At 39.3% G+C, this 446,139-nt stretch overlaps 3 protein-coding genes across 4 annotated transcripts; 2 read left to right on the top strand and 1 right to left on the bottom strand.

Moving 5' to 3' along the window:
- The first annotated feature begins 161,157 nt into the window (after positions 1 to 161,157).
- Positions 161,158 to 352,733, top strand: ATG10 (autophagy related 10). Of its 2 annotated transcripts, none has more exons than XR_013814722.1 (8): positions 161,158 to 161,193; positions 169,856 to 169,975; positions 211,686 to 211,793; positions 288,886 to 289,024; positions 303,138 to 303,235; positions 351,080 to 351,177; positions 351,836 to 352,009; positions 352,270 to 352,733. XR_013814722.1 is itself a non-coding variant. In XM_079793234.1 (8 exons), exons 2-7 carry the CDS (start codon positions 169,868 to 169,870, stop codon positions 351,933 to 351,935), a joined length of 651 nt encoding a protein of 216 aa, XP_079649360.1. In that variant the 5' UTR covers positions 161,158 to 161,193; positions 169,856 to 169,867; the 3' UTR covers positions 351,936 to 351,951; positions 352,270 to 352,728. The 2 variants fall into 2 exon arrangements, 1 of the variants encoding a protein (XP_079649360.1); XM_079793234.1 differs by having other exon boundaries at positions 351,836 to 351,951; positions 352,270 to 352,728.
- Positions 352,734 to 363,044: 10,311 nt separating this feature from the next.
- On the bottom strand, positions 363,045 to 364,864 carry RPS23 (ribosomal protein S23). Its single transcript, XM_079791079.1, has 4 exons — positions 364,765 to 364,864; positions 364,145 to 364,304; positions 363,362 to 363,482; positions 363,045 to 363,239 (listed from the first exon to the last, which is right to left on the bottom strand). The coding sequence occupies exons 1-4, from the start codon at positions 364,766 to 364,768 to the stop codon at positions 363,093 to 363,095; spliced, it is 432 nt and encodes a 143-aa protein (XP_079647205.1). The 5' UTR covers positions 364,769 to 364,864; the 3' UTR covers positions 363,045 to 363,092.
- A 189-nt stretch (positions 364,865 to 365,053) lies between these two features.
- On the top strand, positions 365,054 to 406,664 carry LOC307111282 (V-type proton ATPase subunit S1-like protein). The gene is made up of 7 exons (XM_079791069.1): positions 365,054 to 365,214; positions 384,935 to 384,975; positions 386,959 to 387,020; positions 387,887 to 388,122; positions 397,433 to 397,483; positions 400,414 to 400,654; positions 406,078 to 406,664. The coding sequence occupies exons 3-7, from the start codon at positions 386,979 to 386,981 to the stop codon at positions 406,378 to 406,380; spliced, it is 873 nt and encodes a 290-aa protein (XP_079647195.1). The 5' UTR covers positions 365,054 to 365,214; positions 384,935 to 384,975; positions 386,959 to 386,978; the 3' UTR covers positions 406,381 to 406,664.
- The last annotated feature ends 39,475 nt before the right edge of the window (positions 406,665 to 446,139 follow it).

The following is a 446,139-nucleotide window of genomic DNA, read 5'->3' as shown; positions in this document are numbered from 1 at the left end:
AAGATAAGAAAGAAGAATAAAAGAAAAAGCATTAAATGAAGAAGCTATAGAATATGATAGCAAAAGAAGATGACCAAAACAATAGAGGACTGACATTATAATAAAAAGATAAAAGAAAAATACAAGTGCTTTTACTAAAAGGACAAAAATTCAGCCCGGCTGGCATGGCTCTGTGGTTAAGTGTCAACCTATGAACCAGGAGGTCATGGTTCAATTCCTGGTCAGGGCAAATGCCCAGGTTGCAGGCTCCATCCCGTGTGGGGCATGTAAGAGGCAACCTACCGCTCAGTGATTCTCATCAATGTTTCTTTCTCCCCCACTTCCTTCCTCTCTGAAATCAATAAAAATATATTTTTAAGGACAAAAATTCTGCCAATAGAAGTAGAGATAAAGTGGGAAAAAAAATCCCAATAGCTTAAGTTGTTGAATTTTCCAAGAGAAGTGATTTGCCATTTCTTACCAAAAGTCTCCTTGCTGTTTCTAATGACCTACAGTGATCTGGTAGTGGAGACATGGCATTCACGGTCTCTGAAGAACTAGGAGTGATGCTGAGCCAGGAAACCTCTCTCTTTTTGAAATGCTCAAATGTTGATAAGGCTTCCACTGTTTCCAGACTCTGCCTTCAGGTTGGCATTATGTCATTTGTTGTTCAATTATCTACTTCCATTGGCTTCAGTCCAGAAAATTATTATCATTCAGGGCTCCGTCACCCATAGAATATTCCCTTAAGGTGATGCTTAGAGAATGCTGTCAAGGAGGGAGTTCCTGGCAGCTGTTGATCCATGCTCCTGCCCACACCTGGAATAAGGTAAGGTTTCCATTAAAAACCAAGAGCCCAGCCCCTGCGCCTCAGGGGTTGAACTTCTACCTAGGAACCAAGAGGTCGCCATTTGATTCCAGTCAGGGCACATGCCCAGCCAGGTTTGGGGCTCAATCCCCAATAGGGGGCATGCAGGAGGCAGCCAGTGGATGATGTTTCTCTGTCATAGATGTTTCTCTCTCTCCCTCTCCTTTCCTCTCTCTCTAAAAAAAAAAAAAATCAATAAAAACAAACAAACAATGGGCTTTGTGCTGTTATCTAAAAACAAATTAGTTATTATCCTCGCACCAATGTAGGGATTCTCTAACCAGGATTCTCAGTTGTGGCACATTAGAATTGCTTTAGGAAGATGTTGTTGTTGTTTTTCTTTTTTGTTTGTTTTTAAATACAAGATCTGCGGCCTCACTAGAATAAATCAGGCGAACTAGATCAGAAACCTCTGGGATGGACCCAGGCATCTGTATATCACATGTAACCAGGGCTGCTTAACTCTGCTCTTCAGTATCCATCTAAAGACAGCCCACGGGCACTATCAGATCTCAAAACAAGATTTTTAGGTTGTGGCTATACATAGCAGATGATCCTCCCCATGTAAGGCATTAAGCCATCTTTACAATGGACTTTACTTTCTACTCATTGAGCCAACAAATTTGTTAATAGCACGAAAATGTATCACCACATGTGTTCCTATAGTACAAGGCCACAAATAGCCATGGTTTATTTTGCTGTTTCCTAAAGAGAAAGGAAAATGAAAGAAAATAACACAGGCTGTTTGCTGTCTGCTGCTGTAATTTATTCATTTGATTGTATTTTACCCAGATTTGTTACATGGAAGAGTCCTTTGTGTAATGGCATATTTTCTGATATTTTAAAAATAAATTGTAGATCTGCACAGTGGCTCATGGAATTCAGAACAAGTTGGTCTTAGTATCGGTAAAGAATAAAATGCTAAAAGGTCTTAGTTCAGAGCTTGCCAAGTTAATGTCGGTTACCTTTACAAGAATGTTATCATCCAATAAATAAACAAAGTGAAAACATGACTATTCCTATATGTGGTAACCTTAAAGCTTTATAGTAATCAAATCAATTACCATTAAAACATCTCAACAGCTACCTGAACAGTCTCTTTTATTTTCCTCTTAATGTTTACACAGGTAAATAAAATGCTCCTTTGCCCTTGTTCAGATTATTTTGAATACGAAGAATGTTCTTTGCATCAGCAACTGTATCTCGTGGGACCAATACTGTAATTAATGAGATTTGACAAACACATATTCAGAGCCAAATTTGAGATCCCAGACATAGAAATGAAGATCCATTGTTTAGTTTTCATTTTTAAAAAGGGGAGGAAGATAGACTTAAAGCTTCCTAGTGTAAAGAATTACAACATATTTTTTACAAGTTTTGGGCTTTTTAAAAATCTCACACATGAGGCTGATTAATTTTGGGAGGCTGGATTTGGTGTAGGGGAGTGCTGACCATCTGAGATACCAAACTGAAACATTTTGCATTTGAAGTGTGTGGTGTTTTTTTTAACTTTATTCTTTCAGATATAGAATATAATCATTAGGTCTCCCCACTCCCGCACCCTCGCCCCCATTTTGTTTAGACACTTATGCACAATTTTCTCTTTCTGGAACTTGCATCTTATTCTTGGAAGTCTTTATCATTTTAAAACAGGCAGTTCATTATACCCCCCTACTCAAGCTCTAGATTAACTGTATATTTCTTTGATCCTAATTTTTTCCTCTAAAACATTAAGGTTAATAATATCTATATTCTTCCAGTGCATGGAACTTCAAAAAAATTTCCCCTTACTATATAGAACAAAGAGATTAACTCTTTATGTTTAAATGGAAGCTAATAATGAACTTAATTACTTGTATCACATAGAATACTTAGTATGTTAACATAAAGAAAAATAGGATAAAAATATTTATTTAGAAAAATTAAAATAAACTATTCAGACATTAAAATGAAGTTTTCTTATTTTGGGGTAATGTTTTTCAAATCAAAACTGTTCTTTTATAAAACTTCTTAGTTTATGAAAATAATATTTTCTGACTTATATTCATATCACTTTTCATTTCAAATCACTTAACAGATATCCATCCACTCATTAATATTCAATATACCCCAGTTAATTACATTTTCCTAACCAGTTTTTAAGCTGGGTAAACTGAGTCCTAGAAAGATTCATTAGCATGACCTGATCCGTAAAGCAAATAGAACTAGTTCCAGGATGAGAACTCTGTGTTCCTGGCTGACAGTCCTGTTCCCAGACCACGAAGCCGCACCTCTTTCTCTCAGAAGTGACTATTCCACAGAGGAATGTGAGCAAGCTCTGAGATGTTTGTCACTCAAACTACCATAGGAAACTTCATTCCCAGGAAGAACAGACCAGCATGCTCAGATTTACAAACTGCTCACATGCCATGTACCAAAGTAATTGAATGAACAGTCATTATAACCATAATGCTACACAACGTGGTCTCTTATACCAGAATAACAAATGAAATGGGGCCTCAATTTAACATTATTTGACGCACTGTTATTGGTTTAACATCAGTTAATCTGAGGCAATGACTGTTTTCTTAACCTATTGCCCTGGATTTTTAAAATCGAAACTTAGATGTTTATAAACACCCACGGGTTAGGAAAAACAATGTGCAGATCTACCAGTTCTAAACAGTTCCATCTCTGGAGTACCTAATCTTTTTTAGCACTATTATGAATTTGCGATTTAGTGACCTGGAATAAAATAAAATAATCCTGATACAAAGAATTGGCAATAAGCTGAAGATGAAGAAAAATGAAAAAAACAGGGCTACCATGTATGGCAGTTTCACATATGTTAGCACATTTTGCAAAACAAATTCCAAGTGTTGCAGTGTTCACTGGCTGGATTTTTGTCATTAATTGTTGAAAGTTATGTAATAGGAAGTGTGCCAAAGAGTGTTCTTTATTCAAAAGTATTACTATGGTTTTTTTTAGTGCATTCCTAAGTCTCCACACAGTTTTTCACCTGCCGAAGTTAGGCCAACATGATGCCTTTGCATTCTCGGAGTTGACAAAAGCCCCTGTCTCAAGAGACCAGCTGTGTGCCATTCCAGGCAGTGGCATTTCCTTCGGTGAGGAACAGAAACAGAAAAAAAATACCTACTACATTTGCTTTTCATAATTTGTCAAAGTAATTGGGCCCTCTTAACCAAGTGTGGCAAAAAGAGAAGATGACAAAGTGTTCTACTACTGTATTTTATTTACCAAAATAGTTTATGAATAAGGGGTTAAAATGTATTATATTTTTAACCTCTTTAACAGTATTAAAAATTTAAGATGTGCTGAATATAGCCATGTCCAACAGTAAGCTATAAAGTTTAAAATCTTAACAGGGTCATGTATACTTGCCAAAGATATGGAGGGCACTTCAAATATTTTATTTTAGAGTACTCAAAAAGTCTTTGGGAAGAGATTAACCAAAGATCATATATGTATATATGCATAACCTATGGACACAGACAAGAGTGTGGCAAAAGCCTATGGTGAGGCAGGGGCTGGGTAGAGGGGGCAAAAAGGGGGAAATGGGAGACAACTATAATACTGATACCAATAAAAATTATAAATAATAAAAATTAAGTATTTGAAACCCATTGTGCCCCATCCTATATATTGCAGTAAATTCTGGAACATTCCTAAGTATTTTGTGGTAGTAATTGCTACCTGCATCAGATTATGAATGCACAAACCAGATTCCTCATCAGATAAATAATTGTATAATCTTATTATTATCAACTTCCCAAACTCATCAGGTCTTTTCTCCTCAGACCTAAATTCTTCAGGCAGAGAATAGAAGGGTCCCCCTGCCACATGGTGCTAAGTTATTGACAATTATAAGGCAAATTCCCATTAACCTCACTCCACTTCTAGGACCCAAGTTGTCTGTGGTATTGGAGGGCCAGTGTGAAGAAAGTTAAGAAAGGATCAATTTTTGGCATAGGACATGCTACTGCTACTCTGTCCTCCCTTTAATACTCATGGGATTTTTAATTCTTTGAGGAAAATCTCAATCATCTACTGCCCTGTGGATACTGCTTAGGGCTAAAGTTGTTGCTACTCTCTGGGTTAAGGAGCATTTTAGACAAGGATACTGCCCTCTGGAATATTCTTCTTTGGTAGGACGCTTGATGCTGAAGTGGAAATTAAAGGCTTCAGGAGCACTATATCCATTTGCCCTAGCTTTTCGCCCTCGTCTGGTTTCTGAAAGGGAGACAGAAAAAAAGCTCACTCTGGTGATGGTGAGGGATGTAGGTGGTGTTCGGAGAAGGGTGGTGAAGCAAGAACCCAGTTCTGGGCACTATCTCCCACCCCTCTGACAGGGTTGTCTGTACCCCAGCTTTCCTGTACTGCTTCCTTTGTTCTTGCCTCAGCTTTGTGTCCTCTTAGCAGATGCCAGCTCTGTTCTATGGTTTAGGTGTTTTCTTTATTTTAAAGGCGCATTTGTGGCACAAGGAGGCATATGCCACATCCATGTCTCAGGAATTTTCTAAAAGGTTGTAGGGGGCTGGGTAACAGGATTACCTCTCATCACCTCAGTTTCCAGTCAGTGCAGGTTCCTTCAGAGGGCTTTACCATGTCATCTCTCACCTTCCCATTACTTCTTTTACCTGTTCTTCCTCTGTCTTCTCCCTCCCGCCCCCTTTTTTTTTACCTTCCCCTTAACAACTGACAAATGGCAAAATATAAGAGAAACTAGAGGCCGAATGCATGAAATCGTGCAAGAGTAGGCCTTCCTTCCCCTGGCTGCTGGCACCAGCTTCCTTCTGGCACCCGGGACCCGGGCTTCCCTCGCAGCCCTCGCTTAGTCCAGAAGGATGTCTAGTCTAATTAGCATATTACACTTTTATTATTATAGATAGGGACATTCAGTGGGAACATATTAAATTGAAATATATGAATCTTCTATTTTTGTGAATCAAAAATGGTTGACTAATGGCAATGTTATATGGTTCAGCCATGCAAGAATTTCAGTTCTTGCAAGCCATGCCACAGATTTCTTACATAGTAACAATACTAACATCTATCAAACTCTAGCAGTGTGCTGCTGGGCACTGTCTAGGTGCTTTACATAGAGTATCTCACTTAATACTTTTCACAGTCTGTTAAGGTAGGTATTGTTATTTGCAAAATTTTTCTGGTTCATACAACTAGGGAGTAATAGGATTGTAATTTGCACCTAGGCAGTCTCTCTCTTCAGGTCCTCTCAGGAATCTGATACATAGGTCCTTCCAACCACCCTAGCCCCTTAACCTTTACTCTTTCATATACTATGATTCTCAAAGGGCAAGCTTCTCTGTGAATTCAGGTTCGATTAAATACAGGTGGGACTACTCCAGTAGGGTTTATTGGATTTTGGTTCAGCATGGTAAGCAGCAAAGAATTATGTTCTTACAGCAAAACCCCATGGTTAGGCAAAATCAGAAACACCGAGCCAGCCACACCCTGCTTTATTGCAGCCATGTCCTTTATCAAGTACGTCATTTCCTCCCATTTTGCCTATTGTAAAGTGAATACCTTGGCTCACTATAAGATATTAAAAGGAGGAATGATCTATTTCTCTTTTGATATTAAAAGAGGCAAGTATTTTCCTTGCTCCTAATAAATTGGTCAGTTTATGTGTTCTTTTCAATTTTCATTGTTCATCAACCTTGTTCATTCCTCTTTCAGTCATCACAACCCCCAGATCTATGTGGCTGTGTGATCTGTGGTAGATGAAACCTGAAAACCAAGCAAGATCTTGGTTTAATTCACATTCTGCTTAGGAAAAGAGAGACCTGGATCACATCACCATTCATCCACTGGATCACTGTAAATAAGTGCCCTACCTCTAGAAATGGTAAAAACAAACAAACAAACAAACAAAAAAACACCACCACCACCACCAACAACAAAATTGGTCCACAGCACCTAAATCAGCAGATTACAATACCCTTTGGGTTTGGGGCCAGTTTTCACGTGTGGTTTTCCTTTTCTGGTGGATTACTGTAGTTTGTTACTTTTCCTTCATCTCTTGGTGTGTTTTGTGTGTGTGTGTGTGTGTGTGTGTGTGTGTGTGTGTGTGTGTGTGGTTTTTTTTGGCTTCGCTTCTTCCTTCTATTGTTGTAGCTGTCTTTTTCCTCTCATCACTTTTCCTGTTGCCTTTCCCACTGGGTGGGGCCCCCATCCAACTCACTCACTGTCTGGCTCTAGAATCCTTTTGGTCCCAGGGGAGAACAATCTTGTGCCAAATAGTCCCAATCCTGGGTCATCAGAAGAAGGATCCCATAGACTAGTATCTCTAAAGTTTTCCTGTATTGATTTTATATTAGAATGAAACCCAAGGATGCCTGATTGGGGGGGGGGGGGGCGGGGGAGATGCGTGGAGGGAAACCAACAATTCATTCTCTTGGCCTCCTAGCCCCAGACCATTCTGAACTCTGACAGCACCAACATCCATCAAATCAAACAATGAAATCAACTTTGGTTACTTAGCATAATAGAAATAAACTTGTAATATCCTATTAGTGAAGGATCAATGTCTCCTGTCTTGAAAATAAACATCAGAGCTTGGCCTCAACATTTATGTAGCAGCAAGAGACCATTATTTTGTGGCAACATTCAATTACATTGACATCAAGACAGATTTATTAAATTAATAAATAGTACATGATTTTCAGCCTTTTATTTCTAATCCTCACCCCCACGTCCCTCTGCAAGGTGAGCTTATGAAACCCTTCACCCATATTTTTGACTCATTATCTATGACTTTTATTCCTTTTTTATTTGTCAGTTTATACTCAAATTTATTTTTTAAATATCCATATTTTTCAGATGGCAAATTTTAATTGGTTATTAAGAACAAAGTTAATAATGAGAATCATCGAATTGTTGATTGTTGCAATATTTCCCTGGCATCATATTTGAAAAGGAAGTATTTCAGATGTACTTTTCAAAGTTCTGAATGTAGCTAATGGCAAAAGCCCAGGGTTCCTGCAGTCTCTTCCTCTAACTTCCAACCTCAGGGCTTTTGCCCTGGCTGTTTCCTCTGCCTGGAATGCTCTTCCCTCTGCTCTTTGCCTGGCTGGCTTTTTCTCATTACTCAAGTCCTCCGGAATGTCATTCCACAGAGAGGTTTTCTCTGAGGGTCCTTTTTAAAGTGCTTTCTCTCCCATCCTTAGTCCCTCTTCACCATGTTGCTCTGTTTTATTTTCTCTATAGTCATATGTCACTATCTGAAGTGCTTATCTCTGAGTTACCCTATTGGGGACAGCAGTCTTGTGCTTCTTCTCATACTAAATCCCTATCTCCTAAAACCCAGAACAGCACCAGGCACACAGTGGCAATCAATAAACAAATGTTCATTAAATGACCGATTGGCTGACTGAACGAATAACTCCAAAATGTTCATATGTGAATTACCTTAGATCCTTGCTCTGTAAGACATTTGTAATATATCATCTTTCCAGCCCTCTACCCTACCCCTGCAGGCTCTGGGCTCCTTATATTCTTAGGAACAATAGGAATTGGACAGAAAGCATCAGCACATTTTCAGATTTTAGGCCTTGTCTTACTCCAATTTATTGTTCCAGCGTCTAAACCACTTTAGCAAAATTCTGGTGAGCAGGATATGAAAGAGAAATATTTCCTCCTCTTTTCCATCACCACAGATCTAACTTGCTTGGAGTTCCAAGGGGCTTATTATTGCTGACAATAAGGAAATAAGTAGCACTCGGTCATCATGTCATTCTCCTTTTCAAAAACCTCGGGGCCTCCTCATTTATAGGATAGCCTTCTCTCCACTCAGATTTTTATCCAGTCTGACCCATGCGTACCTATAGTTTTCAGTACATTGTAGTTATTTATATACTAGAGGCCCAGTGCATGAATTCATGCATGGGTGGGGTCCCTCAGGGTGGCCTGTGGGGATCGGCCGAAACCCACAGTCCAACGCTGCCGGCAGCTCCTACCTGCCGCTCCCACTCGTCCTGGTCCCACTGCACCTGCTGTGGGCTCGTGCCCAATCAGTCCCGATCGGGAGAGGCTCAGGCTACAGCAGCAGCACTCACCAGCCATGAGCCCTGTGTCTGGCACCCTCCCAAGGGGAGTGGCCTGCAGGATTGGGCCAAAAGAGGCTCTCTGACATCCCCTGAGGGGTTGCAGATTGCGAGAGGGCACAGGCCAGGCCAAGGGACCCCACCGGTACACGATTGGGGCCGGGAAGGGACTGCGGGAGGGCTCCAGGGCATGTCTGGCCTATCTCACTCAGTCCCTGATCGGTTAGACCCCAGCAGCAAGCTAACCTACCAGTCAGAGCGTCTGCCCCCTGGTGGTCAGTGCACGTCATAGCAAATGGTTGAGTGGCCTCAGCATATCATTAGCATATTACACTTTGATTGGTTGAACAGTCAACCAGACCGGACGACCCGGCACTTAGCATATTAGGCTTTTATTATATAGGATGTCTGTCTTCCCTACCAGTGTGTGTACTCCTTGAAAATAGCCTATTCATTTACAGACATTTACATTGTACCTCCAGGTTGAGTTTGATATGAGGGAACATACTGTTGAAAAAGACGTTTTTTTCAGCTTTCCAACCCTACAATTTCTATCTCAGTGTGTGTCTTGACTTTGGGAAATGATTACTAATGTTTCTGGAATTAAATTTTAGTCCTAGTAGCTGAAGTCTGACCACCTGGGTTTGAATTCCCTGCTCCATTAATTGTTAGCTGTATGATATTAAGCAAGTCACTAAACCTTTCCGTGCCTAAATTTTATCAACTGCAAAATGAGATGATGTTACTAAGTATGTGGTAGGGTTATTATGATAATTGAATGAGTTTAGCACAGAGCTTGGCACATCATAAGTTCTTTGTGAATGTTTGTGAATGTGTTCTGCTAAGTGGAACTGGTCTATGCCCTATATGGTCTGTAACCATACACAAATGTGCCTGACACATCTGTTAACACTATATCACTGCTGTCCCTTGCCTTGAATGCCCTTCCCTATTCCTCCCTGACCCTTAATGCCTTTGAAAGCTATTCTCTGCTTTTATAATCTAATAGAGGCCTAGTGCACGAATTTGTGCACCAGTGGGGTCCCTCGGCCTGGCCTGCAGGGATCGGATCGAACCAGCTCTCCGACATCCCCCATGGAGTCCCGAATTGTGAGAGGGTACAGGCCAGTGCATGATCAGGGCTGGAGAGGGACCGCAGGAGGGCTCCAGGGTGTGTCTGGCCCCATCTCACCCAGTCCAGATTGGGGCCGGCCGGGGAGGGATCACAGGAGGTTGGCTGGCCGAGAAGGGATGGTGGTGTTCAGCTATCTTGCCCAGTCCTGATTGGGGCTGATCAGGGCCGGGGAGGAACCGCAGAAAGGCTCTAGGGCAAGTCCGGCCCATCGCGTTCAGTCCGGATAGGCCAGACCCCAGCAGCAAGCTAACCTGCCACTGGGAGCATCTGCCCCCTGGTGGTCAGTGCACATCACACTGGTCGAGTGGTCGAGCAGACACTTAGCATATTAGGCTTTTATTATATAGGATATCACATATAATAATAAGCTGCCTTGCCTTAGCTGGTTTGGTTCAGTTGATAGAGTGTTGGCCTGTGAACTGAAGGGTCCAAGGTTAAATTCCAGTCAAGGGCTCATACCCGGGTTGCGGGCTCAATCCCCAGTAGGGGGCATGCAGGAGGCAGCCAATCAATGATTCTCTCTCATCATTGATGTTTCTATCTCTCTCTCCTTCTCCCTTCCTCTCTGAAATCAATTAAAATATATTTTAAAATAATAATAATGATAAGCTGCCTTTTAAGAACTTAACTTTCCCTGTGTCTTATCTCCCCAGTGAGATAACATTGTGAGGATAATGCTGTGATTCTTCAGCAGAGTTCAAGATGGTCCTACATTCATAGCATGTACGCTCTAATTCTTATCTCAAGGCAGTAACTGGAGAATGGAATGCCAAATTCAACAGCCTGTTTATGGGTGGCAGTTGGTCACTATGATGACGTTATTTCAAATTTCATAGACTCAAGGATGAAAACAAAAGTTTTTATGTCATCTAGTTACATCTGCAAAGAGGAAGTTTCCACAATGCCCCTTAATTCCAGTGAAGAAATTCTTCCTTATCTTTAAATATTGACACAATGTAAGTACTTTTCCTCATTGAATCAGCAATAGTGATGGGAAAAAAATCAGTCATCCTCCTCCTCATAATAAGCCTACATATACTTCAAGACAGTCATCAACTAATTCCCTTCTCCCAAATGAACAATCAAAATATTTATTTGCATAGCTAATATCACAAGCGGTCTAGGCAAACAGACAGAGTTGCTCTCCTGTGAATACTGTCAGCTTGTAGTTCATGGTTTAGGCGACTGCTCTGGAGTGAAATAAAAACCTCTTTAGAGACTTCTACTGGTCAATCAACACTTAAAATGTTTTTCTAAGCAACTCTTCCTAATTGGAATCTTTTACGAGATTTTTGTTTTTGGAGATAGATTGGTGATACTTAATACAGAATAGTCATCCACTCAACAATCATTGAGCACCTACAGTACATAGTATTGAGTAACACAGTATTTGGCTAAGCAGTGGAGGGGATGCAAAAAACTGTTAGCATCAGTAGCTACCACAAAGAAGTTTAGAGATAAAAAAGTTTTCTGAGTACTTATTGTGAGCTGGGCACTGCCCAAGTACTAGAAATATACAGATAACATTTCTTTCTTTGAGGAGCTCATAGTCTAGAGGGGGAGTATAACAGTCTTATAAGTTTGACAGTCTTATAAGTGCTATGAATGATGTTAGTAGCAATGGGTACTCTGGGCATGCAGAGGAATACTTCTTCCTACAGCCTAGATGAAAGAATAAGACAACTTAATAATTTTTTTTTATTTAAAAACATGAAGAAAGGCATTTCAACAAAGGGAACAGCATGTACAAAATCAAATGGGGAAGAAAAATCATGCACATTCTAGAAGCTACAGAGAATTTTTCTGAAGTAGGGTGTCTGGGAGACAGTTGTGAAGATATAGCTAGAAAGTAAGCAAAACTGATTCATGGAGAGGCTTATTTGTACCATGAAAAAAGATCTTGGGTTTTAAATCCTTGAATAGTTGTGGAGCCACTAGAGGATTTTAAGCAGTGGAATGACCTGATCAGATTTGCAATTTAAAAAAATTACTCTGAGAGTTGTGTGAAGAAGAGAGAGAAGGGGAGGTAGAGGCAGGGAAATGGAGGGATTATCACAAGGATCCAAGTAAAGACTGATGAAGAAAGGACACAAACTAGGTGTCATATGTGATCTGGAGACGCAGAAAAATGAAAAAAAGAGTGTCCCACAGTTCCTTCCAACAAACAAGCAATACTCTCCAATCAAACAAAAACAAAATAAAAACTAAATCCACAACCAAACAAAAAAAAATATGTTTAAAAGGTAGGTAGGTAGACAGACAGATATGCACGTACATACATATATAGGTTCAAGACAAGGAATAATTCAAAATCCTGGCTTAGATCATTTAGACCTTGACTGGAAAGCCTCCAGATTCTTAGAGTCTGGGATGAGTTTGGAACACAATATGTTTACTAAGGATTAACTGGGTGAAAGGATAAGGGTGGAAGTAGAATTGGACAGAGGAAGAAGTCAACCCCAATTGTAGGCCTGACAAACCTTCAGACAACCTGGTGGCAATATCTGGAGCAACTATTATCCTTCGTAGTGTCCTATGTCTGGCCAAAATAGTTTTTGTTCCTCAGCCTCACTCATTACATGTGAGCTGCCTCCGGAAGGGCTTAATCTCCAGAGAACTGGTTCTTAGCAGCTGCAGCAGACCCTGTAGATTCCAACACAACCCCACGGCTGGGTAGCATGCCTTCCTTTGAAAGAGGCTCTCTGTGTCTCCCAGTCCTGCATACCGTTTAGATGGAGCTCAACAACAGAACTAGGCCATCTTCCTGGCCTTGGTAGAACAAAATCTACATCACTCAGCCATGTGGCTGTACCTCCTACCTTTAGAAGTACTATTTTCAGAATTATAGAAATAGCAAGATGTGTTGAGAAAAGAATTCAAAACTGAGTTTAAAATCATTTATTAGTAATAAAACACCAGTGGGAACTGGAAGAAGAAAGGCAGAAAAAAATTAACATTGATGTGAGGATATTATTCTCTTACTTTTCTTTATATAAAGTGGAAATCACAGAATTAATAAAACATACAAGGCAATCATGTAGCTTCATAGAACTTGAAGGAACTAGCAGTGATATAGAGCACTCCGAAACTATAGGAGAAAACTATGGTTTCTTTTCTCCATCCAGTCAGTTACAGCCCCACCTGAGGGACCTTCACCAAAACATTTAAATTCTCTTTGCTTGATTAACTAATAATTAAATAGCACTCATAACAGGAATGCTGTCATGTAGAGATTATGGCACAAGGTATAGGATGGAAGTGGAGATAATTTTTAAAACCAATAGAATAACTAAAGAAAGACTGGCTGGTTAGTATTTAGAATATCGGTCTTTTTCAACATCGTGGCAGGGCGAGGGGCAGAAAATAGTGAAGATCTTTAGTTGTGATTGCTGTATCTTAGTGCTCTGTACTGAGTTCATAAACTTCTCATCCCCCAGAATTTATTTCTATGGTTAAAACTCATTGATTTAGACCCCATACACTTGTGATGTTGCAGGAATACAGTTGTAGTGTCATTCTGGATGAGAAAACATTTTATAATGATTTTTCCCCTGAAAAGAAGGGGGTTTCTAATATTCCAAGCATATCTTTGGATTATTGTTTCAGCTATTATTTCCATAATGTCAAGGATGTTCATGATTCATTGCCATGGGCCAATAATGACTTGTATATTTTTAAACTAACTGACCTGTTCTTTTTTCTCTTTTCTTTTTTTGGTTAATCCTCACCCAAGGATATTTTTCCATTGATTTTTAGGGAGAGTGGAAGAGAGAGGGAAAGAAAGAGAGAAACATTGATGTGAGAGAAACACATCGATTGGTTGCGTCCTGCATGAACCCCAACCAGGGCCCAGGCAGGGGAGGAGCCTGAAACCAAGGTACATGCCCTTGACCAGAATCGGAACCAGGACCCTTTGGTCCGGAGACCAACACTCTATCCTCTGAGCCAAACCGGCTAGGGTCTAACTGACCTATTCTTAACATATATCATTTTTCTTATATTATGCAAATTATTTGGACAATAATAAAATAGCATTTACTTTTTAAAAATTATTTTTCACTAATTTGGATGGAGTTTGCTGCTCTTCTGTCACACTAGGTTTATTGTAAGCTCCATTGTCACCCTTTTCCTCAATCCAACTAATGGGGTTCTGCATTCCTGCCTTGAAGGCATGCTGTATGCCAGAGGACCTCTGTCCTTCTTGTACTAGGAAAAATCAGATTACTGCAATAATACAGATAGATGTGAGTAGAGGGAGAGGGAGAAGGAAGCTCAGAAGTGCGTAAATGATAACATCCAAACGAAATATAAACATGCATGTGGCCCCCCAAATATCTGAGGGGTAACTATGCCACACCAGTTACCCTCAAACACTTTGGTCTTTGAGTTTATCACAAGTTATATTAATTACCTCTGGGAAATAATGCACTTACAATTTATCATCTTAATAACATTTTAAAAATTCCAACAAATCAAGTTAAATGCTTTGGTTTTCAGAATGTATAGCTAATGAACAACTACATTAGGTGCCTTTCATATTTTTATTGCGAAGATGATCTTGGCCTTACACACTGATCTATCACAGTTGCTACAGGAAGGCCCTGTAGCCCAACCCCTTCACCTCAGTGAACACAGTTAGCAGTGGACACTGGATGCAGGACCTCCACTATTGTCCTCCCCAAAGTCAGAAACTTCCACTGCCACTCTTCCAAGAAAATTGATTCTGTGAAGCACCTACTTCCTCCCATTGTTCTCTTCCAAAACCATTTCTCCTACAAACAAGGTGGACTGGCTGGGCCTAGGTCACAAATGCACTCCGTTGCTACGAGAGAACGTGAAAGTGCATTTGGGGCCTGTACATTGGGGGGGGGGCCTGTACATTGGGGAGGCAGGATTCATACTGTGGAGAAATCCTCAAACATAGAAAGGATGTCCAAAAGATAGTGAGTGGCCACAGAAACCTAGGCATGAATTGCAACCAAATGGAAAGCTTAAAACTTGTCCATCAAGTTACTGGTAGTGACTTACATTTCTCTAGCCATGGAACTGGGGGAAATTCTGGACATCCCAGGAGAGCTGGAGAAGGAGTCAGTTGAGTGCTTCTTGCTGACATCTTTCCTTGTGGCCCAGACTGTTCCAGACTGCAGGAAGTCCCGGCGCAGGCCTCTGGCTGGGCCTTTCTCCAAGAGCTGACCCTCAGCTACTGCACAGGGGCTGGCTGCCAGAGCAGCAGGGAAAGACGAGTTACATACAGAAAGGCACAGCCCGTTCTCCATTACAATTTAGATATTTAGCTGACACACAGTGGGGAAAAGAACAAGTTTTCAAGCCTTGTTACTATGCATATGCTAATTATTAGACAGAGGGGAACATTATAATTGAGTTATGAAACAACTAAATAAAAATAGAGTACCTGACAGAGAGCTTCTTTACATGACGTTTTTACACAAAAATAAACAATGTGTTCTTTGTAGAGCTTAAAAAAAAAAAGAAACAGGGTTCGTTTTATTCTGTAAACTACAGTCTCTTGTAACTAGACTAGTGCTCATATTTGCTGACATCTTGATTTATAAAAACCTGAACAGGTTCAATTCCAATAGTTCTTTTTTTTTCAAGCAACAGCAGAGAAAGGGGGGAAAGATTGATGCCCCCCTCCCTAAAAATGGCATATGCAAAAGCTTTAGAATTCTCTTTGTTCAACCCTGGGTCAGATTTCATGAAAAAGTAATTGAAATTCCTTTTGCTCCCATTCTTCCATGCATGTATGGAGGCCTGTGTTTCTAATGAGCACAAAGAAGCTTCCTTCCACAGAACTTCATCTTTGAAAGATGAAATAACCTGTTTCCCTCAATTCTTATCAATCTTGTTTCTCTTTTTTATTTACTCTCCCTCCTCAACCACAACAAAGAATTTGTGCTAATTAATTCACTGTTGAAAAATGCAATCTAATGCCTAGAAATTGGTGGCCTATGCTAAGTGGTCAAAGTGGAATCTAAAGCAGAGAAGTAAAGGGTACTGGGTCTGTTTGCATTTTTCAACCATGACTCACTATGGGTAAAACCAAGAGTAATTGTAGCTCTGAAATGGCAAATAAGTGGTTCACCCTGTATTTAGATTAACAAATTTGTGTAATATACTTTGAGTTCCTTTGTCTAAAAAGAAAGACAACAAATAAAGATAGTAATTTATTGCCCAGCCAGTGTGGCTCACTTGGTTGAGTGTTATCCCATGCACCAGGTCACCGGTTCAATTCCCAGTCAGGACACATGCCCATGTAGTAGGCTTGATCCCCAGTAGGGGGCATGCAGGAGAGAGCTAATGGATGTTTCTATCTCCATCTTCCTTCCTCTCTTTGAAATCAATAAATACATATTTTTTAAAAAGATAGTAGTATTTAGGTAAAACAATTTGGAAAAAGTCCTATATAAACCATGCTTACTCATAAAATCTTACTTTCTTTATATCAAATGATAAAAGTAAAAAAGAAATGAATATCTAAAGTATAATTTCTGCTCAGAGAAAGCAACCAGGTGATTTTTTAAATGTCTCTAAATTAGACATTAATTTGTGTTTTCTACAAAGAAATTCCCCTTCACCAGGTAGCCACTAAACCTCAATGCATATGTGAATATGGTAAGGTAGTGCCCTCCTTGTACATGTTTGCCTGTATAATTCACCTTCCTAAAATCATCTATGACTTCTACCATTAAAGTAATAGACAACAGAAATTACTTTAAAAATGGACTTGTGATTATAGCAGATCTACTTTTGCTACGGGTTCTATTTTCAAACAAATAGATCAAGGACTTAAACTTCATTACTGATCCAGGCTTAACATAACAGGATATTCCAAATAAATGATATTTTAACAGGTTACTTAGAGTCCCCCTCCTCTAAATCAGTTTCTGAACTAAAGAGATTGAATATTGCTCAAGAATACTACCCAGAATGCTGTGAAATAATTTAATAATAGTTTACCCCCGTCCTGGAGCCAAGAGGGCCAAGAAACTGACTGACCCACGTTGCTATTGCCCATGACCCAGTGGCATGTTCTGCCCATCACATGAGATAGGCAGTGGAAAACCTTGATAATCAAGACTTCTTGCTCTTTTATGGAATGAAACATTCAAGTTGGCACTGATGATGTTTTAGGCTTTGTCAACAGCGGCATGCCTTCAGTTTTTGCCAATGGGAATGTTAAGTGACAGCTAATAACCTTGGATGGAATTAGCCCCAAATGCATTGTCTGCAAATCAACCAGAGCCCACTTGAACCTGCAGCATGACAATGACCTATCTTATCCTGATTATCCAGCTTATTAATGTTGGGCTTATATTTTCCTCCCTTGATTCCTTCTTTGCCTTGGCCACTATACTGTTCTCTACCAGAAAGAAGATTTAGAAAGAGAAAAAAAGTAAAGTTAAAAATTATGAATTATTCTTAATTACCTGTGCTGTGAAAAATAATTTGGATTGAAGTGTTTGGAAAATAAAATAAATATGGCTTGAAGGTTATCTATGGGTTTGCATCCTTATCCCTATTGCAAGACCAAGTTAATTAAGAAATAATATGATATTTTTACATATATCTACCAAGAAAAACATTACTGTTTTCAACGTACTTTCATGTCACCATCTCATTAAATCCTCCTAAAATTCCTATGATATACGTTAAGCAGGTATTATTTATATTTATTTTAATATAATCATTAAGCACTACCTTTTATAGATGAAGAAAATGAGGACAATATGTTGATTGTTTTTTAGTAATGCCCAGCCAATAGTGGTAAACTTGAAAGTAGGTACCAGCTCTTCTGTCCTATGGCCCCAGATGCTTTCTACTTGTTCATCTGCCTCTGCTTTCTGGACATCACACAGTTCTTAGCTGAAAGGGCCTTATATGTAGTTATCTACTTCATAACCTGCTGTGTTCCAACAATGCAGTTGTAGAACTTAGAATGCATTATCTCACTAGAACAAGAATGCCTATATCCCTGTGCCAGTTCACAAGAACCTATGCGTAACCCACAGTTAAGTGTGCTACTTTAAGACAAAATGTGTTTCACAGAAGAATTTCCCTCAAGGAAATTTCAAGGAAAAAAGTTCCAAGGTCAAATAAATTTGAGAAACACTGCATATCATATATCCCACTCGGAGATTCATAATGTACATTTGCATATTAAAGACTTTAAGAAGTTCTGCAGGAAAGAAAACTGCTTTAAATTTTTCCATTGGAATTCATCAACCCTTTTTGACTTTGAAACCCTTTTCATCAACCTTCTTTGACTTTGAAACCCTTTTATCGAGTAAGAGATTTTAATACCCAAAACTAGAGTTTCCCAAAACATATTTTTGAAATTGCTCCTGAAGGAAAATATATTGAGTTACAATTTGAGATGTTAGGAGCATCTTTGCTGTTCTGAGGTTGGGGGTTACCCTGAATGTAATACAGATACCAGTGATCATTCCTGTGATATCAGTCTGGGGCTAAAATTGGGTCTTGGGACTTAAGGTAGAGTCAGATATTGAAGAATAAGGAATGGAACAATAAAGGATAGGAATGAGATGAGAGCAGATTGTACATGGCTGGGAACACATGATTGGTGAGAGTGACAAGGGAGCAGCTAACTTGAAGATTTGTCCTGCCTTCTTCTTCTTCCTCAAATCCTGCTACTACAGACACTCCCCTAGACCAAACCATGAGTAGGAAGTAGGGATGAGGCTGAGAGAAGGAGCAGTAGTCCCAAGTATTAATGTCTGCCATGGAAGGTAAAGACAGACAGGAAAGGCACATCAAACAGCTGGAGCAAAACAAAGAGGGCACTGGTAGGAGCAACTGGTTTTCAATTGTCATGCTCAGGAAAGGATGGAAGCCAGAGGCTGCCTTTATAAAAGCCTATGTCCTCCAATAGCCAGATGACTGTCCAATGTATCATCTATACTGGCACACTTCTGGAATAAAAGGAGCACTATTAACAATCATGTGAGGTCAACAGATGTAAACAAGGACTATTCCAGGCACACCAAGATATGTGTTGACCTTATCCAATATTAAATGATATCCAAAATTATGAAAGAGTTATTTGGAAATGATGCTTGTTCCTTTCGTAACTAAGGACCATGGCATTCAGAAGGGAAAAAAAGATAGATTATAGATAGATGATTGATTGATAGATAGATAGATAGATAGATAGATAGATGACAGATATGTATTGGTAACATGAATTATAATGGATTCCACTTTAAATAAGTTGTTTAGACAAAAATGTTTTCATGATCCCCTTTAGCAAACATGTATTGAGCATCTGTGTTGTGAAAAGCAGTTTGGGTGGTGCTGTGGAGGTTGTAAAGATAAGCGATACATATTAATTCTCTCAAGGAGCCTCCAGTCAACACAGTGGGTTAGGAGATGTACTTAAATGGCCAAGCAGCAAGTAAATGATTGGAGATGGTCAGAAGAGAGCTAAGAAAAACATGCTGGGGAAGTTCTGAGGAGGACAGAGCTAGAGAGGCCTTGGAATTTTGGCGATATTTGAACTAGGCTGTGAAGGACAAGCCTGGGGTGAAGGGAAGTGGAGATAGAGCTTTCCTGGTGACAAGATAGCACCAGCAAAAGTAGAGAGGAGGGTGTGTGGGATAGGAGTGGTCCAATTGGGCAGGAGTATAGGATTTGTGAAGGAAAATCATGGGAGATGAGGTGGAAAACTCAGGCTGGGGCAAGCTTGTATAGGGACCTGAATACCAACCTAAATCAAGTAGAAATAAATAATTCAGGAAATGATAAAAAATTTTGACTGTATAGTAGTAGTCTGGACAACCACCAAGAAGAATGTCAGCTCCTTACCACTTTGGGAATCTTTGGAAATGTTGAGGCCAGCTCTGCACTTTCACATGGTTGAACCTAGAAAGCTGAAGGACTTGGAAACATTTGGGTTAAGTACAAGAACTAAGATTCTTATCAAATCTAAATTAGACAACCGAACTAGTTTTCTATTGCTGCTGGAAAACGTTACCACCAATGTAGTGGCTTAAAACAATAGAAAGTTATTACTATCAGTTCTGTAGGTTGGAAGTCCAGGGTTACATTCTTCTCTAAAGGCTTGAGGGGAGGGTCTATTTCCTTGTCCTTTTTAGCTTCTGGAGGCCACTCAGCTCCTTGGCTCATGGCCTCCTCCATCTTCAAAGCAGAATGGTAGGTGGAGCCCTTCTTACACGATATCACTCTAACCTCCTCTTCTGTCTTTTCCTTCCACTTATAAGGACCTTTATTATCATATTGGGCCCACTTGAATAAATCAAGGGAATCTCCCTATCTATTGATTAACAACCTTAATTCTCCTTGGCCGTGTAAGTAACACAATCACAGTTTCCTGCAATTAGGACTTGGACATCTTTGGGGGGCTATTAATCTGATTGCCACAGCAACCTAAGGGTCAGGATCATCCATGCTTTTTTCACTTTCCCCATTCCCTTTTGCCCCAGGCATGGACAAATGACCTCACACTTTATTCTTCAAGCGACCTCTAATACTCGTTGTTGTGCATAATGTACTTTCACTGAAGATTCGTGGATCACCTAGAGCAGTGGTTCTCAACCCTCCTAATGCCGCGACCCTTTAATACAGTTCCTCATGTTGTGGTGACCCCCAACCATAAAATTATTTTTGTTGCTACTTCATAACTGTAATTTTGCTACTGTTAATGAATCGTAATGTAAATATCTGTGTTTTCCTATGGCCTTAGGCGACCCTGCTAGCGGTTCTCAACTTGTGGGTCGCAACCCACAGGTTGAAAACTGCTGTTGTAGAGCCTAAGATCACCGGAAAACACAGATATTTACATTACGATTCATTAACAGTAGCAAAATTACAGTTATGAAGTAGCAACAAAAATAATTTTACGGTTGAGGGTCACCACAACACGAGGAACTGTATTAAAGGGTCGCGGCATTAAGGTTGAGAACCACTGACCTAGAGTGACCACAGCACAGTTTAGAAAAGCACTCCAATTCAAATATAAAACTTCTTTGCTTCTAAGGTTTTCAGCCCTGGGGAGTTTCTTTTTAGCCATTTCCCCCTCTGGTTTGCCCATTCTCTCCATCTCCAGGGACCTTTTGTTCACCATTATTCTCTCTTCTCCAAGCCCTTGGCCTGCCAAATTACCTTCTTCCTGATCCTCACTGGAAATGGAATATTCCTGTTACTTTATTATTTAAACCAATTTGGCTTGGTTTGTCTCAGTCTTTCCCATCTAGCTCATGTCCTGGGCCTTCCCTTTTATTATTGAAAAGGCCCATCAACATCTTTGGAGACAAACTCTGTGTCTGCAATCTATTTTAACTCTTTTTAATAGTAATAATTTTATTCTCCCTACATGCTATTAGGGAAGGTTTTAGAAAGAACATCCCCTTACCATAACAGGTGACTAATGGGACAGTGGTTTACAGAGAAATGAAACCAGCTGGCACAGTATCACCTGGGATGGAGAAATCAGCCTGACTCTAGGAATCTGGGGACCTGGGGACCGATTCAGTTGTGCCTCAAATGACCTGGTGACTTTGGGCAAGTCACAAACCTCTGTGAGTCATCATTTTGACAAGCTGTAAAACGGGAAACTTGTGTCAGAGATTCTCTGAGTTCTAAACTTCTAGTTCTCCAGAATTCAGTCTTTGCACCATCTGGATGTCAATGTGGCTCTTGGAGAAATGAGCTCTCAGTGATCTGGATAATGTTCAGTCAATGGGTCACTCCCAAAAGTTTAGAGGAGTTTGATGAAACACTGAAGCTGGGGTTACATGTTGAAGATACTTTCTAGTGCCTCAGGGATCTCTGATCATACTGTAAATACCTCCTTGAATTAGTGTAGTTTATGTTCGTAGCCTGGAGAGTTTATTTGACATAATAAGCATTTGGAAGCAAATCAGTGTCACAAGAGCTTTTGGGATTCCCAGAAACTCTACTACTGTGACAGCTTATGCTTCTTGGATTACATTCAGTTTGGGGACCTTAAGCTTTTTCTTTTATTTTTGAAAGAATTGTTGAAATGGTCACCAACCTGTGGAAGCCACAGTGGTGGACTAAAAGGGAAAATATGACAAGACTCGGTGTTTTTTTAGAAAGATTCATCTAACAGTTAGGTATGGGTTGGGATGAAATAGAGGGTGATAGGCGGCAGGAAAACCAATTAAGAGACTGTTGTAAAAGTTCAGGCATAATAAAAATGTAACAGGATGCTGGATGGGGCTTTTCCTGTTGTCTCGGGGTTTCCGCCCAAGTGCCACGGCTGAGGACAATAGGCAGTAGGAGTCCACAGTCTAATGACAGTTGCTAAACACATCCACCCAGAACTTGCTAGCTGGTTCTTTGACCGTCCATTCTGTCATGCTCCCATCCTATATAAGAGAAGTTAGTGAATCATTAAAGAGAACAGTCTGGATGGGAAATGGAAGTTTTGATTTAGATTGGACTAGACTTTTTAAATCCTGAAAACAAGACCATTGTCTAGTCTCCTAAAGTAACAGGAAAGTACACAGAATCTGTCTGAGGTATCATCCAGGGACAGGAAAGAGAGATAAAACAACATATTTGAAGGCAACAAGATTTAAAAATAAAGTGATTTCCTATTTGTTCCTCAGAGAGCCCAGCTCCTATAATAAACTGGTATGACAGCAATAGTAAAGAATAACAATAATAACAGCAATAATAATGACCATTTGTTACATGTTGGCACAGTGTGCCAGACTCTGGGTTAGGTGCTGAAATACATTATTTCATTTAATTCTTACCACAATCTCAAGAGGTTATATTTAGTGCCCTTTAACAGGTGATAAAACTGAAGCATAGAGATGTTAAGTAATTTGCTGAAAATATAGTTAATAAGTAGCTGATTTTAGAGTCCACAACCCATTTAGGGCTAGAATAGGGTCACAGTTATAGAAGAGGAAAGAAGCAAGAAATTAATGAATGAAATATATGTGTTTATCACTGTGATCTAAAAATGAGTGACATAATTGATAAAAAGCAATAACACAATTTACATACATTGATAACACTTCAATTATTGTGCAACACACTAACAGCATTTGTTACTAAATATAAAACTAGTAAATGCATATCTTAAATAGCTTGCTTTTGGTGGGATTTTTGTGTTTTTTTAAGAAATATTACCTGTCCATTTTGAAATTAGGGCTTTGTAATATGATCTATATATTAATTTGTCATTTATCCCATGTAAATGTTTTATTATGCTTAGGATACTTGATGGAAATGACTGAGTGCATGTTCATTGTCTTATTGATGATGTAGCTGCGTAAAACAGACACCTGAATTCAAGAATAACTGCTACACTGTGAACTCCTTGAAGTAGAGATCTTATCTTACCCATTATTGAGCTGTAACCTTCACACTCATGAGATAAGTATCTGACACCTTGTAGATGCTCCTTAATCTAGAACCTTTTAATTGAGCACCTGTTAGGTTCCAGGCACTGAGATGAGTGTTATATGTATATGACAGAGCAAACCTTTTTAGAGGGTGTGTTCATAGCCCTTGTCACACCCCTGCTGAGATCTAAGGAGAATTCTGGATTTTGCTCTATAGAGTCTATTTTATGCCTTCTGAGGGGAATTGGACATTTGCCAGATTCAGAATTTGTGATATAAAATTGAGAGACTGGGAGCCAGAGAGACAGAACTAATGAAGTGGGAGGGAAGGGTAAGAGAAAGAAAGGATAGCCCTATGAAGGCAGGACTTTGGGGAGACAGATGGAGGGACATTATTCTAAGAAGTGCTGTTGTAGGATTTCCTTTGTTGTGCTCTGAGAAACCCAAGTAAAGGATATAATTTGCCTCTAACTGTTCCTAGCTTTTGTTTCTTCTCCAAGATAGGAAAATGGGGGCCCTGGGTTACATACATATTATTTTTAATCCTTAAGACAACCTGCCCATGGAGACATTACTGTGTTTAATTTCTAGGTGAAGAAAGAGCCTTGGAGCACCTGAATAATTCTCTCAGGGCTGCACAACCAAGGCTAGGATTTGAATCTAGCTCTTCAGGCAGGCCCAAAGCCTGCTCTCTCCACAATGCCATGCTACCTCCCCATAACCATCTGTTGAACTGAATCAAAAGGCTTCCCTTGTGCCCTAGCTGGTTTGGCTCAGGCAGGTGGACTGAAGGCTCCCAGGTTTGACTCTCGCCAAGGCACATGTCCAGGTTGCGGGCTCATCCCCAGTAGGGGGCGTACAGCCAATCCATGATTCCCTCTCATCATTGATGTTTCTATCTCTCTCTTCCTTTCCCTTCCTCTCTGAAGTCAATAAAAATAAAATATGAAATAAACAGGCTCCCTTTGTGAGGGACCTCTATTTGTTCTGGTATCATACATAAATGGGAAAGGCTTATTTCTGATATTTGATTCAAAAGAGAAGAGCTTATCTCCTAGCCTGGAAAGCAGGCCCGCTTGCCCTGTGGGCTCCATGGTTCATTTTGAAGTCCAGTCACTCCGCATCCAGGAAATGGCATTGTTTACCACAAAGGTTCAGCTAAAACTGTGGCTAAAATTGCTCTGTGACCATTCATGTTTCTGGAAATCAATTTTCTGTCCAGGTAGCTACCTGATACAAAGAAGTGAGGAGTAAAAGGTTTCTTAAAACTGCCAACCAAGTTACCCCAGGCCTTTCCAATGGCCAGGGAGTAAACAAAATTGTATACACTTGTTTTGGTGAATTATCATTTAAATGCCTTCAAGTAGTGTTGTCATCCTCTGTCACCATAGAAACCATTGTAAAATTTCTTAATAAATACCGCAGAAATAGGACTACCCCCATGGAAATGGATAGTGGGTACAATGGACCTATAAGGAAATAAATGGCTGCTTGACAGAAAATAATGTAACCCATTCAAAGAAATCTCTTTATGATCCACATCCTAATGGACAAGCTGAGTACATGAACAGGTAGGGGGAAAGGGCCTGAATGTATGAGATGGTTTTGGAATTAAGAGTTTGCAGATACCACTTTCCCAAGTTGAGTAAACGTCTTCTCTTGTTGGGGAATATTCCATGGAGGCATTAACTGTGATTTCATCTATATTCAGAGAGTACATGCCACAGAGCCATCATGGACCAGACAGGAGTTGTTTAAAAATGATTTGACAGGAAGAAGCAGGCAGCCTGCTATGCCAAAATCCAGAGTGCTTTTCTTCAAGGTGAATCATATTCCATTCCAAAATGTCAAGTAGATTTAGTCATTTTAATCTTTTTAGTAGATTAAACTTGAAGCCTTTATAAAAGCTAAAGGATTGAACTAAAAACTCCACCTTTGATAAACTGCATGATCTTGAAAAAGTTGCTTGGCCTTCCTAAGCCTCAGTTTCCCCATCTCCAAATTGAAGGTAGTGCTTATATTTGTGGCAGGATTAAATAAAAAACCCGTGCAAAGCACTTAACATTGTCTTCAGCACTTAGCAAGCACCCAATATAAATATTAGAAATTATTACTTATCAAAAGGAATAATAAATGTAATTACGAATAATGTTTGCTCAAATCATCAACACGTATTGTTAATTTTTACATTCTCTCTTCCCCTTGAACCCGTAGGCAATGTATGATCTTAAATAATTGAAAAGAATGTGCTGAGGGATAAAGAAAGGCACAGCCTATATAATGTCTGCGTAGCTCTGATCAGTCTGGTGTTGGTAGATCTGGAAGTTTCCATGTGACATGGGCATCCTTGCAGTATTTCCTCCTGATGCTTGAAAAGAAAGTCTGTTTTCATAAGACCTTAGGCCTGATTTCCAGTGGGAAAAGGGCTGAAGAAATTTGGCTTCATTTCCAAGTATCTTTGCACTTTTCCCAATTGCACAGAACCTCCAAGCTTCCCCAGATTACCTCGTTTCAATGACATCGAATCTTTCAAAGGGAATGTAATAATTCCACAGAGAACTTAGCATTTCTGACAGCCTACCTCCCGCTGTCCTCAGTGCTTCATAAATTATGCTGCCTCTGAATGTGAGCTGGGCAGCACCGTTTTCCCGGCCCCTCATGATTCATGGTTTCTCTTAACTATGTCAGTGCCTCCTCAGCAAAGCTGTTTCTTTTGGACAGAGTATGATGTGACCTGCTTCTTGGAGGGCAGCTTACTAATTATGTGCTGATTTTATATTCTGATGATTTTTTTTTTTTACAATTTCAAGGTAACTAGTAACTATTAACTTTAGGAATTACTTCTATATTCAGAAAACATTACCATTTAATTAACAATCTGCTCTCTGCAATATAGTGTGACCTGAGAAGCCATTTTAATGGTTCTATGCTGTTATCATGAAAATTAACTAACAAACCAGAAGAATGGTGCTGTTCAGGTCAGGTACAGAGAGACCACAGTGAAAAGAAAGTGAAACGAAAAACAAGTATCAGACCAAAAGATGAAGACAGCATGGACAGCCCGGTGGCAGCTCCCCTGTCTGGCTCTGCCCAAGCAGGCCCCTGCTGACCTGCAACTCCCTGCGAATTCCACACCTCGGCCCTCAGAGCACAGGGCTGAGCTGGTTTGTTGGGTAGTTTAATAATGGAGGCTTAAAGGACATAGGATGAAAAGTTCCTGGAAATAACTTGCTTCTAGAGTAACTTCCTCTGCATCTATTATCTTTACAAGAATATAAATCCATTCTTATGAACGTCCCCCTTCCCTAGCCTCCAGGACCTCGCAGAAGTCTTCCCAGTTACATCAGCTCTTCCTGACTTAGGAGCCTCACACCGGGAGATGGCATGGAAGTTATTACTTGGAGGCCTTCCCAGAATCTTCCTTGCCCCCTTCTACCAGGAGAGGGTTCTACCATTGCCAGGATGCTTCTTTGGACTTAGGGAGTGCAGAATTGGGAGAAAGGGGGTGGGAGAAGAAGAAAAAGGTGCATGGATATGGCTAGGAAAAAAGGTTTACAGGATGCAGAAAAGGAGATTCTAGAAAAGCTATAGGATGAAACCAGTGGGAGGACAAAGGGTTTAAACAAAATGGTTCTGTGGACTTTGTATTGACAGCACAGTGTTTGAGAGAGGCAAGCATTTAAATTATTTTGAGGTTACCTTTAGTTGCTGGGCCATGTTTCTCAGACAGTATGATGACCCTGAGGTTGGACCTCCTGATGTTCTGCCTCAATAGAATTACTTTGGGAATGACTGACCGTTTACCTGCTGCTACCACTTAGGTCTCCTACTGCCGGGCTCCATCTGACTTCTGAAGGTTACACATAGGAACCGCAGCGTAGGTGTTGGTACAGGACTCCCTCTACGACTCCAATGTCCTGCTGTTGCTAAGGCTTTTCCAGCCTTGCCCACCAGCTCCATCCTGCGCCTCTCTCTTTATAGGGTTTTAAGAGACCCAGACTTATAGGGAATAAAGATATGGGGATCATGCTCATAGAAGCTTTAGAAGGCTTTAGAAATGGTCTCAGGTCAGAAAGCTAAAAGCCACTATGGATTAAGTAGCAGGTTTTTGTTTTGTGGTTTTTTTTAAAATCTGAATTAATAATCTATTATTTAAACACTAGAGGCCCGATGCACGGGATTCGTGTAAGAGTAGGCCTTCCTTCCCCCGGCTGCCGGCACGGGCTTCCCTCTGGCACCCGGGACCTGGGTTTCCCACACAGCCCCGGCTTCGTCCAGGTCTTCTGGAAGGATGTCCGGTCTAATTAGCATATTATGCTTTTATTATTATAGATTGTTTCTTTGGGAAAATTGTGTCCTGATTTTCAAAAAAAGAATGTATATAGGGATTTTACTAGTAAAAAGATAACCCAATGTAAGTCCAGGGTTGCCTTTTAACGCTTTTTGGGTAATACTGGTATTGTTAAATTTAGTTTTTAAAGGACAGACTTACCATTTATATTTTTAAAATATGTGTATGTAGGTATGCATGTAAATAAACCTATTGGATATGTACCAATGTGCTAACAATAATTATCTTTGGATGGTAATATTATAACTGATACATTCTTCTCTATAATTTTATATTTTCCACACTGATAAAACAATAAAGATTTTTCATTTAAAAAAAAACACACAAGTAAGACTGAAAAATAGAATTTATAATAACATCCAAAAATTTTGTGAATATTTGGGAATAATTTAATAAAAGAAGTACAAGATTTCTATTCTAGAAAAAATACACAGTATTGCTGAGAGATTGGGGGGGGGGGGGGGAAAGACCTAAATAAAGATAAACATGTTCATGCATTGATACACTCAATATTGTCAAGATGTCAATTCTCCCCCAAATGATCTAGAAATTCAATGCAAAGCCAATCAAAATCCCCAAAGGCATTTTTGTAGAAATTGATAAGCTGATTCTGAAATATATATGAAAAAGCAAAGGACCTAGAATAGCCAAAACAATTTTAAAAAAGAACAGAGTTGGAAGACTTAATCTACTTGATTTCAAGAGTTATTATAAAGCTGTGATAGTCAAAATGAAGTAGTATTAACAAAAAGATAGATAAATCAATGGAACACAATAGAGAAGTCCAGAAATAGATGCACATTTATAGGGTCAAAAGATTTACAACAAAATGCCAAAGAAATTCAATGAGGTTGAAAAGATGGTTTTGTCCGGTAAATGCTTCTGGGATAAATGGATACCCATATGTACAAAAAAGTGAAATGATTCTTATCTCATATCATATTCAGAAAATTAATTTGATATGTATCATAGACTTAAATACAAAAGCAAAAACTAAAAAGCATTCAGAAGAACATTGGGGGAAAATCTTCATGAAGGGTAGGCAAAGATTTCTTAGATTGGACAAAGAAGGCTCTAATCATAAAATGGAAATATTGATAAATTGGACTTTATCAAAGTCAAAAATCTCTAGTCATCAAAAGATATTGTTAAGAAAATAACTAAGCAATATACAGACAAGGAGAAAATATTCACAATATATATTTGACAAAAGACAAATTCAAAGCACATCGATAATTTAACAATAAAATAATAATACACTTTTTAAAATGAGCAAGAGACTTGGAAACATCACAAAGGAAGACTTATAAATAGCCAATAAGTACATTAAAATAGCTCCTCATCATTAATCATCAGGGAAATGTCAATTAAAATCACTGATATACCACTACAAATCCACTAAAATGACTTGAACTTTAAAACATCGACAATATTCAATATTAGCAAGGATATGGAGTAGCAAGAATTCTCATAATTGCTGATGAGAGTATAGAATGGTACAACCACTCTGAAAAATTGTATATTTCTTATAAAGTTAAATATACATATCTACTCTATGATCCAGCAAAATCCCTCCGTGTTTATCCACAAGAAATTAGAACACATATGTTCACAAAACACTTGTGCTATATTCAGTCATTTTATTTATTATAACCCCACCTCTCCCCCCCAAAAAATAATCTGGAAACAACCCAGATAGGAAGCTCTTTCTGGTCAGACCCCTAGCTCTCTGTCCATTGTCATCTTGCATAAATCTCCTTACCTTTCCCACTCTTTTACTTATACTCTGGTACATGAATCTCTCTCATGCTCATGCCTCTGAACAGTGTAATTCCACCTGCCCAGAATTCTCTATCCCTCTACTCCTGTTCTTCTAGTCCATTCTTCCAGGATCAGCCTGAGTTCTCCAAGTTGCCTTCCTTGCTCCTCCTTACAATGTTAAGCTTGCTTTCCCTTAGAATCCTGGAATGATCATGCTTCATGATAATCTTTTATGTGCATGTTCATCTTCCCCACTAGCTCATAAACTTCTATCTTTATATTTCCCTTGCACCTAGCATTACATCTAGTGTACAGATATTAAAAGAATATTTAAGTATCTGCCAGACTAACTTACTTTGCATATAATATTGATGTAAATACAGGGTGTCCAAAAAATGTATACACATTTTAACAGCTGATAGCTCAATTTTGAAAATGAAATGTATTTTAATAAACACTGCCTTTATAATTATTTAAAGTGTGTGGATACATTTTTTGGACACCATCTATATATTTCTCATTTACTGTTATTTCCAAATTCAGTTAAGTTTCATAATAATGTTGCCAATTAAATACTCTCCCTGGCATGACCCTCTATCCCCTAAGCGGTGCCTGTGGGAAAGTTGAATAAATACTACTGTGATCCTATTAGCCAATGTTTGTACTGTGCGTAAATTACCACAAGTTCTAATTGACTCTTACCAGTTGCTCTTAGCCCATTCAATTCTTTAATGATTTACATGCTAATGGAAGATTCTTAAGCAGATGATCCTCTGAAAAGTATGCCTTTTGCTTTTTATAGTGGCCTTAGCATGTAGGTTCCTAATTGTTTAATTTATAACCTACAAAGGTCCAAAGGAAATACCACATTTTAAAGCAGATACTTTTCAAAAAGAGTTGTTTTTTGTTGTTGCTGTGGAGGGCTTTCTGGCGCATTGTATAATCTTCAGCAGCATCCCTAGCTTTTACTCATTAGCAGCCAGGATCACCCCCAAACTGTGACTACCAAAAATGTCCTCAGGCATCGCCAGCACGTCTCCTGAGACACACAGTTACTCCTAGTTGAGAACTATGCAGTGTGCTGGAATCAGACAGATTTTGGTTCCCATTCACACCCTATCACCAAGGGATCCAGGTTAAGCTATTACCTTTCTATACTGAGTTTCTTTACTCTATAAAATGTGAATTGTAGGAAAAATCGTGAGTTTTAATGGACCAAAAGGTTGTCTTCAATGAAAACAAGTCATTTATGTCCAGTCTATCCTAGGTTTTCTGATTCTATGGGAACTTCCATTGTCTTTGAGCTACTTCACAATCCTGTTACGTGTAAAAAATTGATTAAAATGTAGTTCTTGATGATAAAAGCCCAAATTGTGTTGGAATGCAATCAATTATTTGCCTGTGGATATTAGCACATTTTTCCTATTTTTGCGCCTATTTGAAAATTCATTTTAATATATCTTATTTGACCACATATGTGCGATATTGTGCATTCTCCTTTGAATTCATTGTAACATCTTAGTGGTTTCCTTATTAATTAATTAATAATTAAATGTGATCTTTGATGTGTCAAAAAAAAAAGAGAGATGGTTGCTTCTACAACAATTCACTCATTCTTTTAGTGATGAAAACCTGAGACACGTGTCTAAAGACCTCAGGAGCAGAGGTTTTTAGTATGCAAATACTCCAAATACTCCAACTAAATCACTGCTCTCCTGATTCCTTACAACTTTTACAGTTTTTATATGCACTAATTCCATAAATGAGGGAAATAAAGTGAGTACTTTGAAAGCAATGGTACTGCCTACATCGCTACTCAGATTCTCTGGAATCCTTGTTTTCACTGTAGAAATTTACTAGTTCAAGTGCCAATCTATGCTGTAACCCACTTGGTGACAATATTTGGAAAAGGACCTCTGACATCCAACAGGGACACAACTGCCCCATCATTTGCAAAACCAAAATGTACTTCGTTGGTTAATTGATAGGAGGCATATTTCCTATAGAAATAATTATTTATTTTAAAAAGTTTTACTGTTAACTATCCCATAGTGTTTCATTTTTAACCTACTTATTGAAATGAAGGGTTCTGCCAGGAGCCCATAGCTAAAAGGGTTTCAGAAGTGGAGACAATTTGCTGGAACCCCCAAAGCACTGCTCTGAGATCTCAGAGAACTTGACTTTGGTTTTCTCTAGTTCTCTGCTCTGATGTGTATGTGACTTTAGGGAGCTCTTGGGTCTTCTTGAATCTCCTTTTTTGGGGGGTATCTATAAGATGGTTGAACTAGAAAGGCTTAGATTATTGTCAGATTTAAGATTCAATGATATTTTAATTTTTTTCTCTATGAGTGTTCTCTTGAGAACCAAAGAGAATCAATATTTCTCAGAGGGTCTCAAGTATAGAAAAAAAAATATGTTGATGTTCCCCAACTCTCCATTCCTCCCGGGTTATGATTCCTCTGCTCTTTTGACTGGTTCCTACCTCCCCTCTTTGGTTCGATAACAGGACCGCCATGGGGGACCCGATACTCTGGCTCTGCTTCCTCAGGTGCAGCTCTATCAAGTCCCCTCACTCTTTGCTTCTTTTTCCACGCAGGTGAGTCTCCGAGAACCTCTTGATGAAATATTTCCTCATCACTATGGGCTAAGGGATCTTTATTTTTGGGGTGCCCCGTTGTTTTCAAGCCTAGGGATTCCTCCTTTATTGCTTTCCTTTTCTCCAATTCCTTGTCCACCATCTGCTTCTCTTTCATGGCTGCACGTTTCTTCTTTCACTGTTGAGGGCGAGGTCAGCAGCTGCAGAGACTTGATGAGTGCCTTGCTCTGTGTGGACGCATTTCCCTGACAGCATCGATCCTGGGCACTTGCGCTTTGCAGGCAGCTCCAGAGAGGAGGAGCTTGTGCTGCAAAGGAGGTAGACTGTTGTCTGGTCAAGGTGAGTTTGAGGCAGGCTACTAATCCCCTCTCCTTTGCTCCGCTGTTAATTTTGCTTAAATAGGAACTGCTTGCAATTTTTTTATTTAAAATCCACTGCCCGACAGATCTTGTGATGGCAAGATTCAAAGACAATTTTTATTGCTAAGTTATTAGTCCTTTGAAAGAAGGAAAATTTGATGTTTAATATTTAAACAGTTTCTATTTTGCTGAATTCTTTGATATCTGAATGTTAGCTGTGTAACCATTTAAGGTCCATTTATAGAGACTTTTCCAGGCATTTAAAGCACTACAGGAATTTATTTGTAATGCTCTTGCATGAAAAATTGCCATCCATTTCTTGCCATGGTGGTCATTGCCAGTAGATGTGTCCATTAGGAATGAAATAAAGCAATGTTTTATATTTTGATGCATTTCAATTTGTCCATTATACTACACTGTTCTTTTCTTGAGGGCAGAAATAAATTCCTTTCATCCTTAAAATGTTATCATTTCTTTACATTTTGGAAAAATTAACAGAATTTAGCACAGGGAAATTGCATTATCTCTGGACAAAGAAGATAACTTCAATTGAATTTTCATTCACTTATTTTTTCAATTTTGGTTTAAGGATGAGGAGTCATTAAAAAAAACTGGCACAAGTGTGCCTGGTTGTAGACCTGACTAAGGATTCATTCCCTATGCATTTTTAAAACATTCCTTCAAGACATCCTCACCTTCATAGGGCCTGTGCTTCGAGAAAATGTTCCAGCTCCCCAAAACTGTCACATAACATTTTAAAGGCATATTTTATTACCTGTACAAAATTGAACTACAATTACTTTACAGCCCAAACAATCTATTCACCTTATTCTTTTCATGGTATCCATAATTTCTAGAAATTCGTGCTATACCAACATAAGAGAATGCAATGACAAGCTTCCAATGGAGTGCGGAACTCATCTTTAGGTACAACACAGAAATGTGGTATGTGAAGGGAAGCCAAAACCCACTATGGTTTCAAATTAGCAAATTCATTCATGAATGCTAATTGTGAATTAAACTGTATATTTAAGACCACTATCACAACAACTTTCTTCCATAATTTCTGTCCATTTCCATGGACAAAGAGGCAGCCTAATAGGGCAGAAAGACCTAGGTTTTGATCTCTAGTACTGGGTGCTCCATTACTTTCCCAAATGACCTTCAGCAAATCATTCATCCAGTTGGTCACAGTTTCCTTAAGTGTAAAATGGGGACATATATTTCCAGAGCAAAGGAAATGATATGAAAACACTCCACAAACTGTAAAGTCACATTCACGTACTTTTTTGTTTATCGTTGGAGGTGTATTTGGAGTGCCTGCTTCACTCAGAGCCCCTTTTTGTAAGAACTGCTGGTACTTGTAAATCCTTACTAAACAGATAGATTAATTAATCATGTTTGTGCCTCCCTCCCTGGTGACACTGGTGGACACCTGAACAAGAACACCCAATGGCAATGAGGAATCAGATCTTCTCTTGAAATTAAAGAGATTCAATAGTGTCCTCAGGTTGCAATCTGGTGATCATGAGAACTTGGAATCTATGGTGGCCCTTTTCAACCGCGAGCATACTGATAAGTAGAGCGAGAATGCTGGAGAATGGAGTAAATGTGCAGAGAGAAGCAAACACAGTAAATCATGAAGTGACCGGGGAGAAGAGGAAACACCCTGGTTCTAGGTCTAGTTCTTAATCCAGACCACGGTGTACACTGATTATTTTTTTCCTAGGATGTCCAGAAGTTGGCCCCATTTTAACAGCACAATAAACTCCCCTTGAGTGGCTTTCTCTTTCTGGCAATGAATAGAGTTTTGGCTAAAACATTAATACCACAATTGAAAAGGTCACTACCAAGTACACTATAGATTTTATTGTACCCAAAGCAAAGGTTTTCAACTATTTTTTTGTAGCTACCAAGATGAACCTCTTCCAGATATGCTTTTCTAATTATAAGATGCAGACTGGACCGTAGAAGATTCAAGAAGAAGCCCAATTTGTCACACATAGATTTACTAACTAGGCTGAGAATCCACTTCAAGCAATATGAGATGTGACCCTCAAAATAAATTCTCTCACTCTGATCCTCTCTATATGAAGCTTCAGACCCGTAAAAGGCAGCACAGTATAATGGAAATAACATAAATTTTAGAGGTAGACCCAGATGGAAATTCTGGCTCCTCTAAATATGAGCTCTGTGGATTTGGTCAAGTTATTTAACCTCTCTTAGCCTCAGTTTCCTCATCTATACATTGAGAATAATATTTCCCTTTTGGTTTGTTGTGAAGGATAAATGAGATAATTTATGGAAAGAGTTTGGCATGTGTCAGGTACTCAGCAAATGTTCATCACCTCCTTCCCCTTACTCACCATGTAAATCCTATTTTCTTCCTTTATAATAACAAACCACATAGTATCACTCCAAATTAATAAGCAGAAACTAGGAAAAGAAAAAACAAACAAACAAAAAAAACACCCTGTTTCTGACTTCTTGACGTAGTCAGCTAAAAAGCTTCTTACATTGTTGTCAAAAAGAGGAAATATATAGGACTTAAAATAAGCCTTTAGGCAGAAGGGACTGAAATTGAAGAGAGCACCACACAGGCCCCGTTTAATTTATATACACATATTTTGGTCAACAAATTATCTTTGCAGTGCAGTAACATCTGATGCTAATACATATCCAAGCCAATGTGTGCTTGTGTCTACATGTACAGATAGGGTACAGCTGATTTTTTTATCCCATAAATTCAAGATTAATTTGTTAACCCTTTTCACTCGCTTGCTTTTTTCTCGATTCCTTTATTTTAATGCTAACTGTGTTGAGTCACACTCGACATCCGAGTGCAAAAGGTTAAGTATATCTGCTCATTTACATGAATAAGGCTAGAATGCTTCACATAGCAAACAGGCTCACTGCTTCAATGTTCAGTAATAAAATCCATTAAGCTTCATAAGTTGTTATTTAGCTTAAAAGAGGACTATTTTTGATACGGAAGCCCTATGAGAAATATACTATACTAGTGACCCGGTGCGCGAAATTTGTGCACATTAAAAGGGAATTAATTAGAGAAAATAGTTTAATATTGCTATTTGCCCTTTCTCTATAATAGAAGTGTCAGAGATGAAAGAAAATTAGTAAAATGTATATGAAAATCTTCCTCCTGTCAGAGTCTGGAGCACGCCACGGGAACCAGAGTCAAGACCCCGCCCACCCATGTGTGCCTCGAAATCATGCGAGACCCAAACCCGTCCAGCCCCACCCCCATTGGGCTAGATCCAGACCCGGCTGGACCGTCAAGCCCCGCTGAGTGGGGGTCACAGCCTCAGGTCGCCTGGCCTGGCGCCGGGGCGGGAAGCGCAGCCGGAGGTCCCCCGGTCCAGGCCAGGGCAGGGGGCACACCTTGAGGTTCCCGTCAAGCCCTGCCAGGCAGGGGGTGCGGCCTCAGGTCCCCCGGCCTGGCGCCAGGGTGGGGGGCATAGCCTCAGGTCCTCCATCCCAGTGCCAGGGCAGAGGCATGGCCTGAGGATTCCCAGCCCAGCACTAGGGCGGGGGGTGCAGCCTGAGGTCCCCCGGTCTGTCACTGGGGCAGAGGGTGCGGCCTGAGGTCCCCTGTCAAGCCCTGCAGGGCGTGGGGCGCAGCCTCAGGTCCCTGCTGATTGCTCGTTAAGGCTTGTTACAGGAACTCAGCCTCTGCTGTGGGCGCAGCCATCTTGTGTTACAGAATCCCTGCCTCCACTGTGGGTGCAGCCATCTTGTGTTACGGAATTCCTGCCTCTGCTGTGGTCGCAGCCATCTTGACCGTTATGGTGACGGTCAATTTGCATATTCCCTCTTTATTAGATAAGATGATATCACAGGAAATGATTTTTGGAGGACTGTGATGAGTCTAACCAAATCATTTCAGGCATCTCCAGCCCTATCAGTCCATGGAACACTATAGAAAAGCATGTGTGCTCATTAAAATGTCTGATTTCCTTGGTGATGGATCTAGCAAATAATCTCATGGAAGCCAGACTTCAGTGGCTATGACCAGTTTGAAGCCTAAGATTTGGGTTGCATGTTTTCAACGTAGAGATATAATAAGAAAGGGAGCAGGAGGATCCAGTACTACTAGCTATATATAAGAATAATTATTCCTCAAGCAACCTGATGGAAAATGTGTAAGAATCAAGAAATACTTTTGTAAAGGTTAAGACCCAGACTCTCTTCATCCACCTATATCTAGCCCTAGTGCCAATAACTTTAAAGTAGATATAAAATATAGAGAAATATTTATATTCTAAAAGATGAGCTTTATTAAAAATGAGCAAAATATCAATCACACTCTACTATATTGTATCCTTATGTTACTGTTCTTTTGTGATTATGGAAAAATATAACTCCATAAAGAATAAGAACAATGCAGTTCTATTTATATTAGTATTCTTATGCTGTGCACATTACATGCTAATTCAACATTTTAAGGAGAGGTATCAACAATGACAAATCAAGTTTAAGCAGGTTACTTAAATTGGGAAAATTGATAGCATAGCAAAATTAGTAGACCATAATCCACTGATCCATAGTTTTACACCAGCCTCTTTCTATTTGAGGTCAATTTAGAAAAGTTTTCAAGCAACTACTCTAAACTTAACCCCCTTTTCCATTTTGCTGTTTGATTAGTGTAACTAAATAAATTTATGATATAAGCATTATGACTCTCTAAAAAAGGGCTCTCTCTCCAGCCCCTAAAAAAATCCTTACTAATTTAGGTTAAAAACAAAATAATGGCAGCAAAAGTGTCTTTAAGTTTTGCAATAATCCTTCCAGTACTTTTGCATCCCAAAAGGCTCCAGATGTGACCAGCCACTGCAAAGTGGTAAGTTGTTTATCAGCATTCTACACTGGGAACTGGCACCTGTAATTTTACTCTTATTTTGCATCAGCATTATTAAAAAAAACACCTAAAAAATGACCAAGTGAAGGTTTTGTTTAATCACACATACACCCTTCAGGGTGAAATGCCCTGTCGGCTGTCTGTTCTCCTGAATGTGCCGACTACAGCAAGCAGCTTCCTTTTCTGTTGTCTGTGTAGCTATTAGCCTCCTTCCATAGGGAGTTTCTGTTGCTAGCTGTGGCTGGAAAATAATGGTGAAATGTACTCACCGCCTTTAAAGAATCTATTGTTGATCACTTTTGATAATGCAAATAATCACAGTCCTTTTTTTTTCATTCATCCTTTTTCTTTCTTTTGCCTGTGTATTGTTAATAGTTGTAGCTAAAAAGAGACTCCTTGTCCACCTCAGTCTGGGGTGAATGTTTAAGAAATAAACATATTTGAATCATGTGATGACAATTAACTACTTTGTTAAGCCATAGGTCCCACTTCACCCTTACCTTCTCTTTTTTTTAACCCTGGGGCTCTGTTACATCCTGCCTACGGTTTTCTTAGCTGCCTGCTTCAGCCTATTCCCATCTTGCCAGTGGTTTAGAAACATGACAAGCTACCTTTTACTTGCTGGCACTTTAATAATGCAGATTCTTGGAACTTCACTTTTGCCTGACTGCTGATTTCTAACCATATAAGGCAACAGACCAGTAATGTGGTACTGATGTAAAGATCAACCCAGGCCAGAAGTTTGCTTTTTCTTTTTTTTTAACAATTTATTGTCTTTGTTCCTGTACAGTGATTTCCCACTAAAAGGCTTAAAAATAGGTCATTTTTAAAAAGTCTTCTGTAAGGTCTTTGTGTACACGTGGGGAAACTGAGGAGCAGAGGGTTTAAGTGGAATATTTGGGGTTGTAGAGTAAGTCATCACCAAGTTGAAGGTGGGACTCAGTATTCCCGACAGCTGATGGTCAGCATGGTTCGCTTGTATTTCCTTTGGAGTTAGAGCTCCACAGAATTCTCCTTTCTGGTTTCACTTGGGCTTTGACTAGTTTTGTTTCAGCTTCTTACCGATGGTGATTAAATACATATTTACACATCAAAATAACCCTAAGACCAAGGACAGTCTAGATAAGTTTATGCAGGAAGTTATAATTGCTGCTTGATGTGCATAAGCATCCTGAAGCTCAGAGTGCTAAGAGTACCTAGAAAAGCCTAGGGCTAGCTATAGTTCCTGAGTTAACTGTTAAATTAGCTTTAGGTGTCAGTGATGGTCAAAAGGTTTACATCCACCCAAAATAACTTCTTGCAAAATAAACCTTATACCTAGCAGTTCACTTATGCCTCAATGTTAGGAGGAGTCTCTTGCCAAATATGCAAGGCTGTGAAATGAATAGGTGTATGGGAAGACAAAAGGATGTGGCGTGGTTACATCCCTTCTCTAAAGTAAGACCTCATGCATGACCAACCAGGTGCCCCATGAGGGCTATGTCAGGATCCATTCATGTTTCATAACGTATGGGGTCCATTATTACACATGCCTCTCCTCAAAAGAGTCGGGGGGATAAAGGCTATTTCTCAAAATTGGGGAAAATTTCCATCATCAGAGGTCTCAAAGATTAGTTCTTTAATGGAAAATAAAATACCTTCTAGTAATACTAATTATTTAAAAAAAATAAAGTGAGACTTAAAAGCTGGAACCAAAATATCCTTCTGATTAGGATGCAGATGCAAAGACCCTTACCTTCCCCATCCTATGCTCTCAGTGGAAGAGAGTCCCTTGGGAACATAGAGAAGTCTAAAGAGAACCAAGATCTCCCCCTGAATCAATCAGAAACCCTTGGAGGAGTACTAGAACCACCTGTCTCTAATTAATCTCCTCGACTGTATTCCCTCAGCACTTACACAGTCATAATTATATTTATGATTGTAATTGCATTATATTACAGTTTAGATCCCCTTATAATAAATACCATAATAATAAGAACCTCACTATTGTAAAAAGATTTCCAGGGAAGGAGGCCTGGCTGATCCTGAGAGAAGCCTTGGGTTCTAAAAATTAATCAATCGATAAACCAACAAACAAAGGATGCACTTGTCATTTCTCTGAGTTCAAGTGTATATTACATTCAGATCCTTGGCTTAGCGCCAGAGAAACAACCTGTTTCCTGTTCTGTGAAGGCAAATATAACCTTTGAGTCTATGGCACAGGTTTAAGCCAACAGTCAGCCCTCCAAACAGGAGAGTGAGCTGACCAAGGACTCCAGGGTTCTAACAAGTGACACATTACTAAAAAAAACACTTTGTACTGAGCATGAAACAGAGCCAACTGGGCATTTGATTCTGATAGACATATTTTATAGATGGCAGTTTGAGCCAGGAACCCTACCCCCTAACCATCTCCACTAGAATCACTTGCCAACCTTTTAGTCAAACGCCTATTCAGGAAGGGTGTACATATGGCGCCATGTAAGGAAGAGGAAGTATTTGTGAACAAACCATGCCAGTACTGAGAAATCTATTGCAACAGTCTAATCTATGGTAGCATTAGAGAAAGCAGATTTCACTAATAAATAAAGCTACTCCTTATCAAATGCTTGACAGGTACCTGCAGATGTCAACTAATCAATTCTGATGAAGAGACTGACGCTGTGGAAAGTTTTGTTTCTCTAAGCACATCCAGCTAGGAAATGATAGAGCTAGAATTCAAAGCCAGAGATGCTCTTCACCATTACACTATTCTGCCTGCTGTAGAGAAAACTATCTTCCCAACAACTGAAAACCATGTTGGGAGAGGTATTCAGTCCTCTTAATCAATCATGGCTCACAAATTGGTGAGAATGAAAATAAATCTAGGAGAATTAAAAAATTTAAGGCCATACCCTGCAGCCTTCAGTAAAGATGATGGTGGTCTGACCAAAAGGAAGGCTATGGAGGTTAAAGTGAAAATCAAATTATTGAATCAACAATGGAGTTATATAGTAAGTGTTCAACATTATTTAATTACTATTTTAATAGTTCTTCATTTACAAATTAAAATTTGACATCCATTTCTCTGACTAGATTCATTTTTATTATATTGCTCTCATCAGAGGAGAGAAGCTATTATCTCTTGAAAAAAATTTAATGATCATGCAAACCTCATTCTTCGACATTTTTGTAAAATTTTTGGACTTCGTAGATCATTCAGGAAATAACACCAACATTAGATTAATGCTCCTATTATTATTTGCAGTTGATGGTTTTCCTCAAAGTTGAAAATTTTATAATAATTTTATTCAAAGAAGTTATCATTGGAGCTCCAAAATATCCATGACAAGAAAGAAAGCCATCAGGAGCTTCAGATAAATAATAAATGAGACTGTGGCGTTAGAAGATGCTTGAGTATTTAAAGTTCTCAAGAATTAAAGGATGTGCATCAGAATAAAACCAGGACATTTGCTCTGCCTAAGTGCCCCCTTTACTGCCCAGATCACCTGCTCTAGAAGACCTTCCTAAGCCCATCTCAGCTTCAGGAATCACCCAGCCCCTCACAGCACTTTGCACACTATTCAAACATAGCAGTTATCACACATATACCTTGTTTTGGTTTGGGTTGGCTTTATTTCATCTAATGAATATTTTTTTTCTGCTCAAAATTTCTCCCATTAACTTCAGGCAAATAAACAAAATAACAACAAAAACTACATAAAAACAACCCAAACTCTTCAACGTGGTATTGTAGGCCATTTCCAATGCTTTCTTCTCCAGGCTCATCTTTTTGCACTCTTTCCTGCCCCCCACCCCGTTCCCCCTCCCTTTGTATTCGCAGCCTGGTGTAGCTATGTTCCTTCTGCCCTCTGGGTCTAGGACCTGTTTCCTTACTGGAATGCTGCCTCCACCCTTCCCTTCCCCCAACACTGTTTGGCTGGCTGCTGCTATTGTCACTTTCTCTGGCAAGCCTTCCTAGACCTTTCTCCCTCAGGAAGGGGTAGGGTAATTTTTGAAACTGTTCTCATCACAACAAATATATTCCCCCAATATACACTTAGCACTCTGAGTTGATCTGAGTGTTTTCTAGTCCTTTCCTATTAAATAGTAAGCTCATTGAGGGCAGGTACTGGGTCTTGCTCACCCTGTAGCCCCAGCTTCTAGCCCATTGCCTGGCAGATAAAAGACCCTTAGTAATTATCTGTTGGAAAGATGAAGCTGGATCAGTATACGTAATTAAATTCAACAAATATCAAACAATAAAGGAAGAACACAAGGGGGATATCAACATGTGGTTATTACACATATTTTTTTAAAGATCTACATCTTCCTGAGTCTTTCTATATTTATTACTAGTGGCCCGGTGCATGAAATTCATGCACGGGGAGGGTTGTCCCTCAGCCCAGCCATCACCCTCACCAATCTGGGACCCCTCGGGGGATGTCTGACTGCCATGCCTAAACCAGCAGTCGGACATCCCTCTCGCAATCCAGGACCGCTGGCTCCTAACCGCTCACCTGCCTGCCTGCCTGATTGCCCCTAACCACTGTGCCTGTTGGCCTGCTTGTCCCCAACTGCCCCCCCAGCCTGCTCACCCCCAACTGCCCCCACACTGCTGGACTGCTCGCTCCCAACTGTCCCCCACCAGCCTGATAGCCCCCAACTGCCCCCCCTGCTGGCCTGATTGCCCCCAACTGCCCCCCACTGCTGACCTGCTCTCCCCCAACTGCCCCCCCTGCTGGCCTGCTTGCCCCCAACTGGCCCCCCTGCCAGCCTGCTTGCCTCTAACTGCCCCCCTGCTGGCCTGACCACCCCCAACTGCCCTCCCTTCCTGGCCTGATTGCCCCTAACCACCTCTGCCTTGCCACCATGGCTTTATCTGGAAGGATGGCCAGAAAGTCTCCTGGTCTAATTAGCATACTACTCTTTTATTAGTATAGATTATTTTAAATATATATTTTTATTTGTTTCTGAGAGGAAGGGAGAGGGAGAAAGAGATAGAAACATCAATGATGAGAGAGAATCGTTGATTGGTTGCCTCCAGCATGCCCCACACTGGGGATCGAGCCCGGGTATGTGCTTTGATTGGTAATGGCACTGTGACCTGCTAGTTCATAGGTTAAACGCTCAACCACTGAGCCATGCCGGCTGGGTGTGAGTCTCTCTATGGACTTCCTAACAATTTAGACTCCTACGAGCCTATAATGTGGAGGTACCAATAACCTGAAGTCATCTATAGATCACGAGGCTCCGCCCTCCTTCCTTGGAGACAGGATTCAGCCAGGATTAGCTGACTCATTTGGTTCTATCTACGGAATATGAACACCTTTTGCCATCAATGACTAACTGAAAGTAACTGAGATTTAGATGTAAGGCATATCTAGAAATGTTGAAAATCTTTTACTTTTCAAGAAAAGGAAAGATTATACAAAAGTTATAAGGTTTGTAAGTGGGGTGAATAGCATAAAAACACAGGTCAACATTAGAAGCAGGTGGACATTTACAATGACAAAACAAAGTATAAATAGCTTTGTAGTTCACAACCATTTGGGGCCAGTAGTGTTCAAAATAATTTTAATTATTAAAAAGAGGGAACATCGTAAAAAAAAACCAAAATTTTTTTAAAAAGAAAGAACATGATGAATCTAGGATAAAAATAAAATATTATTATTAAAATAGTGGTTTAATGAAAGATTACTTGTTTTTATTTAAAAATTTTAAAGCACACAGTAGTATTACCTTGAATAAACGTTGCTATTAACCTTCAGCTGTTAAATGATTTTCAACAATGAGAAAAGGCATAATATCAAAGAAAATGTTCTAAAACAAATTAAGAGAGGAAGACTACATAAGAGGTGAAACTTCTTACTGAAACTGGTCAAAGGAAGGTGCAAATTATGAGTTTACCTAAAAAAAAGTAGGAACCCATTTTAAGAAGTAAAGCAAAATGAAGGCTTCAACCACCCAAATTCACACACCAGTGATTTAATTGGAAAGGTCTTTCCTTATAAACAGGATTAATTCCAATTAATGGAAAATTCAAATTATGTTTATAAACACTAACAAAATGCTATCATTCTGTAGCATATTACTTGCACAGCACCTACCCTAAAAGACATTTTATGAAAGACAAAGGTTCATTAATTTTGCTAATTCTCCATTTTATAGATGAAGAAACTGAAGCATAAAGCATTTAGAAAACAAGCCACTACAAGTTTCCAGGAAAGCTGAAGAAATTCCTTTCCTTTTAATTCTTTGTTCATGATATTCCCCCAAGGGGAAAAATTAAAAGCAAGACCCAAGTAGCACAAAATGAAAAGGGGAAAGTTTTATAAAGGTCTACAGCAGCAATCCAGAAAAGGTGTGGAATTGAAAGTAAGTAAATATTTACAATTGCCATGACTTAAATTCCCTTCTCCCAGGTCCTTCTAATAAGGCATAGATTCAAGGTACTGCCTCATCCAGAGGAAAAGCTTCATGATATGAAGCTCTGGTTTGTAGCTTCTGACATCCTCTTCTTTCACACTCGGTAGATATTTAGCATCCTTGGAATGAGCAAAGTTCACGCCATTGTTGACACCACCAGCCACAATATGACCTGGCAAAGTGGGGTTCCTTTATGGAGGCCTGCCCTTAAGTTATAGGGCCAGCTCAACCCTTGACCTACTGCGCTGGGACTGAGATCTCAATTAGAAAAAGCCCACAGCCCAGCAGGTAAGATCAAAAGGCTGTCTGACCAAACAGCAGAAAAATATGCCTGCTGAGATTTTCTATGAGCAACCCAGAAGCCATTGTCGTAAGTGATCTTCCCAGACCATATATATAGGTGAGTGTGTGTGTGTATGTGTGTGTCTGTGTGTGTGTGTGTGAGAGAGAGAGAGAGAGAGAGAGAGAGAGAGCGCACCAGAGATCCCAAGGGACCTTTGCTGTTGCTCCCTGCCTACCATCCAGAGGAGCTCCTACAGTAGTTACCCAGCAGAGCCTAGGGCAGGAGAGGAGTCCAAAAGATATGGTTGGTGAGGCAGGAGGGGCTGGGTCACAGAGGGCCTGCATTGCTCTCCACACTGAAGAGCTCAGATTTCATCCAGAAGGCATTTGGAAACTGATTAAGATTTTTAGCAGAGAAATGCATTTAAGAACCATCATTTTGGCTGACTGCAACGTGAAATGAAATGAACAAGAACTACCTTGTTCATCATTGTAGCACAGTGTCTGGAACAAAATAACTAAGTAGGTGCTCAATAAATGTCGTTGACTGGATGAGTGGATGAATAAATGATTGAATGAATAATTTTAGTGGGGGAGAAAGAAGAGCCTGGCAAAGAGCTCACTTTGTTGAAGGTTGCCCACAGTATCCTAATCACAAGGCAAATGAGATTTCTTAATGTGTAGGAGAGGGTAACAGTGTCTACTTCAAAGGATTGATTATGCCTTTTGGATGCTTTCATTATAGTGGAGGAGGCAGAAACAAAGGCAATTAAGTAAACTATTAACAAGTTGTGATTGGTATCATGAAAGAAACCAAAGGCCAAGATAGGGAAGAACAAAAGAGACCTATTTAGAGGATATGATTGAGGAAAATTTCCCTGAGGGTGTGATATTTAAGCTGTGCCCCAAAGGAAAAGAAGGAACTAACTATGTGAAGAACCAAAGGAAGAGCTTTACAGGAAGAGGAATAGCAAAGGCTCTGATACAGGAAAGAGGTTGTTTTGTTCCAAAAACTGCAAGAACAGAGGGATTGGTACTCAAAACCGAGTGAGAAAATAACAGAGGGCCTGGGAGGTCAGGAATTGACAGCTTCATCCAGCCAACCCTTTTCCCTGTTCCAACAGGAATCAGAGAGAGGTAGCAGAATAGACAAGCAACAGGAAATATGAGAATTTCAGACCGGATTTACTCTAGGCCTTCCTGGAGGAATCACCACAGCCTAGAAACACTCCAAAGGGAAAGGGGTTTGGGTATTGAAGACAAAGACTTCAACTTTCTGGAAGAACATGCCTGGGCAACCAGTCTTTGTCCCCAGGAAAAGTATCATTCACCTGCCTCACTGAAAGAGGAGGGTTTTAGTTTTTTGTGTTTCTTCAACATCGTAGACCACCCCAACACAAAACCGACAGAGAGAACAATGTGAAAGGTAAACACGGAGTGTGGGGAGGTAGAGAAGCAAATCAGTACAGAGAGGATTATCCTTCTTTTTTGGCCCTGGCTCCCCATCATCCTCACTCTAATGGAGAGGGAACTGGCTGGGTGTGGGAGCAGGTAGCCCAGAGGGAAGACAGTTGTTTTTGTTTTTTTTGTTTTTTTATCTCCTATCTTCCTTGAACTTGGTGTATGTTATATTTTTTTCCTGAATGAAGGTACATCTACGTAGAAGTTCCCCGTACAGTGGGAAGAATATTTTCTAGTATTCTCTCTGATTAAAGCTCTTCAGATTTTGCCTGCAGCTCTGTAGTTCCATAACTTGTCTAGGAAGAAACATTTTGTAGCTGAAAGCAGATGGGAGGAGGACGTGTGTATCCCCTGTGAACTGGGAAAGTTTGTAAGATGGACTTGTATCTAGGGTGCCTCTGACTGGCAGGTAGAACTTCTCCTCTCTGAAACTCATTCACATTCAGCACAAGAAATGTGGGGGAAATCCCAGAGCCACCATTGAGCAAGAAATAACTTTTCTATAACTCTGTGTTTTTCCAAGATTAGTGATCATTCGTGGATCATGAAATCAATTTATAGTCTGGACTATCATTAATTAAAAAGAAATAAAATAGAATAGAAAACAGTAGAGTTCTTTGGTAAGGGGTCAGTATGTTCCATGAAAGCAGTTCCTGAAATATGTGTGTACACACACACACACACACACACACACACACACGTGTTTACTGGTCACAATGTCAAATGCATTGTTTATTGTGGGTAGTGATCAAAGAAATTTGAAAAAATACTGATAATTTAGTTTCTAGCTTCCATTCCCACTCAGAAGTAGGGAAAAACGGTTCAAGTTGTACATTCAACACTACTCAGCGTCTTTCAGTTTCAAAATATCTATTTTGGGAGTTTTTATGACCATTCTCTCCCTCCCCTTTTACTTCCTTCTCCTCTTTTTTCTTAATTTCTTTCTTTTCTTTTTTTTTTTTTGTCTAAAGTTTTACATATGTCTCCTTTTCCCCCAATTGACCCCCATCCTCCAGCCACTCCCACCCCGGGCAAGCCCCACCGCCCCAGTGTCTGTGTCCATTGGTTATGCTAATATGCATGCATACAAGTCCTTTGGTTGCTCTCTAACCCCCCTCCCCAACCATTTGTCTCTAGATGGATCTATTCTTGTTCATCAAATTATGTTGATCATTATATCCCACATATGAGTGAGATCATGTGATATTTATCTTTCTCTGACTACTCATGTTTCTCTTCCCTTCCTTCATCTAGTCAGTCTCAGTCTCAGTGCTTAGTCTTAATGATATTAGAACTTCAAGGCAACCAACCATCCAACAGTAAACCAGCAACTTACCAAGATGGGGAAAGCAACAGGAAATATATTTTAAAATAACACTCCAGCATAAGCTAGTTTGCTCAGTGGGTAGCGTGTCGACCTGCAGACTGAAAAGTCCCGGGTTCGATTCTGGTCAAAGGCATGTACCTTGGTTGCAGGCTCCTCCCTGGCCCGGGCCCTGGTCAGGGCACGTGCAGGAGGCAACCCAATCAATGTGCTTCTCTCACATCCATGTTTCTCTCTGTCTTTCCCTCTCTCTTCCACTCTCTAAAAATCAATGGGAAAATATCCTCAGGTGAGGATTTAAAAAATAATAATAATTAAAAATAAAATAATATTCCACACTACATTTATAACCTAGCTGAGGCTCAGATTTCCTTATTTGTTAAATGTGCTGAAGATCAGATAAGCTTAATATTTAAATGCCTTAATGTTACATTTTAGGTCTAGGATAAATATGAAGTCTTTTGTTCTTTGGGCTCTTCTGTTGCTCAAAGAATTTCTCTAAGCCAGCCCTTACTCTCCGGGAACTCAGGCTGGGATATGGATGTGTATGGCACATAGAGGAGCTAAATGAAAACAAGTCAATACATCAGTGGAGTGGAAGGTATTTATATCATACTCAGGTCAAGTGCATTTTATGGCCTATAGCCAAAGGTCTAAGATACCTTAACTGATGAATCCCCCAGGAAACTAACTCCAACATATTCATTTAAAAAAAAAAAAAATTACCGTATTCAAACTGCATGGGCACAATAAAATTAGGCGTGGTGAAATGTCTGTGCCTGAGTCCCCTGCCTACCTGCCTGCTCCCTCTTCTCATTGAGCACGTTGTTATGCTCTTTTCACAACCTAATCCCCAACCACCCTTAGAAGATTCTGATGGCATGTAAAGTAAATGACATTTCAACAAAACCCATTCTCACTGGTGTGTGCTCCTGTGAGACTATACATATATATAAATTTTTTTTCAAGAAATTTCCAACAGGATCAAGGGACCTACAGGAACCTTAATTTAGCTTCTAAGTATGGCATAGTAGGTGAGGAGTGGAGTGGAAGAGGAAGAGGGCCTGAGGACCCATCGTCTGGCCTACCTGCTCACAGGGCATGCCCTCCCCAGCTGAAGACCCTCTGCCCTGGCCCTGAGAAAGATGCCTCCACTCTCCCTGGACTAAACCTTGCCTAATAGGACTAAAGCCCCCCAGGCCATTATGGTCTAATAGGTCCCCCACTTAACTGCTGTATTGGTCACATTTCTCCAGAGAAACAGAATGGAATCTGCTAACATGATTACGGAAGCTGGCAAGTTCAGAATCTGTAGGGTGGGCCAGTGGGCTGGAGAGTCAGGAAGTAGCTGATGTTACAGTTGAAAGCTGTTTTTTGGCAGAATTCCTTTTTCCTTGGGGAAGATCAGTCTTTTTTTTTTTTTTTTTTTCTATCTAGGCCTTCAACTGACTGGATGAGGCCCACCCACATTATGGAGGGCAATTTGCTTTATCCAGTCAACCAATTTAAATGTAAATCTCATCCAAAACTCCCTCACAGAAACATCCAGAATAAAGTTTGACCAAATATCTGGGCACCCTATAGTTCAGCCATGTTGATATAAAATGAACCATCACAACTGCTAAAGCCAGAGAGACCCTTCCCCAACACACCAATCTTAACCCAATGGTTTTCAACTCTGGCACTCTATCAAAATTCCCAGATTCAAATGTTATATTCTAGCGCATTCCAAGTTATTCAAGAGTTAAATTTTTTTTTTCATTGTTGTAATCCCTTCTCTTTATTTGACTCACAGAAGCATCATAATGTATTGAGGGGATAGGATGGTTTCACACAGGTGTTCTCAACTTTTTTGCTTTCAGGACTCTTTTACAGGCTTAAATTTTAAGAATGTTAAAGAATTTTTATTTATATGGGTCATAGCTCTAATGTCATGCTTCAGAGAAATATATATATATATATATATATATATATATATATATATATATATATATGTATATATATATATATATAATGTTAGAAATGAAAAATCAGAGATTTAAAAATGTTTCTGAATTTCTTTGAAAATAGTAATGCTAACAAATGTGTTAGCATAGATAAAATATTCTTATGAAAAAATAACTGTTTTCCAAAACAAAAATAAATGGTGAGAAGTATATCATTCTTTTGTATTTTTGCAAATCTCTTTAATGCCTGGCTTAATAGAAGATGGAAAGCTTTTAATATCTGAGTTGCATTTACCCTGTTCTGCTATGTTGTGTTGGTTAAAATATATGAAGAAAACCCAGCCTCACACAAAAAGTGTAGCTGGAAAAAGGAATGCTTGCTCAGGACTCCTTGCACCACACTTTGAGAACCACTGGCTTCATAGAACTACCTCTTCCAATGAGGCCCTCCTGGTCTCTGCTCTCTCAGTAATCAGCTGTGCCACCTTGGGCAAGTCACTACACCATTCTGGACTGCAGTTTTCTCATCTAAGCAAGGAAAGGAACTAACATATTGCCAAATACCTACTATGTGCCAGGCACAGTATACTAATATATACCATTTAATGGAATCTTCATGACAACCTACATTCTAAGCAGTTTTCTGGTGGTAAATGTTTAACATCTGGGGAGGAACTTACCCAAGATGCTTACCTGGAAGTGACTTACATTGCAGAATGGGACATGGAACCAAGAATGGCATACACCAATTTAATCTGCTGCCTGTGAGGACCAATGCTCACTCTGATTACTTCTTTCCCATTTATATATAATGTTAGAAATGAAAAACCTTTTTCCATAAACCTTTCTATTGAATTAATAGATTTTTTAGGCTGTAAATTATATTCAGCAAAGTGTGGTTGACCTTAAATTACTGGTTTCTGTTTCCAGCTCTCCTCTTCCTCCACCCCAGGACATATGGAAGGGGTGAAGTTAAGGAGAAAGTGTCTGGGGAAACCAGGGCAAGAGAGGGAGGGAAACAGACAAAGCATAAAGGAAGAACCAAATGTGAATTTGAATAGTGAGGTCTAGCGCCAGAAGTGAAGGGGCAGGGTTAGGGTTAGCCATGCCCTTGGAGGTCAGGGGATAGGGTTAGCCTGCTAGCCTAGGGGAACCCTGATTTATTTGCCAATTTCCATGTATACATACTATGGCCAACCTCAAGCTGCAAACTCAGCATTTGAACAAGCTGTTGGGAAGAAATACACACAATTGGCTTTCAGGAACCAGTACCAACGTGAGGCTCTCCTTTTTTTACAGCAGAAGGAGGAAACTGAGGCTTGAGAAATTAAAGGACCTGGCCAAGAACATATAAGAACAAATACATCCCTGGTACACGAAACAAAGTAAATTTCAGATTATATTTAGTATAAACTCAGTCACACAAAAATACTAGTATATCTGTGTATAAATTAACTATTTATACACAGATATACTAGTATGTAAATGATAGAAAAGTCCAGACAGCTATACACCAAACTATGCATACTGATTTTTTGGGGTGGAAGGGAATGAAATACAAATGAAGGTGGTAGAGAATTTAATTTTTATTCTCTATATTTCTATATTGTTTTCATTTTTCACTGTTTGCCTGTAATTATGCATTCCTTGTATAGTTTAAAAGAAAAAGTCTCTTTTTCAAAGAGATTTAGGAATATGATTAGATATTTTATTATACAGCCTTAACAGATACGATTAAAATTTTTCAGTTGTGGGCTGGCAAGCAGAGAGAGAGGGCGATTGAGAGAGAGAGTTTGGGAGAGAAAAAGACTATACTGTATATTGATGTAGTACCTCCTCTACCAGGTCCTTTTGCAATTCTCTATTTAAATAATTTCTCTCTAGTGGCTAAACTTGAAGTATTGAATATAAAATGTCTTATATTCTCTGGCTAATTGGAAAGGTCAGTTGCTTTTTGAGTAGACTAATATTAAAATGAACCTTGAATCCCATATATAAGCCAGGTCTCAGGTCTTAGTTTGTCAATACTTACTGAACCACTTAGCTCAATTGGCTAAATCTGGGGTCAGCACAAAGCAAGCTTGAAATTGTTAACCTTTTATTCCCCAGGTATGTATTTGTGTGTGTGTGTGTGTGTGTGTGTGTGTGTGTGTGTGTGTGTGTGTACTCAAGGCTATGCATGTGTTGGTGGGGGTACTTTTGATGACTTAGGCTAAGAAAGGGAAAACAGAAAGGCATCCCACCAAGATCATTTTCTCACATATCCCACAAATTAATGATTAATTTGACCTGACAAATTCTTCTTCTAAGGCTAAGAGTCATCAATACTTAAGCATAAATTAATGTAGCTAGGCAATTGTCTTGCTTGTATCCTAACAACAAAAACTTAAAGAATAAAACATTTTAATTAGAGAGGAGGGGAAAGTGTTTTTGGAGTATGGGACACCAGTTGGGGCAGGAGGATGGATGATGTCTAGAGTGGTTTGGTAGCACAGGCAGCCTAAATATGAATCTGGGCTTTGTCATTTGCTAATTTGCTTCCTAGATTAAATTTCTTAACCTCTCAGATGCAAAATATTCTCTATCATCAAATAAGAATTGTATAATTTTCAGGATTGTTGTAAAGGCATATATGTAAAGCGCCTGATAGTGACAGTGCAGTAAATAGCAGTTATAATTTGGACAGTAAGAAAGGGTAGCTGGAACGACTTGAGGGAAATGTTCTGAATTAAGATACATTTAAATAAGCTTCAATTCCATAAATAACTTTAAAAAAATAATCCTCACCTGAAGATATGTTTTTTAATTACTATTTTAGAGAGAGAGCAAGAGAAAGAGAGTAAAGCATCAATATGAGAAACTTTAATCAGCTGCCTTTGGTATATGCCTCGACCAGGAATCAAACCCGAAACCTTTTGGTGCACTTGATGACGCTCCAATCAACTGAGCTACTTGGCCAGGCTCCATAAATAACTTTGAATTTAAGCACCTACAATTTCAGATGTCAAAGTCGGAGCCAGCTACTTTCTGAAAAGGGGGTCCTTAGTTAGTAATAGGTATACCAGGAGCTGAAAGGTACAGAAAGGGATGTGTAAAGAAGACAAAGGAAACCACTATTCTGTTGTCACAGAGGGGCCACACATACCTGTCTCTCAAATGTATGCCTATGGGCAAGAGGAGATAGAACATGGGTGATGGCTGTTCACCGTATTCCTGTAACTCAGAAAACAACCCCATTGGGCAGCCCAGGAAGGTTGGTCTCCAATGTCATCTTTCTAGAGCAAGAACGTGTCATGTTAATGTGTGCTGTGTCTCCCCCATAAATAGCAATGGTGGTACTGATAACAAATTAAATGAGGGAGGCCAGTACTCCTCAGGAACTCTCAATTCAAATAGTGGGCATTTGCACTGAGAAGAATGGAGTGTGTGAAAGGCAGAGCCCACAGACGTCAGGGAGAGATTCGTTTCTGTCGTGTCATCGCTGACACTGGGCATTTCTGAGATTGTTGTGATGGTCAAGAAAAAAGCCTGAGAGGAGAAAGTGAATCTTTTGGAAAGATGTGAGGTTGCTTAATATGGTAAACAGAGGAAGGGTTTGAAGGAGGAGAATAAGACAGGAGTGATGAGAAAGATTCCTCAGAGAGGATTTGAACTGGCTGAAGCAGAGAGGAAGGAAAATGAGTGTGCAGCAGTTGAGGTACAGCTTGACACTGGTGAAGGTGCTGTGATGACAGTGATGCCAATGATTGCAAAGATTATCTACACTAATAAAAGAGAAAGATGCAAATTGACCGTACCTTTGCAATACCCACCAGCCAATCAGGAGTGAGTATGCAAATTAACCCAACAAAGATGGTGGATTAATTTACATACACAGACGCCAGCGTCTGGGGCAGGACATAGGCATTCTGCACTGCCCCAGCTGCTCTGGGCCTCTGGGCTACGTGGGAAGGTGGAAAGGCGGCTCCGGGCCTGAGCAAAGGCAGAAAGGAGGCTCTGGGCTGGAGCAAAGGTGGTGCCGGCAGCCAGGGGAAGGAAGGCCCATTCTTGCATGAATCTTTGTGCATCAGGCCTCTAGTAAAGAATATAACATTCAACTACACTTATAGCTTATAAATTTCTTTCATGTTCATCCTTTTACTTATGAGTTTCTCCCAAAATGCCCTGGAGGTGCATAGAAACAGTAAACAAAGTCACCAACTGAAGGCATTTTTGAAAAAATAAATAGACTGTCAATATCAGATCTGGGATGGGTGGAGACAGGAGTGTGGGGGGTGGAGGGTGGAGGGTTTCTAAACTATTTCAGATTCATCACCACTTTAAAGGTGTTCTTGAGTGTCTGCCAAAACAAAGATTTTGCTATTAAGAACAGTTAAATATATGGTTTTTCTAGGACCATGAATTATCCCAAAAATGGCCCTTTATATCATTCAGGTAGAAGCTCCATATTCCAGGTACAATGGTGAAAATGCAACACACTTAATGGTCATCCAACCTAGGTAAACTGTCTCTGTACACTGGCCATTTTCCCCCCTCTACTACACATTATAGTGAAATACTTGAAAATCTAAATGAAAATAGTTGCTGTAAAAGCAGACATAAAAAATTAAAATGGCAAGGACAACTGCTGGCAAAAGCATTGTAGATTCCACAAATTACATTGAACACATTAATTCTCTGAAGGAATTTAACACGACTTCTCCCATTCTGACTCAAAAATTAATTTCTGTATATTGTCCTTGAGATTTGGATTGGGAATGAAAAGGAGAAAACTGTTGAAAGTGTGAAGATTTTATATGAATTAATCAACCAAGAGTTCAGACACTGGGGACTGAAGATTAAACTTTATAGTTTAGAAACCCAAGGACAGTACTTTTTCTTGTGAATGTATCTCACATAAAAAAAAAAAATTCTACTGTTATATATGTCTCATTTCCAACATTCAAGTGAGGAGGTAATCTTTCTGATAGGCCAATGAGAAGGTACAAAGAGGTTAAACAATTTATAGAAAAGTCAAGGAGGAGTCAAAATCAGAATAATACGGCCCCAGTGATGGCATTATCTGCATTCCAGATGCGAGGATAATTCGTCCCTCTGTCCATTCATGTTAAAGCCTATAGTGGATGAAACATTTCAGCCTTAAAAACTCAGAGGTTATTATCCAATGGGTTTTTGGTATTCAGAAAGAAACTTTGAAGGCCATAGTCACTGCTGTGTTATTTCAGGAGTAATGGCACTTTCACAGACCTATGACCATCTCTGTCTACCACTGACAGCCTGTTGAAGCTGTCAGCCACTGCTTGAAAGAATTCAGTCTGCAGAATGTCAAGTACGAGGCTTGCATTTAAGTCCATCTGTGCTGGTCTTCCTCAGGCCCAGTCACAAGTACTCTATGTTTCTAAGATATGTGTTAGCCTACATGCCTCACTGTGTGGTAAGAGCTTACTTTGTAAGAATTGCTTACTTCAGATATCATAGAGTATCTGAGCCTTTTCCAGAAAAAATCTTTAAAAAAAATGTGTGAGCAAGTGAAATGATAGGATCTGTTAATCTTCATCACTTCCAAGCGCCATTGACATGAAATAGTCCTATACCACATGCTATGGTTAGGAGTTGGGTTTCCTGTCCCATAGAGTGAACAAACTTTTCATTTCTGTTGTACAAAGTCGAGTTGGTGGACTGGACGTAAAAGGAATGCCAAGGGGTAATTCATTCTGTTCTAGACTTTAAGACCTCTGAGGACATGGTGATTTTTTTTCTCTTGCACACCTCTCTAAGACTCCCATATTGCTTGTTCTGTGGCAGATTTTTTAATGTATTCAATTAACAATTATTAGACACCTCCTCTGCGGTTAACCAGGTTAGAAAAAAAAAGTGTAAGAAGTGGTCTTTGCCAAAGACTTCACAGTGGAACTGAGCTTACAAGAAACAGCTAAAAACATGTGCAAGTATAATAGTATACAAGGAAACTATGCATCTAAGTATTAAGAGAGAGTCAGCATGACTGTAGGACTGGAAACCTTAAAGAGAAGTAGCTTTCTCCACCTTTCGGAGCTTTCTCAATATTCTATTCCTTCGTTCTTCCTGTACGTGAAAAACCCCAAAGAAAACAGAATTTGTTCACACTGAAAGATACTGAGAATTTTCCCCTTCTGGGAAGATGCAATAGACATACTTTTCCCTATTCGTCCCATTAAGAACAATTAAAAGCCCTGGCCATTATATACAAAGCAGAGATAAGAAAACTCTGAAAGGCAAAAAGAAGGTGGATTCAGAGGGACATCAGAATCTGAGGAACGATGTGGTGGTGAGTTCCCTGGGTTTTTCTTTGCTCATTTATGCCAGGTTGGAACTGAAGAAGCCAGGAACTCAGAGACACAAATGGGCACAGATGACAGAAGCTCCAACAAAAGCCTGCTCCCTCTAGCCAAAGGACAAGGGAAGGAACAGCCAGGAAAGACAAAACTGTTAGACGCTAATTTGGCTCTACTCTAGCCAAATATCAAAGAAAAAACTGTGACCCACCCATATCCATACCAATGAAAGTCAAGTGGGACCCCAGACTTTTACCCTCATGAGGTTGTAATGAGGTGCCCCAATACTCTTGCTGCCTGGGGTCAGAGAAGACAAAGTAGGGAGCCAGGATGTTCATTGGCATTGGCTGGAATGGAGATTTCATTTTGATAGTAGACTATTGTTTTGCAAAATGTTCCCTGGTATCTGGGGGAGCTCTCTGAATTACTTCTTACCACTGCATATGAAGCTGCAATGATCTCAAAATAAAAGGTTTAATTAAAAATTAAAGGAATTGGGGCTTTTTTTTTTTTATGGTGCTAGTCCAGGGATGAAGTGAGGGCCTCACCCCAAATCGGCCTTAGCTTCTTCAGAAGGACTGAACACCTTACTGGCAGCTGGGGGAAAGGCAGGAACTGAGGCATTATTTCATTCCTATGGTTAGCCAGGTTAGAAAAAAAAAAAAAGTGTAAGAAGTGGTCCAAAGGATAATCCAAAATAATAATTTAAAAATTAGGAGTGTGTATTAGTTTCCTGTGGCTACTGTAACCAGTTACTTCAAACTTGGTAACTCAAAGCAGCATACATTTATTCTCTGACAATTCTGGAGGGCAGAAGTCTGAAAGCAGTTCTTCTGGGTGAAAATCAGGGTTTGGCAATTTCCGGTGGCTGTTGGCATTCCTTGGCTTGTGGCCTCGTCACTCTTCACATTACTTTCTCCTTTGTGTGTACATTAATTCCCCATCTGCCTCTCTCTCATAAACATACTTTGTGTGATAGTACTTCGTGCCCACCAGTAATCCTCAAGATCTCTTCATCTCAAACTCCTTAACTTAATAACACCTGTAAAATCCTTTTTCCCTATAAGGTTACATTTAAGGGTCGAGGAGTTAGCACTAGATATCTTATTAGCAGACTATCTTTAATTTTCAGTATAAAATATTATCCTGCTACCACAGTGTGCTAAGCAACCCATTGTGTAAATACAGTGTAATATATTTAACAAATCTACAATTTACAGAATACTTGGGTGTTTTGTTTGTCTTTACTATAAACATTAATAAGGTTATTTTTGTATTAACAAGTATTTGCTTAACCATCTACTCTTCGTCGGTTTCTTTTCTAGGTACTGGGGATAAAGCAGTGAACAAAACAGGCCAAAATCCCTTCCCCATGGAATTTATATCCTGATGGAGAATGAGAGACATGGACAATGAATGAATAAATAAAATGTAGAGAATGTTAGCTGATGACAAGTGCCAAGGAGATAAATAAAGCCAGGAAGAAGTATAGGAAGTATTAAGGAACTGGGTGTTGCAATTTTAAATAGTAGGATGAGGGAAGATCTTGCTAGGAGGATGACTGGCAACTGAGAAAAACCATGAATGGATGTGAGAGTCCAAGCCCTTTTAATTTACCTTGAGTTGTAATGTGGCTAGAGCACTAGCAAATTCAAAAGCCTAAAGAACAGCAAGGACTCCGGGTGGCTAGAGTGGAGTGAAGGGGTTGGTAGGGGCTAAGACGTATCTCTTAGAATACTTATTTACTTATTTTTCAATAGGATTAAAACAAGGATTATTAATTTGTGAATGTTCCCATTCTTTTTAAAAAATATATTTTTTTATTGATTTCAGATAGGAAGGGAGAGGGAGAGAGATATAGAAACATCAATGATGAGAGAGAATCATTGATCAGCTGCCTCCTGCACGCCCAACCGGGAATCGAACCATGACCTTCCAGTTAATAGGTCGACACTCAAACACTGAGCCATACTAGCTGGTCTGAATGTTCCCATTCTTTGCCACCACCACCCCTGCAATAGTTTCAGTCTTCCCTAGTCCTCTACCCTTAGGAAAGGCACATTCTTGGTCTTCTTGATCCAAAAGAAGAGAGGAGAGTTGTCTGGGGGTGGGGTGGGAGGAGTCCTTTAGGGCAGAGTCTTTGAGGAGCTCAGTTTCGAAATACAGGGGCAATGTATTAGAGGAGAGGATGAGAAGGGATTTGATATGTAATTTTGTGAGTCCATCTTCTCCATGGTGTCTGACACAACAAATAACAGGTGTGACTTATTCAGAAATTACTTTGAACTGTGAATTTACTTTGAATTACATGACTGTATATTCTAGGACACCATCTGGGAACTGAGCTTCACGGGTCATGGCCTTTTATCAGTATAAATTCCTATGAGTCAAATTGCTAGGCCAAGTGGAACACACTAAATTTTGGTATACAATATCAGATTCCCCCCTAAGAAAGTTTATGTCATTTTGTTCTCCACAATTTCACCACACTGAGTATAGCACTCTTAATCTTTGTCAATATGGTATGGGAAGAATGAGTTCTCAATAGTATTTGAAAAATTTGCATCTTGGAAATGTGAGAGCAACGTTTTTTCCTATGTTTATTGACCATTTATATTCCTTCTTTGGCAAATTGTTCATACCTTATGCCCCTGTTTTCTTTTGGAATAGGCATCTTTCCTTATTGAATTTGTTAGAACCATTTGTATTTGGGGGATAGTATGCTTTTGCCTGTAAAACACTGCAAGTAGGTTTCCCAGTGTATCTATTGTCAGGGGTTCTTGGGTGTGTGCAACAGGAAGTGACTGGCTCATTCCTGCAGAAAAAGAAATGTTTCAAAAGGATATTTGGTTGATCACAGCATCATTGGAAAAGCTAGAACACTGGACTCTAAAAATAGAGCGGCACCAAGAGAGGCGGGGCAGACGGCAGCCCAAACCCCACTTAGGAACTTCATAGCCAGGACCTTGTCAATACTGACACCGGACGCTGAAGCCACTCCGGGCACCTCTGCCCCCACTGGCTCTGCAGACTTGCTGCTGCTGCCACCAAAATGGAGTGTCCTGTGTCCCAGATTCAGAGTTCCAGGCCAGAGCCTCTGTCACAAGCTGCATCCTAGTTGCCAGGGAGCTGAAAGGGTGAATAAGGGAAATTTTCCTGTCCTGCGGTGGAAAGCAAACCCGGCATTTCATCGAGAGCCCTACAGTAGAGAACCCCCCAAACATAAGAAGGGGAAGTCAGAGGCCAGCAGACAGGGAGAGGCCCTTATAACCAGCTTGTTGTTTAACTTTGTTTATAGTGCTCTGAGCTTTACAGAGAATTTAATCTTGGGGTGGGCATAATCTGAAAATATATTCCTTTATGATTTCTGATATTAACAACTCTGCTGTGACCTTTACCCTCTCCACCTTCCTGCATCTTCTAAGCGGAATCAACTAGGCCTGCATTAATTCTTTTTAAGGACTTTCCGTGCCTGTATCAAGGGCTCCGCAAACTATCCTTTGAGTTTTTAGGCAGGTCTGATATCCCAGGCCTTCCTCTCACATCAGAGATGTCCTTGACCCTGAGACGTGTGTGGGTCTGCTCTGGACCTGAGGCTAATTATCCTAGATGGTAGCCCTATCACCTTTTAGACTGGGAATCTATTGCCTCTCAAAATGTTCAACATTCTGCCTTTTAGAAAGGAGAATTTTTTTGACCTGTTCATCAAATATGTGCTTTCACATCTAGGGAATCCCCTAATTCTCCTACTGCTTTAGGTATATTCAGTTAGTTTCAATTGGACTAGCAAAACGTTGCAGGATACTTGACATTTCGATATCTTAGGCATTAAATTGAAAAGCATCTAGAGGCTCATTTTCATACAGTAGGCCAAGTTCCCCTTTCCTACTCAGAGGCTTATGGCACAGTCTTAAGGACCCCTTGAATATTTTTCACTGGTCTTTCAAGGCCTTAGTCATCTTCACTGTTCTTGTGTACATGGTTAGAATCCCGTCTACACATGCTGAACACGCTGAACTATCCTAACACGTGATAGTCCAGAGGAGTTTCAGGGGATTCTCTGGTCATTCGGTGTATCTTAAGAAAGCTAACACCCTGGTTCCCTGCAATGGTCCTCTCCAGACTCAGCTGTGGAAAAGGGGGATAAATTAGTGGGTGTGAAGATGACGTGGCCACACTCCTCTCCAGCCAAGGTGCTCCCTGAAGAGAGAAGCCCCAGCATGACACCATCAGGAACGGAGCTTGGGCCATTGTAGTTAGAGCTATGCCTGGGGTTACTGGAGTAACATCTAATGTAGTATGGAGTAATCATAATGAGTATGGAGAACATCTAATGTAGTTGAGTAAGAGGCCTCAGAGACCAAAATCCCTGTGGGTGATGGAGGGGACCCTGCCAGAAAGGTAGTATCTAGAATGTTTGGAGATAGGCCCTAAGTGGTATCCCAAGCAGGCATCTAGGGAGGAGAGGCCTATAATTGGGTGGATGGATCAGAGCCACTGGCCTAGGGCTCTGGGGTTGGGCAACAGCCCCCTGGGGTCTGTAGTGAGGACTTAAGGCCCCAGGCAGCTCATCACCACACAGCTTCAGGCTGATTGAACAAGTTGGAGAAGTGATCTTTAGAAAGGGAGAACAAGCAAGGGGTTGAGACTGAGAAATAAACAAGTTTGTTAGGGGAGAAGTAGTTAAATGCATGGTCTGTGCAGCCATCACAAAAGAGGTGTTTAAAAAAAATTAGTTATGCCGGGATGGTGTGACTCAGTGGTTCAGCGTGGACCTGTGAATCAGGAGGTCAGGTTTTGATTCCAAATCAGGGCACATGTCTGGGTTGTGGGCTCCATCCCCAATAGGGGGCGTGCAGGAGGCAGCTGATCAATGATTCTCATCATTGATGTTTCTATCTCTTTCCACCTCTCCCTGAAATCAATAAAAATGTATTTTAAATTTTAGTTATTATTACTACTAGAACTAGCACAAATAATCGAAGCAAAGAAGCCACAGGATGCTCCTAATGTGGAGTCATCAAAGTTATTCTTATTCTTCAGTTCCCTCTGAGTAGGGACAAGATTGGTCAGAGGCGTGGGGTGAGGCTAAGCTTCCGGAGGGGGGTGATGAGGTGGAAGAGAGCTGCAGAGGAGAGGAGCCAGTTCCTGCAAGTGCTGTTGGGAGAGTGGCATTTTCTTTTTTGGCAAATGGTCGCACAGTCATTGTGCTCTATGGCCCATCCAGAATCTCTGGCCTGGGGCCTGTGTTAGAGATGTGAGTGTGGGAGAAAGAGTGTGGAAGGCCCTCAGCTATCCAGCGGACTCCGTGAGAGGCTGCTCCTCCAGACGTCCAGGGTGTGCCATGGCTAGGAGATACATCATCCCCCTCTGGCCTCATGCTGGCCCTCTTGCTGGGCCTGCAGGTCCCTAGAGTGAAGAAGGAGTTTGAGGCATTAAAGTGCAGACTCAATTTCACAAGTCATGCCATCCTGTATCCCTCCCATACACATTACAGACAAAACAGGGCTTTTAAAAAGAGCTCTTTGCAATAATGGCTACTAATAATGGCTACTATTGTTGGAAAGTTTAATCACGTGCCAAGGCACTGTCTATGTACCTGAGTGCCACTTATTGATGACCTACTTCATTTAGTCCTCCTAACAACTCTGTGAGGGCAGTCCTGCTCTTGTTCCCATTTTGCAGATGAAGAAATAGACCCCAGAGGGGATGGAGGGGGGTGGGGGTCAAGTAACTTGTTAAGATCAAATGGCCAGCAAATACAAATAGAGCCAGAATTCCAGCTCAAGTAATTCAATATTTGAGCCTGAGCTTTTAATGAGAAGAAACAAAAAATGCTTTGGAGTTGCCATAGGAAAGGAAATACTGCATTTTGACAGAAGTGAAATATGGGCTGTTTGCTCCCTTCCTTGGTGAGCTGACACCAACTTGAAACATTTGTTCCCCCCCTGGGCAGCATCTGTTTTGGTCCTCCAAGGACACTGATTCACTCTGTGGAGACTCTCTCTGGGAGAGGCCAAAGTTTCTTATAGCTTCTGGGATCACAAAACCCTTTTCAACAAGATCCCTCAGGCCCAGGCCCCTAAAAACTATGTAATAAATTTACCATCAAAACAATCTCACTTGGTCCCTCCGAGACCATTATGCTACAAACAAAGGTAACATGATATTCCAATAAATATTTCTCTTGTGAAGTCATTAAGGTTTTCCCCCTACACTAAAGTGTATTCTTCAAATTTAATATAATTTCATAGTTCCCCTAAATCATTCATGGGTATATATCCAACATTCAAGTGTTCTACATCCTGTCATTTGAATAAGAATAATTATTAAAGTTTAGGCTGAGTGTAAAATGCAAAAGCATTTTATTGTTTTTATTATTTAAAAATGTCATAATGAAATATTTTAAAACGTTTTAGCAATTATCTTTTCATTGCACAAACCTGCATTGTCAACTATGCCACATTAAAATGTTAAATCACTATTTTCATATCAAATTACACACACACACACAGAAATTGTTAAAATTCATCTTTTATGCATGTATTTCTCTGCAACATTCTAGTACACGTGCTCTGTGGTGGTTGAGAGGTACTGCATTGCACAGGGAACACCACAAATTTTGGAGGTCCCAGGGTTGAAATAACGGAGGTCTAGGAAATGTGTGCTTCTTCATTATTTTTAAAAATCGATATAATTAGCTATTTTTCGGGTTCCCATACTCAAACAGGACATCAGTGGGAAGCTAGCAAACCCCGAGCAGCTGCGCTTACAAAAATGAAATGGTTCAGGGAAGCCATTCTGGAGGCTGTATGCTTTGGGCATCAACGTTGTGGCCTCTCTAGTCCTGCTGGGGCAGCTGCACTGGGCTCTCACTGGCAGAGGTAACAGTAGAACATCAGGGCAGCTCTTGTTGCCCTAGGACAAGTGTTAATGAGGAAGAAGCAAGGAGATGAGAGATACTACATTCAGGCTCTTGCCTTTCAATGACTCCTGCATGGTTCTCACAATATTATCTATAAAACTGAGCTGCGTGTTTGATCACACCGAATATAATCATTACACAGAGGACTTTGACCTGTAACTTTGTCCCAGGAGGTGATTAAAAAACAAACAAAAAAAGAGTACATTTTTAATAGATTTCATGAGGAGCTAATTATATATGACTCTAGTTGCTTATGGGACTCTATCAGACAAGGTACACACTGGGTCATTAACTCACTTTTGAGCCCTTGAAATCACATGATCTTCTTATCTATGCATATCTGTTTAAAAAACAGGCTTATTATTGTCAAAACTGCAAATTATCTGAATAGTACCAACACCTTATGCTATAAACCAATTACACTGCTAATGGGGATTTCTGTCAGAAACTAGCTGTCTTATGGGTGGCTAGTAAATACTTGACTACTTGAGTTGTACTGGTGTTATTTACATTAATACATCAAATCAGCCTTAAGGGATGCTATGAATTAAAAGCTTATAACCTAAAAGAAATTTAAGGTTGTCTTATAGTGAAGAAGTGACTCCTTTTATTTTGCCTCCACCTCCCCTTCTTCACCACCACCCCCCCCCCCCCATCATATTAACATTTTTGTTTAGTTTCTAGGTATCTTCGGTTTGATTCCTCAGGAAACAGACAGAAATGAAGATATGTATACAAGCATTTTTTTTAGGATGTGCTTTGGAAAACAACACTTGTAAGTGGGTAAGGAAAGCAGGATTGGGCAGAAGGAGAAGTTGTACTGTGATGCACTTGCAAGGCCTCAGGGAGTCTGAATGTGGATGGCCTGTCACAGGCGTCCCCAAATTGAGGCAAGGGAGCTAGGACCAGGTACCCTTTATCAGCCAGTCATTGGATATGAGCTACCCTTGTGGAAAGAAATATAACTTTGGGCAGGACAATTCCTTTAACTAAGGGAAGTTCCTGGAGCGGGACTCAGCTATGAGCCATCAACAGGTAACACCCTACTAGCTGAGAGAGTAAGTGTGAGTGGAACATCCGTGAGCCCACTGTCCTGGGTAATATCACAAACTCACCATGTGGGAACTAAACTCAGCCTCCTCCTAACAAGTTAAATTTCCTTCTGACTTTCCTCTCTTTGTTATCAGCTTCACCATTTTCCTTACCCAAGGTAGTAGATAGAAATCTGAAGAGTTCTAAAAATTGCCTTGGGCGATTTTTAACAGTCTGTCACATTTAATTTCCAGCATATTTATCCTTTTAAACAATTTTAAATAATTCACTACAAAGTGAAATCTGGCATAAGTCCTATCTGTCTTTTACTCCCTGAATTACTGAAGAAGCCAAAACAACAGATTTCTAGGCAGTTTCTAGGGCCTAGTTTTGGGACTGGTGATAAAACGAAGGAATGGGGAAGTGGCTGTCTCTTTTTCCTATTTTAGAGAAGAAAGCTTGAGTCCTTGGTTGAGCAAATAAATACTCAACTATTCCCTGGAAGTCCAACTCTGTTTATAAAAATGCAAATGAATGACCTTGACAAAGAATGCTGTTATTTTATATTTAAAAATTTTAGTGAGCTAAATGTTTTCAGAGATTTAGATTATTTTTAAAAACCTTAGCTAGTAATTGTGGTACGACTTCCCCTTCCACTAATATAACTATGCTGTCAAAGTCCTAGCTGCCACTCCAAACACTGTCCTCGAAGTGCTTGCAGGGAAACACAGGGGATATTAAATTATCGTGTAATTAAATTAAATTATCACTTTTCAATCCCATCAATAAGGCTAAGATGGCACTTCTGTTATGAATCCTGCTTGCAAATCCTTTTACTCTGGGATGAGAATTCCTTCCTGGCAGAAGCAGTTTTGGCTTAAAGGTGAAGTTGTGGATTAGATGATTATACAAGGGTTCTTGCACCCAGAGGATTCTAAGGACAAAAATTAAAGTGCATTTGTTGTTTAAGATTTATCATCTTTGTTTTATGAATAATTTAACTTGGCCAAAACATAGGTCTATATTATATATATTAATGACTTCACAGTCTATATATAAAGCTTTTTGAAATCTTAAAACCACTTTTTTTGGTTGAATAGTAAGTGGGATATTTTAATGCTAGGAACTTTTAGATATGCAAAGTATCTACTTCTGAATGAATGGGCCAGAAACCAGTACTAATGGTCTAAAGCAGAATCAGTGGGGGGCACCAGATTTTTGTTCTCTCCTCCATACCTATTGTATACCCAGGATTTACAAGATACTATAATGATGTTCACAATGCAAAGAAAACATGACCTTAAATTTCTAATAATATAAAAAGGAAAACAGGGCAGAAAAACAGTTGGGGCTCAGTTTCCTCTTTAAGTCCATGAGGTTTCTTAAGCAAATCCCATTGGTGCATGGAGAAGACAGTGTTCCTCCAAGAACTACTCCTAAAGTCTCTAGGACTATAAGGAGCTTCTGTAGCTGACACAAAAAGTTCCCCCAAGTACACTTGAGATGTATGTGTGTGTGTCTGCACAGGAAAGTGCACATTCTCATTGCAGGAATGCCTTGCCACGATACGCCATATGAGAGAGCCTTACGGATTGTTTCATTTGCCCTCCCTTTTCCCTTCATACTCTCTCTGGGATCTATTTGGATGACCTAAGTGGCAATGGATGGATGCATAGTGGCAAGTGTATGGTGGCACCACATAGTGGACACAGAGAGGCTTGCTGAAAGACATGTGAGGATAATAGGCCAACATCCTTGGACCCAACAGTCTTTACCCAGGAATGCTCTGGAGAAACCATCTAAACAAGGGGCTGTTGAAAGGATGGCTTAAAGCAGACATTCTCAAATGTTAGCCTGCAGGGTGTGTTAAAACACAGATTTCTGAGTCCCTCCCCAGAGTTTCTGATTCAGCACATTTGGGGGGGAAGTCTGAAAATTTGCATTTCTAACAAATTCCCAGATAATGCTGATGCTGCTGGTTCAGGGATTGCATATTGAGAAACCATGGTGTAAAGAAAAGAGAGCCCCCACCATCTCCTTATGAAGGTCTTCAAATTCATTCAAGTTGGGCCCAGTGGTGAGGATGAGGATGACTACCAGGTGGAGGTGAGTGAATGTCTTCAGGGGAATGATTCCAATGTCCTAAGGTGAGCCAACCATCTGAGATGGGAGCTGAGTGTGGAACACATCTGTACAGGGACTTGGGAAATTAGACAAAGGAATTCTATGTGCTCTTCTGATTTTTTTGTAAAAGGTATAATAAAGTTATATAGATACAGCTCTTCTCATAAATGCAGCTTATTTTGTCTGCACAAAATATTGTTTCTTTGTGGAACTGCTCTTTCCCACTGCAATCATACATTTTTGGTGGGTTTAGAACACGATCATTATGCTCCTAGGCCACAGGAGCATAATGTGTGACCTTATTTCCTTAACAAATATTCCTTTGGCACATGACCAAAACCTAGCCAATCAGAGTTCTTCCTGAGAAATTTGTACGTTTTACTGGGAGGGAAAGTTCTCAATTATTTCTGGTCACAAAGCTGTAAGAATGGGTTCAAGAGCTGCTGTGAGCCTTATCCTCCACCGTGTGGACTGTGCAAGATAATGGAAAAAAGACAAAGGTGAAGAGAAGGAGCGGAAGAGAACCATGTCAGCAACGTCTCTACTTTTAGTCACAAAGAGCTCCAAGTTATTTGGGTTTGCAACAATTTTTTCAGTTCTGCATTCTCTAGCAGTATAGTTCTAACTCCCACTTCTTGCCCATCTCCCTGCCCCACCCCTACATTTGTTTTTGCTGTTTTGTTTTTGCTTAAAGTGGGTTTAGTTGTGTTTCTGTCCCTTGCAAAGGAAATCATTCTGACTAGTATCCCTCTTATAATCAATCTATCAAGGACAGGGGTAGGAAAAACAAGCAACAAAAGGGTGTTAGCGGTGTGATGCTCATATGTACTGCCAAGCTCTTGTAGCTGCAAGGAACAGAGAGCATCACTCAGGTCTTCCTATGAAAAGGTGCAAGGACACATCTGTGGAGACTGAAAGCCACCAGCAAGCTGAGACAGGCTTAGGAACAGCTACTCCCTTGGGTCTCTCCTCAATACCATCTCTGCTCCTCAGAATGCCTATTCCATTCTCCATTTACTCCTATCTGATCAATACTTCCCCGATTTTCTGGTCTAAATATTGCTGTTCCTACTGTGCAGAGCCCTTTGTTCCCAGCCACTTGTGGCCGCTCTTTGCATGAGGCACCACCTCTAGTCCTGTCAGGGTTCCCCCTGAACAACAATAACAAGAGCTGGGGAATCTGGGATGAGGCAGACACGCCATTGTGTTCAATGTAAGAAATGTGTTCCAGAATACCAGGAATGAAAAATTCGTAGTATGAAACATCAAACGAGTATTCAATAAAAATATTTGCTCCAGAAATCTGAAAGTGCATCTGGGAGGTGGCGGAGATACCGGGCAAGGACCTGCTGTAGTAGCTACCCAGAAAGTCAGGGAGCCCAGGGGAATACTTCTCATCTCAGAAGCTTGAGGCCTCTCTCAGCCACAGCAAAGCCATTGACTGCATACCTGGCTTGACTTCTACGTGACAGGATGGAGGAAACTGTCCCACACATCCTACCCTTTCCGCCATCTCTCCAAAAGACGGAGGGTCACAGACCTAAAAGGGGGTCCTAAGGAGTGACCTTGGGCAAGTTTCCTAGCTTCTGAAGCCTCCATTCCCTTATCTAAAGATGTGACATTATCTGCTTTCATAGGGTTGTTGTGAAGAGCAAATAAGACAATGCCTGTGAAACTGTTAGCCTAGCTCCAGGCACAGATAAAGTGTTCATTGAATGCTAGTAATCATTGCTATATCATCATCATCATCATCATCATCATCATCATCATCATCATCATTACCATCATCATTTTCATTATGATACTTTCAAGGTGAGTGAATGTAATGTGACTCCAGGGATACATTTGTGAACAAAGCTTATCTCTCTACCTGTTTGCTGATACTAGTCATTTTTCTAGCAAACATCTTTCATTTACAAATGAAATTAAAATCCAAATATATTTAAAAGGTACAGCTCTATGTCCAAAGTGAACACTACTTTATACAGTTTAGAAAGTTTTTTTAAAAGGAAGGAAGGGAGGGAGGAATGAAGTAAAGGAAGGAGAAAAGAAAATCACATGTGACAGTCCTTTTCCACTTGTAGGATTTTATACTTCATTATAAAAGAGATTCCTGTGATTAAATGAGGTTTCAGTACAACAAAAAACAAACAAACAAAAAAGATACCAAAAAAAATAATTTCATTCTGTAATACAGAATATCTGGGTATATTTACCTATGTGAAATCATTCATTTGGTCCAACATGCCCCTAGCATCATCAATAGGTCACTTGAAAAAGATAAGAAAAAGTTGGGAGAGTGTGGTTTAAATATAATCTACAATTTTAAAATTTAATTTTACATAACACCATGCTGTTCCATTATATATGCAGAAAATGAAAAATAGTATTCTTCAGCCTTGAAAAAAATTAATCCATGTTTCTTGGCATGGACAACTAATGTTATATTTAAAATATACATATATAATGTGAGACCCATTATCTAATAAAAATCATGAAATCAAGCTTGTTCAGTTTGTCACTTATAATAACTGGAAGTTGATCAAAGAAAACGACTTTCAATTTTAATACATTGTTACCATTTTTATGGATAAAATTTAAAATGTATGATAAAAATCCAATATACAGTAATTGAAACATACAGTCTGACCTCGCATTGCTCTGATAAATCTGTTCATTTTTGGCCATTTTCAGTGTTGCTATAGTGAACAGTGTTGACAAGTGGGTGAAGAAAGCTTATAAATGGAATTCTGATCACAGATAAAACTGAACATAAACTATCTCCCAACATTTCTGCATGTTGGGAGGCCCGGTTTGTGCCACAGATGGCCATCTCCCAATAATACATAAAACATTTCTTGCTGGAGCTCGGCACACATTGTTGAATGTACAGGTCATTTGAACAGAACAATAATTCAATTCACTTAATAATGACCTCACTGGGAACAAACACAGACACAGGATGATGCTGTTAGAAGAACAAAATCATACCAGAGTTTTAAAAATGAAATTCTTAAAAAGCTGCCATGCTTTCCTGTCAGAATAGCACTTAAATGTATTCAGTGTTTAGCGACCAAGCAGGCTCACTGAGTTAATTTAGTCTCTTGAATTTTATGGCTGTGTCTCTGTGCCGTGCTTCTTCAGTTTTCAGGCGGGTGGCTTTCCTGGGAAGACCAGTGGTGTCCACTGAGCCCTCTTTCGGCTTATTGGCTGAGCTCATTGACGAAGAAGCCTTGAGTTCCCTGTTTTTTCCTTCTCTAAGAGCGGAGATGGCAGTCAGTGACGAATGACTGTAGAAAGTTTCAGAAGGACACCTGGGAATCATTTAACCAGACCAATAAAATCTGCTATTTATGTAAGTAACAGTTATTACAACCACAACCATCAAGGCCATATTTTTCTAGAATAATTTTTAGGTTTAGGGCTAATTTTATTTCTAGCTCATAAGGCTTAAAATCCAGGATTCTCTGCATTGGCAGAAATGAATGAACTCAGCGAGGAGAAATCAGAATCTAGAGTGACCTCTTTTTAGCATCTAGATGCTTGCTAACCAGATAGTTTCATGTTTTGACACCACTGACACACATGAGATCAAGCCCCACCTACCCAGAATTCTTAGCCATGATGTTCATTTCTATATTTTAAAGCTCCGCACAAGTGCAATTGAATTGAGGCACCTTATTGTCATAGTTTTAACAAGGTTCTCTTTTGTCATCCACATTATTGTAAAAGCATGCTTAATAAACAGCAGAGGTTTTTATGTTTTTGTTTAATACATTTTATTAACCTTTAGGATCCAAATGATAAACTTGCAGAATAGAGGGGTTAAAACACAAACAAACCAGAAGCCCTAGCCAGTTTGGCTGAGTGGATAGAGTGTCTGCCTGCAGACTGAAGGGTCCCAGGTTTGATTCCAATCAAGGGCACATGCCTGGGTTGTGGGCTCGATCCCAGAGGCAGCTGATCAATGATTCTCTCTCATCATTGATGTTTCAATTTCTCTTTCCCTCTCCCTTCCTCTCTGAACTCAATAAAAACATATTTTAAAAAACAAAAAAAACCCACAGAAAATAAAGATAAAATCTATTCAAAGCATTACATAATTTACATTATTTTAATTTTGGAGAACAGGAAAATTTGTGTAGAAATTTTGTCAACAATTGTCTTATAGTTTAATTATTCGATTCTTTATTCTTTTTACCCAGTCCATCTATCCTAGAAGGCTTGAAAAAATGAAATCTACTTTCCTACAGAGTAATGCTTTTATGCTTGGGGAACACAGTTCTTTATAGGAACTAACCCATTAGCTTATTTCTGTACCTGCCTCATCAATATCAGCTGGAATACCCTGTAATAGTGGCAATTTATTAACCTCTGCTGCATAAAAGCAGGAGAAAGAACACTCAGGCTATTTTCCCATGAAAATGGTGGTTAGGAGAAGGGGTGTTTTAGGGATATAGGGATAGAGGTGAAAACAGAGAGGGAGTTAAAGAAGCAGAGTACATTTCCAACTACACATATATAAGTTTTAAAGATTAAAGAAGAATCTATAATCCCAACAAGACATCCCTTTTTCCTTCATCTTTCCCTCCTTCCTTTCACTGATACTTCTCCTAGAAGGCATAGCTTTGTCTCTGAAAGAACGTACTGTCTGGAGGAGAGAAAACACACAAGATAAATGAATAAACATAAAAGGCAGCAGGTAATTTAGGGACCATGCCAATATCATAGGAGTTCAAAGACATTGAGATCAGGAAAGGCTTCTTGAAGGGATTGCAAGGCTTGTGTGCTGACCCAGGTCCTGTACTATTACAGTAGGTTGTATCTCAATTGTCTGTGAAGACGAGGGGGGATTTCCCTTCCTCTCACTACCCTTGGATGCTACTTTCTCTTCCCGCGTCCCAAGGTGTAGGAGATCCTTCTGCAGCCATGCCCACCATTTCAGTGGCAACAGCCCAGCGTCTCAGTTCACCAGGAACCTGAGAGCCGGGCAGGGCTTGCAGAGGCTGAGCTGCAAGGTCCAGGTACCTTCCTCTCCAGGGAAAAGGAGGGAGGCGAGGCACAGAAAGCCACACTCTTCTCTGGGAAAGGGAGAGCAAGAGGGAGGAAAAGTCCATCAAATGCTGCTAATAATCACAATAGTAACATTTACACAGCACTTACTATGAGGGGTACTGTTCAAAGTGGTTTACATGGGTTGTTAATCCAGGTGATCCTCACAACAGCCCTAGGAGGGAGCACTATTAATATCCCCATTTTACAGATGAGGCACAGAAGTGCTAATGAACTTGCCTAAAATCACACAGCTATTTAATTGGCATAGTTTAGGACCTAAGCCCAGACACAGCCAGACTCCTGCACATCTTCTCTTATGTGGCTCACAACCCATACTGCACATTAGAATCGTTTGGAGAGTTGTTAAACAATATTGACACCTGGGCCTCAATCCCAGAAATACAGATGTAATTGATCTTCTTTGGGGCCCCGGGCAGGAGTACTTTTTAAATTTTCCCAGGCGATTCTAATGTGCAGCCAGGATTGCTAGCGAGCCATGCTATTCTACCTCTCACAATCCTGTTACCTCGGTATCTCCGTACCGCTTCTCTCTTGCCTGTTCCTCAGCCTATTCTGCCCTAATCTTAGAATCTGTCATGCTTCTTTTTTCTTCCCACACAAAATGGTCCTTGTGGTAGTTTTAAAGTGTGTCCACAAATTCTTTGACACTCCCCTCTTCAAAAGGTGGAGCCAAAGTCTCCTCCCCTGGAGTGATGTCTGGACGTAATGACTCTCTTCTAACGAATGGAATTGGGGGGAAGTGATGGTCTGTGCTTTCCAACATTAGGTCATAAAAGACATTGCCGCTTCCCCTTTGTCCTGCCTTGTCAGTGGTGCATTGCTTGCTCTGGAGGAATCTAGCTGCTATGTCATAAGAACACTCAAATAGCCCTACAGAGAGGATCTAGGCAAGGAATGTGGACTCCTGCCAAAAGCCAAGGAAGAACTGAGGCCCTTGAGCAAACAACCACTGAGTGAGCTCAATCTGAGTGAATCTCCCAGCCCCAGTCAATCCTCAAAATGACTGCAGCCTCAGCTGACATCTTGAATGCCACCTCATGAGAGACCCTGTGAACTGGAGGCATCCTGCTAAGCTGCATCCAGATTCCTGGCCTCAGGAACTGTGAGATGATAAATGTTCATTGTTTTAGGCTGATGAATTGCGGGGTAGTTTGTTATGTAACAATAGATAACTAATACAGCTATCTGCATCCCCACCCCACACCCAGGACCTCCCACATTGACTTGGAGCTGGGAAGTTGCCAGGGCTGCAACAGAAAAGTGGTCTGACATGTCAAGGTGGAATTCTGAATGCATTTACCATAGAAACATAGCTCCATGCATATTTATATATGTTCATATATGAATGTAAATGGACAGGAAAGGTCTGGAAGAAACATGCCATACTATTTTTTTAAAATATATTTTTATTGATTTCAGAGAGGAAGGGAGAAGAGAGAGAGAGATAGAAACATCCATGATGAGAGAGAATCATTGATTGACTGCCTCCTGCATGCCCCTCTCTGGGGAACGAGCTCGCAACTTGGGCATGTGCCCTCATCGGGAATTGAACCGTGACCCACCTGGTTCATAGGTCGATGCTCAATCACTGAGCCATGCCGACTGGGCATGCCATACTATTAACAGTGGTTGAGCCAGAACTAGAAGAGGGATTGGGATCAGGGTGGGGAGGAAGCCAAGGAGAGTCTTCCTTCCTGCTGTTGTTTTGATATTTCACACTGAGAATGTATCTATATGCATAACCTGGGTAATTAAATATATTTTTCCTACATGTAAGTGAGTAAAGTAAAAGAAAGAAATATAGTCTCACCTGTCCTGGCCTGTGTAGCTTAGTTGGTTGTCATCCTGTGCACGGAAGGGTCACCAGTTCCATTCCTGGTGGAGGCACATACCCAGGCTGTGGGTTCAATTCCCAGTCTGGATGCATATTAGAGGCAAATGATCGATGTTTCTCTCTCACACTGATGTTTCTCTCTCCTCCTTCTCCCCCCCCCTCCTCCTCCTCTTCCTCCTCCTCCTCCTCCTCCTCCTCCTCCTCCTTCTCCTCTCTCTTCCTCTCTTTCTAAAATCAATAAAATCATTAAAAAAAATAAAAGAGGAAATATAATCATACCTGAGTCTGAGTTCTATTGGAAGTTAAGTATTAGGAATATAGTTCTACAAGTGTATACTAATACAATAGTATTTTGTAGCCTGTTCTGATGGCCTTAACAGCAAGTAGGACACTGAATTGTATGCACTATGGTGATGAAGAATTAAATAAAAACCCTCACATGTGTTTGATTCCTGGCTCTGACACTTAACAGCTTGGCAAGCCATGCAATTATTCTAAGCCTGTTTCCTCATCTGTAAAATCAGGATAATGGTATGAGAATTAAAGAAGCTAAATATATAAGGGGCCTCAGACAGTGAATGAGGCAGCACTCATTAAATGATAGTTATCATCCTGTGGAAAAATGTCCTCAGTTCCAAACACATACAGTTTCTGATTATTACATGTAAATAAATTGAGGGGCCCATGAATTATATATTTTTTGTTGACTCACCTTTTTGGGGAAACCCAAAAGGTCATGACACAAAGTAGACTTTCAAGACACATTTACTGCATGAATATTGCAAATTTCATAGTGGTCAAATATTTGTTTTCTATTTAAAGTGATAAAGACCCGAGCAATTCATATTCCACTGTTACAAGGAAGAAACTGCAGACACTTGGAGATGAGCATATAACCCCAAAGAGTTCAAACAATGCTAGATCTGAATTCCACTGGACATTAGCCCTAAAGAGAGTTGGACTATCCCATCCTGTGTACATAAACAGAGGTCACACACAGGGTGCCTACAGGCTCCAGAATGTCAACAAAGGTTTTTTGTGGGGTTTTTTTAGTGTGCGTTTTTTTTTTTTTTTTAAACCAACACAATGTTCTTGAAAAACATTTGAATTTGTTGGCCACATTTAAACTTGGAAAATATAATTTCAGACTGCTTTAAAAAAAAAAAGACATATCTGGCTATCTTGGGTCAGTTGGCTAAGACTGAGTCATATATTCCTCCTTTGTGAGGATAAGGGTCTCCAAGAGGCCATAATTCCCACTTGGGCTGACCTGAATTACTCATTAGGGTTACTTGATTTCCCCAGTAGGCACTGAGTTGGCACCTCAGAAACTCTGAATGTTTGCTCCAGTACAATAAGAGTGTTATTGGGATAGGATGATCACATGTTTCCATAATTATAAAAACTGCCTAAGTATGCCTGCAATGTAGAGATCCAGAAATGGAGGCCCTCTCTCTGTTTACTTTTCTATAAACTGAAGATCAAGAATGTGGAGCTCTCTAACATGTTTCTATGAGCAAATGAAGAGCTGCTATTTATAATCTACCACACTTCTACAAAGAGCTAATATTTATCAGGAGGATCTCCAGTGCTCTAAATTTGCATGTCATCATAGCTGATCTATTTGTGTCATCTTTTCCATTTGACTAAGTAGGCTGGGATTCTTTCCTCTACACATGCTCAATTTCTACAAATGGAAGAAAAAGCTAAACTATGACCCTTGTCTTTGATATATAGAGAGTGATACTTATCAACTTTGGTGATATTGAGTTCATTTTTAATATCATGGAGTCACTTGTGAATCAATACCTGTCCAATGCTTATCTAATAAATGTTTCAGTCTGACCATGGTTAAAAACAAACAAAAAAACCAGTCCTATTCCTTAACTCTGCTTGAAGTTCTCTCCATAACAAAATTATTCCCTATAATTAACAATAGCAAAATATGAAATTGTGGTAAAGAGAATCTTTCATTTGCTAATTATTGCTTTAGTCTAGATCATTTCCCCCCAACATCTTAAGAAAACTCTCAAACATACAGAAAAGTTGGAAGAATGGTGCAATGAACACCAATACACTTACCATCTAGATTCTATAATTTGCATTTGCTATATTTACTTTATCACATATCCATTCATTCCTCTATCAATATGTCAATTCATCTTCATTTTTTATTACATTTCAAAAAAATTTTCAGACATCAGTTCATTTTATCCCCAACTACTTCAGTATGCACATCATTAGAATTCAATATTTATGTGTGTGTGTGTTTTTTTTAATTTTAGTATGGCAAAATATGCAAAACATAAAATTTACTATTTGAACCAATTGTAAGTATACAGTTCTGTGGCATTAAGTGCACTCACATTGTTATACCACCAAGAGACCTTTTTATTTTCTCCAACTGAAACTCTACTCATTAGACACATTAAGTCCTCAACCTCTCCTTTCCCTAGCACCTAGCAACCACCATTCTACTTCCTGTGTATATGATTTGACTACCTGAGGTACCAATATAACTGGAATCATACAATATTTGTCCTTTTGTGACTGGCTTGTTTCATTTAGCATAATGTCTTCAAGGTTCATACATGATGTATCCTATGTCAGAATTTCCTTCTTTTTCCATGCTGAATAATATCCCATTGTACGTACATAACACATTTTGCTTATCTATTTATCCATTGATGGACACTTGGGTTGCTTCCACCTTTTGCCTATTGCAAATAATGCTGCTATGAACATTGAGTGTACAATTATCTGTTTAAGTCTTTGCTTTCACTTCTTTTGGGTATATTCCCAGAAGTGGAATTTCTGGATCATATGGTAGTTCTATGTTTAATTTTTTGAGCACTCTCTATGGTTTTCTTTTAATGTAAAATTTAAACAGCAAAATCCACACATCTTAAACTACCATTTGGTGGATTGTGACAAAGGCATACTCTGGTGGATATTTTTTTGTTTCTTTTTAAAATCTTCAATATGTGTAGAATGTTTCTGTTATAATGCTAACACTTTTTGTGACCAAAATCCTGATGGAAAGAGTGTGGGCTTTGTGACACCAAGCATCCAGTTTCAGGATCTACTGACCTTATCTATTCACTTTGAAATCTCTAAAGGATCTCACAGTCCCGAAATCAAAGATTTGCAAAAATAATTGTTTCTATCTTCTACTACTGACTACAAACACTTTATCTTGTGTAAGCAATGACTACAATAGTTGAAGAGGGATTTTGAATAGAAAAATGTATGTTGTGGTCTATCTTTTTAGCTCTTGCCCATTACCGGGGATGAAATGATCTCTCATTACATCTATCATTCAGATTTTCCAGAGTCTATAATTAGGCTCTTCCTAGAGATTCTAGCAGGTAGTGAGCAAAACATATCTTGCAGACCAAGAATTTAAATGATTAAATTATTGAAAATGAAACCAATAATGTTTAAGCATATTTTTGCAATAGTCCCATTGTGAAAGGTATGGAGAAACAGACATTCTCAGATACTGTAGGTGGCATTAAATGATTTGCTAATGCCTATTAACATTTTTAATATACCTTTTTCCAACCCCAAGAATTTGACTTCTAGGAATTTTTCTTACAGAGATGTACAAGTACACCAAGATATATTTGTACACTGCTGTTCATGGCCACATGGCTTGTAGTAGCAAAAAATTGGAAGCAACCCAAATATTAGTCAGTAGGTAACTGCTAAAAATAAATCCTGATGTGCCTGCATTTAACTGGTATAACTTGCTTTACTAGCTTGGACACAAATAAGGTTACATCTTTTTTATTTTTTCAAATTACATTAGGCCCAAACATCTATGGGCCAGATTAGTGCCAGAGGAAGTGCACTGCCTGTCTCCTTTCTTAAGGCCTCTTCCCTCCCCTGAATTAATCCAAACACCCTGGGGCTTCACTCCTTGCAAAGTGGCCAGTCCTGCTTCTAAATGCCTCCTGGAGAGAGAGGTAGGGAATCTGATTAGTCTATTTAGGAGCCTTATTCTCAGCATCTGTTGTTTCTGTTTGCCATAATATTTGTTGAAAGCTGCAAAACTAATAGAGTCTAGCATTGTAAAATAAAGAATAAAAAAAAGCATTAATTGAGACTTCATTTTGAAAAAATAAAAGTAAAGATTATCTTGTCTTTAAATATAATTTATCTTTGAAGATATACATATAACAACTCTAATTGCAATAATGCTCTAATTTTTAGAATAAACAAAGAATGAATCAAGTGTTGATTTGGCAAGGGGGAAAATTTCCTAACAAAATTATTTGATAGCAAATTTTGACACCCTTCACTTCACACTGACTTTTATAGCAGAATCATACAAAGGTCATTTTGAAAAAAAGATGTGAGGGCTTCATCAATTTTCCTGAGAGCCTCTCTTAATCCTTTGATATTCAAATAATTTTCCTTTTGAAGAATTCGTCCTCTTACCATCCTTGTTGTTTTTCCCATCTTTAATTGTTAACTGGGCTAACATGGCCAGATATTCATTTGCTTATGGAACTATACTCCAAAATCACTTCTAATGACTTCATAAAATACTGCATCTTTTGCAAGATTAGCAATTTTACATGGTAACTGAAATGCATTTTATTTACATTGTATTGTCGGATGTTTATAACATCCACAATCAGCAAAATTGACTGGTTGTGTGGGGGTAGTTGTTGGTATTAAGTCGAGAGGGCTATTTGAGTGGGGACTAATTTAGTAAGTGGCCAGTTCATTAGTGGACATTTTCTGTTATGACCAATTTCTGCTTTTTTACACAACTTAGCAACTACTGGCATTCATATAATGATAATGAATAGCTGGATAATAAGAAACTTCTATACTATGTAGCACTAAAAAGGAATGAGGTGTGTGTTGACATGGAAAAAAATGTTTACAATGCATTGTTAAATGGAAATAGTATAATCATCTTTCTATGAAATAATAATAAATGTTAGTGTATGCACCAAATATATAAATAAATAAAACAACCTGGAAGAGTATATCTAGACCATTAGCAGACATTTTTAATACGTGTGTGTGGAATGCGAAAAGCCCATCTTGGCCCTAACCAGTTTTGCTCAGTGGATAGAGCACTGGCCTGCGGACTGAAAGGTCCCAGGTTTGATTCTGGTCAAGGGTGTGTACCTTGGTTGAGGGCACATCCTCAGTAGGAGGTGTGCAGGAGGCAGCTGATTGATATTTCTCTCTCATCAATGTTTCTAACTCTCTCTCCCTTCCTTTCTGTAAAAAATCAATAAGATACATATTTTTTTAAAAGCCAATCTTGGCAGCCTCATGAGTATTTATTACACTTTCAAATATGATAAAAGTCAATTTAAAATATTTTAATTAAGGACAGAGGTAACAACAACAACAAGAAAAGTAAGAAAGAAAGAACCCCAGCTGTGACACTACATTACTGTCCAAACAGGTTACTCCTAGAAAGAGAGTTTTATAGGCCCATTTTGAAAGAGTATAATAGAATTCTTCAATATAAATCTGTTTTGTTGTAAACACCCCAGGATTCTTTCTCAAAATGATCAAGTCGCAAACACACAAACATTTGCTGAGTATCTCTCTTCTTTCCAAGGTGCCGTGTTGCACTTAGTGCTCAGAGGAATACAAGGCCTGCTGGAGTCTTTCCTCCAAAAGCTCACAATCTAGTTGAGAAGGTAACAGGTGCCTCAGGGGATGAGGTTAGGCACCCACACCTGGTCACCAGTGACCAAGGTCTGAGCAAGATGCTGTAACTGTGAGAAGGTGGAGAAACTGATTGACTGATTTCTCATAGACTTTGCCCCAACTTAGGATTCTGGGGGCTCGCCAGATGAGAGTCAGCACCAAGCATAAGAAAAAATGCAACCCTTTAACACTCCATCGGAAAGGAAATTCACATATTGGTCCAAAGGCCAGTTAGAGCTTCTACAGATCCTATGAGAGCTTCAGGGTATTTTCGATGGGGATACTAATGAAGTGAGATGGTGAATGACAGGGTCTGTATTTTTAAAAAATCTTCTGCCCCATTTTATGAATGAGGAACCTGAGGCTGATTCAAGGTTACACGGCTGCTAAGGACAGAACCAGGATTTGAACCCAGCACCCATGACTCCAGAGCCTGCACTCTTTTTTTTTTTTTTTTTTAAATACACTTTATTGATTTTTTACAGAGAGGAAGGGAGAGGGATAGAGAGCTAGAAACATCGATCAGCTGCCTCCTGCACACCTCCTACTGGGGATGTGCCCGCAACCCAGGTACATGCCCTTGACCAGAATCAAACCTGGGACCCTTCAGTCCGCAGACCCATGCTCCATCCACTGAGCCAAACTGGTTAGGGCCAGAGCCTGCACTCTTAATGTTTATGACCCACTCCTTTTGTTTTTAATATATATTTTTATTGATTTCAGAGAGGAAGGGAGACAGAGAGAGAGATAGAAACATCAATGATGAGAGAGAATCATTCATTGGCTGCCTCCTGCATGCCCCACGCTGGAGATTAAGCCTGCAACCTGGGCATGTGCCCTGACTGGGAATCACCCGTGATCTCCTGGTTCATTTCTGATGCTCAACCATTGAGCCACTCCGGCCTGGCGACTCACTCCTTCTTCATTGCAGGTTACAGGTTCATCGACCCTGGTTCATGTGGAAGTAAGAGATGTTCGACATGGTACTAGCCAATGTGTATATTTACTGTGAAGCTTACCCGAGGAGGAAAGAGGAAACCAGCTGCATGAATGGAATTTGGAGAAAGGTAATACCTCCCGGCCAACAACAAATATCCATGAAACCTCTATAATCTTCCTGTGGAAGAGGTTGCCAAGATTTCTGTAGACTTGGTCTTCCTTTCCACTCCTGGAAGTAATCCCTTTAGGGCAGAGTTGAAGCACATTAGCAGAGTAATACTTTTTCTTCTGCCTGTATTCTGCCTAAACCGTGGCTAATAGAGGTGCTTTGAGTTCTGAATTCAGCTGCAACAAAAATCATTTTTTTTAAAGTTGCTATTGAGATACTTCAGTTATGGATTCACTTTGTATGGCATATTCAATACCTAGGACAAAAGTGCTTTATATTTGCTATATAGCATAACCTATATTGTTAATGTAATGTGCCATACATAATATACCATTTAATTGTACCAACTTGTTTTTTAGAACTCTGAACTACAAGGAAAGAACCACTTAACTATCATTAGTTTAGCTTGAATTTATAACCCATTCTTAAAGAGTTAAAATTTTAAAAAAGCAGCCCTAGCTGGGGCGACTCAGTGGTTGAGCGTTGGCCCATGAACCAAGAGTTTACCAGTTCTTTCTATTCCAGATCAGGGCACATGCCCGGGTTTCAGGCTTGATCCCCAGTAGGGGGTGTGCAGGAGACAGCTGATCAATGTTTCTCTGTCATGGATGTTTCTATTTCTCTATCCCTCTCCTTTCCCCTCTCTCCAAAATTAATAACAACATATTAAAAACACACACACACACACAAAGAACTCCCAAGTATTAAAAAAATTATTTTTAATAATTTTAAGTGTACATTTTTTTAAAAGAAAAACTCATTTGATCTTTTAGGTAAAGTTTACATGTATTAGCTTTCAAAATAGTAGCATGGAAGAACCAAATACAGGAAAAATATAGTTCACTACTGTGGTCATTATGAAATACAAGACAAATTATTTAGGTCACTTCCTTTGCTGCAGAGTTAAAACAAATTGCTTCTTACATCCACTCTTGGGATAGTACATAAAATGCAAAAATATCCCTTTTTTATGAAATATGTCTGGGAGTCATTGCCTTGAAAAATTTCTAAAAAGTATTTTCAATATCCCAAACTATAGGAAAATAACTTGTGGATAATGAGCTACACATTCTTTCTCTCCTTTTTTGTTCTCTTTATCTCTGAGAATGTGAAGACTTGGCATTGAACATTGCAGTGACTTATGGACAACCTCAAAGGTCGATGAAAAATAATAATTTTCAGTGTTGCGGAGGCAAGCATCAGAATCCCAAACATTATTGCCTTAGAACAAATCACTTGGTTAGTGAGTGGGCCCAGCCATCCACCTGGTATTCATATCTTAAGCAAGATTTTATGGTTCTCTCTAATTGTCACATCTGCAGTAAATCCTGCAAAGAGATAATAACTTCGTTTCTTTGTGAAAAATGGCTCTGAAAAGAAAGTAAACTGCTAGTATAGTGCTAAAAAGTGATGGCATTTATTAATTTGCATGATTATATTTAGACAAATGCATGCTTATATTTATAATTAGATGCATGACATTGAAGGCCTCTTGATATAGGTACAAATTTGAAGATTCCCTGTGCATACTGGCAATTCTCTACAGATGAGCACATGACTTCTTTGAACAGAGATGGGAAGACACCGTCTGATTTCACCTGTTGGTTAGGGAAAAACAAATTACTATGATATTTGGTGGCAGCAAGCACCTTTGGAAACAAAATGTACTGTGTAACTACTAAGGTGTAAAATTGCTATTTGGCAACAAAAGCTCTCTTGGGTGAGTGAAGTGGTTGCTTTCCCCTAAATTTTGTTTTTTAAATATCCTGTGTAGACCTGGCCAGGTAGCATTGTCCGTTACACCAAAAGGTGTGGGTTCGATTCCCAGTCAGGGCACATACCTTGGTTGCAGGCTTGATCCCAAGGCTCGATGTTTCTCTCTCTCCTCTTTCTCTCTCTCTCTCAATAAAACATATCCTTGGGTGAAGATTAAAAAAAAAAAAAGCTTTAAAAAAATCCTGTTCCATATAGTAATTCCAATAATCCCAAATTTTTTTCAAACAACAGAATTAAGGTGGTTCCCCAGCATATGATCAAGCTGTGGAAAGGTGAATTGCTGATACCATCTTTGATGCACATTCCCCATACCATCTTCCTGGGAATATTAGTAGGCATGTTAGGTTTTATCTAACTGGAGAACTAAAAGTTGAATCACTTATTATTCTGCACATGCCCCTTACTGGTAGTCGGTGAAACTCAGACGAGAATACCTTCTCCAGGATTTGAATGTGATGACAACATGGCAAGATGTCAAACATCTCCAGGGATCTTAGATGTTTGGCCTATTGCCATTTGAGAAAAGGCCTCTAATTTTCAATTGGCCTTCATGAGGCCTTCATGCAAAAAAAAATTATTCTCAGAACTGGTTCTAGCTGTAATTTTTATTGGTTGTCTTGGAAAGGTAGTAGCATCATATAGCTGGGCTCGTAGATTCTGAAGAATTTTAGCTGTCTCAGAAGAATGCAAGGAAACTTAATTTCCAGATCTGGAAAAGGTCCATTTTTTTTTTTTTTAATCACTTGTTTAGCTTTGTTGCCTTGAGTCAAATAAAGTGAGTTACTCTTTATGAAGCATGAACAATGCCAGAAACACATCATTAAAATGTTAATTTAATTTGGCCTGTTGAGGTAAGAAACCAGACAGTTTGGTTCACCTAAAAGTGACTGAGATTAATGATATTGTTTTTGATTGGGAATAATTCTGGTCACATAAATGAGAGTTTCAAGGCAAGGAGATAGAGCATAGTTATGAAGACTTATTACCTTTGCTGTATACTCTGGACCAAAGTATACAGTGTGCTTTTGTCAGAGTTGTTGATTTTATACTTTTGGCAAACATTAAATTCAATTTTAAGAAGAAAATAAAGGGTAAAATCTATTTGACTAATAAATTTAATTATGTGACCATGGGTTTTTCATTTGTTCTTGACTTTCCTGCCAACTCCTTAGAACTGAAATGGGAAGATCTTTTTCCAATGGGATGACCTTATTTTGCAAATCACCAGCAGGTCCATAGTCAAGTTAAAACTTTGCAGGCCCAGATAGCACAAGAGTTTTGTGTTTTTTTTATTTGCCAAGATAAAAACCCAATTTATGACTTGGGACCATACTGCAAAATGTAAATAACATTTTAATGAGCACTGTAGAGGAAGAGTGTGCTGGGCCAGTCGCCTACCACTGAAGGGCTGGGTTTAAGTGGACCTTGGGTCATAATGAAACTAGTTTGGTGGTCTTAGCCTCCCCACTCATTTTCCCACACTAGAAAACCAGCACAGGAGTTCCTGTAATTCCCTACAAAGGACAATTACAGTTCTGCCCAAAACCAGAAACGGAGTGTGGATGGGATAACTGGAGGAGAAGCTAGAGGAGAAACAACAGGGAGCCTTTTAATCCTAAACTCCCCCACTCCCTCTAGATTTAGGAGGAAAAGGGAAAGGAGGAAATAATTGCATGTGTATTTTTTTATTTATGTCCACATTTTGTAATCTCAAATTTGATCTAAAGACATCTCCTTGTTTCCATTGCCTTGATTGTCCATGTTCATGACTCTGCAAGAATACATTTTCCAAAAATGTTAAGTAAACACATTACGTACACCTCTCTATACTAGTAACTCCAGCTCCTGGGGCTACAGAATTGAATGACCACATCTCAACTAGATTCCATATGAACTGTTGGTGTCTTTCTTACCTCTCCCTGATTCCAACTTCATCTTCTCTAACTGGATATATCTCACCTGTCCTTTAATTTAGGCACAGTCCCTATTCCCATAGGGAGCCCTCTGTAATGACAAGTGCATACCTTCATCTCTCTCTCTCTCTCTCTCTCTCTCTTTCTCTCTCTCTCTCTCTCTCTCTCTCTCTCTCTCTCTCTCTCTCGGCACTTGTCCATATGGAACAGTTAATGCCTAATCATATATATCTCTAATAATTAAATTGCCTATTACTATTCTATTTGATTGATTGAAAATATAGGTGTACATTTAAAAGGTAGAGAAAACAAACAAACCTCCAAACATAAGATGCTACATTCCTGACCTCACTATACTTAAACAAAGAGGATTCTTTAGTCATTCTTCTCTTTGGAAAAAGACACTGGCTCTAAATCTTTTAATAATTCTACCTGATTTAAATCTGACTTTAATCCTGCATGATAAATTAAGATTGTGCACCTTTTCACCCTTGCCTTTTGGAGTAATTTGTCTAACCCAACACCTGCATAAATAGATCAGATGCTCTAAGTGATCCAAAGCATTCCTTTTGGGCATGGTAGCATCAGGTCCAAGAGGAACAAATGGTGCTAACTCCCACCCCACCAGGGGACGACTGGATCTATCCCTATCCTTGCATTTAGAGATCCACTCACTGAAAGAAGGATATCTGATCGCTCTGATTGCATGTGGAGTTCCCTGAACAGTCACTGCAGGTCTCCTTATAGCACCCCCAAACCCCCCAAAGCCCCCCCCCCTTCCAAAAAAAAGAAAGAAAGAAAAGAAAAGCAGAGGAAGAAAGCATTGTCCCTGGGAGGACCCCAGGTAGCCAGTCAGAAGGAGAAATCCTGAGGTTCATCCCAGCACAGTACTTCCCTGTAGCAGGCTAATGTGCCTTTCCTGGAGCTGGGCCGACTTTGCCCTAAGGTTACATTTCCACACAAAGAAGCCTTTAAGGGTGCTGTTGCAGGCCTCCACACTGGAGGTTTATGTCTGTCAATCTTAGGGGGGAGGAAAAAAAGGCTGTAATAAAACTGCAGGAGCCAGCAGTGGGGAATTACAACTCCAGAATCCGTGGAGGTCTGCCTCACAGCCCTGCTAGATGCTACGCATTGGCCTTTCTAAGGCCTGAGAACAATAAAGCGGAAGGAATTTCAGTCAATTGGCTGCTGGATTGCATTAGCAGAACTCAGAGAAGGGGGCACTTGCTGAGGGTGGTGCAGATTCTTGGCTGCTGCCGTTGTGCCTGCCTGCTGGGAGATCCAGAGCCTGAAGAATGAGAAAAGTTCACCTAAGTCAAACAAGTCAAGGAGGCCTGTAGGCACCCAAGCTAGAGGCTGTAGGTGCAGCAGCCTCTGCAACTCCAACTGTAACTCAGTTGATTTACCGTTAATAAGAACAAATACTAATTAAGGCTTCAGCAAGGGACCACGATAGGCAGAAAAACAGGAAATACATCAAAAGGTAGACCAAAACACTTTGCAGACATGAGGAAAAACAAAGGTGGTGCTATCTGAGAGCCAGGCAAAGAGGCGTGGGAAGCCACTGATTCGGGGGTGGGGGGTGGGGTGGGAGGGCAAATGGGTAATGGAGCTGAGAACCGAGAGGGCATCATTGGCGCCTGTCCGGCAGCTCTGCAGACCTGATTTTGGCAGTGTGGGCCTGATGCCTGCACGGAAGGCTTGTTGGATCCAGTTTGAGAGCTTCCTAAAATACCCTTGGGCCTGATGCAATATCACTTTGTGATGGCACTGCATTGCGATGTGGTGACAGGATAACCTGGTGGTGTGGAAGAAGGCTGAATGATTGTGTCCGAGAGAGGCCACCTGAGCGGAGAACTGGCCCACTGGAAGAGGGATTGAACGCTCTGATATGGGAGGGATGGAGTTCACAGCTGCCCACTCCCACTGTAGAGGATGGACATTTGGGGAGGTCTCAGTCAGGAGATGGCGATTCAGGAGAACAACCCCCAGGGGCCCATCAGCAGTCCACGGGGCGCTCTCTAGGAGCAGAACTGAGGACGGGCTTCCCCCCCCTGGAGAAAGCCGCAGAATGAACAGGGTAGCTTCCCCAGGGTAGGTCCTCTGGGCAAACAAGGAATTGGGTTGAGGAGGGGAGACGGGGGCAGGCCTAATCTGGAGAAAGCCACCAAGAGCTGGCAGCACCATCCAGGTAGGGCCCGAGTCTCCAAATAAAAACCAAATTACCTAGCTCTAGGCAAGCCCATGTTCCGCATAATGGTTTGAATTTTGAAATGTGAATTAAACCTTGCAAAGGAATGCAACTCTGTTCTCCCTCCCTCAGGCCATTCTGCCAGTCTTAGAGGGTGAGAGGTGGGTCAGAGGGAGGAAGGTTTAATTTTTCGTCCCTTTACCAAAACGTGGAAAGCGCCAACCACTTCTCCTGCCACCCCCTCCCCCAAAAAAGCTGCAGCTTCTTTTCTTCGGCAAGTAATCAGCACAAGTTGAAAGGCACATGCTGTTGCATTTCTGATCAGATTGTATGTTAAACAGGGAAGTCCCCCCCACCTCTTTTTTTTGGAGGGGGCGCTACATGCGTATCTGTTTCAAGAAGCCACCAGGCAGTGCCTCTCACTTTGTCTTGGCAGGGCACAACCATCAGACGAAGTGGGAGGAAGAAACATTAACTTCAACAGCTGTTTCTTGACCCCGGCTGTCAGTCTTCCCAAGAATAAATTTTGGAGAGTCCTATTTGAAACAAAGAGGGAGTTTCGGGGGGAGAGAAAAGTTGGTCGGTTCCAGGGCAGCCGCCCAAAGAAGCAGGGAACAAGATGTTTGCCGTTACCAGGCGGCATGCAAGCCTCAGCCGAGTGCAGGGATGGAGCAAAGTAACTTGCAAGCTCTCCCCTCGGCGCCCTGCGCCTGCAGCTTCCCCCCCTGACGCGCGCCCAGATCCAGCGCCGGTGGTAAGAGCCGTAGCTCGACTCCAGTAATTCCCCAGCTCGGGCGGCTTGAAACCGCTCGGGCTGAATAGCATTTGCTGTTCCGTCCTGCGGCCGCCGCCCGCCGCCGCCGCCGCGCTCCCTGCTAGCAGCTCTCATTATCCCGGAAGTTGTGCTGACACAGTCTCGCTGCCACCAGAAGTTTGTCAACATCCAACTTCTCCCGTGTGGGGTACGTGCACCTCCACGAGTATTTAATCGAGCCAGCAAGCAAACAAACAAACCCACATAAACCTGCCGTGATGTCATGGTCCCCCCCCCACCACCACCCCCCTTTCCCCGGAAGGCTGGGGCTGTTAGGAATTTGCTGGGGGGCGCCGAGAGCGCCAGTGGGTTTCTGGGGGAGATAAGGGAGGGCCCCCGGGTAGGGAGTGGGGCCGGGCGAGGAGGGGCCCGCAGGCGGTGGGGCCCGGCGCGGGGAAGCGGGGGAGGCGCTGGGGCCGGGGTGCGGGGGATGGCTGGCTCCTGCAGCCTGTTGGCTGCGGACTGGTGGGAGGGTGCACACAGGCTGGGGCGAAGGTGGTTGCTTTGGGTGCCCCGACCCCGCCACGAAGGTGACCTGGGAGGTGTGGCGAGGCAAACCGGAGGGGGCGGCGTGGGGTGGGGGTGGGGGGCTTGCCACAGTCCTGGAGGACGTTGCTATAGACATTTCTACCTCGGATCTTTCGGAATAAAGGGCATTCGAGTCATAAAACGTATTTTGAGGCTTCAACTGCAACCCAAAAGAAGTCCGTGCGATCTGAGGGCAGGGATGGTACCCCCCTTTTCTGTATTGAATAGGCCTGTTCTGGTACCTTGATTACACCATTCGGTCTAAACATAACCGACTGCGTTCCTTAAGCCAGGTCTCCAGGTTTAGTTCTAGTTTGGGTGTTCGGGTTTCCAGTTGCTCCCCAGCTGAGATGCTTCGGGAGCCCGCCCACCCTCCCAGGACGGGGGGACTCCGACGGACACTTCCCACCCCAGGTTTCATCCAGACGCGGTCAGTCTGCTCAGACTGCTCCAGAGGACAAGGCCTGACCTGCAGAGTGGTGGCCGCAGGCATTCCTGATGCAGTGCCCCTTGGGGGCCACACGTTTTCCTGGAGGAGCTGAACTCGGGCATTGACTTTGTCTCTGGTGTGGAAGGCCACGTACAGCGTTCAGACCCAGGAGGTCAGAGATGGGTGGCTCATCGGGTTCACCCAAAGCCTGCTTCCTTGAGTTGGAAGTCTGTCCCCCTGTGGGCACAGCAAAATTCTCTACTCTGTAACCATAAGTCAGAGGAAACAAATACCTTCGAGGAGAATGCCGCCCGTGATCCCACTGTGATATTGTGGGGATGGGGAGGCAAGAACTGGATTTACTCTTCTTGCTGATCAGCTGTTAGTAACCATGTTTTTAGAAAAACTTTGTCTGCAGTCATGTATTTTTTATTGCAAGAAGCAAGATGCTTTCCCCTAATTTTCAAACTGCCCTAAATAGAAAAATTGCACTGGTCCCGAGGGGCCAGCTTACCTTAAACACAAAACCAAAAAGCCGAAAACAAAATCTAAAGAAAATGCAAGTGTGGTGTTTCTCAGGGACGAGAAGGTACTTTTGACAAACACAAATCAGATTCAAACAGTTACAGAGCAGGCAGTCCTTAAACACACATGGGCACACGCACACGCACACGCACACGCACATGAACACACACACACAGAAATGTGTTTTCTTGATAGTTTAGCTATTATTCACGATAGTGAGTTTTCTCCTTGGCCATGCCTCAAAAATTTCCCTGAATTACCCAGACTTCTTTTAATTTTTACTTATTTATCTTCTTATGATCCACAAAGTACTACTCCATATTGTTGTATCTCAGCGTGGACATGAATCAAGAAGGATATGGGGAGGATTCCATTTCCCACTCCATGTGCATGAATTATTTGCCCTGGTTGTTAATCTGTCCTAGGGTAAAAGGCCTGATTTACAAAAGCTGGAGGACTTCTGCAGAACATGGTATTATATGGTTTTTATGGCTGGGCTTATTTACAAATAAAACTATTTTGCATTTCTGTCCACCATTTCCTAGTTGCCCAAGGACAATTTTCAGAGTTTTCAGTTTCTAGTCTCCAAATGGGAGCCGTAAACATGAGGAAACAGTTTCTTTTTACAGTGATGTGAGTTCTATGCTCATCTGGATTTAGTTACTTCATAAGGTAAATATCACTAAATGTGCACTGGGATCTTTGGGGATCTAAGGTGCTGGATGGGTGAAAATAGTCTACTGTGAAATCCTAAAGAATGTCAAACAACCCAATTCATTTGCAGAGCTAATTGGGTCAACTATGGTATTCTTTAAAGTGGAAATTAATTAGAAATCTTAAAAAAAAAGTATTTTTGGTTTACTTTTAGTTACATTTAGGTTATTTTAGAAACTATGATTTTTAGAATTTTAACCCCAGGAATTCAATTAAAACAAACTTTTCTGAAAAATATAGACCCTCCTATAAATAATGTTCTCTAATAAAAATAGGTTTTGAATTTCATGCTAATTACATTTTCAAATAATGAAATATTTGTAATTATTTTTGTTTAAAGGTAAAATATCTGTACAGATAATGGCCAAAGCTAATTTTTAAACCAAAATGCTTTAAAAATTAATAAATATTAATGAAATTCATGAATAGCACAATACTGCCCCTGCTTGCCTCAGGAAAACAAATGTATTGACTTCATTCTCCTAAAATAACAAATCCTTAGTTACTAATGTTTAAAATAATCTTATTGCTAAAAAGATTCTACATAATGTAATTTTTGAAATTCATAAGACTAGATAAGACACGGTTTACCAGAATTAGATCTTTTTCAAGAAACTAAGCATATTTTCTTTTTACATATCTGAATGCTATTTCTTTATTATTTATTTGCCATCTCAAGACATTTTATCGTTTTTCTAAGTTCCCATTCCCTGTCATTGTAGTAGCTCACATGAATGACTCAGGATTTTCAGCCCTTCATTTATATTTGGCATATAGATAATGGCATCATTAGTCAGCGCTTCCATTCATCTAAATTTGTCTAAGCGTTTTGGAAGCTGCCCATGAAATTTTCCAATGAAAGTGACAAATGGACGTCAATCAAGTGGCCCCACCCATTTCAACCTTATTCTGTATGATGTGTAAATGTTTGTGCATATTTCTTCTATGAAGATGGGTTGTTTTTTGATCTGGACATCTGCCTGCTAAGGCAAGTTTCCCAAGCAGATCACTGGTTGGCATTAGACTAAATTTGTAAAATTTAACACCAAATGAATGACAAAAGAAAAGAATTAGTGTATAAAATTAAATAATGCCAGAATCCACTTCCTTAATATAAATAATTTTTGATGCTCTAAATTTGAAGATTCTATAATTTGACTTCAAATGAATTTGTAATAAGAAAGGTAAAATCATTTCAAGTAAGCCAGCAAATTTGTGTCAAAATGAAAGCAGTTCTGAGAGAGAAAGAAACAGAGATGTTCTTGCTTCCCATAGGACTGGTTGGGATTTTCTGTCTATTACAAATATATATAAGTATCTGTATAATAAAAGCCTAAGCGACTGTTATGGCAGAATGTCCAGAACTACTGGTGCGCACTGACCACCAGGGGGCAGTAGCTCAATGCAGGAGCTGCCTGGTGGTCAGTGTGCTCCCACAGGGGGAGCACCGCTCAGCCAGAAGCCGGGCTCACGGCTGGTGAGTGCAGCCGCGGTGGCGGGAGCCTCTCCCACCTCCATGGCAGCGCTAAGGAGCAGCAAGCTGAGTGGTAAGGAGCAAGCAGGCGGGCGGTAAAGAGCGAGGCGTCCCGGACTGGGAGAGGGATGTCTGAATGCTGACTCGGGCCTAAGCTGTGAGAGGGCACAGGCCGGGCTGAAGGACCCCCCCCCCCCCCCGCCAAGTGCATGAATTTTGTGCACCAGGCCTCTAGTATAAATATATTTGTGTGTGTGTTTGCGTACACACATACACACTATACTACACTATAGTCTGGTATCCTGCTTGTTTTCTCACTTTATTTTTAATAATCAGTCAATCTCTAGTGCTATTTGGTAAGTGAATGTGTTTATTAGAACTTGATGCCAATTTTAATCTGAGATTACTTTGACTGCACTTGGAATCTATTGCTATTTTATAACCTATAACATGTTTTTACATGTTTGAGAGTGCTGCTGCTGCTATAAAAAAAAAATTTCTCTGTTGATATTATAATGAGTTTATGTGTTTAGCCAAAAACTGCAGAATGCTAAGATTAGACAATAAATAATCTAAAATCCTAAATGGGTTAGTAAACCCTTGATAATAATTGTACTTTTATAGAAAAAATATTTTTAACCTTTTCATACTGCATAAAAGTGTAGTTTGTTATTTTTTCTGAAGTTGTTATGGAATTTCTTTGTTCATAAGGATATTAAAGAAAAGTTTATCATTTGAAGTTATTTGACTTGGAAATGCTTTGGAGTGAAGCTAATCTTTACACCCAGGACGACGGATTGCAATTTCATTTACTGTTATCCTTGGCAGGATGTTTAATTTTATTCCTGTGACCCAAAGAATTTTCAGTGACTTTTTAAAAGCGGAATGTGAAAAGTAGCTCCAGCTCATTGTGGATTGTGGGAATTTGATAAATAATGCTCTAAATGACCATGCCTTATTATATAATGAGTAGACATGAAAAAGAAGCTGTCGACTAAACTGTGGGTCTAAAGTTTAGGATATTTTTTTATTGTGGCTATAGTCAGTCATCATGGCAGTTACATTTAGCATTCAGTATGTTTTTTGGTCCACTAGTGCTTTGCTTTCCAAATTTGCTTTATATGAAGGTACAAATGGGATTTTTCTAACTGCCTTTCCTGCAAACTAAACTTGCTTATGATCTTAGAAACAAAGCATTATATTTCTATACAAAGGTTTATATCAAGAGCCTAACTACCTTTCTTTAAGGGGAAAGAGCAGCCTTGGTTTTGTTAATAAATAATACTACTAACCCAGCTCGGAGAGCTACTATGAAGAATTAGATATGGAAAGATTCAAGCTGTTCTGAGTTAAATTTTTAGATATGTAACATATGTGATGGCCACCCACCTCGTGGTTAAATAGTATGTTTACTTTTCTACAATTTTCTGAGCCCATTCAACTTTGGAGATTTAAATATGGCATAAATCTCTGTGCTCAGGAACCCGATGTGGGAATTGTAGGGTAGCTGGAGCTTCCAGGGTTGACTTCAGTGCTGTCAGTCTTTTCTCCAAGACAGTGGGTGGGTGGTTCAGTCTCCCTCCGCGTATCTGACTCCTCCTCTTCCTTTAGGCCATCCTCCTGTGGTGGGCACCCCCTCCCCCAGGGCCTGTCTGGAGCACCCAGAAGGCAGCTGTGAATGGCCAGCTGTATAATATCCTAGGGGTATAGTTTGACAGGTTCAGCCTCATACACAAGCTTTTGAGGCTATAATTAGCTAGGTTTCACACATCGCCCCCCCCCCCTTTTTTCCCCCAGAAAGGCTATATTTAGCCAAAGGATGTTAAGGATGGAGAAGTTCTAGAAGAGTCCTGTAAGCTGAGAAAGCATTCAGGTTCTGGTTCCTGAGGAATCTACAGCCCCAAACCCAAAGGCCCTTTAACTGTTTTATGATCACTTGAGGGCTCTGAAGGAATCTTTAAATGGCATTACAAATCCCAGCACCCCCCTTCTCATTCAGCCAGTGTTTGCAAGCACACAAGGCCCATTCCTTTAACAAGGGCATGAAGAAGCTTTGGGGTAGGCTTGGAAAAATGACAAGGATGGATGTTTCTCATCCCACTGTTCCAAGGAGAAGATTGGAGGGCAGGCGGCTGAAGGGACAGATACCCGATGCAGACACTTGACAACTCCTGGGCAGAAGGCCAAGCACAGGGCCAAGCACTGGGCACGGCTCCAGAGACCAGGCCCATGCCCAGGGCACGCAGTGGTTTGAAGCTGGCACAAAAAGAACACTCCTGCCGGCAGGAAACTGAGTTGAACAGATTGGGAGAGAGCAAAAACAAGCTGCCCAGGACGCTGCCTTCCCAGCCTAGAGTTTCCAGTTGTCATTGACAACCTAGGGCCGTGGTCGGCAAACTGCGGCTCGCGAGCCACATGCGGCTCTTTGGCCCCTTGAGTGTGGCTCTTCCACAAAATACCACGGCCTGGGCGAGTCTATTTTGAAGAAGTGGCGTTAGAAGAAGTTTAAGTTTAAAAAAATTTGGCTCTCAAAAGAAATTTCAGTCGTTGTCCTGTTGATATTTGGCTCTGTTGACTAGTGAGTTTGCCGACCACTGACCTAGGGGAAAGCAGATTCTAGGTTCCCTCCTGCCAGGGGTGCTGGTGGGGGAGGGACGGAGTCCAGGGAGTGTACAGTGTACAAGGACCCAGCATTGGCAGATACAGAGGACAGGTCTGGCAGGTAGCCGGTTAGGAAGAAACCTTTCTTCAACAGGATTCCCAGGTCAGCTTTGTCTAGGCTCTAGAGTGCCCTCTGAGAATGAGTTCTGATGCTTTATGGTAGAATGTCCCTGGCCCTGGATTTATCGCAAGAAGTTTCTTTGAGAGAGTAAGGTGAAGAACAGAATGTTCTTAGCCTCTTATTTCATTTCTCCTATGTAGTGCTTACCCTGTTTATACAAAAATGACAGATCACAGTTTGTGATCCATCCCCCTCCTGTTGCTGTAGTATACTCATATTTTTGATATGTTAAACCACTGCAATTATTTCTTAGTGGCTAAAAGTTGGGAAGTCAGTCCTACTTCCTACTCCTAGAGAAAGGCAAACTAATTCTGAGTTTTACTAGAGAGTTCTGGACCCCGGGGAACCCAGGCATTGTATTGGAGCCAAGTGAACAAGCAGGACAATTAACCTTAGGATTTGTAGAAATCCAAATGGGCTTCAGGTTAGTAGTAGGGGATTTCAGCTGGTAGCTCATATAATTAACAGAAGAAAAAACAAAACCAGATAAACATTTTCCCGGCTTTTCTTTAAGTAAGACATGACAGTAAAACTCACTAGTCACCTTAGACCCCCTAAACCAGCATCTTAGTGGGGGAAGGGAGGAATATACTTAGGAATCAGAAGTTTCAACAAGTTTCTCGAGTGATTTTTATACATGCTGAATAAAATTCACACAGCCTCAGAATAATTTCATCCTTCCAGTTACCCCAAAACACAAAGGCAAATAAAGACTTCATCTAAAGTCATTCCTCTGGCCCAGCTGGTGTGGCTCAGTGGTTGAGTGTCGACCTATGAACCAGGAGGTTACTGTTAGGTTCCCTGTCAGGGCACATGCCCCCGGGTTGTGGGCTTGATCTCCAGTGGGGGCTGTGCAGGGGGTGGCCGATCAATGGTTCTCTCTCATCATTGATGTTTCTATCTCTCTTCCTCTCCCTAATGAAAAAAAACATTTAAAAAATAAAGTTACTCCCCTGTTATTTTTTGAAGCATTGTAATCCTTTTGTGGCAAATTTCCCTTCCCAGTGGCCTTCACCTAGGAATTTTACATTGGTTAATACTTGGCAGCAGAGGATCACTGAGAGATTTTAATCTGGACATAAATAATCCTAACATGAAAAATTATGGTGCTCACTTTTCTAAATGCTTTGATAGGATATCCCCATTTTATAGTTGGGGAATTGGGCATAGAGAGGTCAGCCCACTTCCCCAAGGAGAATTATCCTCCTCTGTGCTCCACAAAAACACAGTTACATCTCAGTTGTAGCACCTTGCACAAGGTATGTTGCTGAAATGATTTGTCTTGTGAGCACTTCTCAACCAAGGACCATGATTGACACATCTTTGTGCATGTCAGGAACCAGCAGAGCTGATGGCACATTTTAAGTGCTATATAAATGCTTGTTAAGTGAATGAAAACTTTTTAAGTAGTGTAGGACTTTTTTTATTAAAGGGAATTTGATTGCACAAGTCACCTGATCAGTTTTTCAATGGGCTGACCTAAGAGTTCTTGCTCATTCATTGTGATAGAAGAAAGAAACTCAAAGATGAACCTGCCTTCATGCACAAACATTCTTTCTGTTCTCATCTGTGGTGGTGGGAGCCATGCTTAACCTGACCTTGGACAGGTTAAAGAGAAGAAATACCAGCAGGAATAATGGCTGCAGTTGCTTTACTAGAGGTAGAAACCCATAGTAGATGGCCTTGGCTTAGCATCTTAACAGCTGAGGTTGGAGTGAAAGATGGCTTTGAAACGTTTTAAGACGAGTAATGTCTGTTCTTCATTTTCAGTTGCCCCTATTATGAACTATGGCATATTTCCTCCTCCCTTGCTCCTAAACCTTCTATAAAAATTCTACTCTTCACAGCAGTCTAATGTTGGCTAGTGTTGTATGGGGAATCAGGGGTAACAGTAAAGTAAGACCCTTTTTTCATTCTCTTTGGCTTAGACCAGCATTTTATCAAGAAAAATGGTATCCTACAGTTCTATGTGGTGACCAGTGGTAGCTTGTGTAGAAATTCTGGGTCCTGCATACTCTGACCATGACCTTTCTCTCTAGTATTATCCAGTACAAAACACTGTCTGTATCTCTCTGCTCCAGCCACACAGGTTCATATTCTTGACTAGAGGCCTGTTGCACGAAGATTCGTGCAATAGGCCTTCCTTCCCCTGGCTGCCAGCACCGGTTTTTCTCCGGCACCCGGGACCCATGCCTTCGCCCCGGCCGCAGCAGTGAAGCCAAGCCTCTTCAGTCTTCAGTCTTCAGTCTTCAGTCTTCAGTCTTCGCTCGGGCCGGGGCCTTCAGTCTTCGCTCTGCGCCTGCGTATGCAAATTAACCCACCATCTTTGTTGGGTTAATTTGCATACTCCTGATTGGTTTGTGGGTGTCGTGGAGGTACGGTCAATTTGCATATTTCTCTTTTATTAGTGTAGATGCGCTCCTTTTTACAGAGACTTTGCATGTGCTGTTCCCTTTGCCTAGGGAGCTCTTCCATTCCTTTTTATCAAATTAATTTTTTTATTCTCAGCTCCATTGTCATTTATTCAGAGAAACTTTTTTTCTTCTCTTGATAGCCTTTCCTTAGCAGCACATATCATAGTTATAATTTCATATTTATTTGTAAGATTTTTCTCTTTAATGTATACTTCCCCTCTGGCTGTGAGGTCCATGAAAGCAAAGACGTTGTCTGTTTGGCCACCATTAATATCCCCAGTTTCTAGAATAATGCCAGATACAAAGCAGGTTTCAATAAATACTTGTTCCATAAAGTCAGGCAAAGAAGCAGGCTTCAGTGTGGACTGAATCAGAATGTGAAGCAGATTTGTAGAAATCCAAATGGGCTTCAGATTGGTAGTAGGGGGTTTCAGCTGGTAGCTTGTATAATTAACAGAATATAATTTCCCCCCCAAAGATATTAGTGTAGGTGACCCCTACACTAATGGAAGGCAGCAGATAAGTTGGATTCCACATCCATTCATTGAGTCCTTCCTGTGTGTCAGAATCTGTGCTAAGTCTTAAGGATACATGATGAATGAGACACTAAGTGCTACCCTCATGATTTATTTACAGCTTCTTTTCACTATATATAAGCTAATGATAATAATATTGTAAAAGTGATAGTTAATGTGTATAGTACATTGAGCATCTACTATATACCAGATATAGTATAATGTAGGCACCTTACATTCATCATTTCATTTGATTTTCACACAATGAGGTAGGCATTTTTATCACATATAGTTTCTAGATGAAGAAATAGGAGACACAGTTAAATTTCTTGCTCACGATTATTCATCTAAAGCTGGAATGCAACCAGAGACTCCGGTCTGGATGAGTTTTAAGATTGTATTTTTGGATATTAGTGATAGGAATAAAAGTCAGGCAGAAGTGAATGTGAAATCCCCCTCAAACTCAATTTTCTACTCTCTGACCACAACGTCTGTACTTCAAAGTCTGTCTTTCTCTTCCTGACCCCACTCAACTTCAACAAAAATACTACAAAATAGATCTTTCTTCATGAGAAGGTTATTCCATTATTTGCTATGTTCAGTATGATCACTTGTCTCTCTTTTCTTTTGTACACTTCTTAAGTGAAATAATTTATTTTGAAAATCTCATAGAAATGAGACCAATATCTCCATTTATTGAGCATTTAGTAAAGTAAAATGGAGAATCGGTAATTATTTTTTAAAATACCTTTAAGAAAAGGTCAGGTTTCAATTATCTGGATGTTTTCATTAAAACATTTTTAGCATCTTAGGAAAAAGAATTATCTGTACTTTTGTCTCAGATCTGTAATTCTCTATGCTCATACAGATCTAGCCAGCTAATGGTACCTATTATCTCCAATTCACAGATTAGCACAAAATAGAAATGGTTTAAAAGCAACATGATGTTGTGGAAAAAAAGAGATTAATCCACAACCCAGAGTTGCCAAACTTGTCTCATACCTTAAGCAAATCATGTGCTCTTTTGGGCCTCAGTTTTCTCTTCTGTGTAATGGAGAAACAGGACTCATTTTATTTATACCTGTAGTTAACTGCCATAGACCCAATCATTTTGACTCCTAATTAGAAATGTTTATACCTGTACAAGATGTCAGATGTTTTTATTATTGTATATTTAAAGTGCTAATAAGTATACCACATTTCAAACAATATGCTTACTAATGTTAATCATGGGTGCCTTTCTTCATATTTTACTCCCAAATTATTTCTTTGCAAGACCTTAATGTGAATGATTATATTTAGAAATCAGAATAAAATATTAGCACTAGAAGGTTCATTCTATAAGTGAGAGAATTGGGGCCCAAAGGGGCAAAATCATTCTTCCGAAGTCATTCAGCTCTGATGGACTGAGCAAGATCTACACCGTGGTTTAGAGGTTGAGCAACTTATCTGGTGATTTCTTAATTGTCTGGGAGCTTTGTGGTTCCTGAAGGTGTGTTAGAACTACCTTAGGTGAGAGAGTTGATTGTTCCTCATCTCCTTAAAGAAGAACCACACTACTTTTCAGGGGTTTATATATTGTGGTTCTACTTAAAAATTTGAGTTAGAGGAAAGGATCTTAGTGTTAAAATGTATATAGTTTAAAAATTGGTAACCAGGCCTTATCCATCTAAATGTTGATTAAAATTTTTCCTTGAAGCAACTAATAAATATTAGAATACTCATTATTTGCATTCATATATTTTTATTTAAATCTATTCTTTAAGTAAATGCATCATAAATGTTTCTACAGATAAAAATGCAGATGCATTTAAAATCCTCTCTTTGGCTATCTTCACAATTAGCAGTCTTCTCCTTGACTTTGCCAGCATGCTACCTAGATATTTCAAAATTAAGAGAAATAAAATATGGTAGAGGGCATAAGGTGAAATTCAAAAAAACAAAGGCAAGTTTAGGTTTCTATAAACTCACCCAGCCCTCACCTGGTGAGAGCTGGATCAGTTGTATTCATGTCTTGAAGCCTATCGGATTCCTATTATTTTTGTAGCAGAAATATTTATTTTCACAGGTCTATTCTTTCTCAAGAATGTCTTCCTTAGGAATACAAATATTGATTTATATCATATTAATAACAACACATTTTCCCAAATTATCTTGCATATTATTATTAATAGTAAGATTCCCCTTTCTAACATTATGTTGACTATAGCTATCTGTCTTCTTGGGGTCATGGAATGACCTATCTTTAGTTCCTGTGGGCTTTCTGATTAACGGATATTTTCTAAGTTAATTCAGACTATTTAATGCCTGAAATTTTTTATTAATCTTTCTTTAGCCTTCCTTAATCCTAAAAAGGATTTGATCACCAAAATAAATTTGAATAGACTGTTAATAAAATTCAAACATGAACATGTCTTGAAGTGGTTGTTTTCCCATTAGGACAAATGCAGTTTGCACAGTGATAACTCCTAAGCATTTTGGATTCCAGTTATGAGTTTCTTTCCTTTATTAGAGCAAGTAAGTTCCATGAAAATGGAAATACATTTCAAAAGTATCAAGAGCATGGATTTCTCTTAAATTTTTTAACTTTCATAGAAAATTAAGATGATCTGAGCTATAATTTCACTCTTTTGACACTTTAATAGATGCATAGCTTTCCTCATTCCAGCTGTTTTCCTTCACTACCTATGGTGATGTGGTTGCAATATTTAAAACCAAAGGCATGCACAAAACTCTGGTAATAATGTTTTAAATTAATCCAGCATGAGGAGAAAAGTGATTAGAAAGGAGACAGTTCCCAATGGAAGATGGATAAGCTGTTTCTAGAAACTACTATTACTACTGAAAAAAACTAATTGCTTTCCTCTTGTTTTTAGGTATTTCCACCAGTTCAGGAAAGACATAGTGTGAAGAAACTTCACCTTGCTGCTACTTATAATGTTTCTTTCTTGAAACTGCAGAAAGCTTTGGGTCTCCAAAGCAATTTTTTTGAGACAATAAATTAAAGTGCTTAAAAGAGAAAAGATGAAAAGTGTTTCTGTGTCTGTGAATTATTAGATCAGTAATTCATTGTTCATTTAACAAATATTATGGACTGCCTACTATGTGCTAGGCACTGTGCTAGACAAAAACAACTAATTGCCCTGAATGGTCTTACATAGCAATTGTAATATGACTTACATAATAATAGACAGTAAGAAAAATTACTATGGAAGTTCCAGGAGAAGGAATGTCTCTAAATATCACCCTGCTGCCCTATTAAGACTTTGTAAAATTTGTTTTAAGCCAGTTCTACCAAAACTTACATTAGGCTAACAATTACTTTGGTTGTGGCAGATATATTACCTATTTTTAATACTATAAAGTTCAATATAATTCTATATAATAAAACCCTAATATGCAAATCAACCAAACTGTGTAATGACCTGTGGAATGACCAGTTGATATGACGTGCACTGACCATCAGGGAACAGACGCTCAACACAGGAGCAGCTCCTGCATTGAGCATCTGCCTCCTGAGAGGGAGATAACTGGTGGTGGCGATCAGGGAGCAGGGCCAGCTGGCAAGTGGCGCCAGGCCACCAGCCAAGGCAGGTGCCAGTGGGGCCCCCCGATTGCCCTACCCACCGGTTGCCCCACAGATGGCCCTGATCGCTGGTCAGGCCTAGGCACCCTACCCTATATATTGGGAACAGTCTCTTAGATTTAAAAATTAAAACCTGGCAAGGCTACTCTAACACTGAAAAAACACAGGATGATGCAGCGATGACATGCAGGGACTCTGGCTTGCACATTTTGTGGTCAGCCCTGATTCTGACACTTATAACTGTGTGACAAAGCCAATTACTTACTTCTCTCTGCTTCAGTTCTTCCACCTATAAGATAGGGAAAATAGTACTACTGCCTCAGAAGGATCATGTTATGTACTACTTTTTATAATCAGGGCAAAAAAATGTAGCTGCCCATACAACAGCAAGATGCCTTTCACCAGTATGAAAAGTATGGTCACTGGTGCATGCAGCATCCCGGATTGTGAGAGGGATGTCTGACTGCTGGCTTAGGCCCGACATCCCCCCAGAGGTCCCGGATTGCGAGAGGATGCAGGCCCGGCTGAGGGACCTCCCCGCCCTCCCCCCCCCCCCCCCCCCCGTGTATGAATTTCGTGCACTGGGCCTCTAGTATATTAATAATACATCATGAGATCTAGGAATAGTTGGGATGATGACTGAAAAAGCAAGAGCCTCAGAGCTAACTGTTCTCCATGACATGGTACTGTGGAGAGAACATAGATTGTGATCTACTAGTAAATCCAAGCTCCTCCAATTATTAATTGAATTATCAGGAGCAAGTCACTTAGTTTTTCTCAGTCTTGGTGTCCTTGTGTGTGAAATGAAGCTAAAAATATTATCTGCCTTGTGAGGTTGTTGTGAGACTCAATTGAATTAATATAAGTGACTGAGGTGGGGGAGTCAATTGGGGAAAAAGAAGACATGTAAAACTTTAGACAATAAATAAAAAAAAGAAAAAAGTGGGAATGCTGTGACAAAACGTTAAGAAATTCAGAATAAAAATCCATTTTACTATTCCATCTCAACTGTGTAAAACATCTATATATATATAAAGGCAGTGACTGTAATGACCAAAGGCTCTACCGAACACCGGAAGTCGGTCCTGCAGTCAGTACTGGGTTGTCGTGGTAACCCAGCACTGACTGCTGCCACTGCAGGCACAGCAACCCAGCACTGACTGCCGAGGGGGCTGCAGATCAGGCCCGGAGAGAGGCCTGGAGAGAGAAGCAGGGTCTGATTCATAGCCTCCATGGCAGCTGTTGATCAGCCCTTGCCTCTCTCTTTCTCTCCGGGGCCTGGCCAGCAGCACACCTCTCTTTCTCTCTGGGCCTCCGCGGGGGCTGCTGATCAGCCTCGCCTCTCTGATCAGGCCCGGATATAGGCCCAGAGATGCTGACTGGCATAGAAACCGACCAATCAGAACCAAATCTGGGTGAACTGCGAGGAGCCAATGGCTGCCTAGGAGGCAAAGGATGCTGGCTGGCATAGAAACTGACCAATCAGAACCAAATCTGGGTGAACTGTGAAGACAGAACCTAAGGTGGGGGCTGAGTAGGGGTTTTAAGGCAGTTGGGGGCAAGATCAGGTCGGCAGGGGAGGGCCATTAGGGGTGAGATTGGACTGGCAGCGGAGGGCAGTTAGGGGTGATCAGGCAGGCAGGCAGAGGCAGTTAGGGTTGATCAGGCAGGCAGGTAGAGAGGTTGGGCAATTGGGCAGGCAGGCAGAGGGGTTAGGGGCAATCAGGCAGGCAGGCAGGTGAGCGGTTAGGAGCCAGCGGTCCCAGATTGCAAGAGGGATGTCCGACTGTTGGTTTAGACCCGATCCCTGTGGGTCTAAACCAACAGTCGACAGGGATCGGGCCTAAACCAGCAGTTGGACATCCCCCAAGGGGTCCCCGATTGGAGAGGGTGCAGGCTGGGTTGAAGGAACCCCACCCCCACCCCCATGCACAAATTTTGTGCACCAGGCCACTAGTGTATTGATAAAAGTCTGAAAATAAATACATCAAAATGATTTAAAAAAAAAGAATTACTATAAGTGAAAGCACTCTGTAAAATTTAAAGTCCGATAAAAATTATTTTTATAGCAGGTATACAGTATGTCCATTCATCATCATGAAAACAATATTGTTGTAGTCATAGTACCAACCTTTCAGATGAAGAATGCTTATCTAGTTTGCCAGAATCTCTAACTGAAAATGACTGCAACATTGTGAGTGTTCATGGCTGATGTCACCAGATGGCTAGTTAACGTTAAGTAATAACTATTTGATTTCATGGAAGGAAAGATTTTATTCTTGAGAAGGTTACCAATTATTTAAAATTTATAGCGCTGGCTGGGTGGCTCAGTTGGTTGGAGCATCATCCCATATAGCAGATGGTTGTGGGTGTGATTCCTGGTCAGGACACATACCTAGGTTGTGAGTTTGATCCCTAGTCAGGGCACGTATAGGAGGCAACTGATCGATATTTCTCTGTCTCTCTCCCTCTTTAAAAAAAAAACACCAAAAACATATCCTCAGGTAAGGATTTTTAAAATTATATATGAAACTAGATTAATAAAGCAAAAGGGCAGATGGAACAAGAATCATCTTCATAATCAAATGATAAAATAATAAAAACTATGTCTTGAAAGGAAAGGAATTGTATTGGTTGGGATATTTTTAGTTACAAATATCAGAAGACCCAACAAACGTAGGTTTACATTAAAAGGGTGAGAGGATATTTCTTGTTTGTTTGTTTTTTTAACGAGAGCCTAGTTGTAGGCAATCCCAGGGCTTGTTCCGAGGCTCAACAATGTTCGAGCTCTGGGTTGGCATCTTTGACATTATCTTCATTCTCTATCCTGTTGTTGCCTCATGGGCAGTCACAAGATGTATGTTTCAGCTCCAAGCCTCAGGCCTTTACATCAATATCTCAGACAGGAAGGATAGGAGCACTCCAAAAAAATCTCCTTAAATACTTATCCCTGTTGTAACAGAAAGCAAACTATTACCCAGAAAGCCCCTGGAGGTTCCCTTTTTCATCTGATTGGCCAGGAGTGGGTCACATGACCACTACTAACTGCAGGGGAAGCTGAGAAAACAAACATTCAGCAAAAGAGGTTGTGGCTCTGAATAAGGGCCTTAGACCAATCATGATTCATTTCCTGGGGCCAGGCACATTGTGGCCAAATAAAATCAGGGTTTTATAATTAAGGCAAAGGAGGGTGGAGAAAATGTTGAAAAACTCCTTGATGGTGTCACTCTGAGATATATTGAATGTGTGTATACAAATAGTTAATGAGTTAGACCCTATTATTAGTTAATAAGAAATAATTGTTTTGTCTTTTAAAACAGAGATTCTAAAAACCATAGTGTGAAGTGTAAGTTTCTGGTGAAGAAAGCCCACTAGGGCAGCAAATAAAATAATATATATTATAGCAAAACATTTTCAGACTAACAGCCAATTGCCTCTATCCCCCATGAAGCATGTCCAGTCTGTGAAGTACTGATCCTCTGAAATGGTTATTTTAATGTTTGAGCCAACAAGTTCTTCCCCATCCAAGAATCAGTTCTGTGATTAATTACAAGGGGAATTGCTCTTGTCAACCCATCAGCCTTTTCTCTTAAGCCATTTAAAAATTTGTTTTCTAACCTAGGCTAGGCTCTGATAATACAAAGTGAATCAGTTAAGATTCAACTCCTACCTGCTAACTCAAAAAGTGGGTTGTTGCAATTTGTTCTCATTTTATGTTATAGCTCATTGTTAGATGACTTTACATCATTCTCTGTTTGTTAAAGCTATATCTAAGTTGTGACAAATCGATTTTTTTTATAAATGCCATCTCTTCAACCCCAACTGAATTTTGTCAGAGAAACACACCATCTCACTGAATATCCTCTGAGAAGGAACATTAGTTTCAGAAGGAACATTAGCCAAGGAACAGCCTAGAAAGTTGATGACAATGTGAATTAGTTCAGACTTTGAATCCCTACTAACTTTTAGAAAGTGATCAGTCTGAGTGCTTATTACTTTTGGCACTTAAAATTTAAAAAATCTTTTTCCTCCCCCACAATTTATTTTTATTTTTATTAATCCTCACCCGAGGATATTTTTCCTATTGATATTTAGAGTGTGGAAGGGAGGGGGAGAGGCAGAGAGAGAAAAACATCCAATGTGAGAGAGACACATCCATTGGTTGCTTCCTGCATGCGGGGGACCAAGCCTGCAACTGAGAGGTACATGCCCTTGACCAAAACTGAACCCAGGACCCTTCAGTCCACGGGCTGACGCTCTATCCTCTGAGCCAAACTGGCTAGGGCCTTCCTCACAATTTTAATAAATTACAATAGTATTTTTGTCACACCAGATAGCAGCTGAAATAAGCCCATTGGCACACACACACAAAAAAAAATCCAAAAGAATAAATTCATATAATTACAACTCCTTACCCCTCCTCCTCCCATTCATCTTACACCATTTCTCAGTCTGGTTTCAGATATTAGTAACTAATGGACTAATACACAGGAAATGAATAGCCCCTCCCCTGCTCTGTAAATCAGAAAAGTCATTTACAGGAGCTGAGTGAATGGAGGGAGAGGTACGTGGCAAGGGAATTGAGCCTTAATGACCCCTCAAGAGCTATAACTATTTCTCTGCTTCTCTCTCTCTCTCTCTCTCTCTCTCTCTCTCTCTCTCTCTCTTCCTCCCACCCTTTTCCCCAATTCTCATTCTCTTTATATCTCTCAGTCTCCCCCCTACCATCCTTTCTCAGTTTACAAATGTCTCAGGCATGAGGGCCTATCGTATTAATAAGTGATTTTGTGTTTTCAACATCAAATGAAAAATTCTCCCAAGTATCTAAGTGATTATTTGGAGTGAACTTCACTTTTTTTTTTCCAGACAATGTAGCACTTGGTGTCTAGTTCTCCCTGGTAGAGGCCCTTTTTAAAAATCTGTGTAGTTTTCTGCAAGATGTTAATTGTGTGTTCCAACTTTATATTGTCCTTGAAAGAAGTCAGATTCATGGAAGGATCAAGACTAGTAAATAAAAAAGTCATCAAAACATTATTTTGGAATGTATTTCCTACTTATATTCAGTTATGGCCACTGTGGTAAACTACGAGTTTTCAAAACTTCAAGTAAGATCATGGTTAGTTCTGTCAAGTTCTGAAGCAAAAGATACGAAGAGTTATCATTCTTCTTTATGTACTTTACTGCTTTCTACTACCTCCCTTCCCCCTTTCAACTTCAGACTAGAAATGAGCTGTATTACTTCTCAAGACATCAATAGATCATCTAAATCTTGACTATATATTAAAATCACTTGGGGAACCTCAAAAAATTCTGATGCTTGACTCTCTCCCAGAAAGTCCTGGCTAGGCATCAAGATTTTAAAAAACATCCAAGGTGATTTATAAGCAACCAAAGTTAAGAACTACTGATTTAGTCTCAAAAATTTTTAATCTCTACCAGCCTGAAGCCATATAACTTATTGGTGCCACTTTTTCAGGACAGAGATTTAATTGTTCTGCCTTTACCATTTTGTTTTTGTTTTGTTTTGTTTTTGTTTTTGTTTTTTTAGAGCTTCTGCCAGATCAGAATAAACAAAGGCCTGTCAGTCAGGGTTTTCCAGAGAGAGAGGAGTGAGGAGAGCCAGAGAGCGAGAGAGAGCTAGAGAGAGCGATTATAAGGAATTCACTCATGCAATTATGTAGGCTGAGAAGTTCCAATATCTGTAATCAGCAAGTTGGAGACCTATGAGAGTCAATGGTGTAGTTCCAGTCTAAGAACCAGGAGAGCTGATGATGTCAGTTCCAGTCTGAATATTGGGAGGCCTGAGACCCAAGAAGAGCCAATTTTTCAGTTCAAGTCTAAAGGAGGAAAAGGCTGATGTCCCAGCTCAACAGTCTGGTAGTAGCTATTCTCTCTTATTAGTGGGAGAGTCAGCCTATTTGTTCTCTTCAAATCTTTAAATGATTGAATGAGGACAACTTACACTGAGTGGCCAGATTATTATGATCTCTGAACGCATAATAATCTGGCCACTCAATGTATATCCTATATAATAAAAGGCTAATATGCAAATTGTCCCCTCGACCAGGAGCAGGCTGGCCAACCGCCCATGTCCCCTCCCCCTGGCCAGGCTGGCTGGACCCCACCCATGCATGAATTCATGCACTGGGCCTCTAATATATATATATATATATATATATATATATATATATATACTGAGTGGTCAGATTATTATGTGTTCAGAGATCATAATAATCTGGCCACTCAGTGTACATTAGGGAGGGCAATCTGCTTTACTCAGTTTAGCAAATCAAAAGTTCATCTCATCCAAAAACACCCTTACAGACATACCCCAAGTAATATGTGACTAAGTATCTGGGACCCTGTGGCACAGTCAACTTGACACATAAAATTACCTATCACTCCAACATAATACTAAATGAGAATGGATGGCAGATTTGATGGAATTGAAAGCAAATTAAGCCAGAGATAATCCATAAGTATTTATAATCTACAGTGGATAACAGAGATTAATATGTAATTTTGAATTTTTTCTAGTTCCAATTAAATATTTTATCTTCTATCAATGAATTCTACTTGACATGGGAGGAGAGCAAATTTCTCTTCCCAGTCAGTTAACTGATCATCTATTGCTACCTTCAGAAATAACTTAAAAGTTGGAAGGAAAAGAACAGAGTAATTAGAAGAGTTTAGGTTGTAATTATAAGTTTTATGAATTTTCCTTCCAAAGGCTTGATTTATCAGTGTTTGAAGAACACACAGTTAATTCTCAATACATATTTTTGAGTAAGTGAATAACTAAAATTAAAAAGTAGGACCCAGTCTGTGATTTCAGATAATTTTTAATTTAAGTGCATTTAGGAGAAGGCAAGAAAGGTAGATGAGAGGGTATAAGAGAACCTTAAGTGGTATGATAGAGTCAAGATTTATGAGAGTTTGATTTTTCTCTGCTTGCTCACCCTAAGATGAGTACTCTGTCAGCCTGGTTACTGGATCTGTTAAAATACAAAATTGGCAGAATGGATAGAGAGAAAGAAGCCCCAATAAATAGGAAGGAGTAAAGGAGGTTAGGCTGATCCACATAAGAAAGACAGTGGGAATGGACAGGACATTTTGTGGGCTCTGATGAAGTGGTGAGTGGATTTGGTGGGTGGAAGGGTTTAATTCTAAATCTGAATGGAATGAGAGAATTGGAGAGGAAAGGGAGGGAGATCTGGAGACATACTTTATGAACTAAGAATTAAATCTCCTTTGAAAGATTTAGATTAAAAATGGATTTTTAAAAAAGAGTTCCTTTTGGCATCAGGCATTTAAATATAACTCAGTATAGAGTTAAGCCACATAGAACTCCAGGACTTATTCAGGTCACATGTTTTAAGTTCCTGAATGCTTTCTACAGCACTTTCCCTTCTCTAGATCCTTTGATCTCTTGATACCACATGATCTTAGTTATTTTCCTTTTTAGGGAATGGAGTATTCTTGGTGTTTGCTTTTAATTTAGGGATGGGAATTAGGAAGAAATTATACTTTCTTAAAAGATAAATAAAGCATATTTTCTCATTGGCACTCACCTCATGTGAATAGGGGAATGCAAATTAAATAAGAATCTCATTTATTCTTATAAATGGAGGTGCAAAGGAGGGAGCTGAAATTGAGTGTATACTGGGGTTCTGAGCTCTTTATAAACTATCTTTGTTTTATTCTCATAACAGTCATAGGAAGTAAATATTATTTCACTTATTTTGCTCAAAGTTATATAGCTATGCAGTGGTAGAGCTGGGGTTCACACTATAAAATCTGTTCTTTCACTGTACCCTGCATAATGGGAACTTCATTATCTGGTAATATTCTTAAAATTCCATATAAGAAGTCATTTTTTGTTTATTGTATAGTCACACCCTCAGGCTTTCCTTCCTTTCTTTAGTAAGACCGTAAGTGAATGGAAGGGTATATGTGAAGGTCTTGTAAGGCATATCACTATTTTTCCTCCTCCAACCATATATATCGTAAATATTATTTTAGCAAACTATTTTCCAACTCTTTCATTCTGGTCCATTTTGGAAGCAATACCAGTTACTTGATTGATTCAAAGAGATGGGACAAGGCATCTAGTTTGTAATGAAAGAGATGATCTCTATTAGTAAATAACATAATCTTATATCTAGAAAATCCTAAGGAACACACACACACACACACACACACACACACACACACACACACACACACAACACTATTAGAACTAATAAGAGTTCAGCAAGGTTGCAGAATATAAAATCAATATACAAAAATCAGTTATATTTTGATATATTAGCAATGAATAATCCAAAAGTGAAATTAAGAAAACAGTCAACTTGCAATAGCATCAAGGCAATGGATCAAAGTTACTGAAAGAGTGTTGATTCATAGGTTAATGTTAGCCAGAAGAAAGGCTTTAATGGTACCACATCAATCTCAGTCTTTGTCCATGTTTTTGGCTTATACTTTTAATAAAAAATTTAGATGTGTGCCAACCGGCGTGGCTCAGTGGTTGATCTTTGACCAATGAATCAGGAGGTCACAGTTAGATTCCTGGTCAGGGCACATGCCCAGGTTGTAAGCTCCATCCTAGTCGGGGGCATGAGGGAAGCAGCCAATCAATAACTCTCATCATTGATGTTTCTATCTCTCTCTTCCTCTCTGAAATTAATTAAAAAATGTATTTTAAAAAATTTAGATGGAGACATGCTTAGAAGATACCAATATATAAGGTACCAGAAAAACAAATGAAACAAGCTGTAAAAAATGAACAGAGTGAGTATTTGGAGTGGAATTTAGCTGTTACATGACTATATCCGTGAGAAAGGAGAAAATAACTTTATATCCACTTGAAATTAAAGTGAGAATTTAAATGCATACTGTATGTTTATGTAAGTTAAATTTTATGCTTAAAGTCAACAGTCTCTTCTTTGGAAAGTAAGAATATTAAATGGACAGGAATAGTTTTTACTGTATCAAAAATAATTGTGAAAAAATTATGACCTAGGTGCTGAACTAGCCATTGTGGATGGAAAATATCTCAGTCTTTCTTTTTCTTTCCTCAGTCTTGATCCTTGCCCTTGAGGTTGTCATAGTTTAGTGACAGTCTAATGAGACATAGTATGGATCAGGAGAAACAAATAACACACTCAAAAGAGTAACTTGAAGAGAATTTAGTGATGAAACCATTTACAGATGAATGGGTAGGTTTAAGAAAAACAACAAGGTATAATGAAGCACCCAGAGATAGCAATAGCCAGAAGCTATTACTGCCTAGGTGTTTCTGGAACCTGATGGGAGCCATATCCACAGGGAGGGGGTATCAGAAGGAGCTGTGAAAAGGAGCTGGGTTCCTTGCGTAGAGAAAGGCAGAACCTGTCAAACTGTGGCCTGAAAGAGAAAAAGTTGGGAAAATAAATATCTTAACATCTCTCCCCCACCATCTGCTAACTTTCAATCTCCTGACTTCCATTGGCCAAATCCAACTGGAAGCCAGAGGTCAAAGGACTCTGGGATGTGCAATCTGTACAGTTTCCCATGGCACAAAGCAGGCTGGAGAAGGGTAGAGAGTGAATTTGGAGAGCCGGAGAGAAAATATACAGCAAAATCAAGTAAAACAGTTATAATAAAAGATTAACAGTGCAATATTTAAAATGAGTCTTGGATGTTGAGTGAGAGCTTGAAAAATTGAAATACTGATTTTGGAAGGGTACATGCTTGAGTGCCTTGCTTGGCAAAAGGCATGAAGTTCCATATAAGCAGAGAGTTGAGTGTAAAGGGTATAATGAAGAAGTTGTAAACCAAGGATGGAAAAATGTGTGCATTGGGCAGGTCACTGTATAAAGGACAGTACCAGTTAAGCTATAGGTTTGGCTGCTATAACAGGTCCAAAATAACAGTGGCTTACATGTAAGTTATTTCTCTCATATATTACACTGAGCTGGTAGGCATTTCTGCTCTGAGAAATTACAAAGGCCAAAGCCACTTTTATCTTGTTGCTATGCCCTCATCCACATGGTTCAGAAAAACTCACCACTATGTCCACATTCTAGTTAGTAAAATGGCATGCTCTTTCCTTTCAGGGAAACAACCTTGAGATTGCACATGTCACTTCTACTCCCACCCTAATGACCACAACTTAGCCACAAGGCCACACCTTGTTGCAAGAAAAGCAAAGAAATATAGCCTTTAATGTGAGCAGCTATGTTCCCTGATGAAACCTGAGACTTCTATTATGGGGAAAAGGAAGAAATATTGGAGGAAAACTGGCATTCTTTGCCACAACATCTTTTTTTAAAAAAAAATGTTTTTATTGATTTGAGAGAGAGAGAGAAAGTGAAAGGAAGAGAGAGCTAGAAAAATGGATGAGAGAGACATCAATAGGCTTCCTCCTGCAAGCCCTCCTCCTGGAGATGGAGCCCACAACCTGGGCATGTGCCTTGACTGGGAAGTGAATCAGAGACCTCTTGGTTCATGGGATGATGCTCAATCCACTGAGCCACACTGGCTGGGTGCCACAACATCTTATTATCTTTCCATGGTGAGGTGCTGGAGGTTGTGAAGAGGATGGGTTCAACAGGAGGGAAGGAATAGTAGAAGAGGAAAGATAGAACTCTGTGGTTAGAACTCTTTCAGTGTTTGAGATATTGGAGTAGAAATTGGCCAGGAATTGACTTGGATGAGTCAAGTGGTGATAAATAAGGTTCCCAGAGTAAAGGAGGTGCAGGGGTCCTAGGCTACAATTCTCACACTAGTACAGAAGACTGTTGTCATCTGATCCTGCACTATGAAAGCTGTTGCTTTCCCCATCCCATGTATTTAATAACTAAAATCAAATGGGGGCTATTTATCAGGTCATAGTCTGATCCTTGGGTTGAGCTTAGAAAGAAATGTTTTTTCAAGCATAGGGTTGCAAAATTTAGTGCTGGATGAGGGATTTACACTTCCTTTCAAATACAGGCCACTGCTGGTGGGCACAGAACACTAGGTGTGTTGATTGCTAACGTGATTTATGGCAGTCCTGTGTATTCAGCTACATTCTATGACCTTTCTTCCACAGTGTCCTCTGCCTTGATAAAATCGCTCTATTTTATGTCAACTCCTTTTAATTCTTTTTTGGAATCAAGTATGAAAATATTTCCAATGCATTCAACTCTAACTTTCTTTGCTTATTGTTTACCCCCCGAAGACTGAATAATACATTTAGAAGTTGAAAAATTGCAAGCTGCTGCTCTGTACACAGTGCCTTTAACTTTTTTACCCAGGTTTTTAGCATGGCCTCAGATGAACCATTCTTTTTCTTTTTCCCATGTAAACTTTAGGTCCCCAAAGTTAAACACCTGAGTATGCAGTTAATCATTTATAGCCCCCAAATATGTGGAATTGGTTACTTGGGTTAATTGGTATGGGCAAATAATTGTACATACAAGAAAGAATAGTAATGAAGCAGTTATGCACAAAAGTATACTGCAAAAGGGGAGGGACTTAGGAAAGGACCTCATGGTTCATTTGTCCATTTATGCATCTATCCAACCATCATTCCATTAAAAAATCATACAAAGTGTCAATCTCTAAAGAACTCAGTAAGATTCAAAGATTGTTATGTTTCCAGTCCTTGAAGAGTTTATATGTCATAATTTGAGCAGACTCAGTTTTGGTTGGAAGAAAGGAAGGAAGGGATATTATGCACCAACTGTGTCTTTACTATGCTAACTCGACATAGTAAATCATCAATGATTAAAACTAAGGATGACAAAGACTAATATCACAGTTTAGTGGAAGAACACCAATTTATAAATAACCATAACCCCATGCCATTGGTGCTGTAAGAATAGTAGGAGCTCGGGTAAAGGACAGGCTGATTCTGCCTGGGATAGAGGAGGAAAGCTTCCCAGTGGAGCCCAACCTTAAACTGGATCATGATGGTTGATCAGGAGTGGCCCAGGTAGAGAGGTAGGAAGTGCACTGTAGGTGAGAGAATAATGTGCCCGAAAGTGTGGAGATGTGAGGAGCAGGGCATGTTTGGACAGTGTGAAGTGGTGAAGTGCTAAGAGTAAAGATTAGAAAGGTGGGTTTGGATTTTGAATGCCAAGCTAAGGCATTTGAATTTTATTCTGTAGGCAATGGGAAGCTATTGAAAGTTTATAAGCATGGAATTAACATGATCAGATTTATATTTTACAGAGTTGACTGCTGGCAATCAAGGTGGGGGGAAAGACTAAAATCACTTATTTTCACCTATCAAATATTTTTTGAGTACTTACCATGTGCTGGGCATCTATTAGAGGCTGAGGGTACAACATTGAGTCAATAGTCAAAAGTCTTGCCCTGCCCTTGCTAGTTTGGCTCCGTGGATAGAGTGTTGGTCTGTGGACTGAAGGGTCCCGGGTTCAATTCCAGTCAAGGGCACATATCTCGGTTGCAGACTTGATCCCTGACCCTGGTCAGGACTCATGTAGGAGGCAATCAATTGACGTGTCTCTCTCACATTGATGTTTCTTTCTCTCTGTCTCTCCCCCTCCCTTCCACTCTCTCTAAAAATCAATGGAAAAATATCCTTGGGTGACGATGAACAAAAAATAAAATAAAAGGTGGATTAAAAAAAAAAGTCTTGTCCTCATGCAGTTTCAAGTGGTGGGAGGGAGATAGGCTATAAACAGTATATATATATATAGAGAGAGACTAGTATATAAAATCATTCAGGTGATGATAAATGATATGTAGAAAATAAAGCAAGGAAGGAAGATAGATACAATCTTTGCAACTGAATGGTCATTTTGCACTACATAATATAACCAACTTCCCACTGAGGAGGAAGGGAACATTTGAGCAAAGACCTGGAAGAGATAAAAGAACAAGCCATGTGGGAAGAGAATTTTGGGCAGAAGGAATGGCAAGTGCAAAGCCCTTTGTCTTATATGAGGGCTCTGGAAACCCCAAGATGCCAAAATGAGAGGAATTTAAGCCTTAAATTCTCATATTTATATGAAAGAGACATTAAGCCTAAGAAATACTGATCACCTCTCATATGTCATTCAGAACCTCTAGTCATTTGTCTATAACTATTTGAGTTTGACAGGCTGGAACAAGATCTCCTATTATAGGTTGTGTGGGGCCAGAATTTTGGACAGAGATAACTAAGCTATTTTCTGCTCTCTCTCAAGACCAGTGATTTTGCATTTAAGCAGTGAAGCCCATGTATCCTGCCAAAGCCAACAGAATATAGGTCTTTGTCTCCTTTGTAGTTTTAAACCATGCTTTTTAGTTTCAGATGCTCAAATATGATGACCACATTTAAGGGAATTTGCCCCCAAACTTAAAGAGATACTACACTGGCTTGATGGAACATGTGGGAACCCTTCAACAAACAAACTGGATGAGGGAAATTGGGAACAAGTCCAGCTGATCTAGTTGCATGCATTGCGCACACAGGGATAAAAGTGAAGCCAGAATCTGGAATGAGATCATTAGTGTATACCCTCCTGGTACTGTAGTCAGACCACACACATATTTAATGCACTAAACCCACCTTGAAATGCCCCTTAGCCCCAAGAGAACAAACTACTAGAAAAAATAAAGGGGAGGGGAGGATGCTGAGTGATCCATAATGCTGTTTATGTCACAATTCATCCCGAACAGTGGAATAAAGTTAATAGGCAAAGTCTTTAGTGCTTACTCAACTGCCTGTCACTGTGTCAGAAAAGCAAGGAGGAAATAGATCTATCATTATAGAACATATCAATAATAAATTATAGGAATGTCTTCTACATAAGGAGTAGTTCCCTGTATTTATTTGAAGTATGATTCGTTAGGACTGTGTATTTAACCACTCAATGCCAAGAAATAATGTAGACAGCCTTCAGTCATTTGTTTTTTAAGTTTATTGATATTTTAATCATTAATTAAATTAATAATATGAGTAAAAAAAATTGAAGACAAGAATTTAAAAGTGTCAAAAAATAGAAAGGTAGTCATATTTTTCCTAGTGTTTAATACATAAATATTGCCTTGGAATAAACACTAAGTCTATTTATAGCACACAAAAAGGAACGTCTCGGGAAGTCAAATGCTCCGTCTGAATTTTAAGCATTATCTTTCAGCTCAGGCGACTTCAAGGTTTAAAGTCAAATATTTTTATTCCAAGTCTATATACCTTTTAACTCCTGAAAATATTTTCTAAACTCTTCCAGCATTGCACTACTGGCTACAGAGTCAAGAACATACCATTCAACTAGCAGCCATCAAACATTTATTTAGAGGTTAAACACCTTCTGTGTGCAAGGCACCAACTGGGCAAGCTATACTGCAGGTAAACTGAGTAAAACCTAGTGGTTGCCCCCAAGGGACAGAGGAGGCAAAGTAAAAAATAATAGTACTGTGATGAATAATATGTTCTGTGCTCTGAGGGTTCCAAGGAGAGAGAGAGGACCATGGGTCAGAGAAATCCAGGAAGGCTTCAAGGAAAAGTGGTATTTGACCTGAGATCATGATGGATGGGTAAGATTTTAATAGACAGAAATGGGGTTGATTTGGTTATGGTAGAAGGAAAATCAGGGGAAGACAGGGGTGTATTTGAGAAGAGAGTTTCCTGTTTTGTTGGAACGTGGTGTGTATACCCGGGAGTAGAGGGGTTGAGTTGTGAAGGTGGGCTACTGTTGTAGTCTCTGGGTTTGGGTGTCAGCCCGAGGAGTCTGGACTAGATTCCGCCAGCAGTGGGGCTCCATCCCAGGCAATGTGACATGATGTGACATGACACAGCTGTGTTTATGCTCTGATGCCCATGTTTTTGTCGAGTTCTCCTGCTGACAGGGTGAGGCTGGTCCCCCGGCCCCTGGGGGAGAGATTGGTTCTGTACTACAGATTTCCTGGGAAGTCAGAGCACAGTAGGGGTCATTTGGGTATGTTCGCTCCTCACCCTCCCAGGGAAAAGCTAGCTTCTGAGTGTGGCCTCTGTGTCCTGGTTGTATAGGTATCATTTGAGCTCTTGAATATTTTTGTGTGAACGAAAAAAGTCATCATCCACAAATATTTAAATGCCTCCTAGATGAACAGCCACAGTGTTGTCCTGCTGAAGGTTTGTGGTAAAGAAGCAATCCCAGCCAGAAGCCAAAGAAAAGCTTGAACTCATATCAGAATAGGAAAGGGCTGAGGATGGTGCACCCGATAGATAGGCCATGGAATACTGTACTATTGTGTAATATCTTCTCTGCTAATTGTTTTGAAGCTCTAATTTAGGAAAAACAGGAAGGGTTTTAGGTATTCAGGGAGATACAAAAAAAAGTGATAGCCATTCTCAAGACACAGAAATTCAATAGAAACTTTAATTTAGAAATAATATACACCATACAACATGATAAGTAAGTAATACATAAAGTCCCAGGATGTTTTCTGGTGTGTTATGTTCCGTACACATAAACCTTGTTTAGACACCATCTTTTTGGATGACTGTGTCCACCAGAAGCTAGGCTGCAGTAGTGAGTTGGATTCCTATAGTCCAAATATAGACTTTTAACAGTACCTAAAATGATTCTTTCCTTTGAAACTTTTTAAAGACACAGAAACTTTACTTTGTAGAAACTTTTTGATAAGACCAAAAGCAGAATGGGTCAATTAATAAAAATTTGGTTAAAGCCCCAAATCCTGAAAAGTTCAATAATAAAACATGCTTTGACAATATTTTTATGTAGAGTCAAGGCCTTCCCCTCCACCCCACCCCCACACCTCCCGGGTATAGGTCTGTATTTTGGAAACTTTCTTGCATGAATCACATCCATAATGTATCTATTTCTAGTTTCAGTTTATTTAATTAATTATTTATTTTATAAAAATATATTTTATTGATTTTTTACAGAGAGGAAGGGAGAGGGAGAGAGAGTTAGAAACATCGATGAGAGAGAAACATCAATCAGCTGCCTCCTGCACACACCCCACTGGGGATGTGCCCACAACCAAGGTACATGCCCTTGACCGGAATCAAACCTGGGACCCTTGAGTCCACAGCCCGATGCTCTATCCACTGAGCCAAACCAGTTAGGGCATAGTTTCAGTTTATTTAAAGTAAAGCAGACATTACTGAGGCCATCTGAATCTAGACTCTGATGGGACTTCTTATGATTTTTTTTTTCAAATGTTCTCCAAGTAGCGGGTCTGAGTCTGCTGACTTTTTTTTTTTTATTCTTCTTTTTTTTAAAAAAATAAATTTTATTGATTTTTTACAGAGAGGAAGAGAGAGGGATAGAGAGCCAGAAACATCGATGAGAGAGAAACATCAATCAGCTGCCCGGAATCGAACCTGGGACCCTTCAGTCCGCAGGCTGACGCTCTATCCACTGAGCAAAACCGGCTTCAGCTTATGATTTTTATTGCAGTCTTTTAAACTATTTTTCTCACACCTACTGTATCAGTTAGGTGTGATGACATTATTGAGACTTTCCAAAGCATTCAACTTAATTTTCAGAATAACAACTACTTTCTTTTCAACTCTTCTAGTTTGTTGATTTTCATAATAATGAAAATATGCTTAATTTAATTAATTAAAATACTATGGTTACAAGTATTTATTGTAATAACCCAGACATGCTCGGGAACAGATACAGCTGACACTTGCTTAGTAAAACCACAGTGGGACCAGGAGTCCCTGGGTATCCCCAAGAGTAGTTATTCCCTCAAGTGCTGAGCGTGTTGTGCTTGTCAGAAAATTCGTTGGGCAAAGGAAAGGGAGAGCATCTGTGAATCTAGAACGGTTGTTAAGTGGAAGGAGTTGAGAGCTTCCACTGGATAAAGTTAGCTAAGCAGCTAATTTATGTATATTTTATTACCCAGAATATGCTATGTGATTCTGGATCAGCATCACTTAAGAACTGATTAAACACACCCAGACATATGCATACCTAAAGCAAAAATGTTTTTTATCAGGTAGAGATGAAGGAAATGGTGGTTCTGGCCCTGTTGTGAGCTTGCATTTATTTGCCTATTGATATTCTTGAGTGTTCTATCCTGAAAGTTCATTGTTCTGTAATATCTATATATCAGGACATTTATGTTAATTGCAAAATTTTAAAATATCTCAATAAAATACATACATAGTGCTTACTTTATAGGCGTTTGTGAGAATTAGTGAAACAATGCATGTAGAGTATGTATCACAGAGCTGATGAGGTTTGGCCTCCTCTCTCTCTTTTACTTTTGAAAGTAACTGTCCAAAATTCACAGAATCTTCATCCAAAGCATATCGATCAACCAACTTGCAGGAGTTCCCACTGGACAAATTTGGAACAAACCAAGTATCAAAATGAACAATGATAAGAATTGACTAAACACATTGAATTTGTAAAATATCTATAAATTCATACAGATAAGAAATAAAATGAGAGGGGGAGAAGTTCATTAGTGAAAAATGCCAACAAATAAGCATGGGAGGAATAACAGAAATAGGCTATTACCATTTTATAACCACAATAGTAATTACAATTATTCAGTCACAAATTTTCAGTGGAAGCTAAAACCACTGGGTAAAAGAACATTGGGGAATGGGATTTCAAACAATTTTACCCCGTTGATTTCTACTTACTACAATGAGAGAGTATGCCTTTAATAACAAAGAAAGCTGGTGAATACCACCTTCCCAAGAGAGCACCACTGACGAGGTACAATCTGATATCTTGAGGCCCCTAACTTGATTCACACAATGTCATCGAGTAGTATTCTGGCCCCACCTCCTTAAATCCAAGTTTAACTTGAATTTAATTATGAGAAAGTAATCAAACAAATCCAAATTTAGAAACATTCCATAAAACAAAACAACAACATCATCAACAAAATACGTATATCAATGCTGTAAAAGAGAGCGAAAGGCTGAGAACTCATTTAGGTTAAAAGAGGCAAAAAAGACAATTGAGAAAATTTGAATATGGCCTGTATATAATACATAATGTTATCATGTCAGTGTTGAATTCCAGTCTTATGGTTATGTAAGAAAATGTCTTTTTCTTAGAAAGTGTTCTGATAAGCCCACTGCAGGGTGGAAGGAAGTCTCGGGGCCTGGTTTCAAGCTGGCGAATGAAATCCCTTCTGTCTAACCAGGAGAAAGAGCTGGAAAAGGCCTGGGGGTAGTGGACAGTGTCTAAGGAGAAGGCTCTGTGATGGCTTCCAGACTCTAGGAAGCTAGTGAGGAAGAGAACAACAGTAACATACTCATCTGTGCTAAATTAACCCATGCTCAGAAAGGAAAAGCTGCTACGTGGGTTATACAGTGAATGGAGAATTTGTAGGTGTGTAAGACCAGATAGAGACCGGAGATGACAATGTGAATTCATCCCAGAGGTATGTTGGGAAATGCAGGTATATGAGAGTCCCTGAAACACCCCAAATGAGGTCTGGTGGGCTAGGAGAGATGTATCATGTGAAGAAACATTTTTGGAGGCATTTCTCTCAGGAATGCAGGTAGAATACTCAATGGGTTACTGCCAGCAGAAAGAGGCTAGGGAGTTTATAATTTGTTAGTCAAAATGATCCAGATGAAGAAACTTTCCCTTTAAGATGAACAAATATTGCTTTAGCTGGTTTGGCTCAGTGGATAGAGTGTTGGCCTTTAGACTGAAGGGTCCCAGGTTTGATTCCGGTCAAGGGCATATGCCCGGGTTGCGGGCTCAACCCCCAGCAGGGGGCATGCAAGAGGCAACCAATCAATGTTTCTTATTTGGTGTTTCTATCTCTCTCTACCTCTCCCTTCCTCTTTGAAATCAATAAAAATATGTTTTTTAAAAAAAGATGGACAAATCCCTAAGCACTTGTGGGGAGCATTCTCTGGTAACATGAGAAGAGTAACATGTTGCCTACCTTGGAGCAATATAGAAATCATGCTGTAATTTGAATTGAGTTTAATAATGGGAAAACATGGAAAGAGGACCTTGAACCCCAGATCAGCACCACCCTAACCTGTGACCTTTCTGTCACAGCGTGGTATAGGGCTCTCAGGACTCAATGACTTTTACCTCTGGCCTAGCAGCCTTGTTTTTGTGTGGGTTGTTTGTTTGTATAATGATTGCATATGCATTTTCCAAGTCACTTTGTTTTCTCAAAGTCTCTTATTCCTCCTCTGAAATGTATAATGTCCATGTATTTCTAACCTCTTTTCTACTATACACACATCATTTTGACTTTTGATTCGATTTGTAATATTGGTGATGCCCAAGAATTTTTTTGGTCCAACATGTCCTTTGGATTCCTATTTCACTTAGTTTTCATATTAAACCTTTCCAATACTGTATGCCCACTTCCCACTCTACCTATCCACCCCTCTCCCCTCCAAAAATACCCAGTACTGCTGACCAGCAAAGTAATTAGAAAAGAAAGGGAAGCCAAGTCAGTTTTCTGTAGAAGTGGTTACCCTAAACGTCAGGTTTCAGGGTGGTTGCAAGCCATATCCTCTGTCACTATGCAAATTGACTTTACCCTTTCAAGTTTAAATTAGACAATTGTCAGCAAAGACATGAGATGATATCAAGTTTGTCATGATTCAATGAATGTGCATCTGTTTTCCCTAGTTCCACCAAGGGATGTACTGGGGTCGTGATGAGGGTCAGCTGTCTAGGATTTGAAGTCTGCTGGGTGAAGGAAGCACCAAAATGGGGCTCTCCCTGCAGATGTACCCCCCACTGTGTCCTCCTGAGACTCCAACCAAATTACTTTACCTAGTGGCCAAACTGCTCTGGGCTAGCTACATCATCTGATCCTAGCATTCAGGGTTCAGAAACAGTTTCTTGTGTGTTACAAGACCATGTGGCCAAACCAACCAAAGACAAAAGAATAGCACCTGAGCATGTGCATGAGAAGCCACACAACAACACTGTGATGATGATCAGCGTGTGGGCACATGCTATCACATGCTCAGTGGGCCTCGAGGCGGAGGAGGCACTTGGCATGGCAGACCTGAACGGGCTAGCACAGGCAGCTAAGCTGTTTGAGGAAGGAGGGGCCTGGGCTTGCAGATGAACGTTCGTCAGTGAGGAAGAGGACGGCAGTGGGCAGGGCAGAGTTGGTGGTGTAGAGCTGCTCCAATTGTCTCTGAGACACAGTGTTGAGAGCGTGCCCAGTGTTGCAGGGAAATATACTGAGTTACACCCGCCACACCTGAGCACACACAGCCAGAAGGCCACTCTCTAACCACCAGTTGAGTTCTATACTTACCAACACACAGGTTTTATATTCCTCAGCCTGTTTCATGCCAGTTAAACTTGTCATTATTATTAACACATTAAATTAAATGTTATATAAACATACACAATGTGCATGCAAAAAAAAAGTTGTTTCTATGAAAACTTGGTCAAATATTTTGAAAGTCAGTTGCTGGACAATGGCTTAAATGGAAAAGCAATTATCAAAATATAAAAGGATTCTGCACTCAGTTTACCCAACAGGTATCTTTAGTTTTTGCTTCCTTTTAAAGAAATTATTACATAAAATAATAAAGGATGTATAAGGGGTGTGATAGATACTGAGGTGAAACTCTAATCAACTGACCAACTTCCAAAGAAAAAGCCTGGGCCTTTCACCAAAAGCTTGGTAAAAGACTGCAGTTATTTTCATTTATAATAAAAATTTTATGTACATATCTGTGACTTTTTTTATGATTCACCTCTTCAACCAACAGCCTCCATTAACCAGCCAACACCTTGTCTTGACTGTATCGGAGGAGAGGGTCTCTGAAACTTCCTCACTCATCATTATTCTCTTAAGATCCTCGGGGTTAGGAATTCCCAAGATCAATCTCTTCTTCAAGGGGAACAGCGTTTCATGAAGGAGAAAATTTAAAAGAAGGATCTTTCTAAAGATCTTGTGCAATTCAAACCTCCTTTAATTTTAGCCTAATTGTGACATAAACAGGACAGGTATTCCTATGTAGTAGCTAAAAGTGGCACCATTATAGTAATAGCATAAACCAATTTATAAATCCTTGACATACCAGCTTTGAAGTTGAGATTCTTGACAAATTTAGGAGTATCAGAATTTGCATCCTTTCCATATTGTGCATGAAGACTTTATTACTTTTATAATACACAGTTTCAAATTGCCTTAATTCTAAATGACAGGATTGCCCTGTATCAGAAGCAGCTCTCCCTCTCTCTGGGACAGTACAAGTAAGTCTCCTAAAGAAGACTTTTCTAATCAACACTTCTCTTCTTGGTGACACAGGTCTCTCCTCTTGAGCTTGGTTGTGGTGTAGACGCTTATACTTATTATTAGCAATGATCTTTTCTGACCTTTTTCCTGGAATGAGTCACTTCTTCAAGCTTTTTTCTTTCCTCTTAGGCTGTATGTCTCTAGCAATATCATTAGGCTTCAGATTATTCAAATTCCTCTATATTATAGAGTCTATAAAGTTTGGGAATGACTTTGCAGGTTGTTTCATTTTTAAAGCATAGGACCAAGATATTTATCTACAAAAGCATTTAACACCTCTGAGCAATTAGATTTCTTCAACATGTCTTTCTTTATCACCATGTTTCTGACAAGAGTGTCCAACAAGGAAAGACCTTTTCTAATACTATCAGGTGACCTGTTATAATCCTTCAGACCAAATATGAAGCACTGATCTTGGCTCTACCAAATGGCTTTGACCCGTGTTTCTCAAACTGAATTCTAGGAGCTGGAAAGGTCAACAGGCACTTCCAAGGCAGTATAGGAGCCAGAGGAGCAGAGACAAGGACTCCAACCAAGGAACTGTTCTCCTCTTCCCTGTCCCTTCTGTCTGAATTTCCTGCTTTTATTCTGAAATAACTCCTTTATCTGGAACCCACTTATGCAGTTACATCCATCAACTGGCATATTTGTTGTACCCCAAAACTGAGCAAATAAAAGGCCTCTAAACTCCCAAACTTGTGAAAATGTTGGACATGATGTTTAGGCCCATGACTCTTTTTTTATTTTATTACGTCTTCACTGAAATATAATTCACATGTCACAAAACCCAATCTTTTAAGTGTGCAATTTCAGTGGTTTTTAGTATGTATACATTGTTGTACAACCGTCACCTCTACATAATTAGAGGACTTTTTCATCACCCCAAAAAGAAACCCCAAACTCATGAACAACCACCCTGAATATTCCTCTCCCCCAACCCCAACCCCACTCAGCTCTAGGCAACTACTAATCTACTTTCTGTCTCTATGGATTTGTTTATTGTTTATTCTGAATATTTCATATAAATAAAATCATACAATATGTGACTTTTTGTGTCTGTGTTATTTCACTTAGAATAATATTTTCAAGGTTTATCCATGTCATACCATGTATCAGTAGATCATTTTTATAGCTGAATAATATTCCATTGTATGGATATGTCCATATTTTATTTATCCATTCATCTGTTGAGGGGCATTTGAACTTTTATCCACCTATTGCCTATTGTGAATACAGTGCTATGAACAGTTGTATACAGGTGTTAATTTGAACACCTGTTTTTAATTATTTTAGATACATGCCTAAAAGTGTAACTGCTGGGTCATATGGTAATTTTATACATAACTAATTGAGAAATTGCTAAACTGTCTTCTATAGTGGCTGCACCCTTTTACATTCCCATCAGCATTGCCTGAGGGTTCCAATTTATCTGCATCCTTTCCAATACTTATTTTCCTTTATTATTAAGGTCACCATGGTGGATGTGAAATGGTAATTAATTGTGGTTTTGATTTGCATTCCATGGTGAATAACAATATTGAGCATTTTTTCATGACCTTATTGGCCATTTGTGTACCTTCTTTGGAGAAATAGGTATTTACATTATTTGGTTCTTTTCATATTGGTTGTCTGTATTTTTGTTCTTAAGTTGTGTGATGGTGGATTTTATGTGTCAACTTGGCAAGGCTATGGTGCCCATTTGTTTAGTCAAACACTAGTCTACATGTTGCTAGGAAGGTATTTTGTAGGTGTGATTACCATTTACAGTTGACTTTAAGTAAAAGATATTACCCTTGATAATGTGGGTCAGCCTCAATTTTATCAGTTGAAGGTCTTAAGAGCAAGAACTGAGGTTTCCTGAAGAAAGAACTGTGCCTCGAGAATAGAAATCCTGTCTGAGCTTCCAGCCTGCAGGCCAGTCCCCATAATCATGTGAGCCAATTTCTTGAAATAAATCTCTTTGTGTTTGTGTGTGTATATGTTTGTGTATATATGTTACATGTTATATATATATATATATATATATATATATATATATACACACACACACATACATTAAATGTTATATATGTGTGTGTATACATGCACACGCATACACACAATATACATATATGTCATTGATTCAGGTTCTCTGGAAGCCCCTGATACAAATTGTTGAAGTTCTTTATACATTTATGTATTCTGGATACTACACCCTTATAAAATACTTGAAAGTAGAACCTGTGTTTGGTTAAGCCTCTCCAATTGAGTTTATTACATGACTTTCATAGGGTTTTCTGAGGATCAGATAGAATAATGCATGTAAAACACTTCAAACAGTACTTGACACATAACTCCATGTTATTACTATTATTTTCATCACATTTGAATTCATTTAGAGAAATGAGCCCTACACCACTCACTGGGCCTTAAAGATATTATTCATTATTCGGTAACTGCTTATGAATCCCTGTTATGTGTCAGACACTATGCAGGGTGCGGTGCGGGCTCAGCTTCACGGCATGTGGCCTGTGCAGCCTCACAGGGCCGGTGCTTGGCTCAATGCTCTGCTGTCATCATCTTAACATTCTTATTAAGTCTTCAACAAGAGGCTCTGCATTTTTATTTTGCTCTGGGTCCTGCACATTATGTAGCCAGTCCTGTTACGGTGAATAGAAAGTTCTTTTTGTTCAGAATAATAACTGATATTTCTAAAAATGACCATGTGTTATTCAGAAAACATAAATTTCTCCTAAATATACTCCGTTTGAGAAGACTGAGAAATATACAGTACCTTTTAGAAACATTTTACCAAACATGATGTAATAAGTGAAGGTAAGTTTAAATTATCTGAAGAATTTGCTTGTTTAGTACAGTCAAGTGCCTGATAAATGAACTGTCAATATATTTTGCAAAAACAAGACATAGAGAAACTGCAGGTTTTGTTGTGGTACTAGTTATTAGGGGTTGGAGAATTTATATTGCTAAGGTTTGGGGGGAAAGTAGATATTTTCTCCCCAGTTATTGATAAATATACAGGCACTAGCTGTGAGATGTTGGACAAGTTGCTTCAACCTCTCTTAATTTTATTTTCTCTTTCTGAAAAGTGAGGGTGATATACATTTAACAAATCTATGCAGAGGATCCGGGTTTTAGCACTGTGTCATGTGAGGTACAATAAATGTCCTTTTCTCTGAATTCCTCCTACCGAAGATGTATTGAGCACCTATATGTGCTATGCTTCACTCTAAGCACTCTGGACACCTGGCTGAGAAGGGGCCTTGTTCTCAAGAGAATGATATCCTAGTAAAGGAAGACATGATAAGCATATAAATATGACCACTTCAGGCTGCAATAAGTGCCATTGAAGAGGATTAATGGGTGGGGGGCTGCTTTAGTTAAATGGGTGGTCAGGGACAAGCTCTCTGTGATGGTGAGATACGAGTTGAAATCTGAAAGATGAAAACAAGGAAGTCCAGCCAGCTTTCTCATAGCAGAAAGGCCCGGGGAGAGGATGAGGGTGGTTTGTGTGGAGACAGTGAGAAGTCACTGTGACTAGAGCACAGGAGCCAGGGAATAGGAGGCCTGTGAGAGCAGAAGGACAACAGGTTCCAGATGAGGTAGGGCTTTGAGGTCCAAGGGCAAGAGATTGGATTTTATTCTGGTTTAGGAAGAGGTCTTTGGAGGGTTTCAAACAAGGGAAATATGTAATCCAACCTATGCTTCAGGTGGATTTCCCCTAGCTGGCTGCTCTGTGGAGGGATCGGGTGGACTGAGGATTGGCAAGCGTGGGGACAGTGACCACCTATGGGAGTGCTGCATCAATCCAGGAGAAAGAATACCGGGGCTTTGACTATGGCTGTGGTCTTGGAAGTTTGTAAGAAGTAGTTGGATTCACAATCTACTTTGAAGCAAAAGCTGACAGGACTTACTGTGGATTAAGTAAGGAAAGAAGAAGTTGTTTTTTTCTCTGATGGAAAATTTAATACATGTTCAGTATAGAAAACTTGGAAAATTCAGGAAAGTGTTCAGTGGGCTGACTGTTTTAATGTGTAAACCTAGCTTTTTCTTTCACAAAAAGAATGCTGTTATTATTGCTACCCCTCTTGAAGATTTCAGTGCACCTTCCCTTATTAGAAGCTTGGAGGATTATTGAAGTTGAAAAAAAAAAAGGAGAGAAAAAGAAACCTGTTTCACCCTTTTAGTACAGTTTCTAACTTTAGATAACCATTTTATTCTTTGATGGCTGTTTTGCACAACATCTATTACTATCTCTAGCAATTATCACCAGAAAATATGATCTAATATGGCATTGGATATTTTCCTCTCATTTCTCACTATTTCCCTTGCATACAGAAATTAAATTTGTAGGTCGTAAGCACAGGGTCATTTACTGAGTGCACGGAGCCAGTTCTTCATGAGAACTTGAGAATTTAACCGTGCACTGCCTTTTATTCCTTCTCTTAACATTCTAGGAGGCGTGTGTCTGAATTACATCGTTCTATGCTATTTTTAATGTGTCCCTAACCCAGAGCTCTTCTATCTACCAGTTAGTCTTATAAGAGGTAGGAAACTTGTGTAAATTGTTCAGAATTGACATCATTTTCCAAATATCTTTCTTTTAATGTAGAAAGTGACAGCCAGTGGAACATGAACTACATTGATAACATACAACTAGAAGAGATGAAGGAAACTGAGTTCTTAACCTGAGAATGCACATCTAGATGTTCATAAATGTATACAGGCAAAACCCCTTAATTTAAATTTCTATTTAATTTGTCATTTTGCAGCAACAACGGTATTTTTAATGAGGTGCCAAACGTCTTTGGGTAAGGTGGGGGTGTTGTAGAAAAAAATATTTTTTCCTTGTCCTTGTCTGACTTGGAATTGCTTACTATGTCAAGAAGGAAAAAATACCTCATGTAAAATATATTTGGGTAGATACTATAATAATATCAATGAATGCTTTTATTCCCCAGCAGCAGTTGGTGCTGCCTGTACCGTTAAGGTGGACCTGGTGTGCCTTACATTCAGCTACTGGTAAGATTTTAATAAAAGAAAAAATCTGTAGGAAGCGTGGTATATATTATCACACTTAAAGCAGCCAATTAAATTAGTCTCCTGATACAGGCCACTTTATAAACTCATTTATCACACAAGTTAGCTTGGTCTGACCTTCCCACCCCTTCTTGGATAAGGATGGGAGCAATTTCTCAGTGGCAAAACTATTGATTTTCGTTTTGACAGAGCTTGTTCTCCAGTTTGATTTTCCTTCTTCACTGCACTTCTGTTCTTGTGTCACCTTCTCAGAGACTGGAGGCTCATTTACACATTGGCAAGAAAAATGCTGTTTGGAAGGACATGGGAAGCTCTATCTTAATGTTCAAGCTAATTAGCCACACCTAAACAATTTATGAAGGCCTTTTGCTCAATATGTAGTATTTCCTTTACTCAATAAACAGAAAAAAAGTGTTGGTTATCTATTAAAGTTTGACATGCTCTCCAAGCAAATGTTAATTCTCCTTTTGTTGCACTATTTAACCTCATGAGCTCTAATACCTTTTTCCTAAATTTTAATGCTTTTTCCTACATGTTAAATGCCCATCCACTTGTCACATGCAATATTGACATAGATCATTCGCTCAGATAATAAAGAATATTTCCCTTTATCAATAATTTTTTAGAGTCAGGCAAGGCATCTCTTTCCAGGGGACAATTAGAAGGTAACTATTTATAGCCTTTTATAGCCTTTTTTCTGACCTTGAGAGATTTAAAGAAAATAACTATCTTCTTGCAAAAATTGCATTTAAAGTTAATCTTTCTAAAAGATAAAGCTTTTTTCCAGTAAAATAAAAGGGGGCTGTGATCATGGATGGGAGAAAAGTTACATTTACTGAGTGCCCTTTATAAGCCAGAAACTGGAGTTTTATGTACATATGTTCTTTAACACCCTCAGCCTTCCTTTTATCTGCATTCTGTGGTGAAATTGAGACTCGGAGAGGTCATGTAACTCATGCAATCAGTTAATGGATGTTTGGCTTGGGATTTAACACCAAATCTGTTGGACTAAATTCCACTCTCCTTCCACTCCACTATGCTTTGCTGCTTTGGTTGGCATGATCTGTGGGGAATCCCATGTTCTGAGGGTGGCAGCAACCCATTGCTCACATCTGATTCAGATTCACAGAGTTTTACTGACTGCTGTCTCAGTAGTGTTGATGGAAGGGCAGGAGACTCTTATCCCACGTAACTTGGATCTCTCACCCATGATCCAAAGCAGACAACCTCCTAGTGTAAGGAAGGGATACAGAAAATCTCTGTGTGTTCTTACAGGAAGGAGCAAGTTTACTCCTGCTTCCTAACAATGGTGGTCTCTGTTTTCTCTTGGTGGCAGGGATTTTGTTCTAAGGAAGAGGACTATTATACACTTTCCTTTGTGCTACTCACACCACTGCTGGTAACCATTCATTAATTACTGATAAATTCAATATCCTAGTGTCTAGACTATTATTCTTAGTAATTACAAAATGATTGGAATGTCTTATTTAACAGAAACTGACAGAGAATCATAAGGGCAGCATTCCTGTGCTTATACACACTTTTGTAAACATCAATGCTAAGAAAAAAATCATTACTCCTTTGGATTGTGTTAAAGTTTTCTAAACATAGTCTAATTTTCTCAGGCTACCCCTTCAAAGGACTATTGGGTTCTAAAACAAATAAAAAAGTATGTGTAGGTCAGAATTGAGAGATAAGAATAGTCTCAAATATTTTTATTTTTATATTTTTATAAAATATATTGGTACTGCTTTTAACCCAATAGTTATCATTTTCTCAGGCCAAAGCTAAAGTCACCAGGTACCTTATTCTAATAGAACCAACATGGATTGCTCATAAGAAATCAAGCTAATTGTTTCCTAACAATTAAAAACATCAGAGATCTTAAACAATCTCAAGTTTTAAAACTTACCTCTTTTTAGACTACTAAGGTAATACCGTTTTACTAAAATTTTTAGAAAATGCACATTAGAGAAAAGAAGAAAATTAAAATGATATGTGATCCCACACACCTAAACATAACCATTATTAACATCTGGTGCACATCAAGTCTTTTTGCATTTTAAATAACAATGGTGCAGTGGTCAGGATTCTTAGCTGCAAGCAACAGAAAGAGCTGTCACTCCTTTAAGTATAAAGGAATTTATTGAAAAGATATTTGGCTCCCATTTGACCCAGTAATCCCACTTCTAGGACTATATCCGAAGAAACCAGAAACACTAATCAGAAAGGATATATGCACCCCTATGTTCATAGCAGCACAATTTACAATAGCTAAGATTTGGAAACAGCCTAAGTGCCCATCAGCAGATGAGTGGTACATCTACACAATAGAATACTACTACGCCGCTATAAAAAAGAAGGAACTTTTACCATTTGCAACAGCATGGATGGAACTGGAGAGCATTATGCTAAGTGAAATAAGTCAGTCAGAGAAAGATAAATATCACATGATCTCACTCATATATGGGATATAATGATCAACATAATTTGATGAACAAGAATAGATCCATCTAGAGACAAATGGTAGGGGAGGGGGGATAGAGAGCAACCAAAGGACTTGTATGCATGCATATTAGCATAACCAATGGACACAGACACTGGGGCGGTGGGGCTTGCCTGGAATGGGAATGGCTGGGGGTGGGGAGTCAATTGGGAAAAAAGAAGACATATGTAAAACTTTAGACAATAATAAAAAAAAGAAAGAAAAAGAAAAGAAAAGATATTTGGTAGCTTGGAAATCCACAGGAAAACCTCAAGAGCCCATCTTGGAAAAGAGTAAGAGTAGAAGTGACAAAGGGAGGTTAATAAACCAGAACCAGAGGTCAGATAACACCATGGAACTAGTCAAGTGAGGCTCCAGAGCTGACAACCTGCACCAAAGCTAGTATTTCTGTACTGCCCCCCTGGCGCCCTGAAAACCATCTTGCCCTCACTGATGGGATGGAGTTTCCACTATCCTGTGGGTCACGAGCTCCCAACTCTGAGTCTGGGTGGGTCTGGGTACTTGATGAAGTCCAGCCCACATGCCTGCCCCAGCTGTCAGGGAGCAGTGACAGAAATACTCTTAATTCCTTGTCTCTATAAAGGGAGGAGGCCTTCTCTGCACATGAAGAATCACATGGTGGGAAATTTCCCAAACTTGGGAAGGGAGTTTAGATGCTGAGCAGCCAAACTCCCACATGATGTCTGCCACAATGAGCTCATAAAGCTTTATATAGCTCTGCATTCTGCTTTCCTCTCAAACTTCCAACCATGACTATTTCCTTAAACCATAAAATACTGTTAAAAAGGAAGACTTTCAGTGACTCTGTAATAATAGTCTTAATTTGATTAATCACTAGCATATATGATACTGATGAGAAACCTTGAAAAGCATGGGAGTTACAAAGGTAGAGGCATTGATCTTAGTACAGAACTATCTAAATTATTTTTCTAGCTTCTGTTAGCACGCGCAGGGAGAAGTCTGCCTCGTGAGCTCAAGCCTTCGTATCTAGGGGCACAGCCTGAGATAGCCTAGATAACCTCAGTGAGGCAGGACTGACTGGAAAGGGCAGTTTTGGGAGCTGCCTCTGCTATTAGGTTGGGCCAGGAAGGTGGGCACAGGCCCAGCTGCAGGAGGAAAGGAACTCTCTACCTGACCTGGCTGTAGCCCAGCCAGGAGGCTCTCAGCTTTGGGGCATGATGCCGAAGGTAATATCCAGGTGTCAGGGACAGAGAGTTCTAGCCCTTGGCCTGAGGTTCAGGTGAAGCCTGGGGTTGAAAACAGGACCGTGGTAAGTTTGAAGGACTAGTCCTAGAAGGACACATAATAGGTAAATTACCAAGACGGGGAGAAGAAATACAGTGCGACTGCAGTTACAAGACCAGTGACTAGGGCGGGAGCAGGTCGTATAAGCCTGTGTGTCAGAACTAAAGCCAACATTGATTTCCAGGCTCAATTTCCTTAAGTTGTTCCTGACTAAGGTTGGGCATGGGGTGCTCAGTTGCAGGGAAGGGGTTGACAGAATTGTTACCCATGGAGCCCAGGGACCCCCAGTGAGGACCATATCAGGGACTGAGAAGAGGGCCATAGGAGACAAGCTCGATTAGCTAAGGTTGTGCATTTATGTGCCAACAGTCAGACCAGAAAGAAAGGGCAGAGGCTCTCCGTATGGGGGCTCTGAGCCAAACCTGCCTTCTCTCCATCCCTGTTGGCTCTCTGCGCCTGTGGCGATCTACCTCTTTTGTTCTCCCGAGGACCCTACTGAAAGGTTAGCTTCTCTTCCTGTCAATTTGAATGTGGTGTTCCCATCCCTATGGGTATCCTGAAAAAATTGAATACAGGTTTCAGGTGCCCCAGTAATAATTTACAGATACCACAGCTCCACGACTTTGCCCTGGAGACTCTTATCTTTCAGATAGTTTGCAACATGTTGCATGTGGAAGGATCCAGCCCAGCAGTGCACAGCCAAACCACAGACGGCGTTAGACCCCCCGGGTGGTAGAGTGGAATTAATTGGAGTAGCCATTGCCATTCTACTTCATGTAACTTCGTGTTTTCATTCCATGGACTTTTAGCCACAAGAATGCTACTCACAGATTGTGTGTGGCATGTTTTGCACTGAGTAACAAGAGAGAACGTTGCATCAACCACGACATAATTACACTTCCTTCTGCACAACTTCATCCAGGCCTGGCATGTGGACTCTGCCCAGGTCTGGCTGTGAACCCTGCAAAACCACGATACGACGATCAATTCTCGTCATCGTTCCTCAGAAGGCTGTTTCGTATTTGCCTGCAACCATTGGGTAGGCCTACCTTTTAAAAATAGATGTGTTTTTGCACTCTTGAAACTACTTATTTTCTTACCCTTTGTCACAGCCAGCCTAGTTTAAGCTGACGGTAAAAAGAGGTTTTGGAGGTTTTCCACCACAAGGTTATTTAAAGTTCTTTGAGCTGCCGCCAGACCTTCATTTAGCATTTTAATAAACTTCCTGGGCCAAGGAGTAATTTTCCTGTATCCTCTTTGTCCTCAGCATGAAGTAATAGTACAAAAGAGGGTCATCATTTTTAGGCCAGTCATCTGCATTAATTATAAAATTATCCTTATGAATAACCAGATATGAGGTCTGGGACAGAGAAAAAGGGGCACAGGCTTCTTTCTGTGGTTAACATTAGGAAGGGGGGTGGTCATAGACACATCAAGGATTTAAGAAACTGCCAACAGAAATATGTTTCACACAGATAGTTAGAAAGGCCATTATAAGAAACTGCACAGTCAAGTTATAGCAAGATAACCACATTAAATTGCCTAACGTTTGCTTACTTGTGCCCTTATCTGGAGTCTCTCTTAAGGGAGAAGTACCAGTCGACTCCCATGTTTACATGGGGATATGGAAATCGGCCTCTAAGACAGTTAGTTGTAAAGATCCCCAGAGAATTTTTTGGAACCTGCATCGCTGGGTACAGTGTGATGTCACTTTTTAGTGTTTCTAGGCATTGGGCCAAAACTCAGTTTCAGGAAAATAATTGCAGAAATGTTTAAATAATTTGCATGAGGTTTGTGAAAGCAAAGGAAAAGCTGCCTGCTCCATTCCCAAAGGAGATTTCAAGACACAATCAATGTTAGGCCACAAAACACTGTTTAGACAGAATAATTATCAGCCCTTTCCCTTCTCTTCCATTATTAAACTGAGGCCTCGTCCCTCTGAGGGTTTCACCTGGCATATGGGAAGACTGTTGCTACTAAGTCCCCTTTATGGATGTTCAAAAAGGCTAAGTAAATTCTGAGTTTACGAAATTGGTTCATTCATGGACATTATTTGACATGAAGTTGCTTCTATGTCATGATTAGCTTTTTCTGTTTCTATTCATGTTATAATCAAGTGTGATGGAATTAGATGGGATGGTTTCACCAGACCTTCATTCAACATTTTAATAAACTTCCTGGGCCAAGGAGTAATTTCCGGCATCCTCTTGGCCCTCAGCATGAAGTAATAGTACAAAAGAGGGTCATCATTTTTAGGCCAGTCATCTGCATTAATTATAAAGTTATCCTTATGAATAACGAGATATGAGGTCTGGGACAGAGAAAAAGGGGAGTGGGCTTCTTTCTGTGGTTAATATTAGAATGGGTTTCACCAGCCCATGTAAGTCCATCATACTTAATTACAAGTTAAATAAAAACAGAAAAGCTAATCATGACATAGAAGCAACTTCATGTCAAATAATGTCCATGAGTACTATGTGGAGAAATCTTGAAAATGTATCCCAATGTGGAGTTCATTTCATTCATGTTGACTTCTTAGAAGTGAGCTCAAAGACCCCTAAGTGACGGGATCATCAAAACAACCCACAGAGGGATGCAGTGGGTGGAATGCTATTAAGACAAAAAAGTGGAGCTGTGTTTAAATGATGTTACAGCTATCAATGCCCAAATTACAGCACAGTTATTACTTCAGGGAACTACTTAAAGTATTGTTTGAATGGAATCAAAGTTGTTTTTACAGATATTCTTGAAATGGCATTATCTGATTTAAAGAGACATGGGAAACATGTGCGAGAAGTCAACTGATGACTGACCAGGGGCCAAGTGAAGATTGAAGGGATGTGGCCAGGAGCCCTGAGAAGCTGAAGAGGCAGGGAGGACTTTCCCCTGGACCCCTTCGAGGGAGCACAGCCCCAGACACCCTGATTTGAGATTCTGGCCCCAGAAAACATGTTCCTGTTTGTTTAGGCCACGCTGGAGTCATTAGAGCAGCAGCCTCAGGAAACAGACCCCTCCTTTTGGGGCTTTGACCAGGTTCTGGGAACGCCTGAGCCCTGTTCTCTGGCAGGGGTGACCCCCTAGACTTCTCACTGCAGGGGCTCACAGGGAGATTCATCCCTGTGTCTGTGCCTCGGCCCTTTCTTTCCCTACCCCGGGGGCTCCTCGGCAGTGACACTGCAGTGGTCACACTGCGTGGTGGGAAGTGCAGGATACATGGCTCAGGGAATTCTCCCACCTTGCCAAGCCCCAGCTGCAGGAAGATGCTATCTCAGCCCTGCCCTTACCTTCCAGGCCTTACCCCTAATGAGTCCAGCCTGGGCCTCCACTTCCTGGAGCACCTGGGTCGTGGTGCCCATATTCTAGATGCCAAAACTGAGGCTCACAGAGGAGGAGCAGAGGTCCCAACCTCCAGCCCACCTCCCCCTCAACTCAGCCCAGCTCACAGTGGGTGGGGCCCCTGATCAAGCAGAAGTGGGCTCCTGAACAAGGGGGTGTGGCCACCTGATCATTCATTCTGTAATTCATTTAATAAAATTATTAAGCATCGGAGAAGTGCTAAAATCACTCTAGGCATTGTAAATACAACTGTAAAAAAAGTCTCTCTTCTCATGTAGTTTATATGGAGGAAAGATTCAGCAAAAAAACAAACAAACAAGGTAAATTCAGGTAGCTAGAAGTGCTATGAAGGAAATAACACAGAATGATAAGATGGACAGTAATAGAGCTTTGTCACATACTATGGTCAGGGAAAGCTCCTCTAAGATGATACATAATGAAGAGGATCCAGCCAGTGGGAGAGCCAATAAGAAAATGTACTAGGCGATTCTGTCAATGGAGCACACCGCTGCGCTTCCCCAGGCCCTTCCCCTAGGCATGTGTTGTTGGTTTTTTTGTTTGTTTATTATTCATTTCTCAAAATAGGCTTTAATATTTGAAACTATTATGTAAGATTTCCTGGAATTTTTATTATTTATAATTAAGGCTTTTACCTGTTATTTCATACCCCAACACTCACATATATTTAGAGTTTTGTTTACTTTTCAGAATTATGTGTGAAACTTTTAGGACCCTGGATCTATTTAGCTTGTTAAATCTGGACCTTAGCTGAACACATGTTACTATATGTTCTTTTGATTAATGGGTCAACATATGCCATATGATTTAATCCCTGAAACTTTACTAGTAGGTTTTTTAAAAAAATTTATCTTTATTGTTGAAAGTATTATAGATGCCCACTTACTTCCCCCCATTGACCTCTTCTAGCCTGCCCCTGCCCTGCCCCAGGCCTTCACCACACTATTGTCTGTGTCTATGGGTTATGCCTATATGTATATAAGTTCTTTGGTTAGTCTCTTCCCACCCACCCCTGCCTTCCCTCTGAGATTCCACAGTCTGTTCTATGCTTCTATGTCTCTGGATCTATTTTGTTCTTCAGTTTATTTTGTTCATTAGATTCCACATATGAGTGAGAGCATGTGATACTTGTCTTCCTCTGACTGGCTTATTTCACTTACTCTCCAGGTCTCTCCATGCTGTCTCTAAGGGTAAGAGATTCTTATTTTTTACTGCTGCATAGTATTCCATGGTATAAATGTACCACAGCTTTTTTATCCACTCATCTACTGATGGGCACTTGGGTTGTTTCCAGATCTTGGCTATTGTAAATTGTGCTGCTATGAACATAAGAGTGCATATGCTCTTTCTTATTGGTGTTTCAGGTTTCTTAGGATATATTTCCAGAAGTGGGATCACTGGGTCAAATGGCAGTTCCATATTTAATTTTTTGAGGAAACTCCATACTGTTCTCCACAGTGGCTGCACCAGTCTGCATTCCCACCAGCAGTGCACAAGGGTTCCCTTTTCTTCACATCCTTTCCAGCACTTGTCATTTGTTGACTTGTTGATGGTAGCCATTCTGACAGGTTTAAGGTGATACCTCATTGCCATTTTAATTTGCATTTCTCTGATAATTAGTGACTTTGAGCATTTTTTTCATGTCTCTTGGTCATCTTTACATCCATTTTAGAGAAGTGTCTATTTAGGTCCTTTGCCCGATTTTTAATTGGATTGTTAGTCTTCCTTTTGTTAAATTGTATGAGTTCCTTATATATTTTTTATATTAACCCCATATCAGATGTATCATTGGCAAACATGTTCTCCCATATAGTGGACTCCCTTTTCATTTTTTTATAAAGTATTTTTAAAATATTTTTTATTGATTTTAGAGAGAAAGGAAGGGAAAGGGATAGAGAGATAGAAACATCAATGAGAGAGTAACATTGATGGGCTACCTCCTGCACACCCCCCACTGGGGATCAAGCCTGCAACCCTGGCATGTACTCTGACTGGAAATTGAATTGATGACCTCTTGGTTCATGGGTCAATGCTCAACCACTGAGCCACACCAGCCAGGCTTTCTTTTCATTTTGTTGATGGTTTGTTTTGCTGTGCCAAAGCTTTTTATTTTGATGTAGTCCCATTTGTTTACTTTCTCCTTTGTTCCCTTGCCCTAGGAGATATATCGGCAAACATATTGCTACAAAAGATGTCTGAGATTTTGCTGCCTATGGTTTCTAGGATTTTTATGGTTTCATTACTTACATTTAAGTCATTTATCCATTTTGAGTTTATTCTTGTGTATGGTGTAAGTTGGTGGTCTAGTTTCAGTTTTTTGCATGTACCTGTCCAATTTTCCCAGCACCATTTATTGGAGATACTGTCTTGACTCCATTGTGTGCTTAGGCACATTTTTTTGCCTCTCGTTTTCGCCTAAGCTCCTAGACCCTTCTTTTGTTTCTGTAACTTGTTTACTGTTCTCATTTCTTCTACGACTTGCTTCTTCTATCTTTGTGACTTTCTAAACACACTTTCTTTTATAATTTGAAAAAGAAAACGTTTGAAGTAGAGGGGCAAGCACAAAGGCGCTGAGGCTGGAGCAAGCTTAGTACTATATATTCAGGCAACAGAATGAAATCCCTGTGGATGGAGTAAAGAGGATGAGATGGAGAAAATTACCAGATGAGGCAGACAGTTGGTCAGGGCTAGTTCATGCAAGAGCTTTCAAAAGACAGTGAAAGTTACTAAGCAGGGAGCATAATAACATATTTTTTAAGGATCCCTTGACTACTGTGCAGAGGATGAATTGTAGTAGGACAATAGAGAAGTTGGGGAGATCAGTTAGAAGGGATGATGGTGGCTTGAACTAGGGAGGTACACATGAATATGGAGAGAATTAGACAAACTTGAGATGTATTTTGGAGAAATTAATAATTGACATTTATTGAACACATAATATGCATCACCTACTATTCTAATCTCTTAATGACTCATTAATTCCCACAATTACCCTCTGAATTAGATAATATCATTATCCTTGTTTTAGGTAGATTGCCAAAAGTTACAGAATTGGTTAATGGTAGAGTCAGAATCTGAACCCAGAGTCCTTGGTCCCAGGACTCGTATTCTTAAGCACCCGTTTTTACTCTCTCTCCAGCAGAGCCCCTGGATGTGCTGGTAGAGTGGATACTGGAGGTTAAAGGAAAAGCAGAAATCAGAGATGACAGGTTTTTGGATTGAGCATCTTGGTGGATAGTGGTATTATTTACTGAAATTGGAACTATTAGAAAAGCTATAACCTAGATATGGGAGTATATGTTTGGTGGCAGTGGAGGGGGTATAATAGAAGGGGAATTTCCTATTCTAATTTTAAAATATTAATTTTTAGATATCTCAAGTGGAATGTCAAGTAGGCAGTTTAATGTATGACTCTAGGGTTTAGGAGCCAGGTTAGGGCTAGAAAGGGTAGTCATTGGTAGAGAGTTGGTATTTAAAGCCAGATTCCTAAATAAGATAGGTCTAAAAAAAATAATATGGTCCATGTTCAAGTTCTGGTGCACTTAGATGGAGGAGAAGCCAATAAATGAGACATTAAAAAAGCAGCCATCAAGGTAGAGTGTGGTATCTTAAAAGCCATGAGGCAACTATTCCAAAATACAATTTATTAAACAACCAGGTCTTTCCCCATTGATCTGAAATGCCACTTTTATCATATTTCCCTTCCATATTTACCCAGGTTTATCTCCAGAGTCTTCCACTCTACTTGTCTATTCTGCCTTAAGCACAAAGTGCAGTCTGTATCAATCACTGCCTATCAATACATCTGCCTGCTCTCATACTATTTTTTTTTAGATTTGCACAAACTTGTCATATTTGAAATAATCCCATTGGAACAGCATTGAATTTACATAACCATTTGGGGGAATAGTGACATCTTCGTAACAGTCAGTCCTTTTGCCCAGGAAAAGGATATGCTCCTGTTCCATTCAGGTTTTTCCCCATGTCCTTGGCAATGATTTATAGTTTTCTTCCTGGAGGTCTAGCATGCTTGCTCGTAAGTTTATTCCTAGATATTTTATGGTTCTCATTGTTAACATATATCAGCTTCTTTTTTTTATTGCACTCCTTACTTGATTATTGCTGGGTTTGTTAGAGTTCTTTGTTATAACCCACAGATACCAACTCTGACCAACTTAAGTCAAAAGGAAACTGAATAGAAGCAAATAGGGGAGCTAATGTGATTAAAGGGAGGTTGAAGAACTAGGCTCATAATACATGCTACATTTTATAACAATAAGAATACTGGTTTTTTAAAATAAAAATTTTATAAAATGAATAAAGTTAAATAGTTAAGAGATTTAAAATAGAAACATATTAATATCTTTATTATTGTATAATGTACAAAGATGAAAATAAACATTTTAAAAAGTAAAAGAAAACAATGAACAAATATACAAAAAATTATTTAGCCTCATTACCAGTCAAATAAATATCACATAATAAGGTACTACTTTTTCATTTGTCAAATTAACAAAGTTTTTAAAAAATGATTAATTTTTACAAAGCCACTGTTCTCAAAACTGCCTGGTACTGGCACAAGAATAGACATATAGACCAATGGAATATAATAGAGAACCCAGATATCAACCCAAACCACTATGCTCACTTAATATTTGACAAAGGAGGCAAGAGCATACAGTGGAGTCAAGACACTCTTCAATAAATGGTGTTGGGAAAATTGGACAGATACATGCAAAAAAAATGAAACTAGACCACCAACTTACACCATACACAAAAATAAATTCAAAATGGACAAAGGACTTAAACGTAAGACGGGAAACCATAAAAATCTTAGAGGAATCCACAGGCAGCAAAGTCTCAGACATATGCTGAAGCAATATCTTCACTAATATAGCTTCTAGGGCAATGGAAACTAAAGAGAAAATAAACAAATGGGACTACATAAAAATAAAAAGCTTCTGCACAGCAAAAGAAACCATCAACAAAACAAGAAAGCCCACTGCATGGGAAAACATATTTGCCAATGTTATCTCCGATAAGGGTTTAATCTCCAACATTTACAAGAAACTCATACAACTTAACAAAAGGAGATAAACAACCCAATCAAAAAATGGGCAATGGACCTAAATAGATACTTTTCAAAAGAGAATATAAGGAAGACCAAGAGACATATGAAAACATGCTCAAAGTCACTAATCATCCCAGAGATGCAAATCAAAATGACAATGAAGTACCATTTCACACCTGTCAGAATGGCTATCATCAACAAATGACAGTTGCTGGCGAGGACACAGAGAAAAAGGAACCCTCATGCACTGCTGGTGGGAATGCAGACTGGTGCAGCCACTGTGGAGAACAGTATGGAGTTTTCTCAAAAAACTAAAAATGGAACTCCATTTGACTCAGTGATCCCACTTCTAGGAAAATATCCCAAGAAACTAGAAACACCAATCAGAAAGGATATATGCACCCCTATGTTCATAGCAGCACAATTTACAATAGCTAAGATTTGGAAACAGCCTAAGTGCCCATCAGCAGATGAGTGGATTAAAAAACAGTGGTACATCTACACAATGGAATACTATGCTGCTGTAAAAAGGAAGGAACTCCTACCATTTGCAAAAGCATGGATGGACTTGGAGAGCATTATGCTAAGCGAAATAAGTCAGTCAGAGAAAGATAAATATCACATGATCTCATTCATTTGTGGAATATAATGAACAACATAAACTGATGATGAACAAAAACAGATCCAGAGACAGAGAAGCATCAATGCTCAAACCTCAGAGGGAAGGTAGGGGAGGGTGGGGGTAAGGGGAAGAGATCAACCAAAGGACTTATATGCATGCATATAAGCATAACCAATGGACACAGACACCCGGGGGGTGAGGGCTTGAGTGTGTGTGTGGGAGGGCAATGGGGGAATAAGGACACATATGTAATCAATAAAAAAATGATTAATTTTGGCAAGGGTTTGGGAAAATTGTATTCCTGTCCATTGCTAATAAAATGTAAATGATGTAAGAAGTGTTAAAAACTTAAAGATGTTTGCAATTATACTAAGTTGTTGACTTAGGAGTTATACTTTTAGGCCTCTTTGTTTTGAAAGTGATTCTAAATATAGAATAAATTTTATGTACAAAGATGTTCAGTTCAGTTTTATTTATGAAATAGTGCAAAATTGGAAGCAGCTTAAATGTGGGAAATGGTTAAGGATATTACAGCATATCCACTTGGTAGAATATTAAATGAACGTTACATAAGAGGATTATGAAAGTGAAATAACTAAAACTGTAAATATTAATATGTGGAGGGAAATAAACACACCTACTTGTCTAGAAGGTAATATACTCTAGTGGTTATCTTTGTTTCCTAAGACTTAGGTGATGTTTCTTCCCACTTTTCTGCAATTTCCCCAAATTTTCTGTAAGCATATTTTACTTCTATGATATAATAAAAATGTGAAAAAGATTTCAGTGGACCCTATGTCTATTTTGAGTGGGTTACCCTTTTAATTCTTAGTTCTTAAAGGCAAGAGACCTCAGACATGAATTTTCCCATCTTACCTATTCTCTGCCTCTAAATGTCTCTCTATGCCACCTTGGGTGTTCTCTCCCTTTTCATGATTGCTTGAAAGATTCAGATCCTGACCTCCACAAGCATTCATCCTGGGCATGCAGGTATCGATAAGCCCTGCTTTTGGGGGGGGGGGGGGAATACGACCTGAAGAATAGCACAAAAAGCCCAAAGCCAGGTGTTTTCCAGCCTTGCTTGCGGGAGGGGCAGACTTAGGTGCAGTTTATGTTGAAGGTCCCCATGTGTCATGCGGGAACCAGGCCAAGCCAGCTGAGACAGCAGCAGTGGCACACTGTAATCCCTTCGCAGGGTGCCTGCCCCTCCTCCCTCCCACTCTTGCTCACACACTTTCTCATGGGAGATATTGGTTCTTCTCACTGGCTCTTTCTGAAGAAACACTCTGGTTCTTGACTTGGTTTTCCCTTTCGACCCCCCTCAGGTGTGACTTAGGAGGCCTTCTTCCAATAACCCCCACCCAGAACCCCACTGCCTCTGCCTAGGCTGCTGCTGCACAAATCTCAAACGGAGCCTCGAGTAGGCAAACACACTATCAGCACCCACTTAGCAGGCCCCATTTTCCCGGGTTTATTTGCTCCAGGATATGGCATTTGGAGGTCAGGATCTGAATCTTTCAAGCAATCATGAGGCATATGGAAGAAGCAGTATCATCACCATCCAGACGATGCTTTGTTAGATGCTTTCCTTTCACCAGGTCCCCACAGTGCCGTTTCCTGCCTTGGACGATCCCAGCCAAACTGTGGACCTGGATGGAAGCCAAACAGCTGAGGGTGAATCTAGGTAAGATGCAAGGTGATGTTGCTCAGGGGAAAACAGCTGGCTAATGTTATTCAATTCATTTTAGCTCTTCTACGTGGGTAATTTTTTCCATTTTTATCAAATTTCAGTATCTGGTATTTTAATATCTGGTATTGCTTTTGAGGTCACAAATGATAGCCCAAAAGATCAAGAAAGTGATGTCATGATGAGCCATGATATTAGAAGCAACACGTGCATGATCTTATGCTTGTGTAAAACTTTTGTATATATGTATATATACAGACAACTGTGTACAGAAGTTCCCCATTATCCATGGGCGATATGTTCCAAGACAGCAGTGGATTCTTGAAACTGCACAGAGTACCAAACCACATATATATATATATATATATATATATATATATATATATATATATATATATATACAGTTTTTTTCTATACATACATACCTATGATAAAGTTTAATTTATAAATTAGGCACAATAAGAGGTTAACAACAATAACTAATAATAAAATAGAATAAATTATAATGTACTGTAATAAAAGTTATGTGAATGTGGCCTCTTTCTCTCAAAATATCTCGTACTGTACTCACCTTTCCTTTGATAATCTGAGATGTTAAAATGCCTATGTGATGAGAAGAAGGGAGGTGAATGACATAGGCCTGTGTCATATTAGACTGCTATTGACCTGATGCTATGTAATAAGCACTTTATGGCTTCTCTTTGGCACATCCGAATTCCCAGCATGGCTACTCTTGCACTTTGGGACCATTATTAAGTAAAGTAAGAGTAACTGGAACACAAGTGCTGCGATACTGCAACAGCTGATCTGACAACCCAGACGCCTACTGAGTGACTGACGAGAGGGGAGTGTGTACAGCGTGGATACAGTGGACGGAGGGGTGATTCACGTCTCATGAGGGGCAGAGAGGTATGCAAGAGATTCATCATGCTACCCAGAACAGCACACAATTTAAAATTTCTGAATTGTTTATTTCTGGAATTTTCCACTTAATATTTTGGACCATGGTTAACCGCAGGTAACTGAAACCACAGAAAGTGAAACTGCTGAGAAGAGGGGAACTACTGTATATTTCGGTCACCAAACCTTTAAAAAGACAACATGGATTTAACAAGTATTAATATTATTACAGGGACAGCTAAAATGGCCAAAGGTCGACAGCAGTTTTTATTATGAGAACAGACTACAGAGATTGGGGCTCTTCATCATGCAAGGGGCCCAGACCGCAGCCTATAAATCAGGAAGGAGCAGGAAGTTAGGGCCAACACCACTTTGTCCATCAGATCCATGGTGCGGCTGCGGAGAGCGACATATAAAGCTCAACAAGCTCCTTTCAGGGTGCAGAAAGATGGGTGAAAATATACACATTAGGTTATAAGTAAGAACTGTATTATTTCATGGGTTGTACAGACAGAAAATATAAATATGCTTGATGAGAGTTTGGAAACATTGATCAATGTCCGGTAATGGCAAGTTAGGCATGTTTGAAAAATACTCCTGGTGTGGACTTTGAGGTCACAGAGAGAGATAAATATAACATTTTGGTTGGACAGATCAAACATATGACCGGTATGGCATTTCCTACATTAGTTTGGTACACCTCTTTATGTCTCTGACAATGAAGGCGTGAGCTCACTTCTCACCATTTACAGCTTTATTTAGTTATTTATCTTGATGATAAACATGGTCTTTATTATTTGCTTACCAAATTCAAAATTAATGCTACTATGTGGCTAGTATAGAACATACGCTCATGTTACAATTCACAAATGTGTTTTTTTTAATTAATATATGTATATATTTGATTGTTGATAGTATTACATATGTCTCCCACTTCCACCCTCCCCTTGAACCCCGCCTCCCAGCCTCTACCCACCCATTCTACAACCGAAGGGCATTTAGGAGCTAGTGTGTTGTCTCTTTTGTTTTATAGTAAAATGGTTTAAAACATATATACTTCTCTATGCCATTATGATTGATTAAGGGGAGATTAGGTCATCTGCCAAGTAATTGAAAAGTTGTATTTAAATAAAAATGAGAATTGCCTGATGGGAGTTTGTTAAAATGCAGATTCCAAGGCCCACCTCTGTAGTCTAATGTGAGATACAGAAATCTGTATTTTTAAATCACTTCTCAATGGATTGTAATGCCATTAGTCCCAAGACCATGCTTCGAGAAACAACGAAAAAAGAGGATTTCCTCCAGCATGGTTGCTAGCCCACACAGCGCCTTAGTGAGAATTGGAAAAAGGCACCCCGCCCTCAAACACTTGATTTCCATCTGCCAGAAACCGAACTTACAAATCTACAGGAGTGAGCAGCACTCAGAGCTGTGCGGTGCACAGCCCGCACACAAGGATGTGGCCTTGTTTTCTTTTAAGCCTTTGGTTTAAAGCTTAAGCGTCCTTTGTGCATAGGAAGCACCCGAGAGTCAGTGCATCTGTCTCTGGCAGGAGGCCCTGGCAGAGGCTCCTCGTTCCCTTTTCACCCTTGTTTTCAGACTTGATTTCTGGCCAAAGCATGGACACCAAGTGAGACACCTCGGCAAAGCCAGGGGCAGGGGAAGAGAGAGGTAGTTTTAGTTTCTTAATGAAAAAAACAAACAAACAAGTAATAGAATGTATACTATCAATAGTAATAATTTATACTAATAATTTAAAAACAAAATAGTAGCAGGTATGGTGTTTATTATAAAAATCATACCAATAATAAACCTCAAGTGTGAGTCCCAAAACAAGTTGCCACTTTCACTTGATATTTTGGAATATTTGCCGCTTTATGCTTCGGGGTTCCATCTACCACATGGTGACTTTCAGTGCAATTTCAAATGCCTCGTGTTCTATACGCGCAAGTAGCAGTTTTTACATTTTTAGATGCAGCTATCGTTTCTGACAATGCAAGTTTCATCATCACCTCATCCATTTCCCTTCCCTCCTGCTTTATTTCCTTCTCCTACTCCCTTTGTGTGTTTCTCCTCTCTCCTTAGTGACACGTTATAAGCCATGTGGCCGTTTCATTTACTTTTCTCCATCCCCTCCGTTGTCACCTCAGCCATCTGCCAAAACACCGTGCTTGGATTCCTGTGTCCAGCTCTTCTTCGTGTCTCGGCCTCCTGTTTCTTCTAATCTCTTCTGGACATCACAGTTTCCTAAAATAATTTTTTCAGAGTGTCTTCCTTGTTCAAGAATTAAGCAACCTCCCCACCCGCCCAGCCTTTCTGTTGCTGCCTCCTCATTACATAAGTGATTTTATCACTAGCTTGGTTGCTTTGCTTAAATGCTCACCCTAGGCAAGGAGTTTTTCATATATGTGTGAATTTAAATACACCCTTCAAAGGTGGTTGCCTAACTTGGCTGTGCTACAGAATCGCTGGGGGAGACTTTAAATAACACAGTACTGCTCACCAGCCCCAGAGGTTCTAATTGGTTACGTCTCACAGACTGTTTAAAAGCTCCTCCGGTCAGCAGTTTCACTCAGTGCTCGATATACAGCAAGTGTTTAGCAATCACTGAGAGAATGAAGGCATGTCACCCCTTTCCTTAAAATCTACTAATAGCTCCCCATAGCTCTTGAGATAAATACCAAACCCCTTAGTTTAGCCAACAAGAGCCTTCATGATGGCCCTCTTCTACCTCTCTGGCTTCGTCTTCCACCATTTCCCCACATTCAGCCTTTATTATAAGCATACTGAATGTTTCCTCCCCTAAAAGTTGTACGTCATATAGTGCCGCGCTTCTTGCCTTCTGTGTCATTATTTGTGGCCAGGCCTTACCTCTACTAGACTGTGAGCCTCTTGAGGACAGGTCTCTCTCCGAAGCACCTTCCTCTCTCCCATGGTGCTAGCACAGTATCACACACATACATTTGTGGCCTTAGTGAATGCATTTCACTGATGTTGTCACTAATATAAAGTTGTATGAATAAATGCATGCCCCTTTTCCTTTCATTGTTCACTTTAGATCAAAACTTTTGCAGGATGCAAATGTTCCTTACACCTTTTTTAAAATGCCCCTTCAGATGGAGAGTTGACATGACTTTTCATATATAGTTTGTGTGTGAAACAGTAGATGGACACACATAAAGTTTTCACTGAAATTGCCATTGTTGAGGATATAATGGAGAGTTAAAAAATGAGAGCCCACACACATTTCAAAGTATAATTACACGAACGGTAAGCATGCCGACAACATTAAGTGTCTCCATTTATTTCTAGGATAACTTGTTTTTGAAAATTCTTTGAAACCTAGAATAATATTTCTCAGCGTATGGTCTAGGAACTGCCTAGGTCGGGATCCCATAGGGGTATATTTTAAATATAAAGGTCTGGCCATACCCCAGATACCTCCCAGATCAAAACTGCCAGGTGATGGGGACCCAGAGTCTGCATTTTTAACAAGCTCCACACATGATTTGTAAGGTCAGAAAACTTTGATACCCACCTGCCATTGCATTAACTTAGTAAAGATAATATTTATCAGAAGAGCTATTAACTTACATAAATAACTCACACAGACACAACACACACACACACTCACACATACATACACATGGCTAGATTAATATGTTTTTTGTGTGTGTGGTAGAACTGAGTATGGCAAAGCCTAAATTGAAGGTGTATTTTCTAGTGAGGATTTGCCTCGCTTCTGCCAGATGCCCTGGGGCTTTCTTGAACTAGACGCGTTTGGCATGAACTTTCCTAGACCACACAAATTAATGTGAATACCAAACCCCTGTGTGGGCAGGTTTATACTTATGAATTCACCAGATAATTTTTTTCCCTCCCTTACCCCACAGTGAGGCCTGTGAGACACAGCTTTCCTTTAATGGTTCTTTTTTCCAGCAATGATTTTTTTTCCCCCTCTCATCTCACTGTACCCCTTCTAAGATCTTGGCTAATGGTTGTAAAGGCCCCAATTCTGATTCTCCATTCCATGGGTTCAAGATTTCTCCTGTCTCCTTCATTGCCATCATACCATGAGGCTCTAGGTTCCTTTTATTGGCAAATCTCTCCAAGTAGCTGTGGTATTTCCTTACCACTCTGGTTTCAGCTCTCTGTTCAACTTTGGTAGCTGTGGAGTTCCCTTTTTTGTGCAAAGAGCCTCAAGGTGAACGCCAGCAACACTTGACAAAGGCAGCCAGCAGGTACTGTGTCTCCCTCTCTGGTGAAGAGGCAAGCTTAGTCTGGGCTGTACCCTGTGGCTGGGCCACAGGCAGGGATCCTGCCTCCCTTTACATTGGTGAGTGTGAGAATAGCCTTTCATGGGGTAGGAGTGGGGGCTGCCTTACCTTGTATATAATTTTTAGAATATAGAATTCTTGGTGACAAGTTATTTTATCTCGAGCCTTTATCGTTATTATTATATTGACTTTCGTATAAGGGTTTGTATTATCTCCCACTGTTCTACATTTTATTCCTTATAGATAATCTGTTTTCTCTCTATGGTAACTGAATAGTTACCCTTTGTCTTTGATGTTCTACAATATTACTATGATGTGTCCGGCATATTTTTAAAAATTATCTCTCTTGGTATCTGTGATCCCTGAATCTTAAGATTCTTATTCTGTTATTTTTAGAACTCATATTAATCAATTCTGGAAAATTTACAGTTGTTATCACTTCAAGTGTTTTCTCCCTCCCATTCTTAATATTCTTTCATCTTGGAAATCTTGTGTTGGCCCTTCTCATTCTATTCTTTGTATCTGTTAACTAGGGTGACCGGTCACCCAGCTGGTATAGGACTGAGGAGTTTCCCAAGATGTGAGACTTTCAGTACTAACACCAGGAAAGTCCCAGGCAAAACAGGATGGTCCCTCATCCCACTGCTAACATATTTTCTATGTCTGTCATTGCTGCATTTGCTGCAATTGTTTCAGATCTATCTTCCAGTTCATTAATTGTCTCTTTAGCTGTGACTGTTAGAATGTGGATTTTTAATCTTTAATCTGACTATATTTTTATACTATAGATTATTCTGTTAGATTATTCTATTATATAAAATTCTTAGGGCTAAATCTTACTATTTATTGTGTTTGCTGACTCTAACTCATGGTGGATTATTTCAATACATGTTTTGTAATTTTATATTTTTAAGCCCATTTTCAGAGAGGGTTGATCTGAATAATCCTAGACAGTTTGGTTAAAATGTGTCTCTTCACAGAAGGTTTATATTTTTTATTTTGAGGTATCTTAAGGATACCAGCAACCTAGGATTAATTTTTATGTTATTTTGAAGGGCTCCAGGAGCAGGCAGATGGGGATATAGCATTAGGTAGATATTTTCATACAGGCATAAAAACTCAAGTTCTTCCATTGTTCTCTTTTAGTTTGAACACCTGTATTTTCCATATTTTCTTGACAGACAACAAATAATGTTAACAACAATAATAATAAAAACTAGCTCTTTTTAATAGAATATATATATATATATATATGTGTGTGTGTGTGTGTATATATGTGTGTATATATATATATATATATATATATATATATATATATATATATATATAATGTGCCAGATAGTATTCTAAGCATTTTACATTTAATCCTCATATAATTCTCTATACATTATGTAATAATATTTTTCCAACTTTACAGATGAGAAAACTGAGCTACAGAAGAGCTCATTAACTTGACTAAGATTCCACAACTATTAAGTGATATTCCTAGGATTCAAATCCAAACATTGTAATTTCAAGTTCTAAGTTTTAATCATTAAAAGCCTGCTTCTTAATGATGGATTTAAAGTAATATTTTTCCCAGTATTTCTTGTAGGAGTTTTCAATTGTCATATTTCTAGAAAAGCAAATGACCAAATCTTGACTTTAACTTTTCATCATCATAATGGTTAATTCTATGTGGGCCAAGGGGCACCCAGGTTAAACATTATTTCTGATTGTGTCTGTGAGGGTATTTCCAGATGAGATTAGCATTTGAACCAATGGACTCAATAAAGTAAATCATCTTCTCCCACGTGGGTGGGCATCATCCAATCTATTGTGGGCCTGAATAGAACAAAAAGGCAAAGGAAGAAGAAATTCACCCCTTTTGCTTTCTGCCTGCCTGCTGAGCTGAGACAGGTCTTCTGTCCTTGTGCTAGGATTTATACCATTGCCCCCCTGATTCTCAGGCCTCTGAGCTTGGACTGGAATTGTACCATCAACCTTTCTGAAGTATACAATTTGTGGATTGTGGGGCTTCTTAGTTTCTATAATCTGTGAGCCAATTCCTTATATAAATCTCTTCTAATAATCAATCAATCAATCCCATTGGTTCTGTTTCTCTGGAGAACCTTAACTAATGTAATCATATTCTAATATTTCTGAACTTCCATATTCCCATCCTAGTATTAAGGGAATGCAATAAAAAGTTTATTACAATGGTGCATGACTATTTATATTTGAGCATTTCTAAGGGATTCCAAAAAAAAAAGTTTGTAAAAGAAAATCTTGAATTTTCTAAGATGAAGAGAGATGCTTAAATTTGAATGAAGAGTGGAGGGATCTTACCTTATAATAGACAAATATGCAAATTGACCGCACCTTCGCTACGCCCAAGCCACACCCACCAACCACGCCACTCCCACCAACCACGCCCACCAGGAAACCGTTGCAGGGACGTTGGGGTGTGGCGGAGCCCAAGGCCAGGAAAGCCGCCCGAGGCTTTCCCGGCCTTGGGCACCAGCAGGGAGCCTGCACGGATCGCAGGCAATGACCAGGGGGTCGGCTCCTACGATCCTTAGCAGGAATGTTGGGTGCGGCCGAGCCCAAGGCCACCGCCCGGGGCCAAGCCCCGACCCTGAAAGAAAGGCAGAAGGCGGTGGCCACAGCCAAGGCCTGGGTCCCCATGCCGGCCAAAAACTGGTGCAGGCAGCCAGGTGAATGAAGGTCTATTGCACGAATCTTCGTGCAAACGGGCTACTAGTATAATAATAAGTAAAATCACTAAAACTTTGGTAAAAGGTAAAGAATTGCTGTGTCCAGTTGTTCTCAGTGTATAGCTCAGTGTATATTCAGCATAACATACTTGAGAACTTGTTAGAGATACAAGATCTTGGCCTCATCCCAGATTTACTGAATCAGAAACTCTGGGGGTGGAGGCCAGAAATCTGTGCTTTCACAACTTCTCAGGTAATTCTGATGCATCCTAATGTTTGAAAACAAATTACTATAGTCTATTTAGGACTAAATTTATTGCAAAGACCAATGCTTTTTATAGAGTGGGATGTTGTTTTCCGTGTGACCACAGTAAGTTTCCATGCATCATAAAGTATGAATCCTCAAGCCAAGTTTCCTGACTCTCAAGCTAAAAGAGGGCTATTAGATTCCCTTTAAACTTCTTCCTATTATGTCAAAGCATGGAATACTTCTCTTTAAACATCTGGGATTTGGGGTTGTTTTTTTTCTTCTTTCTTTTTTTAAGGAGTCATTGTCATTAAACTTAATGGGAAAGTAAAGAATTTGGAAGTTAGCCCTTCTTTTTATGGAAAAAAATATATGAACACCATTACTCTTAATCTCTTTTGCATTTCCATTTAGAAAGCAGTAGTTGAATCTCTGGATCTTTCACAGCAGATCAAAGATAGAACCCTAGTTACATAAATACATTATCACAAGTACCAACTAAAGGTACTATACATAAGCTGCCTCTGGAGTTTAACAGTATTTTAACTAATTGTCAGAATTGTTTCTCTAGCAATTATTTCGGGTCCCGGGGTAAGTTGTTTTGGTTTTGATGTTGATCTTCCTTTAGCAAACACTTATTACCACCTTGTGCTTAGGCCCTGTGCCCGATGGTGAGAATACCACTATGACCAGGACTGACATGGTCCCTATCACCACAGAGCTTAACGATTGGTGGAGAAATAGATAAGAGCACCAGCGACTGCAATACAGCATAAGTGCTATGATAGGTGAAATAAAGGTTGCAGGTGGAACTGTTCTCAATAAAAATGCAGCATAATTGTTGTCTCAGTGATTTATTGCTCTTGATTATAAAACATGCTTGAAAGATAGAAGCTAATTCCTATTCATCCTTCAGAAGAGAGCTCAGGTTGTTATGTCCTCACATGCTCCAGTGAGTTTTCCCAGCCACCCACCACCCTGCTCATCACGTTTGAGATTAGGGTCCTTCCTTCATGCTTCCATTAAACTCTGCATATATTTCCATGACAGTACTTCTCACACTCCATTCAAATGGTCTGTTCCAAAGTCTGTCACTCTGCTGTACTCTAAGCTTTTGGAGAGCAAGAGCTCTTATCTTTTTTGTCTTTGCAAACTTAACACAGTGCTAGCATAAGTACCCCTTTGTACTCTTTTTATTGCATAATTTAGGCTTGCCTTTCCACTATGGATCAATATTATATTCTTTATCACCTTGACAAAAAGTGTGCTTTTTAAATTGACATCTTCACTGCTAGGAACATGACCTCATTATAACACCCTCTCCCCAATACTGATGCTTATGTAGAAGATGTACCTTAATATTACCGCAAAATCAGAATCAGCAGTAATTGTCTCTCTGGAGAACAAATTTCTATCATGCCAGCTTCTCTTAAAAAAATATGGCATACTGACAACCTGCAGCAGTGATGACCAATGACCATAGCATCTCTCTGGGGAAGTATGAGGTAAAGACTGTACGGGACAAGTTCTGGACTGAAGTGGACATTTATAATTTTTTTGGCCACCAAGCATCTAAACTCTCTGAGGGAAATTTGTGAGTCTTGGTAAACACTAGGGCCCTAACTCCCTCTCTAAAAGCCTAATTTGCTTGATATCCCCTCTTCCCAATTCCAGCAGTGAGGGAATGAGCATGAAACCCAGATTTGGCCAATCAGAATTGGGAATTCAAATCTGAAGTGAATCAGTTTAAATGAGTAAGGATGGTTAACACACGTTCCCAGCAGCCAGTGGGTCTAGCATGGCATCCAGCAGTGTCTTTACCTGTGGCGGGGTCAGCAGTAGTATTCCAACCACACATACTACTTGTGGTCACATTCTCCTTTTGATTGCCCTTAGTTCCTGCTTATTTTGTAGCCTGGTTCTTCAGCCTTCCTGTTGATTCTATGAGCTATTTGATATTCTGCCAAAAAATTCCTTTCCAGCTAAAATTAGCTAGTTAGTTTCTATTACTTATGACTAAGAACTTCATTTTTATACTTCTTTGTTCAAAGTACTTTGTGCTTACTGTATAAGTGGTTGTTAAATCACCAAGTAGCTATCATTTTTTTATACTTGCCCAAGTATGTTTTCCGTGGAACCATATCCCTGATTTCATTTAATATAAGACAGAAGAACATTTATATTATGAAATATTAATGAATATTTTCTGGGATGCATATGTTCTATAAGACAAGTGCTACCGATGAAAATTTTGCAGTGCAGCAGGAATGTAGGGGGCCTCTGGCAAAATCATATGGAGGTTGGGAAAACAAACACAAGCTTGAAATGCCTAAACCCATCCTAAGCCAAATCCCTCTTCCCAAGGGAAGGACAGCTTGTGTTTCAGCCTGGTATTTGTTCACTGAGCCTTATCCACAGTGGAACTGGGGGTGGCAAGCCTCCCAAAGACTTTCCTGGGCCCTAAAAGATTATGCTCAAGCCTCAGGTTTGTGAGGATGTGCTGAGAAGGCTAAAGGGAACTGTTGGCTTCATGATTTGAAGCTTGAACATTTTTGTACTCTAGGACTGTGGATGTATTGTGAAAAGTTTTTGTTGCTTCATGTTCTTTTTATTTTCTCCCCTCTTCTATAGCACATGATAATCTATTAAAGATTTTGCTTTATTTTGTTTTCAATTTTATCTTATTTTAATAAATTTACTTATGCAAGTTTTATCTCTGATAACTTGGGCATTGTTAGTTTACAATTTACCTACCTGGTACTGTTTTTTTATAGCAAATTATTAATATGTTGATTGTATTTGTAGATATGGCAATGAAATAAACTTTTTTTCAAAGTAGATCTAAAATGATTGAATGTTTCTCTCTGAAATTTATTAATTTTAATTGAAAATACTATTATTGGGTAAAGCTTGTCAAAGGAATAATTATCGTACATGTCACTTATATATGTCACATATTGTCTTCGTAGAATAGTTCTTTTCACTGCTCTTATTTGTTATTCAGAATAACAATCCATAATAGTGTTTCTAAAAGCATCTAGGAAATTTCCATTTTGCATGCATATAACATTTAAATTTAACTTTCATGTGGTTCTCAGGTATTATGTTTTAGAATAACATTATACTGTATAGTTCTGTGGTTGTTTTGCCATTAAAGCATTCTTAACTGATTTCCATATCAATCGATTCTATGCCTTGTTGTAATGTAAATAACCCCTGAAGACACAGTAAATTAGTGTTTGCTCTTTAGTAAACAGCTCTATCAGTGGCTTTTTCAAAGAGTGGGAAGGCTTATCAACATTATCAATATCAATGTCTGCCAGATTGTGTACATATCTTTTTTCTTGGGAAAGCTTTGGTTGATTTAGTCCTAACATTCCTCCAACAAACAGATCGACACAGCCTCATAAAATCCTCAGACTGAAAAGTCTTTTCGGTGTATTTGTCTGGGATCTTGCTAACTAAAGGGACTAAACTCCATTAACACAGGGCAGTGCTTGTCTGGATCATTGTATTTTCAGCACCCAGCACAGTGCATGGCATATATTAGCTTCTTGATAAGTTTGTTAAAAGGATGGAAGGATGTTAATAGGCTTACCAGTTTCAATTTTTCAGAGAGCCAGTATGCTGTAAATTCACCATGATGGTTAATTTTATGTGTCAACTTTATTAGGCTAAGAGATATCCAGATAGCTGATGAAACATTATTTCTGGGTGTGTCTATGAGGGTGCTTCCATAAGAGATTAGCATTTGAAGTCCAAGACTAAATAAAGATCACCATCAACAAGGGGTAGGCATCATTTAATTCTTTGAAAGCCCAAATAGAACAAGACCATAGAGGAAGGGCAAATGTGCTCTTTCTGCTTGTGCTGGGACATTCATCTTCTCCTAGGGCCAGTGATGGGCAACCTTTTGAGCTTGGTGTGTCAAACTTCGCCAAAAAACTGAGCCTAACTCGGGTAGTGTGTCACTTTGAGGAAAAAACTAACTCCAAGACTCTAGTCGCAAATGTTTCATCCTCAGGAGCAGCAAATGTTTCATCCTCAGGAGCAGCAAATGTTTCATCCTCGGCATGCGGCCGCGTGTCATCAGAAATGGCTACGTGTGTCAGTGCTGACACGCGTGTCATAGGTTCGCCATCACTGTCTAGGCTATCAGCCCCCCCACCCCCACCCCCCATCCCTCCCAACCCTCGTCCTGAGCCTTTGGACTTGAACTAGCACTTACACTATTGGCTCCCCTGGTTCTCAGGCTTTAGATTTGAATTGGAACTATATCACTGGCTTCCTGAGCTTCCAATTTGCAGACCTTGGGACTTCTTCTCAGTCTCTATAATCATGTGAACCAATCACTTGTAATAAATCTCTTTCCACATATCTATATATATTCTATTGATTCTATTTCTCTGGAGAACTCTGATTAATATACCCACTGATTGGAAACACAGGTTTCCTTGAGGTCCCCACTTTACTTAAGCTCAGTTCCTTTCCTTACAGCCTAGATATTATTAGCATTCTCCTAGCTCCAAGGTACCAATTCCAGATCATTTTACTTCCCCATCAAGCAAAATTTATCTTGAGTTGGTTTTACACCAACCCATTTGTACCATTTCCTACCTTCTTCATCACCATCCTTTTCTTAATCCTCCACATTCATCTAGGTTTTTGGTACAAGCTCATTGTCTTTCTCTCTCACTAAATTCCTGTAGAAATTTCAATGCCTTCATGAATGAGCCCATTGACTACTATAGTGGGGGCCTAAAAAGGGGTTATATAGAAAGTAACCTCGCAGGATGATCTGATAAAAAATTCCTAACAGTGTAGGTCATGGTGGGTAGTCACACCACAGGCATATGACTTTGTAGTAAAAGGTTTATCTTTGCCGTAAGCAAGCCCTGTCCATTGTTTATGTGCATCTAGGTTAACACATCTTTGAAATAAGCCATCATCACCTCCAAGAGACCATATAATTTTGTAAACTATCTTGTAATCCAATCCTTGCCTTGCTTTCTCCTACCTTCATGTAATCTTTCTTATTTCCTTCTTAATTTCAATTGTATAAAAGAAGCTGCAAAACTGCAGTTTGGCTCAAATAAACTCATAAAAATTCTCTGCAGGTTTGGATGCTCTGTGGGCTATTCAATGTGTGATTTCACTTCCACTCTACTTCAGTAACCCACCTTGGGTTGACCTCTTGGGCCTTGTTCTCACCTGGAACCAACTGATATACCTAGAATCTCACATATCAATCCCCTCCTCTTTGAACATATCCTCCTATTCTGCCAGTCCTCTCCTGTTCTATAGGTCTACTCTCTTATTGACACAACTAGTGGTCCGGTGCACAAAATTAGTGCACGGGGGGTGTGTTCCTCAGCCCGGCTTGCACCCTCTCCAATCTGGGACCCCTTGAAGGATGTCCTACTGCCAGTTTACAGGGATCGGGCCTAAACCAGCAGTTGGACATCCCTCTCACAATCCAGGACTGCTGCCTCCAGCCACTCACTTGCCTGCCTGCCTGCCTGATTGCCCCGAACCACTCTGCCTGCTGGCCTGCTCGCCCCCAGCTGCCCCCCGTCACCAGCCTGCTCACCCCCAAATGCCCCCCCACCAGCCTGATCACCCCCAACTGCCCCCCTGCTGGCCTGCTCACCCCCAACTGCCCCCCCTGCTGGTCTGCTTACCCCCAATGGCCCCTCCCCCCACCAGCCTGATCACCCACAACTGCTATCCCATCCTGGCCTGATCACCCCCTGGTGACCCAAGTTCCCAACCCCTCCTTTTTTTCTTTTCTTTTTTTTCAGCGCCTCCTTGAGCAGAGGCCAGGGCCGGCTGGAAGCAAGTATCTGGGATTTATTTATCTTCTATAATTGAAACTTTGTAGCCTTGAGCAGAGGCCAGGGCCTGCCAGGGCGGGCGGAAAGCTTGGCTTCCTCCATCGCCGGGGCAACCCAAGCCTCCTGCTCACTCCAGCTCCATGGCCGCCACCATCTTAGTTGGGTTAATTTGCATACTTGCTCCTGATTGGCTGATGGGTGTAGCTTGTGGGCATAGCAGAGGTATGGTCGATTTGCATGTTTCTCTTTTATTAGTGTAGATAATCTTTAGTTCCTTGATTCCTCTCCTATTCCCAAATCTGTTGGTCCCCTTTTAAAATCACTTCCTTATCATTTATTCCAGACCCCATGAATCTCGCTTCCATCACTCTCCTTCCAGCAACCTTAATTTACTTCACCCATTCAATTCTCTTCAGAACCCTGCAACCCTGCTGGACTTATTCACTCATCTGTGTTTTATACTTCTTTACCCAAGCAGGGTGGGTAGTACTGAAAAAAAAAATCACACAAAATAGAGGCATTAGTACCTCCATGAATATAAGAATTCAGTCTTAACTATTCCCTCAAATCCTATATACTGTTCCTCAGCTTCTCTTATTTCCTTTGAAGACTGTTACAAACTTTTTGCTTTTTTTATTTTTTAAAAATATATTTGTATTGATTTCAGCGAGGAAGGGAAAGGGAGAGAGAGAGATAGAAACATCAATGATGAGAGAGCCATCGATCGGCTGCCTCTTGCATGCCTCCTATTGGGGATCGAGCCTACAACCCAGGCATGTGCCCTTGACCCAAATCGAACCAGGGACCCTTTAGTCTGATAGAGATCCACTGAGCCAAACATCTAGGGAAAACTTTTGCTTGTTTTTTTAAGCCTCTCTCTGACTTTCAGAAAATGGGTCTGCTAATTAGTCATTTCACAGAGAAAGCAGGAACTATCAGAAATGAACTTTCTTTTTTTTTTAATATATTTTATTGATTTTTCACAGAGAGAAAGGGAGAGGGATAGAGAGCTAGAAACATCGATGAGAGAGATACATCGACCAGCTGCCTCCTGCACACCCCGCACCGGGGATGTGCCCGCAACCAATGTACATGCCCTTGACCGGAATCGAACCTGGGACCTTTCAGTCCACAGACCGACGCTCTATCCACTGAGCCAAACCGGTTTCGGCCAGAAATGAACTTTTCTTAACTCTTCCTCCACAGCATTTCTTCCCTCCCAATACAAAGGCATTTATTTCCACTCTTATCACTACATCTTTCTCCTTTGCCTCCCTTCCAATTCATGCAAATTACTACTTAACACTCAACCCTTTTCTTTCTCCTTAGGGATTGTGTTGCCTCAGTTACCTCCTCTTTTAGTTCATATGCTTGGCTTATAGACTGGATTGAGTCACACCCACTTAAAGAATGAAATACCAAAGTCTACTCCCTTGGCTCTGATTCTCTGCTAACCACCACCCTATCTTCTCTTCACAGAAAAGCTTGAGGTCTCCTAGTCCTTGCTATTTCCCTTTTCTGTTGCTTTTATTTATTGTTTAAATACCCATCCATTTTGTAACCCATCAGACACTGACTTAGTCCACCACCATATCATCAAAACTGCTTTTGCTAAGTCACCAATATTTTCTTAATTTCCAAATCCAATAGTCACTTTTCAGTATTTATCTGACTTAATTTCTTGGCTTTATTTAAAAAAAATATATTTTATTGATTTTTTACAGAGAGGAATAGAGAGTTAGAAACATCAATGGGAGAGAAACATCAATCAGCTGCCTCCTGCACACCTCCTACTAGGGATGTGCTCGCAACCAAGGCACATGCCCTTGACCGGAATCGAACCTGGGACCTTTCAGTCTGCAGGCTGACGCTCTATCCACTGAGCCAAACTGGTTTTGGCTTGGCTTTATTTTTGATACTGTTAACCACTCTCTGGAAACTCTCTTCTTGGTTTTTTTATTGCACTAGCCTTTTCTGTCCCTCTCTTAATTCTCTGAGAATCCTTGTGGGGTTTTCCACTTATGGTATTTTTTTTTATTTCATTTTATTTCATTTTTTAAATTACACTTGACATACAATGTTATGTTAGTTTCAGGTGTACAACATAATGATTCAACATGTATATACCCTACAAAGTAATCACCACAATAAGTCTAGTAACCATCTGTCACTGTACAAAGCTATTATTACATTATTGACTATATTCCCTGTGCTGTACATTATATCCCTGTGATTTATTTTATAACTGGAAGTTTGTACTTCTTAATCTCCTTTAAAAATATTGATGTTCTCTAAGATCCTACCCTCGGATCTCTTCTTTTCTCACTCTAAATACTTTCCTTGAATAGTCTTTTGTGACCAAAGCTTCAACTCTCACCTGTATATCAATGACACCCAAATACAGGGGGGTGACTTTTTCTGAGGGAGTAGGATCTAAAGTCAGTGTGAAAGGCAAAAATAGAGTAGTGTTAAAAATTACCTTTGAAAAATCTCCTCTAAATACTATGTACATGATTTTTAGTATATATATATATATATATATATATATATATATATATATATCAATACACACACACACACACACACACACACACACACACACACACACACTATATTATCAATCAAGAAATTCTACACAACCAGCTTTCCTCTGCTATTGGAACAGAAGGCTGTTTCTTGAGTTGAATACCAGATGAAGTTGTTGGCTTGCATTTAAGGGCCATGTTATAAGAAAAATATGTTTTTGTTTTTTTGCCAAGCACATATAGTAGAGTGAATATAAGTAAGTGTAGGAGATAATTCCACTGTATATATTTTCAGCCTGACCTCTTCTGTGGGTTCTGGACTTATACACTGAACTGCTGAATGGATATTGCCTTTTGGACATGCCAATCCAGACTGTTTTAGTTAGATTTCTGAAAGCTGAAGAAATGAGATAACTTACATTCTACTTAGCAAAGGCATTTATTGAAAGCACATAGTGATGTTTCAAGGGTACAGCTCACATGTGGGGTGTTTTCATGTCATCTGGATTGATATTTTTATTCCAAGCAGATGTCCTCTAGCACCATACAGCTACCCACACCCTGTCTTGTCTGCCTGGCTAGAGCCATAGGCAGCTTCAGATTGGTGGAATCTCTAGGCCAAGCATCACACAAGCCATTAACCTCTGGCTGAACAGCTTTATTGGGCTTAGTGAAACTCATAAGCACCTAAGAAGGCATTGCAATTCTTTACTGGCCCTTTCAAGAGCTGTACTTCACCCATTGGCTGTTACATCACCCTACAGTCATCCTCATTATGCCATCATGACAAATCAGCAAAGGAAAATCCCAGCATTTCCCCATTGACTGGACTGAACATCTGACTAATACATGTAAGGTGTGGTGTGTATGTTAAGAGCCAATATCAGAGTCATGTCTATATGGCAGTAAGCTTTACCTCCTCTTTATCACACACACCGAACAGCATAAATAATTAAAAGCATCATAATACAAAGCAGTCCAACATTACATAAAAAATGTACTACTCAACTGTTTCATTCCACATTTAGCATTTTAACAGCATTGCAATTACAATGGGACTGGACAGCTTTCCTGGGGTCCTCTTTCATCCTGTCATTATTTATGTTCCATAATATGCCTTGGGTATATATAGAATAAGGATGTCTCTTTACATCCTTCTACAATCTATGCCTATGTACTTACACTATCAGCCCTTTAATTTGAGGACTACTGAACCAGGCAGGGGCATTCTCCATGGCCAAGTCTGGGTTGCAGAAGGTAGGAAATTGCATATTTGGAATGTCCCATAATCATCTTTTGTGGGCATCACATTTTGGCTTTTCTCCCTTTGAAGTTGACCTCTTTACCTCCATTGTCATTCCATTTATAGAACAACAGGATATAATTTGTATCCAGATAACATTCCTTTCTTTGTGTCAAATACATATTCAGGAATGTTAAGATCATAAATAATTTGCTTTCATGTAAAATCACAGATATCAATGTTATTTTTTTAAATTGAAGATAGCATCCTTTATTTTTATTATAAAAAGTAACACATTGATAATACATTATTCTTCCTTAAATATGAAATACAAAAAAAAGTATGAAAAAGAAAAGTCATTCATAATCCCCTTAGGTAAGGATAGCCATTATTAATTTTTGGTTATAACCTTTAACATTTTTCTATAGGACCATAAATGAGGTCATACTTTACCACACTGTTTTGTACATCATCTTTCCAGGTTAGAAAACACAGATTACATGATCATGTTAATATTTGTATTATTCCATTGCCTCTATGGAATAATATAAATCCAGTAAATTTGAACATGTATATATTTTTGTTCTCCACAGCCGTGCAAAGCTGGGATTACTACTAATTTTATTTTATGGAAATATAGATGCTAAGGCAGCCTAAAGGGACCCATTATCTTAGGAGCAAATTCTGATTTAGTCTGAATTTAGGGCAGTTTTCTGAATTAAATATGCACAAAGGTTTCCGGAGCTGCAGACTAAACTGTCTTAATGAAAAACATCATTACAACACAACAATATCAATATACAGTGAATCCTGCAATCAGAATTAATTCCTGATCAGTAAAGATAGCCATACAACATTAGAGAAAGCAGGTCATTTTTGAGCAAGGACATTCTTGGGAGACCCTGGGTATGTACGGTGTTCTTATTACCCTCCTAGTTTATTCTTCTCTGGCTGGTGAGAGGACAGACTTTCTGGGGAGGACATCTTGCTGCATAGTTCTAAGAAATCTAACTTGGGGCCTAGAGTACAGAGTGTCTGAACCAAAAATTTTGAAGAGCTTATGAGATTCTGTAGTTACTTCTCTATTCTCCACCTATTGCTTTCCAAATCAATAGATTCTGGATATAGGGTGCTGCAAATATCCTGTTGGACTCTTTTTTTACCCCCACACTGGCCAAAGGTATTGCACATGCTATTATCACAGACAGTTTGCTATTGATCTATTCTCTTATTTACTTCTTCTTGGGCCTCACACCATCTTGTTCAAGATTTCAGTTTGCCTGGCAACTGTCCTCTTCTGCCTCCAAAGATCCCAGACTGCCTTTCTTTTCAGAAGTACTGGACACTTCAGAGAAACTTGGGACTGAAAGTCCACAGTGCGAATTTATTTCTATGTACAAATTGCCAGGACTCTATTAAAATATGATTGAGAAAATAAAATCATGACTTTTGTGCAAATATAAACCCATGTTAAATAATTCATTTTGTCCACATAATATGAGGAAACCAGGCAAAATGGGACAGAAGTGATTTTTCCACAGGTAGGATGGGGAAGTCAATTATAATCACTACCAGATAGGACAGAAGTTACATATCTATTATTACAACTTACAAAGAACAGCAAACAGTTCAAAGGCAATGGACAAGGCTAGAATCTAGTAACATGGGAGGATTTGCTTTAGACATGCATAGTTTTTTTCTAAACCTCCCAAAATAAAGGAATATAGGGCCCTCCCAACAAAGTCCAGAGGAAAAAAAAAAGCATCCTGAGTAATATCAGATCACACCCCTGGTAGAGTATTCCTTTGGAAACACTGAATTCCCTTGACAAATTTAAAACGTAAGTTATAGTCCCCAAATGTCCTCAAATGCTCCAAAAAAAGTGTCTAACCAAGAATATTATAAACAAAGCCAGAATAAATATTAAAATTTACTAAAACATGTCAACCTTTATTCAGGCAGTTCAAATGGATTATTTCCTGAAACATGCTATTCTCTTCATAGTACAAAATGGACCATCAAGAATAGGATCCTCAAAATACCAGTGTAGCTAAACAACCCCACTGCTGTTCATTATTAGCAATAACACCACGTTGTTGAGATTCTGTATTAACTGTATCCTTTGCTATCGACTTTTACAACTAATTTTCAGTAAGGCTCAGAAAATTTCTAAAACTTTTTTTCTTAGGAAACACAGATAATTATAGAATTATAGATTGTCATTAAAAATTGACAGTCCTCCATTGCTTTTCTCATACAAATGTTCGAATCCCTGAGTACCAAAGTCCCTGGCTTTATGTATTGTAAGTACATATGTCTACTACTAAAAATCAAATGAAACATATAATTTCCCAAAATGTTAAATTCCATATGTTAAAGAACAAAACTCAACTCAGTAAATATGGAGATCTAATTGGCTTTATTAAGTGAGTGGTGAATTGGGCAGCATTCCATCTAGCACACTAGATGGGCTCTCTGAGCTGCACAAAATGAAAGGTTTTTATAGCCAGAAAGACGGTCGGACAAGAAAGTTAAGAGTGGGTCATTTCAGCAAGGTTACCTTCCCATAGTGGAAGGCAGGGAGTTTTATCAGGCAGATTACCTCACTGGTGTGGACCAGGGAAATTCCAGACTGATTTAAAACCGCAGTTAGTTAGGTATTAAGTCTTTGTGGGGCTTAGCAAAAGTGACTCCATTTTGGGTCTGTTGTTTCTTTTTAACACATAAAGATGTAAGTTTGGCAATAAAATTTTCTCTACATTAGAATCATCAAATAAGACAAGTTCTAAGCTAAGGAATGTGGTACAAATTTATGGTCCTAAAACACAATTTTTATTTCCATATTGATGACAAAATACCTGATTTATATCCACAGTTGCTGCCACATGTTAGGAAATTCACCTTTACCAGCAGTATCATTTTGAGTTTAAAACTATTTTACATACAGTAAAATCTATCGTTTTATGAGTGTGGTAAACAAAACAGTGGTGTAATCACTAACACAATAAAGATATAGAAGAGTTCCATCCTCCCCCCCCCCCCCCCCCCCAATTTCCTCAGGCTTCTTTTTGGTCAGCCCTTTCCCCTGGTCACCACTCATCAGTGTTCTGTCCCCTTGCAGGACTTTTTTATTTAGAAATAATTATAGACTCACAGGAAATAACAAAAATAGTGCATCAGAGTCCCCTACATTTGAAGGCAGTTTTCCTTTCACTTCCTTGCCTGTGTTTACTCTTTACTTTTCACACTAGTTTCATTCTGCTGTGATAAAGGGAGCAGATGCTAGTTTCCCCTCAGATGTCTGCTGTTGCATTTGCCGTGTTTCAGTTTGATCACCTTAAATTCTCCTACATCTTTCACTAGTGTTTCTCTATCCCACCGTTTCCCTCCATTTATCCTGCTGCTAGATATTTTTTTTTTCTTTCTTTCTGAGATATGTGTCCAGATGGTACTCCTGTCAGTCCCCGGATTCCTGACTTGCACTCGGGGCTGCAGTCGGTCCTCCGGTTGTCAGGGGGTGGGCAGGCTGCCTGGGCCGGCCTCCCGGCGGGCACCCGGCGGGCCCTGGAGCCCCTTGCAGAGAGCGAGGTCAGCTGGCCGCTCTTCGGAGAGGTGCGAGCGGCCCCGCACAGCTCTGGCTCTACCCGCTCTCCAATGGTCACCTTTCTGTTCCAGGCCTTCGGCTATTTTTGGAGGAGAGTGTGCAGAGGCCTCGGAAGCGCGGGCACCCCTCCCCCTGGCTCCGGCGGGCTCCCCGCTTCCGTTAGAGGCCGCCTTTGTGTGGCGCACAGGGGACAGCCGCCCTCGGGTTCCCGGGCGGGGACTTGGCGGCAGTGGTCGCGGGCAGCATGGAGGTCACCCCCCAGTATCCCCCCCTCCCACCCCCGGTGCAAAGGGTCCCCCAGCGGCTGGGGCGAGGCAGCCCCACGGCGCGCGGGAGGCGCAGCGCGCATGCTCCCGCTCGGCCGCCCGCGGCGGTGGCGGCGGAGGGAGAGGGGGAGGGAGAGGGGGAGGGCTCGGCGCCGCCCCTGGTGAGCCTCCCTCCCCGTGGGCTCGGCTCCGCCGCCGCCACCCCAGTGGCTCCCGGGGGCCCATCCCTCTCCTCCCCGAGGCGGGCGGCGGGCGGCAGCTGGCCCGGCGCTGGGTCCTTCGCCCCGCTCCCCTCCCCCCCCCCGCCCCGCGGCCCCGCCCTCGTGGCCGGGCGGCGGGTCGGGCCGGCGGAGCGGGGTGAGTATTCCCACAGCCCCTGCTGGGCCGCTGCCCGGCGCTGCCGCCCGCCCGCCTCGCTCCGCTCCCGGGACCGGGAGGAAGGCGGGTGCGGTGGGCGGGGAGCGGCCCAGCCCCGAACAAAAGGCCGGGCTAGGGGCTCCCGCCGGTCCCGCAGCCCGGGCGCCCGCTGCGGGGTGCGGAGGGAGGGAGGGCGGGATGGGGGCCGTGCCGCCCCCGCCCGGGTCGCGCTCCCGGCCCACCGCCTCCGTCGGAGGTAGCTGCGCCCCGTGTTTAAAGCCGGCGCGGGGAGGGCGCGTCTGCATCCTGCCACCTTGAAACAGAGGGTGTTAATGAAACTACAGGCAGTGACTGCGGCCAAGAAACTGGAAGGGGGTTCACATTCACTATCTGGAGGAATAAGTTATCACCGGTATTTTTTTTCTCCCAAGAAACCCAGCTACTCATAGTACCTGAAATCGCGATGGGGGAGGGGGGTATACAAATAGTTAACTGATTTATGGAAACGTTTATTATGCTAAAAAGTAAAAGCATGTCAGAAAAGGCAAAGGGATAATAGCTCCATGTCTTTTCAAAGTCAAAATGGAGTCTTGTCTAAACAGAACCACCTGAAGATGAATTCGGTATCTAGGGAACTATACTTTTACTTGCAGTAACAAATTTTGTTGTTGTTGTTAATCCTCACCTGAGGATACTTTTCCCCCATTGCTTTTCAGAGAGAGTAGAAGAGAGGGAGGAAGAGAGAGAGAGAGAGAGAGAGAGAGAGAGAGAGAGAGAGAGAGAGAGAAATATCCCTGTGAGTCCGATTGGTTGCCTCCCACCCACTCCAAATAGTAACCCAGGTACATGCCCTTGACCGGGAATTGAACCCTAGACCTTCTAGTGTGCAGACGTTCTAACCACTGAGCCAACGCTTGACATAATATTGATTAGGGCCCAGGCTGTGGAATTACATTTTTGGGGGGAGTATAATTGAGATGCAAATTATTTCCGATTGGGAGAAAAAAGTGCTCCTGAAGGTTGTGGTTTTATTACAAGATTTTGTAATAATTTTTACCATTCAGCTTGTTCCTTCATTGTAAATTCAATAAATCTTTACCATAGGTTCACTTTATTTTTATGAGTCATGGGTCTAAGTTTTTAAAAATACAGTTTGACAATGGTTCCCACTCCTTAGTGGCAAAAGCTTAAGTTTGTACTTTGCGGGATTGGAAGACACAGGCCCTGTGTTGTACTAACTACATCATAGGACCCTTGGTGCTTCTGCAGGGTCAAATATGGACAAGAGTAAACATTTACAAAAGGAAAACTTGACAAAAAAATGCTGAGTATGGAGAAATCCAAACTAAAGTCTTGCAATGACAAGGTTTAAGAATTGTTATTGATAGTTTAATGGAGGAAACTAGTGGAAACAGTTCCCAATAGTTCTGAACTGGGTTCATTTGGCTATAGACTGTTATAAGATTACTAGAGGCCCGGTGCACGAAATTGGTACACAGGGGCTGTGTGTCCCTCAGCCCAGCCTGCACCCTCTCCAATCTGGGACATCCCTCTCACAATCCAGAACTGCTGGCTCCCAACTGCTCGCCTGCCTGCCTTCCTGATTGCCACTAACCGCTTCTGCCTGCCAGCCTGATCACCCCCTAACCACTCCCCTGCCAGCCTGATTGATGCCTAACTGCTCCCCTGCCAGCCTGATTGCCCCTAACTGCCCTCCCCTGCAGGCCTGGGTCCCCCCCAACTGCCCTTTCCTGCAGGCCCGGTCGCCCCCAACTTCCCTCCTCTGCCAGCCTGGTCACCCCTATCTGCCCTACCCTGCAGGCTTGATTGCCCACAACTGCCCTCCCTTGCAGGCCTGGTCCCTCACAACTTCCCTCCCCTGCTGGCTTGATCGCCCAGAACTGCCCTCCCCTGCTGGCCTGATCGCCTACAACTGCGATCCCCTGCAGGCCTGGTCCCCCCGCAACTGCCCTCCCTTGCAGGCCTGGTCCCTCCCAACTGCCCTCCCCTGCTAGCCATCTTGTGGTGGCCATCTTGTGTCCACATGGGGGCAGCCATCTTTGACCACGTGGGGGCAGCCATCTTGTGTGTTGGAGTAATGGTCAATTTGCATATTACTCTTTCATTAGATAGGATTTCACCTCCCCCCTTTTCTCTTCTCCCCACTTCCCTTTCCTCTTTATTTAGGATAAGGTTTACTAAGATTTAGCTACAGGATGAGGCATCAAACTGGGCATAATGTTTTGTGACAAATTATAAATTGATAGCAATTCCCAATGCTTGTATGTTTCAGAGAAAGATAGCAACTCCTTAGGGAGATCAAGTAGAGTAAAGTTCATATAAGTAGATTATTTAAGAATGGGTTTGATTTGATTATGAATATCTTTGAAGTCTAGAGATGTGTTTTGGGACTGTAGAGGTAGTGTTGAAATCACACACATAGAGTACCATACAAACAAAATGCCAGGGAAATTATTTGGTGATTATCCCTTGAAAACAGATGTATGTCTTCAGGTGCCAAGCAGGCTGAGTATAAAACGATGGAATAGTAGAGGAATGGAGAATAAACCCTACCTCAGAGCATCCAGATTAGGCAAAGGTTGCTCAACAGCTATGCAGAATCAGAGTCTCCACTAATGTATCTGGCACCCCAGGCCTTGAAGTGCTTGATCTCCTACAGGGACCCAGGAAGAGAACTTACTAATATGAAGTTATCACTGACATGTAATAACTTTCAGAGAAAACTCTTTTATTGTCTCTTCTGAGCTGAAGAACCTATAATAGTTTCCTGCTCACTACTTAAATGAAATCTCTTTAGAGTTTTAATGCTATTTATAAACTGCCCTCCTCCCCCACACTTTTCTTGTATTTTTTAATCTATACTCCCCAGTTACACTGTTTACCTGTCTACTCTGCCTCATTTCAACCTGTTCCTAGGTTCACTGCCCATCCCTACTCCACTAATCCTCCTCATCCCTTTATGTATTGTGTCTCTGTCTTTCATTATCGTCTTATAATTCAAGGATTATCTGAAATATAACTCCTCTAGGGTCCAGGCTCTGGTTCCAGAATGCCTTAGGTCAAATTGACACATTAAAAAATAATAATAATAAAATAAAATTTAAAAAATATAAATATATAAAATACTGATTTCAGAGAGAAAGGGAGAGGGAAGACAGATAGAAACATCAATGATGAGAGAGAATCATTGATTGGCTGCCTCCTGCATGCCCCCCACAGGGGATCCAGCCTGCATCCTGGGCATACGCTGACCTGGAATCAAATCCTGACCTCCTGGTTCATAGGTCAACACTCAGCCATTGAGCCACGCTGGCCAGGCCAAATTGCCACATTTAACTGCTGGCCTTTGTACCCTCTTCCTAATTAGAGCTCTAGCTGCAGAGGTCATAGCAAATTCAGCCACCAGTAAAAATCCTTTAATTCCAGTCCAGGTACAATCTCATTTAAACTTTGACTTGCTTTATATGTTTCAGTGGGAAGGCAAGGAGGGAACACTGAGCCTGCTGTTCAGCTGCTGTCATGACTGAACACACGTCCTCTCTTTTGCTACTTTCTTATTTATTAGATTACCTGGCCATGCCTGCTGTGCCCCACCCTTTCACTAGCCTCAACAAAATGATCCATTTTTTTCCCCCTCAGTTTTCTAGCATTATTCCTCCTCAAAAGTATTTCTGATGCTAATTATAAATGCTTATTTCGGGCCTTCAAAATCAGGTAATCCTGGTCGGGGCCTAGGATTCCACATATAAATTTGTACCCTGGGTGCCTCTTGGCTGTCTAATATTTGAGGACCATTGCCCAAAGACCTTGCTAGGTAAATGATTAACTAATTGAATGAATTCCAGCCAAATTCTCATAAAGGCGATGGGTCAAGCTTACCTTCCAGCTAGTAATTGTATGCTTTGTTAGGTAAGAATCTAAATCTAAAGTTATAATAATGTAAAATTGTGGCAGGGAAGGACAAGTACAGAGGAAGTGGCTTACTTATATTAGTTAAAAATGATTTTTAATGTGTTATAGTATCATAGTATGTTCAGTGATAATCACATTTTTATAAATGATCTTAAGTTCTGGGGAAATTTAGTTCTATTTCTTAAAGTGTTTTAATCTCATTATGACTCTGATACACATTGATTTATGGACTCATCAAAAGAAATGTCTCCAACCAAAAAAAAAAGTATCAGTTTTCCACACATTAGATTAAAAATCACATAAAAAATGTGGAACATGGTAGTGAAAAAAAGCTGTTTTTAATTAAAAAGGATCATTTGAACAATGATTATACACCATGTTAGAATTTACTGGGGCTGCTTTTCTGAAAAGATATATTTAATAGCAGCAGAATAAGCTTCTTCACACTATCTACTGTAGGTCTAACCAGTATTTTAGAAAGACTGCTTTCAGTTGGTGGGGAAAAAAATTATTTTCCCAATCTGTAGTCTCTGCTGAAGCAGCTAAAGAAAGGTTTTGATTGGTTAAGCTTAAAAAGATAAAAAAGAAGAAGAAAAAACCCAAACAGTTGTTCAGTAAAACTGAAACTCAAGCAAAATAGATGTATTAACAACTTATACTTTATGACAGGAAACAGCCCTGACTTATTTTTAACTTTTACTTATAAGAAGAAATGAGAAGTTCATTGTTTAGGATGAGATGAGAATTGAAATTCGCCTTTTTAACTGAGAGTTTACTTGTATTCTGTTGTCACCTCTAGTCTAAATTTAGGACAGCTTAAGTCTGGAAACATGGGCAGTTCACATCTAAGATTTTTCATTTGCAAATTAAGGATTGTTTTTGCCATTATTCCTTAATAACCTGCAGTTGTGGTTATTTCCATTTTGACCATAATTTAAACCATCTCATAATAGGAAGTTTTAAGATTGTAATTTCTGTCTCTACTAGTCTATGAACTTGATAGAGGACTAGAGAGCATTACAACTTGAAAAATACATATAAAAATGTTGATCACATTATATTTTTATGATTTATTTATTTAAAATATGGTGTTTTTTTTTAAATTGATTTTGTTTAGAGAGAGAGGAAGGGAGAGGGGGAGAGAGAGAAATATCGATTGGTTGCCTCCTGCACCTGCCCCAACTACAGATTGAACCTGCAACCTGAACATGTGCCCCTATCGGGATCTGTACATAGGACAACACTCAACCAACTGAGTCACACTGGCCAGGGTTATATTTTTATTTTAATGAGGTGAAGTATTCTTACTTGAGCAAAGAGACAATAATTATTCAGTAATATTTTATTATGGCACATTGCAATGATTTGAATTGAGATGGATGTCATTTTAATATGGTAGTTCCTAATTTTGTAATCAAGTTATAAGCCTAGTCCTTAGATAATTTTAAAAGTATTCAAACAAATATTAATTGGTGCTTTGATGTTTACTCATCTTGCTAGTGGCAATGCTGTTAATGAAATAAACTATGGCTACTGAGTAAAATTTTTATGTTTCAAGTAACATTTTGAACAGCCCAGTAAAACTCAAGTGGAGGGCTTAGGGAATGTAATTTTTTACGTAGTTCACTTTTGTTATTAAGTGAGGGTTTGCTTGACATTTATAAAATATTCCAAGATATATTAGTTTTCTTTATGAATTAAATGTGATTTTTCTTTGATTGAATATCTTTCAATATATGTCAGGGTCATTATATAGTTGGCAAAACCATTTCTGTCTGTATGATTTCATTTTTTCCTATTCAGGTTCTGTATCCTCTCACTGAGTGATTGAAGGTGTTTTCTGTAATCTGTATAATGTTGATTTACAATTAATATTTTCAGCCCATATTTTAAAAAAATTTTTCTAAGTTCCAGGTCCATGTCAATATGCCTGCTAGATATCATAACTTGGGTATTTTATTCACTAGAGGCTCAGTGCACAAAATTCGTGCATGGGGGGGGGTTGTCCTTCAGCCCAGCCTGCACCCTCTCCAATCTGGGACCCCTCGAGGGATGTCCGACTGCCCATTTAGGTCTGATCCCACCGGACAGTCGGGCATCCCTCTCACAATCCAGGACTACTGGCTCCCAACTGCTCGCCTGCCTGCCTTCCTGATTGCCCCTAACCACTTCTGCCTGCCAGCATGATCACCCCCTAACCATTCCCATGCCAGCCTGATTGATGTTTAACTGCTCCCCTGCCAGCCTGTTTGCCCCCAACTTCCCTCCTCTGCCGGCCTGGCCACCCCTAACTGCCCTCCCCTGCAAGTTTGTTCGCCCCCAACTGCCCTCCCTTGCAGGCCTGGTCCCTCCCCTCCTGGCCTGATCGCCCACAACTGCCCTCCCTTGCAGGCCTGGTCCCTCCCAACTGCCCTCTCCTGCTGGCCATCTTGTAGTGGCCATCTTGTGTCCACATGGGGGCAGGATCTTTGACCACATGGGGGCAGCCATCTTGTGTATTGAAGTGATGGTCAATCTGCATATTACTCTTTTATTAGATAGGATAGAGGCCTGGTACTTGGGTGGGGGCCAGCTGGTTTGCCCTGAAGGGTGTCCCGGATCAGGGTGGGGGTTCCTTTGGGGTGTGGGACGGCCTGGGCAAGAGGCCTGTCATGGTTTGCAGGCTGGCCATGCCCCCCAGCGACCCAAGTGGAAAATATAGAGCATATACATTCAAAATTTAGTATAAACTTTCATGATCCACCAGAAGCCATATTAAGAATCTGCTATATTCATTCTAGCTGGGTGATTTCATTGGTCTCTTTTATAAGATGACTTCCAAATATCTTAAATTGATCTTGGCTTCTCTCCATAACTTAAGATGCATATTCTTCCTGAATTCTTTCATTGCCTGGGTTTAGATCCTTTTGACCTCTCATCCAGATTACTACAACAGCTTTTAACTCTTCTCCTTGCTTTCAGGCTTGTGTCCCTCAGATCATCCTCCACAGAGCCTCCAATGATTTATTATTCTGACCTTTTCAGCTCTAAGGTCTGATTCTTTGCTTTCTATGGAAATAGTCCAAACTCTTGCATGACACACACTCCCACACCATCCCTCCTTTGTGGAGGATCCTTCTTGTGCCTACTATAATCTGTGCATATTTTCATTGTTGTATAGACTTTAAATAGAAATTTTCTTTTCCAGTACTATCAGAATTGAGAGTTGAGCAGTTAATTGAATAACTTGATTAAAATAAAGTTATTAAAAAATAATACATGCAAAATATTTATGGATAAGCAAGGAATTTGATATAAAAGAAAATGCTAAGAAACATTTAAATTACTTCCTGCTTAATGTTTATATGCTACAGAAGAGTAGAATTTATAAATTTCTGTAAAGATTCATTTATGCCAATAATATTTTATTTTTCTTTATTCTGATGAATCTTTTATTAAATTAAAAAAGAATATTACTTATATGTTAAAAATACATGCATACTTAAAACATTTTATTTCAACTGAAAACATATAAAGACATTCATTTGCCAATTTTTTCATATATGACCAAGGCACTTCCTTTGAGTATGGGTGCTTGATTAGAATTCATTGTTCATTCTTAATTAAGCTGAACCCAGAATGTATCCTCTAGCTTTTTGGTTTACATGAAAGTTTAACTTTAAATGAAAGAATTTAAGCCGCTTTAGCAGCAATCTGAGTATAGAATCCTAGATTTGTATGCTTTTCCCACTACTAATTTTCAGTTGAATTATCCATATCTAGTACAATAGTAGTCTGTTTTTCCAATGAAGATTTACTTTTATAAAGTCTTTCGAGGCATTAAATCTTAGAAATAACAGTTGTCTTTGTTTTTAAATTACATTTTATTGGTTTGGTTAGTGTAGCATTTCATTAAAGTATATTTATAATACAAGAATGTGGTTTGTGAACATACCCTCAACTGAGGGGAGTAGAGATTGCTTCATGATCAGAATGCTGTAGATATTGGTAATTTTTATAGAGGGAATGGACATTGTGTTGATAAATATGGCAAAGTTGGTTGAATGGAGGTTGGTTATTTTTATGGCTAATCTCCCTTTATTACAATACTAGAGCCCCAGTGCAGGAAATTCATGCACTCAATGGTGGTGGTGGTGGGGTCCCTCATCCCGGCCTGCGCCCTCTCACAGTCCGGGAGTCCCTAAATCGCCCGGCAGAGGGAGGCCCTGCCCATCTGCTGCAGCCCGCTGTTTAGTGGCCTGGGCTTCCCTCTTTGGGGCAATCGAGGAGCCCTCCCTGATCGATTGCCCCACAGAGGGTGGCCTGGGCTTGCTTCTTTGGGGCAATCACGGAGCCTCCCCTGATCTATCGCCCTGCTGGCTAGTGGCCTGGGCCTCCATCTGCAGGGCGATCGATTACAGAGCCCCCCTGATCGATTGCTCTGCAGAAGGTGGCTTGGGGTGATCGCGGAGCCCTCTGATTGATCGCCCTGCCAGCTGATGGCCTGGGGCTCCCTCTGCAGGGCAATCATGGGGCAATGGCGGGGCCCCCTGACAATAGCATATCACCTGCCTTGGCTGGCCAGGTGCCAGTACATGTCATAGCGTGGTTGTCTGGATGGTCGTTCTGTGTTTGTCCGTTCAGTCAATTTGCATATTATGCTTTTATTATTATAGATGAGTTCGTATAAAGCAAGAGCTATATATTTTTTCCATTTCTGTATAGTTAATACTTAATTTTTATATTGCAGTTATCATTTAGTATGGAAGAAGATGAATTTTTTGGAGAAAAAACATTCCAGCATTATTGTGCAGAATTCATCAAACATTCACAGCAGATAGGTGATGGTTGGGAATGGAGAACTTCAAAGGTAAGAACAGAAAATTTTATTTCCCATTTTGATGGAGTTTTTTTTAGTTCTTTTTTTTTTTCCATGTAAACCCTTAGTAATTAAAACTAATGTATGAAAGCTAGCTTGATTCAGTAAAGGGCTTAAATTGAAGAATATTTTAAAACAGATGTCCATTGTATTACTTCAACTATATGTACTCATTATAATTAGGCTAATGAAGTATTATCTAGAAAAGTCTTTAGGTGACTTGCTTTAATTTAATAAGATAAGAATGCTTAGCATATTAATTATCTGAATATAAACAGATGCTTCTATGGTGCTTCAAACCATTTGTTTACACTATTAATTTTCTTAGGAAACTATTTTTGCCCAGAGAATGAAAAGATAATCCTGAAACCAAACCACAGTCAATCACAAAATCTGAAATATTGAGGACTGTACTAATTAGGATTTTTTTTTGTTTTGTTTCTTTATTTTTATTGTTGATAAATTGGGAATTTTTTAATAGTATAAACACATTTCAAAACATTCTTTTGGTTCTAGTCAATAATAGTCAAAAGGTCTATATACTCATTTATTTTCACACATATAGTTAGTAAGGTTCTCTGTCAAAAGCTTTTTCAGTTCCTTGAAAGCTTCAGTTCTTAGAGAATAAGTTTTCTCTACTTGACACCTTATCTGATTCCTGAAAAAGTGATGAATCTCGATTCTCTGCAGAATGGCTGTGTTTCCTATCTGCACTCTGCCAAACATGAACCATTTTAAGCTGATTCCTATGATTCAGAACTAGGCCAGGGAAATGCAGGTCTTGATCGGGTCTAGAGTATCACTGGGGAGAGAAGCCATAATTTCTTCTTGGGTTATATGTCAGCTCAGTTTTGACAGGGTGGCTCATGGGATGGTTCAGAAGTGTGGTAGAGTCCAGCTCCACTATCTCAGTTAGGGATGGGACAGTCCACACACCCCTAGGGCATCTCCTGCTCCAGGATAACATGACCTTACTGGCACACTTTATTAATTTTTGTTCCTATTTTATAATTTTGTTTGCTATTGTGTTTGTATTTTTATTCATATTACTAGAGGCCCAGTGCACAAAATTAATGCACGGGGGCGGGGTGTCCCTCAGCCCAGCCTGCACCCTCTCACAATCTGGGACCCCTCAGGAGATGTTCGACTGCCGGTTTAGGCAGGGATTGGGCCTAAACCGGCAGTTGGACATCCCTCTTGCAATCCGGGACTACTGGCTCCTAACCGCTCGCCTGCCTGCCTGCCTGATTGCCCCTAACCACTCACCCACCTGCCTGATCACCCCTAACCATTCTGCCTGCCTGCCTGATCACCCCTAACCACTCTGCCTGCCTGCCTGATCACCCCTAACCACTCTGCCTGCCTGCCTGATCACCCCTAACTGCTCACCTGCCTGCCTGCCTGATCGCCCCAACCGCCTCTGCCTGCCTGCCTCATCACCCCTAACTGCTTACCTGCCTGCCTCATCACCCCTAACTGCTTACCTGCCTGCCTGATCACCCCTAACCACCTCTACCTCGACCCCCATCTCTGTGGCTTAGTCTGGAAGGATGTCCGGAATGACGTCTAGAAGGTTGTTTGTCTGTCAGGTCTAATTAGCATATTACCCTTTTATTATTATAGATTTCTTCTATGATTATTATTGACATACTAGGGGCCCAGTGCATGAATTCGTGTACCTTGAAAGGAACTGTGGGCCGTGAGGCTGCAGTGGGCACAGGGGCAGGTCTCAGCCCATCCTCCGCACCCCCGCCCGGCCCTTCCCACCACAGCCCCTGGTCCCCTGTCTGCTGGCAGCCCCGCTCCTCCCACGCACTGATGGCATCGGCTCTGCTTGCACCTGCTGACGGCACGGAGCAATTGGGGCCAGCGCTGTCAGTGGGTACGAGTGGCGGCTGATGTTCTGATTGCCCCTTAGGATCAGGGGGAGGTGGAAAAGCCCTCAGGGGTGATCAGGGCCAGCAGCTGCCACTCGCACCTGCTGATGGTGCCAAGTGATCAGTGTTAGAGCCGGGCACCGGCAGTGGGTGCGAGTGAGGCTGGTACCAGCAGCTGGTGCGAGTGCCGGGTGGGACCATGGCGCGCAGGAGCAAAGAATTTTCAGTAACCACCAGAGGCTCGCCCTGATGTCAGTGACCGGAGCCCCATCGTGGTCTGGCGTCCCCGCTCACCTGCTCCACCATCCCGCCGTGGCCGACACCTGCCATGTTCCACACTCTGTTGCCGGCTGCCTATGCCCGCCATGTTCCACGCATGCCCCTTACCCCCTAGTGGTCAGTGCACGTCATAGCGACCAGTTGTTGTTCAGTTGTTTGGTTGTTCCACCATTAGGTCTATTTGCATATTAGGGTTTTATATATATACTAGAGGCCCAGTGCATGATTTAATCATGCACCTGGTGCACCAGCTGGCTGGCTGTCCACTGGTGCACCAGGCCTTCCGAAAGCCTCCGGCGCGGTGGAGGCTTTCGAAAGGCCTTGTGCCGGAGCAGACAGACAGCCAGCTCCCCCGCTTTGGCTTTTGATCGCGGGGGAGCTGGCCGGCTGTCCGCCGGTGCACCAGGCCTTCCGAAAGCCTCCGGCGCAGCCATGGCACAGACGCTGAGCTCGCGGCGCCACTGGCGTCGCGAGCTCAGCGTCCTGCTGGCCCAATCAGCTACCCCGGCCACCCTGAGTCCCGCCCCCTGCGCCTCCTGCTGGCCCAATCGTGGGCGTAGCGGAGTGATGGTAATTTACATATTACCATTTTATTATGTAGGATATTTATATGTATATATATGTGTGTATATATATATGTATATATATATTTGTATATATATATATGTTAAAGAACTGCTAATTTTTGTATATTAATTTAGTAACTATTCAATCACTGATTTCATAATTCATAGTCTTCATAATTTTTCAGTGATTTCCCTGTAATCTTATAGGTAGAGTGAGATCATATGCAAGTGAAATTTTTTGTTGCCTTATTTGTAATATTTTACTCTATTATTTTATGAATTGGTTAGAAAATGTTAAGTAATAGTGATAAAAGTTCTCTTTGTCTTCATCCTGATCTTAATATTAATACTTCTGATATATAATAATTAAATAAAATTATTGGTTGTTTATTCATTTAATGAGTAAAGGTTTCAGACCCCTTTTCTTTTTTTCTTTTTAATCTTTGTTGTTGAAAGTATTACATATGTCCCTCTTTTTCCCCTATTGACCCCTTCTAGCCCACTCCCACCCCCAACCCCCAGGCTTTCACCACCCTATTGTCTGTGTCCATGGGTTATGCATATGTGCATACAAGTTCTTTGGTTGATCTCTTCCCACCCACCCACCTTGTTTAAGACCCCTTTTGACCTATAATAATTTGTGTGGTTAGTCCTTGGGAACTTTCTCTTTTCACCAGGTTTCCTAAAGAAGAATTTTTCTTTTATCTTAAGCTGGAGACAGAATGATATAGATTCCTGTTACCATTTCTGTGACCTAGCAGAATGAGGGAGAGGAAGGTTAGGGAGGGAGTTGGGACTAGACTGCATTTGTGTGTCTGTATGTGTTGGGGGGAAGATCTCCTGGAGGGAAATTATATCTGTCAGAAGCTTCTTCAACTAAATTTGTTGAAACTAGTTCCTCACAACCAGTTTCCAGGATTTGTTTACATTCTTGTTTTGGACTCTGCTTCAGGGATGGGTATGGCTATGTATAACTTCTTGTTTGCTGCCACTGTTTGCTAAGTTAGGAAAATTTCCTACCCTTTGGGGTAGGAATTGCACTTTTAATTAAGGATTGTTCTTTTTAATGTAGGGGCAAGCCCATAGATAGCATAAAAACAAAACAAAATGCTGTTGGGAGGAGATCGCTGTAGCCTTAAGGTAAGGATTGCAAAGTCAAAACTCTACTACGGAGAGATCAGGTGTGGTAAGTAAATGGATGAAGCTGCCAGGGACACAACAACATGGACACTGAGTCCTGAGGTCTGTGGCTGACCACAGTGCTTGGCCTGTTGCCGAGTTGGAAACCTGGGCCCTTGGGTTACGTGACCTTCCCAAAAAAAGTAAAAGGATTTTGGGGGAGAAATTTCTAAAATTTTAAATGTTGGCAAATAATTAAAAAAAACTATTTTTAAAACACAGTGAGGACCAAACGCAACATGCCAGTAGTACACAAAATGGGGGCGAATAATGCATAATAAGGAGGGTATTTTTTAAATAGAAGTTGATGACTTCTATTAAAAAAAATAGCTGTATGGAAGTACAATTGGAAAACATATTTAAAGTATATAATGGATAAGTTTTGACATGTATAGACCTGTGAACCTTCAACACAGTCAAGAAAGTGAATATATCCATCACCCCAAAAGGTCCCTTGTACACTTTTGTAGTCTCTCCATCTGCCCTGGAAGTTATTTTTAAAAAGAATCTTGTTTATCGCAATATATAGAGGCTCCTTTAAAGAGTACACATATTACTACTCACATTCAGTTTTGTTCATAAATCACTTTGGCACTATTCATTTTATTTTTTAATATAGAAAGAATTGCAACAATATTTAGAGAATTGGTATAATTCAACTTTATAGATAAGACAAAACATCATTTTTTTCCTGCAAAGTTGATAAGAAAAACAGAGTGAATTAATGAAACATGTAATAATTTTTAAAAAATTATAAAGAAAGCAGTTTCTAAAAGTAGTCAAAACAGTTCTAATTTTTATATCTGGAGGCATGCAGAATGGGAAAACACTTCTAAATCATTATTTTTCAGTGGGGCTTGATGCTGTTGGCATCTGGGCAGGACAGTTCTTCTTATTTCTTTACTACCAACATTTCCAAACTCTCATTGAGAGCTATTATTTAACATGATGATCTGTCTGAAATTAATGATTTTTGTTAAGAGCATGGGCTTCAGAATTAGGTGTACCTGGATACAAATCCCTGCTCTAACATTTACTATCTGGATATTGGACAAATTACTTAATGTCTCTAAACTTCATTTTTTAATCTATAAAACTAGAGGCCCAGTGCACAAAGGAAATTAATTAGGAGGTGACTGGGAGTGATGAGCTGGACACTCCTGGAGCCAACCTCCCGTGGTCCCTTCACTGGCCGGCCGCAGCATGTGGGACGGCGCCGGGGCTCGGAGGGCATTTGTGGAGTGAGTGGGGTCCCTCCTTCAGGTGGGATCCCTCGGCCTGGCCTGTGGGGATTGGGTTCCCCCCTCTCTGGTTCCGGGGTGTGTCACCGGAGAACCGCTGCTGCCAAGTCACTGCAGCTCAGCAGCTACTGCATTGAGTGTCTGCCCCCTGGTAGTCAGTGCGCGTCATACCTACCGGCTGGTTGGATGGTTGGATGGTCACTTAGCCTTTTATATATATAGATAGGGATATAGATAATACCCACCTAATTAGGTTATTGTGTAGGTTAAATGAGATTTGCATTGAAGGAGTTTAGCACAGTTTAAGCCATATTATGGTTATAATTTTTAGCTAGTTGTTTGAAATATTCAGTGTCTTTTATAGAATAATGCTATAAATGAAAATGTAGTTAAGTTTTTAGAAAACTATAGGAAAGTCTTGCTTTATTCTTAAAGACAGATGGAATAAAGAGATTCTACCATTTTAATGTATTACTGTAATATTGGGTCACCCTCAAAATAGGAGGTCTTAACCTCCTAACTTTTATATATAGATATATAGAAATATATATACTATCTTAAAAAATCCATGGGTGAGAGAGAGAGAACTAGAACAGTCTCCAAACCTAACTCATTGACCATCATTGAAAGTATCTAGGACATCAACTCCTTGTTCTGAAAATTGTTAGAAAGAAAGAAATGATCATTTTTCTTGTCTTTCTTACATGTACTATATTACATGGTAACCAAATAAATAGCCTAATTTGATTTTAAAAGGTCTTTTTTTTAGAGGTTTATCTGATAAAACATATAAAAGATGATAGAATTTTAAAAAAACACCACTTTTCAATCCCTAGTGAAATGAAGTAGGCAACAATAATCAGTGGATGGAACCATTAAATGAAAGGTTGCAGAGGAGGGCTTGAGCTATCATCACCTGGACCTCATGCTCAATCTTGGAGTTACTAAAAACAGGGCATCCAGATATTATATACTTTCTGAAGTTTTATGGCATGAATCACAGAGCATGTAATCTATGAATTGCATGTAATTCTTGCCCAAAACGTTGAACCTGAATAGAATCAATTAAGGAACTTAAGTGATGCAGGACCCAGTTAATTGTCACCACAGGAAGCAAATAGAAAAATCTAGAAATCTAAAGGACAACTGACTCAATTTCCTTAAAAAATTAATGGTAAGATAAAGAAGTGAGGAGGAGGACTGCATCTCTATCTAGGATTAAGGACCAGGCTTTTTTTGTTTTTGTTTTTTCAGTATTTTTTTCTGGCTCAAGATGTTTAAGCATAGCTTCTGACCAATCGTTGACCATAAAGCTATGCATAAATGTAATTTTGAGAGACAGAAGCCAGACTCAAAAGAGTACATCATTTTTAGTCATGAGCTGTGTATGCTTAGCTAAGGAACGTGAACTATATCCTGAAATAATGGAGAATCACTATAGGATTTTAACCAGGCTATAATGGATTGGAATTGCATTTTATAAGATTGCTTTGGCAGGAGGAAAGGCAGATTGGCAGAAGGCAAGATTAGAGACAGAAAGCAGAAATAATGGCGTGAACCAAGACAATGGCAATGGGAAAATAGGGCAGAGGATGCAGATGTAAGCCAATTGGAGAGATTTTTAAAGGTGAATAAACTGATAGAATGATCCATTAGTTCTAAGTATCGAGGAGAGAGGAGTAAAAGCCTTCAGGTTTATGGCCTGAGCCAGAAGGATGGTGGAGCCCTTTAGTAAAACAAAGAACTCAACTAATAGGAGGTTGAAAGATGATAAGTTCAGTTTTGATCATGTGGAGCTTGAGGTCAAACAGAACTCAAATCTATGAGATTGCTTATATAATTAAACTTTGTGTAAAATCTATTGTTTAGGAAAAAATAAGGAGTATATGGAAATATGGGACTGTAGCAGTCCAAAGACCTGGGTTCTTGCTCCAGTCCTCGATCAAATTTGTTACGTTGGTGCCTATGTTTATTTATTTATTTCAGTTATCTTGATACAGAATGAAGAAAATATGTCTGCCCTATATATACTTATATGAGTGTCATGGGCATAAAAAGATGCTGCAAAACAAAAATACATGCAATTGCTGCTATAGCACTCAATTTGTTTTAGAAATTATAACTAATCCAATCTGACGAATATAAATAAAAAAAGAAGCCATATTTTCATTATGTCAGATGACATGGAAAGCACCAAAGAATTATTTTAAAAAGTACTAGAAGTACTAAGACAATTCACTTAGGTAATCAGTTACAAAATATACCTAGCAAAATAAATTTTAAAAGTGAATGGGTATTGTGTACATAAAAGAGAGGACAGTGTTGTAGATATGTAATTTCCCTCCAAATTTATAATTTAAAAGAACTACCATTGAAATCCCAATTGAGAAATATAGCAACACTTGCTTATCTAATTAAGAGTACCTAAAAATGAAAGCTTACATATGAGGGAAATTCAGCAAAACAACCACAATTGTACTAGGTTAGTGTGATTTTTTCCCATTTTTACAAACATTCACGATCATAATAATGTCTGTAGTTGGAGGCCTTCTCTTAGGTTTTGGAAATAAGCATTTTCTAAGTGCAAGCATAATATTAACTCATAATAAGTCAGAACAGTTAGGCAAATTACCTGGGAAAAAGAGAGAGAGAGAGAGAGAGAGAGAGAGAGAGAGAGAGAGAGAGAGAGAACATGGCTTCCCAGTCTACAAGATTAGACTGCAATCTGATGGCAACCAAAGAGAGAGTAGTGAGTCATTAAAATTTAAGGAGCCTGGTGGGTATGACTCAGTGGTTGAGCTTTGACCTATGAACCAGGAGGTCGCAGTTCGATTCCCTGTTAGGGCACATGCCCAGGTTGTGGGCTCAATCCATCCTCATTGTGGGGCGTGCAGAAGGCAGCTGATCAATGATTCTCTCCCATCATTGATGTTTCTCTCCCTCTTCCTTCCTCTCTGAAATTAAAAAATATATATATTTAAAAAAACTTTAAAAAAAATGAGTGAAGGAAACATTGTAATGGAGCAGTGTCTATTACACTATTTAAAGAGAGAGATTCTTACCCTACAAATTTTAAACAACTTGGCCTCAATGGTAAGACTGTGCCTACTGCAGAGCAAGATGTATGATGCCACTCTTAGATTATGCCATTAAATATTTTATCCATGCAACTACTCATGAGAATTTGTACTCATTCTGTGCTCACACTATTGTGATTTGCCCATCTACAAAACAAAAATGAATCATCAGGATGACAGGAGCATTCCAGTTCATTTGACAATTCTATTTACAGTTAGTATAAATTAGTAATTGGATTCTGATATATATCTATGTAGATATCTCCTTTGTCATTGCTTGATGTGGATCTTTCTTTGAGAGACAGCTCCATTCCAGTCTATCTGATACTGAGGGTCAGATTCTGGGCTTGATAAACTCACCAGTGGAAAAAACTTCCTACAAGGCTTTTTGAAAACAGCCTGTCAACCTGTCCCCAAATATTACTGTTAGGCAGGAATGTGCTTTTAGTTGTTAAAAGTACATAATTACTATCATTATTTAAATTTTAATGTATAAATTTATAAAGTATTATAGTTTTCCTTTCTCTGATACTCTTGATAATCTTTAAAATGGCATTAAAATATTAAATTTACAAGTGATACAACCTGTTCTTCTTGTGATGATTGCTTAAGATTTGCATATGCTTAAGACAAATCATATCATAATACAATAAATTATGAATGAAAAATCTAGTGTAACTGACTATGACTCAATGTTTATTACAAAAACACAGCATGCTGCTCTAAGTGCATTTTTCTCCTAATCTCCAAAGATAAACTAAAAAAACAAAAAACCCCACAAAACTACGTTAGTCTAATCAAGAGACTATATGAATACAATATATTTAATCTTTATCTAGTGACATTTGGGTCCATAAATGATATTTCATTAACTCACAGTAGGTAGCTTAAACAAATATACATTATTCAAAAACTAGTAGCAGCAACATACTCACAACCTCTCTAAAAAGGATTACTAATACAGGGATATGTAAAAAAAATTTAAATAAGCTAAAGGAAAAAGAATAAAAATTAAGGAAAAATTAAATATTTCAAACCACCAAATGTATTTGTTACTCACATAGAGCAACATTATACCTCAGAAACCAGTGGGAAATGTCTATTGCTTTTGGTAAACCTTAAAATCATCACTAAATTTCAACAAAGAATCTAAGCATTAAGTAAATATTTAGTATTTACTTTTGAAATAAAAATCATTACTTTCAACAACTCAATGTATAATTACTGCCAAAGTGAATGGGTAAAGTAATATAACTGTATTTAACATATTAATTCCATATTCACTCTCAATTCCATTACGTACATTTGAAGTTCAGACAGGTTTCTTCTAGTCTGCCCTGCTATGTCCTCTCTGCATGTGTCACCACCCAGGATATGAGGACAGGATGGTTTCCCCAATGCATGTGGGTGGAAGGCAGCCAGGGTTGTTTGCAGAGTTGAAGCCTCTCTGTAGATCTCTCACGTCCAGGATCTCACTGTTAAGTTTCTGGTTTTGTTGCTGGTTCGTTGCTTGACCCAACAGAGATGGCTTCCTCAGACTTGCTACTGGCACTGCTGCTGGACAACATATTTTCACATTGGGCTCCAGATCAATTGAGCCTGTCTGGCCATGAAGGTGTCCCAGCCTGTGGTCCAGGAAGAGCCCCCATACTGACCACCAGGGAAGGATGGCAGTGGCCCCAGTCAGAGCCACAGACTCCCACTGTTCTTACCCGAATTTCAACAGTGTTTTATGAATAAGTGCTTCTTAATATGCTATTTGGCTTTGGTAGATTGCCAGGTCCCTGAAATGGTTGTTTTTTTGGAGAGGAAGATTTAAAGTCCTTCCTACTGAAGCCACATAATGATTTTAATTTGTATTTTCCTGAAAACTAGTTTATTTGTGTACCTTTTAATATGTTTATTATTTAGTTGGAACCTTCATTTGTATGATTGAGTCTTTTGCCCATAATCACTACATATTTTTTGAAGATTAAATTTATCCTTCAGATAGGCAACCCTGACCCCAAGTTTGGCTTAGATGCTCCTCCTCTGTATGTCTATAAAACTGACTGCACAATTCTATATAGTGATTATCAGTGTACTTGTCTGATTCCCCATAATAATCTGAAAGCTCCTTTACCGCAGGGAATTTTGTTTCTATATCCTTGCTTTTAAGTCCTTGGTGCTTAGCATAGTGAGCCCTTTATATGCATTTGCTTAATTGAGTTAAAATTATATAAACTTCAAGGAGTTCTGGCAGGCTTTTTATTTTTGTAAATACGTTTTATTGTATTTTATTTCGTTGTATAATATATTGTTTGAAATAAGTGGTCATTAACTAGTTTTTAAAAACCTAGTTGTTGTAGAAAAATTTCCATTAAATAGTAAAATTCCTTTTTAGTGGAATGACCCAATGGGCCCAATATTATTACATAATACCACCAGTAACCTCTAAATTCATTGCTACTACTATTAAGTTCATTGGTAACTTTGATCTTTTAGTTGTGTTTGACAGGATTGACCATTCATATATATATATATTTCCTTCATTTGGTGTCCTCATTCTCTTAGTTTACTGCCTATATTACTTTTCACTTCTTTTCAGTCTCTTTTGCTGTTTTATTCCCCCCCACAACCTCATAATACTAGTGCTTAGGCTGTCCTATGTCTTATTCTCTTCTCTAGCTATTCTCAGGACTGTGGTGTCATCATTTAAATTCTATCAAATGCCAATTACTCCCAATTGTATATTCCCTGCCCAGACTTCTCTCTTGAATTCCAGACTCATAAGGTCAAGTTCTTATTTGACATTTCTACTTTGATGTCCCCACTTAGATCCTAAAGTCAACAAGTCCAAAATTAAACTCCTAATCTCCCCCCTACCAAAGATGCTTACCCAACTCCATCCAAATTAACCTTCTCTCAATAGACAGAGAAACTCCATTTTTCCAGTTGTCAAGCTACTGGAGTTATCCTTAACTTCTCTATTTATCTCACACCTTACACCCAATCCATTCAGACACCCTGTTTCCTCCACCTCATAATATCCAGAATCAGACCATTTCTCATCATTTCCCTTGCTACCACCCTGGTGCAAACCATCATCAACTCTTATTCACCTTTAGTTTCCTTTCATTTCCTTCACAACTGACCAGGCACACTGACTTCCATGCTGTTCTTCAAACATACCAGACAAACACTCCGGCCCAGGGGCCTCTGAATTGGCTGGCCTCTCTGCTGTCTAGAACACTCTTCTTCCTGATATGACTAACCCCTCTTCTCCTCTCCACATTCTTCATGTGTTTGCTCATATGTCACCTTCATGTTGGGGTCTCCTGACCATCCTACTCAGCAGTTCTAGCCTCACTACTTTTTATGTTTCTCATACTACTATTCATCTCTAAGATGCTCTTCAATTTACTCATTTATTCTGTTTATTTCTTACTGTCTCTTTTTTTCCTTCTTAATCTATAAGGACAAGCATTTTTTTTCCAATCCTCACTCAATGATATGTTCTCATGGATTTTTAGAAAGAGGGAGGGAGGGAGGGAGGGAGAGAGAAACATTGATCGGTCACCTCACATACACGCCTTGACTGGGGCTTGAACCTGCAACCTAGGTATGTGTCTTGACTGGGAATTGAACCAGCAACCTTTTGTTGCATGGGATGATGCTCCAACCAATTGAGCCACACAGCCAGGGCTTATTTTGTTTATTGATATGACCAAAGCAACTAGAATATCACTGGGTGTAAGGTAGGTACACAAATATTTGTTACATGAATGACTGAATATCTGATTTTTTCAGAAAAAATTTCACAATTTTTCTGGAGAATTTAATTGAACAAAAAGTTTTATTTGGAAAAATATGAGAAATTTTTAAAAAACTCAGTGTTCTTCTTCTATCCCTTAATTAATGAGCTAGGATTTATGAAAACACCATAAAATTTACATAAAAAGTTAATAAGTAACGTTCAAATAACCTCTTCAGGGCAGTCTTTTTAATAAAACTGGTATTTCTGTAAAAATGGAATTTTTCTATAATGATATGCAGTATAGTAGAATTTAATGCAGACTTTAGATTTTAAAATAACCATGTAACAGCGTGTTGAGTGGGACCTTTTTATCTTGTTCTAGAATTTCAGCTAAAGCCCCAAGCTGGAGACAAAAGACTCTAAGTAACTACTTTTCTATATTTGGATTGCTATGAATAATCTAGTAGCCACTGGGGCCAGCAACCTGCCTGCGGAGAGGAGACTGTTCTGAGGAACCATTCCTGAAGGACTGGGATCCTTCACCCCACCCCAATATGAGAATAAGACTCAACAGAGAAGTGCAGAGTTAGTAATGAGAAACTATTCCCGTCCCCCTTTCCCCCCAAAGCCTCCCTTCCTTCTCCAAAGAAGCAATTGTAACAAGTATGGGTGCCTTCGAGTCAGCAGGGAGGTCATTTCATTGCCTAGTTGAGCATTTGCTTAGCACTGGACTTGCTGATCTGCCCTTTCTGTTGGAGCAGGACTAAACAAAATTGAGCGTGATATTGGGGGCAGAGGACACTGTTTAATCTATTTGATGCTCTCACTTCAGAGAGTAGCTAGGCGTGGCCTGTTTTTCCATTGTCCTTTTCAAGAAGGCTGTTAGCCAAGAGGTAAAGGGACCTTGGTAGTTGTAGAGGGTGGATGTTGACTGCATAGACCAGGTAAATATTCCAGGGGGTGTACTAACTGCAGGATCCTCTGAAGAGCCCTTAAGATCACTCCAGGAGGGAGCTAGCAGCTGCATGCCTGCCAGATGCAGGGACATGGATGCCCAGTCCATGTGAGCCAGAGAAGCAACAGCAAACAAAGAGAAGGCTATGACTGCACCCTGTTAAACAACCGATGACCCTCGTTCCCACTTTCAGTTCTCAAGTCATTACTGGAGAAAGTAGTGAGTGATAGGAAGTTTTCCTGAGCAAGGCCCTGCTTCATTTCTCTATTCCAAACTGCAGAGAGTGGGGGTTGAACTACAGGAAGGAAAGAGCTTCAAATTGCTTTTGAGTCTGAAGTCTTAAAAAGAACAACAATAATAATAAGTTGAGTCTTAATTATCTGAAGGATAGAGTTATAATAACTGACAGCACCTAAAAAGCTATAGACTGGAATCAGCTTGTTGTTTAAGGATCAGTTAGGTATTGCTGCATAATAAACCATTACCAAACTTTGTGGTTTGAAACAACAACCATTTATTAATTCTCAGAAGCCTACAAATTGGCTGGACCCATTCTGCTGATGTGTGACTGGCTCGGTTGATGCCTGCAGGGCTTGCTTATACATCTTCAATTGGCTGAGGGTTGTCTGGGAGCTGACTGGACTAAGATGGCCTCTGCTAGGATGTTCTGGCTTGGTTCTGTGTTCCAACAGGCTGGCCTGAGCGTGTTCTCATGGTGGTGGCAAGGGTCCAAAGAAAGAAGGTAGGAATACTCAAGCACTTCTTGGGACCTCTACTTGAGTTTTTCATAGGGGCCAAGCTCAGAGTCAGTGTGGGAAGGTACTACCAAAAGGAATATAGGGGAAAAATTGAGATTAATGCATGCAGTCTGCCACACTTAACCATGTGGGAAAGGAGATTCCACACAGGAGAGTTAAGTGCAGTTATTGGAAAAAATAAAACCATTTCATATTTATACTCTGAGGAATAGAGACCCCTGAGTCAACAGGTTACCATTGACTTGGACTACATAGGCTCCTAAGAGAGAGATGGTTTCTCCTATATGTTCTTTTCAATGTATGAGTTTAACAGATGTCATTTTTTAAATGATCCTGCTGTTTTAATTTGGAGGTCACACTGAATTTGAATATATATTATCTATATAAGTAGATAATATCTAAATTTGATGTTTTAGGAGAAAGCTGTATATATAAAATGTATGGGATTTGGAGATGAATGCCAGGAAATATAATAAGGAAGGTTGCAAGTGAATGTCTCTGGGTAGGCCGAGCAGAGTATGGAAAAGGGTAAGAAAGGGGCTGCTGGTTTTGGGTATATACAGTATATATGCATTTTAGTGGCATTTGACTTTTTAAATTATGTGCTATATTACTGTGATTAAAATGAGTAATTTTTTTTAAAGGGGAGTCTAAGTCAAAGCACCATTACTATGCTGTTATTTATATATAATAATTCATTTAATTTGGTTTATACAGTATCCCTATGATTTAGCTATTATTATTTCTAATTCAGATAAGGCATGTAGGATTAGAGAAAGTAAGTGACTTGTCCAAGATTACCGTCTTTATGTAAGAGGCAGGGTCAAGATTGAAATCGAAGTGTGTCTGCTTCCAAAAACTACCATCTTAATACATAACCTGTAGTTTAATATTGAATTCATCCTTTTAGTTAGAAGCTGAAATTTAATCTGCTGCATTCCAGAGGCTTACACTTTATGTAGCCAATACAATTGAACTGGAACATATGTATTTCTTCCCTGACTAGGTAACTAATAAATTTTAGTTACTTATCAACATCTAGTCTTGAAATGGAAAAATAGAAATTGAGCAAGTTCTTCCAGTGGGAGATGATGAATATCCAGCATATTTAAAATTACTTTAAGGAAAAACATGTTTACTTTTATTTAATAATTTGCACAGTATATTAGTTGCTTAGATTTCAGATATTGGATATAATAACACATATATTTAGACTTTTCTACAAAAATATACTTGTAGTCTCAGGCATCTGATTAAGAAGAACTGACCTGTTTTCATGAAATTTTCAAGTTATCAATATCCAGCTGTATTATCTTTCTATATTAGGTGTTACATTTGATGCAAACTTCATATGCTAATTGCCTTTAACAGCTGCTGTAGATATTTATTGCAAAATGCCATTGAAAAGACAGATTTAATATATTAGTTTAGTACACATGGTGATTTAAAGATTAGAATATGTTAAATAAACTGTGTCAGAAATTATAAATAAACTAAAATGAGTGAAATTATCCTTAAAATGCTAGACAAGTCTTCACATTTAATGTTACATTAATGAGTTTTGTACAGAGACTGTTTAGAATGAAATCCTTTTTTCATCAGATGTTGCACATATGCTTTCACTGTTTGTTTTTCTTCAAAGTAAAACTTAATGAAACAGCTAATAAAACCCAATTTTACTCCTGATTTTTGAAAGAAACAAGCCCTTGAAGTGCTCCCACTGTTTATTCTTTTGCACTGGTTTTTGCTACTTTTCAGCATGTAAATTTTCCAGTAATGGAAAACAGTCAAAGCCATAAACCTTTTCTTCCAAGTCTTATAAAGCAGTGTTTATTTCTTATTTGTAAAGCGATTGCACAAGGGAGACATGCTTTGCACACATACAGAGAAGTTTGTTCTCAGATCTTCCTGTTCACCTCCTGCTGGCTTCAGGAGGGTGTAGTTCGTGTGCATTTAAATGGATCTTTATTATGTAAATAATCAAGTACCAGAATAGGGGTTTTAACTACCCTAAAAAAACGAGAGATTTCAAAGTGAAGGGCATATATGAGACTCCTGGATCTTGTTACTCTCATAAACCTGAAGGTGTATTAGATTGGTGAATAGCTTATGAAAAAGGATCAGCTTCTATGAATTAGAAATCTATAGATGGCAGATGTGTATGTATCCCATGTGACTTTTTCACTAATCATAGCATATGCTATTCTATATCTTCCTGCTTCTTTATGGAGGGGATTGACTCTGATGACAGACTGGAGGTGGGTATTTGTGTTGAGATGATAGAGGCAGAACTACCCAAAATGTGGCCTGGTCCTAGAATGGTACCAGTACAAGGAAATAAGTATAGAAATTGAAAATGAATGCTAAGAAACTTGTAAGTAATTTGACAGAATAATTTTATATCTGTCAAATATAATTTGAAAAATTGATACTGATTATGGGGGAGGCTATGCATGTTGGGGGAAGATGGTATATAGGAAATCTCTGGACCTTTCTCTCAGCTTTACTGTGAACCTAAAACTGCTCTAAAAAGAAGTTTCTTTAATTTTTTAAAGTTGGGGCTTGTATTTTGTATGTTTTGAGTTTTTATTTTTTCTAGCAATTCATTTTTAGTGTTTTTTTCCCCCCATAAATGTATGTGTATAACAGATTGGAAGTAAAAATCCTGATCTTTTACCACAGATGGTTTGAAAAGCATTTGGTTTAGGATGAGATTTTGAAATGTTGATTTATGTCCCTTTACCCCAACACATTAGATATTAAAATTTGAATAAAGAGAAAAGATCATCATTTATAATTCCAGTACCCTAACAAGACAATTTAATACATTGAATAGGTAATGAAGTAAGGATCTGGACAGCAGAACCTGAAGTGGAGAGATTCCGTGTTTCCCATTACAGGCAGGCCCATATGCTCTAGTGACCGCTGAATGGGAGTTGGTGTTGACATTCTCATATGAAAATCAGGAAAGCGTGACCAAATGGAGGTGGGCTATTGCCAAACTGAGATTTTAAAAATTAGGGCAGTGTTTTAAGTGGAGGAAAAGAGAAAGATGAATTATGTTCCTTGGGGCAATTTGGATGGGCTAGGAATTTTGGACTACTGTGGGACATTATGTGGGCTTTGACAACAAAGCAGAGGTAGAAATGGGGGCGCAACAATGACAAATTGCATTTACTTCTCAGTTTTATTTAGTGTATCTTAGTGCTACTAAAAATCACTACAAGGCATGCCTCTTTGGTATGCATTTTATTCATTGCTGATACTTGGACCAGCAATCAGAATATAAAGTTGAGATTTATGTGTTATGTAACCCTGAGTAATAAAAGCATTCATGAGTCATGGAAATAGAGGTTTAGACTTAGAAGGTCATATAATTCACCTTGTTCAGGATACTGCTTCTCTTAAGCCTACTTATGATGCATTAACTTTTCCTTAGCCACGCTGTGAGTTCTGCTCAAGAGGGTAGAATATGCTGAAAGCGAGATACTGTGCTTAGCATTCAAGAAGCAGAAGTCCCAAGCTCTGGTTGAGCTAGGATGAGACTTACCCAGAGGATTGTCCAAGAATATCCTAATCTTGGAAGAGAGAAAAAAGCTGATCGGGGAGAAAGCTGGAGGTTGAATACTAGATCAGAACTTCCTAATTGCTATTCAGGAATTATTGCTGTGCCATGAATAGTCTATAGGTGAGTTCAAGATACCAATGGTTATAGTTCATTAACAGTGCTCTGAATAGCCATTCAGGAATATATAGTAGTGGACATGATATTTTAGCACTATTTGAATGGCTCCCTCTATAAACTCCCTAAATTTGCTATTTATTTTGGCTGCACTTTGGCCAAGAAGTTCTCTGTAGTAGCCGTACACTTAGCATCTACCCTTGGGTGTCTGATTACATACTTGTAATATTTTGTCATGAGTAAATGAATTTTTAAAATTATGTAATACATATTATGTTATATATAAAACATAAAATGTAATATTTAATCTTTTAAATTAAATATTTTTTAAAATAATGATAAAAAATACATGACAAAATTTACCATATTTACTCATTTTTAAGTGGTTCAGTTCAGCAGTACAGTTCAGTAGTATTAAGTACATTCACATTATTATACAACCATCACCAGCATTTTTCTCCAGAACATTTTCATCTTAGTAAACTGGAACTCTTTAACTATGAGACAGCTTCTTTGCCTCCTTCCTCCAATTGCCAAGCAACCACCATTCTACTTTCTGTTCCTATGAACTTGACTATTCTAGGTACCTCATATAATATTTTTTTCTAACCAGAATATTTCACTTAGCATAATTTTTCAAGGTTTATCATATTGTAGCATATCAGAATTTCCTTCCTTTTTAAGGGTGAATAATATTCCATTGTACATATCTGATTTATTTTACTCACCTATTCATTTTTTGTGGATATTTGGATTGCTGCCAGCTTTTAAATTTTTGTTTTTTAATGTGTGTAAAATATTTGTATTTTAATTTCAATTTTGTTTGCTATGTTCATTATCATCATCATTATTTTACCATTTTCCTGACTTAGAACTTGTACATGATTATTTTTATTACTTTCATTACCATTTTCTGATACTGTGTTGTGAAATAAAACATTGATTTTGTTACTTCTTGATTTATGTACTTAGTTTCTGCTTTTGTGTTAACAATTAACCAAAGTCATATTATTGACAGAATTTTGCAGTGAATTATTGTTTTTGAAAATTTAAAAATATGTATTTTTAGAAATCAAGTAATACTTGAATATACTTTAATGAAATTGACTCATTAAAAAGCTTTCTAGCTTCAGAACATACATTTGTCAAAATATTTTAATTATACTCCAGTGTATACATTATATATATTTTGTGATTATCTCAAAGTTTTAATTTTTGGAATAAACAGAAAAAAATAAATGGTTAATTGTTTGAATTTTCATGAAACTTGTTTTTAAAATATTTCAGTGACCACAGAAGATTATCCACTCTTGTAATAGATTTTATGTAGTTTTAAAAGCCTATAGGATCCATTAGTTATTTATATTTTAAAAAGATTTAAATTTTACAGATATTGTACTTACTTTTTGATCTTTATGGATAACTTTTCATTAAAGCTGGGAAGCCATCAGTTTTACAGACTAACACAGTATCAAAAATTTGAAGTCACTAGTTAGGTAATAAAATGAGAATCATTTCAAACTTGGATGTGTGTCTTCAGTAACTTTTTTTCTCTCAGCCTAAAATAGCCTTACTGGCAGGAAAAGTTATCAGATGAAGACAAGGTACTGAGCAAACTGCACTGGCACCTCACCACAAAAACTCATTCTGGGCAGGAACATTTTTAAGTTTTGCAAAAGCAACAGAAAAAAAAAAAAAAAGCCCCAAAGCTCTTTTTTTGAGATTGGTTCCAACAATAAGCTTTTCAGTTTATTTAGATTAAACTAAATAGACCTGTTACAAGTTCACAGCATTAAAAGCTGAAGCCGGACTGCCTTACACAAGGATAGAAGCTCTCATTTTACCAGCTACTCTAAGAAGAGCGGCCAATCAAGCAGAAGAGATGGAAAAGGTGTCACACCCAAATATTCCTTCTAAACATATTGATGATGTGTCAGATGACATAAAGACAACATTAATCCAGATTATTATGATATCAAACCGGTATTTCAGATTGATGAATTCGCTCACATTAGAAACTGCCAAATTCCAGCATGGTTAGAATTCCTAAAGAGAAATGCTGGGAAGAATGTCAGTTCTCTGTAAAGAAGTACTAACACAAATTATGGGGGATGAAATATTGAAGGTGGCAAATGCATACTTTGAGACAAATAGGTACTATGGAAACAGGCTTGAATTTGAATGCTGATGGAGTGACTGCAATAAGGATGTGTAACGGCTGCCCATCAAGGGTTGTTGTGAAAACACTGAGGTTCAAATAATACACTGTTTTATTCACAGAGAAACTGTTGTGTAAAACTTTTCCTGTATGTGAGTTACACACAGTCTGATGTATATAAATGGAGAATCTAATATAACCGAAGCTGTTTCACTCACATCTGTTTTTCAGCTTCATGTGTAGAAATGGGATTGAAATACAACTTTCCACTGTTTCAGCCTGAAAAGCTGTAGAGGTCTAAAGAGAGTTTTGTCAAAAGTTTATGATCTAAAAGGAGAATTAGAACCTTTATGGCAGGCGTCCTCAAATTACGGCCCGCGGGCCACATGCGGGTGTTTTTGCCGTTTTGTTTTTTTACTTCAAAATAGGATATGTGCAGTGTGCATAGGAATTTGTTCATAGTTTTTTTTAAACTATAGTCCGGCCCTCCAACGGTCTGAGGGACAGTGAACTGACCCCTGTTTAAAAAGTTTGAGGACCCCTGCTTTATGGTAACAATTCTTACCTTGAAGATTTATTAAAAGGTAATTATTGGCTTGAGAACATAGTGTAATTAGCTGGATGCATGAACCTAACAGAAAATTACCAGTGTATCTATATGCACTGATAAAAATTTATGGATTCAGGGCAAAAATTGGGCCCTGGGAATGTGGGGTTAAAAAGATTCACTTGAGGTGTTTAGTCTGTGTCACCGTTTGAATAGCAAAAAAATGATTATTAAAAAAAGAGCAACAACTTTTATACTTAAAAAAACTGCGTCTTTGGTTTGAAATGTATGATTTCAGTTTTAGTCACAATTTATTCATACTTTCATAAGAAATTTTCACATTACATTTGTTAATGAAAGTAAAGGAATATTCATTTGATTTACTGAATATTGGGCCTTTTGAAGTATAATTTAATTTGAATTATCCATATTCTGGTTAGTGATGAGAAAGGAGTGTCTGTCATTTGGAGAAAAGTGATAAATACTCTTCTGTATCTATACAGAAAGACTAGCCTAGGGCTTGGGGTAGAAGTGAGTATTGACTAAAATGATTATATAATGTTAAAAATGTATTTAAGATTTTTTTCACAAAGTTTCATATAAATGCCACCAAATCCCCTCCACTTTACTCCATTATACTGTTCAGATATGGATTATTATGTGTGGCATGATGTGAAAAGGGTTAGGAAACAGTGGACTGACAATTTGGAGGGCTGAGTCAAGAATGTTAACAGTGACAGGTCCCACATTCAATGAATAAGAAATTTCAGAGAATGGAGGAAAAGCAAGGACTTGGAGAAGGTCAAGTTTCAGGAAATAAATTTATCAACCGGGCATCTGTGATGGGATAGAGTGTGCTGTGTCTTTTGTCTTACTGATGTGGGGGATAAGGACCAGCAGTAGTGGGATGGGTAAGGATCAGGAGGATGTGGTGAACCAGACTGAGCTGAATTAAGCCAAATAGCTGTTCAGATGGCCTCTGAATTATATAGAGGAATAAAATCCTAGGAAGAAAAATAGGTTATCCTAACCTCTTTAACTCATGGGGATTGATCCAAGTAAGTTAACTCTTGAAGAAGAAACCTATTTTTTTTTTTTTTTGAAAAAACACTCATTAGCAATTATTTAGTGTCAGGCTCTATTCTACTAGTAAGTGTTTTATCTGTATTAACTCTGTTTATCTTTACACTGGTTGGTAATTGTAGTCATTATTATCCCCACTTTACAGAGGAGGTAGCTGAGATCACACATTATTTACGGCAGAGCTGGATATGAACTCAGGCAGTCTGTGTGCTTCACTCTATGCCATTATGCTTTCCAAGTCCCTGGTCATACTAACCACCCATCTTCTTCTAAACTCCTACCCCTGGTCCCAAGGCGGACTGTCCCTATTGCCTGGGTCTTCTCCTTTGGAGAATGTAGCCTACAGTGGATGCTACATACAGTAGGACCTCCTACTGGACTATGACTTGGATGTTGCTGGGCCCCATTCCAATTGCTTGTTTGCGGGAAAGCTGAAGAATACAGTCTGATGTTAAAATGTTATAAGAACATTTACTCTGTAGCAGCAAATCATTTATGTAGCTGTGCTTTAGAATATGGTGGCCACTAGCCACATGTGGCTTATTCAAATTGAAAATAAAATTAAATAAAACAAAAAAAAATTGGTTCCCTAGTTACACTAGCCACATTTCAGGTGGCTCCTGCCTTACTGTTTTGGACAGCACAGGGAACAAGTCCACCATTGCAGCTGGTTTTATTGTCCAGTAGCATTCGCACTGGCCTTCTTCTCTAAGTCCGCTACATCACAAGTGCGCACTTATTTCCCATTGGCTTCTACCTCCTCAGGTTGCCTTACTTCAGTGGTTGGCCCCATTGATTCTGTCTTTCCTCATATTGTAAATGACAGCAATACCAGAAAAGAATAGGTTTTTGTGGTCATTAGTTGCTTTCTCAAACAGTTCTGCATTACTGTTGACCTTGCTCTCCTTACCTTATCCTGAAAGTATGACAATTATGCACTGAGTTGTAAGAAGTCCCTACATGACAGCCTGTCACACTTTGGATCCTATTGAACTTGAAGGCATCTATAGCTCTTATGGCTTAAAAGTGTATATTACTGTTAAGCAAGAACTCCAGAATTTGTGTAGTTGGATTGTTAAGCCTAATTTTAGAATATTATTTTTATTCATACTATCATCTCATTTTTGCCTATTGTGACTAAGAGTTTTTTTTTAAAATTAAATCTTGGTTTGATCACTGGATAAGCCATTATTATTATTATACCCAACTCTGATAAGCATACCTTTGTAGGTTAGCTAAAAAGAAGTCTTGTCAATCGGATCTCTTATGTCCTTTTGAGAAGGTTACCAGATTGGCATGATTGTATAGAAGCAGTGAGTTTGATCTCAACCAAATCATTTAGAATGTTTTCAAGGGCAGGCAATTAGATTAGTAAGGACTATAAAAACAATATCAAATTTGAAAAACTTGAGAACATTTAATCTGGAGAAAAATAGACTATTTTAGATATTCAAATGTGTTCAGTGTTGATCGCAGGAGAATTTATTGTTATCAGAGGAACTTATCGAGGTTAGTTATCTGGGGGACATATATATAGGTTCCCAAAACCTTGGAGCAGCACCATGTGAAAAGGGGTAACTGCAGCACATTTCCATTCTTGTGACCACATAGTGAAGTGAGTCAAAAAACACAGTGGGGATTAAACAAAGTAGGGTTAAGTTTTCATTAAAGGCTGTGCCTTGCATTCACCACTCCTGGTTGCCCTGGCAACAGGGCTCCCTTGAATACTAATGACATTATAATGAGAAAAAAACACATGCAAATACAGTAAATAGTAATTAGAGGCAGAGCCATACATGGAGTAGTGAGCTCCACCTTGGGAAGGTCTGGGGAGGAACTGGTAAAGGATTTGTACAGAAGACAAAGAAAGAGGTGATGAAAGGAAGGCTTGGGGTTATGCATGAAAGGGTTAAGTTGAGTCTGCCTACAGCACACTCTAGCATTTGTCTCCTGCAAATACCTGTTGTTTCTTCAAGCGGAATTTAGTCAAAGTCAGAAGCCATGCAATTGTGCAACCACATTGTCTTAAACATTCTACCTGTTGGCATCCCTGTATGGAAAAAGTCTTAGCTGTATTTGCCTTAGGTTTGGAGCAGTGTAGCAGCCTGCTGCTTGGAAAGCCCTCTCTGCCCACGCTAAGCAGGGCTGGACCTGCTCAGACAAGGTAGTAGGGCCAGTGTGTGTAGCCAAAAGTCATTCTTGATGAAGAAAGAGACTTAATTCTGTGTTGCTTCAGATGAGACAGGTAGGAACAATGAGGGAATGTATTTGGTGAATATAAGGTGGAACTGACTAGTAATACATGCTGACTATGTCACTGGAAACGTGTCAGGAGACACTGGGCTTCTCTCAGGTGTGATAGGATTTTTGATTTGCCTGAATGGTTAGACTCAAAGTCTATGAATCTGCACTCATTTTCATTCTTTTCCCTTTATTTCATTTTATTTAGGCTCTTCTATCTTTTTTTATTTTTATTTTTATTGTAACTTTCTTGGAAATGGCTAGAAAATGTTATATTGCCTGCTTCATATTATCCCAATTCTTTGATTTATTTTCTTGGGTCAGCTAAATCATAGATCATTGATTAGAAATCTCTAGAAATAACCATTGAGATTCATAAACTTGCTATTCTTTTTCCTTTCTCTATTAAAAACAGTTTAAAAATTTCACAATAAATGCACATATACTTTTGTAAAATTTGCATTAGTATATTATTAAAAATTCAAGTAGTACAGATGTGTATATGGTAAAATGTTTAAGTCTCTTCTAGCTCCCTCTCACCTCCTCTGCCAACTCCCAGTCCAAACTTCTCTGAAAAACCAGTGTTATTATACATCACTAGAGGCCCGATGCACAAAATTCCTGCAAGAGTGGGCCTTCCTTCTCACCAGCTGCCGGCACCGGCTTCCCTCTGGCACCTGGGACCCAGGCTTCCCTCGCAGACCTGGCTTCATCTGGAAGGTCGTCCGGAAGGACGTCTGGTCTAATTAGCATATTATGCTTTTATTATTATAGATAATCTACACTTTTATGACATTATTAATATCTATATGCCAGAAACTGACCTTTTTAAAATATTAATTCATTTAATTCATAGAACCTCCCTTTGAGCACTTTTATAGAGGGAGAAAGGAAGGCCACGAGAAGTTAAGAAACTTGTCTGAGCCGAAATCGGTTTGGCTCAGTGGATAGAGTGTCGGTCTGCGGACTGAGGGGTCCCAGGTTCGATTCCGGTCAAGGGCATGTACATTGGTTGCGGGCACATCCCCGGTGGGGGTGTGCAGGAGGCGGCTGGTCGATGTTTCTCTCTCATCGATGTTTCTAGCTCTCTGTCCCTCTCCCTTCCTCTCTGTAGAAAATCAATAAAATAAAAAATAAATAAAAAGAAACTTGTCTGAGGTGACAAGCCAAATTTATATCCCAGGAAGTCTGATTTGGAGCTTATGCTTTCATCACATGATCCTGCCTGCTATGTGGGTAACATATACATATATGTTTTCTTTTTCCATATATCTGCAATCAGTCATTCCATATGATCATTCTTCAAATAGTTTTTTAAAACAATATTAAGAGGTCATCCCATAGCAATAATTTACCTCTTCCAGGTTTCTTAAAAATTGTTGCATATTAATCTCTTGTTCAGATGCACCATAATTTTAGCATGCCCTTATTTATGGGCATTTAATTTGCTATTGCAAATACTTTAATAAATATGCACGCAATACAATTTTTATGTGTACTTACAAATTTCTGCAGAATAGGTAGTTCAAAATAGAATTGCTGAATGAGCGAGGATGCTCATCTTACATTTTGACAGATAGTGCAAAATTGGCACATTATCACTCCCTTCTTGAAATATTCTTTGCTTAGCACTGGGGACACTGACCTCTTGGTTTCCTTCTACCTTGTGATTGTTCCTTCTTGGCTTCCTCTGCTGGTTCCTCCTCATCTCCCAACAGCTCAACACTGAGTGCCCCAGGCCTCAAACTTTGGACTACTTTTCCCCCCCGCTAATTAGACTCACTCCCTAGGAGATCTTATCCAGCTCCTTGGCTGTAAATACTATATACTCACCAATGACTCTTGAATTTATATTTTTAGCACCTATCATATCCCTAACTGCAGGCTTTTATATCCAGGAACCTAATTGACATTTCATTTGAATGTCTGTCTATGAGGCACATTTAACTCAGTTTTCCCTTAACCTTCCCCCTGCCTGCCACTTTCCACATCTCAGTCAATATTGGCTTCCAATGCCTCAGGACAAGAACCTGGAGTTCCCCTTGACTCCTCTTGCTCTTGAATCCCATGTTTAATCCGTTAGTAAGTCCTATTAGCTCTATCTTCAAAATGTATTCCCAATCAACCACTTTCACCACCTCAACTGCACACTTTAGCCCATGCTGCTATCATTTCTTGCCTGGCTTATTGCTATAGCTTCCTGATTAATGCTCACTTAGAATCTGGTCTCTAAACAGCAGCTAGAGTGATCTTTTAAAACTGTGAGTCCAACTTCCAGTTTTAGAATAGAATCCAAAGCTTTGACCATAATAACTTCCAGGCCTAAATGAATCCCCCCCCCCTGCCCCGCCCTTTCCTCTCTAATCTTATCTTTCTTTAAAAAAATATATTTTTATTGATTTCAGAGAGGAAGGGAGGGGGAGATGGAAACATCAATGATGAAGGAGAGTCATTGATCGGCTGGGGATCGAGCCCACAACCCAGGCATGTGCCCTTGACTGGAATCAAACCCGGGACCCTTTGGGACCCTTCAGTCTTCAGGCAAATGTTCTGTCCACTGAGACAAACGGGCTAGGGCTCTAATCTTATCTTAATACTAGAGGCTCAGTGCACAAAATTTGTGCACGGGGGGGGGGGGGGCGGTGTCCCCTCACCCAGCCTGCACCCTCTCCAATCCGGGACCCCTCGGACATCCCTTTCACAATCCTGGACTGCTGGCTCCTAATCACTCACCTGCCTGCCTGTCTAGTTGCCCTGAACAGCCCCTCTACTCCCCGCCAGCCAGGTTGCCCCCAATTGCCCCCTCCCTGCTGGCCTGGTTGCCCCTAACACCCCCCCCCCCACCAGCCTGATTGCTCCCAACTGCCCCCCCTGCAGCCTGCTTATTCAGTCATTTGGTCATCCCTCACTATCCCCCCTGCCAGCCTGGTTGCCCCACACAGCCTGCTTGTTCAGTTGTTTGGTCATCCCTCACTAACCCCCCTTGCTGGCCTGGTTGTAGGCAGCCATCTTGTGAGGTGTGAGGGTTAATTTGCATATTACTTCTTTATTATATAGGATCACTCTTCAGCTCCCTCCTCTCAGCTCCAGCCACACTAATATCTCTGCTGTTTCCACCATGGGGCCATGGCACTTCCCATTCCCACTCTCTACTGTTTCTTCTAGATAGCTTTCTGACTTGTTCCCTTACTTCCTTCAGATCTTTACTCACCTTATCAGAGAGGTCCTACCTGCTTACTCTATGTAAAATAGCATCTTCCTAACCCTATCACTTTCAATCCCTCTTACCCGAATTTATTTTTATTGCACTTAAAACAACTTGCTTTGCATATGTAGTTATTTGTTATTCTCTGCCCTACCCCTAATTATCCAGAACGCTAACTCCAGGAGAGCAAGAGCTTTTGTTTGTTTTGTTCACTGCTGTATCCCTAGGGCCTAGTATGACACATTGCACGAAGTAGGTGCTAGTAATATTTATTGAGTGAATGAATGAATGAGAACATGGACAAACTCTCCACTCTATAGCAATTTATACTCCTATCAAAAAGTATATGAGTATGTCCATTTTCTTATATTCTATAAAACTAGATATTACTGATCTTTAAAATATTTTCATTCTAAAAAGGATATATTGTTTTGATTTGCATTTTCCTCATTACACTGATGTTGTGCAGGTTTTCATATGCTTATTGGTCACTGGTATGTCTTTTAGGAATTTCCTGTTTATGCCCTTTGTCTGTTTTACTGTAGGGTTGTTTATCTTTGTAGTATTGATTTGTAGGAGTATCTTGTATATTATGACTATCAATCCTTCATTTCCTATATATATTGCAAATATTTTTTCCCAGACTGTCACTTTTCTTTTAACTTTGTTAATAGCATCATTTGTCATATGGGAGTTTTTAATTTTTAATAAATCTGTCAGTCTTGTGCTTTATGGCTTTTGGGTTGGTTTTACTCAGGAAATCCTTTCTAACTTCAAATTATGAAAATATTGTCTTGTATTTTTCTCTAGACCTTTATTATTTTATTTTTTATATTTTAGGGCTTTAATCCATCCTGGAATTTATTTTGGAAATTGTGTGATAGGATAGTGTAGTTTATTTTATTTCATGCTGATCTAGTTGACTTCATATTTATTATTGACTCATCCAGACTTCCATCAGTGATCCAAAATTCTTTTCTTTATTAAATATTAAATTTTAAGATATAAATGAATCTATTTCTAGACTCCATATTCTAATTCCTGATTGGTTTTTCTTTTTTGTTACAGTAATATCGATTCTAATTATTACAAGTGGTCTTTAGTTGATTTTGATAACAGATAATCCTACCATTCATTAATGTTTTTTAAAAAATTAACTACCTCTCTACATTTTCTTTTTAAAATAAATTTTAGAATCACTTTACAAGTTTTATAAAAAACCTAGGATTTTTTTTCATGTCCTATAGTCAAGTTGTAGCATTTTCTTGACATGATGATAGGTATTTTCCTGGATATTTGACAATTTTTGTTCATACCAGGAATGATGTATTTTCCGGTTATGATTTGATTATTGCTACATTTGTAAAGTTAATGATTTTTATCTGTTGATCTTTTTTTTCTGGTCACTCTCTAGGAGGCTTATTTATTACTTTTCTGTTGATTCTTAGATTAAGCAAACAATGAAATCATCTGCCATTTTATCTTTTCTTTTACAAGAAATTTCTCCAGGCAGAGAGCTGGGACACTTGTAGAGCCCACCTTGTTTATTTCTCTTCTCTTAGAGATCACTGTCCTTCACTGCCGGTGTCCAATATCTGAAAACCCCGATTTTGTGTATTTTTGTTTTGTTTTGTTTTATAGCTGTTTAACATGGGGAGGGGTGTGTAAATCTAGTCTAAAGAAACACTTAGAAGAATGCCAAAAATTCTTGGAGGGTACCAGTGTGTCCCTCCATTATATGAAATGAAATTTAATTCATACAGATTTTAAGTATATGATCATCAATTTAGGTGATCTGTCTCCAATCCTAAGGTTGGGAACACAGCAGCAGGAGAATATGATTATCTCATAGAAATGTCGGACAAGAAGTATTAAAGGAAGAGTCACTAAGATTTGTAGCAAAAGTGTGGGGTAAGGTGGTATGCTTCTGCTCCTGCTACCTGATGCAAAGGCAACAAACTTTCTTCTTCTGAGACTTGCTAAAGTCAACCTATGGGAAGCAGGAGTTCTGATGGAAGATACAGAAGAGAGGGCATTCATTATAAGAGCTTTAAACATGCACAGGCTTGGCATGGAAATAACTATGAGGGCAGAGATTGTGACTCATTCTGGGAAATATGTCAGGGAACTTTTGTTACATTAATAACAAAGGCTGAGTGGATAACACCATTCCTGTCTCCTTCCTCCTTTTCCCCCTTCTCTGCCAACATTGTGAGTTTGCCATGTGTCTGGTATTAAACAGGTAGTGGATATTGGATGCATTTTTTTTTTCAAATAGAATGACTCCAGTACAGTCTTCAATCTCACATTTTCTATACCCCCTGGATAAGAAAGAGCAATTGTCCTGCCATGCAGCTTTCTCTAAAAGCTGTGGTACCTCCATTTCCAATTTTTGGTCAAAGTCCTCTGATTTCCAGCAACAACCCTGAGAATATGGCCTAGTATCCTCAGGCTGGAACAGCTTCTAAAGCAGTGGCCATGAACTCTGTCCCACCTCAGCTGTTCTTCTGGGCAAGCTGATTTTGGACATCTAGCCTCCAGATCCAGAACGGTGAGAGAATGCACTTCTGTCATTTCAAGCCACCCATTGGGTGGTACTGTGTATGACACCCATGCCAGGAAGGCCTTCCTTTCTCACTCTCCTTCTTCCCACCCTCTCAGCAGAATCCTTCTCTGAGTGGAACCGCTGAAGCTCAGGAACCCTGGATTTCCCAAAAAGCGGGAAAGTTAATAAGTTACTTGTACTGCTTTGCAAGAATAGTGCTTTGATATCAAAGTGACAGCTTGCTACCCTGGTAATTTCCTACTGTCAGACTATCAACTTTCTTTCAATTTAGTTTATTAAGTACAAATTACTTTAATACTCTTAAGTCTCTGGAATAAATTTCTTATAACAGATAATACTATAAAAAGAAATTATTTATGAAAAGAATAAGACTTAGAGTAACTTTCAACCCAGAAATCAAGGTGGGAAAGGTCAGAACTTGAGGCATCTATATGTTTTTTTTTTCCTGCTTTCTCTATGACATTGGAAGAGCAATGATAAACCTTTGAGAACATTTCAACTAGAGCAAACAAAATATGTTAAAATCTCTACAAACTTAACTTGGAAGCAGAAACAGAGACAGGAAGAAGGTGTTTTACTACAGCCGACTCACCATAACCCCTCCAATTAGTTATAGCGTCCATTGGCCATTCCTTGGGCACAAATAAGCAGGAATGCTCTGGGGAGCAAAACCAAATAGTTTAATATAATAAAAAGTATGAGGGCACACAGAGGTCTCACATCTATGAACTGAAAACGGAAAACTTAAAATGAGCAAGTTGGAAAACCTGAAAACCAAACATTATTAAAAAGTGAAAAAGAGAAAAGAGAATGAAATCCCACAAATGCTTAATAGTGAAACCTAACATTGTGGAGGTATCTGTTGAAAGTGTTAATAAGGAGAATGGACCCAGTGTGATCTAATAACTTACTTTTGATGCTTTGGCTGCAAGAAGGGGAAGGGATTTAGCATCATTTAAACTGTAACCATTTAAAAAAAAACACTTTTGTTAAATAAGTAGGCTGTGTAAGTACATGTGTTAACATATGCACGTGTGCTTCCCCCCAAATAAGGTCTCTGAAAGGCCCAGGAACCTTTTCTGGCCTGACAAGTGGCTGATACTCGTCTGCTCCTTATTTCTTAGGGCTACTGGCTTTGTTGTGCTTTGACCTGCATTCACGGAAGGGGAGAAGGGAGTGTTCTACTGCTCATCTAGGAAGTGGAGAAGGGCTGGACGTGGTTCTGCCAGGAAAAGGGAACAGGACTATTTTAAGAAAACTAACTTATACAAAGGAGCACACTGCTGGGATTCTCAGTATGTTTTTATTGAATGGAATTGAAAATCGAGGCCCTAAATCGCATAAAACAATGTTCACTTGCAAAACAAAGTGAAGATATGCTATAATTAAGTAGCGACTTAACAAAGAAGTATTGGCCTTGTTTTGGTTTACCAAGGAGATGGTTAGTTTAAAAAGGAGAGAAAATAAAAACAAAAATTAACATTGTATAAAGAACATTTTATGGTCCTTAGAATCATATTGTTTGTAGAAAGTGGAAGGAAAATTTTAATGAACTTTCCTTACTCAGTCTCCCTAGCAAAATATTACTTTTTCTTTTATAGGTTGTACCTTTGTTTTACATTAGTTTATTTAATGTTTATAATAAAAGCAATACATGATCATTGTAAAAATTATAATAATACATATATATAAAAAATACAGATTAAAATATTTTCTTTCCTCTCCTCTGACTCAATTTTGTAGTTTGTATTTTTATGCACATTAAATATATATATGTACATATATATGTGTACATAAATGAAATAATTGTTCCATCACTTATGGTTTCCACCTAACATTCATCATGGACATCTTTCTTTGTGAGCATGAAAAAATACAGAATGATTTTATTATTTCTTGATTATTTTTTATTGATCTCAGAGCAGAAGTGAGAGTGAGAGTGAGATAGAAACATCAATGATGAGAGAGAATCATTGATTGGCTGCCTCCTGCATGCCTCCCATTGGGGAATGAGCTTGAAATCCCGGCATTTGCCCTGAATGGGAATCGAACTGTGACCTCCTGATTCATATGTCCATGCTCAACCACTGAGCCACCACTGGGCTCTTTTATTATTTCTAGTATGCATAGTATTCCATTGTATGGATAAGTTAAATTTGTTTAATGGAACCCTTACTGATGAAGAATAACTCCTTAGTTATTCTCATAGTTATTTTTGTAACTTTATTTTATTTTTAATATATATTTTTTATTGATTTCAGAGAGGAAGGGAGGAGAGAGAGAAAGAAACATCAATGATGAGAGAGAATCATTGATTGGCTGCCTTCTACATTCCCCCTCCTGGGGATGGAGCCCGCAACCTGGGCATGTGCCCTTGACCGGAATCGAACCTAGAACCCTTCAGTCCATAGGCTGGCACTCTATCCACTGAGCCAAACCAGCTAAGCTTTATTTTATTTTTTTTTAATGTGAGCTTCACATTTGCTTTTTAAAAATGTTTTTTAAATATTTTTATTGATTTCAGAGAGGGAGAGGGAGAGAAAGATAGAAACATCAATGATGTGAGAGAATCATTGATTGGATGCCTCCTGTAGGCCCCCTACTGGGGATTGAGCCCACAACCCGGGCATGTGCCCTGACTGGGAATCAAACCCAGGACCTCTTAGTCCATGGGATGCCACTCAGTACACTGAGCCACCACAGCTGGGTTATTTCTGTAACTTTAAACAGTATACTTCTACTTGATTTTTTATCTTTGAACAATAACTTGTATTTTGCTGTGGTAAATGAGGAACTTAGTGTGTGTATACTATCTCTCACATTCCTTCCTGTTCCTCCTTTTGATTTTTAAATTAATTATATTATTAATTTTACATCATCAAGATCTATAATATTTAAATTCTGTTCTATAATTAGTCCTCTATGCTTTGTTTATAGGTCGATTATAAATTTAAACCTAATAAAAGTATGTAATACTAGAGGCCTGGTGCATGAAAATTCGTGCACTCAGGGCGGGGGGTCCCTCAGCCCGGCCTGCGCCCTCTCGCAGACCAGGAGCCCTCGGAGGATGTTCGACTGATGGCTTAAGCCCGCTCCTCTGTGGGAGGCGACCCGCAGGCCTATCGGGGGACAGCGCTGACCGGTGAACGGCTGGCCCTGCCCCCCAATTGTCCCTCTGCCACCTCCGGTCGCTGCTGTCCCCCCCGATCACCGTCCCTTCCCTCTGCCCACTGGCACCCACCTTGGCTAGCCTAGAGCTGCCTGCTCACCAGCCCTGCCCCCTGCCGATTGGTCGTTCCACCATTTGGTCGATTTGCATATTAGGCTTTTATTATATAGGATGTATGCTAATGTAAACAAGATTCACTGTTGAACTGCAGATTGTGATAGAAGGCAGTATTACCCTCTGATACACTGCTGTTGAGGAGAGAATATTTTAAGTTAAAATCCTACAGATTCTCTTTTATTTCATACCATGAACATGGTAAGAAAACTCTTTTAACTGGATAGAACCAGAAAATCTCCAGTCAACGACCAATGGTCACAATGTTTTTGTGTGGTTTAATTCTCAGCTAGTGAACAAATGTGTTCAGTAGACATTTACATGTTAGGTCACAAAGATAAAAGCAATAATTCACACTACAAAAAAAAAAAAAAAAAGCAATACTCCAAGACCAAGGAAAATTTAAGATATACATCAAAGATGAAATATGTTGGCCTGACTGGAGTGGCTCAGTTGGTTAATAGTCATCCCATGCACCAGGAGGTCACCGGTTCAATTCACCATCAGGGCACATGCCAGGGTTGCAGGCTGGTTCCCCAGTAAGGGGCCTGCAGGAGGAAGCCAATGGGATCGATGTTTCTCTCTTATTGATGTTTCTCTCTCTCTCTCCCTCTCCCTTCCTCTCTCTGAAATCAATAAAAACATACACACACACACACATATATATATATATATACATATATATATAGTATATACACACACATATACTGTATATGTACATATATATTTTTTAATATCCATATTTTAACTTTTGGGTTTTTGGTTTCTTGAATTTTGGGGCTCTTGAATTTTTGCCTGAGTCAGAGGCCAGCAGTTATCCATGAATTACTTTGACTGGATCTGGTCACTCTTGATATTGACTCTAGGCATCCAAATCAGCCTTGGCCAGGATCCACACATGCCTTTAGGACAGTGGTTCTCAACCTTTCTAATGCCGTGACCCTTTAATACAGTTCCTCAAGTTGTGGTGACCCCCAACCATAAAATTATTTTCGTTGCTACTTCATAACTGTAATTTTGCTACTGTTAATGAATCGTAATGTAAATATCTGTGTTTTCCAAATGGTCTTAGGCTCTACAGCAGTGGTTCTCAACCTGTGGGTCACGACCCACAGGCTGAGAACCGCTAGCAGGGTTGACCATCGGAAAACACAGATATTTACATTACGATTCATAACAGTAGCAAAATTACAGTTTTGAGGTAACAACGAAAATAATTTTATGGTTCGTGGTCACCACAACATGAACTGTATTAAAGGGTCGCGGCATTAGAAAGGTTGAGAACCACTGCTTTAGGAGGTACAACAGTATCAGAAATTGAAACCAGAGTTAGCAACATTGGGTGGGTATTAGGGTTGGGCATGAGGAGGAGACATAGTACCATATTCAGAATTGTGTTCTGCAGAATCTCTAAAGCTTTAACGATTACTTTTCTATACCATCTAACTTGGGCATTTAAAAAAATGTTTTATTTTATGTTTGACCTACTCAGTGTAAGCTTTTCTTTTCAGCAACAGATTTTACTTTTCTTTTGTCCCCAAGATTAATCACCTGTGGGCAGCTATTGATAGTTTTGGTTTGATCATTCATGAAGGGAAAAGGACAACTATTTGAGATCTGTGGCCTAGGTTTGGCCTGCTCCTCTGGGTTCCATTAACCTCGCAGGTTCTGCTGGTCAGTGCCAGCAGTGACCTAGACACTTCCATTTGTCTTAATTCCTCCCTGTGGCCTTGACTGAGCCCATCCTTCTGATCATTCTGGGAAGTTAACTTGAGTCCCATATGCAATACTTTATTCCAAAGTAGAGCTGAGGCCCTTAGATAACCACCCAATTATTTTAGATAAGGGTTTTTCTAGAGAAGATTGTTGAAAGCTTATTAAAACTCAACAACAGAAGCCCTATAGTTATTCGGGTAGTTGGATTCAAATAGGCATAACATAGCTCCCTGGGTGGCATAGCCCATGACAGCTTGTAAGAAAGCAGACTCAGACATGTTCTGTTAGGAAATCCTTAGATCTCCATCCAATATGCAGTCAGCACAAACCAGAAAACTTGGTTATCTCCCTAGGGTTCTAGAAAGCCTTGAGGACATTTTCTCCCTAGAAGTTTAAGATTGGAATGGATTGCAGCAATGTGATGGCCTGGAGACATATGTTCAGAGAGCAATGAATGAAGTATTTGTCTAACATGAAAGTTATATATTTATAGGCACAAAAGGGTTTGTGCACTAAAAAAGGAAATTTCCTTCCTAACCTTCCCATCCTCTTCACCCAAACCCAGAGGTCACCACCAATACCAGTGTCTTGAATGTCCTTTCAGATATTTTCAGTGCATATACAAGCATATGCATTTATATTTAAACAAATGGTAGCATGATGTACACATATGCATACAGTTCTGCACATATTTAACTTAATGACCTATCTTGATTTTATTCCATATCAATCATTATAGAACTTACTCATTTTTATGCCTGCATAGCATTCTATTATTTGGATTTATCATAATTTATTAAAAAAACAATACTCACTGATAAGCATTTAGGTTGTTTCCAATATTGTGTTATGAAAATAATACTTTAATACATATCATTGCATGAATTATATTTCCTAATGTTCAACTATATCTGTAAGATAAATTCCTGGAAGTAATATTTCTGGATGTAAAATATGTGCATTTTTAAAATTTGGATAGTTATCGCTAACTTGCTCTTCAGGGAGGTTATATACTAATTTAAGCTACCCTGCCCCTGACAGTGTATGAGAGTACATGCCTGTTTTACCCACATCTTTGTCTCCATAGTGTATTTCATGCTTTTTGATCTTTGCCAATCTGATAGGTTTTAAAAAAAGGTATTATGTAATTTTAATTTGCATTTTTATGGGTAACATTGAATATATTATGCATATTTACAGTAATATGCATATTTACTGCCTCTTTAGTGAACTATCTGTTGATATTCTTTGCTCATTTTCTTATTGGGCTGTTGACTTTTTTCTTTTTGATTTGTTGAAACTATTAATATATTGAGGAAATTAAAGCTACTTATATGTTGACAAAATTAGTCCTTGTCTATAATAAGAGTGACACGTAATTTTTTCACACTTTGATGTTTGTCTTTTGACTTTGTGATAAGAATTTTTTCATAAAGTAGAATTTATCAGCATTTTATTATGACTTTGAGGTTTTTATTTACTTTTAAAATATCTTTTTAATAGTATATATATGTATTTATATTCTCCAGTGTTTTCATCAGCACATTTATGGTATTGTTTTTATGATGTAAATCTTTATTCCTTATTTTGGTATAAGGTGAAGTCATTCTATGTAGATAACGTGAGGAGTTTTTTGTTAGTAGTGTCTGAATTGTAGTATTTCCTATTAGTTTCTCTTCTAATAGGAACTATGAGAAGCAACCTGCTCAGTAGTGGAGGGCAGCAAGGAATCCTGATGGTTGAAATGGAGTTGGACATGGGACAGTGACAGTTTTAAGTTATAAGCTTATGGCAGGGACAGAGGACTGGGTCAAGGCTGGGCAAGTTGCCAGAAAGTAGGGTTGGAGGTGGTAGTGAAAACCACTTAGAAAGCCATTTCAGCACATCACAGCTCCAAGACGAGCCTCCACAGAGGCGAGAATAGCCCCTGAGAGCTCCCAGTGAGCCACGGTATTCCTGCAGGTTGGCAGTTGTTTGTGCCTTTTCTCCCAAGGCCGCTGCAGAGTACAGGATGACTGTTCTCAGAGTTCAAAAGGGGAACTCCAGTTTAGTGCAGTGGTTCTCTACCCTGGCTGCTGCATTAGCATCTACTGGGAAGATTCTGAGGGGGCACTTTAGCAACAGTATTTTGAAAACTCCCCAGGTGCTTCTGATGTGTAGTCAGAGTTGAGAACCACGGTTTAAGGCCAACATTTTGCAGTTTCTTTGAGTCAGGAATCACCATGCAAGCTGTCTTGGTGCTCCAAATGTGCACACGGATCACCTAGGATCCTGTTAAATACAGATTCCAATTTAGGAGGTCTGGGTGGGGCTTGAGATTTTGCCTAACAGGCTTCCATCCAAGTGACCCTGAGGCTGCTGCTTGTCCCCAGACCACACTTAGGTGACTTCAGCATGTTACTCAGTGTGCAAAGCGAGAGTCTGCAGTAAGCATTTTTCTGCCTCCATCCGGCTCTCTGGCAGAATTTGCTTAGTGTAGTCAAAAGAACAGTAGGGTCAACAGGCCTGCTTTCCATTTCCAGCTCTGCCCCTAATTAGCTGTAAGGTGCGTCAGTCCTTCACCCTCTAATCTCTGAAATGGGAGGATTAGACTGGATAAGGTTCCTTTTCTCCTTGCAGGTCCAGAGTGTTTTCAGACTCCCTGGGACCCGGTGTTTGCGTGGAATGAGTCTGGCCTTTCTTCCCCCAGGGACTTGGGCCTAGGCCCTGAATTTAGGATTGACTGGAGGAAATAAAACTAAGCAATATTAAAAATAAAAATAAGATTTTATGTTAAATTTAAGCTATAGTAAGCACAAAAAGAACTCAGAGAAGCCAGAGTGGAGAGTTTACTTACTGGAATAGTCGGGGGAGATAGGAGTTACTAGGTGTACCTGTTACTAATGCGGATTTTTTTCAATAGATGGAGTTACACATATGTTGTCATATATGCAATTTGATATGTATGCTATTTTTTTGTATTGACAGCAAACTTCAAAACTTCATATGTCAAATTTTCTGAAGATGTTAACATCATAGATATTTTTACACTTAAAAATGTCTAATTTCGTGCCAAAAAAGGAGCATTTGTGGGAAGATTTAATTCATTACTTTATTTTGAAGAAAAGTGCTGCTGAAAGGTATCGTATACTTTGGGAAGCTTATGATGAACATGCTCATCTCAAGATACATGTGAACGCTGGTTTAAATATGTTAAAAGTGATGATTTCGATGTGAAAGACAAAGAACGTCCAGGTGAACCGAATAAGTTTGAAGACCAACAATTATAAGCATTACTGGATGAAGATGCGTGTCAAACTCAAAAGCAACTTGCAGAAAGATTAAACCGTTGCTCAGCAAACAATTTCCGATCATTTGCAAGCAATGGGAAAGATGTTAAAGGAAGGAAAATGGGTGCCACATCAACTGAACGAAAGACAAATGGAAAACAGAAAAGTCATCAGTAAAATGTTGCTTCAAGGGCACGAAAGAAAGTCTTTTTTGCATCGAATTGTGACTGGTGATGAAAAGTGGATGTATTTTGAGAATCCCAAATGCACAAAACCATGGGTTGATCCAGGTCAACCAACAACATCTACTGCAAGGCCAAATCGCTTTGGAAAGAAGACAATGCTCTGCGTTTGGTGGGATCAGGAAGGTGTGGTGTATTATGAGCTTCTAAAACCAGGTGAAACCATTAATACTGATCGCTACCGACAACAAATACTTAATTTGAACCACGCTTTGATTGTGAAACGACCAGAATGTGCCAGAAGACATGGCAAAGTAATTTTGCTTTATGATAACACACTATCACACACTTCAAAACCAGTTAAAGACACATTAAAAGATCTTGCCTGGGAAGTATTAACCCACCGACTATATTCACCAGACCTTGCTCCTTCATATTACCACTTGTTCTGATCGATGGTACATGTACTTTCTGAGCAGCACTTCAAAACGTACAAAGAAGTGGAAAATTGGGTCTCTGAATGGTTTGCCTCAAAACAAGAAAAGTTCCATTGGGACAGTATCCACGAGTTACCTGAAAGATGGGGGAAATGTGTAGCTAGCGATGGACATTACTTTGAATAAAGCACTTTTGATGTTTCTCTTGAAATTATCGTGTTTTCTTTGATTACAAAATCCGCATTATTAACCCACTGTCCTTGCTGGTCTCTATTGCTGGGCAGGGTGGTGGTTCTCAGGTTCTTACGTTTGTTGCCTTTAAAAAAGTATTCTTCAGCAATGAAAGACAAATCATAGTTTTTGCCTTAAATTAAACCAATGTAAGGGAAAGAGCTACTTTTGTGAAAGTAAATGTTTGAAGAAAAGCTAAAATGCTATAAACCCTTTTTTTCTATATTTAATTTTTAAGGCTAATCTTGCTTTTAAGTGATTGATTCTGAAAAGAAAAAACTAGAGGCTGAATCAAAAACCCCTGTGTACCTCCTAATATATGCTAATAAACAATATCAGAATTTACCCAAAATGAAATTAAAATTTCTTAAATTATAAATAATATTAAGAATGACATATTTCTCTATCTTAACTCAATGGAAAAGACACCAGCTAATTTACTTAGATTTTGTAACATAGGTACACAGGAATTTTTGACTCACCTCTTTTGATATCAAAGGAGATGTATTTTGCATTGCAATTAGAGTTTCACCAAACTGTGGCTTCCTTTAAGAAAAAGTTGTATGACCAGTGCTCAGGTATAGAAAAATATGAAATAACACAATTACCCTCATTTGACGAATTATATGCAGTATACACAATTTAGCTCAAACTCTTCTTTGAATATCTGAACAGTTGTTGTGTGTTTTTCCCCCTGTATTGCTTGATTAGTTTTAAATTGCAGACTGTCAGTACCTTTTCTCACAAACATGTAGCATTATGGTTTTATTGTATTTGGGAAATCTTTATATAATCAACTATTGATTATCTGTCATACAATAGAGTAGCAAGTCTTCTAGTTTTAAACTAATAAACACAATATATGTCATTTTATGCAAAGAATATTTTGGTTTAAGTGACAGAAAACCCAACCCAAATTGGGTGAAGCAAAGAAGGGAGTTTTGAGGGTCATGTAATTGAAAAATTGAAGGGTAGAGGTAGCTTCAGCTACAGTTGGTTTAAATAGTGTAAATCAGGACCTGGTCTCTCGGCATCTCATGCCCTTGCTTCCCTTTGTATTGGCTTCATTCTCAGGCTTCATTTAATTACATGGTGGTTGCCAACACTGGCAGGGTTTTATTCTTCTGTTTCAAATCCAGTAGAAAAGAGAATAGTCTTCTCCTTCCCTGCCCGCCAAAGTCCTGACTCACATTTCATTGGATCATTTGCCCTCTAGTCTCTGAGGCCAGCAGGACTGGTGCCCTGATTGGCCACGGGTGACTGTTCTTAGAGCTGGAGGGGGGTGGCGGTGGGGAGGGGGGGAATGTCCATGCTGACAAGGGGAAGAGGAAAAGTGTCTACTCTTGTAAAAGAAGGGGCATTGGATACTTGATGTAAAAAGCAACAACAGCAGAAAGTACATATCTCTTTCTCCATTACGGCAATCTTCAGTCATCTACATTGGGTAAATACAAAGATTTCAGTGGTAAAAGGCCATTTAAGGATATGCTTTGTGGTTGGATCATATAGAACTGGAATTTAAAATAATAATTTCATCTATAAAAATGCAGAACCTTAATGAAATAATAAAAGATACTGGATACCTGATTGCTTACCTTACAGGCAGGAAGGATATTAAAAATATTTAAGAACCTGGGGCAGTGGCATCACCAAGTCATTCTGAGTTGGGTCCAGTCAGTCAGAGCTGGTGCTGAGCACCACCAACTGGCAGGGTGCCTTTGGAGTTGCTGGCGGGATGTCAGCCCTGCTAATGGGGAGGCATTGTAAAGGTCCTGCCAGATTTCTCAAAACATATAGCTTCTGTGTGAGTTTCCTAACATAGGACCATAAACAGGGTAGCTTACAACATAGACATTTATTTTCTCAAAGGTTGGAAGTCAGAAATCAAGGTGTCTGTAGGGCCATGCTCCCGCCAAAGGCTGTGGAGAAGAGTTGTGTCCTGCCTCTTCTAGCCTCTGTTGGTTGATGGCAGTCCTTGTCATGCTTTGGCTTGTAGCTGCACCACCCTAATTCCTGCCTTGTCTCCCTGTGGCCTTCTCCCCATGTGTCTGTGTCTCTGCAGCCAAATTTTTCTGTCCTTATAAGGATACCAGTCATATTGGATTTGAACAATATGACCTCATCTTAGCTTGATTATATCTGTACAGACCCCATTTCCAAATAAGGTCATACTCTGGGGAGACATGAATTTTTGGGGGACAATATTCAACCCAGTACAGTTACCTAAAATCAAATGCTCTTGCATAGTTGGCATGACACAATTTTTTAAAAAGTTTCAATGTTAAATTGCTTACAAACACTGTAATTTTTTCTTGTCTTATTTTATAGTTAAAAACTAGATTTTTGAATCTTAGCAAAAGTATTTAAGGGAATTATGAATTTTTTAGTTGAAATGCTATTCTATATATTTTTTACTGTATCATATTAAGCAACCACATGTTTCTTAATTATAATTATTTTAAATCTGTTAAAATTTGAATGTTAGTGTGGCAATTTGGTGAAGAATTAATAATTTTTATTAATATGTGAGTATGTTTGTGTATGTAGAGGTATTACATTTTTAGACTTTATTGAATTCAAACAAGTTTTGCCTAAAAAAACAGAACTGACAGCAATTAAATGAACATCATCCATTAGTGTATTTAAGAGCAAGTATAAAAAATAGGAGAAAAAAATAGGAGAGAAATGCAACTGGTGAAGGGCTTAGATATTCTATCTTTCAGGGAACATTTAAAAATGTTGGTAATTGTCTTCAACTCTGAAGAATGGCTCTGTGGAAAGAGTATAAATTCTAGAGGGAGGAACTAAGACCAGTGAGTTAAGGTTAAAAGGAAACAATTCAGTGCATTGTAAGACAACACTTTTCCAACGAACAATGTCCCATGTACCAAAATGGAGGTGGCAGTGGTGTAAGGGAGTAAATTGTAGGCTCCTGGAAGTGCTCAGGCAGGTACTGCATGATTACCTCCCTAGGACATTTTAATGGAGATCTTGCCTTGATCAAGGAATTGAAATGAAAGGTCCCTAGTTTCAGGATATGTTGCAAGTTTTCCTAAAATTTTTCTTTCTGTATATGTTGTGAAAATCAATATTACTTATGTGACAAGATATTTCTATAAGATATTTATATGCTTTTTAACAGCAGCCAACCTAAAAGCTTTGCTTTGTGACTTCTGTTGTATGGCGTGCTTAAGGGGAAATAAGGGGGAGTAGGGATTTAATCTAAGAGAAGGAGAAGTATCAATAAGTGAGAAAGGTGGGGAACTAAAACTTCTATTTATTGGATGAGTTTATCCCTATTATCGTATCTCATTTAATATACTTAGTTTTTTATTGCTTGGTTTGGGAGTTATGAGTAGCTGTAATTCTTAGAATGATGAATACTTAAAATAATTGGCATTTTCTTATGTATTTTTTTTATGATGGAACACAGGACTGTTCTGATGGATATATGTGCAAAATACATTTTCAAATAAAAAATGGGACAGTGGTGTCACAACCAGGGACATCTGCCCATGCACAGACGTGTCTTCTTATGGAGGTGAGTGATTTACCATGTCATATTCTACTTTTCAGTCTTTGTGAAGTATACATTTAAAATTTTAAATCTGTTAAATATATATTTTAAAATATTAACTGTCATTGGATCCCAGGCCTGCTGTCAGAGGAGAAGTGAATATCATTTGTCAGGAGATATTTTCTTACATTTTTTCTTTTTTAATAAAAATTTTTCAGTGGCATTGGGTGATAAAAGTATACAAGTTTCAGGTGTACAATTCTATAATACATCATCTGGATATTGGAGTTCAACCCAAGTCAAGTCTCCTTCCATCACCATTTATCCCCTCTATATCCTTTTCTACTTCCCTCCACTCCTCTTTCCCCCTGGTAATCACTAACTGTTGTCTGAGTCTATGAGGGTTTTTTTGTTTTGTTTTGTTTTGTTTAATCCTTTCACATTTTTCACCAAGTCCCCCAACCTCCTTCCCTCTAACAGCTGTCAGTCTGCTCTCTGTGTCTATGAGTCTGTTTCTATTTTATTTGTTAGTTTATTTTGTTCATTAGATTCCACATGTAAGTGAAATCATACGGTACTTGTCTCGCTCTGATTGGCTTATTTCACTTAGCATAATGCTTTCCAGGTCCCTCCATGCAGTTGCAAAAGGTAAGATTTCCTTCTTTTTCACTGCTACAATATTGAAAGCAGGAATTGTGGTAAAGTTGAAATCTACTTTGAGTTGTAGTGAGCCTTTACCCTCTTGGTTTCCACAGATGCCTTCCTTCCATTGCCTATTGATTTTTATTCTGTGAAATCTCCTAGGACAATACAAATCTATCCCTCTGCTGCTTAACACCTGGCTGGAAACCTCTTTGCCTAGTTTTCCTCTAACTCTTTTCCCCTATGCTCTTTAAAATATGCTAGGGGAGGCTGGGGGAAGGTCAATGGGGGGAAAAAAGGAGATATATGTACTACTATACATAATAAAATTTTAAAAAATAATAAAATAAAATAAAACGAAAAAAATAAAATGTAAAAAAATATGCTAGATCTGAGTCTCATTCTGTAGAAGACTTTAACCTTGACTTGAAAATTTTGCTAAATTAAATTTTAATATGGTGGTAATGGCTTAGTGGTTTTCTGGGATATTTTCGATGTAATTTTTATCAAAATGTAAGTAGCCTTATTGTATATGTTGTTATTAAAAACAATGTTTATATGTTCAGCGTAAACATAAATAATAGAGAAAAAATAAAAAGAGGAGAAAAAACTCCCATGCATCATCCTTCAACTGGAGGTAATTACTATTAATATTTTCATAAATACTCTTCCACATATTTCTGTCATGTATACACATACATAATTTTGTTTTGCAATGAACATGTATATTACAGACATCTTCCCATATCAGTAAATGTAGAATTTCATAGTTCTCTTTTAATGGTCCCATTACATTCCATCCTTCGGATGCACCATAATTAAGGAGAGCCTACTAGCATACTGAAGTAAAATTTTTGAATTCTAAAATAGAATCTTGGGGCTCTAATTGCTTCAACACAAAAGAAGAAATCACGTAGAAAATGCTTAGAATTCTGAGTATTCTGGTAAAATGGGTGAAGAGGCTACCCGCCCCCCCTCCTCCAAAGGAAGACCTTTTTCTCATTATCTATTAAATCAGATCCATTTGGCAATCTGGCACTAGACTCCTCTGCCTGTGTAGGATGCTGGCCTGGAAGTAACTCTCACCCATATAATTTGGTTTGCAAGTTATTCTCGAGGGTATTGTTCTCGGTAATAAATTAAGTGCTCCCAGTGAGTGCTCAAATCTTGATTACTGCTTCATGGTTTGAATAACTGACATCAAATCTGAAGCCAAGCATGTTCATTATATATTAACTTAAGAAATACACATGGAAATGATGATTTAAAAGATGAATTACCAGCTTTTGCTTAACAAGTTGGCAGAGATTTAGAAAGCACTAAAAAGTGGTGTTGACAGTGTGAGGGAACTGACACTTTCTGGTTGATGTTTTAACTTCACAAAGTTGAAAGATGTGCACATACTATGAACAATCTATTCCAAATCCAGGAATTTAGCTTCATAAAATATAAATTTTCCAACATTTTTTTTATTTTCAACACTTCACAACAAATTTTAAACATATGAGAAAATTGAAAGAATTTTGCAGTGAACATTCATGTATTCATCACCTAAACTCTACCATTAACATATTGCTCTGCTTGCTTTATTATATATCCATCCCTCTACTCATTTATCAGTACACCTTTTTTGATGCAAAACTTTTACAACGAAGTAAATTTCAGGCAAATACTTACAAAATAATCTGAAATGTACACAAATATTTACCTGCAACAATATTCATTTCACCACTATTTATAACAGGATAAAATGGAAATAACTGAAATGGACAACAGTAATGGGTTAGTTAATTACAGCACATCTCTGTGATGGCGTTCTTTGTTCAGTAGGTCTGGAGTGAGAATTTGCAGCTCTAACAAGTTTCCAAAGATGCTGATGCTGCTGGCCCAGGGACCACAGTTTGGGAACCACTGCACTAATCTATAATAGAATGCTGAAGCATATATGAGGTGCTGCACAGCTGAGATGGTTAGTTAATATGATGTATGATAGGGTTGATATTGCAATAATATTGATGGAAGAAAGATGTCTTCGGTTGAGCCTGTGATGGAGATTTCTGTTCAAGTGACCTCTTATTAGGGATGTGCTCTTAGCAGAACAAGGGATAGAAGCTAAGGAGGAATGTTATCTCAGCTAAAGATTAACTTTAGTCTGATCCCCTGGGAAGCTCTAGAGCACAACATACACCCAGAATTAGTCCCACTTTGTGCCCTTGAGGCCAGCCTTTTGTACTCTGTGACAATCATTGACTTGTCAGTCAGCCATTGGCTGAAGTGGAGGGAGACAGCTTCCCAAGTAAGGCAGTTACAGTTTTACTGAGAAATTCTTCAGGGAAGGGGGCTGCTGTGTGTTATCAGTCAACAATCACAACAGCTGAATGGGGATAGGTACACTACCTTTAAGGGAACCTGGGCACGGCACCAATGGTGTTTACTCTCTGAAACCAACAAAATTAGATGAAAGGGGGAGGCTTGACAGCAATTTGTTTGAGAAACAGCTGGTGATTTTAGTTGACTACAAGTTCAAGATAAGTGAAAAGAATGCCATGGATGCTAGGAAAACTAACTAGAATCCAAGCTACATTAATTAAAGCATAAATGTCTCCCAAATATGGTCTGGGGGCCCCTGGCGAGGGGACTCACAAGGTCAGTTTTCTATATTGCAATAGAGTGAATGCAGAAATCGTTACAAGAACCCAGCTGTCTTTCATTAAACCAGACATTAAAAAGATTTGCAAACATGTAAAACACTTTTCTTACTAATTTATCTTGTTTGGGAAAATATATTTATTTTTCATAGAAATATGTTATATTGACACATATTTTTGAATGAATTAAACATATTTTTAAAAATTTTAATTTTAATTTTTAGTACAGTGAATATCAATAGATGTAACTGTCTTAAACAAAAGCTTATTGGAATATTCCATGAATTTTAAAAGTGTAGAGGGGTCCTGAGAACAAAAATTTGAGAACCACTGATCTAGATCAACTAAGTATTGCATATTGCATGTGAAGAACAGTGATAACTAGAACAGATAATAAATGAATACATAAATAATAGCTTTAAAATAAAGTATAAGTAGAATTCATCCATACAGAGAAGCATGCCAAGGGCCACAGTGGGCTTGGAAACATAATGAGGAATATTTGAGGGCTCTGGGATGTTAAACTAGAACTAGAAACTTAGGAAGTTTAGTTTTCTGCAGATATATCTAGAAGGGTTTCCTCTGGGAGAGAGAGAGTGGACTTAATTTGTTTCCAAGGATAGAACTAGTTTGTGTCTGGAAATTATTCTAGGCAAATCTCTCTAATGTTTAGACTTGCCTGCAATGAAATAGGTCTACTTGTAAAGTTATGGGTTCCCTCCATTTTTGTGGCGATGTAGATAATACTTGTTCCAGAACAGTGTATACCAACTGAAATGTTCAGATGCTGAGAGCACGAGGCAGATGATGAGTGAGTGCAGTGGGTCCCTGGGAAGTGGTGGGAGCTGTGGAGAAGTAGAGAGGGCATGACATCCAAAGGGGCACTAGGCATGTAGCTCCAGGTAGATTTTCAAGAAAATGCAGTGATCTGGATTTTTGTGTGTTGGCTTAATTAAAAGCATATTTATGTACAGGCCAAATAGACTATATTTATGTGCTTTAAATGGTCCTCAGGCCATCAGCTTATAACCAAGCTTCTAATATAGAAAGAAGTCCTGCATTGTATAGAAGATTGAGCTAGAGGACCTCTGAATTCTCTTTAGAATTAAAGCCTGTTAGTTCTATATCTGTTCAATATCTGTACACCACATTCCCTACTTAAAGATATTCAAAGGAATGCCTCTGCTGATAGTTGTTTCAATTTTTTTTTTTTAGTTTTTATTATGATGTGGGAAATTGATTTACTTCTTTGTTCTAACTAGATCCAGTAGTCTTGTTTTCAGAAATATAGTTGGACTCATGATGTGTATACCTGTGAGATTATCTACAATAGTATATAGATAATTGTAGAATTTAAAAAATCAGAGTGAAATATAATGGAATATATAAGTGAAATAATTTGTGAAAATCATAATATTTTTAAAATATAGTTTAAAATGATAGTTCAAAGACTGAGTTAATATTTAGAAATCTCCTAAATATAATGGGGTGTTTTTTAGTGCTGGTTTTGGACAACAGGAGGTTTTATAGGTTAATCATATTAGAGAAGGCACTTATTGAGTGCAGTTAATATGATTTAGTTGTGATATTTGTGAGTTTGTGAAGTGACAAGCAGGATTATGGCAATTTTTGAATAAAATCTTTACCAGTAACCAAAAGAATGCTATAGCCTCAATTTAAAATCTTCTAAATATAAATGAGTATTTTCAACAGAAGACAACACTCTTATTTACTTAAATTGATGTTGGTGCTAATGTGTCACTTTGTCAAATTATGATTTTTTGAATTTGAATTAAGTTAAATCATGTAACAGTAGTGAAAAACATGATTTAACAATTGGTTTGCTTTAACAAATATGAGCTGCTTATCCTTTCTACAGCCTTATTTATATAAATAAAATAATAATTTGAAAACGGAAGTGGGAACACAAGCTTTCTATGCCAAATAGGCAATTTTTGATGAAAATTAGTCATTTAAACTTATATGTGCGTATTATTACAAAGTAACTGGAAACTTTAAAAATATTTTGTAAGATTCTAAATTAACTCACTGGCAAATGAAGACTACAATGAGTAGAGTGGAGAAACAAGGTGTAAGTTTTTATTATATTCAGCATTAAACCACTCAATAAAAGGAAACAGTTAGATGAATATTCAACATGATATTGATTGTTAATAATCAGTAGTAGAAATTATTAATAAATGCTTAGAAGAGGGAAACACCCAATAGTCTGTAGAATTAATTTTCTGTCTGATGTTGCTCTGCTTTTTCTTTTCATCTCTAACTTCTTCATTTATGAAATTCTGAATTATTCTCATAGAATAGTGATAGCTCAGCTTTTGTCTTCTTGGATACCCATACATATTTATTTTAAGTTGGTCAATGATTTTTTTATACTATTGAAGTTCAGATTCTCCTGTCTGAAGTTTGATTACTGAAGTTCTATTTTTTTTTAAACAGGTGTCAGAGGTGAGTATTGAGCATATACTACTTATTCATCATACTATCTTCATTACTTTAGAGCCTCAGGTTTCACCTTCAGATTATGTTTTTTTTAAACTATGAAAATGATAGAGTCATAAAAATAGCAATGGTAATGATACCGTTGTAATAACCTACCTGGGAAAAAGAGGATTTTTGTCCTAGGGCCTCGTGGGCCACTCACTGGGACTTTCCTTGGTCAGGGCAGGTAGAATATTATAGAGAGCCCTCAACCTATCATAAATTCCCTGAAGCATAAAGCTGAGAAACTGTAACAAGAGATGATCTCAATTGCCAAAAGAACATATTCAGAGAATGATGATCTTCTGAGGTAACCAGGTCTTCAAATACACTCATTTGCCCTAAGGATTTTATTAAGTGGCTTCTAGGATGAGTTCTATTTTGTATGTCCAAAATAGACTCATATGTCAGAAGAGTGTATTTTTTCAATAATGGACCAAATGACAAGCCACAGTTCTCAGTGTTAACCATTTATTTGTAAAGCAACTGCTATTTTCAGACTGAAGCATGGACATGTCGATAAATGTAAATGATGAGTAATAAGCATGATTACCCTTAGTATTTGAAAATGTAATTATTAAAACAATGTTAAAATACAAGAAAGTCTGGTATATTTTATGTGTGTAGAAACAAACAGAAGCATGTGTAGTCATCACTACTATCAATTGATTGATAGATGAATCTCATGCCGATAAATGGATTTTTAAAGAAAGTAATTATTAATATAGCATACCCTAATTCCACTCTTGTGTTTTTCTTGAGGTATTATGGAAAGTTCAAAGACAAAGTAAAATTTAATTTTATTTAATTTTGAGTATAAATATATTCCATAGAATGTATGGTGTGTGAACGGGAAGAGTATAGGATATTTAAAAAACTATTCAGGCCCTAACCGGTTTGGCTCAGTGGATGGAGCTTCGGCCTGAGGACTGAAAGGTCCCAGGTTCAATTCCGGTCAAGGACATGTACCTTGGTTGCGGGCACATCCCCAGTAGGAGGTGTGCAGGAGGCAGCTGATTGGTGTTCCTCTCTCATCAATGTTTCTAACTCTCTATCCTTCTCCCTTCCTCTCTGTAAAAAATCAATAAAATATATTTTAATTAAAAAAATAAAAATAAAAAACTATTCAGGTCTGATTAGGATTTGCAGTTCCAATAAGATTGTGAATTACTGCACTAGTAATATAGTACTATGCAAACTATATTGCTTTATTATATGACAGAAGTATTTGTTTACTTATTATTAGAACACATCAGAAACCACATATAGAAATGTGGCACTAAAACAGTTTGAACTGCCTAATAAAATCTTAGGAGTCTTTAGTAGCTTAGTGTTCTGCTGTGAAGCCAAGAAGTCTTATATAGAGGCAGGGGCATGTTACACTGAAACTTTTCTTCTCTAGGACCTGGGTTCCCGAGTAATATCACTTTGCAAAATTCAGATATTGTATTAGGTTTATTGAGAACCTATAATCTAAATGGCCTTTTAAGGTTACTTCTACCTTTGAAAATTCTCTGTGCGCTATTCTCCTTGGCAGAGCAAAGAGAGTATCTTTTTTTTTTCTTTTGAGAGAGAGAGAGAGAGAGAGAGAGAGAGAGAGAGAGAGAGAGAGAGAAATTGAGTTGAATCAATCCAGATAGGTAATGAATTCTCTTTCTATTTATCAAGCTAGTACAAAACCATTTGTAAAGGCACCTGCCATAGCCATTATATTTTAATTCAGCAGTGAGTTATAGCAGAAGGTTTCCTTTATGTGTAGTTCTAATATTGATGTGTTTTTTTTAAAATCAAAAGTAAGATCATTTCTAGCATATACGGACTTGAGAAAACACTGAGCTGATATTTCTGTATGACAATCTGGCTTCCAATGTGGAATGCTTATGTCTAGTTGTAAAGGTCTAACAGGAACCAATTGTTTCTGAGGAAGGACAGTTAGCGCACTATTGAAATTGTTCTGATTATATATTCCTCCCATTTTTTAATGAGTTTAAGATGATTTCCAGGATATAGCTCTTAAAAAACACTTAATGAATTGATTGGGGTTTTTAAACTCTATGTGGTCTTTTTTCATAGAGAATTGCTGAGCCTGCTTGATTTTATAATCAAATTTAAAATAAGGGAAACTGAACCACTATTTAGTCCTTCTTTCACTCTTGAAGTTGTTGTTTGTTTTTTTTAAAACTCCATAATGTTGGAGGGATTCATTGCTTGGAATACATTGCAATGAGACTTGATCTAACAAAAGATTAGATAGAATTTAAAATATTTGGGTTTTCAAATTATTTTATTTATTATAGCTAACATTCTTTTTCTTCCTTAGTTAAATTGAAAAGGTTCATTTAAAAATATTTTCTGGACTGAAAGAAATGGCCATTAGCATAATTTTCTATGCAGGGCTCAAAAACAATCTTTGTCATATATTCTGAAAAAAATCGAATGTTAAAATGGAAATGTGGAATCTTGTGGTAAACTGCAATCTTCAGATGTTTAAAAGATTGTTGATTTGTTGTTGTTGCTTTTGCTTGAGTGAAATTTGCTCCTTGTCAGGATTTTTTAAGCTGTCAGATAAAAACTATCAGATAGAATACTATTTTACTACAATTCCATACATGTAGATTGCTGCTGACATAATAGGACCCATATAGCCCCCCATATTTCCTCCACTAATATCTGAAATATAGCCTGTCTTTAAAATGCAGATGCGTTATTTACAGGGAGAGAACAAAACATTTTTAAACTGGAGTTGTGATTCAGAACCCAACCACTGGACTCCAAACACTGACCTGATTAGATCACTCCGATCACCACTGTGTCCTTAGCATTTCTCTCAGTGCTTGGCATATAAATGCCAGAAACTAATATAACCTGTATCTTGGGTTCTCTGGATTGGAAATACCTAGAATTTCTCTTCTTCCCAATATACATTAACTAAAAGCCAGCAGTTAGAATAAATATTTTATCGTTATCAATTTATTATCCACTTATTAAGTGGTATTCAGTAAATGAAGTGACTAGGAGTATTTGTTAAAGTTTATTTCTAATTTATGTGCCTAAGGGTGAATAATAATTTTATCTTTAAGTAAATGAAAGTAACCAAGTATGAAACTGTATTAAAGGTTTTCAAAGTGAAAAGCTAAAGGGAAAAACTCTATGAGGGAGGCATCAAAGTGTTGTTTTTGATTGCATAAATCAAAATATTGGGAACGTCAGTAATGTTCTTCCATATGGTACTTACAAATTTGCTGTTTTATAGGTGTTCTTCATTCTTAGCAAACTGTTAGTCTCATGTATTTGTGGGAGATTTAATGTTTATGCATTGAGAGAAGTTACATCTAGTTCTAGCTAACCTCTAAAGAGCCTTAGGATAGAGATTATAGGTTTGTCTCAGCTATTGTTTAGAATGGATTGAAAAGAGTAGAAAGGCTATCAAGCTGGCAGCATTACTTACATAAAGAACATCTGGACGGGAGCTTGAAAGAATGCCTTCTTTGACCAGTCGGCCAGAAAGCACAGCAGCCTGGTCTATTAAACTGGTCGCTATGCTCTGCTTGCTTGACCCTATCTTATTTTGAAGGAAAAGAAAAGTAGTTGTATAAAGGAAAAAAAAGAAAAGAGAAGTAGTTGTAATCTGAAAGTACAAGACAGTTTGGATGAGATCGTTAAAATGATTATTGACTAATTTGAAGCGATATTATTAAATGCTCCCTTTTCAATAATTATTTGTGAAATAGCCTAACCTTGGTCTCCCTTAGGTTTGTTAGATGTGAAACAAAAGAGAAAAAATACAATGATGATCTCAAACTCTGAAATCTTTCTTTGTCTATACCTCCTTATTTTCACCTATTTTACACCTCTCTCTGAACATGCTCTGTACATTCTTTTTGTCTCAAGGCCCTCAATGACACAAGTTCCTGTTGCCTTCTTACTTAGCCTTGACTTTAGCTTTCTTGGTAATGCCCACAACACGGTGGTTCCATGCCTTGCTCTTGGCCCTATTCGTTCATTCATGCCAACCTATATAGACACTTCTCAGTTCTCTTCTATAATTCTCTCTCTCTTCTTCCCTTCTCTGCCTGATTTCTTGAATAAGTAAACTTCACTCTTTTGTCACTCATTCCAACTTCAACTCTTTCTTTTGACTTTTACCAAAATCAAGCTATGAACATTGCTCCCATCTAAGTTACCAGTTACTTTATAATCACCACATTTAGTGTCTTCATTCTTCTTGACCACATTGCAACATTTGACTAAGCCCTTTCTTCTTTAAATTCTCTCTCTCTCTTTTTTTTTTTTTTTGGTCTCTGTAACAGTGACAATGAATTCTTTTTATTATCCCTTTCTAATAGGTTATTTTCACTACTATTCTTTGGCAGTAGTTCCAACATCTTCCCTAAATCAGAGTGCTTGGGAAGTGTTGAAAGTCAACCCATGCAAACCAAGGTGAATCCAGAGGCAGGAGTGGGGCAGAAAATGAGAAACCAAGTTAATAGTAATGAGTTTAATCAGAAGATATGTGGCAATTACCTTAAATAAAGTTGAAGTGCCCCTAGCTTTCCAGTTTGGCAGCTGGTATTTTAAGCCAGATTGACTTAAAAATATGGAATTTGGCAACAAGAAACTCGAGGGCAGGGGAAGGATTCTATCCGCACATTTGACTGCCTTATGAACCTGTCACTCAATCTTAATTTCTACAGTTACTCTCAGTACTTAGGAGAGGCTGTAGCATATTGTGGGTATTCTTCAGGTGGGAAACCAACTTCTAAAAATGTTTCTCTACATCATACTCATTTGATGACACAGTATTGGAATTAGCCTGCAAGGAGGAGTCTAGTACCTTTTACCATATATTCCATATTGGGTTGTTGAGTGTGGCTATAAGGGATATGATGACGAGTATAGAAAGTGGTGGGGAGAAGCCAGAGGGCTTGTGCCCAAAAGAAAGGAATTTCAGGTGGAATGTGAGAGTCTTGAGTTATAACTTCGGATTGCTCAGAGGAATAGTTGGAGTTTTTAGCATGTTTTGTCCACATCTCCTGTTCTGGGGGTAGTAGGCTGGTTGTATTAGGGTATTAGACTGATTGCTGGTGTGTTGTTAGGTCCCTGAATCTGGGATTTTCATTCAATTTAGTAGGGAGTACTGAGAGTAAGAGAGACAGACCAAGTCAGAACCCATTAAGGAAAACTGAGATTTAAACACCAGGAATTCAAGTACAAAACACTAATCCAAAGTATTAGAGGGAATGATGGTGTCACGGCTTTGAAGTTGAGCAGGGATAAGACCATCTAGAGTGTGCTGGATCTTCCTTGCCATTTATGGATGCATGGTATTCAACCGTGTCATACAGGTCTAAAGGGTTAGGCAGAGCTGAGAGATAGTGTGATGATGTGGGTAGGAGAACTAGATGGGGGTCTATAATTTGCATGCTTTTTTCTGGCCCTGGTCCTTGTCTGTATATTCCTTGTTTTAGTCCCTTGCTTGCTAGAGGGTATCTTCTGAGTCTTTCTGGATAGTCTACAGCTGTTACAGGTATTGGCTTATAGCTTGGGTTATTTATAGCTTTGCTCAGAGGCGGTGTACAGAGCTGAGCGGAAGCTATAGTGTCTAGTGTAACATCTCCGCTCATAAACTGCTGGTTCCTTGAGTGTAGGATCCATAGTTTGTTTATCTTTGTAGCACTTTCTCAGGGAATTATTTTTAATGAATGACAAACCAAAAGAAGAATTATAAAGAAAAATTTAGTTGTAGTCTATAGAAGAGTTTTTTTGTGAAGATATCCATTATAGCATTATTACTCTACAATAGGCATTTTATGAAACAATGAAGAAAAAGATGAGAACATTCTGGTCTGAAATCTGTTGTTTGTAGAAGCTCTAAGGTATATTATCCCAAAGGACCAAAAGTGTCATATTTGACAGGAGATCTTTTCCAAGGCAAGTTTACCAGTTTCCACACTGGAACTTTTACATATGAGATGATTGGTAGTTTAGTGTTCTTTTAAAAAATAATAAACAAATGAATGTTTCAGGAAACCTATGATAGACTGAATCAGATGGAACTGATTTAATGTTATGGATAATTACATAATTAGTGCTGTAAAAAATAAACCATACTTTCTACTTGATGGACTGGAGCTGCTGAGGAGGTGTATAATTATGCAATCAGCATCCTCCTCCTATGCTGATTCTAGATAATCCTTTTTCTGCCTTGTCTGCGACAGGGCTTCCTGTCTTGTGCTTCCTGATGTTATTTAAGTGAGCAGAGTTGAGCACTGAGTAGTTTCTAGTCCCTTGATAAGTCTCTCCATGATCTGGTTCTGTGTGAGAGCATCCTCTGAGACCAGTGGCTTTTAAACATTTTTTATATAAACCAACAATAAGAAATTCATTTTACATCAGGACCCAGTACATACTATATGCAAGGTGCATGAAACAATTCTTATTCTTTCTGATCTACTGCTCTATTATTATTATTATTATTTTAATGCTGGTTGAGACCCACCAGTTGATTTCAGAACCTACTAATGTTTCATTACTGAGATTTGGAAAATATTCCTTAGACCTTTGGTAATTGCTAACATCAGTAGAAGGGATTCAGAGAGTGGTGTAATGGGGCTTCTGTGGGCTTTGGGTAGCAGCTGGTGGGCCATGGTTGAAAGAGCAAGGGCTTTGGAGTTGGGCAAATTTGGTTCTACATTTCTACTTTCTCTCATTTTAACTGTGTACTTTGAACATGTTACTGAACCTCTTTGAGCCTCAAATCCCTCATCTGTAAACCTGGATCCCAAATACTTAAGAGAGTAAGGAGGTGGGGAATTGTGGGGCTGTCAAGAAGGGGGGTTGATATATCCATTAAATGATATCATGGAACAAAACACCCGGTCAGTGCTGTGAAAGTAAAACACATAATGCGGTAGGCACTTTATAAAGTTTATATTGCTTTCCCCATTCTTTTTTCCACATCAAACTCTTCAACAAATAGAAAGCTGTGGTAGCAATCCCTGCCTTACAGGGTGGTTATAAGGATCAAATAGGACAATGGGAGCCAAGGATTAACAAATGTTAATTTTTATTAGTGCCACCTTAAAGCAGCTTTACTGTTTTAGAATAAATCTTTGTGCAAGTGGGATAGAGTCCTACAACAGTTAAGTGACAGTACTAGAAAACAAAACTGGTTCTGAAATTTTGTACTGTAACTTTAGTAGCAAGGATTGTTTTGAGATATATATAGTGGAACTATATGTTGATTGGAGAGCTGCTATCAAAACTGCCGAAGGATGATTTATAGTGCCTATTATAAATTACTCTACACAAGTTGTTCCATATTACATTATGTATAGAATTTAAAGAAACTTCAAAATTATTCAACAATGGCTTTTTCTTCATCAAGACCTGGGAAATGAACATCAGAAGACAATTAATTACCTATTATATTATTTCTGCCGTTTTCTTTACCATAACTGGAATGCAGTATAATACTTTAATTGTGAGACTTAGAAAAATGTAACCTCCGACTCACAGCTTGAAATCTCAGGAAGGGGCAGAATTTTCATTGTGTATTTTTATGAAACCACTTTCCTTTCTTTAAATGTGTCATCATTTTACTACTTCTGAACCAGTCCATGATTTTGACATGCTATTTACTTTCTTGCTTGGAAGCAAAATTTTTGGGTTTGATACTGTCTGTGCTTCTCTCTTCCATTCATCTTTTCTCTAGGATTCCACTGATATTGTGATTATTTAGTGGTAACCTGGGCTTTGTTGGTCAGGGGGAAGGGTCATAAATCAGCCAAGGCAACTATGCAGCATTGACAGCTACAGAGCATCTTTCCCATAGCTCTTATTCTCCACAGCATCCGGTCTCTGGTTGCTTTGAAATGTTTCAGTCTCACATTGAGCCTATGTTGGTTGATTTCTATGCCATTTCTATATTTCCAGTCCCTTACATGGTGTTTAGAATTCACCTAACACCTTATGTTAAGTTCAAATTGCACTTACATTCAGGGGAAAAGGCCTGGCTCCTTTAAGACAGAAGCACCTTTTTCTCTGCCAGAAAGCTCATTGTGAAACTGAAGGGCTTAACCAAAAAGGGCTTCAATGTAAATTGAATATTGGTAGAGAAGGGAGGTTAATTGGCCTTAGTAACGTGGTTGCTAAGGAAGCATTTTCCTGATTGGGAGGACACTCCCCTGGGTTCTCTGCAGCTTCTTGTGGACCTAAGATGCTTTGTTTTATTCTTGCGTTCTGTTTCTGTGTTGGAAGAGGAGAACAGAAAGCTATCATAGGAATGAAAAGCTGTGGGAAGCAGATGGTTGCTCTCTCTTAGCTACGGAAAGGGAGAGCTAAATTCTGACTAGCAACAAGCCAATGCAACAAGGACTCTGTATAAGGCAGACAGTTGGAAAATACCATGAGGGCAAGATATAAAGAGCTTGTATAGGAAGACATAGAGAGGCTAGAGACTAGGAGTTTTCAGTGCCTGAAAACATGTACGTGAGAGAAATTAAAGGTATTTAGAGTGGACATCCAACATCCATATTAACTAATGGGGTTAAATGTTTTCAATATGACTGGGTTTATTAAGAGAAGATATTTGGCTTGTATTTAGTTGTTTGCATTTTGAAGGTTTTGTACTGTATTGTATATTAAACTTAGTAGATTTAGAATTTGTTAATATATAATTATTTAAATAAAGAATGTTTAGTTATAAACATCTCTTTATCTGATTGTATAGCTCATTGCTTAGTGGTAATAATAACTTTATTATAAATAAATTACAAATTTTTCATTGAAATATTTTTTTTCAAAACAAAAATGTCTTTGAATATTGACTATCCGTATATGCTAAGCTCTCTGGTTATATTTTACGTAATTTGTGAAGTATTATTTCTGCATACTAAATGATACTCCACTGGTCTCAGAAGTTAATGCCCATATTTTGCTTAATTTTATTTTTAAGTCACTGCTTCATTCAACAAATATTTTTGAGTATCTGTTGAACATCAGGCACTGTGTTAAAGGATGCCAGAAGGAATGAAGCACTCCTCTGTCACTACAGGAAGTAGTGACATAATTCTCAAAAAGGTTTGGAAAATGAACATTTTTTTTGCTGGCATTTTATGATGTTTTATATTTCCAATGTTTTCTTCATAATTAGTATTGAATATTATTGTTTATACTGAGTATTATTATTTATAGTTTTCTGTAACACTTTGTGAAATTCATTTTTTAATAATTTTTTATTTATATAATACTATATGTCAACTTACAGTTGACATAGTATTATATTAGTTTCAGGTGTACAACATAGTGATTAGACATTTATATAACTTATGAAGTGATCACCCTGATAAGTCCAGTAGCCATCTGACACTATACATAGTTATTACAATATTATTGACTATATTCCCTATGCTGTACTTTATATCCACATGACTGTTTTTATAACTGGCAATTTGCACATCTTAATTCCTTCATCTTTCTCACCCATCCTCCCACATCCCCTCCCATCTGGCAACCATCAGTTTGTTCTATGTATCTTATGAGTATGTTTCTGTTTGTTCATTTATATTTTCAGATTTTATATATAAGTGAAATCATATGGTATTTGTCTTTCTTTGTCTATTTCACTTAGCATAATACCCTCTAGGTTTTTCCATGATGTTGCAAATGGCAAGATTTCACTCTTTTTTATGGCTGAGTAACACTCCATTGTATATAAATACCACAACTTCTTCACTCATTTGTCTATCGATGGGCACTTAATTGCTTCCATATCTTCACTATTGTAAATAATGCTGCAATGAATATAGGGGTACATATATATCTTTTTAAATTAGTATTTTGAGTTTCTTTGGATAAGAACCCAGAAGTGCAATTTGCTGGTCCTTCTTTGTCTCTTGTTATAGGCTTTGTTTTAAAATCTTTGTCTGGTACCCGTATTTCTACCCCAGCATTTTATTATTTCCATTTACATTAAGTTTCCTTTTCTGTCCCTTTTCTTTATTCTGTGTGTGTGTAAAAAATTTTTAAACAGTATTATGTGGATCATTTTTATGGGAAGACACTTAAAGAGATACCTAGAATTCTTTGGCTTCTCCTATAATGCTAGAGTGTCATAGGAGGAGGCACAAGTAACCTCTTTGGAATTTACCTTTGGTTTTCATAGCCATATAGTTCTTGTGTGTAAATGTGGCTGGAGGATCTTAGAGAAAAAGCAAAATGTGATACTTTTGAAAAGGGCCTTTGATTATAATATTCTCAGAGAAGCTAGTTTAACATGGAGGTACTTGAGTATAATCAGAAGGCTTAGTAAATCAGTGATGAATCTTACACTAGAAGGCTAGACAAGATTGTCAAGTAAAAAACATTGATAAAATATAGACTAAATTGGAATACCACAATAGTACAGTAATAGAGAATATATTAAATTTATATGAAGAGTACTCAATGGTCCTCTTTCCTTTTTAATGTAAGGTGCAGGTACATTTTGATAGTTTAAAAACATTTTTTTCTAAGCCCACATTTTTTTCAGATTTATTTGCTGCTTAATTCTAATCTTGCTACACAATCCATTGGTTAGGCTTTTAACAGCCTTTGTAACTTGTATTGTGTTTCAAAGCTCTGAGGTTTAGTAAATGAAAAGTGTCTTCAGGGAGAATGTAGAGCAACAAATATGAGGTTCAGTGTTAAAAAGGTAACCATTTTATAGCTTTTGAGCAGAATGATGAATAAATGAGAATAACTGGCATTTGTAATAATAATATTTTGTGACTCTTTGGATGTCACATTTATTTTAACTCAGTATTCATTACTTTAGAATAAGTGTATTGCTTATTTTTTTTGTAGCTGTGAAAGAGACTGAACTGAGCTGAGATTTAAAAAATTTTTTTTATAAGAACTCAGCTGCTTCTATTAAGATGAAGCTAGCTAGTAAACTCATTAAGTAAGGACCCTAGGCAGTTCTCCAGTGCTGAGACTGAAAGCACAGTATTGCAGACATCTTTGCATCCCCGTCATGAATGACCTTGAAGGAAGCCAGCACTTCATAAAGCAAAAGCCTCTCAGTGGCACTTCGTTCTGATTTGATTGATGCTTTAGAAGAAGCTGTAAGATTTTATTTTCTTTATAGTGTGGGGCATATACTCCTTATACTTCATAGATTTTGTACTTGTCTGGATATTTTGTTGGCAGGTTCTTATATGTTCTGGTCTTTCACTGGCTGCAGTACAAGTAAGCAGTGAAAATCTCTCTCCTTTGATCAATTATTATTAGGGAGTAAGGTCTTGGTGCATTGAGATCATGGTTTTTAAGAATGGAAAAATACTGACTCTCTAACTTGAGTGTACTACAATAATTTTTCTTCCATCATAATCTTTTCCAGCATCTCAGTGGCCTGAAGGGTCTTTAATACTGAGGTTTTCTGATTTATATTATTCAAAGATTATACATTCCTGTCTAGCCATTATCCACGGTGCTCTCTTAGATTGATAGTTCCCTTCCTTTTTAGTTGTTTTACTTTAATGTGCAGTGAAGGAGGTTTTTAGTATACATTTTTATATCCAAAGTAGAAGACACCAGAAATCTTAGAAGATAGAATGATTGTTTTACCTCTTTGGAGTACTCGGTCATTTCCTACATAAGAAGCTGTAAGTAAGGATTATAAAAAGGTGCAACTATATTTAAAAAATGTTTAATAGCTGCATATTTTAATGAAGAGTTTAGTGGATTAAAATGTTTTATGTTACCATGTTGCTGTTGTTAATAAGCCAGTTATAATTTATAATATAAAATAATGGAATAAAGAGTGACAATAGAATAAAAAATAAAACCATGATAAACAACAAAAGACAAATAAAATAGTAATAGCATTAGGGATATGGCTGAAATTAAAAAATATATATTATGATCCTGTTCTACATGTGCGTGAGTGATTGTTATAAGTATGCATACTAATTGTTTTTATATTGCCTTAAAACCACTGCAAAACATAGAGGCTTTAAACAACAATATGGGGTTAGAGTCACATGATGGTCCAACTGGGATGGACATCCAAGATGACTTTTTCACTCAAATATTTGGTACCTTAGTTGGGATGACTGGAATAGTTGGGCCTGTTTCCACATGTCTTTTCCACATGGCTATTTTGGACTTCTCCCAGTACGGCTGTTTCAGATAGTTGGACTTCTTAGCTGGTGACCTTCTCCCCTGGAATACATAGTCCAAGAGACTTAGATGGCAGCTGTAGGACTTCTTATAACATAGCCCTGGGAATCATGCAGCATCACTTCTTCCACATTCTCTTGGTCAAAAGTGGGTTTCAGCACCAGCTGAAATTCAAAGGCAGGAAACCATGCAAGGACATAGTTTATTGTGGGGGGAGGAGAGGTGAGGAGAAGGAAGAGAGTTTTCTTTAAAAATTAGCTACCACAAGGTGTAATATTCATTCATAACGCGTAATCATCATTTCACTGTATATTTGATAACATTTGTATCAGCATACTTCCAAAATTAAAATTCACAGTAATTTAATAAGTAACAATATTTTATTGCTAAAATAACTTTTATATGTAGATTAGTAAGAGTGTTAGTTGCAATGAGAAAAACAAAAATAAGTGCCTTAATGCTTTCATTTCAGTTTATGTTGAGTACATACTAGGAACAGGGTCATTAGAGAAAAGATATAGGGAATTATAAGACCCTGCCTTACAAGACTCAACATTCAAGCAAATGTTAGTTTTTGAGACAAGGTTTACACATCAAGGTTCAAATAGAAATCCATAGCAGTGACACAGAATTTCAAGGAAGGGAGAAATAAACATGGTCTGAAATGATTCAGTAAGTTTTCATAATACTAGTAGAATTGAGGCTAAGCCAAGGACTGAAAAACGTATGAAATATGGGGTAAGTGAAAAGTCCAAGGATGATACAACCTGAATATGTGGAAGCTCTCAATATATTGAAGAGTGCTGTGTGACAATGAAAATTATTATGAATGGGGCTTAGGGTTCTGTTGAATGGAACAGAACCATGTAAGGTATGGCTAGATTGTGGAGAGCTTTGGTAGATAGCCTCTATTGTTTTTCCCTGTTCAGAACTCATTTTCCACTTTTCTGATTAGGTTCTTTTATTCTCTCTCAATTTATTCATTCGGTGAATATTTACTGAGCTTGTACTATACTTCAGACTGTTCTTTATGCTGGAGATACAATGGTGACTCTCACTGTCAAAGCCCTGCCTTCAGGAATCTTCCCCTATGGGGGTTGTTTTGGTGAAACAGTTAATTAAAGTACTCTGAGCACATGACTAACCTGAGTGGCCCAGGGGTGGAAAATGACTGGAGTTGACTCATTCCAATGGTGGTGCCCTGCAGAGTCTGTTAGTTCTTTTCATCCACATCCTCACAGCTAACATGTTCCTGTCTTTCCCCAGGCATAGTTGTTAAGTTTTTCCTTAAGTTCTAGCAACTACCACCCATCCTTTAAATAAATTCCTTTTTGCTTAACTTAGCGCCAGCGTTTTAGAGTTTTATTTCTTGCAGCCAGTGAACCTTAAGACAGTATTATATGCCTATGTCTCTTCCTAAGGGATGTGAACTATATCATGTAACCAGTAAGACACTGTTGGCAGTTTCTGAACACAGAGAGAGTTATTTGTAAGATGATTTGGCGATATTTTGATAGGTTAGGGAATGATTACAGTTAGACTGACCAATTAAAAGGCTGTTGAAATATCCTGGTATATAGGAATGAAGGATAAATTAGGGTGATTGCAGGAGTGGAAAGAAGTGATGGGGAATAGCAGGGCTGGGATTAGGGTGAATCAAGAGAGATGTACTCACCGATAATGAGTACTTTACATTTTGTGTCTTATGTACCTTTTTTACGTTATCCTAGTCCTGGCCCTGGGCATGATATTTACAGGCATTAAAGGCATACATATTACAAAGGAAGAAATAAAACTGTCTATATTTATAGATGACATGGCATGATTTTTTTATGTAGAAAATTCTAAGAAATCTATTTACAAATTATTGAGCTAATAAGTGAGTTTATCTAGGTCACAGGATACAAGATAAACACACATAAATCAATTTTATTTCTATATACTAGCAATGAACACATGGACAATGACATTACAATGATCACTTACAGTTGCTCAAAAGAAACTGAAAATACTTAAGTATCAATCTAATAAAATGTTCATAGGACTTGTATGCTGAAAATTACATAACCCTGATAAAAGAAATAAAAAAGAAAATCTCAGTAAATGGAGAGATTTATTCCCTTTATTTGTTCATGGAATGGAAGATTCAACATAGCAATGATATCAGTTCTCTCTAAATTGATATATAGATTTATACAATTCCTGTCAAATTCTAGCAAGAATTATTATAGATATAGGCAATATTGTCCTAAGATTTATATGAAAAGGCAAAGCAAATAGAATAGCTAGGTCAGTGTTTTTTGTTGTTGTTTTTAAAGGTACAGTGGGATTAATCAGTCTAGCTAATTTAAAGACTTACTATGTAGTTATAGTAATAAAGACTGTGTGGGCATTAGTAGAGGATAGACATGTAGAGCAATGAAATAGAATAGAGAACCCAGAAATGGATCCACATAAATATGTACAACTTATTTTTTTAAATAATCACATGAGGATATATTATTGCTGAGAGAGAGAGAGAGAGAGAGATCGGTTGTCTCCTGTATATGCCTTGACTGAGGACCATACCTGAAACCTAGGTATGTCCCCCTACCAAGCATCCAACCTGCAACCCACAACCTTTTGGTGTACAGACAACACATTAACCAACCGAACCATCTGGCTGGGGCAGTCCAACTTACTTGTGACAAAAGCACAAAACAATTCAGTTGAGGAAAGATAGCCATTTCAATAAATGGTGCTGAGCAATTGGACGTCCATCGCCAAAAAATGAACCCTGACCTAAGGTCCATACCTGATATAAAAATTAATTCAAAATGAATCATGGTCTTGAAAGTAAAATCTAAAACCATAAAGCTTTTAGGAAGAGAATAAAAGAGAATCTTTGAGATACAGAACTAGGCAAAGAATGCTTCGACTTGAGACCAGAAGAATGAGGCATAAAAGTCAAAATTGGTAACTTGGACTTCCTCAAACTTAAAAACTTTTGCTCTGATGAAGATTTAGTTAAGAGGATGAAAAGAAAAGTCAGAGTGGGAGAAAGCATTTCCAACCAGATAATGGACAAAAGACTACCTTTGAGAATATATAAAGAAGTTTCAAAATTTAACGGTCCAGTAAAAATAGGCAAAAGACATGAAGAGTCACCAGTGAGGATATACAGATGGAAATGACATGAAAATATGTTTAATATTATTAGTCTTTAGAAAAATGCAAATTAAAATCCCAACGAGATATCAAATCACACCTGTCAAATGCTAAAATAATAATAATTTTAAAAACCAGTTTTAATACCAAATACTGGCAAGGAATTAGAGAAATGGAATCCTTCATATGTTCCTGTTTGGTGTAATGATATAACCACTCTGGAATAAAATTGTCAGTTTTTAAAAAAACTAAACATGCAGTGACCATATGACCCAGAAATTGCACTCAGGTATTTATCTCAGAGAAATGAAAATGTATGTTCATACAAAGACCTATATACAAAATTTTGCAGAAGTTTTATTTATAATAACCCCAAATTGGAAACAAACCAGATATCCTTCAATAAATGAATGGCTAACCAAATTATGGTACATCCATGCTATGGAATACTATCCTACATAGAAAAGGCTAATATGCAAATGACTGAATGGTGGAATGACCGGTCACTATGATGCGTGCTGACCATCTGGGGGCAGACACTCAACACAGGAGCTGCCCCCTGGTGGTCAGTGTGCTCCCACAGAGGGAGAGCCGCTCAGCCAGAAGCTGGGCTCATGGCTGGTGAGCACAGCAGCAGTGGTGGGAGCCTCTCCCCACTCTGTGGCAATGCTAAGGATGTCCGACTGACGGCTTAGGCCCACTAGGCCATCAGTCAGACATCTCCCCAGGGCTCCCAGACTGTGTGAGGGCACAGGCCAGGCTGAGGGACCACCCCCGCAAGTGCACAAATTTTGTGCACTGGGCCTCTAGTTCAGCAATAAAAATAAACAAAGTGATGATATACACAACAACCTGGATGAATCACCAGAGAACTGTGCTGAGTGAATAAAGCCAGTCCCAAAAGGTTATGTAATGTATGATTTCATTTATGTAAAATTCTTAGTGATAAAAGTATAGATTAGAAAAGAGATTACTTGTTGCCAAGGTTAAGGAGAGGGAAGGCATGTCTATAAAAGGGATCTTTGTGATGATGGGAATGCTCTGTATCTTGATTGTATAAATGTCAATATCCTTGTTTTAATTTTTCACTATAGTTTTGCAAGATGTAACCATTGGGGAAAATTGGGTAAAGGATATGCTTTCTATAGTTCTTACAAACATGTGTAACTTACATGTGTGTCTACAATTATCTCAAGATTAAAAGTTTAATTAAAAATTATTTTAGATTTCAAAGCCAGTAACCAGGAGAATGAAGGTGTTTTTAAATATAATTAGGCACTTTTTCAATGCAGGTGATTTAAACAATCTATTAAAAAAATCCAATGAAAGAACAAATTAACACAGATGTGAAGTTCAATAAGCTCTTAAACATCTAGAGATTTTTGTATATTTTAGAAAGAGAAAACATGGCTTGAAATGAATCTCTAATTGATGTGGTTTCAGATAACATGACCAACCAAATCAAGTGGAGCAGTTCTATCAATGTAGGATATTTTTTGGAGAGGGAATAATGTGTGGACAGGCTGTCCTTTCTACAGGTTCCATTTAGAAGTCAGGTGTGGTTGTTTTTTTGTTGCTGTTGTTTTTTTCTCTTTCTGCCTTTTTAAGTTTTTTCTTTTTTTCCTTCCTTAAATTCAATGGCTTCCATTACAGTCATAAGAGAAAATTTGACAGTGGAGTAGAGCTAAAAGGAAGCAACTCAAGAGTGATCATTTGAGTAAAAGTCGCATTCAGAACAATGGATGGTTATTTATTAAATGTCATTTGGATAACCTTATAACTTTGACTTGAATTTAGGAGTTGGCTTTTTCCTTTAACATTGTTAGCATGCTTTGTTGGTAGGAACATATGATTTAGTCTTGTTATTATAATAATTTCCATAAAATGTCTTCTTACTCCCAGATTTCACTTAATGGGACTGAGAAACTCCCAGGAGACTGCATGTTGACAATGATCTACCTGGAATTTAATGAAATCTATTTTTCCCCCCATATTTTTGTAAAGTGGAAAGAATTGACTTGAATTTTAACTCATATTTATTACACTGCAGTGAAGCCTTCTCAACTTCTCAGTTTTCAGTTGGATTAATGCTGACTTAAGGTCATTTGGTTAATACATAGTCAGGGAGCTGTAGAAACCACATTACAAGACCAGGGTTAATTAGTACCAGTAAAATCATATTACAGTGAATATAATACTAAAAAGCTTTCTGAATAAGACTATTTCCATGACAAAATGTTGGGAAAACACATGTTTCTGATTTTCTTCTTGAAATGTAAAAAATAATTTGTAATAAAGAATGCAAATACATACATACGTAAAATGGAAATATGGAATTTTTATAAAAGCACTACTGATTTGGTTTAATAGCTTCAGTATTTGAAAGTGGATTTGAACATTTTCCTTTTGTATTTGTCCCATTAAAATGTCCTCAAAATTTAGTATACAGTAAAGGTAGCATTCAGAGCAATGGATGGTTATTTATTAAATGTTATTTGGATAACCAGATAACTATTTGGAAAAATAAGATTTGATACCATTTTCACATTATACTGGTATGCCAAAACAAATTAAACTACTAAATGTACAAATTCAAGTATAAAAGCACTAGAAAGAAATATAGGTTTATATTTTAAAAATATGAAGTGGCAAGGGCTTTCTACACAAAACACTAATAATAAAAAAAAAGTATGTTTCTCGTATGTATTGGTATGTAAAACACTGTCTCAAAACTTAGTGGTTTAAAACAACAGTGACGTATTATTTCTTAAGAGTTTGTGCGTTGGTTAAGCAGTACTTCCTTGGGTCTCATCTGGACTCATTTGTGAGGCTGCTTTTGCTGATGAATTGGCCAGAGCTGAGGGGTCTAAGATCCTGTGACCTCTCCCTCCCAGTTGGGTCTTACTCAGTTGTTTAGCCTACGTTTCTTTAATTTACATGGTGGCTGGGTCCTGAGAGAGTGAAGGCAAAACCCAGAAGGCTTTTGGAAGCTTAGGCTCCAGAGCTCATACTCACTTCTGCTCCATTTTATTGATCAAAATACATTGCAAGTTCAACCAGGTATAAGGGGGTAAATAAATAGACTCTGTTTCTCAAGCAGTGATCTCACATAAAGGGACGCAGGCATAGTGAGATGATTCACTGGGAAGCAATATCATAATGCTCTTCCTCAGTATTCTTGCTGTCTAGACACTCTGCCTGAAAACAGGAACCAAGTAGATTTGGAAAAAGTTTTAGGTAAATCCTTTACTCTCTGAACCTTTGCTATTCACTATTTGAAATTTAAGATCTAAATAGATTTGGATTATGTGGGAACCTCCATCTCTGAATTTGTCAACCATACTTGCACTATCCTAACTCACAAATGAAATAGATTTATCACTGGCTTTAAGCAATTTGATTATGATGTAGTTTTCTTCTGGATTATCATGTAGTTTTCTTCAGGTTCCTTGTTCGTGGGGTATATTGAGCTTCTTGTATATATGGGTTTATAAACTTCTAAATATTTATTTGTCTTCCCCGCTTTTGAGAACTTGTATTAGGCTGCTTGAAGTGCCCCCACAGCTCACTGATATCTGTTCATTTCTTTATTTAGTCTTTCTTTTCTCTATTCCATTTTAGATAGTTTAATTATTATGTCTTCAGGTTTACCAGTTTTTTCTTCGGCAATGTTTAATCTTTCTCAGACTTTGTAGTTTCCATCTTTAGAAGTTTCATTTGGGTCTTTTCTTAATATCTTCAGTGTCTCTACTTAACATGTTCCACCTTTCCTCTGTCTCACAGAATGACAACTGCTGGCGTAGGAGCCAAATCTGGCCCACCAGATTTGTTGTGTAAATAAGTTGTACTGGAACACAGCCAGACCTATTCGTTAACACACTGTTTATGGCTGCTTTTTGTGCTATAATGGCTGAGTTGAATATATTAGTTGTTACAGAGATTGTATGATCTGGAAAGGGCCAGATAGTACATAATTTAGGTTTTCCAGATCAATTGATTGATTTTGCATTGTGACTTATATTTTTCTGCTACTTTGCATGCCTTTTAAAAAAAAAAGTTGTATTTTGCCTATGGACTGAAGGGTCCCAGGTTCAATTCTGGTCAAGGGCACATGCCCGGGTTGCAGGCTCAGTCCCCAGTAGGGGGCATGCAGCCGATCAATGATTCTCTCTCTTCATTGATGTTTCTATCTCTCTTTCCCTCTCCCTTCCTCTCTGAAATCAATAAAAATATATGTTTTAAAAAGTTTTATTAGATGCCAGACATTTGGTGGATTTTACCATGTTGGATGTTGGATAGTTTTGTATTCCTATTAGTATATTGAATTTTGTTCTATGATTCTGAGCTAGGTTATCTGGAAACATTTTTCTTTTCAAGTCTTATTGATAAGCTTTATTAGGTAGGACCAGAACAGCCTTTTGACTAGGGCTAATTTTGCCCCATTAATGAGGTAAATATCCTCTGAGGACTTTATCCAATGCCCCATGAATTATGACTGGTAGAAATCCAAACTATTATCAGCCCTATTCAAGTTGTCAGCTATTGTTTCCTCAAATTCTTTTGGATGGTTCTTTTCTTGACCTGAGTTTTTTCTCATACGTATGGTATGAACTAATCCACACACAGCTGAAGATGTGAGGGACTTCTTTTTCTTTGTGGCTCTCTCTTCTGTAATCCTTTGTTCTGCAAACTCTGTCCTGTCTTGGCCTCCCTGGATTCCCAGTTCCATCAACTCCGGAAACCTAATGGGTTTGGTCTATGTCATGCTTCTCTGAACTGTGGCCTGAAAACTCTCTCTAGGCAATAAGCTCGGACAATCTTAGGGCTTATTTTGTTTCTTTTCTATATCTCAGGGATCACTATCTTTTGCTGCTTGGTGTTCAATGTCTTAAAAATCATTTTTCACATATTTTGTCCAGTTTTTTAGTTGTTTCAGTTGGTAAAATAAATCTCTTCACTTACTTCCTCTTGACTAGAAGTAGAGTTTTTCAGAAGCCTAATACTTTAGATGGCAAGGGATATTTATATTTTACTATATTAAAAATAAATAAAAATACTATAAATCCCCCTGTAAACAAAGTTGGAAGACAAATGACAAACTAGAAAAAAAGTATTTGTAATTATTTGTACCCTACAATGGATTAGTAGCTCCATTATATAAGTAGGTCTTATAAATCAATAAGAAAAAGGTAAACATCCCAATAGAAAAGTGGGAAAAGGTAGTTTTGTTTATCTGTGTGTGTGTGTGTGTGTGTATTTTCTTTTGTTAGTGGGCAGTTGGCAAAAGAAGAAGTTAAAATGACCAATAAAACATAAAAAGATTTTCTGTCTCAGTGCTAATCAGAGAGATACTAATTGAAATGACTAAGAGATACCACTTTTCACTTACCATATTGTTAAGGAAGAAAACAAATGATATATGCTTGGGTGGCAGAATGGGTACTAATACATTTAGATGAGAATGTAAATTGTCAGTCTTTCTGGAATGCAAAATGGTAATATGTCTGAAAATTTTAAAAAGTTACCAGTTTTAGTAATTCCAAATCTAGAAATTTATCCTAACAAATAATTCCATGAGTTTGTAAAAAAAAAATTATTATAGAATTTTTTATAAAAATGGGAAATACATGAATGCCAATTTTTAGTCAAATAGTTAATCTTTGTATATGTAATTATTATTTTTTAAAATATATTTTATTGTGTATTTTACAGAGAAAGGGAGAGGGATAGAGAGTTAGGAACATCAATGAGAGAGAAACATCAATCAGCTGCCTCCTACACACCCCCCACCGGGGATGTGCCTGCAACCAAAGTACATGCCCTTGACTGGAATCGAACCTGGGACCCTTCAGTCCGCAGGCCGATGCTCTATCCACTGAGCCAACCGGTTAGGGCTATGTAATTATTTTTAATTTTAAAATTCTACAATAATTATTTTTCCAAATTTTTGGCAATTATTTCCTCAATTGTTAAATATATGTATATACACGTAAGATACCACTATTCTGTTATAAACAATGTGGTAGATATATACTTATTGACACAAAAAGATGTCATGGATCGGGCCTAAACCAGCAGTTGGACATCCCTCTCACAATCTGTGACTGCTGGCTCCTAACCACTCACCTGCCTGCCTATCTGATTGCTCCTAACTGCTCCCCTGCCAGCATGATTGACACCTCACTGCTCCCCTGCCAGCCCGATTGCCCCCAACTGCCCTCCCCCGCAGGCCTGGTCCCCCCCAACTGCCCTCCCCTGCAGGCCTGGTTGCCCCCAACTGCCCTCCTCTGCCAGCCATCTTGTGACAATGTGGGGGCGGCCATATTGTGACGCAAGGGCGTGAGGGTCAATTTGCATATTACCTCTTTATTATATAGGACTAGAGGCTCAGTGCATGAAAATTCATGCACTGGAGGGGATGTCCCTCAGCCTAGCCTGCCCCCTCTCACAGTCCGGGAGCCCTTAGGGAGGCGATCCGGCGATTAGGGGAAGGTGACGCCCCATCACACCTCTGCTACTGCCACTGCCGGCAGTGCAAGCCTCGGCTGGCCCTGGTTACCTGAGCCTTGGGCGGCCCTGGGTGGCTGGGCAGCTGCCATCCAAGGCTTGCCTGCGCTTCGGGCAGGCCCTGGGCAGCTGGGGGGCTGAGGGGACTGGGGGACTCCAGAGTCAGGCACACAGAGCGGCCGGGCCTTCCTGGGTGCCGCCATCTTGTGGCTGTGGGCGCTGCCATCTTTGAGGGTGTGGCAGTCAATTAGCAAATTCCCTCCTTATTGGCTGTGAGCGCCACCATCTTTGTGATGGTGTGAGGGTCAATTAGCATATTCCCTCTTTATTAGATAGGATAGATGCTACCATGGGAAATACACACACAAACACATGCACTCTTTTCTCTGGATGGTAGACTTACAGGTGATTTTTATTTTCCAGGTTTTGTTCTTACATTTTTAAATTTTTCAAAATAATGAGCATGTATAGCTTTTACAGTCAGAAACAAACAAACCAGAAAGGAAACCCTCACAGGGAAGCCATAGATAGTTCTGAGAATCTAGGTTAAAAGATGGAGATGAAACCTGTGATTTGTTAGCTGAGAGGTCTGCGTGGTAGAAAAAGCAGGACGCCAGTTTGAATTCTGACTCTTTACTTTATGCGTGGGGTGATCTTGGGCAAATTTTTGAACATCTTTGCTTTTAATCATTTTTAAAGATTTTTGGAAATTGCAATATATCATACAATTATTATATTTGTCATAGGTAATATAAATCCTCAACAAAGAATAGTTTATTATTTAAAATTATTTTTTTTTAAAGCAAGGGATAAGAATAGTTTTTATCAGGCATAAAATCTACTTGGATGATGGGATGAGTTTATTATTATCATGGTGCAATTAGCAAATACTAATTATCTCTGTGTGAAAGCTGCCATCTTTAATTTCAATTAAGCTCAATTTTTGTCTAAAGTGTGAAGAGAATCAAAGTATTTTGTTTCATTTCATTTTTACCAGGGGTGGTGTCTGTACTTGCTGCCAGTATTTCCTCATCTTCCCTTCCCTCAGAGGGTCCCAGCCACCATGGCTCCTACATGGTTCCTCTGGCTGGGGAGGATGGCGTTAGGTAGGAGGTGCAAAGCCTTAGATCACCGCTGAGGAAGTAGGGAAAGGGACTTGTGCCCTTCCTCCTGAGGCTCTCTGTCTTCTCTCAGTTTCTAACCACCCCTTATTCCTAGAGATGGGCTCGCTCTGAACAAGAGGAACCTTGTGTTTCTTAAAACAAGGCGTATAACTTTTGTAGAAAGTTAATATGCATTAATGATCTTGAACCTTTCAAATAAAAACATTTTTTTTTTACCCTTGTGCACCCTTATGACAGCCCAACTCTTGAGACTTTGCAGAGCCCAACAGTCTATCAGGTTCCTTCCTTTGCCTTAAATATAGTTTCTTGCCACTAATATTATAAAATAGGAACCAGGATTTATTACCAAAGATATTACTAATCTCAGATGAAAACATTGGCACATCCACTATCATGTGGGTATCATTTTAGAGTCAAATAAAGAATCATATAGCATCAGTTCTACAGTCTGTCTGGGTTTGGAATATTTTTATGTACCGCTGGGAGAAAAGCAGGTGCACTCACACATCTATTTCTAAGATTTGTCTATTTTGTCAGATGATTTGAGTTTAACATTTTTGCAGATGTCAATTTCAACCTTTTTTTTTTTTGCTATTAGTAGAGCAACTTAAAACTTAGCTCTTATGTCTAACTTCATTCTTATTTTAGAACAACTTAAATCTAGTAACCTATTTTATATTTTTAAAAAATATATTTTTATTGATTTCAGAGAGGAAAGGAGAGGGAGAGAGAGAGAGACACATCAATAATGGGAGAGAATCATCGATTCGCTGCCTCCTGCATGTCGCCTACTGGGGTTTGAGCCTGAAACTTGGGCATATGCCCTGACCAGGAATTGAACCGTGACCTCCTGGTTCATAGGTCGACACTCAACCACTAAGCTACATCAGCTGGGCAGCCTATTTTATCTTTTAGATATGTTTCCTGTGGAATGACTTAAATCCAAAGTTAGCTCAAAATGGAACCTCCCCTTCTTGGACTATTTCTGTTTCAGTACCTCACAATCTTTTCCAGTCTGTGGTATCAACACTGCTCTGCAATTTCTTCCGCTGCCGTCTAGCTCTTTGGCTTTACCTTCTATTATTGTGTTTCTTTGATGAATGCTTATTCCAGGCTCCAAGGAGGAGGGGTGCACAGGTTGTGGGCTATCTAGACTGGCTGTATTATTGAAGTGTTGAGAATTTGTAATGGGGCCTATCTATCCAAAATATTACGAAGTTTGTTTGCTGATGTTAGCATCCTAATGAGAAGTGTGAGCTAACCTGGTAACATAACATTTCATCCTAAAGTGAAAATTTCTATGAACACATTATGTAGGTTAATTTCATATTGTGCTCTGCCATATCCCACTGCCCCATTTTTTTTCTCTAAAATCACCTGATCAAATAATATCTTCTGTCTTTTAATTGCTATCTTTTATGTTCATATTATATATATAATATATTTTATAATACATCATAATACATATAATATATATATATATATATATATATATTTTTTGTTGTTGTTGTTGTTGTTGTTGTTGTTGTTGTTGTTGTTGTTCTTAAACTACCCACAAAGAAATGCTTACAAGGGATACTTATGAATTGCCCACAAAGAAATATCTTCTGAGTGACCTCAAGGTTAAGGTAAATTAGCTCCACTTACTTAGTAGTTGTGTAATCTTTGTGAAAAAATTATACATTCTATTTTTAAATTTAGCACAAGTAAATCCCCTGCAAAATTATACCTGCCATATATCCCCTGCTAGTTATATCTAAAATATCTTAAACTTATGTGTTTTGTAAAGTAGAATTTTGACATTTTTTTGTTAAAGAAGGAATTTTCTTTTCTTTCTTGAGGAAGAATACTAGGTAAATACAAAGTATTATTATTGTTATTATGGACACTAATGACCTTTATCCTTACAAATATTAGTATTAAAATTTAAAAATAACTTCTTTTTGCCAAACCCAAACATTCCTGAATAAAGAACAAAGGTCACAGAGCTATGATGATTCAGTAATAAAATATCAAAGTATTTAGAAAGTCTTTTTTCACAATTGCTTAAATTATGTAAAAAGGTTTATCAAAAGGTCTCAGACCATCTTAAGTTACAGCGTAATATTTGCCCAAAGAAGTCTCGAGAGAAATTACAACAGATTCATGCTGCAAAAATTTCAACCTCAGCAATAAGATAGCCATGTTTAAAAACTAAACCCAAACTAGAAGCATGAATCATTTTCTTCATTTAGTCTTAAGAGACATTTACAGTCATTTCCCATTTTAATAATTAAAGATGCCAGATTACTGGGTGCAAAATAATGGGCATATTTCTCCTTTAGGAAATTTTTATTTTTTACTACTATTACTATTGTTCACAAAATCAACACAACCTTGTAAATTGGGGTATTGTTTACCACCTCCTATTCACAGTGGTGTTGGCCAAGGAAGGAATTGGTATTGGAGCTAGAGTACTAGAAGGAAGAGAATGGACATCTTAATAACAATAACAGCAGCAAAAAACGATAAAGTTACCATATGGAAAGGATGAATGTTGCTCTAAGGAAATTTTATTTCCCACTATGACATTTAGCCTGGATTGTGCTGTGGTCTTGACTGCCTTATTCAACATGGTAAAAAAAAAAAAAAAGTTATATTTCAGCCCAGGCTTTTAAAAGCTAAGTCCAGGTAAAAGTATTGAATACTTTTGATTTAGATTAATTAATTAATTTTGAGACAGAATGAAACATGTAAGTCTTTCCTTAAGTTTAGTATTTTAATATCTAAAGAAATAGAATATATGGTAATCGTGAACTTATTTATTTATTTTTACTGAGCTCAGCTTGTTCTTTTTAATTATTTGCTAATGTTAGTTTTAACCAACACTGCAAATAAAGGGGGTCATTGTTCCTAGACTTTCACAATTGTTTTGACTTAAAGACAAAGCTAATAGGACCGATGAAACTTTTTCAGGTCATTTAGAATTGAATTAGATTTATTGAAACAGTCTTAGGCAGCTGTAAGAACAATGAGTTCACAAGTCCTGAATAGATAGTTCTCATTTAAGTGGTCCCCAGCAAGTCAGCCTGGCCTAATTGCATAGACCTTTGTCCAGCTCACCCATACCACATAGACTTGTTGACAGCATTGAAGTGAAATAGAAAAATAATCTTATAAGAACAATAAAACAGCATTACATCTTTAATTTAATAATTTAATTTATATTTAAGTAGGGACTGGAACTGACATGAACCATGAACCAAAAACTAGACAAAACTGTACTAATTTGCAGATCTTTTCTTCCTCACCAAAAAGGAAAAGAAAAAGTGATCAGAGTGGTTAAAACTATAACCTCACCTAGATTTTTATTTCTCAGATTACTTGTTGGGGGGGAAAAAAAACCCTAGAAAAAACTAATATTTGTCAGCCAAACATGAATATGTTATTTAATTGGGAAGAAAACACACTGTTAAGTCCTCAAAGAAAAGAATGATGCAGTTTGTCTTCTATTTCATGGTAGTTTAATAAATTTTAAAAGTACATAGATAAAGTCCTATAAGTTACTTTATCTATTAACCAAAAATTATAAACATATATTTAAATATTATTTCTGTATATTCTTTTTATCAATGGAATGATATTTATAGATATAGAGAACCCTTAGTTTACAGTGACTGAACCTACATCAAATTAACAGTGGCAATGCAGTCAATAATCAAATGTTACACATTGTGTATGTTGGACTGTGCCTCTTGTTCAGAAAATAGTGATATAGCTCTTTTAAACTTAATAAGTGTAATCACAAACAAGATAATCCCATCAGCACAAAGTCAAGCTTATTCTGCATAAATTAACTTAGCACAGTATTGCATTTAACAAATTATCACTAATCATTAATATGTTTTTTTATGTGCATATTTAAGTTCTTAAACATTTGCTATCTTGGATTTTCTGTAGGGCTTACATATAAGACACTCATTTCAAATCTGAAAAGCAACATCATCAGTCTTTTGAAACCCAGTACAATCAATATCTATGCAAATGGGGCAGTTATGGAAGTTACATTGCTTTGTCAATCAATCACAGGTTGAGTCTCCACCCTACACTCAATGTACTAGTATTAATATATATTTTTTTCTTTTTAAAGAGGTAAGGATTTACTTTTACTTAAGTATTTGCTATATATGAGTGCTATTGCTTTGATGCCTCCGTTCCCCCACCACCTCTTCTGTGCACACTTACCCAGCTGCACAAAGTGTTGGCCCACGCTGTCAGGCTCTCTCTAGGTAGTAATATTTAGGGCCACCTGTGGGCCTCCTATGGCCCTGCCTTTACCCCTGAGTTCTTAAAAGAAGGAACAACTCTTTGGGACTCAAAGCTGGTTGGACTAGAATCCCTAGAGTGCTGATCTTGGGCTTCCTGCCCACTGAGAGAGAGAGGTCTTCCGTGGATCACTAAAAGGCTCTAGTTTTTTACCTCGATCATGTCAAGTTTTCACCAGGGACCTGGTAGGGATATAGAACACTTGCTATCCAAATAAGAAGATATATGCTAAGAAGGATAATTAATTAGGTTGGACACCAAAATTGGGCTTCAAGTTTATTTCCATTGTATGAAGTAATAGACTAATTAAGAAGTGTAATAGGGAGAAAAATTAAGCTTTACACTTAGATTAAAAAGAAAAAAAAAGACAATATATACCAGATAGGGAAAGCCTGGTTTAAGAGCTCTTCCAGTGGAAAACAAAAAGTAAACTAGATTTTTTTTTTTTTTTACTCAATCCCTTCATTTCTTATCTCTGCTGGTGTATTTATTTATTTATTTATTTATTAAATATATTTTATTGATTTTTTACAGAGAGGAAGAGAGAGGGATAGAGAGTTAGAAACATCGATCGGCTGCCTCCTGCACACCCCCTACTGGGGATGTGCCCACAACCAAGGTACATGCCCTTGACCGGAATCGAACCTAGGACCTTTCAGTCCACAGGCCGACGCTCTATCCACTGAGCCAAACCGGTTTCAGCTAAACTAGATTTTTTTGACTGTGTGTAACCACAGTACAAATCTGAATCTTGAGGATTGCTCTTTCTCGCTAAGTACTGGATAACAAGAGTACACATATAGGGTTATTCTCTTGTGAAACTTAAGTCTGGAGATGGTTAACCCAGGGCTAGAGAGACAGCTCCCTAAAGTCACTGAGAACTCCAACTTTGATATCTTCAATGAATGATTATTTCCATGTTCGAGAACACCTCATGTTGCCCTAGGCGGTTTGGCTCAGTGGATAGGGTGTTGGCCTGCAGACCAAAGGGTCCCAGGTTTTATTCCAGTCAAGGGCACGTACCTTGGTTGCAGGCTAATCCCTGGCCCAGGCCCTGGTTGGGGCATGTGCAGGAGGCAACCAATCCATGTGTTTCTATCACATCAGTGTTTCTGTCTTTCCCTCTCTCTTTCACTTTCTAAAAAAAAAAAAAAACACCCGAAAAACATATATGTATATATATCTCCTTGGGTGAGGATTAACAACAGCAAAAAGATCACCTCATTTTAAGCTGCTGGAGTTCCTGCAATCACATCCCTATTCCAGACAGCAGGAAGAAGGGTCAGTATGGTGTGGGGAAAGGGCACACTTTCGCCCTTTTAAGAAACCTTCCCAGAATTTCCACAAACACTTTCACTTACTTTTTTTCTTTTTAGTCACAATTTAGTTTCATGGACACACCTGGCTGCTATGGATGCAGAATAGAACCAATAAGTAGTTTTAAAAAGAGGCAAATTTTACTAAATATAGAGGAGAATTTCTTGATGGCTTTATCTGCCTCAAACTAAATGGGCTATTTTAGAGGTCTGATGTCATTGTCATTGAACATTCAAAAACAACTAGGCCAGTGGTCGGCATACTGCGGCTCTGTTGACTAATGAGTTTGCCGACCACTGACCTAGACTCTCTATTCCAATAATTACAGGCTGTTGTTGTTCCTTGTGATTAAGCCCCTATCCCAGTGGTCGGCAAACTCATTAGTCAACAGAGCGGCAAACCGCGGCTTGCAAGCCGCATGTGGCTCGTGAGCCGCAGTTTGCCGACCACGGAACTAGGCAATTGCCTATCAGGGGAGTTTTAGGGGGAAACCTGATGTGTACAGTTTATTTCACTACTATGTGCCGACTATTTCAATATATGTGTGCATAGGCCATGCTGAGTTTTAATTTGACTAACTTTTCTTGTAAGGGATTTTAATAAAATTAGACACCTACTTGCTACATGTCAATAATGACAAATGTTCCTCAAAGTGAATACTTAGTACACAAGTCTTGTTTTTATGTTATTCAGAAGCCAGCATATTCCTTTGGTGGAAGGCACTAGTGAAATAGGATCCTGTGAATGCATAATGACTTTATACATTCAGTAATATTTCTGATACATGAAGATTTTGGCCCTATGAATTTAATTATTGATTAACCTACTACAGGAAGTATTGATCAATTGGTTGACCCAAATTTCACTCAATGTAGCTATAAGATATGTATTTTAATATTTGTGGTACATGAAATGCATAGCTTAAGTTTTATTTGTGGTGGATTTTTTATTTTACTTTGGTATTTGAATTATGCAAGTTTCTTCAGAAAATATTAAGATGTTGATGTGCTGTGTATTTTGGATTTGTATTCATAATTCTATAACTAAGAGATCTAACATTAAAGTTATGAGTTTTGTAATTTTGGACTGCAGTACCCTGCCTGCACCATAAGTCTATAGGAAGTAGACTGAAAACACTCCAGTACTTCTGGCCTATTTCATTCTTGCTGACATAGATAATAAGAAGTTAGACACAATAGTTATTGTATACCTACTGCATTAGAGACAGGAGAAAATCCATTGCTTGCTAAATTAGAAAAAAATGTCATATAAAAAGAAACTTTGTTCTAAAGCTTCCAAATCGGAAAACCAAATGTCAGTAAGAATACAATGGTAAACACTGTTGGATTGTACACTTGTAGAGATGTAATGAATTTTACAACATGCAAAAATATAGATCACACACAACTTGACCTACACGTTTTCAAGGCATAGTTTCGATTATATACCTTTGTTTTAGTTACCCACAGAGAGTAACTCTGGAAAGCATTTTTGCTTTAACCTAGAGTTCTTATGGTGCAAGGTATAAAAAAAAAACTGGGTTGGGGGTGTCTCTGGGGGACCATTCTTCCCACCAGTATGTAGCCAGTGCCCTTACCTGATGCATATCAGACCTTGGACAGCTCAGCTCTGCTTTGTGGAAGCAACTGCTTGGATCCCAGCTGTTCGGTTCTCCTCTTCCTTGGCATCTAGGCCTTATTTCACACCCAATTTGAAAACTTTTAGTTTGACGAATTCTAACTTGATCCTCATAAAATCCTTAACTAATGTGATATGCACTGTGTTGAACTAAATTGAGCTATGCTTTCTAAAGATTATAATTTATTTTGCAGGGAAAGGATTAATAAAAAAAAGAAGGATTAATTACCTTGGTCTCTTTTCTTTTTTCTTGCCAACTCCTCCCTAAGAAAGAAAGGACCCAATGTCTTTCACCACTTGTAATATCCAAAACTTTGCACAAATAACTCATCTAGGCCTCAGGTTCCTTTTCTTCAGACAGCAATGATAATACCTATTATATAAGAATTATGGCAATTAAGTTAAATTCAATAAAAATCTTCTGAGCTTTTTCTGTATTCTTGGTCTAGTAAAATGTAAAAAATAATTTCTTTTTAAAGCTTTTATCACAGTACCTGGCACTTGGAGATCAACAATTGTGACTCCTTTGCATTCTAAAAGGATCTTCTGATAGAACACGGACCCCATTGAGCCCATCCTCCCAGCCCTTATTCATGGGCCTCTCAGTTTAGCTGCTCCATGTTGTGCTTGTGGGGTTGGGACTCACTCTTACATACACCTGCCTGTCTCCTTCTCTTCTTTTTCTGCCACATATCTGTGTCTTGTTAACAGGCCCATTCCTCAGCTTCCCTCCTTTGTCCTGCTTATCTCGTCTCCCTCCTCCTACAGGTGTAGGTATGCCTGGGGTGAGCGTCAGTGGTTCTCCCATTACTTCTGTCTAGTTTTATTTTATTTTATTTTATTTTTTAAATATTTTTTATTGTTTAAAGTATTACATGTAGTAGTACATATATCTCCTTTTTTCCCCCCTTGACCTTCCCCCAGCCTCCCCTACCCCCTGTCGCATGCCCTCATCCCACCCCCACCCCCAGTGTCTTATGTCCATTTGTTGTGCTTATATGCATTCATACAAGTCCTTTGGTTGATCTCTTTCCCCCCCTCCCCTGCTTTCCCACTGCAATTTGACAATCTGTTCGGTGCTTTACTGCCTCTGTATCTATCTTTTGGTTCATCAGGTTATAATGTTCTTTATTTTCCATAAATGAGTGAGATCATGTGGTATTTTTCCTTCATTGCCTGGCTTATTTCACTTAACATAATGCTCTCCAGGTCCATTCATGCTGCTGCAAATGGTAAGAATTCCTTCTTTTTTATAGTAGTATAGTATTCCATTGTGTAGATGTACCATAGTTTTCTAATCCACTCATCTGCTGATGGGCATTTAGGCCGTTTCCAACTCTTAGCTATGGTGAATTGTGCTGCTATGAACATAGGGGTGCATATATCCTTTCTGATTGGTGTTTCTAGTTTCTTGGGATATATTCCTAGAAGTGGGATCACTGGGTCAAATGGAGTTTCATTTTTAGTTTTTTGAGGAAACTCCATAATGTTCTCAACAGTGGCTGCACCAGTCTGTATTCCTACCAGCTGTGCACGAGGGTTCCTTTTTCTCCGCATCCTTGCCAGCACTCGTTTGTTGATTTGTTGATGATAGCTATTCTGACAGGTGTGAGATGGTACTGCATTGTCGTTTTGATTTGCATCTCTCGAATAATTACTGACTTTGAGCATGTTATCATATGTCTCTTGGCTTTCCTTCTGTCTTCTTTTGAAAAGATTCTATTTAGGTCCGTTGCCCATTTTTTTTATTGGATCATTTATCTTCCTTTTATTAAGTTGTATAGGTTCCCTGTAGATGTTGGAGATGGAACCTTTATCAGTGATAACATTTGCAAATATGTTCTCCCATACAGTGGGCTTTCTTGTTGTTTTGTTGATGGTTTCTTTTGCTGTAAAAAAGCTTTTTATTTTGATGTAGTCCCATTTGTTTATTTTCTCTTTAGTTTCCATTGCCCTAGGAGCGATATTGGTGAAGAAATTGCTTCGGCATATGTCTGAGATTTCTCTGCCTGTGGATTCCTCTAGTATTTTTATGGTTTCCCGTCTTATGTTTGTCTAGTCTTTTTTTAAAAAAGCTCATTGAGTGTTCACAAATCCATCACACTCGTGTATCCAATGCCAAGGTGAAGAAAGAGAGCATCACCAGCACCCCAGGGCCTCCTCTTGACACTTTCAGTCGCCACCTGCTCCTTAGTGGTTAGCACTGATCTGACTTCTAACACTTAGATTCATTTTGTCTCTCTTTTCTTGACTTTATATAAATATACTAAAGGCCTGGTGCACGAATTCGTGCACGGGTGGGGTCTGGCCGGCCCGCTCCAATTGGGCTGGGCTGGCAGGGAGGTGGGGGGGGGGGCGATTGGGGGCTGAACCAGTTGGGGGAGGGGCCACGGGAGGTTGGGGGGGCGCACTGGGGCCCCGATCGGGCCAGTTGGCCACTGCAGTGTGTGTCATAGCGACCGGTCGTTCCGGTCCTTCCGTTGTTATGGTCGCTTGGCTTTTATATATATAGATCATATACTCTATATCTTTTGTGTCTGTCTTCTTTAATTATGTTTGTAAAATTCATCTCAGTTACATGTAGTTGTTTGTTCATTCTACTTGTATACAGTTCTGTCATGTGAATATTCCACATTTGTTTATGCATTCTTCAGAATGATGAGAATTTGGGTTCTTTCCGTTTTGGGCTATTACAAAGGCTGCTGTTATGAATATTCTTATATATCTTTTTTGGTGAATATTTAGGCATATTTCTGTTGGGTTATACCTGGAAGTGGAATTGATGGGCCATAGGGTATGTATATGTTAATCTTTAGTAGATTTTACTGATCTTTCTAGCTGATTGTAATAATTACACTTCCACTTGCCTAATTGTGTTGAAAGAGCCTGTTCTCTGTCTACAATGTGAAATAGATTATTTCTGTATTGAAATTTTCTCATTTCCTCTCTTCAAAATTAACTGTCAATTTGTACATAATGCTAAAATGTTTTCTATCAGGTTTGGATTAAACTTTGTGCAATTAATAAAAAATTAAATGAAGTAACCTCATCTACAAATATAAAAGGCTAAGTGACTATCCAACTATCCAACCATCCAACTGGCTGGTAGGTATGATGCGAACTGACCACCAGAGGGCAGACGCTCAATTCAGGAGCTGCCAAGCTGCAGTGACCTGGCAGCAGTGGTTATTGGGTGACGCACCCCGGAACCAGAGAGGAGGGAGCCCGATTCCTCACAGGGCTGCGCTACTCCACCTTCAGTCATGGGTTATGTCAGTGGTCGGCAAACTCATTAGTCAACAGAGCGGCAAACCACGGCTCTTGAGCCGCGGTTTGCCGACCACTGGGTTATGTTGTTGCTGGGGCACTGTTGGCCCCAAATCTGGTTTACTGCTGAGCTGTGGTGACTTGGCAGCAGCAGTTCTCGGGTGATGCACCCCAGAACCAGAGAGGAGGGAGTCCAATTCCTCACGGGGCCGCGCGACTCCACCTTTGGGCATGGGTTACTTTGTTGTTGTTGGAGCACTGTGGGCCCCAAATCTGGTTTACTGCACACTTGTGTTTGGGTTCCACACCCTGTACGACAGCAACTTTGCAGAGTGCCCTTTTGCACTCCGGGACCCCTTGGGGGATGTCAGAGAGCCGGTTTCTGCCTGACCTCCACAGGCCAGGCCGAGGGACTCCACCTGCCAGAGGGACCTGTCTCATTACACAGATGCCTTTCCAGCCTTGGTGCTGCCCCAGGTGCGGCAGGCCAGGGAGGGACCATGGGAGGTTGGCTCCAAGGCATGTCTGGCCCGTCTCACCCAGTCCCGCCCCGCCGGCCACCTTCTAATTAATTTCCTTTCAATGTGCACGAATCTGTGCACTGGGCCACTAGTTTTATGTATAATACTCAACATATGATTTTACAGCCAAACTAAATAGTAATGTTAACTAACCAGATCCTGTACTAGTTTTGGCTGCCATGTTGGAATTAACTGAAGGCAATAAATAGAATACAGTTAACAATTTAAAACTATTAGTTGGTTTTCTTAAACACCATTATTTTATTAAATTAACTTTTAATCAAGGGTCTAATAAAGTATACTTTTAGAGATGTGCTGGTCTAAAGGGGAGACAGAACTTAAGCTTTATCATTTATGTTCTATGAGATTATATTGAATCATCATAGATGAAATATTTTTTTTTATTTTCTAGGGGGAAAACATCTAGCATATAAAGTTATATTCATTTAACTGCATTTTTGTTTCAAAATGTCTAGTGTTTATTGATTACAAGTATTTTGAAATAAATGTGATATAAATGATTTGATTTGTTCAGGTTATACTGTGTCATAGTCTACAAAGGTCTGAGTTGTCATGGTGAATACCTAATAATGTCAGTGCTCAATGTCACACACTGGCACAAAATGATATCAGCCCAGCTGGAGTCTGATGAATGGCCTTCCTTCATATTTTGTCTATGGAAAATGTTCAATAATTTCATTAAAAAATGAAATTTTCTCTACAGAAATGTTTATAAATTGTTCAGTAATTCACTGCACTGCTTTTGGCTAATAGGGTAAACAGATTACTATAAGGAGTGCAAGAAGCATAACTTTTATTGACTATTACTGTTTCCATTTTGCCACAAACAACATCAAAAGTTTTCCATGTTCATTCATCATTGGTTATATATTATCCTATATAATAAAAGGCTAATATGCTAAGTGTCCGGTTGTTCGTTCAACCAATCAAAGCATAATATGCTAATGATATGCTAAGGCCGCTCAACCGCTCTCTATGATGTGCACTGATCACCAGGGGGCAGACAGCCGACCAGTCGAGCAGTCATTGTGACGTGCACTGACCACTAGGGGGCAGATGCTCCAACCAGTACATTAGCTTGCTGCTGGGGTCCGGCCAATCGGGACTGAGAGACATGGGCTGGACATGCCCTGGAACCATCCCGCAGTCCCTCCCTGGCTGGCCAATCTCCCATGTCCCTCCCCGGCCCTGATTGTGAACCGGTGGGGTCCCTTGGCCTGGCCTGTGCCCTCTCGATATCCGGGACCCCTTGGGGGATGTCTGAGAGCTGGTTTTGGCTCCATCCCGCAAGGCCAGGCTGAGGGTCCCCACTGGTGTACAAATTCGTGCACTGGGCCTCTAGTGTTAAATGAAAATGAATCACATATTCTGAATATTCTTCCTCCACACTTTAAAATGTCAGTTTTAGATATTGTTTAACTATCAGTTAATATGCAGTCCTATAACCTTGCATCATTTCAGAATAGAGCATTCAATAATATAAAGTGAAATGAATTGCTATAGGATGAAGGATTGCTGTTAAATCTTTGGGGATGTAAGGATTTCTTTGCTATAGTCATACATGTGATTGTACATTTCAATGAGGATGCCCTCTGAACATTAGAGGACATATTCATGAGCTGAAATTCCAAAAACAAATCTAATGATTTGACAGCCCTGCTCAAAAGTCAGCAGCTCAGCATTTTAGAGGTTGCCATGTACTGGATTACAGAGTCAGGGTGAGCTGGGACTATCTCTCTGTGCTCTGACCTTCTGTCTCCTCCCCTGTGCCTGGCTGTCATTGTCTTATGGCCCTAATGGGGAGGCATCCACTCACCAAACAGTCTCACATCTCAGCAGTCCCAGTGTGTGTGTGTGTGGGGGGGGGGGGGCGATAGGGGTAGGGGGTGAGGGGCGAATGGGTGGGTGGAGTAGTAGTCTCCAATCCTAGCGTGAGAATGCCAGTAGTAGCACCTTGTAGTGGCTAAACCCTGTTCTTGTTCATATGGAGATTTCTTAAGGAAACATAATTTCCAAGCTCTGCAGAATAGATTAAAAATACTATTTTGACATTCTCATAGCTGATTTCAACCAAATTCTTAGTGCATAAATGTTAAGAATGGAATAAATATTTTCATAAATTCTTTGAAAGTAACCATAAGCAGATCCAAATATATTGACTATTTTTCTTATTTGGCTTCTTCCAACTAGACTAGTGCTTTTAAAATTACTGCACTTCATTTTTATGGATAATCAAGAATGTGCATGAAACCTTAATTTCCAGCACAGAAGGATAATTGCTCAGTGATCATTTACTTTCTTTAAAACATAACTGAATATAAACTAAGGCAGAAACTGAAAAAAGCTATTTTTAAACATGGCATTGAAATGTATATGAAATCAAATGGCATATGAAAAACACACTCAACTTGATGTGTGTTTTTTTTCTGCCTTAACACCTGTAATTTAAAGTGGACCTAGGAATCCAGCTCACCTGTTTAGTCACAGAATCATAGGTAACACCTCACTGATCTCTAGTAGTCTGAACCCTACTCGAGAGGTTGAGAAAGAGAGCTGACTGTGTTAAGTGATCTCAGTAACGTCGCTCCAGCATCCACACCACTTACTTACTGGTATATGAATCCATGGCTCTTTCCATGTGTCTGTGGTTTACTGTTGTTCTTTGTTTTAGCGACAAGGGTGAGAGCTCACTTAACATGTTTTAGATTAAAGAGATTTTATAGTACCTTTAAAAACATAGAAAACATGAATTTATGAGAAAGGACACTGATCTTTTAACAGTGATGCCTTTGCTGGTCTTGAGTTAATCTTTCTATGGTATCAGTTCTAAACCATTAAAGAATTAATTGCCATAAGCCAAATCACTGCTCTTGTGCACATATATACAAAAACAACTGAACTATAGTGTGTGAATAAACATTCCCTGACCCCATCCTGATTTTCTTACCATTTTTTTCTATGAGGAAGCGGAGGACCATTTAAAGTAAGAGAAGTGGAGGAAAATAGAGAAGTGATAAAGGGCAATTTGAGCAGTAAGTTCACTGTAGTATCCGTGGGACCCTTCTCCAACTTCATGCGATAGCGTGCAGTATAGAAAGGGTTCTTTCAGCAAGTGTTTAGGAAAATATGTTCCAAAAGATCTGCATAACATTAGTGTAACCAAGTGTTCCTCTCTGTGGCTTCCTGTTTTGGAATTAAATGCCTTCAGGATACTCAGAATAACTCTGTTTAGAAATACAAGAATTTAACCTCTTATGTTCCCAGTCATTTTTTAAAAACTATAGATTAATTAGAAGACAAAAAGGTCTTATCCTACTTTGTTTTTCAATAAATAGCTAATATTTAAAATTGTTTATACATAAAGTAGGTGGTTTACTTAGAAAACAAAAGTGTAAACTGAAATTGTGACAGGGGTTATTATCACCAAAATTGTAGGATCCGTTTTGTCTGTTTATAAGAATTTTCACAGGTCAACCTTTTTTGCAAATATGATTATTTCCAAATGAACTCAGTGAAAAATTTCTCCTCTGGTTATCTGCAGGAGGTACCTACAGGGAGCAGATAAGCTGATTCTGTTTACTTCTTGTGGTGTTATTGTTCACCATTCTTAAGTTGCTGCTTCAAAGCCATCAGAGGGAGCACTAAACACTATTTTTGTTTAAGTTAAAGCCTAATATTGTATTTTTACAATTTCTTTCTCCGTTTTCATTTAAGAAGACATATACAACTAATCATTTATTGGTTATACATTTTCACGATATAGCTTTAACTTTCTAGATGCTTCTAATTCTTCTTTGAAATGAAAAGTCTTAAAGGGGTCTTATTGATAAAGTTCAGTTTTACATATGTCCATTAAATGCCTAATGTATTTAAGACCCAATAAGTGATGGAGAGTTGAAGGTGAATACTCCACAGCCACTGTCCTTCAGGGATGTAGAAACTAGTTGGAGAGAATTTGCAAGGTAGAATATGGACCCCTTATCTTGATGAAGAATCAGTGGAGCTATTTATTATTGAGAAGGTGATATTTGAATTGGACCTTGAAGGAGGTTTCCTAAAATGGAAATTCTAGACTGGAGGAAACAGCATAAAAGCAGGGTGTAAGTGAGAAAAGGAAATTATAGGGTTGTGACTTAATAAAACATGGGTGATAGAGGTACTGGAAAGTGAGGTTAGAAAGCTAAAGTGAAGTCAGAGAATGGAGCACCTTGAAATCCATGCTAAATAGTTTTGGTGAGGTTTCTGTTGTTGTTGTTGTTTGTGTGTGTGTGTATTTGGTGTGTTTTTTTTGTAATCCTCACCTGAGGATATTTTTCCATTGTTTCTCAGAGAGAGTGGAAGGGAGGGGCGGAGGGGGGGTGAGAGAGAGAGAGAGAGAGAGAGAGAGAGAGAGAGAGAGAGAGAGAGATCTCGATGTGAGACACATCAACTGGTTGACTCCTGCAGGTGGGGGTGGAGTGTGAGCCAACCACAACCCAGGTACATGCCCTTGACAGGGAATTGAACCTGAGATCCTTTGGTGTGTGGGCTGCTACTCTAACCATCGCGACCCACAGGTTGAGAACCGCTGCTGTAGAGCCTAAGACCATCGGAAAACACAGATATTTACATTACAATTCATACATTACAATTCATTTACATTAAAATTACAGTTATGAAGTAGCAACGAAAATAATTTTATGGTTGGGGGTCACCACAACATGAGGAACTGTATTAAAGGGTCACGGCATTAGAAAGGTTGAGAACCACTGCTCTAAATGATGTTTTAATAAAATAATCTTTCATTCAGAGTAAAAAGTTGTCTAGGGAACTCAAAGATTAAAATTAGACATTTTTGTACCAGGTCAGGTAAGATATAACCTAGATGATGATGATAATGATACCTTTTATTTGTATTTGCATGTATACATATACATATTTGTGCATGTGCATGTGTATCCATAGACATCTCTAATGTATGTGCATATATATATTTCCACACACATAAAGCATACACAGTACTATTCCAAAATCATATATATGAGTGTTATTTTTGTGATTTAAGATTTGTACTAAAAATATGTTAGGTAATGTCCAAATTCTCAGAGCAAATTTAGAGCAAAGCTGGTACTCAAATTCTGGGTCTTTTTAGTCCAAACCTTTTCATTATACTGTGCTGCTTTTGCATTAGATGCTGTTAGTGTAGGTTGGAAGGATGGAATGTGCGTGAGAGATATTATCCTATGTAATAAAGAGCTAATATGCAAATGGTTGTCACACCCTCATGCTGTCACACCAAAACAGCTCAGATACTCAACACTGGAGAGAGAGGAAAGGGGACCAGCCAGGCACAAATGAGCTCACGGAGAGGAATGGAGACCAAGCCAGGCTGCGGCCTGGGAGAGGGACAAGCCGCCCGCTCCTCAGTCCTGGGCGCCTACGGCTGCAGCTGGCCCTGGCAAAGCCAGCACGGGTCCTGGGTGCCTGCAGCTGGCCAGAGGGAGGGAAGCCTGGGTCCCAGGTGCCTGCGACTGGCCAGAGGAGGGAATTCTGGGTCCTCGGTGCAGGGCAGGGCAGAAGCGGTTAGAGATGATCAGGCCAGCAGGGGAGCAGTTAGGGGTGATCAGGCAAGGCAGGCAGAGGTGGTTAAGGGTGATCAGGCAGGCAGAGGGGTTAGGGGTGATCAAGCAAGCAGACAGGTGAGCGGTTAAGAGCCAGCAGTCCCAGATTGCGACAGGCAGTTGGACATCCCCCGAGGGGTCCTGGATTGGAGACAGTGCAGGCTGAGCTGAGGGATGCCCCCACCCTGTGCATGAATTTCATGCACTGGGCCTCTAGTGGAGGTATAAAAATCGTGGACACAAGGGAAAGGAACGAATCAAAGACAAATCCCAGGTTTTCAGTATCTGTGACCAGGAAGCCAATGTGTTACCATTGCCCCCATTGGGTTGGCCAGTGGGGTGGCAGACAGGTGGGAGGTAGGGTAGGGAAGGCAGAAGATAATTCTACTTGGGAATGTCAAATTTGAGATGCTGGAGGGCATTCTTGTAGAGATGTACAGCGCGTGCTTCCAATTTTAGGTTTGGAGCTCAGAAGAGAAGCCAGAGTTAGAGTTTGGGAGTGGATGAGATAATTGAGGGAAATGAGACTGAGAAGAGGAGTGAAGTGAGAACCAAACACTGGGGGATGCCTGCGTGTAGGAGGGCGAGGAAAGTGAGAAGCATGGGAAGGAGCCTGCACAGAAGGGACAGAGATGAGAGCAGTCAGGAGAATGCCCCTTCATCACTTAACAATACTTGTGTTGTTGCTTGTGCAAGGCACTGAAGCCTCTGTCCGGGGCATAAAGGAGGGTGCCTTAGCAGCAACTGTTGCAGGGGACAGGTGAGGATGGGCACTGAGGGGAGGTTATTGGGTTTGTTCACCCAGGAGATCAGACTTGCTAAGTATGCACAGAACTTGGTTGTGCACTAAAATACAAATTAGACTTCCAGTTTGTGGGTCAATCTCACTTACATAGTTTCCCCAAAAATGTACAATGCCCTTGTAACCTTGACTATTTATCTTTATTTTATGACTTCTTTTTATTTTTATTTTTATAACAGAAAATTATCACTATTATCTTTCTGTAATGATAGAAGTTCATTATGAAAGGACAAAAGAGAAATTTAAAAGTCACCCCTGAAATAACCATATGTAACCAGAAATACAATTTACTTCTCTTTCTACTTCCTCCTCCCTCCCTTCTTTCTTTCCTTCCTATTGATGATACTGTGCCTATTATTGTAAATAAAAAGGATTAAATTTAATTTCACTTGAAGTTATAAAGAGGAAAAGAAAATAAAGGTACCTAAAAGAATTGTACAACTTCTAAATAGGTACTTCCCTCCTACATGAGGTAGTATATATTTTGGAAGATTCATCTGAAGTTAAGAAAAGAGATTATGAAAAACATATCGAGTTATAGTTTTAAGACACATTTCTGTTTCTACCATCTACACTGATCTACTCAGAAAAAAAAAAAAGCTCATATATATTCTAGCTTTCTGTCCTTCCCTATTTTTGTTTGTTACATTAGTTTTACTTATTTGAGTTTTATAACATTTGCATTCTGTATTGTAATTAAGGTCTACAATTGTTTAATTCTAGCTCTATATTTAACTGGAATATAATTAACTGGAATTCGGTACTCACCATGATTTTTTGTACCTTGAGTTTTCCATCCTTGAATTTTAATTTTGATTTATATTTTAGTTGGCTAGTTTTCATTATTAAGTAGAATTCTTCAGGAAGGTCTCAGAGGGGGCTGTTTTATGTTGAGAGTGTCTTTTGTTCTGTTTACCCTATGCAGACATCCTGGTTAGGCAGACTGCTCTGGGGACCTGGCCCCTTTCCTTCAGAACTCTGCAACACTGGTCAGTTGTCCTCTGGTGTTGAAAGTTGCTGTGGAGAAATCTGAGGCTGGCTTAATTGTTCTCAGTTTTATGCATATTTTTCTTTTCTTCTGTTCCCTTTTTAAATTTGGGGGGTTTTGGTATCCTTTATTCAACTTTAATGTTATAAGCATGTGGAAAATGAATTAAACTGAAACTTTATTTCACAGTGTGCCCAGAATAAAATCCCAGATGGGCTGAATAATTAATTTTTTAAAGTGAACCCATACAACTAGTAGATGAAAACACTGCAACCCTCTAATCTTTCTAAGAAGGGCCTCAGATAGAAACTGTGAAGAACTGATCTATACTTGTTTTCTTTTGCATCAGAAATTAAGAAACCCAGAAAACAAAAACTAACAATAAAATATGAATAATGTTAAATGAAAAATTGCAACAGGTAAAATATTCACAATGAATGATAGATGATAGATGTTTGTGTGTGTGTGTGTGTGTGTGTGTGTGTGTGTGTGTGTGTGTGTGTATTTTATTCATGGCAAAACCAACACTTCATAAGAAAAGTGGGAAAAGGGCACACAGATGAATTTTACAAGTAGAAAATCAAGAGAAGAGAAACTTTCTAATCATTTAATATAGCCATAAAGGTGAACTGTTAAGAAACCAGAAAGAAATTTTCCTATTTTGAACACAGGATTTCTCATGATTACATATATTGGATTAAGTAAACTTGAACATCCTTTCAAGCTGTGAAATTCCATTGTTCTGAGATGTGTATGTCTTATCCATGCTGTTAGATTGTTTTCTCCTTGACATGTCCAAGAAAGATGTCTTAGGCATCTCCCTGCCCTCCATAGCACATAGCTCAGAACTTTGCATGTACTGAGCCTGAAAAAAATACTGATGGAATAAAAATTGTAATGAATTTTTTAATAATTAATGTTTGTTAACTATTATCTTATAAAATATATTTGAGGAGGCTTAGAATATTTTGTATAGATACTGCAATGAAGATAATAATACAATAATTATTTAAAATATGTTTTATTGATTTTAGAGAGAGAGAGAGGAAGGGAGAAGGATAGAGAGATAAGAAACATTGATGAGAGAGAAACATCATCGATTGGTTGCCTCCTGCACAGCCCCCACTGGAGATCAAGCCCGAAACCCAGGCCTGTGCCCTGACTGGGAATTGAACCATGGCTTCCTGGTTCCTAGGTCAATGTTCAATCACTGAGCCAAACCTGCCCAGATCTGGGATTTTTAAATTTTTTTTAAAATGTATGATGATTAGTCTTATGCTTAGAATTTTTATTTTATTACTTGAATAGAAAGATTTATTGTTTTATAGGGTAATTAGATACCTAAATCTCATGTTGCAAAATGTGATATTTGTCAATTTTACTAAATGGTAATATACTGAATTGTATTCTTATACTCTGATTCCCTTGAGCTGCAAATAATTTTGTTTACTGTGTACATGGTTTATTGGACATCAATGCCATAATTATTAAATAATCTTTAAAAATGATTTTAATGTGATATGACAAAATTGTAGCATGAAAATGCACATTACATATATGGTTAGAAGTTAGTGAATTGACTATTTTTGTAAGTTGATTTAAATAAGGAAACTGAAGCTTTTTTTAAATGAAGGGGCATATTCAAAATGAAAGAATGATTTTTTAGACTATTTAACACTGAACTTTCTTCAGAGAACCATAATGTATAAGTGATTAGTGATATTAAAATTGGTATCAGCCTTGGGATATCAAATGTATTTATTTTTAACTTTTATGCAGATATAGTTATTAAAATGTACATTTCAAGTACATTTTGAGTGTTTTTCAAAGTATTTTTGAATGATTTCCATTTGAGAAGGAGGTAGGTTTGTTAGTTATTAATTCAAATGTAGTAATATAGCTTATTTTATTGATATTTCTCTGATTTTTAAAATTAGGAGTGAGAAAAGCCACAGACGCAGTTTGTTGGCATATTGCAATCCATATGTGTGCTCCTCTGATAAGGAAGGTATAGCATATACCATCCCTCCAGAACATTTAACACCAGATTTATGATTTTTCTAATTTGGTTTGTAGCTTGCCAGAGAGCATGTGAGTACATATTTGATCAGAAGCATATTTTGCCTTGAATCAGATGAAGAATACTTAATGAGTCAGTGCCAAAAAGCAATGTAGAGAAGATGCAGACTAGCAGCCTTAAAAGGCTTTAAAATGCCTTAATGTGAAATATAATAGAGATAAAGTAATGTTACATAAGAAGTCAAGTTGTTCATTTTTTTATGCCCATCCCTTTAATAAAATTATCCATTATTACTATTGGAAATGATATTTTATATTTTTGTGGTGCATTTTGCATTTTCAATGGGGTGAAGACTATTTCAAATGCATTGTACTCCTTTTTCCTTGGGGGCTGAGAAAGACATGAGTTATACCTTAGAGGTGCTAACAGCTCTGCTCTCTCTAGCAAGCCTTCTTCTAAGAATGAGTGCTAGAGGTATGAGTTACAATTATTTTTTTCTTTTTGCTTGTTTGATAGGGAAAAAATGATCTCTTTGTTTTGATTTGTATTTTTTGGTTTATCAGTGACGGTAGAAAAATTTCCTGTTTTTTAGTCATTTGTAGTTTTTTCTTTATAAATTGCTTATTTTTTTTGTCAATTTTTAAAAATAAAGGTACTTCTTACTCATTTAGGAGATTGTTACGGTTGTTAGTGCTTTGTTGTGTATGTTAAAAATACTTTGCCTAGTTTTTTGTATTTTAACTCTGTTTGCAGTGTTTTCTGGCATACATAATTTAAAAAATAATTATAGTCAAATCTAGTAATCTTTTAGTCTGTGGTTTCTTTCTTTGTTAAGAATTGAAAGACCTGCGCCAACCCTATATTATATAAAATTTTCTTTCTTTTGAGATTGTGATGTAGGAGGGAATGATTAGTGAAAGCCTTTCTAGTGCTTAGCTTAAATGAGCTATAAGAAATTACCTTTTTTGGACTGTGATTTTTATTTATAATGACCCTTTTGTAAATACATATATATTTTTATAAATGTATAATATATATATGTGTATATATATATATATATATATATATATATATATATATATATATGTGTGTGTGTGTGTGTGTGTGTGTGTGTGTGTGTGTGTGTATTGCTGTTTTACCTCAGGTGCTGTCTACTATGGTAATCGCTAGCCACATGTGGCTACTGAACACTTGAAATGTGGCTACTATGACTGAGAAACTGAATTTTCAATATTACTTAGTTTTAATTAGTTTAAATTTCAGTTTAAGTAACCACATAAGGCTAGTGGCTATTATTTTGAAAATCTTAGGTCTAGAGGTTTGTGATGAGTTGCATAGAGTCCTCAATTTCATACCAAACTTGAGAATAAGAGGTCAGGTTAATGCTTATTAGAGGATTTCTCCCTTGTTATCTGATAAAAATGTCATAGAATGTATAGCTCTTAGTTGGATCCCATTCAGAAGAAATGAAATTATGAAAATTTTAAAAGACAATTTTGAGACAATCTGGAAAACTTGAACCTGGATTGGGCATCAGGTGATTTTATGGAATTAGTGTTATTAGGTATGATAATAGCAATGGGTTTGTATTATTAAAATGTTATAGTGAGGTTTTCAAATGAAATAATATGATAGATACCTAGGATTTGCTTTAGGGAAAAAATATTGGCAGAGGAGTGGATGAGATAACATTACCCAATGTTCACAGTTCTGGAGCTGCTGAAGGGCATATGGTGTTCATTATACTGGTTTTATACTTTTGTATGTGATGAAAACTTTTCATAATAAACAGTTTTGAATTGGGAGAGTTCCTTGTACATCAGATGGTTCAGCCTTTAGCCCAAGATCATTTGCTCAGCCATTAAATGGCAACGGATTTAAATCTGCCATTTAGTGCTATTTTATTAATTTTTTTCTATGACATCACACTGTATCATATTTTAGATACATGGTTTTCCATTCCACCTGCCCCGTGCCACTTGACACATCCTCTTGTGTGGATAATGCCAAATTTGGTCGCTGGCTCCACAGGTCAGCAGAGGGTAGTCTTTCATGGCAAGCTGGATAAGGTTGGGATGTTACAGGATCCAGACCTTAGGGCTAAAGACAAGCAGTAGCTAGGGAGGGAAACCAGGAAAGCAATAGCAGAGTTGAGAGGAGAGGAAGAAACCAGGTCAAATTTCAAGGCGATCTAGAATGCATACAAGATGAGACCAAGTAGAAAGGCTGAGAGAATAGTTTTTGTAGAAAGTAAGGGTGCTGACTGCTAATTTTTATCGGGAGGCACTTGCATATTTCAAGGACAGGTTAGCTGCCTTAGCATATAGCCAGATTGACATTCCTCCCTGTGAAAGGCATGTATCACTATAGCTGATAGTCTCTATTTAATCCTGTCCTATATAATAAAAGCCTAATATGCAAATTGTCCCCTCGGGCGGTTGTTCAATCAAGAGTTCGACCAGGAGACTGGGAATTCTACCACTCACTATGACATGCGCTGACCACCAGGGGGAGGCACAGAGCATGGTGGGTGTCAGCAACGCAGAGCTGGCAGCAGGCGCCAGGGGAGGCACTGCTGGCCCGATGGGCCCCGAGGAGAGTGGGACCATGGCGGGATGGTAGAGCAGGTGAGTGGTGGTGCCAGGCCAAGGCTGGTGTGAGCAGCGGCCGATTGCCCTGCCAATCATCCCACAGACCACGACCAGCAGCGAAGGCGGGGGGCGGGGGGGGGGGGGGCTGCCACCCAGCTCCCAGGTGCTGAGAGACCAGGTGGGGGGGCCGCCCGGATCGATTGCCCTGCAGGCAGGATGGTGGAGCAGGTGAGGGGACAGCGCCAGGCCACTGTGGGGTGCCAAGCAGCACTGGGGGGCTGCGAGGCTGGGGGCATGATCTGGGGCTGTGAGCCTGAGGGCGCAAACTGGGGCCTGATCCCTGCAGGCCACCCCGAGGCACCCCACCAGGCCTCTAGTATAAAATAATTGTAATAATATAGAATTTTTATCTAGATGGGCTGTTGAGATCATTTGGTTCAACCCATTTATTTCCGTGTTATCAAATTCATACTGCATTTCCAAAGAGGTAGTTGGTATTGAATGAGTATGTGTCATTAGCATTACAAAATTTCAGTTAAGTATGCTCTCAAGAAGATTTTGAGATGAGTATCTAATTAGTATTCAAGTAATGCCACTATTTGGTTAAATTGATTATTTTGGTTAAAATAGAAGAATAATTTTATTTATAAAAGAAATTTTACTTTATAAAACACAACTTATGAGTTGTATTTGCACTTATGATTCTAGTCTCAGGCCTAATACTAAGCAAGGATTTCTCCCATAAATACTAGTAAATGAACAGCCGCATAGTGTACATTTTACATGTATATTGCAAGTATTCATGTTTTGCATTTAATGCCAGGAATAGGAGGGGGGTGACTTCAACAAATAGGCCATTAATGCTGAAAAATAAACTAGTGAGTGGAATGTCTGTTATACCCTTACCTCACTAGGACATAACTATTTAAAAGTACAGTAAAATAAAACACTTTAAAACAGCATAATGTTGGCATTGTGGTAATTTTCTAATTTTATTCATTTGCATCCTTCATAGACTATTTGAATATTTCTTCTTGAGTCTCACTTCTTAATGTTTTAGTTAAAGCTAGGAAAAAGTATTAAGTTCCCCTCCTGCACCCAAACTATTCCATAGTCAAAAGCAACAAGGTCTCAAAGTCAATTTCTAATAGCAGATATTTGTTTTTATTAGGTGCCATTAAGGACTACTATACTTATTTGTTCATTCACTTGTAATTTCCTTATTTTTATTCATTAATTTAACAAACTTGCTGTAAGTTACTATTGAGGATAAAAAGATAACTAAATCATATCCCCTACTCTCATGCTGCTCACCTTCTAGCTGAGTAAACAGACATGGAAGTAATTGTGACTGAGTGTGCCGATTGTTGTATGGTGGCAGATATAAAGGACTGGGAACATTATGAAGAAAAGGATTAGCTAGGAGATGGAATGGGGTTGGGGTTCAGATAGTTTTCACAAAGAAAACCCTTAAAGAATAAATTTGGGTTGATTATATTTACTATTATATTAATATAGGCAACTGTAAGAACCAGATTTTAAGAAAATCTATAGATGGTATCTGTCCTTGGCTTTGAAGTCATTTCTGGATCCGTTTCCCCATTGTCTGCTTCATAATATATATAGATATAGATGTAGATATAGATATATAGATATAGATACAGAGAGATATAGATATAGATATAGATATAGATATAGATATAGATATAGATATACCTAGTAGATATAGATATACTAGGTGTACTGGTTAACAATGCAGATTTTGTAATCAAAGAAAACACAATAATTTCAAGAGAAACATCAAAAGTGCTTTATTCAAAGTAATGTCCATCGCTAGCTACACATTTCCCACATCTTTCAGGTAATTTGTGGATACCGTCCCAATAGAACTTCTCTTTTTTTGAGGCAAACCATTCAGAGACCCAATTTTCCACTTCTTCGTACGTTTTGAAGTGCTGCTTAGAAAGTGCGTGTGCCATCGATCAGAACAAGTGGTAATCTGAAGGAGCAAGGTCTGGTGAATACGGCGGGTGGGTTAATACTTCCCAGGCAAGATCTTTTAACTGGTTTTGAAGTGTGTGATGGTGTGTTATCATGAAGCAAAATTACTTTGCTGTGTCTTCTGGCCCATTCTGGTCATTTCACGATCAAAGCAGTTCAAATTGATTATTTGTTGTCGGTAGCGATCAGTATTAACGGTTTCACCTGGTTTTAGAAGCTCATAATACACAACACCTTCCTCATCCCACCAAACGCAGAGCATTGTCTTCTTTCCAAAGCGATTTGGCCTTGCAGTAGATGTTGATGGTTGACCTGGATCAACCCATGATTTTGTGCATTTGGGATTCTCAAAATACATCCACTTTTCATTGCCAGTCACAATTCGATGCAAAAAAATACTTTTTTCCATGCCATTGAAGCAACATTTTACTGATGACTTTTCTGTTTTCCATTTGTCTTTTGTTCAGTTGATGTAGCACCCATTTTCCTTCCTTTAACATCTTTCCCATTGCTTGCAAATGATCGGAAATTGTTTGCTGAGCAACGTTTAATCTTTCTGCAAGTTGTTTTTGAGTTTGACACACATCTTCATCCAATAATGCTTATAATTGTTGGTCTTCAAACTTTTTCGGTGGACCTGGATGTTCTTTGTTTTTCACATCAAAATCATCACTTTTAACACGTTTAAACTAGCGTTCACAAGTATCTTGAGATGAGCATGTTCACCATAAGCTTCCCGAAGTATACAATAGCTTTCAGTGGCACTTTTCGTCAAAATAATGAATTAAAACTTCCCACAAATGCTCTTTTTTTTGGCACAAAATTCGACATTTTTAAGCGTAAAAATATCTATGATGTTAACACCTTCAGAAAATTTGACATATGAAGTTTTTAAACTTGTTGTCAATACAACAAAAATAGCATACATATCAAATCGCATATATAATGCAGATTTTTTTCAATAGATATGTAACTCCATCTATTGAAAAAAATCTGCATTATTAACCAGTACACCTAGTAGGTATAGATATATTTCTGCAACTTTTGATCTCTGTCCTATCTGCTGTCTGGTTTTATTCTTTGGATCCTGATTGACATGTCATCCACTTTAGATGATTGACCTGACTTTGAGCTATTTACTCTTAGTTTGAACTGGCACGCTCCAAGTATAAACTGCTCTTTTCCTTAATCTATTGCAGCTTTAAGCAAGAGGAGCTTCAGTCACATGATCTGGCCAGGCCTCCAGTATGCTACTTCAACCAGGACTTCAGTGTCTTCCAGCCAATTTTATTTTTCTGAGATTGAGTGTTATAAAAGGAAGGTCTGAGAGAATGCATGTGTGATATAGCTAGAGACCAGGGTTCAGGGAATTGGTAGGACTATAATAAATTTAGAAAGGCAAGTGATGGCTGGGCTGTGAGAAGCATGAATATCATGGATTTGAGGCTTTATTCTTCATGCCAATGGGACCCATAAGTGGTTTTCAGGAGGATTGTGACACCATCACATCTATACTGTAGAAATATAATAGTGTCATGACTAGACCATAAAAAAGAGGGATTGCAGTCAGAGAGACCAGTTAAAGAAAAGAGATAATGAAACCCTGAATTGAGCAAGACAGTAATGATGGAGAAGAAGAAATAAATCAGAAAAATTTCAGAAATGGAACTAATAAGATTTGGAAACTAATTGGAAATGGAATGGGAAGGAAAAATATTGAAAATATTTTTGAATTTTCTGGTTTCAGTAATTAGATGGGTTATTTTTTCCTTTGTCCTTACACTTGTAATTAATGTGAAAAAGTAATCACACTTACAACTATTTATTTAATGGCTGTCTCCACCACTGGACTGAACTCCATGAGGGCAGGGACTTCATATTTCTTGCTTAAAGCTATATTCCCTAGCACCTGACACAGTGTTTGGCTATACCAGTGGTCAGCAAACTCATTCGTCAACAGAACCGCAGTTTGCCGACCACTGGGCTATACCAATATCCTCAATTAACAATTGTTGACCAACTGACTAATTTCACTCATTCAATAAATCTTTACTGGCTACTTGACACTAATGAATTTTAATACCTTTAACTAAGACATGAAATACATTAGGGTGAGCAGGTTCAGTGAAAAGATATTGGATTTTATTTTAAACACATTGAAATGAGATGCCATGAAACATCCAGTTGGAAATATGAATCTATCTAAACTTTGAAGGAGTGATCTTGATAGAAGATTCAGATTTGGAATGTAAGTGAAACCTAAAGCCATGGGATATTTGAGATTAATAGAAAGGGTAAGTAATGTGAGGCATAATAATGGCCCAAGACAGAATTATGGGGAGTACAAGTCTTTAAGGGTTAAGTAGAGAAAGAAGAGTTAACTGTGGCAACTGAGAAGGTTGTCCAGAATCTTAGGGAAACAATCATGGCATAGTGTTGTCATCAAGAGAAATGAAGAGAGAGTTTCAAGGAGGTTTATGTCTTGGGATGTGGTATTTGTGAAATTTGAATCCCTGGAAGACTCCTAAGATGGCCTGAAGTTCCTGGAGTATTCTATCTTTTGTTTGCCTCGCAATTTATGTCTGAACTCTTTAATTGATGGTCAAATTACTTACTCAAAACTGGAGATTTTCTACTACCATATATCGATGAAATCCAAATAAAATTCCTTCAATGCTAGCATTGTTCATTTAATAAAGCCAATGTTTCTTACCTGACTATAGACTGCAAGAGGAAAAGACCAAAATTTGGAAAGAAGTGTCTACTTTTGATGAAGTGTATGTCCTAAACTAATTTTCTTTTCAAATTTTCATAGTCTATTGATTTTTTCACTTGAATAAATTTACTTTTCAATTGTAATAACACTTTTAAAGCAATTAAAAGACAAATGAATTTCTAACCATTATAAAATGATTATTAATGCATAAGAATATTGGTATAACATTTGTTCATATACCAGTGTGTTTGGTAGAATTAGGAAGCTGCAATTCTTTGATTTGTGTCTTTTTGAGTTACTATGAATTTTTTCAAACCACATTGAAGATCACAATCTTGCTTTTATTCTCCTGATTTTCTTTGGAAAAACAAATTATTTTAGCACTAGACTATGTTTCTTAACATTCAACCAGTCTATTTCATTGTAAATAGACCCCATCAATATTTTACTGTGCTCTCAATAAATCTGGGTTGAAAGATAGATTGTTGACAAGACTTAGAAATTACCTGATGTTTTAAAATAATAGATTCCTTGAAATTATATACAAAATCTAGAGCCTTGAAGGGTTTCTTAAACTGATACACTTGATTTGAACACAGTGATTACTAATTAAGCTAATTAAGCAAATTGCTTTTGAGGGTTCAACTTGGATATGTCCTTTACTTAAAATACTTGTGGGCTGTGCAAAAAAAATGTGCTTTCTGCCCAACACCTTCTCTTAGTCTCAGTCATAATTCTAATTTGGAAGGGGGCATAAAAATGAAGAGGTCATGCTAAATTGTTACTTAAAAGTATTAGTCACAGTATGCCCAGAAAACATTGAACAGATGAAAAAAAATTAGGACCAATGGAACAAAATGCCCAGAGACTGACAAATGTAGCTAACTTTAGAACAAAAAACAAACAAAAAAGAACATAATCCTATCTAATAAAAGAGTAATATACAAATTGACCATCACTTCAACACACAAGATGGCTGCCCCCATGTGGTCAAAGATGGCTGCCCCCATGTGGACACAAGATGGCTGCCACAAGATGGCCAGCAGGGGAGGGCAGTTGGGAGGGACCAGGCCTGCAAGGGAGGGCAGTTAGGGGTGACCAGGCTGGCAGAGGAGGGAAGTTGGGGGCAACGGGACCTGCAGGGGAGGGCAGTTGGGGGGGACCCAGGCCTGCAGGGGAGGGCAGGTAGGGGTGACCAGGCCTGCAGGGGAGGGCAGTTAGGGGCAAACAGGCTGGCAGGGAGCAGTTAGGCGTCGATCAAGCTTTCAGGGGAGTGGTTAGGGGGTGATCAGGCTGGCAGGCAGAAGCGGTTAGGGGCAATCAGGAAGGCAGGCAGGCAAGCAAGCAGTTGGGAGCCAGCAGTCCTGGATTTTGAGAGGGATGTCCGAATGCCCGTTTAGGCCCGATCCTACCGGGATCGGGCCTAAACGGGCATTCGGACATCCTTCGAGGGGTCCCAGATTGGAGAGGGTGCAGGCTGGGCTGAGGGACACACCTTCCCTGTGCATGAATTTTGTGCACCGGACCTCTAGTGAATATATAAAATTTATATAAAAATCAAGAATTTCCTTCCTTTGTTTAGAATAGTCTCCTCTGTCTTAAGGATAATTTTTATATATTTTTTTACTATCCAGAATTCTAAGTAAGGGGTGCAATTACACAAACACACACACAGGCCATTAAAAATAGCATGGAAGATCCCAGTTACCCACGGGATAGCCTCATGTTGATTTTCATATTCTCTGTTGCACTGGTTCTGCCTTCGTGCCCACCACTTTAGCATTTTCTGTGTATGCTTTTGAAATTTCTCTCCTAAAAGACACCAGTGATAACTGGTCCATCAGTTCACATTGCCTTTTCAGACTGTCCTCACTTTTTTGTAACATCCAAGGCTGCTGACCATGATCTTCTGGAAGCTTTTCCTTCTGTGACTTCCATGTCATTTTCATATTTTTATTTTTATTTATCTGTGACATTTTCATTGCTAGCTGCACTTCTCCTTGCTCTGAAATGTCCCTCAAGAATTTTTCTTGGCTTTCTTTTTCTTTTCTTTTTTCTTATTAGAAATTTCATCTACTATAGTTGTTCCAGTTAGTTTTTTTATGTTGATGGCTCATATCCAAAATATGTCCAAGCTTTAAAGTTATACACATGGGTAGAATTCTGGCTCTACCTTTTACTAATTGTGCTCTTAGGCAAGTTTTGTAGCCAAGATCTTTAGGACCCTGTTTGGGTAAAATAATAATGCCCTAACTCATAAGGTTGCATAGTTTATAGAATACATATAACATGTAGTTAAGGCTCAAATAGTGGTAACTATTTTTAAAGCCATTTCTATAGCCCCCTTGTCTCTTTAAACTTTTCCCCTACGAATTCAGTGCCTATGGGATCCAGATATCTTAAATCAGAATCTCCAAAATAGTACCTGCTACTAATGTTCCTTTTGCTGTTAATGACACCACGATCTTCTCAGTTATCTCGGCTCAAAACCTTGCTGTTGTCTGAGAAATGGAGGCTTGCTTATGGCCCCTTATATTCAACAGCTTAGACAAATAAATACCCTCTAGGAACATGTCTCTCATTTTCTCCTTCTTTTCCAATACTGTTCCCCACCATTTAAAAAAAAAAATCTCTTTGACCTCTCTTGATGATCATTCTATTTAAATAGGTTTCTAATTTATCTCACCATGTCTTTTCTAATTTCCTACTCATCCTTCAGTTCATTTCCAGATTATTGAAGCAAAGCTCTAATCATACTGCTCTAACACTCGACTAATAATAATAATAGTAATAATAATAAATACTCTAGCATTATGTTTTTACATATTAAGCAATGTCCTAAACGTTTTACATGGATTCTTTCATTTAGTCCTACCATTAGCTTCATAAACCATTTCTTGAACAAATGAGGAAACTGAACCTTAGAGAGCTAGATTAGCTTCTGATGTCACTCAGCTAATAAATGGTGAAATCAAGTTCCACACCCAGGCAGAGTGACTCCAAAGTCTGCTCTCTAATATGTTAGGCTGCCTGACAGCTACTTTCTTATGATCCCCAGGACCCGTCAAATATAGTTTTAAGTTCCATATTTCAGTCCTCTACAATCTGATGTCAGACTAACAATTCTATCCCATCTCAAATCTCTTATATAACACTAGAGGCCCGGTGCACGGATTGATGCACGGGTGGGGTCTCTCGGCCTGGCCAGTCAGTGGAGACGACTGAGGGGCCGGCCAGCCAGGGGGAGGGACTGTGGGATGCTGGCCAGTTGGGAGGAGGAACCACGGCAGGTTGGCTGGCCCGCCCCCCGGATCAGGGCTGATGGTGGTCTGGCCGGCTATGAGGAGGGACCACAGGAGGTTGGCCGGCTGCAGGAGATTGGCCGGCAGGGGGAGGTTGGCTGTGGGAGCACACTGACCACCAGGGGCAGTTCTTGCATTGAGCATCTGCCCCCTGGTGGTCAGTGTGTGTAATAGCAACCAGTCGACCGGTCATTTGGTCATTTGGTCGTTCAGTCACTTAGGCATATATATACACACTAGAGGCCTGGTGCACAAAATTCATGCACTCAGGTGGGGGGTCCCTCAGCCTGGCCTGCACCTTCTCGCAGTCTGGGAGCCTGCGGGGGATATCCGACTGACAGCTTAGGCCCGCCCCCCATGGCAGGCCTAAGCCATCAGTTGGACATCCTTAGCGCTTCCAGCCATGAGCATTGAGTGTCTGCCCCTTGGTGGTCAGTGCACATCATAGCGACTGGTCGTTCTGCCATTTGGTTGATTTGCATATTAGCCTTTTATTATATAGGATATATAGATATAGATATAGATATAGATATAGATATAGATATAGATATAGATATAGATATAGATATAGATATAGATATATAGATATAGATATAGACATAGACATAGATATAGATATAGATAGATAGATAGATAGGTTATGTTCCAGACAAACGGTGACTTGCTAAATTGGCCATGAGCTTCAGTATCTTATACCTTAGATCCCACCATCATTTATGCCTGAAGTAGCCTGTGCCTCATTTCTAACAGTTGGAATAATTCTTTATTTAGGCTAAATGATTATTTTTAAACAGCCTTTCCGCATCTTTTCAGGATGCAGTTAGGATTAAGGCCTTTATAATCCATGAACGTTGTATACTTCTCATACAGCCATTATCACAATTTGCTGTGGGCTACCAGTATAGTCACTTGTGGATATGACTTATATGACTTGGCTCCCTTACCTAATTGCACAATTCTTGCATGACCAATCATGGGGTTTGTTTCTTATGGTTTAAGAAATCTACCTAGTACACTGTCTTAGGTATATGAGATGCTTAGTTAATGTTTATTGAATGCAAAAATGTTTGAGATTGTGGATCTCAATAATTAGGAGGTTGATATGGAAATTATGCATATGTTAATTTAATGAGATCACCAAGACCTTTATTGATATTCATAGTTTAAGGTCTTTACATTTGAGTTGTGTTTTGATTTTCCTGGTAAAGTTTTTGAAGGTGTAGAGTTCTGATGTTTTAAATGGGAATTTTAAGACTATTCAATGTGATGGACCATGGTAAAGAGAGGACACTGAGAATCCTGGTGAATAAAAATACTCATATAGCTTAAAAGCTTTACTAGGAACTACCATTCCATAATAAGCCCAGTTCATAGGGACTTAAACATACAAATATAATAATTGCAAAATTTTATTGTTAAGGAGATTTGGTCCAACATTAGGCTGTTATGGTTAATTGGTAAAGATGTTCTAGGACAGAGAAACTTTAGGCCAAAATTGAATAAGGAGGAAGTCTCATGTTCTAATGGTGAAGGGAGACTATTCTTGCCCAAGGATGGGTTAGGCAAAGATTCAGAAGTAAGATATAGCTAATGAGTGTGATGGTGATTATAGAGCATGGATGATCTATTCCTACTGGTTGTGTGTTGTGATCCCCATTTGAGTATTGATTATTGTCTATTATCATATTCCTCAAGCAGTTCTTATATGTTTCATCCATGTACATAGTCTCTGTCTTCTCTTTATCTTTTTATATCAAAATTTTGGGAACTAGATTTTGGCAATAATATAATTGGAGAATAACAGTATAAAATCTGTGTTGTTATTTTGTTCAGTCTTAATCTAGCTCTCACTTTTTATTGATGCCTTTAAGTTTTTCTTGTAGTATGCCTTCTCTTTCTTCTTTTTCTTTTTTCTCCTTCCTATTCCTCTGTCTTATTCCTCGTCCCCCCTTCATCTTCTTTCCTCTTATTCCCAGATTTCTTAATATGGTCATTACTTAGGAATTTATTCAGTGCCTTTTTTTTTTTTTTTAGGGAGGTCAATATGCTTTTATCTGCATTATTTTGTTTATGCTCAAGACAAATCTAACCGAAGTAGAAGTCACCAAAAAAACAAACAAAAAAACAACAACTATATTCTCAAAATCCTTGAGCCACATTGTGTTTTGGAATTCAGAATTTTGGGGATTTTAGATAAGTAATGTAATTTTATAAAAGTAAATTCTGTATTATGTTACATTCCTAGTGGTATCTTGGCAGCATCCCCATGCTCAAAGATATTAATATATTTTTAGTAAAACAATATTGATAAAAAGTAGAATAAAGACTAAAAAGTCTCACGTACAAATTGCAACTTAATGGGTTTTGGTACCAAACATATGAGAAAATATATTTTCAAAAAATGTCAGAAAAAAATTTTTTTCAGAGATTCCTGGATTTCAGAATTGTGACTAAGGGATTGGGTACCATCCTTAGGCTTTGCCCAGATCAGCAGCAGTGATCTCTAGTCCCGCCCATGTCCCCAGGACACTTCCTGTTCCTTTGTGTTCTAATGCTTGCACCTGTGACCTTCAGCATGAGGTAGCCCTGCAATTCCAGTAGTCAGCACCCGAAGGAAGCAGTCCTCAACCAGTTACAGGTGGGAGTTTGTGAATACACATTTCAACTTCCTCATCCCTCAGGTGGGACCACTCTGAGTGTGTCCACACAGTGTCCCGGATGTTCTCAGTGGGCAACAGCCCTGGTTGCCCACCGTGGTAATCTGTTCACTAATGTACCATGCACTGCTTTCTTTCCCACCCTACCTGACTTCCACACTTCCTATGGGTGCCCCTGAAATCACTTACCACATAGATTACTTGCATTCAAATCCTCCTCCCAAGGTCTTCTCTGGGCGTAACCCACCCTAAGACGTGGACCCCAAATAGAGCCTGGATTTCAGTTTAAAGGATAGTATTATTGCAAACTTTCATGTGGTTGCTAACCACCATTTTTCATGTGTTTAAATTTCTTAGAGTTAGGGGGTTTTAGAATAAGAGGACCATGCTACCAATTTGTAGCTGCCACTGCTCATGTTGATACACATTCCTGGCTTTCCTGGCGCTGTTGCCGTTTCCTGCTCCCACCTCCCATACTGTGAGCCCACTGTCAGTGTGAACATCTTGGCTGAGATTTTAAAAACCTTAGTATTTTAAGTATTTGCCCCCAGTCTCAGAGAAAATGCTTATTCTCGCAGCTTTCGGCCACAAAGAAGCTGACCTCCAGTGGCTAATTCTCCGGCTGATCCATGGGGAGGTGGCAGGGCAACTCGGTCTGGAGAAGCCTTTCTCACGCCCTCAGATTTCATCCCGTTGTATTTATTGCTGGAAATGATTTTGTGTTCACCTTCTTGCAAGTGAATTGCTTGAGTTAACAGTTGAAGCTCTTGACACAACTTTAAATCCATTCTAAAAAAAAAGTGAAATTCATTGATAGAGGAACTGAAATCATTAATTATGTTGTGGTGCCTTATCTTTTTTATGTACACGTATTGCTGTGGGTATGGTGCTCTAAAACATCTGCTGGGTAGTCCGTTATAGCGGCACAAGAATGCTTTTACGTGAATGCCATGAAGCAGCAGATGCTTCTTAACAACAACTCCCCAATTCATTTAGGAAACAAGTCAGTGCTGGATTTGGTTTTTCCTTCAAGTGTGTTAACTGCGGGCAAATGGTTCCAAAGAGTTTAGAACTGACAAATCCAGTCGCTCTGTATAATTTTTTACTAGGATGCTGCAAGTTGGTCTAAGAGCCTTATCTAATAGTGCTTTAATAAAATTAGCATTTTTCTTCTATGCAAATAATTCTTTACTATTATAAGTAATCAGGAAAATGCATTAATTCACTATTACCAGCATAAGCTTCTTTCATTTCCTTTGGAAACTCCTGTTAAATGTTGACTTATCATTATTAGCATTACAAATAGAAAAAGTGGTTGAAAACCCAGGCTTAGTAACAGGGAGACATGGGGATCCAGCAATTGGAAGTCAAACGTAGTTCCTTCCAGGAGCAATTTCTGTCACCTCAGAGATAGATTATGAGGCTCTAGTGATGGCCACATGCCCTTTGCACCAGCCTTGGCAAAACAGGCCTTCTCCTCAGTACACACAGCAGGTGGTCACCCACAGGTATGTTCTGAAGGTCTGAGGGTCCCAGAGAAATTAGTGCTGCTGTTCCCCACTCCCGCTCTCCCCCCACGCCTCTGCTGTGTCATGGTCTCTGTTACAGGAAGTGCATGGTCACTGAGATTTCCCTGTTCAGGAAAGCTTCCCTTCAATGGCAAAGACTCTTGGCCAGGTTAACATGCACAGCCTGTAACATTACTATTGGTAGATGTATCAGATCCCTTTCCTCTGAAGATCAGATCGGAAGGTGGCATTAGGGAGCTTTGTGTGAAATAGGAAAACAAGGTCATGAACAGCTAGATGTAGGGGATGCCAAAGATCAATTTTGCCTTCTTCATAATGTTGTTTAACAATGGTCTGGGCCGCCAGCATAGTCTTTAAAGTGGACGATGCATCACCCAGAGGGTTTGCAGGTCAGTCCAACCTCTGGTTTATAGGATGGAAACAGGAACAGACAGTTTATACTCATTCCATTTATTTATTTCATTTAACAAGTACTGATTGAATGCTTACTAAATGCCAGATACTGTTTGGGATGCTTGGGAGACCTGAGTGAGTAAGAGAGGTGTAAGCCTGTCCTCCGGGCACTCACAAGCTAAGAAGTGTGTGAGTAATGTAGAGCAGGAGAAGTATCTCCCTGGCCCCAGACCAGATAAGGCCTCAAGATGCATTCTTACATTCTCACAGCATGTGCAACACTATAATCAAATAATTGTTTATGCAATGATTTGTTTTCCCCACCCTCCATCTAGTTATAAGCTCTCTGAGAGCAAAGATTGTGTCTCTTTTGCTCACCAGCATCTCTGTAAGGGCAGCACCGTGCCTAGTGCATAGTAGACACTCAGTAATCATGAGTGAGTGAATGTGTACGTGCTCTGTCCACACACATGGCACACATGTATGTACATGTGAGAACGACCAAAGCTGAGAAAAAAAATTTGAGGGGCATTCTCAAGGAGAAACTATTGCTGAGGGCAGGAGGACTTAACAGAATTAAGCATACAAGGGGACTTTTTAGTAGGCTGCAAGAAGAGTTTGTTAGGAAGAAGTTTGGGTGGTTACAGGTGACAGGTGTGACAAGTTCTAGGTGATAATGCAGTCTGGTGAACTTGGAGTTCCTGAAAATCTATCTGGGTGGATGGTATGATCGTTGAGCTAAAAATAAACCTTGGGGAACGTGAGTAGGACATCAAAAGGGTCAGGGCTATATACAGCTGGTTGACATGTGAAAGAGCTGAAACAAAAAAAGTTTAAAATCTCACACACCAAATTTATAGATGTGGCAAAATTACATATACCCTGGGGACTATGTGCATTTTTCGAGTAGGGCTTATTGTGGTGATAATTTTATTGTTATTTGTATGGCGATTTAACATAGCTCCCTCCTTTAGGGCACAATGTCTGTTGCTCTCCCCTCTGTTCCCAGAGCCTAAGACAGGGTCTGGAACAAGGGTGGGACTATGGCTTGCTGCTTACTTTTGTATACAAGCTAAGAATGGTTTTTAAACTTTTATATGGTTGAAAAAGAATCAAAAGAATAATGTTTCATGACATTAACATGATATGAAATTTAAATTTTAGTGTCCATAAATAACATCTTATTGGAACAAAGCCACACTCATTAATTTACATATTGTCTAGGCTGCTTTCATGCTACAATGGCAAAGTTAAGTGGTTTTGACAGACACATAAAGGTGCACAAAGCTTAAAATATTTACTGTCTGGCCCCATTTTTTTTGTTTGTTTGTTAATCCTCACCCACCGGAGGATATTTTTTCCATTGATCTTTTTTTTTTTAAAGCGTGGAAGGGAGGGGGAGGGACAGAGAGAGAAACATTGATGTGAGGGAGACACATCCATTGGTTGCCTCCCAGACACACCCCAACCAGGGATCAAGCCTGCAACCAACGGACATGACCTTGACTGGAATCAAGCCCAGGACCCTCCAGTCCATGGGCCAATGCTCTAACCACTGAACAACCATCTAGGGCCTCTCTGGCCTTTTAAGAAAATGTTTACCAACCCCTGGCTTAGAACATAGAAGCTACCCTGTAACATTTAATGAATTAATGAATAAGTTAATCAACATACCTATTATGGGACAGTTTTACACTTTATCTTGTTTAATAAACTTTAAACAAGAAAAGCATGGGAGGAAATTACCATCATATGACAAGTAAGGAAATGGAGGCTCAGAAGAATTAAGTGATCTGTCCATCCAGTGAGTGGCAAAGCCAGGGACAGAACCCAGGTCTAACTCCAAATTCCATGCCCTTTGCCACTTTGACTATACTGTGCTTCTCTAATATCTGGATATTTTTAGCTGAGATTTGGATTTGTATCCTTATACCCAGTAGAAAGATGAGAATTTTCATCATGTTCTCATTGCTGCTGAAACACTATTATTTAAAAGCAGCACCAAGTCTTTGTCCCGGCATAGGTGCAGTGCCTGCCTGGCATGCGGTAGGTTCTTCTGGAAGTTTCTAGAGGACTCTCCTGGTAAAAAACAACAACAACGAAAAACAAACAACATCACCACACACACACACACACACACACACACACACACACACACACACACCAACAACAAGCAAACTAATAAAGCCCCATTCACAGCCACACACCTCAGATAAAGTTTTGAGGGAAGGAGCCGATGGCTTACTTGCTCCTTTAAAACAGTTTCTGCCCATTCTTAGATGTGATGTTTCCTTGTGCTGTAGGATCCACAGCCTCTGGATTACTACGGTGCTTGCCTTTCAGTCTATTTATCAAGACCTTATCATTTTTACTCTTTGGCAGTGAAATTTACTCATTTGTGGATTTGAGCAAAGAAGTTTATTCATATGCTAAAGGAATTTGCAGTTTATTCATCAAGACATTTAAAAATCTCACTTGTTTAAATTAGGGGAGTACTATCTTACTTTAGAAAATGACTGCAGCCAAACTTCAGCCTATTGGATTCAATTATCATCATTCTATTAAGGCTCAGAATTTATCATCCCTTCAGGAAATCGAACGTGACATCCCAAGATAGAAAAGAAACAGAAAAGGGGGAAAGTTCACCAAATGGAGACACGGGCTCTGCTTACTACTTATAAAAATACAATAAAATGACATTAAAGAAGGCCTGAAGGTGGACTTGGAGGGGTGGGCATACTCGGGTCTCGGGCCACAGCTTGTTTTTATAAATGAGGTTCCCAGGAGTACATCCACCTCTGTTTGTTTACATGTTGCCAATGGCTGCACTCATGCTCCATGGAAGAGACCTCATGGCCCACGAAGCCTAAACTATTTACTATCTGGTCCTTTCAGAAAACATTTGCAGACCTCTGGAACGAGGCACATAAGAAAAATCAGAAGAGCAAAGCTTGTTTAATACGGAAAAGAAAAATCTGATGACAATGAATTGGTTCATACTTCTGAGAGGATATTGTACAAAAGATGACTCTTGTTTCTTAATTCTCTGCAAAGGAAACCCCAGTGGAGACTGAGTTACGCTGTAGCACAAAGACGTTCTCTGGCTCTGGAGTTAAAATGTAGAGTGGTGTATAAGGTAACTCTTACACATTGGTAGTTACATGCACAGTGCAAATTTTACCCCTTTTGGCACCCCAGATTTCACTTTTAAAGCCTCCTTTTGATTAGGGTTATTGCTACATATCTGCTGCTGAATGTCATCATTGATAAAGGACTAACATACTAAGGCATTAATGGCCATTGATACTTTAGCAAGAATTAATCAACTCAGAGGAAGAGGAGAACGTGAAGTATTATTTTTGGACAGGAGGAGAAGGGAAAGGGCCAGCAAAAAGGCCTGTGTCCCTGGGGGTGGGGGTGCTGAGTTGATGTCTTTGGTTAGTGGAGGTGCATTAGGTTCCCACCAAGAGGAGACCAACTAAGATAGCGATACTCCTGGAGATGTAGATGAGCAGTCAGCGAGGGCAAACTGGCTGTGGCATAATTTTGAGTCTTGGTGAATGGGCTTTCCTGATGTGTCATCTCATAAACTGTGCTATCTTAACTAAAGATTCCCAAAGTAGACCCTTTACATATTTGTGAGGCAAGGCTTCCTGGAGTGTTGTGCTGACCCCTGCATTAGCATCACCCGGAATGATGGAAATAAGGTGGGTCCTTAAGTCCCATCCCTGAACTACTGAGTTCACACTCAGGAGTTTGAGGATGGAGCCCGAGAGGACATATGTTTAACATTCCCTACCCCCCAAAATCTGAATGTCTTGGCAGAGTGAAGGAGCCTTGGGCTTGAAGCCCAAGGACTTAGGTTTATGTCCTGGCCGTTTCTTACTTGCTGGGTGACCTTGAGCCTTCCTCCTAGAGCAGGGGAGCGAATGACATAATGTACATGAATGTGCTTAGAAAAACTGTAAACGCTTGTAACTGAGGCTGGTCTTTCTTAATGTAGCATGCAAAGGGTAGCCCTAAAGAGAAATACATGTGATTGATTCTGAAACTTGGAATACCAGGTATACTAGTCAGTCTTTCCCTCTTCCTTTAGTTAGTCATGATTTCCGTAATGAATTTCTGATGTTCAAATCCTCATTCTGCTAATTCTGCTTTAGCTGCCCAGGAATCTTAAGAAGTAGATAAGAAGAACCTAACATTTCCTTTAAAAATCCTTCTGAGCCCTTCTGATTTTTTTCCAGAACATAATGCCTTTTTATCTCTTGTTCTGATTTATGAACTAGTTGTCATTGGCATATGATGGGTGCTATTAAGCGTTATTACTATTCCCTGCTGTAGGGAACTGTCTCTCTGCCATGGAACCTAAAACACAGCCTCTTCTGCAGTCCACCTTGGACTCAGCCTGCTTGCTGGCTGCCCGGCTCTGAACTCAAGCTGTCATACTGTCTCCTGCACAGTCCTGAAGGAAGCAGGGCCTACGGAGGACAATGGAGCCAGATACAAACACCAGAAATCTGCCAGATGCTTTGGCTGGTTTCTGTGTCCCCTCCCTCCTGCCTTGCCCTTGCGCTTGCCAAGCTGCAGAAAAGGATTTAATCCCACAGGAGACAGATTCTTTCTCTCAGTGGGAACCCACATTGGCCACGCTGATGTTAGTTCACTCCCCTCTGATGGATCTGGGAGATCAGAGAACGGCGCCTCTTTTTTTCCTTTAAAAAATAAAATAAAATCAGGAGGAGGAGTGATAATATTACCGGGAAAGGGGAGCCTCACTGAGATGCTATTCTTGGGATCATCCTGTTGACCACCCCTTATTTCATGGTCGCTCCAGATGCTGTCAGACACATGGCTGCCTGTGTTGAACCCTTTCTTATGTTCTAGATACTACATTTACAGTTGCTAAAAGAATGCCCTCAAGGGCTCTTGTGACAGTCACATACTTAAGCCACAGAGATCATGAAAAAAGAGTCATTCTAGGAGTAAAGGTAGTGAAGAGACCACCTTGGTGTGAAATGATGAGCACATGAAAGAAAAAAGGGCCTGCTTACTGAAATCTCACATAGACTATTTTTCTAATTCACCATACCTGTTTTAATAATTAAACGTCTTTCTGAAGGGACTCATTTTTCAGTGGTTTGTCAAAAGGCTTTGATGGTTTTTATCACTTCTGAATATATGGAAAGGCTGTTGGCTCGGCGAAATCACAAGAAGTTTGTTTCTTAGCCCATTTTTCCATTGTGATTAGATGGCTTGTGTCCACTCAGAACCAGCACTGCCCTGTGCCACTCGGGCTTCTAGGCTGTGATTCTGACCCATTAATGTGAGGTTTGAATTGAAGATCTGACTGGTAGAAGATAAACAAATTGACTCTCTTTTCCTCAAGGGGTATTATGAATAAAGCTCCTTACTTATGTTTTCTCAGTAATAGTAATGGGGATTTTTAGTGATAGAAGAAAAGTTTTTCTTCCTTCAATTACTTTTCCTTGCAGGCTAAATAGAGATAGGGATCTCATTTCTTAAGCCCAGTATACCATTTGGGTTTGCTTTCAATAAAATATCTGTAAAGTGTCTCCAGCATGATCCCCGTTTAATGGGATTTAGTTGCAAAGCTTAATTCATATCAGATTTTCTAAATGAGAGATCACTGTCAACTTATTGTTAATTGAATTAAATAAAATCAAGGTTTCTATAATTAATGTGAACCACTTAATCTTTTAGCTCCTTGAATGAGTATAATTTCCTAAACACAGGTATCTTCTCATTTAATAAAATAGCAGCACTTTGAGGAAAATAAATGTACACATTACTTTTTTTCCCTAATAACTCTTAATATAAAATATACCCAAATCCTTAAAAAATATAATAAAAGATTAAAAAATAGTAACATGTTATCAAACTCACCCAAAATGTTAACATTATATTTGTCCAGAACTTAAGTCCAAATTAACTACAATAATGGTTAAGGAGTGGCGTAATATTGTTCAAAGAGAAATGGTTTCAGTGTCAGTAGACTTGGGTGATAGCCCTACCTGTGCCTCCACCCACCTGGTGACATTGGGGAAACCTCCAACCTTTCTGGGCCTTGTGTGTATCTGCAAGGTGAGTGTGTTGGCTAGACGGAATTATTCACTAGAGCATACTGTAACATGGTATCAGAAGCTTTTATCTTAATTTGGAGAATTTAAAATATTCACAAAATAGACAATGGTATAACAATGGTAAAGCACCCGTGGACTCAGCAAGCACCCTCAACCATCATCACCCCATGGCCAGTCAGCCTCTCCCACATCTCTGTCCTCTGGCCCTTTCCTGTGTTGCTGTAAAGCGATTCCCAGACCTTAGATGCTGTTTCATCCCTCTGCCATCTGTTTTGTTAGCACCTGAGGTCTTAGAAATTTTGTTTAATAAACAACATTTCAAATTGCTTCACTATTTCTTACCTTTTCATTTTTAATTGAAAATTTGAGATAATTATAGATTCACGTGCCATAATAAGAAATAACATGAAAGATCCCATGTAACCTTTACCCAATTTCCCCCAGTGGCAACATCTTGCAAAACTATAGTATGATATCACAATCAGGATATTGGCATGCATACAGTCCACTTATCTGATTCAGATTTCCCCAGTTTTACTCGTACTCATTTGTGTGTGTATGTGTGTGTGTGTGTGTGTGTGTGTGTGTGTGTGTGTGTGTGTTTGGTTCTATATCATTTTATCACAAGTGTAGGTTTTTGTATCCACCACCACAGTCAAAATACTGTTTCATCACCACAGGATTCCTCATTTTGCCCTTTTGTAACCACACTTCCCTCCACAACCCCCCACATTACATCGTCTCTGTTTTTCATTTCTAAAATTTTATCATTTCAAAAATCTTACCTAAATGGAGCCATATAGTCTGTAACCTTTTTGTTTTGTTTTGTTTCAAGAGGATTTAGTTTAATTTTTCAGTTACAGTTGACATACAATATTATATTAGTTTCAGCTATGCAACACAGTGTTTAGACATGTATATGCCTTATGAAGTGATCACCCGATAAATCTAGTACCTGTCTGACACCATACATACCGATTACAATGTTATTGACTATATTCCTTATGCTATACTTCACATCTCCATGATTATTTTAATAACTGGCAATTTGTATTTCTCAATTTCTTTCACATTAATCCCCAAACTCCCTTTAATTTGGTGGCCAATTTGTTCTTTGTATCTATGAGTTTGTTTCTGTTTCATTTGTTGGTTTGCTTTGTTTTTTAGATTCCACATGTACGTGAAATCATATGGTATTTGTCTTTCTCTGTCTGACTTATTTTACTTAACATAATACCCTCTAGGTCCATCAATGTTTCTGCAAATGGCAAAATTTCATTTTTCTGTGTGTGAATGAATAATATTCCATTGTATGTTTGTACCACTTCTTCACATATTGGTCTATCAATGGACACTTAGGTTGATTCCATATCTTGGTTAGTGTAAATAATGCCAAGGGGTATATGTATCTTTTCAAATTAATGTTTTGGATTTCTTTGAATAACTACCCAGAAATGGAATTGCTGGGTTGTTTGGTATTCTATTTTTAGTTTTTTGAGGCACCTTCACACTGTTTTCCATAGTGGCTGCACCAATTTATAATCCCACCTACATTGCATGAGGGTTCCCTTTTCTCCACATCCTTGCCAATACTTATTTGTTCATTTATTGATAATAGCCATTCTGACAGGTGTGAGGAGATATCTCATTGTGCTTTTAATTTGTATTTCTCCGATGATTAGTGATGTTGAGCATCTTCATGTCTATTAGCCATCTGTATTTTCTCTTTGGAGAAATGTCTGTTGAGATCCTCTGCCCATTTTTTAAATTGGATTGTTTGTCTTTTGGGTGTTCTATGAGTTCCTTATATATTTTGGATATTAACCCCTTATCTGATGTATCATTGGAAAATATATTTTTCCATTCACAAGGTCATCTTTTCATTTTGTTGATAGTTTCCTTTGCTGTTCAAAACCTTTTTAGTTTGATATAGTCCCATCTGTTTATTTTTCCTTTTGTTTCCTTTGCCTGGGGAGACATATCCAACAAAATTATTTCTAAGAGAAATGTCAAAGATTTATTGCTTATGTTTTCTTCTAGGAGTTTTATGATTTCAGGTTATATATTTAAGTCTTTAATCCATTTGAGTTTATTTTTGTATGTTGTATGAAAAAGTTGTCTTTTCATTTTTGCATGCATCTCTTCAGTTTTCCCAATATCATTTATTGAAGAGACAATATATTCTTTGTATATTTTTTCCTTCTTTGTCATTAGTTGATCATATAGGCATGGATTTATTTTTGGGTTCTCTGTTCTGTTCCATTGGTCTATGTGTATGTTTTTATGCCAGTACCATGATGTTTTGATTACATTGCCTTGTAGTATAGTTTGATATCAGGTAGCATGATACTTCCAAATCTGTTCTTCTTTCTCAAGATTGCTGTGGCTCTTTGGGGTCTTTGCAATTCCATATAAATTTTAGGATTATTTTGTCCTAATTGGTATTGATATTTTGATAGGGGTTGCATTGAATTTGTAGATTGCTTACGGTAGTATGGACATTTCAATGATGCTAATTCTTTCTATCTTTAAGGATGGTATAGCCTATTTATTTGTATCTTATTCAATTTCTTTTTTTATTGTCTTATAGTTTTTTGAGTACAGGTCTTTTACCTCCTTGGTTAAATTTATCGCTAGGTATTTTATTGTTTTGATTGGCTTTTATCGATTGCATAATTCCTGGGAGATTTCACAGGCGGTTGTGTATGTCAGGTTTGCTCTTTTCATTGTTGAGAAGTGTGGAGTGATATGCCACAGTTACCTGATTTAACCACAACCTGTTGAAGAACAGCTGACCTGTTTCAGTTTTTGGCTGTTCTGAATAAAACTGCTGTATACAGGTTTTTCCATTTTTCTGGGATAAATACCCAAGGGTATAATTGGTGGGTTCTGTGATAAGTACATGTTTAGTTTTATAAGAAACTGGTATATGGTTTTATATTCCAAGCAGGAATGTATAAATGATCTAGTTTCTCTGCAACTTCACCAACATTTGAAGGTATCATTATTTATTTTAGTCATTCTGATAGATATGGAGTGCTCTATCTCATTGTAGTTTTAATTTTCATTTCCCTGATGGCTCATGATGTTGAACATCTTTTTCTTATGCTTATTTGTCATTTGTATATCATCTTTGGTGATCTTTTGCATTTTTACTCCTTCATTTGCTGTTTTTGTTTTTTCAGGCTTGGGATGGAGGTGAAGTTGCTGGTAAATTATCTATGAAGTTTGTTATAGTATACTTAGGTGGAGGAAACAGTGTGCTACTGATAAAGATAATATTGCTTACTATGGTTCTCAGCTCTGTGTTGGAGACACTGGAAATACAAAGATGAATAATACAAGAATATTAGTCTTGAAGTTCTAAAACTATCTGGCACTTTTGGAAAGGGAAGCAGAAAATATATAGAAGTCTGTAATTTCCAAATTGCATGACTTCAAGGGATAATATTTGCATGAGTATCTTAAAGGTGAACACAAATGATGGAAAGAGCCTAGCCGACACAGGCCAAGGATTCAAATTCATTTAATATGAGTTAAGTATGCAAAACTGTCTTTGCACATAGATGGTTTCCTAGAGCAGGGGACTGACAACACTCCCAATGGAGGAGTAACACTCCAGCCTTCAAATCTCAGAAAAGCACGCAGCTGCCGGTGAGAACGGTGGCTGGAGTGAGAGCTAACAGGATCCTCAAGAAGCTTCTTCTGTCACTCTCCCTTGGGCCTCCTAACTCTTCCAGAAAATTTAGATCTATGTCTAATTGATCACCAGCTGCAAGTACCTGGTGTCAACCCCAGCACATGCCTGAGTACTTAATTTGAGTTTGGACAAAAAATATTCTTTCCAGGAATTTTATCCTCCCTAGCAGGACTGAATCTCAAGCAGTCTATTTTTGTAGTTTTCTGCAGCAATTATGGACTCCTGTATTTACTTAAGAATTGGACAGTGTTCGTCTAAGAAGAGAAATAGCTCAATAGAAAAGTATAAGGAATAAACACACACACACACACACACACATCTAATTTTTGGTAAAGGTGCATTAAAAATCAATGGGAAAGATGGACTATTAGAAATCATCTGGGAAAAATTCTTACCTGACACCATAACAAAAACAAAATTTAGATGGATTAATGATCTAAATGTAAATTTAAAAACATGTGCATGTGTGTGAGTATGTGTGTAGAATAAAGGAGTTTAATATTTTTATAAATTTTAAGGATGAGGTGGGAAGTATCCAGAGGCCTTTTAATGAAGACAGGTACAGAGTAACTACATAAAAGTAAAATAAATCTTTATGATAAAATGTATAAGAAACGAAGTTAAAAGAAAACTGAGTGAAAATATTTTATATACATACACACACATATATGTCATATATTCTTGCACACCTCTGTTTTTCTATGGAGATGGGTATATAGGTAGATAGATATCCAATAATAAATTATCATTTCTGATACACAAAGAATTTATATAATTTTATAAGAAAAATACGCAAAGGATAAGAACATGTAAATCACAGAAGGATACAAATTACCAATAAACAGATGAATAGATGTTCACATTCACTAGTAATCAACAAACTAGAAATTAAAACAATGACATTTAAAAACTCATCGGATAGGCAAAAATTTAAAACACAAATAACTTAGTATTTATGGGCTATGGGAAAGAACATTCTCTTACATTTCTGCTGGGAATTCATTTTGCTGAGGACAGATTGGCACTATCAAAATTTAAAGTACACACACCCTTTGCACAGTAATGCCTCCTTCAGGAATCTGCACCATAGAAAACAGAGGTGCAATAGAGGATCTGTGGGCTAAGAAATTCATCGCAGCATTAATTTAGTAGCAGGAAATTATAATCAGCCTAAAATATCTAGCAATATGGAAATGTTAAAAACAAAACTATGACATAGTCATAGAGTGCAATAAAATAAAACCATTAAAAGAAGAAGCAAAATCTATAGCACTGATGTGGCACACATGGTAGGATGTCCACGAGTACAAAATCAAATCAAGAACATATGTATACACAGCATGATTTAAATGGTGGTAGATGGCTGGATGGGTGATGTGTGTATGTGTGTGCATGTATTCATACACCAAGAAATTTTTTTTAAGTCTGGAAAAAAATACACAAATGATCTGCTAAGAATGGTTACAAATCTTAAGTATAGAAGTGCTATGTCGAGAAGAATTTTATTTTTCATTTTATGTATTTATGCAGTACTTGCAATTATTTTGTATCACAAAGGTGTAATGTTTTATAATGTTGAGAAAGAAAAGAAATTATAAATGCTAAACAACCCAATCATTGACCAAAAAGAAAGAATTTGGTTAAAAGAATTGCTTTAAAAGAAGATAGAGATACCTTTGCCTAATGCAAATTTAAATAAACAAACAGAAAAACCTCTTTCTTGCTGCTGTATTAATTTTCTGTATTTGGATATTTATCTCGGTGATTTCTCTCTGGTTATTTAATTCATTGTGTTTAACTGATAGGGTCTATGGGAGTTTAGTGAAAAACTATTTTGTAACTATCTCCAGTTGTGATTTATCTCCCCCAATGAACTGCTGGTGAGTGGAGAATTAGTAAAGCAGATACAGATCTGGAGAGTAGTGTGTGGCTTTACTTATCTCCGCAGGGATCCTTATTTCATATTGATAAAGCTTGAAATCCTTCCTGTAGCTCTTTCTGATTGTTCATTGTCGCAGTTACTGTTGTAATGAGAGGTACAAAGAGCCAAACCAACCTGCTTCTTTCCTTCTACTAAATTAATTTCAAAGGAAATTCTTCTTCCAAGTAAATAATGAATGTGGGTGGAATCAGATTCTGACTCAACATGTCCATTTAATTGCTTCTAAACGTTTAGATACATTCTTAAGAAACCTTCACACATCATTAAAAATTCAACCAGTAAAGAATGATGGGGTGAGACATGAACTGGCTCTAGCCATCTTTGCTCACAAAACCCCATTTTAAGTTGGCATTAATATTTGCCTTCTCCTCTATTATTATAAATCAAGATTTATTGTAGAAATATACCAAAGACAGCACAATAATAAAACAAATTCAGCACAGGTTTTGAAATGTACCTAACAAAATCAGCCTCTTGCAAAATAACTTTCTTATTCAAAATGGAACTGGGAATTGTTCAGCACACAATGAATCATCTTTTGGCAAGTACAATAGAATCTTTAGGGACATTTCACAGCCTCTTGTTCAATTGTTAGGATGTTTTTAGCTTTCACAGGTAGGGAAGAAGGTAGCTTGTATAGCCATCATTTTGTTGCTAAAATTGAACAGTAAAGATTTTTCAGAGTTGCTGTTGTAATAGATCTTTTTTCCTTTTTTTTTTTCCTTCCTGTTTCTATGACCAGAGCTGCTTTGTCTCTCAAAAGCAATCTGGAATTACTTAATGCTAATGTTTTCTGGTTTTACTATTTACCCAGGACTCAAATGATAAACATTAATGTGGGAAACTCCCTTTTTCTTACCTCATGGTTCTATATTTATTTAACTGTTATTCTGCAAGAAGAAAACTGCATCTTTCTCCAGGTTAATGGACTCTTTTTTTTATTGACAAACATTTTGTTTTTGCTTTTTTTCAGGAGGCTTTAGAGTTACCCCTTGATGATTCTGAAGTGACTGAGGCCGCAGCAGCAACCGAAGTGATTAAATATGAGTATCACGTCTTGTATTCCTGTAGCTACCAAGTGCCTGTGCTTTACTTTAGGGCAAGCTTTTTAGGTAAGACCATGTTGGAAGCTAAATGTAAATTCATAACATTTACATATTAAGGCAGAAAGCAGACTTGGAAAAGTATTCTTGAGAGAGAAAAAAAATAGAGTTAAAAATAAGAAAACTGTGGGTGAGGTAAGGTTTTACCAGTAAATTTTCTCATGTTTTAGAAAGAGTATCAGGACTTCAGAGTGAATGATATCATCCCAGCCATAAGTCTGATCTTCAGATTCTTGGCCTCCTGCCCAGCGTTGACTAAGCCCCCTGGCCCTTTTTGCTTTACTTTAAACAAGTAGGAGCAACTTAAAGCTACAATGTTTATTTATTTCTAACTTTACAGTAAAAATTTCTTTCCATCTTAAGCGATCCCATTAACACAAAGCCCCCATGCCTCCTCCCCCCCCCAAATGCTAATAATTGCTTCAAGAACTATTTATCAATGAGTTTAAGCTATACTTAAATACAGCACTGATATTTCCTTTGGCCATCTATACATCTCCAGTGCCTTCACTTCCTGCAATGCTGTTACTCAACTCATTCCCCTTGCCAAGAAGGTGGAACACTCTGTCTCCTCTGAGGCCTTTGCTAATAAAGCTTATTTGATCAGCAACCACAGAGTCCCTACTCTGCAGCACAGCGGTGACTTTCCCCTTCATGTCCTCCAGCTAAACCGGGTCAGCCTTTCCAGACCCTGCCAGCCCTGGGCTCAGGGACAAAAGGAGTCACCTCCCCAGTCCACCCCCTACTCTGTTTCTCCTTCTCTATCTGGTCTCATCAGCAGCCTTTTGCATTTTGAACAGACTTCTAACTTTTTCTGGATAGCTAAGGCATCTGAATTTAGCCAGTGATATTTTATTTTTAATTAAAAAGTAGCTTAAGCTGCTTTGAATGTGTATTTGGTAGATTTAATCACTTGCTGCCTTATATTGTTTAATGGTCTCTAATTTTGCGGTGTTGGCGGTTTAACAAAGCACTTAGGATTTAAAACACAAGAACAAATTCTCATAGGCTCCCTGGTGAGAAGATTTTAATCTGAGGTGCAGTTCCTAAGAACTGACAATTTGGGGTAAATCTTCAACATGGGACATGGGGAATTGAGGACACCGAGAGTTCACTAATTCACAAACTCTTGCCGCGGATTTGTCCATATGATTATGACAGAACTTTAAAACACTCACTTCTTTTTGTAATTCGATTTGGTTTGGAGCCCAGAGGTTGAAGGAGGTTTCTTGTCAGTGAGCTGTGTTATACTGAAAAGTAGGGGGAGATCCATTTATTTATCAGGGGGGCGGAAAATGTCTTTCTTGGTTTTGGTTTGCAGTGGCTCTTACCTAGTAGCTTCCAGATTCAAAGATACGTCGAGGCTGTAGGTAGAGGAAATAGGACACTACTTCTTCAATACTGTATTTTCATATAATTAGTATTCACCATAAGCAGTTAATCACCAGAGAAGAGCTCCCAGAGACAAAACAAGTTGTTTAGCTTGTCAGCATTAGGGAATTGGAGGTGTTGAAACATGACTGCTTCTCGCTGGAAGTGGGTCTTGCCGAGGCTGCTGGATGAGCTCATACGTGTGCTTTGCTCTTATGTGCCAACAGCTCCCCTTACAGCATAGCACAGTAATTGTTCCTGCAAGTCCAATTACATTTTAATGAAATTTGTGTACTTCCTAAGATCTTTTCTGCATGTTGCTTTTCCATTTCTTAAAAAAACACACAAAAACTCTAGCGTTCTTGGATTCTGTTTACATTCTTTTAAGGTTTCCTTTATTATGCTTAATAAAGAAAAACCAAAACAAGTCATTGGCTTAGTGTGGAAACATTCCTTGTTCTTCCCCCTCCCCATTCTGTGCTATATAGAATGAGTATTAGAAATGCTTTAATTTCAGAATTCACTTAGTGCTTGTTCAGACACATTAAAATATCAAATTTAATCTTTGGAGAGCATACTGACTGTTTTCTTGTGGAGAAACAAGAAAAACGGTTCTTTCCTTTATCATAGTCTAATGATTTCTTTTCTCTTTTCCACCTAACTTAACTTAATGGGTATTCTAAAAAAGTATCGCCCTTTACTCTGGAATCATGATTTTTCATTTATTCCCTTCAATCTATTCCTTTTTCTTGTGATATCTGATTTCTCTGGCTTTTCATCTGTTTGTTAAACAAATCTCTGTCAGTGTGGTGACTAGATTCCTAGCATCTTCCCCTTATTCCAGGTCCAGATTTTTCTTTGTCTCATTCTAAAAGAGTTCGACCTAGAAAGGAGGATGACTATAAAATTTCTTGCCCAGGGGTCTTTTTTGTTGTTGTTGCTTCAAAAATAGTTGAGTTAGCCTTGTTTTTGACAGATATTTAGAATTTCTTTTGCATTTGATTGCTATTAAAAATTAGTTCCTCTAGCTTGCTCTGAATTTTCTTCTAATACCTCTCTTTTTTTAGGAAAAGCAAATAATAAGTATTTCCATTTAAACTGACAGTACCTTTTTTTTTTTAATCAACTGGCTTAGATTCCAGAAGAAATCTTTATTTTGTTTCTTGAGATGCAAATCCATTGGACTGTAATTATCTCTTATTTCTTTATATTGTTGTGTCCACCAGGCCAACTATTGCCTAAGACTCAGCTAACATGCCACTTGCTCTTGTCACTCCATGACATATTGTATCATATATCAAATCACACATAACATATCACATTGCATCATATTATATATCATGTTACAAGTTGCACCATAACAGACTTATTTGTTTACTTGTTCCCTGTTCCCTATGAAATGGTAAACTAGAAGTTAACATTTTAAATTAAGAAGAGAGAAGAAAATTAATATTGGGTACTTACAAAATGAGTAAGACATTTTGATACCCACAATATCAACTGTGGTTCAGCATCAGCAGGTATTTATTGAATGAACCAATGAGGAATTTCTAATCATTTATGATGGTGCCCTATTTGAACTGCTATGATGGGTTTATATGGAAGGAATTAATGCTGTTGTCTCCAGGAGACTCAGGACCCAAACCATCTATATATTGTTACTCTGTAGTCTGATATTTCTCAGAGATTATAGGATTAGTTGACTAAGGAGAATGGAAAGTCCTGAAGACTCAAAGGTGGGCCTCTAAACCAACAGAGCAGCTGTTTTACTTATATTGACACATGTTTTTACTTGATCTTTTATGCAGACAGCTACGCTGAGACAGATTCTGCTTCTGGGTACCTCTCATTTCTAATACGTGAGCTTACGGGAACTCAGTTTTGTAGGGGGCAACATGGATTTACAAGAACACATATGTTCTTTCCATTGTTCCTTTCCCCCTGACTACTCTTGCCATTATGGGTTTGGGAGAGGTAGTGGGACATGCTTCACACCATTTACTACCCAGCAGTGGGTGAGAGGCATTTGAATTTCTGTCAAGTAATAATAAAGAGCCTGTATTTGAATAGTGCTTTGTAGTTTATGAAGTCCATTCTCACAAAGCATTGATGTCAGTGCCCACTGGTGGTTGTTTTTTCTTTCCTCTTTTCTAAGTACACAGTATTTTAAATTATTTGTATCATGCCAAAGGCTTCTATCTACTCCCCATAATTCCATCACCTTTTAGGGACATGGCTTTGGCCAAAAGCTGATGGAAAACAGAAATGTGGTAAAACCTTACGTACACCTACTGCTTTGATTTCACCATAGTTCTGAGCTTATATATTTTCCCCATTTCACTGATATAACTAGAGACTTCTATATTTCAGCTTGAATTCCGATTTATTTCTTCTTTGCTCCTCCTCTTTTCCTTTGTTCTCAATCTCTATTGAAAAAGAGACCAAGTGGTTCTTCTCATTTTCAAAATAGTTAATTCTTGGGCTGACATATGGGTTCTTCTTGGGAACCATTTTTGACATATTTCTTTAATTAGTCAGATGGGCTGCTTTTGAATAAGGAGGGAAACATTTCTCCCATTCAGCAACTGAATGTCTGTTCTTTCTGTAGATCCATTCTATTATTGGCCCAGGGAGTAAGGGTATAGAATTAAAAATGTAACCCAGATATTTTATGTGGAAGATCTGTCCACTTGTTATATGCCTGAAGGATGCTCATGGAGAAATAGGGCAAAAGAAATAGCCAAAGAATAATTTCTTCTCAAAGGCAGCATGAACCAAACTAAGATACAGGCCAGCACAAAGGACAAATAATGGAAAGTTTAGGATGAGAACAGTGCATGACTCATCAAGGAGGAGGAGGAGGAGGCTTGTTCATGCTTTGGAACAAGAGGAGGCCTTTGGAATGCAAAGAAGAGAATGATAGGGACACAGGAATAATGGGGGTTGGAGGAAGTTAGAGAATAAAAATAAAATCCATACCTCTGTCCAACAACCTGCAAGGGAAGGTAACAGGTTGGCTTTTCTGAAGAAGTTGGGAAAAGAAGCTGGAAAAAGGGAGAAGGGCAAGTGCCCAACTGTAGGCTGGAGGGAACATGGCATATTTGGGGAACTGGGAGAGGCCAGATTGCAGTAGGGATTTCTTAAGATGAATTGTGGGAGAAATGGTTGATAAGATATTTGAGATCAAATTATGGAAGAGGTCATGGATGGGAAGGGATTGGATTGAAAGAGATTGAGCAGAAGTGAATGGCACCAGAGGAGGGATTTCCTAGAGCAGAAATTATGACTGAGTAAAACAGAGGAATAAATGAAGATGAAGAGAAATTATGGAGAATGAAGTTTTAGTAAAAGGAGTTTGGCTCTTTCTGTATTGTTAGCATTGTATTAAATTTTTAAAAATAATAACCTCTTGGAGAAAATGAGCCAGAAAGAACACATTTTCAGGGAAAAATTATTATTGCCAACAGAATGAGACTTAAAGCAGCTTATTGGACAAGGTAAAAAAAAAGTGGATTAGAGAGGTACTTAAAGACTGAGGCAAAAATGATTCTAGTTAATTATTACAATGAGCGGAAAATAGAAAATGGTTTGACAAATGATTTAATTTAGAGTCTTATGTGATTGTAGAGATTGCTTCAAAAAGTTCATATATGCCACTTATATTTATGTAAATAGTTAGTAAATCTAGCCAGACATTATAATGAAATGGAACATGAATTTTGGGAGATTAAAAAGAGATTCTAGGGACTAAAGTGAAATTTGAAGAGCAAGCAGTGAAAGTTATTAGGAAAAATAATGAAAAATTATTTAATTAATACAAATATACTCAAACTGAAAGGTCCAAATAATAGAGGAAAATTAATGAAAAGTATTTGTTCAATCATGTAAATTTTTGAAACATTATGGGGAATTAGAGTAGAAGTAGGATTCTGGGTTGGAACATATGATAGGAAAAGAATCTCATTGAAAAATCAAGCCCTGATTTAAAAGTGTGTTAAAGAAAAGGTGTTAGAGAAATGTGAAACAAAACTGCAGGGACCTATGTTAGTATAAAACACCACATACTCCTGGCTGGTGTGGCTCAGTGGTTGAACGTCGACCTGTGAACTAGGAAGTCATGGTTGGATTCCCCGTCAGGGCACATGCCCAGGTTTCAGACTTGATCCCCAGTGGGGGACATGCAGAAAGCAACTGATCAATGATTCTCTCTCATTTATGTTTTTACCTCTCTCTCCCTCTCCCTTCCTCTCTCTGAAATTAATAAAAACATATTTTAAAAAACACCATACAGAAAGCAATATATTTTAAATGGATCCAAAGGCCAGAAAGAGGACATGATTTATTCCCTTACTTGCAAGAGACTATACTTTAGCTTTCCTGGATTAATGTCTGTTTGTGGTCCCAGAAGAAACATTTCTTTGCTTACTCTTGGAAAAATCAGCCCTGTTTAAAACAAAAACATACATGACTGCCTACTGTGTGCATAGCACAAAAACTCATTAGCCTATTCTAAAAATATGCTGAAAAAAGTCACTGCACAACTTGAAACTAGTTTATTGCTTTTCTCCTTCTTTAAAATCATAGAGTTCTTCAAGTTCATGTACTAGGTGTTATGCTGAGAAAGTGGAGACTGCATTCTCTATGAGTTAGGGTGGAATAGGGGTAGTCAAGATGCAGCTACAGGCATAAGAGGTCCATGTTCTGGTAGTAAGGAGGTGTGAATAGAACCAGAAATCGAAGGGCTGAGTGCTGGGATGTCAGACCAACAAGCTGGATCAAAACCTCAGGATACTTTGAATAGGACTGAAAGTAGAATGCCTTCTGCTTTGGAACCAGCAGATGCAGTGTTATGTATCTTGTGGTGTGGTCCTGATGTATAATGGTATCTTAGAATGGATGTCTGGGGTGTCCTGTGAACCTAATGTTCTCTTGGGACATTTTCTGATTTCTCAAGAAGGTCTTGTATATACTTCTGCTAGGTTAAGTGTTTAATTTAATTTAAATGAGAGGTTACAGCATCGTACATTATTATAGTTTTCTTAACACAGTGTATGGACAGTTTCAGGTGTCTCAAAATTATTCCTCTTAATGCTGTTTGCTGGGCATTTTTCTCATAAAAATCTATCTATATAAAAGGTTAATATGCTAAGTGTCCTTTTCACCTTCTGACCGGTCGCTATGATGCGCATTGACCACCAGGGGGCAGACGCTCAATGCAGGAGCTGCTGTGATGCACACTTACCATTTACAGAGAAATGGCAGCACAGCCTTGGCCGACAAAGCAACACTCAGCTTCTTTCAAGTGGGACACAGGCCCCACCAGCACCCCGGAGTGACACTCCACTAAATTGCAGCTGACACTGCCAAGTCCCCATGGCCAGCCCTAAATAGTCGCTGTGGGCACCAGGTAATGACGTCACGTAGCAACGCCCAGCTTCCTCTCCCTAGTGACAACTAGCGTCTTTGCAGTTTCTTCGTCCCAGGAACACAACTTGCTTTATAGCTAGGTGCAAACATTTTACACTTTAACAAAATGTCTGTGAAGTGTTTACCCGTGCCTCATCTCATTTGATCCTCACAGAAGTCCTGGAGTACGTAGATAGGAATCAGACTCAGTAGAATCCTATTTTCTTTTCATTAGCTGGAAAATGGCGATTTAGAAAGCTTAGAAACTTGACCCAACTGAAAAGAAGTAAGAAATGGTGGAACTTGGAAATGACTTCAGGTTTTCTCACTGCACAGAATATTGTCAAACACTGCTGCAGTTACCATTAAATATTTTACCCTTTATTCTCCCTGCGTGATCTACAATAATAATCTGCTTCGTGTTGATATTTATTGCTGTGTTGCTGACAATTACCTGAAAGAGAAGTTGGGGTGCTTCACTGGGCTGGAAAAAGTTTAGCTAAATCAGAAAGCAGGTCTAATTAAGCAAGTTTATTCTATACATATAAAAGGCTAAGTTGACTCACACACACATGATACATATAAAGTCTCGCTGGCGCCAATCGCACTTGGGTGTTTTCATCTGTCATTGTCGATCATGAATTTGGTTGACACTCTAATATAGAGAAAGGGCAAAAAGTGATATTAAAATATTTCCTCTAATTAATTTCCTTTCAATGTGCACGAATTCGTGCACTGGGCCACTGGTAGATTATAACATTCATAAACTTCATCATGTGATTTAAAGACATCTTACATTTATTTTCTACTCAAAATTACTAAGCAAATATTTAACATTTTAAAAGTTGGGGCTGATAATTTGGAATGTAGATAATTAATAGGCAAGAGTTTTAAACCATTTATTAAGACTATATTAGTTAGGTATATTTGGTTGCAAAAAATTGAACCCAACTATGATAAGCAGAAAAGGACTTATTGGAAGGTTATATCATAGAGTCAACTGAAGGCATTAAGAATTACAAGATGAGGAAATGCCTCTGTTGGGCTTTTGTGGTGCAGAATGGGGCTCTGTCTTCCATTTATTTTGGAATTTCTCTCCCAAATTGGAAGTATGTTTGAATACTGAAAATCAAATATCCATAGTATTTTCATCTACTTAATACCATGGGTTTTTGTATAAATATGAAGTTCTTAAAATATAATCATGAAACACTTAACTAATGAATTTCTCTTCATGATTGTCGAGTCTTTATTATTAGTAGTAATGGTGCTAATTACTCTAGATTATTCATCTATCCGTTCACTGGAAAAGGTTTATGCACAAGGCATGAAGCAGTCTTTGGAATGCAGGGATGAGTAAAGGAAATCAGAGGTGGATGATGCCCTCACAGAACTTTCAGTCTAGCAAGGGAAAAAAGCCAGGTCTGAAATTCACTGTAACAAGAAGGAAATGATAAGGACCACAAGAGAGGTAAAAACTGCCACCAAGCGGAGAGTAGATTGGTGTTTACCAGAGGCTGGAGGATGGGGAAAATGGAGAAATGTTGGTCAAAGGGTATAAATTTTCAGCCCTAAGATGAGTAAGTTCTGGGGATGTAATGTACAGCATAGTGAATAGTTAATAATACTGTATTATGTACATGAAAGTTGTTAAGAGATTAGATTTTTAAAAAAGTTCTCACTACACACACACCAAAGAAAGGTAACTATGTGAGGTAATGAATGTATTAACTAACGTTATTGAGGCAATCATTTCCCAATACGTATGTATATGAAATCATCATGTTGTATACCTTAAACTTCCACAATGTTATATGTTCACTAGAGGCCCGATGCACGAAAATTCGTGCAAGAGTAGGCCTTCCTTTCCTGCCTGCACCAGCTTCCTTCCGGCACCTGGGACCCGGGACCTGGGGTTCACTCCAGCCCCAGCTTTGTCCAGAAGGATGTCCAGTCTAATTAGTGTATTACCCTTTTATTATTATAGATTCTATCTCAGTAAAGCTGGATTTAAAATAAATCGCCACCAAGGCTCAAAGGGCAGAGATTACCTTGAGCTGGAGTAATCAAGAGAGGCCATGGCTGCTGGATTTGGGATTTGTCCATGCAGTGATGGAAAGGACAGACCAGGCGCAGTGAGAAAACCAGGAGAGGCAGAATTCTAGAGACTCCTAGGTTAGGCAGTGTGGGTGGAGACAACGAGTGACAACAGCAACCAAGTCAAAGATACAACTCACATGTGTGTATCCCTTTATGGTTTACAAAGAGCTCTTGGGTTCGGAGGCATACATTAAATGGTGAAAGTGCAGGGTCTGGAGCTGGAAAGCCTTGGTTCTGATTCCTATCTCTGCTACTTACTAACTCTGTGACCTTGGGGGGACATATTGAACTTTGCTTCCTTTCTTTCATCATCTGAAATTCACTGTAACAATAAGGATATGTTAAGGACCACAAGAGAGGTTAAAAACTGCCACCAATTTGAGATAATATTAATAAGACCAACTTCATAGAGTTTTGAGGATTGTGAGCTAATACATAAAATGAGGCTTGACACATAGTACCTTTCAACAGTGCTGGCTAAGTTATGTATCTTGATCCTCACACATAACCTTGTAAGGTAGGAACTGTTATTATCCCATGCACAGGTGTAAAAATTGAGTTCTCAGAAAAGTTCAATGATGCATTCAAGGGTACATGGAAAACTAAGGAGTTGAGGCTCAAACTCTATGCCCGCCCCCATTTTTTTTTTCTTACTGCTTGACACTGTCATTCAAATAACAACTAAAATTTAAGGAACACGAGTCAATTAATTGATGCCATACATAAGTAAAAAGAATCTATATTTGAGGAATTTTTATTCATATTTCCTAAGATTAAGAGAGATACAAAATGCTAAACAATGTGTGTAGGGATAAATAAAAATTGCAGAATTAGCCAGCACAGTAGCTGATATGAATGCACATGAACAATTAACACTCATTTCATATCGCAATGTAATTTTCTCACTGAAGCAAAAATGAATTTTCCCCTTTGGTGGAGCATCATCGCTGTCTTACTGTGGAGTATGACATGAATTTTTATATTCTTCAAGCACTCTTGGAGACAATATACTGAATAATGGCATATTTCATTGTGAAAAACCCACTCTTTTCTTTTTATTTCTAGTGACCACATTCAGAACATTATTCTTAAACTTACTCTAAATAATTTATACTTTCTGTAATCTTCATTTCAGGAGTTATGAGCTTTAGTGAAACCACGCACAATAAGATAAAGGTTACTTCAGCGTGCTTGTACTGGAGTTAGGTAGTGCTAGTGAAATATTTCACATTGTTATTTGGTTCATGAAAACTAATAACCTTGAGAAATTTAATTTAGAAAGCTGCACATTTTGAGTAATATATAGATTACTTGACATGTAGGTTATTATTCAATCGAGAGATTTTATATGAAAATGTTAAATTAAATGCTACTGGCAGTTGCTAAAGATTGTACTTTTTAATTATTCCATTTTTCATCCAATGTCTCTTCTTCTTTTGTCATTGACATTTTAGGTTGTTGACAGAACATTCCTTTAACTCAAATGTGTAGTATCATTTCAGGTGATAGAGACACATAGTAGGCATGCAGTAAATGCTTATTGTTAAATTAATGACCTTAATTTACCGTGCTCACTTTGTGGACTACTTCTGAAATTGTTTTGGCTTCTATTTCACTTTTTCAAGAATGCGAGGGATTATACTGAGCTTCTCAGCCTCAGTGTGATTAATGAGATTTCTAAACATGTTCAAATTGGTGCTATCGAATATCTAGGGTCTGAAACTAGAGAGTTGTTGATTGAGTATGCTTATGTCTCCTCTGACTGAGGCCAGACAGAAAAAATAGACCCTCTTAACAGGGCTTAAAGTTTCTGATTGAAGATACTTTGAACTGAACATGAAGGCATGATGTGTTACATGAGCTTAAGCAAGTACTTGTTTATGCCCACATTTTAACTTAAGCTAAAGGTTTGTATATAGACAGAATAGATAGAATATTACAACATTCTTAAAATGTCTGCCATATTTAAGCTCTGTTTTGTAAAGTGGTTCTTTATGTTTGACTAACTCAGTGCAATGATTTCATTGGTATTTCTGGAGGCTCCATTTTGTTTTTGGAATAATTAGCCACAATCATATTTGAATATATTTTAGGTGTCAGTAGTGTATGGCATGGATGAAGATATTGCTGATTAGGTAAAAAAAATTAGTTGGTGTATAAAAGAATGCAAAACTAACTCTTGTATGTCTTTGATCATGAAGGTGTGAGCTATGATTAAGCAAACAAATGATGAAGCCTCAGGAAAGGAATCCATATTGCACTTTATTAAATCATTTTTGTTATATCTGTATGTGAGAGAGACAAAGCTCTATCACCCAGATCTTCTACAGTATAAATGGTCAGCAGAAACTAGAGAGATTGACACTCTTGTCAAGGTAGCTTGTATATGCACTCATTTAACTATCATTAATACATGTGTTTTAAAATGGTTCTGTAAATGCAATAGAGAACAAAGTCACATCTATTCACAAAATACACTGTTCTCTTTATAGCAACTGGTAACTAGCACTCTTATTAACATGCATATAGGAGTGTCATCCATTTTTTATGTTTTGAAATCATTAACTCCTTGTGATTATTATTTTAAGTTGACCAGGTCAGTTTTTACTCCTGTATTCGAAGGTATTATATCTTTTTTTTCTCTAAATTTAGTGTTGTTTGAAAACTTATGGCACATCACCTCAGTTCTAGCATCAAATCTGGTGAAAATATAACATTTGTTTTGGGTCTCTCCATAGAGTTCCTGTGCTGCTGATCATTGCATTTTGGATGACTGTTTCTCACAGAGTATGCAGGTTGTTGACAGTGGGAATAGCCAAACCACCTACTTCATCCTTAGATTGTTGACTAAAATATATTTTCAGGAATAAAATTAAAATCATTATTGACTAGCAGATATTAAACCAGGATTCTTCTCTAGGTCTCCAAAGCCGTAGTCTGTCTTAGAGGAAATAAAGTTAAGGAGGGCATTCTTTCATTGGTCACTTACTCAGTGAATATTGATGAAACATTTGCAATGTTTGAGAGGCTGAGAACTGCACATGGCGGGACTGTAGTGGGAAAGGATAGATGCAGCCTCTGTCTTCAGAGGCAGCATGGAGTAGCAGGGAGAGCATGGAATTGTGAGTCCTGAGACTTGAACTCCAGCTCTAGTGCAGTCACGTACTGGCTGCATCATTTTGGCAGATGTATATGGCCGAAGACCTTAGTTGCCTTATTTATAAAACTAGTAATTATACCAGCTCTAACATTTTATTATCTTACAACTTGATTTCTTCTAACTTTGACATCTGAAAATTATTTTGAAAGCATGTCATCTTTTTATAATTTGATTATTTCATTTGCTGTTTGACACTGAACTACTTAAAATCCCATTCTCCTCTTCTAACATCAACACACACACATGCATGCACACACACACACACACACACACACACACACGTGGAATGTGCATATTTTGAGGACGTGTAGTGCTTATCTTAAGGGCAAAGTTTGGCCCTACTCTGTAAATGTGTTCAGAAAACAATATAACACAGATACTGAAGGCCGCTTGTTTTTAACTTGTAGCTAAACATGACATTCAAATGTTAATTGGATGAATAAATCTTGTTCATTTTACAGACATGGAAATGTCAATGGAATAAAACTATTTATCACACGATAATGGTCTCCTGCCGCCAGATAAATGCCAAGATGAAGATACTTATTGAAAATGTATCAAAATATTCTATTGCTATTTATTGAAAATAAAGGTTGAGGAAAAGTTCAACTTTTCAGGTCAAACATGAGAAATGCTCTGCCTGTGGTATTAGTGAATTACTATATCAAACACAATGTGCGCGGTATAGAAACATAGGACAATTCTAAGAAATAATGGTCTCTAAAGGACTCTTTCAGCTTTGAGCATTACTGGAATAGTGCAATGGGAGCTGGGAGGAGGCACCTAATATTTATTTAGCTCTTATTAGGTATCTAACATAGTCCTGAGTGTGTTCGCTGATGTGAGCCTCATGAGAACAGGATTTTAAAATAATTACCGTCCTCATTTGCAGCCACATAGAGAATAAATGCGAACACCAGGATTCAAATTCCGCCCAGGCTCCAAATCTTTCTCGTAACCACCACATCTACAATTACACCCTATAAGTCTGAATACAATGCCTTTTAGCTTAGTTTTGTTTTTTAGTAGAGTATTCCTCCAAGTTTTGTTGCATTTGGTAACCAAGGATTTCTTTGTGTCTAATGACTTAATATACTGATGACTTTTCCTTAAACGATATTGACCACTTGTCTAAGAAACACAGCACACTTGTAAGTCTTAAGGACTTGATAGCTCTGGATGGGTCAAGCAGCACTAGATTCTAGCAGTTAGGCCACCTTCTTTCTAGCAGAGTGTACTTAGATGTCCTTAGGTTCACTCCCTGCTTCCTTTTCTGAGCTTAGATGTCTGTTTTTCCATTTCACTTATCTTCTGCCATGTGGTCTTCATAAAACACATTATTTGAGTGGTTAAGAATAGTTAAGAATATAGGTGAATAATTGAAGTCGTTAGGGTTAGGGTTAGGGTTAGGGTTAGGGTTACTAATCTCAGGTCCCTTCACCCCTAACAGCCCTTTCTCCACCTGCACAAACACTGGGTGCTTACGGCCCCCTCCTCTGGACGGTCAGAGGACTGCAGTTTTCCTCTGGCAGTGACCTCCCAGTATTTTCGTTACTGATACACTATTGATATACTTGTCATAGTTTCCCCAACAGTAAGGCAGGCTCCTTAGTAGGAGAAACTGTGTGTTTTCCTTCTCTCTATTCCCTGTGGTATCCAGCAGAGTGATTTGAACATTACAGATACTCGGTCAGTGAGAGAGCGAAAGAAGCATGTGTGTGGTCTCTGATTTTAAGGACTGCAGGAAGAATTAAGACTTCAGAGGTATCCATAGTGCACCCTTCTGACTATGGGAGTCTGTCTTTCTGATCCTTTGCCTACGCTTGTATCTGTTAGTTCTCTCTAACACACATTTGGATTCAGATTCATAAAGGCACTGAATGAGCAGATAATTTAACTGCTAGATAATTACAAAGGAGAAAGACGTGAATGGTTAAATTTCCTTCAGGAAGACAGTAGTCATTCATATAGCACTCTTTTGATTTTTAAAAAAGTCATAATATTCTTCTGATAGTTTTAGATAGACACCAAGCACCACTGTCACACGGATTACTAACTGCCAGTCTTTCCCGTGCTCTTCTGCAGATGGGAGACCCTTATCTCTGAAGGACATCTGGGAAGGAGTCCACGAGTGCTATAAGGCGCGGCTGCAGCAGGGACCCTGGGACACCATTACCCAACAGGTTAGAGAGTATTTTCATGTTATTGTATGTGATCCTTTCCCTTTGCTCACTTTCTTACCTAGTTCTCTCTTCCCTATTCTTTTTCCCATCTCACTCTTCTACCTACTTACAAACTTCAATTCTAAGACAGTTTCCTTAAAAATAACAAACCTTCCCAGACCCAGTCTTAGTTTAGCCTCCCTGTTATCAACTCTCATAAAAATCTGTAATTTTTTCATAGTGCTTATCACATTTTAAATTATATATTTGGATATTTCAAAAAAAATAATGTCCATCTTTCACGCTATATGGTGTGCTGTCATGTGGACAGATCATGTCTGTTTACTCTTCATTGTACACCAGCACCAGCACAGTCCTTAAAATATAGTAGCTGCTCAATAAAAATGTATTAAGTAAATGAGAATAGAAACTGAATTGGCATATACACTAAAAAATAGATGATTTAGCTGGTGTCACATCTGATGTTCAACGTTTTACTCAAAGGAGTATTTGCAAAAATTAACTTTTGATTAATAATAGCTTTGCAATAGTGGTCTAAAAAAACAGAGAAAATAGATCTGCAAAAGTACATATAAAAAGTAAATTTGCAAAAGTAGAGAAAATAGATGTCAATCATTTATGTCATTATAGCTACCTTGCTAAAATCAGCAGTTAATTATTTTAGAAATTTAAAAATACTCATCACCTTGCATCCAATCATAGTCTCCTTAAATATAATTTTTCTTATATCAAAATCTTATTTTTCCAAGGCTCTGTTAAGCTTAATCAAAGCTTCCTTTAAAAATGACTTTATCAACCATTAACATTTTTATGCCCTCTTATGTGTTTGATCATAATAATGACAGTTTACCTCCCAATCAACATAAGAATCCTTAGCATTTTATAAGTAGCATTTGACAATGATTACAAATGACCATTTTTTTAGGTTTTAATTGAGGACAAAACTAGATTTAAGTATATGTATCTTTCACACTGCCCCTCAAATTAATTTTTTCCTTTCTCTTCCCACTTTGACCCTCCTAGATCAAGCCCTTTAGCCTCGCCTGAAACAATTAGTAAAGCTTCCCACCCCTGGTCTTCTGCTCCTTTCCCCCTACCCTGTACCGTTAGTCACATCTTCTTAAGCACGGCCGGCCTCTTTTCTCTTCCCCACGGGAAGACCTGCAGTAGATTCCCAAGGGCCTATGGCATGTGGGCTAAATGCCTCCGCTGGCCTGCAGGGACTGCCACTCCCTGGCACTGACCTGCCCTTTCAAGCTTATCTTCTCCTTCCCTCCACACAGTCTCAGCTCCTGCCAAACCCAGCCATTCATTTTTCTGAACCCATCTTGTGCAGTTTGTTCCTGGAATTCTTCCCAGGTTTAATACTGTCCCTGTTGTTTTTGTTCTGTCTGTATATAGTCCCTTCTCTTGTTCTTTCCCGTGTTCTTTTCTCTGAAACCCTCGCAGCTCACAAGAATGCCCCTACCCCCGAAATCCTAGTTTTGTAGAACAAGTATGGGGTGGTTGCTATGATAAAAGGGTAATAAGATATAGAAGCAAATCAGCCATAAAGATTTTTTGGCAAGAGCATTTTATTTTATGCAAAATATTTTAGATTGACCTTCAAGTATGTCAAGATGAAGAGTGCTAAGAGTTTCAACTAACAATGTCTTGTCATTGACCACAAGCCATTCAAAACTGTATACTGTAATACCAGGATCCATAGGGCCAGAAAATGTTTTGTTGTAAGAGTGAAGAAAGATGGCAAAAGGATAGAAGAAGAGAGCATCCAAAGCTATACGTATGTGTTTAACTTGACTGCCTTTTTTCTCAGCTCCTTCTCAGTTATGCTTTCCATCATGTCCCTCAGCCCAATTGTTAGCCTTTTCCTTTTTTTCTCTCTAGCAGCAGTTATCTCCTTACTGCAAGCCTATAGCCCAATTCCTGGTGGTCTATGTCATTGTGGGGTTTTAATTCCACACGTCTCTGTTCTGACTCATGTCATATGAATAAGATTTTGAAATCAACTCCGTTTGCTTAGTTCCCTAATATGATGTTACGAATAGATTTCATCCCATTAAAAGAATTCCTAAGTTACTAAACCAACCAAATGAACCAATCTGTACCTTACTTATTCTTAATGGAATTGATTAATATCTTTCAATTTATAGACATTTAAGTGTCATATAGATAGTCTGTTAGTGAAACTTTTTTTTTCTACATAGCCAATCACAGTAAGCATTACTATTCCTAACACCAAGTGTGGGCCCACTTAATAGGAGGGGTATTTGATGTAACCAAACTACATTACAACTATAGCATTTAGATGTTCCTTTGGAATTTGTCTTATTGGGATTTACTTGTGGATAACAAACTTTGTTTACGCTTTAGAATTGCTTATCACGGTGTCTGTCAGGCACTAAAGACCTAGCAAGAGACACTCATTTGTTGTCATTGCACTACTTGGCATTTGAAAGTCATCATGAATATTTCCTTGGGAGGTCTTGGCTTCTAGTCCCAGATTAGCTAATGGGTTGGTATTTATGTACCCTTCTTTGCTTGACATCTTTGAGAGGATGGGTCTTCATTTTTGGAATGCCCTGTGTGGAGAAAAAATAGTGGGATAAAGGGGAGGGTATGATACAGCCCAAGGGGAGAATGAGCTAATACAGGGTGGGGCAAAAGTAGGTTTACAGTTGTTCATATGGAAAATAATGCAACAATTAATAAATAATAATGCAAGAATAAACTATGTGTTTCCTGTACTCACAACAATAGACCTACTTTTGCCCCACCTTGTGTTGGTGGCACCAAATAGTAGGTTCCATTTTGCAGAATTATGCTAAAAAATCATTAGCTTGCACACTGAACATGATAATAATATCCTGTCCTCTAGAGTGGCTTAAAAACAAAAGCAGCCTTCGCATAATATAAAATGCATTTCAGTTCATTTTCAGGCTTGATTGTGCTTTTATAGTTTGTTGCTCTTCATCTTTGGTAATCACACTTCTGTTCTCTCAGCATTTGTCTTGATGATAAGGACCTGCTCATGTCAGACACGAACTCTCTCTTTTGAAGACAAGCCACTCATGAATCTCATACATTTGATTATGGTGATTACTTACCTGCTTTTGTCCAACATTACAGACTACCTATTACCTCAACCCTGCAGTCTAATAAAAACTTCTTCTTTTTTTTTTTTTTAAAGAACTTCTGAAAGAGAGTTAACAGATGCCCAGGTTGGATCTGCCTAAATTGGTAGAGTGAATATGACAACAATGATCACTGGGAGGTGTGGGCTCTGTGTTTTAGGGAAAGAGCTCCTGTGATCTTGGGTGTATAGTGATCAGATAAGTAATTTTCTCTTAGTGGTCTCTTTTTATAAACATGTACAAAGGTAGAGATGATAGTATAGTGTACTTATAAACTCATGGATGACTTTTTTTTTTTTTGGTATTTCATCCAATGTGGAATTTTTTTTTGGAAGCAAATCTTAGACATCATATTATCTCGCCCATAAATATTTAAGGAAATTTTTTAAAGGTAAGGGCTCTACACAAACGTTTATAGCAGCTTTATTCACATAGCCCATGGAAACTACCTAGATGTCCCTGAGAGGGTGGATGGTTAAACAAACTGTCATATATCCTTACCATGGAAAATGACTCAGCAATGCAAAGAAACCAACTATTGCCCTAGTTAGTTTGACTCAGTGGATAGTGTCAGCCTGCAGACTGAAGGGTCCCGGGTTTGATTCCAGTCAAGGGCACGTACCTCGGTTGCTCAATCCCAATCAGTTGATGTGTCTCTCTCACATTGATGTTTCTTTCTCTCTGTCTCTCCCTCTCTCTCCTTTCCACTCTCTCTAAAAATCAATGGGAAAATATCCTCAGGTGAGGATTAACAACAACAACAACAAACAAAAAACACAAAGGAACCAACTATTGATATACTCAGCAACCTAGATGAATGTCTAGGTAATTATGCTGAGTGTAAAGAGCTAATCCCAAAGGTTGCATAGTGTTTGATTCCGTTTATCTAACATTTTTGAAATGACAGAACTATAGATTGGAGAACAGATTTGTGGTTGCCAGGGTGGGAGGGAAGTGGGTATGACTAGCAAAGGCAACATGAGGGAAGTGTTCTGTATCTGACTGAATCAATGTCATTATCTTGGCTGTGATATTGTACTATAGTTTTGCAAGATGTCACCATTGGGAAAACTGGGTAAAAGCTATGAGGGATTTATTTGTATCATTTCTTACAACTGCTTGTGAATCTACTATTATCTCAACATAAAAAGTTTAATTCTTTAAAAAAAGGTAAGGAAGCTTAAAAATATAACCAAAATTCTGTTATCACAGCTAAAATTTAAAATTTTTAAATAGCAATTGGTGTTTATATTTTCCTAAATGTTTTATTTCTTTTTACACTTTCTTTGATGAGAATCCAAATAAGCTTTACACATTAAAATGATTAACATCTCATAAGACATTTTGAATCTAAGATTCTCTTTTCTCCCTCTTTTTTTTCTTAATTTTTTTTGTTGAGAAACATGATTGTTTGTCCTAGAGTATTTGCAGACTGGATTTTTTTTTCTAATTGTATCTCTCGGTGGTGTTTAATGTTTCTCCCTATATTTTCTATAAACTATAGTTAGATCTTGAGGCTTGACCAGGTTCAGGTTTGGCTTTTGGGGCAAGAATATTTCCTAAGTTCTGGATACTTCTATCAGGAGGCACATAAAGCCCAGTTATTGCTTTTTCTTTGTGATGTTAGCAGCAATTGATTATTATTACCTAGATTCATTAAGTCATCAGGGTTGCAGAGTGGTGATGTTCTGATTCTATCATTCATTATTTATTATCTGGACTACTTCTATAATGGCTTAGTTACCTGATGTAGGCTTTGTGTACAAAAGGCAGGATAAATACTTGATTCTTTCTCTTTATATTCTAGCTCTCAAGATAATAGTTGATTCTCTAGCATCCTCCAAAGGTGACCAAGAACTTTTTAAATATAACTTTATGAGTTCATGGATGTACATGTTTTATGCATTTCAATTCATTGTAATGGTTATCTTTATTGATTCTTGATTTACCTTCTCTTTGGCCAGTGAAAGGCTCTTTAACTTGACTCCTGAGCTATTTCGATACAAGCCAGGTAGCTTTGCTGGCTTCTTGCTTTTTGGTGTGATAGTTTGTTGCACATTCCTGCCCAGACTTGGGGGTCAGCCATTTTCCAGGAGACTTGCTTCCTCTAAGAGCCTTCATCGAGGTGCTGGAGCCAGGCAGAGTGGATTAGACTGAGACCACCAATTACAAGCTGCCCAGCTTTGGACAAATGATGGAGACTCTTATTTTTTCATTAAAGATAATGGTAGCATCTACAGAGAGTTGGTGGGAAGACTAAGAAAAGAGGATCGTATATAAAATTAAACATGTGTCATATCTCCTTTCAAATATATTCTTTTTAATACCTGAACTGTGCACTTTAAATTGAGAAACACTGTTTTCGTATTCCTCATACCCAGGGAAGGTTGTCTAAATACAAGTAAGTGAATGGCATCAGGTGGATAAAGTGGAAAGGAACTCATTGATTATTTTTTGTCGTATGATCCCATACAAGTACCTTGAGAGAACGGGGTTAAATATTTGTGGCGAGTGGAATAGAAGGAGCCTATGTAGTACACAGTTTGCATATACCAAATACTACTGACTCCCTTTTGTAGAATGTATGATGTCTAAAACTTAGAAAATAGGATAATAAATCACTTTCAGTGAGTCTTCATTATATTTCCATGATAAATCTCTCAGGGTGAAAAATCAGAACACCACAAAAAGCAGAACTCTTTAGGTACCTTAGGTGAGTAGATTGCTTTTGACTCTCACTGATACAGGCAGTCACTGGTTAAGGATGCTTAAATAATGAAGCTTGATATGTTGCCTGGTGATTTATAATGATGGCTGATAACCTGATGATTTAATTGTGCTTCCTCTGGTAATAATCTTCAGTGCTCAAGTGAAGTTCCAGTGATTGGCTTTCTTCTGAACTCGGTCTCCCTGGAGTCTTTTGGCATCTCTTTTATACAACATCCGATAACTGACTTTTAACTGTTCATATTTTAAATAATACAAATCAATTAAAACACACAGCTGTTTAACAAAACTTCAAGGTGTTGGTATAGGTCTCGGTGGGTATTTCCTGATGGCTCATAATGACATCAATTTAGTGCACCTGGTAGGAGCTGTGTGAACTGGAAGTGGCTTAATTCTTAAATGACGAGAAAATTAAGACGCTTTGTGGATTGCTGCTGCTGCTCAGAATCACTGCCAGTACCATTGCTGGCCCTTTCCTGGTGGGGCTTTATTTAAACGGGATTGCAGACCTCACGTGATTGTTTTCTCTGTAATTTGCTGCTAGTTTGTTGATTCTGAGTTTCTAGGTATTCATTCTGGACATTAATAAATCACTTCATGGGGAGGTTTATAAATATAAATGTATCTATGTATCCCATGTATAAATATGTACTATGTATACACAGTAAATGTGTATCATCTTACAGACTTTTGTATAAACCTTCCCATGTTTTAATAGCACTCAGGGATTCCTCCACACTTCTGTCTTAAGAGAATGAAATATGGTTTCGTTGTTGTATCTCACTTCCTTTGGTATCTTAGGATAATACTGGCAGTGCTATTTTTCTCTGTTTTGCGTAGTAATTATTTTTAGATTGTCAGTCTGCACATGCATTGTGACTTTTAATATTTATTAAATGCTGATACTGAGGCTACCTTACATCATCAAGGTACTTCACTTTCCATTTTCATTTTTTTAAAAATCAATTCAGAAAGGTCTTCTGTCTTTTACACTCCATTGTGCTTTTCTTATTTCACATTTTTATAAATTTTGTTTGTTCTTCAGACTTTCCTTGCATTAAGAAATATATGAAGCTTCTTTCTCATTATCTCTAATTAATTTTTCTCAAAAATGTTTTGGCTTTATACCCTAGAATGTTTTTGGAAAGTCTTAACTTTATACTAAATGCTATTTAGGCTTTGGTATAATATTACTTTCTTATCCAGCTTTCGCTTTCTAAAGTTTTCTGACCACTAACCACAAATTAAGTGTTCAAATTAATCTAAATAAACAGGAGGGTGATTTATTATTTAAGACCCTTGTCTTATTAAATTAATTTCTAAGATGTTTTGTTTTACTCCATTTTAATGAGAATTCAAGATTCATAGTAAACAAGAAATGCATTTCTTATAACTAACCAGATTATACTGGTGTGTTTGGGTTTTACTTCTTTAAATTGAAGTTTATTTCAGGAGTCAATAAAAATGAAAGGCTGGTTAATCTTCTGTTATATGTATATATGGTTGAGCAGAATATTTGCTTAGTTTTTTGCCATCAAAGTTATACACATGCCTTGAATTTATACAAAAGCTTTCTTTAAAGAATTTCCCAGCATTTCATTGATCCTTGGAATTTCTATTCCTAAAAAAAGGAACAGCTTATAAATGTAAAAATAAAATACCATTTAAAATATTTAATAATTAATTTTGATATTAGTCATCTTAGCACATTCCATTTTGATAATTACCTACCATCAATTTTTAATTTTTAATAAACATCTTAGTTCCAAACTTCAAGTTTGAGGAATATTTATACTCTCATTTCCAGGTTTTGGTGGGTGGGCAGTAAAGCAGCAGCTAGAGGCAGGTGTAGCAGCTCGGGGGAGCGGGAGGCAGTGGGAGACAGACTTTAGACTCACTTACCCAGATAGGTTTTGAGTTCCTTGAGCAGGTAAAAGCTTTTGAAGAAAGATGCTATTTTTATTCTATTTTGGCACAACAGTTGCTGCACATACATATTCTACAATGCAATTATTGCATCATTTTTTCATCCCACTTCCTCCCCCCTTCACCTTCTCTTTTCACCTGTTGTTTTCCTACTTTGTTTCCATGTCAGCTGCTAAATTCCCCTTAATACATTTGGAGTCTATATTATATAGTTTAAAATTTGGCCAATAAATAGAGATAATACCAAAGTATATAAAATATGTGTGCAAGTAACTACAATTATTTTATTATATGCTAATGTTATTTTTAGTATATTAATTTATTTCTACTTTCCTCTGCCCAATCTGAATTTCAAAAATATCTCAAGTGGTATATATACCTACAGTATACTATTCTATGCTATGCTATACTATACTGTAATACATTTACTATAACCATCAAAGCAAGTGAGTAAGAACTAAATGGTGGAGGGGAAAAGACAGTTGTAACAGTAAACTGAGGCTAAGGAAGGTCCTGAGCTTTCGAGAGCAAATAAGAGAAAGGGAAAGCTAATTAAATTAATTGCTTTCATTCTGTTATAGAAGGAGGCAAAACTTTTTTCTTATATTACAGTTTAGAAAGATAATTTATAAATATGAAAAAATATCTCCTTTTAGAGACCACTTAAATTAACTCTAGGAGATGCAGAGGGAGGGATGTTTAATTGTCCTCATGTGAGAGAGTTATAGTAACTCACTGTGTGCATATGTTTATACTGAAAAGATCCTAAATAGCAAATTACTAATCACACTGGGCCTGTAGATGTATTTTGAGTGCTTGGGAATTGTTTTTGACTTTGGATGCCTTTAGACTAGATATGTGCTCTGTAGTTAATTGTAGTCACTTCCCCTCCCTATTGCCGCATATCCTTTCTATTTCATTTAGTTATTTTGTCTGCCTGTCTTCTAAAGGCACTTAAGTTTGCCTATTCCTGTATTGATACAAGATCAAAAGAAACAGCTTAGAGATTTTTTATGATTTTGAATGTGTTGAACCTCAGTGCATATCTTGTACTATCCTCAAATAAAAGTGCTATCTGGGCTTAAAATCTTTTATTAACTTATTTTTATGATTAAAAAAGTAATACATAATGATAATTTTTAATAAAATACAGACTGGCATAAATAAATAAAAGCTACTCATAATCTGAAGCATTGAAAGTTACCACTGTTGCCCTAGCTGGTTTGGGTCAGTGGATAGAGCATCGGCCTGTGGACTAAAGGGTCCCAGGTTCTATTCCAGTCAGGGGCATGTGCCTGGGTTGTGGGCTCGGTCCCCAGTGGAGGGGCATGCAGGAGGCAGCCAATCAGTGATTCTCTCTCATCATTGATGTTTCTCTCTCTTTCCCTCTCCCTTCCTCTCTGAAATCAATAAAAAAATATTTTTAAAAAAGTTAACATTTCAGTGCATAACTTTCTATAATTAAATATGTATTTATATAACTATATATACATATATAATACATATATTCAGATATATGCATATGTTAGATATAAATGTACACAACAAAAATTAGATCATACTATGTACCTGGTTTTTAAAATTTACATCTCAGATAACTTTTTGTGCCAATACTTAAATATGTCTAAATTTTCCTTTTAATGACTGCATAGAATTCCATTCTAAGGCCATGCCAAAATTGTCTTAACCAATTAAATGTTGTGAGCATTGAGTTCTTTTCCAATTATTTGTATTATAAACAGTTCATACGTGAACATTCTTACACATATAATTTATGCAGTTGTCAGATTATTTCTTTGGAATAAATTCTTAGAAGTAGAATTGGTGAGTCAGTGAGTATTCACTTTCAAGATTTTGTTAGATATACCTATGTCAATCTGAGAAAAGGCGTACTTCTACAGCAGTATATTAGAGAACCCATTTGAACCCTATGTGCTCGCTGGCACTAGTCATAATTGTTCTTAATATGTTACAATTTGATGGCAACCAGGCTTCTAATTGGAGCCATGTATCAAACAGTTTAACATGGAAGTTACTGATGAATAGCTGAAATGTAGGTTGTCCTTGCTGTTGATTGGCACATACATTTTAGACACTGGGGAAGTTGACATAAGGTCAGAATTAAGGGTCTGATTTCCATTCTTGCCAAGACTGAATATCATTTCTGCTGTCCAGAGGCAGCTGCTGGAGTTCCTGCCAGCAGGGCCGAGGCTTCTCTTTGTAAGCTTCCTTACAAATGATTGAACTAAATCCATGGATACTCGTAAGTCCTGCTCCTTTAAGCATTGGAAAGTAGGATCTTGGGTTGCAAGGTTTTTGTGAGCTGGAGTTATCAGTCATCCACCTCACCCAAGATAGCATGACTTGTGCAGAATATTTGATAGAGTGAAATTGTATCAGAGTGGGCCTGCCAGGAAGAAGTAACTATAAATACACTCCCCTCCAAATAATTAAAGAGTTGGCATTTTGAACACTTTCAAAATATTATCCACTTCAGCCTGAAGAATGTATTTTAGAACTGACAAGTTTGGTTTGGGCACAGTTGTGCCTGAGCTGTTCCTCCTGGCAGTAGTTGGCCAATAGATTAATGTATTCTTTAAGTAGAACCAGGTCATCATCATAAAGATGAGTGCTTGTCTTTCTGTTTGCTGTCAGAGGAAATCAAGTTCTTACTTCTAAAAGCTCTATGAAATTGGAAATAAATTTAGAAGTGTGGGGCTTGACTGTAACTCTATTATATAACCTTTTAAGATTAGAACTGATCTTGTCTAAAGATTATTCCAGTAACAATAGGTAACATTTTCCAAGTACCAGTTATTCTGCTAAATACTTTATACATATTGTTTCACTTAATCTTCTGATTAGGTTGATGCTACTTTCCACATTTTAGAGATGGGGATACTGAGGAACAAAGAAATTAGGTAACATGCTAAAGGTCAAACATCTACTAAGTTATAGAAGCAGAATTGGAACTCAGCTGTACTTAAGAGCTCACATGCTTAAGCACCATGTTTTAGCTTTTCCCATAATGTCAATCTTATTCTTATGATGGTATCATATGAATGATACTATATTAAACTGGGTCTGATCCATTTGGAGCCATGGACCCCTTTGAGAATCTGGTGAAAACTCCTGATCCTTTTCCTAGCATCCTCAGCCTAGCTTTCCATTTTGTTTATTAAATGCAAATCTGGTTTCTTCTGTTCACCTTTATGTGGGCTCATATTACTTAGTCAGAATGTCTACGAATAAAATCTAGAATTGGGCGGGTGAATTTAATGAAACCCCCAAGGGAAATGCCCTGCATTACTAGCTGAATCCCCTGAATCAACCTTCCCCAGGCCCAGGCCTTCCCTGACTCCCAAATTCCTCACATTTTCTATATGTTTTATGTAGTTTTGGCTTAACTTTATATTCAATCCGAAAAGCAGAGATTTTACAACCTGAATCCATGGTCTAAGAGGTTATTGCTCTCATTTTGCAACATGCAAATGACAGGCAGCTATTGTATTTTAACTGGAAAACAAAATTCCTAGAAAGGAACAGTACTAGAATAGTTTCTTGGAATTTGGGGACTTGCTTGGAACTTTAATTGCTATTTTGCATGACTTTTCATGTTAGCTTTTCTAAAGACCTAACAATCTAATTTTATCGGTGGAAGTATTACTTAATGGTTAATATGATAATTTACCTTTAACTTCCGTTAAGGAGCAAGATGTGCCCTATATATTTTCAAGTATATGTGCACATTCAGCTCTTACAATGATACATATGTTGCCAATTTATCTCTACCAAAAATATTTCTTTAATTTTACAATGTACCAGTCACTATAGTAATTGATCGGTTATCAAGACAGACATGATACCCATTCTCAAGAATCTTGTAATTTAATGAGAAGACAAAAGTTTAAACAATCTGACCTTCCTATGGAGAAGATTCGAAGGGAGCAGGACTGGAGGCAGGAGACCAGTTAAGAGCAAGAAGACGGTCTAGATGGGAGTGGAGGTGTCTATAAATAAATGATGATACTAGAGGTAAAGAGGAACTATATTTTGGGAGGCAGCATTGACAGTGTTGTGGAAATTGGGTGATGGACGATGCCATTCACAGAGGAGGGATGGAATGGCAGCCTTGTCAAGATCCTGTTTAGAGAGCATGCAACACATCCAAGTGTTATGTCTCTGAACTTCATGTCATACGTGTCAGGAATAGAAATGTGGATTTGGAAGTTATCAGCAATAAATAGCAACTGAAGCCATGGAAATAGGTGAGGTCACCCAGACATATGTAAAATGAAAAGAGAAAAATGGACTGATAGAGAATTCTGAAATATACCATCCTTTAAGAGATGAACAGAAGACTGCCTGGGACAGGCACTAGAAAGGGTGGCCAGAAGTTTAGGAGGAAACTCCAGGAGCCACCCGCAGCCATGTACTGTGAGCATGTCCAGTGTTTAGAAAAGCTATGTAAGAAAAGCCTGAAAAGGCTTTGGGTTTGGCAACAACAAGTCATTTGTGTACGTGTGATGAGTAAACGGACTGTTGTGGTTTGATGCCTGCGTGGGGACATGAGGAAGTAGACAGAATTAATATTTCTTTCATGAATTGGGAGAGGAAGATAGGATTATTCTTGGAGAGGGAAGTGAAAGAGAAAGATGATTTTACTTTTCATTGATTTGTTTGTTTTTAAGATGGAAAGAGCTTAACTATTTTTTAAAAAATGGATAGGAAAGAGCCAATAGGGAGAGAAAATAGAGGAGGAAGAGAATTGGAAGAGCAAAGTCTCAGAAAAGGTGGGGCTGATGGAGGAACAAGAGATGGCTTTTTTCCTTTGAACAGAAGTTATAGAGAACAAGATATGGTTATGGATTCAGATGTATTTTTAGTTTGTCAAGAAAAGGGTATTTTATGATTTCTATATTTTCTGTGAAATTGGAAGCAAATTCATCTGCTGACAGAGAGGGATTTCAGAGCTTTAGAAAGAATGGAGAATTGACTTTCTTCCATGAGGGATGGAAGAGCAGACTAGAGAAATAGGTCAGGACAGGGAGGAGGCATGGAGGGTCCACTGCTCTGTTATCTTTGCTGAATATTAATTTCCACACATGTAGAGGTTCATTTCTGGATTCTCTGTCCCATTTAGTAGCCTGTCTTTATGTCAGTACCACACTATCTTTATTACTGTAGGTGATAGCCAGTAGAGAAAGTTGCCTAATTTCATTCTTCTTTTTCTTAGCTATTATTTTACTCTTTTAATTTTCATCTAAATTTTATAAGTAGCTTTTAAATTTCCACAAAATCATTCTGGGACTTTGATATTAAATTATATCTAGAGATCAGTTTGGAGAGAGTGGGAATTTTTACAGTATTGACTCTTTCAGTCTATGAATATGGTATATCCTTTCATTAGTTTAAATTTTTTCCTTTAATATTGTTTTATAGTATTCTACTTAAAGGTCTGGCATATTTTTTGTTGATTTTTTGGCTTCTTGCTTTGTCTATGTCATCCAGGACATTGTTGCATAGAAGTGGTGATATTGGCATCTCATTCCCATTTTCAGAGGGAAAACTTTGAATGTATAAGTGTGAGGTTTGCATTAGGTTGTTTTTTTTATTTTATTGATTTTTCACAGAGAGAAAGGGAGAGGGATAGAGAGCTAGAAACATTGATGAGAGAGATACATCAACCAGCTGCCTCCTGCACACCCTCCACCGGGGATGTGCCCGCAACCAATGTACATGCCTTGACCGGAATCGAACCTGCGACCTTTCAGTCCGCAGACCGACGCTCTATCCACTGAGCCAAACCGGTTTCGGCTGCATTAGGTTTTATTGTAGGTTTTCTTTATCTGATTTGGGAAGTTTTCTCCTAGTTTTTACTCAGAGTTTTTGAGATGTTGATTTTTTAAATCATGCTTTATCTGCATCTTTTGATATGATCAAATGATTTTTCTCTCTTACTTTTTTAATATAGTAAATTACATTGATGGATTTTCAAATGTTAAGTCAACCTTATATTCCCGGGACAAAATCCAACTTGGTTTTAATACACTTCTCTTAATATATTGCTTGATTTAGTTTGCTAATTTTTTGCTTAGTATCCTAAGAGAATTTGGCCTGTAATTTTTCTTTCTTATAACATCCTTCTCAGTTTAAACCAAGGATATGTTACCTTCATAAAATAGGTGGGAAGGAATCTTCTTTTTCTATTCTGTGGAAGAGTTTATGTAATGATGATGTTATTTCTTTTTTAGATGTTGCAAGAATTTATTAGTGAAGCTATCTGGGCTTGGAGTTTCCTTCATGGGAAGGTTCTTAATAATAGATTTAATTTATTCAACAGACATGTATGGTACTGTCCAGCTATCTATCAGTCTAATTGTGGCTTCATTGAAGGTAGTTTCTTTTTTCTCTGGCCACATTCAGGATTAACTTTTTGTTTCTTTGCTGTTACATATCTATGTGTTTAAGCCTTTATATGTGTTCTCCTTGAGATTCGTAGTTCCCTTTAAACCTGCAGCTTGATGTTTTTCATTGCTTTTTGAAACGTTTTGGTCTTTTTATTTTTAAATATATTGCTTCTTCCCCAGGCTCTCTATCCTCTCTTTTGGTGACTCCAATAATAGGTATTTAGTTGTCTTCACCGTATGTCTTTCTTTAAGCTCCTCCCGCTACCACTTTTGTTTCTCTGTACTTCATTCTGGATTTTTTTCTGACCTGCCTTCCAGTTTCATCTATGTAAATCTGCTCTGAAAGTCTTTTGTTGAGTTCTAAATTTGAGTTCCAGTATTTTCGGGTCTAGCATTTTAATTTAGTTCATTTAAAAATTTCCAGTTTTATACTCAAACGCTTAAGTTTGTGTTGAAAACATTATTAGAAATCTGGAGTTCATGTCTGCTAACTCCTTTATCTGAACCATCTGGGTTGTTTCTATTGTCTGCTTTTCTCTTCGGTTTTCATCAAGTTTTTTCATATATATTCATAAATATATATATATATATATATATATATATATATATATATATATATATATACATATATATGTATATAAATTCCTAATTATGTATATATTTAGCTTACTTTTTTAAGGAACCAGATGTTGTGCATATAAAATTTACAGAGATAATTTAAGACTCTGAAATGTTTCTTTTCTCCAGAAAGGATTTGTTTCTGCTTTAGGCAGGCAGCTAGCTTAGGACACTAGCAATTTCTGATCATATTGATCCAGCCTAGGATTGAGATTTTGAAGCTGGCCTTCAGTCACTAAGAGGGCTGATCTGTTTCTAAGGCAAAGTGCAGTCCCTCCAAATCCTGTCCAAAATCCTCATGTGTTTACTGGGTCCCCTCTTCCTTAGCAGACCCTGAACTTTCAGAGTCAGCAGTCACGTGCCAAGCTCACTTTGCTGGGCTTCTTTCTTCCTTTGTCCTACAATACCATGTTTTTGTAACTCTCTCATGCCTTCAAACAAGTTATTAAATCTTTTCCAGATAGTGGGACCCATGCTAGACATAGAACTAACTCATTTGTGGGACCAGCAGATGTGTGTGTGTGTGGGGGGGGGGGGGGGGGGGGCGTGGCTTGGTATTGGCAGTGGGAGGGATGGATCATACCTTCCCCACTTGCAGGCACTGGGTTTTTATTTGAGAGCCTACAAGAGAAACAGTTGTTAAGGGCTGTCCAATTTCAGTCAGAACAAGAGGGAAAGGACACATGCTGAGAAAGTTAGAGAGTTTGGAGGAGGGGCGGGTTAATATAAAAGGTGCGGTGTGTTTTTTCTTTAGGATGGGTTGGTTGAACTAGATGACATCTAAGTTTCTACATAATTTGAAATTCTAGAATTCTATTAAATGAGCTGGGTTTCTATGTAGGTTAATTTAGAAGTTTAATTAGAACTTAAAATTTCTCCTATAAAGATAAGGAGGCTTATCATCATACAGAAAACTTCCGGGTTTTAATTTCAGCGCAATAGCTCCTGGTTGTAAAACACTGAACAGCTTCTTACCATAGTGCACAATGGGATTTTAAAATTTCAGGTCCGAAGGGAACCAGTTGCAATTTTATCTGCTAGGAATTTGTTATTCTGTGGATCATTGTATAGCATACGTTTATGGAAACTGCCTCATATCTTATACTGTATGATTTTATTATTTCTTACATATAATCTACAAAGTTCTGGACTTTCCTCTGCACATGATGTGAGTGCCTCTCCTCATGGAACCTCTCCTGGGTCCTCCTGCTCATGCTCTTCTGTTCTTTCTCTCCCCTGGCCCTGTTTCCCACTGTCCCTCCATGCCACACTTCTCACTGTGCTCTCTAGAATTCCTCTTCTATGGGGGAAAACTTCCAACATTCTCAACCTTTCCTCTGAATATTCCTTTCAGCTTTTGTCCTCAACTGAATCTTGGCTCTCTCAAGAGGATCCTGCTTCTCTTGCAGCCTTCTCTCTCCTGAACATATCAACCTACTATTTTAGACTCATGACCCCTTCATCTTTGTGCAAAATCTTCAGTTCCTTTTAGGCCGGGGCTAACCCACTGCCAACTCTCTTGATTGCTCTCAGATACTACCTCCTAGGAGTCCCTCTACTCACATATTCATGTATTCCTTACTCTAGCAGTCCCCCAACTTCACTCAGTCCTTCAGTCCATTTACCTCCACTGTTTACTGTCACCACCTTGACACTTCACTGTTCTCACGTCTCTGAACCCAGTGTAGGTTCCATGGCTCACTGTCACTCCTGCGTATTGCCTAATAACTTGTATCTCTCATATGTTGTACTCATATCCAAGTGATTGAACATTTCTGGAGAAAAATCACACAACCATGTTGTCAGATTGCTGACCATAAACCTCAAAAGGACATGTCAAACTGTCAGGTCATTCTATTCAACTCTTCTAGTAAATTCACTTTCCCACTCCCCTCATGGCTATAGCTCCTCTTCCTCTCTCATACCTCCCAGGCAGAACGGATACAATCAGGAGAGAGCCACCTCCTCTTCTCGGCACCAGTGCTTGAGCCTTCCGACACCCATACTCACACACTCTGCCTTAACTCCTGTTACCATGGGAGACGTGGCCTTGCCCCCTTTCCAACATTCACCCCTGTCCTGTGTCCTGGATCCTGAACCCTCTTTCTTCTCAGTAATGCCCTTCCTTGCATCATCAGGTCGCCCTGTCACAGGATCCTTCCCATGGCTATTCAAAAACCTTTATTTTCACTTAACTTGGGAAACCTTTTCTTCCATGATTATGAATAGGCAGTTCATAGGTGGGTATAAATAAGCATCTTGAAAATTTAAAAAGATATTCAAGCTCACTCTTAAAAAGAATAAAGCAAATTAAAACTATATTAAAATGACATGTTTAACCTACCATATTGGTAAAGATAGACAACTTTGAAAACATCATATTGAGAAGGATATGGGAGAAAGGGTATTTCCATATTGTGCTATTGGAGCAAATTGGTAGAACCTCTATGGAGATCAATTTGACGTTATGTAGAAAAATTACCAAATGCACATGCACTTCTCGAGTTTATCCTGTATTAGAATTATAAGTGTTAGACTGGCTCCAGGCCTTTGTAGACATTGTGTCTATCTTTTCTTCCTAAATGGTTCTATCCAGTTCCATGTCTTTTAGTACCTTTTATATGTCAGTGACTAAAGTTAAACCTTCATCTCAGAGACTCCTGAACACTCCAGATTAGTTTATCTAAATAATCTATGTGGTAGTTTAACAGTATCTCAAATAGGATTGATTTTCTTCATACTAAATCCACTTTCCCTCTCACCAAGCCTTTTTCATTTCAATAAATGATTTCACTATCTTCCTAATCTCTCAAGCCAAAAACCTAGCAACAACTTTGATTTCACTTAGTCCTGAACTTTTTGCCTCTATTTATTCCATTTTTAACTTATCTTAACTTGAAGATATTGACTTTGCTTCTCGCTCTCCAATTTCTATTTTAAGCTTCCCCTTTGGATTTGAAACAAGTTGTCATTTTCCAGGCTAGGAGCTTGGTTCCTCCTGACCATGGTCCTAGCTTGTCATCTCTCCCTGCCTTGGCTGCTTCCAACTACCTCTCCCCAGTCCTATCTGGTGGTGACATTCCTTCCTTTGGCTACCACCTCACTTCAGCTTTTTGGGATAAACTCAGAGAAAATGCTAGCTAGACTTAAGTGATTGATATGGAAAACTTATAATGCCAGTGTATTAATGGATAATTATGAGTTGTGACTGCCAAGTGAATGGGAAAGCTTATGTCAGCTGATCGGCATTGAGGAAGATTATTGGAAGCCACCTTATAATAATATTATCTGGTGAGCCTAGAAACACAGCAAGATGAGTTAGATGATTTTAAAGGTAACATCTAGCCTGGTGTGGCCAACTCCACTATGCATATTCCTGCCAACTAGACTAGTCACTTTGTCATCTGGTCTACTGGAATGTAGAGTTCATGAGAGCAGGGTCCATATCTTTTATGTTTTCCACTTAATCCAGTGCTTGACACATGGATGAATACTCCCAGCACTCTCTGTCCTGGATTGTGCTACATAGCACTGCCAACTGGTCTCTGACTCCCATTTTCCCCTGATCTCTGCTAATTCTTACCCTTCTATTGATACATTCTTTCTGAATTATTCAAACCAGAGTTGCTCTCTCTCCATTGTTAGGCCTTAGATATTATCTTTTAAAGTAACTTAATAAATTTGATCCCAAACATTTGGAGTTGATTCCTCCAGTCTAATTATAAAACTCTGCCTCACTGTCACCTCTGTGTACTGTCTAAAGGACTCATTGGTCTAATTGTGTGTCCAGAAGCTAGAAGAGTAAGATGTCTACTCAAACCCGTGAACTTCCACATAATAATGTTCGAACACTACTGCATAATCCACATATATTTAAATATTAAGGGCTTAAGATCTCTCTAAAAATATAACTGGTCTTCAAGAAGAAAGATTTCCCACCAAAATAATGTGCCACAAAATTTGAAGACAATGTGACTAAAACTGACTTTACTGACAGGTAAAATGAACAAACAAAAACTAGGCATGATAATGAGCTAAATATATGATAGCGTGTAAGCTTGATAGGAATGATTTTGTAGACGTAGGTGAAGATTACTAATTTACAGAAGATTTGCAGTTGCATTGTTGTTGCAACGATTATAATGAAGTCCCAATTATAATGACTATTATGATTAGACTAATAGAATAAGTTTTTTTAATATGAAAAAAATTATTGAAGGCTGTTCTTATCCCTCTTCTGTAAAAGAATCTGAGTAATAAAGTGTCACTACCTACAAATGCCAGGGCTCTTATTGTTCCTGAGAAGAGGACTGTCAGCCCCTCAGAGCTGGGGATCCTTGTTCTGACCAGGCTGTGGCTTACCAAAGGCTTTCTGTGGAGGCGTGCATCTCTCAGGTGGAGGGGCTCTCTCATCAAATGGCAGTGAATGCTCTCAAATCCCTTTGGGGAACCAAATAAAAATCAGCAGCCAGGGAGGAACACACAGGGTAGTCATCTCCTGGGCCCAGAGGAGAGAGACCACGTGTATTTCATTCTCCGCAGCATTCCCAGTACCTAGCCAAGTGCCAGGCACATAGGAAGGAAGCTCTTGTTCAATGTTTACTAAATAGTAGGAATGATGACATTGTGTATTTAGAGCTTTTCTTTGTTATTTATTGCTGTATAACAAATTACCACAAACATTTCTAGTATTTCCTTTTCTGTGTGGCCAGGAAAATAGGCATGACTTACCTGGGTCCTCTGGTCCTGGGTTCTCTCACTCGGTGCAATCATCGGAAGGATCCACTTTCTGGCTCACTCACATGGTTGCTGGCAGGACTCAATTTCTCACAGGCTGTCAGACTGAGGCCTCTCCATAGAACATCTCACTACATGGCAGCTTGCTCCCTCAGCAAAGAAGTGAGAAGGAAGAGCCTGAAGTCATAGCCTTTTGTAACCTCATCATGGAAGTGATATCCCATCACTTTGGCCACCTTCCATTCATTAGAAGCACGTCACTAGGTCCAGTCAACATGCAGGGAGAGGGGATTACATGGGGAATGAATACCAGGAGATGAGGATTATTGAGATATTTTAGAAAGCTGCCCACCAGATCTTGAGTTTTTTTTAAAGTGATATTCTCATAAAAAGAATATTAATTTTATATCTTTTTTAAAGCATTTTAATTACTATGTGCCATATTTGTTAAGAAACAGCAGTTCATTTTTTTCTGAAATAAGAAAAACAAAAGTTAACACTGATAAATACAGCACCTGCATTGACCATATTTTAAAAATATTTCCAGATTGTTAAATTGTAAGAAATAATGACCTTCTGGGAATTCAAAGACCCAAATACAAGGGAGTGTATTGCAGCAGGCTTAATCAATGTTTAGTGATAATGGAATGTAAAATTGAAAAGCCAAGGATAGAAATCAAATTGCCTTTCTGCAGAAAGATCCTCAACAATTGAAAAACTGCTCTATAAAACTAAAGAACAGCTTGATGACTTAGAAAATAGAAACTGCAGAAATATTCTTTAGATCCAAGATATGTCCCCACTGCTTATTAGCTTGTCTGTTTGAGAGCAAAGAGGAAGGGCAACAAAAAGAGATTCAAATTAGTGAATTTTGCTCTGGCCCTGAGCCACACTGGCTTAGAACTATTAACTCTAAGTATATCCTGGGCTAAAAATAAGTCTCTGCCCTTTCATTTTCAAGTAACTTTCCTCCTTCATCTCCAAACCAGAACACAGACACATATTATTAATTTATATCCATACTTATTTGATGGACTCTTCAGTGAATGAATTTTGATGTTCTGATATGGAAAAACTATTCATTATATCATCAGTAATAGTATTGTTTTAAAACAACATAATCAAGTTAGTCACCTCAGCAACTTGTGTGACTTCAAGAATGCTAATTGGATAGGTATAGAATGGGAGATCAATGACAGACTGGCAACACTTCAGCAAAAGACACTTCCAGATACTTAACCTCTGACCAGGAAATGTTTTAGCCTAGCAATAGATTATTCTAATATGCCTAGCCAATAAAACTCATGCTATTAGTAGTTTTAATTAGATTTATTTGCATTTACAACTATAAGAATGAAGATAGTAGCAGCAACTATGTTCTTTCTTTACTCAAAACCCATTTCATAGGAGCAAAATGTTTAACCCTTCTGTAAGAATGCTAAGACCTTTGATGAAATTGGAAAGGTCATGGGCTTTGCAACTAGAAAGACTTCAGTCTCTGCCTACTCCCTTGATAGCTGTGTGACCTTGAGTAAGTTATCTAACTTCCCTGGAAACTCAGTGTCCTTCTATATAAAGTGGGAGAAAATATGGTGTTGATGATGGTGATGATGATGATCGCAGCTAACATTCATTAAGCACTTGCTATGGACCAGGCACTGTGTTATTTTATGTGTTTTAGTTCATTTACTTTTCATAATAACTGTGTGAGGTGTAAACACAGTTCTTACCCCATGTATGTCCATGTCCTATTACACAAACACACACAGAGGAATTCTTTCAATCTGTCTATTACATGATTTCACCATTTCTGACTTTACCTACCTTACCATGGAACCATAATCACAGATTTTGGCTAGACTTTGCTTTTCTTCTATTGAAAGAGGCACGTTCTTTGTGGAAGCCTATATCTCCAGGTCATTTTTGTTTTCTGTATCATGTGGTTTTTTTCTGCTACAGGTTCTAAATGCTTTTTTTCTCCATTCTTTTTTTTTAAAAAATATGCTTTTATTGATTTTTTTTAGAGAGAGGAAGGGAGAGGGTTAGGGAGATGGAAACATCAATGAAAGAGAAACATCGATCGGCTGCCTCCTGCATGCCTCCTACTGGGGATTGAGCCCATAACCCGGGCATGTGCCCTGACCTGGAATCAAACGGAGGCCTCTTGGTTCATAGGTTGACACTCAACCACTGAACCACACCGGCTGGGCTTTTTCTCCATTTTTACTACTTTTCATTATGCTGACTCCTTTAGAGTGAATAGCCTTGAATTCATGTGTCATGTTTTCATTCATCTTTGAGTTGTGTGTGTGTGTGTGTGTGTGTGTGTGTGTGCGCAGAATGATCACTGGAATTGTAGCATGCTTTTATTAAACAAATTCAGTTATTTTGGGTACAACAGCCAGGATGGATTGGTGAGATAGACCCATCCTCCCTGGAACATATCAGTTTCCTGCATCTCCTATTTACTACTCAGATCAGAGGCTATTTTTACATGAATCCAGAGTCTGTGCTTTTTCTAATATGTAGTTAACAATCTGAATGGCACGTTCTTTATAGTACCACAATAATTCCGTCCATTACATCACTTAATTTATGGGAGTGCTAACACCAAAATCGATAAACATTATTTCTGAAATGTCAAGAGTGTTAATGGTGTGATTAAAAAAGAAAAAGATTCTAAAATCTCTCTGCACAGAACCCATTGATATACTGTTGTTAAGGCGCACCTACCCAAAGCTGTGATATGGAAGACTTAAATCATTAAGACTCCGTCAACTTAAAAAAAAAATGTGTGTCGGGAGCTATTTTTAGCCACATGAATCTTTTGTGCCATATTGTGGAATTCTGTTAGCAGGGAGAGGGAGAGACTACATGTCTCAGAGAAGATTGTCTCAGGTTGTTTTTGAGACATATCAACAGTTGCTAAGGAACTGTCGCTAATGCTTCTGGGAAATTTTGTAATATTTTACTTAGAAATTGAGAGAAATTTTTACAGAGCAAAGCTTCTTAGACAAGGAAAGCATATGAAGTCTGACACAGTTTCAAACTGGAAAAGGGATTTTTAAAGTTTCCTAGAAGATTGAGTTTCAATGGGGTTTCTTAGCACCATATAATCGCCTCTTACAGAATCCTGGGAGCTTTCATTTACATCTGATTTTAGAACAAGTAGCATTTTAAAATCTGGTCACATTTCAGTTTATTTTCCATGATTGATGCTTTAAAATGGAGATTAGTCCTTCTTTTCACACAGAGAATTAATTAGCATGCCAGGATGGTGGTTCCACGGACTCCCTTCTCTTTTAGTGGCAAGGCTGTATTAATAGTAAACATTTAATAGGCACTGACTGTTTAGTAGAATCTACAGTCATCTTGGCCTGTAATGGTTGTGTACTCGAATTGCCCTCTCTGATTAGCTGTGGCCTTGAAGATAGTGAAGAGACTCTCACCCGCTGCTTTTGCTGAGGCTTACATGGCTGGGGGAGTCAGGCCAGCAGCCCAACGAGCACCAACTCGGTGCACCATCCCAGTGAGGACTGCGGGGCTATTCAGTTACACCTCCACATCCTATTAGCTGGACTTCACCTGGCTACTGAGAGAAGGCTTGCCCCACTTGGGAACATTACTTCAGACAAGCTGATTTAAACTCTACTGCCTGCTCTGTATGCTTTATTACTTCTGGGCTATTTATTAGAATCTGGGGAGAGAGTAGCAATTATTCATTTTTCTCTCTCATTCACAAGCATTAAATGAGCACCTGATATGAGCAAGGAGCTGTGGATAGTGACGGGGCTAGGACACCGTTAACACACAGTCAGTCATTACCCTCAAAGAATTTATAGTCTAGTGAGAAAACAGCTCTGCAAACAAACAAATGCAAAACAGCAAGATAAGAGCCACCTTATCATGATCTCACTCATTTGTGGATAATAAAGAACATTATAAACTGATGAACAAAAAGATAGATACAGAGACAGTAAAGCAACAAACAGACTTTCAAATTACAGGGGGAAAGTTAGGGAGAGGTGGGGGAGATAAGAAATCAAACGAAGGACTTGTATGCATGCATATAAGCATAAACAATGGTCGCAAAACTCTGGGGGGTGAGGGCATGTATGGGTGTGGGGTGGGGGCGGGTAATGGTAAGATATGTACACATATAATACCTCAATAAAAAAAAAATAAAAAAAATTTTTTAAAAATTAAAAAAAAAAAAGATAAGAGCCACCTTGAAAGTGCAAAGGAGCCAGGGCAGGAACAAGCACAGTTTTCTGCCTGGGAGCATGGGCAGAGGCCTCACCGATGGAGTCATCTTCCAGCTGAATAAGAATTTGCTGGTAATACACTTGGGGATGGGCTAAGCCAGCGCGAGCAGTGTGTGCAGGTCCCAAAGGCATGACCAGGGAACAGGCTGCAGTCCGCCTTTAATGCTGGTGCGCAGAGCACAGGAAAGCATCCGAGTCAGAGCAAACAGGTGAACACAGGCCCTATCATGGAAGGCTTGCTCTTTCCACTTACAAGCAGTGATCCTCCAACTTCTTATGAAACAGTAGTAGATTCTTCTTCTTTTTTGGTTGCAAGACTATTGCAATGGACCCTAATAAGGATGGAGAAGAAGGAATACTATTAGGAAGGAAATAATATTGGAGAGAAATATTAGGAGGGGAAATATATAAGACTTGGTGAAGGATTTGGGAGCTGGGTGCAAGTTGAGAAAAACACAATCCAACCTTTCCCCAGCTCACGTAAGTTCGCCTCCCTTGTTCTCCATCTCTCCATGGTCCTCTCCATGCACCATACTGTGTGAGGACTCTAGGCCTTTGCTTCTGTGATTCTCTTGGGAACACGTTTCCCACCTGGCCCCGGGATCCTTTCCGAGCTAACACGCTAGCCCTTGTGATGGCTCCTCATTTCTCTATTTAGGAAACCAACTGGAAACCGTTCAAGGAGCTCTCTCTCCTGCTAAAGTGCAACCTCCTCCATGGTAGGGGCTATATTTTGTTTTTTTGCCTGTAACATGCATAAGCAGTTTATAGCCTTTGCATAAGTAAGGACTGATAATGTTCATCGACATGAACTGATCTGACAGTGTTTTTTAAAAAAAAACAAAACAAAAAAAATATATTGGTGCTTTTTTTTTTTTTTTTTTTTTTTGAAAAATACCCAGGTGTCATATAATCACAAGCACAGGGAAATCCAGGCAACATGTCTTGGCTTTGCCACTTTTCTTGGTTCACTCTGGGGCTTTTCCAAAATCCAGAGAAGCCAACAGCCAAGGTAGCATCAGGCCACCTGTCAGGACTCTGAATCCACAGTGTGGAGATGATTCAAGGACACAATGCTGGCAACGTAAGATGTGGCCTGCAAATAAATAAAAAAATAATGATAGCAGCAAAGGAATGCTAAGAACCAGATGAATGACTCAGGCTGTTGTGTGCTGAGGAATATAGAGGAGATACAGAAGGCCAATAGACCTCCAGTGTATAGTTAGCAGACTCAGCATTTATTCCAAGTCTGAAGCCCTGACTTTGCACTCAAGTCAGAATATTCAGCACAGAAACATTTCGCTATTCTTTGACTGAGCATGTTAACAGAGAAACTTGTATCAGAGTTGCGTTGAAGGTCATGCTTGAAGTAGACCAAAATGTGCAATTGACGAGTGCTTTCTTCCTATGTTGAGGAAGCAGAAACTATCAGAGAAAATGTCTGTGGTGGTTTGACTAAAACCCTCTCCACAGTGTTATTGAAAAATCAGCACAATTCTTGGTGATTTTATGCTTGTTTTAGCTGGAACCATCAAGTCAGACAAGTTGTTGGTCATCACAAAATCTATAATACAAACAATGCTATAGAACATGTTCCATGGATATATGAAGGAAAACTCAATTATTAATACTAGACACCTACCAGACACTTACCCTTAGGTCATCCAGTGAATATCATATATTTGGAATTATGGCAAATATCTTACATCATTTTTCCTTGGGCATGGCAAGGCAGGGTGGAGTTATTGATGCCTCAACTTCCCATTTTAAGAATAGAACTAAATAGAGTTCTCATCACAAAGAAAAAATACATTTTCTTTTTCTAACTGTATGAAATGATGGATGTTAAGTAAATTTGTTGTAGTAATTATTTCATAACATATGTAAGTCAAATAAATCATTATGTTCTATACCTTAAACTTACACAGTGCTGTATGTCTCAATAAAACTGAAAAAAAAGGAATTAAATAACTGAGAAGTAGTACAGCATAGTGGTTACAAAATGTTGATTTCGTGACAAACTGCTTGAATTCAAATGTTGGCTTTTCCAAACTAATTGCGAAACCTGGAGCAAGGTACCTAGCTTCTCTCTGCCTTGGTTTCTCATATATAACATGGTGATAATAGTAGAACATATTTCATGGAGTTGTTGCATGGATTAAATAAAAGAGTACATATGAAATATTTAGCACAGGTTCTAGAACATAGTAATACCACACAATAAATTTTGCTATTATTGTTGTCGATGACCTTATCTCAAGTTAATGATAAACATGGTCTTTATCAATCATTCACGAAATTCAAAATGAATATTACTATGTGGCTAGTATAGGACATAAGCTCAAGTAACAAATAACAAACTTTTATAGAGATAAATTCATATTTTTTTCCATCAAACAATCATCATTTGGTAGACCATCTGGTAGTGATTATAGCTTTATGGAAATCTGCCACTGGGGTAAACAGCAACACACGTGGTGATTGCCCCAGGCTCTGGAAGGTAGAAGACATTCTTCAGGATTTCAAAGGCACATTGACGTGCGGTTGCATAGGCATAAGTGGAACTGTACATGCCAGGACAACAATCAGGACATATTGTTCTTTCAGGTTTCAAAGAAAACAAGCATCATGCTTAAGAAGTTTAGTCACACCATCTCTGATACAGTCCTAAGAATAACATTGTAATTTGTATGCTGTATACTTGGTTTTAACGAGGCATTTTATTTGATTCTTGTTAAGCACATTGGTAGGTTAGAAAATCCTGCAAAGATAAGTTTATAAGCAACATTTGTTTACTCTGCAAGGAAATGATGGTGAGAGTTATAGATGCAGACAAAGATAGCAAATGCATTTACAGTGACTAATAACACCAAACAGGCTGCATTCAGTATAGCATTATCTTCTGCTCTCTGGTTGTTTGTTTGCTTGTTTGTTTGTTTTAAGATGCCCTTTGTTGTCTTTAAAGATTGCAATTCACGTACTAACATGAGGTTAGGTCAGATAAGAATGCATCCAATCTCTACCACTTGTAGATGGCAAAAGCAAATTATTATTTAGAATATAAACAACCTTATTACATATTGTCCGCATTCCAATGAATGCACACAGGTGGCTCACCGTCAGAATGATGAATAGCAGTGGTTGAGTTGGTTTGCTAAGTTGTGCATCACTTGGTCATATTATCAATCCTCAAGCAGAGAAAGGTTCTCTGAAATTTCTCTGGATCACCCACGAAAGTCAGAGATAAGTTTCATCATCTCTTACAATAAATCAGCAATCACCAGCAGATAGAGACTTAGTGCTGGTGTGTGTAAAAGGCACTGTGACAGACAGCATTGTTCTGGAAGCAAATCTGTAGCATGGTCTCCTTTTCAAAGATAGGGTGATAATGCACAGATTACACAACAGAATTAATCAATAACAATAAGTTACATAATAAGACAACTCTAAAGAAGTGCTACAGGCAGTATCCAAAAAAATGCCAGATCACTGATACAGATGATAAGAAAAGAGTGTGTTTATTGTGTGTGTGTGTGTGTGAGAGAGAGAGAGAGAGAGAGAGAGAGAGAGAGAGAGAGAGAAGAGTTTGAGATTGTCTTTTAATATTTGGTAGGTGGGGAGAGATATGAAGGCTTATTCCAGGTAGGGGTCCAGCACAGAGATGAGGAAACAAGGTGTCCTAGCAATAGAGCAAGCCTGATTAACAAGAGTATAAAATGCATGAGGAGCCAGGTTTCTAAAACTAGGAATTGCTTACCTTTGAGGATATGCAGTAGTAGGTTAGGATGTGACAAGACACAGGATAATTGTGGGTCGATAGAATATGAGCAACAGAAGAACCTTTGTTATCTTGTTTGCTGCTATGTATTTAGGAATAGTCTCTGGCATGTGGTAGATGCTCAGTGAAGCCTTCACTCTCGCCTGTGATTAAGGGTATTGTGATAGAAAATAATGCTAGGAATATTGTTTGATGCAAGCTTTCAGAGAAACTGGGTAGAGGGCCATGCAGTTCAAAATTGACTCTATATATATTTAGAGGTGTTTTTTTTTGTTTGTTTGTTTTGTGTGTGTGTGTGTGTGTGTGTGTGTGTGTGTGTGTGTGTGTGTTTTACCTCAGGGTCACAAATTGCTTTAGCATATATGTAACCCCTTGAATCATAGGCAAAAACCTGTGTGCATCATGCACTATTTGAAGGCCAAAGCTCTTGTTGGGTATTGTAAGGGAACCATGCTCCCAAAAGATTAAGCTTTGCTGAATAAGCAGTGGGTAATAAGGAACGATTTTAAGCAAGGGAATGATATAAAGTTGCTTACTGGGATGATGAATCAGGTGATGGGAGGGATGGGGAGACTGGAGCTAAGGAAACCAGGAAGGGGGTGTGCACTCTGGAAGAAAAAAAAATGGTTGTGATATCCATGTATGGGACCATTTCACAGAGACAGAGGAAAAGGGAGGTGTTTAAAGGAAAGCTATACTTTGAGGGATACTGACAAAATGTTCATGGGGAAGATGGGGAAATGGGAACAGTGAAGTTAGAATCATTTTCCAAAGAAATCAATCAGCATTTATTTATTCAAGCCTCTTGAGTCTTCACTTTGTTGTAAGGCTTTCATGTAAGAACTCTATTCCTGTCCCAATGAGAACTCAGACCTTCCTTGCAAGGCCTGATTGGAAGGATTGGGGTCCCCTCCCCCCATATTAAAAATAAGGATATCAGTGAATTATAAGCTGCAAACTCACACAAATGCCAAAATTCATATAGTTTCTTTCACAATTATCTTGATTTAAATCTCTGGTTAAAAACATGGAAGTTGAAATATCTTCAAATATTTGGGGTGCCTCTGTCTTTGCAGGTGTCTAGAAGACCAGTTGGGTAATTAAGCCCTTTCACTTTTGCAATGTCTCATACTACCAAGTCAAGAGATTTCAAATTTTGTAGATATTTCAAAAATGGAGTTCCTCATTGTCTCAGTGCAGCTTAGTTTGGGTTGATCATATTTAATGAGAGAATATTAGAATCCTAAAAATAACATTTCATCTGACTGTACAGTAAAAAAAGAAAAGAAAATCTTATACCTTACCCGTAGGTAATAAAAACATTCGGGGACCATCACATTAAGGGAATGTTCCCATTTGTCCTTTTTTATTTTTATTTATTTAAAAAATTTTAAAATAATTCTTTACCATTTGCCCTTGATCACCTGAGTCAGTAGGGGAAATGAGCCTTCTGGGCTTGAAGTTAACCCCACCCAACTGATTGCAGTTCACCACATCTGGGAGAAGGCGGTCAAGAGGTAACTGTGGAAAGTATACACTATTTTCAAAGCTAAAAGTACTTTGCTTTCTAAGGAGATTTCAGGTCATTTCAGCTGCCACAAGTGATCTCAGAAACAAAATGGCTTTGGCCCCATTCCTGATGGCGAACGTGCTGTGCCAAAGCCACGGTCAGGCTCTGCCGCTATAGCCTATGCCCAGTCCCTTCTCAGACAGCCTGGCCTTCCTTGCTGGTGTTCACACAGCAGGTTTATTAAGGAGCATGCCGCACCTACCGGGTGTTTGGATGGCTCTCTGGCGGTCTCTGCTGGTGGATATTATATATGCTTCTAGAGGGGACAGCCTAATACTAGACTTCATTTGAGCAAATGCAAAAACAAACATTTGAATGTATATGCTAAAATTCTCTGGTGTGAACCAGTCCAATACTATATAACTCAGAAGGATCACTATATCATTTATATATAACATTGAGTAGCATATTAAAATGAGTTATTCTTATAGTATTTAAGTATTTAAGCATTTTCTTTCTCTCTCTCTCTCCACCCCCAGCCCCCCCAAAAACACACACACACACACACACACACACACAAAAAAAAAACAAAAAAAAAACAACAAAAAAAAACACCACAGCTCACATTTCTCAAATGGTTCTTCTAACAGGCAGTTCCCAAGATGTGTCTGTGTGGGTGTCTGTGGGTCTACAGAATTGTGTTGTTAACTTTTTGATTTCCAGATCTGAACATCAAACCTCTTAATTATCACAGTTACAAATGTCCATTTTAGCAACTTGCTATCTTGTACCAGTAAGTGAATTGACATATCCAGGAGAGCTGGGATGTATGCCTCAACACATACATTTCTGCACTGCATGCTACTAGGTGCATGAGGGTTCTTTCCATGCTTTTCTTTTTAATTCCTGGTAGAGTGTGTATAATCAGGGACATAAACATCATCCATTACTCAGTTCAGCCTTCTCTGAAGTATTAGTATTCTAAACAATCCTATTACCTAAGCATTACTTTGACACTTTATTAAAAGTCCTATAGCTCTAGCATTGCTATCCACAAACACAGTTTTATGCAATTAGGATTATAATGGAAGCTTTATTACAATGATATATAACTTGTATCATCCTAATAAAAGTTCCTGTACATAGCAATGCTTTAATAATGTTGTTTCTGTAACAGTGATTCCTTAGTAATGGAACTTCTCTCATGGCAACTTCATTATTAGGAAATGATTTCAGTAATAGAAATGCAAATAAAGATTTTGAGAGGAGTATTTTATGCATGACTCCATTACTGACCTGCAAGCTTTTCATGCACTACATCTCATCATTATGAACCTACTGTGTAGATTACCATTATGCTTATTACTATACTGTTACAATTTAGCATTGTATTCTTCCAAATTATTGAAATTAACTGCCATTTTGAAATAAAATTCAAGGGTTAAAATAATTTAAATTTTAATTAAATTTTGTTTCTAGAGCATTAAAAATGTTTCACAAACCTTTTCTAATGTTTATTGTATCAGAGATTGAGTGGACCGATAGCATTCAGACTGGAGTGTATGTATGTACTCTTGGGTGTAAATTAAGACTTCCCAAAGGAAATGTGGGTATGGAGACTTTTAAATAAATTAGTTCCCAGATCTTACTTCTGTATGTAGCCTCTCATAAAATCTCTCTGCCTGAAAAAGTATTTGTGGCCGAGATTTTCCTTTCCCATCTCCCATTTTTGCCTTTCTCCCACTGTACCAAACAAAGGCACACTTCACACCCAACCCATCCCTTATCATGGTCTATTGCTCAGCCAGGGCATCAAGCAAAGGAGCAATTTGAAACACCTTTATTTATCCCACCCCCTACCCCGATCCATATATTTTTTAAAAATACACTTTTATTGATTTCAGAGAGGATGGGAGAGGAAGAGAAAGACAGAAACATCAATGATGAGAGAATCATTCATCGGCCACCTCCTGCATGCCCCACACTGGGGATGGAGCCCGCAACCCAACCCAGGCATGTGCCTTTGACTGGGAATGGAACCATGACTCCTGGTTTATAGGTCAATATCAACCACTGAGCCATGCTGGCCAGGCCTGATCCATATTTTTAAGATCCAGGAAGTATAGGATAGTGGTTGAGGGTCTGGACTCTGGAGTCAGAGAGTCAGTGTGTGGATCTACAACCTGGAGGAGCCAGTTCTGCTTCTCAACCTCAGTTTCTGCATATATAAGATGGGGAGAATGATAATTGTGGGGTACTGTGCAGATTAAGTAGATTCATACACATACATGAAAAAGGTATGATTGTAGTACATACTAAGTGATGCAATTAACTCATGATCTCCAATTTTATAACATATTTATTGTTTTGATCAACCGAGTACTACTAATAATTATAATGACAACTCAGACATCTTAGTTAACACTTAGAGCAAAACGGTCCCAGGAAATTTTGGAAAAGAAATTCCTTTCTCTCTATATTTTTTATTTACAAGTATATGATCAATAAAAAGCTTTTAAGCATAAAATATACATTAGGATAAAGTTCTTTGAGAGAAGTGGAAACAATCATATTATTTTAAATTGTAGGTATATGTAAAACCATATGTATATTTAAAATTGTCAATATTTATAATACACCGGAAAATTACATTCTTTGCAACTATTTAATAAAAATTTTAGAGGTCACTTATGTGCTGAGGGGTATATAAATAGTATTTTTTAAATGTAGGTTTGTGCAAACAAAAATGTTCAAAGACATTGGAATAAAACATTGATTTATAGGAGTAAAGATATAAGTGAAATAATAAAATTACCTTTATAATTTATTCTCTGAGTACTAGGTATAAAGAATAATATCTCCGCACAGCCAGTGTAGCTTAGTGGTTGAGCTTCGACCTATGAACCAGGAGGTCACTGTTTCATTCCCTGTTAGGGCACATGCCCAGGTTGTGGGTTCAATCCCCATGGTGGGGCGTGCAGGAGGCAGCTAATCAATGATTCTCTCTCATCATTGATGTTTCTATCTCTCCCTCTCCATTCCTCTCTGAAATCAATAAAAACATATATTTTTTAAAATAATATCTTCTTTATCAAATTATACAACTGCACAAAATTCTAGAATTCTTGGGCTCCCCTGGCAGAAGTCAGTTAGACTCTGTGTGGACTAGCTTGGCTGAATGCCTCAGTGTTTCACAGAGGTTGTGTGCAGATCACAGTGTGTTCCCAAGCCAATTAGCAATGCCTGGGAGAGAGCCCTGTCCTGTGATGGAGCTGGATTTGTCCTTTGATCTGTCTGTGGAAGAGTCCCTTTTGGAGTGGATCCTGCCCTGAGCCAGAAATGGGGTGGCTATACTGTTGGGTGGGTGTTCTAAGAAGTTTGTTTCTCGCTGGACAAGGCAGCTGTTGCCACTCCTGGGGGAGCAAGAAAGAATAAGTGGCCTCTGATGAGGAACATGCTAGAAATGGACTATTTTCTACATAAGTAAAAAAGAAATGTGGAAGAAAATGTACATGCCCTTGGGTGTGTTTTGCTGCCAATTATATCAGTTAGAGATGCACAGTTTTAGTTTTCATTCTTAATTCATGCCATGCCTCAAGATGAAACTTTGGATGCCATTTTCATACTGGGCAGGCTTCATGTCAGCATATCTATAGTTGTAACCATAATGAATATACAATTTTATGTGCTGGTTTTTACACTTAACATTATTTTCCAGATCCTTGCCAAGGAAAGTAGTGCTTTTTAGAGGAGTGATATGATAATAGCGTAGCCATATTTATACCAGCTGGCAGAGAATCTGAGGAGAGCATGAGTTTTAGTTAATGTGATTTGTTATGGCCTGTTCTCATGGCCCTTTGAGATCCAGGTACCAGCTTGTTGGAGAGTTGGGTGGGATAACGCAGCCTGCTCTGAGAGATTGGGGCCTTGGCATCATTTCCTAAAAGTTGTGGACCCTGCCTCGGCCAGTCTGGAGAAGCAGCATCCAGGGACATCGTGTGTTTACAAGCATTCAAGAGAGTCACCCAGCCCCACCCTGAGCCCTAACTCCTCTCCATATATTCTCCTTTCTTAAGTCAGGAACTCCCAAGGGTTGCATCCTGTGGCCAAGTCAGGAGTGGCATACAGCCTAAGCTGGTTGTTTAGAGTCTGTGTGATGTTTTTGTGAGATATTTCATAGGAGGGTCTAAATCGAACATAAAGACAGTGCTTCTTAAAACAATGAGGAGCTACCTGGCTGGTGTGGTTCCGTGGCTGAGCATTGACTTATAAACCAGGAGGTCATGGATAGATTCCCGGTCAGGGTACATGCCCAGGTTGTGGGCTAGATCCCCAGTGTGGGGTGTGCAGGAGGCAGCTGATCAATGATTTCCATCATTGATGTTTCTATCTCTCTCTTCCTCTCCCTTCCTCTCTGAAATCAATAAAAATATACTTAAAAAAAGTGAGGGGCTAATTGAGCAGCTTTTATTGGTAGTAATATAAATTAGTCTAATTGTTTTGGAGGAACATACAGTAATGCAGATCAATAGCCATATAAATAGCTATACTGTTTTTACTGATTCCTGAAATTTTATTCTTAGGAAATAACCCATATTCCATATAAAGTATATGTATATTCCACACAAACAATTTACCCTATATAATAAAGAGGTGATATGCAAAGTGACCCTCACACCATCACAAGATGGCTGTTCCCACAGCGGAGGCGGGGTTCCCGTAACACAAGATGGCTGCACCCACAGCAGAGTCAGGGTTCCCATAAGGAGCCATAACGAGTGATCAGCAGGGACCTGAGGCTGTGTGGTGCCGGGCCAGGGCGGGAGACCTGAGGCTGCGCGCCCCCCCCCCCCCAGCGGGGCTTGACAGGGGACCTCAGGCAGTGCCCCCCGCCCCAGGGCCAGGATGGGGGACCTCAGGCTGCGCCCCCCCCCACCCCAGTGCCGGGCCAGGGGACCTCAGGGCACTTCCCCTGCCCCGGCACCGGGCTGGGGTACCTCAGGCCATACCCCCGACCCTGGCGGGGCTTGACGGGGGACCTCAGGCCGCACCCCCCATCCTGGGCCAGGGGACCTCAGGTCATGCCCCCTGCCCCGGCGCCGGGCCGGGGTACCTGAGGTTGCAACCCCCGCCCAGCAGGCTTGACGGGGGTGGGGCCGGCCGGGTCTGGATCTTGCCCAGTGGGGGTGTGGCCGGCCAGGTCTGGGTCTTGCGCGATTTCGAGTTGTGAGTGGGTGGGCAGGGACTTGACTCTGGGTCCCGCGGCGCGCCCCAGACTCTGACAGGAGGAAGATTTTTCATACACATTTTACTAATTTTCTTTCATCTCTGACACTTCTATTATAGAGAAAGGGCAAATAGCAATATTAAAATATTTCCTCTAATTAATTCCCTTTTAATGTGCACAAATTTCATGAACCGGGCTACTAGTAGTAATATAAAACTGGAAAATGATCTAAATGTTTAACAGTAGAATAATGGCAAAACTTATTATGATATATTAACTAGATGGAATATTATGTAATTAAAAAGAAAGTTACAAGGATTATGCAAAATATAAAATAGTATATAAGGTGTCCCAAAAATGTATATACATACTATGAGTAATTATAAAGGCAGTGTTTATTAAAATACATTTCATTTTCAAAATTGAACTATCAGCTGTTAAAGTGTGTATACTTTTTTTGGGACACTCTGTATATGAAATAATGTTAGACATAAGAGGAAAAATTGAATTATGTAGTCACTGTTTACATAACTATGAAAAGTAAGAAAGTAGGTAGATATTGAAAAAATGGGAAGAAATCAACCTTTTTAAGAAGAAGGGAAAAAAAGAGCTAAGGATGACCTAGTCTGAGGCAATCATGAAATTTATTGTATTTGCTGGCCTGAAGGGCCAGGGGGAGAAGATAATCATGAGCCCAGAACTCAGCCTTTAAATCAGGGTTTAACCCCTGGGTTCATGTGGAAAGATGGTATTTCTTGCTACCAGTGTTCTTTTTTGATTTTAGATTATTTGGGTGGTCCTAGACCTTGTTGTCTAGAAAAATAATGAACTAGATCCAAACTGTAAAAATACGTTCTTAAAATCTCAACAGAAGTTTCTATGGAGAAATGAAAAAAAAAATGATTTGTTCAGGAAATCAGATTAGAGTATGTAGTTTTAACTTGACATATTAGGTTGCTTATATTTTTTTAAAATATGTTTTTTTATTGATTTTTAGAGAGAGAGAGGAAGGGAGAGGGAAAAGGGAGAGAGAGATAAAAACATAAACATCAATAGGCTGCTTCCTGCATGCCCCCTACTGGGGATTGAGCCCACAACCCAGGCATGTGCCCTGATCAGCATCTTCTTAGTGCATGGGTCAGTGGTCAATCATTGAGCCACACTGGCTGGGCAGGTTGCTTACAATTTTAATAAAATATATTTAAAATCAGAAATTGCCATTTTTCCCATATATATCAGTTTATTCCTCCTTCTAATACTTATTTTCAAAATACCAGGATACAATCATTATCTTCAAAAAAAATATGATTACATTTTAATGTAGAAAGTGTGTTTTCTTAATACTACAGCCTGTTAGTAGCATTTTTTTGTTACCTAGTTTCAAATTATTAGCAGTCTAAAAAGTGGGAGAAATATCTCATCATGGCAAAATTTTTATAGGTCAGATCTTTACCTAACATTTTTTTATTAGATGATTAATAACAGATTTTGTAAGAGGTTATCACATCCTTAGAAACTTTCTTCTTGGAGTCTCTTTTGAGAGATTATCTAAAGAGAAAAACTAAAGAAATCACTGGGATATCTGCTTCTGAGAATAAAAGGAATCTTTTTTTATTATCAAAGTTGGGTCAGAAGCAAGAAGAAAATACATTCCTGGGGTGCTTTTATTAGAAATTTACATGGATTATATATCTAAAGAGAAGCATTATGATATTTTTAAATATCATCTTGAAGATTCATCTGTACACTTTTCAGTTGATTTAAAATTCTATTTGGCACCATTATAAAAAGTAATTATACTAAGAAACTGCTATTTTATTTTGTGTTGCTCATAAAGTATCTTCCTATGTGATAGTTGTCAGACATGGATATCTGGTTATCAATAAATTAGGCTGCTTTGTGTATTTGTTTTTGAAAATCCTTGAATTTTCTGATTGCTGACTCGTCACTCTGTTATACCCCAACATACCTAGCTCTAAAGTGGTGTCACTGTTTAGTGAGTATCTCAGAAATAGACTACTAAGACTGACTTGTCACCATTATGTAATGTAGTGGAAGGAAAAAAAAAATGCTTGGAAAGCACAAGCTCCCAATTGTTTTCCTTTTAGATGAAAATAGAATAAATGTAAAGCCTGCACGTTGTTCCATGCTGAAGTGCTGCGCTTGGTCTTAGCAGGCTTAGCACCCGTAGGGAAGCCCTAATTCTATTCTTGAATCTGGGCGTGTCTCAGCTCCCTCATTTCTGAGTGTCATGACCTTGGATTAGGTACCCCTCTGAGCAACAAAGTGGGTGGAGCCTGGATGAAGGTTCTTCTGCCTGGCCTTCCTAACACTCAGGTTTGATGGAGACGGAGGACCCGAGTGTCCTCTGCTGACAGCACCGCTCATCAGGTATTTTTTAAATGCATGTTTCCACCAGAACAGAACATTTTAATAAAAACATTGATATGGAACATAACAAGGCTTTTAAACAGAGACTTAGAGTCCTTTTTCTTCATTAAAATCTATTTTATTTTTCTTTCTGTGATGGTATGTAAAATCTCATCAATATACAAAATCATTCTGAGTCTCAGATTTTCTCATTTTCTCTGGATGAGAGCTTTGATTAGCTTTTTACAAGTTCTTAATTAGTAATTGGCTTGCTGTTTTGGTGGGGTGTTTTTTTTTATGTCTCTAATAAGTTTATTTCTATCAAAGAATTATTTGAGGATGGTCTGAAATGTGCTACTCTGTGTTATGTTACAGAATATTATAATTCAATGTTCTTTATAAAATGCAACCAACAAGTGCTATTAGGATTAAATGTTCATTTCTTCTTTTTGATGCTGGTGGCTGGGGTGGGTTGTTCAGTCTTATCATCATGCCTGACCTAGTTGTGCAGCCATTCCTGTTTTAATTAATAGGCATTTGCATAAGCTCTTTTTTCCCCCCAGCAAGCTTTACACTGGTCTTGTTGGTTATCTCCTTTCACCCTCTGAAGGATCAGCAGTGCTATTTCCATTTTGCATATCAAAATACAGAGAGATTAAATTCTGTACAACAAATTGATAACTGAGTAAGTTTGGGAACTCAGAATTCTGGCATATTAATGGTGTTGCTTAAAGCTACAACCTGTATAGACTCTATGAATATATTCGAGCTCTGCTCTCTCCTCCAGGAGTTAGAATTGGGATTGCCAGCCACCCAGGGAGGGAGCCCTTTGTGGATTTATGCAGGTGTGGGAGAATTCACTGCTCCACTCCCTCGGGATCCATGAAAGGGAAGTTTTCTCTGCAGAGAACCGGGTGTCTGAGAACTATTGCTGTGATGTCTGTAATTTTTAATAAAAATTCTAGGAAGCCTGGTGGCTTCTGGATAGCATACAGTTTTAAAGAGCTGTCCTGTTTCTTCTCATCTGAATCAACCTTCCCCCCACACCATTAGAATTTCATTTTTCATGAACGGGCCACAAAGTGTCCACAGGTGCAGCTAGGACAAAGCATGGCTTCACTTGGCTCCCCTGCCCATCCGGAACCGAGGAGAAACCCGCTGACCTTTCTGGGCATTGGGGCGAGACTGTTGTGTCTTTTCCACATTTTTTTCCCTTAAATATGTTCTCACTGTCTTTGTATCTGCATCCTAGCTCACTTATTAGGGATAGAAATCTGTACTTGGATATTTCTTCTTTCCATCTCTTTTCCCTGTTCCCCCACTCCCCCCAAAGGTAGAGGATTGTTTGTACTTCAAACCTTGCTTCTATGTCTTGGATAGGTGTTGATTACATCCAGGAAATACTTGGATCTTACAGGGATTGCCTCAATCATTTAACAGCACCACCATCAACACAAACAAAAATAAACATTTTTTTTTCTTCTCCAAATTTACCAAACTTCGCAGTCTTACTTAAAAGGTAGAATTCTGTGTGTCTCTCGCCTATTAAACTTGGAGTAGCCTCTTTCTGTTGTAAATTCGGCTGCCACTCTCTTCTCTTCCCCCACCTAAGTCCTGCCCACACTTTAAGGTCTGGGCCAGGTTAAGTCCCATGTCCTCAAGAAGTCTTTGCTGCCCCCTCCTCCTGCCAGACAGAAGTGACCTCTCTTTTCTCTGAATTCCCATATTCCTGGATTTGTACCTTTTGAGTTGTCTGTTGTATGTTCTAGTATTTCTGTAACCCTTGAATTACAGATGCCCTGTCAGAGCATGGGGAGAGATGAGGAGAGGGGATGAGATGTCCTATTTCATTTGACTCAATGTTCCTCTCAGCTCATGAAAACATATACCCTGTGTACAGTCTGGTATTTCTGACTGCAGGGATTCAACACAGCACTACAGAAATTGCACAGGTACAACATGTATTAGATCTGTAGGGTGAAATAGTGGTTGAGTGCATCAGTAAAAAGTACATGAACCTGGCTGGCATGACTCAGTGGTTGAGCATCAACCTATGAAACCAGATGTCACAGTTTAATTCCCGGTCAGGTCACATGCCCAGGCCAGTGTGGGGCATGCAGGTGGCAGCCTATCAGTGATTCTCTCTCATTGATGTTTCTATTTCTCTCTCCCTTCCTCTCTGAAATCAATAAAAATATATATTTTTTAAAAAGTACATGAAGTGATAAAGAAGTGAGCTAAGTAGAAAGGCATGAGTATATTATATATTTTAGAATTAAAATATTCATCTTGGTGTGTCAATTTATTTAATGATGATTAGGATATTATTTTATGTGAAAACGAATAGATTTTATAATATATATGCATAGTTGACATAGTTTTTAATGTGGGGACTTATTCCTAAACATGCGTTCAAACCCTCTCCTTTGCTCTTAGATCCAATTTGGAAGAAATATTTGCAAAACAAATATTGAAGTTTTTATCTTATCTGGGGACTCCTATAAATGTACAGGAAGTATTGTCCTTTGTTTTGTGACAAAGAGAAAGAATGCTTCTGTCCCTTCCATGTCCCCACAGTAGCATAGGGAACTACTGGTGCTTTCTGCACAAATATTCCCCTTTATGGGACAGGCTGCATGTGCCAATAACAATTTACTTTGGCACAGCAGGACGTCTTTGTCTATGCAGTAACTCCACAAATATTTAATGAGTGCCTACTAAATGAAAGGTGGTCCTGGGTGCTGAGACTGACATAGTAATCAGAATACCTCCTCTGCCCTCAAGGACTTACTGTATGGGAGAGGAAGACTCCTGTAAACAGTCAGGTACCTATGCAGAACAGTGTGGAATTAAGCAGGAGGTTTAAAGCATGGGGTGCAGTGGGAGCACAGAGCGGGGCACCTCATGTGGGATTGGGGGTAGAAGAAAACTAAGATCTAGTGTCCACCCCACAACATATATAGTTATTACAATATTATTGACTGTATTCCATATGCTGTAGTTTACATCCCCATGACTACTTTGTAATTGCCAATTTGATGTAAGATTTATTGAGGGATCATTTTGTCATTTTGTAAGTTATGTAAATGTCTAACCACTATTCTGTACTCCTGAAATTAATATTGAATATCAACTATAATTGAAAAATAAATAAAATGTTTTTAAAATAAAGAAAGCTGAGATCATGGGAGAGAAATGGGCATTAGTTGGAAGGAAGGGTGGGAGGGTTTTGTAGGCACAGAGAATCACATGTACAAAGGCCTGCAGGTAAGAAAAAGCAGTGTGTTTGGAGAACAGCAAATAATGGTTAATGGTAAACTGCACATAAATATAGGTAAATATCTAGTATCCTAATTCTGAATAGGATTTTTAAACATAAAAGTGATAAAATAAATTTAAAAGGAGAAAAAGTATAGATTTGATTATCTAATATGATATTCCACATCTAAATCATCATGAACAAATTTAAAGACAAATGAAAATCTGAAATTTAAAAATATTTTGATTATTCCAGCAACTTTTATGAGAGCAGGGGTTATCTGTTTATGTGCCATTATCTACTAACATTTGACCCAGTGCATGGCTCATAATATGGTTGAATGGATGAAAAGAATTAGTATCCTCAAAAGGTCCTAAAGAGCTAATATAAATCAATATGAAAATCCCTGAAGTCAAGAAAATATGAATAGACATTTCACCTTGGAGTCATCCTTAGCTTCTTTTATTTTATTTTTTCCCATGCAGCATATCAAATTCCTTAGCAAATCTTGTTAGTTCTACTTTCATATTAAATCCCAAACCTGACCATTCTCCCCTACCACACTATCACCTAGTACAAGGCACCATCATATCCTGTCTGGGTTGCTGCAGTGCTTCCTAGCTGCTCTTCCTCTGTCCACTCTTGTCATTTTGCAATATCAAAAGTAATATTTTCAAATGTAGATCAGAACATGTCACTTCGTAGTTCAGAATTTTCCAAAGTCTCTGTATCAGACTATCGCCCTTCATTTCACTGGGCTTCACTGGTCTTCTTGCTGTTCTGTGAGCACTTCAAGCACTTTCCCTCACAAGGGTCATTAAGGTCTGAGCACTTCTCATTCCCTAACAGAAAAGATTAATTTCCCAAAGAGTTACATGGTGCTCTTCACTTGGTCAACTAGCTCTCTTCTCAAATGTTACCTCTGCAAAGAGGCCTTTACCTAAAATAGTGCTAGCCATCATTCTCTACATATTTCAAAGTTGTTCTCTCTTTTCTATATGACCTTCTCAGCCTTACTCTGTATAAACATATTTAAAAAGTACAGATAGCCCGGTCAGCATGGCTCAGTGGTTGAGTGTCGACCTATGAATCAGAAGGTCATGGTTTGATTCCCAGTTAGGACACATGCCCGGGTTGTGGGCTCAATCGCCAATGTGGGTGTGCAGGAAGCAGCTGACTAATGATTCACTGATGTTTCTATCTCTCTCTCCCTCTCTCTTCCTCTCTGAAAGCAATAAAAATATATATTTTTTAAAAGGCCATATAACTTGTAGATTAAACACAAGTCTACTTTCATGTAAATATGGAGTTGGAATAATTACTGTATTTAAATACTACTATTGGTCACAATAAAAAAGTACAGAATAATAAGCTATTAACTATGAAGGCCAGCAGATATACCAAATTGAGGTATCAGATCCTCATATTCATATATTTTTGGTGCAAAAATATAAAGTAAATACGTTGACTATATTTTTTAAATTGGAAGAATATACTGAGAGTATGATATAGGAAGAAGATACTATAAAAATGATCAGGCAAATTTAAGGAATAATCAAATGGAATTTTTAGAAAGGAAACTATATAATTAGAAGGCCTACACTAAAAAGCAGATAAAGTTAAAGCATTGATATTTATATACATTGTAGCAAAAACTGAGAAAAAGATGGTCAATATAACAGGTTCAGAGATACAAGGGAGAGAAAGGACAAACACATGTCTAATAGAAATTCTAGAAGAAGAAACTGAAGGATACTGATATTTATATTCAGAAAGCTCAATAAATCCCAAGTAAGATAAATTAAAAGAAATCCACACCTAGACACATTATAGTGAAGCACCAAAGAGAAAGAGATCTGAAAAGAATGGCAATTATACTGACTTCCACACAGAAAAATGCAAGATAGTAGAAAATGGACTAATAAAGTGCTGAGAAAACATGATTGTAACCTAAAATTTTATACCTACAACACTTATTTTTCAAAAATGAGGGCAAGATAAAGCATTCATTATATGGAACTATTTACTACCTATAGATCTTTAGTAAATATCTACAGGTAGTAAACAATAAGAAAATGATCCAAGAATAAATACGTGATAATAGGAAAAAAATGGTAAGCAAAAAGAATAGTAGGGGCCCTGGCTGGGTGGCTCAGTTCATTGGAGCATCGTCCCATACACTGAAAGGTTGCAGGTTTGATTCCCAGTCAGGGCACATCTAGCTTGTAGGTTTGATGATCCCCAGTTGGGGCACGTATGAAAGGCAACCAATAGATGTTTCTCTCTCCCTCTCTCTCTCTCCCTAAAATAAAAACAAAAACCAAAAAACAAAACAAAATAAAAAAAAAGCATATTCTCCGGTGAGTATTTAAAAAAAACAAAAGAATAGTAAAGTGTGAGTAGATCTCAACACACATTGGGTTACAAAGCACTGATAATATCTAATTTATGGGGTTAAAAACAAAAGATACAATTGAAATACTGAACAACAGTAGTACAGAAATCAGGAAGAGGTGATCAGAGTTAAACATCCTAAGGTACTTGTTTAGGAAAAAGGCAAAGATATTGAATAATATCTTTGTGAATTTTATTGAGTGAAACATTTACTTAAAAATTGTGGGATAACTACTAAAAGTTTAGAAATATAACATGTATTTTTCAAATTAATTAAAAGAAAAAGCAATCGGGGGGGGGGGGGGGAGGGAAGCTTACATTCAATCCAAAAGAAAGCAACAGAGGAGGAAAAAAAGAAACCAAAAGAAGAAACATTAAAAGTAGAATGAATAAAAAGTCTAAAATAAGATGGGAGAAATGAAATCAGATCACAGAGCCTGTAAATGAACTAAACGCTTCATTTAAGAGACAGATTATAAAGGTGTATTTCTTTAATAAAATCCATTTATGTTCTTTTTACATGAAATGCCTCAAGCACAAGGACACAGAAATATTGAAAGGTAAATAATGTTTTAAATGTATAAGGTAAGTAGAAACTGGTGTGGCTATATTAATATCAGATAAAAGTCCTTTATTGGCAGAAAGTCTAATCAGAGATGTGTTGTTATTTCACACTAAAGCTTCATTCTCTAAGAAGATATAGTTCTATGAGTTTAGATAAAAGCTTCAGGACCTATAAAGCAAAAACTTTACAAAGTACAAGCAAAAATGGACAAATCAACTTCTCTTAGAAATTGATCAATAAAGCTGATAAGGATATAGAAGATGTGGACGACACAATTACCTTACTTGATCTAGTTACACATGGACAGCATTGTAGCCAACAACTGAATATTACATATTTTTATGCATATTCTTGTAAGCACCCATGGAATATTTAAAAATTAAGAACAACAAGATAAATCCAAATAAAATATATGGATGGGACTAATAAAAATAAGTACAGAAATCATTAAAACAGAAGACGAAGATACTTAGGGAAGATCAACAACAAGCACATGGCAGGGAGTGGCACATACTAGGTCCTTGATAAATATCTGTTCGCACTAAAGCTTCATTCTCTAGGAAGCTTTAGTGTTCAGTGAATAAAAAGAAACAGAAAACTACAAATGTGTGTGTATAAAAAGTCTGAAAGGACATTCACCAATGAATGCTTACGTCTGAGTTGGGCAGTTATTTAGGTTATCCTGCTTTTAATTTTTGTTCTTTTTTTGTATGTGCTGAACTCTCTATATATGGATTGCTCTTTTAATTTTATGAAAACACATCATTTTTAAGTAAGAAATATATTTTTGAAGAGGTGGACTAGAGAGGATTATCCTAGAGGGAATATCCTTGACACCAACTCTGGTCGGTGGGGTGAGGAGGTACAATGTAAGGGTGTGGACTTGCTTTGCTCCTCACTACAGGGATAACTTTAAGCATAATCTCTTTGAACCTGTTCTCCAAAGTGGCAATAATAAAGCCTTCATCAAAGAATTATTTAGATAGGTGATCTTGTACAAAGTACTTAGCACAGTGCCTCATACTGTAGGAGCTCAACAGCCATTTTCCTCTCCCTGCTTGGAGAGACCCTCCCCATAGCTAAGGAATGTGCCCAGAGTGGAAAGCAAATTTGATCAGTTTGGAATATGAAACTGGATGAAAGCTTAGTACATGAAATTATATTTGTGCCCTCCTGGAGAGCCGAGAATATTAAGATACGAACCAAGTAACTCATATTTAATAGATGTAAGAATGAAGGTGCAGTATTATCATTTCCTTGTGATAGTCATATCTAATAGTTCTGAAACCAATTCCCAATATTCATGTCAGACTTATTTTATGAGACATTTAACCATTGCTAAATTAAATTTCATAAGAGAATGTGTCTATATAACTTGTCTGGAGTTACAGAGATAGAAATCTGACCCATCATTTCTATTTTCGCGGAAAACCATTTAGCAGAACTTTGTTCCAGTAGAAGTGTTTATTGAGTTGTAAGCCTAACACAGTTCATTGGCTGCATGTATTTCCACACTGACATTTTTCTCAGCGCAGATTTGCATCAGTTCATTAGTACTGACAGCAGATGGTAGCACTTTCACACAAATTTACCTTCCGAATTGATCTAAGAAATGTCACTAAAAAGATCCTGACAGTTTTGATGCTCTTCCATTTCTGAAAATGGTATGTTAAATAAATAAGGTGTAGGATTTTAGGTGTTTTTTTTTTTTTTTTTTTTTGTGTGTGTGTGTGTGTGTGTGTGTGTGTGTGTGTGTGTGTGTTTAACTCCAGCACATAATTCCTAAACCAACTAAACATAGCTTTCATCTCTATTCTGGCTGTTTGAGGGAGAAAGTAAAAAATACAGATAATCTTGCCTGATAGCATAAGCCTTAACAAATCTCCATGGCAGAAAAGTGGCTTTTGGAGAATATTATCCAGATTGATTGTCTACACTGATCAGATGCTTCAAATTATTTTAAAATTCTCTATCTTACTTTGAATATAAATTGTTTGGCTTGCAGGATCAGCTGATTGAAAGTGACTGAAAAAATAGTATTGGTTCAGGTTGCAAAGCTAATTCTGTCACTGCTGCAGCATTAAAATACCCATGCCAGTAAGCACATTTTAAAATTACAGATCCTTTGTCTTTAGTTAGCATTAAATCATTATCACATTACAAGACAAGAAGACTTAATATTTGATAAATGGATGAATGAGGGAATATATGAATTCTAATCACACCAGGAAATGTTATATTTTCTACATTATATAACCATTATTATAATCTTAATAACTCAAAGCCTATATTCAGTAATCTTACACATTTGGAAACAGGATTTCTTTTGAGTATTTTAAAAAGCATCTTCTACCTGTATTTGAATACTGACTAGTTCATGATTTGGTTGATTTGCCACAACTAAGAAAAGCTGATACACTTGAGAAAGCATTGAGTGTTGACTGTATACAGTTTAACCATGTCATTAATTATGGATGCTTTTGACATATTGCTAGAAAAGCAGTCATGATTAACAAAATACTTAAAGGATTTATTTAATGACAAGAAGGAGCTTTTGATTTCCAATTCTCTTAAGGCAACATCCTTACTGAGATTCTAACAACAGGAACACAAGTTAATACTGACTTAAATTAGCTAAACTATAGCAACTCTGTTCAATATATTTCCATCACTCCTTCCTTTGTGCTATTACTGTCATGCATATTATATATATGTTATAAACCCAACACTACAGTATTATAATTTTTGTTTATATAATCTTATGTCTATTAAAGTAAATAAGAGAAGAAAAATTACTTAACTTTCTGTATTTACCAATTATAATGCTTTTTATTTTTTCCTGTGAATTTGAGTTACCCTCTGATATTGTTGCCTGAAGGACTTCCTCTAGTATATCTTATAAGGGAGCTCTCCTAGCAAGGAATTCTCAGTCTGTTTCCCTGGGCAAGTATTTAAATTACCTTTATTTTTTTTTATGGATAGCTTTGCTGGATAAAGAATTCTTGGTTGTCATCTCTAGGTTGTTTTGTGTTTTTTTCACTAGGACTTTGAATAGGCCCTTCTGTTGCCCTCTGAACTGATGAGAAGCCAGCCAATGTTGCACTGTTCTTTCTCTTTATGTGATGAGTCCTTTCCCTCTTGGTGCTTTTAAGATTTCCTCCTATCTTTGGCTTTCAGCCTTTAGACTATAATGTATTTACCTTGGCTTTCTTTATGTTTCTACTTAGGGTTTGTTGCACTTCTTGTATCTGTAGATTAAATTTTTTAATCAAAGTTTAGAAGTTTTAAGTTAGTATTTTTTTTTTCAAATATTTTGCCTGTTCCTTTCTGTCTCTCCTCTTGTTCCTGACTCCTATTACATGTATGCTGCTATGCATGGTATTGTCCAAGGGACTCTGTTCATTCTTTATTTTTTTTCTCCCCTTCTGATTGAATAGTTTATATTAATATATCTTCAAGTTCACTAAGTCTTTTTACTGCCATCTCATATCTACTATTGAACCTAGCTAGTGAATTTTTTATTTCTGTGTTGTACTTTTCAAATCTAGATTTTCCATTTGGTTCTTTTCATAGTTTGTATTTATTGATTGATTGTCATTGTCATAATTTTTATCTTTTAACTTTTTAAACAGTTTTCTTTAGTTTTTCAAACATATTTATAGTAGCTGTTTTGAATTCTTTGTAAATGCAATATCTGAGCCACTCAAAGTTACTATTATTATTATTTTATGTGTTGGTTTTGGTGTACAGGTCAGTGGTTAGACAATTATATACTTTATATAGTGTTCCTCTCGATATTTCCAGGAGCCCAACTGGCACTACACATAGTTATCACAATATTATTGACTATATTTCTTATGCTTTACTTACTTCCCTGTGACTATTTTGTACCTACCAATTTTATTAATGGATTTTTTCATTAGTATGCTTCACACTTTTCTGTTTCTTTGCATCTCTCAAATTTAATTGAAAGCTAGACATTTTAGATACGATACTGTAGCAATTCTGGATTCCAATGTTTTCCCTGAAGGTTGTATTTTAGTTTTTGTTGTTATTGTTTATTTTAGTAACTTTTCTAGGATTTATCTGCCGAACTTGCCTCTCTATAACCATAGTCACTGATGTTCTTGCTATTTTATTTTTTATTCTTATTTCCTGGCTTCCTTGGGGTCACCCAGCTATGTCAATATAGCTTGCTGGTTAGCCAGGGATTGGACAGACTGTGCCCAGGTACCTGTAGCCTGTAAGTCTTCTATGCTTTGCTGATGGATGTGTGTGGGAGTTGGGAGCATGCTCAGATTTCAGTTAATGTTCAAGTTCGTGTCAGCTTTTACTTTCCATCAGTGCTTCTCATATCTCCCCTGCACATGTGTGTAGTTACCTGTCAGCCAGGGACACCTGGAGAACTTGTCTAGTCCTTCTATGAACTGTCTTCTCTCCAGAATCTCCCCATTAAATTTCTGGCTGGTCTGCTGCTTGCCTCAGCTGGGATCACAACATCTGGCTAGCAGAACGGCGGGTTTAATTTTCTTTTCATTTAGTACCATTTTTGCTACTTATATTGCCAGTGTCACTGGGCAGTAGTTTTTGCTGTCTGTTGGAAACAGGGTCAGCCCTGCTGGCAGCACAGCCACTGGTTCTTATGTCCAGCTCCTTTCTGGTAAAACTTACTGTTGATAACAGTGGGTGGAGGTGGAAGGGGATAGGGAGGTATTTCTAGGCCAGAAGGCTGCAGACTCTCTCTCTCTGTGTGCTAACAGCTTTTTATGACACACATTTCAAATTTTTTATTTGCCTTTGGTTGATTTTCACAGCCTGGGATTTAAAACAAACCCTTATTTTAAAGGAGTAAACCAGATTATGTATTTTAACTTTTTCCAAGTAATGCATACTGGCCAACCTGGACCCACTCTCATTCTTACAGGAGCATCCCATACTTGGGCAACCTTTTTTTGTACTCCATCCTTGCAAGACGAATGAATTTATGACTCCCGTATTAAAGAATTCTCGAAAAATCAATAGGTAAGAAACACCATCAAGATACATTGGCGTTAACTCTTATTTTAAAGGTGTAAATCTTTTTATGTGACTCTGGAAGCTAAGCTAAAAAAGAAATATTCTTTGTAATAATAATAATGGCTAACATTTATTGATTTTTACTGTGTGCTAGGCACTGTTCTATTCCAGATATATTAATGCATTGGATTTTTATAACGCCCCATGAGCCAAGTTCTATTATTTTATGCAGTTTACAGAGGAAGGAGCTAAAGCATAGAAGGGTTAAATGATTTGGCCAAGGTCAGAAAGCTAGTTAAGTGGTGGAACTGGGATTTGAAAATTGAAAAACCAGGCATTTTGCCTTAGAGCCATGCTCTTCATCACTGCACTCTACTACCTTAGCAAATGCTATAAATTTTAGGTGTAAAATTTGAATCATCAAGGGGAGTCTGGAGTCCCAGTGCCTTCAACTGCCTTAGTGAGGGATCCTTACAGTGTTTTTGGAGCTTGAGTCCTTGTCAAGCAACAGGGCAGGCATTTGGAAATGCTGGGGTTTCAAGTGGTGGGGACACATCTTTGAAGAAAGCCTTGTTTCTTTTATTGTCAATAACTGATTTTCTATCATTCGTCCAAACTATAATGGAAATACATTGACTTGCCTGTATTTTCACTTGTTTCCCAGGAATGTCAACTACATCACATCTTGGCTGAGCATTGTTGGGCCAGTTGTTGGGCTGAATCTACCTCTGAGTTATGCCAGAGCAGCCTCTCAGAATGAATGAAATGTCGACGGGCAAGGTAAAAAGCAAAGCCTGGACTGAGTGCTGTTACAAAGATCCTGGTGTCCCTGTTGCATGTAGGTATTGTCCCTGCTGGCCCCACGATATATGAAGTTTACTTTCATATTTCATAGGCTGATCACTGACTTGTTTCTTAAAACTTTCCAACCCACTAGCACCCAATCATTTAGGAAGCATTTTACTATGCTGTAAGTGACACTCATACGACAAAGGACTGAGTGGTTTTATTTTAGAATTGATATTCTTGGAATAAGTCTTTACTGCTCAGCTAACCTTCTTTTATTCTCTTGGCTTTTGTTTTATTCTTGTTCTTCAGATTCTTCTGTTGAGCCGAAGAGCTTAGCGATTAATTGCAGCATAAAGAATGCGGGAAGTTTATGGCTGACCCTGGTTTTAATGGGACCAATGCCATGAGTTTTCAGCTCACCAAGATTTTGACATGGATTATTTTTTTCCCTTGGAAGCAAATGTCTGCAGCAACTGATATACCATATATATAAAAGAAACACCCCAAAGACACAAATCAATATAAAGAGCAAAAAAAAAACAAACACGAATCTAACTCTATAATAGAAATGCTGACATCATTCAGGCATTTTCAAGTCATTCTCTCATGTCTGAGACTTGTTTTCTTCACCTTTAGTATGAGAATAACAAGCTACCTCAATAGGGTTGTGTGAGAGCCACGTGAGATCATTAATAAATGGAAAAATATTATAAAGCATTATACAAATATTTATTATTTATTATATTATACTAGCGTTCCCATTGCAGGAAAAATCCTGCAATAGGGTTTCCTGCTGCACTCTCCCCCGGCCCCGCCTCCGCTCCTCCCTTGTGCCCCGGCCCGCCTTCTCCGCCAGCCCGCCCCGCTCTCCTCCCTTGTCCCCTGGCCCTGCCTCCGCTCCTCCCTTGTCCCCCGGCCGCCTTCTCCGCCAGCCCGCCCCACTCTCCTCCCTTCTCCCCTGGCCCCGCCTCCGCTCCTCCCTTCTCCTCCCCCCGGCTTGCTTGCTTCTCCGCAGCTTTGCTCCCTTCGGCAGCTCTTGGCTTCTTTCTACGCTGTCTTGATATGCAAATTAGCCGCCATCTTTGTTGGGGTAATTTGCATACTCGTCTTGATTGGTTGGTGGGCATGGCTTGGCTGGTGGGCGTGGCTTGGACGTAGTGAAGGTGCGGTCAATTTGCATATTTGTCTATTATTAGGTAGGATTCACCTTTCTTATATTTGATTGTTATTCACCCAGTCTGTCAGTAAGTTTACTAGCCAGTAAGGTATTAAGATGAATCTAATCTGGAAGAATTTTTGGTTGGGAGTTGCTTGTTTGGTAACTAAGAGAAAAGTGTAATTGGCTCTTCAGAGCATCTAGTTTAGTGTCTGTTGCTGAGGGATACACTTTAGAATCACTGAGGCTGTTTTACAAGTATAAATGCTGGCTGCCACCACCTGAAACAACCTCTCTGGGCGATTCTGAGGCTCTGGCTTTGGGGAACCCCTGGTGTGGATGTGTGGCATTTATCTGTACTGCTTTGGTCTCCCGGAAGGCCTCCTCTGATTCTGTGTGTAGCTCCAGCAAGCTGGACTGACTTGCTAGCACGTGTCTGGCCATTGCCCTGAGAGACTTCTGGATAGTAAGGAAGTCCAGGAGGCAGTTGTTCACAAGGAGGCCCCCTGGGGTGAGCGGGTAGGGTGCAGGGTGAAGGGAAGAGAACTGTGACAGTTCTTCCAGTCTGTAGGGTAAGGGCGGAATGCTCACAGAGGGGGCGGAAGTAGAGAAAGGGTTAATTCGAACTGCTAGGAAAGCTAAAAGTAAAATTTAAAATGCTGATCTGCACATATTCATGCTGGGGTGAGAGCCTGCTTACATGCTTGCTGGGCATTTTGGTATTTACCACTTAACATCTTTTCAACTTCTGCAAGGGATTTCCCCCCCACTCTCCCTAATGGAAACACAGATTTCTCAGCAAGCCATTTCTCAAGGCAGGTCATTCGGGGGGGGCGGGGCGGGGGGAATTAATGCATCATCTAGATTATGTACTTGCCTAGAAATATCTTTTGCTGTTTCTGAGATGATAGTAATCTATCAATTTGGGGCCAGTGTGTAGGATTTGTTTAAGTTTAAAAAACTGATTAATGGAGACCTGAAAATTCATGAGTGGAGGAAAAAGTTCTGAAGTGCTTCAGGGGGGTGATGGAGACCTCCCTCCCCAGATGGATCCCTCTCCTCGGCAGCTGTTTCCTTCAGACTGTTTTTCACTTAAAAAAATATTTTAATTTTTGGTTGATAAAAATTTTCATTTTTAAAAATGCAGTTATATAGCAGACTGTCATCCCAACAGTTATACAACATTGGAAAGAAATTCGTTTTGTCAAAGTAACAGTTCTTTCTCTAGAAGATGAGGATTTTCCCTCTAGGAGTCCTCTCCAGCTAACATAAGGCAAAGCCCTTCAGTCAGAAATAAGACTGGTTAAAGCTGCTACCAGCCAGCCTCCTAATCTCTGTTGTTTGTGTGACCTTGGAAAAGTTGCTTCACCTCTTTGGTCCTCCGTTTAACTATGTGGCTTGTGAGGCCCACTGTAATTCTTGGGTCTGTGAAATACAAAGAAATCTGTGAGTCTGGCTAGCTGCTCCCTTTGTGACTTAGGCCAATTTTCTTAATCTCTGTCATCTTTCACCATTTCTATCAAAAAAGCCTACAGTAGCTATCCCACTCACCTAACAAGGGCACAGAGATAAAAATGGCGAGTCAATCTAGATGTGCTTTATAACCAACAGTGCCACATGGAGTTAGGGGGACCATGGCTCATTGGCCCCTGCTCCTAGGAGGACCCAGCACACCTCCTCCTTCCCACCTCATTTCATGCCTGACTCCTCCCCAACGCAAACGGGCTCCAGATCAGGCAATTCTCTGCCCACATCCTTACACATGACCCTTGCACATGCTGTTCCCACCTGGAAATGCTTCCTTCCCTATCCCTCTACCCAATTCTCAACCTAGCCTCTAAGGTTCAGTCTTCCACAGAGCCGTCACTGACCACCTGCTGGGAGAGCTCTCCCGGCATTACTCACTGTACAAAGTCTTATTGGCATTTAATTGTCTTCCTTTCACTCTGATTTCTCTCCTTTCTTAATTATGGGTAATAAGTAATGTAAGGTGATGACCCATTTTTGGGGAATGTTCTAAGGTGGCATGTAGGCAAGAGTTGCTGTTTGTCCCTGATTAGTGATCCAAAGAAGGCTGGGTCTGGGGATTCGAGTGGGTGGACCAGTTCATTGAGCGACCAGTGGAAGGACCAGAGGCTGTGTTGATCGTCGGGAACTAGCCTACAAGCTGGAAGTTAAAAGCCCAAGACTATCTACCCCTTCAATGAAAATGTAGTAAAATAAAGAAAAAAAATATTTCAAAACTGGATTTCACCTCCATTTCTCTCAAGATCGTTTTTATTCATACTCTCAAGATATTAGGAAATGAAGATCTGCAGAGTCAAACCAGCTCTTTATATAAACCAGGGAGCTGATATTCCAATGAGTTGGGATTTTTTTTAGGATTATAATTTGAAAATAAGAATATGCAAGCATTCACTTCAGCAGATACTTGCTGAGTTCCTCTAAGTACTGTACTAAGTGCCAGGGATGGCAAACAGAAAGACATGACCCTGGCTCATGAGATGCCACAGTCCAGTGGAGAAGACCAGGGGAAGACTCAGGGACAGTAAGATGCAGCCTGTGACAGGGCATGGAAAGCAAGCATGAGGGAACGTTCGCAGAGGATGTGAGTGGAACAACATCAGAAACGGAGAGCCCGTGAAGGTGCAGATGGGGAAGTGGCAAAGAGAGGCTGGCTCGTGGGGCTGGGGCCAGGTCTGGAGGAGCCTTTATTGCCACATTGATAATTTATATTTGGCCTGAAACCCACAAAGAGCCACTGAGGGAATATTCAAGTAAAGGAGTTAAAGTGATCACATCTGCATTTTAGAACGAACCTGTAGTTTTCAAATGACTATTTCATATAACTAAGCATAATACCCTTGAGTCAGTTTTCTCACCAGCAGGTACTAGCCCACTGGCTTTAGAAGGCACAGGAGTGCAGAAGGGGCTGGGAGTATGCCAGGGACGCTTTTCAGTTTTGCCTGGAGCCTTCCAAAACAGAACCTGCCGGTGTCCTAAAAGGCCTAAATCCTGGCTTACTGTTTCACCTGGGGCAAGTCACTGCACTCTCTGAGCCTCTGGTTCTTAATGGAAGGAAGTGCATTAGATGAAGTGAAATCAATTTATTGGTTTATGACCAGTATTTTGTGTGTGTGTGTGAAATAGAGTATGTCTGGGAAGAACACTCTGGGTGTCTCCTTTACTCTCACAATACTGCCATGCTCACAGCACTTCTGACACCAGATGTGTGGGTTTGCCACACATCAAACAATGCTGTAACACCACTAGGTGTCCTGCAACACACCAGTTCTGTCAGTTCTGACACTACCTGTCTGGAGTCAGTGTCAGATCTTGTAGGTCAAGATTTCAATCCCATAAGACTGCCCCTATCTAAGACTCCAGTCTCAAGTCCCAGGTTGTCACCTGTATTTTTAACCAATCAGCCTTAAATTGGGGTTCCCATGACCACCTCCTTGGGTACAATGATTTACTAGAATGGCTGATAGTACTAAGGGAAACACTTATATTTATCAGTTTATTATATAACTAGAGGCCCGGTGCACAAAATTCGTGAACTTGGCGGGGAGGTCCCCCAGCCTGGCCTGTGCCCTCTCACAGTGCGGGAGCCCCACGATTGATCGCCCCAAAGAGGTAGGCCCCACCCACCCACCTGGGCTCCTCGATGGATTGCCCCAAAGAGGTAGGCTGGAGCCAGGGGTCCTGCCTCCGCGCCACAAGGAGCTGTGGGACCTCCGGCCTCGCCACGCAGAGCCGTGGGACCCCCAGGCTTCACCGCGCAGAGCCATGGGATCCGCCTCCGCACCCCGCACACAGCATCAAGCCCCGCCCACCCGCGTGCGCCTGCTGTGCAAGCAGCCTCCTGGTGACCGGGGCGTGAGGGTGTCATGGCATGAGGCCGTGACGACCACATAGGCTTTTATTAATAGGATAAATAATATGAAAATAGAATAAATAATAGAATATGAAAATAAATAATCGAATATGAAAAATAGGAAGGTGAAAAGGTATGTAGGGCAAGGTCCAGAGGGCCCCACATTCAGGAGCCTCTGTCCCCATGGAGTTGGGGTGCATCGCCCTCCTGGCGTGGAGGTGTGTTTACCATCCCGGAATCTCTCTGAACGCTGCGCTTTGGGGATTTTATGGCGGCTTCTTCACATAGGGCATGTCTGACCATTCACTCCACTGCCATTCCCGGTCCCCTTCCCGAAGGATGGCAGATGGGGCGGAAAGTTCCAAGCTTCTAAAGAGCTTGGTCTTTCTGGTGACCACCCCCCAACTTGAAGCTATTCAGGAGCCCACCAAGAGTTACCTCATTACAACAAATGTCACCCCTTCCACCCGGGAATTTCCAAGGGATTTAGGAGCTGTGTCAGGAACTAGAGTCAAAGACCAAATAGTACAACAAAAGATGCTCCTGGTATTCTTATCACTTAGGAAGTTACAAGGGCTTTAGGAGCTCTGTGCCAGGAACTGGGGGCAGAGATCAATATATGTATTTTCTATTATTTCACAAATACATAGGAAAAAGCACAAATAAGGATATTATTGTCATTGTTTTGCGAAGCTTTGGTTTCAACTACATCATTCCTGTGTGTGTGTGTATGAGTGTGCGCTAGGTTGTGATGGAACTGTATTTCTAACTCCAGAAAACAATCGGATATTTGAAAACTAATAAATAGGCTCCCTTCCAGTTCTAAGATCCTCTGACTTCCTTATATTGCTGACCAGTAGGTTGCTGAAGATTGTTCTAGAAGGATATATGAACTACTTTATTATTGTGCACCTGGCACTGGGCTACTTTAATATGTACATAGGTCCCCACAGCTGCTCCCCTGGATTTTTATAGGGCGTGTCTGTAAAAGTGCTTTCACATTTTTATTCTTATATTTGGTAGTGTTCTTGCAAGCAGTAAAGCCCTTGCTTTCTATTCAACCTTTGTGTTGTCAATTGCGACACCTAGTGGTAATATAGCCCTTTTGCAGGTATCCTGTATTAGAGAAGAAAGTGATCATCAAGTCCCATTTTGTAAATTATTTTTAAAAAACGGGAAACTCACATTTATTCCTCAATTCATTAACTTTACATGAGAACAAATAAAGCCTATGACTTCTTGGATTATTTTGAAGCCTTTAAAATAGTATCCAGAAATCACTGTTAATCGTAACAGTGAGAAATTTAACAAAGCATGCCCTGATAGGTTAAGGGGAAATCATAGTCCAGCTTATCTACAGCCGTTGGTGCACTGTAATTTACATGTGTGTACAGATCTTCAGGGTTTAGTGTGGTGCCTGCACTTGGTAGTACTCAGTCTTCGTGGAGGATCTGTCTATGTGCATCATCACTGAGCCCCGGGAAAGGGCCTGCTTTCCTCATTGGGAATTGCCACATACTCCATCTTTAGAGAAGATTCCTTTCCCCTGACACCAGCAGCGGAATGGGATGTGGTCTCCTCAGTCCCTTTCTTCAATAGGTTCAGAGAGAGAATTGTCCAGCCTTTTCCTGCTTATTAATAGAGAGTTGGCTAAATAAAATGTGGTTCTGTATTGCAGTTAAGGGGAGTGAATTCAATCCCATGTATCAAAATAGGCAGTGCTCATAAACAGTTAAAACAGAAAAAAAACCTAGATGTAAACAGTGCAATCAATACAATTTTATATAAAAAATACACCAGTACCACATGTTTTCTATAGTGCATATATAATGTAGGTTAAAAAAAAAAAAAAAGGTCTGGAAGGATGCATGCCAGACTTGTAGGAGAGGTTAGTTACCTAGGAGGGTGGAGAGTGGGAATTTGGACTGGAAGTGAACCTAGGCGACTGTGGCTTTTTTGGAAATGCTCCACTTATCTATCCACAGACTGTGAAACTTAAAGCTCATTTTTGAAAAGGATTTTAGTCCTCATAGATAATTTGGAAGCCATAGAAACATTTGAAGGAGAAAATTTAAAAATTATTTAAGTATATATATCACCCAGGGAAAGCTGCAGTTAAAATGTTGATATATTTCCTGGTACTAGTTTAAACATATCTAATTAGGATCATTCTGTATTTGGTTTTACATCCTGATTTTTCCCACGTAACATTATATTTGGAAAATTTTTCCATGTTATTTAGTATTCTTTGAAAAAAAAAAAAGCAACTTAAAGTAACTAGTATTTCTTCTAGATAAAAATGTACCAAATAACTCTACTGTCGTTGGGGTTTTAGGTTATTCCTAATTCCTCACTGTTCATTTACCATCAATTCATTGAGTACTTATTTCTTGCATTGTCAGGACCTGTGCTAGGGATATGGTGGTTAGTAGAGTAGACAAAACCCCTCCATCACAGAGCTTTTTTGTTTTCAAAATGTAATTCAGTCAGAAATGTGTGCAGGAACAGTTGCTATCTTTAAGTTTTCTATAGTGCATATATAATGTATGTAAAAATAAAAGGTCTGTTATTAAGGAATGAGCAGATCAAAAGATATGGAATGCCTTAAGACTTTTGATGTTGCTAAATTGTGCACCAGCAAGGCTGTACCAATTTACATTCCCAGCAGCAACCTGTTTTACCATTTCCTAAAATCTTTGGAAATAATTTCCTTTTACCTTGCTTTTATTATTGAATCAAACATTTTTCTCTTCCTGTTTTACTAAAATATGCATGCATTCTCAGCTTTGTTCCTTCCCGATGTTATACATTTCTCAGTGGTGCTGGGTTAATTTTTCATCTTGTGCATTGTCCACATGATTGATTGCCCACATCTCCACTTCCCTCCAGTCAGAGCTGATTGTCCATGTACTGGTTCCTTTACAACCGGAAGCATGGAGTTAAAAATTAGAATGTATATGTAATTTAAAGAATTATTATGAGAAACTTCATACATACTCAAAAGTAGAGTACAATGAATCCTCACATACTTAAAATCAGAATCAGCAATTACAATTATTGCCATGTTTGCTTCATTTAACCCCCTTAACTTTATATATATTTGTTCAAACATTTTAAAGTTGTAGCCATTATATATTTGTTTTTACAAGTGCATCCGGAATGCTTTTTATTTGCTATACAGGCAGTCCTTGGGTTACTTCGGACTCAACGTACATTGTTTTGTGGTTACACTGCCATCTCCCATTTATTTATAAAAAAAAAAAAAGTTCCGTCATTTCGACGTATATACATATGTGCTTTATGTTTTTTATTTATTTACCACAAGTAAAGGTCAGAAATTGTTATCTTTCTTTTAAATTCTTTTTACTGTTTCACTTCATTACTGCTGTGTATGTGCTCCATGTGAGAGACGTAGGTGCTTATGTAGGTGGGTTCCGACTTACAGTGAAAATCATGTTACATCGCGCCGTAGGAACGGATCTCTGACATAACCTGAGGACCTACTGTATTCTGTCCTTTTACTCCATTCTTAGCAGTTAAAATATTTTGGGTTTTGTCCTCTGCTTTTACTTCTGAGGGTGGGGCTTTATACCTGAAGCTGCTAACTATAGAGAAAAAAACCTTATTATAAACTGGATAAATAAATTCTAAACAAAGCTATTAGGGAAAAAAGGTATGACAAAACTATCTCATATCACTGTTTCTAAAGCAAGTCTTAATGGACAAATGTTTCAACAAGTAAATTTCAACTGTTCTCAGCTGTTATTGAAGTAAGAAATTATGTGGCTCACTCTACCCACTATTGTACACATTTAAACATTAGCTGGTTGCTAAAAGAACAAATTTAATATATTCATTAGCATTTAAACTTATTTGAAAATGTGGGTATGCTCAGTATGTCCTACACTTTTAACCCAACCAAGTAACATGACTCCTTGTTCTATTTTTCCATTTATTTTATTTTTTTCTATTTTCCCCATTTATTTATTGACTTTAGAAAGGGAGAGAAACATTGATTTGTTGTTCCACCTATTTATGCATTCATTGGTTGATTCTTGTATATGCCCTGACAGGTTCAAACCTGCAACCTTGGAGTATTAGGATGATGCTCTAACCAGCTGAGCTACTAGGCCAGGGCCTTATTTTTTTGTTTCTAATTACTACAGTGATAATTTTTAGAAAACTAAACTTAAACAAATGAACAAACACTCCTACATTGAGTAGACTAGAGAACAGAATTTGTCAATAACTTGTACCACAAATAATTAAGCAGATCACTGGTAAGGACCTGCAGAGGGAGCTGGTACTTCTGACTGAAGTGATCTAGGGCCGATTTCCTCCTCTTCTGAGGGAGAAGGGCTCCTTGGCAGCACAGTTGCTGTTTGAAAGCTTCAGGTCCTCAGTGTCTTGTCAGTCACTTAGCCATAGGACTTGTGTCCCGGGTGCATCCCGGAGACAAGTAGGAGCCATCATTGCAGGGTGTTTTACTTCCTTCTGGGCATGTTTCTTTACAGGTTGACAAAGGTCTCAAACCTGCAGGGGACTGGAGGCTGCAGTTATTGCTACCCTCTCCTGGTCAGGAACACCTCCTCCCTCCGGCAGTACCTGTGAACTTACCTGCACCGCCTACACTTGAACCCAACATGTGGCCCTCCCTGGGCTCTTCTGGTCCAGGCCAGGTGAATGAGGCCCAGGGGTCTCCAGGGTTGGGTCAGGTATGCCAATCCCAAAGCATCTGGTCAGCCTTTGGAAAGGAATACTGTGGGCAACTAACTACACACACTAGAAGTGCTGGATGGAAACCAAGCACAGCCAGCCTATTTAACATTTAAATATACCAAATTAACAAGGTGCTCATAAATTTACACAATGCTGTCAAATATGTCAGTTAAAAAAAAAGCCAGCCTCTCCACACTCCTGTGGAAATAGATAACCGCTCACACATTTGTCCAGGATAAACGTGTGAAATGAGCAGCAGGGGAAATGCCACGTACTTCCTGAAGCTGGATGAGGAATTCAAGTTTGAACAAAGGCACAGGGTTTCTCAAACGCCCTAACCCTAGGCTTTGGTTAGATAGAAATCAACCCGTATTTACTAATGCTACCAATAGCAGTTTCTCAGACTTAAGGCTAATGAGCCTCATTGCAGACATATTTCCCCCTATACAATTTTGAAAACAACTCATGGGCAATGAAACCCCATGGACTCAACACCCAGCTTCAACAAGTAAAACACAACCCAGCTTGACCATTACTACCTATTCACTTCCTTTATTGTTCTTTGTAAGTTACTGACAAACACGACCCACAACTTTGTTACCTGGTCTTCCCTTGAACAAGCTTTTCTTCTGAAATCAACTTTATTAAATCATCCAATGCCTAAAATTTGCTGTCATAACCACGGAAGCTACATGGATACTGACCTTTAGATACTAAACATGAGAGTAGGGAACAACTTGAGGGTAGTCTTTATATTGGGTCCCAAGATGTATCCAAGGTGATTCCTGCCAGTTTATTCATTTTTTAAAATATATTTTTACTGATTTCAAAGAGGGAGATTGATTGGCTGCCTCCTACTGGGAATTGGGCCCGAAACCCTGGCATGTGCCTTGATCAGGAATCGGAACCGTGACCTCCTGGTTCATAGGATGAACCTCAACCACTGAGCAAGGCCAGCCGGGCAATTTTTTAAAATATATTTTATTGATTTTTTTACAGAGAGGAAGGGAGAGGGATAGAGTTAGAAACATCGGATCAGCTGCCTCCTGCACACCCCCAATTGGGGATGTGCCTGCAACCAAGGTACATGCCCTTGACCGGAATCGGACCTGGGACGCTTCAGTCCGCAGGCCGACGCTCTATCCACTGAGCCAAACCGGTTAGGGCCAATTTTTTAAATTTACTGTTATTTTGCTTATTCAATGGATGGGGGGAAAACTTTGCTATGAATCCCATTTACTCTAGAGAATTCTGAATTAACTGTTTTCCCAATCTCCTAAAATTGTAAGTTATACATACAGTCTGTGGTAAGGAAAATAAGACACAAAAACATTTTAGGCATATGAAAATTTATTACTACTGTGATTTCATCATCAAAACTTAGGATCTTGGTCTTTCCTTCTTGCCTTTGTATAAGGCCAAAAGAGACACATTGGCTACTTTAACAACCTTAAAGCGAACTCCAGGAATGTCACCAACAGCATGACCTTTGCGACCAAATCCAGCAACCAGAACTTCGTCATTTTCCTGGAATAAAAATGACAGTTTATTCCGGTATCGGTAGCAATCACTAAAAATATTCATCATATAAGATAACTGGGGGAAACAGCCCCAGGAACAGAAGCTACAAAAGACTTAAAAGCACTTACCTCAATAAAATTCAAACAACCATCATTGGGTACAAAGGCTGTGATTTTTTTTCCATTCTTGATCAGCTGGACCCTGACACACTTCCTGATAGCGGAATTTGGCTGTTTGGCTTCAACCCCTCTGAAACATAAACAGCAAAAGAGTTGATTTTCTGAAAAGGGATCCATTTTAGTTCATTAAGCACAAAACGTATTACAAATTGTACTGTCTCTACCTTTTCTATCTATTCCTAAATTGGTAAATTCCTGACTTCAACCAAGTATCGCCTGTCTTAGTGTCATTAGCACAGCTGGAGACACCTGCCCCTCTATAGTTGTAAAACACGAAAACAAGAAATTCTGAATTTAACACTTGACTGTTACTAAATTTGATTGGATATATGAGATTATGGTTTTATGAAGTAAAAAAACCGTTGAGTACTGTAAATTCATGTGATGTGGTTCAACTTTAGCTGTAAACCTCAGTCAAGAAACTTACGTTTTCTCAAGTAGAAAGGTGTGATTGGTTGCATTAAAAAGTCCATGGATGTCAACAGCTTAGAACAGTTCCCACACATACTGCGATTTGTCCCTTATTTCTCCCCTCCAATCCCACCCCAATTCCTCCAAGCTAATCATGTTAAGGGATTAAAACCCTTGGTCATCTAACCTCCAAACCCTCATGTTACCAACTCTCAAATAACCATACTGTAGCTACGCAAAGACCTGGAGTTCACACCACGACTTCTTTAAATGTATGAGTTACCGGAGTAAAATAAGAAAAGGCTGTGAACTTGCACTTACACTTTTTCCAGCACAATCCCCTTGGCGTGGGAAGCGCCTCCGAAAGGGTTGGCCTTGAGGGCCGTGCCCAGGTGGGCCTTCTTGTACTGTTTATCGTGCCACTTCTGATCGCGCCGGTGGCTGCGGAGCTTCCGGGCAGTACGAAGGCCGCGACACTTGCCTGAAAACCACAGTCACCTTAGTTCCCCCGTAAAAGCGCCCCAGTCACACTTAACTCCTAGGACACTAACCTCAGCTGCACAAGCCGGTAAGCTCTCGCATCCCATCTTGGCACATGGTCCAAAACTTAAGCTTCCCTGGAACCAACTAAGGGATGGGCACAAGCGCTGCAATGGGTGCATCTTCCCAAAGGCCCCAGGCCCCAGGCCCAGGCCCAGGCCCAGCAGCAGCGTCGGCCGCCCAACTCCCCTCACTCCGCGGGCTCCGCGGCCTGGGCCGCACCGGGCCGCTTCGGCTTCGGCCCATGTGGCTGCGGGCGCGGAGTTTCCCCGGCCTCCCTCGTCGGTCCTCCCCCCCCCCCCCCCCCGGCGTCCTCCTCTCCTCTCCGCTCCCACCGCCCGCTGCCCCGGGAACTCCCGGCTTCTGTGTGCGATCCCCTCCACCCTGCAGGGACTACGCACCCATCCTGCTGGCGCCACGGGCCTGAGCGAAAGAGAGAGGCTGTGCAGGAAGCAGCCACAAGCCCCCGCGAGCAGGCCCCGCCCCGCCAAGGACCCCTGCGGCTGTCTGCGCCGCGCCTGACCCGAGTCCGGCGCCGCTCAGTTGAAAGAGACAAATGTGCACCGCTTTCCAGAATCTACGTCTTAGCTAACCTTTTTGAAATCCAGGGGCATCTAACTTAGATCGGTGTTTATTTCTTTTTATGTGGATGCCCGAGGCAAAAGGAACAGGGACCCGCTCACAGTGCGGCACTGGCGCGGTCGGCAAAGCCACGGGGGCGGGGCTTGGGGGCGCTGGGCGGGAGGAAGGCGGGGGCTCTCGTCTGCGTCTGGGACGCGGGGTGCGGGCCACGTGCTCCTAGTTTGGAAACTTAGACCTCTGCGCCTTCACGCCCGCTCGAAAGCAGCATGGTAAATGGAAATAGTCTTAGTGAAGTCATGTGATGTAGTCATTAAAAACCCAAGCTCTGGAAGTAGACCAGGCCTTAAACCCCAAAGCTGCCATTTCCTGGTTGTGTGACCTTGGGCAAGTCATTCAATTAACTCTTTAAATCTCGCTTTGTTTTGTAGAGTAAGAGTTTCTTGCGATCTTGGTTCATCCCACAACTATTTTTTTTAAATTGTCTTCTCTTGTGCCAGGCATTGGGAATACAACAGGTAACAAGGGGGTGAAGGTTACTCCTCTTACAAAGTTTATATTCTAGGTGTGAGAAGGCAGGAACTATGTATCAATATATTTTTAAATAAACAAGGTCATTCTACATAGTAATTGGTGCTATAGAGAAAATATAATTGGTTAAGGTGATGCTAACGTGGGGATGAGATTGGCTACTCTTGATAGGGTCGCTGAAGAAAGCATCTTTGTGGACCCTACAGTTGAGCTGAAATCCCTAAAGAGAGGGAGTCCCCTAGGCAAGGAGAGTGGGTAGATCCTTCCAGGAAGAAGAGTTCTCAATAAGTAGAATGAGCTGGAGCTTTTCAAGAACCGAAGGACCAGGGCGGAGGAGCACAGTGAATGAGTGCTGTGGTGCTAGGTGCGACTGGAGTGGAGTCAATAGAGGATGAAAGAGAAGGAAGTGTAGACCGGAACTAGAGACAGTTTTTGCAAGGAATTTTTCTGTAATGTGTAGAGGAAAGGGGCTATATCTGAGGAGAGATGTGGAGCCAGGATGGGTTTGTTTTATGGCATTTTCGTATGCTGGTGGGATTGCCCCAATAGAGAAGAAGAAATAGATAATTCACTTAGAAAGGATAATTGCAGGAGCAAGTCCTTGAGTAGACTAGAGGGGAGCCCAAGTGGAGGAGTTGACCTCAGGAATAATAACAGTTTTTCTATCGTAGTACCGAAGGCAAAGTATAACTAAGTAAATTGGAAGATTTGTTCATGGGAAGATGTAGAACTTCTGTTTTGAGCAAAGTCATCAATGAAGAGAAAGAGCAGGGAAAAGAAGTTTGAGGAGAGAAGGTACGATGTGAAATCATCGCCTAGGATAACAATGCTAGCATTAAATAGTACTTTGTGACACATACTATTTTAGGTGCCTTACATTAATTCATTTAATTCTCACAACACTGAAAAGTAAATACTTTTAGTACCCCTGTTTTGCTGAGGTATAGTTACTTAGTCGATTTGGGTTGCTGTAACAAATTACCGTAGACTGGATGGCTTATAAACATCAGGAATTTATTTATTACAGTCTGGAGACTGGGAAATCCAAGATCAAGGTGCTGACAGATTCAGTGTCTGTTAAGAGCCCTTCTTAGTTCATAAATGATTCTCATTTTGTTACAACCTCAATGGTAGAAGGGCCAAGGCAGCTCTCTGGTGTCTCTTATTTATTTTTTATTTTGTTTGTTTTTTCAAATTTTATTGAGATATAATTGACACATTGGGATCTCTTTATAATCCCATTTATGAGGGATTATGACCCAGTCACCTCCCCGTGGCCTTGCCTTCTAATACCATCATCTGACCCTGGCCAGTGTGACTCCGTTGGTTGGAGCATTGTCCAGTGCACCAAAAGGTTTCGGGTTTGATTCCTGGTCAGGGCACACCAAGGTGCATATCTATCAATGTTTCTCTCTCTCTCTCCTCCCCTTTCTCTAAAAGAAAAAAAATTGGTAATCATGTCCTTGGGTGAGGATTAAAAAACAAACCGTCATATAGGAATTAGGTTTCAACATATGTTTTGCCTTCTAATCTAGGAATGTGAAAAGATAGATTGACAAAGGAATGTGGGATTGTTGAACAGTTCTGAGGGCCAGTTTGAAACTAGCTATGAAGTTACATAAATCAGCATGGTTTTGTATCTTCTTCAGGTTCATTCAGTGTAGTGACTGGGTAGATGGAGAGTTGGATTTTAACAGGGTTTGGGGTAGGATCTAGTCAGGTGTCCGGGATAACACTAGCCAACTGAGCCACACCAGCCAGGGCAAGAATAAAGTATTCTTATTATAATTTGCATGTCCATGGGTTACTAGAAGTATATGGAAACCAGTAGACACCTTGTCCCCAAAGAATACTGTTTGTAGTTCTTGAAATGTTGGGGGAGGGGCAGGAAGGAGAACAAGTTTCCCTCTTTCCTAGTGTTTCCTTCCAAGTAGAAGGATTTAAATTAGTGTAACTCCTTATTTCTCTGCCAGTTGACTCATTCCAAGCCAGGTGAGGAGGGGTGACATCTGTGATGAATTGAGGAAGCTCTTCTTTATTTCCTTGTGGGGACCCAGCTTGCCCACTGAGTGCGTTTTTCCTGGTTCTCCTGGGGCAGGCTTCTCTTCCCTATGGAGAGTCCAGTCCTTCCAGAATAGTCTGCCATGTCTATCTTCCGGGGAAAGGGGTTCAGTTACAATCCATCTTGTTCCTGCACTGAACTTTGCCCTCCATTCTGGCCTTCCACAGTAACGAAGGTGATATTTGCTTCTCCACTTATCTTACCCTTAGTTTTATTTCTGTTGGTTTAGCACTCAGGTGGGGCAGTAGGGTATTATTATTTGATTTCTCTCAGAGCCTACCCCTGTCAACTAAGAAGAAAGATTGATATTTTGAAATTAGACCAGTTGATGGGGATGTTTAGGCTAAGGGTGATGCCTTCACGCTGTATAGGGGAGAAGCTAGCTTTTCCGAAGGATAGCCAAAAGTTTTAACAACGTTGACAATTGATATTGGAGCCTTTAGAATAGTTAGAAATAATTCCTTGTGCTGTAGCTGTAAAAATTGAGGCATTAGTTGCTATGGAAATGTGACAGGAAGTTAAAATAACAGCTTTAAGTGAGGAAGAAGAAGCAGTGAGGGTAAGACCCATGATTACATGCTCTGTATAACTACTAGTGATGAATATTGAGTGCTTCATTTTACCTGATTAAATTATTAAACATAATTTTTCCTCTATCCAAAATGAATGAGATCTCTTATCTTCTCATTTTCGCTACTTTTTGGTACAGTGGTTATTTCTTCTCATATCTATTCCAAGGTGGAACTAAAGAAATATGTATGTAGTGCCATATAATCTTACTAATATTCAGGCCTGATCTTTAAAATCCTTGTTATTATAATTAAACTTCTGTGTAGGATCTAGGGGGGCTTGACAATGCTGTTCTTTGATATCCTATGTGAAGTTCCCGGGAGTTATTTTAATATGCATATTAAGTTATTCCTCAGGTCTTCTCTAACTTGGCTGAGAACCAAACAAAAGAACATAGGCTTCTATTTCAGCAGGGAACTTTGAGTTATAAGAAATTAAAGATAATTTTTTCTCACTAGGAAAAGAAAGATACTGTTACTTCCTGGAATATTATGTTTTAGCATCTCATTTTCTGGAGAGGTTTAAGAATCTGGTAGACAGGCCAGATCTGTTCTGTCAGTGAGGTCAGTGGGGACTAATTGATCTATGGTGATGAGGAATGGCTGGAGGTCACTCTTTTAGCCTTTGCATTCCTCAGTAAAATGAAAATTCACCAGGATTATTTCTAGACTAGAGGCCTGGTGCACAGATTTGTGCACATTAAAAGGAAATTAATTAGAAGAAATATTTTAGAGGCCAGGGAGGGACCGCAGGAAATTGGCCGGCAGGGGAGGGACTGGGGGAGGTTGGCTCCAGGGCGTGTCCGGCCTATCTCGCCCAGTCCTGATTGGCTGGACCCCAGCAGCAAGCTAACCTACCAGTCAGAGCATCTATCTCCTAGTGGTCAGTACGCATCATAGTGACTGGTAGACCAGTCAAATGGTCGGAGCGACAATTAGCATATTAGGCTTTTTATATATATACTAGTAGCCCATTTGCAGGAAAAATCCTGCAAGCGGCCGCTGCGGCCGCATGCGCTGCCGCTGCCGCCGCTGTTGCAGCCGCCGCGCCTGCACCCACGCGCCGCTGCCACCCGCCCCGCTCCGCCCTACTCCGCCCCGCCCTGCCCGGGCTTTCCCTCTGGCAGCCATCTTGCTTTCCGCTTTTCCTCCATCTTCCTTCTAAGTTGTCTTCAGTCTTCACTCCTCCCTCCCTCAGCGTATGCAAATTAACCGCCATCTTTGTTGGGTAATTTGCATACTTGCCCTGATTGGCTGGTGGGAGTGGCTTTGGATGGTGAGCGTGGCTTAGGCGTAGCGAAGGTGCGGTCAATTTGCATATTACTATTTTATTAGGTAGGATAGATTATTTAAATGTAATATGTAAATTATAATATATAAATTTAAAAACAATAAAAGTAAATGAAAACTTTTGAGTGTTTTATACTACAAGAGAGAAAAAGTAGGAGTGAGAAAATAGAATAAGGAAGGAAGAAAAGAAATGAGGTGTTCTGGACAGGAATAATTTTTCCACAGGTTTAAACCATTATCTTTTTATTTTGTTCCTAGCAGTCCTTACTAATTATGAAAATAACACAAATGAATGAATCTGTAACCAGTTTATAGGTATCATTTTTAACACTACAAATAATATGTTCATGTGCCACTTTTAAAACTTACTTAAGGTTTTAAGTTAAATTTTCCAAATTTAATTATTTAGCACACAACATCTTGGATTTTTACTAAGTAGTTGGACACATTGCTCTCTTTGAAATTAAGTGTGCTAATTAATTTTTGTCCAAAGAATTCATATTGCTCTTCTTATAAATGATGGCTTAAAGTGTAGGGTAACATCAGATAGCATATATTCTCAATACAAATTTTGTTTTAGTGAATTTTAACTCTGATTCCTGTCTGTTGAGGTGGGAAACCAGGAGATACTGGGTGAGAGCATTTTTGAGAGTGGTGGAGGCCTCTTTCTTCCTAGGACCCAGTTCTGTTAGGTTCTCCCTGTCCCACAAACCTCCCTTCCAGTCCATGCCTCTATCATTACACCAAATTTGTTATCTAGAAATCCCTTTCAATAAAGGTCCTTTTTGTACTACAAGTAAAAGAACTTACTTTAAGCTGTGTTAAGAACAAAAGCCAAATTATTAGAAGGGCACTATAGTAGCTCATAGATCCCAGCACCAAGGGATGCACACTGACCTCATGAAGTGAAGGTCACTGGTTTGCTAGGTGAAACATCCTAAAGGTGTTCAACCAACAATTATGTGTTCACATTTCTACACATCATTGGGCTGGGAGCTTCTTGGGGGCTAGGACTGGGTCTTTTTTTACCTTGTATTCCTGACATCTAGCACATGACAATGAATGTTTGTCTAATGGACAAATTTATGAAAGAATAGGCTTCCTATCTCAGTTTAGCTTGAGAGCCAGGAATGTAAATATGTGCCACTAAGTTGATACATTATCCATGTTCCAAGAAGTCAAAAGGAAATCTAAAGTAAGAAGCATTAATATTTAAATCAAAAGCACTTATAAGTATTTCATTTACTAACTTGGTTCTAATCAACTCAGAAGTTGATTTGATGAAAATTGGTAGAAATCATGGCAGCAGTTAGGCTGTGAACTTTGATATAGAATCTGCACCACAAAAAAAAAAAAAAGAAAAAGAAAAAAGAGTCTCCATTAGTCTAAATTCTCCAGAGAAAAAGAAATAATAGGAGATACATATTTATTTATATATCCATTCATCCATCCATTCATCTACCCATCCATCCATCCATTTGTTCATTCATTATATAGGAATTGGCTCATGCAATTATAGAGGCTGAGAAGTCCCAAATCTACAGTCAGCAAGCTGAGACTCGGGAGAGCTGAGGGTGTGGTTCCAGTCTTAGTTTGAGTTTGAAGGCAGGAGAAGACTGATGTTCCTGTTCCAGGACAGGTAAAGAGAGTAAAGTCTCCCTTACTCCATCTTTTTGTCCTATTCAGACTTCCAGTGGATTGGATGAGGCCCACTCACATTGGGGAGTGCAATCTGTTTCACGTAGTCTACTGATGCAAATATTAATCTCATTGAGAAACACCCAGAAACACTCCCAGATAATGTTTAACCAAATATATGGGCAGCTCCTGGCCCAGTCAACTTAATACATAAAATTAACCATCACAGAGTCATACCCTCCAATAAGGAACAAGAAGTACACATACTGTGGTAGTTTGCTAATGAACTGATGTAACTTGAGTTTTGTCCGTTTGCATTTTCAAACTACTGAATTTTTAAAAAATATTTTTTTATTGATTTCAGACAGGGAGAGGGAGAGAGAGATAGAAACATCAATGATGAGAGAGGATCACTGACCAGCTGCCTCCTGCACACCCCTACTGGGGATCGAGCCCACAGCCAGGCATGTGCCCTTGACCAGAATCAAACCCCGATTCTTCAGTCTGCAGGCCGATGCTCTATCAGCTAAGCCAAACCAGTTAGGGCCGAACTACTGGATTTGATGGAATACTTGAGTTAGTTGATTTTTCTAGTTACAGTTGCCTAAATATTTAGGCCCTGGGAGTCATAATCATGAGGCAGGAAGTGGTAATTAATTATGTGACATTATTCAGTACCTTTTATTGAGCACCAGCTTAGCCTCTAGGTTTATTTCAGTTACTTAGACACAATCCCTGCCCTCAAGGAGCCAGGTCTTCTGGTGAGAAAATGCACTGTAAATAAGCAACAGGAAAATAAATGTCTCAGTACAAGTAGTGATACATATTATGGTGATAGTGAAGAGAATGCAGGGAAAGTTAGAGCAGAGCCACTGATGTGCAAAAAAGCTTGGCATGTGGAGGGGGTTGAAAAGCTGAGTGCCAGCCAGTGCTGGAGCATGGTGGGGAGAAGGGCTGGCATAAAATGAGGCGAGAGAGACCAGCGAGGGCCATGTCGTGCAGGGTTTTGTAGGAGGGGGATGGATTTGGAATTTGAATCAGTGTGCAAAGACCTTTATAATTCATTTGAACAATTGACTAATATTATTTTTCAGTCTGAGAATAATTGGATGAATAGAGATAGATGGTCTGGCAAATGCTAAATGCTCCTTAAGGCAAATATTTCCCCCATGAGAACATAATTTAATATGATTATGGGAAGATAGATTTTTATATTCAAACTTCCAGGTAACATTTCATTTAGCAATATATGGTAAATCAGAAAAGGAAGCAAACATAAGGTATTTTAGGTCAGAAAGAAGGCAGCATGCATATATAACTTCCTGTTCTCTTATGGAGATTGCTGAGGGGATATTTTACATGTGCCTGTGCATTTTCTTCATATCTTGTGAGTGAATCACTTAATTGCTCCTTGTTCTGGAATATCTTTAGGATGTTTGTATAGTGAACAGTTGACAGGTAGAAATGATATCTTCCTTGGTAGCAAACAGCAGGTTTGCTTATAGCCTTGGAAACTCAGGGTTTTTCTCTCCTGTAATGAAACCCACTGCTCAGCATCTGAGCAGGCAGGTACCATGCCAGGCAGGTGATACCCTTAGTGCTTTACAGCCTGCAAGCTATCATATTAGCATTTTTTGTTACTGCTTTTTTCCTCCAAAGTCACAAGATGAGCTATTCTCAAACAATCACTTCTTAACTGTGACTTCCATTCTAAAACACGTGTGAAACCTAGTAGCTTCTAAATATTCTGCCTTAAATATTCTTAACCAAGTGGGAGAAGACTTCAACAACAGAAAAAGTGCTGTATTAAAATTTTAGCATAATCAAGTCATGAAATATATTAAAATGGTACTTGCTTTAAAATAAAAAATGTTATGTAGATGCTTTAGCATGAAAATATAACCGAAGCAGATTTTTGTAATGTTAAGGACTAAGGGACTAACACTAAGGTTTCTGAGTGTTCACAGAACCATTATCATCACAGTATAGGATCACCATGTACTTGCGCTCCCACCTCCTCCTGACCAGGGATTTGGGCAGCCATGTGGTTTAATACAGCTGCTACTCTCATGGGGGACCATGAACTCCTGCTCTGGCAGCTGGAGGAGATGTTCTGTATTTGTCCAGTATCTTCCTGCACCCCCCACACCCCTTTCCCCCTGAGAATTGTCAGTCCACTCCCTTTCTATGCCCCTGATTCTGTTATATTCACCAGTTTATTCTGTTCATCAGATTTTTTTATTCACTTGATTTTTAGATTCACTTGTTGATAGATATGTATTTGTTGTTCATAATTTTTATCTTTACCTTTTTCTTCTTCTTCCTCTTCTTACAGAATACCTTTCAGCATTTCATATAATACTGGTTTGGTGGTGATGAACTCCTTTAGCTTTTTCTTATCTGTGAAGCTCTTTATCTGACCTTCAATTCTGAATGATAGCTTTGCTGGGTAGAGTAATCTTGGTTGTAGGTTCTTGCTATTCATCATTTTGAATATTTCTTGCCACTCCCATCTGGCCTGCATAGTTTCTGTTGAGAAATCAGCTGACAGTCATATGGGTGCTCCCTTGTAGGTAACTAACTGTTTTTCTCTTGCTGCTTTTAATATTCTCTCTTTGTCTTTTGCTCTTGGCATTTTAATTATGATGTGTCTTGGTGTGGTCCTCTTTGGATTCCTCTTGTTTGGGGTTCTCTGCGCTTCCTGGACTTGTAAGTCTATTTCTTTCACCAGGTGGGGGAAGTTTTCTGTCATTATTTCTTCAAATAGGTTTTCAGTATCTTGCTCTCTCTCTTCTTCTGGCACCCCCATAATTCTGATATTGGTACGCTTGAAGTTGTCCCAGAGGCTCCTTACACTATCTTCATATTTTTGGATTCTTTTTTCTTTTTGCTTTTCTGGTTGAGTGTTTTTTTGCTTCTTTATATTTCAAATCTTTGATTTGATTCTTGCGATCCTCTAGTCTGCTGTTAGATCTCTGTATAATATTTTTTATTTCAGTCAGTGTATGCTTAATTTCTAGTTGGACCTTTTTCATATCCTCGAGGGTCTCGCTAAATTTATCAGCCTTTTCTAGAAAATTCTTGAAAAACCTTATAACCATGATTTTGAACTCTATATCCAGTTGTTTGCTTTCCTCCATTTCTTTCATTTGTGATCTATTTCTTTGTCTCCACATTTTGGCTGCTTCCCTTAGTTGATAGAGTGGCTTTGTGTGCTAGGTGTCCTATAGGGTCCAGTGGCTCAGCTTCCCCAGTTACCTGAGGTGGACACTCTTGGTGCACCCCTTTGTGGGCTGTGTGCACAGTCTTGTTGTAGTTAAGCCTTGATTGTTGTTGGTATCACTGGGAGGAATTGACCTCCAGGCCGATTGGCTGTGAGGATCAGCTGTGTCTACACTGGGAGAACTTCTGTGCTGGAGACACCCTTATGAGATAAGACTTGCAAAAGCCTCTGTGCTCAGCTTGGACAGGGCAGAGTCTCAGGGCGTAGCGGACAGCATTGGTTTCCCGTCAGCCCTGCCCTAATAGGCCCCTGTGTTTCAGTGTCCAGTGGTAATCGCTGCAAGCACCTCTGAGAGAAAGCTGCCCTTGAGTTCTGCCCGCTGCCAGACAGTCCAGTTTCTCCCCGATTGAGTCTGGGTCCCCAGAGTCTCACCCAGAACTGGAGTTCAGTGCAGTCGGGAGCTTTTGTCTCCCTCCCGCTTGAGAAAGCCAGCCACACACTCAGTTCCAGTCCTCTCCGCGTGCGCATCTCAGTACCTCTGCCTCCTGCAGCTCCTCTGAGTCTCAGTGTGCTTTTCTCTTTCCTTCTAGTTGTAGAATTTCCACTCAGCCAGCCTTCCTGTGGTTCTGGATGATGTCCGTTTTGTCTTTTAGTTGTAGTTTTGAAATTGTTGTGCGAGACAGCAGTTTAGGTGTTTACCTATGCCACCATCTTGGTTTCTCCTGTTGTTGTTTTTAATGATTTTTAGGTGGGCAGGGGCTCGTGGGATTGTAGGCTGACAAGGAAGGAATAACAATAAATATTCTTTATTTAACTAGTCATTGAAGCAAGAAAAGACATGCATCTCTGGTATTTTTTTAAAATATATTTTTATTGACTTCAGAGAGAGAGGGAGAGGGAGAGAGAGAGATAGAAAAATTAATGATGAGAGAGAATCATCGATCGGCTGCCTCTTGCATGCCCCCTACTGAGGATTGAGCCCAAAACTTGGGCATGTGCCCTGACTGGTAATCAAACTGTGACATCCTGGTTCATGGGTCGATGCTCAATGCTTAACCACTGATCCACACCAGCTGGGCTATCTCTGGTATTTATTTATTTATTATTTATTAAAATTTTATTTGATTATAGTAGCAACACCTAACATAAGATCCACTCTCTTAACAAAGTTTTAAGTATACAATACAGTGCTATTAACTATAGGTACCATCTTGTACTGCAGATCTATATAATTTATTCATCTTGCTTAACTTTCTGCCTGTTTATTAACAACTTCCCATCAGCTTCTGCCCCAGCCCCTGGAAAACACAATTCCACTCTTTGATTCTATGAATTTGACTATTTTATTTTATTTTAATTTTTAAATATATTTTATTGAATTTTTACAGAGTGGAAGGGAGAGGAATAGAGGGTTAGAAACATGGATGAGAGAGAACCATCGATCAACTGCCTCTTACACACCCCCTACTAGGGATGTGCCCACAACCAAGGTACAGGCCCTTGGCCAGAATCGATCCTGGGACCCTTCCGTCCTCAGGCCAATGCTCTATCCACTGAGCCAAACCGGTTAGGGCTGAATTTGACTATTTTAGATACCTCATATAAATGGAATTATGACTGATTGTGACTGGCTTATTTCAGTTAGCATAGTGCCCTGAAGGTTCATCCATGCTGTCACAGAATTCCCCCATTTAAAAAAATTTCCCCTTTTTTAAAAGGCTGAATAATATCCATTGTATGTCTGTGCCACATATTCTTTATCCCCTCATCCATCGACAAACACTTCAGTTATTTCTAGATCTTTGCTGTTGTGAATAGTGCTGCAGTAAACGTGGGAGTGCTCATATCTCTTTGAGATTCTGATTTCAATTCTTTTGGATAATTATAAGTGCAATTACTGGATTCTATAGTAGTTCTGTTTTTAATTTTTGAAGAATTGCTGTATTATTTTCCATAGGAACTGCACCATTTTGTATTCCCACCAAAGGTGTCCAAGAGTTCCAGTTTCTCCACATCTTTGCCAACACTTGTCTTTTGTTCTTTTGATAATAGCCATCTTAACAAGTATGAGGTAATATCCCTTTGTGGTTTTAATTTCATTTCCCCCTTTTGGTCACCTTTTCATATACATGTTGGCTATTTGTATGTCTTCTTTGGAGAAATGTCTATTCAAGTTTTAAGGACCTTTTTTAAATTGGATTATTAATTTATTATTTTTGCTATTGATTTTTTCTTTATATATTTTGGAATTAATCCTTTACCAGACATTTTCCCATATAACCCTTTTGAAAATATTTTCTCCCATTTGGTAGGTTGTCTTTTCACTCTGTTGATTGTTTCCTTTGCTGTGTAGAAGCTTTTTAGTTTGATGTAATTCCAGTTGTCTCTTTTTGCTTTTAGTGCCTGTACTTTGGTGTCACAATCATGAAATTATTGCCAAGGCCAATGTCATGAAGCTTTCCCCCTTTGCTTTCTTCTAAGTTTTAAGTATTTAATCCATTTTTTATTTGATTTTTGTGTAAAGTATGAATAAGGATCCAATATCATTCTTTTGCATGTAAATATTCAGTTTTTCTAGCATCATTTGTTGAAGAGACTGTCTTTTCTCCATTGTGTGTTCTTGGCCCCCTTATTTCTAGGCTTTCTGTTCTGTTCTTTTGATCTAAATACCTGTCTTTGTGCCAGTAGTGTACTGTTTTAATTACTCTAGCTTTGTAATGTAGTTTTGAAATCAGGAAGTGTGATGCATTCAACTTTGTTCTTCTTTTTTCAAGATAGACTAGAGGCCCAGTGCACGAAATTCATGCACGAGCGGGGGGGGGGGTGTCCCTCAACCCGGCCTGCACCCTCTCCAATATGGAATCCCTTGGGGGAAGTCTGCCTGCCACAGGGGATCGGCCTAAACTGGCTGTCGGACATCCCTCTCACCATCCATGACTGCTGGCTCCTAACCGCTCGCCTGCCTGCCTAATTGCCCCTAACCACTTCTGCCTGTCAGCCTGATTGCCCCCTAACCGCTCCCCTGTCAGCCTGATTGATGCCTAACTGCTCCCCTGCTGGACCGGTCACCGCCAACTGTCCTCCCCTGCCGGCCTGGTTGCTCCCAACTGCCCTCCCCTGCAAGCCTTGTCACTCCCAATTGCCCTCCCCTGCTGGTCTGGTTGCCCTTAACTGCCCTCCCCTGCAGGCCTGGTCACCCGCAACTGCCCTCCCTTGCCAGCCTGTTCGCCCCCAACTGCCCTCCCCTGCCGGCCTAATCACCCAAAACTGCCCTCCCTTGCTGGCCATCTTGTGGCAGCCATCTTGTGGTGGCCATCTTGTGACAATGTGAGGGTGGCCATCTTGTGGCAGCCATCTTGTGACAATGTCGCAGCAGCCATCTTGTGAAGATGTTGCACGACGCCACCTAGGCTTTTATTATATAGGATATGGCTATAAAGGACCTCATTTATTCTTCACAATGATTCTTTAACTACTTTTGTCCCCACCTGCAGATGGAAACACTAGGCTCAGGAGGAAAAGGAACTTTCCCAGTATCACATAACTAGTCAGGACTGGAGCTGGGAATGCCCTGGAGTGCTGTCCGACTCTGAAGCCAGTGTTCTTTACTATTACATTTCATGTTTCTCGGCAAATGGAGTCATGAAATGCAGGACGAAAGTGTGAACTAGGACACAAGTAAAATCAGGTAAATTTCAGGATTTTCACTCTTTTGTTTACCTGAAAAATGCTTGTAATAATGTCTAATTCTTGGATTTTTTGAAGAGAATTTAATAGCTTCCTGCAAAACATATTCTTATTGAGTTAGAGTATGAAAACAATGTCAATTTCTAAACAGAGCTTAATTGGCAGATTTTCCCTAATAATCTGTTGTTAAGACTAACCTAAATAGACCCATTGGTTTCACCCTGTTTTTTTGAAATCCCGATTTCAAATTAACCAGTACCAGGCTCCTCCTTTCACCCTCCCCCATATCTAATACATCCTAGGAATGTTGCCTTTTTATTGGTTAAATTTGTGGTCAGTCACATAGTATGAAAAGTACTGCCTCTGCTCTGTTTGCATTTATGCATTAACAGATGTGCTTGGTTTGAAGAAACAGATTCATTTCTTGATGGGAAGAAAAATCTTGTTTAGTTTTTCACTTATTTTTGTATGTGTGGGATTTTCACTAACTTTGGAACAGATATTTGCCAGGAAGAATGTAAGGTGAGAAATTGCATGTCTTTTAATGCATTACGTCTGTGAACTTCAGTGTAAATGTGACCTTAGGTGGTTTATATATTTTTATATTGTTACACAGCTACATTTGTTATTCAAAATGGATATACTAGATTAGATAATTCAGAAGCTACTAAAATCATTGAACTAGAATTTATAAATAAGAGATAAAGATATAATCTTTATTATAAAAGGGAAGAGCTATTTGTTCGAGTTACTCAGGAGACATTTGTATTATGTACCAAGATATATATTTATGAAAAAATTACTTAAATCAGTGTTCAGATTTCTTTTATACTTACAAGTAAATGTTATTTTCACATTTCTCCTGCCAGTATTATGTGAGAAGAGAGTAAGGAAAATATTTAAAACCTCAGAGATGTATAACCTGTCCCTCAAAAAAAGGTGTTAAATAATTTTAACTGGTAGGAGATAGTAATTGTGTGGAGTACATAGTATTTAAAATGAACAAGCAAAATTTCTATTTGTTTTATTTGTCCTTTTTGCTTCTTTCCATACCATTGAAGGGGACATGTAGAGATTGTTCTATAAGGAATAATATTCAGAACCTAAGTTACTCATTTCAACAAATAAATTTAGTATGAATACAAAGGGTGTCAGCAAGCAGAATGATTTGCCAAAACCGTGCTAAAGAATTCTTAAGTCACCAGCTGATAAAAACCTTAAGCACATACATTTTTTTAAATTTGTTTTCCCTCATTGTTTTCAAATCAATTAGTACTTCCTTTAGGTTCACCTTCTAATAATAAGTGACCTATACTCCTTAGGTGATTATAGTTAGCAATGTTTCCTCACCTGGTTTATATAGAAATGAGTGACTTGTGTATTATTACACTGGTAAAATGTACACCAAAAACTATAAAAATCCCATTTCTTTTTATGAAACAGGGTTAATGGGTTTCAATAATCTTAGCTTCAGAAAGGATCCTAGAAATCTCATAAGTCAGTGATCATTTGAGTGTAATAATATGGCATATGATTTTATTACTGAGGCCTGGTATATGAATTTGTGCACGGGTGGGGCCCCTCCGCCTGGCTAGCGATCAGGGCTTATCAGGGTGGCTGGCTGGGGGTAGGACCACGGGAGGTTGGCCAGCCACAGGAGGTTGGCTGTGGGAGTGCACTGACCACCAGGGGACAGATCCTGTGTTGAGCATCTTCCCCCTGGTGGTCAGTGCATGTCATAGTGACCGGTCATTCGGTCGTTCAGTCGCTTAGGCTTTTATATATATAGATGAAGAAAACAACAGTTGTTGTTTTGTGAATATTCTTTCAAATTATGGATCTGAAATTAAAAATATTTTTCAACTCGAATATGGGTTCATTTAAGGTTCTTAAGTCTCCAGGAAGGGTATATTATTTAGCTTGTATTATGTATATAATATCATAATAACACATGAGTGTATTATATGTTTTCTAAGTATAGAGAGAGTAGGGATCATCATTCTTCCTTTACATGTTCTTTCCTAAATTTGGGTTTATGCATGAACAGAAAGGAAATCTTTTCCCTCTCACACAGCATCCTGTGTGATCTCTCATTTCCACTTCCCTTTCAGAGTTTGTTTGTACATTAATTTATTAGCTCATTTTCATGGACCTAACACATGTGTTTTTAATACTTGGTACTTTTAAATAGTTGGGCACTTTGCCTAGGTGTTGGTTCTACAGTGGTGAACAAAAGCTCCTGCCTTCATGGAGTTTAAATCTAGTATGTTTTGGGAGGCTGCTTGTTAATATTATTACAAATAAACTGTGAAACATGCTGTGAAAGTGAAGTATGGGGGATTATGAGAACATATAATAGGGGGATGTGAACTAGTGTGAGAAGTTAGGTACAGTGTTCCTGAACAAGTGATATTTAAGCTGTTATCTGGATGATATGGAGGAAATAACTAGGAGTTAGGGGGAAGCGGAGGATGGAGAACATTTTAGGTGGAGAGAACAGCAGGTGCTAAGACTCTTATGAGGGAAGAAGGTACATGAAGCATCTGGGGAACTGAACTAATGAATACCAGTGTAGGTGGAGCAAAAGGAGGGAAGTAGTGAAATGAGGTGAGCGCAGCTGGCAGGTTGAGGTCTGTCAGGGCCTTGTAGGCCATGGTGGGAATGTGGTCTTTATCCTCAGTAGAGCCATAAAAGGGCTGCTCACTTTCACCCTCATGAAGGCATACCTGGGAGACTTGTACTGGAATACCTGGTAAATAAAAAATATGGCACCAGCCACTAGAAGCCTAGAGCTCTAACTTTTCTGATATTACAGAGATCCCTTTTATTGGAGAAAGGTCTGAATACTTTAGCAACAGTGTAAGTTTAATTATTTTTAAACCAGTAAATAGTTTATTCACACAGATGATTTTTTTTAGTTCCTACTTCAGAGATTCTGTAGTGATGCAAAAATGCATATACTAGTATATTTTGTCTTTGGTTGAAATTATGGCTTCCCATAAAACCTCATTAATTCAGACTTATGGTTGTGGGTAAGGTCTTTCTAAATTTATTTAAAAAAGAAGTATAACAGTGTTATTGTATCATAGATACATTGAAATTAAAATAAACCTGTGATATCTACTAAAAGCATTTTATTAGTAAACATGGAAATGTTCAATTAGTGGAACAAACTCTCCAAGCATGTTAACCATATGGTAGCTGATTCAATCATTAATTCATTCATATACTTTTATTGAATAAACATTTATTAAAATCTTCTACTAAATATATCCAAATGACTTGATAATTTTTTATCTTATTTAGGTAAATAAATCTCATAATTTTGTATTTTATTCATTAAAACATTTTAAAATAGAATAATTAAACCTGTATCATGAAATATGATGATTGAATAAGGTTCAAATTAAAGAAATTTTAACAATCTATTTGTGTATGGTGATATTAGAAATGTTGGAGCTCCTCAATAAGTATTTTCTGGGCATTAGTGTTTCTTTCAAATGTTCAGTTACTTTTTAACTTTCACTGCAGAGTTTGGAGTTTAGGTAGATAGAGATCTTTGGCTAGAGTATATCTCTCTTGTAGTTAAATGATTACTTTGATGGAGCCTCACTTTTGCTGTTCAGGAAATTAAATTTCTTAGTGCTCCTAGATGTGATTGGGCTCAGAGGACTGATCATGCTAATCCTACTCATGAGAGACTTCATATAAATTAGAATGCTAATGCATAAAAGTTTAAAGAAAGGCATCTTTTTAAAAAGAATAAATTAGAAAAATTGATCAAAATAATGCATGTACATGGTTTTTAAAAAATCAGATGAGGGGTTGGAGGGGTGGGTGGGGAGTGATTAACCAGGAATTTATATGTATATATGCATAGCCCATAGACACAGACAATAGTGTGGTGAAAGCCTAGGAGGGAGCGGTAGGGTGGAGGGGGTCAATGGGAAAAAAAACAAAGGGGACATCTGTAGTACTTTCGACAAAAGTGAATTAAAAAAAAATCAGATGATGTCAAATCACATAAATCATAGAAAAAACTTTGTCTCCTGTTGAGTCAGTTTTTTTCTAGTGACAGACAACTTTAACATCTCAGAATCTGTGATCTCAAACATTTATTTCTTGCACATGCAGATGTTACATGTTGACAGCTATAGGTGAGCTGCCATGGCCCTGCTTTAGCTCTGTGTCCCTTTCCAAGACCCAGATTGAAAGAGCAGCCCTATTTGGGCATGCCATTATCATGGCAGAGGGAAAAGGGCAAGAGGTGGCAGACATATGCGGCTCCTTTAACGTTACTGCAGAACTGGCATATTACTCATATCCCACTGGCCCAACCAAGACGTGTAGCTAGTCAGATGATGGGGCAAGGAAATATTCTTCACCTTCAGGAGGTGCTGAATGGTACATGGCCAAGGGTAGGGCTAAATACATCTCTGGGATTATTTCTAGGAATTTGGGAACAATCATACAATTCCACACTGCCACAGTAGTTAAACAGTATGCATAGATGGTTTCTCAGTTTATACATTTTAGACAGTGAATAACCACTTCCAGTTATAATTGACAAAGTTTCTGTCTCTAACACTGCCCACAGCTTTTTCCCCTTCATCCCCCTCACCTTTCAATATAGTTGCATTACTATTAAATCTGTGCTTGCCTCAGTCTGACTATACATATATTATTCACTAACAAGCCAGTTACTATACTATATGTTTTTCTTTGTACAACAGTTATAGTATAGTAACTGGCTTGTCAGTGAACAATATAGAATGGCTAAAATTAAACAGACTGACTACCAAATGTTGCAAGAATGTGGAGCCACAGAAAAGCTCATCCACTGAAATTGATTGGGAGGTTTGTTATTGTTTTTTTTGTGTGTGTGTTTGTTTTGTTTTTAGTTAAACTTCTATTACATAATAGCCATCTACTTCTGGATATTTATTCAAAAGAAACAAAAATATATTCCACATAAAACCCTGTACACAGCAGTTCTTACATCTTTTTTTGTAGTAGCCCCAAACTAGAAACATCATAAATGTTCACCATTTGTATAAAAAATGTGGTATATCCATACAATGAAATATTTATTAGTAATAAAATGGAATGGAATATTGATGCATGTAATAGTCATTATGTTAAGACTGAAAGAAGCTAAGCTCTAAAATATGTTATATGATTCTATTTATAACTAGAGGCCTGGTGCACAAAATTCATGCATGGAGGGGGTGTCCCTCAGCCCAGCCTGCACCGTCTCCAATCTGGGACCCCTTGAGGGATGCCTGACTGCCTGTGTAGGCCTGATCCTGGTGGGCAGTTGGACATCCCTCTCACAATCCAGGACTGCTGGCTCCCAACTGCTTGCCTGCCTGCCTGCCTGATTGCCTCTAATCACTTCTGCCTGCCAGTCTGCCTGATCACCCCCTAACCACTCCCCTGCCAGCCTGATCGATGCCTAACTGCTCCCCTGCCAGCCCGATTGCCCCCAACTACCCTCCCCTGCTGGCCTGGTCGCCCTTAACTGTCCTCCCCTAAAGGCCTGGTCGCTCCCAACTGCCCTCCCCTGTAGGCCTGGTCCCCCCCAACTGCTCTCCCCTGCTGGCCTGGTCCCCCCCAACTTCCCTCCTCTGCTGGCCCAGTCACCCCTAACTCCCCTCCCCTGCAGGCCTGATTGCCCCCAACTGCCCTCCTCTGCTGGCCCGGTCACCCCTAACTGCCATCCCTTGCAGGCCTGATTTCCCCTCAACTGCCCTCCCCTGCTGGCCATCTTGTGTCCACATGGGGTGGCCATCTTGTGTGTTGGAGTGATGGTCAATTTACATATTACCCTTTTATTAGATAGGATACTAGAAAATGCAAACTAATCTAAAGTGACAGAAAGCAAGTCTATAGTTGCCTGTGGCTGAAGGTGAAAGGAACATCTCTCCATTGCTAAAGTGCATGGGGAAACTTGGGATGTCTCTTTATTGTGGCAGGTGTAATGAGTATATGCATATGCCCAAATGCATCGAATTGTACACATTGAATGGATGCATTTTACTATACTTAAAGTATGTCTCAGTAAAATTGGTAAAGTGAAACAATAATTTCATGCATGCATGAATTTATTAATAGTGACATCATGGTTACCAATTTGTCATCTTCATAAATTCTTGTTAGATAATATAGATTGAGTTGCAAAGTGAATGGTGCATTTAATTTGTAATTGGTTCCATATAATTAATTCTAAAGCACTTTTTTATGATATAGATTTAATAACTATTTAGCTTAAATTATGTTTTGCATATAAATCATGATATGTAATATACGTATTTCTCTAATTGTAAACATATTATGTTTATATAATAGCATACATATAGGTGTCAAACAGGAACCTCTAAATATAGAGTTTGATTTGCATTCTCATACACTACAGATACAACTTATGAAAAACTTAAAATATACAATAAAATGTAAAAAAGTATGACATTCATGACACAATTGGAGATTGACACAATTGGAATTCAAAATTATGTGAAAAAATATGTAATAACATGGAAAATATTTGTGATATATTTTTAAGTGAAAAAAAATGCATTTTCCAAAACAAAATGTTTTTAAAAATCTGTTTTTAAATTTTATAAAAAGGAAATTTGATTGTGGTGTGTATGTGTTTAGAGTGAAACACTGAGAGGATATATTTTATAATTTTTCTCATAATTTTCAGAAATACCTTTTTTGGCAATTGAGTTTAATAAAAAGCGTTTAATATTTTCAGTTTAATATGTTCATACATGTAGCATAAAATTTCACTGTAAAATATTTTATTATGTTTTATTTCTTTGAAGAACATATATTACTTTTTAAACTATAAATTTATTGTTAGAAAGTAGATGGCTTTGCTCTTTTACTCTGAAAATTAATAAATGAAATATCCTCCTTAAAACTTAACATAAAATCTGAAATGTAAATATTTGTTCAGCAGCTTTAATTTCATATTTTTCTTGTTTCAGCTCTCGAACATCTTCAAATAAAGAAGTGGTTATAAAGAGTGGTAAGACCTACAGTTGCCCTTATGATTCCTTGGGGGGTTTAGGAAGGGTTTTGTCTGTGATGACCTTCCCTGAACACTGGTGCTTGCACGAGGAGTCTCTCATGTGAAAAATCTCTTAAACTTGTGTATTCTAAATTATGAGTCAAAAGAGGCTCAAGCCTGGTATATTTCACAGTGCTTAGCATATTAATATCACTGTGATACCCGAACTGGAGCCGAAGGTCTTCCCGGGATCATGTCTCTCAAAGTTGAATAATAAAATCATGAACAAAAATGATTAATGGAACCAACGTTTATTAGGAGAAGCCAGTGCTGGAAAAGGTGTAGCTGGGGTTCCAAGAACAGCCCAGTGTCCCGAACTTCCTTTCCAAGTTACAATGGGGAGTAATTTAGTATCCAAGCGGATTAAAGTCGAATAGCCCATGTGTGGAGGCCCACATGGCCATAAACCAAGTGGATGCAGGGATGTGCTCTCCGGCCACAGGAACGAACATCAGGAACCCATTGAGTACCAGGGAGAAGAGAGAAAACCAGGGGAAATGTGCAGCTTTTAATTTAGGGGGTGGGTAGTCTTACTAGCTCCTAATTGGTCTTTTCAAAGAATTCTGCCTTAGCAATATCCTTTGGATTGGTTTATATGCTGTCAGAGCACGTAGGAGGAGCCCTGCATGAGCTCTGGTGCTCTGAGTTCTGAGTGCTGTGAGTTTATGTATTTTTTAAAAAAATTTTATTTGATTATGTCAGGGCTGGTTCCTGCTTGAACCCTGCCAACTGTACTAACTGTTGGGACTTAGTCCTTAAGTTCCTCCTTTATCCTCTGCTTACTAGTAACAGGTGTTGGGTCCGAGCCCCTCTGCCTGGGTCTGGACATCCTAGGATGCTGGGTCTTAGACGGAGAAGCCATGAGAGGTTGTGGCTATATAAGAATGAGTCTTTATTGCTGAAGCCAGTGGCCATATAACCATCATACAAGAACAGTTTTCACAGCAAAGTCCATACAGGCAGGCAGCCGGACACAGGCTGGTAAATGCATATCCACCCCATAAAGTAGCATTAGTCTCTGTACCCATAGCTATTATCTGTGCAGCCACATGCTGCCTCCTAGACTTACCATCTCACATCGTAGTGGTACCTGACCTCTCTGACTCAGCAGCTTCTCCTGTCTCTCCTGCCCAGCTGCTCTCTTTAGTAGACTTCTCAATCCATCCTTAGCTGACTCTAGCCTACTCTAGCCAACTAGCTGGTCAGTAACCTACTTTTATTTATTTATTTAAAAAATATATATATTTATTGATTTCAGAGAGGGAGAGATAGACAGAAACATCAATGATGAGAGAGAATCATTGACCGGCTGCCTCCTGCATGCCCCCTACTGGGGATCAAGCCCTCAACCTGGGCATGTGCCCTTGACCAGAATCGAACCTGGGACCCTTCAGTCTGCAGGCTGATGCTCTATCCACTAAGCCAAACCAGCTAGGGCAGTAACCTACTTTTATACTATTTAGACAAAGAAAGCTTTGTGCCAACAGTGACATCAATCATATTGGCTACAGAAGGACACAGTGTACCATGTGTCCTTGCACCCGCTCATGGTATCTTGGTCTGATCAGAATTCCCAGGCTCAGAGTCCTTGGACATTCCAATTATATTCATGCTCAGAGTGGCCCTTGGTCATTCTAATATATTGATAACAAGGCCTTTGTGCTCCCACTGGCCTTGACTATCCGGGGACCTGGCATGGTTCCCACATATGCCTTTCTGCCTTGTGATTGGTTATCTATATGCTGCTGTCTTAACAACATCCATACATTTTCAAGTTCATGCCATCGGAGTGCCCTTCCTTCCCCTCCCAGTTGGGGTGCCTTAGTCTATTTCCTTTTCCGTGGTCCCACCCCTTTCTACCTAGCTTCCTTCTGTCCCCTCAACTGAGTTACATGAATCAATCGATGACACTCAGCCTTTGTACTCTCATTTATTTGACAGATCAACAAAATAATGAAGATATGAAACCAATCCAGAATTTCACAACAATACCAGTCCCACAGGTATGGGTATGTTAGGAAACTAAATTATGTCTTTAAAAATTTTAAACATTTCAATCAGGTCAGAGCCACTGTGAAAATATAAGTAATTCTATTAAGAAATAACATTCTGCTTGAGCTTTGGGTGAGGAAATGTATTATGGTAATCTTATAGTTGAGAAAAACTAAAGTTTCACTTATATATTTCATTACAATAGTTAGTTTTACTTTTTTTTTTTTTTTAGTTAGTTTTACTTTTGTTGCTCTCCAGAGAGAATCACTATAGGACCATTTTATCTTTGGTTACAGGCAAGCTTGGATTGCTGCTGCCTGTTAAATTTCTCTTTGTACTTAACACTGGAGTAATTGGTATGGAGTAGTTATCTAGATAAGTGGATCTTCTTTCAGATATATCCCTGTCTTTGTGACTTCCAGAGTCAGGTATGGAAGTGCTTTGTCTTAGGCTTCCTGGAAATCAGCAAAGGTTTCATAAGAATTAAAACAATGTTAGAATACTAGTTTGCTAGTTTATGTATATTAAGTAATCTGGAGCTGGCACAGTCCAAGACAGTAGCCACTAGCCACATGTGGCATTTTAATTTAGATTCTTTTTAAAGTCTGTATAAATAATGTTATTGGAAAAGTTGGGTTCTTGTTTGTTTGTTTTTTAGTTTAGTCTTTTCCATTTTTGGTGCTTTGTGGAAATGGGTTTATGTACCTTTTAAGTATACCTATCTTATAAGGCTTGTTATGATCTAGTCCACTTATCTCCTTTGCCCCACAATAATATGAATTCTGAATAGAGAGAGATCAGTTTCAATAGTTTGTGAATTAGCCCTTTTGCTTCCAGAAAGCATTTTATCTCTTATTTTGTTTATTTGGTTAATTAGGCCCTGAACTACAATCTGAGCAGACAAGGGCATTTAGTAAAAGAACTTTGGAATGCATTCAGCCATGACAGCCCAGTTAATGTCTCCATGGATGGAACCCCCTGCATTCTCTTTTGGGCCAAAAGAATAACAATTAAATTTAAGAACCAGACCTGGCTGGACCTTACAGAGGAAGCTTTTGGCCAGAAGGCAACAGTGGATGCTACCAACTCAAATTGCAGTGAAGAAAGTGCCAAGTAAGTTGACCACTTCATCAGATGACGCCTTTTGGGTGATTGTAGTCTATTAACTGGACCGTCCAGTTTTCTGTCATTTCAGAACAAAGAAGTAGGTTCCTTTGTACATGACCTGACACACATCCATTAGGAAATTTTTAATAATCTACAATGAAGACCAACTCAGAAATTAATTTTTTAAAATGTGTTATTTTTTTGTTTCAGCACTTTTTTTCTGCATCCTTTAGCTGATTATTACAGTACATTGTGGGAAATCAGGGCTCTGAAAATGAAGGTTGTCAAATGCATTCTGAAAAAGAGAAAAGGATTCCAGGCATGCTATCAGCTCCAAATGTGAGATGTCAAACTACGTTGGTCTCATCAGGGAGGAAATTTCATATCACAGGGCAGAATCATTCCAGTGGGTGAATGGAGAAGACTGATCCTGCTCAGGGCAGGTATTTGATTCTAGGGAGTGTTCTGAAGTTGCGGAACATGGTCTGTTTCCAAATATGCTAGGGTACCTTTAAATGGCCAAATGTCAGATAATTGTTTTTTTAATGAAATGTATTGGGGTGACATTGGTCAACATGAACATATAGGTTTCAGGTGTGGGTTTCTATGTTACAAGATCTTTATATTTCACATGTGCTCACCACCCAAAGTCAAATCTTCTCCGCCCCCCTCCCCCCACACCTTTCCCTCTGGCAACCATCACATTGTTGTTTGTGTTCATGAGTTTCAGTTTTATATCCCACATATGAGTAAAATCATATCGTTCTTACCTTTTTTCTGACTGACTTATTTCACTTAGCATAATGTTCTCAAGATCCACCCATGTTACTGCAAATGGCGCTATTTCATCCTTTCTTATGGCTGAGTAGTATTCCATTATGTACATGTGCCACATCTTCTTTACCCAGCCCTCTATCTCAGGGTTGTTTCCATTTCTTGGCCACCGTGAATAATGAAGCAATGAACATAGGGGTGCATATATCTTTGCAAATACATGATTTTGAGGTTTTTGAGTATATACCCAGGAGAGGAATTGCTGGGTCAAAAAATTGAGAACACATAATCCTTTAGGACATTTCAAAGTGATTAGAATAATTACATTTGATTTGACATAAGCAGATTAAACAAATACCCCTTTAGAGGAGGAAATCAATTGCCAACGCCTTTCTCTGCTTTTCAGTTGTCCAAGCAAAATTTTTTGCTTGTATTTGTTTTGGTCCAGGGGGAGCAAGTCTGGCATGTCCCACTTATTTCCTGTAAATCTCCTTGCTTTCAATATTTACTGGTATAATGGAGGATTTTAGAAGATTCTGTCCTGGTCTGGTTTAGATGGGCAGAAAGCTTTATATAAACCATAACATACTGTGTGTGTGTGTGTGTGTGTGTGTGTGTGTGTGTGTGTGTAGTCTTTTTATATTTATATACTTTGGCTGAAACACTTTTTTATTCCTGAACTTCAAAAATTCTTGATGTTGGGTAAAATGGCTTATATTCATATAAACTTACAAGTTATATTACAAATCTTAGTAAGTACCTTGTTACTCAGAATAACTCTCTTGTTAGGGAACTATGGAATTGTAAGCATCCAGGGTCCTCCCAGATTTGTTTATTCTGTTACAGCTGACTATCAGAGACTCCAGCACTGCTGAGAGTTTAGGACTCTTTCCTCAGGCACTAGTCAGTTGCCTACAGGGCTCGTTATTGACAGTCAGCTGCTCAGAGAGAGGTTGATTGCCTGGGGATCATCTTGCCTGTCCATGTATGACTGACCTTCCTTGATTCCATTTATTCTTACCTGAGGCTATTTGTGGGGAAGAACAGAGCACCATAGGATTTTTCTGAGCTTTAGAAACCGCAATGATCACTGGTATCCCACAGAAAAAATGAAAACTTGGCTTCTTGCCCAAGTTCTGCCAGTGAGCTCGGTGACTTTACAAAACTGGAGCCACAATAGAATCATCATCTGTGAGATGGAGGTGAAGTCATCTATTAACTAACAGCCAGAGCACTTACCATGGTCCAGGTGTCGTACAAAGACTTCACAAGCTTGATGTTTGATATTCCTCACAGTACTATTTTCAATAAGTCCCCATGTCATAGGTACTATTATTGTCCATGTTCCAGATGAGAAAGTCAAGGCATGTAGAGCTTAGAAAACTTGTTAAGATTATACAACTTATATGGTAATAGGGCTGGGATCTAAAACATCTTTAATGATGACATGTAACCTCCTCGTTCTTGGCCCTACTTCTTAAGGTAGCGAAAATCAAATAAGGAAATATATGCATAAGAACTTTGAAAACTTGTCAAGTGTTACTCAAAGTATCTTATCTTATATAATAAAAGCCTAATATGCTAAGTATCTGGTCGTCTGGTCGTCCATTCAACCAATCAAACGTAATAGGCTAATGATATGCTAAGGCAGATCAACCACTCCCTATGACGTGCACTGACCACCAGGGAGTAGATGCTCTGACCGGTAGGTTAGCTTGCTGCTGGGGTCCAGCCGATCAGGACTGAGCAAGACTGGCCCGCCCCGCCCTGGAGCTCTCCCTGGCTGGCCAACCTCCTGTGTCCCTCCCTGGCCCCGATTGTGCACCAGTGGGGTCCCTTGGCCTGGCTTGCACCCTCTCACAATCCAGGACCCTTCAGGGGATGTTGGAGAGCCCGTTTTGGCCGATCCTGCAAGCCAGGCCAAGGGATCCCACTGGTGCATGAATTCGTGCACTGGGCCTCTAGTATGTTAGAAGACCTTCCTAACATACTAGTGGTAACTAGTGTAAAATAGTGTCCAGTTACCTGGCGGAGAGGACCAAAGAAGTTTTGGGTTTCACAATGCACACATTAATGATTGGGTGGGACCTGACTTTTCTTCTTGGTCATCGCTTTAGAATTATACTCAGGGCAAGAACTGAGTGTGCAGCATCTGCTTCCTCCACGGGGATGAGGGAGGCTTCCCAGGATGTGAGGTGGTTGAGGACCAGCTGCTGAGACTGAGTGTCCCTGATTCCTGAGCATGGGGTGCTGGCTAAAAACTCATGTCCTCAAGAACCAGAAAGGGAGTTGCTGAAAGAAAAAACTTAAGCAAAGACATAACCATGTAAGGTCAAAAGCACATATTTAAATAAGATGAACATGTTTTAGTGCTTGAAAACACAATGTTCAGGGAAAGGCAAATTGTTGGCAGACAGATTTCCAGTGGAAGTCTTGTTAAATAGTCAAAGCCCTACAAATAGAGCATAATCCTAGTATCTGTCTATATTTTGAATTAGGCAATTATAGTCTGAAGAATTCATAATCCATTTTAAACATGGGAGGGTAGGGAGTTTGGAAGAGTAAAATAAGCTCCTTTTTGAGTGACTCACTAGATTGCATTTCTCCTTTGTGTATTGTTTACCATGCAGTGCCTGGCACTTAATTGTTGCTCACCGAATGGTCGTTGAATTTGTTTTGTTGAAATCAGGTCTCATGTTCTTCTTCTTTAAAAATTGACTTTCTGAGAGGAGAAGGGAGAGGGAGAGATGGAAACATAAATGATGAGAATCATCAATCTGCTGCCTCCTGCATGCCCCATACTGGGGATTGTGCAAGTGCCCTGACCAAGAATCCAACCGTGACCTCGTGTTTCATGGGTGGATGCTCAACCACTGAGCTACACTAGCAGGCCTCATGTTCTTTACTCTGCAGCGGAGCGTGTTAACAGCTTTCACTAAAACCAGGACTGCTGGAGAAAACTCGAGTGTCAGAAGCATGGGGGCTGTTGAGCTTCTCCCTCAGGAGAGGAGGACAGAGATTAGGGCATCTCAGCATGGCTTTGCTTTAAGGTTTAGTTTGTTAGCTGTAGAGCCAGTTCATGGGCAACTAAGCTATGCTGATTCCTTGGAAGAATTAGAGAAATTTCTGTTGGAATAAGTGACCAGTCAAATTTACAAAGTACTACTCAAGAAATGCATTTTAAAATATTTTCAATAATTTGTAATAGATTATTAAAAATATTGCTGAAAACTTGCTTTACTGAGTAAATTAGCCTGTAAAGTATTTGTAAATGAGTGTATCTAAGGTGGCTAAGCTTATGATTTTAGGTAAGTAAAATATTTCTCTTAGCAATCTTATTTATAAAGTTTATTCTTAATACCCCTCTCCCCTTTTCCATAACAGTATTAAAATAACTTTGCTCAATCACTGACATTTTTATATCTTGATAAGTAGAACCAAATTAATGAGATTATACATGTGTAGTATTTTTAAGCTTCTAATTGGGCATTTTATTGCTTTTTCGGTTTTAAAATGTATATTGAGATGTTACAACTTCTATACAGTATAATGTCATATAGCATTGGAATCCTTTGTGCATTTAAATTTTTTATATTTTTCACTTTCAATTATTTAGCTTTTTATCATTCATATTTCAACCTATTGAAATATAAATGAAATACACTAAATAGCACTTATTTGAAGTGTACAATTTGATCAGTTCTGACATATGTGTATACCTATGAAACCGTCACCACAATCAAGACAGCAAATGTCCACATCACCCTTAGAAGTTTCCTTGTGCTTCTTTGTAACCATCACTCCTGTCCTCCCACCTCTCTAGGTAACTACTGATCTGCTTTCTGTCATTACAGAATAGTTTGTGCTTTCTAGAATTTTATGTAAATACAATCATATAGTATACATTCTTTCCCTTTAGCTAAGGATTTTGATATTCTTCTATGTGGTGCATGTATCAAGGGTATGTTCCTTTTTATTGCTGAGTAGTATGTACGTCATATGCATATACCACAACTTTTTTATCCCTCCACCTCATGATGGAAATTTGTTTTTTTCTCCTCGGAGTGGAATAGCTGGAACACACAGTAGGTATATGTTTAGTTTTTCTTTTTTTAGTGTAAATCAAATTTTATTTATTTTTCCATGCAATAAATATTAATATTTCAAGAAAAACTATTTTAAATATAATATTACATGCTGTTTAGTTTTTAAAGTAACTGCCAAACTGTTTTTTAAAGTGGTTGTACCAGTTTCCTTTCCACCATCATTGTATGAGAGTTCCAGTTACTTCACATCCTCACCAACATTTGGTATGGTCAGTATGGAATTGTAGAGAAAATATTTTTGTTTCTGCATGGCTAGTAATTTCTGAACACCTTTTACTGGGACTTGGGTTAAAAGATAAGCCTCGGGCTAGTAAGAGATTTTCCTCCTTAGAGGAATGTGTTTACAGGTCAAGTAATAATAAGCTCAGGGCTGTGGAGACATTCCAGGGCTTGGAAACCTAGAGAGGCTTCTGCTCTTCCCCTTGGAGACATATATTTACATTCCATGGTGTTGGACCTGCAGCCCTTTGTCCCTTTTCAAAATTGATTTTTTTTTTTTTTTTAGAGAGAAAGGAATGGGGGGGGGGGGGGAGAGAAACATGGCTGTGAGAGCGAAACATTGATTGGCTGCCTCTTGCACACTCCCTACCAGGGATCAAGCCCACAACCCAGGCCTGCGCCCTGACCAGGAATCAAATGGCAGCCTTTCTTTGCATGGATGATGGACACACAACCTGCTTAGCCACACTGGCCAGGGCAGCATTGTCTTTTTTCCCCCCTAAAATATATTTGATTGATTTTACAGAGAGGAGGGGAGAGGAATAGAGAGTTAGAAACCGATGAAAGAGAAACATCGATCAGCTGCCTTTTGCACGCCCCCTACTGGGGATCCAGCCTGCAACCAAGGTACATGGCCTTCGACCAGAACTGAACCTGGGACCCTTCAGTCTGAAGGCCAACGTTCTATCCACTGAGCCAAACTGGTCAGGGCCCATTTGTCTTTTTTTGTGGTGAACTATTTGCTCCCATCCAAAGACTAATGAAACTCATCTGCTTCCATTCTGTGGTAGATACCCAGGATTCTTCCCTTCTCCCCAAAGAAAATGTTTGGCACTAAGGAAGCAAATGTTTCTCTCCTCTCTTAGGAGGGCTGCGGGACTGCTGCCACTCTTCTGTGTGAACTCCAAGATTCATAATGTCACGGGACAGGAACCAGGCCCAGAGCATGTTTGCCGCGGGCTGGCCAGTAACGTGGGGGTTCTTGAGTTTATGCAGGAAAGATTTCACACTATGAGTCCAGGTGATTTTGAGAGTACGTTCTATAAAGCTGGGACAGTGAAACAAGGGAGGTCTTAGGATAGAAGAAGCAACAGGCAGGGCTGCTTTGGCTCACTGAGAAGTCAGAGTAAAGGGGGCCTTGGAGACAGGTTCAGGGGGTTAGCCTGGGATGAGGGGCAGCTGCCCAGTGCTCCCCTGGTTGCAAGACTGTTAGAATTTAGGAGATGCATGCCTGAGAGGTAAGAAAGCTTGGGCATGATCCTGGGAGAGAGAGCATGCTGGGTTCTTCATCTTGAGGGTTTTAAAGCCTGAGAGTTTTGGGGAGGTCTTAGGGGAGGATCTCAATAGAATATTCATCAGCTTTATGCTGATGCACCAGAATGGGATTTACTCCCCTGACTTCATAGGTCCTTAGGTGTGCTTGGCACTAATGGCACTAATTGGATTGTTGTTATTTATCTCCCTGAGTAGGATGATTTAAGCTATTTATCCTCTGGTTGGGGAGAAGTGCAAACCATTTACTCTTAAGTGTCCTTGTTTAGGGAAGATAGGATTTGGTTATTTACTAGATGACTGTAAACTGATCGGCTGTTTAACTCTCTGTCTCAGTTTCCCTATTCTGCTTGTCCTGGCTTACTAGCCTGTCTCAGTAATTCTGGTATTCCTCACCTGCATTACCAATCTCAACATGTGCAGGGTGACATTTGGGCCTCAGCATGTGGTCAGGGGGAAGAACTGGGTTAAAAGGGAACCAATGTGGTTATTGCTATGAGTAAGTAAGAATTTGTCTCTGCTCTAGGAAATCTCAAGTTAACTTTCAGGAAAATGTGAATAAATATAGATATTAAAAACTGAAGAGTAGAAAACAAACAAAAAACCCCCGAAGAGTAGATATTTTTAAAAAGTTTGAGTCATTCTTATTACTGCACCATGGTATCTTATAGTGGGGTTATTTTATATTTTCCTGATGACTAATGATGCTTAGCATCCTTTCATGTACTTACTGCCATTTGTATATCTTCCTTTGTGAAGTGCCTGTCTTTTGACTATTTTTAAGTTAGGTTTTGTCGATGTAACAAATGTCCAAACCTGTAAATAATTTTGACGACAGTTTACTTGAGCCAAATTGATGACATAAGGCGGGGAACAAGATCTCAAATGCTCTACAGAATAACAGCTTTACAGCTTCTTTGAAGCATTTAAAATTGAGGGAAAGTAAGAAAAGTTCCAAGGAGGTGGGGAGAAAAAGCAAAGTGGTGATTAAATTACAGAATCCTATATAATAAAAGCCTAATATGCAAATTGTCTCCCCTGGTGGTTGTTTGACCAGGAGACTGGGAGTTTGACCACTTGCTTGCTATGACATGCATTGACCACCAGGGGGGCAGCATGGAACATGGTGGGTGTTGGTGACATGCTGTGACCTTTCTCCAGCTACCTGGAGGCGGGGGTGACGGGGGCAGAGGTGTGGTGAGAATGTGGGGTGTCTGCCGAGCTTGCTCTCACTCCCCCTGCTACCCTCCCCCGGGACACCAGGGCTCACACACTGGGGAAGCCCCCGCGCTCAGGTGCTGGGCACCATGAGGAGCCCACCCCGCATCTGTGTGGCCTCTTCTGGGTGAGCCAGGCTATAGCAGCCTGGACCACAGGGGCCAGTCATGCTCCCCATGGGTTTGCGCAGGAGCAGGTCTGCAAGGCTGGCCAGGAGAGAGTGCGCTGCCCACCCGGCTTCTGTGTGGCACCTCTGGGCAACATAGAGGCCCATGTTGCGCCCCGGCTCACGTCTGGCCACACTCACTGCATCTCTGCATGGGGACTTGGGCGCTGTGACTCAGGCGGAGGGGGGTGTGCAGGGGTCCGGGGGCCCAGGTGCTGCCCAGGGCCCAGAGGTCAGCTGGGACCTGCCCTTCCACATCAGATGCTTGCGCTTTGATCACCGGCCAGGCCTAGGGACAGCACCTGTGCACAAATTTCTTGCACCAGGCCTCTAGTCTATTTCTAATAAAAGCCTAGGTGGTATCTTGCCCTCGTGTCATCACAAGATGGCCACTCCCATGTTGTCACAAGATGGTTGCCACAAGATGACCAGCGGGGGAGGGCAGTTGTGGGCAATCAGGCCAGCAGGGGAGGGCAGTTGGGGGCCATCAGGCTGGCAGGGGAGGGCAGTTGGGAGTGACCAGGCCTACAGGGGAGGACAGTTAGGGGTGACCAAGCTGGCAGGGGAGGGCATTTGGGGGTGACCAGGCCTGCAGGGGAAGGCAGTTCGGGGTGACCAGGCATGCAGGGGACAGCAGTTAGGGGCGACCAAGCTGGCAGGAGAGAGCAGTTAAAGGCAATCTGGCTGGCAGGGGAGGGCAGTTGGAGGCGATTGGGATGGCTGGGGAGCAGTTAGGCATCAGTTATGCTGCCAGGAGAGTGGTTAGGGGGTGATCAGGCTGGCAGGCAGAAGCGGTTAGGGGCAATCAGGCAGGCAGGCAGGCGAGTGGTTAGGAGCCAGCAGTCCCAGATTGTGAGAGGGATATCCGACTGCAGTTGGACATCTCCTGAGGGGTTCCAGATTGGAGAGGGTGCAGGCTGGGCTGAGGGACACCCCCCCCACCCCCCGTGCATGAATTTTGTGCACTGGGCCTCTAGTATTTAATAAGACTATGTGTTCTCTTGAGCATGGTTATACTTATTTCAAAGTTGTATTAACCTAAATGCACAGAAAAAATGGACAGGGCTTACTTAAGGCAAAGATAAACCTTTTACTAACAAGTTATATGCCCAGGGCATGACTACCCACCTTGACCGGCCCAGTTAGGAATTTATGATCAGATTACCCTGTGAGGTTACTTCCCATAGAGCCCCCTTTTTAGTGCACAGATTGTCTTATTATTATTGAGTTGTTAATGTTATTTATTGTATTCCAGATACAAATTCTTTATGTATATGTGTTGTGAATATTTTCCCCCATTCTCTGGCTTGCTTTTTTTTTTTTCTAATGATGTCTTTTGAACTGCAAAGTTTTTGAATGTAATAAAGCACAATTATTGATTTTTTTATGGTTCATACTTTTGTGTTTTTTCAAGAAACCATTGTCCGTCCAATATTGCAAAAATGTTTTTCTATGTTTTTTCTACAAGTTTTTAGTTTTAGTTGTTACATTTAGGTCTATGATTTATTTTGAGGTGATTTTTTAGTATATGTGAAGTACTATATTGTTTCTGTTTTCTTAGGTTGTCTCTGAAATTTGACAATGCTGAAAATTCCAAACGTCTTGAGATAAGGTAGGTATGGATACCACTTTGGAGTTCTATAAGTTCAGTACGTCAGATTGGCTCCATATAATTTATTCATTCAACATGTAAGTACCAAGGGCCTGCTCTGTGCTAAGCAGTGACATGTGAAATGTCACAGCTACCTAATTATCCTGAAAAGCCAGTGGTGTTCCGTGATGGGATCTTATAGTCATGCTTTCTTTAGTTTTTAAAGCATCTGTAGTTTTCTCATTTAGGGACCTAAAGAACACATGAACATATGAATGTGAGAATGTGTAACCATTTTCACCTGGGCAAAGAATAAAATATATTTAAAACTCCAAGGGCTAAGGCTCTGGTTTGAAGTTACTTTCTATATGGTTCTTTACAGTGAATCACACATTATTTAATGATAATGAAAAAATGTCTGTTAGCTGAATCCCCCAGTGGACAGTCGGCACAGGCCTACGTTTTTCTATGTTTATGTATGGAAGGATATATCTGCCAAAAGTGATTTATCTAAGCAGTTGGGAACTGTTCTAAGGAAGGGGAGAGGGCAGCAATTTTAAGGGATTGCATTTTTTTCTTATAAAAATACTAGAGGCTCGGTGCACGAAATTTGTGCATGGTTATGGTCCCTAGGCCTGGCCTGTGATCAGGGCCATCTTCCCCAGCTGCCAGCAGCCGGCCCCACCCCCCGTCGCCACCCACCTCCAGTTCCCCGTTCCCCATGGGGTGATCGGTGCCTGACGGCCGGGGAAAGGGACCAAGAGGTGGTCAGTGCGCCTCATAGTGACTGGTCCATGGTTATTCTGGTCATTCTGCCATTAGGGTGAATTTGCATATTACCCTTTTATTATACAGGATAATGTTTCCCTTTCTCTAAGACCAGGCTTTCAGTGGTGGTAGCGGCTGTGTCTTCAATATTACTTACAAAACCAGCAGAATTTCTTAGGGGCAATCTTCCCAGAGCTGTGTTCTATGAGCTACTCCTGGTCTGTGAAAATGTAAGATTCCTCAGAAGAGGCATTCTGTGGTCAAACATGGTTGAGAAAGACTGCACACCATGTGCGCCTCTTGGAAATTCACAGTATAAATTTGTATATATATATATATATATATATATATATATATATATATATATATAATTCTCATCCGAGGATATGTTTTTATTGATTTTAGAGAAAGAGTAAGGGAGAGAGAGAAACATCGATGTGAGAGAGAAACACCCATCAGTTGCCTCTCATATGCAACCTAGGTATATACCCTGATCGGGATTTGAACCCACACCTTTTTGGTGTATGAGATGATGCTCCAGTCAGCTGAGCCACCCAGCCAGGGCTAAATTTGTATATGTAGGTTCTGTGAAGACAAGCTCCTTAGGAAGATTGTTGTGCTTGGTGACTTTGATTCACCTAGTGTTTACCATCTTCAACCTTGGAAAGCTCTCTCCTCAGAACACTTGTCTGCATATAATGGAGCACCAATGTTTCACTGCCCATATTGAGGTAATGCATGCCACTACCTTTCAGAGAACTTTATGAGAAAAGTAGAATCTCACAACATAGCTGAACACATATATGTATCTGTTTGATATAGAAATGAATATTTTATTCAAATCATACTACCCCCTCAAAAAAAAAAATAGCTTTCTGACTGCTTTTTTCCTGATGATAAAGATATATGGCAGACACTGTCAGTACCCCATCCATCTCCCCTTGGGTGTTTCCATTTGAGAGCACTATCGCCCACCAGCTTTACTTTCAATTGCCAATCTTTCTTTGTCTGAAAGTTTACTCTGGCCAATCAGACTCACTGCCTCCCATCCCTACCCCAGAAACCCTCAGCCAGTGACTGACAGGTGTAGAAATATCCCAGCTCCCTCACCTTCTGGTGATAACTCACAAGCATGTGTTCCTCTTTGGAGCCCGACATCCCTATAGTCATTAGGCCCATTTGCCCACGGTGGAAACTCGCTTGATAATGTGTCCTTTTGACTGCCTTCCATTCTTTTGTTATTTCTCTTCTCTCCATTCTACATGTTTTGAATGACTAAATTACCAAATTAATTTGGGATCACCTTCCAAAAATACTTCTTGTATTTATATTCTTATCTCAGGGTCTGCTTCTGTAGGAGCCCAAGCTAAGACAAGATAATAATACATGTCCATTGATAACAGAAAATATTGAGCTATAGAAAGAAGATGAAAATCATCCATAATTCAACCACAATTTATAAGCACCATTAACATTTTGATCTCTGACTTTTCAGATTTTTTTCTATGCAATCATGTATTTTTCTATGTATTTTTTATGTGAGAAAAATAATCATGGCAAATGTACATTATAATGTGTTTATGGCTGGAGAATATGAAATTCTACAATAGCTAAGAATCAGGGCTCTTGTCTTCAGATTGAATTCAATACCCAGCTTCAATACTTACTCTCTGAGTGAACTTGCACAAGTTATATATTTAACCCCTCTGTGTCTTAGATTCCTCATCTGTGAAATGAGGATAATAGTATTATCTATCTTTAGTGTTGTAGTGGAGATGAAATAAGATGTATGTGAAAAACATAGAGTGCTCAACACAAAGAGCCATTATTAATTTTTTTTCATTACTATTAATTTTGATCATTATTTCTTTAGCTAATTCTATATTGATGTCCACTTAAGTTTTTCTCAATGTTTTTAGCAATAATAAAATCAAGTGTTAATTCCAAAAACAGAAAAAAGCCAAGATTTTTGTGTTTTTCCTTTTGTAAGAATTGTATTGCTACAATTTGCTTTCATTCTCACCCAGCAGGAAGTTCTTGATCATAACCATGCGAGACTTTCTCTTTGAGCCACTTCTTCTATCTGTCAAAAGAGGGCGAGATTGCACTGTTTATAGATGATGTTCTGTGTCAGCAAATGTGAAAGTGCTTTGGGGGTAATATTGTTTTATATTCATTTTCAGATTCATTCTTACCAATTACAACAAGTTTTCCATGCAAAGCTGGTTTAGTTTGCACCGAGTTGAGATTATTTTTAATAATTCAATCCAAGCAACTTTTAATGCAACTGGCATATATGCTCCGTCAAGTTATTCCTACCACTGCCAGCTTGTCAGCAGCCAGCAGCGGTATGATGCCCTCTTGCTGCCCAGCGACATGGATGATATGTCAAGCCTGTGGGAGGTCACTTTCATTGATTTCCAGGTAATAAACTATTATACATGCTCCTGTGTGTTTGGTGCCAGAGAAACTCAGTATTTGTTTGAAAACACATGACAGAAACATAGGTGTTCAAGGGAAAAAGAGGAGTGGATACGTTTAAAATAGTATTTCTTTTTCTTTATCCTCTAAGTCTAAGGTGTGAAATGGAGTAGGATAGTCTTTCCTCTCCCTGCATACTCCCCATCCCTCTTGATTTTACATTCAGGTTTATCCATTCACTAACAGATTATCAGGGAGGAATGCCAGCAATCTAAGCCCCAGTGAGGCTGTGGCCCGAAGCCCAGTCACTGACACTTCCTGGAGTGAGAAACCCTTCTAGGGAGAGGAATTATCGGACAATTATTTTATTTCCTTCAGGGAGTGGAGCAGTGATCCTATCAGGGCAGATAAGAAGTATATCTGTAGCGTGAGTGACAGCTTTGGCAGTTAGCTTAGGAATGGAGCTGTCAGCCAGGGAGTCAAAAATATCTTAGAGATCCTCTTGAAAGTATTTGGGGAAAGGCATGGGGGCATAAGAGGTTCCTTTTCACCACCAGGATCTCAGGCTCAGAGACATCTGTCAAGTTCTTTGTCCTGTTTACCTGTGAAAAGAGCTTTAACTTGTTCGTGCAACTCACTGAAATAGCAGGCAGGGTTGTCCCTTTTATGGGCATTTTCCAATCTTTCACATATATATTTACCCCCTCACCCCCGCTTGGGAAGGTGTGGTGTTGATGAGAGGCGATTTGGCATAGGTAAGGAGCTTGCATTTTGGAGCCTGACAGTCCTGGTTTCCAATTACTTCTCAGCCACCTGGGCAAGTTACTTCACCTTCTCAATTTCAGATCTGTCTTTATGGATGTAAAGAATTCATGGCCTTATATATGTTGCAACACCAGGACCATGTCAGGCGTGGATTAACAATACTACTTATGAGTCCCATCTGGTGTCAGCCTGTTGCAGTTATTTTTCCAATGAGGTGACTGTAGTACTGATTTACATCATTTTTCAAAATGAGATAACTGGTAAATGGTAGAGACAGAATTTGAATTCTGGACTGTTTGGCTTAAAGACACTTTAGTACATATTAAACATATATTTAATCTATTATATATATATATATATATATATATATATATATATATATATACACACACACACACACACATATATATATTTATATTTATATATATATTTATATATATATTGTTTTAGAGGCCTAGTGCACGAAATTTGTGCACTCGAAGGGGGGGCGGTTGTCCCTCAGCCCAGCCTGAGCCCTCTCACAGTCTGGGAGTCCTTGGGGGATGTCCAACTGATGGCTTAGACCTGCTCTCCATGGGGAGTGGGCCTAAGCCATTAGTCGGACATCCTTAGTGCTGCCGGAGAGGCAGGAGAGGCTCCCACCACCGCCTCTTAGCTCACCAGCCTTGAGCCTGGCTTCTGGCTGAGCAGTGCTCCCCCTGTGGGAGCACACTGACCACCAAGGGACAGCTCATGCATTGAGCGTCTGCTCCCTGGTCGTCAATGCGCACCGTAGCAACCAGTTGTTCCACCATTCGGTCATATACTGTCTAATAAAAGAGTAATATGCAAATTGACCATCATTCCAAGACACAAGATGGCCACCCCCATGTGGTCAAAGATGGCTGCCCCCATGTGGACACAAGATGGTCGCTACAAGATGGCCTGCAGGGGAGGGCATTTGTGGGCAGTTAGGGGTGACCAGGCCAGCAGAAGAGGGCAGTTGGGGGTGACCAGGCCGGCAGAAGAGGGCAGTTGGGGGAGACCAGGCCAGCAAGGGAGGGCAGTTGAGGGGGGACCAGGACTGCAGGGGAGGTCAGTTGGGCGGGACCAGGCTAGCAGGGGAGGGCAGTTGGGGCAGGACCAGGCCTGCAGGGGAGGACAGTTGGGGGGGACCAGGCCTGCAGGGGAGGGCAGTTTGGGGGGACCAGGCTAGCAGGGGAGGGCAGTTTGGGGGGAACCAGGCCTGCATGGGAGGGTAGTTGGGGGGGACCAGGCCTGCAGGGGAGGACAGTTGGGGGGAACCCAGGACTGCAGGGGAGGGCAGTTGGGGCGGGACCAGGCCTGCAGGGGAGGACAGTTGGGGGCAACCAGGCCTGCAGGGGGGAGGACAGTTAGGGGCGACTAGACTGGCAGGGGAGGGCAATTAGGGGTGACCAGTCTGGCAGGGGAGGGTAGTTAGGGGCAATCAGGCCGGCCGGGGAGCAGTTAGGCGTCGATCAGGCTGGCAGGGGAGTGGTTAGGGGGTGATCAGGCTAGTAGGCAGAAGTGGTTAGGGGCAATCAGGCAGAAGCAGGTGAGCAGTTGGGAGCCAGCAGTCCTGCACTGGGATCGGCCTAAACGGGTGGTCGGACATCCCTCGAAGGGTCCCAGATTATTGGAGAGGGTGCAGGCTGGACTGAGATACACCCCCCACCCTGTGCATGAATTTCGTGCACCGGGCCTCTAATATATATATCTTGCCCCTTTAAAAGAGAAGCAGGCAGAAAGGGCAATGAGGCAGTAATAATGAAATCAAGGCATAACTCACACACAGTTTCATCTAATTAGAACAGAGGAAGTGACTGATGTTTACAAAAATATATTTTTATTGATTTCAGAGAGGAAGGGAGATTGAGAGAGAGATAGAAACATTAATGTTGAGAGAAAATCATTGATTGGCTGCCTCCTATATGCCCACACTGGTGATTGAGCCCACAACCCGGGCATGTGCCCTGGCTGGATATCAAATCGAACCATGACCTCCTGGTTCATAAGTCGATTCTCAACCACTGAGCCACACCAACTGGGAAGAAGTGACTGATTTATGCCTCCACCTTGTTCCAGAAATGACTTAAGGTGACTCATACACATACTATAATAAAAATAACTTTGCAAAATAGGGAAAGACATGAAGGTTAAGAAAACCAAAGGAAGAAAAGATCAGTTAGATCTGGTGAGGCTGGTACATAAAACCACAAGACCATCTGTGTACCCTGGCTGGAGGTGGCTCAGTCATTTGGCTCTGAAGTTTTGGCCAGAGTAAGAAAGATTCATCCAGTTACATGCTCGTGGGGTCCATAAGACTACTGAAAATGTGTGTGTGAGGAGTATGTCCATCCCTGGTGCTGTGCAATAGGTGCCAACATTTTGGACAGCAGCCTTAGTGTGAACACAGCAATCTCCCGTCCAGAAAATGGATGGAGAACATATATTTCAGGCAGTCTCTGTAGATACTGTTTGATTCAACAAAGTCTTGTTAAGAATGACATGGCAGTCAGTGTGAGGACATTCTCTTTGGCTAGAGTTGCAGCATCAATGATTCCATCATTTGTAATTGAGGAGCTTGACTCTTCAGGCCCTGAGCTGGAGACTGGGCCACTTTACCTCTTCATAGAGGGGGCAGGCCAAGGGTCGCAGAAGCCGGGCCAAAACTCTCCTTCAGAAGCTGTTTTGAATTCAGTCTAGAACACAGACAATTGGATGAGCAAGGCCCCTAAGGTCTGTGGCATGATGAGTGGCTACAAGCACTTTAGCATGTAAAATGCTACCGTGCCCACTTACATCATAAAAACGAATTCTCAGTAAAGCACTCATGGATAATTCAATTTCCTGACGTACTTCTTTAAAATTAACTAGGTGACTGAGTGAAGTGACACAGTGTAGCGTTACATTCGAGAAGCCAGCTACGTGTGGGGCTGCCTTCCACAAAAGATTGCTCCCTTCAGAGTAGTTACTCTGCAGCCTTGTTTCTTTCATTGTGATAGTTTTTGGATGTCAAGGCCAGTTGTTGATTTGAGCTCTCCTTGTTCCAACTAATTAAACCACTTCATTGTGCATATGGGAAAGCTTTCCTTTCTATTCTCTGGGCAGGATGCAAGGAAGGACTGCTATACAGCTCTTCCAGAAACAGTACCAAGTCGGTAGGGCACAACAAATAAAGAGGGAGAGGGAGAAGAGACAGACCACACCAGGAGTTATAGGGTAGTGACTCTGAAGCCAGACTGCCTCGGTTTGAATTATAGCTTTACTATACTTAATGCTGTGTGACTCTGGGCAAGTTACTTAACTTTTCTGTGCCTCAGTTTCCTCATCCATAAAATAGGACTAGAATAATAATATACTCACAAGCTCCTGTAAATATTGAGTTAAGGCAGCATTAAACCTTCAATAACTGTTAGCTTTTATTATTTTCTACTAGCGTTCCTGTTGCAGGAAAAATCCTGCAATAGGGTTTCCTGCTGCACTCTACCCCGCCCCGCCTTCTCTGCCAGCCCCCCTGCTTTTCTCCCTTCTCTGCCAGCCCACCCGCTCTCCTTCCTTCGCCCCTGGCCCCGCCTCCGCTCCTCCCTTCTCTCCTGCCCTGCCTTCTCCACCAGCCTGCCTGCTTTTCTCCCTTTTCTGCCAGCCCGCCCGCTCTCCTTCCTTCACCCCCGGCCCCGCCTCCGCTCCTCCCTTCTCCTCCCCCCGGCTTGCTTGCTTCTCCACAGCTTTGCTCCCTTCTGCAGCTCTTGGCTTCTTTCTACGCTGTCTTGATATGCAAATTAGCCGCCATATTTGTTGGGATAATTTGCATACTCTTCCTGATTGGTTGGTGGGCGTGGCTTGGCTGGTGGGCGTGGCTTGGGCATAGCGAAGGTGCAGTCAATTTGCATATTTGTCTATTATTAGGTAGGATGTTTTACATCATTGGGAATCATGTTCCCTTAAAAGAGTCTTCCTGTCTAATTTCTGTCAACAGAATCAAAGGTAGACGAACTAAGTCTTAAAATTCTTTGGGAAATTTATACTAAAACAAAATTTTGAGTGTGTTTGAATTTTAGAGACACTACAGCAGTTGTGGTTTTAGGTGAATGAGAACATGTCTAAGAGTCTGATTAAAAGAAGTTTTATTTTAGATCCTTGGAATAAAGGTTTTATTTCAGAGCCTTGAATTTCATGAGCTTCTTATTTATGGCAGTCATACATCCTAGAGGAGTTTCTGGGTCAGTCTTGATTTAAAAGTCAGTTTCACTGCCCTGTAAGCACACTCACACTTGTTAGATCACGGGCTTAAGTTATTTCATAAATATGGCACAGTATCTTAAATTTGGCTAATGAAGGGGTACAGAACCCCAGCCTGACTGGGAAATATATCTTAGGAGAAAATTTGTCATTTCAGCTCTTCTCTTTCTTTTTCTTTTCTTTTTTTCAATGTATTTTTATTGATTTCAGAGAGGAAGGGAGGGAGATAGAGACAGAAACATCAATGATGAGAGAGAATCATTGATCAGCTGCCTCCTACATGACCCCTACTGGGGATCGAGCCTGCAATCCAGGCTTGTGCCCTTGACCAGAATCGAACCCGGAAACTTTCAGTCCACAGGCTGATGCTCTACCCATTGAGCCAAACCAGCTGGGGTGTCTTCTCTTTCTCCTGACAGATCCAAGGCTTTACCATCAATGGGGCACAGTTTGCCAAGGCCCGAGACTGTGCCTCTTCCTTCTCACCAGCTATTCTGATTGGCCTGGCCATGTCCTTGATCCTGCTGCTGGTTCTGGCCTACACCCTACACATGCTCATCTACCTGCGGCATCTGGACAGGCACTACGATTTCATCACGTCTCCAGCCCACTTCCCCCAGCTGAAAGCTCGAGATGCAGCAGAAGAGAAGGAGCTGCTGAGGAGCCAGGGAGTTGAAAGCTATGAACTGAGAACCCAACAGATCTGCAAAATGTACGTGTAGTAGCCCAGGCATTCTCTCCTACGAAGTCCACAGTGGGGTTAGAAAGGAGTTGTTTGTATTCTGTGTTGTTGGACTTCTGATGCATGGTTTTCACCAAATGGCTTGATTTTTAAAAAAGGAAATACATGTAAAAAATACGTAAGTATCCATTCACCTACTGAGGTAGACTTGGGGCAATGAAAAGGAATTGTCAGGAATCCCACAAAGATAAATAGGATGGTTCATTGCCCCAAAGCTACCTTGAAGGCAAGCTACCTTGAAGTTAGGGAGATGAAAAAAACACACCAATGCAATATAAAGAAGGGAAAACACTTGTTCCTTCTTGCCTGTGCCAGTTTGGATGTAATAAGTGTAGAAATAATAAATCCAAGGTTATCTGGAAGATCTGAATTTAAAATACTTTGTAACATAGTTTGCATTTTTCATAAATTATGTCACAATTTTGTTTTAAAAACGAATCTTTTTTTCTCATTCATAGAACTGTTTAGGGGGACTCCTGTCAGTATAGTAGAACACTTTATTCAAGGGTTTTCTTTCTTTTTTATTTTTTTAAAAAGAAACTGAACTTTAAAAAATATATGTATTTTTATTGATTTCAGAGAGGAAGGGAGAGGGAAAGAGAAACATCTGTGATAAGAAATAATCATTGATCAGCTGCCTCCTGCATGCCCCCTACTGGGGATCAAGCCCACACACAACTTGGGCATGTGCCCTGAACAGGAATCAAACCATGACCTCCTGGTTCATAGGTCGATTCTCAGCCACTGAGTCACACCAGCTGGGCTCAAGGGTTTTCTTGTTATTTATTTTCAATTCAGAGGAAGCCCAGTTCAATCTGTGAAGTAGGGGTAGTAATCATGGTAGCATTTTTACCTTTTCTATCTGGTTGTGATGTGAAGGTTCACCCTACTTGTCTGATTTAGACCTCCATTAGCTCCCCTAGGTGCCACTTGAAACAAACAACTGAGCTAAGTAAGAACAGTGTGTTTGCTATGCAAACACAGCTTCAAGGCAAATCCCCTGAACCCACTTCCAATGAGATAGTATCCCCTAAACTCTTCTTTAATAGGAAATCTGTTGCCACCACCAATCTTCTGTCTCCCATTTTCTTCCACATGGATTTCCCCATAATCTTTTTCAGCTCTTAGCAGATACTGGAGACTGGCTCACTCTGCATCTTCACCAAAACCTCTCTAATATGCCTTCTGTGTTAAAGAGATCTTAAGTATAAAAGGTATATTGCATTTCCCTAACGAGGTTTTTGTACATGACCTTGGTACAACTGATACCTTTGCACAAAACTTAGAATGCAGATAGGAACAACATGGGTTAGGGCGGGGGAGCTGGGGAGGAAGTGGGTTGGGGCAGGGGGAGGTGTCAGCCACAGGGAAATTGGATCTTCCAGGCAGTTGTGTGGATGTGTAATCTAGTCTCAAGTAGCAAATGACAATGACTATGGGATTTCTGATAGAACAGTCTCATGTTGGACTTTTTTTCTGGTTGCATTCTTGGTTATGAATATAAGTTTGGTTCCAGCTCTCTCAGAATTCTGTAAGCTCCTAAAACTGTGTGGTGAATTCCTTTCTGTTTTAATACCTGTAGTAGATTGTGTAGTCTACAACTAAGAGTCTTGATTTATGTACTTATTAGTACAAAAGATGATTGTAGGGAACAGACCTTCAAGAAAATGGGAATCTAGGATTATCTGACTCTGTTTGACTTAAACCCAGTGAGGATTATGTTAGCATTAGAGAATAGAAAATTGATAGCCAATGCCATTCCTTAATGAAATAGATTTGCTCCGTGGTCACCTTGATGGTCCAGTGGTGGTACAGATAGCTGCTGTGTTAGGCTATAGGTCCATGAAGAGTAAACATAATTTACTATTCAAACGGGGTCACTTTTGAAAGTGAAAGGGAGTGTCAACAATTGCAAGATAAGATACATAAACAGGATGGTGCCACACAAATTGGGATATAGAGTCACCCCAGGTATGGGTGATACCCTGAGGGAAGGCTGGCTCTTTCTATCTGGGCTGGAAGGCTTACAGAAAGAAAATAATAGCTCAGGATTTTAAATTTGCAGCTCAAGGCATGGTGAAACATCTAGGGAGTTTCTGTGACTGATTTACAAGGACCTCTTATCTCTTGTCAAGGGGCTGATAGTTGAAAATCAGACCGAGGTCTGATCCTGCAAATTGGTAAACTGCATTGCAGGTAGAATTCATAGCTTGCCAGGGCTCTTATATGAACACGAGAGCATTGATTACAAAAGAGAGAAACCTTGAAATAGGAATGGTAACTTTGGGGAGAATTTAGATGACTTTAAGGAGGCTTAACCTCCAAACTCCACTGAGGTTTTCTTGCTAGCAGAAGTAACCCCGGAGAGAAGAGTCTATTCCCGCCTTGCTTGAAAACTCTGTGAAGGGCCTCACCAGAGGTAGTTACTTGGTTAGTATGTGCCATTTTTCTTCAATGCCTCTAGGCAAGTAGAGTCATGTTCTAGCACATCCCAGGGAACCAATTGCAAAGTCAAATCCGAGAAAATAAAATTGCAAGGGTTTGCTAATTTATGCAGCAAAAGACTTGGGGGAATATATGTGGGAATGGATTCGAAAGGTGCAAACTCAGAGAGTGAGGTGTATAATTTTAGATTGGGCTGACTTTTTTTGAGAATGTTTTTCTTACTAGATTTTGGAATAAATGTGCTGATTTGAACAACTGGGGATACTTTTAACAATTTTTTTCAGTTAGTTGATTAAAATTTGGACCCAACAGTGGCATACACTAAATGAAGTTGATACCAGAAATCCCTTGGCATGATATAGAGAAATAAAAGAAATTTAATAACTTAGCAAATTGGGATGTAGGAATAAATTTATCATGCTCTCCCCTACATAATTATTTTCCTCTGTGAAGGCCCAGAAGACATTCCTTTTGTCATTGCACTGTGAAATACATTGGGAACATAGTATCGGCATTTTTGAAGCACTGTAGTGGCTGCCTCTGTGAGCTATAGGGGAAGGTAGGAGATACTATCCTTGAAGTGGAATTCTTAGTCTCAGTGGGGATGCTAGGATTCTGGAATGGCAGAGGTCAAGTAGCAGCCAGCAACCTTAAAGGGCTGAAGGGCAGGAGTGTTAATCAGATTATATTATGTTTATTAATGGTAAAATAATTTATGAAAAATCCACTGAAGTGCTCCTCCTCCTCCTCCTCCTCCTCTTCCTTCTCCTCCTCCTCCTTCTCCTTTCTCCTCCTTACTCCCTTCTTCCTTCTTCCTTCTTCTTCATTCTCCTCTTTCTTCCTCCCCCCCTCCTCCTTCTCCTTCTCCTCCTGCTCCTTATTCTTCTTCATTATCACCATCATCTAATTCTGGTTTAAAAAAACCTTATGGAGCCATCATAGTGTCTTCCTAGAGCTGAGACTGCTTGTAACTCAAACTCCTTGAATGAAATAGAGACCTCTTAAAAAAGGGCTTATGGTCTTCATATCTAATGTTGAGCAATCTCATAAACAGTTTTATACTTGTCAATTGGTTTCTATATTTTTACAGTACTTATTGTGCGTTCTGATCTTCGGTAAAGAATTTACACTGTTCCCATGGATACCTTTATTATCAACCCAAAAGATATGTGATTATTGCCCTGAAATTGTTATTACAGGAGAATAGCCTGAGAGATATCTGTCTTCCTGGGATATCTGGAACAATATGGCAAAGAAAGTGATGTTTGATATGAGTAGGAGTTGACCAGGTAGGTAATATGGAGAAGGACAAACATAGCAAAAGGAAACATATATGTAAATACTGGACTTTACCATGTGCAGAGAACTATGCAATACATGTATGTGGGTAGGCACACATAATCTATTTAGAGGAATGAAGAGAGGGAACAGATGATTCCAATTCTGTTTAGCACTCAACTAAAGAATTAGAATCTTGACTGTAGGTAATGGTGAGGCCCCCAAGAGAATTTTAAGCAAGATAAATTACATGGTGTGTAAGTGTGTATAGAATAAGACAGAAATGCCAATCAGGATATTATTGCAACAGTTGGGACAAAAAATGATGGGACCTAAACTAAGACAATGGGGTGGGAAGAAAGAGCTACAAGAGGTGTGTAGGAGGTTGGTTCAATAAGACTTGGCAAACATTGGCAAAACACAAATGACTGGTAGGTATCTTATGTGGGGTGCTGGGTGGATGGTGATGCCAGTCTCTATAATCAGGGAGAAAGGGATGAGACGAATGGGAGTTGGGAGATTCCTGTAGGCAGGTCCTATAGTAGAGGTCCAAGTATGCACCATATGTGTATAGAAAGGTCTTGACTAGAAAATTGGAAATGTAGCCGAAGCTGTCACCCACATACCTTTACCATTTCAGTGTATCCTGGTGGCCCTTTTTCCATTGCCAATAACTGCCCTCAGAGCAGCTCTACCTGTGTTCATGGAAGGTTAGAAGCACTGAAGAATTAATGCCCCCCTGGGAGTAGTCTTCATCCAGTGACTCTTAGAAGTTGTGTATAAATACTCCAGTCATTTCCCCCTTGACTGAGATCATTCTGGAGTGTCTTTTACACCATTTCCTGGAGTTCCCAGCAAGACTAAGCTTTTGCCCATTGTGATATCTTGCTTGATAATGTTCACTTTATTGATTCCCTTCTCTGCCCTGTTTTACTTCCCTGCTTTCCCAATGATATTTCCTGGTGTCACCTCCAAAATAAAGGAGTTGTATGCAAATTATTTTCTCAGGAGCTCAAATTAAGTCAAGCACTGTTGTCTTCATGTCTGATGTAAAACTTGAAGTCTACATAGAAGGCAACTTGGAGGGGAAGATGGATGTAAAGTGGGGGAGAGTAAGGATGGGCTAGAATTCATAAAGAGGAGTTGGGACCATGAGAAATAACTGGGACCTGTATCAGTGTTCACTGCCTTCACCCTTGATAAAGTAGTGCTCTTTGTAACAAAGCTGAATAGATGGCCCAGGAATTGAAGATGTTGAAGGAGGATCTGGGAGAAGATATGGCAGCTGTAGGCCTGGGTGTTGCTAGGTGCCAGGAAGATGAGTTAGCAGATAATGATAATGTGCTTGAGCTACAAATGCACCTGGCTCTACCTTTTTTAAAAAACAACAACACTTTATTGTTGAGTTTATTACAGATGTCCCTCTTCCCCCCACCCCATAGCTTCCTTCCACCCAGTTCCCACCCTGCCCCAGGCCCTTGCCACTCTATTATCTGTGTCCATAGGTAATGCATACATGCATATAAGATCCTTGATCTCTTCCCGCCCCCTTTCCCCACACACACACACCCCTTCCTTCTGAGCATCATCAGTCTGTTCCATTTCCATGCCCCTGATTCTATTCAATTCACCAGTTTATTCTGTTCATCAGATTTTTTATTCATTTGATTTTTAGATTCAATTGTTGATAGATGTGTATTTGTTGCCACTTTGTTGTTCATATTTTTATCTTTTTCTTCTTCTTCCTCTTCTTAAAGAATACCCTTCAGCTGGTTTGGTGGTGATGAACTCCTTTAGCTTTTTCTTGTCTGTGAAGGTCAAGAAAGCTCTTTAACTGACCTTCAATTCTAAATGATAGTTTTGCTGGGTAGAGTAATCTTGATTGTAGGTTTTTGCTAGTCATCACTTTGAATATTTCTTGCCACTCCTTTCTGGCCTGCATAGTTTCTGTTGAGAAATCAGCTGACAGTCGTATGGGCACTCCCTTGTAGGCAACTAACTGTTTTTCTCTTGCTGCTTTTAATATTCTCTCTTTGTCTTTTGCCCTTGGCATTTTAAGTATGATGTGTCTTGGTGTGGTCCTCTTTGGGTTCTTCTTGTTTGGGGTTCTCTTACAAGTGCTTCCTGGACTTGTAAGTCTATTTCTTTCACCAGGTAGGAGAAGTTTTCTGTCATTATTTCTTCAAATAGATTTTCAATATCTTGCTCTCTTCTGGCACCCCCTTAATTAGGATGTTGATATGATTGAAGCTGTCCCAGAGGCTCCTTACACTATCTTCATATTTTTGGATTCTTTTTTCTTTTTGCTCTTCTGGTTGGGTGTTTTTTGCTTCTTCATATTTCAAATCGTTGATTTGATTCTCAGGATTCTCTAGTCTACTGTTAAATCCCTATATACTATTATTTATTTCAGTCAGTGTATGCTTAATTTCTGATTGGTCCTTTTCCTTTTATTTATTTATTTTTTTGGCATTCTCACTAAGATCCTTGAAAATCTCACTAAGTCCCTTGGAGGTTTCTAGAAGATTCTTGAGTAACCTTATAACTGTGGTTTTGAATTCTATATCCAGTAGTTTGCTTTCTCCCATTTCTTTCATTTGTGACATGTTTCTTTGTTTTCGCATTTTGGCTGCTTCCCTGTGCTTGTTTTTATGTATTGGGTAGAACTGCTAAGTCTCCTTGAGTTGATAGAGTAGACTTGTGTAGTAGGTGTCCTATAGGGCCCAGTGGCTCAGCCTTCGCAATCACCTGAGGTGGACACTCTAGGTGCACCCCTTTGTGGGCTGTGTGCACAGTCTTTTTAAAAAAAATATATTTTTATTGATTTCAGAGAGGAAGGGAGATGAAGAGGGAGAAATAGAAACATCAATGATGAGAGGGAATCATTGATTGGCTGCCTCCTGCATGCCCCCCACTGGGATTGTGCCCACAACTCAGGCATGTGCTCTTGACTGGAATTGAACCTGAGACCCTTCCCATAAGCCAAACCAGCTAGGGCTGTGTGCACAGTTTTGTTGTAGTTGAGCCTTGATTGCTGTTGGTTGTCACCTGGAGGATTTGACCTCTAGGCCAATTGGCTGTGGGTACCAGCTGCGACTACAGTGGAGAGCTACTGTGCAGGAGACACCCATATGGAGCAGGACTTGCTTCAGTGGGGCTTCGGTGCTCACTGAGTCGGCCCCTTGAGTGTGTTGCTTATGGAGTGTAGAGTTGTAATCTGGTATGGTCTGACACTGACCACCAGGTATACTGGCTCTTGGGTCTCCAGGGAGGTGCAGAGTCAGCCACTGCCTGGGGTCACCCAGCAGGAGCTACGGAGAGATCTGCAGATTCCTCCTCTTTGTATCAGGTTTGGAAGTGCCCAGAGGAGGCCCAGCTGTGAAGCAAGGCAGGCTGGTGCTGGGTCTTGGGCCTTTTATTGATAGGTTTGGGGGTCCCTGACCCAGCTGCAGCTTGTTTGATTTTAGCCTGAGCATGGACAGGCCTTTCATATGCAAAAGCTGCTGTGCACAGCTTGGGTGGGTTATAAATTGGGTAGGGTGGGGTCTCAGGGAATCACCAGGGCTGAGCAAACAGAAATGCCTGCCAGTCAGTCAGCCCTGCAACCCAGGAGTTCCCAGAACAGTGACCTCTGTGAGCACCTCCATCTGGAAGAAAGCCGCCCGCCCCCCCCCCCCCCCCCGCCCCCCAGAGTTCCTGTCCCGATGCCAGACAGTCATTTCTCCTCGTATGGGTCTGGGTCCCTCAGAGCCTCGCCCAGCACTGGAGCTCAGAAGAAGTGGGAGTTTGCAAGTTCAGTTCCTGTTGCCGGCCTTTTAAGAGGAGCAGCTGGGTGTCCAGCAGTCTGTGTGTCACTGAGCCCCAATCTCCGCTGGTTTTTACAGCCCGTAGTTCTTACTGCCGATGGGGCTTCTTTTCCCAGCTCTGGGACCCTGGGCTGGGGGTCTGGTGTGGGGCTGGGACCTCTTGCTCCTCTGGGCGGCCTCTGTAGAGATGATCTCTCTCCCGATTAACAAAGCAGCACAACTGGGTGCCTGACCTACCTATTCTGCGCCTCTGCACCTCCTACCAGTCTCTGGGTGCTTTCTTCTTTACTTCTTTAGTTGTGGGATTTCCATTCAGCCAGCTTTCCAGCAGTTCTGGATGATGGTGGTTCTGTATTTTAGTTGTAATTTTGATGTGGTTGTGGGAGGCAGCAGTACAGGCGTTTGCCATCTTGGTTCTCCACTCTGACTCTACCTTTTGAAGGTTAAAAACGAGATGGCTGCTGCTTTACTTCCACCTAAATCTCATGCAGATAGATTTCTTAAACATGGTGCACCGTAACCAGAAACATACAGGGAAGTGAATCAGCCCATCTTTTGGACATATTCCAAAGTCACCATAGCCTACTCATTGTCAACTTGGCACCCTGAAAAACTATACTATTTTAAAAATAAACATTATAACAAAGTTATACTTCTGCCTAACTACAATGTGTACAACTGAAAATATTCTAACCCTTTCTCCAAAGTGAATACTAATTTGTATTTTTGGTCATATTCATTCTTCTTGTAGGTTATTCAGCCTCCTACTTTGATATTCTGTTAACTTATACTATGATATAAGGTTAACAACTACTACACTTATGTTGGATGGTAGGGGAATGGGAGAGAGGAAGAAAATAAAGATTTTATATATATTGTGTTCATATCAAAATAAGGAAGAAATACTTATAACTGCCATACTCCTCATCTCTGCAATTAGTCACGTGATGTAGCTGGCATTTATAATTGCCTTTTTCTACTAGTTGGAGTACCTTGACTGTGGGTAACCTAAACATTTATTCCTGAGGTTTCTGGGCTATTACATTTTGTCTGAATTGACTTGTTGCGGTTTTCCATTGACTTTGGCCATAGAATAGGGAAGTACTAACAGGCACCCAGGGGTCCTCTCTGTCCTCATTGTGCAGTGGCAATCCCATCACCAGGACAAATGAAGTGAATCCAGAGTTTTCACTCTATTGGCATTTGGACTAGATCATTCTTTGTTGTAGGAGGGGCTGTCTTATGCATTGTAAGATGTTTAGCAGTGTCCTTGGCCTCTACCCGCAAGGTGCTAGTAGTGCTCTCCTGCAGTTGTGACAACCAAAAATGTTTCCAGATATTGCAAATGTCCTCTGGATAAAATTGCCCCCAGTTGGAAGCCACTGGAGTCACCCCTGTCTTTGCCAGTAAGTCCATAGACATATGGACCCAAAAATGGCTGTGTGGCAGTCTCAACTTCCAGTTCAGTGGAATCATTGATTTCTCTCCTGGTGAAAGCATTCCTCTCTTGGGAACTAAGACCTTCAAGCCAACTGAGCCAAAAGTTACAGGACTGGAAAGTAAAAACTGTGTTATCCAAGGAATGGCAGCTGAGATTGCACACAAAAGGGATACTTTGTTTTTTACTTTGGTTTTCTTTTTTCATCACAGCTTCATTGAGATATAGTTGACATATAACAATTTGTAAGTTTAAGGTGTACAGCATGTTGATTTGATATACTTATATATTGCAAAATAATCACCACCATAGCATTAGCTAATACTTCCATCATGTTGCACAATTACCATTTATTTTTTGTGGTGAGAACATTTAAGATGTAATCACTTAGCAGCTTATAAGTATATAATTCAGTATTATTAGCTATAATGAACACATTAGAACACCAAAACTTATTCATCTTATAACTGGACATTTATTGTTAAAAGAGATAACTTTTAATTTGCCATTTGCATCATCTCATATGCTTGCAATGCTGTTCTTTGGATGGAGTCTTCTCTTAGACTATTAAAACTAGCTGCCTCTGTTTTCCAGCTTTTAGACTCTAGTGTTGCAAACTCTGTCAGCCCATTGTTCAGCCTAGTGAGCCCATGACCTGGGTTTGATCCTTTGGTTCTCTGTATCCTATGACTGTATATGACAGGAGGTAAACAGTAGGGAAATGGGAAATAGCCCTTTTCTTGGGTCTTACAGCAGGGATAGACTAAGCCACGATTTCACATCACTTTTTAAAAATATACATATTTTTATTGATTTCAGAGAGGAAGGGAAAGGGAGAGAGAGATAGAAACATCAATGATGAGAGAACCATTGATTGGCTGCATCCTGCACACTCCCCACTAGGGATCAAGCCCACAACCGGGCATGTGCCCTGACCAGGAATCGAACCATGACCTCCTGCTTCATAGATCGTCACTCAACCACTGAGCCATGCCAGCCAGGCCACATCACTTTTATTAATAGACTCTACCCTGGAGCTGAGAGGCCACCTATGGTAGATTATTTATAAAATGGCCACTATTATTCCTCTATTTCTACCTATATCCCTTGTGATGTAACTTCAAAGTTGCTCCCCTTCAGAGGTGAAGTATATTTCCCCAGCATCTGAATCTGGGCTGGCCTGATGATTTGCTTTGGCCAGTAACACCCAGAAGTGATTCCTGGCAGATTCTGAGCCTAAGAATCCACCTGTTCTCCTGGAACACCTCTCAGCTGCCAAGTAAACAATTATGGGGGCAGAGCCTACTAGAAGATGAGAGACCACCTGGAGGAGAGATATCCATCTGGGCTGAGGTTATTCTAGGTCCGTCAGCTCCAGCTGGCCCAGCAGCTGTCCACAGATGTGTACCAGTAAGTCAGCCTAGCTTCAACCCGAAGAACTGCCAACTAATGAAAGTCTAATTGCCCACATGCAGAATTATGAGCTAAAAAATGGTTCTTTTGAGGTACTATGTCTTGGAGTGGTTTTTTCTGAAGCCAAAACTTACGGATATGTCATCAAAGTTAGAAGCATTTCTAAATTAGAAGTTACATCTACTTCTGAGTTATCACATCTGTCAGTTAAGAAGAAAGAAAGAGCAAAAGATATACCATATATGAAAGAGAAGAGATATAAAAGAAGGACTATAAAGTCAAGTAGCTATTACTCTCAGCCAGTTCTGGCCATAATCCAATTTCTTCTTCCACTATCTAGACCACTTAAAATTTAGCAGAAGTCCATTATTTACAAAACTCAGAAATTTCCCACATTGGGGTATCTCCTGGATTCCAAGACCCAGCTAGGTCATCGTCTTTTTTTAAAAATCCTCACCCAAGGATATTTTCCTATTGATTTTTAGCGAGAGAGGGAAAGAGAGAGACCAACATCGAAACATAGATGTGAGAGAAACACATCGATTGGTTGCCTCCTCGATTGGTTGCCTCCTGCACGAGCCCCGACCAGGGCCCAGGCTGGGAAGGAGCCTTCAACCAAGGTACATGCCCTTGACCAGAATCGAACCTGGCACTCTTTGGTCCGCAGGCCGATACTCTATCCACTGAGCCAAACTGGCGAAGGCCCAGCTAGGTCTTCTTGAATGACTGGCCCAGGAACTGGAATGTAGTCTGGAAGCAAAGGAGATGTTTTCTCTGCCTTGTTCTTTCAATCTCTTTCTCTTTGGTAGATCTCTCATCACTTGAGCATGTTGGCTTCACTGTTTCTCTCTTCAGTTCTCTGCTTGCACATAGCTTTATCATGCCCAATCTAAGATAGCAGCCCCAGCCCGAAGTTTTCATGACCTTCTAGCTTATCTTGCATAAATTCAAATTCCCACTCAGAGAGAATCTGATGGTTATACTGTGGTGCAGTCAGATGTACTTGGGAAGTAATAGTCAGGGTCAATAAAAATATCCTTTTCTTGACATTGGGCAGGAATCTTTTGTAGGAACCGGAGGATTGAATTGCTCTTTTATATTTATTGATTTCAGAGAGAGGAAGGAAGAGGGAAAGAGAGAGAGAGAGAGAGAAATATCAATGATGAGAGAGAATCATTGATTGGCTGCCTCCTGTAGTCCCCGCACTGGGGAGGGAGCCAGCAGCCTGGGCATGCACCCTGACCAGGAATCAAACCATGGCCTCCTGGTTCATAGGTCAATGCTCAACCACTGAGCCACACTGATCAGGCATGAATTGCTCTTTTTAATAATACATATTTTAATAATACATATGTCTACTGCTGGCAGGAGCCACCACCCTGAGGTTCTGGAACTCCTTTTCTACCAAGTCACCAATAGGTGTTTGCCTGTGCTTTCCAGTGGAGGATCAACTTCTATATCATCCCATTGGAGGAATATGACTAAGAATGATCAGTAATTTCTTTCCCTCATCAGGCTTGGCAGGGATTGGAAATTCTTTTTTAACCAAGTGCCCTGCCTCATATGTCTTTATGGTGCTCCTGGTGTCCAAAGACTAAAGAGTTCCAGCCTCTTCATATAACCCTCATTTCCTGTGTCCATAACATTCTAGTCAGCACCTGGGTCTGCCTTCCTTTTTTAAGAGAAAAATTGTATTTTGTTTTGTCTTACAATAATCAAAGTTAGAAGGCTGCTGGTTGAGACACTCTCTAGGGGCAATTTATAGTTATATGGACTTTATGGACTAGAACATTTTAAAAAACAAATCAGGGCACTGACATATGGTTACCAGGTCTATACAGGTAACCATATGTCATTAATAATAAATAACAATACAAGAATAAACTGTGTTTCATGTACTCACACTGTAAAGCTACTTTTGCCACACACTGTATATTCCCACATAAGGCCATTGGAAGTTCACATATCCAATCATCATCATTTAATATTAGATTGAAACCTAGGAAATGGACATTTTTGTAGCAGTTGAATAGTGGCATTTTCCTGTGGCTCAGTGTACTATATTAAGGAATATTTTATCTTGAGAACTATAGGAAGGATCTATTCCTACAGTGAAGGACTGGCTTTTACAATGAATTTATTTCACTTTATGAAAAATGCATAATTTTCTTGTTTCATTATGGACCATGAAAACTTAAAAATGGTCTGACACTATTTTTTTTTAAACATAGGTCTACTAAAACATATCTGTTTTAGTAGATCACTCTCTGGATCACTGTCATTCCTCAGAATACTTTTTTTCCTAGAATCTGAGATGGGGCCTGGCCTTCCTTGGTTCAAAGTCATGCTCAAAGTACAGTCATGCTCTCTGAGGCCCTTTCAGGCTGTTGTTGGGTGAATTCTTCACTTGCACCAAACTTGGGTGTTTAGGAGACATGTTTGCAGCACCCAATTCAATGTTGCATCCCCCTTTGTAAAGAACATGGTCACATTTACCAAAGGAGCTTGGTAACTTCCCATGGTTCCTTAGTGTGTGGAAATCAGTTTTTCTACCAGTCATGAGTTAAAGATGTTTCACGTTGCATTGTATGTTTTGCATAACTTTTCTATCATCTCAGACAACTGCCTCATTGCCCTCCATTTCCTACCAAATGGATCTTCATCTCTGTTACAAGTAAAATCCAGACAGATTGTATAACAAACTAGCTTTGGTTATTAAAAACATCTTTTTAGTTCTTGGCACAACTAACAAAACCACTCCTGATGAAAAGAGTGTCTCTCTCCCATATGGTTTTCAAAAGAAGTTCAATTTTCTGAATTTACTGTACATGTGAAAACAATAAACAATTTGCATTTATTTCTTTTTCTGGTAATTCAGACTTTAATTTGAGGGTTTTTAAAGAATGGATTTAGTAATTTCAACATTGTACCACTTTCTGAAATATTATTGATTCTCAGTGAAGTAAATAAGCCTTAGCCAAATGTTTCAGTTTATCTCTCTTTTTTGGTGAATCTGTAAATGCGTCAGAAAAATGTTTACTGTAATGTTAGAATGTGCATGTATTGGCATTAAAAATGTGGTTTTGTCCCTATGGGGAATCAAATAGAAGTAAAATTACAGTTAATTCCTGGTATCTGTGGTAATGGGGAACAGATTGAGTTTGTACCAATAGTATTTGAAAAATTTAGAAATTAAGCTGAACCTTGTCCTTCACTAAACCTTTTGCCAGAGATCCACAAGTAGTCCAGTTGTTCTCTCTTTTCGTGGCTCAGCCAGACTCAGGGGTAGAGAAATGGCCAGAAGGAAAGAAGGGTAGAATCAAAAGACTTATTCAAAAATCTCACGGTCATTAGATTTTTCTCAGTACGTTGACTCCAGCTCTTTAGTGGGAAAAGGAAATCACTCTGGATAGGAGCGGATGATAGTCTTCCTACCCCTTTAGTGAGGCGTCTTGTCTTTCCTTGCGATTTAAGAGAGAATCATCCACCAAAACTCATGCTACCTCTACTAGCTCAGTTTTAAGTTAGTAACTGAAAAAAGAAGCAGATTTTGGAGACTTCTGACACCTCTTTAAAGGGAATATTTGAAATAAAGCTAAATGGAAAAAAATGCCACCACAGAGCCACCTATCTGTAGCCAGTAGCCTGCAAGAGAAAGATTTATTTCATTTGGTTCAGTCACCAACCCTTTGGGAGAAGGAGAAGAGATATAAGCTCTTTATGGTCTCATGGATCCCACAATGGCTTTTAATAGACCAGGGGATGTGGGGGGAGAGAGGAAACCTCCTTTATTCTGGATTTGTAGTATTTCTTGAATGCAAAGAACTCACACATTTGCAGGGACAAGAGTGTATTGCACTCATGGTGTCCAGATGTGATGCTCTAATGATGTAAGCCACTAATTTTTTCTGGAATTATTATTGTTATCTGTTGAAAAGACTTAGACAATGACTTTTAGTTTTAAAAAATCATGGAATATTTTGTAACTGTTTGTCATTCATAGTGGTAATCCTGACACAACACTGCAAAAGCTTTGGAAGAATATACATATACATATACATATACATATACATATACATATACATATACATATACATACAAGATATATATCTTTATATATTATATATATTTATTTATTATGGTGGTGATAGGGGAAACCTTAATTAACTACATTAGAGCAATTCAAAATACTAATTGAAGTGATGGTTTTAAATAAGGCTGGATATAATTAGTCCCAGATGGTTCCTTTATAGTCAGGAGAGTTCACCCAAACAGCCACATTTCTTTGTTTGAATGTGCCTCCTGCATTGTGTCCTCATACAGCTTCTATGGGGCCTCACTATGTGTAGGTCTTTGTGAAATGTCTGTGCATTGAGACAAAAAGATTGTGTCCTCCATAATATACTCTTTACAAGATGTTCTGGGAACATCTTTAAACAGATATTCTCAGAACCCACCTCTACAACCTCAGAACCAAGGGTTTCTCTTCCCTTCTTGCTTTCTGCTTTTCCTTTTGGTAATGGAAAACATTTTCTCTTTCTTTGGTTCAATGCTCATTGCCCTGGAGAAACAGGCCTCATAGGTCTCAGGGGGTCATCCCTATTTGTTGAAGGAAACCAGACGCATCACTAAGTAGGGAGCTCTAATTCCCATGCAGAATAGCCAGGCAGATCTAGAAGTGTCTTTAAGCAAATTTTGTTTGTCATCGACAAACCAAGGAAAATCAAATGAAAGACAACACATAGCTGATTACCAAAAAGGTTATTTTCTTTAGTTCCTTGATATCTCTAACAGAAAACTTGCCAAAATAAGTAAATTTGTTTCTAGTTCTATATTAATAACAGGTTTCACCGATTAAATTACTCAATTGGTCCAGTCATCAGTACAGAAAATGTAGACACACCCACTCTTTTCCTATAAATGATTCTCCCAGATATGCATGCATTTGTTTTTGGGACCCAAGGTTCCTTTTAAAAATCTTCAAATGGATTAACATACAATCTGTTTCTTCCTCACTCAGAGAAAACTCAGATAATGATTCATTGCTTTTCCATTAGCTGGTGCTTGATTCAGAACAGGATGAAGCAGGCCTTATCTGCTATGACGTGGATGGTGGACTCCTCAAAGTTCACGTGATAGCAAAAAGTAGAGTACGACACTGTATCTAGTCAGATTCATTTGTGTTTAGAGTCAGTGATATTTATTATTTGGGTGAATAAGCAATGCTATTTCCTCCCTCTCGGTCAACATATTCCTTTTATATGTTCCTTTATTTTTAATTAGCAATATAATAAAACTAAAGGCCTGGTGCATGAATATTGTGCACGGTAGGATCCCTACGCCTGGCCTGCTTCCAGCTGCTGGCTGGGGCCTTTCTTCACCGGCTGCAGGCCCAGGCTTTCCTTCATTCTGTGCCGCCCCCTGGTGGTCAGCGCATGTCATAGCGAGTGATCAAACTCCGGTCTTCCAGTCGAACTCCCGAGGTGACACTTTGCGTATTAGCCTTTTATATATGTAGATGTAACCCATTTTGTAATAAATGTAAAGGATAGTTGACCAGTGAGTCACACTAAGTCTTACTATAGGATAAAGGTTACTCATTGCCTGTAAACTACCAGTTAGGAGAAAACTAGAGCTATTTCCCAGATCATGTGAAACAAAACCAGGCCTTAATTTTATAAGAGATATCTAGTGGAATAAGCAAAATATATTTCCCCTTTTGAAATATCTGGAGAATTGCTGAAAGTCTCTACTTTGTTCTTTATCAAATATAGAACCCAAACCTGCAATTTTGAAATATGCATATGTATTTCACTTGATGATACAAAACACTTCATTTCTGTTTTAACCATCTCATAATTTGTATTTTTATATAGGACATCTTGCTTGTCCATCATTGAAACAAATGACCAAATATGCAAACATCAATGAACCAGCAAAATTGTCATCAGCTTGGCATTCTCTTATTGTCAAAGTGATATTGATTATGCAGCCAGGGATTATCAAATGCCTGAGTAGTATAATACCTTCTAAATTGTAGTGCATATAATATTAAATTATAGTACATATTTTGTTAATATTCATATATTTTATTAACATATCACATATACTTTTGATTTCAGGCTCTAGGCCTACAGATTCACATGGCCCTATTATTATATTTAATAACTTCTTACTGGAGCTAATTTCCCAAGCACAGCATATTTTTGAGCTTAGGAGCACTAAAAAGTTGGTATTGGAAGTGTGAAAAAATGGGCAAGTAATTTAAATTTTATATTATTTAAGACTTCAAATGCTGTAAGACAAAGCAAATATGAAGTGTCTATTATTAATGCTATGTAGCATTTGCCATTCTTAAAATAGATATTTAGAATAAGTGATCTCTAATTTATTCATTTATTTGTTTATTTGTTCATTTATTGAACAAACAGATATTGAACATGTACTGTGCCAGATACTGTGGTAGATACTGAGATAGATTGATGAGGAAATTCAGATATAGGCCTTGCTTAGAGTCTGGTAGAAAACTAAGTAACATTTATTGAACATCCAATCTCTAGTTACCTTTAGAATTCTGATATTCTACCAATCTAAGGATCACTCAGTTACATTATGGAATCTGTAATCCTGGTAGAAGTGATGAAAGTAATAGCCTTCCTATTCCTTGCTCATGCCATTGAACCTGGAGAGCAGAGGGCTGGGAAAAAGGGGACGTGGCAGGAAGTTAGTAGAAGAATAGGTAGCTGCCCTAGGAAATGCATGGTAGGAATGGGTTTATTTTTGTTGGAGGGTGAGGGTAGCTGTATGTGTGGAGGGGAAAGCGAAGTTCAAACCTCTTTGTCTTTTGGTGATTAAAGGAAATTCAGCACCAGCCTAGGAAATAAAAATTTCAGAAAAACACCTCTGAGGGTCTTTTGTTTTGATGCTTTTCCATTTATTCCCTTGCCTTAAAAAAAAGTGTTTCCTCTGAGATCTTTATTGTATGGAATGGGGCGAAAAAAGATGCCTTGAGGCCAATGAAATAAAAGGTCACTTTTCTGAAGGGAATTCCTGTGCTACCCCTCCCTCATCTCTGGAATTTCTTGGGCTTTACACTAATGGAGCGGATAATGATTGCTCATAGTTCTGTTTCTAAATGAACAAGTGATCCTGGTAAAAATAGATTTATTAGGGCACACAAGAGAGTACAACTATATTTGACTAGATTTTAGTGCGGCATTTTTTCTAGGATTTGATGACATATGACTGAGGGAATGAGTTATGGATGTGCTGGACTGTATGGGTTTTCTGACCCATGGGTAGAAGCAGACAGTGAGAATCAAGGGCTGAGATTGTAGATGTCTATTTACCACACTGTGGAGAGATGTTTCAGGTATTGAAGAGTTATGAGGTGCAGCTTGTTGAATATCTTTGGAAATATTTTGTTGAAAGAAGTCAATAATGTGCAACTAACTCTAGGTCAAGAGGCACATTAGGAGAGCCTTCCAATGCCAGTGAGCACAGGGAGGCAGCAGTCTGGACCGGGGAGATGATTTTGGAAAGTGTAGTTCATTTGAAGAAGTGGGCAGACAGGCTATAATTTGATGAACTGGACACAAAGCTGATAATCATGTGGACACTGATGAATGGCAACTATGTGTACTGGGAAAGTTCAGTTCTTAACCTGAACCTCGATTCTCAAGAAAAGTAGATGGACAGAGAGAAGTTCCAGAAATGAGCAGTTCAAATGGGGAAAGTGAGAAATGTTTGAAAGAAATAAGTAGAAGAATTAAATGTGAAAATGTGACCATGAGGAGCTCCTTATCTTCTTCCATCTTTTACATATGAATATATATTTTTTCCAGGAGGAATTTTACTTTAAATGAGTTTACTTTAAATGCTGAGGAGAAAGAGTAATAACTTTTAAGACTCAGAGAAAAGTTCCTTAAAGTCCACTGCCAGGGAGCAAAGAATCCAGCATATGGTCCCGGATATATAACATTGCCACTACCTATCCAGGAGCCACTCAGATTGCACACTGAGTGACTTCTTCTTTTGGGGGTAGGTCAAGAACCTGGTATTCTGACCACTTCATCCTCTCAGATCTGAAAATAGGAAGGACCACACTGAGGTTGTCAAGAGTAAGTAAATAACTAACGGCTTTACAAATTGTTTTGACTGCATGTTTACATGCAACTTAAGAACTGAACAATTACCCTGGCTGGTTTGGCTCAGTGGCTAGAATGTCAGCCTGCAGACTGAAGGGTCCTGGATTCAATTCTGGCCAAGGGCACATGCCCAGTTGTGGGCTCAATCCCCTGGTAGGGGGCATGCAGGAAGCAGCCGATCAATGATTCTCTTTCATCATTGATGTTTCTCTCTCTCTCTCTCCCTTCCTCTTTGAAATCAATAAAAATATAATAAAAAAAGAACTGAACAATAAAATGTAAAAGTGTTCAATTTATTTGGAATAACTTTACAGGCATTCAATAAATATTTGAAATGAATCCGTTAGAAAGTAGTGTTTATTACATGTGTAGTATATTCCTAGAACTCTGTTAAAATTATAGGGCATTTTTAAAAAAGCTTAAAGGTTATAATTACATGAACTTGTTTAAAAATAGATGTACTAAATTTTAAAAATTTTAATTTAACAAAAATTTATATAGAGAATACTATATAGTGCCAGGCATTTTTCAAAGTGCTTTATAGATATTAACTCCTATATTGATCTAGATTAAATGACCCACTGATTGGAAGTGCGTTTATGAAGGACTTTATAGGTAAGTCTTCTTGAACAGAGGGACTGCAAGATGTTGGTTTTGTGCTGTGAACATATGAAAACCTAAAAATGGACTATGATATGCCATTTTTCATGTTCAGAGCTAACTCCATATAAATTTGTTAACTAGGCAAAATTTGCCTACATGTTATTCTGCCTTCAGATGTCAACTGAGCCCTAAGGTTGTTTTTTGTTTCCTAAAGTCTTGCTCTGGTTTCCTGATTGAGTTTATCTACCTGAAACTTCTAATGCCAGTGTTGGGGGCCATGAATTATAATAAGCTTTTTAGGGAGATATTTGGGATTTGTTTTGGGAAGGTGTCCAAGGACTCTCCTTATGTCTAAAGTTTCTGTCTTTAATCAATGTAAGGTGTAGTGAATTGAACCAATTAACATGATGGTTAGGGGAATGCTGACTAAGAAGTATCCTTTCACGAGGAAACTCAGAACCATGGGTAAAGTATGTGGAGAGATTGGGGTTGCAAGAACTTCTACTTACCTATACGATGGTTTAAAACATTCAAATTGAAGTTACAATTTCCACGCTCCCTTCCTCACCAGAACAGACATTCCTCTAGTGGAGGCGCCAACATGATGGCATCCAAATTCAGTATCATTCCTAGAATAGCTAAAAACCACTGCTAAATATTTCCCAAGTAAACCCAGCTAAGAATAGTGTCTTATTTCCAGAGCTCTGGCACAAGAAACTCAACACTCTGTTGGAGTCTGATAAGCTGAGCCTTTTTTTCTGAGAGCTTTGTCCAAGTGAGATTGAGGAGGATGTATCTGAGAAAGACTCAAGTTGAGTAAGAGTCCATCTAACAAGACTCCTTATGTCATCTGTGACATGGCATTGAGTGATGCTCTGTGAGACTAAAAGTGCCTGTGGGCATGCCTAAATGCTGAATTGACTACTTGTCCGTGCCTTGGGCACCAAAGAGACTTGTATTAACTCTGTTCAGTAATCATGAAAATTTCACTCTGTCTTGAGCATCAGTTTATGCTCTTCAGTACCTCTCCCACTTGTTCTGTCAGTTTGTTGGGAAGCCGAAGCTCCATCTTGCAGCTCTAAGTTAGAAAGACAGGTTTCCTTCTTGAGAGGTTGAATATCTAAGGGCTTATTATTAGTCCCCAAATTTACTCTCACCTTGTAATTGATATGGTATTTGATACTCCTAAGGACTTGAGGAGAGCAAGAATTATCATCCCATTTTTGTTAATGAGACATAGAGGTTCAGATGGGTATCTACTTCATAGTTCATATTTAGTGAATGGCAGATACAGAACTAGATCCCAGGTCCTTGGACTTCCTTGTGTGATATTCCCATTACTTCATCTGTGCACATGGATAAGTGTCCAAGGCCTGGTGCCCCACCTGCTCCTGTTTATCTATCTGCTTGAGTTTGGCAAAGAAAAAAGGCTTTGGGGCTAGGAATGGTTCTCTACTCACAGTACAGTGTTTGAAGCAAGTAACCTAATTTTCCCTAGTACCAAAAGGGATAATTTCTATAATAGTTCTTATATTATTCTCTGTAACACAAAAGAGTATCACAGTATTTTTTTTTTGTCTGAAGCACCAATTGTATTGTTTTGGCATGGCTGTATTTATTTAATGTAGATAGTTTGCATTTAGACTTCTTTGTGCTTTTTTCTTTGTCCTAAATTATTCTTTCCAAGTTAGAATGCTGCTTCTTCTTTGGCATCTATTAAAAATCATCAGCAACATGGCCACCCTCCAGAAACACTTCTGTAATGCCAACCGCAGGACTTGGCATCTAAAAATAAGATTTGAAAATGAGATTTAAGTTAAGTTAAATTTGTGTCTTTACTAAAATTCGGTAAAACCTATTCTAGAGAAAAGTGTGAAATACATGAAACCCTTATTGCTACTTCCTAGAAAAACTTTGGCTGAGTAGTAAGAACTCATCCTTTTTATTCTGACTCTCTCCTATTTGCCACTATTCATCCTCTGACTTAAGGTTATGTAAGTTCAGAAGAGATTCTCATTCCTCCCAAAGCCCACAGCTGAATAGGTTGAGTGGACTCTGCACTTATGAGTCTCAAGCTTTTGAAGTGTATGTTTTAATTTGGCCATCATTTCTGCTTCCATTATGGAACTGATTAAGCTAGCTAAATGATAAAACAGGAAATAAAATAATTTGGGAATAGTGTGGGAAGTTTAAAATTTATTTAAACTGTAGTTTGGAAACTGTAAAATTTAAAAAAATCAAAATTAGCTTAGATCTCCCCATTCTTTTTTAAATCTAAAACCCTTTTCCAGTTCATTTCATAAGAATGATTATATCCCAAAATAAAGCATTCTTATTTGCTTTTTATATGTCTTTACTCAGCTCTCCACTATGATTTTCATCTTCCGATTTTCAAGTGGACAGTCTAATGATCAAGCCTGGTATCCAGTCCAATCATTTATAATCTCTAAAGTGCTCAAAATCTTGCTAGTCCTTCCTCTTTTCCTCCCTTCCTGCCTCCCACCTTTCCCTCCAACAAACTATCACACAAATTCTCAGGGAAGGCTATTAGAAATTAGTAATAATTACAATGACCTTTTCTAGAAGATGTAAAAATAAGCTTTGCTCAATGCAAAGGTGAGATAGTAAACCCATTTAATACGTAATGATTGCAGCCTTTCCCACAGCTTCTATATGTGGTTGGAGAAGCATTATGGACATAAAATCCAGAGACTAACAGGACAATTCTGCAGCTGTTCTTATTCCTCAATCAATAATCTGAAAACCTCACCATGCCACGTTTCACACCATGGCCCAGATTTAGATTTAGATGAATGGACTTAGTCACTTCTCCAGGTTTGGAATGTGCCAGTCACACTACTGCTTTCTAAAGAAATCTTAGTTTCTGACTTTCTAAATTTGACTGTCTTGTCTACTATGCATTTCTGTGCATTCATACAAACCTAAGGTTTAATTATTTTTCCCCAGAATGATTTTGTTCCCTATTGATCTTTTGTACTCAGATATTTCTGACAGACCTTCTTTTTGTGTGCACAAATTATGATGTTACAAAGTTATAGATTTTAAATTTATATGGCAGCCCTTAGGGTCTCTTCTCTCTCTCTCTCTCTCTCTCTCTCTCTCTCTCTCTCTCTCTCTCTGTGTGTGTGTGTGTTTAATAAGACAGTCTTAGTTTTTGTCCTAGGCTGAACCTAAACTGATCTGCTTTCAAACTGTTGAGTTTCTATTACCAAGGAAATCATGCTAGGACTCATTGAACCAAAGGGGATTAACAAGTCTGTGGTTCATAGCCAATAATTGTTTTTTCTTTCATTTCAACTCATTTACTTTAACTTTTTTACCCTATTAGACTACTACTATTTTCAACTTTATGTAGGTCTGATTGATAAGTAAAAATTGTATATATTTTAAAGTACAATGTGATGATTTGATATATATCAATGTTGTGAAATGATTAACACAATCAAGCTGACATATTCATCTACTCATATAGTTACCTTTTGTGTGTGTGTGTGTGTGTGTGTGTGTGTGTGTGTGTGTGCGTGGCAATTTTCTCAGCAAATTTCAAGTATATAATCCAATATTATTAGGTATAGTCATCATGCTGTACCTTAGGTCTCCAAACTTATTCATCTTATAACTGAATCTTTGTACCCTTGGATCAGTAGCTCCTAATTCCCACCCCCAGCTTGTGATGACCAGCATTCTTCTCTCTGTGTAAAAATTTTTGTTCAACATTTTTAGATGCTGTTTATAAGTGACTAGAGGCCTGGTGCACGAATTCGTGCACGGATTGGGTCTGGCTGGCACTGCCTCTGATCGGGCCAGGCAGGCTGGGGGTGAGGGGCCATGGGAGGTTGGCCAGCCAGCACTGCCCCCCGATTTGGGTGGGGGGTCTGATTGGGAGTGGGGGCGGCCAGGCGGAGGGGCCTGGAGAAAACCCACTGAGCTGAAGCTGAGCATGGGCCCCAGGCTTCCCAGGGAGGGTGGCCTCAGCAAGGAAACAGAAACCACCAGAAGGCTCTGCAAACAGGCCCTGAGCTCCCTTTGGCCAGGCGGACTCAGAGCTGGTGTCTCTGTGTGTACATTAGACACAGCCTGGCACTCACCTTTGTCTGTTGGTCAAATCTATTGCATTGAAAAACTTGTTCCCCTTCTTCTCTTTGGGCCCTTACAACAAATACAGGCCAATTGGAAGACATGGGTCCCAGTGGCAGATCCAGGCTCCACAATCACCTGGAATTTAGGCCTAAGACAACTGGGTAGCTATCTCCACGGAACAGAACACACTGTTTTAGAGTCTTAATTCTCCCCTACAATGTGCCCAGCTGCTCCTCTTTAGCTGGGATAGACTGAACTAAGGAACCAAGACCGAGTTTCCTTTGAGGTGGATCCACCGGGAGCCAGCTGGTGGCAAGGCCCCTCTCAGGCGGCTGCCTTCCCCCCAAGCTCAGTGTGCTCTGAGCTGGTCCATTTCTGGCAGTGCTGGGTCCTGGCTGCTGGACCGGCGGCAGGTCCACAGGGTTTTTCTCTGCTGCCTTCCTGGCCTCCTGAGCCATACCCTCCAGCCTGGCGCACCAGGCGGGGGTTGCTAGAGCTGGGACTCAGAGAGCTAAGGAGCTGGACCCGCAGGTGGCCAGGTCACACCCTCCACCCCACTTCTCAGTCTCGCTCACGTGGATCGGGCCAAAGCCCCGCTGCCTGAGACTGGTGCCACGTGGGGAGGGTCACAGCGGGGAAAGGGGTGCCCTGACCTGCCAGCCTTGGTGATGATCATCTCGGTGCCGAGCTGATTGAATTTGTCCCACAGAGCCTTCATCGTAAGCTGCACGCTCACATGGTCACCTTCGCATTCTTCTCTACTGGTGCCTTGGCGGCGGCTGTGCAACTGGCCCCGGGGCCCTCGGGCTCAGCAGCAGCACTAGTGGTGGCCCCTGTGGGTGGCACATCATAGCAACTGGTTGTTTCAGTCGTTCCGCTGGAATGGTCGCTGGGCTTTTATTATATAGACTAGAGGCCCGGTGCTCGAAATTCGTGCACAGAGGGGGGGTGTCCCTCAACCCAGCCTGTACCCTCTCCAATCTGGGACCCCTCGAGGGATGTCCGACTGCCCATTTAATGGCAGTTGGTTATCCCTCTCACAATCCAGAACTGCTGGCTCCCAACTGCTTGCCTGCCTACCTTCCTAATTGCCCCTAACTGCTTCTGCCTGCCAGCCTGATGACCCCCTAACCACTCTGCTGCCAGCCTGATTGAGGCCTAATTGCTCCCCTGCCAGCCTGTTTGCCCCCAACTTCCCTCCTCTGCCGGCCCGGTTACCCCTAACTGCCCTCCCCTGCAGGGTTGATCGCCTCCAACTTCCCTCCCTTGCAGGCCGGGTGCCTCCCAACTGCCCTCCCCTGCTGGCCATCTTGTGGTGGCCACCTTGTGTCCACATGGGGGCAGGATCTTTGACCACATGGGGGCAGACATATTGTGTGTTGGAGTGGTGGTCAATCTGCATATTACTCTTTTATTAGATAGGATAGAGGCCTGGTGCAGGAGTGGGGGCCAGCTGGTTTGCCCTGAAGGGTGTCCCAGATAAGGGTGGGGGTTCCCTGGGGGCATGGAGCAGCCTGAGCAAGGGGCCTGTGGTGGTTTGCAGGCCAGCCACGCCCCCTGGCGACCCAAGCAGAGGCCCTGGTATCTGGAATTTATTTACCTTCTACAATTGAAACTTTGTAGCCTGGAGCGGAGCCAAGCCTCCTGCATGCTCCACCGGCAGCCATTTCTGTTTGAGTTAATTCACCTTCTATAATTGAAACTTTGTAGCCTTAAGCAGAGGCCTGAGCCCGGCCAGGGTGTGCAGAAAGCTTTGCTTTCTCCGTTACTGCAGGCAACCCTGGCCTGGTCTCTCCAGCTCCGTGGCTGCTGCCATTCTGTTTGAATTTGTTTACCTTCTATAATTGAAACTTTGTAGCTTGAGTGGAGGCTTAGGCCTGTCAAGGGCAGGCGGAAAGCTTGTTTCCCTCTGTTGCCTGGGAGACCTTGCTCTCAGTGGCTGTAGCCATCTTGGTTCAGTTTATTTGCATACTCGCCCTGATTGGCTGGTGGGCGTGGCTTGCGTGTAGCGGAGGTATGGTCAATTTGCATATTTGTCTATTATTAGGTAGGATACCATGCAGTAGTTGTCTTTCTATGTCTGCCTTATTTCACTTAACACAGTGTTCCCCAGTTCATCCAGGTTATTGCAAATAGTAGGATTTCCTTCTTTTTTAAAGGCTGAATAATATCCTGTGTGTGTGTGTGTGTGTGTGTGTGTGTGTGTATCACACTTTACCCATTCAGTTGTTGATAAACACAGGTTATTTTCAAATCTTGGCTACTGTAAGTAATGCTGTAGTGAATATGGGAATGCAGATATCTCTTTGAGATTGTGATTTACTTACTTTGCATATATACTCAGATGTGAGATTGCTGGACCATATCGTAGATCTATTTTTAATTTTTTGAGGAACTGCCATACTATTTTCCCTAAAAGCTGTACCAATTTACATTCTCACCAACAGTATAAAAGGGTTGACTTTCCTCACAATTAGCCAAAACTTGTTATCTTTAAACTTTTTATAATAAGTGACACTGGCCACCTTTTCATATACCTGCTGGCCATTTTGTATGTCTTCCTTGGAAAAATATTTATTCAGGTTCTTTGCTCATTTTAAAATCTGGCTATTTTGTTATTTTATCCACTGAAGTTGTATGAGTTCCTTACATATCTTGTATATTAACTCCTTATTAAATATGTAGTTTATAAATATTTTCTCCCATTGCATTAGTTGCCATTTCATTTTATAGGTTGATTATTTATTTTGCTGTGCAGAAGCTTTTTAGTTTATAGTCCCACTTGGTTATTTTTGATTTTCTTACTTATGCTTTGGTGTCAAATCCAAAAAATCATTACTAAGATTCATGTCAAGGAGCTTTTCCCCTAGCCTTTCTTCTAGGAATTTTATGGTTTTAGGTCTTATGTTTAAACTAGAGGCCCGGTGCATGAAATTCGTGCACGGGGTGGGGGTGTCCCTCAGCCCAGCCTGCACCCTCTCCAATCTGGGATCCCTTGAGGGATGTCTGATTGCCCATTTAGGCCCGATCCTATTGGGCAGTCGGGCATTCCTCTCACAATCCAGGACTGCTGGCTCCCAACTGCTTGCCTGCCTGCCTTCCTGATTGCCCCTAACCGCTTCTGCCTGCCAGCCTGATCACCTCCTAACCACTCCCCTGCCAGCCTGATTGATGCCTAACTGCTCCCCTGCCAGCCTGTTTGCCCATAACTGCCCTCCCCTGCAGGCCTGGTCAACCCTAACTGCCCTCCCCTGCAGGCCTGGTCACCCCTAACTGCCCTCCCCTGCAGCCTGGATCCCACCCAACTGCCCTTCCCTGCAAGCCCGGTCAACCCAACTTCCCTCCTCTGCCAGCCTGGTCACCCCTAACTGCCCTCTCCTGCAGGCTTGATCACTCCCAACTGCCCTCCCTTGCAGGCCTGGTCCCTCCCAACTGCCCTCCCCTGCTGGCCATCTTGTGGCAGCCATCTTGTGCCCACATGGGGGCAGCCATATTTGACCACATGGGGGCAGCCATCTTGTGTGTTGGAGTGATAGTCAATTTGCATATTACTCTTTTATTAAATAGGATTTTTTAAAATTTATTTTATTTTTAAATTTTTTCCCCAGTTTTTATTGTTTAAAGTATTACATATAGTAGCACATATATCTCCTTCCCCCCCCCCATTGACCTTCCCCCAGCCTCCCCTACCCCCTGTCGCATGCCCTCATCCCACCCACCCCCCACCCCCCCCGCCCCAAGTGTCTTGTGTCCATTGGCCGTGCTTATATGCATGCATACAAGTCCTTTGGTTGATCTCTTTCCCCCTTCTCTCCAATACTCCCCAGCCTTCCTGCTGTAATTTGACAGTCTGTTCAGTGTTTTACTGCCTCTGTATCTATCTTTTGGTTCATCAGGTTATAATGTTCTTTATTTTCCATAAATGAGGGAGATCATGTGGTATTTTTCTTTTATTGCCTAGCTTATTTCACAACATAATGCTCTCCAGGTCCATCCATGCTGCTGCAAATGGTAAGAATTCCTTCTTTTTTATAGTAGTATAGTATTCCATTGTGTAGATGTACCATAGTTTTCTAATCCACTCATCTGCTGATGGGCATTTAGGCTGTTTCCAACTCTTAGCTATGGTGAATTGTGCTGCTATGAACATAGGGGTGCATATGTCCTTTCTGATTGGTGTTTCTAGTTTCTTGGGATATATCCCTAGAAGTGGGATTACTGGGTCAAATGGGAGTTCCATTTTTAGTTTTTTAAGGAAACTCCCTACTGTTCTCCACAGTGGCTGCACTAGTCTGCATTCCCACCAGCAATTCACGAGGGTTCCTTTTTCTCCACATCCTTGCCAGCACTTGTTGTTTGTTGATTTGTTGATGATTGCCATTCTGACAGGTGTGAGATAGTACTGCATTGTTGTTTTGATTTGCATCTCTTGGATAATTAGTGACTTTGAACATGTTTTCATATGTCTCTTGGCCTTCCTTCTGTCTTCTTTCGAAAAGATTCTATTTAGGTCCATTGCCCATTTTTTTATTGGATCCTTTATCTTCCTTTTATTAAGTTGTATAAGTTCCCTGTAGATGTTGGAGATTAAACCTTTATCAGTGATAAAATTTGCAAATATGTTCTCCCATACAGTGGGCTTTCTTGTTGTTTTGTTGATGGTTTCTTTTGCTGTGCAAAAGCTTTTTATTTTGATGTAGTCCCATTTGTTTATTTTCTCTTTAGCTCCCATTGCCCTCGGAGTGGTATCGGTGAAGAAATTGCTTCAGCATTTGTCTAAATTTTTAATCCATTTGCATTTATTTTGGGGTGTATAGAGTAAGAAAAGGGCCCTATTTTATTCTTTTGCATGTGGATATCCAGTTTTCCCAATTTATCCTGAGATGTGTCCACCTGTGGACAGCATGTGCCCATTGGATGACACTCAAGTGGGGATCAAGGATGATCTATCACATAGTTTGCACTCATTTGGTAAACTGAACATGTGACTTGTCAGAAACCTTTTTCTTCAGCGTTTTAGCATGTGCCTGGTAAGGGAAATTTAATCCATATGTGTCAAAGATTCATTTACACTTAAATCATTAAAGCATTGTTCTGAGTTTTTGATGTCTAACAAGTCTTTTGACTTTTTCCAAGCAGTTCTAAGTGTTTTTCCAAGGGCAAACGTAATGCCTAGCACCAGAAAATTCAGGTTTTCTCCTTGAGTCTAAAATTCTTGCTTCCATCTCAGGGGAAAGTCCCCTAGCAGTCAGCATTTATCTGCTCCCATTTCTAAATGTCTCAGAGGAGCCAAGCTCTGAATGGGTAAAAGATGATATGACATGGTTCACACATCTGGCCCCAATCTGGGCCTGTATTCTAACTTGGCAAGGAGAGACAGGATGTATTTTACTTTCATCCACCTCTGCTTCATTGGAGACATCATGTGACGCAAACACCAGATGATTCTGAGTTCATCTGGTCAGTGGGAATGGAAAGGAAGAAGTCTCTCTTTATTGCAAGGATTTGGGGCAAGCATATTGAAGAGCATGAATGCTTCGAGAAGAAATATATTGCTACTATTTCCAAGGCAAGAACTACCCTGCCACCAGTGGATCTATGTTTTTCCAAAGGTCTTACATCCCCACCTCACTAATAACTTCAGTTACCTCCATTAGGGTTAAGGCAAGGCAACATGGCAATGCAGGGAAGGCTGCCTTCAGAAAGAACCTCTTTCGGTATCTCCTTGTTTCCTTTAGACATTTCCCCGTAATTCCTTAGTAATCTCTGCTTGGAAATCATCCCAGGTCCTTCCGGTCATCTAGGAAAACATGAGGTAAATTAAGTCCTATGAAGTTGTTACTGAGAACATGCTATGCTCCCAGGACTTGAGGCAGGGATTACGTCTCTTTCATTTCTGTGTCCTCAGTGTCTAGTACAGTGCCTGGCATACAGTCAGTGCTCAAGTCATGTTTGCTGAAGAAATGTAGTATCTTTGTACATGAGAGAGTCATGCTACATTCAAAAGGCTGAGCCCTAATCATGAAATTTCAGCTGTTGATCTAATTCTTTCCGTATTATATCTAGTGGCTTCGCCCATTTCAACCTTACATCTACTGTAGAAAGTACACCAACCGATGGCAGGGCATGGGGCAGTGCTTTTGAATGGAAATATTTTTACTACCTGCCAATCACCCAGGGAAGTCAAAGCAGATCCTAAACTCAGGACAGAACCAGCCTGGCCCTTCTCTGCTGACTGGCTCGGCCTTCAGCATTGAGAATTTTAGACTCAAGGAGGTAGTGTATGGGTTGAAGTGCTCACCTCTGTAATGGGAGTATTAGACGAGTTCATTCGTTCTATACCTTTTATCCTTTATGTCACTTTTTCTGAGGATATTCAGACGGTAGAAATGACTAGGCTTTACATTGTTTGAGAGAGGGATACAGCCACGCTATTGCTGGCTGTCCCTACTGGTCTCTCCACTTTTTTGAGAACTCATGTAAGCCAATTTAGCCAATGACATCAGCTTCTTTTGGTGCTTACTGGTAGCCTCCAATGGTTAGAAAGCTCCTTCTCCACACCCTAATCACCAGGTGTTAGGAATCAGTGAGAGGAAGTCTCAGGCAGAATTCTATTATCATCCAACATTTATTAGCTAGCAGCTTGAAGAGGTCTTTGCTTTTTAGGCACTCGGGTCATATGCTTTGTATGAACATTCAAGATAGAAAGTATTCTTTTTTTTTTTTTTTAAATTCTCACTCGAAGATATTTTTCCTTGACTTTTAGAGAGAGAGAGTAGAAGGGCGGGGGAGAGAGACACACAGGGAGAAACATTGATATGAAAGAGACATATTGATTGGTTGCCTCCCACATGAGCCCTAACCAGGGCTGGGGATCAAGCCTGCAACTGAGGTATGTGCCCTTGACAGAAATCAAACTCAGGAGCCTTCAGTATGCAGGCCAATGCTCTATCCACTAAGCCAAACTGTCTAGGGCAGAACAGTAGTCTTGGAAGGAAAAAAAGCCTTCTAGTTTGAATAGGTAACAAAGTCCTCCATCAAGTGGCAGAAGGCTGGATCAGATCTAGGGTCTCAGATAGAAGGTAAACTTAGCAAATTTTTATACATTTGTTCATGCAAAGGTTGAGGTGCCCACATACAATTTCTATCTAACCACATACTTAGAATACCTTTTATTTCACCAATGAAAATTTATTTAACATCTTTATGCAAATTACATCTTCTGGTGCAGATTTGAGAAGCCATGTTATAAGCTGCTTGCAATAGTCTTCTCAGAGAATTCCTGATTAGGATCTTTTAAATGTTAACTCATTGCTTGCCCTTAGGGAGTTCAGGTTAGATAAGGCTCACATACAAATATATTGCCCTGTTTGTGTGGAAGTATTTTGGAATAAAGTAGACACTAAAACATAACATTGAGAACTGAAAATCTCTATGATCCCATCAATAAAACTGTGATTAGTCTTCGTCTATATGTACATAAAGGACTAAAATGTCCAACTAAAACAATTTTGAACTCAGATTAGAGGGTTTTGCATGGTTCTTTTATCTTAACATCAAACAATATATGGAATGATCTCAGGCATCTGCTGTTTTTAATGTGCTTAAATGAAAAAGGGAAATAATACCTTTTGAAAAGAAATTATTTATGTAATACCGGTAAGTTTGTTATTCACTATATAGTTAACAGATATTTTTAAACGTCTTAAAACATTTTTTCATAAGTCATTTTGATGGTCTTTAAAATTATATAATGTGGCACCTTTGTGAAATTGTGTATCTGTATAAGGAAATGCATTTTAGTAACAGCAGGGGAATTTCATCTAACTCTTACATTTGTTAGAAGTATGGTCATTGTATTCTCATCATAGAAAATTCTTTTATTCTGTCATTATATACTGTGATTTTAGATACAGAATGAATTTCTATCATATCTTGCCAAAAAAATTGGCCATATTTCCATGTAGTCCACAATATTTATTCATACTTTGAGCATTTTTCTCTTATAAAAAAGTCTTCCCCTTATCAGTCATGCATAAATCCTGACCTTAAAGTATGTGGATGTATACATGTGGTGGTTAAATGTGGAGGTGGGACAACTTGCATCACTCATTTATATTTAGAATGCCTACTCTGTGCCAGGCTTTATGCTGAGCACAGAATTGGATGGCTGCATGCAGTTAAAGCCAACAGATGTGTCTGTCTCCTCCCTCCTGGAACTATAGGCACATCCCAAAGAGGAGATAGCTTTGGTTTAATGGGGCAGATGATAATCTTTGTGTCTTCACACTCTGAGTTCTACTGTGAGGTTATCTTGCTAATTTTGTTTTCACAGTGTGTGTGTGGTGAGGGGGGAGAGGTAAAATATGTTGGCAATGAATTAATTCTGTATGTAATATGTATATACTAGTAGCCCTGTGCATGAATCTCTGCGCCAGTAGCTCTCTGTGGGGCCTGGCTGTTCCACGCTTGCGGCCCAGAGGCTCTCCACGGCCAGGCGCAGAATGCTTGCCTCGTCGCCAGGGCAACAACGCAAGCTTCCCCTCTTCCCCTCCCCCTCCCCCGGGCACTCCGTGCCCACTACCCAGAGACCCTCCGCGGCTGGGGTGGAATGCTTGCCTCGTTGCCGCGACGATGAAGCAAGCATTCTGCCAGGCCGCTCACGCTGCCCGCTCTCAGTGGCTGCCCCGCCGGAACTGGGGGACTCCAGCGGGGCTGAGAGGACTGGGCATCACCTTCTTGTGGCTATGGGTGCCATCATATTTGTGATGGAGTGATGGTTAATTTGCATATTGCCCTTTTATTAGATAGGATAATCACATTCACAAAGACAGAGTGAAATAATCTTCTATAGATTTCTCCCAGGGGGATTACATCCACTCTCAATGTTTTAATTGCTACCCATATATTGATGATTCAAAATATTAATCTGTAGCTCTGATTTTTCAAACCAGAAAATACAAATTCTTTCTAGTTATCTCCACACAGATGTGTTTCAAGAACCTCAAATTCAAGGTGAACCTCAGGTGTTGCTTGTCTAGACCTGTGTGCCTCCCCTCTTTCAGTTAATGGTGGACCCAGTGCTGAGGCAGAAACTTGGGAGCCATTCTAGAGTTTTCCCACTCTTTCAGATCCACATCCAACCCAGTATCAAGTCTTACTAATTCTAGCTCCTATATACTTGTGATGATCACCTGTTCTTCATCTCTGTTAATTCTGCCTTAGTGCAGTGCCCTCATTGCAGACCACCTTGAGAATCAAAAGAACTTCCTTCCCGATATGCCTCCTTCCATTTATCCTCCTAAAACTCAAACTCTACACAACCCAGAGAGAGAGAGGCATTAGAAACACAAATCTAATCAGGATAAGAGATCTTTGTTTATATCTCTTCACTGGCTCTACATTGACTATGGCGTAAGTTTTATACTGTTGTGGGGGTCATCCATCATTGGGTTCTGGAATGAGTTTAGTCAGTTGAGGTCAGAGTTTTAAAGAAAATTAAATATAATAGGATAGGATAGGATAGACTAGAAGGCAAAACGATTCTCACCTAGTGAGAGTAAGTAATGTTTGCAGAACAGTTTGGAATTGTGTGTTGTGTGTGTGTGTGTGTGTGTGTGTGTGTGTGTGTGTGTGTATGCATGTGTTTGTGTGTTACTGGGTGACTGTGAAAAATGCACTTTTCCCCCCTTTATTACTGGGAATCCTGATTAAACAAAAATGAAAGCTATTGATCAAAAGATCTAAAATTTTGCTACATAAATATACTCTGGGACTGAGGAGGACAATAGCAACCCTCAGGAGACATGGAGATATCCTCTTTATAAGTGAAAAAAAAAATGCCTATTTTATCTTTACAATTTACTCAAATTTTGCCTTCTTGTTACTAATGAGCTACATTTGTCCTATTATAAATGTAATGTCTTAAATTAGTTATCTTTAAGAGTGTCTCTTTACCCCGAGGCTTTGAGTAGTCCTGCCACACCACCTGAGGCACTCGTTCCTTAGTTTCAGAAGGCAGACAAAAATGTCAGTGGTTGAACTTCTCAGTGTAGGTACACTGTCTTTTGGTGACGTGGCCCTGTCTTTGAGGACTCCTTTGCCTGGTACTTATGGTTCCAGAAATACTGCCTTTGTGTCTCCCTCTCCCTCCCCTTCCATGACTGTGACCCTCATCATTTGCCCTTGGTCTAGCTTCTGTCTCAAATATCCTCCCTTTTGCACTTCTCCAGAATTGCTCCTTTTCTTATGTTACAGCTCAACTAAGGAGTCATTCCCTCGATGGGAAGCCACCCCACCCCCATGATGGGATGTGACCCCCATGTCTGCTGAGGTGACCAGGCAGTTGCTCTACCCTGTCCCAAGCTTACAGGAGGTAAGATGATATGGAACACACTCATGTTTAAAAAGTTTTGGTTCCTGGTGACCCTGTCATCAGCCTGGCAGAATTTAACATTTATTTCCTGATGTGTTATTGCAGCAGAATGTTATCTTTGAATATTAATTTGCATTTTGCTGGCTGTGTGAAATCACTTCCCTCTATAAGCAGGTGGCTGACAGACCCTTTGAAATCATTGCCTGTGGGAGGAAAGTAGAAACTGCTTAGAGCAAAGTCTTCCTGCCTTCTGTCTAGTGGATCATGTGAAGTGTCCTGGATGGGATGGAGAGAAAGGGGTGGGGTTAGGAGGATACCTTTGTGGAACAGAAGGTGAAGAGAGACTCCCAAAAGAGGAGACAGGAAAAGAGGTTGATAATACGGGCAGACTCCAGGCTAGAAGAAAGACTGTAGAGGTGGCTGGATAGGATATGGAGGGGGGCTAGACACTTTCATGGGATCCCCAGACTTGCCAAAGGCTCCTGATCCCCAAGAGAGGTAAGGACGTGGCAGAGCTGCTGGCCCTGCAGGGGTCACAAGAGCAGAGCAAGGCAGGTGCTGGGTGAAGAAGGCCTCCTGGTGTCTTAGAGCTAAGTGAGGCTCAGCCCTGGGCAGCAAGGAACCCCAGCAGTGATTGTGTTATCTTTACTGGGGGATTGAGTTGGACTCCAGTTGATTTCAGGAAAATGGAAGAGGAGTGTCCTATTACCCACCTCGGTTTGTGAACTGACATGTCTGTCATGTTATCTTTTTTTTTCTTTATATTTGATATTGTTTTTCTTATCTCATTAGTAGCTCACATTTATATAAGTTAGTGCCTTATGTGCATTGGCTCATTTTATTCTCACAAGTCTTACAAAGTTGACCCCATTGCTCTCTGTATTTTACAAAGAATAAAATGGTGACATAAACAAACTGCCTTAAATACTGGCTAGTGAGTAGTGGAATCTGGATTTAAACTCAGGCTGACTGGATCTGGAGTCCATGCACTCACCTCTACATCATCCTGCCTCACCTGCCCTGGCTTACTGGTTGATACCATCCCTTAGAGTATCGATTTTCAACTGGTGTGCCTTAGATGGTCAAATAAGTAAATGACAACAGCCAACACAACAATAGCTGTATGGAGTGATGAATCAAAATTTTACATTTTTTTTGTTTTTGTTAGATCGGCAAAAAATCTAGTATAATTTTTGGGGTGCCGTAGATTTTTAGAAATTAGTTTATGTGTGCCATGAGATGAAAAAGGTTTAAAATCACTGCCTTAGGGGATCAGACCTTGTGCTTCTGTCTTCTTTGAGGGCTTGACTCAGTAAGAGCATCAGAGGCGATCAACAAATACAAGCTGACTCACTGGTTGGTTTATTGGTGCCACAGGCACTTACCTTCCTGTGAAAGGAGCACAGCTCCTCAGCCCTGGATCCCACCTGGCATTTTTTGGCCAAGAGGAGAATGGTGGTTTGAGATGAATTCTTTTCCATTTTGATCTTCCCACTCTCCTGCCTGCCCAGCATGCGAGAGCAGCAGCTGGGTTACCCAGTAGCTGGCTGTGTATTTTTTTCTGTGGTTTTGACCTTTCAGGCTTTGTGAGGGAGTATCCTTTGGATAGGTGGGGGCATTCTGGAACTCTGAGCCCCAGTTAATCTCCTTTTTGTGATAAACTGCAGCATCGCTCCTAGGAGTTCCCTTAGTACTGGGGAACAGGGACCCAGGGATCCCCAAAGGAATAGCAAGATGTTTGGGGCTGTGGTGGTCAAAGAGGGAACCCAGTAGCAAAGTTTGCTTGTGATTTATGTTAGGAGATATTTAAAAGTCTCTTCCAGTGCAGAGCGATGAGTCTCCTGTGGAGAGCCAGGTTCCCTTTCAAACTCACACTCTTATTTCCTGGGGAAGAGTTCACATTCAGTTTCTGTGACTTGATTTGAAACCGTTGAAATTGAATGTGTCATCCAGATAGAAGCACTCTATGCCTAGGCTGTCTGTACTACAAGGGTGACAGTGTGAACTCTCACTGCAGACTACTCCAGGTCCCAGCCAGGGACGACAGAGGGGCAATTCATGCTCATCTGAGTGCTGCTATGCTCTGTGAATTCTGTGAGGAAGCCACATGACTGAGGGCTTTTGTAGCTCAGGAGCCAGAGGATGAAATATGAACCATTTCTGTTTCCTTGCCTTGTTCTCATCTAAGCCCAGGAAATGGAATGAGCTGAGATCTGGGGAGACAGTGGAGCAAGCTGTTTCTGGAAGGCTTGTATTAACTTCCGACAGGACCATGGACTTTTTCTGCTAATCCTGTGAGGCTGACCCCAACCCTTTCAGTGTAAGGAATGTCAAACCTCCATTCAAAATCAGAGCAACTCATCAAATATGAGTGACTGCAGGCAGAATTGGCTCTCCCAGAGGAGGATTCAACCTTGGTTGTTCAGGGTATTTAATTTGGTGGTTTTTGAAAAGTACTCATGCAACTGCAGATGATGCTGGGGGACCTATCATAACTACACACTGAGCATTCAATCCTGCAGCCTGTGTGCTGGCCCTGCCCCTGAGAAAATGGAGCATTATAATAATAGGTTATGTCTCTCTGAGGATTGCTGGAGGAGCTAGCTGTCCACCAGTGTTCTGGCCTATCGCCGGTGGTCTTGATCCGGCATCTAGAAGGGTTCAAGAAACCTGGAGAAGGCACTGTGTGTAAATTAAATAAGAGTCCAGAGACGAAACATAATTTTGAAAGGCATATTGAGGAGTCAGAGAAAGACTTAGCTAAAGGAACTAAGTTCTCCTCATCTCAGGATCCCTTGCTTTTTATTAACACAAATTGTCCTAAGGCAGGTAGAGATATACACATCAAAGGGTAGGGTCAGGTACAGAATCCATTGTCAGATTGGAAGAATTACCTCCGGCTGTTCAGGTGTTTGGCCAGGAGGAGGCAATAACATGTAGATTAAGATGCCCTGAGCTGTCTAGCAGCAAGCAATCATCCTTTTCAGGTTTGGGGAAATGCCTTTCAGCCATCCCAGATGATTCAGCACTTGATGACATGCTGGAATTGGCTTCCGGCACTGGACTTTGCTTTAAGTTCCATATTTGTTCAGTTGTACAAATCTGATTAGTGGGCCCAAGAGAGCCTTTGTTTCTTCATGATAATACCACTTTTTAAACTTGAGAATAGAGTTACTGGGCCCTCATTCACATAACCCCCACTCTGTGTTTAAGTAACGTTACCACAACAGGTTTGATGTTAGGTACATTGGTCATCTCACTATCCCCAACCTGGATGGACACAGGGTGTTAGCCCCCTCCTTGGCTTGGTGCTAGGCAAGCCCTTGGGACCTGTGGATGGAGTGAGGAGAGACTCACATACTTATCTCTGCCCTCTGTCCTAGCCTGGGTCTCTGCTGTGGTTGCTGGATGGTATGCATTTCTGCACGCATATCTTTGGATCTCAAGATGCAGAATATTCATTAGTCCAGTGTTAGGATCTGCCAGTGGGGGTGTCATGTGTTCTGTGTGTGTTTTTATTTTAAAATTATAGTTAACGTACGGTTTTGTACTAGTTTTAGGTGTACAACCCTGTGATTAGACATTTATATAACTTATGAAGTGATCACCCTAATAAACCTACCACCTATCTGATGCCACATATAATTATTACAATATTATTGACTGTCTTTCCTCTGCTGTTCTTTACATCTCCATGATATTCTGTAACTACTAATCTGTACTTCTCAATCCCTTTATCTATTTTTCCATCCCTACCTTCCTCCCATCTGGCAACTGTTAAAATGTTCTCTGTATCTGTAAGTCTGTTTCTGTTCTGCTTGTTCATTTATGTTGTTTTTTAGATTCCACATATAATTGAAATCATCTGGCACTTGCCTTTGTCTGTCTGACTTATTTCACTTAACATAATACCTTCTAGGTCCATCCATGCTGTCACAAATGGCAAGATTTTATTCTTTTCTGTGGCTGAATCATATTCCATTGTGTATACATATGTATCACTTCTTCTTTATCCATTCATCTATTGATGGATGCTTAAAATGCTTTCATATCTTGGCTATTGTTAATAATGCTGCAATAAATAATGAGTATATATGTCTTTTTGATTTATTGTTTTGGGTTTCTTTGGATAAATAACCAGAAGTGGAGTTTCTGAGTCCTTCTTTGTCTCTTATACAGCCTTTGTTTTAAAGTCTATTTTGTCTGGTATAAGTATTGCTACACCCAGCTTTTTTTTTTTTTCATTTCCATCTTCATGAAATATCTTTTCCCATTCCTTTATTTTCAGCCTGTGTGTGTCTTTCAATCTGAAGTGAGTCTCTTATAGACAGTATAAGTAAGGATCTTTTTTTGTTATCCATTTAGTCACTATATGTCTTTTGACTGGAGCATTTAATCCATTTGCATTTAAAGTAACTGTTGATATACTATATGTATTTATTGCCATTTTATTACTCGTATTTTTTTATATTTTTACCCCCTTCTTCTTCTTAAAGAAGAGCCTTTAATATTTTTCGTAATACTGATTTGTTGGTGATGAACTCCCTTAGCTTTTTCTTATCTGGGAAGTGCTTTATCTGACCTTCAATTCCAAATGATAGCTTTGCTTTTCATCATTTTGAATATGTTTTTCCATTCCCTTCTGGCCTGCAAAGTTTCTGTGGAGAAATCAGTTTTATAGGTGCTCCCTTGTAGGTAAATAACTGTTTTTCTCTTGCTGCTTTTAATATTCTCTCTTTGTCTTTACCCTTTGCATTTTATTATGGTGTGTCTTGGTGTGGGCCTCTTTGGGTTCATCTTATTTGGAATTCTCTGTGCTTCCTGGACTTGTATGTCTATTGTGTTCACTAGGTTAAGGAAGTTTTCTATCATTATTTTTTTTAAATAGGTTTTCAATTTCTTGCTCTCCTCTTTTTGACACCCCCATGATGCAAATATTGGTACACTTGAAGTTGTACCAGAGACTCCTTCCACTATCCTCATCATTTAGGGATTCTTTTTCATACACAATGCACATACCATCAATCTAGAAGTTAATCCCACCAAAACTCGATTCCCACTGACGTAAGGCACTGATCTAGATCTTTTCTCCATGTAGGCACCTTCTCCCCATGGGACATTTTGCCTTTGCTCTTAAAACTTAAGTGAGCCCGTCTTTTAAATCCTCTTTAGAAGTATACATTTTAATTTTGCAAGATAAGACCTAATGTCTGGTGTTCTTAACTTTGGTCCACCCAGATTGATAGTAGCCTATCTTCTTCTTATAAGTGGACCTTGTTAGTCATTTCCTCTTAACTTTTTGCTTAAAGGAGACCTGTAGATATGAACTTTTGTCAGAGATGATCTCTCCAGGCATAAGTCTATACCATTGATCCTGTCTCAGAAAATGAGGCTGGTTCTTAAACACCAGACATTTTGGTGTTTGGGAATGGAAGAGTGAGCATCAAAGTGCTGTATTGAATGAAATGGTGGGCAGACTAGCCAAGTCCTGGAAATGATTTTGTTCTAACACTAATACAATTGGTCCAATTTGCCAAAAACCAATTTGCCAGTTATTGAATGATGAATTTGCTGAATTTACCGAATTTACTAATTTAACAAATTGCTTTTACTCATTTATAAAGACTTGAGTAATTGCCATGGGCTGGGTTGGCATGGCCTGAAAGGGCTCTGGGGAGTCAGAAACAATAGTCTCTGAGAAAGGTCCTGCAGGCAGCCCACAGGAGACTACAGGGGGCGCCACTGCCCAGACTGCAGTGTGCATTGGGTAAAGAGGTGGGGGTTCACTGCAGGAATACAAAGCATTTTTGATTACTTAGTTCTTGTTTTTAAACCACTTTTTTTTTTCTGTTTTCTTTCTTTCTTTTTTTTTTTTTTAACCATTCTTATTTTTAAAAGTCAACTCAGGATGCATTTTTCACTGGCTACTTTGCCTTACTCATTTCCCATCCTCCTAACGTGGCATTTGTTTGGCTCTTCATCTCTCCTCTTCTCCCCTTTCACTCTTGATGTAACCCCTAATCCCTCTTACTGTCTCCTGAGAAGCACTAGTACAACAGTTTGGCTTTTTCCTTCATTGCCTTTGTTCCTGCAAATCTTTAAGGTCTACCTCTACCAAAACAGACTGTCCAAA

This window comes from Cnephaeus nilssonii (assembly GCF_951640355.1).
Source record: "Cnephaeus nilssonii genome assembly, chromosome: 2".
NCBI lineage: Eukaryota > Metazoa > Chordata > Mammalia > Chiroptera > Vespertilionidae > Cnephaeus > Cnephaeus nilssonii.
This window is presented reverse-complemented; position numbering and strand designations above follow the sequence as displayed.

Excerpts from the sequence above, each read along its gene's own strand:
- ATG10 (XM_079793234.1), top strand. The coding sequence starts at position 169,868 with ATGGAAGAAGATGAATTTTTTGGAGAAAAAACATTCCAGCATTATTGT. Across the intron at positions 211,794-288,885 it reads AGACGTGTCTTCTTATGGAG|GAGGCTTTAGAGTTACCCCT; the intron begins GTGAGTGATTTA and ends GCTTTTTTTCAG. Across the intron at positions 289,025-303,137 it reads CTTTAGGGCAAGCTTTTTAG|ATGGGAGACCCTTATCTCTG; the intron begins GTAAGACCATGT and ends GCTCTTCTGCAG.
- RPS23 (XM_079791079.1), bottom strand. Across the intron at positions 363,483-364,144 it reads GGGATTGTGCTGGAAAAAGT|AGGGGTTGAAGCCAAACAGC; the intron begins GTAAGTGCAAGT and ends TTTATGTTTCAG. Across the intron at positions 363,240-363,361 it reads GTTGTTTGAATTTTATTGAG|GAAAATGACGAAGTTCTGGT; the intron begins GTAAGTGCTTTT and ends TTTTTATTCCAG.
- LOC307111282 (XM_079791069.1), top strand. The coding sequence starts at position 386,979 with ATGAAACCAATCCAGAATTTCACAACAATACCAGTCCCACAG. Across the intron at positions 387,021-387,886 it reads CAACAATACCAGTCCCACAG|GCCCTGAACTACAATCTGAG; the intron begins GTATGGGTATGT and ends TTGGTTAATTAG. Across the intron at positions 388,123-397,432 it reads TGCAGTGAAGAAAGTGCCAA|GTTGTCTCTGAAATTTGACA; the intron begins GTAAGTTGACCA and ends CTGTTTTCTTAG.